At 35.5% G+C, this 575,468-nt stretch overlaps 35 protein-coding genes, 1 long non-coding RNA gene, 1 other non-coding gene and 3 pseudogenes across 102 annotated transcripts in view; 6 read left to right on the top strand and 34 right to left on the bottom strand.

Moving 5' to 3' along the window:
• The window catches only part of LOC139808842 (uncharacterized), a 31,420-nt gene extending 12,088 nt beyond the window's left edge, over nucleotides 1-19,332 (top strand). Inside the window, exons 2-9 of one of the 2 annotated variants that reach the window (XM_071771285.1) lie at nucleotides 7,586-8,689; nucleotides 12,932-13,175; nucleotides 15,090-15,537; nucleotides 16,112-16,239; nucleotides 17,351-17,470; nucleotides 17,997-18,014; nucleotides 18,544-18,691; nucleotides 19,098-19,332. In XM_071771285.1, coding sequence (XP_071627386.1) covers nucleotides 7,592-8,689; nucleotides 12,932-13,175; nucleotides 15,090-15,537; nucleotides 16,112-16,239; nucleotides 17,351-17,470; nucleotides 17,997-18,014; nucleotides 18,544-18,691; nucleotides 19,098-19,194 — 2,301 coding nt within the window. In that variant the 5' untranslated portion in view covers nucleotides 7,586-7,591 and the 3' untranslated portion in view covers nucleotides 19,195-19,332. The remainder of the gene's footprint in view (nucleotides 1-7,585; nucleotides 8,690-12,931; nucleotides 13,176-15,089; nucleotides 15,538-16,111; nucleotides 16,240-17,350; nucleotides 17,471-17,996; nucleotides 18,015-18,543; nucleotides 18,692-19,097) is intronic. The other variant, XM_071771286.1, reaches the window with a different exon arrangement.
• LOC139809242 (U1 spliceosomal RNA) lies at nucleotides 9,702-9,863 on the top strand. Its single transcript, XR_011731062.1, has one exon. It is a non-coding gene; the product is annotated as a U1 spliceosomal RNA (small nuclear RNA).
• A 77-nt stretch (nucleotides 19,333-19,409) lies between the features above and the next one.
• Nucleotides 19,410-28,365, bottom strand: Ars2 (arsenic resistance protein 2). Of its 5 annotated transcripts, none has more exons than XM_071771282.1 (16): nucleotides 28,218-28,365; nucleotides 27,720-27,866; nucleotides 27,161-27,463; nucleotides 26,552-26,746; nucleotides 24,885-24,951; nucleotides 24,541-24,788; nucleotides 24,266-24,450; nucleotides 24,073-24,198; nucleotides 23,735-23,976; nucleotides 23,448-23,588; nucleotides 23,118-23,363; nucleotides 22,858-23,028; nucleotides 22,478-22,740; nucleotides 22,092-22,367; nucleotides 21,830-21,979; nucleotides 19,410-20,340 (listed from the first exon to the last, which is right to left on the bottom strand). In XM_071771282.1, exons 2-16 carry the CDS (start codon nucleotides 27,836-27,838, stop codon nucleotides 20,271-20,273), a joined length of 2,802 nt encoding a protein of 933 aa, XP_071627383.1. In that variant the 5' UTR covers nucleotides 27,839-27,866; nucleotides 28,218-28,365; the 3' UTR covers nucleotides 19,410-20,270. The 5 variants fall into 5 exon arrangements, with proteins under 5 accessions (XP_071627383.1, XP_071627385.1, XP_071627381.1 ...); XM_071771284.1 differs by having other exon boundaries at nucleotides 21,830-21,946; nucleotides 24,073-24,195; XM_071771280.1 differs by lacking the exon at nucleotides 19,410-20,340 and adding an exon at nucleotides 20,835-21,616.
• A 3,353-nt stretch (nucleotides 28,366-31,718) lies between these two features.
• On the top strand, nucleotides 31,719-41,593 carry LOC139808274 (uncharacterized). Its single transcript, XM_071770069.1, has 9 exons — nucleotides 31,719-31,932; nucleotides 33,017-33,928; nucleotides 34,144-35,937; nucleotides 36,139-36,207; nucleotides 36,581-37,642; nucleotides 38,889-39,002; nucleotides 39,117-39,944; nucleotides 40,465-40,623; nucleotides 41,451-41,593. Exons 1-7 carry the CDS (start codon nucleotides 31,863-31,865, stop codon nucleotides 39,152-39,154), a joined length of 4,059 nt encoding a protein of 1,352 aa, XP_071626170.1. The 5' UTR covers nucleotides 31,719-31,862; the 3' UTR covers nucleotides 39,155-39,944; nucleotides 40,465-40,623; nucleotides 41,451-41,593.
• A 420-nt stretch (nucleotides 41,594-42,013) lies between these two features.
• LOC139808277 (uncharacterized) lies at nucleotides 42,014-45,031 on the bottom strand. 8 transcript variants are annotated; one of them, XM_071770075.1, is made up of 4 exons: nucleotides 44,719-45,031; nucleotides 44,277-44,412; nucleotides 44,044-44,193; nucleotides 42,014-43,727 (listed from the first exon to the last, which is right to left on the bottom strand). In XM_071770075.1, exons 2-4 carry the CDS (start codon nucleotides 44,337-44,339, stop codon nucleotides 42,189-42,191), a joined length of 1,752 nt encoding a protein of 583 aa, XP_071626176.1. In that variant the 5' UTR covers nucleotides 44,340-44,412; nucleotides 44,719-45,031; the 3' UTR covers nucleotides 42,014-42,188. The 8 variants fall into 8 exon arrangements, with proteins under 8 accessions (XP_071626176.1, XP_071626178.1, XP_071626175.1 ...); XM_071770077.1 differs by having other exon boundaries at nucleotides 44,249-44,354; XM_071770074.1 differs by having other exon boundaries at nucleotides 44,277-44,354.
• A 264-nt stretch (nucleotides 45,032-45,295) lies between these two features.
• On the top strand, nucleotides 45,296-53,499 carry LOC139808306 (chymotrypsin-2-like). 2 transcript variants are annotated; one of them, XM_071770151.1, is made up of 5 exons: nucleotides 45,296-45,574; nucleotides 45,900-45,977; nucleotides 46,581-46,823; nucleotides 47,543-47,794; nucleotides 48,395-53,499. In XM_071770151.1, the coding sequence occupies exons 2-5, from the start codon at nucleotides 45,975-45,977 to the stop codon at nucleotides 48,563-48,565; spliced, it is 669 nt and encodes a 222-aa protein (XP_071626252.1). In that variant the 5' UTR covers nucleotides 45,296-45,574; nucleotides 45,900-45,974; the 3' UTR covers nucleotides 48,566-53,499. The 2 variants fall into 2 exon arrangements, with proteins under 2 accessions (XP_071626252.1, XP_071626251.1); XM_071770150.1 differs by having other exon boundaries at nucleotides 46,510-46,823.
• Nucleotides 53,500-54,193: 694 nt separating this feature from the next.
• On the bottom strand, nucleotides 54,194-58,852 carry LOC139808280 (fatty acyl-CoA reductase 1-like). The gene is made up of 9 exons (XM_071770088.1): nucleotides 58,553-58,852; nucleotides 58,054-58,302; nucleotides 57,724-57,869; nucleotides 57,369-57,478; nucleotides 56,706-56,898; nucleotides 55,754-55,996; nucleotides 55,120-55,296; nucleotides 54,893-54,973; nucleotides 54,194-54,365 (listed from the first exon to the last, which is right to left on the bottom strand). Exons 1-9 carry the CDS (start codon nucleotides 58,754-58,756, stop codon nucleotides 54,275-54,277), a joined length of 1,494 nt encoding a protein of 497 aa, XP_071626189.1. The 5' UTR covers nucleotides 58,757-58,852; the 3' UTR covers nucleotides 54,194-54,274.
• A 1,927-nt stretch (nucleotides 58,853-60,779) lies between these two features.
• On the bottom strand, nucleotides 60,780-64,691 carry LOC139808297 (odorant receptor 10-like). 3 transcript variants are annotated; one of them, XM_071770135.1, is made up of 7 exons: nucleotides 64,541-64,675; nucleotides 63,732-64,005; nucleotides 62,400-62,868; nucleotides 62,163-62,262; nucleotides 61,654-61,773; nucleotides 61,421-61,576; nucleotides 60,780-61,013 (listed from the first exon to the last, which is right to left on the bottom strand). In XM_071770135.1, exons 1-7 carry the CDS (start codon nucleotides 64,544-64,546, stop codon nucleotides 60,957-60,959), a joined length of 1,182 nt encoding a protein of 393 aa, XP_071626236.1. In that variant the 5' UTR covers nucleotides 64,547-64,675; the 3' UTR covers nucleotides 60,780-60,956. The 3 variants fall into 3 exon arrangements, with proteins under 3 accessions (XP_071626236.1, XP_071626235.1, XP_071626237.1); XM_071770134.1 differs by having other exon boundaries at nucleotides 60,781-61,013; nucleotides 63,732-64,001; nucleotides 64,541-64,691; XM_071770136.1 differs by having other exon boundaries at nucleotides 60,784-61,013; nucleotides 63,732-63,916; nucleotides 64,541-64,669.
• Nucleotides 64,692-65,191: 500 nt separating this feature from the next.
• LOC139808299 (odorant receptor 10-like) lies at nucleotides 65,192-69,907 on the bottom strand (annotated as a pseudogene).
• A 1-nt stretch (nucleotide 69,908) lies between these two features.
• Nucleotides 69,909-75,284, bottom strand: LOC139808296 (odorant receptor 10-like). 3 transcript variants are annotated; one of them, XM_071770131.1, is made up of 7 exons: nucleotides 75,161-75,284; nucleotides 74,350-74,623; nucleotides 73,143-73,611; nucleotides 72,881-72,980; nucleotides 72,382-72,501; nucleotides 72,154-72,309; nucleotides 69,909-71,620 (listed from the first exon to the last, which is right to left on the bottom strand). In XM_071770131.1, the coding sequence occupies exons 1-7, from the start codon at nucleotides 75,164-75,166 to the stop codon at nucleotides 71,564-71,566; spliced, it is 1,182 nt and encodes a 393-aa protein (XP_071626232.1). In that variant the 5' UTR covers nucleotides 75,167-75,284; the 3' UTR covers nucleotides 69,909-71,563. The 3 variants fall into 3 exon arrangements, with proteins under 3 accessions (XP_071626232.1, XP_071626234.1, XP_071626231.1); XM_071770133.1 differs by having other exon boundaries at nucleotides 74,350-74,534; nucleotides 75,161-75,281; XM_071770130.1 differs by having other exon boundaries at nucleotides 69,910-71,620; nucleotides 74,350-74,619; nucleotides 75,161-75,282.
• Nucleotides 75,285-75,640: 356 nt separating this feature from the next.
• On the bottom strand, nucleotides 75,641-81,328 carry LOC139808303 (odorant receptor 10-like). 3 transcript variants are annotated; one of them, XM_071770145.1, is made up of 8 exons: nucleotides 81,150-81,328; nucleotides 80,529-80,789; nucleotides 79,784-80,053; nucleotides 79,000-79,468; nucleotides 78,659-78,758; nucleotides 78,301-78,420; nucleotides 78,070-78,225; nucleotides 75,641-77,828 (listed from the first exon to the last, which is right to left on the bottom strand). In XM_071770145.1, the coding sequence occupies exons 2-8, from the start codon at nucleotides 80,557-80,559 to the stop codon at nucleotides 77,775-77,777; spliced, it is 1,200 nt and encodes a 399-aa protein (XP_071626246.1). In that variant the 5' UTR covers nucleotides 80,560-80,789; nucleotides 81,150-81,328; the 3' UTR covers nucleotides 75,641-77,774. The 3 variants fall into 3 exon arrangements, with proteins under 3 accessions (XP_071626246.1, XP_071626244.1, XP_071626247.1); XM_071770143.1 differs by having other exon boundaries at nucleotides 80,529-81,328; XM_071770146.1 differs by lacking the exon at nucleotides 75,641-77,828 and having other exon boundaries at nucleotides 78,117-78,251; nucleotides 80,529-81,328.
• A 2,310-nt stretch (nucleotides 81,329-83,638) lies between these two features.
• LOC139808300 (odorant receptor 10-like) lies at nucleotides 83,639-86,858 on the bottom strand. 2 transcript variants are annotated; one of them, XM_071770139.1, is made up of 7 exons: nucleotides 86,626-86,858; nucleotides 85,890-86,159; nucleotides 85,050-85,518; nucleotides 84,708-84,807; nucleotides 84,357-84,476; nucleotides 84,128-84,283; nucleotides 83,639-83,835 (listed from the first exon to the last, which is right to left on the bottom strand). In XM_071770139.1, exons 1-7 carry the CDS (start codon nucleotides 86,654-86,656, stop codon nucleotides 83,782-83,784), a joined length of 1,200 nt encoding a protein of 399 aa, XP_071626240.1. In that variant the 5' UTR covers nucleotides 86,657-86,858; the 3' UTR covers nucleotides 83,639-83,781. The 2 variants fall into 2 exon arrangements, with proteins under 2 accessions (XP_071626240.1, XP_071626241.1); XM_071770140.1 differs by lacking the exon at nucleotides 83,639-83,835 and having other exon boundaries at nucleotides 84,124-84,261.
• A 2,116-nt stretch (nucleotides 86,859-88,974) lies between these two features.
• On the bottom strand, nucleotides 88,975-91,427 carry LOC139808307 (chymotrypsin-2-like). Its single transcript, XM_071770152.1, has 4 exons — nucleotides 90,632-91,427; nucleotides 89,990-90,315; nucleotides 89,636-89,890; nucleotides 88,975-89,182 (listed from the first exon to the last, which is right to left on the bottom strand). The coding sequence occupies exons 1-4, from the start codon at nucleotides 90,675-90,677 to the stop codon at nucleotides 89,033-89,035; spliced, it is 777 nt and encodes a 258-aa protein (XP_071626253.1). The 5' UTR covers nucleotides 90,678-91,427; the 3' UTR covers nucleotides 88,975-89,032.
• An 806-nt stretch (nucleotides 91,428-92,233) lies between these two features.
• Nucleotides 92,234-95,058, bottom strand: LOC139808309 (chymotrypsin-2-like). Its single transcript, XM_071770153.1, has 4 exons — nucleotides 94,552-95,058; nucleotides 93,689-94,008; nucleotides 93,225-93,479; nucleotides 92,234-92,981 (listed from the first exon to the last, which is right to left on the bottom strand). Exons 1-4 carry the CDS (start codon nucleotides 94,592-94,594, stop codon nucleotides 92,832-92,834), a joined length of 768 nt encoding a protein of 255 aa, XP_071626254.1. The 5' UTR covers nucleotides 94,595-95,058; the 3' UTR covers nucleotides 92,234-92,831.
• Nucleotides 94,002-101,861, bottom strand: LOC139808283 (odorant receptor 4-like). Of its 4 annotated transcripts, none has more exons than XM_071770097.1 (7): nucleotides 100,864-101,861; nucleotides 100,265-100,540; nucleotides 98,856-99,324; nucleotides 98,275-98,374; nucleotides 97,680-97,799; nucleotides 96,471-96,626; nucleotides 94,002-94,620 (listed from the first exon to the last, which is right to left on the bottom strand). In XM_071770097.1, the coding sequence occupies exons 1-7, from the start codon at nucleotides 100,931-100,933 to the stop codon at nucleotides 94,591-94,593; spliced, it is 1,221 nt and encodes a 406-aa protein (XP_071626198.1). In that variant the 5' UTR covers nucleotides 100,934-101,861; the 3' UTR covers nucleotides 94,002-94,590. The 4 variants fall into 4 exon arrangements, with proteins under 4 accessions (XP_071626198.1, XP_071626195.1, XP_071626196.1 ...); XM_071770094.1 differs by lacking the exon at nucleotides 94,002-94,620 and adding an exon at nucleotides 95,198-95,999; XM_071770095.1 differs by lacking the exon at nucleotides 94,002-94,620 and adding an exon at nucleotides 95,198-95,999 and having other exon boundaries at nucleotides 100,265-100,534.
• Nucleotides 101,862-101,897: 36 nt separating this feature from the next.
• On the bottom strand, nucleotides 101,898-110,835 carry LOC139808289 (odorant receptor 43a-like). The gene is made up of 8 exons (XM_071770108.1): nucleotides 110,590-110,835; nucleotides 105,850-105,960; nucleotides 105,254-105,523; nucleotides 104,127-104,595; nucleotides 103,525-103,624; nucleotides 102,929-103,048; nucleotides 102,603-102,758; nucleotides 101,898-102,301 (listed from the first exon to the last, which is right to left on the bottom strand). The coding sequence occupies exons 2-8, from the start codon at nucleotides 105,917-105,919 to the stop codon at nucleotides 102,248-102,250; spliced, it is 1,239 nt and encodes a 412-aa protein (XP_071626209.1). The 5' UTR covers nucleotides 105,920-105,960; nucleotides 110,590-110,835; the 3' UTR covers nucleotides 101,898-102,247.
• Nucleotides 106,986-110,594, bottom strand: LOC139808310 (chymotrypsin-2-like). The gene is made up of 4 exons (XM_071770154.1): nucleotides 109,174-110,594; nucleotides 108,525-108,841; nucleotides 107,903-108,151; nucleotides 106,986-107,538 (listed from the first exon to the last, which is right to left on the bottom strand). Exons 1-4 carry the CDS (start codon nucleotides 109,214-109,216, stop codon nucleotides 107,392-107,394), a joined length of 756 nt encoding a protein of 251 aa, XP_071626255.1. The 5' UTR covers nucleotides 109,217-110,594; the 3' UTR covers nucleotides 106,986-107,391.
• Nucleotides 110,836-113,730: 2,895 nt separating the features above from the next.
• Nucleotides 113,731-117,383, bottom strand: LOC139808304 (odorant receptor 4-like). 2 transcript variants are annotated; one of them, XM_071770147.1, is made up of 7 exons: nucleotides 116,809-117,383; nucleotides 116,090-116,356; nucleotides 115,043-115,511; nucleotides 114,856-114,955; nucleotides 114,546-114,665; nucleotides 114,150-114,305; nucleotides 113,731-113,918 (listed from the first exon to the last, which is right to left on the bottom strand). In XM_071770147.1, exons 1-7 carry the CDS (start codon nucleotides 116,837-116,839, stop codon nucleotides 113,865-113,867), a joined length of 1,197 nt encoding a protein of 398 aa, XP_071626248.1. In that variant the 5' UTR covers nucleotides 116,840-117,383; the 3' UTR covers nucleotides 113,731-113,864. The 2 variants fall into 2 exon arrangements, with proteins under 2 accessions (XP_071626248.1, XP_071626249.1); XM_071770148.1 differs by lacking the exon at nucleotides 113,731-113,918 and having other exon boundaries at nucleotides 113,927-114,241.
• Nucleotides 117,384-117,427: 44 nt separating this feature from the next.
• On the bottom strand, nucleotides 117,428-123,452 carry LOC139808290 (odorant receptor 9a-like). Of its 5 annotated transcripts, none has more exons than XM_071770112.1 (7): nucleotides 123,240-123,450; nucleotides 122,576-122,842; nucleotides 121,522-121,990; nucleotides 121,337-121,436; nucleotides 121,028-121,147; nucleotides 118,452-118,549; nucleotides 117,428-118,352 (listed from the first exon to the last, which is right to left on the bottom strand). In XM_071770112.1, the coding sequence occupies exons 1-7, from the start codon at nucleotides 123,295-123,297 to the stop codon at nucleotides 118,277-118,279; spliced, it is 1,188 nt and encodes a 395-aa protein (XP_071626213.1). In that variant the 5' UTR covers nucleotides 123,298-123,450; the 3' UTR covers nucleotides 117,428-118,276. The 5 variants fall into 5 exon arrangements, 4 of the variants coding, with proteins under 4 accessions (XP_071626213.1, XP_071626212.1, XP_071626211.1 ...); XR_011730824.1 differs by lacking the exons at nucleotides 117,428-118,352; nucleotides 118,452-118,549 and adding exons at nucleotides 118,557-119,258; nucleotides 120,723-120,814; XM_071770111.1 differs by lacking the exons at nucleotides 117,428-118,352; nucleotides 118,452-118,549 and adding exons at nucleotides 118,557-119,258; nucleotides 120,723-120,878 and having other exon boundaries at nucleotides 123,267-123,452.
• A 307-nt stretch (nucleotides 123,453-123,759) lies between these two features.
• On the bottom strand, nucleotides 123,760-128,715 carry LOC139808312 (uncharacterized; annotated as a pseudogene).
• A 44-nt stretch (nucleotides 128,716-128,759) lies between these two features.
• On the bottom strand, nucleotides 128,760-133,652 carry LOC139808291 (odorant receptor 13a-like). 5 transcript variants are annotated; one of them, XM_071770117.1, is made up of 9 exons: nucleotides 132,926-133,652; nucleotides 132,233-132,499; nucleotides 131,576-131,704; nucleotides 131,236-131,497; nucleotides 131,051-131,150; nucleotides 130,740-130,859; nucleotides 130,432-130,587; nucleotides 129,399-130,203; nucleotides 128,760-129,329 (listed from the first exon to the last, which is right to left on the bottom strand). In XM_071770117.1, exons 1-8 carry the CDS (start codon nucleotides 132,981-132,983, stop codon nucleotides 130,150-130,152), a joined length of 1,146 nt encoding a protein of 381 aa, XP_071626218.1. In that variant the 5' UTR covers nucleotides 132,984-133,652; the 3' UTR covers nucleotides 128,760-129,329; nucleotides 129,399-130,149. The 5 variants fall into 5 exon arrangements, with proteins under 5 accessions (XP_071626218.1, XP_071626215.1, XP_071626217.1 ...); XM_071770114.1 differs by having other exon boundaries at nucleotides 128,761-129,329; nucleotides 131,236-131,704; XM_071770116.1 differs by having other exon boundaries at nucleotides 128,761-129,329; nucleotides 131,236-131,704; nucleotides 132,233-132,503; nucleotides 132,953-133,652.
• Nucleotides 133,653-134,712: 1,060 nt separating this feature from the next.
• LOC139808293 (odorant receptor 9a-like) lies at nucleotides 134,713-138,716 on the bottom strand. 4 transcript variants are annotated; one of them, XM_071770120.1, is made up of 7 exons: nucleotides 137,973-138,716; nucleotides 137,276-137,546; nucleotides 136,195-136,663; nucleotides 136,010-136,109; nucleotides 135,700-135,819; nucleotides 135,393-135,548; nucleotides 134,713-134,961 (listed from the first exon to the last, which is right to left on the bottom strand). In XM_071770120.1, the coding sequence occupies exons 1-7, from the start codon at nucleotides 138,012-138,014 to the stop codon at nucleotides 134,908-134,910; spliced, it is 1,212 nt and encodes a 403-aa protein (XP_071626221.1). In that variant the 5' UTR covers nucleotides 138,015-138,716; the 3' UTR covers nucleotides 134,713-134,907. The 4 variants fall into 4 exon arrangements, with proteins under 4 accessions (XP_071626221.1, XP_071626220.1, XP_071626222.1 ...); XM_071770119.1 differs by having other exon boundaries at nucleotides 137,276-137,542; XM_071770121.1 differs by having other exon boundaries at nucleotides 137,276-137,542; nucleotides 138,000-138,716.
• A 2,382-nt stretch (nucleotides 138,717-141,098) lies between these two features.
• LOC139808311 (odorant receptor 10-like) lies at nucleotides 141,099-147,139 on the bottom strand. Its single transcript, XM_071770155.1, has 7 exons — nucleotides 146,856-147,139; nucleotides 144,072-144,537; nucleotides 143,882-143,981; nucleotides 143,547-143,666; nucleotides 142,952-143,107; nucleotides 142,667-142,739; nucleotides 141,099-142,517 (listed from the first exon to the last, which is right to left on the bottom strand). Exons 1-6 carry the CDS (start codon nucleotides 147,034-147,036, stop codon nucleotides 142,686-142,688), a joined length of 1,077 nt encoding a protein of 358 aa, XP_071626256.1. The 5' UTR covers nucleotides 147,037-147,139; the 3' UTR covers nucleotides 141,099-142,517; nucleotides 142,667-142,685.
• Nucleotides 146,986-155,267, bottom strand: LOC139808279 (odorant receptor 9a-like). Of its 12 annotated transcripts, none has more exons than XR_011730820.1 (13): nucleotides 155,105-155,267; nucleotides 154,767-154,886; nucleotides 154,112-154,267; nucleotides 153,830-153,902; nucleotides 153,602-153,678; nucleotides 151,997-152,266; nucleotides 151,241-151,709; nucleotides 150,940-151,039; nucleotides 150,627-150,746; nucleotides 150,041-150,196; nucleotides 147,723-147,855; nucleotides 147,539-147,656; nucleotides 146,986-147,125 (listed from the first exon to the last, which is right to left on the bottom strand). XR_011730820.1 is itself a non-coding variant. In XM_071770084.1 (12 exons), the coding sequence occupies exons 3-11, from the start codon at nucleotides 154,230-154,232 to the stop codon at nucleotides 147,582-147,584; spliced, it is 1,461 nt and encodes a 486-aa protein (XP_071626185.1). In that variant the 5' UTR covers nucleotides 154,233-154,267; nucleotides 154,767-154,886; nucleotides 155,105-155,267; the 3' UTR covers nucleotides 146,986-147,125; nucleotides 147,539-147,581. The 12 variants fall into 12 exon arrangements, 4 of the variants coding, with proteins under 4 accessions (XP_071626185.1, XP_071626188.1, XP_071626186.1 ...); XR_011730821.1 differs by having other exon boundaries at nucleotides 146,990-147,129; XR_011730816.1 differs by having other exon boundaries at nucleotides 147,539-147,855.
• A 357-nt stretch (nucleotides 155,268-155,624) lies between these two features.
• Nucleotides 155,625-162,961, bottom strand: LOC139808294 (odorant receptor 4-like). 4 transcript variants are annotated; one of them, XR_011730825.1, is made up of 7 exons: nucleotides 161,903-162,961; nucleotides 161,148-161,616; nucleotides 160,882-160,981; nucleotides 160,561-160,680; nucleotides 159,988-160,143; nucleotides 158,316-159,747; nucleotides 155,625-155,760 (listed from the first exon to the last, which is right to left on the bottom strand). XR_011730825.1 is itself a non-coding variant. In XM_071770126.1 (7 exons), the coding sequence occupies exons 2-7, from the start codon at nucleotides 162,081-162,083 to the stop codon at nucleotides 159,691-159,693; spliced, it is 1,083 nt and encodes a 360-aa protein (XP_071626227.1). In that variant the 5' UTR covers nucleotides 162,084-162,176; nucleotides 162,696-162,961; the 3' UTR covers nucleotides 157,332-159,690. The 4 variants fall into 4 exon arrangements, 3 of the variants coding, with proteins under 3 accessions (XP_071626227.1, XP_071626226.1, XP_071626225.1); XM_071770126.1 differs by lacking the exon at nucleotides 155,625-155,760 and having other exon boundaries at nucleotides 157,332-159,747; nucleotides 161,903-162,176; nucleotides 162,696-162,961; XM_071770125.1 differs by lacking the exon at nucleotides 155,625-155,760 and having other exon boundaries at nucleotides 157,332-159,747; nucleotides 161,903-162,172; nucleotides 162,696-162,961.
• Nucleotides 162,962-163,377: 416 nt separating this feature from the next.
• LOC139808282 (odorant receptor 13a-like) lies at nucleotides 163,378-166,976 on the bottom strand. 3 transcript variants are annotated; one of them, XM_071770093.1, is made up of 7 exons: nucleotides 166,452-166,976; nucleotides 165,770-165,913; nucleotides 165,132-165,600; nucleotides 164,466-164,565; nucleotides 164,184-164,303; nucleotides 163,917-164,072; nucleotides 163,378-163,637 (listed from the first exon to the last, which is right to left on the bottom strand). In XM_071770093.1, exons 1-7 carry the CDS (start codon nucleotides 166,663-166,665, stop codon nucleotides 163,584-163,586), a joined length of 1,257 nt encoding a protein of 418 aa, XP_071626194.1. In that variant the 5' UTR covers nucleotides 166,666-166,976; the 3' UTR covers nucleotides 163,378-163,583. The 3 variants fall into 3 exon arrangements, with proteins under 3 accessions (XP_071626194.1, XP_071626191.1, XP_071626193.1); XM_071770090.1 differs by having other exon boundaries at nucleotides 163,379-163,637; nucleotides 165,770-166,039; nucleotides 166,452-166,975; XM_071770092.1 differs by lacking the exon at nucleotides 164,184-164,303 and having other exon boundaries at nucleotides 163,379-163,637; nucleotides 165,770-166,039; nucleotides 166,452-166,975.
• Nucleotides 166,977-167,171: 195 nt separating this feature from the next.
• LOC139808285 (odorant receptor 13a-like) lies at nucleotides 167,172-171,980 on the bottom strand (annotated as a pseudogene).
• A 57-nt stretch (nucleotides 171,981-172,037) lies between these two features.
• On the bottom strand, nucleotides 172,038-175,542 carry LOC139808298 (odorant receptor 10-like). 2 transcript variants are annotated; one of them, XM_071770138.1, is made up of 8 exons: nucleotides 175,425-175,542; nucleotides 174,751-175,020; nucleotides 174,180-174,347; nucleotides 173,879-174,098; nucleotides 173,447-173,546; nucleotides 173,216-173,341; nucleotides 172,656-172,811; nucleotides 172,038-172,415 (listed from the first exon to the last, which is right to left on the bottom strand). In XM_071770138.1, the coding sequence occupies exons 1-8, from the start codon at nucleotides 175,453-175,455 to the stop codon at nucleotides 172,365-172,367; spliced, it is 1,122 nt and encodes a 373-aa protein (XP_071626239.1). In that variant the 5' UTR covers nucleotides 175,456-175,542; the 3' UTR covers nucleotides 172,038-172,364. The 2 variants fall into 2 exon arrangements, with proteins under 2 accessions (XP_071626239.1, XP_071626238.1); XM_071770137.1 differs by having other exon boundaries at nucleotides 173,879-174,347.
• A 187-nt stretch (nucleotides 175,543-175,729) lies between these two features.
• On the bottom strand, nucleotides 175,730-180,160 carry LOC139808295 (odorant receptor 10-like). 3 transcript variants are annotated; one of them, XM_071770128.1, is made up of 8 exons: nucleotides 179,737-180,160; nucleotides 179,068-179,337; nucleotides 178,330-178,798; nucleotides 177,945-178,044; nucleotides 177,711-177,836; nucleotides 177,151-177,306; nucleotides 176,907-177,002; nucleotides 175,730-175,867 (listed from the first exon to the last, which is right to left on the bottom strand). In XM_071770128.1, the coding sequence occupies exons 1-7, from the start codon at nucleotides 179,765-179,767 to the stop codon at nucleotides 176,949-176,951; spliced, it is 1,206 nt and encodes a 401-aa protein (XP_071626229.1). In that variant the 5' UTR covers nucleotides 179,768-180,160; the 3' UTR covers nucleotides 175,730-175,867; nucleotides 176,907-176,948. The 3 variants fall into 3 exon arrangements, with proteins under 3 accessions (XP_071626229.1, XP_071626228.1, XP_071626230.1); XM_071770127.1 differs by lacking the exon at nucleotides 175,730-175,867 and having other exon boundaries at nucleotides 176,228-177,002; XM_071770129.1 differs by lacking the exons at nucleotides 175,730-175,867; nucleotides 179,737-180,160 and having other exon boundaries at nucleotides 176,228-177,002; nucleotides 179,068-179,109; nucleotides 179,264-179,337.
• On the top strand, nucleotides 178,695-230,727 carry Mbt (serine/threonine-protein kinase PAK mbt). Of its 4 annotated transcripts, XM_071770070.1 has the most exons (8): nucleotides 178,695-178,818; nucleotides 179,062-179,118; nucleotides 223,222-223,594; nucleotides 224,021-224,411; nucleotides 224,712-225,122; nucleotides 225,389-225,921; nucleotides 226,328-226,481; nucleotides 226,590-230,727. In XM_071770070.1, the coding sequence occupies exons 2-8, from the start codon at nucleotides 179,085-179,087 to the stop codon at nucleotides 226,749-226,751; spliced, it is 2,058 nt and encodes a 685-aa protein (XP_071626171.1). In that variant the 5' UTR covers nucleotides 178,695-178,818; nucleotides 179,062-179,084; the 3' UTR covers nucleotides 226,752-230,727. The 4 variants fall into 4 exon arrangements, with proteins under 4 accessions (XP_071626171.1, XP_071626172.1, XP_071626174.1 ...); XM_071770071.1 differs by lacking the exons at nucleotides 178,695-178,818; nucleotides 179,062-179,118 and adding an exon at nucleotides 219,161-219,300; XM_071770073.1 differs by lacking the exons at nucleotides 178,695-178,818; nucleotides 179,062-179,118 and adding an exon at nucleotides 221,373-221,567.
• LOC139808288 (odorant receptor 13a-like) lies at nucleotides 180,899-185,540 on the bottom strand. The gene is made up of 7 exons (XM_071770107.1): nucleotides 185,188-185,540; nucleotides 184,714-184,983; nucleotides 183,822-184,290; nucleotides 183,304-183,403; nucleotides 183,010-183,135; nucleotides 181,913-182,068; nucleotides 180,899-181,084 (listed from the first exon to the last, which is right to left on the bottom strand). Exons 1-7 carry the CDS (start codon nucleotides 185,291-185,293, stop codon nucleotides 181,031-181,033), a joined length of 1,281 nt encoding a protein of 426 aa, XP_071626208.1. The 5' UTR covers nucleotides 185,294-185,540; the 3' UTR covers nucleotides 180,899-181,030.
• Nucleotides 185,611-194,943, bottom strand: LOC139808286 (odorant receptor 13a-like). Of its 3 annotated transcripts, XM_071770102.1 has the most exons (8): nucleotides 194,555-194,943; nucleotides 194,062-194,278; nucleotides 193,588-193,857; nucleotides 192,546-193,014; nucleotides 192,037-192,148; nucleotides 191,739-191,864; nucleotides 191,369-191,524; nucleotides 185,611-186,756 (listed from the first exon to the last, which is right to left on the bottom strand). In XM_071770102.1, the coding sequence occupies exons 2-8, from the start codon at nucleotides 194,180-194,182 to the stop codon at nucleotides 186,703-186,705; spliced, it is 1,308 nt and encodes a 435-aa protein (XP_071626203.1). In that variant the 5' UTR covers nucleotides 194,183-194,278; nucleotides 194,555-194,943; the 3' UTR covers nucleotides 185,611-186,702. The 3 variants fall into 3 exon arrangements, with proteins under 3 accessions (XP_071626203.1, XP_071626202.1, XP_071626204.1); XM_071770101.1 differs by lacking the exons at nucleotides 185,611-186,756; nucleotides 194,555-194,943 and adding an exon at nucleotides 190,301-190,475 and having other exon boundaries at nucleotides 194,062-194,197; XM_071770103.1 differs by lacking the exons at nucleotides 185,611-186,756; nucleotides 194,555-194,943 and adding an exon at nucleotides 190,307-190,475 and having other exon boundaries at nucleotides 192,037-192,136; nucleotides 194,062-194,197.
• Nucleotides 187,721-190,074, bottom strand: LOC139808305 (uncharacterized). Its single transcript, XM_071770149.1, has 3 exons — nucleotides 189,319-190,074; nucleotides 188,844-189,113; nucleotides 187,721-188,273 (listed from the first exon to the last, which is right to left on the bottom strand). The coding sequence occupies exons 1-3, from the start codon at nucleotides 189,410-189,412 to the stop codon at nucleotides 187,786-187,788; spliced, it is 852 nt and encodes a 283-aa protein (XP_071626250.1). The 5' UTR covers nucleotides 189,413-190,074; the 3' UTR covers nucleotides 187,721-187,785.
• Nucleotides 195,043-198,457, bottom strand: LOC139808284 (odorant receptor 13a-like). 2 transcript variants are annotated; one of them, XM_071770098.1, is made up of 7 exons: nucleotides 198,301-198,457; nucleotides 197,831-198,100; nucleotides 197,015-197,483; nucleotides 196,777-196,876; nucleotides 196,570-196,695; nucleotides 196,022-196,177; nucleotides 195,043-195,676 (listed from the first exon to the last, which is right to left on the bottom strand). In XM_071770098.1, exons 1-7 carry the CDS (start codon nucleotides 198,440-198,442, stop codon nucleotides 195,623-195,625), a joined length of 1,317 nt encoding a protein of 438 aa, XP_071626199.1. In that variant the 5' UTR covers nucleotides 198,443-198,457; the 3' UTR covers nucleotides 195,043-195,622. The 2 variants fall into 2 exon arrangements, with proteins under 2 accessions (XP_071626199.1, XP_071626200.1); XM_071770099.1 differs by lacking the exon at nucleotides 195,043-195,676 and having other exon boundaries at nucleotides 196,060-196,237.
• LOC139808287 (odorant receptor 13a-like) lies at nucleotides 199,362-203,264 on the bottom strand. Of its 3 annotated transcripts, none has more exons than XM_071770105.1 (7): nucleotides 203,009-203,223; nucleotides 202,641-202,907; nucleotides 201,222-201,690; nucleotides 200,583-200,682; nucleotides 200,378-200,503; nucleotides 199,727-199,882; nucleotides 199,362-199,512 (listed from the first exon to the last, which is right to left on the bottom strand). In XM_071770105.1, exons 1-7 carry the CDS (start codon nucleotides 203,112-203,114, stop codon nucleotides 199,459-199,461), a joined length of 1,278 nt encoding a protein of 425 aa, XP_071626206.1. In that variant the 5' UTR covers nucleotides 203,115-203,223; the 3' UTR covers nucleotides 199,362-199,458. The 3 variants fall into 3 exon arrangements, with proteins under 3 accessions (XP_071626206.1, XP_071626207.1, XP_071626205.1); XM_071770106.1 differs by having other exon boundaries at nucleotides 199,461-199,882; nucleotides 201,222-201,360; nucleotides 201,436-201,690; nucleotides 203,009-203,264; XM_071770104.1 differs by having other exon boundaries at nucleotides 199,465-199,882; nucleotides 203,009-203,239.
• On the bottom strand, nucleotides 203,949-206,889 carry LOC139808281 (uncharacterized). The gene is made up of 7 exons (XM_071770089.1): nucleotides 206,583-206,889; nucleotides 206,184-206,450; nucleotides 205,417-205,885; nucleotides 205,081-205,180; nucleotides 204,872-204,997; nucleotides 204,530-204,685; nucleotides 203,949-204,113 (listed from the first exon to the last, which is right to left on the bottom strand). The coding sequence occupies exons 1-7, from the start codon at nucleotides 206,872-206,874 to the stop codon at nucleotides 204,060-204,062; spliced, it is 1,464 nt and encodes a 487-aa protein (XP_071626190.1). The 5' UTR covers nucleotides 206,875-206,889; the 3' UTR covers nucleotides 203,949-204,059.
• LOC139809009 (uncharacterized) lies at nucleotides 207,127-220,864 on the bottom strand. Its single transcript, XM_071771601.1, has 13 exons — nucleotides 220,610-220,864; nucleotides 220,100-220,369; nucleotides 219,092-219,563; nucleotides 218,725-218,824; nucleotides 217,966-218,085; nucleotides 217,491-217,646; nucleotides 211,280-211,382; nucleotides 210,891-211,157; nucleotides 209,867-210,335; nucleotides 209,302-209,398; nucleotides 209,093-209,218; nucleotides 208,300-208,455; nucleotides 207,127-207,773 (listed from the first exon to the last, which is right to left on the bottom strand). The coding sequence occupies exons 1-13, from the start codon at nucleotides 220,725-220,727 to the stop codon at nucleotides 207,720-207,722; spliced, it is 2,508 nt and encodes an 835-aa protein (XP_071627702.1). The 5' UTR covers nucleotides 220,728-220,864; the 3' UTR covers nucleotides 207,127-207,719.
• Nucleotides 212,297-217,293, bottom strand: LOC139808302 (odorant receptor 10-like). 2 transcript variants are annotated; one of them, XM_071770142.1, is made up of 7 exons: nucleotides 216,200-217,293; nucleotides 215,784-216,035; nucleotides 214,755-215,223; nucleotides 213,714-213,813; nucleotides 213,505-213,630; nucleotides 212,697-212,852; nucleotides 212,297-212,483 (listed from the first exon to the last, which is right to left on the bottom strand). In XM_071770142.1, the coding sequence occupies exons 1-7, from the start codon at nucleotides 216,228-216,230 to the stop codon at nucleotides 212,433-212,435; spliced, it is 1,185 nt and encodes a 394-aa protein (XP_071626243.1). In that variant the 5' UTR covers nucleotides 216,231-217,293; the 3' UTR covers nucleotides 212,297-212,432. The 2 variants fall into 2 exon arrangements, with proteins under 2 accessions (XP_071626243.1, XP_071626242.1); XM_071770141.1 differs by having other exon boundaries at nucleotides 212,298-212,483; nucleotides 215,784-216,050.
• A 6,853-nt stretch (nucleotides 230,728-237,580) lies between the features above and the next one.
• On the bottom strand, nucleotides 237,581-238,720 carry LOC139808084 (uncharacterized). Its single transcript, XR_011730785.1, has 2 exons — nucleotides 238,591-238,720; nucleotides 237,581-238,484 (listed from the first exon to the last, which is right to left on the bottom strand). It is a non-coding gene; the product is annotated as an uncharacterized lncRNA (long non-coding RNA).
• A 13,548-nt stretch (nucleotides 238,721-252,268) lies between these two features.
• On the top strand, nucleotides 252,269-573,395 carry Tei (irregular chiasm C-roughest protein teiresias). 3 transcript variants are annotated; one of them, XM_071769712.1, is made up of 11 exons: nucleotides 253,664-254,053; nucleotides 256,976-257,512; nucleotides 360,957-360,992; nucleotides 436,253-436,586; nucleotides 437,066-437,301; nucleotides 465,419-465,760; nucleotides 495,812-495,934; nucleotides 507,967-508,113; nucleotides 511,062-511,334; nucleotides 565,259-565,437; nucleotides 571,268-573,395. In XM_071769712.1, the coding sequence occupies exons 2-11, from the start codon at nucleotides 257,416-257,418 to the stop codon at nucleotides 571,502-571,504; spliced, it is 2,004 nt and encodes a 667-aa protein (XP_071625813.1). In that variant the 5' UTR covers nucleotides 253,664-254,053; nucleotides 256,976-257,415; the 3' UTR covers nucleotides 571,505-573,395. The 3 variants fall into 3 exon arrangements, with proteins under 3 accessions (XP_071625812.1, XP_071625811.1, XP_071625813.1); XM_071769711.1 differs by lacking the exons at nucleotides 253,664-254,053; nucleotides 256,976-257,512 and adding an exon at nucleotides 252,269-252,412 and having other exon boundaries at nucleotides 437,069-437,301; XM_071769710.1 differs by lacking the exons at nucleotides 253,664-254,053; nucleotides 256,976-257,512 and adding an exon at nucleotides 252,271-252,412.
• The last annotated feature ends 2,073 nt before the right edge of the window (nucleotides 573,396-575,468 follow it).

Genomic DNA, 575,468 nt, shown 5'->3' with positions numbered 1-575,468 from the left:
GCGGACAGGAGGTGCGGGCGCCGATCCGCGGGGCACGTTCAACAGTGTGCCCTTTCTTTCCTCATACTATTCTCATTGCGGAGCCATAACTAGACTATGATAAACACTGCCCATACCATACGTGTCATGCCACGTAAATGGCAAGTTATATATGTGCATAACGAAATGTGTATAACGAAAATATTGCGGATTTCGAAAATTGAAAGTTCACGACAAGTGATGCGAGATTTGCTTCGGCGTTTTCTTCGTTTTGAAAAGACAGACTGCTTTGTTTAAAATAGTGTAAATTTGTTTTTTTTTTATGTAGGATAAAAGTTAAAAAGATTTTATGCACAAAGATTATTTTTTGATATTTTTATATATTTGTTGCAATTTTTGTATGTGAGGATTTTTATTGTTGCATTTTGTGTTTCGAGAAGTTTGCATTGTTTTTGGTTCCGCAACATTTTTAAGGAAATATCGATTTCTCTCAATTTGTCGATGTGCAATTCCATCAATTGGGTAAATTAATGGGAATTGGAAATTAGAAACATTTCAGAGACTAATGAGAGAGATAAGGATCAAGACAAGAATCAAGAGTGTTTTATGATAGCGAACAGTTATGCAAAAATGTTAATTGGGAAAATGATAATGCTTTCAACGCTACTATCTATTGTTAATTTAATCACTATCTTGATTGAACAAGCGTAAGATTACTGTATTAAATCTTTGTTAATTGCCATGTTGTTGCCTATGTTTGTCGAGTTATACGAGCTTATTGTTAGACTTTTGATGAATTTGATGATACAACATTTGGCCCGCTTTGGTAAATAATGTCTAATGATTGTACACACACATGCTCATCGTCGAGTTTTATTTGTCTGTATATATATCTGGTATTGGCAAATATAAGTTCATTAGGAGGGTAACGTGACGTATTGCCGAGGCGTTGCGTCCTGCGTGTGTACATACGTACGTACACCGCGCGGCCAAAGAGCTTACGATTAATTATCTTTTCGGCCCTCGATGCAACTTATAATGACGATCGGTGCGTAACGCCGGTGCGCTAGTCACGGGGTGAAAACGCGCAGCAACATATGGTATGACACGTGCGACCAAACAACCAGGCTTACATACAAGGGCGCCGGTAAAATTTTTCACAGAAATTAGCTAAATGCTAAAACGTTTTTCTTATTTCGGAGAAATCCAACTGTGATTGAGCCTAGAATATTAGACGTAATTCTTAAATACTATAAATATTTAATCGTGCAAAATGGATGCGTGCGTTTAACATTATAACACTTTTTTTTTTATTTTAAAGCGCTGTATGACGATTTTGTTATGGAAGTTTAATGTTAATAAAATTAGAGACTTACGAGAAGGAATCGATAAGACATTGGAAAGAATTTGTCACCATTTTTCATGCATTTTTTATATAAAAAATAAATATGTTTTCTAGGGCTAATCCGTTAATTGAGTACGTGCGTAAGTAATACTTGTTCTTCTTATTCTTAGATTATCTTGTACATTCGACGCCCATGTTTATACGTACACGCATACGATTACCACAATCATTTTAAGGGTTATTCAGTTCTAAGTCCCACGACCTCGCAAAACGACCCTCAACTAACAATAAGTCGCTCCTACGCGAAACTTTTTAACACTCGAACGTGGCGCGGCACGTGTATTCGTTGCAACGAGTAGTTTCTAATTGATCGCTGACCGATCCAATTACGCCGAACGTTGAACCGGAAGTAATTGCCGACCGCGAGGAATTGCGAGAAATTCGGAGCTGAAATTGGACGGGTTTGTTATGCAAATTTTTCGCAGTTTTTTTTTAACACAAAGTTCAGATCTTGGTTATCTTTGATAGTGTAACGAACCAAAAAGAAACAATTCTTTCAAGAGCAAAATATCGGGCAAATATTTCAAGAGCAAATTTTAAAATGATTAGTTTTAATGAATTAATTTAGAAGTTTATAGAAATAAAAATCTACTTGTATTTTTGTGAAAGTGTGATTTTTTAATAAATTTTTTAAAATCTCTATCTGCGCGATAATACTTCTCACGTTCGGAGTTGATTGTGAATTGATTAATGATCTAAGAATAAACTTTGTCTAAGTATTTTAATAACACTTCGTAGAGAAATGATGTATTTCTTTATTTTATATCTGAATTGACTTTCAGCCATTCGCATTGCTTGAAATAAGTACCTATTATTTTGTCAATGCTTTATTTTCGTTGGATGTTCTCAGACACGAGAACGATCTTGCTGAACGATCTGTAGAAATTGAAATTGACACTACGACGATCGTCCGTGTGATCGTTGATCTGGAAAAAAAGCGGTCGATGGGAAAACGGCGCGGCGGCTTCTCGTCGGGCGCGTTGGCAGAAGCATTTCTTCGCCAGTCGTTTAACTCGTTCCGCGCGATAAATTGGACACCACTTGACGTAAGGAGAGACGGCATCCCTATAAGCGTACATGAGAAGTAATTAACCATTAGTACGAGCGACCGATCGGCGCCTGCGGACCTTCTGCGATGCAGTAGCCGCCATATAGGCCTTGGCGCTGTGTGCTACCCGTTTATTGATAATATCACTCATTACGGCCTGTAAATTATAACGTACGTCCCTCATTACTTCAATGGGCTTTCATAGATGGCCCATCTACTTGAATTCGACTTTATCGAACGCTCTTTCTAGCGTCCATTATCGATGCATACCGTGTCTTATTGTTGAACATGTTGATTATACAGGATGGTCCGTCATTGTTTTGTAGCGTTTTGTTTTAAACTCTCTTTTGTTTCTTTTTCTCTTTCTAGCTAGGCTGCTAGGGAATACGCTTTTCAAACCAGACATCAAAGAGGGTAGTATAAGCAAAACTATTTTCGTGCCAAGGCTAATCGAATTAGTAGACAATCCTTCCCTTAATTGATATATTTTTTTTTTATTTTTAAAGTTTCCAAAAATCTCGAATCTTAAGCAAAGTAGTCTGCACATTTTTCTTCAGAGAAGTACGAAAAATAATTAGCCGACTAGCTGCATCTTTAATTATCGGCATTCGTACCAGCAACGCGTTTTTCATACGCGCGGGATGTACCCTGGTGGCTTCCGGAGTTGCGATCGGACAAAAAGAGAACGAGAAAAGCGACCCTGCTTCCGTTTCGTCCTTCATGCATGCGCTGCGAATAACAATGGAGCCACAGTGTAAACGTACAGTATTTATTCGTATCCCTCTCGAGCGAACGGGCGAGCTGCCCTGACAGCGATTATTCTTAATATCCCGTAATTATCCGTTTGTTGACGCACAATGTGGCTTAAAGTAACATCATCACGTCGTAAACATATACGTTGCGATATAGTGAAAGTGGCATACATTCCTCTCTGTGGATATAGGGTGCTCTAGAATTGTCTCGCATCTTTTCATACATCGTGTCTGTAACTTACAAGGAAGATTTAGCAACTTGAGGATTTCTACAGAAATTTTATAACAATTTAGCAAAAAAAGATCTAAAGAAAATTTTGTAGAAAAACAAATAAAGTACATATGTATAAATCTAAGTAATCTAACCACGTATCAATTTTCTATTTCAACTGATAAATGGTTCTGAAAGTGAAACCATCCTTTCAAGGAAAATCTGACTTTGAGTATTTCTGTTATCTCAGAAACTATAAAAGATATATTGAAAAAATATTAAATATGAAATTTGATAGTTTTTAATGGCCTACGATACGATAAAAGACTTCTAAAAAAATTCGTATTTTATATTTCTAGAAATTTTCGGATTGCCGAACTTTCCTTGTTAGATTTCAATCTTTATTCGTTGAATTAATTTCCGAATTCTTTAATTCAGCAGAATTATAATTACAGTCTGATTATCATACTAATGTTAAAACTTAAGGATTTGTAACAGGTAGTGATCTTTTTTAAATGTCGAGAATAACCTTTGGAAATGATAAATAAATTAAAAAAGGGTCGAGAATGTAAAGGAACTTAAGAAAAATGATAATATTTCTTCGAGTAGTTAAACGTTAGTTTATGATCACTGCTAATCGCGATTGTGATATGACTTATACGGTGTACACACGATATCTTCCTGTGCAGAAAAAAAAAGATTTGTTAGTTCGGAGAGGAAGGGGAAACGTTTTATCGTGGCTTAAAAAAGTATACCTGGCAAGCTGGAGAGATATATGCAATCGTATATAATGATCTTAATGATAGTTCATTGAATGTCTATCGCAGGAAATGCAAGTGGAAAAGGAGGGGTTCCGTCCTTCGGACATTTCTTATTTACGTTGAGTAAAACGCGAGGATCGCAGACAGCGTCGTTCTACATCGATTCTGTAAAAGCAATAAGACACGCAATGCGTCACGTATCTCACAATTTTTCACAGATCAGGATCTGTGAAACAGGAATTTGTATACCTCATGTTATAGATAACATTATTGTATGTGTGCGTGTATGTTTATAGATATCTGTGATATATAGGTATATGTGTTTCTCTACTTGTACTTAACGATATGGATTGTAATGATTATTTCTATAAGATTGTACGTGATTGCCACTTCTTAAAAATTATACGCGATAAGATTCATATTATTGATAATTATATATTATAATTATTTTATTATTTGACGAATTTTTTATTATTTGATACTAAAATAAGAAGGATGCTTTTAACGTTCTGTTACACCGGTTGAGAACTGTATAAAAATTCATCTATAAGAAAGGAAAAATTCTATAACAAAACATACTATATCAGCTTTTGAACCGTCAGCTTTTCTTTTGTAAACATAGTTAAAATAAATAAATTAAATTAAATTTAGAGGAGAGGAAAGGTGTGCGTCTAAGGAGACGGTTTCACATAGAAAAGAGAATGAGAAAGAATTAAAAATAACCACTGTATCACGTTGGCGCGTTGAGGAACGCCGACGGTCCTTTGATGTGACCGGTCGAAATATGCGATATGTAAGCAAGACTTACTCGCAGACTTTAAAATTAGTCTACGTGCTTTGTCTACGCTATGCGTGCTTGCCGTCTGCGTAGGTTTGCATTTATCTCGCGTCTACTATAAACCGCATAGAAAACGAATAAATCGTTTCCCCATTTTGTCGCGTGTAAAAAAGGAAGTACGTGTACAGGAAAAGCATTGGATGCCTGACGGAGACATTTAAATAGAATGCAAGAAAAATGTTTGCGGAAAATGCAAGAGAATAAGAAAAGTGATAAGCATTATCTGTATAGTTTATCTTCGTTGATTTGGATCAAAATATAATTTTTCAATTGAAGGAATTTTTATAAAAGATCTTAAAGTTTTGTATCTTTCAAAGTAATTAATTATCGTCTTTCGCATGAAATCTCGATATTTTTACAATCGGTCGAGGACGTCTTTTATATGTTTTGTATTCTGAAGGGAATCAAATGCGTTTTCATGGGAATTGTCCGCAGTTGTATTGAACATTCGCGAGAGCGTAACAATCGTGAATAATGTATGGCCATGTTCGCGTATGTCCTCCGCTTATTAAAATTTTCACCGCGTCGCCCGACGATGACGTCCACCGTCCACCTCGCGAAAAGTACGTGAGTATCGCGGTACCGCGCGTCGGTCGCGTCGCCGTCGTCGCGTCGCGTTTCCTGGATGCGTCATCGCGAACGCAAGATCGCGCGCGGCTGAATCAGCGCGGAATTAATCGGATCGCCGCGATTGGTTCCTGGTGCGACGGCCGATCGGGATTAATCTAACGGGAATGTCGGGAATTGCTGGCGCAACTGAATAATCTCGATACCGCGTGCGCGCGGCGACGCGCTAATTGTATTTATTAGTGAATGGGTCCTTTGTGCCGCGTCGACCTCGCGAACGCATCCTTCGTAACCGAGCGCTCGCTGTCGTTATCGAATCGCGAACGCATGGAACGCTTCAGCGTTAATAAGAACGATTCAGAGTGAAATTTTAATGAAAAATAATCGCACGCGAAAATGAAAGGTAATTTTTATGTCTCGATGCTAAATTGACTAATAAAACTGAATAAATCTCTTTTTATTTTATTGCGTGTACATATAAAAAAAGATACGTATTAAATTAGCTGATAAGTAGATATTTCAAATAAAACTATTTTTTATATTATAAGCGACATATATGGAATTATGAACAGCTTTCTATTCTGAATTCCGACACGAATTATAAATTATATCTTAAAGTGAGCTTTGAAGACAGCAATAATTTAATTCCCACGATATTTTGTAATAATTGAGTTTAAAAGAAACACGTCAGTTTTATTATTTGTCTATTTTATTTATAGTTATGATGCCAAAAATAGTTAGACTTGAAAAAGCATCGGCTTTTGAAAAATCTTATCCTTAAGATTTTATTTATTGGACTGAAAATTATATTTATCGGGGATGGAAATAAATGGTGACGAAGGTCACGAAGGGCAAAGGGAATAGTTTGCTCGGTTATCTCCGATCCGCGATCGAATAGGGAAGTATCTATGACACGTGCGAGATTGCGGAAATCTAGCGTATCACTGTAAGTATCACGGATGAATTAAGAAGAAAAGGACGGTCCCACAGGCACGATCTCAATGACGTCACGAGTCCGGCAGGGATCAATCGGAGAGTCAAGTCGTGATAATTGCGACAATCGCGAAGATGCTTCCCAACGAGACACTCAATTCATCCTCCCCTCTTGCGCAACTTCGTCTCCCTTTCTATTTTTTCCTCTTCCTTTCTTTCGTTGTTCGTTTAATGAGTTACACGTGTCCCGTGGATATTATTACAATCATAATTCAAATAAGAAATCCATAAAAGACTTAATAGGCACTTGTTCTTAAGATAGAGCAAATAATCATAAATAAAATAGGTAGACACAAATTTTTTTTGTGCGATAGATAAAAAGTATCGAATTTTATTTTAACTCACTGCAGGAGACTCACTTCTTATGAAATTCAATGCGATAATAATATACAAGGTATCCAATTTTTAATACGCCAGACAAATATCTTGAAAAATATGGAAGATAAGGAAAAACGTTTTAGACAAAGACATGCAGTTGCATATTGAAAATTGCATACTTTTTTGCAAAGCAACAATGTATTTTTTTACACCAATTGATTCATCTTATTATTCTGTACATAAAAGTGTTAAGGTACAGTTATCAAAAAACGAATAGTTTACGAGATATTTTATATTTCATGTCAAAATGTACCAAAATAAAATATGAAATATCTCGTAAACTATTAATTTTTTGATAACTTTACCTTAATACTTTTATATGTAGAATAATTAGAAGAATCATATTATGTAAAAAAATTATACAATTCCATTTAAAAAAATGGCAATGACTTTTATGTGACTCGAAAAAAATCGATTTTTTCGAAAATTGATTTTACCATTATATAAAATTGATTTTACCGCTTTATATTCTACAATTTTTGTCTAAAACGTTTTTCCATAATCTTCCATATTTTTCGAGATATTTGCCTGGTACTATGTTTACGCGAACGTGAGAAGTGCAGGGAATATTTCGAATATTGTTAATATTATCGCAGCGTTTAACATATATCAAGAATTAAGGTTTTCATAATTGCGTTTTTTTTTTTTCTTAGTTTCCGATGGAGAACCAGGGTTACGAGGAGGACCAGTCGCGCGCAGCAGAAGAACAGTCCACACTCGAGTCTCGCCGCCGCGATCAGCATCAGCTTCGCGCGGACACGATCGACGTGATCGATGATCCCATTGTCGCAAGGACCACTACACATCCCGAGGGTCACGTGTACGAGGACATCGCGATTGGCGCGGAGACCGACACTTGCGAGGTCGCTGAATCGCGAGCTTTTCGGGCAAACGAAGATTCCGAGCGGACATCTTCCCCCGACGAGTCTCAATACCCTCGTGAGGCTGAAGATCGTGAACCGATCGATCTCGTTAAGCAAGCTTGGATCAATGAACTACCGCCTCTCGCAATTGACAGGTCCTCCCAACAGAGCTCGACGTTATCCTCTTCAGTTAGGATTAGCACGAGTCACGATAGCGCGACCAATTCGTCGCAGGTGGTATCCAGGACGAGTGAAAATGATCCTGAGAGAGTCTTCGGAAAATATTGCGATCTCCCTCCCCTCCCCGGGAGCGTTCCACAGAACGTGTCACCTCGGGCAAACGACGATTCGTCGCGAGACATCTCGGTGACGCAGTCTGATCGCCGACCGAATCGCAGACGCAGGAAGAAGGACTGCAAGCATTGCAGGAGCAAATTAGCCGACGCAGGCTCCTGCGAGAAGTTAGATGAGCTGGTCGATAACAAGGGCGCGATCCTAAGGGAGAACGGGGTCAATCACCGGGAGCCTGTCCGGCTCCCAGACTCGTCCACTCTCCTATTCCGGGATTCGCTTCTCAGGTCACAAAACGTAAAGATCTATCCGATTGTGAGATCGAGCCTCCAGGATATCGGCGCCAAGAGAAATTCCTCGGCCGCGTTTCGCGCGTCCGAATATGGGGTGCATACGACGGAGAACCCGGCCCGGTTCCTGCTGAACATTGAAAACGATAGGATGTTGGGCAAAGTGATGGAGGGTGCCCAGAGCAAGATACTGGGAGTATCGGGGGGGAACGGGACTGATATGAGGATTAACTCGATATACTCACAGGACCGCTGGTACGGCAAGGAGCCGCAGATATTCTATACCGACGTCAAAGATCAGAATCCTTTTCAGGTGAGCGTCGAGAGTTGCCTCTTGTTTCTATTCTATATCTTTTCTTTTTAAGTATTATAAAATTTATAAATGTTATGACTTCTCTCTCGAAGTTTCTTCAAACAATTCTTGCAATTAAAGGCGAGAAAAGTATGTTAATTAATTTAAATTAAGTCATATTCATATACAGAATGAGATTGTATTATAATTTAAAAATTTGTTTTGAAATATTTATTATATATTTGCATGTAATTTAAAGAACTTGTATTTAAAATATGAATACTCATTAAGGAGTATTTAACTCAATTATTAAATTATTGCATTTTATTTTTATTTTTGGTTCTTAAATTTCGATATTTTGATAAAAGGGCGAAAAGTAACATTTTTTTTTTCAATTTGCAAAGACAAAAGTACGAAGTTATAACTTTCAAAAAGTATACTTTTTGAATTTTAACGAATTTATTTTTATGACTAACATTTAAACAATATTATGAAAGATAAAATTCAAAAAAAGTTTTACGAGTAAAAATTAGAAGTGTTATTATGATACGAAGGATAGCAATAGAATTTTATATTTCAAATTAACTAATCGATAAGTTGAAAGGGGAGAACGATGATACCTACAAAGAGTAAAGAAATCCATTATATTTTTTCTATGTCAAATGTCAATTGTTTGTCATAGAGAGTGATAGCAGAAATTTCACATTTCAAATCGATTAATCGATAAGTTTATACGGAGGAGATTGAGACTAAAAAAGTCCATTATATAATTTTTCTATGTCAATTATTTAACAAGATAATGCCCGTTGTTAGATGTAACGTGATATAATGACACGAGCGATGCATTTAGAGTTGTTGGTAGGAATGGAGAGGGGAGTCGGGGAGAGAGTCGCTGTCTCCGACTAGTTTCGATTTAACGACTAGCTGGTTTAGTTGAGCGTGTGGACACTACGCGGCGCGCTTATCTATGAGTTTCTCGTATTTAAAATTCACGACGTGAACTAATATTAAGGGGTCGTACGGTACGGAAAGCATACTTACCTGGCGCAGAGGCTACCGTGATCATGAAGGCGGTTCCTCCAGGGCGAGGCTCTTCCATTGCACTACGGTCGAGCTGACCCTTGCGAATACCCCTAAAGTGGGTATCTCGGGCGTATAATTTTTGGTAGTCGGGACTGCGTTCGCGCTGTCCCGGAAAAATTTAATACAAACAAAATACTCTTCTTTTACAGCTTATAGTGTCTTTGAACACTAACAATAAGGGTGACAACTCAACCTACTCACCACGTGGTTGAAACTTTTATATTAAATATATAAAAGAATTATATATATGTATATTAATAAATAGATAATGTATTTTTAAGATAAACTAAACAGAAATTTTATTAATTAATTTTAATATAAACTTTCATGCTTGCATTGATTTCAGTACAAAATTAATTATAAACTAATTCCAATTAAGAGGTCTTTTTAAAATATTATATATCGTATGTGTACAAATTTTATATTTAGAAAAAAAATTTGTTTTTCAAGTTACTGTACAGAATTAGTTGACGTTTTACAAGTTTTTTTTTTAAGACGGGATTACGTTGTTATGTGCGCACCCTTCAATTTCGCGAGTTTCGTTATTGTTTCACAGTCCTGTTCACCCACTGCGCGAAAATTAACACTCGGAGACGGTACTTGCAAACGCGAAGCACGACGCCGTCAACGTATTACATCACCGCTGCACACGTGCACGCCGCGCGTGCCGGAGTATACACATGAGCAGGCGTAGAAGAGAAAAAGAGAAGCCCGGCTTTTAGAGCTTCGTGACAGGAACGGTCGATCGACATCTTTGACATTCTGTGGTGGAGCGTACAATGGTGACCGCTCTCGCGTCTCTCCATCGCGCGCCGTTAAATGTGATCGTTTTCGGTTAGTGGCGATCGAGAGTCGAACAACCTTAAATGCAGGTAAAGCATTTACATCTCCGAATATGCTCGCGTAGAAAAATTATATTGAATTAAAGAAACGCGTTACTAAATCTCGTAATTTTGTGCGAATAATTATGTCGTATAATATGTATATAAAATATAGAAAAATGCTATATGATTTTTCTATATATATTTATTATATATATTTATAAACAAAAAATAACTAATATTTAGAGAAATTTATTATAAAAATATATTGTATTTATAGAAAATATTTTATATAAATATATATTAACTATATAAATATACTGCAGTGTCTCACGAAACTGATCAAATCGTACGATTGTTGCGAATTTTTTTTTAAAAAAGCTTCCTCTATGAGGAAGCAATATCTGTTACTAGATATTGAAGAGATCATAGATATTTGTTTGTTTATACATATTGTATTGATATTAAAAGGCCGTTTTTTGTCTGTTGAGTGTCTTCTTCGAATCAGTTAGCAGATAATTGTTGTGCAGTACGTTTGACCAATTTCGTTAGTCTATTTCTATTTTTACGTCTTTATATTTCTACAAATGTTAATAATAATAATAATAATGTGTTGATATTACGGTGATTTTTCTGTGTTCATAATGCAAGGTTTTCTGTATGAGGTAAAATATCTCAATATAATACTTTTATTATAAGCATTAATACAACGCGTATATATCTCTCATGTATATTTTGTTATTTGTCTAAATAATATATTATCAGAGTTTGATATCTCGCATTTTAGTGGATACTTGTCAGACATTTTTAAGAGTATGTTATCGCGTTTGAAAAACTCTTTTTATCCGAAAGAATAAATATAATATATGAAGATTACTCAAGAGCGGCTAAACATAAAATCGCAGATGTGACTTTATTTCGAGCTCTTTCAACTGTGTTATGCTTTCTATAGATAATTCGAAACTACTGTCCGAACACTCCGGACACTTTAACGATAGCTAAGAAATCATATGGCCCAGAGAAGCGCATTACACCTTAAGCTATATCATTGCCATCATAAATAATACGCGAAATACAGTTTCCGCGATATACGAAATCTCGACAAAATTATAAAAGTATTATGTAACGTTTTCAACATATTTTCTATTTATTCTGTATATTTATCATCCCGTATTTATTCTTACTTTACCTTACCTTACTCAAATATTCTCGTTTAGACAAGCAATTTGCATTGTACTGTTTTGACATTACGTAATCAGAGCTATATAGCAGATAACAGCTGCAAAATATCTTTGCATAAAACACTTTTTTAGATAATAATGATTGTAGCGTAAATGTTATGTAGTTAAGAAATGTAAGAAATCTGTCGCGGCATATTTGGGCAGGCTTAGCCAGGAATATCCACCGGATATCCGCGGACATTTTGATTGAAAGTTCTGGTGGACGTGAGGATCAAATATAGATCGCGAACGGGTGATTAGAGTGGGCGGTAAATAAAGTATCAAAACACGGTAAGCGGCAAGAAATTGTACTGAGCGCGCGTTTTGGTACCGCGAGGTCATATTCGCGGCTCGCCGAGGTGGCTCGTCCGCGATTTCCCGGCCCGCGCGAGAGAGTCACGATGAGAGTTGACAGCCTCGGGAGAAGAAGAAAACGGCCGCCGTCTGGCGCTGCACCGACGTAAAGAAACAAAACGGAGCGGAAGTGGAAGATGTCTATCTATAGCCCGACGTGATCGCGACGAGACGACGAGCTCGTCGTCGTCGTCGTCAACGAGCGACGCGTCAACAAAAATTACGAAAGCGCATTACAATAGGCCAGCGTTTCTTAAATTAGTAGTCGTCCTTGCCGCTTTCGAGCATCTTGGTTCTTTTCGAGGTATCGTAAGTCCGGCAAACGCGGAGAATCGTGTAGAAGCGAAGGTCGAACGCAGGGATATAATTCCTCTGACGTAATCTACTCATCTACATTTTATTACGCGAAAGCTCTTTCTTCGCAATTTAAACGACTTGGATGCATAATTAATAAGACGCCAACTGCGATTACTGACGAAACTCGAAGGAGCAGTAGATCTGTTTTAGGATCGATCACGCGCGCTTTCGCAATAGATTGAAAACGTTTGTCTTTTTAATTCCTAAATGTGTCAGGACACTATAAAACATTTATATTTTATGACGTCGTGTGCACTTTTCGATCAATCCTTTATCCCTTCCTTGAATCGACGAATTATCTTTTCTCGTTTTTTCTTCACTTATCTATGCCCTATGGGATCACGTTTGAATTAGATATGTCTTGCTCGTAAATTCGCAGCCTACTATTTTAGGACCCGGCTTGTTATACGTTTCCGTTTTCGTTTCAGAGGGCCTATTCCTTACCGGCGCGGACGCACACCCCGACCTCGCAGAATCGCGTTAATTTACGTCGAAGCGTCAGAAACGAGCCGCCACCGCATCCGGCGCGCCTGGACAAGCACCGTCGCGGTTGGACGTTACACCTGGCTCGTCCCCTGAAGGCGTCCGGATGCTCGAGCCCGCTCCTACCCCTGCTGATCGTCCTGCTGATCCTGCTGGGGGTCGCAGGGGTCGCGTTGTACATCGTCTTCGGTAAGTAAACCTTTATTTAATTCGTTTTACTCTTAATGTTGTTAATTATTTTATTTGCTTGTTTATTAAATGGAGAATCTAAAGTTTTCGCGCGTTATTTCACTACGATTGTATATATTCTTTTGCCATGCAATTAAATATTTTACGATCTGGATTTCGTTGAATGTGAAGAACGTAACGAAGATCTGTTGTTCGTTTCTATATAATTTTTTCGTACGTGAATTATATCCTTCTAATTTTATAACATCCACTATTATTTAGTTTAAGAGCATTAAAAATAGGAATACCGCAAGACTTTTAAAATAGCTTTCTTTACAAGATGCTTATTTCTTATTACTCATTGCTGTTGATTTATTTGAAACTCTTTCAAGCGAAATAGAAGGCACATTGGAATTGCGCGCGCGTTATATTTGATTGCTTGTGAAGTAATAGCAGTAGCTCGATGAAACGTTAGAAATAGTTCGCTAGACAGATGTAACGTTTGTCAGAATGAAATATTATTTAACCCGAGGTTATCGTTCGATCAGAACGGTTTATTGATTTATCATAGAGGCTCAATTCATCTTGCGCTCATGCTGACTGCACATTGACTCGCTTCCGTATCGCCGAAGTGTATACAAAGTACTTCAGATCTTCAATTCTGCAACATCTTCTCAGAGAGACGTTCTCAGAGATTTTTTACTTTCATACAGCAAAAATTTATTGAAATTCTATTATCTCTTGTGATTTTCTAGCTTTTAACTATGCTTTGCGATATTATAAAGAACAGTTTTTTTTTTATATCGTGCCTGTTATTATTAATACATACAGTTCGTCAACGTTAAAATAATATGAATAACATATAGAGCTTTTTGACAGCTTACGACGATATAGAGCTTAATGATATATTTGCAAGTCTTCATCGTTCGAACTTTGCTGTGCAAGGGCTTGCGTGCCGGGACCCCGTATATTAGCCGGGAATAAACGATACACTCGCCATCGCCGGCGCCGTCGCCTTATCGTTCGGGCAATTAAAAGTATCTGCATCCCGCCAGCTGACGGCCGAGGTTTAATTCGACGCAAAGCGTGGCAATTGCTCCAACGAGATGAATTTAACCGCGGGGTCAACAGAACGTTTCCTCCGACCGTGTTTGCGCGCGCGGTCGATCGTGCTGAAGCGCGGCTGCGAGTAGTAACGCGTGATGAAAAGTGGCAAGAGCTAACGGCCGTGTGTCTCGCGGACGTTCGGCATGTCTGGAATCCCGAGGCTCGAGAGAAAGTTCCTCGAAAGGTCGTACCTTCAACCCCTTCAAGGCGCAACATGGAGGGAACAGAATCCTCTATTTTCTGTTTCCATCCTCTAACACTCCATTTTTCAAGTTTATTTGCGAGAAATCGAGAAGATTCTAACTTATACTTATATACGAATTTGTTTTTTTATTTCTTTCTTTTGTGTAATAATAAATTAGCACTTTAAATCGATTCTCGTGCAATATAAAAAAAAAACAAGAATTGAAAAGTTAGAAGAAGAACGAAGAATTGGAGAACATAATTTTACTTTCCTCGTATTTCTCTTGTACAGCAAAAATCCGAAAATACTTTTTCAATCAAGATTTTATTAAGCTGTTTCTCGAAAAAAAAATTTTTTTAACAAAATAAAACAATTAATCAATTAATTGGAAAGAAAACGATATAATTTATAATGTATACTTCGTGAGATTTTTGAGGGCTCTTCTCATGTTTCAGTATGATCTTTTTCTTTTTAAAACGATCCTGTTAGTTTAAAAAAGAATATGGAGCATTTCTTGACGTTTCAAGCATGGTTCGATACCTACATTTATTCCGCACTTCCGTCGTCGCGGACACGCGGTAACGAGCTCTTTCACCCGCGATGACTGATCGTGTCACGTCCTCTTCTTTTTTTTTCTTTTTCAGAACCCGAGAAGCTCCAGATCATTCAGCAATACCTGAAGTCGTCGACGAGCAGGTTGACGGGGCAGAACGTTACTTCCGGTGAACCGTTCACGCCCATGATCCCGAACGATGAGTCAAATCTAACGATCGCGATGGCGAACATGACGACGTTAACGCCGATCAAGGCAGAGGAGTTCGCCACGGGTGCCCCTTTAAACAGCGATCCATCATTTCCGGGAAGCACTTCGCCGTCAAGCGAAGGCGCGGAAACGGAAGCTGCGAGTCAGAACGTTATTAATGCGACGAGATATTGCGACGATTGCCTGCAGGGCGAGGTGTGCGTTGCCCTTGTCGAAGAAGACGTGCCGATATGCAGGAGCCCCCTCGATCACGACGATCCCACCGGATGTGCTGGTTTCTGCATTGTCAGTAAGCAGAAATGCCACCGTCTCGATGTGGACGCTCTCAGGTTCGTCGCCGCTTATTTTTGATTGTGATAGCGTCGGGATAATTTATCCTATTCTTGATGGATAGCAGTGTCAGCTAAATTCTTTCTAAGCGACGACCACCTTGACAGTAGCTCTCACAGTTACAGTCATATACAGTTCTTTCATTTATATTAATAATTTAATACTATAATATTATATTAATATTATATTGATAATTTAATTACCATAATTATTGTATAATTATTTTTATTTTATAATTATTATTAGCTCTTCCACTAGATTAATAATTTAATCACTAAAATTATTACATAATTATTATATACCTACTCTTGATGCTCTTCTAAATCTTGTAAGATGCAAGACGCAAGGCATACGTTATACGTTTTACAATATTTACATTGTTGAGACATTTTATGTCGAGTTATATGAATATAATTTTAGATGTATACATGTTCGTGCATAGAAATTATATGATAAATCGTCAATTATCGGGGTCCTCTTAGAGGCATAGAGATTTGATTAATACTCACTTAATTCGTTCAGTTTAATTTAGAATCAATTTATTTATTTCAGTCTATTTTTGTTTTGTTAAAGGTGCGTGAAGATTGAACATCCTTGCTTAGACGCCGAATGGACTTGCTCCAACACGTTATGCATCCCCTTAGAGAAGCGTTGCGATGGGCATATGAATTGCTATGACCATTCGGACGAGTACAATTGCGGTAGGTGTAAATGGGATTAATAAATACAGCAAAAACGCATTTATCTTTTTCTGGGACGCGAGATATCTTTGAACGATTTTACTTGGCCTTCTTACAAACAATAGAGTCCTAAAACAAATCCTGGCTTTTCTCTTTTTTTTCTTTCTTTTTTAAAATAAAGAATATGAAGATAATTAATTTTACGGCGAGAATTCTCATCAAAAAGTGTTTTGATTATTAATGGCAGCTAGTAATGATAATCGTGATAATTACAAAAAGAGCAGAGTTACATGCTTAAAGTATATTAATTACACGCAAAAATATTGGAAAAGTATATTACAATTAATGATTGATCAATGTCATAAAATTAGATTTATGTGAACGTTGTTCGTTGATCTTGAATTATTGTAAGCCGGTCGCGTCGATCCACGTGCGACTTGTCTCTTGTTAAAATATACCGCATTGCCCTAGTTCGTAGTGACCTATAACTTTCTGTTATCGGCTTTTCTTCTTTGCTTATTTGCGAGGCTTCGGTTTGCCAGTTTTTTGTATCGCCCCAATCATATTTTCCGCGTTAAAGCCGAAGCGCGCACTCGAATTAAAATCATTCGATATCGATTGATGGGCTTAATAAAAAGTGGTGCAAATTACGAATCTCATATGGCCGAACTAAGATATGACACAAGCCGTGATGAAATATAGATATACAAAATTATTTTTTCCTAAGATAAAAAGAGATTTATTGAGGCTCGATTTATTCTTAGACCAACATGCAGAATTACTTATTTTAGAAACGAAAATATTATATGCACAAACTGTTTATGAAAAAAGAAATGTTCGGCGAGATGATAATATTGTAAGATTATTGTGAGAAAAAATTAGCTTGTATACTGGCGCTAGTTTTTATTGTCATTCAATATTCGTTTGTGCATGATTTTAATCGAGACGAATTATACTATTGCGATAAATTATATTTACAATATATTTACAAAAGGACCCAATCTGCTCCCTTGATTTTATATCTAGAACGGCTTGCGATATTTAATATGGGTATCGAGGTATGCAAATACAAAGTACGCGAAGCAAGTGGAGAATGTGATGCTATCGGGTAGTACTACACGTTCTTTTTCAGTCTGCGATCTGGAGACGCATTTTCAGTGCGGTAACGAGACTTCCTGCCTTCCGTTGGGGAGGAGATGCGACGGAAAGATAGATTGCTGGGACGCAACCGACGAGATTAATTGCACGTTAGGTGAGCATTCCGGCGTTTTATCGTGATAACGATAATCTGTGATGTCGAAATGTTCGACAAACGAAAATGTTGCCTTACATGTTGTAATATGGTGAAGGAGTAATGATTTTTCGTAGGTCGTAAATTATTTGAGAGTACAAATCTGAAGTAAAAAAAAAAAAAGAATCCACCAAGTCACATTGTTAGATGTTGTATAGTACCCTATCAAGTATTTCTTGTCGCACTTGTTTAAGTTTTGTTGCAACAAAATAATGGTAAATGTCGCGGTAAAAACATTATTAATCCTGTCTAAAGTATTATTTGCAATAAAGACATTTTATGATTGTTCGCTTGATCACTTTTCAAACGGCCTTCGGTCATATTTTATCTCCAAGACATTTAACTATCCTCGCGAGATACGGACAAAAAAAAAGACATCTGTAGGACATCTTGTATAAAATTATAAGCAGAAAAGTTATTCGTAGTCCTCCTTTTACATCGCTTGACGAACATCCTTTTCATCTTTTTTTTCTTTTTTCCTTCGTAGGTCGTAATCTTGGTCGGTGTGAGTACACATTTTATATTTGAGATGCATGTATTTTTTTTTACACGAAAGTCTGCACGCTGAATCCTTAACAATGCACGAGTTTTAATTATTAATAGTTTAGAACGCGTGGTGTAAAATTGTTTACATCGCGTCTCGTATAATGTAGCATTAGGCACTTTGACACATCTGATGGAGAGATTAATCCATTTTTATTTGAAGAATGTGATCATGTTCATTGCATTATGCTATATAGATCTCATACTCGAATATTCCAGAAAAAAAAGATAATTTGCAGATAAAAATAGTTAAGTTTGCTGTGTAAATATGAGCGAATAATCAGGCATATTTTATGATTTATTTATTAAATATTCAAGAAATGCAGTTGATTTCCTGAAAAAGTAACTTAATTCAAAAAAATTTGATATAGGAGAATCAGAATTAAAAATCTTTTATCTCAAATTATCAAATTCATATTTGACGCAGGTCGTCGCAAAAAAATGCTGTCGGAAAAACCTAACTTAAATAACAGCTTTTATTTTCGATTTAGCTTGCCCCTTGGACAGCGAATATACCTGTAGCAATGGGGAATGCATATTGAAAGTTCGCTTTTGCGACGGACTAGCAGACTGCAGCGATGGATCAGATGAGCCTCACGGATGCAAAGGGCGATGCAATAAACACGAATTTACATGCCAGTAAGTCAATATTTTAAAATGTCTCTGTATAAGAGGTAGATGCTATAATTAAAAAGAAAACGATATCCTTTTTATGAATAGGTCTTCTCTTTCTGTGATATTGAATTGTCAATCTTCGAAATTCCTTACTTATATCTTTTAAACTTTTGCACATTCTTTTCTAACTTAATTATACTAATGGCCTTTTAATTTCTTTCGGTGAGATAAACTATAACGATATCAGTGTGTCGAACAACTTTAACATATTTTGATTCTTATCGAAAGGACTTGAATTTTTAAATTCAGCATGTCATATTTTGGAAAAAAAGAATGCCTTCACAAAAAAAATAGAAAAGAATTTGCAAGATTTAAATTCAAATATTATATATCGTTGTTTAATACATGTAAAATTTGTTTTATTGTACAGAAACGGTAGATGTATTACGAAAGGAATGAAGTGTAATGGGATTGACGATTGCGGAGATGGTTCGGATGAGAGACACTGCAAAGACCGGTTTACTTAGTATTTACACATGAAGGAAGACATTGCCAATCAGAGAAAGATTAAATGCATCAGTATTTTATACAAATAAATGTATGTAATGTATATAGCGTGTTGTATAGAGACAGAAATATGACAATATATATATTGAATCACTTTATTTAGTGAATCTAGTGCCATATATCCTTTCTCTCATTGCCCTTATCTCTTAATAATTGTCAAAGAATAACACATTAGTGAATTACAGTGATCCTTTTATTGTGTTACTATTAAGCCTAAGACATGTTCACATACGTTATAAACAATAGATATTAAAACTATGTAAACCAATTTTATATCCATGTTCATGAAAAGAAAGAAAAAAAGCAATTATCGATTTTATGTAGAATATGTAGTCAGCATAATATTAACATAAACATAACATTATATTGTTATCTAAATCTATTTGCTATTTCAAATTGAAATTCAAGTAATATATAAAATACATAATATTTTTATTATGCACAATTTGATTCATAGGAGATAAATGAAAATTCATCATTTAGTAGAACGAATACTCACTACCATTTGCGATTTATAGTTTATTATTTGTTTAGTATAATTTTGTACACAACTCATTCATGTCTTCCTAATTTTCTTGAGACAGTTATAAAGAAATGAATGACAAGTTACGAATGAAAAATTGAAGTCTGTGTAAATCACGACTTGTGAATTGTATATAGTCTGGTGCTAGTTTTATACGTTTTATCCAAGTTTGATTTGGATTTTTTATTTTCACTTAATTTGATCAATGTTTAAAATCTTGTTCTTTTGTATATAAATTATGTATAGCATATATTTGTCTGATAATTCTTTCTTTTAGAAAATATTGAATATTTGTATGTTTACTATAACTAACTTTATTCCCGAAATTACTGATTATAGATATATAATATATATATAGATATATATGCGTATATGTATATATGTATGTATATACACAGGTATGCAATGTACACACTTGTGATTAACGACTTACAGAAAAAAATGTTACTGTTTCAAGTGGTTCTAAGAGGCGTCTATATATTTTCATATTGATTAGTATCTTTTTTTATCATCTTATAGGAATTCGTCCGGTTCCCGCGGTGCATCGAGGTCTCGATAATGTATGACTGGTCGGAAATCGCCACTGTAATGTTAAATCTTTATTAGAAAAAATGATAAATGTTGATATCATTGCGTGTATATATGTATATGTATAATATGTGTATATATACACGCAAAACAAAATAAATATAATAATAAAATATCTAACTAAAACATAATCGATAAATTTTATGTAAATTTGTTTTTGATTCTATCATATATGATGTAAGCGTATTTAAAACGTATTTAAAAATTAAAATTTTACGCATATGCGCATAATAAAGTTCGTTAAGAAATCGTATGTTATTAAAAGTAATAATTAAAAATATAATTCGTAAATGTTATTAAATTAAAAATTAAATATTAATTAAATATTAAAATATTAGATATTAAAAATAATTAAAAATATAATTTTCTTTTTTATGTCACATATACATATAATATATATAATGTGGCTATTGAGCACGTCATGATTTCCCGTGATGACCAACCGGACATAGGGTTTAAACGGAAATGGGACAAAATAAAATGACATCGTTAGAGTAACACACAAATAGATTTATTTGTTATTCATATTATAAATTTGCAGCATCAACAGATCCTTAGACTCGTTTTTGATAGGACTGTATAAATTATGATTTTAAAACTATTTTAATAAAGAGAAATAAAATAATTCTTTTCTGCACATACAGGATGATTCTTTATTATATGTTACTATTTCAAGAGATAAAGAGCTCAAAATACAAAGAAATATCGTAAGTTCAGACTTTATTTTCTCAGTTATAATTAAAGAAAATACATAAAGTGCATCCACTTTCAGTTATAACAAATAAAGCCTAAATGGTCCCTTCATATGACGTTTTTCTTTTTTATTTTGGGTTTTAGATTTACTCTTGAAATATTTATATTTAATTAAAACTCACCCTGTTAATATTCAATGTGTGTATATATGGATGCATACACATGCACCGATTTAGATTTCTTTTTTGTTTGTTTCTAAGTATATAATACCGGATCTCGATGCGCATTAAAGAAATTTGATTTATATTATAAATAACATTTAAAAGATTGTACTAATTTTGTAGTATAATTTTTTGATCGCCCTAGTTTTCATTTTTTTTACCAATAGTGTGTTACGTAATCCAGCATGTATGAATATATGCATATAGAGAATCTGTAATAGTATTAGCGTTTTTATGATTGTTTTAAGGTTAAGTTATTCGCGTAGACATTTCGACAAAACTTAAAACATGTCCATGTCCGGCTGGTCCAAGTCATTATAACTAATAATAGGTCTTGATGTAGTATCTGGAGCGGCCCTGTAAAACATTGTTATCAAAATGTTCAGTCTAGTAACTTGAACAGGCCAGTGATACATTACCGATATCTTGACTCTTGTCTTGATTCCAACATAAAATTTATGCCAAAGAAAACTAAATGTCAACTATGTAGATTCTCTTTATAATTCATCAACCATCTTATCTACAGACTTTATTAATTAGCACTGAAACATAAAAAGAGGATTGTCTTACCGTCCTCGATTAAATCCGCCACGATTAGAACGTGGCGCACTAAATCCAAATCCGCCACCGTAACCAGAACCATAATTGCTCCTGTTACCGCCGAATCCACCACTGTAACTTCCGAATCTAGAAATATTTGTGGTTGTTTGCGTTGAGTACCTTAACGACGTTATTTCATGTTATCTTGATATTATTGATAAAATTCTTTATGATTTATACATATCATGATAATAATCGCCATTTCCTAAGTACTTGTAATTTTTGTACTTACGAGCTGCAACCATATGGCGAAAAATTGTCACGTGATCCTTCTCTCAGCGGAGCCTTGTTACCAGGATGTTCAGGAAGCTGAGGCCTTTTTGGGTCTCTTAAATAATTGTTGAAGTACTCAGCTTCCGCTTTCACCTCGGCAACTTTTTCAGAATGCTTGTTAAAGATGTGCTTGCGGATAAAATCGGGTCCCTTGAATTTCTTCCCGCTAAGAGGGCACAACCATTTATCTTTCGATAATTCTTGGGTATTAGCTTGAACAAACTTCTCGACCTCACTATTTATATATTAAGGAAATATTGTTTAAGTTAATCGTCATTTTTTTCAGATTCATACTTTTCATATTGGATTATATCTAAATATTAAATATAGAGAAGAAAAGGATACACTTCGGCATTTTTCGCGCCTAATTTGTCAAAATCTTCGTCAGATAGAGTAGCAACCGGTTGTAGAAAAGCAGACATTTTGCTCTCAAAGTTGCGACAATATTCCGATAATTCTGCGCTTGAGACTTTAGCGGTGGGTGGGCATCCCCTCACGTGCATTATTCCGCATCTATTTGGCATCTCGTCCTCGTTTGGATACTCGCAGTGATTGTAATAATCAACGGAATGAACAATCCGCAAGTACAGCACTAATCTGTCTAATACCTGTAAGAACGAATATAACATTGTGTTCATTGATACATATAAAATATAATTCATTACGTCACTCATCAAATTATTTTCTATATAGTCTGATTTCTATCTTATACACGTTTAATTTACCTTGATTAAAACTGGATCTCTCTCGATTGAACTATCTCCATCGCCGCCTAACTGACCCTCCTCTTGGTCACCTGACATACCTAGTAATTCTTCTTCTTCGGCTGAAGCTTCTTCTATCAAGTAGTCTGTTATGTTCTTCAATACTGGATTTTTAGATGACAATCCGAAAGCCTAAAATAACACGCAAAGTTTCACACGATCGTAAGCCAAGTTTTTGCTTCTATTGGCATGTGATGTATATAAACGTAAATTTTACTTACAGCTTGTTCAACCTCGTTGCTACTTTGAGCGGTCTTGTTTTCTTTGTCTTCTTCCTGTTTTGTTGCGCTTTCATCCTTCTTCTCGTCTCTCCATAGTCCGACTTTATTATCCAAATTGTGTACGATTTTGGCGCTAAGTTTAATATCATGTCTGACTATTTGTTTGTGAGATGTTAAACCATTCACTGATCGAATACGTCGTGATAAATCTCTGTTTACTATTGCTCCAAGCTCACAATCACGTAGCTATGTGAGACATAGTAATTAAAAACATTTGTTTCGTTTCTTTTTTTACATAACAAATGCACACACACATACGAGTAAACTTACTCGGATATTATTTAAACTCCAACAGATTTCTTTTATGTTCACTTGTCTCTCGAATGAAACCCAGCCACGACGGAACCATCGTCTCTCCGGCTGCGGATCCGCTATAGCCACACGTAAGAATCCTGGAAATCGCTTGCACATCTATCCGATAAACATAATTATGTAATGTTATAATGTAATAAATCTCAATAAGTATCGTTAGCTATAAAAATAGCTCAAAGTGTAGAATACTCAAGTATTTACAAAAGCTTTTACAAGATTTATTTATGGAAAAGATTTCAACTAACAGCTTCAACTTCTGCCTTGGTAATGGTCGGTGCCAAATTACGAAGGAAGATGCTACTCGTTTTGTGCAAAGCTCTAGGCTCCTTCTCTCTGTCTTCACTAGCCAAATCGATCACCGCTTCTGGTTCAATTGTAGACTTTTTATTACTTTTTGCTTCTACTTCTGTTTTAGTTTCCTGCTTCTCCACTTTAATGTCTTTTTCATCGGCACCTTCGTTATTAGCCTCTGTCTTTTCATTGGCAGCTGTGATAACAATTGTGATTTGCAAAAAATAAATACAAATACAATATTCTGATAAGAATTCTACGTTTTTACAAAGACAGATTTAATTATACTCACGAGTCTCCTCTTTCGGTATATCCAGTTTATTGCTGTCACTACCAGAGGAACTACTGCTACTGCTGCTACTGCTGCTACTATTGCTGTCGGTACGTTTACGCTTTCTTGATTTCTCCGATTTTTCTGCTGTAATAAGAGAGCTTGTAACGCACATAAACGCAAAATTTTTATATAAAATATTTTAAATATATACCAGACTTATTGTCATCGGCAGTTTCCTCCGCATCTTTACTTTCCACGTTTTCGTTTTCCTTGACTTTGTTAGACTCAGACGTTGTACTTTCATCTTTTGCCGAGCTTTCAATTTCCATGTTAGCATTCTGATCATTTTTGGAATCTTTCTCCTCACGTTGTGAGTCGTCTACCTTATTTTCCTCGCTAAAATAAAGTGAATAGAAAAATAATTAATGTTTTTTTTTCACATTTCATATATCTTTCTCAAAACATCTAGTATATATTGTATAATACCTATTCTCCGATTTCTTTTCTGTAGAAGGTTTTCTCTTGTGATCCTCTTTTTCCCTCAAAAAGTCTTTAGTTATTATGGGTTTAAGTGGTTTGACATTTAAAATCTGTAAATCTTCCTCTGTTCCCCCTTCCAGTTTAATAACCACTGCATCTAAAAGGTGTAACAACGAATCCGCTTGATCGGCATCAACAGACACCTTGTCTATGCCTCCAAATTTTAGCAACTCCAGAAAAATATCCACGCGTTTCTAAAGTCAAAAATCAAAATTTCTGTCAGTCCTGATAAATATATTAATGACTAAATTAGAAAACAGATACATTATGCATTTCAGCGTTGTATCTACCTTAAGCGCCGATACTTGCTCTTCTTTCCTTTTCACAGACTCCTCAGGATGGTATTTTATTTTGAACCTGGCGATTAATAGAAAAAAAAGCGATAAATGGACGTTCACGAAAATATCAATATAAATGATATTAAAAAAGTCCAGAATAGAAACATACGTATCAGTGACGCAGCTAGTTCTGTAATTTAAAAAAGGCAACGCGGATGAAAACGTGGATCAATTGGCGCATCTCTTTATAATATATGTATGCAGATATAAGGTACGTAAAACATCACAAAGTAATTTTTCAATGCCTTACGAAAGGTAAAGAACAATCGAAAAAGTAGATGTATGTTTTACTTCCTCATATTATGCATGTACATAATATATTCACGAAGTAAAAATTTTATATCATATTAATTATAATTCCCGTGTTTTAATTACAACAACTCAAATGTCATGTTATGTTAAATCTATAATTTATACATAACGGAGCGCACATAGAATAAAATACCCACGTGAAAAATGAACCATTAGTAAGTTTCAATTTAAAATTATAACTGTCGCCTTTTACATATATATAAATTAGGTCGTCACAATATCTCTTGAGACAAGTTTTTAATTAGCCGTGAATCGTCGCTTTGTGATTTTAAGTCCATATGTCATAATCGCTCGGAAATATACCTTAAACGTTTGAGTGCTTTGCATGTCGAAAAGTGCCGACGAGCGCCGAAGCTTGATAATGCGCTCAGCTTTTATCGCAATTCTTAGAACTTGAATATGCTTTACGCGAGCAAAGTGTTTTCTTCCCTAAGAATTTATTAAAAATGATCAAAACTGTACACATAGTAAATTTTATTTTTACTTATTACTTATTATTTTATTTATCATGGCACTTTCCGATATAAAACAGAAGCACGAACACGCGCCGCTTGGTGTTTTTCGCAGATTTTTTACCTTCGACACTCAAACGATTAAACATGGTTGATAATATCAACATTGTCAGAGTGGAGCCTCACCTGTAGTCATATTTTTACTCGCACTCAGTTTTCTCGTCGACACAGAGTCTTATCGACAAAGGTATGCTCGAATGTAAAAATAAATAACGGGTTTAGAACGCGGCCTACGCGAGCAATGTTTGGGCTTTGCGCGCCCAGCTCGCAAATCTATCTAGCTACCTAACAGGCACTTCGTGTCTTCAGCGATGCGCGAGACGCGAAATTCATAAAATATCGTACGAGAAAATAAACGAGCGAGATGACCCAAGGTATAAGGCGATGGCGGCGAAATGCTGTAGGGATAGACAAAGCTGGTCATATTGTTTGAAATTAACTACAATCTATCGTATCTGCAATTTATCAGAGATTATAAATCGTTTTTCAGCTCTCCCAAGCATGTAGCCATATGTGTACATGCGTGAACAGAGTTCTATGCGACCAATCTCCTACAATGGCAGTGGTTTACTAAAAGTATTTATTGTTTACTCAGTTATGCTTTTAACGACGTTGTTCACTCACTTAAGAGATATCAAGATAGCATTTTAGATAGCCAAATAGCCATTGTAAAAATGAATTCTATTTTGTTATCTATTAAAAATGCCACGAAATCATTCAATCCTGAATAATATAACCATGCAACCCCAGAAATGTACATGTGTGAAAAAAAAAGAAGAGTAAAAATTAATATACCATTCTTCGTCTTTATGGGCGACAAAGAACTCATTGAGCTGCTGCCGTCTGAATTCCAATTTGTACTCGTTGTAGCGTTTGATCGCTTCTTCGTCAGTAATGGTATCTTCTTGAGTACCGAGGAACGCTTTGAAGGACATCATGGGTGGCTGGGTTTCAATATTCGAATTACTGAAATTGCCAGCAACTTCTCGACTGAAAACAACATCGATATATCATGTATTCCTCGACGATAATCACAATGTATTACAAGGATCAATCTATAATATATGCAATAATTCGGTTATACAGCAGTTTGTCATCATATAATTAGCAAGTTTTAATGCAGACATTACTTTGTGCATTTATTTAATATCTTGCTGTCAAGTGGGATGTATTTCTTTTTCTCTTTAAGTAGTAATAAAGAGAAGTGACTGTAGTTTTCTGCATTCAGAGATTTTTCTTATAAATATAAATAGTACCTTAACTTAGCTAATAATTTTGGAGTCAAACGACTCCGTTTTGGTGGAATCCTCATAAATCCTGCCCTCCTCATCATTTTCTATTTGTCATACAGTCCAGCAAAATTCAGAAAAGAAGAAACACTTGGACATAACAAAACAAACGAACCTGCTGCTGTTATTATGATTGCCATAGTGATGGTTGCCATGGTGAGCAGAGGCATAATTGTCCTGGCTCCAAGAATTTCCACCTGCGCCACCACCACCGCCGCCGCCGCCACCGCCGCCGCCGCTTCCACCATAATAATCGTGTCCGTATCTCGGCGGCCTGTCGTCCCACTCAAATCGCATTCTTTTTAAAGGTGGCGCCATGTCCTGGGATCTCGCAGGACTGTAACGATCGCGTCCTCCACTCCCACCGCCTCGATATTCTCGATAATCCGGACGTTGCCTGGGACGGCTGGACCACTCTCTATAAGAATCACTATCAGTGTGACTAGAACAGTAACAGCAACAAACGTAACAAAAGAAAATATAAATCCATACGCGAGCGGCTATTAAAATAATTCTTCTCATTATTTCTTTTTCATGTGACAGAAGTTACAGGAGTTTTTTTTAGATTGTATATTATAGAATGCAAGATAATTTTATTTCTCACTTATGAAACGCGGTTACTATAATTTAATAAGACCGGATGTATTCAAGACATATGTATGTGTATTATATACCTATCAACCCAGTCATCACGCCTGCGATCGTCTCTCCGCTCTCGCGAATAGGATTCTGTCCTCTCACCTCTAAATTTATCACGTCTCTTTCTATCGTATTCGTCGTCAGAGTCTGCCATCGTTGCGAGGTACTAAACCTTTTTATATCTGGAAAAATACACAAGCTGTTTAATTAAGCTACATAAAGTGGTTCAATGTGTTTGACACTGGGGTTAGGCGCAAAGTTAGAATTAACGTAAACCAATACGAATGATCTTCTCCCACAAGGTTGTGATAAGAGAATCGGCGACAATCAGACCTTTCTTCTGCGCGAGCGAGTGTCCAGATTTTCGACATTATTAAACGTTAAAATCGAATCTCCTCCCATGCGGAAAAGGACGCGATGGAAACAGCCATCGTCGCGTTCCAACGTGTTCCGCCGTATTTGCACGTTGTCCGGGAAAACAGCCGTCGTGCATAAAGTAGGAATGTGGACAATACGATTGATTCTTTACTTACGTGTCACTCCACGACGCTACGATAAAAACGAACGAGTCTCCGATAAAATCAACCTTGTAAAAAAACTTGGAGGTGAACACTACCCGGGAACACTCTGCGCACCGCAGTCTGCGTCACCACCACTCACCAAGTCGATCGTCGATCTCCGTTGATCTTCGTTGATCTCCGTCTACGTCAGTCTACGTGAACGTTGGCGCTAGCAGTCCGTTATCGATTCAACTCTCGCGTCTCGAATCGGCACGAGCACGATTCGTTGCACGAACGCGGGAAATTCAAATTTCCAAATTGACGCGAAAGACACGCAGAGCACGTGGACACACTGGACACATGAGGCGAACAGCTCTTTTTCGTTGTTCAAATATTTAAGTAAATTATTTACTAATATAATATAACATATAATATTTAAAATTGTTATTATAACAATTTCTTTCAATTGTTATTATAACAATTTTTATTATAACTTTGTTGTTATAGTAAAACTGATGTGTGCAGTGTGCACATGTTCGAGAACTTGAGTTTAATCCACATAGAACGTAATATCGTAACTTTATCATAGCTTTAGCTGTCTATTTATTATTAAATTTGGTTTATTTTATTATTGAAAATTCAGTATGTTCAGCTTCTTTCCTTACATTAAAATGCTCTTGACATGTTTTTATATTTATACAAAAAATCAATCAAACCGCTGATTGAGAACGAGGCTGTGTCTATCTTTTGCGTGGATTATCGTTACTAAAGATGATAGGTATTCTTGTTATTTATTAAAGATTTCTGTCCATAGATTATTCGTTAGAAACTTATATTTTGTTTGTGTACATAAATTACAAATTAAATTAACATTTATATATTTCTACATAAATATTGTACATATTTAAAATAATGATTATATTTTTATTTGAAACTGTTAAATTATATTTAGCAGCAAGCGTCAAAGGATCAAATTTAAGACTTGACACACGTGCGTGTACGTGATTGTCAAAATTATTCCTAAAGCAGAATTTTAAAAGAAGGAAAAGAAAGAATATTGCAACTGTGACAATTAAACTTTTCTTAATTAACTCTAGAACACCACAATAGGGCTACGGTCAACGCTACAAATGCTTCGAAGCATTAAAGCATTCCTCTTCTCTTTTCTTTCAATGAAGAAAGAAAGAGAAGAAGAACGCTCCAAAGCATTTGTGTCACGTGTCACGTTGACCGTAGCCTAAGGTGTAGCACACCCATGTTTGTTTTGAAAATAGCCGCTGTTTCTATAATATAATGAAAGTTAGGGAATTGGATAAGATAAATAAACTTTTGTTCTCTCTCTAAGTACACGATTCCCCATGCTGTGCAATTTTTCAGACGTATGGCTACACTCAATAGGTAGAGGTGCTGAAGGCTGCTAAGTGCTAATGCAGTAAACACAGTGTGGTGTTGTAGGGTTAAGAGAAGAATGACATAATAAAATCCTCTTAATTTGACAGATAAGTTATCACGCGCGGCAGTATCCTCTGAGATTATCCTGCATCCGGTTTGCGTGGATTTCGTTGATCGTACGATTAATCTGTTAACGCGGATGTAACACGCGGTAATAATAAGGAAATTGAAATCTTCGCTCCTCGATAACATCTCGCGCATCTCGGCATCACCGGCGGTGGAATTTGTGGCCACGTATTTTTATTATACTCTGTGTTTTTTCCCCCAGTTACGATGATACTTTATCATCCAGGATAAGATTGGCACGCAGAGGAGACATGAGAGAGACACGTTACAGCACATACACTCTAAAAATACGCACGCACGCGGATATTATCGTAATTATTATTATTATTATTATTATTACGCAACAAATCATAAAATCGCTTTTGTTCTCTTACGTGTATACATACGCATACCGATCGCATAAGTACGCATAATTCTGCGACATTTATATCACCGAAGTTCTCACGTGCGTGTACATACACAACGCGAGAAGAATTCCGACGTATTTCGATGTAAATGATTCACCGAAAAAAAATAGAAAAAAAAACCATTCCTCCGTCCTTAAAATGCATTCCACATACTTAATCCATGATATTCTGATCTAATCGTCGAGTTGTGTATCGATTTTAAAAAATAGACATGCACGGCATTAATGGAATGGATATGACATAAATTGTTACTGGATTCCTCTAAGAATAGAAATGATCCCGACAAACGATCGAACGTCAGCGAAAGAAAAACAGTCGCATTTGGAAAAGATGAATTTTAATGGTCGTGATTTAAAAGAAGTTGCTGATATCGGCCAGTCGAATTTCGTGTATTTTTCAACGTGAATTATTTACACGAGAGAATTGCAGCTGCAATTTACGCGTAAACGTAAATACATACACTGTAATTGACAATAATGACAGCGTACCTTTTGAAGTAATAATTTGATAATTTCAGTACATCTAAGCTGCGACGTACACGCAAAGCAATTTGTAATTTATAATTATGTTAGATATGTGCGTATATTCGATACTTCGTAAGTTGCGCCTCAAACAATGGAAAACAGTAAATCATGGTCGTTTCTTTTATCGTGGAGAATTGATTAATAAATACAAAGTTATTAATGATGAAAATTACGAGATTTTTATCTTTAAAATTGAAGTAAATATAAATGCGTATAGAGCAAGAGACGTATTAACATTAAATCAATTTTATATTAAATGTATTTTAAACAATGTGTTTTTGTCTCGAAATTTAGAACATATATTTCTGTTTATAATTTTATTATAAAAAAAATTTAAAGAATCAGAAAACATAATTATAAAGTATATACACGTATTTAAAAATGTATGGCATACAAAATGATAAATAGAAAACAATCCTTAAATCTGACGCCAAATATAAATCATTTAAAATGGGTAAAATGTTTCAAAGGCGGGGAGTTTATTGATATTTATCAATCTTCACTATCAATCGAAGTACCTAATTTAAATATCAAGGCAGTAAATTACTTTCTTTCTAGAAGAAAAAAAATTCTATTATTTTATATTGTGCTAACAAATGATTAGATAAAGGATACTCGGATTCATTTTCTTTGAACAAATAGGAAATAATATATATTTAATAAATACAGATTATATATTTAATTAATTAATATCTCATAAAACTGTTATTTATGTTGATAGAGAATGCGGTCGAGAAAGAGAGTGAGATTTTGAGAGCCCTTTGTGCGAGATGAGCACAAAACACACGCACGGATTCGCAACATTCGTTTGCGGCATGCCATACAGGATGCATAAACGTGACGAGCATTGAAGTCTCTCTCGGGGAAACTCCTAAAGAACGATGACGCAGTCATCTCCGGCTGCAATGGTTCGTCTTAAACCAGTCCTGCTGTTTCTGTTACACCGCACCTGCCGTTTCTATTAGCTCGTCCGTCTGATAAGTAGTAAATAGTAGAAACAATATAATTACTCATTGCCCGACAATGCACGAGCGTCTCTGGCTGCGCCGCCGAGGATGCCTTCGCGGATCGCTCGCGGCGCGTCCCTTTCACCGCTGGGGTATCCTTATATATATAGGAGCTTTCGGTAAGGACACTCTTGGCAATGGATCGGCAATCGGTGCTGCCAGTGCAAACGAAGCAATCAGTAGAGCAACATTCGCGAGCCGGCCTCCGCCGAGATCGCTGAGATGTGGGTCCGCAGCTTGAAATGTTCCCTGGTGGTGGTACTTTTCGCGTGCGTGTTTCTCGCCGGCTCAGGTAGTCTCCCAACGTCGTAAAATCTATTTTAACTTCGTATAAATATTTGTCGCTCAATTAGACGAGTCATGTTTTCAAAGAAATCAAAATAAGATTGCATGTGTATTTGTATAGAAAGATCAATCATTTAAATACTCACCTAATGTTAATAAGTTTTTTTTACTGACAGCGTTATCCGTCTTTTGTTTTGCATTGAATGAAATAGAAACATTCTGAATAAATCTAAAGATAGATCTGCTCTTAATAGAAATAATATCAATCCAGCTTTAAAAATTCATTATATTACTTAATTCATAAATCGATAATTATTAATACTTATAAAATATATATAATTAATAATTAATAAATTTATGATATAATTTATAATGAAAACTTGAGAAAATATTTTTTGTATCAGATAAAATTTAATAACTTCTATTGTAATTTATTAGAATTATAATTATAAACTTGTGATATATACAATTTCAAGTGCACGTGCAAAAGACAATGAAGGTAATAGCGGCGCCTTTAGTATGTATATTAATTCTTCCTTTGTGTACAACACAATGAAATCATCTTTATAAATAATATTGGAGGCCATCTCCTTGGTGCCATCGCGTCATAACCATATATATGGTTGTTGGCCTACCTGCGGAGGAGTATAATCTTTTTCACATGTATTAGGAAATATTTTCTGTTATAAATTACCGACAGTTTACAACCTTCGTCTGGAGAGTATCGAGATTGAATTTGTTGAGGACAAATGATAAGTATCCGGTTAGTTCGGTTTTCGTGATAATAAAGTTATAGGCTTATTCTCCTACAATATTAGCGCTGTACAAATTTCAATATTTTATACCCGGGTTGCTACTCGCTATAATGGCATTTGGTTATTCTACGCCAGTAATATTTCAGTGGCTTTAATAGGCGTATATAGAAAGAATTTTAAGTGAGTGAAGTTTATAACTCGTCGGTTGTAACTTAATTTTATGTAAAACTTGAAATAAATCAAAAAAGAAAACGAATAAAGAGATGAAAAATATGTCCACGTATATCATAATTTCAACAATGTTAAAAGTAGTTCTTATATATATTTATTTTTTAGGTAATGTATCAGCCGGTGCGCACGATGGAGCCGGTGCGCTTCAAGACGCAGAAGATAGTCCTGGCACTCACGATATACATTATAAGGGAATTCGTAGCTACGACAGCACCGGTTTTCCCCACGACAACAATGCTAACCGTGGTGTAAAAGCTTACGGCACGCCTTCGGGACACGGCGCCAGCCATGATCACGGAATAAAAGGCGGAGGTCACGGCTATAATAAGAACGGTGATGGCTGCTCTAAATGCAAATGGGAGAACGACGATTACTGGGAACGAGATGAGCCGGAGGAAGAGGGAGACGAAAACGATGGGGATGAATGCGATGATGGCCAATACAGGCCCGATAAAGCGCATCCTCACGGTTCTGGTAGAGGACACAAACCAGGATCGCGTCCATCCGGAGTGCACAAGACGGGACCTACGGGCGTCTACGTTGACGGTGGAATTAAAGGAGGCGATAGCTCCGTCCTTCCTTTAGGTGGCAACTATCCGACGGACACAGGATATACGAGGCCAATCGGTGGCTATGAAACCACGCCGAAACCTGGATCCGGCTGGAATACTCCATTTGCAGGTGCGCCAAAGCCCGGATATAACGCGGGTGTCTTTGGAACAACGCCAAGCTCTTGGCCAGACTGGAACAGAGGTACAACACCGGGTGGTTCCGGTTCTTCTTCGAAACCTGCCTGGAGCGGTGGACACGATGGCAGATATCCTTCGCAGGAACCTGGTGCATTTGTTCCGAACTATGGCGCAACGTCGAAACCCGGTCTAGGATGGAACAGTCAATTCCCGAGCAGTTCTTCTTCCGTGGTACCACCACATACAGGAAGTGGTGTATCTTCTCCAAGTAGTTACGGAAATCCGCAGGAAAATCAGAACAAGCCTTATGGACAACCTGGAACACAAAGTGCGTGCTTATAATTCGATATTCTTATTGATCATTAATATTGGTACAAATAATATTGTTATTATATAACAAGAATAAGCAAGAAAACAATGCGGATATAATTTAATTAGCTTTTATTTAACGAATTAAATAAAAAATGGTGGAATATCAATCATTCGCTTCAAATTTTTTAGGATGTTAATATAAATAAACATATAATGCTTCTATTTGTACAGACACATACGCTGGCGCTTATGCTGGAGCAAGCGTAACACCTGGTATTGGAAGCTCTTATGGAGAACCATCTAACTTTGGGAGAAAAGATCACCCATTTGGCCTTTACAAACCATTAAACACTCAGACGCCTTATGGAACAAGTGTAACACCTGGTATTGGAAGCTCTTATGGAGAACCATCTAACTTTGGCAGAAAAGATCACCCATTTGGCCTTTACAAGCCAGTAAACACTCAGACGCCTCATAGGCCGAATGGGACAGCTCAAGTACCTTCCAACACTGATAACGAGTATTATGGCTTAGGGGGTTATAACAAACCCGGACCTGATTTTCATAGTACACGGCCTACGACTGTAACAAATACTTTCGGAACTACTAAAGGACCCTATGGAGGAATTGGTTCATCTAGGCCTGTTCCTGGAGCCCAAGAAAATGCATATGCTCCTGGAAGATCACCAGGATCACCAAGTGGAAGTGGCGGTTATGAACATCCGGGTGTCACCAAGCCAAGTTATGGCGGAAGTACTACCTCCTGGTTAGGTGCTGGTCAGACTGGAAGCGGAACTTGGCAAGGTGCGAGAACTACTGCTCATGCTGGATTTCCAACGTTAAATACTGGATTTGGCACAACTAAAACTCCATTTAGTCCCGTTAACGTCCCGAGTTCTATGTTATCCCCTCCATACGACAGAACGAGACCAATTCAACCTGGTTTTAATATTGCGAGTAGCAGCGCATCCGCAAGCGCTAGTGCAAGTGCGTTTGGAACATCTCCTGGTGCATACAGCACTCCCAGTATATCTGGAACAACCTCGTTTTATGGTACAACACCAGCATATGGAGGAAGTTCAAGTTATACCCCCGGGGTCAAAGGTTCTACTGGAAGTACTAGACCTGCTTATGGAACTACTCCTCATGGTACACATCCTAATATTGAAAGTGGTAACTGGCCTGGAGGACAGTCCGGGAGCAGCACCGGACCTTGGTCTAGTGGAAAACCTGAAGATGGAAGTGGTATTACGCCTGGTAGATATTCTCCAGGCGCTAGCGGATCTTTGCCCGGCAAGCAGCCTCAAGGTGGAAGTGGTACGTGGTCTACCGGACAAGCTGCAAGCGGATCTTGGGCTGGAGGACAACCCGGAAGCAGCACCGGACCTTGGTCTAGTGGAAAACCTGAAGATGGAAGTGGAATTACGCCTGGTAGATATTCTCCAGGCGCTAGCGGATCTTTGCCCGGCAAGCAGCCTCAAGGTGGAAGTGGAACGTGGTCTACCGGACAACCTGCAAGCGGATCTTGGCCTGGAGGACAGCCTGGAAGCAGCACCGGGCCTTGGTCTAGTGGAAAACCTGAAGATGGAAGTGGAATTACGCCTGGGAGATATTCTCCAGGCGCTAGCGGATCTTTGCCCGGCAAGCAGCCTCAAGGTGGAGGTGGAACGTGGTCTACCGGACAACCTGCAAGCGGATCTTGGCCTAAGCAACCTGGAGGCGAAAGTGGAACGTGGCCAGGCCAGGTACAACCTGGAAGCGGACCTGGATGCCCAGGTGGAAATTGCGGAGGTGCTACTGGTCCACAAGAAGGCAGCAATTGCGGAGGCTGTTGCGGGAATTATAATTGCGACGGCGGTTGTAGTGGAGGAGATAATGTATCAGCGACACACGGATCATGTGGTGGAACAGCAGGCCCCAATAAAGTCAATAAAGTATATTATCCCGCTGGAACTGGCGATGGGAATGTTCCAAATACTGGAACTGTATACAGACCGGATCCACATCTTTATCCTGGAACTCAAGGTATGAAAAATGAGACTGATAGATTGACTGAAATACATTGCAAAATATAAATATATTAATATTATACATATTAAAATATATATTAAAATACTTATGTCCATTTCTATCAATGCAGATTTAACTTTAATCCCAGTTTAACTTACTTTTTATTTTAATTAAAAAGTGATTAAAGTTATATTTAAACTTATATTTTTATTGAAGGCGCAAGTGTAACACCGGGAAGCTCTGTGCCATGGAATTCAGCAAATCCATTTTTATATCAACCTGGAGGTATGTTTTGAATTTTATACATATAGAGATTTTAAAAAATTATATGTTTTTTGCTTTTATGCAAATTGATGGCATTTTATAAGTATAAAGCAATATAAAGAAAACTTTTATAACAATAAATTTATGTTTATTATTACATAAAATAAAAAACAGATTTAGATTTCACCTCATGAAAGTTACATGAAAAATATGTAGTTTTTTCTTTGCTAAAAATAGTAAGACTGTGACTAAAACATTAAAAAATAATGTGACATTAATTTTTCAAAGTTTCAACGATAAATCAAGTTTTTCGGTTTATAAAAATATATGTTAACAGTTTGTAAAATAAAATAAATATATACAAACGTTGGATATATCTTAATCCATTGTTTAGGCGGTACTCCAAGCAGTGTTTCACATCCTTGGACTGAAACTACAGATAAACCAATCGGTCAAGGAAATCCTTTCCTCGATTCGAGTTGGAGAACTCCTGAGCCTGGATATAGCAACGCATACAATGACAGAAATGTGATTCCTCACGGAAAAGACAACACTAAACCTATTGGTCAAGGAAATCTTTTCCTGGATGGAAGTAACAGAAGAGGAGATGTTGGTGCTAATCCTAACGAAGGTGTGATTCCGCTCGAAGGAAAGTTACCAGAAGGAAATAATCCTTTCCTTAGACCTGTGGTAGGTGGAAGTAGCGGCCCAGGTAGTCCGTCATATGGTAAACAGCCAGACAAATCGGGTACACCAGAAAATTTCCCTGGGTCGGGAATACCGGGACATTATCCTGGATCAGGGACACCAGGCAGTTTCCCTGGATCGGGAACACCAGGAAATTATCCTGGATCGGGAACACCAGGAAGTTATCCCGGACTGGGAGCACCAGGAAATTATCCTGGATCAGGAACACCAGGAAACTATCCTGGATCGGGAACACTAGGAAGTTTCCCTGGATCAGGAACACCAGGAAATTATCCTGGATCGGGAACACCAGGATATTATCCTGGATCGGGAGTACCAGGAAGTGGCGGTTATGGAGGTGTAAAAGGCGGTTTTCATCCCGGCGGAGTTCAACCGCAAGATAGAAACAGCGATAGACCTTATCCTACAGGAAGCAATCCTCAAGGTGCCGGTCCATTAGAATGCAAGCTAGGTCTGTTTGGTTGTGGAACATCTGGCAGCGGGAGCTACACAGGAAATAAATATCCAGGAGGAGCGTCTGGCGGAAATGTTGGAGCCGGTACTGGAAATCCGGGAGGTGTTAGCAATGTTCCTGGTGGGTCTGGCTATGCTGGAATTGGTCCCGTGTCCGGCGCAGGTTATCCCGGATCAGGAGGGAATAATTTAGCGGCATCCGTTGGCGGTGCCCAGGCGAGAGCTTATGCTGGAGCCTTCAGCTCTGCTCAGGCTTCCAGCTCTAGTTTTGCCGGCTCCTTTCCCGGCGCGTCAGGTTTGTAGCTTGTAAAAATGTGTTTTAGTAGTTACGTCGAATTATTGTATCTTTTTCGATATCTGATGGACATAGACGTAATTTAAATATGTGAAAAAAATCTGAAGACGCAATTTGCTTCCAGGAAACGACATGTTTTAAAAGTGAAAAATAATCAATGCTATGATATTCTTAAAATCACGGAAATATATAATTTAACGTACAATATTTTGCAATTATTTGAAAATTATAAAAAAGTACCTTTTCGTAATAGTAAAGATATTATTGTAAACATTGGATTTCGAAGTATGCTAACGATACGCAGATGAGAGCATTAAAATTTATCGAAAATTATAAAACGATGATTAAGTGTACTTAACAAAAACTTTTGCTCCTTTATTTATATTCAAATTAATTAAGGCTACGGATCTGAAAATGAACAGGCAAACGGACGCCTATTCAAAATTGGATAACTAGTGTTGCGTTAACAAACCGCACGATCATTAAGATGGGAGTGTATGCCGACTATAAATCAAGTCAACGATGCGTTCATAATTTCACGGCGTTTATCCCCGCGTTGTCAAGTAGATCATACCGATGGAAGTTTTCCCACGACTAATATCACGTCTCCGCAAAACATTGTAGCGGTATTTTTTGAAACGAGACGAATATATGCGAGATAAGAGTGTCTCACAGTGGGAAAAATAGGCCTCAAGGTCAGCCAGCGTTTAATTGCATTACGATGAGGGATTTGAAATACGCGTGTGATTGATACGTTCCTTCGTACAATGATGCATAAATCAAAGATAGCAGCGTCTTAATTAATAGTAAGCGCCGGTTCCAGGTATCCATTTCCGTTCTTTGACTACGAAAGTTGTTACATACACACATACACACACGCACACAATTTGCATCAGCATAATTAATTTATCATATCAGTAATATCTAGCAATGATACTCTTCTCACTGCATCGCTATATATTATAAGATAATAGCAAATGTCGACAGCCTGTTGAAATAACTCTCTAAAGAGATTTGTATGATACTTAAAATATTTCTAAATAAAAGTCGAATTTAATATAAATTACATTACGACGAACAAATTTCTTTAAGGATAAAATGCTATTGATTTTATTCTAAAATAATAAGTTTGGAGTTTTATTTGAAGATATATGACTTAAAAACTCTTAGTACACTAGTACATAAATAAAATGAAAGCAATAATTCTATCTATATGAAAATCTAACAAACAACTTCGTGTTCGTAGGGCCCGCTAATAATTTTGGCGGAAATTTGTCTCCTGATGGAGCGCAAAATCAAGGTGGACCTAATTCCTGGGCTTCTAGCGGTGCCTCTGCTTTTGCCAGTAGTAGTGCCGGAAGTAAGTTTCCGATAAGATTATATTTTAAATATGTATTCGCAGATGTGTAATTATTTAGCAGAAAATTGTGGGAAAGAATATTAAAAATAATATCAACATATTATCTCATTGCAGGCTCGTCAGGAAATCGTCCTATCGATGTAAAGGGTTAACCATTTTAATCAGAAGACGAATGTTAAACTATAATAAATGCAAATGACAACGTAATTCTGAAATATAATATACATTTGACGTCGTCACTTAATCATTAAAATACTTACTCGTATAAAGCTTCACGTATAAAAAGATTTTATATTTGTATGACGTATTATTTATTTATCACAATTGATATTATGACGAGTAGATAAAATTTTCCTTTGTACGCGTATTTTAGTTAATCGATGAAAAAGAAAACAGAAAACTTCTCTGAGCAATGTGTATAATTATTTATGTCGTAAGCACTAATTATCTGTTATATGATCGATAATTATCTGTTATATGGTATCGTAGTGTAATATTCCATATAACTCTATAGGCTAGTCTGTTAAAAAAAATAATTTTTATTATCTTTGCCATATCATTTTTTATCCTAAGCGAGATATGTATATTCAATAAATAATTAAATCCTTACACAAATATAAATAATGAATTTAATTTTTCATAGCATAGGCAGTAATATTCGTTCTTAATATTTCGAGGGAATGGATAATAATCAACGTAAACACCTAGTGTATGTTAACGAGCGAGCTATTATCCTTAATATTCTTACAACGCAGAAGTAATTACGGCTCACTGAGACACGTATAAAAGGATTGTTTTAGTGGCATAGGTTCAGTTGTTTTTCTTCCGGGCACACTGTGTGTTACTCGAGAATCCAGTATTTTGCGATCATCATGAATATCATCATATTGATTTCAACCCTATTAGCAATATTAGTTCAACTATGCAGCGCACAATGGGGGGGTAAGTCACACTTATTTATATAATAAAAATGATCGATTAGAGTATGATAAATTGATTGCGACACCATGGTGTCTAACTCGAATCTATTAATTAATTCAATATAGAATACTTTTGAATTACAATTGTTATTGATTGTTATTCATATTAACAACTATTATATTGGCATTTATTCGTTCTATTTTACATAATTAATTGAAATGTTAATAAAATTTGTTATTTGATTAACGAAATATTACTTATATAGGTAGATGAAAATTATGTTTTTATTTTTCTCAAGTTTGACGTTAATTGAAAATGTCTAACGCAGAATTTTCAATTTTTAGATGAAGTTAATAAAGATTTTTTTATCTGAAGTATTATATTGTTTGCAAACTAACAATTAGCAATTAAATATATTAAAGTCTTCTAACCCAATTAGTTACCTAACGTTAGGCTGTAATTTATTTGTTATATCGTTAATTGAATCTTGTGTAATAAATATTTTTAACAAATTTTATATTTGTTTATATACAATTTATAGATTTCGGAGGCATGTATGGGAGAGGGATGGGAGGAAATTATGGTGGCGTAAGAGGAAATTATGATGGATACGGTACGGAGCAAAGAAGATACAGGAATAGGGAAGAGGATATGGGTTACGGGAGGGAAGGATACGAGAATAGGGGAAGACCACTTATTGGTATGTATTGAAATCTAGAAAAGACAATAAATAATCTGGAACTACCAAAACGTTCCTGTGTATTTCACCACTACATTCGTATAAAATTGTATCATATTGAATTATAATATATCGAAACAGAGAGGGAGAAAGAGATTATATGAAAACGTTTTCCTTGCACTACAGTCACTATATATACAGATTACACTTATTATAAATAGCGATAATCCTGACTATCACAAAGTTTATTTTATGTGAATATATTATTATAAATACATGCGAATTAAATATAAATTTACTAATGTATAGCTGTAAAATAATGTAAAAAAAAAGTTTTTCGGATATTTTTCATCATTTATTTTATACTGTCGAATGTATGTGATAGCATGTGAAAATTTATTTTGCATAGTATAATATAATATATAAGAAAAAATTCGCGATTTTTAATGAATGTAGTGAAAAAAATAACCAATCTTAACTAGCGCGTAGTATTGCAACAAAAATAGCTTAAAATATTATATATAGCATTCACAATTTTCATTTAAGTGCCAGTATACTTTTTACCACAATTTTTGTAAAATTTTTTGCTAATGTTTGTTCAAGAACTTGTTTACTTATGTAATATGGTAGACTTAATAAGCGCGCCGTCTATCTATAAATTATATTACTGAAAAGTAACGAAAGCTGTGGCACAATTGCAATTTATAGAGATAAACTTTCGAAAATATATTGAATATTGCAAATTACAATTAACCTGTGGTGTAAATGCTGTGTGATCTCAATATTAATAATTAATAATTGTTAAAATAAACTTTCAATTTTTAATAAATTTCGTAATATTGTTTCAGATATCTTCTAACAGATATTCTCAACTCTACCCGGAAATACGGAATTTCGATAAATGATATATAATCTACATCGATACTGCAATACTTTTTGTGTTGTTATATTTACAATTTAACGAGATAATAATAAATGCTTCTTTATTGTATATATACTTGTTAAAATTATTATTCTACAATTAAATTCAATTGCGAGTTGTCGGCCAATAACCTCTTATTATTATTATTAGTTATTTATAATAATAATAATATTATTATTAATTATTTTTATCTTTTTTCAGATTAGAAAAGCTCTAAAAGTTTTAGAAAAAGATTAAAATAACCCTGTGTCCAATATCTTTGTAGATCATTGAACATCTTTTTTCATCACATTTCCAGCTTCATCTTATTTATCTTTTTGTTCTTTTCTTTTATTTTTTAAACCAATGTAGTAATTTATAGATATATATAATACTTTTACGATTAATTCTCAGGTAGCGCATTAAGTGCAATACATGGATTATAAACATTTTAGCAATTTTACTCGTAGGAGCATTACTTTTAGGTAGGAACATTAAGTGACTTAGCAATTTACTTAGAAATTAATTTATTATTTGTCCATACACAGGAAAAAATACGACTTTATCAGACCTATTGGCATATAAAACAGATATAGGTGTAATCATGGAAATATGCTATACAACTACAAACATACGGTGCTCAATGTAAAGAAACAGAAAGCCGTAATAGACTAGATCCGTGTAGTTAGGATATGTGATTTGAGGATAGGTGACTATTCAATGCTGTTTTATGGGCGAATTTTTTCATACAAATAAGACATTCGTGGGTTTTTTCGTTAACGTGCACCAACAAGTGCTTTTTCAACGCCGCTTTGTCTTTAAATATTTTTTGACAAGTACTACATTCACATGGTCTCTCACCGGCGTGTACCAGGATGTGGCTGTTCAACGTGGTCTTCTGCGTGAAAGCTTTGTGACATACGTAACATTCGTATGGTCTGTCGCCGGTGTGACTTAACATATGTTTCTTCAACGACGACTTTTCCTTAAACGTCTTCTGGCAGATGTGACACGCGTGTCGCTTATCGCCCGTGTGTATGATCATGTGCGAATTCAATCGCGTCTTCTCCCTGAACGCCATATCGCACATATTGCACGCAAACGGTTTCTCACCGGTATGTATTAGAGTGTGCCGATTCAGATCCGATTTTCTGGTGAAGATTTTGTCGCAAACCTTGCAATCGTATTGACCGCCGGTATGTAACAACATGTGACTGTTCAAATCCGACTTCCTTGCGCATGCCTTGTGACAGATATGACACTCGTGCGGTTTCTCGCCGGTATGGACCAACATGTGGGAATTCAGTTTAGCCTTCTCTCGAAAAGTCATCAAGCACTCTTTACACTCGTACGGTCTCTCGCCGGTGTGAACCATAGTATGCCTGATCAATTCTGATTTTCTCTTGTACGTTTTCTCACAAATGTTACACGCGTGTGGTTTTTCGCCGCTATGCGCCAACATGTGATTGTTGAGCGCAGTTTTCTGGGCGAACGATCTATGACACAACGTACACTTGAAATGCTTGTTTCCCGTATGGAGCGGTAAGTGCATGTTCAGTTTCGCCTTCTCCTTGAACGCCTCGAAGCAGATCGTACATTTGTAGGGTTTGTCCGCGTTCGTATGGTTGGACATGTGCCGATTCAAATTAATCTTCTCTTTAAACGTCACGTGGCACACGTCACACTCGAAGGGCCTGTCCTCCATCTGCATTATCTGCTCATTCATACCGGCTCGCTTCATAAAAGCCTGCTGCAACGCGTCGCAATCGTACGGTTTATCCAATACGTGCAATTGCATATGGGATCTTAAACTCCATTTATAAGCGAATATTTTTTGACAGATGTTGCACTCTAATGGGCTCATTCCAACATGTATCAACATGTGGGCATGCAGGCTAGCGTTGTCGGCAAAACTTTGTTGACAAACCTCGCATTGATTTCCACTACAGTGCGTCCTTAGATGCGTCACCATCGAATCATTGTTCAGAAACCATTTCTTGCAGATTGAGCATTGGATCTTGTAAAATTTCGCTTGTTGTCCGTTTTGACAGAATCCATGGTGCTTGTCGGAGTCTTGCGTTTGTATGAAGTTTGTATTAGTCAAGCATCGCTGCATCACCCCATCCTCTTTGTCACATAAATTGGTATTCGCTATTTGCGACCAGTTCTGGTGACTGGTTGATTCTCCTTCCAACTCCAACTTCACCTGTAAGAATTTACAGAGCTTTCAGAAAAGATGTGGCGACACGACGCGTGGAATCTGTTTTCTATTGCTGCACTGGCTGCACTAGTTCATACGCTGAAGCGTGAGAAACATATGTACATACATACGAGATTCTCACGCTTCAATGTATATGTACATTTTTTGAACTTAGTGCAGCCAGTGCAGCAATGGAAAATAACCTTATATAGTGTCATAAAAACAAGTCGCGCTTTTATTAAGGATAACGTTACATCTCAAAATTTAGATTCCAAACGGAAGATGGCTATTCGACAAAATTAACAAAAGGATTACGCAGCTATAACCGTTATGTGCTTACCATCTCGTTGGAGAAATCCACCTCATTGTTTTCGATAGGCAAAAACAAGGCGCCCTTCTCGAAAGTGCCTGAGCAAATATCCTCCATGTAGTCGGGATCAAATCTGTCACCTGGTTCCTCCTTAAGCACGACGCTCACAATGTTCTCATCCTTAAAGTAATCGTTACGTTAGACTCTGGGACAGCGCCAGCGGTACGTCGTATACCTGCTGCTGTTTCATACAAAAAGTTTACCATAACCTGACTGTCTATGGCTAATGCATCCATCGGTTCATCTTTCACCTTAAAACCTTCCATTTGCTACACTTCACTCTGAAAGTGAAATCAATTTATTCGCATACATTTTCACAATGCGATCAACACACAGTGTCTAAAGAAAGAAAGAATATATATGTAAATATATATATTATAAAAAAAAAACAAATTCAGGTAAAGAGAGACAAGGAAAAAGCTTTGTACACGATGGGTGCAGCCAGAAGTTATACATATATGAAAAACGTCCTCCCTCCATAACCTCTCTCGGAACGCGGCGAGCGGGTACGGGGAACGGCGGCTCCGCGAGGTCCGTCCCCCGCGGCCTCGCCTGCCGCGTCTCGCGATCGCGAACCTGTTGCCGCGTTCCGGGAGGGTCGGTCCGGAGGCCGCGAGTCGTACATTCCCCCAAGTCGATACTCACAGCATAGGTTACATGGCCCTTCCATGGAGTAGAAAAATATAGGTTGCGCGCGGGGGCCGGACGACGCTCCTTCAACCTGTTCCGCGGCGCCGCTGCTGGGGAGAATCGTACCGCGAACTCGGCGCAGTCGATTACGCCGCGGGCGCGGGCCCGCTCGCCACCTCCTAGATTCCCCTCGGCGCGCCGAACCACCGCGGGTCGTTGGGTCGCAAGGAGACGCGCGAACGCGACGACGAACTCTCAACTCCGCCAACGGGGTAATCGACGAGGCGTCCGAGGCGATGCGCTACGCGTTGGCTCACTTGGCTGGCCGCTGGCGCAGATAACGTAACGTTGCACAAAACGCACGCGCGCGCGCGCGCGCGTCGCATACACGTACACACATGTACAGTATCAGATATGCATGTGTGCGCGTGCGTGCGCGCACACATATGGCGGACCGACCGAGACGACCGAGTCGACCGACGTGCGTCGCATCGCGCGCGCATGTATTGCGCATGTATGTATGTACATATGTACATGCTCGCATACGTCACGCGGTGGTTACGCACACACGCGTACGCCTGTGCGCGCGCACGCACGCCGCACGCATTGCGAGTTGCGAGGCGCTGCGCACGTTTGGCGTTTTGTGCGCGCGTCTGACAATTCGGACAATTTGGCATGCACAAGTTGAATAAATGCGCTCGTACGAGGCAGGTGTTTCTTTTTCAATGTTAGGCGCGCGGTATTCTTGCTTACGAGAAATCTAACTGACGTTCTCCCTCGGAGGAGTGCTTTTTCGCGCGAGACAGAGAGACAGCACGTACGACGGTGTTATAACGAAACCTGTGCAAATACTGCAAATGAGGAGAAACAGGTAAGTTGAAAAACTTGAAAAGAACAAGCAGGAAAACGAAAAGGAATCAGTATATGAGTAAATTTACGGTCGAAACTTTTTATATAGCTGTATTGTATCGATATTGTATCGAGGATAAGACGAGATTGATAATTATTTTCTTTATGTATATATAATTACATTATATATAGTTGTGTAACACACTCTAATTAAATATGACGTACGTTGAGTCATCCGTTAAGTGATTGCATTATTAGCTATATTTTTAATTACACATAAAAATCAGCCAACTTGCGTAAAGATGTTCTTTCTTACCAAATCATCCTTTTATTTCTTTACTTTACAGCATATTTAACCCTAATAATGACGATGGATCTCACCGTCCTATGTTTGGTAATTATTTTCACGTCGGTTGTCATCTATGGTAAGTGAAGAGACATTCATTACGTATTTTATTTTTTTTATCTACGAAGAAAAAAGAGTGCACTTTTAACGTACGTTAAGTGCGAATTCAATTTAACGTAACAACAGTAAAAGAAGAGAACAAAAGAAGGAAAGATAGGAACAGAAAGATAGGAACTATATATGACAAATTGTTGATCTAGCTATATATTGTTTATAAGATGTTAGTTATTTATTATTTATCTGGATATATTTAAAATAGCGGACAGTGTTATTATATATTATTAGATATAAATACATTATCATATATTTTATCAGAAATTTTTGAGAATACAATTTATAAACTTTTTATTTTATCGAACAAAATTATTGCAAAAGAGATAATGTTTTTTAAATGTCACTGCGGATTTTGTGAGAGTTTTTCATCTCACAGTCGCTGAGATCTTAATGAAAGATCTTGCAGTTTATTGATTGGAAACGGGCAGGATCTTTTTGTTTTTTTAATAAAATGCGTCGTGACAAAATATCCTGCACATCCCCTTTTTCCGAAAAAGAGACTCAAGCACTTCGTATACGACGTTTGGTTGGCGGACAGGACGCCGTCGAATCTGAGTTTCCTTATCAGGTGTCCTTAAGATACTACGACTTGCATATCTGCAGTGGCGCGCTTATCAGTGATAGGCACGTCCTGAGTGCGGCGCATTGTGTATGTGGCTTGATAGATGAACCCTCTGAGGAACTTAGTGCGCGCACTGGCAGCATTAACTTGAAAGAGGGTGAAAGACACGCTGTCAAAGATGTCAAATGCCATCCCGATTACGTGTATGGCTCTGAGATGTCTTGGACGGCCGATCTAGTTGTAATCACGGTGAGACAGGCTTCCCTTTTATACCTTTGACAATTGCTCTAAGTTTATACATATAATTGTTTTATTGAATTATAAATTTCAATTATTTTGTGCGAAAGAAATTTTTTATTACAGAGCAACTTCAACAAATTGCCCTGAACAAATTTTTGAAAACATTAGCATTATAGATTAATATACCCATTTTAGTTATAAATAGTTAATATTTCATGAATTTTAATTATATTATTATATAGAAACATAATAATATTCAACATAGTAATATTCTTAGCGCAACTTTTATCTATATTTCTTCTTTTTGTTTTTTATATGAATTTAATTTTTTAGAAATTATAATTAAAGATACTAATATTTGTTTCCTTTATGATGAGTAAGTATTTTTATGATAAAAATCTTTAACATTATCACGCGCGGAGATCGAATTTAGCTGTTTGGCATAAAGAACATGTAACTGTCCAGAGAATTTAAGATTATTCCTGATAGATGGTATACACCAGCGGAAACTTAATATAATTAATAGAAAAATTAATGTTCTTGTCAAAAACAAATTGTGGCGGTACTCGGAAAAGTATCCCTGATGCATTAAAATTCAAAGAACGCTTTTTATTTTTATGTTATGTTAAATAAAATATATTTAGTAAAATATAGTTTATCTTTCGTAAACTATTCTTCAGAGTAAATTAGAAACTTTGTACATATTTGTGATATGTTGATGCTTTCAGCTTGTTAAAGAAATTTGCACATCACCTTCTCAATCGCCAATTGCTTTAGCAACGTGCGATGCATTCGTAGGACGACACGCTGTTATCAGCGGGTGGGGTCGTGTTCATTCATTTAGTTGGTTATCTCGAAACTTGAAAAAACTTTTGGTGCCAATTATCGACAATGACGTGTGTCAGGCCTATTACAATAACACTACTATTCTCAGTTCTCAAATTTGTACATTTGAAAGGATAGGTATCGGCGCTTGTAAGGTAAATACTTATAAGAAATATGTTACTTTCGTTATTATTGCATTTTGAAATTCACGCGCAAGTTACATTGAAAACTTGATCTTTTACGAAATCTAAATTATTTAATTAATTATTATTTGTATATACAACAATAAAGTATAGGATAATAAATTATAGGATATAATAGATTATATAATATAATAGGATTTTATACAATGAAAGTTTTGCGTATGTGTTATCATCAATAATTTCTGAATATGTGTATTTTAAATTTTGTTAAAATGTCTAAAGTTTTTATTTTTATCTCTAATTTTATCACATAGAAGGATTCAAATAATAACGAAAGGTGTAATACTTTTACGAAATACTTTTATTATTTAGGAATATCACATAAAAATGATGCACTTTATTAAAACGTCACAATTTTGTAGTTATAGATTAATTTTAAAAGGAGAAGAGTTATTTTTTATATAATTTTTTGGCTAATTTACTTCGATTATTTCAACGCTGTACAATTTTATAAATACATTTTTAAGTAAAAGACGATTTCTTTTTCAATACACTTTGCATTCAAACATTAATTTTATTAAAATGCCGATTGAGATTAATATTATTCGACAGGGCGACAGTGGCAGTCCTTTGGTATATAATGGTACACTGATAGGTATATTCTCATGGACAAAACCCTGCGCACTTGGTTTTCCGGATGTTTTTATTAGAGTAAGCCACTTTACGGATTTTATTGAAAAAGTCATACAAGATGATGAAGTAATCAGTAATAGTAAAATGTAATTGATTGAGTATAATAAACGTTTTTGAAAAAATAAATGTTTCTTCGACAATTTTTATTGCACAGATATTGCACGTATTACATATGTGCAAGTGTGTGTATTTATATATTTAACTAACGAAGTCTGATATCTCTAATTAAGTCTCTAATTAATGTTTAATTAATAATTTATTTTTAGTATATAATTTTGTATTTACTAAAATAATAATAATAATAAGATAAGCTGAAGCATTCTTAGAAAGAAGGCGGCTATTATGTATTATATAATAGACATCGTAAACGTATACAAAATATCTTTTATAGTCGGTTGGCAGTTATCGCCTCCTGCAACGTGCCGAATGTATACTTATATACGATCATGTCTCCGTTGCATTTATGTATACATGTTATATAATTTCAATGTTTTTAATAGCGATTCTGTTTGATCCTCACTCTACTATTTTACACACATGGTTTTAAATTGGCTTTTGGTATTTTAATTCCACTTCAATTTTCTATTTACAATTAGTTTAACATTGATTCTATAGTGCATATTATGCGTCATCGTAATTAGGATAGGTCCCATTTGTAGATTCTGCTACAATTTATTTAATTTAATCCTAATTTTTAATAAGTTTTATAATTAGCAACAAATGCGCGTATTACTTTTAAATAATTGACAGCAGAACCAAAATCTTTCGAAGTTATTCATAAGCAGCTTTAAATACTTCTTGGTAGACTTAATTAATTTTGATAAATAAGCTATCACGGTAGATAAAATATTAAAAGTTTATTTAGAAAATAAAATTTAAATTGTTTTAATCAATATAGTATTTTTGTAAATTAAATTATTACCAGAGGGACAAAGTGCTGCGCATATAATTAGTTTTCTTGATGTTTTAATAGAGTTATTTGATTCATAAATGTCGACCAAATTGTGTAAAATTAACTATTATTTACATAAAATAATATTTGATGCTTGACATTAAAATATAATTGAATGTAACTAAAAATTAATTGAAAAATTAGCATTATCAAAAAAGAACATTTACAGAAAATACATTATATTATAATATCCTATTCTCTAAAAAGATTAGAGTATTCGTTGAGGATTGCACGTTCCCTTGCTAGCTACATACTTTTTTCTAGTGCCATTACTGCGTATCAATATTTCGAGTTTAAAGCAATTGGTATGGACATAACCATGATGTAAATTAATACAGAATGATGTTCACGATCGAATTTATTTATTTAAGAGTTAACCAAAGTCATATTTGTATTTATGTACGATAATAACAAAATAACGATAAGAATACCTGCAGATATCTTTCATCTTAGGGTAACAACGATATTGAAAATGTCTTCCAACGACAATAGATTCGGTATAAATAGAAGATCTGTAAATATATGATCTATGCCTTTTGGTTAGGATATTGGCCGTTTGGCGGCTATTATTTTAAATTGTATATGAATTTAGAAGTTAATAACTATAAAAGTTACGTTATATAAATCTTGTATTGAGATTCATATTTAAGATTTAAGATTTCTATCCTAAGAATTAAATCTAAAAAGTTTGTTGAAACATGGGAAAAATTTATTATTAAATTCAACAGCATCGATTTTCGGAAAATGAAATTAAGAATATGAGTGTATCGCTTCTCGATAGCTCTTGTATTCATTACGATTTTGTTATAAGGATTTGTCGCGTCGTAGATTGTACTCGGACCCTTTTTATCGAAAAAGGGATCCGATGCAGACTGATATTGGTCAGGAAAGCCGTTTCCTGTATATGCGCCCTTTTATCAAGATCATGCTTAGTTGCGATTAAACTTAAGTGACCGTCGAGTATAATTGGACTTGGTTCTCCAATAATCTTTAATCGCAAGTCTGCTTGATCTTATTTTCCCTTTATGTCAATATGGTGTAATTTATAGAATTATAAGGCCAGTATTTGTAGAATATTCATTGAATTATTCACTGAGAAATATTTACTGCTATACATTTGGTTTAACGCTGTACTTGTGTTGACCACATGTTATATAAATAGCCTTAATATTTACTTCGTGTTTCACAATATTCTATTAGGTAATAAGTATATACATAATATTAGTACATACAATTCCGTTTATATGAGTTAGACTTAATAGGATAACTCTAGGGAAATAAAGGATGTGGTGCAGGCTTAGCAGCTTGAAGCTCACTGAATCAATAACGTTAACTGCTTTTTTGCAAAAGATCTTTTTTTTTAATATTATTCACATAATACGATATAATTTTAAATACGCAAAATTTTCTTATAAGTTTATCATATTTTTTTACATTTTTAGAATTATATAACGCAATGTCTATAATTCTTATCATTTTGTTGCGAATTTTAAAGGTACATTCTAAAATCTTTCAAAATGATTAACGTTGATAAGCAATTTCAAATATTTATCATTAGAAATGTGTTTTTCTATATTAAATAATGCATTATTAATAGAATTGCTTTCATAATTCGCGCGATAATATTAGATGAGAAAAGAATATTTGTATCATTAAGTTTAATTAAAGAACAGAACGATAAACTATATTAAAAATTGAAATAATATCAATTTTTATTGAATATAACTTTTGAAGATTTTAAGACTTAAATCTGGTAGGGAAGAATGTTTTTTATTAAAGGTGTTTATGATCTGAAGATTCGTTTAAAAGATGATATACATATAAGTACATATAGATTGACTAAATAGATTCCTTGAAATCCTTTCCTTCCTGCCTTTGTTACAAAAATTCAATATAATCTTTAGCTTCATTTGTCTATATAACGAAAAGGATAAACTTAACGTTAAACAAATAATATTATAAAATATGAATAGAATATATGAACTTCATCTATTAATATACCTTTATACAACAATAATACAACAATAAAGTTAAATGGGAAATTAATTTATTACGGTTTATTTTTGACTCATGTAAAAATTGAGCTATATAATATATATTCGAAACGTTTCGTATACTTAACTATATTTTTCCGTTTAATATTATATGATTTTATCATTATATGATGATTTTATCATTTGATATCACATTGCTATTTTATAATAAAATTAAAATAGTTATTGTTAATCTTATAATTCAAATTTATTCAAATTTATAAAGAATAATAAGGTATTCGAATTTCACGACTTCCGTTATACGATCAATATCAATTCGATGCGTCTAAAAGAGTTATAGAAGTAATTAAACTCAGCTACTCGCTTTGTCTATTTTACTTTTAGAAAAGGGCGAAAGGATGCGACACTTTTAAACTTATTCCTGATATTGATACAATGTAGAACTCATAACTGTCACGCACTTTAGTTCGACTATTGATCACTTAGCGGCTCTCATCTTGTACTTTATAACAATTAATAAGGAAAATTATGTTATACTCGTATTAGGATTCATATTGATATTTAAAATCCAAGTCAGGAATTTTGCAAGTGATTGCATAACTCAAATTTTTCAAGGTTATCTGATGTGAAATATTTATTATTATGTCTAATTTTTTGATGCAAGTGTCTCTCCAGTTCTCGATAGTGATTGTTTTTAGTACAATTTCTATGTAAGGATGGAGTGTAAATTGTTATTTCGGATTCTAAGCAAGGATCTGATAGTCTGATACTGTTTGAGGAAGCTTTTGTTATGAGGAACACCAGTCCCGTCCCAATCTTGTCTTATTGTTAGTTGCGAATGATTTTAATTGTAATTGAATATAGGAGTAATATATACAGAGAGAAAATGAGAGAGATGGAATAACGCGCGTCTTTTTCTATATAATATCAAAGAAGACGAGGCTTTTTCTCTTTCTATTAATTGTAAGTGCATAATTAAACAAGAAATACATTTGATTTATTATTGTCCTTAGTGCTGTCCTTACGCTTCCAATAAGAGCAATAAGAACGGTATTTATATTATATACACATATCTATATTATAGCATATGGATTCAAAATTGTGCATTGATCTTACTTATATATTTGATCTCAGTTGTCTCTAATCACAATTCTACTTGATCTTAGCTATATTTCATATCAACATCGCTCTGTATGTTTTCCAATTGTCTTTTCATGTTACCGCGTTATTTCAATTCTACGTAGCTTAAGTTTGTACAGTTTTGTGTAACTTAAGATTACAGCTGAAGATACCAAAGAAAACATAGTGTGTTACTGACAAAAAAAGGGGAGGTAATAGATTTATTTGCAACAGCAATTTATCTGATTTAATCCCTAACGTTTAACAGTGACTATAAGACAGATATAGATTCATATGTAAATTCACATTATATTCATTTCATATGTATATACGATGCATACACATCATGGTAGAAAATATAATATAATAATGTAATAGAAAGTATAATAGTATAATAGTATAACAGAAAACATTTAGGGTCATCCAGGAGCGCAACCGCTCACTGAGCCGCTAAGTAGCAATTGAATATGATTGGTTTTTACCTTTGGATCCAACTAATCACACTTAATTGCTACTTAGCGGCTTAGTGAGCGGTCGTGCTCCTGGATCCACCCAAATGTCACACGTCACATTGTAAAATATAAGTTAATAGTTTGCTTGTTTCAGTGTATTAAATATATAGAGAGTATAAATGTACAATGTAAATATACATATAATATAGTATAAATGTATTTAAAGTAAATGTATTTTAAGTAAAAAGCTAAAGAGATTGTGGTTTAGGTGTGTAAGCTTGAAGTGCACTGTGCTCACCAAACCAGTAACGTTGACTATCCATTTTGCAAAAACAATGTATTTATTGTAGGTTCAACATTAGTTATAATAATTGAAGCATATTTTAATAAACTCACCTATACTTTAATTAAATCACAATTCTTTTATGAGTTTTATAGTTGTCCACAAAACTTTTAGACTATTTTATTTTTAAATAGAGTACAGCAAGACGCTCCGAAATTTTTGAAAACTATCGATGCTGATGATAAGCAGTTTTAAATACTTATTGGTATAATTGTATATTAAAATTATATTATATTCTAAGATTGAAAAAATATTTACACAAGAAACAATGCGCTCTTATGCTTTCTAGAAAGTTATTTTTAAATATTTTATTATATTTCTTATAAATTACTAATATAGGAACTATTTCAGCTTCTTGAAAAACTTTGTATTTCTACTTTTTAATGGAAAGGATTTCTATTTTTAGAAGAAAAAATTTTTATTGTTTCATAATTTTGATGATTTAATTTCTTAAAAATATTTTCCACAGTTATAATTAAACCATTTGCGTATGTGATTTAAACTTTTTTACGTTTGAGTAAAGTTTTGAACATATTTATACTCATAAATTGAATATATGAGAAACGTAACGTAAAGTATCAATACTTTATTGTTATACGTTGATCTGCATATAAGCTTATATATAGTTTTTTTTATAAATACGATATATTACAAATAATTATTGCATTATTATAGACAACACGCTTATTACGTGTATATGTGCATAACCGTAATTTATTGTTTATATTTTACTAATTTACTTCTATGCAAATTATTTGATTTTTTCTAAGCATATATATAATGCTTAAACGCTTAAACGATAAATATTAAAATATCCCCATTATTTTGAAAATATGATTAAAAAAAAAAAAAAAAAAAAAACTGTGCTCGATAATCAAAGCCATATATAGATTTAATTATTATAAACTGTAGTTCACTAAACATAGGTAATCAGCTATTTTACAATGTATAAGAGTAGATCCACTTAAACATTATCCACAATACGCCAATAGAGATGACAGTTTCCACTATTGTGACGAACAGATGCACTCTGAAAATAGAATAAATGCAAATATGTTATACATGTCTCAGCTACTTCGATTATGCCTCTTAAATAAAAAATTGTATAAAACTTATTTTGCTATTTAAAATGTATCAATGAATTTATAACAATATCTTTATTCTTTTTTTTTCAGACGTTTTCTGAATTATTTATGTCATGCAATACACGTCGACAGCAATACGTATTTTTTGATAAATATTTTACTGTATAACCTAATTATTTAAAATGTCTTACTCTATGTCTAATGCCAAGATAATAAATCTAAAATCTAAGATAATTAATTAAACTTGTAATAAAAATTTTGAAATTTTAAACATTTATTAAATATTTATTTAAAATGTGATTGCCAAAATTATTTTTTTATACACTAGATTTGTTTCATCCGTTAGTCCCCGAAAAAGTAATCGAACGTTTAACTTCCATTGCTATTTATATTATGTTATCTAATAAGAGCCGATTTTTTAAATACGCAAATATAAGTAAACGATAATAACTTATTCATAACCTACTAATACCTTTTACTATGTGCCTTGGCTGCATCCAATCGATTTAAGTCTTCATGAAGAAGAAATTGTTTTGCACCAATGATACCATTCCTATATATATTGTAAGACAAAACATTTAGGGCCAATTTCACCAACCACGGTTAGCTTAACCGTGGTTGGTGAAATTGGCCCTTAATGTGACTTTAAGTTGTCTTCATTGTGAACATTATTTAGAATAAAAAATATAATACACTTACTTGTAATATTCTCTAAAATCAACGTCGGAATAATCAAAAGAAAACATATCCCTGTTATCAGGTGGTATCGAGGACATCACAGCCAACTCATTTGTATTACTGAATTTCCATTCATGGAACGAAAAATAACTCACAGCACGATTGACCACGTACAGTTTTCTCTGCAGTCTTACTAGCCTAATTTGCATGTTACTCATTAAAATAAAAGTTTAATTATAATGATACGGAATCAACTATATTACTGAATCTGTAGATTCAGAATTCGCAAGTGCAATAAAATAGATAGAAACCCGAGTAGAAATTTTATCAGGCATGCCTGATAAAATTTCTACTCGGGAAGAATATGTACGTTTTATAGATATATATTGGTATGCACAAAAAAGTTTTTTCTAAATATGTAGAAGAGATAAATAGATGAAGAGAAGAAATAAACGCAAAATGTGATATTCTATATTAATCTATAATAGAAACAATCTTTTTATTGAAAACAACATATTGTTTCAATATGCGGAATAGCTAAATCTTGCTGATTGAATTAAATACATGCAGAAATAATTTGCATTTGCTAAACTAGATAAATATTTAATCTTAACTAGATAAAATATTAATTAATATTAATATTTTATTTACTTACATAGGTCGACGTCCTGAGAAATATAAAATCAGATCTGCTAATATAGCTGGCAGAATATGCAATAATATCGTTAATATGTAGAACAGTATAAAATTATCGGTCAATATTGTATTAGGAATCCAAACAATTCCTTCCAAAGGCACTTCATTTGTGACACTAAATAACAATTTTATACCATCTTCAAATGTCACGTATTTCTGATCTGTGCAGTTTAAGACAAAAGGTGTGGGACTTGCTGTAAAGCTAAACATAATTATGTATTAATATTAATAAACTAAGAAATAAATAATAATAGGTTTACAATTTACACAAAATTTTGTATAATCTGTATTAAGTGCAGAAATAAGATAATATAGATAATGTAAATTGCAGATAATAAGAAAGTAATTTCCGAAATTTCAAATCATGCAATCATATAAAATATCATTAAAAAGTATTAATTATTTAATATTTTGGTGAATTAAGTATCGAAAACATAATAAATACATAATACATAAGAAAGAATGCATAAGAAAACCGTTTTTAAATTATCTAAAACATGTTAGTTTTATTTTGAGGGAAAGATGTAGATAAATTTATCCAAAAACGAGTTTCCAATCTTGTAAATACAATTTCTTTGATGCAAATTAAAAATACTACAATGAACATATGGCTGACAAGAATAATCTGAATAGAGGTCGAAATTCTTATTACTAATTAATATTGAGTAAAGCTTATATTTTTGATAATTATGTACTGTGACTATTGCATGATACTAACGTCTACACTTAAAGGCTTATACTTGACTAAGCACTCTTCCTTATATGTAACAAAATGGGTTAAATAAAATATATAAATGTATACGATATTGTATATTGTAAACATTGATATAATTTCAAATAGAGAAAAGAAGCTTTCGTATTTATAATTAATATAGTTAAAGATGCATGCTTATATACGTTGATGGTCATACGTGGTTAATCCTAGCTTCCAAGTTACAACTATTATAGCTTTGATGACAATATCTACTGGTACTGTGTCTTCGTTAACGGATTTATTGCAACAGGCTACTCGTATTAATCCTTTTCCGCCACCAATGAAAAGTCCTATTGGACCATAAATATTATCTATCCATCCTGGCATTGGTTCTTTTAGCGATGGCATCACTAAAATATGAAATAAATTTGTTAAGCTAATATTAGTATGTTATTGTTATATTCTAGTAATATTATCAAGTTTGCCCATACATTATCAACCAAAATGAAAAAAGAAGAGTTATAGAGTTATATAAACATATGTTGTAGAATTCTATACATGTGTTCAGTTTTTGGTTACTTTAATTTCTCGTAAGAAATGTCAACCATGTTAATTTATTTAGTAATAAAAATTGTTGTAAAAGACATATTTGACAAACTAAATAAATACAAACAAAAGTAAATGAATTTTTAAAATAATTTCTTTCTATTTATACTTTTAATGCTTTTATCATCTTTACAAGAAATTATATTCTACCGGTAGAAGTATTATATTTAAAAACAATGTAACATAAAATGAAGATACAAATATTCCGCATACTCCATAACAACTTATTTTAAGATTTATTTCTATATTAAATATTAAAAGAAAAGCTATGTACCAAAGGAAGGTCTTACGATTGCGCAAGGCAAAGAGGAAGAATAATCCTGTATCACATTTTCCGCTAGATTTTTCGAAAATATATACGTGTTGGGTGCGTAATCCAAACATCTATACATATATTCAAGTGTGCACAAAATTAAAAATTTGAATATTATTAGAATATGTATATCTGAATAAAAGAATAGTTTTAAAAAGACAAGTAGCTATAAAGATAACTATAATAATATAATAACAAATATATAATTTAAAAATATAATAATATAATTAATATAATATAATAATAAAATAATAGTTAAAAAAGAACACATCTAACTGCATAAAATTTTTTAACACGATTACAGTTTATAGCTTACTTAGCTGTAAAAATGTTTAAAGTATGCTCATCCAATGACTCGGCCATATCTATCATCTTCCGCCAATCAGCTATAGGTGGGTACACTTTTTCTTCAATAAATGGATTATTCACGTGTGTGAATGCTGTACTGACATACACTAATGCCTTTAATAAGAAAGAGGAATTTTTTTCCATAAAAATTTGTATAATAACAAGGTATTAGGGAAAAAATTTGTGATTGAGATATGTATGTGACATAATTGCGTAAAATATATTACATAATACAATGAATTATTTATGAATACAAATGCATGATCTCTGTTACTTTTTTTAAGTAAAAATTACTTACTTTTAAATTCTTCATACTTTGAGCTATAATACAGATGTCTCTTGTTGCTCTAGTGTTGGAAAATATAGCACACTTTAAACTGTTATTAAATTTTACATTTGCCGCTGCATGGATTATTATAGTCACTCTTTCAACTAGTATTTGTCTGTCCGCAGTCGACAAACCTAATCCTTTTTCACCAACATCGCCGGATATCGGAATTAATTTCTCAAAATTAGAAGCTCGCTCATCACGTAGTTTCTCATATAACTAGAACGAAAAAACATTATAATTTATAAAAACGTTTCTTTTACAATAATAATTCTATACATATTTTTAATAAATGTACAATATTATAGAGTAAAATGGTTAATGGCATTTACAATTGCAATGACATTGACATTTACAAAAAAAAATATTTTTACTAAACATTTAAATATAATAATATGTATCTTAAAATCTTACAAATACTATAAAAGTGCATTTTTACAAAAAGTTCCACTTTCTATATATAACTTACCGGTAAATCTAATATTTTTTCCAGCCTTTGATTAATACTTAATCCTTTTTTCGGACGCATCAACAGAAATATTTCTCGCACATCTGGACAAGATCGCAATATTTTTTCAATAAATACTTTACCCAGAAATCCTGTCGCACCTGTCAAAAATATACTTTGTCCAGCGTAAAATGCAGGAATCGAATTGGCCGAATCAATTGTCATCTTATTTATTAGTTTTAAAACGAAGTTAATGTGAGCGATAACAACTTAGAAATACAGCACTTAGGTATTGAAGCACTTGGAATCGTTGTTACCTTTCTTCTGTCAATGTCTAAACATGCGACTAAAGTTTGCATAAATTTTTTATAATTCATGATTTAAGAAGGAAATGATGTGCAGGAATATGTAATGAGGTTAAAAGAGCAAGCAAAATGTTCCGTTGCGTGCTCAACTTTGTTCACGAGAAGCCTGAACTTTGCTCATGAGAAGCTTCAAGCCGCGGAACGCAGCGCAATAATACTATTATATATTGCATGTATTGCGTACTTCCTCTTTCAATCTTACGTCATTTTTTGCATCATTTCCTGTTTTCTAGAGCACAAATAGTTCTAGAGATTTGATTGGCTATAAAACGATTATAATTCTATTTGTTCATAGGAAATAAGCATGTATAATTTACAATTAGTATATATAATCGTTTATTCGAACTCTACTTATCTCTATCTATTGATATGGTAAAAGTGGAAACGATTCCAAATGTTCAGTGTCTATCTTCTGCATTGAATGATTATTAATTGTTCATGTTAGCTTTGTTTTAAAAGTAATGAAGATGACAACTGATTCGGCCCAGTCAATTTTTACATTTTACTCTACGCTAATTGTCAGTAATTTTGGAGGCAATTATAATATAAAATGTAAAGAAATGGCAATTATTTTAATATTTAATGTCAGTATTGCAATGTTAAGAAGATTAAATATAATTAGATAGTGAAATAAATTGATAATCGAAGTTTATTCTAATATACATAAATGAGAATAAACATAGGCCCGATGTAAACGTATTTATTACGTTATGTAATTTAATCGATACAAATAGCAGTATATCTCTAAATGATGACCTGATGTACGCAAGTAGATTGTGTACTGATAAAAATATTAAGACATAAAATAATTTTTGATATATTAAATTTTCTATTAGTGCTAAGACCAGATAAATTGTAATTCTGTATACACTTATAATAATATTATGTTAAACATATATTTAAAATAAATGCTGTTATTCTTCTATCCGGTCATATATATCCTGTCGTATATCATTCCTCTCTTCTGTCTAAGCAACGACGAGGCATGCGCATCATACGTACGGGGGTGCGCTACCGTCCACCACCACGAAGACCCTCCGACTACCCATGCGCGCGGTGTTTATAGTATCTTAATGTATGTACAGTATCCTATGGTAACGCGACAGTGACAGTACTGACAGTTGCTTTGCGTTGTCGCGCTCGAGCGTAAGCAAATTTAAACAGTTATTCGATGTTTATATATCTTTCATCAATTATCTCGGTAGTTAAAATTACGCGAGTGCTATATCTGTCGATTAAAGAAAATGTGATTAACATTACGGTACAAATGACTTTGTAATACAGAATTCATAATAACATATGGAACTCACGGATTAATAATGTTACGGATGTTTGTCCGCTCGCGGAATGAGATATTTAGAGAAAAGTAATATCACAGTTCTACGGTTTTTCTTATCTAGTGAGGGTAAGTGATTTACTGATTACGATGCACTATATATGTATACTTCTGAATAAGCGAAATAAAAGATTGAAAACACTAGTGAATCTTGATGCACAGTGTTTAAACATTGGCGGAATTATATAGTGAATGCGTGCGTTGTCATATCTCTCTGATGTATATAATTGGCGCAAGAAATAAACGCGTTTATAAGCTCTACATTTGCAGCTCTGTCGGCAGACCTGATGTACGCAATTGACAAATTCCATTGCGGGCGGTCTTTTTTTATAACCACAGAACATTTTGACGTGAAAAATATACGTATCGCTGGCGCGGTATATACACTAAAAAGAAATTTGTTAATCCGAATAAATATTTAGTCCGATACGTTCATCTAAACATTTTAATTAGTTTAACTAAACATTGGTTGAATTAATTAATTCTTGATTAACCGAAACTAATGTTTAGTTAAACTATAACTAAAATGTTTAGTTGCACGTATCGGACTAAATATTTTTTCGGATTAACAAATTTTTTTCTCAGTATAATATTTAATATAATGTTTCGTATTATTTTTATATATTTCTTTCTCTTAAATATATGTATTATCGAATATACATAATATATAACATGCACACAAAATATTATACATATGCAAGGTCTGAAATTAAATTTTATAATTTTATGAATGTTGTCTGGCGATTAGAACTGACACATATCCGCCCGATGTTCTTATTAACTGAAATTTTAAAAAATATATAAAATTTATAAAATATGTACATGTGAAATAATACCTTTATATTTTATAAAAATATAGAAAGCAATGTAGTTATTATTAAAAAAATATAAATTTTGCTTGGTATGTGTAAATACATTTTTAAAATATATTTTTATTAACATAATATATTTATTTAATCTTTGTGCATGATATATATATATATATATATATATATTTCTTCTATAAAAGGAGATAACTCGTTCTCTATACAGCAATAGACTTTCCGGACGACCACGTATTACACATATATGTATATTATATATGTATATGTGTAATAATTTACAATTTTATAGGAAAATGTAGATAATATATTGGTTATCAATAACGTGGCCATTAATAATTTGAATAATAATGAGTGAGTCACTTACATTGCAAAACATCGACATTGTCATAGGAAACATTTTTCCAGCTGTAATATGAAGGGATTTTTTGGCTCGAATCATTATTATAATCAAAGTTCTCGCTTCTTTCGGCTCCAACATGTACCATTCGTAATCATACGCTGCATGATATATTCCTTCGCACTTAAAAAATAATATCGACATATAATTATCCTCGTCATTTTTCTATTACATGATGCTTTTTACATAGTAACACTTACTTGTGCTACCAGAATTTCACCTATTACACAATGGAGACACATGTGGGCGCAAACGTTTAACACTACACATATAAGATATATCAAACGCATCATCGACATCTCCTGTCCTTCTGTCAGTACCTAAATAATCAATGAAGAAATACGATCATAAATACTGCAAGCTATTTTAACAAATAATGTCATAAATGTAGGAAATCAAATCTTTTATTGCATTGTTCTTCATTTTGGTGTTAAAGATATACTAATGTACATTATTTAGTACTATTTAGAACAATAACATCTATTTTTATAATAATAGTTTAAAATATTATATAAATTAAGTTTTCTAAGTGTAAAGTGTGATAAATGTTATTTTATTTTTAATAATTAATACAATTCTTAGAAGAATGAAACAGCTGAAATATTTTGCATTCGTAATATTGGGGAATTTTGACAATACGTAGAGTCACATCTTTACATGCTAATTTATTATTGTATTTGAGATAAGCAGATTTGATTTTGCAACTTACCGTGACGATTAAAAATGTGTATAAACAAAATAATGTACCAAAATATAATAGTAAAGCGAGTAATAAGAAAGTGAATGTACTTTCAACGATATTGAAATATCTAAAAAAAAGAATACTGTCTAATAATTTCTTAAGTTTTATGTATATATATATATATATATATGAAATATATAAGATTTTATGAAATAAATATTATATATTTCATAATATGTGTAAAATATTAAATTAATACGAAACTTGATTAATCGTATATGATCCTTGACGATGAAAGCCAGACCGTCGTTGAAGTTCTTAAATTGTCTCATATTGATGAATCGTTCTTTGAGATTCTCCATTTGGCTACACAAGTGAAATACCAGTAATCCAAGTAAGTTATCGACGCCGCTGTAAGATGCACTAGCCATTATCATCAGAAGGGCTTGCGCGGCGAACGTGAACTCGTAATACGGACTATGATTTTCATCATAGAAGTAGTCGCCATGCAAAGGCAAGATTTTAACTGGATTCGTAGTATTTGTCATATATCTCAATGATATTCCGAAGAAAGGTGGAAATACAAGTAAACTGTATCCTATAGTCATAAAGATATATCCGAATATATTAATAACACGCGCATTCTGCGTATGTTTTATCATAACATGCAGCTCTTCGTCGGTTTTGGCTTTTAACCAATCATCGGCAATCATATTTAACACCAATATAAGATCTTTAACAAAACAAGATTGTATTAAAAACGAGTGTTCAAAATTAAAGTAGAAATAATTTCTAGTTTATAAAATCTATTTTAAATGTGCATTTTTTACGAAAGTGAAAAATTAATAATGGCGATTTTTTTCATTATGGTACAACATACATTTTGATAGTCTTATTAAAGGGCCAATTCTTTTTACTGACACAAGTCGACACAAACATCGTTCTATCCTTCTTGGCATTCAATGAATAACAAAGACAGAACGACACTTGTGTCGACTTGTGTCACTAAAAGGAATTGGCCCAAAATCGACGAAATAACTCTTGATAAATATACATGTAGATTAGCTATATAGAAAGGACGATAGTTAAAATAGGCCAATTTTTTCCCCCGAAGTGTAACAGAAGTTATATGTGTGTAATCCTATGTTTTTCGAGTCGCTTAAGACGATGGTAGTATTTGTATTCGTTTAAACCCATGGAAAAGTTGTCAAAAATTGTTTTAAAGAGGTTGAAATAAGTGATGATTTTGTTCTAATTATTTAACTATATACATTACTATAACTATAAATGCTACCATCGTCTTCAGCGACCCCAAAAACATAAAATTATATGCATAAATTTCGTACACTTCGGGGACAAAGATCGGCCCATTTTACCCATCCTTCATTTTTTACATAAGATTTACATATTTATGAAAAATGTTGACAGATTTACAGAGATACTTTGTGTGACGAAAAATTGTCAATAGACTGATCTATATATTTTGACTTATCTATAATTAGATTCGTTAAGCAATGTTTTGTATTTAATATGTTTTATCGAGATTAGTGCTACTGATTAATTTGTTTGAACTGATAATGAGTTGTTTGAAATTACCGGATTTTTTCCGCCATATGATCACCAGTTTCATTATCGCTGTCACCATTGGTAAGGAGAACTGCAAGTTGTCTATCGTTGCGAGCATGTCACCCCACGTTCTTACCAGCGAAAGCATTGCGGGAATGATGCCAATGAAAACAATTAGGAGCAGAGTGAAGACCGCGCGCAAGTTCGATAAGACTCTGTCAGAAATATTTCCATGAATATTCGGCCATATGCCAACAATATTTAGCATAAGACGAATCAGTTTAGTTGCCCATTCGAAATCTACCTAGGAATAGATCATTTCAATGTACGACTGATGATGATGGATAATGACTTGATCTTCAATCTTATGCTATATGTGTGCAAAAAAATATAACACCTTGTCTGCCCTGCGTGTTTTATATATCTTACAAATAGAATTTTTATTATTATATATATGCATATAATGATGAAATATTGTATACGATTAAATAAGACTATATTCTCATAAGCACTGTGTTGAATAATGCATTTTTTATTTTATATTGTTATCTTAGCTATTTATGTCATTTATTAAAATTGAACATTAGAAGACATTAATTTTTTACAAACGGTTCAAAAAATTTGGATAGTAACAGTTTCAATGGCAGTTAAGAGGTGTAGCACTTATACAATAATGTATCTCGTTGGCAGCGTAATAAGAAGTTTATTTGAGCAAAATGTCCAAGAGAACAAATATTCAATGCGATCAACGTGCGAGTGATGTTTTAATAAATATACAGTTGTTTTAGTTGTGTGCCACTGTTTTAGTCTAATGTACGAAAAATGATAGTTGTAAGAACCTGCATATCCCATTAACTCGGCGCTATACATGCTCGGAAGTGTACAGCAACGTTAAGACTAACGTATTCTCTTCCGTGGGAGAAGTGTACCCTATAGTCTCAATAAGTGCGCTGACTGTTGTGTATCAAGTTTCGCGAATTCTAAGCGCGTTTTTATAATGTGCAGAGAGTCGTAAATATTGCAATTGCCGACTCTTGCACGATCATTGTAATCGTCAGGTGCAACGCTCTCATACAAAAAGTGAAAATGGAGAGAGAGAGATGAATGAAAAACGCAAAGCGATGTGTGACAGGGTCGCAGCTATAAGCTTTATATACATTTGTAGTCATCAGCTGAATGTAATTTCGTCGAAAAGTAGTCAAACTGGTATAAACTCAACAATGCGCAAATTAATGTATTGATACAGCACACATAGTACGCCTTAATAAATTGGATCAGCTAACAACAAGAAGAGATGTCAATTTTGACTATAGCAATATTAAAAAAATTTTTAATGACATTACTTTTCTATGATTGTGACAATTATGGGTATTTGTAGCGACTATATATAATCTCGTTTTGAATACGGTTTTTTGAAAGTTCTTTGTTTCTTTGTTTTTTTGGTCTCGAAAATGAGAGTACGCCGTCCCTGACCTTTATACATCTGAAGTTTATGAAGTTGTGCATCAATTACATGATGTTAGAGACGTCACGCAAGAGGCATGGCTGTAAAAGTTTTCACGCAAGTAGGATCTATAATTTTAATATCGTTCTTCTCTCATGTCTCTTCTCTGTATTTCACGCAACGTTGAAGCATGCGCATTCTGAGGTTGTATTACGTGCCATTCTGGGGGGTACCTCCCACCCTCGACAGGGACAATAACATTAGTATCTTACGTGGATCGGCGATGAGTACATCGTGCGCGAAGTTCAGTAATGGGTGCAATATTGAGTATCCTTTCTTTTGCATTGTGTTACTAATTGTAAGTTTACCAGCAGTTACGTTCTTTGTAATTTACAGTTTTTTAAAAATGTAAGGATATCGTTTCTCGCATGTTATGATTTTGTAATGTTCCATTAATTATTTATCTGAGAAATTGAATAAGTTCCATATATGTATATATGTAACCTAAAACTGTTGAGAATTGCAAAGTGTGAAATGTGTCTAGAATAGTTTCTATTTTAACCTTACACCTTTGAATAAGCGACATAAAAGACTGAAACACTATAGTGAATCTTGATGCACAGTGTCGAAACACATCAGCGGAATTAGTTAATAATACTTAATGCGTGCGTTGTCATATCCCTCTAATGTATATAATTGGAGCAAGAAGGAAACGCGTTCTATCCTACATTTGTAGCTCTGTCGCCAGACCTGATGTAAGCAATTGATAATTCCATTGCTGGTGGATTTTTTTTATAACCACAGAACATTTTGACGTGAAAAATAAACGTATCGCTAGCGATATATATGCGTTTATTGTACTAATTTATGTGTATAAAACATTTACTATTCTCGGAAACAATGATTCGCAAAGTTGTTAGATTATTTTTATTTAAATAACGGATTAGATAAATAAAAATTTTCAATAAGATTAATTTAATATATCTCTACTTCTGGTATAATGTTAATGTTCTATCCAATGTTTCGTATTATTTTTATATATTTCTATATTTTAAATATGTAATGTTTTAAAATATACATATAACAGGTGTAGAGTATATGAAATATATACAGTTCTGAAATTTAGTTTTCTAATTTTATGAACGTTGTCTGGCGAATAAAACTGATATATATCCACCCGATGTTTTCATTAACTGAAATTTATAAAAAATATATAACATTTATAAAATATACATGTAAAATGACACTTTCATCTATTATAAAATATATAAAGTAATGTTGTTATTGTTAAAAAAATATAAAATACGTATGAATGTGTATGTGTAAATATTTTTTAAATATTTCCATTAACAATATATTTATTTAATTTGCGTGTGTGTACCTATATATAATTGATCTTACAACACAATTTTAAAAATACTAGGCATTGAGAGTACAACGCGGTTGTTGGTGTATGAGTAATTATAATAACTATATTTAATTAAATAAATTGAATAAATTAAAAGTTTATAAAAATATACAGATATTTCATCGCTTCAGAGATGTCAAAAAAGGTAAATCAGAATTTTTTCTCATGCACTCTGTTTTAGGCCACATATGAATGTTACCATATCCAGCTTGGTTATCGCCACGGGAGAATATATAATTAAATAATAATGAATGAGTAATTTACATTGCAAAACGTCGACAGTGTCATAGGAAACATTTTCCCAACTGTAATACGGAAGGATTTCTCGGCTCGAATCATTAATATAATCAAAGATCTCGCTTCTTCCGGCTCCAGCATGTACCATTCGTAATCATATGCCGCATGATACATTCCTTCGCACTATATAAATAATACAGAGATATAATTATTCTCGTTAGATTGATGATGATGATGATGATGATGGTAATACTTACTTCTGCTACTAGAATTTCACCTACTGCACAATAGAGACATGTGTAGCCGAAAATAACTGACACTGCAGATATTAAATATATGAAACGCATTATCGACATCTCCTGTCCTTCTGTCAGTACCTAAATAATCAATAAAGAAGTACGATCATAAATAATGCAAGCTATTTTAACAAATAATATTATAAATGTAGGGAATTAATTATTTTATTGTATCGGTTTTCACATGGCATTAAAGATACTATTTAGAACAACAGTATCTATATTTATCATAACAGTTTGAAATATTATATAGATTAAATATTCTAGGTACAAACTGCGGTAAACGTTATTTTATTTCTAATAATTAATACAATTCTTAGGCGAATGAAAAACAGAGCCGATAAATATTTTGCATTTGCAGCTTTGAGGAATTTGGCAATAGACTCACATCTTCACATGCTAATTCATAATTGTACTTGAGATAAGCAGATTATATTTTATTTGTAACTTACCGTAACGATTAAAAATCCGTATAGACAAAATGATATACCAAAATATAATAGTAAACCGAGTAATAATAAAAACTGAACACATTTTCAACGATATTAAAATATCTAAGAAAAGAAAACTCTCTAGTAATTTTTCAGGTTTTATGAATATATAGATATATATGAAATATACAAGATTTTACGAAATAAATGTTATATATTTTATAATATGTATATAAAATTAAATTAATACGAAACTTGATTAATCGTATATGATCCTTGACGATGAAAGCCAGACCGTCGTTGAAGTTCTTAAATTGTCTCACATTGATGAATCGTTCTTTGAGATTCTCCATTTGGCTACACAAGTGAAATACCAGTAATCCAAGTAAGTTATCTATGCCGGTGTAAGATGCACTAGCCATTACGATCAGAAGGGCTTGCGCGGCGAACGTGAGCTCGTAGTACGGACTATGATTTTCATCATAGAAGTAGTCGCCATGCAAAGGCAAGATCTTAACCGGATTCGTAATATTTGTCATATATCTCAACGATGTTCCGAAGAAAGGTGGAAATACAAGTAAACTGATTCCTACAGTCATAAAGATGTATCCGAATATAATAATAACACGCGCATTCTGCGTATGTTTTATCATAACATGCAGCTCTTCGTCGGTTTTGGCTTTTAACCAATCATCGGTAATCATATTTAAAACCAATGTAAGATCTTTAACAAAACAAGATTGTATTAACGAGTGTTCAAAATTAAAGTAGAAATAATTTCTAGTTTATAAAATCTATTTTAAATGCGGATTTTTAACAAAAGCGAAAAATTAATAATGGCGATTTTTTTCATTATGGTACAACATATATTTTGGTAGTCTTATTAAAATCGTCGAAATAACTCTTGATAATAAATATACATGTAGATTAGCTATATAGAAAGGACGATAGTTAAAATGGGCCCATTTTTCTCTCCGAAGTGTAACAGAAGCTATATGGGTAATATCTTACGTTTTTGGAGTCGCTGAAGACGATGGTAGTATTTGTATTCGTCTAAACTCATAGGAAAGTTGTCAAAAATCGCTTTAAGAAGGTCGAAATTAGTTACGATTTTGTTCTAATTATTTAACTATACGTTACTATAACTATAAATGCTACCATCGCCTTCAGCGACCTCAAAAATATAAAATTATACGCATAACTTTCGTTACACTTCGGGGGCAAAGATCGGACCATTTTACCCATACTTTATTTCTTACATAAGATTTACATATTTATGAAAAATGTCGATAGATTTACAGATATATTTTGTGTGACGTGAAATTGTCAATAGATTGATCTATTTTGAGTTATCTATAATTATATTCGTTAAGCAATGTTTTGTATTTAATATGTTTTATCGAGATTAGTGCTACTGATTAATTTTTTGAACTGATAATGAGTTGTTTGAAATTACCGGATTTCTTCCGCCATATGATCACAAGTTTCATTAACCCTATCACCAATGGTAAGGAGAACTGCAAGTTGTCTATCGTTGCGAGCATGTCACCCCACGTTCTTACCAGCGAAAGCATTGCGGGAATGATGCCAATGAAGACAATTAGGAGCAGAGTGAAGATTGCGCGTAAGTTCGATAAGAATCTGTCAGAAATATTTCCACGAATATTCGGCCATAAGCCAACAATATTTAGCGTAAGACGATTCAGTTTAGTTGCCCATTCGAAATCTACATAAGAATAGATTATTTCAATATACGACTGATGATGATGGATATGACTTGATCTTCAGTCTTATGCTATATGCGTGCAAAAAAATATAACACCTTGTCTGCCCTGCGAGTTTTATATATCTTACGAATAGAATTTTTATTATTATATATAAGCATATAATGATAAAATATTATATATGGTCAAATAAGATTATATTCTTATAGGCACTGTGTTGAATAATGCCTTTTTCATTTTATATTGTTATCCTAGCTGTTTACGTCATATAAAATTGAATATTAGAAGACATTAATTTTTTACAAACGGTTCAAAAAGTTTTGATAGTAACAGTTTCAATGGCAGTCAATATGTTAAGAGGTGTAGCACTTATACAATAATGTATCTCGTTGGCAGCGTAATAAGAAGTTTATTTGAGCAAAATGTCCAAGAGAACAAATATTCAATGCGATCAACGTGCGAGTGATGTTTTAATAAATATACAGTTGTTTTAGTTGTGTGCCACTGTTTTAGTCTAATGTACGAAAAATGATAGTTGTAAGAACCTGCATATCCCATTAACTCGGCGCTATACATGCTCGGAAGTGTACAGCAACGTTAAGACTAACGTATTCTCTTCCGTGGGAGAAGTGTACCCTATAGTCTTAATAAGTGCGCTGACTGTTGTGTATCAAGTTTCGCGAATTCTGAGCGCGTTTTTATAATGTGCAGAGAGTCGTAAATATTGCAATTGCCGATTCTTGCACGATCATTGTAATCGTCAGGTGCAACGCTCTCACACAAAAAGTGAATATGGAGAGAGAGAGAGAGAGAGAGAGAGAGAGAGATGAATGAAAAACGCGAAGCGATGTGTGACAGGGCCGCAGCTATAAACTTTATATACATTTGTAGTCATCAGCTGAATGTAATTTCGTCGAAAAGTATTCAAACTGATATAAACTCAACAATGCGCAAATTAATGTATTGATACAGCACACATAGTACGCCTTAATAAATTGGATCGGCTAACAACAAGAAGAGATGTCAATTTTGACTATAGCAATATTAAAAAATTTTTAATGACATTACTTTTCTATCATTGTGACAATTATGAGTATTTGTAGCGACTATATATAATCTTGTTTTGAATACGGTTTTCTGAAAGTTTTTTGTTTCTTTTTTTTTTGGTTTCGAAAATGAGAGTACGCCGTCCCTGACTTTTATACATCTGAAGTTTATGAAGTTGTGCGCAATACATAATGTTAGAGACGTCACGCAAGAGGCATGGCTGTAAAAGTTTTCACGCAAGTATAGGATCTATAATTTTAATATCGTTCTTCTCTCATGTCCCTTCTCTGTATTTCACGCAACGTTAAAGCATGCGCATTCTGGGGTTGTATTACCTGCCATTCTGGGGGGTACCTCCCACCCTCGACAGGGACAATAACATTAGTATCTTACGTGGATCGGCGATGAGTACATCGTGCGCGAAGTTCAGTAATGGGTGCAATATTGAGTATCCTTTCTTTCGCATTGTGTTACTAATTGTAAGTTTACGAGCAGTTACGTTCTTTGTAATTTACAGTTTTTGAAAAATGTGAGGATATCGTTTCTCGCATGTTATGATTTTGTAATGTTTTATTAATTATTTATCTGAGAAATTCGAAAAGTTCTATATATGTATATATGTAACCTAAAGCTGTTGAGAATTGCAAAGTGTGAAATGTGTCTAGAATAGTTTCTATTTTAACCTTACAGCTTTGAATTATAAGCGACATAAAAGGCTGAAACACTATAGTGAATCTTGTTGCACAGTGTCGAAACACATTAGCGGAATTAGTTAATAATACTTAATAACTTAATACGTGCGTTGTTATATCCCTCTAATGTATATAATTGGCGCAAGAAGGAAACGCGTTCTATCCTACATTTGTAGCTCTGTCGCCAGACCTGATGTAAGCAATTGATAAATTCCATTGGTGGCGGATTTTTTTTATAACCACAGAACAATTTGACGTGAAAAATAAACGTATCGCTGGCGATATATATGCGTTTATTGTACTAATTTATATGTATAAAGCATTTACTATATTCTTGCAAACAATGATTCACGAAGTTGTTAGACTATTTTTATTTAAATAAGGGATTAGATAAATAGAAAGTTTCGATAAGATTAATTTAATATATCTCTACTTCTGGTATAATGTTAATATTCAATCTAATGTTTCGTATTATTTTTATATATTTCTATATTTTAAATATGTAATGTTTTATTAAATATACATATAACACGTGTAGAGTATATGAAATACATAGACAGTTCTGAAATTAAGTTTTCTAATTTTATGAACGTTGTCTGGCGAATAAAACTGATATATATCCTCCCGATGTTTTCATTAACTGAAATTTATAAAAAATATATCTTTATAAAATATACATGTAAAATGACACTTTCATATATTATAAAATATATAAAGTAATGTTGTTATTGTTAAAAAAATATAAAATACGTATGAATGTGTATGTATAAATATTTTTTAAATATTCCCATTAACAATATATTTATTATTTAATATGTGTGTGTGTGTGTGTGTGTGTGTGTGTGTGTGTGTGTGTGTGTGTGTGTGTGTGTGTGTGTGTACTTATATATAATTGATCTTACAACACAATTTTAAAAATACTGAGCATTGAGAGTACATCGCGGTTAGTGCGTGTGAGTAATCATAATAACTATATTTAATTAAATAAATTAAATAAATGAAAAGTTTATAAAAATATACAGATATTTCGGCATCGCTTCAGCGATGTCAAAAAAGGTAAATCAGAATTATTTCTCATGCACTCTGTTAGGCCACATATGAATGTTGCCATATCCAGCTTGGTTATCGCCACTGGAGTATATATAATTAAATAATAATGAATGAGTAATTTACATTGCAAAACGTCGACAGTGTCATAGGAAACATTTTCCCAACTGTAATACGGAAGGATTTCTCGGCTCGAATCATTAATATAATCAAAGATTTTGCTTCTTCCGGCTCCAGCATGTACCATTCGTAATCATACGCCGCATGATACATTCCTTCGCACTATATAAATAATACAGAGATATAATTATTCTCGTTAGATATGATAATGATGATGATGATGGTAATACTTACTTCTGCTACTAGAATTTCACCTACTGCACAATAGAGACATGTGTAGCCGGAAATAACTGACACTGCAGCTATTAAATAGATGAAACGCATTATCGACATCTCGTGTCCTTCTGTCAGTATCTAAATAATCAATAAAGAAGTACGATCATAAATAATGCAAGCTATTTTAACAAATAATATCATAAATGTAGGGAATTAATTATTTTATTGTATCGGTTTTTACATGGCATTAAAGATATACTAAAGATGTACTATTTAGAACAACAGTATCTATATTTATCATAACAGTTTGAAATATTATATAGATTAAGTATTCTAGGTACGGTAAACGTTATTTTATTTCTAATAATTAATACAATTCTTAGACGAATGAAATAGCCGACATATTTTGCATTTGCAGCTTTGAGGAATTTTGGCAATAGACTCACATCTTCACATGCTAATTTATTATTGCAATGTACTTGAGATAAGCAGATTATATTTTTTTTCTGTAACTTACCGTAACGATTAAAAATCCGTATAAACAAAATGATGTACCAAAATATAATAGTAAACCGAGTAATAAGAAAGTGAATGTACTTTCAACGATATTGAAATACCTAAAAAAAAAGAATACTGTTTAATAATTTCTTAAGTTTTATGTATATATATATATATATATATATATATATATATATATATATATATGAAATATATAAGATTTTATTAAATAAATATTATATATTTCATAATATGTGTAAAATATTAAATTAATACGAAACTTGATTAATCGTATATGATCCTTGACGATGAAAGCCAGACCGTCGTTGAAGTTCTTAAATTGTCTCACATTGATGAATCGTTCTTTGAGATTCTCCATTTGGCTACACAAGTGAAATACCAGTAATCCAAGTAAGTTATCTATGCCGTTGTAAGATGCAAAACCCATTAGGATCAGAAGGGCTTGCGCGGCGAACGTAAGCTCGTAGTACGGACTATGATTTTCATCATAGAAGTAGTCGCCATGCAAAGGCAAGATCTTAACTGGATTCGTAATATTTGTCATATATCTCAACGATGTTCCGAAAAAAGGTGGAAATACAAGTAAACTGCATCCTATAGTCATAGAGATGTATCCGAATATAATAATAACACGCGCATACTGCGTATGTTTTATCATAACATGCAGCTCTTCGTCGGTTTTGGCTTTTAACCAATCATCGGCAATCATATTTAACACCAATGTAAGATCTTTAACAAAACAAGATTGTATTAAAACGAGTGTTCAAAATTAAAGTAGAAATAATTTCTAGTTTAAAATCTATTTTAAATGCGGATTTTTAACGAAAGCGAAAAATTAATAATGGCGATTTTTTTCATTATGGTACAACATACATTTTGATAGTCTTATTAAAATTGTCGAAATAACTTTTGATAAATATGCTATATGTAGATTAGCTATATAGAAAGGACAATAGTTAAAATGGGCCCATTTTTTCCTCCAAAGTGTAACAGAAGTTACATATATGAGTGTAATCTTATGTTTTTGGAGTCGCTGAAGACGATGGTAGTATTTGTATTCGTCCAAACCCATGGGAAAGTTGTCAAAAATCGCTTTAAGAAAGTCGAAATGATGATTTTGTTCTAATTATTTAACTATATACGTTACTATAACTATAAATGCTACCATCGTCTTTAGCGACCCCAAAAAACATAAAATTAGGTATATGCATAACTTTCGTTACACTTCGAGGGCAAATCGGCCCATTTTACCCATCCTTCATTTTTTACATAAGATTTACATATTTATGAAAAATGTCGACACATTTACAGAGATACTTTGTGTAACGGGAAATTGTCAACAGACTGATCTATTTTGAGTTATCTATAATTAGATTCGTTAAGCAATGTTTTGTATTTAATATGTTTTGTCGAGATTAGTGCTACTGATTAATTTGTTTGAACTGATAATGAGTTGTTTGACATTACCGGATTTCTTCCGCCATATGATCACCAGTTTCATTATCCCTGTCATCAGTGGTAAGGTGAACTGCAAGTTGTCTATCGTTGCGATCATGTCACCCCAGGTTCTTACCAGCGAAAGCATTGCGGGAATGATGCCAATGAAAACCATTAGGAGCAGAGTGAAGATCGCGCGCAAGTTCGATAAAAATCTGTCAGAAATATTTCCATGAATATTCGGCCATATGCCAACAATATTTAGCATAAGACGATTCAGTTTAGTTGCCCATTCGAAATCTACCTAGGAATAGATCATTTTAATGTACGACTGATGATGATGGATATGACTTAATCTTCAATCTTTTGCGCTATATGCGTGCAAAACAATATAACACCTTGTCTGCCCTGCGAGTTTTAAATATCTTGCGAATAGAATTTTTATTATTATATATAAGCATATAATGATAAAATATTATATATGGTCAAATAAGATTATATTCTTATAGGCACTGTGTTCAATAATGCCTTTTTTATTTTATATTGTTATCGTAGCTGTTTATGTCATATAAAATTGAATATAGAAGACATTAATTTTTTACAAACAGTTCAACGAATTATGATAGTAAGAGTTACAGTGGTAGTCAATGTGTTAAGAGGCGCAACACTTATAGAATGTATCTCGTCTGTAGCATAAGATGTTTATTTAAGCCAAATGTGCAAGAGAACATATATTCAATGCGATCAACGTGCGATTGATGTTTTAATAAATTATATACAGTCGTTTTAGTTGTGTGCCACTGTTTTAGTCTAATGTACGAAAAATGATAGTTGTAAGCACCTGCATATCCCATTAACTCGGCACTATACATGCTCGGAAGTGTACATCAACGTTAAGACTAACGTATTCTCTTCCGTGGGAGAAGTGTACCCAATAGTCTCAATAAATGCGCTGACTGTTGTATGTCAAGGCGAATTCTGAGCGTGTTTTTATAATGTGTAGGGAACGTAGGGAATCATAAATATTGCAAGTGTCAACTTTTGCACGATTGTTGTAATCGTCAGGTGCAACGATCTCACACAAAAAGTGAAAATGGAGAGAGAATGAATGAACGCGAAGCGATGTGTGACAGGGCCGCAGCTATAAACTTTATATACATATGTTGTAATTACCAGCTGAATGTAATTTCGTCGAAAAGTAGTTAAACTGATATAAACTCAACAATGCGTAAATTAATCTATTATATTGATACTGCACACGTAGAATACCATAATAAATTGGATCAGCTACACTGAGAAAAATAATTATTTTTTTCAAAAAAAATTTTGTTTATTTAATAAAACCGGAAGATTGTATGTTGCCAAGCAAAATTGTTTTGTTGATTCAACAAAATTTTTCCCTCAGTGTAATAACAAGAAAAGATGTCAATTTTGACTATAGTCGTATTAAAAATTTTTTTATGACATTACTTTTCTATGACTGTGACAATTGTGAGCATTTGTAGCGAGTATAAATAATCTTGCTTTGAATACGGCCATTTGAAAGTTCTTCGTTTCTTATCTTTTTTTTTTGGTTTCGAAAATCGGAGTATGCCGTCCCTGATCTTCATGCATCTGAAGTTTATGAAGTTGTGCGTAATACATGATGTTACAGGCGGCACGCAAGAGGCATGGCTGCAAAAGTTTTCACGCAAGTAGGATCTAGAATTTTAATATTATTCTTCTCTCATATCCCTTCTCTGTATTTCAAGCAACACTGAAGCATGCGCATTCTGGGGTTATACCTGCCATTCTAAGGTTGTACCTCTCACACTCGACAGAGGCTATAACGTTAGTGTCTTACGTGGAACGGTGATGAGTGCAATATTGATTATCCTTACATACTTAGAAGAAAGAGATTGATACCATGTTTCATATATTTTATAATATACATATTTTGAACGCAATAAAATATCGTAAATGCAAAAAATACAGCAAGACGTAAGTATAATTGTTTTTAGAAAATTGTAAAAAAGGTATCATTGTTATGCGTATTTTATTTTATTAATAAAGAAACTATTTTCCGCATTTTTTGTAATAATTTTCTTGTCAATGTACTTATCAAACTATTTTTTATCAAAGCAACGTGTAATGAGATATAATGTTGTAAAGTAATATTACTAGCGCACCATATATTTATTTATGCTTTTTGTAACCTTTTTGACAGCTTTTGACTTATTGTTAGCTTCAATAATTTTTAAAATTTTGATTTAAATTTAGAAAAATATATCTGCGATTTTAAAAGATTTTGACAAATTAAATAATCTATATGTAAAATATTTTTAGATATTATATCATTAATACACATATATTTTTTATTTCTTTACTTTTTGATATTACGTAATAACTTATATACTAAACTACATTAAATTTAATTATTGTTATTAAAATAATTTTTAATTGATATTAAATAATTACTCAGCAGTAACTCTTAACTGCCGTTCCATTTTTAGCATTTCAATAATGTGAGGCAATGTTATAAAATAAAGTACTTATAAACTCGAATATCGGTAAGGAAGAAGACAGGTAAACGCAAATGCATTAAGTCGATTGCTCATGGAAACGCTGGAATTCAGTATTTTACCTTCAGGAGAAATAAAAATTGAAATCAATGCAGAATATACTATTATTACTATTAAACACAAGGACATAGGAAAATGTACACGAGTCGATCCAGTACATTTATCTATCTAGAGTACGTCGATGATTGCTTCAAGATTTTCCAGCGGAATGACAAGAAGATCGTTTCGCACCTTTTTTTTAATAATACGTCAAACAAAGTTATCTGCGTATAAGGGTTGTGTTTTATGGGGATCGCGTGTTGTAACACCAGAATGTGCTAAATGCTAAAGAATCAGTACTACAGATGTTACACAATAATGCTCATCCAGAGATAATTAAAATGGAAGCGACAACTTGTAGCTACTTTTGGTGGTGGAATGGACAAAGCCATAGAAACATATGTAAGTAAATGTCATACTGTCAACTAGGAATGTCATGTTAACTAGGAATAACATGCCGCTAGTTTAAGGAAACACTTGATGGATACCCCCAGGAAAACCAATGAATCCGCTTATATGTCCGCTTAGATTTCGCTCGTCCTTCCCACGGAACGACATTTATATTAGTCGTAGATGCTTTGTCTAATTGTTCTCGAGTTGGAATCGGTATATGCCTTACATGTGCACAAGTTTGTGTTGTTTTTGAGATTACTGAATAAATGTAGTATACAGTATACCCTGTATAGTTTTATACTCAGGCATCTCGAATACACCATAAATTGAAATAAATTTTAATTCCGAATATTCTCACAATAATATTATGTTAAATATATGTACATATGTTTAAAATAATGTTATTATTTTTCTTACATCTTTCTTCTGTTGGTTAGATATAAAGATAAAAATGATTGATTTTTAACCTTGCATGGCGAATAGAAACGATATGTAACCGGCTGATGTTTTTATCAACTGTAACGCATAAAACATATATAATAAATATTAAGACGTTAAATTGTCAATATAAGAATAGACGCAATACGAACGCCATATGTTATTCTTACTACAAGAAAAATATAAACCTATGTCAGTACAATTTATAATTTATTGCAATTTATGATCCCTTTTTTATTATAATGAATTAATTATTTATTTAATAATAAGATTTAGTATAATAACCATTAATTAGTATGATAAAAGATAAATCACTCACGTTACAAAACGTCGACATTGTCATAGGAAACATTTTCCCAGCCGTAATATAAAGAGGCTTGTTAGCTCGAATCATTATTAGAAGCAAAATCTTTGCTTTTTTTGGCTTCAGTTTGTACCATTCGTGCTCATAAGCTGCATGGTATATAGCTTCGCACTTCATAGGTGACATTATATAAAATACTTTTTTATGTTTATATATACTATGTGTTCCTAGTATACTTATACTTACTTTTGCTACCAAAATTTCACCCACCGCACAAAACAGACACATGTGCCCACAAAGATTTATCGCAACAGATATGAGGTATATAAAGCGCATCATTGACATCTTTTTTCCTTCTGTAAGTATCTAAAAAATTAGTTAAGCAGCATTACAAATTCCTGTATTATTAATTATATGTTACTGCAAAAAACAAATAACATTGATTTTTTAATACGATTTCTAAAAAAGTACATTTATTTTATATAAAAATCTTTTTCTGGTCATATCAATATATATTTTTGACTTAACAACATATTTATTACAAGTTTATTTTTAGTTTCAATTTTATTTCAAATAAAAGAATGAGAAGTTTTTGAAAACTTACTGCGACGATTAGAAATCCGTACAAACAGAACAATATTGCGAAATATATTAGTAGTCCGAGTAATAGTAAAGTAAATGTATTTTCGATAATACGAAAACATCTTTAAAAAGAATTTTATCTATTAGTGATTCTGTGTACGATTACACGATTTTTAATAATAATTTACATTTCTTCCGAACTTTGGTCGTGTAATTGTAGACTTTTTACGTCATAAACTTTTAATATTTATTTTTTTGTGAGAAATATTTTACGTGATAATAATTGTCTTAAAAAATATATAAATGTCGAAAGATATTTATTTGGTAATTTCAAATGTTGGGATATTGAAATTTCTACGGAACTTGATTAGCCGTATGTGCTCCTTTACAACGAAAGTCACGCCTTCATTATAGTTCTTAAATTGTTTTATATTAATCAGCTTTTCTTTAAGATTCTCCAGTTGCCCACACAAATGAAATATCAGTAATTCGAACAAGTTATCCACACCGCCATAGGACGCAATACACATAAAGAGTGTGAGAGTCTGTATGGCGAATGTGAACTCAAAATACGGACTTTGATTTTTATCGTAGATATAGTGGGTTTGTAAAGGTAAGATCTTATCTGGATCGGTGATATTTGTTATATATCTCACAGACTTTCCAAAGCAAGGTAGGATCACGAGTGTACCAACTCCAACAAACATACAGCAGTAACCAATTATTGTAAGAATTCGGGCATTTTGGGCCTGCTTTATCATAATGCACCGTTCTTTACCGGTTTTGATTTTTATCCAATCCTCAGCAATCATATTTATGACCATTAAAAGATCTTTAAAATAAAAAATCGTGTTATATTGGATAATGTATGAAATTAAAAGTAAAAAAGTCACAGAAAAACAGAAGACATATAAAATAAATCTAATATATTAAATGTGTAAGCAGTTCTCATTAAGTTCTTTCTCTCTCTCTCTCAGTAATTTTTTAAATTAATAATTTTTTGCACACAGTATTTCTTTAAGAGTAATATTACAATTTTAAACTATGATATGAGTATATTATTGCGATAATTCAAAATTTAAACACTTAAAAGAAGATTTAATGTAATGAGTTTTATGTATAAAATTCGTCACTTTATGTGTCCTACCTGTTTTCTTCCACCATATGACGACGATTTTTATTATGGTCGTTATTAATGGTAAAGTGAGTTGTAGATTGTCTATCATTGACATCAGGTCACCCCAAGTTCTCACTAAGGAATGTATTAATGGAATCGCCCCAATAAAAACAAGAACGATAAAGGTGAATGTTGCGCGTACGTTCGACAAGAACTTATCGTAGGCATTTTTGTGAGCCCTCGGCCAAATTCCAATTGAGTTCAACATGATGCGATTTAGTCGAGTTGCCCATTCGAAATCTAGACAAATAAGATCAATTTTTATTGGTAGTACATTAGTTGTGACGCATGATAACAATTATAATATTTGACAGTAAACATTGTAGTAAAGTTTAATTATACACAATCGTTATTAAATTAAGCCTTTTAAAATTATTTTGTAAAACTTAAATTAAATGAATAATTATTATTTAAACGGCAATATTAATGTGACAATTTCAGATACTTATTGTAAATTTTATCATTAATTTTTTTTTTATTATAGTCAGATTGACCTTATATTTCAGTTGTTCAATCAACTCTTTTGTCAATAATATTCTGAAAAATTTTTCTTATTGATTTCGTAAATATATTATTGTATTTTGACATAAGTTTTTATATGTAGATAGTTATTAAATTAAGAGAATATATAGAATGTCGATAGACTGTCTAATAATTTTAATATTTACAAACATAATAAGTTACGATTTATTTTTAATATAATTATTCCAAGCACCTGCGTTTCTGTCAGGCTCAATGACATCCATGTTGAGACTAATATATGTTGCAATGTTTTTCCGCGAGAGAAATATATTTTAGGAGTGGCAATTTCTTCCGTATATAAGTTTGCAAACTTTGCGATCGTTGTACGGAGTGTAGAGAATCCTGAATGTTATAAATGTCGATTCACACTTCAGCGACAACTACCAGATGCTATAGTTTTATAATGGAGTAGGCTGAAACGACTAACAGGCTATGACAGATGATAGGGCCGCAACTGTAAATATTGCTTACATTTATGTGATTATAATAACAGTAGAGAAATCTAATAACATAGAGAATCGGTACTACATCATGTATCAAGTATATGATGTAAATTGATTTATTATTATAACAAACAGAGTAACACAAATTTATTTAGTTATTAAATGAAAAATTATTTTAATTACAACAATCTTCAGAACTTTTAATTATTGTTATAAGTGACTTTCTATAACTGCAATGATCTTATTATAAGCTTAGCTGAAGCTGAATAATCTTTTGAGTTTTTCTGGTCTTCTTTAAATTCAGGAAATTATCGTGCGTCCCTGTTCTCTTTATACCCCAAGTTTATAGAGTTCATCTGAAATGTACCTACGTCGTAAAATTATCGACAGTTTTTTGCAGCAAATTTCTCGCTTGGACTTTAATGCTATCCTGTCGTATTATCCCTCTCTTCTGTCCAGGCAACGACGAGACATGCGCATTCTACGTATGGGGATGTCCACCACCACGAAAACCCTCCGACTACCCATGCGCGCGGTGTCTATAGTATCCTGTGTATGTACAGTATCCTATGGTAACGCGACAGTGACAGGACTGACACTTGACAGTTGCGTTGTCGCGCGCGGATGTAAGCGAAACAGTTATTCGATGGCTTGTATCTTTCTTCAATTATCTTTGTAGTTAAAATTACGCGAGTGTATCTGCTGATTGAAGGAAACGTGGTTAACATTACTATACAGATAACTTTGTAACATAGAACTCATATTAACCACATGCTACTCACGGATTAATAATGTTACGGATGCTTGTTCGCTCGCGGGATGAAGTATTTAGATAGAGAAAAGTTTTACGGTTTTTCTTATCTAGTAAGGGTAAGTGATTACGATGCACTATGACACGTATACCTCTGAATGAGCGAAATATAAGACTAAAACACTGATGAATCTTGATGCACAGTGTCGAAACACATTAGCGGAATTAGTGAATAATATTTAATGCATGCGTTGTCATATCTCTCTAATGTATATAATTGGCGCAAGAAGGAAACGCGTTCTATCCTATACATTTCTAGCTCTGTCGTCAGACCTGATGTAAGCAATTGATAAATTTCATTGTGCTGGCGGATTTTTTTTATAACCACATAACATTTTGACGTGAAAAATAAACGTATTGCTGGCGATATATATGTGTTTATTGTACTAATTTATATGTATAAGACATTTACTATTTTCGCAAAGAATGATTCGCAAAATTGTTAGATTATTTTTATTTAAATAAGGGATTAGATAAATAGAAATTTTCGTTAAAATTAATTTAATATATCTCTACTTCTGGTATAATGTTAATATTCAATCCACTATTTCGTATTATCTTTATATATTTCTTTATTTTAAATATGTAATGTTTTATTAATTATACATATAACACATAACACGTGTAGAGTATATGAAATACAGAGATAGACAGTTCTGAAATTAAATTTTCTAATTTTATGAACGTTGTCTGCCGAATAGAACTGATATATATCCGCCCGATGTTTTTATTAACTAAAATTTATAAAAAATATATAACATTTGTAAAATATACATGTCAAATGACACTTTCATATATTATAAAATGTATAAAGTAATGTTGTTATTGTTAAGAAAATATAAAATACGTATGAATGTGTATGTGTAAATATTTTTTAAATATTTTTATTAACATATATATTTATTTATTTTGTAACTTTTGTGCGTATATAAAAATGATCTTATAACACAATTTTAAAAATACTGGGAATTCAGAGTACAACGCGTCTACACCGCTATAAGATGTATAGCAGCCATTACGAGCAGAACGACTTGCGCGGCGAACGTGAACTCGTAGTACGGATTTTAATTTATCATAGAAGCTAGTAGTCGCCTTCTATAAAGGCAAGATCTTAACCGGATCCGTAATATTTGTCATATATCTCAATGATGTTCCGAAGAAAGTTAGAAATATGATTAAACTGATTCCTATAGTCGTAACAGCGCTCCCGAATATAGTAATAACACGCACACTCTGCGCATATTTTATCATAAAAACCTTAGCACCTTACACATATAGATTCGAATATCGGTAAGGAAGAAAGGTAAACGTAAATGCATTAAGTCGATTGCCCATGGAAACGCCGGAATTCAGTATTTCACCTTTAGGAGAAATAAAAATTGAAATCAATGTAGAACATACTATTAAACACAACGACATAGAAAAATATACACGAGTCGATCCAGTACATCATCTATCCAGAGTACGTCGATGATTGCTTCAAGATTTTTCGACGGCATGACAAGAAGATTGTTTCGCACCTTTTTTTTTATAATACGTCAAACAAAGTTATCTGCGCACAAGGGTTGTGTTTTATGGGGATCCGGATCGCGTGTTGCAATACCAGAATGTGCTAAATGCTAAAGAATCAGTACTACAGATGTTACACAATAATGCTCATCCAGGGATAATTAAAATGGAAGCAATAGCTTGTAGCTACTTTTGGTGGTGGAATGGACAAAGCCATAGAAACATACGTAAGTAAATGTGACACTGTCAACTAGGAATGTCATGTTAACTTAATATGCCGCTAGTTTAAGGAAACACTTGATGGATACCCCCAGGAAAACCATGGATCCGCTTATACCTATGTCCGCTTAGATTTCGCTAATCCTTCCCACGGAACGACATTTATATTAGTCGCAGATGCTTTGTCTAATTGTTCTCGAGTCGAAATCGATATATGGTTTGCATGTGCATAAGTTTGTGTTGTTATTGAGATTACTAAATATAAATGTAGTATAAAGTATACCCTGTATAGTTTTATACTCAGGCATTCCGAATACACCATAAATTGAAATAAATTTTAATTCCGAATACTCTTACAATAATATTATGTTAAATATATGTACATATGTTTAAAATAATGTTGTTATTTTTCTTACATCTTTTTTGTTGTTGGTTAAATATAAAGATGAAAATGATTGATTTTTTTAACCTTGCATAGCGAATAGAAACGATATGTAACCGGCTGATGTTTTTATCAACTGTAATGCATAAAACACATACGATAAATATTAAGACGTTATATTGTCAATATAAGAATAGACACAATACGAACGCTATATGTTATTATTACTACAAGAAAAATATAAACTTATGTCAGTGTAATTTATAATTCATTGCAATTTATGATCATTTTTTTATTATAATGAATTAATTATTTCTTTAATAATAAGATATTTTTAGAATTAATGTCTTATTAAAAAGAAATTAAAAAGATAAAACATTTAGTATAATAACCATTAATTGGTATGATAAAATAGATAGATCACTCACGTTACAAAACGTCGACATTGTTATAGGAAACATTTTCCCAGCCGTAATATAAAGAGGCTTGTTAGTTCGAATCATTATTAGAAGCAAAATCTTTGCTTTTTTTGGCTTCAGTTTGTACCATTCGTGCTCATAAGCTGCATGGTACATAGCTTCGCACTTTATAGGTGACATTATATAAAATACTTTTCTATGTTTATATACTATGTGTTCCTAGTATACTTATACTTACTTTTGCTACCAAAATCTCACCCACCGCACAAAACAGACACATGTGCCCACAAAGATTTATCACTACAGCTATGAGGTATATAAAACGCATCATTGACATTTTTTTTCCTTCTGTAAGTATCTAAAAAATTAGTTAAGCAGTATTACACAAAATTCCTATATTATTAATTACTATATATGTTACTGCAAAAAACAAATAACATTGATTTTTTAATACGATTTCTAAAAAAGTACATTTATTTTATATAAAAATCTTTTTCTAGCCATATTAATATATATTTTTTACTTAAGTTTTATTTTTCGTTTCTATTTTATTTAAAATAGAAGAATTAAGAAGTTTTTGAAAACTTACTGCGACGATTAAAAATCCGTACAAACAGAACAATATGGCGAAATAGATTAGTAGTCCGAGTAATAGTAAAGTGAATGTATTTTCGATAATACGAAAACACCTTTAAAAAGAATTTTATCTATTAGTGATATCTGTGTACGATTACACGATTTTTAAAAATAATTTACATTTATTCCGAATTTTGGTCGTGTAATTGTAGACTTTTTAAGCAGTACATTTTTAATATTTAATTTTTTTGTGAGAAATATTTTACGTAATAATAATTATTTAAGAAATATATAAATGTCGAAAGATATTTATTTGGTAATTTCAAATGTTGGGATATTGAAATTTCTACGGAACTTGATTAGCCGTATGTGCTCCTTTACAACGAAGGTCACGCCTTCATTATAGTTCTTAAATTGTTTTATATTAATCAGCTTTTCTTTAAGATTCTCCAGTTGCCCACACAAATGAAATATCAGTAATTCGAACAAGTTATCCACACCGCCATATGACGCAATACACATAAAGAGTATGAGAGTCTGTACGGCGAATGTGAACTCAAAATACGGACTTTGATTTTTATCGTAGATATAGTGGGTTTGTAAAGGTAAGATTTTATCTGGATCAGTGATATTTGTTATATATCTCACAGACTTTCCAAAGCAAGGTAGAATCGCGAGTGTACCAGCTCCCACGAACATACAGCAGTAACCAATTATTGAGAGAATTCGGGCGTTTTGGGCCTGCTTTATCATAATGCACCGTTCTTTACCGGTTTTGATTTTTATCCAATCCTCAGCAATCATATTTATGACCATTGAAAGATCTTTAAAATGAAAAATCGTGGTATATTGGACGATGTATGAAATTAAAAGTAAAAAAGTCACAGAAAAACAGAAAAAATATAAAATTAATCTAATATATTAAATGTGTAGGCAGTTCTCATTAAGTTCTCTCTCTCTCTCTCTCTCTCTCTCTCTCTCTCTCTCTCTCTCTCTCACACACACACACACACACACACACACAGCTGTTTTTTAAATTAATAATTTCTTGCACACAGTGTTCCTTTAAGAGTAATATTACAATTTTAAACTATGATATGAGTATATTATTGCGATAATTCAAAATTTAAGCACTTAAAAGAAGATTTAATGTAATGAGTTTTATGTATAAAATTCGTCACTTTATGTGTCCTACCTGTTTTCTTCCACCATATGACGACGATTTTTATTATGGTCGTTATTAATGGTAAAGTGAATTGTAGATTGTCTATCATTGACATCAGGTCACCCCAAGTTCTCACTAAGGAATGTATTAATGGAATCGCGCCAATAAAAACAAGAACGATAAAGGTGAATGTTGCGCGTACGTTCGACAAGAACTTATCGTAGGCATTTTTGTGAGCCCTCGGCCAAATTCCAATTGAGTTCAACATGATGCGATTTAGTCGAGTTGCCCATTCGAAATCTGGACAAATAAGATTAATTTTTATTGGTAGTACATTAGTTGTGACGCATGATAGCAATTATAATATTTGACAGTAAACATTGTATAGTAAAGTTCAATTATACACAATCGTTATTAAATTAAGTCTTTTAAAATTATTTTGTAAAACTTATTAAATATAAATAATTATTATTTAAACGGCAATATTAATGTGACAATTTCAAATAATTATTGTAAATTTTGTCATTAAAAAATTTTTTATTATAGTCAGATTCACCTTATTTTTCAATCAACTCTTTTGTCAATAATATTCTGAAAAATTTTTTTTATCGATTTTGTAAATATATTATTGTATTTTGACATAAGTTTTTATATGTAGATAGTTATTAAATTAAGAGAATATGTAGAATGTCGATAGTCTTTCTAGTAATTTTAATATTTACAAGCATAAGTTACGATTTATTTTTAATATAATTATTCTAAGCACCTGCGTTTTTATCAAACTCAATGACATCCATGTTGAGACTAATATATGTTGCAATGTTTTTCCGGAAGAGGAATATATCTTAAGAGTGGCAATTTCTTCCGTATATAAGTTTGCAAACTTTGCGATCGTTCTACGGAGTGTAGAGAACCCTGAATGTTACAAATGTCGATTCACACTTCAGCTACAACTACCAGATGCTATAGTTTCATAATGGAGTAGGCTGAAACGACTAACAGGCTGTGACAGATGATAGGGCCGCAACTGTAAATGTTGCTTACATTTATGTGATTATAATAACAGTAGAGAAATCTAATAACATAGAGAATCGGTACTACATAATTTATCAAGTATATGATGCAAATTGATTTATTATTATAACAAACAGAGTAACACAAATTTATTTAGATATTAAATGAAAAATTATTTTAATTACAACAATCTTCAGAACTTTTAATTATTGTTATAAGTGACTTTCTATAACTGACTTTATTATAAGCTTAGCTGAAGCTCAATAATCTTTTGAGTTTTTCTGGTCTTCTTTAAATTCAGGAAATTATCGTGCGTCCCTGTTCTCTTTATACCCCAAGTTTATAGAGTTCATCTGAAATGTACGTCGTAAAATTATCGACAGTTTTTGCAGCAAATTTCTCGCTTGGACTTTAATGCTGTCCTGTCGTATCATCCCTCTCTTCTGTCCAGGCAACGACGAGACATGCGCATTCTACGTATGGGGGTGTGCTACCGTCTCCCACCACCACGAAAACCCTCCGACTACCCATGCGCGCGGTGTCTATAGTATCCTGTGTATGTACAGTATCCTATGGTAACGCGACAGTGACAGGACTGACACTTGACAGTTGCGTTGTCGCGCGCGGATGTAAGCGAAACAGTTATTCGATGGCTTGTATCTTTCATCAATTATCTTTGTAGTTAAAATTACGCGAGTGTATCTGCTGATTGAAGGAAACGTGGTTAACATTACTATACAGATAACTTTGTAACATAGAACTCATAATAACCACATGCAACTCACGGATTAATAATGTTATGGATGCCTGTTCGCTCGCGGGATGAAGTATTTAGATAGAGAAAAGTAATATCACAGTTCTACGGTTTTTCTTATCCAGTAAGGGTAAGTGATTACGATGCACTATGACACGTTTACCTCTGAATGAGCGAAATATAAGACTAAAACACTTATGAATCTTGATGCACTGTGTCGAAACACATTAGCGGAATTAGTGAATAATACTTAATGCGTGCGTTTGACTTTCGCAGCACGAAGCGAGTCAAGCGAGAGAATCAATAAGCGGAAAAGGGGCAACAATGTATTCGATTCGATTTATGTAGTACGACATAATAGTGGTAACATTTTAACATTTTTGTACATCGTTATTTACGAGAATAACAAATGTTTTATACATACAGAGTAGTGCAATAAATAACACAGTTATCATAATATCAAAAAAGAAATAAATTCTTTTGTCGCATCGTTTTTCGTTTGGCGTTAAAGATATATTAATGTACTATTTAGAACAATAACATCTATTTTTATAATAATAGTTTGGAATATCACATGGATTAAATATTCTAGATGCAAAATGTGGTAAACGTTATTTATATTTTTAATAATTAATATAAGTTTTAGAAGAATAAAACAGCCGAGATTTTTGTATTTGCAACTTTAAAGAATTTTGACGTTAGACTCACATCTTTACATGCTAATTCGTTATTATGTATATTCAAGACAAGCAGCTGATTTTCTTTTTGTAACTTACCGCGACTAATAAAAATGCTTATAGAAAAAATAACGTACCAAATAATAGTAATGTAGTAAACCGAGTTGTAATAAAGTGAATGTACTTTCAACGATATTAAAATATCTGAAAAATAAATAGTGAAACCCGGGGCATAACGGGACCGCGGGGCATAATGGGGTATGGTCGAGATTATATAAATCTATGACTTCAAAAAGATATTAAAAAATTAAATAATCTGTACGTCAAATATTTTTAGATATCATTAACAAACATATTACTTTTGATTTCTTTTGGTATTACGTAATAACTTTTATATTAATTTGCATATTAAATTCAATAATTTTTTTATTAATTAACATAATTTAGTTGATACTAAACAATTAATTAAATAACTTGATAAATTAATAACTTATTATTCTGTCAAATTAAGCATGAAAAAAGAACTCAAATAATTTTTCAGCTATTTTTTTGCACGCGCACATTAGTAAGCTAAACCAATATGTACATTAATAATAACATATAATAAAAGATTTCTACTATACATTTAGATTTATGTAAATGATTGATTTATGTAAATGATGACTATAAATTTGCTCAATGATCTTTATTAAATATTAAGAATACGTAATACATAAAAAAAGATGTTACTAGAGCCTCATTTTTTGTTGGATCCAAGGAAGGAAGGTGTAGACATTAGTGTATACATCGGGATAACCAATGGCGCACGGTCTTACACCAGACACCAGACCGACAATGGTTCTGTCGCTATTTCGAAGCAGTCCGCTACCGCTGTCACCCTATAACAAAAAAAAGGAGATTATTTATTGTTGTAAATGAAGATTAGTATCCCTTATATGAATGAGATTGATAATATCTTTCATGTTACGTTAAATCCAAAATTGGCAATTTATTTAAGACCGCAGAACTCCGGTAATTTAGCGTTATTATTTCTATAAACAGTTAAGATGATAAAGAAAGAAATAATTATATAAGAATCCTACTTTGAGAATTAATGTTATTTTAAATATGAATTAATTATGATGTCAAATATTATCCTATACAAGATACGAGGAATGTAATATTGTAATGCAAATAATGTTCGGTATATAGCGTTGTGATTGAACAAGAGTTATTGCAAAATGTATTATGTATACAGACGGAAAATATTATAAATATAAAAAACGTGCAACACACAATAAAATCAGATATGCGTTCAAGCATTCTGTTAGATGTAATGTAATGTTACGTACAGTGCACAATCCAGTTCCGTAGCTGATGAGGGTACAGAACTCGTTGTTATGAATGAGCATAGAGTTTCCATGATATTGCTGGCATTCTTGCGGAAGCATGGCGTTTGCGTATAATTTCTGCAAGTTTTTATGTATGGGTTTTCCGAGGCCCATAGCACCCCATGCTGCAATCGTAACGCCGTCATTCTCTGCTATATTCCTTCTTGGAAGCCCAATTTGCCGTACTTTTGGTCCAAATTGAATGGGTGAAGTCAGCTAAAAATATTTTATATTAATAAACTGGACTGTAGAAGTGTGATTAAAAAAGTACGTATTATTTTTATTATAATATAATAGTATATTGTAAAATTGTACCTTTATCAAACCGATGTCATAAGGGGCTCTACCCGAAGGGCTGTTGGGATTATAATTTTCATGGATCCAGAGTCTTTGCACTTTATAAGCCTTTCCACCTGAATTAAGGTAGGCCGAGCCAGCAACAACGGTCGTAGATTGCATTTTTTTGGAATCGCGAATTAGAGGCACCACGCAATGCGCGGCAGTTAGAATGTATTGTTTATCAATTATGCTACCGCCGCAAATGTGGTTGTTGTTGACCCTTATGGAGACGGAATGCGGATAGTCCTCTATGTTTGCTGGTATTCCATTCACTAACTGTTCTGGTTCATCGCCATAAACAGCTGCAAATGTATAATAAAGTAGTTTCGAACACCTCTCATACACACACAATGTATTAATAATTTTTTTCAAAAGTATTTTAATATATACAACACAATATGATAAATGCAATGAGAATATGGTGACGATTAAGCATGTTGTACAGTATGCAATTATGCAATTATATAATTTATATAGTTTTTATATATGAAAATGAAATATAATGTATAATGCTTTTACAAGGTAAATTAATTATAATGTTAAAAAATCAAATTTAATTATATAGAGCTTATTAAATTGCCATACAATACGTTATCAAGTTTTTGATATTTTACTTACCCACGATGGTCGCCAGTGCGATCAGGATACACGATATTTGTTTCATTGCGTAGGTCTGCTTTTACACCGTGTCTCGCAAACTTTGGGAAACACAGTATTGGCCAATGCGTATGGCACAATTTATATACGTATCGAAATATGTACACAGCTGTGAATAATATTAATTATTCCATTTTTATTGCATTATAACGAGATTATCGTGGAAATCGCAGTTATGCGGTATTGAATTAAGAACGATATTAAAATGTTCATATCTTTATTCAATTCATGAGCAATCGTGCATTATGAGTGATATTTGTAAGTTAAGCGAATAAAATGTTACATATTTTTATAAAAATAATCCGAGTTATCATACATCTAATAATAACATATTTTAACAGTAATAAAATATTATTGGTTTTACTTTGATGAAATCTCTCTATAGCATTGAAAGAAATGTATGGTTTAAATCACAATAATGCAGCAACATTGTACATCATGTATTTGACAAATTTTTCACAAGTAAATAAGACATGCATGTATCATATAATAATAAACTTTATCATATTTAGATTTAAATCTGGATTATATAAATATAAATAAATTACTTCTTGATATGAGTAAAATTAGATTTTTATCTGATTTTTATAGATTTCTGTTTTTCTCCATGTCCAGCAAAACCGATATATAATCACCATGTCCTTAACAACTAAAAATATAATATATTATAAAAAATGTATGAAAAATTAACTTAATTAATGACTTAATTAATTAACTACGTTTGATGTGCTTTATATATACATATATTATTAATTTATACAATGCACAGTTTAGCGATTAAATAATTTCAATTCCTGGAATTATAATCTAAAAATTAATAATATTTTTCACGTTTTAGCTACTAATTTATGCATTTTATTTGTGTAAAAGAATATTTTATTTATTTGAATTTATTTCAAATTTTTACTTTAAATATTTTTATTTATTGTAAAAAATGTTACTTAACACTTGACCAACAGTAGTCATATGCAAAATTATATTAGAGTATTAGACTATACATGTATTAAATAGACCAAGTATCTTCATTAGCACTATATAATTTATATTTTATGTGTAAGTTAACCAAGGAAATAACGTACTTGTGCGATCAAAATTTGTCTTACAGCGTAATAAAGACATGTGTATACAAATGTATTGACATCAGATACCGTCATAATGAAAGTTAAACGAGACACTGTCGTCACTAACAGATCTCAACCTTGAGTCACCATCTAAACAAATGAATGATAAATAGAATAGAAGTATTTAATTTTTGGAATTTGAGTGAAGAACAGTCATCAGTGTTAAATACACAAATTAAGATATTAATAATATATTAATGGTATTAATTATAATTTATGATATACTTGCAAGATACTTGCAAGATAAATATTATAAAAATCTATTAGAAAAATATATGTAAAAAAACGGACTGAAAGATTTACACATTTATGTATACACAATGTAATTACCTATATAATACACATATTTGCAATAAAAGTAATAAGACGATTTATTTGCTAAAAAATATAATTGAAATTAAATTATTTAAAAAAAATCAAATTTAAGAAATAATTTATATTGCATATGTCCAACTATATTATTTTCTTAAAATTTGTTTGTTTCTTATATATAGAATCAATTTGTTTGGAAGAAAAAATACGATTTCTTTCATTCATTAATTATGTTTGTTTTGAAAATTTTTAAACTGATCTTGTTATGCCGTATTATTGATTTATCACTAAAGTGTCATTCAACTTCGAAAACAAAACTTAAAGTACGAAACAGGTGTCCGTTTTATAGCCATGTGTTAACATATACATCCGTGGACAGCGATTTTTGTCCCATATTTGATTAGTGAAGTAACTCTGAAAGATGCCCACTCTGTTTCTTCTAATAAATGGTTATATTTAATTATTTAATTAAAACAAAATTTAATTGATATTAAAGATTTAACCAAATAACTTGATAATAAATTAATAATTTATTATTTTGTCGAAATAAACATGTAAAAAAGAAACTCAAGTATCAGCTGTTTTTTGCACGCGCATATAATATTGAGAATTTAGTAAGAGCTACACAAATAATGTACTTTAATAATAATATATACATATAATAAAAGATATATTTGCTCAATGATCTTTATTAAATATATTAAGAATAGGATATATGAAGAAGAATGTTAGTAGTTCATTTTTCCTTCGATCCAAGAAAGATAGGAATAAACATTGGTGTATACATCTGGATAACCCCTGGCGCACGGTCTTCCACCAGACACCAGACCGATAATTGTTCTGTCGCTGTTTCGAATCAGTCCGCTACCGCTGTCACCCTGCAACAGAAAAATGGAGACCATTATTGTACTGTTCCTTATATGAGTTTGACAATATCTTACGCGTTATGCTGAATAAAAAATCATTATTTAAGATGGCAGAATTCTCCAATAATTTAGCGTTATTATTGTTATAAATTATTAAGATGATAAGAAGAAAAATGAGGGATATAAAAATTCTACTTTGAGAATGCTATTACAGCTAGATATAACTATGACATAAAATATTATCATGCTACATACATTGCACAATCCAGTTCCATAAGTGATGAGGGTACAGAACTCGTCCTTGTGAATGTTCATTAAGAATTTGTGATAAGCCTGGCACGTATCCGGAAGCATTGCTTTCGCGTTCAACTTCTGCAAGTTGTTATGTACAGGTTTTCTGAAGCCTCTAGAACCCCAGGCTGCAATCGTGACGTCATCATCCTTTTCTATAATCTTCGTTGGGAGCTTAATTGGCTGTTGTGTTGGACCAAACTCAATGGGCGAAGCTAACTAAAAGTAATTTATACTAATGAACCAAACAGGAAGAATTATTAAAGCGTGCTTCATTTATTTGACGTCTGTATATCATTACTTTTGTCACTAATATATCGGAAAGTATACTAAACATGCATATCACAAATGCGTTATAAGCTAATATATTATAACATGTATATGTATTTTTTGATTTCAAGGTTGCTTACTTTATTTTAAGATTGTACCTTTATCAAACCGATGTCATAATTGCCTCTACTGGCGCGAGGATTATAATCATCGTGATACCACAGTTTTTCCACCTTATGACTCTGTCCACCTTCATTGAGGTAGGTTGTGCCAGTAACAACGGTCACAGATTTCCTTAGACGGGAGTCCTGAATTAGAGGCGCTACGCAATGCCCGGCAGTTAGAATGTGCTGTTTGTCAATTATGCTACCGCCGCAAAAGTGGGTGTTGTCGACCCTTATGGAGACACAATGCGGATAGTCTTCTATATTCGCGGGTATTCCATTTACTAACTTGTCTGGTTCATCGCCATAAGCACCTGTAAACGTATAGTAAAACTAATTGTAAGTGCGTATCAAAACGTTATTACCCTCATTATCAATCAGAATTATTTGCATTTGATTATCATGTTACTTATCTAAAAAAGAAATTCTTGCGAATTGTATATTTATTAATATATCTATATTCAATTTTATATGTTTTATGACATAAGAGAAAGTACAATAATTTTTGTTTCTATTTTTATATAAAATTTAAAACCAATAGGGTAGAGCTAATAAATGTATAAGTACAATAGGAATAATAAAAAGATGCGATAAAAAATAATAAAATCGATAAAAAAGTACAATAGAAATATGGTGAAGCATATTGTACAGTAATGCAATTACACAATTATGTATTTTATATGCAATTTATAGTTTTATACATGCAATATTAAAAATTGAAATATAATGTATAATGCTTTTATAAGATATTATTTATAAGATAAATTAAGTATTAAAAACAAAATTTAATTATATAGAACTTGTTTTAAATTGTCACACAAATTGTTATCGACACAAGTTTCCGATGTGTGACTTACCTACGATCGCCAATGCGATGAGGATACACGCTAACTGCTTCATTTCGTAGATCTGCTTTCACACTGTGCCTGGCAAATTTTGCGAAGCAAATGGTAATGCGTATGGTACAATTTATATACCTACGCGCGTATCAACAAATGTACACAGCTGTGAATAGCATTAGTGTGCCATTCAATTGTTATCGCTGACAAGATCATTAGTACAGAGATCGAAATTAAATAATATTGAATTAAGAATGATATTAAGATACTAGAACTTATCATATCTTTATTTACTTCATGAGCAATCGTGTGTTATTACCGATATTTGTAACGTTAAGTGAATAAAATATTGTAATTTTTATAATTTACATATTTACGTGTACACAGTCTATAACTGTATAATCGATACGCACATCTTTGCAATAAGTAATGAAACAATTTATTTACAAAAAAATACAATTAAATGGAAATTAATTATTACAAAAATCAAATTTAAGAAATAATTTATATTGTAAATATACTTCCAACTATTTTATCGTTTTAAAATTTCCGGTAAAAAATTTTTCAAAACATATATATAAATATACAAATTACGTCCATATATGTATATCCCGAAATATTCATGTTGACGGCTACAGAGAGACGTCTGTTTTTCACACGACGCAACCATAGACATCACAACATACGTTTGTGCTTATAGATTATTGAAATGGTAAAACTGCAGGGTTTAACTCAACCATTCAACAAGCTCACGCACCCTCCATAAATATACCCTTTGCGTAATAAGAAATAAGCAGCTCGAATGCGAATGGAAAATACAGATACTATAGGCACAGGGCCGCATATGAAATATATAACAAACTTAAAAATTTTCACGCAGTAGGCTTGAAAATACAATTAAATTATACACATTTTTGCTAATTAAAACTTAAATCTACTTTTAAAAAATATAGATATAAAAATATTATAAAAAAGATGCAGATTTTTAAAAATTTATTAAATTTGTAATTACCGTTTTAACAAGTTTATTTAGATTATTGCTTTCTTATGTAGAATGTTAGGTAGAACTTTAAAGAAAATAAGAAAATTTTTACGATATTAGAATGTTTATGACTGGAAATTTCTAAAACCAATCCTGCTGCATCGTATTTATCTATTGTCTCATTTCACTGAAGCTACGAGAAAGGAATGAAGTCCTTTATGAAATTGATAACTTTTAAACAGTTCTCCTTTCATGATGCTCCAGCGAAGTTATATAGCTTGATCTTAGATGAACAGTTAGATGTAAACGTGCAATAAGATACAATTTATCAATACGTGTCTACAGATATCGTCACAGGGAACAGTTTTTCCACAGTAAGATGCAGCGATCTATTAAAACTTGCATCATTAATAGGTTTTTTTGTCTTTTTTGGCTCCAAGTTGCACCATTTATACTCGCGTGCGGCCTCGTAAAGTCCGTCGTACTTTACAAATAGCAGACATATAATAATAAACTTGTTAGTTAAAATTATACTATGTAACTTGTTTTTATTTTTAAAATTATTGGGGATTTGTTTTATACAATTAAATGTCTACAGTTTAATTACGATGTGCCAGTAAAACCGATATGTAACCACCCGATGTTTTTAACAGCTAAAATATAATAAAATAATAAAAATAATTAGGTGGATGTGTTTCATTAGTTCACATAATATTAAATTTTCTCACTGTTCGCGTATCAATCAGTAATTATACTGTTATTGAGAATATTAATTTAAATTTCCAATTAATTTAATTAATTTTTTTAAATATATGTTTAGTAATTTCTAATTTTAAATGTTAGTAAAAAATATTTAATGTCTACTTTGTTCTACAATGTATCTTTGTAAAATGCTATTAGAGAGAATTTTATTTGTATTGTGCAAATGATTAAGTTAATTTATAATACATCTTACATTGCAAAATGTAGCCATCGTCATAGGAAAGAGTTTTCCTGCAGTAAGGTGCAGTGGTTTATTGGCCAGCATCATTATAATCAACAGATTTCTGGCCTGCCTCGGCTTTAGATTATACCACTTATAGTGATAAGTAGCCTCGTAAATCCCATCACACTTGATAAACAGTATTCGAAAAAACAAGTACATTAAGATAGAAATTTAGTATTACATTTATTAAATATTTAAATAAATAACATACATGAATATTATTTAATATAAGGAAGACCGGAGGAAACTCGACACGATTTTTTCAAAGGCAATTTTCAACAATTAATTAAAATTTTCAAGCAAATTTAATGGTACACATTTAAAAAGTGTCCCTTCAAGTACAAAATTGCTTAAGGAAGTTTTGCTGTACGTCGCTTAGTTTTGCCCCCAGGAAAGGAAAAGTGACGCGAAGACAAATTTTCAAATTAAAAAATGCCGGGGAAAACTCGACACTTTGCCTGATCGACACAATTTGATCTGGAACTTATTTTTTATTGTCTGAAACTAAACATACATTGTTTATCGTGTATTTAGAAAGTACAAAAATTCGGAATTAAGTAAAACAATAATTGGAAATAATGAGAACAAAAACTGTTGAACATCCAATTATTTTCATCTAAACTCATGTCTGAAAAACAATTTATGCAAGTAAATTCGCGATTAGACGTGCGCACACATTTATCATGGGCCATATAGCTGCATAACAAGCATTGCTTGTTATTGGGAGCCGATAAAACTGCGTGATGTCGACTTTGCCCCGAACGTCATTTTTCACTTTTGTCACACCAAAAATATAAAAATTTTGAAAATATGTAAAAACTATTATCGGATTCGTATAGAGCATCGAATTTCCCATCAAAATCACTTACCGGTAGATTCACAAGAGTAAAGCTTGATAAAAGAGTCGAAATTTTCGAGAGATCAGAAAAATTACTTTACACCATCAAAAACGCTTATGTCGCGCTAAAAATTACATCATAACTCAGAATGTCACCAAATTCCGTTGATAATACTGGCACATAAAGACGCATTTACAGTAAAAAAGGCAAGTTTCTACGATAGATTTAAATTAGCAAAAAGCCTAGTGTCAAGTTTGCCCCGGTCTCCCCTACTCATGTTATGTATACTAACGATAAGTCATAAAAAATATATCTAATATTTTAAAATATTAATACTTACTTGAATAACTAAAAATTCGCCTATCACACAATAAAGACACATATGAGTGAATATATTAATGAAAGCCGTCAGAATGTAAATGAGTCGACCAATGGAGAGATTGCGACCTTGTGTCGTTATCTGCGCAGTAAAAATGACTAAATGTAATTAAACATTTTTAAGAAATTGTTGTATTTAAGCAGATAAATATAAATAAATGGTTAACATAATCAGGTTTAATAAGAGTAGTTTAAATTATTAAGAATTAGATTGTATTGTTTCTATTTCTTTTGAGAAAAAAAATATTTTAAAAATAAGTTGTTGAGAAGTAATAAAGTATCTATAATCAATTGTTATTATAATTACGCTTTTTACATATGTAGTAACATTCGTAATTCTTTAAAGTGACATGAATACGTACAAATTATGTTGTGTAATTTGAAATAGATCTAATTTATAAGCATAATACATTAAATAATTTTAATGGAATAATAGATATATTATTTGAAGAATAAGATAGATAAGAATATGGATATTACAGTTTTAATTGTAAATTTTGGCATTCTAATTGCACAAATAAAGAAATGTATAAATACAAGTTAGAAAATATACTTGCTGTGATAAATAAAAATCCAAACAGAGCAAAAAGTATGCCAAAATTAATCAGCAGACCAAGCAGCATCAAGTTAAATGTGTTGTCGATGATTTTAATAGATCTGTAAGCAAAAGTTAGTACGGTATAATATGATTATGATTTTCTTTTACTGACTTTTTTCTATATTTTTTAATATAAATAAAAAGTAAAACAAAATTTCTTTTCTAATTATAATAAATAGCAACTTTGATATTTTATGAAACATATAAATAAAACTTATGCAATATTATGTACCTAAAATTTAAAAAATTATATAATTTGCATTGTGTCAGTTATGATCATTACATTTTGAGTTTATTAAAATTATTATACATACATATATACATATATATATATATATATGCATATATATTATAATAAATTATTACTAAAAAAATCTTTCGCTAATGATTAACAAATTATTTTCCTCTTGTTTTAACAAGACTTGATGGATTGTAGAGTAAACGAAGAAGAATTTAATGCTTTAGAAAATACTTTATAATTTCTGTAAAATTTATTTGATTTATTTGTAAACTTTTTTTTGTTTCATCAGTGTACTGAACCTGATAAGACGTATATGATCCTGCACGCTAGAAGATAGTGCTTCCTCAAAGTCACTAAATTTATCCAGATTAAGAATACGTGTCCTGAAGTTTTCAAGTTGACCACAAATATGGAAGACCAGATAACCCATGAAGGAGTCCGTGACGGTGTACACAGATGCGGATATCATTATACTAAAACCTTGTAGGATGAAAGTTGTCTCGTAAAATGGGCTGTTACTTACATTGTATATGTAATATGTTTGCAATGGCAGTACTTTGCCTGGATCAGTAATATTTGTCAAGTATCTCATTGATATATTAAAGGAAGGAAGAATTACACCCAAAATATACGAGATAAACATGACAAAATATCCCCAAATCATGATTAGACGTGTTGTCCGCGCATGTCTTATCATAACGATTATTTCTTTTTCTGACTTTAATTTTATCCAGTCCTTTTTAATCATTTGTAAAATTGGTACAAGAACTATTAAAAATGAAGTACATTAGAATTATATTATTAATTGTATGTTGTGAGAATGATCAATAAAATAAAAAAAGTAATAAATTTTTTTAGAAAATGTAATAGAAAAGAATTATAATTAAAATGATAAACATATGAACGAAAACAGTGCAACAAAATATTTAATTAAGTTTGGTTTCCGAGTCCGAGCCGCGTGAATTTTTTATTTGATTCTGATATTTCGTGAACATTTTTTTTTATCAGATACTATATCAAATAGAACGAGTGTGGCCTAGTAGACAGCGCATTGGTCTATTGAACCGAAGTCCCGGGTTTGATTCCCAGCAGAGCCAAAATTATATTCGCTCGTTTTCTTCTCGGAAGGCAATGGTAAACCACCGAGAGTATGTCTTGCCAAGAACGCTTCTCTAAAAAATTATAGCCGTTCGGAATCGGCATTAAACTGTAGGTCCCATATACAATGTGTATAATCTATAATCCATGTGCGCAACACATGTATATGAAGAGAAGCCACCATCACGCTCGGATACAAGTAATAGGACTGAGGATATTAAATAAATAATTCACGCGGTTCGAATCCGAAAGTCAAATTAAATGTGTGTGTATATACATATAGACACCGCGAAAGACTCAAATATCCAAATATTTAATGTTAAAGATCTATAAATTTTGTTTAAAATTGATTATTATACATGTATAAAATATTCTTATAAAAAAAATATTATCTTTCTGTATTAATTAAATTTCAAGTTAAAATGGACAAAATGTGACAACTTAATGTGTTTAACGTAATTACGAAAATTGAGAATAATTAAATTGGTCGTCTTGTTAAAATTCTTTATGAGAGAAATGTGAATAAAATTGCTTTTTTAATGCACATTTCTTTTCTTTCGCTTTAGAGGTAGGACACTGTGACACTCAAGTTTATATATATACCTAGTACCTTCCTTCTTCTGCCACAAGAGAACAAGTTTCATTATTGCTATTAAAAATGGTAAACTAGTTTGCAGATTATCGATCATTGACGTAATATTGCCCCATATTCTGATGAGAGAATGAAAGGTTGGAATGATGCAACTCCAAATAATTATATTTAATACAATAATCACTCGTATATTCATCATCAATTTGCTTCGTGGAGTTTTGTAAGGTTCCGGCCAAATTCCAAGTAAGCTCAGAAAAAATCGATTTAATGTAATAACCCAATTGTAATCTGTTTCTAAATAAACGTTAAACATATGATTAATAAAGGTTTTTTTTAAATAACGTACATCAGTTAATATTCTGCTAAGATTAAAATATATCAATTTTTTCTATTTACATCATATTACTCGTCTTTTTATCTATACACATTTATAATATATCTACTTGAAATTATTTTTGCACATTGTTTTACTTTTTACTTTTTGCATGTAACTCTTGTATAAGCAGCTAGTAGAAAACATATTAAAATTGCTATTTATTTAAAAACTATTTCACTATGTTAGGATCATTATATCACTATATTAGAATATTAAGACTATAGCAAAAGAATATAAGCACCTTCATGTCCCGAATGCGTCGAGGTAACCATATCAGCAGTTACGGCGGAATTAACTTCCCCTTTTATCATATCTACAATGTGATCATACCCTCAGAAACTTACGAACTGTAACATATGCAGAAACTTCACACTCTTCACAGTCTTACTTCCCTTACTCCCCTAAGTGAATACCGTAGTCGTTAATAAATAATGCACGTGTTCGTAACAAGAATGCGCGTGACGCTTCTAACTACTTGTTTAGCCTGGAGAAACTGAATTATAGGGGTATTTATTTCCCCTCTTGTGAGCTAAAAACCTGCGATGTGTCAGCAACATTGGTAAAGGGCCGCATATAAATTCAGATATTCATTCGAAATGCTTCACAAACTGCAAAATTTTTTTTGACATAGAAAATTTGAGAATATTTAGAGTAGTTGTTGTACATCAAGCAAAGTTGTTGCACATGTTTATGCTGCACGTTGTTAAAAAATATTAAAATATAGTTTTAATTAATTTATCTTTATAAAAATATAGCATATATTTGAAACAATTATAGATTTATAAATATCTATTGAATATTTGATAAGATAAATTTATTCATTTTTTGGACAAAAGAAATCTTTTGACAAAGGTAAAATTTTTCTTTGTTACATTAAAAATAAGTTTAACAATTTCTAAAACCGACCCTGTACAGTAGTTATCGATTAACGTTTTGCTGAAGGTGCACGATATATGAAAGTTCTCTTCTGTGTTAAAGTTTGAAATTTCAAAACTTTCAGTTCACAGTCTAGCAAAGTTGTACAATTCTATAAAATTCTGTATTTCAAGGATCAAAATACAGAAAAGTATAGTCAGATATGTGCACGCAACAAGTATCTTATCATCAGAGAAATGCGACTTACATTATTCAAAAGGCTTTACGTCTTGAGATAATATGTCATATAACAATGCATATTATTGTTCTAAACATTCGCCAGATGGATAAAAAAATATCTGAGATATTTGCTTTTATTCTGTGGTAATGTATTTATATATATTTATATATACATATATACACACATATGAATGTAGTAAACAGAAAAATTATTTAAATTCATTTTTTGAATTATTAGATATTAAAATATTTATTCACATATTGTAATTGTTGCTTGAAAGTTTATTTGAAACTGATATAAAATAGGTTGAACAAGCAAATCATTACCATTAGTTGTTAAATAGTGCCATGTCATTGTATATATTTAGTTATTGACTTTGCAAGGCTTATGCGGCTTTGTAAAGTCCGTTGTACTTTACAAATAGCAGACATATAATAATAAACTTGTTAGTTAAAATTATACTATGTAATTTGTTTTTATATTTTTAAAATTATTGGGGATTTGTTTTATACAATTAAATGTCTACAGTTTAATTATGATGTGCCAGTAAAACAGATATGTAACCACCTGATGTTTTTAACAGCTAAAATATAATAAAATTATACAAATAATTAGGTGGATGTTTCATTACTTCAAATAATATTAAATTTTCTCACTGTTCGCGTATCAATCAGTAATTATACTGTTATTGAGAATTTTAATTTATATTTCCAATTAATTTAATTAATTTTTTTAAATATATGTTTAGTAATTTCTAATTTTAAATGTTAGTAAAAAAATATTTAATATCTACTTTGTTCTACAATGTATCTTTGTAAAATGCTATTAGAGAGAATTTCATTTGTATTGTGCAAATGATTAAGTTAATTTATAATATATTTTACATTGCAAAATGTAGCCATCGTCATAGGAAAGAGTTTTCCTGCAGTAAGGTGCAGTGGTTTATTGGCCAGCATCATTATAATCAACAGATTTCTGGCCTGCCTCGGCTTTAGATTATACCACTTATAGTGATAAGTAGCCTCGTAAATCCCATCACACTTGATAAACAGTATCCGAAAAAACAAGTACATTAAGATAGAAATTTAGTATTACATTTATTAAATATTTAAATAAATAACATACATGAATATTATAATATACTCATGTTATGTATAATAACGACAAGTCATGAAAAATATATCTAATATTTTAAAATATCAATACTTACTTGAATAACTAAAAATTCGCCTATCACACAATAAAGACACATATGTGTGAACCCCGTAATGAAAGCCGTCAGGATGTAAATGAGTCGAGCAATGGAGAGATTGCGACCTTGTGTCGTTATCTGCGCAGTAAAAATGACTAAATGTAATTAAACATTTTTAAGAAATTGTTGTATTTAAAGAGATAAATATAAATAAATAGTTAACATAATCAGGTTTAATAGGAGAAGTTTAAATTATTAAGAATTAGATTGTATTGTTTCTATTTCTTTTAAGAAAAAAATATTTTAAAAATAAGTTGTCGAAAAGTAATAAAGTATTTATAATTAATTATCATTATAATTACGTTTTTTACATATGTAGTAACATTCGTAATTCTTTAAAGTGACATGAATACATACACATTATGTTGTGCAATTTGAAATAGATCTAATTTATAAGCATAATACATTAAATAATTTTAATAAAATAATAGATATATTATTTGAAGAATAAGATAGATAAGAATATGGATATTACAGTTCTAATTGTAAATTTTGGCATTCGAATTGCACAAATGAAGAAATGTATATAAATACAAGTTAGAAAATATACTTGCGGTGATAAATAAAAATCCAAACAGAGCAAAAAGTATGCCAAAATAAACCAGCAGACTAAGCAGCATCAAGTTAAATGTATTGTCGATGATTTTAATACATCTGTAAGCAAAAGTTAGTACGGTATAATATGATTATGATTTTCTTTTACTCACTTTTTTCTATATTTTTTAATATAAATAAAAAGTAAAATAAAATTTCTTTTCTAATTATAATAAATAGCAACTTTGATATTTTATGATATATATAAATAAAACTTATGCAATATTATGTACCTAAAATTTAAAAAATTATATAATTTGCATTGTGTCAGTTATGATCATTACATTTTGAGTTTATTAAAATTATTATACATATATATATATATATATATATATATATATATATATATATATATATGTGCGTGTATATATATTAATAACTTATTACTAAAAAAATTTTTTGCTAATAATTAACAAATCATTTTCCTCTTGTCTTAACAAGACTTGATGGATTGTAGAGTAAATGGAGAAGAATTTAATGCTTTAAAAAATACTTTATAATTTCTGTCAAATTTATTTGATTTATTTGTAAATTTTTTTTTTGTTTCATCAGTGTACTGAACCTGATAAGACGTATATGATCCTGCACGCTAGAAGATAGTGCTTCTTCAAAGTGACTAAATTTATCCAGATTAAGAATACGTGTCCTGAAGTTTTCAAGTTGACCACAAATATGGAAGACCAGATAACCCATGAAGGAATCCGTGCCGGTGTACACAGATGAGGTTATCATCAAACTAAAACCTTGTAGGATGAAAGTTGTCTCGTAAAATGGGCTGTTACTTACGTTGTATATGTAATATGTTTGCAATGGCAGCACTTTGCCTGGATCGGTAATATTTGTCACGTATCTCATTGATATATTAAAGGAAGGAAAAATTACAATCAAAATATACGTGATAAACATGACCAAATATCCCCAAATCATGATTAGACGTGTTGTCCGCGCTTGTCTTATCATAACGATTTTTTCTTTTTCTGACTTTAATTTTATCCAGTCCTTTTTAATCATTTGTAAAATTGGTACAAGAACTATTAAAAATGAAGTATGTTAGAATTATATTACTAATTGTAAGAATGATCAATAAAATGAAAAAAGTAATAAATTTTTTTAGAAAATGTAATAGAAAAGAATTATAATTAAAATGATAAACATACGAACGAAAATAGTGCAACAAAATATTTAATTAAGTTTGGTTTCCGAGTCCAAGCCGCATGAATTTTTTATTTGATTCTTATATTTCGTAAACATTTCAGTTCTTTTTATGGGATATTATATCAAATAAATAATTCACGCGGTTCGCATCCAGAAGTCAAACTAAATGTGTATATGTGTTGTGTGTGTATGTGTGTATATCATATACACACCGCGAAAGACTCAAATATCAAAATATTTAATGTTAAAGATCTATAAATTTTGTTTAAAATTGATTATTATATATGTATAAAATACTTATTTAAAAAAAATATTTTCAAATTTCTGTATTAATTAAATTTCATGTTAATGGACAACATATGATAACTTAATATGTTTAACGTAATTACGAAAATTGAGAATAATTAAATTTGTCGTCTTGTTAAAATTCTTTATGAGAGAAATGTAAATAAAATTGCTTTTTCAATGCACATTTCTTTTCTTTCGCTTTAGAGCTAGGGCACAGTGACACTCAAGTTTATATATACCTAGTACCTTCCTTCTTCCGCCACAAGAGAACAAGTTTCATTATTGCTATTAAAAGTGGTAAACTATATTGCAGATTATCGATCATTGACGTAATATTGCCCCATATTCTGATGAGAGAATGAAATGTTGGAATGACGCAACTCCAAATAATTATATTTAATATAATAATCACGCGTATATTTATCATCAATTTGCTTCGTGGAGTTTTGTAAGGTTCCGGCCAAATTCCAAGTAAGCTCAGACAAGATCGATTTAATGTAATAACCCAATCGTAATCTGTTTTCAAATAAACGTTAAACATAAGATTAATAAAAGTTCTTTTTAAATAACGTACATCAGTTAATATTCTGCTAAGATTAAAATATATCATTTTTTTCTATTTACATCATATTACTCGTCTTTTTATCTATATAACATTTATAATATATTTACTTGAAACTATTTTCGCATATTGTTTTATTTTTTACTTTTTGCATGTAACTCTTGTATGAGCAGTTAGTAGAAAACATATTAAAATTGCTAATTATTTATAAAATATTTCACTATGTTAGGATCATTATATCACTTGGGATATTAAGACTATAGCAAATGAATATAAGCACCTTCATGTCCTGAATGCGTCGAGGTAACCATATCAGCAGTTACGACGGAATTAACTTCCTCTTTTATCATATCTACAATGTGATCATACCCTCAGCAACTTACAATACGAACTGTAACATATGCAGAAACTTCACACTATTCACAGGCTTACTTTCCTTACTCCCCTAAGTGAATACCGTAGTCGTTAATAATGCACGTGTTCGTAACAAGAAAGCGCATGACGCTTGTAACTACTTGTTTAGCCTGGGGAAACTGAATTATAGGGGTGTTTATTTCCCCTCTGTGAGCTAAAAACCTGCGACGTGTCAGCAACATTGGTAAAGGGCCGCATATAAATTCAGATACTCATTCGACATACTTCACAAACTGCAAAATTTTTTTTGACATAGAAAATTTGAGAATATTTAGAGTAGTTGTTGTACATCAAGCAAAGTTGTTGCACATGTTTATGCTGCACGTTGTTAAAAATTATCAAAATATAGTTTTAGGTAATTAATTTATCTTCATAAAAATAATATAGCATATATTTAAAACAATTATAGATTTATAAATATCTATTAAATATTTGATAAGTACACTCTGAATTCTAGCATCTTCTAAATTTATTCATTTTTTGGACAAAAGAAATCTTTTGACTAAGGTAAAATTTTTCTTTTGTTAGATTAAAAATAAGTTAACAATTTCTAAAACCGACCCTGTACAGTAGTTATCGATTAACGTTTTGCTGAAGGTGCACGATATGTGAAAGTTCTCTTCTGCGTTAAAGTTTGAAATTTCAAAACTTTCAGTTCACAGTCTAGTAAAGTTGTACAATGCTATACAATTCTGTATTTCAAGGATCAAAATACAGAAAAGTATAGTCAGATATGTGCTCCCAACAAGTATCTTATCACTAGAGAAATGCGACTTACATTATTCGAAAGGCTTTACGTCTTGAGATAATATGTTATATAATGATGCATATTATTGTTCTCAACACTCGCCAGATGGATAAAAAAAATATCTGAGATATTTGCTTTTATTCTGTGATAATGTATTTACATGTATTTATATATATACATATATACACACACATATGGATATAGTAAACAGAAAAATTATTTAAATTCATTTTTTGAATTATTAGATATTAAAATATTTATTCACATATTGTAATTGTTGCTTGAAAGTTTATTTGAAACTGATATAAAATAGGTTGAACAAGCAAATCATTACCACACATCGTAAATGATACATCTTATGTTCTCTTCAGAAAAACATAATCTGTATATGATATTTAGAATATAATCGGCAGTCATAGTTTTGTTAATAACATGAAAAATTAACTTTCTATGCAAATTAATTTTTGTCAAAAATATAATTTTGTGATTATATGTGTTACAAATTATTATTGTACAACCTGCTGATATAATTAGCTGATTTGTTTTATATTATAATTATACATTTTATTATTCTTTAATATTTTGCCTGAATATTATCTATTATCTGTAAATCTATAAATTATTTAAAGCAAAAATTGAAAATAGAGCGTTAATAAATGTTTATGATTTTATTATGTCGTTGAGGTATTCGATATTTTGGTTTATACTGGTATGAACATCCGGAACTGGAGTTTCGTTGCATGAAATACTGTAGGTAGCTAAACCGACAAGTTTGCCTTCATAAATCAGAGGACTGCCGCTGTCACCCTAAATAATAATTATTAATACTGTCATTATTTAATTCTGATACATTTACCTGAATGTTTCACATATTATATAAACACATATATGGCTTTTACCCCTCCATATATGTCTATTAATTATATTATCATTACTATTCTTATATTTTACCTTTTAAATTAATTTTTAAATATAAATACAGTTAATAAAAAGAGTAAAAAAAAACTTTTGTAAAAATATTTTACTAGGAGCATATGTTATATACGCTCGTGAAAAAAAACTCATTTTTTTTCTAAAACTTAAACAATCCTCTAAGTCAGAGTATATATAAGATATGTTAAAATGTATCGTTTCTTTAATATTATATGTTCTTTTAATAATATCTTCTTACCTTGCAATAATTACTTTCAGATTCCGCTCGAGTGCAGAATTCAGACTTAGAGAGCTCTTTCTTGTAGAATGACTGGCATTCTTGATGATCAATCGTTGTTAACGTTACTTGCTTCAGATTCGCAGTCTTTTTCCCTTGACGATCGGCTATCATCCAACTAACCATTTGCAATTTTACATCCAGTGGTACTTCTGTTTCAGATAGCGCAACCGGCTGAATTTTCTCGTTGAATTGAAGTGGTTGTATTAGCTGCAAAAGTTCATTATGTTACCGACATTTACGCGGTTGATATATCGCAAAAAACAATATTTTTCGAAACCAAAAGATCTTAGATCTCAGCATTTTAGTTAAATGATTGATTATACCATGGAGAGGACCGTTTAATTGATAATCTTTAGCACTTTAATTTAAAAAAGAGTTGAACAAAAAATTCTAAATTATTTAAATATTAGAAATAGTAAGTTAAACCACTTATTTATATATTCAAATATCGAACAAATGACAATGTGTATATACATGTGTGTGTGTGTGTGTGTGTGTGTGTGTGTGTGTGTGTGTGTGTGTGTGTATGAATAAATTTAATTATAGTATAAAAACAATAAGTACGAATATGAATATGTACCTTAAGCACACCAAGTCCGCTAGTGACATTATTTTCAAGTGGGTTAACGTGATGATTTTGCGAGAACATTTCTTTAACAAAGATATGAACACCGCCAGGTTTGAGGCTGCTCGTGCCGCTTACTATGATTATATTGTTCATAACGTTCCAGACGTGTTCGAACGGCGGAACACATCGATCCGACGTGACGACGTGATACTCGTCAAGTATAGCGCCGGAACATGCGTGTCTGCCGTTCCTTCTAATCGACACAACATATGGATGCTGCGCGATGTCAACATCACCGTCATCGTTTTGCGTTATTTCAGCATTGGCACCTGATACAAATATTTATTGTCATTTTCTAAAGATATGATTATCTGTTTCTTTCCCTGCATCAAGAATCAAGATTAAGGAAAATTTCATTTTATTTTCTTAATAGCAAAAATTGAATAAGAGGTAACAATCTTTATTTTGCTTCACTCACACTGCAAGTAGTCTAATCCTCACAACGCGTGTAGTTAAATCATTATGGAGACATTCACGTATAATTATTGAAGTTCAAAATATGATTTTTCTTTCAAATATGCTATAATTGCTTAATGTGAATGAAACTTCTAATATATTGAAAGTCAAATTTATAATCATTTAAATTTATTTAATTACCTACCACTAACGGCGACGACGATCAAAATCCATGCAAGTGGTAACATTGCGAAGTATACCGTACGAGAACGTGGTTTCGAACAGAATTTCGAAAATGTCACTTCTTCACTACTGCTTATATACACGAACGAATATTTACGCAGTTGTGATTGGGGGGGGGGGGGGGGATTCCGGTTTCAATGTGCTTGTACGCAATATGGTCGCGTGTATAACTAGTATGTATGCAAAATTAATGGCCGTGTGTACGATATGATTGTACGTAACGACGCTGTTGGCAATCGTTTCGTATCAGGCAAACGGAACCCTCTCTTTGTGATTAATGATTAATGATCATTTGCATACGTATTTTGGTGAGAAAAGCAATATGTACCTTATTAAAGGCACATATGGTAAAATGACAGTTTCCTTCTGACTTTTGTATGATTTATGAAAGATATATTTTCTTGCGTGATAAGATTAATTTAAAATGTGTTCGAGGAATCATATATCATATTTTGGATGCAATAGTCTTCCAAATAAGAAGCTATTTACTATCTCAGTAAAAAAACAGATAACGATCAATATGTAGTATCAATGTGATATACATTTCCGACTATTAACTAACTTCTTATACAGTTTACAGAAAAAAATATGAATTTCGAGCATTCGTGAGATACCGCGATATCAATTAAATGCATAAACTTCTCAAGACAATTTATCAAGAAAACGGATGCGCAATATATATATGCCGACAGTAAAATACCGATTCGATTCGTGAATCGTAAGTGTGATTTATATGACCATTGACGAAACGTATCATCAATACGCAAACACTCTAATTGCACGAAGCATACAGTCAATATAAAACCTGATAAGTAATCCACGATATGTTGATCCTCAAAGGATCAATAAAATTTTTAGACTTGCGCATCAGGCGCAAGCGTTTTATCAAATTTCCACTGGCCACCTGCACAGATGTGAAAGATGACCAGTCTGAGAAAGTTATCGATAGATGTGTAGAAGGAGAGCTCGACCATCATCAGGCTGATGATGATGCATTGAATGAAAAATGTGTCCCTATATATGGGATCAGGATCACATCATTACGCTTGATCGGAGCCGGAGGTCGGATCGGGGTATCTTCGATTTCGCGGCCGGCTCGCGCGGGCTCGGCCGTCCTCGGTTACGCTCGGTTTTCGCGCGAGCACGGCGCGTTTGATTCCGTAGCGATTTCGAGTATACCGGCGTACCGGGAACACGGTTCTCGAACTTTGGACATCGCGAGAGCTCTCAACGTGATATCTCGTAAGAAATAGTTTCATTCGAATTACCGAACGCATTAAACCGCTTCGTGTCGCGGAGAACTTTGTCAAACGGCGAATAGAAAGCCTTATAATTCTTGTCGCGAATCGCTGCTCGTGAGAGTCGTAAGTGTACATACCGAGTGCAGATTCCGCGCACAGGCACAGGTCTCACAGGTAGACAGGTACGCGTCGATACTCAATCCTTCGCGTTTTATCCCGGTTATCAATCAAAGCGAATTCGCTCCTTGTGAGCTCCCGTCATATTTCTATAATCACCGGCAGCGAATTACATGCGTCGTCGAGCGTCCGGAGAGCCGAGAATGATGTCACAACATATCGATTCGCGGATCGACTGTAAATCAATCGATGCGAACTCTCGATCGCGTAGTACGCGTCCCACCGAAGTCGGAGTCGGTGCCGTCGGTGGTGTCTCGCCGTGACGTCACGGCGGCGCCGGCGGCGGCTGGCTTTTTCGTATTTCGGAGCGTACGGTTTTCTAGTTCGAGGTATATCGTCGCTGTGTGTATGTGAACGCGTGTGCGATGCTGTTTAGCTGTCTCCCGTCACCTTCGCGAGAACGATTCTTTGAGTAAATCGAGAGGCTGATTCAGTCGCAGATTACCGGTGAGGTCAATGATCAGCTGTCCGCGGCGACATGGTGAGATTGGTGAGTGAGCAATGTTAATACTTGCTGTACTTGCATAACTGATGTCCATTTCTATTAATGTAGATTAATTTCTATATCAGTTTAACATTGTTAAATTCGTAGTGTCAAATTATATCAAATTTGAGTTATTTTTAATCATTTCTATAGGTCGCAACTTAATGTGAGTGTGTGAACACGTGTGCGATGCTGTTTTCTGTCACCTTCTTGAGAACGAGGATTCTTTGAAGAAACCGACGAGGCTGGAGTCGCAGATCACCGGTAGGTCGCTGATCGGCTGTCCGCGGCGATATGGTGAGTGAGCATGTTATACACTTGCATGACTGATGTCCATTTCTATTAATGTAGATTAATTTCAATCTCGGTTTAACACTGTTAAATTCGTAGTATCAAATTATAGGTTCAACTTGAGTTATTTTTAATCATTTTTTATTGCTCGATTGCCACTGCTCCTACTTAATATATGTCACTAATTTAACTAAAACAGTGTTAATTTGACACTAAACTATTAAACCAATTAAAATTATAATAATTAATTATCATTAAAATAATAAATTTTGACACACATGTTAGTTAAAAATTTAGTTTAAATTTTATTCTTTAATATTTAACAGTAAATTTACTTTTTATCTTTTTCTAATTCTAAGAATTGGAAAAAGATAAATTTATTGTTAAATATTAAAGGATGAAGTTTAAACCAAAATACTTTAAGTTAAGTGTCATTTTGTTAGTTTTAACTAACTTTAATCTCGGTTTAGCTTACTTCTGATACTTTTTTCTAATTCCCAGAATTAGATAAGCTAAATCGAGATTAAAGTTAATTTTGTATTGATAGAAATGGACTTTAATCCTTCGCAATCCAAAATATTCCTTGCAAATGAGAGAAGATCAGATACTTCAATGTCATTTTATTGACTGGTCTAACATGAATCAAAGAATTTCTATTACTCGGCGGAATTTATAGAAATTCTAAAAATATAGCTTGCCGATTATGCCAATTATTGTGCTCACATTGTAAAAGAATATTCACTTGCAATTAATTTGGCTGAGTTCAACATTAAACATGAAATCTGTTTGAATATATAAAATATCTAAATTCATTTTGTTGCAGAAGTTCTATCTAAAAAAATTATATGCATAATAAATGCTTTTATAATTAGAAGAAAGGGAGAAATAGTCACTGATATATTATTATATCAAAAAGCTATACATATAAATAATATTTCCATGTAAAAATATATTGCTGATATTTGAGTTAATAATAAATTCTCTGGCAACACAGAAGTATAAGTTCAATTTCAATTTAACTTATACAAATTTAATAAGTAAATATTTTTTAAAAAACTTTTTTTGCTATTACTGTAATAGTCACAATGTCAAGCACCTTGATATTCAGAATATTCCGATCTATCCCTGTCGAATGTCACTTAACAACTGGCCACTCTTCTTGTTTCATGTAATGAAGTAACCTTCTATTTAACTAGACGTGTTTGTTACGCATGCTCATAATAAAAGTTCTCGAAAATGTGAGGACGAATGCATATTCCAGGAATTTTTTTCCCTTTACTTCTTTGTGAGATCACAACAAAATATTCATACTATCAGGTGAATAACCGTACCATTGCCTTACCACGCGAATATTCGCACACATGTGTCACATTCTCATAAACTAATCGATTTAGGATGTTGTAAATAATATCAGGTATAGATTGCTTATAGCTAATTATTTTAATAATAGAAGAAGACGTAAATTTTCAGTACTACCTGTCACATAATTTATAGATTGTATATTTAATATTTAATATCCAATATACATGTAAGTGAGAAACGAATATGACACTGCATCATTTTCATAAAGCCACACTTTTGCAATTTTTCTCGTATTTTAATTAGTCATTATGATGGAAAGGTTGAAAACATCACATATGTACGTTTTTTTAACAAACAGCGGTTGCTGTGCCGTGAGCGACTATATAGTCGGTAAGTACTCATACCTTTCGTAGTAGTTATATCCTTTTGTAGAAATTGACCCTAGTCGGCGTAATAACGAAAGAGTTAAAAACATTTCTCGTTTTCTCTTGTCCGTCCAAGTAGCCGTTGACGAAACTTGGATAACAACAGGTGAATAAGCGTGGGCGTGATGACACGTATATGCATGTGCACTATATTTCCACGCACATGAGATCGATTTTATTACAATGCATACAATTGCTATTTAGGGAAGATTTGGGTACACAAATTTAAAGAGAATTAATAACGAAAATGTGTCTGTACGACGTAACTCTTATGTAATCTGTCTGCCCCGACAGTGTATTTAAACATCATAATAGTAATATTTTACAACAATTTAATAGTAATTGTCATAAGTATTTTTCTATCGACACGCTCGCGAGAGTATTCACGATTACAAACAATACTCAAAAACAAAACACACATAATCACAAGCATGTGCAAAAATCTGATAAATGGTATACGAGATATTTCTATTTAAAATTATGAACCAAATTTTTATGCATGCAGGATGTTTATTATGATCAGAAAAGATATCCATAGATTACGATTTATTTAATTTTAGTTAAGTTTGCAAGTTTTATTATTACTTAACAGAATTCTCCACTCAAATAATGCAATAAGATTTATTTATTTGCAAATAATACTAATACAGGCATACTTCTTAAGCCTAAGTATAATTCTATCAAAAGTTGCATAATATTGAAAAAGAAACTTCACATTCTTCTCATTTTTAAATCAACTTTTTGTTGTATGCAAAACGGATATATAACCAACGGACGTTTTTAATAACTAAAAGACATATTTTTTAATGGTCACAGAGTAAATTAACAGTGTTAAATTAATAGCATGAGCTTAGGTACATAATCGCAAAGTTTAAGATTGTAAACAAATAGATTAAAATAAAAGATTTTCATTATATATATTAATATGTAGTATGTACATTATACAATGACTTCTAACAGAACTGCAGTGACATCAAACTTTTTTTAAATGCAATAGTCAAACATTAAAATATCTTACGCTACAAAAAGTGGCCATTGTAACAGGAGAAATTTTTCCAACAGTCAGATAGATTGGTTTAGAACCTCTTGTCATCAAGAACAATAAATCTTCTGCAATTTTTGGATTTAGGGTGTACCATTTATTATTAAATGCCGCATAATATATTTCATTGCACTTGAAAATACCAAAAGCACTTTTAGATATCAATTATTATATATTAGGTTGGCCAATAAGTCCGTGCGGTTATTTATAAGTAACATTTATAAGTAAAAAATCGCACGGACTTATTGGCCAACCTAATACATTGTTACACATCTAAATAAAAATTGGTCAGTACCATATAATAGTCTATAGACCATAGAGTTAATTGTACAACATTCAATTTGCACATAAAAAAATATATATACAACTAACCTGGGACATCAAAATTTCACCGAGAGCGCAATATAAACCCATGCTTGCAAATATATTAAAAACAATAGAAACAAAATATATAATGTGAGCGAAGGACATATCGTTTCCTTCGTCGAAAAGCTAATTAATTTATGAAATAAATGAAAAGACATAGTTATTTTTATTAACACTAATTTGGAACTTTATAATAATATGCTATGTAAATATAGTAATTTTGTGTCAGAATGTATTTAATACTAATGTATTTATTACTTCATGTCAATTTTTTTAAACGATTTCTTATCCAAACTTTGAGTTTCAAAATACTTACGCTAATCATCCGAAATCCATAGAAAGCAAAAGTTACCGTAAAATATGCAAATAAGCAGAGAAGTATTGTGCTATATGTATCTTCAATAACATCAATAGCTCTATAAAAGACGTTTCATGTATTAAATATATTCTATCACATATTTAATATGGATTTTATTTACTTATATATCTTACAGAAAACAAACCTAAGCAAACGGATATGCTTTACTATGCAGCATTTTAGAACTTCGTGATAATTTATGTTTTTATCCAAATATTGCAAGTATTTCTTGAGAATGTCTAACTGACCGCATATATGAAAAACCAGAAGACTAAGAAAATTGTCTATTGCAGTATAGGCCGTCATGGCGATAGCTATACTGATGGCTTGATTAATAAATGTCAATTCGTACTGTGGCCTTTTTGTTATATCATAAATGTAATGAGTTTGTACAGGCAGTGGCCTTCCTGGATCAGTAATGTTGGGAGTGAGTCTCATCGATATTCCAAAAGCAGGCAGTACTGTGACAAAGAAGCATGCTAAACCCATTACACAGTAGGAGCAAATAATAATTATACGTCCAGTCTGTGCTCTTCGAATCATCAAGCTTCTTTCTTGATCACTTTTTAACTTTATCCAATCCTTCGCGATCATATTCATAATCGGTATAACAGCTTAAAGGTAAACAATTTACAGCGTTGCTGAATTAAAATATCTTAAGTTCAACCTTAAACAGTAAAAGGCACAGAAAAAAATTCAACAAAAATTTGAAACAATGTCACTGTTTTCGTAATTAAAAAAGAATATATTATAATTATAAATCGGTAAAAATATTAATTCCGTAATCTACGAATCTTAATGCAATGAATTAATGAATATATAATGAATTTATTATCATTTGTTATAATATTTCTATGTACAAAAGAATTAGCAAAATCAAATTTTTGAAAAACATTTTAATTAAATGTTGTATATATTTAATTTAAAAAAAATCATGCATACATGTATGTACGTAATGTTTGAAATATAAAAAACACTTAAAATAAAAATAACTCATGAATTATTTAATAAATATACATGTTCTACTGTCTATATAGACAAAAGATGTATTTATATATGATTTAATTTCATTTAAGTAAGTGTATTATGCGATATGTATTTAAAATTATTAATATTAATCTAAAGACTCAACTTATGTATAAGTTATTTGTCATACTTTTATAGCTTATAAATACGATCAAATGATCTCTACCTTCTTTTTTCCACCAAAAAATCATGATTCTAATCGTGCAGCTTATAGGTGGTAAAGTAAGTTGTAAATTATCTAACATTAGCAAACTGTTTCCGAAAATTTTTATCAAGGAATGTATAGAGGGAATAAGAAGGCTGATTATTCCCAACAAAGTTACCAGCACTCGAAAATTGCACATTAATTTCTGCCGAGGATTTCGTGCGACCTTAGGCCAAAGTCCAATCAAGTTTAAAGTAAAACGGTTTAGTTTCACTGCCCATTCGAAATCTACCTGCGGAAACTTTGATAAATACAATGCTCATAATATAGAAAAATTATACGATTCTTATAACTAAAATACATTAATAATTAAACTAAACGGACTGTGTATAATAATTTAAAATAAAATATCTTTAAAAACTTTAATTTGGGTTAGTCATGCAAGTATAAGGATTATTCTAGAAATAATAAATAATTATTAAACAAAAATTGATTTCAAGTTGGTGTAGTTAGATATAACTAACGTTGTTACAATAGTTCGATATGATCATAAGAAACACAATTCACTGCACAAGGCAATAATCCAAACTATTTTTTAACGGTGAGCAAAATAAGATATCTATAGATTATTATTATTATTATTATTACAAATGATACCACTGCTTGCATACAATTGCAAAATAAAATACGTCGTTAAGATTCTTTTCACATACAATTACAATAATCAAAACCATGAGCACCTTGATATCCGTCATATTTCGAACTTTCCATGTTCAATGCTATCTAAAGACTGGCGTCTTTCCCTCTTTCATGAATCGACGTTACCTCCTATGCAGCGAAGAGCATTTCTTGCGCATGCTTATACCACTTTTCGAAAGTATCGAACGATCAACTTGTAGTAAAGTATTTTAAATTCTGCCTCTACACCGTCGTTTCGAATTTTCGTCAAGTTTCTAGCATCAAAACATGTGCGTATAAAAAATTGCACGATAACAAATGGATATGCTTGATGAAAAAACGTACATAAGTGCACCAGTTGTATTTCCAGGCTTTTATAATCCTCTGCTGCTTATAACTATTGCTTATAGAAGTGGACTGTATATAGAGCTTATCATGCATTGTTCTAATGGTGTTAATTTTTTAAAATAAATTTGCAAAAATTGTATTGTTTGTTCTTATCATTAATAGAATTGTTATTAAATAAATTACTTTTAAAATATTTAAAATCCTTAAATCAAATTATTCAGATTTAATAATACATTATATAAAATAAATGGTTAAGTTAAATAAATGCCTGGCCAAAAATTTACGAAAAAACAGGTACGTCTAATAATGATTTTCTTAAGATTTATTTAAATTCTATATTTGTACCACTATTAAGAAAATTCTCCAAAGTTTATTCCATTTAATTAATGCATTAAAATATATTTATTTGTAAGTAACATATTAATAGTTGTAGCATAGTTAAACTATAGTTTTCTACAAAAAAATTGCATAATATAGGAAAAAAATTTATATTTCTCTCATTTTTTCTATCATCTTCTCGTTGTGTGCAAAACGGATATATAATCAACTGATGTTTTTACTAATTAACCCTCGGAGAACACATCTATTTTTTCATTCACGGAGAACACTCTGGGTCAATCTGACCCTACACACACTTTGATCGTTCACCATTTTAAATTGACGAGTGCGATCAGCTTGAAAAAATTTATAGATATACTTGGAAAATTGTTAAATCAATTGATATAAATAAAAAGTTCTGTTGGAATTATTTACATATTTAAAAAAATTTAAAAAAAAATTATTTTTTTTGAAAAAACGTATTTACAAAAAAATGTTATTTTTAAATTTTTGGCTAAAAATTTACGTGTATATTCATAAAAACGATAAAACTCGAGGTAACGGTCAAATCGACCCTGTGTGTTCTCCGAGGGTTAAAATATATATTTTGATAAAAATATGGTTATTTAACAATATAAACTTAATAGATAAATAACTGTGAAGTTTAAGATTTTAAATACATGAAATAAATAATTTAAATTTTATATATTAAAACATAAACGGATTGCACAATAAACTTGAATAAATTTTAGTAATGCTAACCAAGGTTTTAATATAATACTTATAATTAAACACGAAATTATCTTACACTACAAAAAGTGACTATTGTAACAGAAGATATTTTTCCAACGGTGAGATAAAGTTTTAGAGCGTCTTGCTTAACATCAACAAATCATTTGCGATTTTTGGATCCATGTTGTACCATTTATTACTGTATAGCCTAATATATTATATTACACTTGAAAAAATCAGCAGAACAAAGAAGCATTTGTAATTATAAATTATTGAACAAATTGTTCCATAACTAAAGTATACTTACATCCTTCTGTAAAAATTGACCGTATTCAGCGTAGCAACGAAAGAGTTCACAAAGCATTTCTCGTTTTCTTTTGTCCGTCCAAGTAGCCGCTGACGTAACTTCGATAACAACAAGTGAATAAGGGTGAGTGTGACGACACGTATATGTACTACTATATTCCCACGCACGCGAGATCGATTTTATTACAATGCATACAATTGCTATTTAGGGAAGATTTGTGTACACAAATTGAAAAAGAATTAATAAAGAAAATGTGTCTGTACGACGTAATTCTTATGTAATCTGTCTGCCCCGACATGACAGTGTATTTAAACATCATAATAGTAATATTTTACAACAATTTAATAGTAATTGTCATAAGTATTTTTCTATCGACAAGTAGATACGCTCGCGAGAGTATTCACGATTACAAACAATACTCAAAAACAAAACACACATAATCACAAGCATGTGCGAAAATCTGATAAATGGTATACGAGATATTTCAATTAAAAATTGTGAACCAAATTTTTATGCATGCAGGATGTTTATTATAATCAGAAAAGATATCCATAGATTACGATTTATTTAATTTTTAGTTAAATTTACAAGTTTTATTATTACTTAATAGAATTCTCCACGCAAATAATGCAATAAAATTTATTTATTTGCAAATAACATTAATACAGGCATACTTCTTAAGCCAAAGTATAATTCTATGAAAAGTTGCATAATATTTTAGAAAAGAAACTTCACATTCTTTTCACTTTTTTAATCAACTTTTGTTGTATGCAAAACGGATATATAACCAACGGACGTTTTTATTAACTAAAAGACATATTTTTTAATGGTTACAGAGTAAATTAACAGTATTAAATTAATAGCATATGAGGTTAGGTATATAATCGCAAAGTTTAAGATAGTACATATATAAATAGATTAAAATGAGAAATTTGAATTATATATATTAAAATGTAGTACATTGTATAATGATTTTTAGATTGAATTATACATATTAAAATGTAGTACATTGTGTAAAGATTTAGGGGAGACCGGGGCTATGTGTCTATACTTTACGCTTTTTTCAAGTTTACTAAAAAACTAATAAATATATTTGGCTAAAATTTCAATGGTATAACCTTTCAACCTTACTATTAAAACAAAACATAATTAGAATCGTTGATTTTTTAACATTTTAAAGAGGCGATTTTTTTAAGTGGACAAGTCAAGCTCCATATGCGGGGCTATTCTGTCCACATTCGAGGGGCTATCTGTCCACATAATAAAAAACACATTATTTATATATTAAGTTATATACTTATTTATAATATTATTTATTATTAATATATAATATTGAAAAAACTGCCTATTCGTTCGAGTCAGAGAAGTAGAAGCACTTTGTGTAGATTTTTTGACAAGTTCCTGCGTAGAGTGACTTTTCTTTATATACGGTGGCATCAAACTGATTTTGAGTTTGTTGCAAAATCAATGTGATGAGTTCTTTTGTCCCCTCAATTCTTCAATATTTTTTTTTTTAATTAATGCTTTTACTTTATCTCGGCGCGTTTGAAATAGAAAATACTCATTAATTTAAGACAAACTCATATATTTAACTTGATGTGTATTTTTAAAATAAAAATTTGGGGACGATTCTTAAATCGCAGGATCAAGTAGGTCGTAGGTCAATTTTTTACAGTAGCGAGTGAGAGCCCGAACATTTATTCCAGTCTAACGCTGTTTTTATGAAAAGATTCTCGCTCAATTTTTATTCTTTTAATCGCTCTAAATATAATTTTATTAGATATGTCTACCTTATCTATTATGAAAGAATAATTCGTCATTGAAGTGTGGACACATTGCTCCATCAAAAAATAGGACAGATAACCCCGACCATGTTTTTCAGTAATATGTTGCCAATTTTAGATAATGCGGAATTAAGATTTGACACTTCTCACAACTGATAACTATATATTAATTGATAATATTATGAATTGTTTACTTAATTTGAGTTAAACTACTGTCGCACAGCAATTTTTCGACTGTCGCTCGAAAATGTGAATAATTGTTTTCGCTTTTCTTTTAACGTATATAGCGTCTGCGAGAGGCATCGCAAGAAAAACAAACAAACATTAAATATCAATACAATGGTAGAGACATCTGTCCTTTAAAACTTGAGATAGCACTACTGTGGACATAGCCCCCGTAGACAGATAGCCCTGGTCTTCCTATAACACATTTGCAGTGACACCAAACAATATTTTAATGCAATAGTCAAACATTAAAATATCTTACACTGCAAAAGGTGGCCATTGTAACAGGAAAAATTTTTCCAACCGTCAGATAGATTGGTTTAGAACCTCTTGTCATTAAGAACAACAAATCTTCTGCAATTTTTGGATTTAGGGTATACCATTTATTACTAAATGCCGCATAATATATTTCATTGCACTTGAAAATACCAAAAGCACTTTTAGATATCAATTATTATATACATTATTACACATCTAAATAAAAATTTGTCACTACCATATAATAGTCCGTATAGAGTTAATTACACAACATTTAATTTATACATAAAGAAAATGTATGCAACTAACCTGGGACATCAAAATTTCACCGAGAGCGCAATATAAACACATATTTGTAAATATGTTAAAAACGATAGAAAGAAAATATACAATGTGAGCGAAAGACATATCGTTTCCTTTGTCGAATAGCTAATTAGTTTATGAAATAAATGAAAAGACATAGTTATTTTTATTAATACTAATGAGGAATTTTATAATAATATGACATGTAAATATAGTAATTTTGTGTCAGAATGTATTTAATACTAATATATGTATTAATTCAGGTCAATTTTTTAAATAATGTTTTATCCAAACATTGAGTTTCAAAATACTTACATTAATCATACGAAATCCGTAGAAAGCAAAAAGTACCGTAAAATATGTAAATAAGCAGAGAAGTATTGTGCTATATGTATCTTCAATAACACCAATAGCCCTATAAAAGATATTTTATGTATTAAATATATTCTATCACATATTTGATATAGATTCTATTTACTTATATCTTATAGAAAACAAACCTAAGCAAACGGATATGCTTTACTACGCAGCACTTTAGAACTTCGTGGTAATTTATGTTTTTATCCAAATATTGCAAATTATACTTAAGAATGTCTAACTGACCGCATATATGAAAAACCAGAAAACTCAAAAAATTGTCTATTGCAGTATAGGCCATCGTGGAGATAGCTATATAGATGGCTTGATTAATAAATGTCAATTCGTATTGCGGCCTTTTTGTTATATCGTAAATATAATGAGATTGTAAAGGCAGTGGCCTTCCTGGATCAGTAATGTTGGGAGTAAGTCTCATCAATATTCCAAAAGCAGGCAGTACTGCGACAAAGATGCACGCAAATCCCATTACACAGTAGGAGCAAATAATAATTATACGTGCACTTTGCGCTCTTTGCATCATCAAGCTTCTCTCTTGATTACTTTTTAACTTTATCCAATCCTTCGCGATCATATTCATAATCGGTACAATAGCTTAAAAATAAACAATTTACAGCGTTGCTCAATTAAAATATGTTAAGTTCAACCTTAAACAGTAAAAGGCACAGAAAAAAATTCAATAAGAATTCGAAACAATGTCACTGTTGTAGTAATTAGAAAAGAATATATTATAATTATAAATCAGTAAAAATATTAATTCCGTAATCTACGAATCTTAATGCACACAAATATCGTACAAACTCTATTATTTATAATTTATATAAAGGTAAATTTATTATGATTTATGTTATTTTATATACAAAATAATTAAAATCAAATTTTTTGAAAAATATTTTAATTAAATGTATATGTTTAATTAAAAAGATTATACATACATGTATGTACATAATTTTTGAAATATAAAAAACACTTAAAATAAAAATAACTCATGAATCATTTAATAAGTACATGGTCTACTATTTATACAGAAAAAAGATATATTTATATATGACCTTATTTTATTTATGTAAGTTATGCGATATGTATTTAAAATTATTAATATTAATCTAAACACTCAATTTATGTATTAGTTATTTACCATACTTTTATAGCTTATAAATACGATCAAATGATCTCTACCTTCTTTTTTCCACCAAAAAATCACGATTCTAATCAAGCAGCTTATGAACGGTAAAGTAAATTGTAAATTATCTAACATTAGCAAACTGTTTCCGAAAATTTTTATCAAGGAATGTATAGAGGGAATAAGAACGCTGATTAATCCCAACAAAGTTACCAGCACTCGAAAATTGCACATTAATTTCTGCCGAGGACTTTGTGCGATCTTAGGCCAAAGTCCAATCAAGTTTAAAGTAAAACGGTTTAGTTTCACTGCCCATTCGAAATCTACCTGCGGAAACCTTGATAAATACAAAGCTTATAATATAGAAGGATTATACAATTATAATATCACTCAAATACATTCATAAGTATTAAAAAAAAAAATCTTTAACCACTTTAATTTAGGTTAGTCATGCAAGCATAAAGATTATTTTAGAAATAATAAATAATTATTGAACAAAACTGATTGATTTCAAGTTTGTACAGTTAGATATAACTGACGTTATTACAATATTTTGATATGGTAAAAAACACAATTTACTACAAAAGGCGATAATCCAGACTTTTTTTAACGGTAAATAAATAAGGTATAGATTATTATTATTATTATTATTATAAATGAATACCACTGCTTGCATACAATTGCAAAATAAAATACGTCATTAAGATTCTTTTCACATACAGTTACAATAATCAAAACCATGAGCACCTTGATATCCGTCATATTTCGAACTTTCCATGTTCAATGCTATCTAAAGACTGGCGTCTCTCCCTCTTTCATGAATCGACGTTACCTCCTATGCCTCGAAGAGCATTTCTTGCGCATGCTTATACCACTTTTCGAAAGTATCGAACGATCAACTTGTAATAAAGTATTTTAAATATTCTGCCTTTACCGTCGTTTCGAATTTTCGTCAAGTTTCTAGCATCGAAACATGTGCGAATAAAAAATTGCACTATAACAAGTGGATATGCTTGATGAAAAAACGTACATAAGTACACCAGTTATATTTCCAGGCTTCTATAATTTTCTGCTGCTTAGGTATATTGCTTATAGAAGTGGACTGTATAGAGCTTATCATGCATTGCTCTAATGGTGTTAAATTTTACAATAAACTTGCAAAAATTGTATTGTTTGTTCTTATATGTATTTTTAATATAATTGTTATTAAATAAATTACTTTTAAAGTATTTAAATCCTTAAATCAAATTATTCAGATTTAATAATACATTATATAAAATAAATGTTGAAATTAAATAAATAGCTAGCCTGGCAAATATTTACAAAAAAACAGGTACGTTTGAATTACGATTTTCATAAGTTTATTTAAATTCTATATTTGTACCACTACTAAGAAAATTCGCCGTTGATTCCATTCAATTAATGCAGTAAAATATATTTATTTGTAAGTAACATATCAATAGTTGTAGCATAGTTGAACTATAGTTTTCTACAAAAAAACTTGCATAATATAGGAAAAAATTTACATTTCTCTCACTTTTTCTATCATCTTCTCGTTGTGTGCAAACATATATATATAACCAACTGAAGTTTTTACTAATTAAAATATATATTTTGATAAAATTTAGTTATTTAACAATATAAACTTAATAGATAAATAATTGTGAAGTTTAAGATTTTAATACATGAATAAAAAAATTTAAATTTTATATATTGAAACATATATAATAAGGATTGCACATAAACTTTAATAAAAGTTTAGTAATGCTAAACGAAATTTTAATATGATACTTATAATTAAACACGAAATTATCTTACGCTACAAAAAGTGACCATTGTAACAGGAGATATTTTTCCAACGGTGAGATAAAGTTTTAGAGGTTCTTGCTTAACATCAATAAATCTTCTGTAATTTTTGGATCCATGGTGTACCATTTATTACTGTATGTAGCATAATATATTTTATTACGCTTGAAAAAATCAGAAGCACTTTTAGTTATAAATTATTGAACAAAATTGTCCCATAACTAAAGTACTTACATATCCTTTTGTAAAAATTGATCGTAGTCAGCGTAGTTACGAAAGAGTTGAAAACATTTCTCGTTTTTTTTTGTCCGCCCAAGTAGCCGCTGACGTAACTTCGATAACAATGAGTGAATAAGCGTGGGTGTGATGAATTGTATATATACTACCCATATTCCCACGCACGCAAAATCGATTTTATTACGATGCATGCAATTGCTATTTAGGGAAGATTTGGGTCCACAAATTGAAAGAGAATTAATTTGATACTTTCAGTATCATATTAAACGGAAACGTGTCTGTACGATGCAATTCTTATAATCTGTCTGCCGACAGTGTATTTAAACGCCATAATAGTAAAACCTCATAATAATAGTGATTGCCATAAGTATTTTTCCATCAACTTAATTAGATACTCTCGCGAGAGCATTTCCGCCTACAAACAATACTAAAAAATAAAACACACATAATCACAAGCATGTGTGAAAATCTGATAAATTGCAAACAAGATATTTTTAAAATTATGGACCAAATTTTTATGCATGCAGGATGTTTATTATGATCAGAACAGATATCTATAGATTATGATTTATTTAATTTTAGTTAAATTTACAAGTTTTATTATTACTTAATAGAAATCTGCACGCAAATAATGCAATAAAATTTATTTATTTGCAAATATTATCAATACAGGCATACTTCTTAATCCAAAGTATAATTCTATGAAAAGTTGCATAATATTTTAGAAAAGAAACTTCACATTCTTCTCACTTTTTTAATCAACTTTTTGTTGTATGCAAAACGGATATATAACCAACGGACGTTTTTATTAACTGAAAGACATATTTTTAATGGTTACAGAGTAAGTTTACAGTATTAAATTAATAGCTATGAGCTTAGGTATATAATTGCGAAATTTAAGATTGTACATATATAATAGAAAATGAAAATAAAAAATGTTACATTGTAAATGATTTTAACAGATTAAAAACATATTTACATATCAACATTAAAATTTTACCAAAAAGGTGGCCATTGTAACAGGAAAATTTTTTCCAACCGTCAGATAGATTGGTTTAGAACCTCTTGTCATTAAAAACAACAAATCTTCTGCAATTTTTGGATTTAGAGTATACCATTTATTACTAAATGCCGCATAATATATTTCATTGCACTTGAAAATACCAAAAGCACTTTTAGATATCAATTATTATATACGGTATTACACATTTAAATAAAAATTTGTTACTACCATATAATAGTCCGTATAGAGTTAATTACACAACATTTAATTTACACATAAAGAAAATGTATGCGACTAACCTGGGACATCAAAATTTCACCGAGAGCGCAATATAAACACATATTTGCAAATATGTTAAAAACAACAGAAACAAAATATACTATGTGAGCGAAAGACATATCGTTTCCTTTGTCGAATAGCTAATTAATTTATGAAATAAATGAAAGACACAGTTATTTTTATTAACACTAATTGAAATTTTATAATAATATGCCATGTGAATATAGTAATTTTGTGTCAGAATGTATTTAATACTAATATATGTCTTAATTCAGGTCAATTTTTTTAAATAATGTTTAATTCCAAACATTGAGTTTCAAAATACTTACATTAATCATACGAAATCCGTAGAAAGCAAAAAGTACCGTAAAATATGTAAATAAGCAGAGAAGTATTGTGCTATATGTATCTTCAATAACACCAATAGCCCTATAAAAGATATTTTATGTATTAAATATATTCTATCACATATTTGATATAGATTCTATTTACTTATATCTTATAGAAAACAAACCTAAGCAAACGGATATGCTTTACTACGCAGCACTTTAGAACTTCGTGGTAATTTATGTTTTTATCCAAATATTGCAAATGATACTTAAGAATGTCTAACTGACCGCATATATGAAAAACCAGAAGACTTAGAAAATTGTCTATTGCAGTATAGGCTATCATGGCGATAGCTATATAGATGGCTTGATTAATAATGTCAATTCGTATTGCGGCCTTTTTGTTATATCGTAAATATAATGAGATTGTAAAGGCAGTGGCCTTCCTGGATCAGTAATGTTGGGAGTAAGTCTCATCAATATTCCAAAAGCAGGCAGTACTGCGACAAAGATGCACGCAAATCCCATTACACAGTAGGAGCAAATAATAATTATACGTGCACTTTGCGCTCTTCGAATCATCAAGCTTCTTTCTTGATCACTTTTTAACTTTATCCAATCCTTCGCGATCATATTCATAATCGGTACAATAGCTTAAAAATAAACAATTTACAGCGTTGTCAATTAAAATATGTTAAGTTCAACCTTAAACAGTAAAAGGCACAAAAAAAATTCAACAAGAATTCGAAACAATGTCACCGTGTTTTCTAATTAAAAAAAAGGATATATAAAAAATTATAAATCAGTAAAAATATTAATTCCGTAATCTACGAATCTAAATGCACTAAATATCGTACAAACTCTATTATTTATATTTATATAAAGGTAAATTTATTATATTTGTCATATTATTTTTATATAAAAATAATTAAAATCAAATTTTGTGAAAATATTTTAATTAAAGGTTGTATACATTTAAGTAAAAAGATCATACATACTTGTACGTACATAATTTTTGAAATATAAAAAACACTTAAAATAAAAATAACTCATGAATCATTTAATAAGTACATGGTCTACTATTTATACAGAAAAAAGATATATTTATATATGACCTTATTTTATTTATGTAAGTTATGCGATATGTATTTAAAATTATTAATATTAATCTAAACACTGAATTTATGTAACTATAAGTTATTTACCATACTTTTATAGCTTATAAATACGATCAAATGATCTCTACCTTCTTTTTTCCACCAAAAAATCACGATTCTAATCAAGCAGCTTATGAACGGTAAAGTAAATTGTAAATTATCTAACATTAGCAAACTGTTTCCGAAAATTTTTATCAAGGAATGTATAGAGGGAATAAGAACGCTGATTAATCCCAACAAAGTTACCAGCACTCGAAAATTGCACATTAATTTCTGCCGAGGACTTTGTGCGATCTTAGGCCAAAGTCCAATCAAGTTTAAAGTAAAACGGTTTAGTTTCACTGCCCATTCGAAATCTACCTGCGGAAACCTTGATAAATCCAGAGCTCATAATGTAAAAGGATTGTATAATTATAATATCACTCAAATACATTCATAATTAAACCAAACGGACTGTGTGTAGCAATTAAAAATAAAACATCTTTAAACACTTTAATTTAGGTTAGTCATGCAAGCATAAAGATTATTTTAGAAATAATAAATAATTATTGAACAAAACTGATTGATTTCAAGTTTGTACAGTTAGATATAACTGACGTTATTACAATATTTTGATATGGTAAAAAACACAATTTACTACAAAAGGCGATAATCCAGACTTTTTGTTAACGGTAAATAAATAAGGTATGGATTATTATTATTATTATTATAAATGATACCACTGATTGCATGCAATTGTAAAATAAAATACGTCGTTAAGATACTTTTCACATACAATTACAATAATCATAACCATGAGCACCTTGATATCCGTCATATTTCGAACTTTCCATATTCAATGCTATCTAAAGACTGGCGTCTGTTCCTCTTTCATGAATCGACGTTACCTCCTATGCCGCGAAGAGCGTTTCTTGCGCATGCTTATACCACTTTTCGAAGGTATCGAACGATCAACTTGTAGTAAAGTATTTTAAATATTCTGCCTTTACCGTCGTTTAGAATTTTTGTCAAGTTTCTAGTATTGAAACATGCGCGAGTAAAAAATTGCACGATAACCAGTGGATATGCTTGATGAAAAAACGTACATAAGTGCACCAGTTATATTTCCAGGCATCTATAATCCTTTGCTGCTTATAACTATTTTTTATAGTAGTAGACAGTATAGAGCTTATCATGCATTGCTCTAATGATGTTAATTTTTCACAATAAATTTTTAAAAATTGTATTGTTTGTTTTTATAAGTATCTTTAATATAATTGTTATTAAATAAATAACTTTTAAAATATTTTAAATCTTTCTCAAGTTATCCAGATTTAATAATACATTATATAAAATAAATGGTTAATTTAAATAAATAGCTAGCCTGGCCAAAAATTCACGAAAAAACAGGTATGTCTAAATAACGATTTTCTTAAGTTTATTTAAATTCTATATTTGTACCACTACTAAGAAAATTTTCCGTTGATTCCATTCAATTAATGCATTAAAATATATTTATTTGTAAGTAACATATTAATAGCTGTAGCATAGTTGAACTATAGTTTTCTACAAAAAAATTGCATAATATAGGAAAAAATTTACATTTCCCTCACTTTTTCTATCATCTTCTCGTTGTGTGCAAAACGGATATATAACCAACTGATGTTTTTATTAATTTATTTAACAATATAAACTTAATAGATAAATAACTGTGAAGTTCAAGATTTTGAATACATAAAATATACAATTTAAATTTTAGATATTAAAACATAATGTAGATTGCACAATAAATTTTAATAAAAGTTTAGTAATGCCTCAAACGAAGTTTTAATATGATATTTATAATTAAACACAAAATTATCTTACACTACAAATAGTGATCATTGTAAAAGGAGATATTTTTCCAACGGTGAGATAAATTGGTGTAGAGCTTTTTGCTTAACATCAACAAATTTTTTGTGATTTTTGGATCCATGGTGTACCATTTATTACTGTATGTAGCATAATATATTTTATTACGCTTGAAAAAATCAGAAGCACTTTTAGTTATAAATTATTGAACAAATTGTTCCATAACTAAAGTACTTACATATCCTTTTGTAGAAATTCATCGTAGTCAGCGTAGTTACGAAAGAGTTAAAAACATTTCTCGTTTTTTTTGTCTGCCCAAGTAGCTGCTGACGTAACTTCGATAACAATGAGTGAATAAGCGTGGGTGTGATGAATTGTATACTACCATATTCCCACGCACGCAAAATCGATTTTATTACGATGCATACAATTGCTATTTAGGGAAGATTTGGGCCCACAAATTGAAAGAAAATTAATTTGATACTTTCAGTATTATATTAAACGGAAACGTCTCTGTACGATGCAATTCTTATAATCTGTCTGCCGACAGTGAATTTAAACATCATAATAATGATATCTCATAATAATAGTGATTGCCATAAGTATTTTTCCATCGACTTAAGTATAGATACGCTCGCGAGTGCATTCACGACTACAAACAATACTAAAAAATAAAACACATAATCACAAGCAGGTAAAAATCTGATAAATTGCATACGAGATATTTTTAAAATTGTGAACCAAATTTTTATGCATGCAGGATGTTTATTATGATCAGAATAGATATCTATAGAATACGATTTATTTAATTTTAGTTGAGTTTGGAAGTTTTATTATTACTTAATAAAATTCTCCACTCAAATAATGCAATAAAATTTATTTATTTGCAAATAACATTAATACAGGCATACTTCTTAAGCCAAAGTATAATTATATGAAAAGATGCATGATATTTTGGAAAAGAAACCACATTCTTCTCACTTTTTTAATCAACTTTTTGTTGTATGCAAAACGGATATATAACCAACGGACGTTTTTACGAACTGAAAGACATATTTTTTAATGGTTACAGAGTAAATTAACAGTATTAAATTAATAGCATGAGCTTTTAGGTATGTAATTGCAAAATTTAAGATTATACATGTACAGATTAAATAAGAGATTTTAATTATATATATTAAAATGTAGTACATTGTATAATGATTTTTAACAGATTTGCAGTCACACGAAACAATATTTTAATGCAATAGTCAAACATTAAAATATCTTACACTACAAAAAGTAGCCATTGTAACAGGAGAAATTTTTCCAACAGTCAGATAGATTGGTTTAGAACCTCTTGTCATCAAGAACAACAAATCTTCTGCAATTTTTGGATTTAGGGTGTACCATTTATTATTAAATGCCGCATAATATATTTCATTGCACTTGAAAATACCAAAAGCACTTTTAGATGTCAATTATTATATACATTGTTACACATCTAAATAGAAATTGGTCACTACCATATAATAGTGACTATAGAGTTAATTATACAACATTTAATTTGCACATAAAAAAAAACCTTTATACAACTAACCTGGGACATCAAAATTTCACCGAGAGCGCAATATAAACCCATACTTGCAAATATATTAAAAATAATAGAAACAAAATATACCATGTGAGCGAAAGACGTATCGTTTCCTTCGTCGAATAGCTAATTAATTTATGAAATAAATGAAAAGACATAGTTATTTTTATTAACACTAATTTGGAATTTTATAATAATATGCCATGTAAATATAATAATTTTGTGTCAGAACGTATTTAATACTAATGTATTTATTAATTCATGTCAATTTTTTTAAAACGATTTTTTATCCAAACTTTGAGTATCAAAATACTTACGGTAATTATCCGAAATCCGTAGAAAGCAAAGGTTACCGTAAAATATACAAATAAGCAGAGAAGTATTGTGTTATATGTATCTTCAATAACATCAATAGCTCTATAAAAAATATTTCATGTATCAAATATATTCTATCACATATTTCATATGGATTTTATTTACTTATATCTTATAGAAAACAAACCTAAGCAAACGGATATGCTTTACTATACAGCATTTTAGAACTTCGTGGTAATTTATGTTTTTATCTAAATATTCCAAGTGATTCTTGAGAATGTCTAACTGACCGCATATATGAAAAATCAGGAGACTCAGAAAATTGTCTATTGCAGTATAGGCCATCATGGAGATAGCTATATAGATGGCTTGATTAATAAACGTCAATTCGTATTGCGGCCTTTTTGTTATATCGTAAATATAATGAGTTTGTAAAGGCAGTGGCCTTCCTGGATCAGTAATATTGGGAGTCAGTCTCATTAATATTCCAAAAGCAGGCAGTACTGCGACAAAGAAGCACGCTATACCCATTACACAATAGCAGCAAGTAATAATTATACGTGCAGTCTGTGCTCTTCGAATCATCAAGCTTCTCTCTTGATCACTTTTTAACTTTATCCAATCCTTTGCGATCATATTCATAATCGGTATAACAGCTTAAAAGTAAACAATTTACAGCGTTGCTGAATTAAAATATGTTAAATTCAATCCTAAACAGTAAAAGGCACAGAAAAAAATTCGACAAGAATTCGAAACAATGTCACCGTTTTTGTAATTAAAAAAGAATATATTATACTTATAAATCAGTAAAAATATTGTATTAATTCCGTAATTTACGAATCTTAATGCACATAAATATCGTACAAACGCTATTATTTATTAAAGGTAAATTTATTATAATTTGTGTGTGTTATAATATTCTTATATACAATATAATTAGTGAAATCAAATTTTGTAAAAATATTTTAATTAAATGTATATTTTTAATTAAAAAAATCCAGGCATACATGTATGTACTGTTTTTATACTGTATTTATACTGTTTATATATGATTTAATTTCATTTAAGTAAGTGGATTATGCGATATGTATTTAAAATTGTTAATATTAATTTAAAGACTCAACTTATGTAGAAGTTATTTATCATACTTTTATAGCTTATAAATACGATCAAATGATCTCTACCTTCTTTTTTCCACCAAAATATCATGATTCTAATCATGCAGCTTATAGCTGGTAAAGTAATTTGTAAATTATCTAACATTAGCAAACTGTTTCCGAAAATTTTTATCAAGGAATGTATAGAGGGAATAAGGAGGCTGATTAATCCCAACAAAGTAACCAGCACTCGAAAATTGCACATAAATTTCTGCCGAGGATTTCGTGCGATCTTAGGCCAAAGTCCAATCAAGTTTAAAGTAAAACGGTTTAGTTTCACTGCCCATTCGAAATCTACCTGCGGAAACCTTGATAAATACAAAGCTCATAATATAGAAGGATTATACAATTCTTATAACGTACTGGAATACACATTCATAATTAGACTAAACAGACTGCGTAATAATTTAAAATAAAATATCTTTAAAAACTTCAATTTAGTTCAGGTTAGTCATGCAAGTTTAAGGATTATTCTAGAAATAATAGATAATTATTAAACAAAACTGATTGATTTCAAGTTGGTGTAGTTAGATATAACTAACGTTGTTACAATAGTTCGATATGATCATGAGAAACATAATTCACTGCACAATGCGATAATCTAGACTTTTTGTTAATGGTGAGCAAAATAACATATAGATTATTATCATTATTATAAATGATACTACTGCTTGCATACAATTGCAAAATAAAATACGTCATTAATGTTCTTTCACATACAATTACAATAATCAAAACCATGAGCACCTTGATATCCGTCATATTTCGAACTTTCCATATTCAATGCTATCTAAAGACTGGCGTCTGTCCCTCTTTCATGAATCGACGTTACCTCCTATGCCGCGAAGAGCATTTCTTGCGCATGCTTATACCACTTTTCGAAAGTATCGAACGATCAACTTGTAATAAAGTGTTTTAAATATTCTGCCTCTACCGTCGTTTCGAATTTTCCTCAAGTTTTTAGCATCGAAACATGCGCGAATAAAAAAAATTGCACGATAACAAGTGGATATGCTTGATGAAAAAACGTACATAAGTACACCAGTTATATTTCCAGGCTTCTATAATTTTCTGCTGCTTATATATTGCTTATGGGAGTGGACTGTATAGAGCCATGCATTGTTCTAATGGTGTTAATTTTTTACGATAAATTTGCAAAAATTGTATTGTTTGTTTTTTGAGTATCTTTAATATAATTGTTATTAAATAAATGGCTAGCTTGGCCAAAAATTCACGAAAAAACAGGTACGTCTAAATAACGATTTTCTTAAGTTTTTTATTTAAATTCTATATTAGTACTACTACTAAGAAAATTCTCAGTTTTTTCCACTCAATTAATGCATTAAAATATATTGATTTGTAAATGACGTATTAATAGTTGTAGCATAATTGAATTATAGTTTTCTATAAAAATGATTGCATAATATAGAAAGAAAATTTACATTTCTCTCACTTTTTCTATCATCTTCTCATTGTGTATAAAACGGATATATAACCAACTGATGTTTTTACTAACTGAAATATATATTTTGATAATAATATAGTTATTTAACAATATAAGCTTAATAGATAAATAACTGTGAAGTTTAAGATTATAAATACATGAAATAAAAAATTTAAATTTTATATATTAAAACATAATACGGATTGCACAATAAACTTTAATAAAAGTTTAGTAATGCCAAACGAGGTTATAATATGATACTTATAATTTAACATGAAATTATCTTACACTGCAAAATGTAGCCATTGTGACAGGAGATATTTTTCCGGCGGTGAGATAAATTGGTTTAGAGCTTCTTGTCATTAAGATCAACAAATCTTTTGTGATTTTTGGATCCATGGTGTACCATTTATTACTGTATGTAGCATAATATATTTTATTACACTTGAAAGTATTAGAAGCATTATAACATAAATTATTGAACAAATTGTCCCATAACTAAAGTACTTACATATCCATTTGTAGAAATTGATCGTAGTCTGCGTAGTAACGAAAGAGTTAAAAACATTTCTTGTTTTTTTGTTCGTCCAAGTAGCCGCTGACGTAACTTCGATAACGAGTGAATAAGCGTGGGTGTGATGACACGTATATGTACTGCCATATTCCCACGCACGCAAAATCGATTTTATTACGATGCATACAATTGCTATTTAGGGAAGATTTGGGTCCACAAATTGAAAGAGAATTAATTCGATACTTTTAGTATCATATTAAACGGAAACGTCTCTGTACGATGCAATTCCTATAATCTGTCTGCCGACAGTGAATTTAAACATTATAATAATGATATTTTATAATAATAGTGATTGCCATAAGTATTTTTCCATCGACTTATGTATAGATACGCTCGCGAGAGCATTCACGACTACAAACAATACTAAAAAATAAAACACACATAATCACAAGCATGTAAAAATCTGATAAATTGCATACGAGATATTTTTAAAATTATGAACCAAATTTTTATGCATGCAGGATGTTTATTATGATCAGAACAGATATCTATAGATTACGATTTATTTAATTTTAGTTAAATTTACAAGTTTTATTATTACTTAATAGAATTCTCCACGCAAATAATGCAATAAAATTTATTTATTTGCAAATAACATTAATACTTCTTAAGCCGAAGTATAATTCTACGAAAAGTTGCATAATATTTTAGAAAGGAAACTTCACATTTTTTCTATTTTTTAAATCAACTTTTTGTTGAATGCAAAACGGATATATAACCAACGGACGTTTTTACAAACTGAAAGACATATATTTTAATGGTTGCAGATTAAATTAACAGTATTAAATTAATAGCATGGTAATTGCAAAGTTTAAGATTGTACATATATAGATTAAAATGAGAAATTTAAATAAAATAAACTAGCACGCTCGTATAAATATAACAATTGGTAAAGGAAAGGCCAATAATCGAGCAATAATGGATGTTCCGTTGTACATATATGTGATTAATAAGTATATAATTTAACATTTATTGTTGCTTGATTATTGGCCTTTCCTTTAGGTATATAATTGCGAAGTTTAAGATTGTACATATATAAATAGATTAAAATGAGAAATTTGAATTATATATATTAAAATGTAGTACATTGTATAATGATTTTTAACAGATTTGCAGTTATACGAAACAATATTTTAATGCAATAGACATCAAACATTAAAATATCTTACACTACAAAAAGTGGCCATTGTAACAGGAGAAATTTTTCCAACAGTCAGATAGATTGGTTTAGAACCTCTTATCATTAAGAACAACAAATCTTCTGCAATTTTTGGATTTAGGGTGTACCATCTATTATTAAATGCCGCATGATATATTTCATTGCACTTGAAAATACCAAAAGCACTTTTAGATATAAATTATTATATACATTGTTACACATCTAAATAGAAATTGGTTATTACCATATAATAGTGACTATAGAGTTATTTATACAACATTTAATTTGCACATAAAGAAAATATATATACAACTAACTTGGGACATCAAAATTTCACCGAGAGCGCAATATAAACACATATTTGCAAATATGTTAAAAACGACAGAAACAAAATATACCATGTGAGCGAAGGACATATCGTTTTCTTCGTCGAATAGCTAATTAATTTATGAAATAAATTAAAAGACATAGTTAATTTTATTAACACTAATTTGAAATTTTATAATAATATGCCATGTGAATATAATAATATTGTATCAGAATGTATTTAATACTAATGTATTTATTAATTCATGTGAATTTTTTTAAACGATTTCTTATCCAAACTTTGAGTTTCAAAATACTTACGCTAATCATCCGAAATCCGTAGAAAGCAAAGGTTACCGTAAAATATACAAATAAGCAGAGAAGCATTGTGTTATATGTATCTTCAATAACATCAATAGCTCTATAAAAGATATTTCATGTATTAAATATATTCTATCACATATTTCATATGGATTTTATTTACTTATATCTTATAGAAAACAAACCTAAGCAAACGGATATGCTTTACTATGCAGCATTTCAGAACTTCGTGGCAATTTATGTTGTTATCTAAATATTCCAAGTGATTCTTGAGAATGTCTAACTGACCGCATATATGAAAAACCAGGAGACTCAGAAAATTGTCTATTGCAGTACAGGCCATCATGGCAATAGGTATATAGATGGCTTGATTAATAAACGTCAATTCATATTGTGGCCTTTTTGTTATATCGTAAATATAATGAGTTTGTAAAGGCAGTGGCCTTCCTGGATCAGTAATGTTAGGAGTCAGTCTCATTAATATTCCAAAAGCAGGCAGTACTCCGACAAAGAAGCACGCTAAACCCATTACACAATAGGAGCAAGTAGTAATTATACGTGCAGTCTGTGCTCTTCGAATCATCAAGCTTCTCTCTTGATCACTTTTCAACTTTATCCAATCCTTTGCGATCATATTAATAATCGGTATAGCAGCTTAAAAGTAAACAATTTACAGCGTTGCTGAATTAAAATATGTTAAGTTCAATCCTAAACAGTAAGAGGCACAGAAAAAAATTCAACAAGAATTCGAAACAATGTCACTGTTCTCGTAATTAAAAAAGAATATATTATAATTATAAATCAGTAAAAATATTAATTCCGTAATTTACGAATCTAAATGCACATAAATATCGTACAAACTCTATTATTTATATAAAGGTAAATTTATTATAATTTGTTATAATATTTTTATATACAATATAATTAGCGAAATCAAATTTTGTGAAAAATATTTTAATCAAATGTTGTATATATTTAATTTAACAAAATCATGCATACATGTATATGTACATGTATATGTACATAATTTTTGAAATATAAAAAACACTTAATAATAACTCATGAGTTATATATATATATTTAATAAGTACATGTTCTACTGTCTATATAGAAAAAAGATGTATTTATATATGATTCAATTTCATTTAAGTAAGTGTATTATGCGATATGTATTTAAAATTATTAATATTAATTTAAAGATTCAACTTATGTATAAGTTATTTATCATACTTTTATAGCTTATAAATACGATCAAATGATCTCTACCTTCTTTTTTCCACCAAAAAATCATGATTCTAATCATGCAGCTTATAGCTGGTAAAGTAATTTGTAAATTATCTAACATTAGCAAACTGTTTCCAAAAATTTTTATCAAGGAATGTATAGAGGGAATAAGAAGGCTGATTAATCCCAACAAAGTAACCAGCACTCGAAAATTGCACATTAATTTCTGCCGAGGATTTCGTGCGACCTTAGGCCAAAGTCCGATCAAGTTTAAAGTAAAACGGTTTAGTTTCACTGCCCATTCGAAATCTACCTGCGGAAACGTTGATAAATACAAAGCTCATAATATAGAAGGATTATACAATTTCTATAACGTACTGAAATACATTCTTAATTAGAGTAAACGGACTCTGTGTAATAATTTAAAATGAAATATCTTTAAAAACTTCAATTTAGTTCAGGTTAGTCACGCAAGTTTAAGGATTATTCTAGAAATAATAGATAATTATTAAACAAAACTGATTGATTTCAAGTTGGTGTAGTTAGATATAACTAACGTTGTTACAGTAGTTCGATATGATCATAAGAAACACAATTCACTGCACAAGACGATAATCCAGACTTTTTGTTAACGGTGTGCAAAATGAGGTATATATTATTATTATTATTATTATAAATGATACCACTGATTGCATGCAATTGTAAAATAAAATACGTCGTTAAGATACTTTTCACATACAATTACAATAATCAAAACCATGAGCACCTTGATATCCGTCATATTTCGAACTTTCCATGTTCAATGCTATCTAAAGACTGGCGTCTCTCCCTTTTTCATGAATCGACGTTACCTCCTATGCCGCGAAGAGCATTTCTTGCGCATGCTTATACCACTTTTCGAAAGTATCGAACGATCAACTTGTAATAAAGTATTTTAAATATTCTGCCTCTACCGTCGTTACGAATTTTCATCAAGTTTCTAGCATCAAAACATGCGCGAATAAAAAAAATTGCACGATAACAAGTGGATATGCTTGATGAAAAAACGTACATAAGTACACCAGTTATATTTCCAGGCTTCTATAATTTTCTGCTGCTTATATATTCCTTATAGGAGTGGACTGTATAGAGCTTATCATGCATTGTTCTAATGGTGTTAATTTTTTACAATAAATTTGCAAAAATTGTATTGTTTGTTTTTTTAGTATCTTTAATATAATTGTTATTAAATAAATGGCTAGCTTGGCCAAAAATTCACGAAAAAACAGGTACGTCTAAATAACGATTTTCTTAAGTTTTTTATTTAAATTCTATATTTTTACTACTACTAAGAAAATTCTCAGTTTTTTCTACTCAATTAATGCATTAAAATATATTGATTTTTAAATGACGTATTAATAGTTGTAGCATAGTTGAACTATAGTTTTCTATAAAAATGATTGCATAATATAGAAAAAAAATTTACATTTTTCTCACTTTTTCTATCATCTTCTCATTGTGTATAAAACGGATATATAACCAACTGATGTTTTTACTAACTGAAATATATATTTTTGATAATAATATAGTTATTTAACAATATAAGCTTAATAGATAAATAATGTGAGGTTTAAGATTATAAATACATGAAATAAAAAATTTAAATTTTATATATAAAAACCTAATACGGATTGCACAATAAACTTTAATAAAAGTTTAGTAATGCCAAACGAGGTTTTAATATGATACTTATAATTTAACATGAAATTATCTTACACTGCAAAATGTAGCCATTGTAACAGGAGATATTTTTCCAGCGGTGAGATAAATTGGTTTAGAGCTTCTTGTCATTAAGATCAACAAATTTTCTGTGATTTGTGGATCCATGGTGTACCATTTATTACTGTATGCAGCATAATATATTTTATTGCACTTGAAAATATCAAAAACATTTTTAGTTATAAATTATTGAACAAATTGTCCCATAACTAAGTAAAAGTTCGTCATTATCACATGGTAGTTTATACAATTAATTATGCGATGTTTAATTGATATTATTTTTGTGACTAACCTGGGCCATCAAAATATCGCCAAGAACGCAATATAGACACATATGTCCAAATAAATTAAAAATTGTCAATATAAAAAATACCAAGCGAGAGACTGATAAATCATTTCCTTCGTCGAATAGCTAATTAATTTATATTATATGTGTATTTATAGTATTTTGTATAAAGTATAATATTTTGTACAATTAATATTATTTTAAATATTTATAATAAAAATCTTTTAAATATAACGATGATTTAGATATTACACGTATTAGTCATTTTTTAATCTTAAAAATTATTTAACAAACAAATTTCAATCTTTAAGCATTTGGACACTTACGGTAATTATCCGAAATGCGTAGAAAGCGAATAATATTGCAAAATATATAAATAAAGAGAGGAGTATTATATTATATGTATCTTCAATAACATCAATAGCTCTATAAGACATTTCGAATAGTTTATTTAATCATGCACTTTGCATGAATATTTGTGTATACTTCGTTATAAATAACAAACCTAAGCAAACGGATATGCTTTATAATGCAGCACCTTAGCATTTCGTGATCATTCATGTATTTATCCAAACGTGTCAAACGATTCTTGAGAATGTCTAACTGACCGGATATATGAAAAATCAAGAGACTCAGAAAATTATCTATTCCAGTGTAGACCATTAGGGCGATAGCTAAATAGATAGCTTGACTAATAAATATTAATTCATATTGCGGCCTTTTAGTTGTATCGTAAATATAGTTTTCTATAGGCATTGGTCTCCCTGGATCAGTAATGTTAGAAGTCATTCTTATTGACATTCCAAAAGCAGGCGGTAAGACGAGAAAAGAGCATTGCATTCCCATTATGCAGTAAGAGCAAATAATAATTGTGCGTGCAGTTTGCGCTCTTTGAATCATTAAACATCTTTCTTCATCATTTATTGACTTTATCCAATCCTTCGAGATCATATTTATAATCGGTACTATAGCTTAAAAAATAAACAATTTTATACATATTTTACAGCATTGCTAAATTAGAATATATTAATTTCAATCCTGAGCAACAAAAGCACAGAAATGGAGAATCTGCAATAATGTTATTGGTTACGCGTATTTGTTTCAAGAAATAATATTATAATTATAAATTAGTAGAAATACCCCAATATTGATCTATAAATATTATTACACATAAATAAACTCCATTATTTATGCAAATGTTAAATATTTTATTTATTTATATATATAAGTGTATATGTGTTTATGTACATATATACTTGCATAAAATGAATATAATTTAATTTTATACAACGTAAACTATAAACTGTAATATTTTTATATGCAAAATAATAACTAGCATAATTAAATTTTATTTAAAAAAGTTTTTTGTATAGATCGTATTTTATTTTATTTTAGAAATCATACATATACATATATATAAATTTTTTTGTGTAAATAAAAATAAGTTAATAATATTCACACAATCCTAAATATCCAATTTATTTATATATTTATTATACATTTATAACTTATATATGTAATTAGAACCAAAATGATGGTTACCTTCTTTTTTCCACCAAAAAATCATAATTCTAATCACACAGCTTATGAGTGGTAAAGTAAATTGTAAATTATCTATCATGAGCAAAATGTTTCCAAAAATTTTTGCCAGGGAATGTACAGAAGGAATAACAAGACAGAACGTTATTCCCAGAAAAGTCACCAACACTCGAAAATTGTACATTAATTTCTGCCGAGGATTTTGTATGTTTTTGGGCCAAAGTCCAAGCAAATCTAAAGTGAAACGATTTAGTTTCACCTCCCATTCAAAATCTACCTGCATAAATCTTGATAAGTCTGAAGTTTATTAAAAGGATTACACAATACAAAACACACACAAAAATATAATTACAATTAGATTAAAGATTAAATATATAAAAAGTTACTTAACAGAATACGTGAAGTAACTTTTAAAATAAAATATCATTGAACACTTTACATTTGATTAATACAAGTTTTAAGATTCTTCAGGAAATAATACATAACTTATAATAAAAGTCATAGACTTCAAATTTTGTATTAAGGTATGGCTAACCTTGTTACAATAAATTAATATATGTTAATAAGAAACACAATGTGTAGGTAAAAGCAATCTAAAATTTTTGTCAATACTGAGAAAATAAGACATAGATTATTATTATAAATGCTATCATCGTTTGCACACATATTACTAGTAAAATACTTTCCTTAAAATGTTTTTCAATTATAGTTACAATGATTAAAACTATAAGCACCTCAGTATCTGTCATATTTTGAACTTTCTACGTCCAATGTTGTCTAATGACTGACGTTTGTTTCACTTTCATAAATCGACGTTACCTGTTGTGCAGCAAAAAGCATTTTTTGCGCATGCTTAAAATACTACTTCTCGAAAGTATCGAACGATCACAACTTGCAACAAAGTATATTAAATATTCTGCCTCTACTATAATCGTTTCACATTTCCGTCAAGTTTCTAGCATTGAAACATGTTCGAATAAAAAATTGCACAATAATAAGTGGATATGTCTGACGAGAAAACAGCATGTGTTAAGTACATCAGTTATATTCGCATGCTTCTAATCCTCTGTTGCTTATAGTAATAGATAATGCATATAGAACATATCATGCATCGCTCTTAATTTTTTTTAATAATTTTGCCAAAATTTTTATTGTTTGATCTTATAATGTAAATTCTTCAAAATAAATATAAAACGTAAAGATCAAGTTATTATATTAAAATAACTTAAAACAAGTTAATAAATTAATTATTTTTACGGTTTCAAACTTTATTATGTATTTCTCATAGTAATGTGTGTGTGATGAAATTAAAAGAAATTTTTAGAAAATACCTTATGAGTCACATATGATTCACTAAATTGTTCCTTAGAGTGCAAGAAATATTTCAATATGAAGTTAAAAGTGATTACGTATTATTTGAAATTCCTACTTTAGTCATTGAAGAATATGTATATGTAGTTCTGTTAAATAAAAGTTTAGATAATCTCGACATTACAGAAGCATTTTTATTTGGAAAAAACTATGTTAATTACAAGGTATCGTCTCGAAAGAAAACACAGGCGAAATCTTCTTAGTCTAAAAAACGTGCAGTGTTGTATTATATTTTAGGTTAGCAGCAAATTACAGATATAAAAGTGTAGACAGCGCTCATGCTGTTGAATCTCCGTGCCGCTTGGCGGCCCGTAAGGGGAACGACTTGAACTGCAAAAAGCGTCGCTTATTCCAACAGGTATTAATACTTGCATATTATTAAGCAATTTTTTAAGAAAACAATAGTGTAAGAACTGTCTTACACTATTGTTTTCTTTAAAAAATTGCTTAATATTAAAGAAAGTTTAGATTTATCTTACTTTATTCTCAGCTTTGTACTTAGCTTCTCATTGTATGTAAAACAGATATATATCCAACTGACGTCTTTACTAACTGAAAAACACATTTCTTAGTACTATATAGTTAAAAAAAATATCTCTGAATAATTAATATTAAAATTTAATGTAGTAAACAAGAGAATAAAATAAAACAAAAGATTCAAATTTTATCAAATAATATAAATGGTTGTATGAAATATATTATAAAATTTTTGTGTCAAATAAGTTTTAATGAAAAAATTACTGTCGAACATTATAATATCTTACACTGCAAAACGTAGCCATCGTTAGAGGAAACATTTTTCCAGCAGTCAGATAGACCGGTATGGAGCCTCTTATCATTAAAAGTAGCAAGTTGTGGGTTACTTTTGGATTCATGGAGTACCATTTATTACTGTATGCAGCGTAGTATATTTTATTACACTTAAAAATATTTAAAGTATTTTAGTCGAAAATTATTACACACTTTATCTAGAAACTGAATAAATGTTACTTATTAATTTCAATCAATTAATGCACTTGTCAGACTTATGGTATAACTTTTCCATTCTATAAATACTTTATTTCAGGATTAATTTATATTTTTACTTTCATAAACTTACGTTAAACTTTTGTGATAGCTCAGCAAATGAGATTAAACAAAGTCATCAACAATTTAGTTATGTATTATATACAGAAAGTATTAATAATTTTTTGTACGTGCGTGACAAGTATTAGAATTAGTAGGTACGTCATGTATTATATTAAATATTTCTTGCATAAATTAATTACATTATGTAGCATATATTGCATATATTTATTATGTTTATTATATGAAAATTTACATGACTTCTATAACAAAAAAGAGAAAAATTTGACTAACCTGGGCAACCAAAATCTCGCCAAGAGCACAATATAAGCACATATGTCCGAATATATTGATTAAGGTAAATATAAACATTGTCAATTGAGCGAATGATATATCAGTCTCATCGTCAAGTAACTAATAAATTTATAAAATAAGAGAAAATATAGGATATTTTAAATATTAATATTAATTCAGATGTTTGTAATAAAAAATTATACAAATAGAAATTTCTTAGATAGAACATAGAAAATGCGTAGTATATTTATCAGTTATTTTCTTATTTTAGTTAAGAATTAATTTATTAATTCAAATAAGTCTTATAGAAATATAAAAAAATTTAAAATACTTACAGTAGGTATCCGGAAACCATAAAAAGCGAAGAGTATTGCAAAATATACGAATAAAAAGAGAAGGATTACATTATATGTATCTTCAGTAACGTTAATAGCTCTATAAAAGGTGGTCTACGTATTAGATATTTATAGATGGAGTACTGATTACATATTTTATGTGGATTATATTAATATATAAATATCAAACCTAAGCAAACGCTTGTGTTTTATTATACAATTCTTTATCTCGTGGGAATTAACACATTTATCGAAACTTGATAAACGGTTATTGAGAATCTCTAATTGGCCACATATGTGGAAAACTAGTAGTCCGATAAAATTATCGATTCCACTGTAGGATACCATGCTGACAATAGTATAAATAGATTGACTAATATATGTCAGTTCATACTGTGGACTGTTTGTTACATCGTAAATGTAATAAGTTTGTAGAGGCAGTAGTCTGCCTGGATCAGTAATGTTGTTTGTATCTCTTATCGATATTCCAAAGATAGGTAAAGCGATAAGATAAAAGGCTCCTGTTCCCATTATGCAATAGGAGAATGTAATAATTATGCGTGCACTCCGTGCCCTTTTGATCATTACACTTCTGTCTTGTGCACTTTTCACCTTTATCCAATCTTCTGCGATCATATTCACGACTGGTATGATAGCTTTAAAGAATGTGAATATTATAAACTGCGAGAACACTTAACATAATTATTGAATCGGAATAAGGAACAATTACAAATTTAAATATATAAACAAAAAGTAAGAATCTTTTTTTTGTTTTTTAATAAAAAAAAACAAAGTTATTGTTATGTAAAAAACAGAATTAAATTTGTAATATGTGATTTTTATTGCTCATTAGCTCACTCATATTATTTATATAACTGATAGGCTGGTATTCATAGTCAGATCTTATATATAAGATCGTCTTAAGTTTATCTTTAGATATTCCATAGTCAATGAAACGAGTCGTTCAGCATCTAGAGATAAAAACTTAAGACGATCTTGAATAAGATCTGACTATGTATACTACCGGCTTTATATATATATATATATATATATATATATATATATATATATATATGGGGCATTCCACGTTCCACGCCAATTCGCAAGGGGTCAAACTTCGACCTTTTTATTTTTGATGGCTGCTCGTTTTTTAACAGGTCTTTACGAGTATTATACTCCTGTAAGATCGTTTCTATAATAAATGTAGCGTTTCCGAAATAGAGTTTGCGCAAAATGAGGACTGCAAAATTTTTAATGAATTTTTTCGCTTATTAGTCGTCTAAGAAAAAAATTCATTGAACATAAAATACGCTATTTAGATTATAGTTTAAGAAAAAAATTACTTCAAATTTTTATAATAATAATTTTAAACTAATTAATAGAGTAAAAAAAAAACACAAAAATTTGAATATCTCAAAATCCCCATTTTCTATTTTTTTGAAATTTATAGGGAATATTTTAGGGAGTGTTAGAAAAATTTTAAGACTGGTCCGAAGTTTCGCAGAATTTTTGGGACTTTTTTATAGATTTTTTTGTGAGGCAGTATAGTCTAAGATCCCGACAGTATAGTCTACATTGACCTTCACCTCTGTTTTCCTAATAAAAGGTATTTTTTATCAAACATAATGAATAAACAAACAAATCGCGGATGGGTTGCCAAATTAAATCAGCTCAAGGCTACCCTTAATTAAAAATAATTTAATTAATTTTTTTTTACTTTTACACTCATTTATATTCTCAAAAAATTCAGTACTAATCGAAAGTACAAAGCATAAGTAGAAAGGAAAAGTTAGGTTACCTACCTTTTACTGCTCTCTATTACCGGGTTGCCAGGTATAAACAGGTGAGTTGGTATTACCAATTTACACTCATCTTTATTCTTAAGTGAACTATATATTAAAATAAAGATAATTTTATTCCAAACACAGTGGTATTTTTAATTAAGGGTAGCCTTGAGCTAATTTAATTAGGCAATCCATCCGCGATTTGTTTGTTTGGTTTGTTTATTCAGTATGTTTGATAAAAAATACCTTTTATTAGGAAAACAGATGGGTGAAGGTCGATGTAGGTCGGGATCTTAGATTATACTGCCTCACAAAAAAATCTATAAAGAATTTCCAAAAATTCTGCGCAACTTTAGACCAGTCTTAAAATTTTTTTAATACTCCCTATAATATTCCCTATAAACAAAAAAAAATAGAAAAATAGAAAATGGGGTTTTCAAGATATTCAAATTTTTGTTTTTTTACTTTATTAGTTTAAAATTATTATTATAAAATTTTGGAGTAATTTTTTTCTTAAACTATAATCTAAATAGCGTATTTTATGTTTAATGAATTTTTTTCTTAGACGTTGTCTAATAAGCGAAAAAATTCATTAAAAATTTTGCAGTCCTCATTTTGCGCAGGCTCTATTTTGGAAACGCTACATTTATTATAGAAACGATTTTACAAAGGTATAGTACTCGTAAAGACCTGTTAAAAAACGAGCAGCCATCAAAAATAAAAAGGTCGAAGTTTGACCCCTTGCGAATTGGCGTGGAATGCCCCATATACATATAATATCTTGTCTAATATACAATGGCATATATGCATATATTTTTTTCGTAATTTTTTTAAATATATTTTTATATACATAATGACTAATGTAATTGTATTGTGTAAAAACGTTTGTTTTATTTTAAAAAATAAATAACGTATAGATATTTTTAATGTAAGAAACGCACACAGCAAGTTATGATTTAAAAAGTTCAGAAAATACATTAATATAGTTTGTTCTTTATATACGTAAAAATAGAATATATACATATATGATTGATTCCATTTACATAAATAAAATCAAGTTATTTTATAGAATATTGATATGGACTTTTAAAATATTATATATGTGTGTACATTATAATTATAATACAATATATAAATTATGTGCGTCCATAATTATAATTTAGATGTAGATAATCATAAATAATGTCTACCTTCTTTTTTCCACCAGAAAATTGCGATTCTTATCAAGCAAGTTGAAAGTGGTAGGGTGTATTGTAAATTATCTATCATTAATATAATGTCTCCAAAAATTCTTGTCAAAGAATGTACAGTAGGAATAATCATACAGAATGTTAATCCCAGAAAAGTCACTAACACTCGAAAATTGCACATTAATCTTTGTCGAGAATTTTGTACAGTCTTAGGCCAGAGCCCAATCAAATTTAAAGTAAAACGATTCAGTTTTACTGCCCATTCGAAATCTACCTGTAGAAGTCTTAGTGAGTCCGAAGTTTATAAGATTGTTTATTTTCATTAATTTCTAACACACACAAGTAAAACCACAGTTAATGTGCAAATATAAAATATTTTTTAATAAAAAGCGAGAAAAATAATATTTAAAAACACCTCACTTTTTAGTAATCATGCAAATTTAGTGATAGATATAAAAAAATAGAATATGATGAATAATTCCCCCCCCCCCCAAGAAAGATCTTACGTTAGATGTAGTTAATGTTTTGTTGCAATAATTCAATAACTTAATCCGAAATACTATTATAGTAAAAGCAATAAAATAATTTAAAACTTTCAAATACTATTATTAGTCGTACATATGGTAATGAAAATTCTTATATATTAAGATTTTCCCAATAACAGTTACAACGATAATAAACACCTTGGTATCCGTTATATTTTGGACTTTCCATTTCGAGTGTTGTCTAGAGACTGACGTCTGATTCTCCTTTATGAATCGATATCACCTCGTATTCAGCAAAAAGCATTTCTCGCGCATGCTGAAAATAATAATGCTCGAGAGAGACGAATCAACTTGTGACAAAGCGAGTGTATTAAATATGCACCCTCATTTGAAGTTTCCGTCCCTTCAGTATTGACGATCGCATAAAACATTTGAGAGCAAAAAATTTCGTGACAAGTGGGTAGCGAGAAAAACAGTCGTATGTACCCATTATTTTCCCACACTTCTGTAATCGGCTATAACTTTAAAGCTTATAACTATAGTTAGAAATAAATTATATGTAATATACTATTAAAATATATTCGTTGATGACATCTGTGCTCATCTCATCATATCGTATCTTGTAAGAAAACTACATTTTATTGTATTAAAGATAAAACAAGTACTTTTTAATGCATATACAGTTTTACTTTCTTAGTAAGAAATATAACTGTAGTTATCTACCGTTCGTTTTTATTACTTGATAACAAATTTTGATAGGCAACATTTTGAAGATTTAAAAAAATTTGAAAATTAGTAAGTATCATTTATTTGTTACCGAAATCACCGTTATTTGAAACAGTAGACTTCGGAACAGCTCTGTATTGTTCATTTACCATCGAAGAAGATGGTTCGCCAGTACAGTCCATAAGGCTAAACTTAACATCGTACATCGTCGACAAGGACGCAAATATTTTGAATTGTAATTATATTTCGAATAATGTTTGATTATTGACATTGAAAACTTGGATAACAGTGAATTAGCGTAGTTTATATACTTATGTTATATTTCCACATACAGTAAAAAATTTTGTGTTAAATTTAACACATTTCACATGTCCCAATTTATCCACTCAAATTTTCGTGTTAATTTAACATAAAGCAAATATGTAAAAAAATAACAAACATAACATGTAAAAAATTAACATAAAAATTTAACATTTAGACGCTTTCAGAAATCAAAGTTTATGTTAAATTGACATCTCTATAATGTTAAATGTAATTAAGATAAGATGTTATTTTAACATTTAAGAGAAGTATTTATTTTTAGTTTTGATCTTTTTTTGATGAATAACATAAGAATTATGTCAATTTAACACATATTAACTGTTATAAAAAGGAAGATAACACAATTTATCTATTCACTTTAACATATAAAATATATCATCAAGAATTCATGCACTTACATATATGTATAAATTGTGTTATTTTAACTCTTAAAAATGGTTAACCCTTAAATGCCACACCTCTCAAGAATCTCGTAAATGACACATTGGGTCTAAAAGACCCCAGCATGAAAAATGTCTCCTTACTCATTAATTTTTTTATATTTAGTTATGAAAATTATTTTCAATGTTGTTCAAGGCTTACAATTAGAAAAGAGAATAAAATGCTTATATTGTTAAAATTTCAATTTCAACATAGTATAAAAAATTAAGTAAACTGAGTACTGCTAAGTGTACAAACGGGTAGGTCAATCACTCAACTATCATCAATGGGAGCATGAGCTTTATTTTTGGGGGGAACATTTGAAAATATATCATTGTAAAGGGTCTGGGGTCCGCTGGACCCCGGGTGGCATTTAAGGGTTAATATTAATTTAACATAGAAAAGTTAAGTAACACAACAACGATATGTTAAATCAACATACAACTGTGTCAGAAATTTAACACAAAACTTTCTACACAGGAAAATTTTAACACAAATACAAAATGTTTTTTACTGTGTAATTAATATCAAATAGTTTAATATTTAACGGATGGATTTAGTTCGTAAAAAAATATGAATCTTTTTGGATATATAGAACTGAGAGTTTAATTCTAAATTATTTTGCTTTTAATTATCTAATAGAAATACATTTCCATTAAATTATGCAGTAAAATTTATAATTTATTTACTAAAAACATTTTAATATTTACACAATTCTTAGTTTATTGCATTCTATAAGAGCAACATATTATTAGAAAAACTTTAACTTTATCTCACTTTCCTAATAACTTCTCGTCTTATGTAAAATAGATATATATCCGACCGATGTTTTTATTAACTGAAAAATATCTTTTTAGTAATAATTAATAATGCAATAAATTTATAATCACACGAAGTTTTGAGATATGTATATAGTGTATATATAAGATAAGTTATAGGTATATGGAGGTGTAAAAATAAGAGTAGTGTAAGTCAAATTTTTAAAAATATTTTCTTGTGTGCTGAGATGCAATTTATATATTGTAGAGATTTCATCTATTCACACGAGAAAATATTTACAAAAATTTGACTTACACCACTCTGGTTTTTACCTCTCCATATAGATATGCATAAAGTATACATAGATGCAAAATATATATAAATTATTAAATTATTGTATAAAAATATTACTAAAATTACAAAGTTATTTAAATGTTTTTGCCACAATAATTATAAAACACTAAAATATCTTACATTGCAAAATGTAGTCATTGTCACGGGGAACATTTTTCCAGCGGTGAGGTAAATTGGTTTAGCGCCTCTTATCAGCAAAAATAACAAGTCTTGTGTAAGTTTTGGATCCACGGAATACCATTCATTACTGTAAGCTGCATAATATATTTCATCACACTAAAAAGTTTGAAAGTTTCTTTAGATAAAAATTGTACGCATTGTTCCGTAATAAGAATAATCTAGCCATATTATATTAAAAAGTAATTAATATTTTCATTTAAATTGTATATTAATGTAATTTATTATTTACATAAATAATAAATGCAATAAATTATTAATTTCTATTTTCTAAAAGCTTACATTAAATTGTTTACAATATTTAATTTAATATAAATGATATTAAATCATGATAATTATATTTCTGCATAATACTTCGACATTAATATTTATTTTTGTTATGCGCTCATGCATGATAAATATTTAACTATATTGTGCATTAACACAAACATCTTTCTTAAATGAAATCATATTGTAATATAAGTGTAAAGCCAGATACGAAACATACAACTTAAACGATGTTTATGGTAAAAATAAGAATGCAACTTACTTGGGTCACCAAAAATTCACCCAGAGCACAATATAAACACATATGTCCAAATAAATTAAAAATCAGGGATACAAAATATACCAAGCGTGTGAGTGATAAATCATTTCCTTCGTCGAATAACTAATTAATTTACAGGATGCATAAGAACATACAATTTATCACAATAAAAATAATTTTATATATGTTTATCACAAAATATCTTATAAATACATATAGTAACAACTTAGATATCATTGCGTCAGTAATTTTTAATATTTACGTTTTGTGTTAAAGATTAATTAATAAGCAAATTTTTCAACGTTTGCACACTCACGGTAATTATGCTGAAACCGCAGAAGGCGAACAGAATTGCAAAGTATGTAAATAACAAGAGAAATGTTATATTATACGTATCTTCTATAACGGCAATAGCTCTACGAAAGACATTCTGTGGATTAGATACACCTGGAGAACAAATTGTACATTTCCTAAGTAGCAGAGTTATGTCAAAAGACAACACAGTGACAGACTATTTTGGTCTACTATTATAGATATCGCTGTGTTGTTTTTTAACGTTATTCTGTTGTAAATACGGATTTCATATATAAATTACATATTTTTTGTAAATATCAAACCTAAGTAAACGAATGTGTCGTGCCACACATCTCCTTAACATGTCGTGAGAATTGATGTATTTATCTAAATGTGTCAAACGATCCTTGAGAATGTCTAGTTGGCCGGATATATGGAAAACTAGCAGCCCAAGAAAATGATCGATTCCAATATAAGACATAATTGCGAGAACTATGTAGATAGCTTGACTTATATATGTCAGTTCATACTGCGGTCGTTTCGTTATATCGTAAATGTAATGGGTTTGTAGAGGCATTACTTTGCCTGGATCAGTAATATTGGGCGTTAATCTCGTTGATATTCCAAAGATCGGGAGAATGATAACAAATAAGCATGCTACTCCCATTATGCAGTATGCACAAGTAATAATGATGCGTGCAGTCTGCGCCCTTCTGATCATTATATTTCTCTCTTGCACATTTTTTGATTTTCCCCAATCCTCAGCAATCATATCTATGATTGGTATGATAGCTTCAAAAACGTCAATATTGTATATTTTAATGCACAATTAACAATATTAGAATAGAAACTATAAAAAATTGAACTGTCAGCAATAAAAAGTTTAATAAGATAGAGTTGAAGTAAAAACAATTATCTTTTATTATAGTGTTAAGACGAAAAACAGTATAAATAAGTGACAAAACCAAAGTTTCGTAATTTCAAATTAGAGATTGTTATAATTTTATTACACAATTTCGATATGTATATCTCTCATGTAAATCATTTACAGTTTAGAGTTATAGCAGAAAATTGCTTACCTTCTTTCTTCCACCAAAAAATCATGATTCTTGCCGCGCAACTTGTAGCTGGTAATGTAAATTGTAAATTATCTATCATTAGCATAACATCTCCATAAATTCTTATGAAGGAATGTATAGAAGGAATCAAAACGCCGAACGATATCGTCAGGAAAGCGACGAGTGCTCGAAAATTGCACATTAACTTCTGTCGAGGGTTCTGTGCGGTTTTAGGCCAAAGTCCAATAAAATCCAAAGTGAAACGATTTAGTTTCACTGCCCATTTGAAGTCTACCTATAGAGACCTCAGTAAGTCACAGCTCATGAAAAGTATCATAGAATCTTATGCATACATATAAACTAACAATTAATGTAAAACGTGTAAAGTTATACACTTAATGGAATGAATAAAATAGAATATTTGACAACTAATTTTTTATTAATTATAAAATTCAAAAATTATTTTAAAAGTAGTAAATAACAGATAATAAAAATCTCATATTTCAAATACCTATGATAATAAATAGCTAATGTTTATTACAATCATTAAATATGATAATAATCAGCATAATTTAAAAAAACATGATGCAATGCAATACATCATTTATTAACGGCGGTCAAATAAAATGTGGATTAAATGTCACTATCATCATTAAATAAATATATTTTTCAAAAAGTTACTGTGTCCTTCAGTTAAGATAACAATCACAATAATAAGCACCTCGGTATGCGGTATATTTCGAACTGTTCATGTCGAATGTTGTTTTAGGACTGGTATCTATTTCTTTTTCAGAAAATAATGTTAACTCTTATTCAATAAAAGTCGTTCTGCGCGCATGCTTTTATGCCACTTCTCGAAGGTATCGAACGATCAAAACTTGCAACAAAGTATATTAAATATTCTGCCTCTACTATCGTTTCAAATTTCCGTCAAGTTTCTAGCATTGAAACATGTTCGAATAAAAAATTGCACGATTATAAGTGGATATGTCTGACGAGAAAACAGCATGTGTTAAGTACATCAGTTATATTCGCACGCTTCTAATACTCTGTTGCTTATAGTAATAGATCATATAGAACATATCATGCATCGCTCTTGTGGTCTTAATTCTTTTAATAATTATACCAAAATTTTTATTGTTTGATCTTGTAAATTGTGATCTTGATAATGTAAATTCTTCAAAATAAATATAAAACGTAAAGATCAAGTTATTATATTAAAATAACTTTAAACAAATTAATAAATTGATTATTTTTACGGTTTTAAACTTTATTAGGTATTTCTCATAGTAATGTGTGTGTGATGAAATTAGAAGAAATTTTTAGAAAATACCTTATGAGTCACATATGATTCAATAAATTGTTCCTTAGAGTGCAAAAAACATTTCAATATGAAGTTAAAAGTGATTACGTATTATTTGAAATTCCTACTTTAGTCATTGAAGAATATGTATATGTAGTTCTGTTAAATAAAAGTTAAGATAATCTCGACATTACAGAAGCATTTTTATTTGAAAAAAACTATGTCAATTACAAGGTATCTTCTCGAAAGAAAACACAGGCGAAATTTTCTTAGTCTAAAAAACGTGCAGTGTTGTATTATATTTTAGGTTAGCAGCAAATTACAGATATAAAAGTGTAGACAGCGCTCATGCTGTTGAATCTCCGTGCCGCTTGGCGGCCCGTAAGGGGAACGACTTGAACTGCAAAAAGCGTCGCTTATTCCAACAGGTATTAATATTTGCATATTATTAAGCAATTTTTTAAGAAAACAATAGTGTAAGAACTATCGTTTTACACTATTGTTTTCTTAAAAAATTGCTTAATATTAAAGAAAGTTTAGATTTATCTTACTTTATTCTCAGCTTTGTACTTAGCTTCTCATTGTATGTAAAACAGATATATATCCAACTGACGTCTTTACTAACTGAAAAACAAATTTCTTAGTACTATAGTTAAAAAAATATCTCTGAATAATTAATATTAAAATTTAATGTAGTAAACAAGAGAATAAAATAAAACAAAAGATTCAAATTTTATCAAGTAATATAAATGGTTGTATAAAATATATTATAAAATTTTTGTGTCAAATAAGTTTTGATGAAAAAATTACTGTCGAACATTATGATATCTTACACTGCAAAACGTAGCCATCGTTATAGGAAATATTTTTCCAGCAGTCAGATAGACCGGTATGGAGCCTCTTATCATTAAAAGTAGCAAGTTGTGGGTTATTTTTGGATTCATGGAGTACCATTTATTACTGTATGCCGCGTAGTATATTTTATTACACTTAAAAATATTTAAAGTATTTTAGTCGAAAATTATTACACACTTTATCTAGAAACTGAATAAATGTTACTTATTAATTTCAATCAATTAATGTACTATTCAGACTTATAGTATAACTTTTCCATTCTATAAATACTTTATTTCAGGATTAATTTATATTTTTACTTTCATAAACTTACGTTAAATTTTTGTGATAGCTAACCAAATGAGATTAAACAAAGTCATCAACAATTTAGTTATGTATTATATACAGAAATTATTAATAATTTTTTGTACGTGTGACAAGTATTAGAATTAGTAGGTACGTCATGTATTATATTAAATATTTCTTGCATAAATCAATTATATTATGTAGCATATATTCCATATGTGTATTATATGTTTATTATATGCACATATTTATTATATTATAAATTTTATATTGCATAATTATAATTATAATTATGCAATATAAAATTTACATGACTTCTATAACAAAAAAGAGAAAAATTTGACTAACCTGGGCAACCAAAATCTCGCCAAGAGCACAATATAAGCACATATGTGCGAATATATTGATTACGGTAGCCATAAAACATATCAAACGAGATAATGATATATCAGTCTCTTCGTCAAATAACTAATTAATTTATAGAATAAGAGAAAATATAGGATTTTTTAAATATTAATATTAATTCAGATGTTTGTAATAAAAAATTATACAAATAGAAATTTCTTAGATAGAACATAGAAAATGCGTAGTATATTTATCAGTTATTTTCTTATTTTAGTTAAGAATTAATTTATTATTAATTCAAATAAGTCTTATGGAAATATAAAAAAATTCAAAATACTTACAGTAATTATCCGAAAACCATAAAAAGCGAAGAGTATTGCAAAATATGCGAATAAAAAGAGAAGGATTACATTATATGTATCTTCAATAATGTTAATAGCTCTATAAAAGGTGGTCCACGTATTAGATATTTACAGATGGAGTACTGATTATATATTTTATGTAGATTATATTAATATATAAATATCAAACCTAAGCAAACGCATGTGTCTTATTATACATATCTTTATCTCGTGGGAATTAACACATTTATCGAAACTTGATAAACGGTTCTTCAGAATCTCTAATTGACCACATATATGGAAAACTAGTAGTCCGAGAAAATTATCGATTCCACTGTAGGACATCATGCTGACAATAATATAAATAGATTGACTAATATATGTCAGTTCATACTGTGGACTGTTTGTTACATCGTAAATGTAATAAGTTTGTAGAGGCATTAGTCTGCCTGGATCAGTAATGTTGGTTGTGTCTCTCATCGATATTCCAAAGATAGGCAAAACGATAAGATAAAAGACTCCTGTTCCCATTATGCAAAAGGCAAATGTAATAATTATGCGTGCACTCCGTGCCCTTTTGATCATTACACTTCTGTCTTGTGCACTTTTCACCTTTAGCCAATCTTCTGCGATCATATTCACGACTGGTATGATAGCTTTAAAGAACATAATTATTGAATCGGAATAAGGAACCATTACAAGTTTAAATATAAACAAAAAAGTAAGAATCTTTTCTTGTTTTTTAATAAAAAAAAACAAAGTTATTGTGTTATGTAAAAAACAGAAATAAATTTGTAATATGCGATTTTTATTGCTCATAAGCTCACTCATATTATTTATGTTTATTATTCATAGTCATTCATATTATTTATGTCTATTATTCATAGTCAGATCTTATATATAAGATCGTCTTAAGTTTATCTTTAGATATTCCGTAGCCAATGAAACGAGTCGTTCAGCATCTAGAGATAAACTTAAGACGATCTTGAATAAGATCTGACTATGGCCGGTATTCATAGTTATTTAAGACCGTCTTAAGTTCAATCTTAAGATGTCATAAACCAATCACAGAGCCGTATTAGCGTTTTAAGACATTACTTAAGACGATCTTGAAGACTATGAATACCGGCCTATGTATACTACCGGCTTTATATATATATATATATTTTTTGTGATTTTTTATTAATATATTTTTATATACATACATAATGACTAATGTAATTGTATTGTGTAAAACGTTTGTTTTATTTTAAAAAATAAATAACGTATAGATATTTTTAATGTAACAAACGCACACAGCAAGTTATGATTCAAAGAGTTTAGAAAATACATTAATATAGTTTGTTCTTTATACAGAAATAGAATATATACATATATGATTGATTTCATTTACATAAATAAAATCAAGTTATTTTATGGAATATTGATATAGACTTTTAAAATATTATATATGTGTGTACATTATAATTATAATATAATATTTTCACAACACCTCCACGGAAAGTTCGACTTTCCATGCCTGTAGATACTTTCCATTCTGTAACTATTAATTCTCTATTTGCGCACCACGTACCGCGCTTGACTCGTATTGCCGTCTATTAATTTATTGACATTTTCACGTGTCTAATGATATATTTATATTTCAAAAATTATGTCTATTTTTTACATTTTTTGGAAATTTTATTGTTATTTTAAAATTAAAATTATTTTTATATATATATTTTTTAATTTTATTTTTATTTTTTTTATGTGGGGGGCTTCGCCTCCCCCCAGGGGCTTTGCCTTTGGACCTCACATCACTCTCTTTTTCTCTTTCTATTTAACTACACGCGCGTATAAACTGTATGAATGGAACATCAAACGCACACACTCTACAGGCATTCAAAAGTCGAACATTTCCGTAAAGAGGTGTTGTGAAAAATATCGTGTGCACCTCGGGTCGAAAGCTTTTTCAGACTCGTGTGATTTGCCGCCCGAGCCGAATCACACTCGTCTGAAAAACGCTACTTTCGCCTCTTGGTGCACAATATACTATTAAATTATGTGCTTTTATAATTATAATTTAGATAGATAATCATAAATAATATCTACCTTCTTTTTTCCACCAGAAAATTACGATTCTTATCAAGCAACTTATAAGTGGTAGGGTGTATTGTAAATTATCTAGCATTAATATAATGTCTCCAAAAATTCTTGTCAAAGAATGTATAGAAGGAATAAGAAGACCAAGCGTTAAATTCAGCAAAATGACGAGCACTCGAAAATTGCACATTAATCTTTGTCGAGAATTTTGTACAGTCTTAGGCCAAAGCCCAATCAAATTTAAAATAAAACGATTCAGTTTTACTGCCCATTCGAAATCTACCTGTAGAAGTCTTAGTGAGTCCGAAGTTTATAAGATTATTTATTTTCATTAATTTCTAACACACACAAGTAAAACCACAGTTAATGGGCAAATATAAAATATTTTTTAATAAAATGCGAGAAAAATAATATTTAAAAATACCTCATTTTTTATTAATCACGCAAATTTAGTGATAGATATAAAAGAATAGAATATGATAAATAATCCCCCCCTCCTCCAAGAAAGATCTTACGTTAGATGTAATTAATGTTTTGTCGCAATAATTCAATAACTTAATCCGAAATACTATTATATATAGTAAAAGCAATAAGATAATTTAAAACTTTCAAATACTATTATTAGTCGTACACATGGTAATGAAAATTCTTATATATTAAGATTTTTCCAATAACAGTTACAACGATAATAAACACCTTGGTATCCATTATATTTTGGACTTTCCATGTCGAGTGTTGTCTAGAGACTGACGTCTGATTCTCCTTTATGAATCGATATCACCTCGTAATCAGCAAAAAGCATTTTTCGCGCATGCTCAAAATAATAATGCTCGAGAGAGGCGAATCAACTTGCAACAAAGTATTTTAAATATTCTGCATCCCCTCGTTTCAAGTTTTCAGCGCCAAACATCACGCAAAATAATAAAAAATTTTTTCGTAATAATAGGTCTTTGTGACACGTAGATGAAGAAAACGCTTATGGGAACATTTGTTATATTCACACGTTTTTACAATGAGTTATAGCTTATAACATTACTATACTTATATTAACAATAGATGACACATATAATCCGGCGTTGTATGACATGTAATGTCGTGAAAAATAATTTACGTATCATCTATAACTTACTTGCAGATCTCCAAATTGAAATCGCATCTCTCTTCGTGATAACGTCATTGTAAAGATTGAGTTGCTATTTTAAAAGATACCAACTCGTCGCAATCATTCATCATCGATCGATGGTAGTTATAGAAACTAGTCATTTTCCTGAAGACTTGGATGCTGAATGTTTTAATTTCAGTAACTTTGATCTGCAATACTGAAGAAAGTGTTTGAACCGCATATTCTTTCCCAGCTCTCTCTCCCTCTCTCTTTCTGTTTAATATTACTAAATTATTTATCATTCAATAAAAACTTGGGTCACATATGCATACATATGTTGAGAACATTTAAATACATGGTAATCGATATCCAGCATGAGTATTCATAATAATCATATTAATTCTCATTATCTCTGGTCCCAAGTAGTCATCGACGAAACGTGAATAATAACAGGTGAGTAAAAATACAATAAATATAATGCCATACATGTGACATATTCCCATGCACGCAAGACCAGTTATGTGTGATTACTATTTAGGGGAGATCAGGGCACGCAAGTTGATATAAAATTAAATACAGAAACATATGTGTCTGTAATTAATTCTGTATCCATATGCGTGCCCTTGTCTTCCCTAAATAACAATCATATGTAATTGATCATATACAACGCATAATATAATAACATGTTTACCACCATGTTAGTACGTTACGATGGTAACATATATCTTATAACACTCCAAAAGCACTTTTGACATAAATATTGATAGATATAAATTGGAATACCTATTTATAATTTTATTTATAATTTTATTTTATTAATAATTGATACTCATAACAAAGTAAATTTAGATCAATTTTATACGTACAAAATTTTATTAGAGTGGAATTGTTTTGGACTTTATACTTACAAACAAAATCATATTTATACAAATTAAAATGTGTATTTAATTATATTATTTCCACACTATATCAATGTGATCATATGAATTCTCTTTAATACTGTAAACGTTATAAATATATTTGAACATTTTGTACAATAGCTTTATTATTATTGGATTATTGCAATTATGTATAAGAAAATCTTTATTATTAAAGTTAAAATTCCCTGTTTTTAACCCTCCATTGTCTTCGTATGAGGCGAACGCTCAGTTCGCATTTTATTTTTTTAATTGCATATAGATGTGGCATAAAAGTTGTCATGTGGTTGTCATATTGAGTTTAATTCGAATATATTTTACTTCTAATCATCTAATAGAATTTCCAACATATTTTCGTTAAATTATGCAATAAAATCTATATAATTTATTTGCCAATAACATTTTAATATTTATATAATTCTTAGTTTATTGCATTTTATACAAATAACATATTATTAGAAAAACTTTAACTCTATCTCACTTTTCTAATAATTCCTCGTCGTATGTAAAACAGATATATATCCGACTGATGTTTTTATTAACTGAAAAATACATTTTTTTAGTAATAATTAATAATGTAATGAATTTATGATCACACAAAGTTTAGAATTATATACATATAGTGTATGTGTGTATAATATGAGGTACATATATATATGCATAAAGTATACATAGATGCAATAAAATATTTAATTGTCAAATTATTGTATAAAAAATATTACTAAAATTACAGTCATTTAAATGTTTTACCACAATAATTATTAAACACTAAAATATCTTACATAGCAAAATGTGGTCATTGTCATGGGGAATATTTTTCCAGCGGTGAGATAAATCGGTTTAGCACCTCTTATCAGCAAAAACAACAAGTCTTGTGCAAGTTTTGGATCCAGGGAATACCATTCATTACTGTAGGCTGCATAATATATTTCATTACACTAAAAAGTATTAAAAGTCTCTATAGACAAAAATTGTATGCATTGTTCCGTAATGAGAATAATCTAGTCATTGATTATGAAGTAATTTATATTTTCATTTAAATTGTAAATTAATGCATTTACGTAAATAATAAATGCAATAAATTACTAATTTTTATTTTCTAAAAGTTTACATTAATTTGTTACAATATTTAATTTGATAAAAATGATATTAAATCATCATCAATATATTTCTGTATTATATTTTGATATTAATATTTATTTTCGTTATGCGCTTATGCATGATAAATATTAAACTTTATTGTGCATTAAGACAAACTTCTTTCTTAAATGAATCATATTGTAATATAAGTGTAATGCCAGACACGTAACATATATAATTATACGATGTTTATAGTAAAAAAGAATGCAACTTACTTGGGCCATCAAAAATTCGCCCAGAGCACAATATAAACACATATGTACAAATAAATTAAAAATCGTTGATATAAAAAACACCAAGCGTGTGAGTGATAAATCATTTCCTCCGTCGAATAGCTAATTAATTTATAGGATAAGTAAAAAAAAACACAATTTATCATAATTAAGATAATTTCAAAAATGTTTATCACAAAATATCTTATAAATACATATAGTAACAACTTAGATATTATTGCGTCAGTAATTTTTAATATTTACGTTTTGTATTAAAAATTAATTAATAAGCAAATTTTTATTTTCAAATGTTTGCACACTCACGATAATTATGCGGAAACCGTAGAAAGCAAAGAGCATTGCAAAATATACGAATAATGAGAGCAATGTTATATTATACGTATCTTCTATAATGGCAATAGCTCTACGAAAGACATTCTGTGTATTAGATATATTTCCCAAGTAGTAGATTTATGTCAAAAGACAACACAGTGACATCTATTTTGGTGTATTAGATATTGCGTTGTTTTTTAACGTTATTCTGTTGTACGGATTTCATATATATTACATATTTTTCGTAAATATCAAACCTAAGTAAACAAATGTGTCGTGCCACACATGTCCTTAACATGTCGTGAGAGTTGATGTATTTATCTAAATGTGTCAAACGATCCTTGAGAATGTCTAATTGGCCGGATATATGGAAAACTAGCAGCCCAAGAAAATGATCGATTCCAGTATAAGACATAACTGCGAGAACTATATAGATTGATTGACTTATATACGTCAATTCATACTGAGGTCGTTTTGATACATCGTAAATGTAATGGGTTTGCAGAGGCACTAATCTGCCTGGATCAGTAATATTGGGCGTTAGTCTTATCGACATTCCAAATCCAGGAAGAACGATGATAAACAGGCATCCTACTGTCATGATGCAATATGCGCACATAATAAGTAAGCGTGCACTCTGCGCTTTTCTGATCATTATATTTCTCTCTTGCGCATTTTTCAATTTTCTCCAATCCTCCGCAACCATATCTATGATTGGTATGATAGCTTCGAAAACGTCAATATTGTATATTTTAATGCACAATTAAACAATATTATAATAGAAACTATAACAAGTTGAACTGTCAGCAATAAAAAGTTTAATAAGATAGAGTTGAAGTAAAAACTTCCATCTTTTATTATAGTTTTAAGACGAAAAACAGTATAAATAAGTGACAAAGACAAAGTTTCGTAATTTCAAAACAAAGATTATTATAATTTTATTACAATTTTGATACGTATATCTCTCATGTTCAACATTTGCAGTTCAGAGTTATAGCAGAAAATTGCTTACCTTCTTTCTTCCACCAAAAAATTATGATTCTTATTGTGCAAGTTATAGCTGGTAAAGTAAATTGTAAATTATCTATCATTAACATAATATCTCCATAAATTCTTATGAAGGAATGTATAGAAGGGATCAGAACGCCGAATGTTATTGACAGAAAGACGATAAGTGCTCGAAAATTGCACATTAACTTCTGTCGAGGGTTCTGTGCGGTTTTAGGCCACAGTCCAATAAAATCTAAAGTGATTCGATTTAATTTCACCGCCCATGTGAAATCTACCTGTAGAAACTTTAATAAATCGGAGCTCATGTAAAGCATCACACAATCATAAATATGCAATAAATAAATCCACAATTAGAACAAAACAATTTGCTTAACACACAATGTCGTGTTTAACAGATGTGTGAAATAAATAGAATATTCAAAAATAATTTTCTATAAATCCCTAATTGTGTATAACAGTATCTCTGAATGATATTAATTATACAAATTCGAAGATTATTTTTATAATCCATATTTATTAAGTAAAATAATAAATATGAATCATAAAAAGCACTAATTTATTATGATATTACTTCTTATTTATTGTAATTAAATGTAGCTAATTTTCTGTTACAATTGTTTAATACACTGCATATATAAAAGGATATCAAAAGAAGTTCTTTTAATATATATTGATAAAGTGAAATGTATATTAAATGCCACTATTGTTCACACACGTGCACATAATAAATAAATAAATTTTTATAAGGTTATTTTCTTTCAAATTGCAGGTGCAACAATTTTAACAGCGAGCACCTTGATATCCGGTATATTTCGAACTGTTCATGTCGAATATAGACTGACAGCTGTTCCTTTTTCATGAAACCACGTTACCTTCTATTTAACAAGAAGTATTGCTTGCGCATGCTTTCAAAAGTTCTCGAAAGTGCCGAATGATGAACTTGCATCGGAAGTGTTTTAAATATTTTATATCGTCCGACCCTCGTTTTATATTTCCAGACAAGTTTTCAGCATCGAATATCGTGCAAAACATTTAGGAATGAAAAATTTTATAATAACAGGTAGATATCATGTTAGAAAAAAAACGCGCTTATATACAGCTGTTGTATTCTCACGCTTCGATCGCATGGTTTATACAACTTTGCTGTAGTTAATAGATTTTATAGAATGCATCACACGTTTATTCACGTCGTTTATTCGTTTTGTATTTATTAGAAAAGATACATTCAAAGATATATTCGTTGTAACTGAATTGTTGAAAATATTGAGTTCTTACAAAATAAAATATATGCTTTTGTAAAATACATAATTTCTTTACAAATTGAATTCTAATAAATCTAAATTAAAAATATGTTATGTATAATATATTTAATATCTATTTATTGTTAAATTAAAATGCTTAAATCACTATCAAAATCTTGAACTTTAAGGAGTATTTTACTGAAAAAGGTATTGTTAACGTAGTGATTATAAAAATAAAAAATAATATTTTTTAACAAATATATTAATTTCAAATATTACATAAAATAACAAACATTGAATTAAATAACAAATATTTTATTTCTATTATGATTAATATATCTCCGTTACATTTGTAATTATTTAATTAAAAGATTATTACATCTACTTTTCTCATAAATCTTTTAATATAAATGTCGTACTAGCGTGATTTTGACTTCTTTCTCATCTTCGGTTTGCGAATAGAAATGATATGTAGCCAGCCGATGTTTTCAACAACTGTAACGTATATTCTCTATGTAAGTAGATAATAGAATACAATTTTTTAAACTGATAAATATGCAATTAAAAGTATTTAAAAAATATAAATTATTAATTTGGCATTTATGTTTTAACGATTAAGTATACTCTACAAGAAAATAAAAGGACTAAAAATTAAGCGGTTAATGCAAAAGATATTTTTTCCATTTACGTTATATATTAAAGGAAGTAAGTAATGCAAATATTTTTTCAGATTAACGACAAAATAAATTTTAGATAAATTATTAATAATCTTACACTGCAGAATGTGGTCATTGTAAGTGGAAATGTTTTTCCTGCAGTGATACGGAAAGGTTGGCTGGCTTGTACCATTATTAAGATAAAAGTTTTTGTCTTTTTCGGTTCTAGTTTGTACCACTCAAGATCGCACAAAGCACGATATACTTCTTCACACTTAACATGCATGTATAGAATAACATATTAATAACATGTTATGTTGTATTAATATGACATATAGTGCTACAAGACATTTATGAATTTTAACGAATTGAGTTTGTAACTCACTTTCATTGTTACAATCTCTCCGGCACCGCAATAAAGAAAGGTATGCGTAAGTAAAATGGTGATACTAATTAATGGAAAACATAACCGTGCTAAAGAAAAATTACCTTCTTCGGTAATCACCTGAACAATATACCTTGCTAATTAATAAGAATTAGTTAATGCCAGTTGGTATAACAACAATCTACACATTTTGAAATAAAAAAGATAAAAGATGTTTTCTAAGAAATAAAAATATACGAAGTGCATTAATATTCTGAATTAGAATTCTGTTTAAAAACTTACAGTGAGCAATAAGAATCCATGTAGACAAAATACAATACCAAAGTAAAATACTAAGCTCAACATCATTAAGGTAAAGGTATTTTCAATCATATTAGCGAATCTATAAAAATATGTTTAAAGAATTACAATTTTTAATTTTTCACAATAAATCTAAAAAATATTTAAAACTATTATCTCAATAAAGTTTTGCAAAAAGGTTTCTTACATTTCTTTTATTAATTATAACAGAAAAGTACTTAGAAGATACTTATTGTTTTATCGTATTTAATGAAATATTATTCTATATTTATTTTTGATATTTCTTGTAATTTACATTTTAAAGTATTAATAGAAAATGTTATAAAAATTAGAATTGAAATATAAATAAAATGTCAATAATGTATGAAAAATATCTGCTTCACAATCTGAATTTGGGATAACAATGTACACATAATTTTAATGTATACTAAATTATAAATTATTTAAATATTATTTTTTCCATAATGTTTTATACGATTGTTTCCTGTAAGTTCTTTAAAATAAATTTAAAAAGTGTTGTATCTGATTATTAAATTGATTTTACTAAAGACTTGCTAAATAAATTTTTTTTATAGAATCTTTCTAGATTTTAATTGTAATCGTGTAATTATATCGAAAATATTCATGTGTGTATATGTACATAGATACCTGATGAGCCGCATATGATTCATTATGCTATTACTTAGAGCGTAGATGAAATTCTGGCACGAAACCAAACTAGTTATACGGCCTTTGAAATTTTCCAGTTGACCACTGAAGTGAAGGATCACTAGTCCAAGAAAAGCGTCTACCGAAGTGTAAGTTACAGCGGCCAAGAAGATTGTAATAGCTTGAACGGCGTATGTTAATTCAAATTGCGGGCTCTTATTTATATCGTAAAAATAATAAGTCTGCAGCGGCAGCGGCTTGCCCGGATCCGTGAGATTTGTCACATGCCTTAACGTTAAGCCAAAACACGGAAGAACGATGATCATAATGAACTCCGATACCATTAGAACGTATCCGCTAATGACAATAGTTCTGGCAATCTGTGCTCGTTCCATCATAACATCTCTCTCCTTTGTTGTCTTCAATTCCATCCAGTCTTCTGCCATCATTTTTATGATGGATAAAAGTGCTTTGAAATATAGCAAAATAATCATTTACTGCAGGACATCATCCCACATCGCGTCACGTTTTAAAGATAAGGCAAGTACCTTTAAAAACACGTTAAGCTTTATATATTTTGTATAATAAATATAAACTTTTTTGATAATTTTGTGTTACATAAATAATTCTAATCATACCTGTTTGTTTCCATCGCATAATAACAAGTTTTAACAAGATTACTAGAAATGATAAAGTAACTTGGAGATTGTCTATCATAAGTATCATGTTCCCCCAAACTCGTATAAGGGAGCATGTGAGAGGTATACCAGAGGCAAATCCCACTATAACGAAAATAATGATCACGCGAAGATCGGAAGCGAATTTATTTTTAGATATTTTATCGCTCTTGGGCCATAATCCGACCAGTTCTAAACCCAAGCGATTTAATTCAACCGCCCACGTAAAGTCTAGTAACAAAAGTTATATACAATTAGAAGAAAATTTACTTAATTTTAATAATTATTATTTAATACTAAAATTTATTTAATAATTGAAATTTACGATATTTTGAAACTCTAAAACTGAAAGTTCAGAAAATTTATACAAGAATTTTTAATTTCGGGCACGTATAATTATTAAAGATTACGAAAGAATTCTAAAAACTATAACAACTTTATAACAATATTCAAGAATATCTCTTTTTGCAAACATCACACTTGCAAAATAAAATATTTATAGGCACACACACACACACACACAATCTTGGCTTATATATTAAATACTAGTATTTATTTAAATATATGCAATTACACTAATCCAAAAAATGTTCAGGAAATTCTCGCTCTTACTCGCGAAAGATACATATCAAATGTTCGCTACCTCTGTACCCTGAATGTTTGGAAATATCCATGCCGAAGACTAATGCGAAGACGCTCACCTCACTTGCCATACTAGTGCGACAGATGTTCATCACGCATGTCCCGCGATATGAGTGCAATAACCTGGCTGCTTCGTCGAAGAATGCATTAAATATTACAAATGCTATTCTCAATTGATAACAGCTGTTCCTTTCGTTCCAAAACTTTACGAACATAAGAATAAGTCACAAAAAACAACGTTCACGCTAATAAGAAGAGAGGTATATTGTGTTGTGCACGGTATGTACATCACCAATACGCGTCAAATTATACGCTAAAAGTTTTTTCATACTTCGCGTAACGACGATCGTATTCACTTCATAACTAGAGACATATGTGTAGTTGCTGGGTAAAATACTTTTGCAAAAGCCAGAAATTCAGAAAAAATTTTAGAGAAAAAGTGCGATGCGAAGAAAAGGATACATATAGAGAGAGTGTCCTATTATCTAGATGAAAACTGTGAATGTCAATTGAAGAGACATATGTATTTCTTGATAATATCGTAAATAAATGTGCAGTGCGTGTACCATTGGATCTATAGAACTATAATATTGTTATTATTATATTGCAATGCATTCTTATAAAAAAATTTTTTAAATTGTTCTTTAATAATTATAACAATTATTAATAAATTTACGTATTGTGTTCTATCATAAATGATTTTATAACTACATAAAAATATTATTTATTATAATAATTATAAATATATGTAAAATATGTTTATCTGATTATTGATTTGTTCATTAACTGATAAGAAGAAACGTCATGAGTTAAGAGCACGTTCTAAATCAAAATATTTGACATTGAACGTTAGGGAAGACCGGGGCAAAGTCGGTCCCGGGGTGGAGTCGTTTTTGCAATTATCTCGAAATCTGTATGTTGTGTGAACTCGCCATTAATACTGTAAACGCAACTTATTGTGCCCACGTGACCAACGGAGTTTAGTGAGGTTACGTGCCATGTTGTGATTCTTATCGAAGCAAACGTGTTTTGGCAGGTTGAAAGTAAAATTTCTTCCGCGTCGAAAGTTTGTAATATCTTAAGTATTATTTTTTCTCCGAATCTCAAAGTAAGTGATTCTAAAGAGTAATGCATGCTGAACACGAATCCAGTGCAGTTTTTTTTATTTTTATTGATTTTTATTATTTTATAAGCGACCAAACCTAAAACTTGTGTTCGGGGCAAAGTTGTGACCATACCAAAACGATGTCAAGAAAGCTAAATAATATGTGCAGGGTCCCTGTTTAGCAGGACGAAAGTGATCATTTTCCGCCTTAGGGAGGAAAGTGGTTACTTTCCGCCCGCTAATGCCGCCCTGGCGTGAAATTGGTCACTTTCGCCCCTCTCTACAGGCATGGAAAGTCGAACTTTCCGTGGAGGTGTTGTGAAAAATTGATTTTCTTGAAATTATTTTCCGCTTTCCATTTTCCTACTAAAAAACAATGAATAAAGTGTATTCTATTATTTTTTTATGATCAAAATTATGTATCTTTATTTAAAATTCAGTCCGAGAATGAAAACACGACTCGGTCCCGGGAATTTTGACTTATCGATTTTTGCACCTTTGTCGTTTTTACTTTATACCGGTTGAACAAAGCGACGTAGACCAAAAATGCCTATATAAATTTTGTAGCCAAGGGTTCACTCTTTACAATGGTATACTATATTTCACTAAAATGATTTATTTTGTTCTTAAAAATCAGCACCAAAAAAATAGGGCCGACTTCGCCCCGGTCTCCCCTATACATAAAATAACAAACATTGAATTAAATAACAAATATTTTTTTTCTATTATGATTAATATATCTGTTACATTTGTAATTATTTAATTAAAAGATTATTACATCTACTTTTCTCATAAATCTTTTAATATAAATGTCGTACTAGCGTGATTTTGACTTCTTTCTCATCTTCGGTTTGCCAATAGGAATGATATGTAGCCAGCCGATGTTTTCAACAACTGTAACATATTCTCTATGTAAGTAGGTAATAAAATACAATTTTTTTAACGGATAAATATGCAATTAAAAGTATTTAAAAAATATAAATTATTATTTTTTGTAAGTATAATTAGAAATATATATATATATATATATATATATATATATATGTAACTGTTTTATTATCTTAATTTAGCATTTATGTTTTAACGATTAAGTACTCTACAAGAAAATAAAAAAACTAAAAATAGGCAGTTAATGCAAAATATATTTTTTCCATTTACATTATATATATTTTTAAAGAAAGTAAGCAATGTGCAAATATTTTTTCAGATTAATGACAAAATAAATTTTAGATAAATTATTAATAATCTTACACTGCAGAATGTGGTCATTGTAAGTGGAAATATTTTTCCTGCAGTGATACGGAAAGGTTGGCTGGCTCGTATCATTATTAAGATAAAAGTTTTTGCCTTTTTTGGTTCTAGTTTGTACCACTCAAGATCGCACAAAGCACGATATACTTCTTCACACTTAACATGCATATGTATAGAATAACATATTAATAACATTTTATGTTGTATTAATATGACATATAGTGCTACAAGACATTTATGAATTTTAACAAATTGAGTTTGTAACTCACTTGCATTGTTACAATCTCTCCGGCACCGCAATAAAGGAAAGTATGCGTAAGTAAAATGGTAATACTAATTAATGGAAAACATAACCGTGCGAAAGAAAAATTACTTTCTTCGGTAATCACCTGAACAATATACCTTGCTAATTAATAAGAATTAGTTAATGCCAGTTGGTATAACAACAATCTACACATTTCGAAATAAAAAAGATAAAAGATGTTTTCTAAGAAATAAAAAAAGTGCATTAATATTTTTAATTAGAATTCTGTTTAAAAACTTACAGTAAGCAATAAGAATCCATGTAGACAAAATACAATACCAAAGTAAAATACTAAGCCTAACAACATTAAAGTAAAGGTATTTTCAATAATATTGGCGAATCTATAAAAATATGTATAAAAAGTTACATTAAAAATTTTTTCACAATAAATCTAAAAAATATTTAAAACCATTATATCAATAAAGTTTTGCAAAAAGTTTCTTATATTTCTTTTATTAATCATAACAGAAAAAGCACTTACAAATATATTTATTGTTTTATTGTATATTTAATGAAATATTATTCTATATTTATTTTTGATATTTCTTATAATTCATATTTTAAAGTAATAATAGAAAATGTAATAAAAATTAGAAATAAAATATAAATAAAATGTCAATAATGTATGAAAAATATCTGCTTCACACAATTTTAATTTAGGATAAAAATATACATATAATTTTAGTGTACTAAATTATAAATTATTTAGATATTATTTTTTTCATAATGTCCTATACGATAGTTTCCTGTAAGTTCTTTAAAATAAATTTAAAAAGTGTTGTATCTGATTATTAAATTGATTTTACTAAAGACTTGCTAAATAAATTTTCTTTATAGAATCTTTCTAGATTTTAATTGTAATCGTGTAATTATATAGAAAATATTCATGTGTGTATATATGTAAATAGATACCTGATGAGCCGCATATGATTCATTATGCTATTACTTAGAGCGTAGATGAAATTCTGGCACGAAACCAAACTAGTTATACGGCCTTTGAAATTTTCCAGTTGACCACTGAAGTGAAGGATTACTAGTCCAAGAAAAGCGTCTACCGAAGTGTAAGTTACAGCGGCCAAGAAGATTGTAATAGCTTGAACGGCGTATGTTAATTCAAATTGCGGGCTCTTATTTATATCGTAAAAATAATAAGTCTGCAGCGGCAGCGGCTTGCCCGGATCCGTGAGATTTGTCAAATGCCTTAACGTTGAGCCAAAACACGGAAGAACAATGATTACAATGAACGCCAATACCATTAGAACGTATCCGCTAATGACAATAGTTTTGGCAATCTGTGCTCGTTCCATCATAACATCTCTCTCCTTTGTTGTCTTCAATTCCATCCAGTCTTCTGCCATCATTTTTATGATGGATAAAAGTGCTTTGAAATATAGCAAAATAATCATTTACTGCAGGACATCATCCCACATCGCGTCACGTTTTAAAGATAAGGCAAGTACCTTTAAAAACACGTTAAGCTTTATATATTTTGTATAATAAATATAAACTTTTTTGATAGTTTTGTGTTACATAAATAATTCTAATCATACCTGTTTGTTTCCATCGCATAATAACAAGTTTCAACAAGACCATTAGAAATGGTAAAGTAACTTGGAGATTGTCTATCATAAGTATCATGTCCCCCCAAACTCGTATAAGGGAGCATGTGAGAGGTATACCAGAGACAAAGCCCACTATAACGAAAATAATGATCACGCGAAGATCGGAAGCGAATTTATTTTTAGATATTTTATCGCTCTTGGGCCATAATCCGACCAGTTCTAAACCCAAGCGATTTAATTCAACTGCCCACGTAAAATCTAGTAACAAGTTAAAGTTATATATATTAGGAGAAAATTTACTTAATTTCAATCATTATTATTTAATACTTAAATTTATTTAATAAATGAAATTTACGATATCTTGAAACTCTAAAACTAAAAATTCAGAAAATTATACAAGAATTTTTAATTTCGGGCACGTATAATTATTAAAGATTACGAAAGAATTCTAAAAACTATAGCAACTTTATGTCAATATTCAAGAATATCTCTTTTTGCAAACATCACACTCGCGAAATAAAATATTTATAGGCACACACACACACACACAATCCTAGCTTATATATTAAATACTCGTATTTATTTAAATATAGCAATTACACTAATCCAAAAAATGTTCAGGAAATTCTCGCTCTTACTCGCAAAAGATACATATCAAATGTTCGCTACCTCTGTAACCTGAATGTTTGGAAATGTCCATGCCGAAGACTAATGCGAAGACGCTCACTTGCCATACTAGTGCCAAAGATGTTTATCACGCATGTCCGCGATGTAAGTGCAATAACCTGGCTGCTTCGTCGAAGAATGCATTAAATATTACAAATGCTATTCCCATTTGATAACAGCTGTTCCTTTCGTTCCAAAACTTTACGAACATAAGAATAAGTCACAAAAAACAACGTTCACGCTAATAAGAAGGGAGGTATATAGTGTTGTGCATGGTATGTACATCGTACATCACCAATACGCGTCAAATTACACGCTAAAAGTTTTCTCATACTTCGCGTAACGACGATCGTATTCATTTCATAACTAGAGACATATGTGTAGTTGCTGGGTATAATATTATACTTTTGCAAAAGCTAGAAATTCAGAAAAAATATTAGAGAAAAAGTGCGATGCGAGGAAAAGGATATACATATAGAGAGAGTGTCCTATAAGCTATATGAAAACTGTGAATGGCTATTGACGAGACATATGCATTTCTTGATAATATCGTAAATAAATGTGAAGTGCGTGTACCATTGGATCTATAGAACTATAATATCGTTATTATTATATTGCAATGCATTCTTATCAGAAAAGTTTTTAAATTGTCCTTAACAATTATTAATAAATTTATGTGTATTTATTTTTTAAAATACATTTACGTATTGTGTTCTATCATGAACAATTTTATAACTACATAAAAATATTATTTATTATAATAATTTTAATATATGTAAAATATGTTTATCTGATTATTGATTTGTTCATTAACTAATAAGAAGACACGTCATGAGTTTAAGAGCACGTTCTAAATCAAAATATTTGATAAACGTTACATCCATTCACAATATATAATTTACAATCAATAACAAATTTACTCCTATCCTGATTAACATAATTATTAAATTATTTCTAATTACTTTATTTATACCTATTTTCTTAGCTTACTTCCGAATAAGTAATATACCAGACGTTTCTCATGAACTAGCGCTTTGCTAGTAAAAATGATATGTAGCCAGCTGACGTTTTTAATAGCTAAAAAATATTTCTTAATTTAGAAATAGTATAAAGTAGAAAGTAATGTAAAATTTTAATAACTTTTTAATTTTTTGGAATATATCAAATAAGTCAAATATGTACATATATGTATATATCAGAATATATCATCATTTTCTTTTTCAGAGAAGAGATTAGCGATAAGTATTAATTAATAATAATACGTAAATTTCGTATATAAACAGTTATTTATAAGATTTAAATTGTTAATAATCTTACGCTGCAAAATGTGGTCATTGTTAGTGGAAATATCTTTCCCGCAGTGATACGGAAAGGTTCATTGGCACGTATCATTAATAGAATAAGATTTTTCTCTTTTCTTGATTCCAATTTGTACCACTCAAGATTGCACATAGTATGATATACTGCTTCACACTTGACACGTATAAACACATATAAATAAATGCGTTGATTCTGTATTTTTATTATATTTAATAAAATTTAAACATTTAGTACATTCCATAAATATAAATTAAAATTAAGTAGAATTTTTAACTAATTCTTTGTTTGTATCTAAAAATAAAAATAAGAAAAAAGTAAAAAAAATCTGATAAGTGATATAATAAGTTAATTTTATTTAAAGTTTATAAAAATAGTATTTATGAGCTACACACAAATTACTGAGCTTATAACACCGTTATAATGCTATATGTTATTTTATATACATATAAATATGTGTGTGTGTGTAAATTGATTACAATGTAAATTAAAAACAAACTAAAAAGTGTTAAGTTTATATTTTATTTATTAATGAGTATATTATAAATATTACAACTTACTTGCTCTGCTATAATTTCCCCTGCACCACAATAAAGCAATGTATGCGCCAATAGAGTAAAGATTCCAATCACCAAAAAGCATATTCGGGAAGGAGATATGTCACCCATCTCGTCTCCATTAATCACCTGGATAATACATCTTGCTAATTACTGCTAATTAACAAAATTATATTTTTAATTAATTACATAATTAATATACATTTTTTAGGTTTTCTTTTCATTCACACTTACAGTAACCAATAGAAATCCAAATAGACAAAATAAAATACCAAAATAAAATACTAGTCCCAACATCATTAAAGTGAATATATCTTCAATCTTACTGGCAAATCTATAAATGTAAATATGTTTAGAAAGATTTTATATTCAATCAAACAAAATACATGTTGGTACGTTTAAGAATTGCACCTATTAATGTAATATAATACATTGAACACAGGAAAAATTACATTAAATAGTTTACATAGAAAAAGAAACAAAGAGAGAGAGAGAGAGAGAGAGAGAGAGAGAGAGAGAGAGAGAGAGAGAGAGAGAGAGAGAGATCATAAAAAATAGAATTAATTAAGAAAGAATTAACAAAATTTCTTATACCATGACTACTAATATCTATCGTTTATAATGTTATTGTGACGCTATTGTGACAATTATAAATCATGGAAATACCTTATTATCCGTAAATGAGTCTCTACGTTAATGCGCAGAGTGCTATCGAAATCCTTGCACGATACCAAATTGTCTAATCGATATTTGAAATTCTCCAATTGGCCACAGATGTGAAGGATCGTGAGTCCAAGAAAGGCATCTACCGAGGTATAAGTTATTGCGCCTACAAACATCGTCGTAGCTTGAATCACAAACGCAAGTTCAAATTGTGGACTCCTCTCTGTGTTATAGAAGTAATACGCTTGAAATGGTAACAGTCTTTCCTGATTCGTAAGATTTGTTATATATCTGAAGTGTAGACCGAAAGAAGGAAGAACGATGAGCACGACGAATACGAATATCATCAAAAAATATCCACAGATTACGATCAATCGCGCCGCTCGCGCTCGTCTTATCATCACGTCTCTTTCTGAGTCTATCTTTAATTTCATCCAATCTTCCGCCATCATATTTACGAGAAGTACAACAGCTTGAAAATATTATAAACTTGTATGTATAAAAAAACATTAGCAATTTATATGAAAAAGTATAAACCTATATACTTAGCAAGCTCTATAATTACTTATTCCTAAATAAATAAAAAATTTATTAATATATTTCATTATTTATTAATTTACCATCAATCCTGATATATAGGGTAAACTTGCATAAGATGGCCATACAGGAAAGATGGCCAACCCATGTTGGCCATTCGATGTTTCATGGCGAGCTAGATTAAAAGAACATAGGTTGGCCATCTTTCCTGTATGGCCATCTTACCCGAGTTTACGCTACTAAAATACAGTTTAGAAATTAAATACAATAAATAGTTCGGCGAAGAAGCAAAAAACGAGAAAGTCTAAACCTAAACTGTATATTAATTTTAGACATACCTGTACGCTTCCATCGTATGATGACAAGTTTCAGCGAAACCACTATTAAAGGTAAAGTAACTTGGAGGTTGTCTATCATAAGTATCATGTCGCCCCAAACTTGTACAAAGGAGCATAAAAGAGGAATAATGGATAGGAAAGTTATTACAAAGAAAATCATGCCCACACGAAGATCAGAAACGAAGGTATTCTTAACTGTCTCATTGGTCCTTGGCCATAAACCGATCAGTTCCAAACCGAGTCGATTCAGTTCAATTGCCCACACAAAATCTAGCGATGTTTTAATGTTACAAAATTAAAATGTTTGACAATATTATAATATCAAATTAATTTAAATTTATTATATCTACTTAATATTGTTACAGATATAAGAAATATTTAAAAAATTCTGAAAACTAATAATTTGAGAAGCACTAAGACTTCAGTATAATATAGGCTATGATTTTTCATATAAAACTTAAAAGTCTCTGATCAAAATATTAAATCAATTCACGATTAAAAATTCTGAACATGTATAATGTCAAAAGGAAAAGTTTATGCGTAAGTAAAAAAAATATATTGTAGTTTTTCTGTTTTAATGTATTTCTGTAATTCACAAGTTTGCACAAAGATCATTATCTATAATTTTCATTATAATTCGAAAATTATTATAATACATGATAAATGCTCGATACCTCTGTAACTCGAATGTTCGGTAACGTACATGTCGAAGACTAGTGTAGACAAATTCAGTTATTGCAACTTCGTTGCGCAAAGTGGTTAACACGCATGCTCGTAATGTGAATATAACAGATGGTTACTACGTTGAAGAATGTATTAAATATTACAAATACTCTATTCCCCAGTTGATAGCGTTTTTTCAGTTTGTACAAAACTTTACGGGCATAAGAATTGATCACAAAAAATATTAATGCCTATGTACTAATGAACAGGGAGATATGTTGGGTCGTAGCATGTTCATCGAACTTGTTATACAAGTTTTCCCCAACTCCATGATGTTCCGCCACGCATATCATTTTGTGACTAACGACAACGACGTGTCGTTGAATTTTTAATAGACCCTCTGTAGAGGCAACAAGGGGACAAAAAACTTGGATGGAAAAGAAAGACGATTACGCTGTAAAAAAGATGCAACTTATAAACTATATCGGTGAGAATATTTCGAATTTTAACTTTCTTCAGGGTAATAAACGCTATACGATCATATAGGTTATAGAGTATAATACGAAAACGACGTTTACTTTCAAGTTATTATCATTATTATATGAGAATTGTTTTATATTGGTCATAATAATAAATAATGTTATGTGCAAGTTTTAAAATGTTTTTAAATAAAAAATATATAATTAGTTCACTTATTTTATATTTCAGAACTCAAAACATTTTTTTACATAAAATTTAAAAAAAGATATAATTATTTTAAGCAAATGAAAATTTCATATATTAAGGAATACTGTACTGATTATTACATACAAAATAATAATACAATATAATTTATTATAAGAACACGAATATAACATTGACATAAATAATGTAAACGTTTACGTTTACATTATTAATACAATTAATACAATTAAATTAACGTTTTATTCTTGAAGTCAATTAAATTTTATTGGTAATTATCTGTTAAGGCTCCTGGGTAGTCACGGTGGCGTCGTACCGTCGCGGCAGAAATAAGAACTCTCTCCAATGGAGAATTCTGTCCTTTCTGACATGTTGACAACCTATTTTGCGTTGCGTTAAATTTCTTTATTATTCGCTCTGTACTTGTGCTATAACGTTTAACGTATTCGTGAAACTCGTAAAATTGACCGTATGGTAAGATTTGCAAGAAATACATATGCGGAAGGAACATTCTCCACTCCTTTCGATAGTCGTCAAACGGCTTGTTTTTTCGTATGTTTAGGCTTTGTTTTATGGCTATTTGTTTATTGTCGAGGGAAAAGAATAGTATCCGGTCAATTTTAGAAGTGTGCTGAAACAATTTATAGTGATTTTTTTATTGAAATGTCTTTATTTTGGAAAATACCGCAACATAAAATAGGTTAATTTCTCGCCTCGATAGCAAGAAATTCAATATGGCCGCGGTGACTACCCTGGAGCCTTAAACTTTATTAGTAATTATTTAATTAAAAATATTTTGTATTTAATCTTACATTACAACTTGGAACAAACTATATACTAGTAATTTTTATACTTTAGCCTCGTTTTGCCAGGAGAAAAGATATATAGCCACCGGATGTCTTTAATAGCTGAAAAGCAAGTCTCTGTTTAAAAGAGCTTTGAACAAGATTACGTTAAGTACGTAAGAAAAGTTACATTTTAACTGTACAATATTATTAATTTTCTATATTTGTTTAAGACTTGTTTAAGATCAATTGTATAAGTAAAATTTCTTACGCTACAAAACGTGGTCATTGTTAGTGGAAATATCTTTCCCGCAGTGATACGAAAAGGTTTATTGGCCCGTATCATTAAAATTATAAGATTTTTCTCTTTTCTTGATTCCAATTTGTACCACTCAAGATTGCACATAGTATGGTATACTGCTTCACACTTGACACGTATAAACACATATTATATATATGAATAAGTGCGTTGATTCAGTATTTTTATTATATTCAATAAAATTTAAACATTTAGTACATTCCATAAATATAAATTTAAATTAAGTAGAATTTTTAACTAATTCTTTGTTTGTATCTAAAGATGAAAATAAGAAAAAAGTAAAGAACATCTGAGAAGTGATATAATAACCTAATTTTATTTAAAGTTTATAAAAATAGTATTTATGAGCTACACACGAATTACTGAGCTTATAACACCGTTATAATGCTATTTGTTATTTTATACACATATAAATGTGTGTGTGTAAATTGATTACAATGTAAATTAAAAATGAACTAAAAAGTGTTAAGTTTATATTTTATTTATTAATGAGTATAAATATTACAACTTACTTGCTCTGCTATAATTTCCCCTGCACCGCAATAAAGCAATGTATGTGCCAATAGAGTAAAGATTCCAATCACCAAAAAGCATACTCGTGAAGGAGATATGTCACCTATCTCGTCTCCATTAATCACCTGAATAATACATTTATGCTAATTAATGCTAATTAATAAAATTGTATTTTTAATTAATCACATAATTAATATATATTTTTTTTAGGCTCTCTTTTTATTCACACTTACAGTAACCAATAGAAATCCACATAGACAAAATACAATACCAAAATAAAATACTAATCCCAACATCATTAAAGTAAATATATCTTCAATCTTACTGGCAAACCTATAAATGCAAATATGTTGAGAAAGATTTTATATTCAATGAAACAAAATACATGTTGGTACGTTTAAGAATTGTATTTATTAATGTAATGTAAATACATAGAACACAGAAAGAATTACATTAAATAGTTCACATACAAAAAGAAAGAGAGAGAAAAAGAGAGATCATAAAAAATAGAATTAATTAAGAAAGAATTAACAAAATTTCTCATACCATGACTACTAATATCTATTGTTTATAATGTTATCGTGACGCTATTCTGACAATTATAAACCATGGAAGTACCTTATTATCCGTAAATGAGTCTCTACGTTATTGCGCAGAGTGCTATCGAAATCTTTACACAATACCAAATTGTCTAATCGATATTTGAAATTCTCCAATTGGCCACAGATGTGAAGGATCGTGAGTCCAAGAAAGGCGTCTACCGGAGTATAAGATATTGCGGCTACAAACACCGTCGTAGCTTGAATCACAAACGCGAGTTCAAATTGTGGACTCTTATCTGTGTTATAGAAGTAATACGCTTGAAATGGTAACAGTCTTTTCTGATCCGTAAGATTTGTAATATATCTGAAGTGTATGTCGAAAGAAGGAAGAACGATGAGTACGACGAATACGAATATCATCAAAAAATATCCACAGATTATGATCAATCGCGCCGCTCGCGCTCGTCTTATCATCACGTCTCTTTCTGAGTGTACCTTTAATTTTATCCAATCTTCTGCCATCATATTTACGAGAAGTGCAACAGCTTGAAAATATTATAAACTTGTATGTATAAAAAAACATTAGCAATTTATATGAAAAAGTATAAATTTATATACTTAGCAAGCTCTATAATTACTTATTCCTAAATAAATAAAAAATTTATTAATATATTTCATTATCCATTAATTTACCATCAATCCTGATATATACCAAAATACAGTTTAGAAATTTAATATAATAAATAATTCGGCGAAGAAGCTAGCAAAAAACGAAGAAGTCTAAACCTAAACTGTATATTAATTTCAGACATACCTGTACGCTTCCATCGTATGATGACAAGTTTCAGCGAAATCACTATTAAAGGTAAAGTAATTTGGAGGTTGTCTATCATAAGTATCATGTCGCCCCAAACTTGTACAAAAGAGCATAAAAGAGGAATAATGGATAGGAAAGTTATTACAAAGAAAATCATGCCCATACGAAGATCAGAAACGAAGGTATTCTTAACTGTCTCATTGGTCCTTGGCCATAAACCGATCAGTTCCAAACCGAGTCGATTCAGTTCAATTGCCCACACAAAATCTAGCAATGTTTAAATGTTACAAAATTAAAATGTTTGGCCATATTACAATATCAAATTAATTTAAATTTATTATATTTACTTAATATTGTTATAAATATAAGAAATATTTAAAAAATTCTGAAAATTAATAATTTGAGAAGCACTAAGACTTCAGTATAATATAGGCTATGATTTTTCATATAAAACTTAAAAGTCTCTGATCAAAATAGTAAATCAATTCACGATTAAAAAGTCTGAACATGTATAATGTCAAAAGGAAAAGTTTCTGCGTAAGTAAAAAAAATATAGTTTTTCTGTTTTAATGCATTTCTGTAATTCACAAGTTTGCACAAAGATTATTATCTATAATATTCATTATAATTCGAAAATTATTATAATACATGATAAATGCTCGATACCTCTGTAACCCGAGTGTTCGGTAACGTACATGTCGAAGACTAGTGTGGAAAAATTCAGTTATTGCAACTTCGTTGCGCAAAGTGGTCAACACGCATGCTCGTAATGTGAATATAACAGATGGTTACTACGTTGAAGAATGTATTAAATATTACAAATACTATCCCTAGTTGATAGCGTTTTTTCAGTTCGTACAAAACTTTACGGGCATAAGAATTGATCACAAAAAATATTAATGCCTGTGTACTAATAAACAGGAAGATATATGTTGGGTCGTAGCATGTTCATCGAACTTGTTATACAAGTTTTTCCAACTCCATAATGTTCCGTCACGCATATCATTTTGTGACCAACGACAACGACGTGTCGTTGAATTTTTAATAGACCTCCTGTAGAGGCAACAAGGGGACAAAAAACTTGCATGGAAAAGAAAGCCGATTACGCTGTAAAAAAGATGCAGTTCATAAACTACATCGGTGAGAATATTTCTTGGAATATTTCGAATTTTAACTTTCTTCAAGGTAATAAACGCGATGCGATCATATAGAGTTATAGAGTATAATACGAAAACGACGTTTACTATCAAGTTATTATCATTATTATATGAGAATTGTTTTATGTTGGTCATAATAAATAATGTTATGTGCAAGTTTTAAAATGTTATTAAATAAAAAATATATAATTAGTTCACTTATTTTATATTTCAGAACTCAAAACATTTTTTTACATAAAATTTAAAAAAAAGATATGATTATTAAGCAAATGCAAATTTCATGTATTAAGAAATACTATACTGATTATTACATACAACACGAATACAACATTGACATAAATAATGTAAACGTTTACGTTGAGCATTTATCCGTCTTCTTTTCATCTCTTTAATTGCTAAAATTAGAACAAGCAGTAATAATCCCATCGAAATATTTATATAGGTTGATCCATCTTACATCAATTTATAATTGTCACCAAATTTAGTTATACACACAAAAACTACTGATAATTAAAAAATTATTTAAATCGTTTGAAAGTGTTCCCTCCCCCCCCAAAAAAAGAAATGCAAATCTCTGAACTTGATTGAATTATTTTCCTAATAAATATTGAAAACTGTCACCTATCAAGATACATAATAATATAATTTCCAATAAATGATAAACATCGATGTAAATAACACGAAACTTTATTTTTATTAATCATAATTAGACATAATTATTAGCTTTTGTTTGAAAATATTTTATTGGATATACATTTGTCTTTTCTATGGAATGACTGAATAAAAGTATATTAACGTGATTTTCAACTTCCTTTTGCTAGTAAAAACGATATATATCCAGCCGACGTTTTTAAAAGCTGAAAGAAAGTATATTAGGTATTATTATTTAGATATAATATGAAAAAAAATATTCGCAAAAATAACTTTAGTTACACTTTTATACTATGTTATAATAATAATTATAACAATTTTTTACATTCATGTTTGCTTAGTAATTGACTGCTTTTGATCAAGATTAACATGTTCCGAGCCGGACCAATTTTAATCATTTGTCGTCCACGTAGATTATCCGTAACCAATGCGGCATGGTTATTATATTTGTAAAATAAAATGTATTTTATAATGAGTAAAAAATTGTTATTGTTATAATGATGAACGTCTAATGTGGCTAAATGCAATTCAGAACACAGCAAGAATATATACTTTTCAAGTTAATTATTTAATAAAATTGATATTTTATACAAATGTTTATTAATAATTATTTAATCAATAAATATTTTATAACTAAAGTGATACATAATGCTGTTTTACGTTAAAACAGGATATACGTGAATATAGTTGGGATAGTGCTTAGAAAATATTAAAACTTTTGTAGTTAAATTTCTTGTAACTATTGTGCCCAGCTTGTTAACATTTCTATATTAATCGATAATTCTTAAATAAAGTAAGAAATAAAAGATTGTAATGATTCGATATCTCAAATCAAAAACATGATCGCAGAGCGGCATGGTATGATATTATGGACTACAATACCAATATTGCACCATAGATCATAATTATGCACTCACATCGAAAAATACAGCGTGGGCCATCCACGGCGGCACGGAATGTGTTAAATAGGGAAATAAGTTAAATTGTATTTGGTACGAAAGCAAAAAGTTAAACTAGAAATTATTATATCTTACGCTGCAAAATGTAGCCATTGTTAAGGGAAAAATTTTTCCTGCTGTGATGCAAAACGGTTCGTTGGCTCGTACCATTAACAAAATAAGATTCCTCGCTTTTCTTGATTCCAATTTGTACCACTCAAGATCGCATATTGCACGATATACTGCTTCACACTTAACAAATGTGTACATGTAACGTATAAATACACGTATTATTTCAACATAGGTTCCCATGAATATTAATGTACGTATATTGATACATATGTACGTTAGTACAGGTTATATAATTTTATTTTAATTTTTTACTAATGTAATTGTATAAATACGAAGGTCGGTACGAAAGTAATGCCTCCTATTCGAATCTGGCGCCGTAGAAAATTTTGCGTTTCAATGAGTTGTTATTTGAAGTCTCTAGTTGAGTTATGTTATGAATGGTATTCTGATCATTTACATGAGTGTGTCACACAAGCAGTTTGAACTGGTATGTGTTGCAGATATGTGTAACAGACAAAGGCGGTGATTGAATTTCTTACCGTGGAAGAAGTGAGTTTCATGGCTGCGTTCAGCGGAGAAAGCAACTCAATGAGCGCTCAATAATTCTTTATTACGATTGGTTTCTACACGTGGATCCAGAGAAGATTTTAAGGCAAGGTCCAATCATTTAAAAAAATTACTGATCGTTCGCTGTGTTGCTTTTTCTACTGAACGCACCCAGGATGACGTTATTGACGTTAGAGACGTCATTAAGACGTTATTAATACGTCATTTGACGTCACTCTGCTACTTGGGCAACCATTGAAATTTATTTGCGTTTCAGAAATGTTTATGATAACACCATTTCTGAAATACGAACGGATTTCAATAGGATTCACTTCTTCCATGGTAAGAAATTCAATCACCGCTCTTATTTGTTACGTGCATATCTAAAACACACCCTAGTTTGAACTATTTGTGTGACACACTAACGTAACTGTAATCACAACATCACTTAACATAATATAATTAGAGACTTCAAGTAACAACTCAATAAAACGCAAAATTTTTGGCGCCAGATTCAAAAGAAAAATATTAGAAGGCATTATATACTTTCGTACCAACCGACGTATATAACTTACTTGTCCTGTTACAAGTTCTCCTGCACCGCAATAAAGAAACGTATACGTTAATAAATTAGCAACAGCAACTGCCATGTAACATGCTTGTAGGACACTCGCATCATTTATCACTCGATCAGTAATCACCTGGATAATATATCTCGCTAATTAGTAAAACACAAATTGATATAAGTTAAACATATAATAGACCATAGACTCACACAAGTTATAATAAATATACATTCCAAAAATAAAAAAACGCGTAAGAATTAAAATATTTTCAGTACATTATTTGGTTTATTCATTGAAACTCACATTAAGAAATAAAAATCCGCATAGACAAAATACAACACAAAAATAAAGTACCAATCCAAACAACATTAACGAGAATGTATTTTCAATGTTATCGGCAAACCTAGAAGCAGAAACTGATAATTAAATAAAAATGTCATTTTAAGGCTAATAAAATTCTACATTTAACAAGATTTGTACATTTAAAAATTAAATGTAAATAACTTTAATTTAATATTATTTATATACTAACTTTTTACTCAGCCGTTTGTTAATTAAAACAAATAATATTAACAGTTTCTATAGGCTATTATTAATGTATTATAGTTTATTAAAAATTAAAATAACAATTTTAGTCGAATAAATTTTGACAAAAGATGCTAGTGTTATATAATTTAATATTACAAATTAATATTTATAACGAATAAGACATGAAAATTTTAACGTTCAAAGAAATTCTAGTGTTTTAAAAGTGCAAAAACTAATTTTTTAGAAGTTTTGTTGATTATTTGGCATGCTATTGTCATAGCCAAAATCCACACCTGATGAGTCGTAAATGATACATTATGCTGTTATTCAGAGCTCGGTTGAAATTTTTGCACAAAACCAAATTGACTAAACGGTGTCTAAAGTTCTCTAATTGGCCGCAGATGTGAAAGATTACGAGCCCAAGAAAAGCATCTACCGATGTGTAAATAATAGCTGCTAGAGAAATTGTTATGGCTTGAACAAGAAATGTCAATTCAAATTGCGGGCTTTTATCAGTGTCGTAGAAGTAATACGTCTGCAGCGGTAGCGGTTTGTTCCGATCGGTGAGATTTGTTATGTGCCTTATTTTTATGCCAAAGCAAGGAAAAATGATTAGCATGATAAATGCTGATGTCATTAAAACATATCCGGAAATTATGAGTAATCGAGCAAATCGTGCATTTTTTAGCATCACATCCCTCTCTTTGCTTAACTTTAATACTATCCAGTCCTCCGCCATCGCGTTTACAATAGATAGAAGAACTTGGAAATACAAAAAAAGAAAGAAGAATATTGATAATATGCAAACTTCAAATGATTTATAACTAATTATAATTATTTCTTAACTCTCGAGCCATCAAACCAAACACAGACATTACATAAACATCACATGAACATGGATCGACTCTTGGTTCTAGAGAGGCTCGAGAATTAATAATTAAGTACAACTAAACTATCAAAAAGAGAGATAGAGAAAGAAAATAATATAAACACTTGATAATTTAATTTTGATATTGATTGCAAAAGAAGAAAGAAAAGGAGAGAAGAAGAGAAAATGAATCACGTACATCTTGTTTCTAATATCATAATTTAATACATTAGTAGTAATAAATATTATATAATAGTTTAGCATAGAAATAAAATATATAAGGTGAGATATTTTACATAAATTAATATAACACATACCTCTTCGTTTCCATCGTATAATAACAAATTTGAATGAAACCACTATAAGAGGTAATGTAATTCGTAAATTATCTACCATAAGTACCGTGTCACCCCAAACTCGTATAAGCGCCCATACAAGCGGTACACCAGAGACGACTATCACAGTAATGAAAATAAAGCATACGCGAATATTAGACCATGCATTTTTCTTAGAAACATCATCGGCTATAGGCCATAAACCGATCAATTCCAAACCTAAACGGTGTAATTCAACTGCCCATACGAAATCTGACAATTTTTTATACGGAGAGAATAAAAGATTTAAATAAAATAATCTAACGAATTAATAAATTATAATTATTAAAAGATTAATCGTAAGGTAGCAATAATACGTGATGATATAAATGGATTTACGATGCAAAATAATAATTTATTTATTAGATATATAGAACACGCTTAATTAACAAAAAATACAGGGTATAGGATTCGTACCTTTATAACCCGAAGACTCCGCGTCCATGTCGAAGACTAACATGAAGAAGATCGTCCCGTTCTTCCCCCCATATAATGTAAAACGATCATCGCGCATGCTCTCCATACATCAAGTACAAAAACTCGGTAGCCTCGTCAGGCGCATTAAATATTAAGAATGCTATCCCCAATTGACCATAGGTACTCGTCTCGTAAAAAAAGTTTACAAACGTTCGAAAAAGTTATAAAAAGCGAGTTATACTCAAACGAGTAGAGATGGGAAATATTCCGTCGCAGTATTTTGCAAATTTAACGAGCCTGTCGTGAAAGTTTCTTGTAACAAAGTAATAGGTACGAAAATGTAAGAAGCTGCAGTTTATAGACCTGGATTATACATCATCGTTATCGTATGTTTCAAATGTAATTATTATAAAGATATATTTGTTTATATAACGCAGAAAATGAATCTATTATCGAGTATAAACTGTAATTAGATATTTTTTACAGTTATTTTTTAAGTTTTTCCGTATTTTTGAAAATTTTTCCGTATAAAACGACTGTGCCCTTTAAATATCCGATTGAAATTTCCTCTTTGACATTTGCCCGTGATTTAAAGAAAACATAGCAATCGTACATAAGCAAAATATTAATTATTTTTACGAAATTAGAAACATTGACGTTTTTGTATCACAAGATAGAGCATTTATCGATCTTCTTTTCATTTCTTTATAAAATTAAAGCAAGCAGTAATAATCCCATCGAAATATTTATATAGGTTGATCCATCTTACATCAATTTATTATTGTCACTAAAAGTTATACACACAAAGAATTCTGATAATTGAGAAATTATTTAAACCGTTTAAAAGTGTTTTTTTAAGATAAATGCAACATACAAATCTTTGAACTTAATTAAATTATTTTCCTAATAAATATTGAAAATTGTCACGTATCAAGATCCATAATAATATAATTTCCAAATGATAGACATCGATGTAAATAACACGAACCTTTAATTTTATTAGCCATAATTACAAATAATCATTATAGTTTTTGTCGGGAATAGTATATTGTGCACCAAGGGGCGAAAGTAGCGTTTTTCAGACGAGTGTGAAGTTTGCCGCCCGAGCCGAAGGTGAGGGCGGCAAATCACACGAGTCTGAAAAAGCTTTCGACCCGAGATGCACACAATATTTTTCACAATACCTTTACGGAAAGTTCGACTTCCATGCCTATAGAGAGAGGCGAGAGTGGCCAATTTCACGCCAGGGCATACTTTCCTCGACCTAGGAAAGAAAATTGATACTTTCCACCCGGCATAGCGGTTACTTTCCGCCCGCTATGCCAGGTGGAAAGCTGGAAAGTATCAATTTTCTTCTCTAGGGAGAAAAGTAAGCCCTGGCGTAAAATTGGCCACTTTCGCCCCTCTCTACAGGCATGGAATATCGAACTTTCCGTGGAGGTGTTGTGAAAATATGTTATTAGATATACATTCGTCTTCTCTATAGAACTGAATAAAAGTATATTAACGTGATTTTCAACTTCCCTTTGCTAACAAAAACGATATATATCCACCCGACGTTTTTAAAAGCTGAAAGAAAGAATATTATTATTTGGATATAATATGAAAGAAAAAAATATCCGCAAAAATAACCTTAGTTACACTTTTATACTATGTTATAATAATAATTATAACAATTTTTTACATTTAAGTTTGCTTAGTAATTGACTACTTTTGATCAAGAGCATTAACATGTTCCGAGCCGGACCAATTTTATTTATTTGTCGCCCACGGGGATTACCCATAACCTATGTGGCTTGGTTATTATACTTGTAATATAAAATGTTTTTTATGACTAAAAAATTGTTATTGTTATAATGATGAAGGCCTAATGTGGCTAAATGCAATTCAGAACACAACAAGAATATTTTTTAAATTAATTATTTAATAAAATTAATATTTTATACAAACGTTTATTAATAATTATTTAATCAATAAATATTTTATAACTAAAGTGATACATAATGCTGTTTTACGTTAAAACAGGATATACGTAAACATAATTGGGATAGTGCTTAGAAAATATTAAAACTTTTGTATAGTTAAATTTCTTGTAACTTATACCTATTGTGCCCAGCTTGTTAACATTTCTATATCAATCAATAATTTTTAAATAAAGTAAAAAATAAAAGATTGTAGTGATTCGATATCTCAAATCGATGATCGCAGGGTGTGATATTATGGGTTACAATACCAATATTGCACCATAAATCATAATTAAGCACTCACATATGGTATCACAAAATATTTCATGATTATGTTTTTCTTTTTCTTTATAGCCAAAACGTTAAACAGCCTGAACGAAAAATACAACGTGGGCCACCCACGGCGGCATGGAACGTGTTAAATAGGGAAATAAGTTAAATTGCATTTGGTACGAAAGAGTAAAAAGTTAAAGTAGAAATTATCATATCTTACGCTGCAAAATGTAGCCATTGTTAAATTAATATTTATAACATTATAGACATGAAAATTTTAACGTTCAAAGAAATTGTAGTATTGTAAAAGTGCAAGAACTAATTTTGTCAGAAGTTTTGTTGATTATTTTGGATCCTATTGTCATAGCCAAAATCCACACCTGATGAGTCGTAAATGATACATTATGCTGTTATTCAGAGCTCGGTTGAAATTTTTGCACAAAACCAAATTGACTAAACGGTGTCTGAAGTTCTCTAATTGGCCGCAGATGTGAAAGATTACGAGCCCAAGAAAAGCATCTACCGACGTGTAAATAATAGCTCCTATAGAAATTGTTATGGCTTGAACAAGAAATGTCAATTCAAATTGCGGGCTTTTATCAGTGTCGTAGAAGTAATACGTCTGTAGCGGTAGCGGTTTGTTCCGATCGGTGAGATTCGTTATGTGTCTTATTTTTATGCCAAAGCAAGGAAAAATGATTAGCATGATAAATGCTAGTGTCATTAAAGCATATCCGGAAATTATGAGTAATCGAGCAAATCGTGCATTTTTTAGCATCACATCCCTCTCTTTGCTTAACTTTAATGCTATCCAATCCTCCGCCATCGCGTTTACAATAGATAGGAGAACTTGGAAATAAAAAAAAAAAATATTGATAATGTACAAACATATTAAATTATTTGCAACTATAATTATAATTATTTCTTAACTCCCGAGCCATCAAACACAGACATTACATAAACATCACATGAACATGGATCGACTCTTGGTTCTAGAGAGGCTCGAGAGTTAACAATTAAGTACAACTAAACTATCAAAAAGAGAGATAGAGAAGGAAAGTAATATAAACACTTGATAATTTAATGTTTATATTGATTGCAAAAGAAGAAAGAAAAGGAGAGAAGAAGAGAAATAAATCACGTAGATCTTGTTCCTAATATCATAATTTAATACATTAGTATATAGAGGAAAGTGCCCTATTATGAGACAGGATTCTAATATGAAATATGTTAAGCTAAAAGGCCCTATCTATATAGGCCCCATCTGTTGATTCCACCATGAAAGAACCCCGCCATCTCATATTAGAATCCTATCTCATAATAGGGCACTTTCCTCTAGTAATAAATATCATATAATAGTTTAGTATGAAATAAAATATATAAAGTGAGATATTTTACATCAATTAATATAACACATACCTTTACGTTTCCATCGTATAATAACAAATTTGAATGAAACCAATATAAAAGGTAATGTAATTCGTAAATTGTCTACCATAAGTACTATGTCGCCCCAAACTCGTATAAGCGCCCATACAAGCGGTACATTAGAGACGACTATCAGAGTAATGAAAATAAAGCCTACGCGAATATTGGACCACAATTTTTTCTTAGAAACTTCATCGGCTATAGGCCATAAACCGATCAATTCCAAACCCAAACGATGTAATTCAACTGCCCATGCGAAATCTGACAATTTTTTGTATATGGAAAGAATAAAAGATTTAGATAAAATAATCTGACAAATTAATAAATTGTAATAATTAAAAGACTAATCGTAAGGTAGCAATAATACGTGATGATATAAATGGATTTACGATGCAAATAATAATTTATTTATTAGATATAAAGAACACGCTTAATAAACAAAAAATACATGATATAGGATTAGTACCTTTATAACCTGAAGACTCCGTGTCCATATCGAAGACTAACATGAAGATGATCGTCCCGTTCTTCCCCCCCATATAATGTAAAGCGATCATCATCGCGCATGCTCTCCATACAAGTACAAAAACTCGGCGGCCTCGTCAGGCGCATTAAATATTAAGAATGCTATCCCCAATTGACCATAGGTACTCGTCTAAAAAAAGTTTACAAACGTTCAAAAAGTTATAAAAAGCGTTTATGCACAGACGAGAGATAGGAAATATTCCGTCGCAGTACTTTGCAAATTTAACGAGCTTGTCGTGAAAGTTTCTTGTAACAAAGTAATAGCTACGAAAATGTAAGAAGCTGCAGTTTATAGACCTGGATAATACATCATCGTTATCGTATGTTTCAAATGTAATTATTATAAAGATATATTTGTTTATATAACGCAGAAGATGAATCTATTATCGAGTAAAAACTGTAATAGATACGTATTTTTTATAGTTATTTTTTAAGTTTTTTCGTATTTTAAAAAAAATTTTTTGTATAAAACGACTGTGCCCTTTAAACATCTGATTAAAATTTTCTCTTTGACATTTGCCCGTGATTTAAAGAAAACAGCAATCGTACATAAGCATTCAAAATATTAATTATTTTTACGAAATTAGAAAAATTGACGTTTTTGCACCACAAGAATGACCATTTATCGATCTTCTTTTCATTTCTTTATAAAATTAAAGCAAGCAGTAATAATCCCATCAAAATATTCATATAGGTTGATCCATCTTACATCAATTTATTATTGTCACTAAATTTAGTTATACACACAAAGAATGCTGATAATTAAAAAATTATTTAAACCGTTTGAAAGTGTTTTTTTAAGAGAAATGCAACATACAAATCTTTGAACTCAATTAAATTATTTTCCTAATAAATATTGAAAATTGTCACGTATCAAGATGCATAATAATATAATTTCCAAATAATAAACATCGATGTGAATAACATTTTATTTTTATTAGCTATAAATAGACATAATTATTAGCTTTTGTCTGGAAATATTTTATTGGATATACATTCGTCTTTCCTATAGAATGACTGAATAAGAGTATATTAACGTAATTTTCAACTTCCCTTTGCCAGCAAAAACGATATATATCCAGCCGACGTTTTTAAAAGCTGAAAGAAAGTATATATTATTATTTGGATATAACATGAAAGAAAAAAATATCCGCAAAAATAACCTTAGTTATACTTTTATACTATGTTATAATAATAATTATAACAATTTTTCACATTTATGTTTGCTTAGTATTATAATAGACTGCTTTTGTACAAGAGCATTAACATGTCCCGAGCCGGACTAATTTTAATTATTTGTCGCCCACGTGGATTACCCATAACCAATGTGGCATGGTTATTATACTTGTAAAATAAAATGTATTTTATAATGACTAAAAAATTGTTATTGTTATAATGATGAAGGCCTAATGTGCTAAATGCAATTCAGAACACAGCAAGAATACTTTTTAAATTAATTATCTAACAAAATTAATATTTTATACAAACGTTTATTAATAATTATTTAATCAATAAATATTTTATAACTAAAGTGATACATAACGCTGTTTTACGTTAAAACAGGATATACGTGAATATAGTTGGGATAGTGCTTAGAAAATATTACAACTTTTGTAGTTAAATTTCTTGTAATTATTGTGCCCAGCTTGTTAACATTTCTATATCAATCGATAATTCTTAAATAAAGTAAGAAATAAAAGATTGTAGTGATTCGATATCTCAAATCGAAAACATGATCGCAGGGCTGCATGGTGTGATGTTATGGGCTACAATACCAATATTGCACCATAAATCATAATTAAGCACTCACATATAATATCACAAAATATTTCATGATTATTTTTTTTCTTTATAGCCAAAACGTTAAACAGCCTGAACGAAAAATACAACGTGGGCTACTCATGGCGGCATGGAACGTGTTAAATAGGGAAATAAGATTTGTATTTGGTACGAAAGAGCAAAAAGTTAAAGTAGAAATTATTATATCTTACGCTGCAAAATGTAGCCATTGTTAAGGGAAAAATTTTTCCTGCAGTGATGCAAAACGGTTTGCTGACTCGTACCATTAATAAAATAAGATTCCTCGCTTTTCTTGATTCCAATTTGTACCACTCAAGATCACATATTGCACGATATACAGCTTCACACTTAACAAATGCGATATACATGTAACGTATGAATACACATATTATTTCAATATAAGTTGCGACAAATATTAATCTACGTATATTGAGAGTATTGAGACACGTATGTACGTTAATACAGATTATATGTATAATTTTATTTTAATTTATTTTTTATATTACGTACACTTATATTACGTACTTTTTACTAATGTAATTGTATAAATGTATAACTTACTTGTCCTGTTACAAGTTCTCCTGCACCGCAATAGAGAAACGTATATGTAAATAACATAAGAACACCTAATGCCAAGTAACATGCTTGTAGGCCACTTGCGTTATTTATCTCTCGATCAGTAATTATCTAAATAATATATCTCGCTAATTAGTAAAACACAAATTGATATAAGTTAAACATATAATAGTTTATGGACTCACACAAGATATATTGCATAAATATACATTTCAAACATAAAGAAACGCGTAAGAATTAAAATATTTTCGGTACATTATTTCTTCGTTTCACTGGAACTCACAGTAAGAAATAAAAATCCGAATAAACAAAATACACTGCAAAAATAAAGTACCAATCCAAACATTATTAACGAGAATGTGTTTTCAATGTCATCGGCAAACCTAGAAGCAGAACTGATAATTAAATAGAAATGTCATTTTAAAGCTAATAAAATTCTACATTTAACAAGATTTGTACATTTAAAAATTAATTGTAAATAACTAATATTATTTACTAACTTTTTATTCATCAGACGTTTCTTAATTTAAAAAATAATATTAACAGTTTTTATAGGCTATTATTAATTTATTATAGTTCATTAAAAATTAAAATAACAATTTTAGCCGAATAAATTTTGACAAAAGATGCTAGTATTATATAATTTAATATTACAAATTAATATTTATAACACTACAGACATGAAAATTTTAACGTTCAAAGAAATTGTAGTATTGTAAAAGTGCAAAAACTAATTTCGTTAGAAGTTTTGTTGATTATTTGGCATGCTATTGTCATAGCCAAAATCCACACCTGATGAGTCGTAAATGACACATTATGTTGTTATTCAGAGCTTGGTTGAAATTTTTGCACAAAACCAAATTGACTAGACGGTGTCTGAAATTCTCTAATTGGCCGCAGATGTGAAAAATTACGAGCCCAAGAAGAGCATCTGCTGCCGCGTAAATAATAGCTGCTAGAAAAAGTGTTATGGCTTGAACAAGAAATGTCAGTTCAAATTGCGGGCTTTTATCAGTGTCGTAGAAGTAATACGTCTGCAGCGGTAGCGGTTTGTTTCGATCGGTGAGATTTGTTACGTGTCTCATTTTTATGCCAAAGCAAGGAAAAATGATTTGCATGATAAATGCTGATGTCATTAAAACATATCCGTAAATTATGAGTAATCGAGCAAATCGTGCATTTTTTAGCATCACATCCCTCTCTTTGCTTAACTTTAATGCTATCCAATCCTCCGCCATCGCGTTTACAATAGATAGGAGAACTTGGAAATAAAAAAAAAATAATATTGATAATGTGCAAACATATAAAATTATTTACAACTATAATTATAATTATTTCTTAACTCCCGAGCCATCAAACACAGATATTACATAAACATCACATGAACATGGATCGACTCTTGGTTCTAGAGAGGCTCGAGAGTTAACAATTAAGTACAACTAAACTATCAAAAAGAGAGATAGAGAAGGAAAGTAATATAAACACTTGATAATTTAATTTTGATATTGATTGCACAAGGAGAAAGAAAAGGAGAGAAGAAGAAAAATAAATCACGTAGATCTTGTTTCTAATATCATAATTTAATACATTAGTAGAGGAAAGTGCTCTATTATGAGACAGGATTCTAATATGAAATATGTTAAGCTATAATAAAAGGCCCTATCTATATAGGCCCCATCTGTTGATTCCACCATGAAAGAACCCCACCATCTCATATTAGAATCCTATCTCATAATAGGGCACTTTCCTCTAGTAATAAATATCATATAATAGTTTAGTATAGAAATAAAATATATAAGGTGAGATATTTTACATCAATTAATATAACACATACCTTTACGTTTCCATCGTATAATAACAAATTTGAATGAAACCATTATAAGAGGTAATGTAACTCGTAAATTATCTACCATAAGTACCATGTCGCCCCAAACTCGTATAAGCGCCCATACAAGTGGTACACCAGAGACGACTATCACAGTAATGAAAATAAAGCCTACGCGAATATTGGACCACAATTTTTTCTTAGAAACTTCATCGGCTGTAGGCCATAAACCGATCAATTCCAAACACAAACGATGTAATTCAACTGCCCATACGAAATCTGACAATTTTTTGTACGGAGAGAATAAAAGATTTAAATAAAATAATCTAACAAATTAATAAATTATAATTATTAAAAGATTAATCGTAAGGTAGCAATAATACGTGATGATAAAAATGGATTTACGATGCAAAATAATAATTTATTTATTAGATATATCGAACACGCTTAATTAACAAAAAATACAGGATATAGGATTCGTACCTTTATAACCCGAAGACTCCGTGTCCATGTCGAAGACTAACATGAAGATGATCGTCCCGTTCTTCCTCCCTATATAATGTAAAGCGATCATCGCGCATGCTCTCCAATGGAGAGTCTCCATACAAAGTACAAAAACTCGGCAGCCTCGTCAGGCGCATTAAATATTAAAAATGCTATCCCCAGTTGATTATAGCTGTTGGTAGTGCAAAAAAGAACTCTACAAGCATATAACAGATCATAAAAATTGTTTACGTCTGGTCTCATAAAAGAAGAGATGAAAATATTGCGTCGCAGTATATTAAAAGTTTGGCGAATGTTCGTTTACAAAGTTTTTTCGTATTTTGTTTCATTATATATGCGTTTACTTCGAAATGAAAAATAGCGTAATCGCATTTTCAACGGGATTCTATATATCGAATAAGAATCCATAAGAACTCCGAAACGTTGTGATAAAGAAATAAGATAACACGACATTGCATGGCATTATACATACCTTTTGAACGTCTTTTGAAAAGTCAGATGCGTCCGTCATAACACACATGAATGAACGCGTTATTATCTCTATCAAGCAGATCATAATATTTCAGAATTATTTATTGTTTATACATATCTTTTAGTGGAACGTCGGTTATGAACAGCTATAACAGCATAAAACTCCGACTTTATAATGTACTGCAATGTTACAACTCTATGACGTGGTTTTCAAAAGTGCGACAACATTCTTGCTACGAAATAATTAAACATCTTCGCGTGTTTCCGTGTCTCGAAGATAAGACAGCCGGTCCACTTCGAATCTTTTCGCAAAAGTAGAAGTGGTAAAACTCTCACAGTTGTATCAATATATATGTTATTCATCTTCTCATATCGATTCGATAAAACTCGGCAACAAAATTAACAAAAAATAATTGCTGAAATCATTATCATTAAAGATAATTTTATTGAGAAATAACATACACTATTATACAGAAGATTTTAAACTAACGATTTATTTTTTTTTAAACATGTACGAAAGTTTCATCTCTATTGAACTAATCCTGTGACGAACAGTGATATATCGCCATGTCACAAAATATTTAATAATATAATTTCCAATCGATAGCAAACACATAAAACATAAAGTTTATTTCTATCGTAACAATTAATTGTCTAGAACTTGTAAATATATAATTGGCAAACGTATTCATTTCTTTCGTAAATAATAAATATTAATGTATTATCGCGGTCTTCAGCCTAAGTATTAAAAGTGTGCCGCTTTCATCCTCAGTTGATTATCTGTTAATATCATAAGAAAAAACTTTACAAGTGTATAGTAAGTCATGAAAACGTTCATGTCTGATCTAATAAGACAAGAAATGGAAAATATTGCATCGCAATATATCTTAAGTTTGCCTAATATTTATCTAAAAATTTTTTTGTATTGCTTTATTGTGTATGCGTTTACTTCGATATAAAAAATGACGTAATTGTATTTTTAATAGGGTTCTATATACTCGCAATTATTTAATGCAAACACATCCACTACTTTCGTAAATAAATATTAAATCATATATCATCGCGATCTTCAACCATGTTTTGTCAGTAAGAAAGATATATAGCCACACGATGTTTTCAATATCTAAAAACAATTATCTTTATTTAGAGAAATTACTTAGAGAAAGTTAAGGAAAATTTTTATATTTAAAGATATCAAAAGATGGTGGCTAAAATGCCTTAAAAAATATTTCGTCAATTACTTTGACTTTCATGTATATACATATATTATAGAGATCAGAATATTGATGTTTATCGTTTATATTTGAGATTCAATTAATAAATAAAATTGTCATTAAAAAGTTACACAATTATATGTATTACGTATACATAATTATGCGTGTAATAAACACAAATAAGTTGCATTATATAAGTTAATGTTTTCTGCAAAAGTTTAGAATTAAAATATGAAAATTCTAAATAATCTTACGCTGCAAAAAGTAGCCATTGTTAATGGAATAATCTTTCCTGCAGAGATGGGAAAAGGATGGTTGGCTCGTATCATTAATAAGATAAGATTTCTCGCCTTTCTAGATTCCAATTTGTACCATTCAAGATTGCACATACCACGATGTACTGCGTTGCACTTGATAAATACATGTGTCAGAACATATTAATGTCTATGTCATTTCAAAGTAGATGACTTCTATTAAGAAACATTAATAAGGATTTGTAAATTTTAATTAATTTTTATTTTGATTAGAAAAAAATTTAGAACAGCAAGTTCATGTAATTGGAACAAATTCACATTTTAATTAATGTTGTTACAGAAATTTTTTTATTATATAAAACAAATGTTCAGTATTTTTCTTATAATAATATGATATCAAATTTGATAACAAATGGCAACATAACTATAACGAGTAAAATGGTTTCAGTAATTTCTAAAAATATTCTAATATATGGACATTATTTTTCCATCATGACTAAAACATTAAATTTATAATACATATTTAGAAATTTTATTATGTAACTTACTTGTTCCATTACCAGTTCTCCCGCACCACAATAGAAAAAAGTATTCATCAATAGAATAATAATAAAAAATATTGAGTGAAATATTTGTATAATAATAGCTTCATTAATTTTTCTCTCATTAAGTATCTGAAATGTATAAATTATAAGAAAATGAAGAAGTGTATACATATGCATTAAAATATTTTCTTACATTTTTGTTTTACTTACAATAGTAAATAGAAAGCCGCTTAAACAAAATACAATAGCAAAATGAAATATCATTATTAACATCATTAAACAGTATGTATTTTCGATATAGTTGGCAAATCTGCAGAAAAAATATTTAAAAAGTTGATGTATTGACAAATTTTTAAAATTTAGATTTTTTTCTGTTGTAATAAATGTTTCAATAACATTGCTAAAGTTATTTTGTGCAAAATTTCATTATTATAATAAAAGTTCTTACTTGATAAGGCGTAAATGGAACACTACAATGTCATTTAAACTTTTGTTGAAATTTTTGCATGAGACCAAACTAATTAGTCGATACCTAAAATTCTCTAGCTGGCCGCAAATATGAAGAATAATTAGTAATAAAAAGATATCTACAGCCATATAAGTGGTACTCGCTAACAACATTGTTAAAACATGAAAGAAAAATGTCAACTCAAACTGCGGGCTCTTATCTGTATCGTAAAAATGATACGTCTCCAGTGGTAAGGGTTTGCTCTGCTTCGTCAAATTCCCTATGTGCAATACTTGAATGCCAAAATAAGTAGGCACAGTTATTATGAGAAGCGAGATTAGGATAAAAGCATATCCAATTATCATGATTAATCGAGCAGTTCGTGCTCGCCTTATCATCACAGCTCTCTCTGCATCCGATTTGAATGCCATCCAATCTTCCGCCATCATATTTACAATCGATAAAAGAACTTGAAAATATACATAAAGCTATATGTTAATATGTCAAAATATTAAACTACTTATATAAGCATTATTATAAAGATATTATATGAGTAGATATTATGTGAAGTATATATGAGTGTTATTTGTAAACTCCCTAACTAAAAAAACTACATATTTTTAAAATATTGATATATATTGTTATATATTTCGATGCATATTGCTTTACAGGAATAACTGACAAATAATTCTTGATTTGTGACATTATTACTATTCGGAATATATGTTTGTGATAATAAATTAATTATAACATAACGATTCACGGAGTAATGAAATGAAATAAAATGTTGAAAATTTTAAATAATTCTAGACATACCTGTTCGTTTCCATCGCATAATGACATATTTCACTGATGCTATCAGCAGAGGTAACATAAGACGTAAATTGTCGATTACAAGTACCATATCGCCCCAAACTTTTATAATCGTACATATCGTCGGAACATTACAAACAAATATTAATAAAATTAAAATAATGCTTGCATGAAGTTCTGACCATAAACTTCTTACAGAAACCATAACATCTTTAGGCCACAAGCCCAACATTTCCAAACTTAAGCGATGTATTTCAACTGCCCACATGAAATCTAACAAAATTTTATATAAAACAAAGGATTTGCATAAAATAATTACAAATTAATATGTAGATTTAAAAGATTAATCGCAACAAATAGTAATAAAAATACGATGCAAAGGATAAATTCATAAAGCAAAACTATACTAACTTATTGAATAGACATGTAGAATACGAATAATAAGTAATAAAAATGTCATACACAATTAGTACCTCTATAACCGGAAGATTCCTTAATGTCCATGAGAACTAATGTGAAAAAGACTGTCGCGTTCCTCCCACTATGTAGCGTGAAATAAACGCGCATGCTCTCCATAGAAGAGCTAAAACCCAGCAGTTTCGTCAAACGCTGCATTAAATATTAAAAATGCTATCCCTCGATTACGACTGTTCATATCGCCAAGAAACTTTACACGTGAACAATAAGTTTATGTCTAGTCTAGTAAGAGGAGAGGTAGAAAATATTTCATCGCGGTATATTATAAGTTTATCGAACTTGCCTGGAAATTTTTTTCATACTTTGCGTTGTTTCATTATGTATGCGCTTACTCCAGAAATAAGAAATAACGCCATTTCTCACTTTTAATAGGATTCTATACATCAGACTCCAGAATACAGAAACATTGTAGCCAAAAAGAAATAACAATTGCGTGGTATATGGACTTTTCAAATATTTCTTCTCAAGCTACATCTATCATAACACAGACAAATACAATACTATATCTAGTGAGTAGACCAAAGTATGTATTTTCCGATTATTTATTTTTCATACAATTTCTTTGATAAAATTACGATATCTTAAAGAATATAAAACTTCAACTTTCTAAGATATGGCGGTTTTTATTCGGCAATATTTTCGCAACAAGATAAACGATGTGTTCTGTTCTTTGAAAATAAGTCTGCCACTCAAATCTTGAAATTGGAACAGATAGGATAAATCCTATCGATGTAGTAAAGTAGATATATCAGTAAATAGATAGTGAGTAGACAGTAAGGTAGATAGATTCATTTAACCGTATTAATTTACTAAAATGCAAGTAACATAATATGGATAAAACCTTATTAATGTGAATATAATGTTATTGAGAGACATATATAGTAAAGGCAATTTTAAACTATAGACTTGTCTTTTCTTTGAACGTAATATATAAACGTCAAGTCTCCATTAAAAGTATTCTAGTGACAAACAATGAAAATATTGTCACATTATAAAAACATAATATAATTTATAATACATAAAGGACTTTAATAAATAAAACAAAGCTTTATTTCTTCTAACAATTACTATGTACAATTGTCATTTATTTGTATCTATTATTAACTACAAATACATCTATAAGTTCTTTCACGTAATAAATAGTACATTTATCTTTAATTATGTTTTCTTAGTAAAAACGATATATATCCACTCGAAGTTTTCAATAGCTAAAAAAAATTATATATTTATAAAATTAATTATATATCTTTATTTAGACATTACGAAGACAAAAAAAATTTTATAAAAATAATATGAACTAAAGTGCCTTAAAGAATACGTTGCCGATTACATTGATTTTTATGTACAGCTGTCATAAAGATTAAGATACTGACTGACCATGATTTCTTTACTTTGATACATAATGATTCTAAATAAACTTACGCTGCAAAACGTAGCCAGTGTTAATGGAATAACTTTTCCTGCAGTGACACGAAAAGGATGGTTGGTTCGTATCATTAACAAAATAAGATTTCTCGCCTTTCTTGATTCCAATTTATACCATTCAAGATCGCACAGAGCACGATGTACTGAATTGCTCTTAACAGATACATATGTAATAGTACATTATAATAATGTCATGTCATTCAAAGAAGATTATTTCCAAAAATATATTTAAAAATTAAGTCGGGCTCACAACTCACTTATGTGATCAGATTTGATCAAAAGGAAAACGAGAAGCTCATTTAACTTAATTGCATTTTATTTAATGTTAATTGAATTTGCATTTTACTTAATGTTAATAGAGGGATGATCTTTTGTTAAACATATATGTACACAAAAAAATAGTTTTTAACAGTTTTTCCTATCCGACAACAATAGCCAACATATGTAACAATGACGAGGACAGATTTTTTATTATAATATGTTTAAAAATATACTGACGTATTAAAATTATACAGCTACAAGTTATACAATATATTAAGCGTATATTACATTTGTACATACAAGGTGTCTAATAGACGTAATACTACAAATAATTATAAATGCACGCACGTGCATACAACAAACACATATACATATTGTACAACTTACTTGCTCCGTTATAAGCTCTCCTGCGCCACAATAAAGAAAAGTATTCATCAACAAAGAAATAAGAAAAATTGTCGTATAGTACATTTCTGTAACAGCAACTTTATCTGTTTTTTTATTAATAAGAAACTGAAATGCATAACTTATAAAAATATAAGGAAACGTATATATGTATCTATTAAAATATTTTTTCATATTTGGAACTTACAACAGTCAATAAAAAGCCGTTTAGACAAAATACAATACCAAAATAAAGTATCATTATTAACATCATTAAAGAGTACATATTATCAATATTTTCAGCAAATCTATAGAAATAAGAATATTTGAATTTTCACATTAAAATTAAGAAAAGTATATGTATACATATAGAAATATACAAGATGTATGTAAAATATAAGGAACATTTTCGATAATGTATTTTTGACATCCAAATCAGAATTTAATGTTTAAAATGATTGATAAAATATCCCGCTTTTGAATTATTTGTTTTTGAAAAGTTAACATAGCTGTTATTTTAAAATTATTGGTCATATATACAAAATTAATTTTTTGTAGATAATATATATCTATACATAGATATTTAATAAACTAAACATTTTCGGATATGTTTATAGAAACTTTCATTTCTTATTTTGGCAGTCAGGACTAATCACGAAATACTTTTCTATATTTTAGAGACACTCATTATGTATTTAAAGTTTGAACATAAAATATCATTGATTCAATATCATTCTGTATTGTAAATAAAATAATATAACGTTTAAAATTTTAAATCATATAGACATTTTTTCAATTCCTAAAGCTGTTTTGTTAAACTTCTTATTGTCGCATTAATAATTCATACCTGATAAGTCGTACATGGGTTGCTATGATGTTATTTAGAACTTTATTAAAATTTTTGCACACGACCAAACTAACTAATCGACATCTGAAGATTTCTAACTGACCACAAGTGTGAAGAATTATTAGCACCAAAAAAATATCTATAGACATGTAAATGGTAGTTGCTAATAAAATTGATATAGTATGAATAAGAAATGTCATTTCATATTGCGGACTTTTATCTGTATCATAGAAGTGATACGTCGCCAGCGGTAATAATTTGCTCCGATTCATGAAATTGGTTGTGTGTAGTATTGGAATGCCAAAATAAGGAGGAATGGTTACGGTGAGAAATCCTATTACCGCAAAAATGTATCCAATTATCATGATTAATCGAGCACTTCGTGCTCGTCTTATCATCACAGTTCTCTCTGTAAAGTGCTTGAATGCTATCCAGTCTTCCGCCATCATATTTATAATCGCGAAAAGAACTTGAAAATATAAATAAATACAAATAAAATATAAATATTGTTAACATGTTATAATATTGAACAATTTATAAGTATATGTTGTTAGTTTTGAGCATTTGAACTTAAAAGAAAATAATATATATATTTTATAATAGGACGCGCAGTTTTGCAATACGGAACAAACTCCAAAACCTTATAGCCAGTTTACAATGAGTCGTTAGTCGTTAGTCAGATGTCGAAAGAGAGTCGGAAAAAGTCATAGCGTATCGTAAAGTGTCACATTACGTATCGCGGACGCAGATCGGATTGAGATTGCGGATCGCGGATCGTAATCTAGCCAATCGTAGACGAGCAGCTCATCTATGATTGGCTGAATTCCGATCCGCGATCCGCGATACGTAGTGTGAAACGGGATTAAGGTGATCGGAAGTCTGTAATCGGCGATCGTAAGCGATTGGTCAAATGCCGTCTCTTACGATCACCGATTACAGACTTCCGATTGCCTTACGATACGCTTATGACTATTTCTTCTGACTCTCTCCTCCCGACATCTGACTAACGACTAACGACACATTGTAGACTGGCCATTACTTTTCCGCTAGTAAATTTCACGAGTAAATATCACGATATATTAGAAATAAAATTCGGTTCCAACGTTATCTCAAGTATAATGACCGACCTACAAGCTACCTCACAAAGTTTTAGAAAAGTTCTTGTTCTGTCTACGATTAGGTTTGCAAAGCAGAACTAAAAATCTCGAAAACTACGCTTGGTTCCTTATTGCATAACTGCATCCACTTTATTTCGACATACCGCTGTTATACTAGTGTAAATCACATACATATAATATCTGGTTTTTGATATTAGAATCAGCAATGTATAAAAGTCATGATAAATCATATACATGTTGATTTAATAATGCAATAAAATATAATGCTATGGATTCTGATTTAAATATAATTTTGCATTACCTGTTCGTTTCCATCGTATAACAACATATTTCGCTATTATTGTCACCATGGGTAATGCGATATGCAAACTGTCTATTACGAGTACCATATTACCCCAAACGTTCATAAAGGTACACATCGTCGGAAGAAAAATAATTATTAATAAAATTAAAATAATACCGACCCGAAATTCTAGCCACTGGTATTTCTTAATAAATTTATCCGTTTTCGGCCACAAGCCAATCATTTCCATACCCAAGCGATGAAGTTCGACTGCCCACACAAAATCTGACAATTTTATATACAATTTTATTTTATAATTAATCTAATTCATTCGTTAGACGTGAAAATCACGCGTTAACAGAATATATGTTTTATGAAATTAATACCTCGGTAACCTGTAGATTCCGTAATGTCCATATCAAAAACTGACGTGAAAAGAATCGTTCCGTTCTTCTCAACATGTAGTGCAAAATAAATGCGCATGCTTCCCATAGAAGAGCAAAAACCCGGCAGTCACGTCAAATTGCGGCATTAAATATTAAAAATGCTATCCCCAGTTTATTACGACCGTTCATATCGTCAATAAACTTTACAGACGTGCAATAAGTCATAAAAACGTTTATTTCTGATCTAACAAGAGATAGAAAATATTGCATCGCGGTATATCATGAGGTTGTCAAGTTTGTCTAAAAAATTTTGCCGTATTTTATGTTGCTTCATTATGATGCGTTTACTCCGAAATGAGAGATAACGTTATTTCATTATTAATGGAGTTCTATACATCGAACTCAAGAATACAGAAATATTATAGTCGAAAAGAAATAATAACAATTGCGTGGTGTACGGACTTTTCGAATATTTCTTTTCAAGATATATCGCAATACGGATGAATGCAATATTATATCTAGTAAGCAGACCAAAGTATCTTACGATTAGTTATTGTTCATACAAATACGGTAATAATAAAATTACGATATTTTAAAGAATATAAAACATCAATTTTCTAAATTATGGTTACTTTTATTCGGCAATATTCTCGTAACGAGATAACTAATGTGTTCTGTACCTTGAAAACAAGTCTCTACTTGAAATTGGAACAAATGAGATAAATTCTATCGTCGTAGTAACGTAGATATATTCATCTTACTGTGATACTTTTGTAAAGTGCCAGTAACACAAAAATCGATAAAACATTATAACTGAATATAATATTATTAAAAGACATTCAGTAAAGGCGATTTTAAATTATAGATTTGCATTCTTTCTTTGAATGTAACATGCAAACGTAGATAAACAGAGATATAATTAATAGACAATACAAAATTTTATTTCTACTGATACTGACAATTACTAAATACAATTGTTATTCACTATTTAACACAAAAATCATGCATCTTCACTTATGTAATAAAAAAAAAGTAATATTTATCGTGATCTTCAATCATGTTTTGTTATTAAAAACGATATATAGCCACACGATGTTTTTAACACCTAAAAATAATTATATCTTTATTCAGAGACACTACACGTGAGAGAGAAAATAAAAAAATTTTTACAAAAATAATGACTGAACTGTCTTAAGGAATATGTTGTCGATTATATCGACCTTTTTATGTATATCTGTAGTGATGGATAAAATACTGACTGACCACGATTTATTTAATTTATAAATATTCGTAAATACTTTTCAACAATTAATTATAAAAATGTATCGCATCATTATAACTTGCATTATAGTATGTCTACTTTAGTGGGGAAATCACAATCATATATAACATACGCACGCGGCGGAGGATATATACGTAGAATAAATATTATTCACTTAAAAGAGACAGAGAAAGAGAAAAGGGCGGAGAGAAAGAGAGAAAGAAAAGAAATTAATACATAAAGTTGCTACATAAACTTACACTGCAAAACGTAGCCAGTGTTAAAGGAATAATTTTTCCTGCAGTGATACGAAAAGGATGCTGGGTTCGTATCATTAACAAAATAAGACTTCTTGCCTTTCTTGATTCCAATTTATACCATTCAAGATCGCATAGAGCACGATGTATTGCATTGCACTTAACAAATACATATGTAATAGTACATTAATGTCATGTCATGTGAATGAAAATTATTTCCAAAAATATTAGTAAGAATTAATTCGGACTTAATTGACTTCTGTTTTATATACATATGTACGATGTTATATATACATATGTACATATGCGCGAACACATATACATATTATTAAAAGTATAACTTACTTGCTCCGTTACAAGCTCTCCTGCGCCACAATAAAGAAAAGTATTCATCAATAAGACAATAAGAAGAATTGCCGAAAAGTATATTTCTGTTACAACAACATCATCTATTTTTTTGTTAATAAGAAACTGAAATGCATAACTTATAAAAACATGACGAAACGTATATAAATATTAAAATATTTTCTTAAATTTTGAATGGTGGAACTTACAATAGCAAATAGAAAGCCATTTAGGCAAAATACAACATCAAAATAAAGTATCATTATTAACATTATTAAGGAGTACATACTTTCAATATTTTCAGCAAATCTATAGAAATGAGAATTTTTGAAAGAGTTGTCACGTTAAAGCTAAGAAAACGATACGTATAAAAATATACAAAATATACGTGAAACTCTGGATCATCGATTCAAAATATCATTCACTATTGTATAGAGATAATATTATAACGTTTAAAGTTTTAAGTCTTTATGTAGAATATTTTTTCACATTTCTGTATAAATCTATTTTGTTAATTTCTTTATTGTCGCAATGAAATTTTATACCTGATTAATCGTAGATGAGTCATTAAGACGTTATTTAGAACTTTGTCGAAATTTTTGCACAAAACTAAACTAACTAATCGGCATCTGAAGATTTCTAACTGGCCGCAAATGTGAAGAATTATTAGCACCAAAAAAATATCTATAGACATGTAAATGGTAGCTGCTAATAAAGTTGATATAATATGAATGATAAATGTCAATTCATATTGTGGACTCTTATCTGTATTATAGAAGTGAAACGTTTCCAGCGGTAACAGCTTACTCCGATTCATGAAATTCGTTGTGTACAGTATTGGAACGCCAAAATAAGGAGGAATGGTTACGGTGACAAATCCTATTACCACAAGAACGTATCCAATTATCATGATTAATCGAGCACTTCGTGCTCGTCTTATCATTACGTTCCTTTCTGTAAAGTGCTTGAATGCCATCCAGTCTTCCGCCATCATATTTACAATCGCGAGCAAAACTTGAAAATATAAATAAACCCAAATAAAATATAAATATTGTTAAGATGTTATAATGTCGAACAAATTATAAATATATATGTTGCTATTTTGAACTTTGGAACTAAAATGAAAATCATATACATACTACAATTTATTTCGACATACTGCTGCTACAAATGTAAATCACATACATATAATTTCTAGTTTTTGATATTAGAATTAGCAACGTACATGTCATAATAAATCAATTATATGCTGATTTAATAAAGTAATGAAATATAATGCTAAGGATTTTGTTTTAAATAATTTTGCACGTACCTGTTCTTTTCCATCGCATAATTACATATTTTGCTAATACTGTCACCAGGGGTAACGTAAAATGTAAACTGTCTATTACGAGTACCATATTGCCCCAAACATGGATAACCATACTTATCATCGGAATAAAAATAAATATTAATAAAATTAAAACAATACCGACCCGAATTTCTGGCCACAAGCATTTCTTAGTGAAATGTTCGGTTTTCGGCCACAAGCCAATCACTTCCAAGCCTAAACGATGAAGTTCAACTGCCCACACAAAATCTGAAAAATTTATATATAACATAAGATATTTTTATACAAGGTAAGATTTGAAAAAGATTAACTAAACTAATTCATTTATTAGACAGAATTGTTATAATTATTAAAAAGTATGTTATTATATGAAATTAATACCTCTGTAACCTGAAGATTCCGTAATGTCCATGTCGAAGACTAACGTAAAGATAATTATAATCGCGTTCCGTTCTTCCCACCATGTAGTGTAAAATAAACGCGCATGCTCCCCATAGAAGAACAAAAACCCAGCAGTCACGTCAAATGCTACATTAAATATTAAAAATGCTATCCCCAGTTGATTATGACCGTTCATATCGTCAAGAAACTTTACAGACGTGCAACATTTTATAAAAACGTTTATTTCTGATCTAACAAAACGAGAGGTAGAAAATATTGCATCGCGGTACATCAGAAGTTTGTCGAACTTATCTGAATAGTTCTTTTGTACGTTGCTTCATTATGCATGCGCTTTCTCCGAAATGAGAAATAACGTTATTTCACTCTTAATAAAGTTCTATACGTCGAACCCAAGAATACAGAAATATTCTAGTCAAAAAGAAATAATAACAATTACAAGGTGTACGGACTTTTCGAATATTTCTTCTCAAGATACATCTAGCGTAACACGAATGAATGTAATATTATGTCTAGTAAGCAGACCAAAATAAGTATTTTACGATTATTTATTGTTCATACAATTCCTTTAATAAAATTACGATATGTTAAAGAATATAAAACTTCAACTTTTTAAGAGAGATAGATATGGTGGCTTTTATTCGGCAATATTCTCGCAATGAGATACCAATGTGTTCGGATGTTCTTTGAAAATAAGCCACTTGAAACTCTTCTTGATATTGGAACAGATGAAATAAATCCTATCGTCGTAGTAAGGTAGACGTATCATCTAATCATATTAATTTAATAAAGTAACACTAACATTGATAATCTTATTAATATAATATAATAATATTATTGAGGGTCATATAGTAAAGGCAATTTATAACTATAGACTTGTCTTCTGTTTGAACGTAATATGTTATACAAACGAGTCTCCATTAAAGTATTCTAGTGACGGACAATGAAAATATTGTCATGTTACAGAAACGCAATATAGTTTATGATAAACGATGAATGTTAATCTAACAAAACAAAATTTTATTTTTACTGGTTCTAACAATTACTGTATACAATTGTCATTTGTAATTATTTAACTAGAAATTTCTTTCATGTAATAAAATGTAGTAATATTTATCTTCAACCATGTTTTGTCATTAAAAATGATATATAGCCACACGATGTTTTTAATACCTAAAAAAATTATATCTTTATTAATAAAAATAATAATATCTTTATTTAGACATTACGAAAACAAAAAGAAAATTTTTACAAAAATAATGTGGACTGACTAAAGTGCCTTAAGGAAAACGTTGTTAACCTTTATTACATCTGTCGTAAAGATTAAGATACTGACTGACCATAATTCTTTAATTTGTAGATATTTATAAACACTTTCAAACAATTAATTAAAAATCATATCATTATAATAAGATTACTTCAGTGGAGAAGTCATTAATGGCTTTGATGTTATTAACGATCTTTCCATTAAAGTAAACATGTCGTTTATATTTGCAGCTCAATTATTAAATAACATTTTCCCTAAAATAATTATACTTGCTCGCGCGCAATTACATACGCACGCATGCATGATGTATGTACGCATATTACGATATTACATACGCAGGGGAAAAATAAATAAAATAAATTTTATTCACTTAAAAAAGAGAGAGAGAGGGGGGAGAAGAAATTAATACATAAAGATGCGAAATAAACTTACACTGCAAAACGTAGCCAGTGTTAATGGAATAATTTTTCCTGCAGTGATACGAAAAGGATAATGAGTTCGTATCATTAACAAAATAAGATTTCTCGCCTTTCTTGATTCCAATTTATACCATTCAAGATCACACAGAGCACGATGTACTGCATTGCTCTTAACAAATACATAGAAGTACATTAATGTCATGTCATTTAAACGAGGATCATAACGAGGATCCAAAAATATATCGAAGAATTAAGTCGAACTTGACTGACTTATATGTTTGATCAAAAGAAAAATTAGAAACAAGAAACTCATTTAGCTTAATACTGTACATTTGTATTTTAATTAATGTTAATAGAGGCACGATCTTTCATTAAACGTAATATATGTACATAAAAAAATAATTTTTAATAGTTATTCTTACCCGACAATAGCCAACATATGTAACAATGACGAGGAAAGATTTTTTATTATATATTATAGTAATGTTAAAAATATACTGACGTATTAAAATTATATAGCTACAAGTTATATAACATATTAAGCGTATATTACGTTTGTACGTACAAGGTGTCTAATAGACGTAATACTTTTCGTGAGCAGATAAAGCGGATTAAAGTGAACAGAAAACTTCAATATTATATTGCGTCTTTTACAAAATTAATAAGAATTTAATTAAAATTTGCGAATCGAGCGAATAAACATTCGCTCGACAAAAAATAACGTTGTTTACGCTGTTTACGGTTATTGTTTACAAATACGCGCGCTTGCGCCCATAACAAACATATATACACATTATATAACTTACTTGCTCCGTTATAAGCTCTCCTGCGCCATAATAAAGAAAAGTATTCATCAATAAGGAAATAAGAAAAATTATTGTAAAGTATATTTCTGTAACAGCAACTTTATCTGTATTTTTGTTAATAAGTAACTGAAATGCATAACTTATAAAAGTATAAAGGAACGTATAAATGTATTAAAATATTTCTTCGTATTTAGAATTCTGTAACTTACAGTAAATAGAAAGCCGTTTAGGCAAAATGTAATAGCGAAGCAAAGTACCGTTATTAACATTATTAAGGAGTACATATTTTCAATATTTTCAGCAAATCTATAGAAATAAGGACATTTGAAAGGGTTGTTATATGTTAAAACTAAGAAAACAACATACATATAAAAATATACAGGATATACATTAAACATGGAAAAATCTTCGATAATTCTAGATAAAAATTTAAATAGACATTTCTGACATCAAAATCAGAAACAGAGTTTCGATATATGGTTGAATATGCTTTATAAAATATGTCCTTTAAAAAAAAAACTAATGTTAATAGAAATATTTGTTTTCTATTTTGATATCAGAAATATTCACGAAATTCTCTCCCATATTTCAGATACAATCTTCATGTATCTAAAGTTTAAACATAAAACGTCACCGATTCAGTATCATTCATATGATATGATAAATAAAATAATATAACGCCTAAAATTTGAAATCTTTATATAAAAAAATTTTTTAATGGTATTTCTAATGCTGTTTTGTTAAACTTTTTATTTTTACAATAAAAATTCATACCTGATGAGTCGTACGTGGGTTGCTATGATGTTATTCAGAACTTTGTTGAAATTTTTGCACAAAACTAAGCTAACTAATCGGCATCTGAAGATTTCTAATTGGCCACAAATGTGAAAAATTATTAGCACCAAAAAAATATCTACAGATATATAAACAATAGATGCAAAAAAACTTGATATAATCTGAATGAAAAATGTCAATTCATATTGCGGACTCTTATCTGTATCATAGAAGTGATACGTCTCGAACGGTAACAATTTGCTCCGATTCATAAAATTTGTTGTATATAATATTGGAATGCCAAAATAAGGCGGAATGGATACGATGAGAAATCCTATTGCAACGAAAATGTATCCAGTTAACGTGATTAATCGAGCACTTTGTGCTTGTCTTATCATCACAGTTCTCTCTGTAAAGTGCTTGAATTCCATCCAGTCTTCCGCTATCATATTTACAATCGCGAAGAGAACTTAAAAATATATAAATAAATACAAATAAAACATAAATATTAAAATGTTGTAATATTGAACAATTTATAAGTATATGTTGTTAGTTTTGAGCATTCAAACTCAAAAGGAAATAACATACATTCTATAATAGGACGCATAGTTTTGCAATACGGAACAAACTCTAAACTTTATATACTATTCCGCTAAGGTAAACACGATACATTAGAAATAAAATTCGGTGTCAATGTTATCTCAAGTACAATGACTGACCTATAATTTTCCTCACAATTCTATGCATTGTATGAAGTTTTATAAAATTTCTTGTCCTGTCTAGGATTACTTTGCAATGCAGAACTAAAAATCACAAAAACTACGCTTGATTCCTTATTGCATAACTGCATCCACTTTATTTCGACATACTGCTATTATACAAGTGTAAATCACATACATATAATATCTGGTTTTTGATATTAAAATCAGCAATAAGTCACGATAAATCATATTCGTGATGCTGATTTTAATGAAGTAACGATATCTAATGCTATGGATTTGGTTTTAAATAATTATACACATACCTGTTCTTTTCCATCGCACAATAACATATTTCACAAATATTGCCGTCATTGGTAATGCGATATGTAAACTGTCTATTACGAGTACCATATTACCCCAAACATGCATAAACGTACATATCGTCGGAAGAAAAATAATTATTAATAAACTTAAGATAATACCGACTCGTATTTCTGGCCTCTGGTATTTCTTAGTAAATTTTTCGGTTTTCGGCCACAAACCAACTACTTCGAAGCTTAAACGATGAAGTTCAACTGCCCATACAAAATCTGACAAATTTATATATAAGATATTTTTATACAAGACAAGATTTTAAAGACCTAATTAATCTAATTCAGTAATTAGACGTGAAAATCACGTGTTAATAGAATATGTTTTATAAAATTAATACCTCGGTAACCTGTAGATTCCGTGATGTCCATATCGAAAACGTGAAAAGAATCGTTCCGTTCTTTCCAACATGTAGTGCAAAATAAACGCGGATGCTCCCCATAGAAGAGCAAAAACCCGGCAGTCACGTAAAATTACTGCATTAAATATTAAAAATGCTATCCCCAGTTTATTACGATCGTTCATATCGTCAAGAAACTTTACAGACGTGCAATGAGTCATAAAAACGTTTATTTCTGATCTAACAAGACGAGAGATAGAAAATATTGGATTGCGGTACATCATAAGGTTGTCAAACTTATCTAAAAAATTTTGTCGTACTTTATGTTGCTTCATTATGCATGCGTTTACTCCGAAATAAGAGATAACGTTATTTCACTATTAATGGAGTTCTATACATCGAACTCAAGAATACAGAAATGCTATAGTCAAAAAGAAAAAATAACAATTGCGTGGTGTACGGACTTTTCGATATTTCTTTTCAAGATATATCGCAACACGGATGAATGCAATATCTAGTATCTAGTAAGCAGACCAAAGTAAGTATTTTACGATTAGTTATTGTTCGTACAAATACGATAATAAAGTTACGATATTCTAAAGAATATAAAACTTCAACTTTCTAAGATATGGTGGCTTTTTCTCGCAACAAGTTAACCAATGTGTTCTGTTCTTTTTTTAAATAAGTCCGCCACTCGAATCTCTTCTTAAAATTGGAACAGATAAGATAAATTCTATCGTAATAAGGTATATTATAGATGTATTCATCTAACCGTATTATAATTTAATAAAGTGCCACTAACATAATATTGATAAAACCTTATTAATAAATATATATAATATTATTAAATGACATATAGTAAAAGCAATTTTTAACTATTGACTTGTCCTTTCTTTGAACGTAATATACAAACTTCAAGTCTTCATTAAAGTATTCTAGTAGACGGACAATGAAAATAATGTCATGTTACAAAAACATAATAATATAATTTACAATGTAATAAATAAAGGACGTTAATAAATAAAACAAAGTTTTATTCTGCTTTTGACAATTTTTGTATACAATTGTCATTTATTTGTAATTGTTATTAACACATCTAATACATCAAATACATCTAATCCTCTTGTGTAATAAATAGTAAATTTATCTTTAATTATGTTTTGGTTAGTAAAAACGATATATATCCACATGATGTTTTCAATAGCTAAAAAAATTATATATTTATTTATAAAATTGATTATATCTTTATTTAGAGACATTACGAGAAAACGAAAAAAAAATTTTTTGTCAAAATAATGTGAACTAAAGTGCCTTATGGTGCCCAATGATTACACATTGACTTTTATGTATAAAAATTAAAATACTGACTGACCATGATTTCTTTAGTTTGATACATAATGATTCTAAATAAACTTACACTGCAAAACGTAGCCAGTGTTAATGGAATAACTTTTCCTGCAGTGACACGAAAAGGATGGATGGTTCGTATCATTAACAAAATAAGATTTCTCGCCTTTCTTGATTCCAATTTATACCATTCAAGATCGCACAAAGCACGATGTACTGCATTGCTCTTAACAGATACATATGTAACCGTACATTAATGGCATGTCATTTAAAGAAGATTATTTCCAAAAATACATATATCTAACAATAAGAATTAAGTCGGACTCAACTGACTTATGTGTTTCATCAGAAGAAAAATGAGAAAAAAGAAGCTTATTCAACTTAATTGCATTTTATTTAATGTTAATTAAATTTGCATTTCAATTAGTGTTAAAAGAGAGATAATTTTTTATTAAACATATATGTATATGTACATAAAAAAATTTTTTAAATAGTTTTTCTTATCCGACAACAATAGCCAACATATGTAACAATGACGAGAAAAGATTTCTTATTATAGTAATGTTCAAAAATATACTGATGTATCAGAATTATACACACAGCTACAAGTTATACAACAAATTAGGTGTATATTATATTTGTACATACAAGGTGTCTGATAATAGACGTAATGCTTTTTGTGAACTGAGAGAGCGGATTAAACTGAATAAAAAAGTTCTATTGCGTCTTTTACAATAATTAATAAGAATTTAATTAAAATTTGCAAATAAGCAATCCGCTCGACAAGGCACAAAAATTGTACGCTGTTTGCAGTTATTGTTTATAAATGCACGCGCGCGCACGCAACAAATCGAATATATACATATTGTACAACTTACTTGCTCCGTTATAAGCTCTCCTGCGCCACAATAAAGAAAAGTATTCATCAATGAAGTAACAAGAAGCACTGTGGTAAAGTATATTTCTGTATCAGCAACTTTGCCTGTTCTTTTGTTAACAAGAAACTGAAATGCATAACTTATAAAAATATAAGGAAACGTATATATGTATTAAAATATTTTTTCATATATGGAATGTCAGAACTTACAACAGTAAATAGAAAGCCGTTTAGGCAAAATACAATACCAACATAAAGTATCATTATTAACATTATTAAAGAGTACATATTTTCAATATTTTCAGCAAATCTATAGAAATAATAATATTTGAAAGAATTTTTACGTTAAAATTAAGGAAAGTATATACATATAAAAATATACAAGATGTATGTAAAATATAAGGTAAATTTTCGATAATGTATTTCTGACATCAAAATCAGAAAAAGTGTTTCTATAAAGATATGTTCAAAAATGCTTTATTTATAAAATATTTGTTTGTACGCATTTATTTACAAAAATGTAATGTTATAAATTCTCATTTAATACATGTTACGTTAAATTATGTATTTAAATATATTTTTATATTAATATTAAATATTTTATTAACATTGAAAGAAGCATATATATATCTTTCTTAAAGAGAAAAGAAAAATAAACAAAAACAATGGAGAAGTTGTTGGTGTTTGCAGTTTAAATAATAGTCATTCTCGAAAAAAGAGAAAATTAGCTTTCTTCTATAATTCCTATATTTATCAAAATATCAAAACAATTTCGGTCCCATGAGTTTTACAAAAATGAATTAAAATTTTTATGTTTAAAATTATTGATAAAATATCCCGCTTTTGAATTATTTATTTTTGAAAAGTTAACATACCTGATATTTTAAAATTAATGGTCATATATACAAAAATTGATTTTTGTAGCTTAAGCTGCTTTTAAAATATTAAATTTTTATAGATAATGCATTTACATAGATATTTAATAAACTGAACATTTTAGGACATATGTTTACAGAAAGTTTCGTTTCTCATTTTGGCATTCAGTAATAATCACGAAATAATTTCTCACATTACAGATCCACTCTTTATGTATTTAAAGTTTGAACATAAAATGTCATTGATTCAATATCATTCTCTATTGTAAATAAAATAATATAACGTTTAAAACTGTAAATCATTATGTAAAATTTTTTTTATTCCTAAAGCTAAATATTTTGTTAAACTTCTTATTGTTGCAATAAAAATTCATACCTGATAAGTCGCACATGGGTTGCTATGATGTTTTTCAGAACTTTGTTGAAATTTTTGCACAAAACTAAGCTAACTAATCGGCATCTGAAGATTTCTAATTGGCCGCAAATGTGAAAAATTATTAGCACAAAAAAAATTTCTATAGATAAGTAAACAATACATGCTAAAAAACATGATATAATCTGAATGAAAAATGTCAATTCATATTGCGGACTCTTATCTGTATCATAGAAGTGATACGTCTCGAACGGTAACAATTTGCTCCGATTCATAAAATTTGTTGTATATAATATTCGAATGCCAAAATAAGGCGGAATGGATATGATGAGAAGTCCTATTGCAAAGAAAATGTATCCAGTTAACGTGATTAATCGAGCACTTTGTGCTTGTCTTATCATCACAGTCCTCTCTGTAAAGTGCTTGAATTCCATCCAGTCTTCCGCTATCATATTTACAATCGCGAAGAGAACTTAAAAATATATAAATAAATACAAATAAAACATAAATATTAAAATGTTGTAATATTGAACAATTTATAAGTATATGTTGTTAGTTTTGAGCATTCAAACTCAAAAGGAAATAACATACATTCTATAACAGGACGCATAGTTTTGCAATACGGAACAAACTCCAAATTTTACTATTCCGCTAAGGTAAATTTCACGATACATTAGAAATAAAATTCGGTGCCAATGTTATCTCAAGTATAGTGACTGACCCATGATCTTCCTCACAATTCTATGCGTTATATGAAGTTTTAGAAAATTTCTTGTCCTGTCTAGGATTACTTTACAATGCAGAAATAACAATCACAAAAACTGCGCTTGATTCCTTATTGCATAACTGCATCCACTTTATTTCGACATACTCTGCTATTATACAAGTGTAAATCACATACATATAATATCTGGTTTTTTATATTAAAATCAGCAATATATAAGTCACGATAAATCATATTCGTGATGCTGATTTTAATGAAGTAACGATATCTAATGCTATGGATTTGGTTTTAAATAATTATACACATACCTGTTCTTTTCCATCGCACAATAACGTATTTCACAAATATTGCCATTATTGGTAATGCAATATGTAAACTGTCTATTACGTGTACCATATTACCCCAAACATGCATAAACATACACATCGTCGGAAGAAAAATAATTATTAATAAACTCAAGATAATACCGACTCGTATTTCTGCCCTCTGGTATTTCTTAGTAAATTTTCCGGTTTTCGGCCACAAACCAACTACTTCGAAGCTTAAACGATGAAGTTCAACTGCCCATACAAAATCTATAGATAAATTTTATATAACATATTTTCGAGGATATTTTTATACAAGACAAGATTTTTTTATTATAAAAAACTTAATTGATCTAATTAATCATGAGACATGAAAAGCACACGTAATTAACTGAATATATGTTATATGCAATTAATACCTTTGTAACCTGAAGATTCCGAAATGTCCATGTCATTAACTGACACAAGAAGAGTACTGCTTCGTTCTTTCAAGTGACCCTAAGATAGAAGGTGATCGTCACGCATGCTTGTGAAGTAACTGCGAAAACTTAGCTGTTTTGCGAGAGATACATTAAATATTAAAAGTGGCATCTCTAGTTTGAAAACAGTTCTCCGTTTCACAAAAACTTCTCGAGCATGGTAACAAGTAGAAAATAAGAACGCTAAACAGGGACATATGTTGTTTCCCAGTGTTTTACACCAGTGTTTGAAACCTATTGTACAAGTTTTTTTCATCTTATAATGCTTTATTACATATATGCATGCATTTTTGTATCGAAGGATAATGCATTTTTAATGAATCTGTGGAGAGAAAACGAAAGAAATAAAGAACATTGTGTAACGGGAAAGCGTTTTATGCGATAAAAAGTGTGTAAGATGTCATATGAATTGACATAATACATATAAGCTAAATACATAAACTTCGAAAAGTTTTAAAAATATGATAAAATTATATTTTTTGTAAATAATATATTTTTTATATACAACAGCTTGTCATATATATGAAAATATTGCAGTTTTGTCATATATATGAAAGATTGCAGTTTTTTCTCAATATATGAAAGATAAAAAATAAAATGATAAATAAAAGTGATGAGAGAGAATAAACACGAAGAAATATTTTAGTGCAAGGGAACATTCTCCAACAAAGAAAATACAAAAAGTATAAAAATTGTACAATTTATTGAGCCAATATTGAAAAATAATAATACATTGACTACGGTTACTACTAATTGTAGGTTCAATCACCTCGGTAGTGCTGAGCAAAACTCATCGATTATAATAAAAAAATGCAAAATAAAAAAATACAATATAATATATAAAATATTTTATAAATTCGAACATTCCAAATTATTAAAGCTTTAAATTATAATCTTTTATAACGTATCTGAAATGAATATACGTGTACAAATAATGTGCTGCTCAGAACTTTGTCAATGTCTATAATGATATTTGTATTGTTCTTATCATTATGTTTATTATATATTATTAATGCAATTCAATGATGCACATTAATCACATCGTGCAAGCAAAACCGATATATAACCGCCTGATGTTTTTAGTAGCTAAAATAAATAAGCTGTTTTATAAAAATTGTATTATACAATTTAATATTTTTACAAAAAATTATTATAAATATTAAATCGCAGTTCTTTTTATACAATAACTGACGTTTTAATAAAACATTCTTATAATTAAGTGTTTGCTTACGCTGCAGAAGGAATTCATCGTTAGAGGAAAGATTTTTCCAACAGTTACGTTAAGTGGCTTGTTTGCGCGAGTCATCAACAGAATTAGATTTCTGGCTTGCTTCGGTTTTAATTCGTACCAACGATATTCACATACAGCTTGATAAACACCTTCACACTATAATGCAATATAATTTTATTAAATATTGAAAAAACATCTCGTACAAGCTTATTAATCTTAAAAAATTAATTATATATACAATTTAACATACATTTCCAGAATTATAATTTTAATTCTTTAATCTGTTTGCAAGTACTTAATTATAAAATTGCAATTTAAAACACAGACAGAACAAACTGGACAATCGTGAAAATTAGGACATTTATTTTTATATAGTAACTGCTTTTCAACTAGATTACAGTATATGTATCGAATTTTTGCAGCAAGGCAGTATTTGTATGAATTTAATAAGACAGATTTATTAATGACAACATACTTGCGTTATTAGACATTCCCCAACCACACAATACAAACACATATGTGCGAAAATATTCACGAGAACCGTTACAAGGCTTGACAGTCTTAGAAAAGATAAATGACGTCCATCAGTAATAACCTAAATTATTAATTAATATAAGGAAAGTACTAGAAAAATAGAAACTATCAAATAAATAAATAAATATAAATACTGCTAATATAAAAAAATATGTTCTTATTTGTGAAATAAATTTAAACGTTAAATCTTAAGATAATATTTAAAATGTATTAAATGAAATTAAATTAACCCTAGAACATCACACCGCGTGTTTAGCACATCTACCTATTGGGTGTAGCCATACTAAAGTCTACTAAACGGCAGACGAAGCTGCGCAGCATGGACAATCGTATAGGGAAAGAACAAAAGTTTATTTACCTTATCACTTCGATTCTCGAACTTTCACTATATTGTAGAAACAGCGGGCATCTTTAAAACAAACATGAGTGTGATACACCCAGTGTACGTGGTGTTCTAGGGTTAAATACATATCTAATATTACATTTTGATCTAACTAATATAATGGTATATATGTATATTGAATATCAAAATGTTCTATAGACGGGTTTGTGAATATTAGTAATTCTCACTTCAGTTTCAACACTTCAAAGAGTAGTTCAAATATACAATAATGTCAGATTATTAAATAAAATAAGCAAAACTGATAAATAAAAAATTTGTATTGTGAGACTGCGAAAAAAAATCTATTTATTAACTTACGGTAACTAAGGAAAATCCGTATACACTAAATAATGTACCGAAGTAGAGAAATAATCCAAGAAGCATCAAAGTAAATGTATTTTCAATGATTCTAACACATCTATAATAATAACAAAATTTTTAATTAAATATTAAAAATTGCACAAAATGAAAAATTGTATTATAGTTATTCTATCTATTAATTAAGCCTAGAAAATAATAAGTGTAAATTTAGATGTATCGAAAGTATTATAATTTTTCTATTAGAAATATATATACAGATATATATTTACTAATTGTGCTGTATAACTTTATTAGAAATAATTAGCATTGTTATATAAAATAATAAGTATTTATCAAAATAGTGAATGCGTATTATGTACGAAACCTGATAAGGCGTACATGATCCATTACAGCGTCCGCTAAGACATGATCAAAATTTGGATTTTTTTCAGAACTCGTCATTAACCGCCCCTTAAGATTCTCCAATTGACCGCAGACATGAAAAACCAACAATCCAAACATACTGTCAATCGCGGTGTAACCCATAGCAGATACCATGAGAGTAACACATTGTGCGGCGAACGTGAGCTCGAAGTACGGACTCGTATCTGTGTCGTAGAAGTAATATGTCTGCAGGGGCAATGGTTTGCCCGGATCGGTCACGTTAGTTATGTACCGCACGGTGATCCCGAAGCACGGAAGAATAAACAATAAGATAAACGACCCAAACATTATGACGAATCCGCAGATTATGATCATGCGAGGAATCCGCGCGCATCTTATCATAATTTTCCGTTCTTCGTCGGAGTTCAGTTTCAGCCAATCTTTAGCGATCATATACAAGATCGGCGCAAGGGCTTAAAAAATAGATTGTAACGAGAGAAATAAGTGAAAACGAGAGAGAGAGAGAGAGAGAGAGAGATTAATTATAACAGATTAAATATAACAACACAATGATTTTTCAACGATATATAAAAATTAATAGTTATAAAATAGACCGGATTTTCAAAAAATTATAAAGCAAGTATTATAAATTCTATAAAGTAATTAAAAAATTATCGTCATCAAATGTCTAGTGCATTGGTCTTAAAGTAATTTAGTAGAAATAATAACACACATTAAATCGTACAGTTTAAAATTATTTTTAGAACTTTAAAATACCTAACTTCTTATATGCATAAGCTTCGCAATAAATTCGCATGTTAGGATTATATTTATTTATTTAAATAGTTGTACTGCAATTGCTCGATTTTTTAAGAATTTATAATACTATTTTTAAAAGCTTTTAATGTTATTTTATAACAGTATCTTATATATTTCAATATTATTTTTAAGGAACATCCACTTTTTAGTGCCAAATTTATACTTTATACTACAAGGAAGATTTATTTACCAGCTTTTTTGCGCCACATAATGATGAGTTTCATTGTCATCGACACTAAAGGTAAAGTGAACTGTAAATTGTCCGTCATTGACATCAGATCGCCCCAAACTCTTATTAGAGAATGTATACAAGGAATTACGCAGACACAGGTTACCATAATTATCAATAGAAATACTCGTATGTTAGCTATTAATTTCTCTCGCGCTGTTTCTTCCATTTTCGGCCAAAGACCGATGAATTCCAAGCTATAGCGATTCAATTCTATCGCCCATTCAAAGTCTAGTTACCAAAGTGTAAACTCGTTAATCAACCGTTTCGGAATTATTTCTATGATTTCAGAAATAATGGAATAGTAGTATATCTTAAGTTGAAAAAATACTTCAAAATTAATATCTTTTATCATATGCACACACAATACCGCATTTGGATTACTAATTATATCACTTTTTCTTCTTTTAATGTTTCAATTAAGACCATCAAGCAAATGTTTCCTAATGAGAATTAGAAACAATAACGAACCTGCGTATCCTGAATGTCTAATAACGTCCATATCTAAGGTCGACCACGTACTGTTTTCCTCCGTCAAAAAAAATATTTTTATCCCCCCACTAACCATCGCACATACTCCGCGTGACATGACGTATTTATGTACTAAACATGAAGTCTATAGAATAATCGATGTGTCATAAATATTGCATTTTTCGATAAAAGTGGCGACGATATTTCACATGATCAACACACTACAATATACCCCCCGATGTTCGGTAAAAGAAAGTTGCTCCGTGAAGACATTGACTTCAAAGTTTTGCATGCCTGACGAAACAAAGATAACTGAGAAAAAAAGAAAATAATATCGCTTTCGTGAATTGATATGCATTAATGCATTATTGATATATCCTGAGAGAAACTTTCTTTCATCGCAGCGTAACAATTCTTGAGGAGAGTTAGTCGCAACTGAGCAATATACGCAAAAATATCTCTTTGTCTCTCTGCTGAGAAACAATATATTTTAAGTCTGCTGAAAATAAAAATTTCATAATTTTTTATTAAAAACGTCGAGAACTAAAATTAAGTTTTACGTTTCTAGATCTAACTGAAGGTAAAAAATTATTCATAAAGAATGTAAGTTATGTGACTCTCTTGCTCTTACAAAATACTTACACGGAACAATTTTTTTAAATTGTTATCTGCTATTGAAAAATAATTATGTTTCATTTGTAATTCAAATATTTTATTTGTAACCCTATATACGCAATCATACGCGTTTTAAATAAAATGTTTCAGTAAAAATGACATTATGGTCATGCTACTTGAAATCGGGAGCCATTTTAATTAGCACGTGCTTAACTGACCAGGAATTAAAAAATTGTCCCAATTCAACCGCACTATACAATAGAGAAAAGTATCAAACAATAAGAAAATAATAATTATTGTTGCGAAAATTACTTGTGCGATAGCTCCATCTATTTTTTTGTCAGTAAGTACCTGTAATATATAAAGTAAAAACTGATTGTGAGATAATGTATTCACCAAGAAATTAAGATAAGTAACACCTGATAGCCGATTTGGGAGAATTACAGGTAAGGTACGTAATGCCCATCCAAACATTTAACGAAAAACAGTATTGCATACCTAGTGGTTTGTTTGAATAAATGCGTGAAGCTTCTCTCTCTCTCTCTCTCTCTCTCTCTCTCTCTCTCTCTCTCTCTCTCTCTCTCTCTCTCTCTCTCTCTCTCACTCTCTCTCTCTCTCTCTCTCTCTCTCTCTCTCTCTCTCTCTCTCTCTCTCTCTCTCTCTCTCTCTCTCACACTCACTCTCTCTCTCTCTCTCTCTCTCTCTCTCTCTCTCTCTCTCTCTCTCTCTCTCTCTCTCTCTCACGTAAAAGCCACTAACAATAAGTCAGTCATGGTAGTAATAATTTGTGTTAAAAATTGTATCATATAATTTATTATTTTTACGAAAAAATGTTATAAATATTAAATCGCAGTTTTTTAAATACAATAACTACCGTTTTAGTAAAAAAAAATCTTCTAAGAATCTTTTACTAAGAATAATTAAGTTTCAAGAATACACACACACACACACACATTTTCGTTTTTATAAAATATTATAATTTAAGCAATAAGAAAAACTTTTATAATGCATACTTTACACATTACTTTACTCGTTATTTATTTTTAGTTGTTACCTCAGTATTTGTTGAAAAAGGCAGAGAATTGATTCGTGATTCCTCCAAGTTAAACCGAAGATGTGTGCGACTCTCGGTCTCGGCGCGAGTTCACCGAGCTGCAACATCGCGCGTTATTTGATCGATGGATTTCCACGCGATCACTCCTCTTTTCCGCGATCGCGATCTCTTCATCTCTGATCTCTCACGATCACTTTCTCTCACATTCTATCCCGCTCTCGCGTCCGGCGCGTCGCGACGCGGCCAGCGCGGCCTCCGTTGGCTTCGTTTTCGCGCTCGCTCGCACAGGTATACATGTGCATACATATACCGCATTTACCTTGCGCGCGCCTGCGCCGCGACGCACGTTTCAGCAAATTGTCATGAACTAAATGCCACGAAAGATTCGTATACTCACCGCGCGGAGCGCCGGTGTTGCGAGTGCGACCTGTCGAGGCGGATGAATGGCGTATTTATGTGTTTTAACGCGCGACATCGCCTATGTTCCGGCCTCCCGGCACCATCGTGAGCCGCGTTCACCCCACGAGCTGCCTGACCTGTCCGAGGAGCGCGTCCTCGCGCATTTCGTCAATTCCAAGCCGACGGGCCTCGGCGGAGCCGCGTCGCAGAGATCGTATCGTCGCTCGGTAGGCGTTGCTGTCACTTGGCTTCCCTTTACTCCGCGTTGTTTTTCACAAATTTTCACTCCGCTCTCGCGCCCGTACGCGCCCAATTTCTGTCACGGTAGCGCAAACGGCAACAGGCCGTACCTTCGGTCTCTAATAAAAAAACATCCGCGGGATACGTAGACTACACCGCGGTGGGAAGATTAGGCGTGTACAAGTGGATACCGTCTCTGACAGAATCGCGTGCTTCTATCCTTGATGGGACAGTCGCTACGTTAGATGATATTGCCAGTGAAACTACCGTGCTGTATCGCTAATAATCGTTGTTTTGAATGCAGGGACAATGTTTACCAAAAAGAAAAAGAAACCGCAGATCTCCACACCGACCAACTTTGAGCACAGAGTGCATACCGGATTCGACAAACGCGAGGGCAAGTTCGTCGGGCTGCCCCTGCAATGGGCTTCCATAGTTGGGAATAACCAGATCCTGAAGTCGACCAACAGACCACTGCCCTTAGTCGATCCAAGCGAGATCACACCTACCGAGATCCTTGACTTGAAGACCATCGTGAGAGGCCACAATGATCCTAGGATAAGTAGACCGCTCGCTACTGACCGAACTGTAGAGAATGGCCTGCCTAAGATCAGTACAGTTGCCCGTTCCAATTCTCTACGTTCCTCGAGTCCACCACGACTCAGGAGAGATTACAGGTATTGCGATCTAGCTTTGCCTAAGGGTCTATCCAGACAAACTTGCATAGGTGCATAAGCATACACATAAGGAAATGGATTGGTGTATTTTCTTATGCACATGTATATGGACTAATCAATTTTCTTATGCTTATGTTTATGCGCTATGCAAGTTTGTCAGGATAGACCCTCTCATACCTACACTCACAGTATCGCATGAAACATATAAGTTGTTTGAAATATAAAATGATTTAAAAGTACATATATTGTTTAATAAATATAATAGAATTTTTGTTGATATAAAGACTGATACACTGTAAACGACCATATCTATATAATTGATACAAATAAATTAAGCAAATTAAGTTAGTCACAGATATTCTCGCATTATCTCGAAACATTTTAATAAGATTAATGGCAGGAATGATTTTTTCTTTTATTTTGTAGGCATAACAGCAATCTTCCGCCATCCGTCCCCGAAGGTCAAGAGATACCTTCGAACGTTAATCAGGGCTTTACAAACTTTGGCAAGCCGCATAACTACATCGATAAACTAAGACAAAATTCCCCGAGCGTTGGCAGTGGACTAAATTCCAGCATGCAGAACATGATTCCAAATCTTCAAAATCTCAATCCTAATATGCAATCCTCGCCAAATTTAACTCACTCGGGATCAAATGTACCAAACTTATCCTTAAATTTCCAAAACTTAAGTCCTATTGTAAATTCACAAGCTCCAGTACAAAATCCAAATAACCCGCAACTCCTCGATACGGAATTTCACAGACTAAATTCGCAAATGGCTATGACGTCAGGCCAATATAATGGCAATGTACAGGTAATAATATATTGAGACTTTAATAACTACATACTTTAAAAATATTTGCGGCATTTATAATCTTGCCATTTTAATTAATTTATGATATAATTATAATTTTGCGTTTTATTACACTAACAAAATTACATACGTTAAATTGAATCTTCTAGCTCAATGTATGCAAAAGAACAATTTAAACATATTGTACCCTATCAAAATGTAAAAGTTGAAATATTAAAGCTTCTGTTATGTTTTTAAAAAGGCCGAATATATTCTTAAAGAATAAATAACAATTGTACAGTAATATTATTTGATTTATAGGGTTCAACTATGGAGGCGTCGAGGGAACATCAAGTTGGCCAAAATGTCTTGTTACACAAGTTACAGCCAAAAATTTCGCCAGTGGGTTCAATAGCTTCGCAACGACCTCTGAGTCAATTGAGTTCACATAATATTAATAAATATTCTCAGGCATACATGTCTGAAAATCCATCCAACCTCCAATCGCATTTGAAGAAACCGATAGAAACTTCCCAATCGATGCATAATTTGTCAAAACCGAGCATCCCGTCCGCAGTATCAGGGACCAGTTCTACTCCAGATCAAAACCAAAACATGAAAAGTGCCGTCTCCTCAGGGAACTTGGCGGTTGGTGCAAGTTCGAACAATACCAATAAACAAACGGAGCAGAGACTTACGCACGAACAGTTTCGAGCTGCTTTACAGATGGTGGTATGTAAAATTTATGTTTATTACACAGTACACTATATTGTTGATCACAACATTATTATTCAAAAAATGTTATCTTCAAAGCAAATATTCTTATTTTCTTAAGTCTATTTTGTAAATGAGATATGAACGGTTATAATTAAATTCTTATATTATTGCTATACTGAGTTAAAAGTGAAATGGAACAAACAAGTTTTGCAGTCTAGAACTTATTTTTATAATTTTTATGACGTGATGTTTACGTATCCTGCATGTGCATTTATCTTTAGGTGAGTCAAGGCGATCCAAGAGAAAATTTGGAGAATTTCCTGAAGATTGGCGAAGGTAGTACAGGAACTGTATGCATAGCTACGGATAAGAGTACAAACCGTCAAGTTGCAGTCAAGAAAATGGATTTAAGGAAACAACAAAGACGCGAATTACTTTTTAACGAAGTCGTTATTATGAGGGACTACCATCATCCAAATATAGTCGAGATGTATAATAGTTTTTTGGTAGACGATGAATTATGGGTAGTTATGGAGTATCTAGAGGGAGGTGCACTAACTGATATCGTAACACACTCAAGAATGGACGAAAGTCAGATAGCTACAGTATGTTCTCAATGTCTCAAGCCACTGGCGTATTTACATTCACAAGGTGTTATACACAGGGATATTAAGTCTGATTCAATATTACTTACGGCCGACGGCAGAGTAAAACTGTCAGATTTTGGTTTCTGTGCTCAAGTCTCTCAAGAATTACCAAAGCGAAAGTCTCTCGTAGGAACCCCATACTGGATGAGTCCCGAAGTTATTTCAAGGTATTTTATACTGTTATCTGTTTCTTATAAAGTAATACAAATTTTATGTTTTATATTTACATTGTTATAGAGAAAAATAAATTACAAATGCAGTAAGAGTAGTACACGAAGTACCTGAGAAATGTATATATTTTTCTGTTTATATATTTTTAAAATTTTCTTGCATTTTTCTTTAAAAACTTTAGAATACAAGATATTTTAGACTTCTATTGAGATGGTGACTTTAAATATCGCGATTATTTCAATTTTTTGGCAAATATTATACGGTCGTGTCTATCGCAAAAAAAAAATATTTAAATTCTCTGTATAAGAGTCCAGACGGAGGAACTCCTCAAATAATTCATAAACTGCCAAAAGGCATGTATTTGGCTGGTAACTAAAACTATTGTTTTATCTTTAATTATAGGTTGCCATATGGACCTGAAGTGGATATCTGGTCGTTAGGAATAATGATCATTGAAATGATCGACGGTGAGCCACCATTTTTCAATGAGCCACCTCTACAAGCTATGAGACGCATCAGGGATATGCCACCACCAAAACTAAAGAATTTTCATAAAGTAAGATCAATCATTTTTTAAATTAATTTTAACACAAACTCATCATGTCAGTAGACAATTGTAAGTTCTAAATTCAGAAAATGAGTAACGTATGTTCTTTATTTTCAGGTTAGTCCACGCCTTCAAGGTTTCCTTGAGCGAATGCTCGTGCGTGATCCAGCGCAACGGGCAACGGCAGCTGAATTATTGCAACACCCATTCCTTAGGCAGGCTCAAAGTCCTAGTATCTTGATTCCGTTAATGAGAGGCGCCAGACATACAAATTGTTGACGAGGTTACACCTTTGTAAGCTAGAACGTTAGTCAAGGCAGATATTTCATTACCAGAATAATCATATCCTCGACAATGTCGTGTTAAGCTACTTATTCGCTAAAGGCAGCTTTTGGCAGTTTATGAATTATTTGAGGAGTTCTGCCGTCTGGACTCTTATACAGAGAATTTAAATATATTTTTTTCTTTTTTGCGATAGACACGACCGATTGAGAGATGATAATATTCGATAAAATTCACACGTATCAATGTTAATACCGTATAATATTGACGCTTCAGAATTCTTTAATTATAAAACTGATAAATCATTTTCTGAAACTAAAGACAATAATGTTATTCTATTATTCGCAGATTTTTAGATTTCTGCATAAAATTTCAAGTTCTAATACACATAAATGAATTCTTTCGGTCGTGCCTAATATACGTATGTAATATATGAATTTATAACTATATTTTAGAAAATATTAAATAGGAAAGTCTTCAAATCTCATGATCATTATCAATTGTTGTTTGAACTTTACATTCCAATCGGGCCTGAAGTTGTAAGTATTATTTTGAAAATAGTTTACTACATTCCAGAGTATTGTTTTATATGTATTATTTTAGTAACTTGACAAGTCTGCATTTATGAAAAATGATATAATATATCAAACATTCCTCAACTATTGGCACTGCCGATGTTTGATTCGCGATAGTAAGATCAAACATTGTTTTAATGTTATAACAGATAATTCTAATTTTGAGATATTTGCAAAATGCATTTTCACTCAAGTGCCTTTATGATTAACACTATCGCAACGATTAACTTGTCATTATAAAGCACTATTTATTAACAGTAATGGGTTTTAGGCATATTGAATTACTTTGAATATGACGAAAACCTAAAACTGCTTCATATTATTCAAAACGCAGATCTATACAGGGTGTAACATAAATGTGGGCCGCTATTTCAGAGGTGTATTCTATTCATCAAAATGAGCAAAAAAGTTCATGTAAATACAATTCAATTATTATTGTATATTAATTTCGATATTTGAATTTAATATCAAATATTAATTTTTATATTTGAATACTTCTAAAGGAAGTCTTTCTAGACTTTCTTTTTTAAATAATATTCAAAATAATTCGAATCTGTACGTAATCAAATTGATTCAAAGTTTTCAAGCAAGAAATTTGAATCCCCATTATTACTTATTTGTATAAAATGTTCCAGCCATGCAATATTTTTTCACTATTACTGTCTTGCTAAATTTATTAAAAGCCATATTTAAAGTGACTTAATCAGTATACTTAATTTTATTTTTTCTAAATAAAAGTATCATATATATATATATATATATATATATATATATATATACTTTTTGACTATACATATATTGTCAAAGATACACCTCAACTGTGAACTTTTGTAATATTGTATTTTTATTTTGCTAAAAAGGGTTAACTTTTGATCATCTTTAGAGCTTTAAAGACTGGGATATATATTTGATTGTTACCTGAAATTAATATTGAAATAACTTGGCAGTATTGCAAAGAATGTCCAGAAAGTAATGTAACAAATCTTTTTTTATTCGCAATTTATTAGTAGTAATAGTTGTAGTGTTAATAGTATGTAATAGTAATAGAGTAGTAATAGTAGAGTAATAGTAGTATTAGTATCTTTATTGTTTCCCTCAGGATTAAAGTGATTTCTATTTCCTTACTTAATTTACTCTAATTTATATAGACTAAGTTCAATTCAATTACAAATTCATAATTAACTTAATTGTTAAATTTTGTGTAAAAGAGGCATGCAATTGTGAAACAGATATGCAGTTCAATATATTACTGGCGTGCTTTGCTTAGACATTATTATTATTAGACGATCTTACTGAATGACCAAAAAATAACTTGTTTGTTCTTGATGCGTTGCGAAATATTATAAATTGACAGTACTGAAAATCTATAGTTCATTATACATTACAATTAGATTAAATAATCTATAGTTATGTAATCTATAAATTTTCAGTAAACAGTAGTATATTTTGGACTGCACTATGTTCTTCACGCAAACTCTAAATTTCATTTCAGCACCATTCTAAATATTTGTTACTAGAACGTACTTTTATGCATTACAATCAATCTATAAAATTCAGTGGCATATTCTGTTATACTGTGGTTAACTATTTTAACTCGTTGTTTTTAAATGTTAGATCTTCTCTAATTTCAGCAATCGCTCAATTTATTATATCTCACTTTTCATAGTTTATTCTATAATCTTTATAAATTTTTGTTTATTACATTTCTCTCCTTTTTGTTTTATATTCTTTTTTTTTTACTTTATTACGGTCGAATATCGCAACAGCAGTATTGCTGATGTCTCATACACATATTTTTCTTACTTTTGTATACTTGTCGGTCTTGTAAAATATCAAATTTGTATGTTTGTAATAAAGTTATTATTATTATTATTATTATATTTTACATACATATTAGTCGTTATTTGCTTCCTTAAGGTATTATTTTTGTCTAATAAGAATCAATTGGGAGAATAAGCATGTTGCATTACTTTCCGGGCATATTCTTCGTATAATATAACATTTACAAAGAAGAAACGTAAAAAAAACCATATGTGAGTTATAACTAAAACATGAATTTATATTGCCTTCATAAATATACAATATAGATAAATATTACACAGATGATATATATAAATAGTATTTTATTCCTAATAATTTCTTGAAAATTTGAAATTATATAGATATATTTACATTATTTTGTAACAGATTGTCACAGTTGATAAAATGGTATTCTTAGTGAAAGATATGTGATATTTTATTACAAATGATATAGTTATACGACATCATAATGTTCACTTTATGTAAACTAATAAATATTTAAATGATAGGAGTGAAAATTAATAAAAATGCAGTAAGGAACATTAAACGAATTAGTGGAAATATCTCCAAAATTAATTTACATTATACTGGATTAAACATACATTTTATTACATAGCGCTACATTGATGAATTAACTGTGCAACTAAAGAGTTGCACATAATTAGATTATTGTTTAAACCAATACTATTTGAACAGGGTTACGTTATATCATTTTAATATCAATAATCTAATAAGTGTGAAATATGTTGTACGTAGATCCATATATATATATATATGAAAATATTTACAAAAATGCCTAATTTTGATAAGGAATTTACTATGCTTTTAGGTATATCATTAGTGTATGTATGTAATGAAAAAGAGATCAGGAATGTTGCGAAATGGCAGAAGGCGAAATCGTGATTCTTTTATAGTAATAAAACATGTACTCGTGTACATGTTTTATTTAAGATGTATATTCTCTGTCATCGTATTATATATATTTTTTGTACAATCAAGATTATTGCAATTTAACTTGGATTTTTGTCTTTGTCGTTTGGAATTAAGTCTTACAACTTCTATTGCAGTTTAATTTACACACGATTAAAAAACATTATTATTACATTTAATATTTGTGCATCGGACTGTTGATATCGTATTTTCAACCATGCAATTTTTTCGGCAATTAATTGAAATTATTACGTACTATTTATTGAAAGAAATGCGTGATATACCAAATCTACCCATAGATTCAAGTGCAGCTAAATGATAGTCAACAGCTTTTTTTGAAGATATATGTTTAAAACAACTTATCTGCAATCAACGTGTCAAACAGATCTGTCCGACCATACTCGCCATATATTTAAGTAATTATAACGTTATAAGGAAGCTATTTTAGAAAATCTATCATATCTTACATTACATTATGGATTAAAATTTTTTCTGTATACTATATCTAATAGAAATTCGAATTTTTTTGTAGCGTGATCTGACTAAACAAACATGTTGGCAAACTGAAGCTATTGTGTGTAGTGTCCAAAAATTGATTGCGTATAAGTGCAGGATTATTTTACATATGTTGTACATTTATTACATAATAAAGAATCTATTTACAAAAACTCGCACAAATTTTTATAAACTTCAATATTTTTAATATAATTATTTCTCACGTGCCTTTGGAAAATTTTTAATACATTGTATTAATTCCTAAAGTGTTATTTGCGCAAGAAAAACTAATTTATAAATATTAAAATTACGCACTTATATTATAAATATCTTTTTAGTTATTATTTTAGTTATTGATTTTGTTATTATTTTTATAGGTACATTTTTGTTATGCTAGAGAGAAGCCTGAGAGAGGCCATCCTAGTCTTTTTCGTGGAATCATCGGAAGCCCCTGTACATTAGCGCCAGTACCTACATCCATTTTCAAGAATTTTTTTGACTCACCTAACTCGATGCGCAACGGACGGAGTTATGCAGCCACGTAGCTACGATGATACTGTAACATACAAACATAAGATTCAATTTAAAAAAATGCTCAAAATAATCATTTCAAAAGATAAAATTTTTACGCGTCTCTAATTCATCTTTTAATGAAATATTTAGCAATAATTAGTTATTTACCGAAAAAGATCTTTACTAGAGTAAAATTTTTAATAATTTCTCTTTCTCTAATTACGTCTAATTTATCGAGGTAAAACAATTTAAATAAATATAAACGAATTATATGAATTTTATACAGATAAGAGATATGATGCTTACCCCAAGGTTGCTCCGCCGGTGCCCGATGTCTCTCCAAGACCTCCTCCTCCTCTCAGGACGTCAGGACTTCTCCTTCTTCTCCCGTCGCACAGGACACTCGCGAGAAACACTCGCGGATAATAAATTGCATTCGCGCGCGGACTAATTTCAGTAAACGTCTTTCTCGCGCGATACTGTACGGCACTCCCGTTTAAATTGACGACGTCTCCGCCTCGAGCGAGCGATTCGATTCGCGCGACACATTTATTCACGACACTTGATACACTTGAATCTTGATGCAAATTATTGAGCGCGTCGTCGATTATTCCCGCGAAACGAGGAGCAGGAATGCCAATCGCGCGAACGAGCGCGCGTTTCGAATAACAGCACCCACGTCACGGCACGGAGCACGGCGACGCGCGCGGAGCACAAACACTTGACACCTGTCCGAAATTCATCAAGAGAATGATTGAGTAACAAATCCGCGGGTAACGGTATTTCGAGCGTCGACGAAAACAAGTAGCAAGGCCGTCTCGCCGATGGAAACAATCGTCCGCTGCTCCGAAATCGGCGGATTCATTCAACGGTCGCGGGCGTCGCGGCATCTTGACGACGTGACTGCCGAGTGCCGCGCCGGCCCAATCGTTATACCTGGACACGTATCTGTGTCTGGATGCCTTTAAAAAAATATAAATTTCTGAAAATAAACATTTGGATATGATAACTGAAGTTTCGAACTACAAGAAAAAATACTTTTATCTTTGATTTTAATTCGCGTTATACTTATAAATAATAAAGGTGTCCGGATATAGGTACATGTCCGGGTATTGGTACCTTTACCTCACGTATCATGGAACAGAATCATGGACATAGTGTGTTACCCATCGGAAATATATTCGTGGCTACGTAGTTCAATGTGCACGTTTTGTGCGCAGAGGCGCCAGTAAACAGGTTTCTATCTAAAACATAAGTACGCGTCCACTCTCAGACTTCTTTCCGTTTAAACCAAACTCCGATTAATTATCAAATAATGCATTTGTTAATAAGGATAGGATTTCAATCGTATGCTAATACATAGAAAGAAAAATTATATTAAGATAGACGTCAAAAATTTGAACAAAAACCGTAAGCAATTTTGTCGATTGAATTACTCGCCAATTAAGTTAATCAATTTAGTTGGAGGATCCCCGACTGAGAACGCTTCATTTATTATATGGCATGTTACATGCTTTTTTTTTAAGCTACTCTTTCCCCAATTGTTATAGTTTTTTTTCTCTTCCATGCGCAAACATATGTTTATCTTTGTTTTGAATGTAGAAAGTATAAAGAATGCAGATAAAGAGAATAAAGAGAATAGAACTCTCATCGTACTAATGCATACACGCAATGAAAGATACTTTGACGGATTAGAGAAATTAAAAACTGGAAAGAGAAAGAAAAAGATAATTCAATGTTTGTGAGATTGCATTTTTTTCTGGAAACAGATTTGAAATATTACTACGAAATATCGTTTTTCTGAAGTTTTTATTTTTTCATTTTTGTCACTTACAGTTCCCTTTTTCACCTGCCATGACTTTTTGGTTGTATTTTTTACACGCTCGTATTTAATACATGTAAAATAACTGAGATATCTAAAAACAAAATTTTCTTTTTGTTTTTTTATTGAAACTTCTACTAAAAAGACTGGTAACAAATTTTTTATTGGTATCCGAAGGGAGTTGCACTAGGCATAGTGGCGATATTGCGGTCAAAATAGTGCATGCAGTATTTATAGAAATATATATCGATGGTATATTGCAACACAAACGTTATAAACGAGAAAACAGTTTTTACAAAATCTCCAGGGAAATCATTGAATGAAAAAATATTAAAAAATAATAAAAAATTGATATTATTTTCATTATCTTTCTCATAAACTACACATGTTCCGTGCTGTCTTTAATAAATTTAATTTTTTCGTCGTTACTGAACTTACTTTAATTTACGTAAATTGTACTTGTCGAATTTTGTCTCTATTATCTATCAGTATATAGTATAAGCAGTAAATTTATCTAATTGATCAGATTACGGATGTAGCCAAGTACAACCTTGTAAGTTTAAGTAGACTCACTTACAAGCTATACAACGGTGAAGCTAAGGAGTTCCGAGATAATAATTAATATCCAATTACTAACAGAGCAACTTTAGTTTTCCACGATGGTGAGCTTAATTAAGTGCTGCCTTCATCAATAATATAGGGTGTTGTATGCACGTGTATATTCATAAAACATATGAGCTGAAACATTTATCAGGTCGCGTTTCACGACGTTTTCAGCTTCTGGATTGAAATTTTAAGGGATTTGCGAGCGGAGATGGAACGATTTTCTCGGCAGGTTATTACTGTAATCGCTTCCTCGTTCATATCTGTATTTTGAGAACCACTGTGCATCTGTGCATTATCCGCGACACATCACATGACTGAAGCTGCGTGAACGTAGCATGAAGTTTCCTCTAGGTTCCCGTCGAAGGTAAATTACATTTAACCCTTCGATTGCTGCACGTTACGTGCATATAAGCTACTGAAGCGAACAGATCCATACGCTGTCTTCTGTACAGTAGACTTGCAACGTGAATGCACTAACGCGGTTAGGAAATTATGCGATTACGTAATAGAACTTGCATGTATGCATGTGTGATCGACCTTCGATTTACAATGGCACTTATGTAATTATCAGATCCTTTCAATATGCTCAAGATTTTTAAAATAGTACGTAAAACTTTCAAGACAAGAAACAAAAGTATATTGTGAAAAAAGAAAATACGATTTTATTTGCATAATCGTTTAAAGATTTATGCATTGCTACATAGCAATTATGAATATAATATATAATTATGTTCATAATTTCTATTTCACAAAGTTAAAATGCAGTTTAAATGTAGACTATTAAAAAGATGATTAGAAAATATAGTTTGGATATTTTCCTGATAACCTTACTAAAATTGTATTTTAATCACGTTATGTTTTAATTTTTTCAATTTTTAATATAGGAGCAAAAGATTGAAGTTTGCATTAAATAGGTAGTTACGAAATGTAATAATTCTTCGAATTTACTAAATGCTTTGAATAAAAAAGTTTTCCAAATCTCTTTTTAACAAATATTTGAATCTCAAGTGCTATTAGTTTATATGTAAATTCAAGCTGATGATCTTATCAATATGTTGAAGATAGTGTATAAGCTACGTGGCACACAAAAAGCAAAAAGAATTGTAATTTTTCTGAAAAACTATCATGTAATCTATACAGTGTTAATATTATTTATATTTAATATTTAATAATATTATTAACATTATATTTAAAAATATCTAATCTTGTACATAACATTAATTTTAAAAGCACTAAGAAAATTAATATTCCGTATCTCGGACGTTCTAAATACATGAGAAAAAATTTAACTCATTACTTATTTGAAAAAATATGAAAAAAAACACGAAATAACATTGTCAGTTTGCAATCGGATTATAGCCTTGAACGGTTTAAAAAATATGGAACGAATATCTCGCTGGAATTTGCGAACTGATGCAAGATGGGACAAAGGTGGAAAACGCGACAGATCAATCTTTGTACATCAAAGACCGGATATTCTGAAATATATTGCTCTTATCTTCCGTAGGTATGCCCTTCCCTTCGTTTTGCGTAATATACGCGCACACGAAGGAATCGTGCATCTGCGAACCCTGTTGTTGCCCCGTGGAATGCAAAGGAACGAGGGAGTTCACGGATGATCGCTCCGCGAATCGGTTGGCGACCGAGCCGTCAGTCATCCAGGAAATTCCATTGTCGATGGAAAAATCGGGACTACGATCGGTACGACTCGGTCGTTGCCTCCATTATTACGACCCCGCGCCCCCGATTCTGCGGATTCGTTCAGTTTCCGGAGACAACGGCGAGACGAAACAACGTGAGTTATTGTATGAAAATACGATCGCACGAGATCAGCGCGTTGAGCAAACGTTACGATCGCGCGTAAACGGTGACTTAAACGTATTGAAGTATCGACATAAAGTCGACATATGTTTATTCGACGCGGTATGTACATACAGCAAATTTATATGATATAATTCGCGTAATTATATTTATAAAGTCGCTCTCACTTTTGTCCGCTCTATGTACAAGTTTGTGTAAGCTTCATTCACGCGAGTTGCATCTGCATAACATGCGATGCTTAGATTTTCCGACATTATTCTCTTTTTCGATTAAATTCTCGACATTCAGAGTTTGTTTCGAGACTACGCTTACATTATCCCATTCTCAAAGCAGGGTGTCGAGATTTCCATATAAATATGGCCTCGCGATTGCTGTCGCGTCTCGGTGGTCACAGCTCAACGATCTTACACAAATGAACGCATAAATTAAACTCCTTGTCCTGATGTACACGCGATGACTCACGCACGCAAACAGCGTCAAATCGTTGACGATATTTGTCGCTCCTGAAATTTTATAAATAGTTAATTGTAATTATAATTGTAACTGTAATTGCAATTGTAAGTGAAACCGCGATGTAACATCGGAAAATTAGATAAAGTTTCAGTTTTATTTTATTGTTTATATGACATAGGTATATGAAAGGATCTAACCATTCGTGAAATTATGATATTGATAGATTGATAGATGCATTGACAATGACAAACACAATAACAAAATGATTTTATGCATAGCCATAGAATAATATAATTTACATAATTATGTTACGAGTTACCGGTTAAATAACAAAAACTAAAAATAATAATAACTAATAATAATTTAGTAATAATAAACTTAATAATAATAAATTTAATAGTAATAAATAAAGAAGTAATAGCGTGTGCTGCGTACAGATATCGAGTGTCTCATGAAGTAATTAATGCATTATATTTCCTATTAATCTGCGTTTAGAATACATTTTATATTTGTAAAACATTGCATTGTTATATTATAATTAGAAACGTATTCATGGCAGATAATAGCACACATCAGCATGCAATTTACGAGAAAAGAAATCGCTTATAGTGTGTTTATCTTTGGTATTTCGCGGCTGATCGGCGCGTGATCCCGTGCGACAAGCTGATTTTCTCCGCTCTCAGGCGCGGCGAAACGTGCGGATCGTTTTCGATTTTTCACGCGTACTGATTCGTAGATAAACAGAATGTAAAGGGTATTTCCGTAAAGCACAGCTGGTGCCTGAAGCGAGGACCAGTATATTTACACGTGTAATCGTTCTTTGATTTATAGGGGACCAAAAGAGAGAGGTCGAGAGGGAGAGGGGAAGAATGGAGGGTTCCTTTACACCCCGGTTCCGACCCTTCTGATTCGCGCGCTGAATCAATCATCATAAGCTACGATTGTTCGCAACACGCGCTTTCCTTTCGCCCATTTTACAATCGTCCGATACTTTAAACACTATTTCGTATAATGAATAATTGCTTGTCTCACAGTTACACTGTTTCATGTTTTTTCAAATATTTGTACGAGATGCGGAATCTTAATTTGTCTAGTGCTTTTAAAATAACAGTATATAAAAAGTTATGTTTACAATATTAATATCATATAATATTTCGCAAAAAAATCACAAACATTGTTTTCGTCAAACACGCAACAAACATTAAAGTTGCAATACAAAAATATGTGATCGATGCGTACAAGAGTTAAACAAATTTTTGAAGCATGTTTACTTTTGCCTGTACATAAATGTCAACTACTCTGCGTTGGTGTTTGCTGTTAGATTTATTGGACAAGTACATGTTATCGAAATTAAATGGCAATCATTTGGATACGTCACATACGTCGCCGGGAATTTCCGGTATAATGCAACGCTTAACTTCCGTTTATTTCGCTCAAAGTTTGAAGCTATAGACGAGGTCATGGGTCATTTAATTTATACTCGAAAACATTATAACTCAGGCGAAGCCCCTGAGGGATTGAACGGTGTCGACGTGTGTGAGAGAGATTGTCACGGGATGTTACACTCCCTTCCTGTTCATCTGGTCGACAGCTTTGTCCATCTACCGTCATCCTTTGGTCTCCTCCCCCGCGCGGTCCTTGCTCTTTGAAACCTACTTTCATTCCGTGTAATAGCTTTTTGAATGTCGCGGCTCAATGCGAAGCACGTGGAGTGTATCGGCTGGTTATTGCGGTGCGTTGATTCCTGAAAAGAAGACCGCATGAACATACGGTGGAAAGCCCGTCGGGAACCTCATTTCCCATGTTATCCGTTTTTTTTTTTTTTTTTTTTTTTAATTGTGGGCAGGAACGAAGCAAATGTGCCAATGATCATTAGCCGCTATAGAGATGTCTTTTTCTTTCTCTTACACAATTGAGTCATATGATGCATATGAGTTTTGCAATTTCGTTTAATTGTTAAAAAGAGAAAAGTTTTTTTTGCAATAATATGTTTAAGATAGCAATATATTATCTTTATTTCATAAAAATTCTATGTTTATACATAAGAATATGTTCTTTGATTTACTCTGGTTTTCTTATTTAATATATGAGAACAGATGACATAGAAAATTAATTAAATATAATATAAATGATTAAAAAACTTATTAAAGAAATGACGTGCTAAAAAACTCTAAGATTCTTATTTTTTATAATATTATTTTTACAGCGAAAAGAGGTAAACACTTTTTCTCGCAGTATAAACTAATTAATTATTAAAGGTACAATTTTTTTGAGGAGATTATAACAACTCAATAAAATAAAAATGAACCATAAAACCATCGAATCATCACAAGAAAAGAATCTTTCACAATAACATATAATGGTCACATCAATGGTTGTTAGCATCCTATAAAGTTTCTAAGCGGTAACTTCTATTCCAAGAAAAATACTTTTTATCGTCTTCCGAATAGTAAGAAGAATAACTTGTCTTTAAATAAAAAACCTAGGCTATATCTAGTATAATGATATCTAGAAATTTATGGTGTAAGGAAAACGTTTGTTTCCTAACTTGTGTGTCTCTAATACAATGAAATAAGGGTAAGCCATTGATAGGCCAAATTATTATGCGTGCAATAGGTCTTTTATATACAATGGATGTAGTTGTTAGGGGTGATGAAACACTTGTAAAGTTTTTAAGCTTAACTTCCATGTAGATTCTTCTTTTTCCGTGCTTCTCTGAAAAGCAACAGGGATAATTTATTTTGAGCCATTTTAAACAAAGGCCAAGTTCTATCGTAGAGTCGTGATTTATATTATACCACAGAGTGTAACAAGAACTCACGAAAAACTTCGGTAAAGGCAACCTGTTCTCGTCAATCGAGAGGATCCTTTGTTGCCGTAGGACAACGCGACCCTATACTGCATAGAGATCACGCGACAGATGATTGCAAAGTTAGGTTCGAAGGTTCTGCCTCATCCATCATACCTTCCATTTCGCTATGGTTTACCATCTATTTCGAGATCTGTTTCTTTTCTGAAACAAACAACGGAAAATGATTAACAATTATAGAGATTTTAAAAATGTATAAATTGTCTTTTACTGTTAAAACAATTAAAATTTATATGCATAATTTATGTATATATTGGAAAAAATTATTGAACGTACAGTCTACTTTGATTAATAAAGATTATTTAGATTAATAAATATATTGTGGCAAAAAAATTCTTTACTTTCTTTATTTTTCTCTCTCTTTCTTTTTCTTTATTCGAAAAAACTCAATTTCTATTGAATTTGATACTTCAAAATCGCTTTTTCTTTATCTGCCAAAACAATATATAACAAACAAATTTATAATGAACCGTTGCAGTTGGCTACTGAAAGTATGAGCATCCAAGAAGACACAGCTGCCGAATCCGGAAAAGTACTACTCTTTTGTAAAGCTTGGTTTTGTCCGGATTCATTACGAGAGAGTCTGGTTGGTCTTTCTTCTCAACAGAGAAGTCCTTTTAACTGTTGAACAACCACGAATCTGTCTCAAAGTCAAAGTATAAACGGTTGCACGGTCATTGCAATCGAAATAATTTGCAATTTACTCATGTGGAAGAATTAAGAAATTGAAATTCCAATAATATGCAGGAAAGACACTTTAATTATGCTAACTGACGCACTGACTGAGAACAATTCCATCCGACTGATAAATTTCATATTATGGTGTGGCTTTCCGTTGGATTATATCGCGAACTTTGCTTTTCAGGCAAATGGATTGTGCACGTGCTACCTGTCCGGATTACACTTAGACGTTTCAAGCTTATTACGACATGCATGTAACTTGAATAATGGAGGAACATCGAGTGTGGTTGCTGTGCTCATCAGAGGATTATAACGACTGATATTAACTTGATAGGGAGAATCAAAAGTGTAGAACATGGTATCTAATGTGCTCGCTATGTTGGCTTTCAACATGGTATGGCGTTATCTATGTGCTTGCCACGTTACAGGTAATTTACGTTTATTTTTATATCTGTCTATGATCTCATATTTTATATGTATAAAAAATTAATATACATTGCTTATCAACGTAATAAAAAAATTATCGAGGTTCACTATATTTTTGCTGTAAACACTTTAAAGAATTTCAATTAATTAAAAAATTTCTCGTTGCAAATTATATTAACGATATTGTTCATTATAACTAACGTTAATTACCTTGCGAACTTCATTGAACTTAACAGATTTCTCTCTCTCTCTCTCTCTCTCTCTCTCTCTCTCTCGTTCTAATTACAATGCAACCATCGCACTTTTCCTATTCCTCGTATCGATCAGGCAATCTAGTGTTAATAACGTCGGTCGGTCTCTAAACAGGTCGACGGCAGTAGTGGGTCTTAAAAGAGCGAGCAAGAAAATGGGTATGGGATCCCACGACCAGGGGCGGGGGGTTTGAAAGAGACAGAGCGAGAGAGTGGACGGCCATAAACCGAGAGGCTGTTTCGAGCGGGGGAACAAGATTATCGCTGTAAAGTTCCTATCTAACGAATTTATGAAACGCTACACCGTCGAGCCCTGATTTAATAACCACAGACTCTCCGATCTCCCCCCTCCCCCCTCTTCTCGCGTCCCTCGTCCTCCGTTATCGTAAATTCCCGTCGTCGGCGTGCGCTGGTCGCGGTAGGTGTTCGAAAGTCTCTTCTTGTTCGAGAGGTTCGTTGCGGGCGGGGAAGAGCGACGAAGGATCGGAGGGCGCAAGAACGAGAATCTTTCTAGGAATTCCGAGGAATTCCTTTCACCCGTTTTTCTTTCGGTTGCCGACCCGGTCGGACCCACCCTGTGAGATCCGTCAACGAGATATCGGTCGCTCTTTACTCGGCACGGCTGCTCCCTTGGATCCCACAAACTTAATCCCCGCTTAATCCTCGATTGCATCTCTGCATCCGAGAGACGAGCGCGCGGCTCAATTTTTTTCATATGTAACTCAATAGAATGCAAGATTTACATTTTGGTAAACGTGGTGAAAATTAACGTTTTATTTGCGGTTTTAATATGAGCGTATAAAGAAGGATTAAGCGATACTGTGTGTGCAAATCGATAAAGGTTTGCACGATATACACATCTGAGAGACACGCCACGAACTGCTTGATTTGTTGCCGCTTAATTTATTCCATCTAGGTACGCTAAAATGACTTGAAATGAAGGGATAGCGTGCTTCTTGCTCCATTCTTTCATTCTGCGAGGCAGTGATTCAGGACGAAGGGTACCGACTGCCGGCAGATGCCCCGTGAAAAATCTCCTCGCTCGAATGGCAACGCGGCGTAATCTCCTTTTATAGGTGACCCGAGAGGATGTCGGGCACGAGTATTTCAATGTCTAGTTCCCGCGTCGATGTGCGAGATAGATGCATTTAAATCGCCTAATTATTTTACGTCAAGCTGCCGCGTTCTCTTCCCGAAGTCTCCGTATTTTCGTTCCTACAATGTCGTTTGGTGCCGGCAAGCGAGAACGTGGGAGCAATAAGGCACGTCATTGTTTTTGGTTTCTCGACGATGACACGCGAATGCGTCTCACGATTTTCCATGTTTCCGACGTGGTTACCACGAGCAAATCTGCTTCTGATCTCCTTGCCGTTCGCCATCTTCGAAGCCTCTTCAATAGTTGCGAAGCAATTTTGGAGTATTACCGGTAACAACGTCGTTCTCGGTAAGTCGCATACCGTTGCGCACATTTGGCGAGTATGAAGTTTGTGATGCTGTAGGCATCTCCTAGTAAAAAACGACGGAAATTTAAGTTTCAAGTCGTTAACAACCCGGTAAAGTTTTCCTGCTAGATAACTATGTATTTATCTTAGTTTTTAATGTATATAAAAAATTAATTATTAGACCCAAAATTTCTTGCTCGCTTTTGGTATCATCATGTTCTGTTATTGAACTTAACAGATTGGGATCACGTTGACAATGACATTTTGGACTAAAAACTGATATCATGAGATGGATTATTAACATTACTGTTATCATCGTCTACATTTTCTAGATTAGAATATAACGAAGATATTTATGTACATCCTAAATATCACGGATAAATTAAATTATCTTGTAAATCTTGTGTTATATTTAAATCGATGCAATTCTACGCTCGACACGTATATGTGTACGTATACTATATCTGTACCGGTATTAATTTTTAAAGAACACGAACCAACGGTACGGTGCTGTTACAGCTCACGTTACGTGTTGTCTACTCGATACATTCTGAATGATCTGTGATTTACAACGTCGCAGGTGACGTTACTAAGATAGAACGATGGAGATGGTGAAGGACAATGCATGTGCTTCCGTCCTGCAGAATTCGAAACGTGCAAATAATGCAATGAATCATGTAACAGTGATTCTCGGTTGATGTTAAACTGATCTTAAATTCGTAAACGTTGCATGAAATAAAATCGATTTATAAAAGTGTATATAAGTAACTATGACTATACGCTTTTAATTACATAATTATTATGTAACACAATTATTATATATCATTATGTTATGTAATTATTACATTAGGACGTGTACTAATAAATGTATATGATAATAAGTTTGCCTTATTATCATATCCTCAAAATGCGTCAGTCAATTCTGTTTATGCGGAAGCAATTTACCGAGACCGGTTCTTAAATGTTGACTGCTAAATATACCTTTTTCACTATCTATTTACGTTGCTAGGGTATCGCTTTTCTTATAATGACTCCTGATCAGAATCCGATTTTTTGCTAAATTTAACATCGACGCGACGACGATGATTTATAAAAAGAACGTGTGTTGCATTTTACGCATAGGGATTTAGCGTAAATCGATACTCTGGCCGATCGAACATCACCGACGAGCGTTCGGTTCATAAGTCAGTGGGGGGGAAAGCCGCGGCAGAGTGGCTTGAATCTTGACGTTAATCGTTGGGGCATGTGTACACACTCCAGGTGATATTCTCTCGGTAGTCGACATTTATTGCTCTCGAGGTAATGCCTTTTCCTGGGCCGTAAACAGGCCGTAATTTACGGATCTGCTTCGACTCCGGGCTCTAGAAGAATAATTGCTAGGACATCCGCGCTGTACTATATATCCACGTATGTATATCGTGTCTCGTGTGGTATTCTAAATTTTTATCGCGTTAACAATTTCACGTTAATTGACTAAATCGAATCAGAGCGTAAACATTTCCTTTCTTTGCATTAAAACATGAGCAATTGGTATAGCTTATTCTCTTAGCTTATTTTTTGATACTTTTTGCTATTTGTTGCTGAAAAGAAAACGTAGGATATGTGTGTTCTTCTTTTTTAATATAAATTGCAAGATATTTGTGGATTTCAAATTGACTCCAAAATGCTTATAATTATGTTAATAATTATATTTTTTTAGATTTAATTATATTTAATCGTACTTTAGCTAAGAGCTGAAGTTTGCGTAAAGCATTACAAAGAACATCATTAATCGGAATCTTAGTATTAATTATATCTATCTCTTGTCGGTACATCTCTATTCACCTGTAATTTTCATAATTTCGGGTTATCTATAATTTTATGACAATCGTCAGAGGAAAGAAATGATTTATGCGGATGATATAACACCGATGTTTTCCTCCCCGTTAAGGAAATGAAAAGAGAGCGAGAAATATAAAGCATTTATAAGTTGTCATTCCGCGAAAATTTTCGCGTTCTCGGAAGGCCGCGCTTGCCGTATATTAAGGCCGTATAGCCGTCTTGAAGACTTGCGTTCTCATTGATTCTACCTTCCCGTTTTCTTCTCTCGCGTTCTGTTTTCCGACCGAGAGCCTGAATCCCGAGATGTAACTCGAGTTCCCAACCACGCACAAATGACATTTGTGGACGTGCCTTTGCGCGCGCGTACATCATCCCGTGGCGTATAGCTAACTGGGTGTGCGACAACGACACAACGAGAACGACGACGACGAGGACGACACGTCGACGGTGTGCGTCTGTTTCCATGGTTACGTTGGACGTGAAGCTAGGACCCCGTACGCCTCGTGCAACCCCCTTCGGCGCTGATGCGCGCAGACCTCGAGAGGGGTCCCGCCGAGAAAGGGGCTGGCCGCAGGCGAATTAAGAGTTTGAAAGGGCTCTATCTTCTCTACCCGGCCTTTTTCTCCCGTCTCCCTTTGCCTTTCCCTTCCCTTCCCGCTACTCCCACGTCTTCCTTCTTGCGTGTCCTTCTTTGACGTCTCTCCCTTTCCGATTCTTCTCCTCTAATCACGGGTCGACGAACGCCTTCGTCTTGCACTAATGTAAAAGTAGCTGGATCGTTAGTATCGAGCACCATCTCCGCTAACTCGCGAAGAATCGTGATTAAGATCATGATTTGAGTCCGCGTTCTGTGTGTTTAGTCGGACAATTTTATTATCTTATTGTTAGTGCTATCAATCAGGAATAAACTTCGTTATTGACATAAAAAATATCATTGATTTAGTACAATATTAACATGGTGATAATCGTGAATTTATTCAATGATATTTCTTTTGTAACTTGTAACGTAGTATCTCGCTGTAAGTTGTTTATTTTTAAAAAATAGAGAGAGAGAGAGAGAGAGAGAGAGAGAGAGAGAGAGAGAATATATGTAAAAGATACGTGGACTTTTTTTTACAAAAAAATCTTTTGATAATAATATGAAAAAGTTAGCATGAGAGGAAATGTTAAAAGTATAATAAATAATGTAAGAAAGAATTTAAATAGTAAATCAGTATTGTCTATATGTATATATCTATATACTGCATAGTATATAATTATTTGCTGGAAATAACAATATTTCGTATACATCTCTATGTAAATTAAATAACGAAATCACTTTCGCGTAAGAAAACCATACTTATGTATAATTTTTCTTTATATAAGAGTATTTTACCCATGAAATATTCATTTATTTTGACATTTTTTATTCAATATCCCTCAATTTGTATTAATATTTTTATCTTATGGTTACTTGAGAATAATGGCCCCGAGTGATCAATTAGAAGCCCGACAATTTAAACCAGTTTACTGATTTGCGAGACTCGTTTATGCAAGCGTTAATGAATCGTTAGTTGGTAATTTAAGCAGGATGCATTTCCAATGCTAACTGAACAGGATTAATGATCAATGACATATGATCCCCTGCGGCATACATTGCTTTGAAACGCACATAATCGCGAAAAGACTCTATTAGATGTCGTTGTAATCCTACTTTTAATTGTCGTGAATTCTGCAACGCACTGCTTTCTCTCTCTTTCTCTCTGTTCTTTTTTCTTGTCTCTTTTTAAAAAGATTTTATTAAGATTTTACAATTGAACTTTAAGAGGGGAGTTAATTATGTGTAAAATAAATCTCTTAATTTTCCTTTTATTATGTGAATCGCTTTCTCTTTCTCATATTTCTCACAATAAAAATATAATGAAATTCTATTTTACGTTATACAAAACTAATATTATTAATATATTTAATATAATAATAATAATTTATATATATTTATATAAATAATTTATATAATATAATATTATAAAACAGTTCAATGGAAAACTCAAATTTCGAAAGTACTGAATAGTACATTTTATAATAAATAAATGTAATATAAAAATTATATTTACCATATATATGTAACATTTGAAAATGGTGTTTAATGTACTAATATTCATTATAATCTTAATAAAAATGATAATGTTACATTAATTAGCTGATAAAACTTCAATATCTCATAAAATACCGACTTATCAACAGAGAAAAATATTTAAAATGCAAACTTGCTTGAAATAATATCCATTTATCTCGGTTACATTTCCCATATTTGCATGTGTTTATTTTCCAACTACTTAATATTAAATCCGTGTGTGTAAAAGTTTGTGGATATATTCAGGATTTTCTTTTAGAAATGTATATTCAGAGAAAAACAGATTTATAGATATCTACGGTGATTGGCGCTTTAACGACAAGAAAAATGAACGCTGCAACTCGCGCGGGAGATTCGCCGTATCGAATATCATACGTTGATTTATGTACCGAGCACAAGCAATCGTAATTAAGGGGTTTGTAGTCCGAGTAATACGAGCAGGGCGGTATAGCTCTTGCAATACGGCCCGATCAGTAATTGCGTTTGATACGGCGCTGTGAAAGTTTATACGCGCGGACACACCGGCGCCGCCGTCAGAATTGCTTTTTAACATTCGGCGGTTTAATTATGTACGCGCGAGTGAGGCAGAATCGTGGCAAAACGTACATTGAAAGCTATCGAACGTATCATTATTATGATAACTTGCACCGTTTAATTGCGCCACTTCTTCCGTCTGACATGAGTGAAATTGTCGTACTCGATCGTGATTGCGTACTAAAGTTATTTTTACCATGCAATGATAATTATGCGCAAATACGCGAGGTTTTTATAAACAAGATGGCATTGATAACTTCTAGAAAATCAGGATTATAAGAAAAAAAGGATGCATTGGAAAATTAAAACATGAAGATATGATATTGAATGAGAAAAGATATGAGGAAAGAACCAATAATATAATTAGAACAAAATTATACCTCGATATTTTCATGATATTCCTGATGATATTATTTCTTTCTGAAATGAAAGACGCGAATTAGATTTTAACTTTGCAAAGAAAGAAATTTATTGTGTAAATGTAGCTGATATTTTACTTTATTATTAATGGCAAGTTCGTAACTAATTTCTTCTTATCGAAGAGAATGCTTCAGACAATTTATAATTCTCAATAAAATTAGGAATATTATAAAACTATATTTTATGTGTTGCATATATATGAAACATCTAAAGAATCATCAGACAATATACATACATACATACATAAAATTATATATAAAAAAAATTTTATCTCAAATTTTATCGCAAATTATACATTTATGTAACATATTTTCAGTGCTACATGGCTCATTTGTTAATAAGAAATGGACATTAGTTTATAAATATTTATTTCAATTTTTCTTACTTATGTAGAAAATGTAGATATAAAATGTGACGTTGATTATAACAATTAGACATCGGATTTTTTATGCAGATTGTGGGGAAAAAAGCAATTAATAACCTAAATTTAGTTATCAATTGCTCTTTTTCAACAATCTGCATATAAAATATGCGATGTCTATTAATGATACTATACATATGTACGATCGATATGTTACAATTTAACAAGGTTGCAATTTGCAAGGATCATTAATCTCGTTATACATTGCGACATTAATATTACGATAACATCATTATAAATTCTCTTTTCGTATTTTTATTTATATTAACAATTTATATCAACAAAATATAATTTAAAGTACTTTGGAGTCAAAATAAACTCTTCGTTTTCTATCTAAAAAATGTATATCTTTAAAACGTTTTTTAAAATGCTCGTAGATCGAACGATGATGCGATAAATTCCTCTTTTCAGGCATCAAACATTTTCGTGGGCCTTTGGGACGTTTGTAGGCTCTACAAATTGCGTCTACAGTACCCGAGGGATAAAACGACCCGGGTTAACGTACCATCAACGAACGGGGTATGAATCGCGATGATGATTTTGTCCCCATCCTCGTCGCGGACGAAGCTCGCAAGCAAGCTTCCCGCGGTGCAGACAGAGCCCGTGTCACTACTTCCGCGAGCATACGATATATCATCGATGCGGCAGAAGCTTTTAAGCTGTCCTGAAAATACCGGCCGGCTGTACGAGTTATTAATGTCCCGCCTCCTTATAAAGTACTCAATTTTCGTTCTGTAAGGAGGAGAAATATTAGCCGTAATACGGCCACCGCCGCACAACGAAACGCCGCAGTATATCAGCTCGACGAAAATTACAGCGCCGACGAAGATGTTAATATCGGCGAACCGAAGTCTCTCTACTCTACGAGCGCGCGCGCGTCCGCGCGCTTGCGCTTGCATTCGCAGAGTACATTGTTTTGACAAAAGGGCACCGTGGCGAACTTTACAGAGGACTTGCGAAACTCAGCGGTAGTCGCCGGTGAGAGTACACCGTCCTTGCACGATACGTACGCGATAAATTGGACATACGCGCTGAGAACCCAAAAAGTAGTTTGATACCAACTTTCCCGTAGTGACACGATCTTATTGTTTTAATATCGTTCATTACGTCTCTATTTCTCCCGAAACAACATTAAAATTTATTTCAGCATTACTATGCAAATTAATTTATCTAATCGAGATTTGCTTTTGAGTATAAACGTTGAATAAAAGATTTGGTATAAAAAATTTATAGCGCAATTTAAGCATACTGTTTATGCTACACAGAAAGTGTATCTATTATAATTAATGACGGCAAGCATGTATGACTCGAGTTGAAACTAGATGTTATCACGTACACGATTGTAAACAAAATTATAAGCGCATACAGAATTCGAGAAATATTCCTCGCTTTACCTCTCTTGCGCGGCAAAACTTGCATTTTAGTCGCTTTTTGTAGATACAAAGTAACTCCACCAACAGTGGAACTTGGTCTGCAATATACAGTAATGGCGCGATGTGTGCGGATCATTCATGAGGACGTGAACTTTTCGCGTTGAGATGGCGTATGCAAAGCTTGCGGTCCGCGGGTGGTACTCCCGGGGATGATTCTGAATCCCTGCATCGTCGAAGAATACGTGGGGCCACACACTTTAAGCAAACTTTTCATCTGAGGGTCTTCCTACGGCTCCGGCATTCGGTTTCTTTCATACCCCACGCCGTTCCTGGGAGGAGCTTGTTTATAGCACCCTGTAGATATCGTAAAATAGGAAATAGCACCCCGGGGGCAAGACGGAGTTTTCCCCGAGACGTGATTGGAGTTAAGACAAGTCCTTCTGTCCGCCGGCGTCGAGGCCGCGTCTCCTTGTCGCTCCCGACAGTCTCGACCGAAAAATAAAGCATCAACGTCCCCGGTCTTGGAGTTATTTTAGTGAACGCGACGGAAAGGAGCAATGTCGCTTTTTAAGCGCGCATTTGTCCTCGTTGACTTTTTGCCCGCGCCAGATGTCGTATCCCAGATAATTGTAACCGATCACCCGTTGTTCCATTTGACTTTAAGCCACACGGCTTATGAGTGAATACCTTTTGGGGGGCCTAAATTACTCGCATTCCTTTCTATTCGTCGTATATACGCGTGTCTAAACTGCGTACGTGAAAATGCTGTTTTAAGCAGAATGTTCTTTCACTCACCATTAAAACCAATTATAAATTCGTATTAACGTGATAACGGTGATTTTATTTACAACACCGTAAGATATATCCTAAAGTTAATATGTAACATCCCTGGAGTGACTTGTGAACTCCAAAATTCGCCGTGATATTCTCAGAAACTGCTTAATTGCTAAGAGCGGTTTTGAATAATGTCGACAAACTTCGTGTAAGATCAGTTGAGATAATAATTTACACCAGCGACTAAATGGGACAACACGTTAATTATTCAATAGTAATAAAAATTAATAGTTGGTGCAAAATTATTAAAAGGGAACAAATATACTTTTCTTTTAAATTTTAAGTAATACATACATAACTATAGTGTTATCGGAGAATATTTGCATCATTTCCACTTATTGTTAGCCTGAGGCCCGTATTTAGTCACTTGAATCTCTCGTCTCAAAATTGTATCAGATGAGATACTCATAATGAAGGTTTTAACTGAGATTGTTAGTAGAAACGCGACTACAAATACGGGCTTGAAATTTTCTTCCCATTTGTGTGTGTATGTGTGTGAGTTTGCTTTACTTTGATTTATTAAAGATAAGCTCTTTTGAGTTGTTTCATGTCATGTAAACGCATACGTATAATATGTGCAATAAAATGAGTGCAACGCTATTTTGCAAAATGGTGCGCTACATATTTCTCTACTTTAATGTTTACAAATCGTGTAAATCTCTTAATGAGGCAGAAATGTAATGCCGGTCCAATTAAGCTATGAATGTGTATCAAAAACGAAATATACTTTTCATTTCACACGTCTAATTGACTTGGAATATATGAAAAATACAAGGAACAAAACTCGTAATGTTATAGATTATGACGTACATTTACACGAATATTCATTATATTCGATTATGGAGTTCTATGGACACAGCTGTTACAATCCTCTTGCTTGTAATTTATAAGTGAGTCTCGGTCTGTCTGAAAAAATTGCTCGATAGTTTTCAGTTTACTTTTCATAAAAGATGCAAGTTATCAAAATGGATGGCCGTTCCACTTTAATGTTTAACAGAAAGGAGTTAAAAAATTCCATAAACACACTTAAGAATCGGATTTAGAAACGAGAAAGAAATTCATACAAAAAATTCGGGATTTCTTGCAAAAAAAAATACAAAGAAGGTTTTTACGAAACTTTTTGAAATATAGCGGATCGAAGAAGCGGTTTTTTACAAGTTAAGATCCATAAATGCAGGAAGATAATAAAACCTTATTTTTTTATTTAATTTGAAAATTTTTAAAGGATTTTAAAGTGTCATTTAATACATAAAGTATCAAAGAATAAAACTTTTTTTTTTTAATGTAAAGAAGGTATAAAAGATAATGTCTTATAAAACTTTTGTTAAAGAGAAATGAATTTCATATCGGATTACTCGTATCGTCTTTCAACATTCCAAATAATGACTATGAGTGATTTGTCATTGTGTTCCACTTCTTTTAGCATTCGCTAGCCTGTTCCAGCATCAGTATTAAATATGAATATGAATCTCATTTTTATTCCTATTATTTTTATTCTTCTTACAATTAGGTATCTTGCTTCCATGTTTCCTCAAATGTTCATTGAACTGTCAATGATTAAGAAGGTACAAGAAAAAGATGACGTTTTTTGTAAAATTTTTGTTAAAGAAAAACCTATGCAATTTTATATCGGATTGCACATATTGTTTTTCAATGTTCTAAACGACAGCGTATGTGAAGGATTTATCGTTGTTAAATAAAAGATAAAAAATAAGAAAACGAGCCTCAGCTTTCGCCATACTGTTCTATTTGTATAAAAAAACGCATATAAATATAAATGAAGGTCGTTCTTATTCTTATCACATTTTTATTCTTAAATGTATGATATAATTGTGTGCGTTGCACACATGACATGTAAGTGTACGCGTGAGTGCCCACAGGATGTCGAGCTCCGTAAATTCGCTAAGTCAACCTGACCGTGCGGATCAGTCATCCCTACGGGATCATATCATCACGCTTGATCGGTGTCGTACTCTCACGAGTACTGAAATACTCGGAGCATCTTCGATTTCGCGCCATTCCGCGGCCGGGCCGGGGCGGCCGGGCTCGCGCGGGCTCGGCCGTCATCGGTTACGCTCGGTTTTCGCGCGAGCACGGCGCGTTTGATTCCGCCGCGATTTCGAGTAGGGCGCGCGGCGGGGCGAGTATCGGGGAGGCGAGGGCCGGGGACAGTTCTCAAACTTTGGACATCGCGGAAGCTTTCAACGCGACGTATCTCGTAAGAAATCACTTCATTCGTATTACCAAACGCATTAAACCGCTGCGTGTCGCGGAGGACTTTGTCAAACGGCGAATGGGGAAGCCTTGTCGCGAATCGCTGCTCGTAAATGTTCCGCGCACAGGCATGCACAGGTACGCGTCAATCCTTCGCGTTTTGTGCCGGTTGCCAGTCAAAGTGAATTCGCTCTCGCGATCCCGTCGAGTTTCTAATCGCCGGCAGCGAAATTACGTGCGCCGGAGAGCCGAGAATGCCATCACAGAACATTCGTGTCGCGCATCGATTCGTATACCGACCGTAAATCAGTCGCGGATTCTCGATCGCGTAGTGCGTAGTACGCGCACCACCGGAGTCGGAGTCGGAGTCGGAGTCATTGTCTCGCCGTGACGTCATGGCGGCGGTGGGCTGGCTTTTTCCTTTTTCCGTTTCGTATTTCGGAGCATACGGTTTTCTAGCTCGAGGTATCGTCGCTGTGTATATCAATGTGTGTCTGTGAGTGCGTGAACGCGTGCGCGATGCTGTCTTTTTCGTCACTTTCGCGAGAACGAGGATTCTTTGAGAAAACCGACGAGATTGATTTAGTCACCAAATTAATCACCTGATCCGCGAGGTCACTGATCGGCTGTCCGCGGCGATATCATGAGATTGGTGAATGAGCATGTTATACTTGCATGACTGATGTCCATTTCTATTAATGTAGATTAATTTCCATCTCAGTTTAACACTGTTAAAAATTCGTAGTGTCAAATCATACTAAATTTAAATTATTTTTTATTATTTTTACAGGTCGCCATTTAATGTGTTTGTGAGTGTGTGAACGCGTGTGCGATGCTGTTTTCCGTCACCTTCTTGAGAACGAGGATTCTTTAAGAAGTCCGACGAGGCTGGTTCAGTCGCAGATCCTCCGGTGACGTCATTGATGGCTGTCCATGGCAATATGGTGAGATTGGTGAATGAGCATGTTATACTTGCATGACTGATGTCCATTTCTATTAATGTAGATTAATTTCCATCTCAGTTTAACACTGTTAAAAATTCGTAGTGTCAAATTATACTCAACTTGAGTCATTTTTTATCATTTTTACAGGTCGCTACTTAAGTGTTTGTGAGTGTGTGAACGCGTGTGCGATGCTGTTCTTTGTCAGTGCCTTCTTGAGAACGAGGATTCTTGGAGGAAAAACCGACGAGGCTGAGTCGCAGATCACTGGTAAGGTCACTGATCGGCTGTCCGCGGCGTATGGTGAGTGAACGTGTTATACTTGCATGACTGATGTCTATTTTTATTAATGTAGATTGATTTCAATCTCAGTTTAACACTGTTAAATTCGTAGCCACTGTTAAATTCGTAGGCCGCCACTGCTCCTACTCAATATGTCGCTAATTTAACTGAAACAGTGTAAATTTAACTAAACTACTAAACCAATGGAGTTAAAATAATAAATTTCGACACACATGTTAGTTAAAAATAACAGAATGTCATTTAAATTAAAGTATTGGTTTAAATTTCATCCTTTAATATTTAACAGGAAATTTACTTTTTATCTTTTTCTAATTCTAAGAATTAGAAATATATTTAACAGTAAATTTACTTCTTATTTTTTTTCTAATTCTTATTGTTAGAATTAAAAAAAGATAGTAGTATTAGAAAATAAATTTACTGTTAAATATTAAAGGATGAAATTTAAACCAATAACTTTAAGTTAAATGACATTCTGTTATTTTTTTAACTAACTTTAATCTCGGTTTAGCTTACTTCTTATTCTTTTTCTAATTCCAAGAATTAGATAAGTTAAATCGAATAAAGTTAAATCTCCATTGATAGAAATGGACTGTAATCCTTCGCAATCTAAGATATTTCTCGCAAATGAGAGAAGATCAGGTACTTGATCTTTAATGTTTTTTATTGACTGGTCTAACATGAATAAAAAAATGTCTATTACTTGGCGGAATTTATGGAAATTCTAAAAATATATGCTAGCCGATTATATTCGGATACAGATTCGAATGTTTAAATAATGCTGCGATAGGTCACGCATAATGTCGAGTTCAATTCGACATAAGAATTAATATTTATTTAATGACGGTAGCCGATCGTAAGCATCCCCGATCCGGACGCGTCCGTGTTTCGCGCGGTCTCGACTCGACAGCAATGGAATACACACGTACAGAGAGAGAGAAGAGAGAGAGAAAGAAGAGAGAGAGAGAAAGAGAGAGAGAGAGAGATCGCGTAGAGGAGCGGCTAGGGTGGCGTCGTTCTCCTCTCCGGAGCAGAGGGGGTCAGGGGGTGACGAGGGAGACGAGGTAGGGCGATGGACGAGGGATGGAGAGGTGGTGGCGGGGGTAGCGCGCGGCGGACGCCCGCGCGCGTGGTGGGATCGGCGCGGCAGGGGAAAACGTAGCACGCGGGTTGTCGAGAGAAAGGCAGGCAGGGGTAACGGCCACCACGCCGGTAGGGGTGGCGGTGGATCCGACGGTGCTTCTCTCTCTCCACTCTCAGTCCCGAGAGCGGAGCCAGAGAGGCGGGAGAGCGCGACGCGCACTCGAAGCTCGCTCGCTCGTCGTTCCGCGTCTCCGTACACACCGCAACACTGTGCGGACCCGTCGCGTTCCGTTTCGTTCCTCTCGCGCGTTCGCCGTACGTGACGTCCTCTCGCGATCCCTCGTCCACGTCGTCCGTTCGCGACGCGGGGGTAAGCGAGGACGCCGAGGTGTTGTGGAATCCGCGCACGAATCAGCGCTCCTCGGGTATTCGGGCTGCTGCGAGCTGCGATAGTCCAAGTGCGTCGAATGATGCTCGCCCTTTTCGCGATGCTGTGAGAAGAGTGGACCGATCTTGCGAGAGCAGTGCCGAAAGGATTGCCGTCGCTGACGCCGTCTCCCGGTGAGAGGGGATGACGTGGACGGCCTTGGAGCAGTTGCCCGCGTGTGTTCGGTAGAACGAGGGACCTCGGGACCTCGAGGGGTGGGCCGAGACGCAACGATTATTTGGGGAGCGTCGAGGGAGAGTTTTTCTGATTTTTTCCCATTACCGCGCGAATGTATCGTGATTGACGCTTGGCAACGATACGGCGATACCGAAGAGAAAGAGCTCGTCGTCGATCGACCTTTCGCGCTACTCCGATATCCGAACGGCGAAGGTTTCCTCGCTGAGAAGAAGGCTTCCTACCTGAAAGGGACCCGGACGGTGCGATGCTCTCGGTGGAAACATGAGAATCGTTTGAGAGAGAGGACTCGTCCTCTCGCGCGAGATCGATCGTCACGTGCTCCAGACGGCTGTCGGAATTCGCGTGCCGATCGCGGAGGCCCGTCACGTGCCTCTCGGCCGCGAAGGAGGGTTGGTCGTGCCTCGTCGGCTCGATTATTCTCGCATTCGCTGCCTCGCGGATGCACTTCGATTTTCGTGACGCGCGCACGAATTTCGTTCCGCTTTATTTTTAGTTTTTTTTTTTTTTTTCAATCTACTTCCATCACACGGGGCGTTTCAGCGCGCGCTTTCGAAACACGATGACCACCCTGCCGACGATGCTCTCGACGCATTCGCGCTACGCGCGGATTACGGTCTCTCTCTCTCTCTCTCTCTCTCTCTCTCTCTCTCTCTCTCTCTCTCTTTCTCTTCCCTGTCTAACCCTTGCTCTTCTCTTTCTCTCTCTCCGAAAAAGAGTGCACGCGAGTTTGTGATTTGACGTGAATGGGATTTACGGGCGAAGTGATAGCTCCGCTGCCCGTGACGTACAACTCGTCCTTAAAAATAAATGCCGATGATACACGTTGTCGAGATATACGTATATCCTTTCCGTTTTTTTTTCCGAACGTCATTTTGACCCCCGGCTGTGCGGGAAAAGGGCCAGGGGTGAGAGAGAGAACGCGACGTGCGTACCCTACGCGTCGGACGGCTGCGGGGGGGGGGGGGGAACAGTCGTAGCGCAGGAATAACACACGGGTAGACGAGCGGTTCAAGGGGTCGTCGGGACAAAGCGGCCGCGGCATGCATATGCACGAGGGACTTTGTGTACCCAGTTTGCGGGCCGGTGATTACAGGTGGGAATAAACCGATACCGAGATACGGAGGCTGCTGCCTAAATACACGTCGTGACCCACTTCCATAAGTTTCGGACATTCGCCTCCGTTCTGACGGCGCGAGGTTCTACCTACCTACCTACCTACCTACCTAGCGGTCGGTAGTCTCTCCCGTAATGCGAAATATCAACATTTGCACATTGGCACGCACGCGCGCAAAGGCGACGACGAAAGTTTCGGAGGCGTTAATTTTACGGATGACACAAATGGAAATATACCGCGCGAAAACTTTCGGAGCGAATGACGTGTTTTCATCATCTGTTGTTTCGGAATGTGGGTTTTAAAAACGCGGTTGAAAAATCAAAACATCGTTCGCGTGAGACCGCAAGTGAGATCTCACAAAAAAAAAAGAGAAAAAACCACATTCGATGGGATTATGATTATAAATATGATCGAAACGGTTTCTCAGTTATCTTTCGTGCAATAATATCGCGATTGCACTCCGCTTTACATTTACTTGAATGTCCCGATATTATTTCGAGCGATACATTCCCGCGAATATTAAGAACGATAATTTACGGCCGAGTTTTTTAATATTCGAGGCACGCGGAGCGGTATCGGTGTATCAATCCACAAGTACGACCGACCTGCCGGGACGATCAATTTAAAAGGCCGTCCGTTTGCGCGAAACGCGAAAGATGATTTATGCCCGCGTCCGATGCGAATAACGCGTACCTACTCGAATTGCCCGCTAGCTCGCTCGCTCGCTTGCGATCCGGCAGCCGAAACGCGACGGCACGAAATTATCCGAGATATCTCAATTAGCCGCGTAAATCATCACTCGATTCGAAAACCCAACGATAAATGATACGCGCTGTATCCGCATTTTTCCCCAGATATGATTTTCTACGAAATTGCGATCGCGCTGAAAATGGAGACGTCGCCGTAAATCAACGGGCCGCGATCGGCGTTTTCAGACTGGATCCTGCGAAATCCTATTAAAGATTGCGGGTTGATCAACCGTCGTAACGTGTGAAATACAATAGCGATCGCGGGGTATTACATATGCGTGCATTTACCGCGGATTTAGACACTCGTTACACGCACGCGTGCATTACAATTGACGTAAATGGCATATGCATTACAATTGGCATCAATAGAGCGAATAATCTATAATGAACATTTCTGGTGTTGTTCTCGTCGCAAACGTGAAAACAGAAATTGCAGAAATTGCAATGCGACAAACACAGCCAATGATAAAATTATCACGTTTTTTGTAAATCGTTAAATAAATATTGGATGATTATCGATATTCTGATTTCTCTCCTTTTCAAACACATTAATTCGTAATTTATTGTACGCATAAATTATATTCAGCGTAAACAGTGTGCTTGCTCCGATAATATAAGAGCAGATGCGTAAACTGAGCCAGACTAAATCTGGCTGTGAGCAACACGTTACGAGAAACGATCGACGAGCTCTTTCTTCGCTCTTTCTCCGAACACGGAATTCATCCGGCGATTTGAGTCGCGTCGCTTACAACGGCGCTTTAGTGCCCAAGTTTAACGAGTCCCTTACGGGGACATTGCGCCCGGGGGAATTCGACCAGGTTCTTCTAAAATCCGATAATCGGGCTGTGCATTCGGCGGTAGTGAATCAACCCGGTTTTACCTTAGAGAGAAACGTACCATTGTCACGAATCTCTTCTACGCGAGAGATTAGTAGCGATCGGCGTCGGGAAGTTGGGTCACCGATTTCCTGACGCGGAGCGTCTCGCAAATTGCAGATTCGTCGGTGCGTCCTGTGTCGATTGATTGTTGATTCTCGTGGTCTCGTGGTCGCGAAGTCTGTGAAGTGTCGTCGATTCGCGCCGCAGCGCGCAGAGAGGAAGCGCGGCGAGGTGATGCACGAAGAGATGCGCGACGCGAACGAGAGGTCGGCGTCCGGTTTTGTCGCGGCGGAACTGCAGCTTCCTCGCCTGGCGGTGCATCGTCGATGCTGAATCGCGTGCTTGGCACGTACGCGGTGGTGGTGGTCCTCGAGCGGACTCTTTCGCGCGGATGACAGCTGGACGTTTTCGCCGCGAGGGTGACAGTGAGATCCTCGAGCTCAGTTGAGCTGGAAAGAGACGAGTCTCTCGCGTCGCCGAGAGTTCGAGACACGCCGTCGGTGATATCCGACGAGGACTACTGCGCGAATCGGGTGGTGATCGGTAGTGATGCCGTGATGGGCTGCAGCTCGAGATCGTTCTTCCTGGCCACGCTCCTCCTCGTGGCTGGATTACTGTCGATCGCGCTGTTCGCCGAGATATCTTGCGCGACACGTAAGTCTGTGGCTTCATATTTGCGAATTATTATGGATAAGTTTGGCAATATAACGACCCTCGGTTGGCGGCAGTTGAGAGTAAAAAGTGATTCGTGAACAATTCAGTTGTGTTTCGGAAATGGTTATTTTTGAAAATAATCTTTAAAAGGGACAGCAAATATTTTTTTAAAATATTTATGAATATATGAATATTATTCAAAATATTTATTTAGAAAATAAAATCTGGGATGGGGAATTAAATAGTAGAATAAATATAATACATTAATTTTTTTCTAAATTTTAAAAAAATTTATATAAATTTCTCTGAGAGATGGATATTTCCACATATGGCAAGTTGAAAAAAAAAAAATAGAAAACAGCATAAAAATCTGTCCTCTCGGTTTAAAGCGATGCGCTTGAAATTATAGGAGATTACGCGAGTGTAATACAAATTTCCTACTTCGTATCTTTTTTGTCCACGCTTTTCCCTCTTGAAATACAATTGCGTAATTGCGGGCGATTAGCATTCCGCGCAAGGAGATCGCGGAGATTCCGTCGCATCCGGCCGAGGAAGCCTCTCATTAGACTGCGTACCGGAACTCGATGGGTCTAATTATTTTCCGAGTGCCTGCGAACTCGGAGAGATTCGCGTTTCGGGGGTGACTCGAATCGGGGTCACACGTATGCATCGATATCCCTTTCTCGGTATCTCTCTTCGTTTCTCTCTCTCTTTCTCTCTCTCGTCCACATATCCGTTTCTCTTGTATATACCCTTAATGCTGCGTTCGCGCATGTATCGACACCCGCGTGTATAGCCGCAAACAGTTCCTCCTGCAGCCATTCCTAAAATAGATACGCGCGAGCATATTTCGCGAATCGTGCGTGGAAGTTGCTCGAGATAGTAAGAAGAAGCATGGACCCGTATCTATAACTCGAAAGTAGAAAGGAACATTTACGTTCGACTTTATGAGTCGTGCGAAAACGTTTATGGTTTTCGTACGATAAAAGTTGCTATAAAAATTTATTTTGGCTCTCTTGTACGACATTATCGAGGAAAGTGTGCTTTCTGTATATTATATACATACATTGATGAAGATATATATTTTGTATCGTAAAAGAAGATTAAATTTACTCCAGATTTCTATAATTTTTTCACATCTATTAAAGGAAAATATGATGTGAGATCACGTTTTTTTCTGTCATACCAGCAATGTAAAAAAATACAGTTATGCGTATAGAGGTTTAGACGAATCCGACTATATATTAATCGGAATGTCAACCCGATCGAGTAATATGGGGCTATACAAATTTTGTCGAATTTTGTCGAATTAAATCCAGCTGGCATTTTGACTATTGTCACTATTGTCACTGGCTTTTTGAAAACGATTAAAATTGTTGAAAAAAGGCATCGAATGAAAACACGGAAACACCGCGCGTGACGACGAAATGGCCTGTTTAGTCGAGAGCGTACGCGGGCGCAACGTGAAAAGGCAGGGACGACACAACGGAATATAATCTCCCCTTCCCTGCTACGGCTCGGATCGTGCTGGATTGTCAGGGGTTGTGTTCTCGGTGGATCATGGCGGATGAGGGAACGCGGGGCGCGAACGAGGGGCGAGGGAGGGGACGACGATGGCTTCTCGCTCAAAGGATGCTGAAGCGAATGGGATGCGGACGTCGTTGTCACGACCAGGCGTGAGGTCGCTGATATTCCCTTGTCTTTTATTAAGGAGGGCTTCCTTTCTACGTTTGCGTCGCTCGTTCCTCCTTTCACACTCTCATTACTCTGTTTAGTGGCCACAGCCGATGTTCTTTTTTACGCGCTTCTCTCTGTCCGTCTTTCGTTGTACCGACACCGCCGCAACGCGCCCTTGCGAATAATGCTATAATTATTTCCCTGTCCCTTTTTCCTTTACTTTTTTGCTTTCTTTCTCTCTCTCTCCCTCTCTCTCTCTTTCTCTCTATCTATCTCTATCTCTATCTCTATTTCTCTTTCTCCTTCTGCCAAGGTTCATCTTTGTACTCCCCGCAAACGATTCTTTGCGGCATTCTGTCCGCCTCGCCATATGTTGCTGGTTTTTTCTCGTGGTCATTAACGCGCAGCGAATCGTGCGATGAATGTTTAATTTCGGTTTTCTCGTGGTCCGCGAGAAATTGGATCATCCACAACCACGATATTTTCTTTCACGCTGGAATCGAAGTGCGGAAAGTTTTGGATTTATTTAATGATAAATTAAAAGGCTACACTGATGATATATTTCTGTACAATTATTAATATTATAAAAATGCAATCAGAAGTAAGCGCTATAAACGAGAGATTCTTAGACATAGGCAATATCGTGATTTATAGAATAATGAATAAATAACGTTCAAAAGATTATCCTTCATTCAGAAACACATTTAACATCTTTTAAAGCTGTCCAATCTCAATCGATGAGTATATCATTTGGTCGAAATTGTGCGTTATGAATATTAATTTTGATTTTACTACGATAGCTTGATGTGATATTGAATTCCCGAGAATACTCGAAAAATACCGTTTGCTTGATATCACTCCATATATGATGCAAGAATTTTTGGAAGATATTCGCGAACGACCCCGTTTTCTTCCTTTACTCTTTCGATTCTTTCCAGGAAACTTCCTCGCTCTTTTTCCCGACCGAGCAACCTCGTCGTCTCGAATTCTCCGCATTTATCTCTGGAAATAGTATATAATTATATACTATACAATATATAATTATATTTGTTTCGATATGACGTAGTGTTTTCTTTCTCCCTTATCATTACGTAGGCATTACTTCAATAAGACGCGTTTGATTTTACGGAGGAGTAGCGGCGCACAGAGGCTGCATTTTGATCAAAAAGCTTCGCTTTAAGAGTCCGCGTCCTAACGCCACCCTTCAAAGTACCATTTATTATTTTTTCTATGTCGCGATATTGGCTTTTGTGAGAACGCACCCGACCGTTATAGATGTATCTTAAATGTTACACGCTTCGTTCCTCATCCGTTTCGCTTTGTTAGCTATCTTAAGATCGCGCTGCTTTGTTCGATATTTTTCTTCGCGTTTCTTATTGTTAACGTGGCACAAATAGATGCCGTGTAATGACGCGAACATTTCTGTTAAGACGATAACGAGATACGTCTGTATTCCTTTGCGCTACGTTCTTTATTATTACTAACTCGTCCATCTACGATCTCTTTACGCAACACCATATTTTTACAGCCCTTATCTGCTTTCGCGATCTCGTTTATTACGTCTTCCTCTGTATTCTTCTGAGCAGACACCTACACCTCAGTTTCCACCGTCTCATTTTCTTTATCATGCTCCCCATTTCTCTTCCTTCCTGCCTTTTGCCACGACGTTTCCTCTCGCGTTTCGCTCCCTGAGAGAAGTCTGCAGTAAACTATATTCCTATTTCTCGACGAATCCTACGCTTTTTATAGATATCCGTTAGTGTCATGTATGTCGAGATTTTTCAAGGCGCGACACGGATTCGCAGGTAGTATCCCAGATCGTCTCACTTTCTGGGTCACTCTCCCCCATCCCTTATAAACGCCGCAATAAAAGTTTGCGACTTCTTCGTAACGCGGACACACCTGCGGTCCTCCTCTCTCTCTTCGTGTGTTCTTCGCTTTATCCTTCGTCCCATATCCAGCGAGATTGATAACGTATCTTTTTACAGATCGGATCGGGCTTTTTTGTCGCTCGTTGAGGCGCTTGCCGCCTCGCAAAAAAGCTCTGGGTCCCGTCATCAGCAACGCCGCGAAAATCCGTGTAAATGCGCGTCGTCGATAATCTAAATGATATGAAGAAATCTCTTTTCTCTCGGCAGCTACCACGTCTCACGAAAAATGCTAACGGGAGGGAAAAAATTGAGAGAGCGCGCTTCTGGTTACATCGCGCGAATGCGAAAATCGATTTTACGACAGTCGCGCGGCGCGCCCGACTTTCACGCCGCGTGCAAATAAACGCTCGTTACTCACGACAGATTTTTCCCGTTCCGTGCTTTAACGAGTGACTTATATAGGTGGTAAACAATACTTGCGTCCACGTTTGTAGCAATGTCACGCCATTTCCCTGGATCCTGATGTAACAGCGAAATAAGAAAATACTGTCTCTCTCTCTCTCTCTCTCTCTCTCTCTCTCTCTCTCTCTTGCAACACTACGTGCAGTTCGCAATCGTGATGAAAGCGACACGCAGATTTAAAGTCGATCCCTCGCGGATATACGTATTCGCCGTATATATGATTTCGTGAAATAGATATATCGGACAATAGTTAAGATAGATACTCGCATCGCGGTAGTTCCTAGTTTAGGTCTCGTGCTTCGAGAAGAATCAAATCACTTCGGGTGGGATCGTAACGTCGACACGTTATTCCGACCGTTTATGAAAAAAAAATATATATAGACATACATATAGACAATGTGCCGTAAAATATTACGGAGCTCATAAACACACCCGTGGCTTTTGATCGTACGGTTTATTGACTCGATTCGTGATGTGCAGGGCAAACGTTTTATCGTCACTGCGACAAATGTGGAATTAATCAAATTGTGAATTTTTTTTCTCCACGAGCGTTCGCCCGATCGCGATTACAAAATCATTGACCGCGCGCCACTCTAAACGCAACGCAACAAACGCAACGTAACGCAACGCGGCGTAGCGGCGGTTTGCGATCCCGATGCGCCCGGTCTCGTTTTATTGGCGTTGCTCATCCCGGCGTGAACGGGCGATATTACGCATTAGAGATTACGCTTGTGAGCCGAGCGCCGAGCTCGGCGTCGGATCGCGTTCGTTTTCGCGAAACCATCGAACCGGGAGCAATCGATACGCGGCTCCGTGAAATTATGAGCATCATCGCGCCGACGTTTTATCCATCCCGAGGATTTATATTTCGAAAAATCCCTCGACAACGAGCGCGCCATCGCATCGCATTGCGTTACTCTGGTGTATATATCATTCTCTCGCCATGTGGGATGCGTGAATTGAGATAAATGCACTGAATTGTATATAAATGTATTGAACTTTCGATAGTACAATATATGTTAGATTCAGCAAATTAAATGGGTATCGAATTTGAAAATAATGAAAATGTTTTCACACAGTTAGTTCCGCGTAAGCTGTATCAATTTCATTTGAATCTTAAATATACAAACTCGTTAACGAATAGATAAAAAAAGTTCCGACAAATCAATATAATAGACCTTTATATGCCAATACATCCAGGAATATAAATTTATGTGTACATCATATTTCTGGATGTATATAAAGGACTATTATATTGATTTGACGGAACTTTTTTTATCTATTCGTTAATAAATTTGCATATTTAAGATTCAAATGAAATTGTTACATTATACATATATGTATATTATACGTATATGTATATTAGAGACATTTTTGCATTTGGTTGCTGCAGTTGGAAACCCTCGTTAGAGTTTGCATGCGTAATCAAGGACAGTAAGTTCGGAGTTAGAGTTGCGGTTCGAGAACTGCTCTAAGTTTGACGGCGCTGTTTGAGACAATTAGCGTCTTTGACGTTAACGACATTAATAATTAATAATCGATATTTCGAAATTTAGCAACTTCGTGCCGTGGCTTCTCTCCATAACATCAGTAATCGCATTCACGGTTGAGTTGAAATACAATGTGTTCGTCGATCCATACCTGCGAATATATATTAATTGCGTGCTTTTGATAAGAGCGCAAATAACAATATTATTGGAATATTAACGCATCAGCGAGAGCGTAGGTTATTGTGATCGCGGTATTCCCAATTGTCCGGTGCGACTGTTTATAAAATCCGTGATTGTTACGACTGAATACGAGAATATCGCAAGAGAGAAAATATTTTATTTCAATAACAGCAAAGTTCGAAAATTGTCGGTTTGACAGATATATTCTATGAACGATATTTGGACAATTTCAAAACGGTCTATGCCTATCTCATTTTCAACATAACAATCTGCCGTGCTAATTATAAAATAAGATCAATTTCCACGAAATTGTATTTTTATTTCGTCTGTTTAATCGTATGCATTTTTTGTTGTTATAGTTAGTTTATTATTAATTTTGCATCGTCCCACACGTGACGGAAATATCTCAATGCCATATCTTTATGTCTTTAATACTTGAAAACAGGAGGATGACTGCGCTTGTTAACAGTTTCTGCGGTCGGAGGGTGTCTATAACGTTTGATGATTGACACTGTCGCTGTCAAGTCGCGTTGTAGTTTCATGAAGCGTAAAACAGTCATCCTCCGCTTGGGTCATCGCTTTTAAACAATCGACATCTTTGATATCTGCATCAGCTTCATTAATAATCCATGATAGATATTCAAACCTCAAATACTATTCTCTACTATTGTAATACTGTCATACTGTGTATCCTCATCGTGTATTTATTATGTCGTTGAGTGAATTTTCATTGATTTTAACACACATCTCTATCGTACTCTGTCACATAATAACGAATCGGAAAGAGAATGTTGATCGATGTTATATTAATATATATGTTAATAATTAATTTGAAATGGAAAAAACAGAATACTTAGAATATAATTATTTTATAATACATTAGACTTCTTAGCGGTGAGACTGACTGGCACATGGCTTTTGATAAGTATTGTTTTTGTTTCGTACAACGCGCCGTACTATTATTCGCAGGCGAGAGCTGTTTCGCGTGTCGACGTATTAATTCTTTGAATGTGATTGTGAAAGTGGAAGACACCAAACAGCATCGTATCTTATAATTACTACAGTAAACAATTAAGGATTTGCAAACGTGTCGAAGAGACGACATTTCAATCTGATTAAAGCAAATTCTCTCGTCTAACTTAAGACTCAAGTGATAATAACTTTATCCCAAATTACATTTAAATCAAAAGTTGGAAGCGCGATTTGAGATATATTCGAATTCAAACAAGAAGATAATTATCGTCCGTAAATATCGTGAAACGACAATTTATAATTCTCATTCTTTATCGCTTCCACTTCTATCCCAAATAAATAAATCGTGGAAAATATCGTTAGTATAAATACAATTTTATAAATAATTGTCGTTTTAATACGTTTTACGAATTTCTGTATTAATAGATATTATTAATAACAAATTTGAATTATTATGTGCGATTTATTTAATTTGTTCTTTTAATAGCAATTTACATGGTTAACATTAATTGTCTTATTTAAAAAGAATAATTATAAGAATAATTGTTTGAAGAATAAAAGTTATCTTAGTTTTAATCGAAAACTATTTACAACTATCGTGTTCAATTTTAACTTAGTTCTTTATCAGAAAAGTGACTGTAAGTGCAAGGCTTAGTGAGCAGTCAGTCAGTAGTTTTATTGCATCAGTCTTCGTAATTCGTAAGAAAGTCCCAAATAGCGATTCCACTTTTTCTTCTTAGTCCGCTATCTTTCCAACATTTGGGCGTCGGGATGTCAGCGATTGCGGCAATGTCATGCTTGGCGCTTTGCGCTGATAAACGGGATGTTACTTGCGCGTGCTGCAGAAAAGTGCTTTCAGACAGCCGAGGAGATTTACGAGTGCGATAGGCGCTTCGAAACGCTGAGCTGATAAAAAGTCCGTCACTGAAATTTCGCGAATTTTTGACCAACTTATGAAAAACGAGTCCTTGTCAGAGAGAGAGAGAGAGAGGAAGAGAGAGAGAGAGAGAGACAATAAAATGAATGAATATCCAACAATAAGTATTTGAAATAAATGTCGGTATATATGTTAGAAGTATTAATAAAGAAAACAAGAGAATGAGAAAGGAATTTATTATAAATCTAAAAATATATCGATATTAGGCTACTGCATAGTAAGTATGAAAATTAAGAAAATAAATAAATAAGTTGATATCTTTCAATATAATTTTGATTAATTATTATAATATTGGTTGCACACATGACTAATTTTATGCCAATATATTAATTTGTGGTATTAAAGTATGAGGGATGTTGCATATTATTAGTTAGATAGAATATAGCATGGAACATGGCAGGTTCTCAATATTCGTTTGTAATTGAATATTGATACGAATAATTATGATTTATTGTGTAATGTATGTTACCTAATCAGGATTTTATTTTATTATAACGTTAATCAGCGGATGAAATGTTATCTGACAAAAACAATTGTATGCTTTACAACATTTAACTTAATTGTCATAATTATTAAGTTATTAAATTATTTCGATTAGTCACGATTAGTCAGTTAATTAAAATGATGAAAATTTGAATTATTTGAAATTTTAATAAAACGGTTTGTTTGTTAAAAAATGCCCCTTATACATTGAAAATTTTTAACTAAAAAAATTTTTATAGATAAATGTTTTTAAAGGTTAATCGCATATTAGGTACTTTATTGAACACGTTGCCCGACCGAACGTAAAGATGCTTAAGCCACGATATAATCCACGAAAATTTACTAACACGGTTTATCGGACATTCAATCGATTCGCATTAGGATTACGTGGTTTAAATTTTAATTCGCTTAGATGTATGTCATGACGAGCGACGGAACATCGATTTTATCATCGTCATTATGTTCTCAAGATCTTTATTCAACCTCAGAAATCCGTACATCTCTTCCTCTCTCTTTCTCTCCATGGGAGACCAACGTCTTCCCCGAAAACGACGGCTGATCTGATCATTTATTTTACGTGCGAGGACTCATTTCTCCCGCATTACATCAGGCCGCCGGGCAAGATTTATGTATTTTCGAGGATAGAACTGTAGTATCTGCTTTATGACTCGGCAGATGAGCGAAATGGCTTCCTCGTCGCCGCTCCTCGTCGCTTCCCCTATTGAGTCCCGGGGGAGTCCTTTCTGGCAACGACCGCGTTGCTGTGCGCGACTAACGCATCGACAACTTTTAATGCTCCCTTTTGATTTGCTATCTCGTTCTCGCCGTTCCTTCGTCGTTTCTCCACGTACTCCGTACAGTTTATCTGTTCGTTCGCCATCCGGCAACGATGGTGCGGGGGAGAAAAATGGGTAGTACATTGGCGTGTCGTTCGGTCCCGCAAAAGAATTCTTCCTCCTTCTTTCTTCCTCCATATGGGCAACAATGCTTTTATGTATGTCGTGACATACGTGATGTGGGGAAATCGACGTACTTCAAGCGATCGTGCGTACCGTCCACAATTGCATACGGCAACATTTTGCATTTCCGAATGGCAAGAAAGACCGAGCGCGAATACGATACGCGATCGTGGGAAAATCGACCGAACAGTCATATACCGATCTCTAGAACGAATGAGCCATACTCGACTCGTCATTTCTGCTGTCACCGAAGAGATGCCAGAAATCTCTATCAATAAAGTGTTGGAATGTTTGTATTTTTTCCCGGGAATTGCGCAGGAGTGACGGCAATGACGTATTATTCATAAACCCATTGGAGTGTTCGTTATTTACCATCTACGTTTTTTTTTTTAATGTAAAGTCAGTGAATGTAAAGAATCTTAAGAATGCTTGACAGTACTGATGCAATATTAATAGTACTTTCGATTTTCAATTGGCAAACAACTCCAGCTACATAATCAATAAACTCGAATCAATATATAGCCACGCGAAGGGGAGTCGCGTCAACTCTTTCGATATACATTGGCATCTTTGACAAAAGAAAAAATAAGCTGCGTGTTAATAGAAATCTAAGATATTAGGAGTTTCAAAATAACTTTAAGTAATTAAAGATGCAACTAGTTGTTATCTTTTTTAATATATTTAACGTAATTGTATGTGATATAAATCTAATTTAGGTTATACTACTCCATTCTTTTCTTGCGCATTACATTAAGTTTTCCAATTTTAGAAACAATAAATTCGTGATGGTTAAAAAAATTTCATTGGTTTAATTTATCCCGTTATTTAAACGATAAAAAAAAATGTTTTATGCCCACAGTTTTCATGAGATATTCAATATCGCGGTGATGGAGTCTTGCGCGATGATATAACAGTCACTTCTAATCTTTTGATCCACATTTTCGATGCACGTGAGCGTGTGTACATACGTATAAAGCTGCCGCGTAAATTCCGCGCTCGTCGATATGAAAGTTTCAGTGTTCTCGGCGCACTTTTCATTCTGAAATTTTCATGAAGGCGCATTGATCCGCGAACGATTCATCGGATGCGTCGACATACGTTTCACATGCCGCGGTGAATTTTATGCACATTTGTACGCGATAAACGTTTGCAAGTCGTCAGCATATTGTTGCTGTCAGTTTGCTAAAAGCACCGATTATTGGGAGTTGTAACAATTGTTCGGCAATGTTATCGTTTTCGATTGCCTTTTGACGTATTGTTCGCCGTAGTCGTACTGGCGACAATATTCGTAGAGCGAGTGAACTGAATGGAGACGTAAACCATACAATTAACGTAGCTAGTGTGAATACTTACGGTAAATAGTTAATACTTTTTTTAGCTATGCCAATTGCCATATCGATATATCGCGTGTTTATATTCGTGATATTGATATATGTCAGTGTAATTTGCGCGTAATAATTTGTGATGGCACAGATAGATTGATTTCAAATGAATAAATAAATAAAATAATATATAATATTGTTGCGCTCGCGGTAGTCTACCGCGAGCGCAACAATATATACAATTTTATTTTATACGTATATGGATATATATATTTTTTTAAATTTTGACGTACAATAATTTTACATTTTATAAGATTGTTTATATAAAACTTCTATAATAAAACTGCAATAAAAATTCTATAATATACCTACTAAGAAGCAAGTGATTGCATATTTTATATTAGGAGGAAAATAAAGGACACAGAACGCTCGACGCATATCTCATCCTTCACTCTTTTCTGCCTAGACTAGAGCTTTTGCACATTTCATACGAGCAGCCTCGCCAATCTGCGCAGCGTCGAGTATAGGGGCATTATCTCTCTATAATAATGGCGAGTGCACGAATCGATGGAGAGACAAAAGCAGACAGTCGGTGGGTGGCAAAGGGCGTAAAAGCGGAGGGTAGGGAGGAGGAGGCGAAAGTGGGAGAAAGAGAGACGAAGAAAGCGAGAGATAGAGCCGGACGCAAGCTGGGCGTTGCATTATCGTTATATTTACGCTCGGACAAGTCTGTTCAATCGTTATGGATATATATATAAGCTACACGGTGTAGAAACGAGCAAGCAGACCTTCCGTGTTGTTACTCCTACGAGATGAGCGCGTCCTCGCCTGCTTTCTACCCATTAAAGCTCGGCACTGCGAGCTTTTAACTGAAAGATAATTGCGCATAATGTAGAAGCTCAATTTGTAATTAGTATAATTTAAAATTTGATACCATTTTCTGCACTAGTTATATTATTTATCCTCTTTTTTTACTTTTAATAATAAAATTTGATAAAAGAAATAAATAAAAGAATTATTTTAATTGTAAATTTGCACGTTCTCATGGAACGCAGTTGTATGTGTCGTTCACCTTCTGCCGTTGTCAAGAATAGGATTAGTCAAAGATCTCGTTTGGCGAGCTTTTATGAATCTCTTAGAGATATATTTATTATTTTTACGTCTGCGTCTGCATTGCCTAGTGTTCTTCGATCACGCACAAATTACATTTTGTTCGTGGCGTTTGGGATAATTCTATCGGCGCACGCCGGCGCGGGTTTACGCGAGGCGAGCGAGCGAGCGTGCGCACTTTGCCGCGTCATGCATGTAAAACGCTTCCTCCCATTGTAAAGTATTTCGGCAGCAGTTGTTTTGCCGGGAAATTGAATCAGCACGGACCGGCGCCGTTCCATCGCCGTCGGTTGTGATTTAACGCGCATCGCAATGCCGGCAGAGCGCTTACAGCAACGAGAACGCTTCATTGTCGATTGTGTGTCGTGCTGAAATCGAGCCCCGGGATCTACTCCGCGCACTCTCGCTGAATGTCGTTCGGTCGCGGCGGCGGCGGTGGCGGCACTCGAAACGACGCGTCTCGATACGCCCGGGTATTTGACTGATACAATTGAAACATCAAACATACAGAACTGATTGATCTCCCTCCCCTTCATACGGCGTAAAAGAGAATGCCCGGTGGAAGTGTCAGCCGTTTAGTCGTGCGCGCGGAATCGCATTTGCGTCATACGAACGAATATCCCCGCGCAATTGAATATGGTTGTTCACCGCCAATGAATCTCGTAGTGTATTTTCGTGTGCGTTTCCGTTTCGTTTTTTTTCTAGTCGATTATTTTACGCGTATGATTTTTCCGCCCTATAATATGAAAGTTGTACAATTTTTTTTACAGAAACGGTAGTTTAACATATTTGAAAATAGGTGTCCATAAGATTGTCTCTCTCTTATTTTATATCGTGAAGATTGATATCACGTTTTAATTTAGTTGAAAAATTGAACATTAAATCTAAATAAGTTACTATTCTCGATATCTAGTGATATTTTTTAAACAAATTGTTTTTAATTCAAAATAATTGTGATTAACATTTAGATCTTTATTGTATATAAAAACATAAAACATCAATATATTTGATAGTATCATAAGATGTATAAATAAAAGCATATCTCAGCTGAAAAAAATATTTTAATTCCAAATCTAAAAAAAGTTCAAACAAAATGTTTTAAAATCAGAATTAATTATGCGATGTGAACGACAAAATATTCTCACGAATATGTATTATCTTCATACGTACTAGATATACGAATGTTGCACGTATCCATTTTCATCAAACTAATATGTTTTGTCATATATGTAATGCGCATAATATCAGTGCTAATAATAATACATTTTGTTATCTCCGTTCCATGTGAATCTCATAACATCCGAGTGGCATCGTCTACGTACCAGGAGTACCTCCTCCCTCTCGTAGAATCGTTCCATTATATTCCTATTCGATGAATCGACTACACGCGCGCCATGTGTCTCCCACAGCGTACATATAGGGGTTATTGCACGACAGACAAAAATACACGCGGAGTCGCGAAAGCCGATTTACGTTCTGTATTTAGAACAAAAGCACGCCGTGTACATCGCGCACGTTCGAGGAATGCGCGTGCGTCTACGACTTATGATTCTGATCATAATGACTCATGATAATTCTTGTTCTTATTTAATAAAACATAGAATGTTACATTAATTTACGCGACAAATTAATATAGAAAAGAAATCTAGAAATAGGGTGTAATTGCAGGATCTAGAATTGGTACTACTTGTTTTTTCTATACAAATTTTTCGATCAATTTAGAGCCGATCTCACGATATTGCAATTTGAATACAAATAAATATGTATATCAATTTGGTTTTGCATCTTTCAAATTTTCAACATGAAGCATTCTGGTGTCTAAAACTTTAATTTTACGCGACTGCATGAAGCAAAACCAATTAGAAAATAATTAAAAAGTTAAGTATCAATATTTCTATAACATCGAACATAAAATATTACTATATTCGAGATGCTCAATATTCGAAATGAAATATCGGTATTTCGTATTCTTAATAAAGTAAGGAAATAAACCTTGCAAGAACACAGGCCCAAGTCGGTCATCGAGAAGATTTACGAAGCGGATCGGGTGGATCCACGATCGAGAGACTTCTTTCATCCGCAAGTGCGTCTAATGGACCGTTTCCGGTTACGCGATTGACTTTAATTATGGGCCCTCAAAAAGGATCGACGTGCCTTGAAATAGCCGCTGCGGGCTATTAACCTTAATGGCGATGTAAGGGAGAATACAATGAGATATTAAAAATAATTGACTGCTAGTCTCTCGACTGTCTTCGCTGCTGGCTACGTTGCGCGATTGCGTCGTTGTTGCTCATATATAGCGTAATCGCTATCGCGCGTCGTATATATACAGCGCAACTGCAATACACCGCAGGTCGATGTAAATGGGAAGCGAGGCGAAAAAAGTTAATTGCATGTCAGCATAAATAACGCTCGTTTCGGATGTGCAGCACCGTTGTAAATTTCATCATGTCGCGACCACCATTCCCGCGAAGGAAAAATCGCTTCTTCCGGCCCACGGTAGATTAGGTTCACCGTGCGATTAGGTGCATACCCGATAGCGGGATTTCAACTTCGCCGGCGGTCACGAGAGTCCTTCGGAACGCTACGTGGTTAGATTATTTTTGTAGGACTTGTGCGATCGCGAGAGAGAGAGAGAGAGAGAGAGAGAGAGAGAGAGAGAGAGAGAGAGAGAGAGAGAGAATATCTGCCAAGGACGCCGGTTCGCGAAATTGGTTGTACGAGAAATCAATTCCGGGTTGTGCACCTTGCGTTTTCCATTACTCACCGCGGCTCAATTCTATCTAAATGAAATGGAAACTTTCGCTGTGCCAACGTAAATGTTATCTTCGAAGTATGCGCGGTTTATGTAAAAGGTAGAGCGCCGTTACGGAATCGTAAAGAAGCAATCGATCATACTGTATGTTAAACGGAAGTGCAGATATACCGCTTTTATGTCCAAGCAGAAGAACGTGAGAGAAGCTTTGAGTTGTAGCATAATATAGTTTAAGCAATATATAACATAGTTTAGCGATATATGTGCTTAATGCGATTAACACATCGATCGTGGAATACAGAATTTAATCGTTAATATATATTAATAATATTAATCCTTTGCGGTCCAAATTATTTCTCGCAAATAAACAAAAAGCAAATATTTCTTTCTCAATTTTATTCAATCGGAAGATCTAACAAGAATTTTTATTATTTAAAAGAATTTACGGAGATCCCGAAAATATAGTTTGTCGATATAATTGCGTATCGACTTGAATGCATGGAAGATTGAATAGATAGATATAGATAGATTGAGAGGGAGAGAGAAAGAGAGAAAGAAAGAGAGAGAGAGAGATTTTACAAAAGATTAATTTTTAAACATATTTTACTTAAAATTATATTAAATTTTATTTTTATTTTTGAATTGATAAACATAATTAACATTAGTTGAATTCAATATTTTTCTCTTTAAATTTTTATAATTTTTATAAATTATTAATAATATTTATTTTTTCTGTTCAAATATTTTTAATGCAAGTTTTTAAACTATTTTATATTTATATAAATTTTAATGCACAAATTATTTAAATTATTTATGAAAAAATAGAATTTTTAAGAAGATTTAAAGTTAAATTTACCGAATAAATCAATAAACACTCAGATTGAATGTATAATTACTTTTGTTTGTTAGTTTCCAAATGGAATGATGAAAAAGGAGTTGTTGTAATGATGAGACTTTAATGAGGTATCAAATAATTCTAAAAGCTTTCGCTGCAAGCTGTAAGTTAATAGTCTCAGAAATGGACGACGGAGGAAATTCGCGAGATAAATATTTTATATTTATTCCGTGGCAATAGGTATGCAAATGCGCGTTAATGTTCATACAATCCGTTTAATTTTTGCCTGTTTTTCTCGCCTCGTAAATAACCGCCAGGAAAACGAACTGTGTCAAAACTGACGGGAAAGTCTCACAAATTTCCCATGGCCAGGGTATATACGCATAAAACATGTGTCGCGATAACATTCGGACGATCGTTTAAACAACATCCTACGGGGGTTGCCACGTGCTTGACGATAAATAACATTTGTACCCGGCATCGGTTTTCGTCGGTTTGCCGTTGACATCGTTTATTTCTGATTAATTGAAAAGCTCGTGTCACCGTCACATGTCGCCTGACGGCGTCGCGCCGCGCAATTTGCCCTGACACACTTTTCGTTTTTCCTTCATCGCTTGGCCTTCGTTCCGACCGACGGGCCGCCATATCGTAAGTTCTATATTTTTTCTCTTCTCGCGAAAATCACCAAGCGTCGCGAGCTTTTCGTCATGGTTGTTTGACTGCACGTCTCGTTTTCTCCGTCAAGTCGCAACAAGATGTATGAAATAAATTCGGAGCGGCTCAATAATGAATTATTCGACGATAAAAACCACCTCGAGGGTATTTCCTTAATGTCAAATGGTATTTTCTCGACGTATTCCAGGTCAAAGCATGCACGATACTCGACAACATTGTCTTCGCGTAACTGATACTTCCTTTATTGATGTTTACTCCGAAAGCGCTTTATTTAAATAAATACATTTTGAGTAAATTAATTTATTTTTATCTTCTCGTATATATATACATATTGTCAGTTTTGTAGAATTGAATGTAATACGAAGCGTGAAATATTTTCGAGCTTATCGGACCTCGACCTAAATAGAAGTTCTCTGTTTGCATAAAAACAAGTCATTATGCAAACAGAGAAAATATTATATATATTTTAGCAAAATAAATGTAGATTATACATATATAGAGTATCGCGCATTCAATAATTTGTTTTGATTGAGATTAAAATAATGCTTTCCTGTTTCAATCTCATCTTCTATCCTATTTCAAGCATCCATTCTTTCCTGCTTAGCACAAATTAAAAAATATTAATTACATTTGTGTATTATATTTGTTTTGATCTTTTGTAAGTGTAGAATCAAATAAAAATTTACTATATCTATGTTTCGGAAATTAGATATAACAAAGCATCGGTTAAAACGTTAGAGAATTTTTCTAGCGAAATATTTATCAAGCGAAATAGATAAAACATTTTGAAGTAAAACAGAGATACTTAATAATAATTTCAAGATTATAGCTGTAAAGCACTCGTTTCTCAATTAGTATTAAATTACGGATGAACTAGAATAATAGCATTCCGCGCACTCGATCACTTCTTCCGCGCAGTCGCAGGAAATTACGAGAGCTCCATACCTTTGTTGAAACCAGATCACCTCGTAATGGCGATGAAATTAGTCTACCTCCAGCCGCACTTGCATTGATAGAAACTTATGAGATATAAATTATACGTGGAAATGATATTGACAACTATCCGATTTGAAGGTTGCATACGAGATTAAAATGTATAACCGCATGAAATGTAGGCTGATGTATCATTATTTTTTAATGCCACACTTACATTGTTATTGTACTGATTGAATATTTATTGATCTTTGAAACGACTTGCACGAGAAATTTTTGTGTACTATTATGGTTGGTAACGTATTTATTTGCCAAACAATTGTAACAATTTTATTAAATCGTTGCTAAACTAAAACTATAAAATCTTTCGTTTCTTTTTAAAGTGGACAGAATTTTATCTTTTATTAAAGAATCAATTATTCTGTAGAAAAGAATGCATGAAGTGTATGTGATCGTCGCAGTGTTAGTATTGAAATGTTTAACAACATATATAATTGATTAAATAGAGCCATGACGAAACTAATGCCGTTGCTATATATTACATCTAAATATCTAATCAACATTTGGTCTTATAGAAGCATGGTAAGAGATCTCCGCAAAGATTAAGACAGGGAGATGATTAGTTAAAATTAGCCGTTCATTAAAATGAAAGGCAAAATTGGATTTCAATGGGATCTGGGGAATAATTATCATGCAGATAATATATGAAAGAGATGATACTTTTTACAAAATAATCTAGATATACGTTTTGTACATATAACATGATTAACGGTAAATAACGCACCCAGGCGCACAAAGTTTAAATTCCAAACTTCCATCTTACATTTTAATTATAAATTATACATTAAAAAATTTTTATAATATTATACTATGTATTATATTTTGGAATTCTCAGATATTGAGGCTTATAACGATTCCGATGATCGCGATAAGCTTAATTCAGTCTTTACGTCGGATTTATTTTTTAGTATTCTCGAAAGAGCGCTTATCGTCGAGCAGAGCCGATTCGATATACTCCGACGATAGTTCGATTCCACTTTTGAAACACTTCCTTTTCGTACGACGATTTCACGGCGTGCAAATATTTCCGATAAACTTTCGCGGAAACGGAAACACGTAGAACGAGATCTGCTACGTTTCACTTGGTTGAGAATCGCGCGAATTCTGTTTACTTTATTGAGGGACAATTGCGTTAAAATTTCATTTGCGCGAATGGATATATAGTTACGCTTCGGTACAGAGTATATTGTTAAAATAAATTATTTACACAGAGTGCCATGGCGGCACTCGCAAATCCTTTCTCCCTTCGAGTCCTTGCGACCGGATCTCCGGGATCCGGCAGGCATTTTGACCCGTTTGCATGACATCACAAACCTCGTTACGACCGGGTGCTTGCCGCAGATTTTAAGTAATGTGTGCCGCATCACACCGCACTTGCAATCCAACCTCTTATCTGGACTGATTATAGGTGCATCTAAGCATTTAAAATTCATTGAATTTTTAAACAACATGCGATACAAAATTTATTTAATTAATTATTACTAATTCCATGTCCTCTCTTTTTATTAGATCTGTGCAAATTTTGTGATATATGTATCTACGTAATATTTTAAAAGAATTAATTACATTTTTACAATAATTTTAAAAAATTTTAAGAGAAAATTAATTAAATTCAAAGTAAGGAAAAACAATTTGTATAAATAAAACTAAATTAAAACTAAAGTTAATTGATTTTTTGTGGAAAGCTTGATAGTCGAAGTGCAATTCCTAGGAACGTGCAATAAGTGAAACTGTTGAACTTAAAGCCGGCCTGTTCGGCGGAATCGCACCTAATCCTTGCGTCACCTTTGCAAGGAAGATCGTAAGATAGTTGAATTACTCTTTTGCTTAAAGCTAGTATGTAGTGGGAGGAAATATATTGCATTGTAGAAATGTCTGTAGAATACCTAGATGCGGAGAAGGGTATGGAAACAGGTAAAAGCTACGAAGGATTAAAGCTTGTGCCATAAAACTGTTGGCAGTTAAAACTACTTATCCTAATTGTGAGAGGATAGGACGCAGAACCATAGAATCATTTGCCTTTTTTATTACGACATAAGTACCTGCTTTTCTATTTCTATGTAGTTGACCGTGGTAAAGCTATATAGTAAGAAAAAACTCAAACTGTATCAAAAAAGCTCATTTTTATAGAGAGTTAATATTTAAATGAGGTATAGGTATACATAATCATATTCAAAGAGTATAACATACTTATATTATATATTTGAGTCTTTAAGCCAATTATGTCATTCATATCTTCCTTATTCTGGAATAAAAGGTTTTGTTAAAGTAAATATGAAAGCCAGCTACTTCATTACAATATAATTTATTTCCGATGTTATAAAGGAGAAGACACGAACATTTTATATTACACAGTAATACAATTACGCGTTGAAATAGGCACAAAGTATCCTAATTTTACTTTTATTCCTCTTAATTTGTGATTTATATCAGTAAAATTATCATCGCTTTGCTTAATTTTTAACTGTACAAAATTCGTGCAAGACGGATAAGCGGTTCCGCGATAATTAGATGAGATCGTTTAAACAAGATCCTACGTGACAACAAATCGTACTCGAAAATAATTGCATTGTCATCAGCGAGAGGTTTATGGAAATTCGTGGCTAGACACTTGGCTAACGGTAACCTCGCGGTATAACGAGGCGCGCACTGATGTTGGGCGACAAATTATCGCGGCCTGTTGTCTACGTCACTTGCGTTACCTACGTTGCGAAGGCGAGTAATTTGCATTTAGAAGAAGCCCGTCTCCGGCTGGCAGCATTAATCTGATTTTTCTCTCGTACCCACCGCAGTTTTTAACTGACGCCTGTCATGATGAGCGCATTGCAGAATCTTCCGTTCTGCTCATTTTTTTGTCCTCCAGATATGCACGTAATTATCACGCGCAGGTGACTGTGAGAAGCGAAATGTGTCTAATAAAAAAAAAAAAAAATTCCATAAAACTTAATAAAAAATTCCGTGGAGGCACAATGCGTGAAAAAAATGCAGATCTTTTTCAATAAATAGAGAATTGCTGCTGAAAGATTAATTTCGTTCTCTTGATCCCGCGTATCATTCATATTACATACTTGTTATTAAGTACCATTGAATCACAAATGTTATTTTTAAACAATATTTCATGAAAACTACAAAGTTAAAAAATAATTTTCTAAATTGTAAAGAGATATGCCGTGAAACATGAAGTAAATGACGTCGAATATGTTTACAATGGAAAAGTTTATGCTAAATTTACTCGCTTCCGTACATTAATTTCTGGATAATTAACGTCAAAAACGGTACTTGAGAAATTGTCTAATTATAATAATTGATAAGAAGTTGAAGCTCGTGTACCGAAATAAGATTTAGACCGTTTTACACGCGATTATTATTGCGCGGATGATAGTGCCATCTTTTCGAGTTAATGTAGTTTTAACGCGTGTTTCCGAAACAATGTTGAAGCGAAACTTTCCTGATCAATATCTCTTTCATTTTTCACGGTAGACGAATTGTACTTTCTTGCGCGATTATGTCTTCTTAGTATCGGCAGTGAAACTTTTGTCACATGCTCATGAATCTTATGCTATCAGCATTTTTTACATTTATGCTTACATTATTGAACTTTATTTTATTAATGTTATTGGATCAAGAAAAAATTTGAGTCATTGTAGTACGCAAATTATGTGTATTTTAAATTACTTGAAATGTTTAACATATTTTCTGCAATTTTCAACAAACTTTTATAGTTAAAGACGCTTACGATAAAATATAGATATTTCATGTTCATTGAGTAAGCCTTAACTTAATTTTAATATTTGAATAGTATTGCATGAAGAATATTGATATTTTATAAACAATATATTCTTGTAGACAATAGGTCGATATATATTCTTAAAGTATAGAATTAATCATTGATCTTCAATTTCTTGTTGCAAAATTTTTTCTCTTTGTTGCCACTAATGCTACGTATATCACAATATGCCAGTATTCTTGAGAAAAGTATATAGACATCTATTAAATTTAAGCACGCACGGCCATTACTCTGCCACGCATGAGTCATTAAAGATTTTTACTTACGCGTTTTATCGCATTTGTCAGTGAAAAATAGAATCGCACGACCGCTGCTCGCGTGTGCGGCGGTGATGAAATTTACGCGGGTTTACATCGCCGCTCGTTTATTCGTTCATTCGACTCGCAACTCGAGTTTTCAGCGTATAATTTGTCGCATCATATATATGCGCCATTGTAGTGTAAATAACGCAGTGATGTTTATTTGTTGTTCTCGCAGCATTCACTTCTCTTAAAAAATAATTTGCATTATCGGGGTCGCCCAAGCGGTATTAAAAATTGAGAAAATCTGATAAGATTGCTTTCGTACGTCAGAAATTACAGAATGCTGCATTGCCCATATATGCAACTATGCCTATTCGGTTGGTGATTAGTCTTTGATATAATATTCAGAGGTAGTTATATAGTGTTTAGCTTTCTTTAGGAATGGCTATTATATATGTATGTAGTTTCTTCTGTAATTTAATAAAATTCTATTTTTAAAGATTGAATTACGTCGCTGATTCTCTTAATATAATTCAATATATTTTCCTTTCTTTGAAATTTCCAAATTCTTTGAGCAATTTGGGGTGGATCTTTTTTTAATAAATTTTAAACATTATTATTTTCCTATAATTTTTAAAATTTGTTAAATTTATTTAATACTTAAATTAAAAAGTTTGGAAATAAAATATATACGAAGTTAAATAGAGTCAAGTTTCAATTATTATTTGTCATGCTCTGTACGCTTTTTATCTCACCATTTTTTGTATATTTATACGAACGATTTTAATGCCGCGTATCGTACGGAAATGAACTTTTCGTTTTATTGTTGTCCCCGCAGCGCTTTCTGCCTCTTATTTGCCGTGAAAGCCAACCAAACAAGTATGCGTTCACAGAAATGCAATGTGGTGGACAATATTGTCTCACGAAAATGGGGAATTCCTTCGTTGGCCAAGTGATTTGCCGTAATTGCGGATTTTCGCTTTTCTCTCTCTCTCTCTCTTATTTTTTCTCCTTCTTATTGCCAGTTTCTATTCTTTCTTCCATCTCGAAAACTAGATCGCGGAACGACTAATAGGACAACCAAGTATGGTCTTGATAATGTGTCCGCTGAAAAATGCCGACAAATTCTGTAATCGCGCATTTTCTCGTTCGCGGATTCTTTATTTTTATAATTTCTCTCTCGCCCGCGCGATACTGCAGCGATGATTAAAAGCGCGCACTCTGTGAAGCGTAATTGGATGACTTCGAATATAATTATAATCTTTTGATTCCTTCGCAGTCTCTCTGTGCGAAGCGCGCGATGAAATTAGTTAGTTATAAATTCCGTCAGAGAAAGGGTTGTACACGGAGTGCCTGCAATTTAATTTAGTGACATATGCGGTATGCTATAAATTCTAAGCGGTCTGCTTTTGATGCGTAATCCTAGTTATCGGTTTATTGGCCATTCCGATTCCGATTGCAAATGCACATCGTTTCGTTTGTATATACGCACGCAATTGTGTTACATTGTTTGATTATAATTGTTTGATCCTAACATGATATTATAATTGTAATACAATGTAACAGTATACAATATCATATTGTAATTCATGTAATTATTACATTAATGCCAATTATGCATCATTTTATGTTATCGTGAAAAGGTTGGTACTTTATGTAATACAATTAATTATATAATATACAATTGAATTTTATTTATATGTGATATTTTTATGCACACAAAATATCACACACACACACACACACACACACACACACACACACACAGTAATTTAATTTATATCATAATTATTTGAGAGAAGAATTTGAAAATTGGAACATAATGACCTCTCAGATTAAATGATTTTTTATTATATTTGAGCTTAATATATTTTAGAAATTTTATAATACACATTAATGTGAGATATAGAGCACCATAGCACTTCCGAAACGAGTTAATAACGAGGCGCGACATCAGTATCGAGTAGCGCCACTAAGAAAATGAACCGACAAAGTCTTCCGATATTAAGTGACGCGCGATGCAAATGCAGTCAAAGACCGACGAGCACTTTAAAGTCCCCTTTAAGAACGCGACATTGACAGGGAGTATATATAGATAAAAAGATTATTTTACGCGATGTCGACGAACCTGGGCTTCGATCCGTTCGCCCCGTCGTCCTCGTCGCCGAGCTTGTCCGATATCGACGATACGAGACTGTCTGCATCACTGGCAATTTTTATCGCGCACTTTAACACGTTTCTCAAGATAACTCGTTCCCTTGCCTCTGCCTCGCCACCTCTGCCGTCTTTAGCATGATAGAATACCTACACATTCTGTACAGAGAACACAGCTTCGATGTATTTTCGTTGGTATTTTTCGATTGGTCAACACTCGTTGTTGTTGTTGTCGCTGTTGCTGTTTTGCCGAGAAATTGAGACGAATCACGTCGGAGGTATCTAAAGAGTGCGGTATTAAATTACTTTCACTAGTCGGTTCGTGGAAGAATTATGAGGCACGACGATAAGAACGAGCGGAGTTGCGGAGTGTAGTAATAAACGCGCAAGATTCTTGTCCCGTGTCTCTCGGGTGGCGGGTAGTTAATTGAGCTCCTTTCCTTCTTCTTCACCGAAATTAATTTCGATTTTCCTTACCTATTTTCATGCGACAATGAAATAGGAAAGTGCGACGAGAAGTCTCTAGTTTATAAAATTGCTCGTGGGTTTCATGAAAATGCAAGGGTCTTGTCGAGTGCCGCGGTCTAATATAATGAATTAAACGATGGCTTTTTTATATGAAATTTTATATAAATCGTTTTTTCACAGCTTTTTATTATGAGAGAAATTAAATTTCAGAATATTATTTTGAATTGGATATGCTGCGGTAATCTTGATGTTCTGGAAATATTTATTGCATGTTTTTAAAATAATTTTTTAACATTTACGACTAGATTCAATGTTGAATTATTAATAGCTAATAAATTGAAGCCAAAGTTTTAGTTAACAAATTAAATTAAAATTTATATTATATAATGTGAATTATTGTTATCACAGAATACTTTCAAAGAATTTATGAAATTCTATTTTTCAATTTTTTGACATAGAAAATCTTCTTGAAAAAAGTTGATTAGTTGATATTTAATTAAAAGATACGATTAAAAAAATTTTTATCAGATTCATGGAAATGATCCGATTCTGTAGTTTGCTCCTCCTTTTGTCGGAATTTCCGGAATACGTGAGCACTGTTTGCGAAGTTCGAACGACGAAGCCAGTTTTTCAATTTGTCATACGGGCGCTGCGTGCGATAATACGTCGAATTTTTTCGGATGCCAACGGCGTTGCAAAGCTTTCCCCGATCGAACGATTTTGGCGATGTGAAACGCGAATGAAAGAACTTCAGAAAACCCGTTAATAGACTGTTGGACGGTTAAAACTTCCAAAGAATTCCATCACGAAGATGGCTATTGAACTGGAGATTTTTGAGGCCAGTACGCGAGAATTTGGAAAGTGCAGTGAGAAATTTAATTTACTCTCTGGCTTTCACAGTAGACTCCTTTTTATGTTATATAATTTATCAGATAGTCTTGAAATAATATATTTTTAGAATATTTAAAAATTTTTCAAGTATTGTTTGTACACTAGGTATTTTTGATACGTGTACGTCTGATTATAATATATAGATATACGTCTGACTATAATATCTAAATTATTTTATTATTTTTTTGAAAATATGTAATATTTAATATTTTACAATCTTTTTAAATATTACAAAAATTAATTATATATATAGTATTAGTGTATATCAATGTAGATATTTATACCGGTTACTTAAATAACAAAAGTTATTTAATAAAATAAGTCTTAAGCACTGAGTAAGGACAACTTAAGTACTAAAGTTTATCCCTCGTCCATTTCTGTCATAAAGAAGTCTTTGACGGCGAAATGTTTTTGGTCCCTACGACAGACCCCAAGAATTCTTGGCAAGTCAACTAATGGGCTGTGAAATGGGTGAAATTTCAGAAAAACTTTTCGTTGTCAAGCTCGCCCGCTCGCTTCTCATTCGCTTTCTCGTCTACGATCTGCCCGGGAACAAAGAAAAGAGAAAGAAGGGTTGCGCTCTGTGCCGCGCAGAGGTCCGGGCAAGAATCCACTGGGAAGTTTAGCAAGGTTGATTAGTTCATCAATCAATGACGAAGTGTTTACCGCCTCGGCATCCGATCAATTATCGACTGATCCGTAGCGTCGGTCGACGCAAACCGTCGCATCGCGGCACTCCGCTCCGCTCCGCTCACGTCCCGAACGTTTTCGCAATTTTGAGGCGTCGCGAAGTCATTGATTGATCGTCGAAGCCAACTTCCTTCTCTAACGCGTTATCCCTTCTTCTTTCCTTGTCTCTTACCATTGTTTCGCTCATCCATATCGAGTTAATCGATCCAAGTGCATTGTCTTAAGAAATTGCTTCGTCGTAAACATTTCTCAGGAGCGTCCAGTTATTTCCTTCTTAAACATAACTGCATTATAGCGAAAATCCATCTTTTCAACGATTACTGATATATCTCTCTTGTTCCATACAAATGTATCTTTATATAAGGCACTTTGAATTACGATAAATTATCGTTCTCATATAAATTCTCGATACTTTTTATCTTACTGCACGAGATAATATACGGCATGCATTACACGGGATAAACTGATAATTCTTTTTGCAATATTCGTTAAAATTGGCACAGCTGTAACGTATTATTAAATTTTCAAAAGGCAATGTAGGTGAAAACGTATTGTTACAATCTAGACATTTCTTATTATAATTTATCTGCATCTTTCTGGAATAAAATTGGCTGCAAAAAGATCGTACAAGAAATAAAGATTCATACGTAGATATATAGATCAGTACGTTTTTATATTAAGTATTTATAATGCTATAGTGTGTTCCACACCGTAAGCTAGCTATTTTAATTATAGGGATTAATTATGCGTCGAAACTTCTCATACGAAAATATGGAGATTGCGATAATTTTCAAATTATAAGCTATAAGTTAGTCGATGGTATCACATGTAATTCGTGCACGGAATTATATATATTTTACGGCAATATAACGTTGATAATAAATGTAATAAATAAAAGTGTTAAATATTGATTAATATTTTTGATCAATTATTTTTTACGATATAATATTTAGAAAAATACTTATTAAATTTGTATTGGAATAAATAATTTGTTAAGTATTAAATGTAAATAAAATATTTCTACTCTTATTATTTGCCAATGTGCTATATATTATTTTAATTACAATTATTTTTATAATACGATACTGTAGGAATTTTTTATATTTTAATATACATCAAATATTTTAATATAGCCGACAAGCAGTTATAGGTTAATTAATTTTAAAAGAACTTTTTTTGCAATTTTAATGAACCAAAAAAATTAAATTATCGCATAAAATGTGGCAACTCAACTTTTGTTTTTTGATTTATTAAAATCATGCAATTTTAATTTTCCTGGAAATGTAGAAATAGGTATAGCAATATTAAATCAATTAACATAACTTTTTTGCCGAGATGGAGTAAATTTTATTCGTCAAATAAAGGATAGATTTAGTATGCGCGAATATATAATATAGAGTATGTGTAACGCGTTTATTGAGATTAATTTGAAATGGACGAAACGGAATATGCTCGACGGAATATATTTTGTTGTTAAATATTTCGCGCGAAATTAATTGAAACACGGTGTACATCGGCGTTTGATGTTTACGACGCGCGCGTCGTTCCGTACACGCAAGGTCGCTGTACTATCATTCGTGCGTCGAAGTTCGAGCGAGACGGTAATGCGCCGACGCGTTCTGCTCCGAGTTTCATAACGTCGTCATCGCTCCTTATAACGTTATCTCGCGACATGTACTAGGGGAGAAAACATTCCCTTTATATAGTTAATGACGATCAGGCGAACTGATTAATTATTCTTTTTAATGATTCATAGGCGTGTCGAGGAGAAACAGTCGATCGTGGCAGATATTGCGCGATTTATTCACATAAAGTAAGAATGGAATCTATACGGAAGGGCAGTTGCAAATTATTGTTTCACGAGCGATATTCGCAGGCGATACTTGAAATCGAAATGTACTTCATATTCCGTTCTGAATCTTTCGCCCGTTCAAGCATCTCGTTTTCAAAAACACTGCAGAGTAATACGCGGATTACTCCGAGATTATGCTTTATATATTGATTTCATCTTGATAATTAATTAAAGAATAGATTATTCGGAGTATAACACAATTACTTTACGGTAAATCTATAATGTTTCGTAGCGGTGATTAATTGATAAACGCGCACTGCTTGGCGTTTATTTCTGCATTATATAGCGCACAACATTATATTGTTGTGTTTACATTGTGTTAACAATACTTTATTGTCAATCGTATGACGAGACTCTAACCATTTCGTATTATTATCTCTTGAATCATAATAGTAACAGGTATTAGTAGCGGGAAACGCGATTATCCATCGTGAACAATCATTATCATGCCACGCGATTAACTAATTCGTAAGCATATCGAGACGGCTATTTATCGAGAGAATTGCGCAAAGCGCCGTGCGATTATCATATTTTGATTATTACAGCGCGCACGATATAACAATAATTAACCATATTTTCGTGAGTGTTGTGTTGTGCGAGTGCAACCGAGAAATCTGAGAGGAGGAGGCTTAGGTGGTATCGAGCGGAGCGATAATAGGGTATTTATTATTTACTTGTTATTTATGGATTTAAGTTAAACATTTACAGTTATATATTTTATATGTGCAACAATTCATGTTTGAAATATTAAGTGCATTTGATGTTGACATAAAGTGAATATATTTATATCGTATTTTGCAGTTTAACATAGTTACAACATAGTTTATAATTCCGCTGTTGTGCGTCGTATCGGTCATAAATGATTTGAACCTGAGATAATGGGTTTATGAAAATTTTAACAGACATACATAAAAGATATATAAATGTGCGTGTATCGAGCTATTAATATAGTAATATTATAAAAATAGAAATAATATTATAAAAATAAGGGCACATAGAAAAACTTAAGCAGTAAGACTTAAGCAGTATGCAAATTGACGAATCACAATCAAGTATTCTCGAAAACTTAAGATAGCCAATGGTCAATTTGCTTACTGGTTAAGTTTTACTACTTAAGTTTTTCTATGTGCCATGGCTCTAATATAGTGTAATAATGATAATATTCTCCAATATAGATCCATTGCCTAGAACAGATTAGCACTAATATTTAACCCTTTGGTACGTGTAATCGAACAATATATGTATGTCTATTAATTTATTGTGCGTATACACATAAGCGTAAACAAGCTCATAAAATAAAGCCTATTATATTATTTATTAACACATTATACGCTAGAATGCCAACTATGAGATATGTTACGCCAATCATTTGAAATTTATAAAATAAACTTGCAAACAAAAAAGAACTAATACGATACATTTCTCACATAAAGTAAGTTTCAGCAAAATATGATAAATGATGATGCTGTTTTCCCAAAAGAAGACTGTCTCTCAATAGAAGAGAATATCATCCTTTACATATTTTGCATTCTATACAGTGAAAAATTTCCAGAGTTGAAAACATAATTTGCAATTGCTAATTAACTTATCAGTGTCAGTTGATCGTTATAATATACGTAATATCTGAATTTAAAAAATTGAAAGATAAAATTAGTCGAATGATAGAAATCAATATTATTTGAGCTGTGTAAGCACACAGTTATGAACGCGTGAATTTTACGCGACGTCACTGGTCAACTTCGCGTTTCGATCTAACTAAATCTAACTCGCAATCTCCATATTTTTGTATTAGGATTTATTAATTTATCTGTAGAATTTCCATACTTTTTAAAATAAATTTATGCATTGTGCGGTGATTGTGGGACATTTTATTATGTAATAAAAAGACACCAGAAATATTTTAGAAATATAAACATATATCGACATTTATTTTTATATTGACTTTGATTATTTTAAGAAGAATCTCTATTGTCAATTATTTAAGTTTATTAGTAACAAAGATAAAAGAGAAGGAACGCGATAATGTTCACGTTATTCATCGAATTTGGCATAAACTTATCGGACGATACACAATATTAAAGATTGTTTGGTGACGCGTGCTTTATTCCACGAGAAAGCGAACGTTATGGCAGATAAATAATAATTTCCGTCGACGACACGAGTGGTTGGGAGGGAATAGCTTGTGTGGCAGTTTTTCAGGTATAGGGTACGACGGTGTACGAATTTATGAAACGCGTCGTCTCGCAGAGGTTTTACGGGCCCTCGATACCGTAGAGAGGGCTGCGCGAGACGTAATTTACGGCCGCACACGCGACATGGTATAGCGGCAGCGGTAGATGAAGTAAATAGTTGAGAAATTTCAGTGGCGGATTAAGGCCCGCAGAAATTGAGCGGCGATGCGATGTCTAGGGCGACTTAGTTATCTGCGGGCGCGGCTCAGTCGTTCGGCGCAAGTCTTCTCACGTTTCCATTATTCTAAGACCGCCGGCGAGAAAGTTTTCGCCTCCCTTTCTTCGCGCGGGGGGAGGAAAAGTTTCACAATCAAAATAAGAAGACACGAGTAGCAAGGCGGAATCTATCGGGCTGAGGTTTTTACGGAAGAGGGAACAGATGTACGCGGTATACACAGCCAAAAGTTCAAACGTCGTATAGTATAGATTTTAGAATAAGAATGGATGGGATTTAAAATAGATAAGATTTTAAAATTAATAATTTCAATTTTAGATGTACAGCGAGATTATAGATATAACAATCAATAATTTAAATTTACGATTTTATAAGGTTATTTATTCACATTTATCAAAACTGTTTTATTATTAAGTTTCTCCCCAGGAGAAACTCTTACTCAGTTTTATTGAGAAGCTATATCGGTAATCCTCGATAATCTCGTAAAAAGATCGATATCCGATTAAGCCAAGGATTCATAAATGAGCGAAACAGTGATAGTCTCGAGGCATCCCGTATATCCAGGATCCAGGGAATAAAGTTGCTTCGTCGAGAAGGCAGGTCGTATACGTTGTAAACCTCAAACCGCGGCGTATGTAGGACCGCGTAATTAATTCGTTTGTTCTCAAAATCGTTCAGTTGAGGCAACGGATACGCGCATATACGTATACAGAATACGTATCGTTATCCGAAGTACCCATTTCCGTGGCTCGCTTAATCTACATTCGGGAGGGGAAGTGGTGAAAGAGGGGGTGGGCTTCGGAAGCGCTTCTCCCGTTCGAATCGCGGTGCTATTTTAGCTCTTGAACCCGGTATATTTTCTCCATCGTAGGTACGTACACGACGTACCTACCTACCATTCGGTTACCACCGAAAGGAGGAATCGCGATTTGTATCTCCCGGAATCGGCGGCGGCGGCGCCGTGATTGGTTGATCACGGAACCGCCATGCATGACTGTCGAATAAATTCCCCCGTCCTCCCCCCGTGACGCTCACGCGCAACGGGGATAACGATCCCCAGAAGATCCATAGAAAGATCCATAGATTCTATATAGATCGAGCGTTGAATTATGACTCCGTTGCAGTCCGTGCATAACTCGTGATAAATTCGCGATCTCATTTCATAGCGCTCTTCATCGCCGTTCGACATCAGCAGGATCTTATACGCTTGAAAGAATACATAGTCCTTTTTTCGTATATTTCTTCGTTTCATTACCGAGTTCTTACTTATTGAAGGAGGAATTGAATCTTTTATTGCATGTGTTTCTACACGATTGCAGACGTACCAGGAATTTTGGAAGCTCTTGGATCAGTACTGAAATTTGTATTAATATTGATGGTAGACAACATTGCAGGAAGAGAACTTCTATTCCATGCTATATTTCACATATCTAAAATTTAATAATAATTATTTTGTTTATAATACTTATTTAATGCACAAATTATTTGTACACGTTTGTTTTATTTCATTATTTCATTTGAAAGGTATAATAAAAATACTAGAATATTAGGTTTGAATGTTCGGTTAGAACGTTATTCTTTCCTAATAAGTAATTTTATTGCTTTATATATATAAATAAAGGGTGCATTCGTCAATAATTGTGTCATGAAATTAATTGTTAGAAATTGAATGTTCCTCTGACAAATATTTCTGTGTGATATCTGTAGGAGAGATCTAAATTTACGTTGTTTTGTTGTAAGAAGTTATTAGATGACAATCTCATCAATTGCTATTAATGAAAGAAAATAGTTTATAAAAATGAACAAAAGATAGATACGAGAAAGAGAATACGTAGAACACCGCATTCGTATGAGAGTGAGAAAGATATAAGAGGGGACACTAAATCACCGCCTTAAGTCCCGTCTATAATTGCCTCGGTTGTCCTCGTTATCACCTCGACGGTCCACGGATTAAGATTTTTGCCCTAGGGAGATCACCATTGTTTTCTAAAAGAAAGACCAAAGATAAGCGTGCCGTTACCTGTTAAAATACTTCCAACACGACCTCCGTGTATTTCCGTTAATTTTTTCATATATAGAAGCACTTTGATTCTTTTTCAGAAAATATCGAATCTCTTTTTATTTAGATTATTATTCATTATTTAAAGAAACTTGAATTTTTCATAAATACATTCTGTATAATTCCGGGAATTTTGAAATCGATTAAGAAATGTAAATTACATACGTTTAATAATAAAAAGTACAACTTTCGTATCCATAGTACCTCATTCATGTGTATTTATGCAAAGTCACAAATAATAGTGAAAATAATTCGGGGATATGTCCACGAACTGAGTCCACACCAATCCTATGTTAATTTTAAATTTACATGTTTGCATATTGCGAATAGAGAAAAATATATTTGAATGTGCGATCGAAACGACGAAAATGAAAGGGGGTAAAATCGATTTTTTTCTCTCGTGGGCATCGATGAGCTTCCACGCGAGGTCGATGCAAATGGCACAGCTGTCTTCCCAACATCACACGAGCACCGCCTTTCATAATCGTCACTTCGGATATCGCATTTTCCAATTCGTACTGTGGCGACAGCGTATTGCAACGGCTGCAAACATTTTTCGTGAAAATAACTGAACCGCAGACGGGCGGAATCGCTGAAAATTTTAGAGGATCGCCGACCCGGCCGAGCTCGCTTGCTGAATGTGACTGGATTTACATAAACAAAACGGCGAACCCACTTTTTATCTAGTGACGTTGAAAATCTCGCGGGCATGATCCGTAATACGTTCTCGTATCGAATGTTTTCTGCGGTATCGCGGAAGAATGATCAGCCAATCGTGACACGCGCTTATCTCGAATATCGGCATCGATAAACCATCTTCGTACATTCCGAATCCTCGCTCGAGATGCTTTAAGAGAGGGCACGTTCCTGCAATTTTTCCATGAGTACGGGTACGGTGGGAAATATATTGATACCGGCTTGCTAGCGTAGAGTTACCAAAGAGCAAGAAAATTGCGATACTTTGCGATGTTGGAATTATTGCAAGTGCAGCTAGTTGCTTCTTCTCTCGGCAATAGTTGCGTATAGGAATCTTATTTGTCGCATATTATGCGTACTCACGCACACACGTATATAAGTATATTATATTTTATTTAAATGATAAGTAACTGATAAAGGAGAGAAAATAACTTCATATTTTGTAATTGGCACGTTATATATACGTTTTTAATGTGCAAAATTCTATTATAACATGAATATAATACTTTAACAAATTTTGACGCATGTTCTTATAATACAATATGATGTTTAGACAATTATGGAAAAATTACAAGAGTTTTTCCGTATTGCGTAACGTCGAGTTAAATTCGTCACTCTGCAAATATTGCAAACATCAAACGTCATACATGAAATAATTATTAAATGCAGGTCATCATGCCACAAGAGTATTTCAATAAATCTCATTGGAGAAATAATTTACTGCATAATATGTTCTTTTATCGCGGCTTGCACAATATAAATCATGTATTGTTTGAATTACGCGCAATTAATTCTCAGATATAATATATGTATAATAGGTATATAGCGAGCGTACCATATACCTAATTTCGATGTGTTTCAGACCAATTCGTATTTTCTCGCATTTGACTGTGTATTGTAGCGTGAGAGAGAGAGATTTCTGCTTTCTCTGATACTCATATTCTGATACCCAGAATAATCGTATAATATGATTGTTCAGTTAATTCCGCAGGGACGGTCATTTCAAATTGAGCCTATACTCATCATCGCGCGAAATATTTCAATCTGCCTCGTCGATAATAATTGGCCAGGATCCGGACATTTTCCGACGATAAAAATGACCCTGGTTGGGATTTTCCTTGATTCATAATCCGCGCCGGTCATATCGATTTTGGAGAAGTTATTAATGATAGCACTTTATAACGTTTTTTATACGCTCGTGATCGCACATTCCTCTTCATACTTTGTGCGAGATTTTAATATATACTAACAGTGTGTGTGTGTTTAATAACTTTTTATCATTTTTGTTTATACTGGTTTTTATTGTATATATAAGAAAGTTCACCAATTTTAATATTTAAAATATATATTTTTACGCACTTCTGCACAGCATATTTAATTGTTGTACACCGATTAATGTTACTATATACAGATAAATTATAAATCGATTTTTTTTTATATATTGGACTAATATGTAGCTCATTAAGCAGATTCTAAAATTTTAAAAAACTATAGATAGATGAGAAAGAAATTTTAATAATCTTCCGAAAAAGAAGTCAAAGTACGTTATCTCTCGAGTTCTAATGTTTTTTTTTCTTGTTTGGTATTTTACCTTTTTATTGTCTTTTCGTGAAGAAAAATTTAAAAAAAAATTCAAAGAGATTGGTCAATTAGATTATTAGATTGTTTGATATTAGGTTGCTGTTGCACTTTTACACGCGCAATGTTGGATTACCGGATTACATATCGTCCTGACTTCGTTCTGGCTTCCTTCTCTGTCCCTCGTGATACATCGATGTTTTTCAGCCGACGATCCCCAATTACCGGCTCGTCCAACGTACAGCGGACGGGAATTTTTGCGAGCGAGCTGGAGCGAGGGGGTATAAGCGCGCGTGCACACACGCGGAAATATTTTGCGGCGGAGGGCACGCTCGCTTAGACGCGTATCCCGCGCGAAACAAATGGCCGGCGATATCTCGGGGGCTCTATCGCGTCTTCCCTCTTATTTTCAAAATACTTTATTTCACGCAGCAGATTGTACCTATAGAAATAAATCCGCCCGCTTGAGCAGATAGTTGCTACGATAACTCACGGTGTCCCCGTTCCTCTTACCCTACCCTCCTGTTCTACCACCGTTGTCATTCCCGAGCGCGCCACCGTTTCGTCGTAGCTTATTCTCTCCAGTTCAAAGTTCTATATTCCACCCGCTTGCACCCTCTCTTCCACCCGGCTCCTCTTCCTTGCTCCCGCAGATGCTCGACCTTTCCCACCATCGTCGAACCAACGAACTTCAGCCTCGCGTCGCGCATTTCCCCAAACTCTTCCCGGTCTTTTCCTCCTCGCTGCGTCTGGTTTTCTTGTTTCCTTCGTCCGCGTTCACCAATATTTTCGTACGCGGAGAGTCTGGACGGATTTAGGAAATTGCTGGTATTTTTCTCCGCGGTTCCCACCTTAAGTCGCGAAACGGCGACCTTTAACTTCCGCATGATTTTGTGCGCTTCTATCCTATATACCGTATCATACTTCTTTTTTTAGAGATTAAGAGTTAAATTATTCATTTTATTTTAATATATTTCTTTACATTTTAGTTCAATCAAGATATAAAAACATTATAATCCATTATAATTTATAGTGAATTTACTGTAACCGCGTTTGTTTAGAGAAAAAATAAGGGTGAGTGAATTATATAGATTCGCGAAGAGATTGATCTGAATTGCACAGCACAAATTTAATCGTATCGAATAATATTCTGATTAGCCGCAGTAGCTCGATCATTTAGGATGTATTCTTGTTAAAGCGCCCGAGTATTTTTCATGCTATTTATGGCCTATAAAATGTGGAGTCCCATTGCAATTTCTCGAGTGAGACACATTCGCGCATAACGATGAAATTGTCAACCGACACACCTCTGCCGGCTTCACGTTTACACGCGCGGTGGCCGTTTTAGGTCAGTGATGCAGCAGCTGGACCACCAGCTTCGTCATGCATTTCCATCTGCGCTTTTGGTCCACGTCAGTTGCCGTGTGCGTTAGTCCGCCTGTGCGTATGTGATATATATATGAGAAAATCAGTACGGGAGATTCGTGATTAAATTGAACAGATGCGATTTCGGGCACCTAGGACAAGTTTGTTTCTACTTTTGTCGCCACTTTGCTATCGAATGAAAAATTGGAAAATTATTAATTTGCGGTTTCGGATTAATGAGATAAATTAGGCTACTCGAGGGTTCACAGAATGTTATAGTCGGAGTATTAATTACGCACCTAAATTTATATTATGTAGAATTATTGTAGTTGTAGCTCTATTAATATGTATTTTAGCATAGTTATATAGTTTCGTTTCGTAATATATTGAGAAAAAAAACTGTTTACATTGTGCCTGTTCAAGTTCGTCGAGTGAAAAGACCCTTTCATCCGTAACTGCTCACGCTAGCTCTTTCTAATGATCGCACCGCGTAGATATAACGTCCACATGTGTATGCAGTAATCTATGAGTGAGGTCTCAATGTCTGTCTTTCTTTATATCTTCTCTTTCTCGTTCAACAAATCAATGCAGAAAAAGAAGCCTTTTACTTGCGACTAAGAATTTAGATATATACGATTAAATGACGAATCGCACTTGTGTAAGTAAATATAAAATTAGTTAAACAAATTTATATCTAAACGTAACAATTTGTTAATTGCATTAATAATTGTAATTATTAAATTAGTCAAAGATTCGTTGCATTATTTGCGTTGCTTTAATTAAGGTTCATTAAAATTTTGTTATTTAAAGTGAAAAATCATTATGAATTTTAAAATTAAAAACGGGACGACTCTTTCTCGCGTTTATTAAGTTATTGTCTATTGTGACTGCGCGTTGTTGGAAATGACGCATTAATTCTCAGGTTTAATTCCATACAGGATCTTATATTGCAAATACAGTGTCATGTCGTTCGTTAATGAAAAATTGCGCGAAACTCAAGAATGTCAAAGAAACGCGATCGCAAAACGAAGATCGCGATTGATGATGAGGATAGAAGTAAATCTGGAATATTAAAGCCGTATTTCTCACGTCGTTCTGCGGATCAAAGAGTATGTTCGGCTTTCTCGGGTGGAAAGTAGTTCGCGGAATAAAAGATGCCGAAGTTAAATGTATATGTCTCCCAACATCGAAGGATATTTGAATGGCAAAAAGATTTTTTTATATTTGGGAAGATAATGAGATAGTGCATTTTCGAAGAGAGAAAATAGAAAAATTTTCGTAGTTTATGATGAGCATACTATTGAGGGAGAGAGAAATGAAAAATCTCATAACAGAGAGATTCCAGAGTATGTAAACCCGCTGCTGCGTGTCTTCTCGAGAAAGAAGAGATTCAGCGTTCAGCTAGCGAGGATGAGAAAATGGGAGGAGAGAACGAATGAGGAATAGAGTGACAGAAAGGGGCTCAGACGGAGAGAGACGAATCTAAATTCAAATGAGAACCGACATACTAGCACGCAAGAGCCAATCTCAGTCGATGTTATAGCCTTCCTTACCGCGCCCCGGTTCTCCGGGATCTTATGCCGTCGCGTCGCTCGGCTTCGGTATCACCGTAACGACACGTCAATATCAGAATACCGGAACAAGGCTAACGATACCAAGCCTCTCGCAGATATCCCAGAGAACACATTGGCGTCTGACAGTCACTTTAAAGCGTTGTATTGAAGGTGAGGTCACACCTGATCGCGCTTCACTCTGCGTCGTCGAGCTTATCGATGATATGGACGACATTGTTCATTCGATGTGAAGCGATCGATCAAAACGGTGGCCTATAGTCTTGCGTATAGTAAACATCGATATCTGGTAAACTGTCGGGCCATATCCTAAAACCGTGCTGTTATTATTGATGCGAGGATATAGTTTTATTTAAGATTATTATAGTCTTATTTAATTTATTAAAGATTTAACTTTATCATTACATTACATGAAATTATTTGGAGGTATATGTATGAACGTAAGAATATCACGTGACGACGCGACTTTCTACACCTTATTTTAGTTTCAGTAGATTTGCGCACCTCTTACGACTTCAATAGACCGACGACATAGCTCTCTGATGACATCTTTCTTTTGAATTATACTTATTATTAAAAGCATTTTTAAGATCAACGGGTATATGTATTTGCAAATTACGTATTACCATTAACTAAATTGCTAAGTTATAAGTTCATAAATTAATCCTTCTTTCAAAACCATAGGACTCAATCTAAATATTTATATTAAAACAAAAAGGAATATTATTGAACTGAAGCATGTGCATGTGTATGTAGAGAAATTGCAGTAGTCGCCTAAACTATAAAACAGGTGAGACGTATGGAATAGAGCGTCATTTTTAATGGAGAGTTAGGTCAGACGGTTCCTCGATATAAATTCCCGATTCCTTTCTCGCTCAGCTGGCTGCAATGTGCACCGCATGCAAGCTCCGGAGACCGGAACTGGCAAACGGTAATTTCCTCTTTCGTTTTACGCTCGAACGTTTTCCGCCCGTGACTATATGCGCGCACCAAATCGATCGGCGATGCGCGCGTATTTTCGCGCTACCGATCGCTCGTGCTCGCGATTTCCGCACCGACTGTAAAAACACATTCGTGATCCGTCGCGTACGATCACGTAAAAGCAAAAATAACTCGCTCTGGTCGTCGGTATTTTCACGTCTCCTCGACGACAAGTGCAACAACGGTCTTTCCAAGTTTGGTGTGTGTTTTAGCGACGCGGTTTAAAAGGTTACGAGATTCCGATCTCCCTGCCGGCAAATCGAGTAATCTTATCTCGCTCTTTTGACGAGAGATAATGCACAGTTCGATAAGGATATTCTAAGGGAGTTTGCTCTGAGTCTAAAGACAGAAGAAAAGGGAATGAGATATCTTTTGCAGTGAACTACGTTAATAATAATGTAATGTTATTTCTATAATGGAGCAGTATTTTGTTTTACCTTTGCAGAGGAGTTGCGGATGTTTCTCAGTGCAAATAAAAGTGGGAAGTAATAAAAACGAACGTTCTCTTACAATAATGATTCTTATTATAAAAGCATCTTGGGATTTGCGAGCTTTTAATTAAACGTCTTGATAAAAGACTTAAATTAATAAGTCGCGACGACATAAAGTCGATTTGAAATTATCTTAATAATGACATATTATTAGTAATTTGCGAGTATTCGTTTAAGATTTCGATTTCAAATTTATCAAGATATTTCTAAAATTAAAAGAACTTTCTTACAGACAATTCTACGTAATTGTAATTGTTTTAAAGTGTCTTAGATTTAGAATAATAAAACGAGTGTTATTTTTTTTTTAGAGAATGTTAGTTTTGCCTTTGCACGTTTCAAATTTTCAATTAAGGTTCAAATTCGATTTCGGTTAATTTCAAGTTAATTGCTTGTCGAGCAATAGGAACATTCTTGAAACAAAATTCCGAAATTTCGCATAGCGAAGTTCTTGAGTGCGCACTGTTAAGGAAACGTTTTCTCTTCTGCATAATAGTACTTAACAATGCTCTATTCTACTATCATTCGTATCTACCTTCTACTCTCTCTCTCTTGTCGGTTGTTTCTTTGACTTCTCGAGACTTCGCTACTGCGGACCCATTCGTGATATTTACTTTATCGACCGCGGCGAATCCGACGATGTACGCCATTTAATTCCACGATGTACGTTAATGTCGGTTCAAGCGGAGGCGCGCCAACAAATCTCCGGCTAATTCCGCGAAAGATATCTATGAAAGGCCAGACGGGCGAAGAGGGCGGATCTAGAAGGAAACTAATAAAACTTAGGTTTTAGCTTCTCCTCCTCTCTCCTCCTCAAGAAATTTACAAAATAATTTAGATATATTTTTTTCAATATTTGAGAGTTATATACATCCAGCATGTAGCAGAAGATCTCTGTCGTTATTTTCACGTTGCTTACTTTGTTATATTTGCTTATTTCTTCTTAGCTCTGAAAGATAGATAATTAGCTTTATATCTTGTCATTCTATACAAAAATTACTATACAAAAATGAAGCGAAGATGTACATATTGACAAGAAATGATGCCAATCTTTAGTTGTATGTTATATTGTCGCTATTGCATCAGTATACAAACAATCAAGTCAAAATTTAATTAGAGTTATTGCTGTCATTAATTGCTATTGTTAGCTTTATTCTAATCAACAAATTAAGACTAAAACGTGAATTCTTTTATTTCTGATTTATCGGCAATCTTTATACAAATATTTACAATGAGATGAACATTCTAAATGATATAGTATATTGCTTCACGTTCTTTATAACACTTTGTAAAAATAACGTTGGTTTGACTTGACTGAGAATCAAGGTTCCGACTTGAGTAGTTCCCATTGTGCGTACGATACGTGCCTATCCTCCCCTCCCCTTCCCTCATAGTTGAATGTGACCGGAACTTGGTCAGCTACCCGACTGAATTTTCCTACGTCGTGCCCCCTTTGTGCCGTACCCCTTTTGTCCGCGATCTTCGCCGTCCAGCGGCATTATAAACGGGCTAGCGGGAGGATTGGCGACCAGCCGAGAGCGAGACCGAGCCGGCTACAACCGCGAACGAATAAAATACGGCTGCGCCGGCTCGCCGCGCCAGGAAGTAGCCTTTCCCTCGGAAAATGGCCTGTGCGAGGTTTTCTGAATTCAACGTGGATGGCCGACCGAACATCTACCATCTCTCTCACTCTCTATCTCTCTCTCTCTGTTCCTTCCGCCATCGCTTGACCGTTCGTTGTACACATGGGTACCGTGTCACATAGTCGGAGATGTATACGCGCGTGAATATAATCCCTTTTGAGTCGAAAAAATAATCCCTTTTGATTAGACAAAAATAACAGAAAAGTTTGAGTTAGAAATATCATATCGTTTACAATTGCACGTAGTTTGTTGCTTATTTTTTTTGTCTATCAATGTGCGTATAAAAATATCTTTTGAAAGTATATCGAGATTATTTATAATACACAATTAAAGAATAGTGTCTACAATTTTTTTTATTTCCATTCAGTACACGATAATGTCAGTTAAAAATGAATTGTTTTTATTAATTGTTAAAATTGAAATGCAATGTAGGCTTTATGGACTAGATTCGTGAACTTCTACAATTTTTTTTACTAATATAAATTTATTGTTTCTCTTTTCTTCTTCTTCTTCTTCTTCTTCTTCTCTCTCTCTCTCTTTCTCTGTATAATTTCGTGAGATATAATGTTTATAAACCAGGAAATAATCTTGATAGTAGTAGAAAAAGAGATGTAAGTAGTTAAGAACACATTTTAATTGGAAAAACATTAGTGTATCGTAATAGAATGTATTAGTAAGTTTAAAATCACACACAACGTGTCCTTAAAAAAATATTCTGTTGCTGCTCGTGCAATTTCGAAAGAAAAATTTTGGCGAATTCTGGCGCTGTCCATGACTACGTGTAATCTGAAGGCATGGGACTTCGATTCGGCCGAAAGGCTCGGCGAGAGGGAAAAATATTATTGCGAGTCGTATCCGATTTCTCGTAGTGGTCCGCAGATCGAAGTAGCTCGTTTGTTGTTGAAGGGACACGTAGCTATACATAGCATACCACGCTGAAATGTAAAAGAAAATAGTATGAAAGTGCGATGGCAAGATCGTTGAACTTTCGTATCTTTTTTGCTCTTTGCTTTTTCCTTTTACTTTCATTTTTTTGTTATATTTATTCATGATTTTAGGATACGCATTAGACAAAGATTGCTCTCGTGAGCAATCCCCATTTCTTTAAATTTAATATTTCTTTAGAATAATTGCGATAATTGTACTAATAATAATTTCACACGTGTATATATATATATATATATATATATATATATATATGTATAATAAATAGCTATGTAGGTATGCCTACAGCCATTCTCTTCGGGATGTTTAGAAATTTTTGGATAATCCTAATATGAGGTTTATTGAAAAGTTAGTCGTTTTAAACGGATTGCGCGAAGCAAGTGGCGTCAGTATTTTGATTTCGCGTTTTATCCCCCCAACGATAATAAAGTTTTAATAAATATATCCGCATGTGCCCGCGACCGCGTAACCAGGAAATATTTTCGATTATCGAAACTGCGGTGCATTTGCATGGCGCCGGTATTGACCGGAACACTTAATTACCGTAAAGTGAATTTAAGTGGTGGCCTGGCAATTGGAGAATTTAGTAGTTCGATTATTAAATTGTTTCCACTGAGAGGCAGAGAAAGAGAGAGAGAGGGAGAGAGAGAGAGAGAGAGAGAGAGGGAGGGAGGGGGGGGAGGGCGGATATGTATGGGAAGAGAGATCGAACTCGCTCTCGAAATAAAACTCGCAGAACGTGATCACGTTCGCGGCGATCGGGATCGTGCGTGCTCTTCGACAACCGTAGATGCATTTTCCCGCATGCGAGCAAATAATATAGAGGAGAATTTTTCGTCGTTCGACGGAAATTGATCTCGTTACTATTAACACGAGAAACGTAATATCTGGTGTGCACGTCGTGACTAATCGCGGCTAATTAAATCACGGTGGCCTGATTTCCTTCGTTAACGCCGCCGCGCCGCGCGTGCTTCCGGCCGAACGCGCGTTTAGATAGATAGATTGACACTTTAATCAACCGATAGCGTGCAAGTCCGTTTAAACACGCGGAAACACCGCGGAAATTCCCGCAGTGCGCGTTCGTTTCCGAACGAGGACGTGCGAGTATCGCGTTTGGAAAGAGTAACTTAACATAGACGAGAAAGCAGATATGGTCTCGCGAGAATTTATCGAATTTAACACGTCGAAAGTTCGTGCAGATGTTGCCGGATATTGCCGAGTGCGCAATGTAAAAGATTGAAAACTTGAATCCCGAATGCGAAATATACGAATTAGTGCGGTAGACGGGAAAAATTCTGAGATCCTGCGCGTTCCTGCTTCTTTTACGAGGATATTTATGACGGTCGAGAGATATAATTTTAATTTGAAGCATGTAAAATGTGATGTAGAACTGAGAGCCACAAGAGAGTCTTGTGGCAAAAATAAGTTAATAAAATAGTCACTCAGCAAATGCTTTCCATGTTAAATGTTTTTCAGTTATAAGATATATAAATAACTCTACTCTCGGTAACATCTAGATAAACATCTAGAAAATCGAATATTGTAAGATTGATTATATTGTCATTTTGTATAACGAGGTAGATTTATACTTCATATTTTATTTGACATTTAATCCGATTTTCACATTAGACCGAATTCACGAACACATCTGTCAGTAAATATGTGGTGAAAGTATGGGTCACAAATTTGGACTTCCACCCTTCATTTGTCTCCAGATAAAGCTGATGGTCATCTCATATTGACATTGAATGCGATCCTATTATGTTAGATAAATCAAACTCGGCGACAAACCGCGCCCATATATAGCGTTCGAGTGCGTGTGTCACGGATATGAACCGTACAGCGAATGCGAGGCGGTCCCACGTGGCTAAACAAATCTGAAAATGCGAAAACAAATCTGCTTTGAAGTCCGGGCACGACGGTAGATATTAACTTTTTCAGATTCCCGACGCGCGTCGCCCGCGGTATATTCGGTACACGAGGACCACCCCCGTTCCATCTCCCGTCCGTGCTCCGGCTGGCAGTATGTATACCCGGTGGCGGCACACATGAGAAGTATAAACTACGCAGATAGCGCAACGCAAACGTACCCTTCACCCTCGTTGTTTCCTATGTGACGCCTCTTTCGTTCTCTTCCCTGCTCTCTTCCATCCTCCCCCCCCCCGGAATTGTCTCCCCGCTCGATCTCCCTCCCGCCTTGCATCATCTCCCGCAGTCCTCTCTCTCTCTCTCTCTCCTCTCTCTCTCTCTCTCTCTCTCTCTCTCTCTCTCTCTCTCTCTCTCTCTCTCTCTCTCTCTCTCTTCTCTCTCTCTCTTTTCCCGTTTTATCTCTCTTCCTCTACTCGTTGGTCCCGCATCTCTGACGACTGCAATACTTGCTCGCGACGCAAACAACGCGCATTTCGGAATACTGCATGGCCGATGTAACGAGCGAAGTTACCGTGGCTACAATGCAGTTACAAGCGGACGTTGCAACTGCGACATCAGTGGTCGACCAGAGATCTCCGGCTACCTTTTTACTGCCGCCACCGGCCACACTGTCCCCTTGTACTAGTGCAACTGTGCCGCGCTCCTACGGGTGATTTTCCGTCTTCTCGCGAATAATCCCAAAATGCGGCGATCGCGAATACCATGTGTCGTTGTAAATTACATGCGCGAACACGCATTTAGCTGTTTTTATCATGGACAATGATAATTCGCAACCGGTTTTACGTGCGCTACATTATTTTTGATTTTTCGTCGTGTCTCGATGTCATTCAGTTTGTTATCACGATACATTTTAAATACGACTTTACACGTCCCAAAATATTTTACTGAATTATTTGATATCTTGAAATACAAAGCGCGACCTACTATTGGTACTTTTTTTTATTTTTACAACGTTTGTTCTAAAATTTGATCATACTCGCATAGTTGACTTTTTAGTGTGATATTTTTAATCATTTTTTGTTTGTATGGCTCATTTCTTTGTCTAACAAATATTTGTGATCAATTTAATTTGTTGATACCGTGTTAGTAGCATTCTATATAGTAAACCTCAAGCGATTGTGTTTAGATTTAATCAAGGCCGTGAATTCTGCAATCAAGATCTCAGTTTTGCAGATTATTTAGCAACCAGATGATTATTTACGTAATTTTCAAGAGATGTAGATTGAAGAAGATAATAAGTACTGCAAATTAACTGTATATTAGATTTATTTCTTATAGCGTTGCGAGTTTATGTGCATCAATTGAATTGTTTATTTGAAGAAAACAAAGAATCTACCTTATTATCATGAAAAATCGAAACTTTCTTTTCTTTTTAAAGTAACTAAATAAAGTAAAAATATGTATAATAATGGGGTTTCTCCATTTTATATATTTTATATTTTTTCTTTTTTAAACGTTATGTGTGAAATATTTAGTAATTTTTTTAGAATGTGTTTCTGCATCTTATTTCTTTCTTCAAATATATTTGAATATCAGTTTAATACAATTTACACTAATTGTTTAAATTTTCTACGGCAGTTATTACCCACACTATTATGTATCATAATTTATTGGATTGAATACGTCGACCAGTATGTAAAATAATAATAATAACGACAACCGTACATCTCATTAATGGTCATCGTAAAATCTTCTCGGTGTATATCGGTTGCAACATCTCTCAAATCCATACATTCAGTTTCTTGTTTCACACGCTCCTGATGCAGAATCGGTATTTTCCAATGACCTATAGAAATATGCGGTATCTAGTATTGTACTGTTGACCTATATATAGATGTCCACAGCAGGCGCGCGCATAAAGTCGCACGTAAGCTTCGCACCATCGTGCAGCAAATACCAATCACCGCTCGATGAGCTCGCTCGCGTTCCGTTTTTCAAAGTAATCCAGATCATCGAATCGATGTGCGAGAGGAAAAAGAATTCACCTCGTTTCGACCGTGTATTTCCAACCGCGATGGATTATCTTGTCGCGCATCACTCGTTTCGCACGCGTTCCCTACGCTATCTCGTATCATTCCCGATTCGTGCAGTCAGGCGGAATTCTGATTTCTGATCGTTCAGATCGAAGATATCACCGTTTCTGGGACACATTATGACAGCGGTCGTTTCATCATCTGTTATATTCCTTTTCCATGTCTGCGACTACTCGCTTAATCGGCTTACTTAATTTTCTCGAGAGACTTTTCAGTTACATACAGTAGTTTTTTTTTTGCAAAAGTAGTTAAGACTCGCTTATAATAAATATTGTACACAGAAGATAAAATGATAAGGTAAGAAATATAATGATGAGTTTCTAACGTGCGCACGTCTATAGATGCACACAGATCTGCGCTACTTTGTACACTATGAATTGCATTCAATGTCAATTCAAGAATGGTCAACGCTATGTATGTGTACTGTAAATCTTTCACTGAAGCTTAAATGAATCGCTTTAACGAATTGCATTTTATTATTAGTCAAGCGGAATAGCTCGAAATAGTGGTGAAAGTCCGCATCTTATTTTTTATGCACATTTAAGTTGTTCTATTGGAAATGATTTATCGATGTCTTTCCTAGATCGCAAATAACCGCAGATTTTCCAAGGACTTTCGTTTTGCGGTAACCCTGCACGAAGGTCCGTTTCGCAAATGTCGAATGACCGGGGAGGTGACGTTATGCCCTGGTATCCGCTTCGTATTACTTTGCCCGTACGGTAATTCCGGCTGACGCGGCCGCGTGTGCGGACGTCACGTTGCGTTCTGCGTTTTGTTTGGGACGGACTCTGATGTACGTTCGCGGAGCGTACTACCTGCCCGTACTATGCGACACGACCGGGTGCCGCCCGGGGCTGACGGCACCGGTAACAGATGCATCGTCGCGACGATAACGCCGGCGATATTAATGCCGATGACGGTCGACCGCGTGCATGAATCGCTCGTGACCACCGATGGAGTGATTTGTCCGGGATTATATAGGCCCTGGCAACATGTCCGTTTATACAACATCCACGAAATCCAGATACGAGCCTTAATAGAACTTTATTGAAACCGATATAATCCTTCGATAGGCTTTGTTTTCGATCCACGCTGTAGATGATGAAATATGTATCTTCTCTTTATTTGTCTCGTTTTCGATACTAAATAGTAACGAAAGATCATTTCTATATATGTTGTTTTTGCAACATCGAAATTAGAATTTGCCATAGTTTTCGAATCAATATATTATATTTTTACATGGAAAATATCATAAAATGATTTGTGCGCGTATATGTAAATGACAAAAGAATTTGTAACAGGTTGATACAAGAATTTTGCTATGAATTAGTGATATATATACCTAAACGAACAATGGGACAGGTTTTTGCGAAAGAAAATATGTTACTCTATTGTGAAATTTTAGTCGAAGTGTACAGACAATATATTTAAACAACTGATATAATCGCTTTTACATAATTTATAATTTTGCCTAAAAATATAACAGATGACAGTAAAAACTACAGATGTATATATCCCATATGTAACATAACAGCACATTTTGTTATCGATGTGCTACATAACTTATATTGCACTGAAAATGTTACATATGCGACGCTATTTTGTCACAATTTCAAACTTGGCTTCAAACTATATTCCAGAAAATATGTTTTTATCTGTATCATTCTTTCTCTGTCTCTCTCTCTCTCTCTCTCTCTTTCTCTCACTCATACGTATATACACACAGCTGTATAAATTATATATTTTTTAATAATTTATTACATCATGAATAATCTATTAAAATTTTTCCTTATTACTTCCTTATTATTATCATTTCGAAACTAATGTATTATGATTCCATGATTCTTGGGAGATATATCTCGAGGAATTGATTATAAGGCGCGCTAAATTTTTTTTATAAGAAAACTTGTTTAGAGTTTCAAGTCAGGAATATCAGAAAAAATATATAATCCGAAAGTCAATCGACTTCCGATAACTCCAAGTGCAGGATGATCGTATTGTCATAACAATAGAAAGTGACTTATATGTAACAATCTGTGGGTGTGTTGTCCGAGGGTCAGAGATTACTGTCGATTTTCGTGACTGCAATATGTTTCGACAAATAAATCTACCGGAGTGGAATGTAAAGTGGGAAGAAAGGTCGATTGGTCCGTTCTATAGGACGAGGGGATGAGAGACGAGGAATGAGGCGGAGGCGATGTGTCCCGGAAATCGACGTGGTTGGCATTAGTAAGGATAAGCTGCGGCAAGGATAAGGAGTTTTAATGCCGGAATAGCGTCTAGGGAGAGATAGCTTTGAGAGAAACGTTTTTACTTGGAAGAGTTCTTCGATTTACCGAGACCACGTCATGACGTTGGCGAGATGTGATTAAATTTTACCGTATAGCGATGTACAGCTAGCGTACCGGGTTTTTTTTTCAGTCGCATGAAATATATATGTACACGTTATAAAGGGTAAACTCGGGTAAGATGGCCATACAGGAAAGATGGCCAACCCATGTTCATTCGATGTTTCATGGCGAGCTAGACTGAAAGAACATACATTGGTTATCTTTCCTGTATGGCCATTTTACCGGAGTTTACCCGTCGATATTTTGTTTCTACGTTATATTTCAAGTAGTATACGCGCAACAAGTTAGCAACAAGCTTGGATTTGTATTAAAATTAAATTTTTATACTTTGATGCACATAATTAATTATTATTATAATGACTTGTTAAGATTTAATCAATTCAATTACGATGTTGAAAAAACATTGGAATTTTTCGCTACTTCTGTTATATTTGAACGTGAATCATAGAGACATTATTTAATTACGTTGAAAAATTTCACTGCTCGTAACGAGACATTTTGACGCAAAATTATTGGAAACATACCTATACTTTATTTAAAGTTGTTACAAGAGGAAACGAAAACAAAGTATTAAGAGATTGTGGATACAGTTTGTAATTTTGTGAAACATGAAAATTGCGATTTCGAGCTTGCGCGACGCAGTTTCTTGGTCGAGACAATTTGATCTATTGTCAGTAGAAGGGCTTTGAAAATAACGTGCGCAATAGCGCGCAATGTACAACGCGAACGACGGTGGAGATGCAGTTAACGATTTCTAAATAGTTCAATTAAGTCTTGCGATTGGATTACAGCTGCCGCCGCGCCGCGTCGAAAGAAAATGAAAATCTAAAAGTGCGATCGGAATCGTCGTGCTGTCACATTCAAGACCGTTCACTTTCGGAGGATAAATTCCGAAGAAGATAAACGGGCGGGGTCGGGATAAAGAAGGAGTTGTGTAAGAAACTGCAACTCGAGCTTTAAATGTACGCTACGTAAGTGCTCCCGTGTACATTGAAAAGCGTTTCTGCCTTCAAGCTCGCTCGACGATCGTTCAACGCGAACGTTCCGACTTCTTCAAAGAATTTCTAGAGTTGAAGATCTCAACGATGATAGTAGTGAAAGCAGCCGCTTAAAGAGCAGCGCGAATGTAAATATCGATAGGAACGTATATATTTAAGATTAAGTTGACGTTCGTCATTCATCTTGCAGTATAACTGAAATTCACACATACTGATGAAACGTATTGAAAGCTAAATGTATAATAGATACTTACATTTACATATATTCGTTCGGAAATAATGGATAATAGATATTATACATTTATACAGTCTTGTACATAATATTGAACACTTTGTCTATATCCGCTTATCCTTCTTTTCACTAATTTGAAGACGCTCTCTGTATAATATTCATAGATTAATTAATTCGTTTTTTCTTATCTAACTTTTATTTGTTTTGGCAAAAATTTGTAGGCTTTTCCTCAACAAGTTAACCAGACTTGTATGTGTATTCTAATACGTTATAACATCCTTCCCAACCCTTTCCGAGTCAGGTTTCCAACAACTTGTCGCGCCTGGCCGAGAGTATTCCGGCGCGGCGCGGCGTGCCGGCAAGAAATTCGCGGTTCCCGGTGGAAACGAGGCCATGACAAACGAGATATCTCGGTGGTGAGAGGCCGGAGCGGCGCTCCGGCGGAAAGGCGGAGCGCTAAATAGAATATAATCAAGATACAGGGTTAGCGAGTGTGCCGGGGACGGCAGTAACGGTGGCGTTGCCGCATGTATCTATCCGCTGGCGTTACGAAGGTGGTGGGCCGCGGCGGGGGTTGCGGGGTCGCGAGGGTGAATGGTGTCCGTGCGTTTTCGTCGACTGTTACTTACGGGCCATTTAGCCGCGATTATATCCAGTCCTCTGATTTAACGCGCAAACGCAGGCTAGGTTCTCGCCAGGCTGGGCGGCCACGTCTGTGGACGCCTATCGGCACGACGCGTTTCGTGCCAAGTGAAACGGAGAACCGTATTTCACCGATCTTTTCTTTAGCGAAAATTTCATCGCCGGTTTAATTAAGTTAGCAATTTAACTTTCGGAACGATATAGCATTTAATCTGACGTCTACTATACCGGAAGGTTGTCCCTGTTGCCCGACCGTCGGTCCTTTCGTAGCGCAGAAAGTTACGAAAGAGAATGATACATCGAGAAAAGGAAATTTTTAATTTTAGTTACATTACAGAAAATAAAAATAAGGTACGCATTAAATTTATGTATTTTTATTAATACAAAAATATAATTACATCGATGTTCGATTAACACAAAATTATTAAGATAACTTTGATAAGATTATTGATATCGAAATTTAAAAGTAAAGACTTTTAAAGAGTGTGAGAGAAGAACAGAATTAGTTTTCATTTTTCCATTAATATAAAATATGAACTATTGTAATAAAATTTTTATCGAAAATTAATTACTGCAAATAGTAATATCCAATAGTGCAATATATATATATTACATATAGTAGTTTGTAATATGATCATTTTCTCTGAGATAAAATTGACTTAGGTTTTTCGTAAAAGAATATAATTCTTTCATCCATGTTGCAGTTTTTTTACCTTTAATCTTTTGTTTCACCTTCCGGCACTCGCACTATCGTATAAAGTATAACAGAGACTTCTGCAGAGGAGCTATTATACAGTAGAAATTCCTCTTATAATTATTTCATCCGTGCTTAAATTTCCGGTAATTTCTACCGTGTGAGTACTCGAATAAATTAGAAAACAAATATTCTAAGTAAATGGTACAGCATAATACATTTTAATTGTCATATTAACATAGTCATATTAACATAGAATTTCAAACAAAAGTGATTGGTAAAATGTATATAAAACGTATCAGTGTCAAAAGTAGTGACAAATAAAAATTTAATAAACAACGACACGCGTATTTTCACGTTTATTTAATTTAAAAGAAATATACATTTTCGGTATTTTTTGCATTGAGCTTGATTTATTGTAAGCTCAAAACATAAATGAAATTTGAAAATTATCTTTGCTTATGTAATTATTGCTATACAAAGCGGAAATTATTTTTGCTGCGCTTGAAATTTTAGAAAGATTAAATACAGTAGATCCCCGTATAACACGATATTCCGTGTTATATGAGTTATATAAATTATACATATGTATATGGATTACGTACGCATATGGGAACACATATTTATAAAAGATGTAGGGGTTTATTATAAAAAATGTAAAATGAATATATATTAATAATAGTAAAATATTTTTTATTTTACTTTAAAACAAACAAATATTAAAATTTTGCCAAACAAATATTGAAATTTTTCAAATATTGCAAGAAGTAAAATATTAACATTTTAATTAATGTTACATAAATACGTGCTATATGGAGGTTTACTGTACTTATTATGACAAATAAAAGTTAATTAGTTTATATATATATAAATTTTAATATTTTAATTCTTTTAATATTTGAAAAATTTTAATATTTGTTTGGCAAAATTTTAATATTTGTATATTAAATTTTTATATATGTATAGAGATGAATCTGAATATATTTCGATTGCCAAAGGGAAGCTTCCACGGTAAATTCCAGAATGCGGCGAAATTATTACGGACGTGTATACATGGATACATAGTTTTGAGCATTGAATACAGGCGTGTCCGTGGCACGCTTCAATTCCCCCGGCTCAGGTTAATGTTTGTGAACAGTGTTTGTTGAGTCTTGGCGCGAGTTTACGCGTTGACTTAACTTTTCGCAGTATCAGGCAACAGCAGCCGACAGTCTATAATTCAGGCGATAGTTGTAATTAAAGAATCGTACGGATTAATTGGGCAGTTGACCTTTTATCGCACACATAATGTAGACGCTTAGTAGATGCAACACAGTGCTATAATATTGTTTAACGTTGTGGATATGACAGAAGGAAGAAAGAAAGTAACAAAAGAATTTCGGCATTTTTATCTAGCAGATATTTATAAATATTTATTATTTATTACATATTTGAACTACATTAGAATTACAATTTTTTTCCTTACCTTTTTATTCTTTTTTTAAAACAAAAACGCTGTTATACTCATATTTTTTATGTACTTATATGATGACATATAAGTTTCAAAAATTAATGTGTATGTGTGTATGCCCCTTCTATTTTGTGATAACATCACTAAAATTGATACAATTGTAAATTGAATATCGAACAACGCCGCATGATATATTTAAACATCGTAATAGGGTATGAGAATGAGCGAAGGTAAACTAAACCATAAAGTCACATATATATTCAATTCGAATTGCTGGGACGTAATAATGCACGTGCATGCATCTCCAGGATAGTACGCGTGTTAAGAGTTGCAAACATTGGCCCCAAGAAGTTTTCGGTCTATAACTTTCTTGGAGCACGATCGATACTTACAAGTATTCTCGGTGATAGTTACCATTTCGCGCAGTAACTAAACTTGCGTTTCCTCTCCTAGTGGGAGCGAGTTGGTTCCTGATTAAACCATGAATACTGAGAATAGGGAACATCGTAGCTCAACCCTCCCTGTCTCCCCCGTACCCCTTCTCCACGTCCCTCAAAACTTTGCTGCACCCCGCATGGAATCGCAAGTATCTACATACGTATCCTGACGAGAGATGGTTTGATTTCCCGCGAAAAGACGTCAGAGGGGAAACTGCGCCGCGTACGCGGAAATTTCATATGGTCGACCATCCAGCAGTCGATTTAACTTTCGATGGAAAATTGCGTCCGCATTGTATGCCGGATTACATCGACTTCTCTGCCGCTCTTGAAAATTTACGTCGCGATAACTCTCTAAATGGATCAAGCTGACACGTTTGGCGGTTGCGTTTCAAAGGATAGAGTTAGTTTTATCGATGCTGATGAAACGAGATAGGATATGATATTTCCCTGTTGTCGATAGTTTTACGCAAGTCATTTGTGTATGTTTGTTACAGTAAAAGCGTGAAATTCAGTAAATGTATACACTTACAAGAGCTCTAATTTATAAATATGAGTGTAGTGAGGTAGAGGCTGCGCCCCCCACCCTCAAAAAACTAATCTAACCCAACCCAATCTGTATCATTGTGATAATGTGTTGCTTATTAAAAGATATAGAAACATAAAATCTAGTAAATGTATATATTGACTAGTATATAGATACATTGACTAATAAGTGTATAATACATTTACTGATTTCACGCTTTTACTGTGACATATCGATAAAATGACTATTATTATGTTGTTTAAAATAATAATCATATCTTAGAACAATGATAGTAATTCTATGATTAATTAAAATTATTTTTTTTATTATTTTTTGATAGATATGTATTAACATGAAATATTAGAACAATTTTATATTAAATCAAATCCTTCTTTCTGACATACTTTTCTCAAGTTAAAAAACATTTATAAATATAATTGTTTTTTAATTTTAGTTATAAAGATATTTATAGTAAATTGAGTATTTTAAAAAATGCGAAGAGGATTGGACTCAATAGTGTTAAGTTCAAGAAATTTACGAGTAAGACAAGTAAAACGACAGTCTTAAGACTGTCAGAACAGACATCTGTTCTGTTCTGTGATACACTCCAGGACTTGATCTGTACACGTTCCATGCTCATTCCGTATTCGCTGGAAGGTAGTGACCCGAACAACCTTAATCCTGAACTGGTTACGACTTCCTAACTTGTGATCCTAGCGCCCCGCGTCGAGATCCGATACGTAATCCTCGCGTGGGTTGTAGTTTCTGAGACACATTTGCAAGGGTTCTTCTTCTTTGACTCCACTCGTCTCTGTTCTTGCTATTTGATCCGTCGTCGTCGGTGTCTCTCAACGACGCGACAGACGAAAAGGAGATTGACGCGCGCTCGCGGGCGCAACTTAATTTACAAACGAGATAATTAGAGCGTATTTTAATCTGCTTTGAACCTTAGAAACACCGATGTCGAAGTGGTTTATATTAATTTCTCGGATTATTCCTTTGCGGTCGAATCGCGCAACAACGGAGCAATTTTATTAGTGAATACCGCCACGATTTTTCTACATATAAACTGACGTAAATCTAACGGTGAGAGGAATCGAGAGTTCCTCGATTCCTCAGCGATGCCAACAACGATGTCCGCGTTGGAAAGCTAGCTGGGAGGAGCTGAGAAACGTGGTGGACGAGATGCAAGAGGCGCCCGGCGGAAACTTTAAATTGTTCCCGCTTCTAACGGGCATACGAAACATTCCGGCAACGTGTGGTGCGCGTTATTGATGCCGGGAGCGGCGAACTATACGACACGTTCTTGCGCGAAACGTAACTTCGCGGAATGCCTTCTCAACCATGCGCGAGATCATCTCTCGAAGATCTTTCGTGACCTGCCAGAGCATTTTTTGAGCTTGCTATTCCGACTGTCAGGAACCAAAATGTAGCATTGTGTTATTTTTGATTGAATAAATTTTACTGCGTTTCTAGAATTGTTACAATATTCCGAAATAAAAACCAGAATGTAATCGTTTACACGGATATTTATTTTGAATATGCGATATATACAATTTTACTAAAAGTGTTATTTATAGGAATAATTTATTTTTATATATTACTAACTGGCTGAAAAATGTCCAGCATATCCAAAAAGTTTATTCTCAACATTGTGACACACACACACACACACACACACGCACACACACAATTGTCGAAATTTATTTTCTTCGGTATATGTACGAACTTCCAGATTTTATTGAAATTCTCGTTAGCCAGTTGCGACCTAACGACTTATGTCTTCGTGTTTTATATGGCAACCTGGAAATCTGACCGCTCCTGTAAGCGATTTTCACACGGTAAATTGTTTTAACCTGTATCGACACTATCGTGAGCCACAGGCTACGGTAAACGGTTTAAAGTACGGCCGCACTTCGGAATTTATCGATGGCGATGACAGTAATCTGGATTGCCATCCACCCCGGCACAGCTGCTGACAATAATGCCGCGTCGTGGTCGCGAGCGCATAGTATATATCTCCCGAATTTTCTCGACGTTTATGGATTTTTTACGCAGTATAGCGCCCGCGCCCGTGTGCCAGTTTCGCGTTAAACCTGTCGCGCGCGGTTTAAAAAAAAAACGTGAAAAAAAGAAGAAAAAAAAGTGCGAGCGTATCCCTCGTCGAGAGCGTTGAATCGGGAAATTTATGACGCCCGTAAAAGCCGACGTAGCCAAGTTTACAAAATTAATCCAGATGCGCGACCAAGATTTACCGTCCTTCGTCGCCTATCGGGAGTTACGCGCGCGCGAAAATCTAATTAACGTCGCGGATGCTATCATCCCGTATCAAACTTTTGAGATTATCATCGATAACACGTGTCCCTTGGAAAAACTATGGTGATGCAACCTTATTGCATGTCCATTTACCGTTTATAAAATGAATAATCGGGATTATATCTCGGTTTTAATGTTGAGAACATTAACTCGTGATTTAATCGGTGAATGAATTCTTGCCTTGCAGCTTTACGTTAAAAGATAAAATTCCGACAAGAAAAGAGAAAAGGAATTTAATGTCTATCCACTTTTCTTTCCGTTTTCGCGCAGGGTATTTACGTTTAAAACCTCTCGCGATTAGAAAAGTCTAGTCGCAAAAAATAATATATATACGTAAAACAAAATCGTAGATATGTTTAACTTCCGTTATTTTTAACATTTTTAAAGCAACATATTTAATATTTTTATCTCTTGAATACATTATGAAAATGGAGGTGCCGTTTAAGTTTTTCTCTTATTTTCATCGAAAGTGATTGTAGACTCTGCTGTTAAAGAAAATACAGTCTGAAGAACATTATCGTCTTCAATTATCTTGCATAAGCATTTGTTATACTTAAAGGGACATTTCTATCTTTTTTAATCGAACACATGCTATAGCGACGTTATCAGCTCTTATGGCACGTTATGTAATTTTCGCTGTTTAAACATTTGCAATGATTGTGATGGTGTTTACAGATACAACGAACGGATCGTGAGGATAGAATATTACGATGCAATGGAATTGTTTCTGAAATATAAGGTTTCTGTGTTATATCAACGGTGTTCGAACCAAAATAACTTTGTTTCTCGCACACAAACAATCTCTCTCTCTCTCTAATTCTCGCTTTCTAATTCTCTCTCTCTCTAGTCAAATCATTCAGTCGCGGTATAAATGGGGTATGTGTATATTCGGGAAAAGCCCGAAATCTTGCATAGCGAAGAGTGTCTATTGCTGCAGCACAAACCCAGCTACGACAATAGAAGTGTATTTCTGCAGTGCACTTCCGGCGCATTCAAACTTCACCATGAGTGCTGCGACCCCGTGATAGAATGAAGATTTGTCCTATTATATGATGGAAAGCGAAATTTTGAAGTGCATCCGAGCCCTGAGGCACGATGATACGGTGTTGGACGATGAAAAATAAATTCCCCGACACACACAAACGCGCTATTGTTTATAGATAACCCAATCCTTTCATCGTTGATATTTATTCATCAAGAAAACATTCGATGTATTTTGCCATTTTACTTTCGCCTTATTTTTCACGAGGATCAGATCGAAGCAAATAAACAGCGTTATTTGTCTCGTGCAAATGTAAGTTTCAACGGTATTTGTTTAGGCGAGAGGTTTTAAACGTAAATACCTTGCGCGAAAACGGAATCAAAAGTACGAAGACGTACGGAGGGGCCGAAAAACGCTAGGATCGCCGTTTATAGATCAGAAGGTAAAATATGCGGGGCTTTGGCAGAGCGGCACAAAAACCGGACGCGCTCGCCTTTGCTCTCTTAATTTATCATGGACTCCCGTAATTACTGCTTGGCCGAACAAGAATTTCTTGCTCGACATGACGTCCTCCGAAGAGCCACGGAGTGGAAAGCCATTCTTATGCAATCTAAAAGTTTTAATGACGTCGAAGCTCGGAGATAGCCAATATTCACTTCGTTCCGTCACTTTTTCCCGTATCGTCGTCAGTTTTCCGTTTTTTTCTCTCCGCTCTCTTCTGTTTCCTTTCTTTTCTTCAATGCGCATCGCAGCCACTTTGCTTTGGAAACTTACTCGACTTACTCTCCGTCTGCCTCCCTATCACATCGAACGGCGTTCAGTATTCATAAAACTTGAGCCATCGTCAACCATCGGTACAATTTTATAAGCGCCAAGTATTAACACAGTTTCCGTCGATGTCAGACTGCATAAATTAAGGAAATGTAATTTAAGCAGTTCGCGAACTCGTGATATTGCGAGCAGGGGGTAATTTATCATTGGTTCCAGCGTCTTTCTTTGATCACCGATGGGAGTGCTCGTGGCTCACCCTCGTCGTATAAAATATGCATACGGTAATCACTTAAAGAGCTAAAAACACTGTGCAAAGTAAGAAAGGCAAGTTACAAATTATCGCGTATTATCAAAATTATTAATGCCCTATAAAGTAAATTTGCATGAGTCGAAAAAAAGATAATACGAATGTTTCTCTTGCGTGTAACATCTTTTTACATATCCGTAAATTATGATTAGTTTTTTAATCATTTTATGGTTCTCGTAGCTCCTCGTTTTACATTGAATTTAACTTTACTCTTAAATGTTAAAACAGAAAATGTTAAACATTTCTTTCATGAAACATATTTTATACGTCACATATTTTACCGTGTTTGTTTGACAAATAATTTACTAAGTAGCAATATTTAAACCGATAATTGATTTAAGCTGCACTTTTTTTTACGAATGCTTTAGAGTTGACTTTCTGCTTTGAGTAGAAAAGTTAAACTAAATTGCGTACGAATCTGTCGTGGCTCTTTTATGAGGTCACAAGCTATATAACATTTCGATTAGCGCGTTAGGATGTCTTCATTAGCCGAGAAAGTGTTGAGTGTCGTAATTTTCTCCAGTAGGCGTGGCTTGCTTCGCTTCTCGCGTGTACTTACTTGTTACTGACTTTAAAAGTTCGCGTCGGTTTGCTGCGCCGGCACCGGCAACGATCTAACGAGAGCAAGAAATTCCGGAGAGAAATCGAGAGAGAATTAATGAAATTAATAATCCATGGGGGGGGGGGGGCGCCGGGCGCAGGGAACTAGCGCGTGCGAGAGCTCGTAAGATGAAAAGGGTATAGGGTTAACAGTTCCAGGACGCGGGATGGACGAGGGTGGAAACATCAAGGATGAAAGGATTTTCCCCTCTATAAGTACATAAAGCAATCTGCATTCTGTGAGTCTCCCCTACTTTGATCAGAGACGGCAGTGGCTAATTATTTTTTAATTAGAGAAATGCGCCGCTGTTTTGTCAACTGTTCTAAATCATTGAGAACGCATTGAGAACATACCCGCGTTTACGAGTACAACTTGTACTTGAACAAAAGACAATTAGTATCGAGCTATCTCATTTCTGCATAAGTCGGTTTCCGTGGTTACATGTAACATTTAAATTTTAAACAAAGTTCTTCAAAGTTCTTTACAATTGTTGCATTGTTGTTTACTAATGTGTTGCTTTCAATATTGGAGTAAACTCTTGATGCATAAATGCATCTTGAGAGGAAAAAAATTAACGTCCAATTGCTTTGACTACTTTTATATAATTTCTCAGTACTTTTTAACCAATTGTAGATCAGATTTTAAACGTAGATATTAAGATGTGCAAAATTTTGAGTTATATATTATACAAGCGATTTAAGATGTAAAGCAAATTAACTTCTGAAGATGCAACTGAACAGTGCCATGTACATATAAATATTTTATTGTTCATTTAATTTTAGAGGTTTTATTTTAAAGAAATTTAAGTGCTATAATCAATTTTGCAGACATTTAATGTTGGGGTGAAATATTCGTGCAAGATAAATTATCTTTGTTACAAAAAAATTATTGACGATTTTTTAAATTAGATATCAAAAGCATTTATAATCTGATCGGGAAAAAGTGAGACATTTCGTACGCTAAATCAATAATGCCGCGATGCATTATGAAGATACAAGATGAGGGAGTAATATAATTCAAATTGTTTATTTTCTCGTGGAGTGTTTACATTGTATTGACACTTGAACGAACTTAATATCTTTACGAGAGCTATTCTTGACTTATTCTTTCTGTTTCTCCCTTACGCTTTTTTCCTTTTTTCCTTCACGGAGAGAATTTTCTCTTAAAATTTACCTTGAAATTATGGTAGTTGTGGGATAACATGTACCACCAAGAATTTTATGCGAGCTATTCTGATTAATATCCATCATAATAAAAAATATTAATGTCTATTACATTAAAATATAAAATATGTTTGATTAATTTTACTAAAATATATCTAGGAAATTTTAATAATTTTTCAAAATTTACCAATCTACTTGGTAATTTTTATCACGTTGTTTGTAAAATGTTTTTTGTATGTTTAAAAAATTTCTTGGTAGCCAAGTTGTCCCAAGTTTGAAGTGAATTTAAGGGTAAAATATAACAAAAAATTCTCTCCGTGTTCTTATTTCTCTCTCTCTTTCTCTCTATCTAGCTATCTATCTCTCTCTCTTTACTCGCTTTGATACTCACGTAAGCTCACAATCCTACCGATTTTGCGTGGATTAGCTCGATGCAAAGGCAGCTTTAGTCCGTTGATACGATGCAACTTAAATTACATGTGAGCGAGGCTGCGCTCAATCACCGATTAAATCTTGTGCAAGCGAACGCAGGGCGGATCATTTTAATTAAAAGAAGCTCGTTCGCAGCGAAGCGGAGAAATGAGACTGAAGTTAGGATTTGCGGATTTTCAAAAAGTTATCGTTAGCCATATTACTAGAATTATCATTCAGATTCGATATACGATATAGTTGATATTTTTAAAATTGCGCAAAGAATTTTGAAAAATGCATTTCCATCGACTACGCGGTACATACAACTACGAGAAATTTATCGCGATGCTACACTTTGAAAGTTTGCAATTTATTATTGTCTGGATTGTGGAAAAATGCGTTTTCAAACTCAAACAACTTATCAATATCTGAATGGACATTTCTCGTAGAATTTACGAGGGAATTGTTTGCGATTGTAACAATTTTTATTTAATCGCGTTAGTATAATTAAATATTATCTTACGTTTTTTTACGTGCCGTTAGAGAACTACGTTTGTTGCAATTAAAATTGCATTGTATTTATTTATATACTCTTATTTAACACAAAACAATATTTTTCAATTATTATTTATTTTTAAATAAGTTTTGCAAATTTTTCTTGTGTTTTAAGTTTTAATTGTATTAGATAGCAGAGCAGATATCAATATTTTAAAGGGAAATTCGTGAAATTGCTTCTAAATTATTCTGTTCGGGGTTATGTGATATTAACTTATCCGCGAATGTATTCTACGGAAATAGATTGGATCATCTGCTCTGTATAGTTCATGTATCATTACGCAGGCTCCAATTTACCTTTGAGTGGGATCAGAATTACTATTTTACACTTTATACTATATTCGAGCGCCACCGATATTTACTCGATATCCGTCAGGGTTCCGAACACGCTACAAAATACAGAACATTTTCGATTCAACAAATTCACAAAACTCGGTAGGAGAACTGGTTTGAAGATCAATTCGCCAAAAAGCTTGCATTCATATAAACATGTTGATTTGAGTTTTTAATCAAAATATGCAAATTTTTAAAACATATATGAATTTCTGAATGTAATTTTCTTCTCTTATTATTGCTATTTTGTAAATACCGTAAAAATTACTATTTGTAATATTTAATTATTAAATATTACAAATCCGCAGAAAAGGTATTTTCAAAATGGTAATAATTAAGTCCATAATTATAACATTTTAATGTAAGAATAATTTATACCCGTAATGGAACAATCATAGCTTGCGTCGTTTCAACTGTACAATTTTATAATAATTACAAAAAGATGTTTAATACGTTACGTGTATCTCATTTATAGCCAGACGTCCGATTGATCAATTAATTAATATAAATTAGTCATTGACTGCTTTGGCAATTTTAGTGTTAAGATGTAATGCTATTTATGTTTTTATATACGATCCTGCTATGCATTTAATTTAGAATTTCAAATTTATTGCAATGGATCGAGCTTAGAATTCCGAGTATTACTCGAGCTTCCAAGCAATATCGCAGATGCCGTTCTAGAGAATACCTAAGCACGCTTATAATCTCTCTCCGCACTACTTATCGATAGTGCCTATACATATAGAAGGCTTCTACTTGACGCGTATCGTTCTGCATTTCTTAATAACGATAAATCCTGCTTGCTCCACATTATATTACTGCATTACTTGCACGATCACTTTTCTATTTCGTTTTTCTTTTCGCCTTTCTGGTTATAAATTTTCTTACGCTACCGAAAATTACGTTAACGGACAACAAACAAAAAAGTCCATTAGATATCATCATTGTCTAGATATGTTATTCATAATGCATGAACATTGTTGGATGTAGTACAATTTTTAAAAAGGTAGTTTTTTTTAAATCGTGCGTTGTAATGTCTCAAGACATACACGGCGCGGCATGTACAAGTTGGCGTGCTCTTCGCTTGTAGCCCGGCTGGGTTTAATATCGTAACCTAGAGCAATGCCGAACGGCGAGCGACAGACCCTTTCGCAGCGACCGGGCGACCTAATGCGCCGCGTTCTGCGACGCGTCCTCGTGCAGCCCTCGTCAGTTTTAATGCTAGCGACGGAGCGTGTAACACCGAGCGCGATATCTAGGACAGGCGAGCGTAGGTAGGTAACCAATTCAATAACGGGGCGTCTAAACATGGACCCGGTACGACCGCTAATGGTTAGCTCGTGACGTAGCGGCAAGTATTCCCTCGCTCTAACGTTCGTTTGCTTCTCTGTCCTCTCCGCCAACCCTTCTCTCGACGCGTCTCCCCCTCGTTCCCTCTCGTCCTTCCCTTCCGTTTGCACCGCAAGCGCAGGTTCCCCATGCTTTACCGTGCTGGCAGACGGGTACACGTATAACCGAACGGTGTTATGGGCATGTTCTCATGTCAAACCGCAACCTAACGACCTTAGGCGGTTAATGGTGGCGCTTGCCGTTGACCCCCGCTCACCCCCCGGTCCCGTGATAAATTGCTGTTAATGAAGCCGTCGCGCTTCTCTGTCATCCGCTTTCGTAATTTGGGCTTTAGTCTGTTGTTGTTGTTGTTGTTGTTGTTATCCCATACTCGACTTAGTTACGAGAGCGGCATGCTTTGTCGGCGGATACGATGGAGCACATGCGATTGGAACATGTCTGGCTTGAAAACATTCTCCCGACTAATCGATTCAGGAATGAATAGTCGAAAGCTTAATATAGACGTTTCGATATGAGCTTATTATCAACGTACTATTATCAGCGTTAGTTATGTTATATTCATTGACGTATATATATAATGAATTGTATGCTGGATTAATTAACGAGTTTAAAAAATTTTTTTTTACTAATGAGATAATAATATTTTAGTATTTAGTAATTTATTATTTCTTACTGTTTAAGAAATTTTATTGTTAATTAATGATTTAAAGAAATGTTTATATATCTATATATATACACCAATGAGATGGTAATATCTTGGTATAAATTATTGTTTCTCATTTTTGAAGAAATATTACAGAACCAAACTTGTCTTGCTCAAATGTCTTTATATAAAAAAAAAACATGTGCGCATAGAGAAAGAATCAGATCTGTCTTTTAATTAGTATTGTTAAGAGATTGCGAGTCTTTTTAAATTTGCGGAACAGTACTTCTTGCAATTCGCTTCTCGTTCGTGTCTCATTCTATCTCGCGGATGTTATCATGTATACTTTCGATTTACTGGTCCGTCGTTATTTTCCCATGCTCGGACCGCATTGACTGCAGTCTCTCCAATGCGGCATTTGCATCGGGTCTGTGACGACGGAACCACCCCTGGCCGCGTTCCAAACAAAAGTACCTTTTCTGGTGCTCCAGGCACCACTTCAACGCCACGAGTGTCGTCGACCGTCTAGCTAAAAAGGAAGTGGTTAGAAAGCGCGCGAATTAGAGACTGCCCTCTTACTCGACAACGCTTTTTCCCTTTCCGCCCTCTCTCATCCTGCTACATTACTGGCAAACGATATTCGCGCTAAACTGCGCTATTCGTTTCAAGGGTTTGATACCCGAGAAGGTATCTCCCATGCGAACGCGCAACAACGTGTTTGGAGTCCTCTGCGAACGACAGCGATCGCTCTGGAAACTTTGCTTTAGATTTCCATATGATCCCGGAAACTGCAGTTTCAAGCAGACGAGAAATTTTAAGAAAGCACGTGCTTTAAGTCGGAAGACAGACTTTCGCGAGCGTTGTCACGAATCCCCGCTTTGCATATTCTTGTAACGTGTCTGATGCAATGGTCAGATTTAAACCAGAAAGTTATAACGTTAGTTTATCTGTAAACTGGATTAGGTTGTCGCGATTCAGATTTACTTGCGACAGAATTTAAATATAACCCGATTTTTTCTTATTTTGGAACTAGGAAAATTTCATTCATTCAATTCTTTTTATATAATAACTATACAGTTTTAATAAGTTAGATATGGCAAATTTTTGAAATTTATAAAATATTTAAACTTATAATTTTCTAAACATACAATTATTAATAAATGTGTTTAAATATGAAATAAATAATTATTTATAAACACTCGCATCTCGAGGATAATTCTATATTGTTGAGAGTGGAATTCTTAATAATTTACAGTTGTATGAGAATTATAGAAAAATTCACTTTTTGTATATAATATATTTTAAAATTTATAATTTTGTTAAGATTATAAGTAAAAAATTATTTTAGATGTTAATTATGTATCCAATATGTATTTTATATCTTGTTAGTTTCTGTGAACTTTGGAAATTGGTGATTGCAACAATTTTTTTTTTTTGCGAAGCTCTGATGACGATCGGCATCATTCCGAATTTATTCCGCAAAGTTCTCCCATAGCACTAACCGATACACTGCAATAAAACGAGGCCACGTACCAAATGTTGGTGCACTCGACGCAATCTCGGAAATCTTGGAAATCTCGGTCGCGGCTCGTCGAGATCGATACAGTTGATTTCCTGTTCAGAAGGCTCATCCATACGTGCACCTGCACCGGAAAGTTTCGAGAATTTATACTGCTGCGCGGAATTCTCGACCCGTGCCCTATCAAAAAGTCATCAAAGTGTACGTCCAAATTCTGCCGCAGTCCACCACAAATACCGCGATCTGTATTACCTCTACACTCGCTTTATTTCGTTTTGTCTTGAGACAGAAACCCCTTCGATTTTTTCTCTCTTGCAATTTGTCATTTTACTTTAATTTTATCATTTCTTTACTTATTTATTACCTTTATTAAAGTGTACGTCTAAATTCTGCCTCAGTTTACCACAAATACCGCGATCTGTATTATCTCTATAGTTGCTTTACTTTGTCTTGACAAAGAGACAAAAATTGTTTCGATTCTTTCTCTCATACAATTTATCTGCACATTCTATTTTAATTTTATCATCTCTTTATTTATTTGTTACCTTCGGAGAACTAATTATCTTCGCTGTTTTACGAAAATGAAAAACAGTGATCACTGTCGTGACAAGCATGAGCAATGTTCATACTATACAGTGACTCAGTGATCTTTTCGTATCCTATCGTCATTAAAATTCCGAAGAGGTCGGGTCCCGATCCCGTTAGATAGGCGAAAATGTGTAGTGTATTCGCGGGACGCCGAGAGACTTCTTAGCGCGATGCTTTTGATTTAGCATCGAGCCGGTGTTCTCGACATGGTGTCGAGGCTTTGCCAGGGGGATACGAGAGAGCCAACGATACGGCAAGAGAAGAGCCCGAACGCGGGATACGAAGTTCGAAGGCACGCGAACGGGAAAGAGAGAACAAGAGAAAGATGAAGAAAAGGGGGAGAGCGGAAGGGGACGACATCGTTCCTCGTCTGCATCCTAATTACCTCATTTTGCCGGAAACTGCTCGGAATCCGGGATACTCAGCCACGGTTAGGTTTCAGCGCCCGAACTCATCCTCGCGTCTCGGCGTTAGAGAGAGGTGGTCGCAATTCCTTCCCTTATACGCCGCCAAGGAGGGAAAGATGAAGTGTAGGTCGAAGGGGTGGGCGAGGAGAGCGGCGGGGCTAAAGGACAGGAGGCGGCGGAATGGCTTTCATAAATCTCCGTCGTAAAAAGGGGATTTATTTAGGAAGGGATATGAGAGGGTGGCCTCTCTCTCTCTCTCTCTCTCTCTCTCTCTCTCTCTCTCATCCCCTCTTTTTCTTTTCTCGCGCGATTCTCGTCTTCCTATCGTCTGTGTGTTGCAGCGCGAAACCGAGCGCGGCAAAGTCGGCGCGGACTGCCTCGTTAGCCCCGCGATAAAACGTTCGCTCATCCGCCGATGTCACTTCTGGCGAAATCACTTTAGAGTCATCCCGGCGATGACACGACGCGCGGCGTTCTCTCTCTGCTTTCACCGCCGTTTTCTTTAATTCCCTTCGCCCCCGTCTCATCTCCGGCCGCCGTATCTCCGAATACCGACGGCGTTTTTACGACGGGCTGTATTCAATTGACGTCTTCGACGTCGACGGACGAATCCCGGCCCGGTGACGTTGATGGACGCTTCGCGATTACGCGAAATGTCATCAGGTCACCTTCCCTTATATTGCACATTAGCGATAGTTATTGCCAGAAATAACGCGCGGTTATCTCCACGTTTTTCAACGTCACGAAACCATTCTCATAAGCATTAGTTGAAGTTGACTAAGGTTTAACCAGGATTGAAGCTCATTGAAACTGACGTAATTTCAATAAGTTGAGTTTTCGACGCTACAGAAGCATGAAACTGATGTGCCTAGGTTTTTCGTGACAACGGAAACGCAACGTAATTGACGTAAATGACATTTTGCCACGTTTAATATATAAAAAAATTGAACTGATTGAAATTATGCCAGGTTCTAACTGTGATTTTCGTTAATATTTATTTAAAAAGTGCATTGCACAACTGACGGCTGAAGAACGATTATTTCAATTTGCGCGACCCTCCGCGCGGCGACGAATTAATATCGGAGAGTGACGTATTAATTTTTTACGACAGTCGAATTTAATAGCCATCCGTCCGCAAAAAATAGGAACGACACGCATGATCGACGCTGCACTCAATGCGCAATCTAAAATGTGTGCAACGTTTTTGTATCGATAATGCTTTCTGAATGCTCGGCGCGGTAATGCGGGCATCGCGCCGCCACAAACAATGAATTAATTGTACGTTGTAGTTTATTAAACGCTCTTTTTCCCCAGTAAATTTCCACACGCCCGTCGCTGTTGCGCTCATCGATGGTTCGCCGTAGCATGTCATTTCCTTCATTGGATGGTTTCATTATCTGTTGCACCGCGGGCTACCGTGTACGCGGACACGCGGAGTTCAACCGGGGTCACGTTGATAGAAAATCCGAATATTCCGCGAACCAACGGCGGAAGCGCGGTGGCCGAAGGGCATGTTTTTAATATACCGCACTGTGGCCGGTTTTTTTGTTTCATCAGTACAACAGAGAGTGAGCGTATCTATGGTAACAAGATCTTATTCATTTTGCTTGCACGATACTTGTCGACATAATTTTGCGGCTGGTCTTTTGACGACGCTAGCGTTCGGTGATTGCAAGGAGAAAGAAATAATTTTGAATTTTGCGCGCGTATCATGTTCAATACATGCCTTTCTCAAAATACGTGTTTTCTTAATAATAATAATAGTAATAATAAAAGCAGAATTTAAATTAAAGCGAATTATTTTTGCTTTATTATGTAAATGTCGATTTTTTAATTTGGATAAATTAAAGATTACTGATAAAAAACATTAAATACAACAAATTTCGTTTTTTAGTAAATTTTTAGCGCAAACTGTATTTAATTAAGAGAGATTTAAAATAAAAAACTGAAAATTTGCCTCGGGAAAAAGATATACCTTTATAATTTTTCCCGGTAATGCGAATTATTCTTAAGTTAGCCGAAAAATCTGGAGCACAATGCTCCAGATGATTTTATAAGTTAAATTATGATCTAACATTGTCTCAACGTACAATTTTAATAAACATTATATTTAAAATAATATTAATTTACGTAAGTTTGCTTCGCAGTGATAGTTACATTTCTAAAAGGATTGTAGAGAAATATAATGAACAGTCTCAAAAGAGTCTTGTAACTAAATTGTGTAATGTTGTTAACAGCTGTCTCGTTGGAAAGTAACGGTGTCAGGTTATTTCACGCCCGCTCGTTAAACCTGAGTCTTGCTTAAATCTAACAAGCGACTCGACCGAATTGCAAGCTTCTTTTTACATCGTGGCCAGAAGTTCATTACGTACTGAACGGAATACGTACCTAGGTATCCCGTTCCACTTGATCGTAGCTCGAGATCGAGCTGCACGTTTTAGACTTAGACACTCGGCGGCACTCGCCTTGTCCTCGGATTCTTCAACGTTTAGCCGCAGTGCCGCGTGCATCAGACCGTCGCGCATCCTCACATTGACGTCGTCCTCGTCGAGGACTTTCCATGATGAGGAAAATCCGTCACGAAGAATGTGAAGAAGTTTCCCGTCGACGATTTTCCTTGGAATTTCCTTCCTTCCCTCATTCGCGTGAGGTAGAAAGTACTCGCGATTTGAGCACGAGTCAGTCCTCGTGTTGGCTTTCGCGCGGAGGATCGTTAGTGTCAAATCGCGGGTTCTCCGCGACACTCAGAAGTTGACGTCGCGAGACATATCGAGATATTCGAAAAACTCTAATTGGGCGCTCCTCTTGACCGAAACCTTACCTGTCGTAGATTTCGTTCTCGTCATTGTTGTAATAGAGAGGACCCTAAAAGGGGATTGGATAAATCGCAAGGGGAAACTGGAGACGGGAATACTTCCAGGACAGGATGGTATTATAGACAGACAATGAGATTCGTCTGCGTATAGAATTGGAAGGCTGCGATCGGATGATAGTCGAAAGGTATAAGGCGCTTGGGAATAAGCTGCGACAATTTCTCCAGGGGATCCCCCGCAAGATTCACGTTCTCGTCGAACGAATGGGAAGCGAAAGGGAGCCGCTTCTTTCGTCATCGCGAAACGAAATCTTCACGCATCTTCTAAAACAATGTCGGTCGGCAGCGCGGAATTGTCCTGCGGGACGAGGGGGGCCGAAACCCTTCGTCTCTTTAAGAAAAATACTCCGCTTTCGCCGGATTTTAATTCTGATTTATACGAGTACCCGAGAGCCCGACACGACATGCGGCGGAGCCTTGCAAACTTGCATCGGGGGAGTCAGATCCGGAAATAGGTATCGTAGCGTGCAGTCGCGATGTTCGAAGAACGGGGAAATGATATTCTGACTGAGGAATGTTCTTTTATTGTGGCGTCTTGAGAATTTTTTATAGCAACCAGAAAATGGAGAATTTACTGAAAGCAAAATCCATTTTTCCGAGCAGAGAGGCAAAGAGGGAGGCGAAGAAATATAGAAGAAGACGTAAATGAAAAGCTATCTACGTCACTGCGTGGTAGATCGCCCGTAGGCTATGTAACTTGCGACTCGCGAATTGTCATGAGACGCGTATCAAAGCTAGCTGGAGGGGTTGAAGGATAGTCTGTAGTTTGGCAGACGACTTTGGTAAATATATGCGGAAAGTTGTCTGGTAGAACGTACTCACGATTTTGGAAATTGCCACAAGCTACATCGCGGGAACTGGCTAGAGTAATTTTCTCTAACCTTGAGAGGTACGCATATACACATGCAAACGACCTAGAAGTTATGATTAATTCGTTCGTTTTCCCCACGTGAACATAGGCTCTCATTTAGATAACATCGACCAAACACAAGAAAAGCTATCCTGGTTCAGACCTGGTTCTTCTCTGCTATTTGACGGAGAGATATCGGCATCGTTAGGTCTGCAGTGTCTGCACTATGATTTGTAAGCTTGTTGGAAGACATTCCGTGAGAAATTTTTATGCAACATTTGACGTATCAACAGAAAATTATTTCGCCGTAATTTCGTATGGCGGACAAAACAAATCCTCTGTGTTGAGATATTGATATTACAGTCCCATGAAAATGGTTCTTACATTTGCCTGCGATAAATAAAAACGTGACAATTGACGCAAAGTATGCTTATTTTTCCGATTAAAAATGTTTAATAGAGAGCAATAGAATTCGATATTTTGCTCTAAAATCGCAGATTTACTCGTGTCAATTCGCTCGTCATCGAATCAACAACGGTCAAAGTGCGATCGTCATCACATCGTAGAGTCTGAGTCTTGCACGACCATTTAACGCGTTACGATGATTGGGACGAGCGCCGTTGAATCCCGGTCAATCAGAAAGTTCGGCGTACTCGGTCGGGTAGTTTACAGCAGCCAGGGGGTACGAACCGGGACTGCTGGTTACCGGAAGCACGGTCGAAGTCGGACAAAGCGAATACTGGCTTTGTGCCATATTGCCGTAAGAGTGCCTGCACTTACCGGTTTCCACTATACACGGTACAACAGTTTCTCGTTTTATTACTTTATTAGCCAGTTTCGTCTTTATTATGTCCGATATATCATGCTTCTCTTCTGGCGCTTATCCGTCTACAAAGGCTTCATAATGCGTCATTTACTTAAAAAGCGTTTTTTACATATCGTATTTTTTATAGATAAATTGACGTTATATAAATATTATTTTTATTATAGATATAAATTTTTTCAAGTAAGATTTCTCAGACGCTTTAGCTTCGTGGGAAATTTAAAATAAAATCAGCAAAATCCTTTTTTTCACTTTTGACTGTCCTGCTTTATTTTAATTGCAAAAGTGGTACTCTTTGTAATTAACGTTTCTCTTTGACGTTTCTCTTGATATTTACTTTTATACGTGATGCAGTTTTATCATGACGCTCGGGCGAGGTCATGTGTAAACGCGAGCACATGTGTGTCTGTAGATTTATAATCTACCTGGTATTCGCTGTAACTATGACACGATGAACGGTCAACACCGACAGTAATTCCTAGGGTAGAAGCACTCGGTATATTCCGCAAGCTGAAAGCGGCGTTTTTGCAGATGCAACACTGGAATTATTAGCACCGTGCAACATTCGTTCTTCTTGTTGTACTGTACCGCGCCATGCTGACTGTCCCCCACTTAGTACGCGTAATTTGTCGTGTTCATTATTTGCGTATATCTGGTATGAAAATTTATGGGAACAATTAGAATTCATGCGAACGAACGAGTAAACATTTCCACGGAAATATTAGGATACGATAATAAGATATTGAATATGGATAAATTGCAAGTATGGAGAAATGGTTATCGTTTCTCGTAGCTATATGATACTTTGAAAACATGTAAATTACATGCGAATGGTAAAATTAAGTACGACAAATATTAACGGTAAAATAAACTCTTTGGTTACACATTAAATTCTTATTTTCATACACTTTTGTTGCTGTTTTTTTAAATAGAAGTAAGTTGTTTATATTGCATTTTATGTAGCTCACATATAAATACACATAAAATGAATGAGTTTGTGTAATACGCAAATTTCTTAAAATCATAAAATATAAATGAAAGCAATAGCAATTGTAATTTAAAGAATAGATCCGCGCATTAAGTCTTTTAATGATTCATAACATATTATCAAATATATGTTTTATATATTTACAGTTAATAAGAAACATATATCCTTATTATGTTTATCTGAAAATTTCACGATGTAATTTGTTCTTGGATCACTTTGAAAAGTTTAGCAACTAAAAGTTTCTGCGAGAAAAGTCTGCTTTGCTTCTACATCTCCGACCATATTTTCTTAATACCTATAAAGGCTATAAAATTTCGTCGCGACTCGATAATCATTGTCCAGCGATATCGCGTCTGCCTCATGTTTCTTTATTTGGCGTCTATTAAAGACAACGGACTTTTGTCGTCGCCGATCCATTCCCGAGATCGACGACGACAAAAGTCACTCGGGTTGTAACAAAACCAATTTGCGGAAACCTCAGGCCACGTAGAGCCGACTATCTCGCAGGCACGCCGAACGTCGGTGCGACGTACGGACGGCCGGTCGTTAAGTGCAAGGATCACGTAGCTCTTTGATAAAGTTCCGGGTCGTTTCTTTCGTTACGAGCGCGCACGCCTAGCTCCTTATCCGAGGGAACTTTGCGCGTGTACTTATCGAGCGCGCCGGACATGGGGCATTTCTTACCAAGCTGGTCCGCGCTGATAAGGCGACACCGAATTTTTCTTGCCGTCAGAAAACGGGCTCTTTAATAAATTCCAGATGTATTTGACGTATATATTTCGCACTTTCAGTTGGTACCGTTGAATTGATGTTGATGGTACTGAGAATTTAAAATGATATTGAGAAGATACGCGAAATAAATTGGAAATTTTATAAATAATTCTTGATGGATTAAAAATAAAAATCTCAAGATACAGTGCTTTGATAAGTTTAAGTATTACTACCCGTAGGACATTATTTTGCTTCTGCAGTATGTAACACTATACGTTAAGATATAATTTTAAAATTATATTGTGCTTAAAAAATAATAAGCTACGGATAGTAGTAATTCATAATCTACGTAGATTAAAATTAATGTTTATGAAGTATTTCCTAAAACATAATGATAACAATTCTTTTTATCGCTATACAAAATTATTTCTATCTGACAATCATGAAAATCCGTCGTGTTCTAAAACCGATAAAAAGACCTGTATCGGCTCTTCGATTTGCAGATTTTTTCATGCTCGTTAACTTCCTCTCTTCTCTCGACCATATGCCATCGTTGGTGCGTCAGGTTGGATTCTATCGAGTTCCTTTCTATTGAACGCCTTTTTGATCGCACCGTTGTCTGCCAGGAAGCTAGAAGAGAGAAGCGAGACAACGGCCGCGTTAAAAATTAACGCTTTTCGAGATTAATGGCGTCGGGTGGACTGCAGACGCGTCCGAAAATGCGGGCGAATGAGTTACGGACGGGACGTTAAGTCTTGTAGATTTTCATTAAGTGCTAACGCCGCCGGGTACTCTGCAGCAGCCGCCCCAATGGCGTGGCTGGCAGCGTGTACGGGCACCGGAGCGTATAAGGGGCGGGGAACTAAAAAAATGAGAAGGTCGTATTTTCCGAGTTCAGTGCGTCCGCCCTTTGGTATGTTAATTCATTGCCGTGCTTCCTGCCTTCCGCTTTCTCTGTCTCGCGCATGATCTCTCTCTCTCTCTCTCTCTCTCTCTCTCTCTCTCTCTCTCTCTCTCTCTCTTTCTCTCTTTCTCTTCTCGTCTCAGCGCACCTCGCGCCGTTTATACCGTCGTTCCATCCTGTGATCAATAACAGGACATCCTCTGCGATTTCATTAACGATAAATTCGAAATGCAAGCTTAGCCCGAGATAACGGGACTGGGTACAGTCCGTTTGTCAATTCCATCTGCTCTTGAACTTCTCACGCGGAAGCTCGCTACGATACCTGCCGTTTTTACGCGTAAACAATCAACAATAGTTGGAGATTGTATTAAAATTATTCTTATTTATTCTATATTTTTTACATACCGTTATAATTTAATATTTTAATACATTCATTTCGTATGTAAATTCACATTTGTGTTTACATATTTTTTATGCATAGATTACTATACAACGTTATTTTTAATAATGTTTTTAATATATTGAGAAGTCACATGAATATAATCTGTGTTGCAAACTTGCTTGAGAACGACCAGCGTTTCAGAGCTATTAATTTTGAGCTTTAAAAAGTTGGACTAGATTAGAAATTCACTGTCTCTCTTTCTCACTCTCTTTCTTTTTTTTTCTATAAAGGGGTTACAACTTAACGATATCCGGCGCTCAATAATTCAAAGCAAAGATTGGTGCAAAGTTTTTAATGAATCGCGCGAGTTTCTTAGTGGTTCTCGGACGCACGAGAACGTATCTTTTATCGTCCACTTTATGCGCGAACGGCTGCTAACTTTTCTGCGCGTAATCCTATCTCGATTGAAATTACGATCGACAAGATTTTTTTATAGTGAAATATATGAGCATTTACTATAAAATTTATACATGATTTATCAATCTATCAACATTTACATTTAAGTCTGATATATGTTTAATTTGCTAGATACTCTTTCCATTTATGGATAAAAACTTACAAATATACAACAAATTATTTCTATTGCACAAAATGCTGGCACATTTTTATTTCTAAATTTTAGAATATTGTGTTTCACTTCTAATATTTGAACACTTATTTTCTCAGCATGAAAAAGCTATTCGCGTGGAATTGCTTGTACTATCTTAAGACTCAGAAGATGTAGGTGCAATCTGCGCATCCGCAATGGCAATAGCAGTGCATCGCATGCGGCTGCGGCAGGAATTATTTCGGCAACGCGAATTAAGACGAAACCTGTCCGCGGCTTCGTATAAAGTTGCCCAAACACACCGCCCGGTTAATTGACGTAGTTCTAAGAGTATCCCGGAAATGTTGATTGCTTCAAGCAAGTTTCTAACGTTCAGTCAGCACGTCAGTTTGTTTCGTGCAGCTGACCGAAGTTCGCAAGAGCGCAGGTGCATGCCGGGCTACGTATAAAGTAGTAGCTTTAAGAAAGTTTCATAGAGGCGATCAGATTCTATATACGGAATGCATCGCCAAATCATTTTTCCCACGTTTAATTAAACAAAGTTTGGCAGCAACAGTTGTCATCACGGGATTTATAGCAATAACCGCCGCGTATTTTTATTCACGCCATATGATATGGTAAGGTGATATTACATCGTAGCTGGATTAACTTTTCTCAATATTTTTTTCAGTGTTATATATCCATCTTGTCGTTTTAGTCAAAGAAGTTTAATCATTCTGAAAACACATACACAGAAATTATTATTTCTTCCTCGTATTTCATTTGAAATTAATCCAGTAGATATTTCTGTAACAATCGCGTAAAACTACATGAGAAAAGTCCTCGTGGAAAAAAGTCTCTGCGTAAAAAGAGGAAAATTTTCAAAACCCCGACAAAAGAGAAACTTTTCTGTCATTACCGCGACGCGCGATGCTTAAATACAGATGCCCGGCCGTTCCCGTCTGCGTTGTATTAAAAGTCGAATATCGGAGTCTGAGGTTTTTTTTTCTCTCTACCATTCGTTGCGCATATCTGACGCGGCGCGGGGGCCGTACACAGACTTTATAGGAGCAACGTGACGGGAACACCGAAACGCTCTTGACTATAGGAAACGTCGAATAGCAGCTCGGCTCGCACCGTAGAGCGATCCGAACGAAATTTGACGCTTAACGAAACTCTAGTCACAAAGGCCCGGGCTGCCAGCAAATAGCCTATCCATGGGTTATCCCCGGAATTCGACACTGAGACCCGGGCCGTCCCGCGTTAACGCCGGATAGATATTCCGCCCGGGTGTTGCCTTAGGCTACTCTAGGATGAAGCTATGCCCATAAAGCTGTAACATTCCACTTTATCCTGCTTTGCGTGCTTATAACGGCCGGAGTGCTTGTTAGACATTTATAGCGAAATGTGTTATCGAAGGAGGGTCATCTCGGCACAACGCAATTTGACGCAACGTTGTACGAAACAGGCGACAGAATTAATGCTTTCCGTTAGCTCTCAATGTTTCCTGTCCGTTGCGAGAATTTATCCTTGAATCAGTATCTTATTACCTATTTCTATGCTTGTATAAAGTTTACGGAGAATTACAAAATTTGTTCAAATTAATACCTTTGCTTCAACTATTGTTGAAATAGTTAAATGCTTATTCGATATATTCTCACAATAGGAAAATTAATGTACAAATTATTTAATAGCAGAATTGCAAATCCCCGAATTCTCGCTTTGTTCTCCTCGTTGCAAGAATTCATCCTTGAATTAGTACATCTCATGTTTCTGTACGCGTTAAGTTTATAGAGAATTACAAAATTTGTTTAAAATAATATATTCGCTGCAGTTATTACTGAAATAGTTAAATGCTTATTCGATATATTTTCACAATAGAGAAATTAATGTACAAATTATTTAATAGCAGGATTGCAGTTCCTCTTTCCCAAATTTTTGTTTTGTTCTTCTGCTTCCCCCCCCCCTCTCTCTTTCTCTCTCTCTTTCTCTTTCTGTGGCTTAGATCTATATAACTCTCAGCGCTTCATTTATCATCACGATGAAAAAGGACGTTTCGGCGCACGTTCCCCTCGAGATATCCGTTACTCCGGGCTGTGTGCAGTATAACGATACTGGCACGGAATGTAACCTCAGAGCGCTCCGAAAATCGGTGTACAGAAACGCGCGGGCGGCGTATCAGAGCGAATTAAATTTCGTCTCCCGTCTGGCGGGATCGTCTTCGTCCCTGCCTTAATGCCGGTGGTTATCTCTCCGTAGATAACGAAAGCTGACGTTCTCCTGAGATAACGAAAATGTCCCCGAAGTACGACACCCGACAGTAGATATATATATCCGATGGTGGTACAGACCAGAGTCGCGGAATCCGCTCACCTATTCCGCAGGGGAACAGACTTGCGATTACGCGAGGGTGCGCGATTACGCGACGTCGCAGGGCTGGAGAGGAGCGACGCGGAGCAAGAAATCGCAGGAGGGTAGACTCTACACACACACACACACACACACACACACACACATAGTGAGTGAAGTCAACTGAATCTCGTTTTCGTTCTCCTCGATAACCGGACGTCTTTGATAAGGACGCGGGGGCACCTTCGAGACCGTCCAATATTGAGCCGAGTCTGAAACGTGCCTAGAATCCCGTTGTTAGCACTAGCTTCGACTATCTTCTTATTAAAATGTGTGGAGGTGCTGTTTATCAAAGTCAAATTGGTGACAGACATTTCACGGATGGAGCTAAAAACGTAATGTTCTTATCAACCTTTTTTTTTATAATCTCGTCTTTGATATTGTAAATATTTTTTCTAATGAAAAAGTTTCTCTACCTAAAGACCTTACGGTTGCATGAAGCACAGCATCACGTAGGTTAAATGAGAAAAGCATGAGGCGACATGACTTGAGGATTAATGATACCGGAGCATAGCAGCGGAGATTTGCATAATAAGTAAATGGTAAATAGCAAATGATAAATTGCTGTAACTTGATAAACACAGTCGAATCGCGAAGTCGATCCTACATTTTCATTTACTTATAGAATGATTTTCTGATATTGCAATATGTTCCTTGTGTGCATTCGTCAGTTTTTAAAGATCTCATAAAACATAAAGAGAATTATCGAGATTCAGAAGACCGCGAGAGTAAATTAGTTATTCATCCGACAAGCTGGTTATTTGGCGTGAAAAAAAAGTAAAAAAAAAAAAGAAGAACATGGGCAACTTTATCTTTAATTCGGTTTACATCTACGGTGAATATGCTTTTTACGTCCATCGTTGCGTAATGTTAAAGCTTGTAACTACGCCGTGAATGGTTCTCATAGCCGACGGTAAACTTTTTAACGATCGATGAGAGCATTAACGGACTACCGTGATAAGCAGCGCCGTAAAGAGTGTTTTATAACTGACGGGCTGGAAAATTACGACCGTATCTAATCGAAAATTATGTAAAAATGATATCGCAGAGTCGGGAAACGCTTATTTGTGAGAACTGATTTAAGTTATGGTGAGAAATCGTCACTTCTTTGATTTATTATTTATTGTTCCCTGTGGATACGGCATTATCACGATTAACGCTAAATCGATGCGCGCTTTATATCGTGTCTCGCGTGCTAATGATCCCTCGATGGCGCGACAGTTATAAACTCAGCTTACGCGTACCTGTTCGGATTTATCGTCATGTTACAAGTCATAACTTCGCCGTCAGCTGTGTCGTTCGAGAATCGGAGCGACCTACTTATCACTCGTGCGCTTGCGCCACTGAATGTGTGTGTTCTCGGTCACAGCACCCCCTGAATATTCATCGTTAACATATTTAACATAATGTGCGATATGCATCTGCTTCGTTTTACGTTCGAGCTACAATTATATCGAGTGTCCATTATAATTTTAGATTGCAGATAAATGCACTTTGACTGCACCCATCAATATTCGAGATGCGATGATGACAAACGTATAAATTTGCTCCTGGAAATCCATGGAATTATCATAAAAAAGATATAAACAATAAATTCTCTGACTTACGATAAAATGATATTTTGCGAAAAAGATATTTTGCGATAACAAATATGTGAGAACTGATTTTAATTTGTCAGCGCATAATTTAGTATTTTTTTTCGACTAATTCTTTTCTGCGAGAGAGATTTAAATGTAATTATTTTTAACCTGACAACTTTTTTCCCTTTAATTGTTTTATTTTTAAACAGATTTAAATTACACGAATAACAAAAGAAGTTCGCGCATTTGACAGCATTTAACGTTAAGGATCATGATCTACTTCATATTATGTGGCGACAATTAACAAGAAATTCCAAACTTGCGGAGGAAATCTGTTTTCAAAGCGATGACACTCCGAGATATCGGATAATATTTGACGATGAATTAACTATTACCAGGTTGCCGTGCTCTACATACCGTGCTTTATAGTCTATAGCATCCGCGCGCATCGATTATCTCCGCTCCAATTACCCGTGGATAATAAGCGGTTCGTATCTCGTAAAGAGGCAGCGCGATCGTATCGCGTTCTCTAACGCGATTCTAAAGTGCAAGTGAAGGGTAGAATCGCTCTTCGGAGGGATATGAGGAGGGATCGGATCGGCTGACTAATCCACGGCGAAATCATAAGGGAAGCGTCGTATACACATATAGTCCCGTATCTAGCGTGTACCTTAGGTGTTTAGCGTGTCTCGGGCGAGGTGAAATGTCGAAGATTTTCCCTATTGCGTGAACGTCTAGCTGAGCGAGTAAAAGAGAGAGAATGCGGGTGCCGGCGGCGGCGACAGAGTAGCGCTGTTTAGGACAGCTCGCAGTCAGAGGAGGGTATCTGCAGCCGACCGGCGCGACGTCGGTAACTGTATGACGAAGAGGCGGAGGAAGATTGAGATAAGCACTCGAGACAACCGCAGGAGCGATTTAATATTAACGCGGATGGCGGCGTTGATTACACCCCATTGTGCCTCTCTCGCGCCTTCGGTAATCTATATACGGCCGCGCGCGCACCACCGTGTGATGCATATACCGGTCCGTATATCAAATGTGTCCGTACCAACGGAAGCGGGGACCAGGACCATTCACGCCGACCCTAGGTGGGAGAAAGACGGACAGGATGAAAGGGACGGGGAGGAAGAAGCGGGCAGATAACAGGGCAGGGCGTTTCTGAATTTCGGAATTCGGGCGGACTTCGTTGCCTAGTGGACTGGCTTTGAATACGTATTCTCTCGGCCTCGATTTTCTCTCGTGCATTTCCCCGTCGTGCGTTTTGCTCTGAAGATAACCCCTCTGAAGTTTCATCACGTTCGATTTTTTCGACCTTGTTCGCGGCGGCCCTTAGATCTTAGATCCTCTTGTGACTCGAGTCATTTTTGTGATCGCAGAGTTTCGCAAACATTCTGGATTATTAATACCCATCTCGGAACTGTCGTACCTAGAATAGACTAGGTCACTTAGATGGTGGTTCCGAATTAAATAGGTTGATCCAGAAATTATTTTAGACATTTTCGTTCGGTATCGACAAATAATTTTCGAAGAATAAACATTCTTAAGAAGTAATTTGATTTAATTGATATTAGCCTTTTTTTATATTACATATTGTCCATGTAGAAAAGAATTGTTCGTATTTGATCGTTCGATCAACGAAATGCAATAGCATTTACTAATCGTTTGCTCATTTGAACGTTTACTCTTCCGAGCTTGATGGTAGTTGAATTGAAATATCAAGCCTCACTGTCATGTGTCGTGCCGTGTATACGAAGCCCAGGTGCGTTTCGTTGAAAATTGGAAGGCAGAAGAGCAGCGGAGAATACGGCTGTGTCGGCGCACAAGAATGGCGCGTGATTAGCATGTCTTTCGAGATTGATATATATCCCTGGAGAAGAACGTGACCACGTTTGCAATCAACGTGTCGCTCCTCTGGGCTCAAAATCGTCATCGCCACCTGTCGATTGTGCAATTTGCGTGGTCGCGCGTCAACGCGGCACAGATCGACGACCATCGAGTCGAGTCGAGTGCGTGTGTCTCGATAAAAATTTAATTACTCTTCGGATTTAGCTAAATCCGTACATTTGCTGATCCAGAAAAGCTTCATTGATTTAATCACAAGATTTCATTCAATCCTCAATATGCTAGAAAGTATTATCTTGAATCTTTAAACATTCTAGAGATTTTTTTCTACAATTAGCTATTTTTTAATATTAGGTATTAATATTTGTTGTTTGAAAATTGAACATAATTTTAGATATCTTAAGGTTTTTATGATCTTTAAAAATAGTTTATTTTATATGCATCATTTCCAGTGTTTCCACTTCACTTTTTGTGAATTTCTTGTGTCGCTGATTATAAACTTGAGATGAAAATGTGTAACTTTAGAGTAATGTGGATCTATTATTACACAGCTGTACATATATATAGGGAATTATTCAATAAAAATTCACACAGATTATTTAATTTTTCCACTCGCGTGACACATCTTTTTCCTTTGTCAATAATTGATATCACGCTCGCGTTAACAAGAAAGATTATTTCTCTTGGATCAAAATGGTTATGCAAAAGTGCGAGATGATCACATTTTAACGAAGTTGTTGGAAGTAATCAAAAGATTTCACGATAGTTTTTATAAAACGCTGCAGTGCAGTGTAACGATATACGTTTGCCGGTAATTTATTTCTCTTTAGCGACGACCTGTTCCAGTTGTGCTTTTATCGTATCATTCAGTAAAGTGGGGCATAGCAACTCGGAAAGCAATTGTATAGCACCGTTACGATTGAAATTGAAATTCCATAGTGTTTCCCTCTGGCGCCTATAGTAATTTTCTGTTCTATTTGATATCGTTATCTAAAATGCAATTAAATATTACATATAATCAGCCGAAGCAAAGGTCGTTTTGTCCGCGCATATTTCTCATATTCAACTGATGAGATAAAGGTCTACAGCCCCATTTATCTCAGAAACTGTGTCTGAATATAAATCTTGTTTGCCGAGTAAAGTGTGCGTTTTCAGCATGTACTCTTTGTTCAGTTCGCGGCAATGTAACGTGACTAGCCGCGTCAGCTCGTGCATTACATGAGCGCTCTCTTGATAATTTAGTAGTACGTCCGGCTTTCGCCGTTGGCGTAAAATCCATTAATTTTCTTTCGGACGCGATGAATATACCGGCGCGACGTTAATTAAATCGTTATTCGGATTTCGCGCGGTAAAATTAAATGCGAATTTAAACAAAATCCTCTTTCGTGCGCGCTCCGAGCGTTCGCTCGCTCGCGCGCACGCGTACGTGCGTGTCTGTAGGTTTTACATTGTAGCTACGTAATTTAGCTTGACACTTGTATTCGGAGCGTGTCGGATTGCTCATGGAATTGCCGATAATTTTATTTAAATCCTGCCGTTACGAATTGGCTCGTTGCCCGTGATAATTGTGCGCTTTATTTTTTTCACGGGCTTTGTTCAACGTTCTTTATCTCGAAGTTTCAATTAATTTCGGATATACGTTTTTTATTATATTGACTGATTACGTTTCAACCGAGTTTTTGATTACGAACTGATGCTAGTTTAGCAGAGCTTTTATTGTTATTAGTTAATTAACAAGTTCACCAATTAGAGATTGCCGGAAGGCACTACCCGAGAATTTTCCTACATACAGCGGGGTACTTCCATCTGCGGATTAATGAATGATTCAGTGATTCCGGAGCCGTTCCGCGTAAAGTTACGTAAGGTGTTGGAGGACTTTTCGCAGAGCGTAAATGTTTAATTGAAATTCCGCCTCCTGATCCGTCCGTTCTCTTAAACAGGAGACACTTAAAATATGGAGATATCTTTGTCCAACAGAAAAGGTGCTCATCCATTTAAGGAGAATTAATTACCAAGATATCTATATTCAGCATTTATCAGTCGCGGTAAGATGGCTTAATTTGATATGAGAAATTCGATATGAGCTATTAGATTATAATTACGAATCATGCATCAAGATATTACACATTACTATTGTGCATGAATCTTGAGTGATTATTTCAAGAATAACACGCGACGAGCTTAATACGACGAAGGAATATCGAGAGGTTTTATCTAATAGGTGTCGGTCTATGTACAGCAATTTTATATTTAGATTCTCGCTCATATAGTTTACTTTTTGAGCGAGAATCACTTACAAGTTGTTGACCGTTTGATCATTATTACTGGAACTGAAGCGCCAAGTTTTGCAATTTCATAAGTTACGTAGTACTAGCATCGTGTAACGGATGTCTCGAGGCAGCTTGCTATCCTCATTCACTGCACGATTCTGCTGACGGGCAGGAAACGATCCATCGATCAATGGTCCTGCCTCCAAGCATGCGTTCGTCTATATACTTGTCCTGACGCGAGATCAAAGCGAGGCAACCGGGTTGAGTCCTCAGGGTCGGCGGCCTCCAACCATCCTCGGCTTTGCGAGAAGGATGTTGCCGTGCTCGCTACGACCTCTCACTACGGCGAGAATTCTCCTACGGCAGAGACATTGACATAGTGGCACTAGCTCTCGGTTAAAGGCGGCTCACCTCTGACCCTCGAAGCACCGGCAGATTAAGGGATGAATACACGTATAAACATTAAACCGTCGGCGCGGCGCAATGGCCGGTGTGTCGACCGGGAGGACGGGACGAAGGGAGGAACGCCACCTGATTAGCATTCTAAATTGAAGCGCTGCGGTCGAACGGTCGTCGTGGAGCAGGTCCAGTTTAGCTTGGGGGTGATTCAGAATAGAATCCTCTCCTACCCTTCTCCGTACACCAACCCCACGCGGTCTGGACAACTCCATGTCCATATCGTCGTCAGTCTCGCTCGCACCGTTCTCTCGGTTCCGTCCTCCTCGATTCTCCGCGATCGGCCCATCAGTTAGACCGGGCCTATGCCATCCACCGCAATAGGTTAGACATTTGCATTAATCGGCAACCCCTCGTGTAACCGTACCGGGCTGGACCGCTACCGATCTCGCTCTATTCCCATCCCCGATTGATTGCGACATGAAGTATTCGAGTGTACATATTTAGTATTGGAGAAGCGAATGATCCACGGTCACTACGGATTTTTCATCGTTATCATTACCCTCTTTCTAATACCTCACTTTTTTGCCATCTCCATATTAGGCTTCCGTACAGGATTCGTTAAGTCCGTAAGACTAATTACTAATTAGTGGCTAATTGTGATCTATTTTTAAAATAACGACAGAGGAAATATATTTATTTAGATATTCATGAAGCTATTTTAATTAAATAAATATTGCGCTTTGTAACAAAAAAGAGACTAATAAAGTGAGAGTAGCAGTAATTTGCTCTTTCATGTTGCAAACGTCTAGATCTAGATTAAATCCATATAGAATATTTGATATTAGCTATTTGGAGTTGACTAATTAGGCACATTTATTTGAAACAAGTGGTTCAAGTTAAAATCGCACATTTAATAAGTAGATTACAATTTTACAATCTCATATTATAAATGTTTATGCTTATATAATTGTCAATTTATGAATTCAATTAACTTTGCGTTTAATGCAATATTTGAAAATACGCTTTTTAAACTCTCTTAAGGTTAGATTCCCATAAATTTATTGACGAGTAAATAGATACTGTTAAAATACATGATATTCTGTCAATATTTTTTTATATTTTTCGATTTTTATTATATTTTATAATTTTTGGATATAGTATATGTTTGAGTGTTTATATACTTTGCTATAGCAATGATAATTTAATTGACTCAGTATTAACTCAACTTTCTCTTTTCGATTGCGGATATTTGGTTTTTGAGGTAATGGGGCATAAACAATGCACAAGCCGTAGAAAATCAACGGGACGTGCAGTTCGCTGGTATATACGACATGAAGATAATACAGTCAGTCGTGGAGCAATAACCACCAGTCATAACGGGTAGGCTGTCTCGCGAAGAGGGATAGGGAGGGTGAGACAGAGAGAGAGACTGACAAATGACCGACGATCCCGTCTTGTAAAAACAGTTGCATTGGCGGATCCTAGCCTCCCTTTCTCCTTTCCGACTCCGGTTCATTCATTTCCTCATCTCGCGGCCATTTTCTACGCATTCTGCAGTCGCCATGGTGACGCCCGCCGCGGGTGATTATAGCCGGTACCGGCTAAAGCCTTCCTTAATTAACGCGGGCTTAAGCCATTTTCGTAACGACGTCGCCTCTGGCGCGCCTTACGTAACGCGGGCAACGCATTATTCCGCGTATATATATGCGTATATATACATATATATATTTTTTTATTATAATTACTAACAATAATAATGCTTATGAATTTATTGTTATTGACAGAAGAAAGCGATTATTTATGTGTAATATGATTTGCACAAGCTAACGGTAGACCGATTCATATTCTATCTGTGTGAGAGCCGCACAGTTTATGTATTTATTACATCTTCAAGTACACACGCAGCAAAAGTACACGGACACGTATATATAAAAATTCGCGAGGGACCTATAATAAGGTGCAAACATTGCCGCCTGCCTTGTTTGCCTGACGATAAATTTACCTTCCATAAGATTAAAGAGGCAGACGCGTAGGACCTTAAAGAGACTCTGCTAAGTCAGTTGTAAGCCCGAAGCATCCGGCGGAATTCTAGCCGAGTGTATACGATTTTTTTACAAGCACGAGTATCTCGTGAGTGCAAAACAGCCGGTTTCGTATAACGACGGAAAAGATAAAAAGTAGTAATGCCTCGAGTGATGGTGGTCGGAGGCGTAATTTTGAAGCATTACGTAATTATTTCGCGCCGTTACTCACCGAGTGTTCGAGATTTCTGCCTTTGTGCGCGGTAATTCGTACATGTACACAGGATACGATATAATTAGCGGACTTAATACGTCCGAGTTAACGTTTCCAAAACGCTGAACCGAGCCTTCACTCGCAGCTGCCAGCGTGGCGCGACTATTAATCGTCGCTAATGCGGGAAAGTTGATTATCAGCGGTGGAAGAGTTCTCTCTCTTCCCCCCCCCCTCTTTTCCTTGCGAAACTGGGTTAGTTTGTAACGTGAAATATCATTTAATATCTTTGTCCTCCTGGTTCTGGATTGACGGATGATTACGGAGCGAGGGCAATTTTGAAAAACCATCGGCGTATCGATCGATCGTAGCGCGGACACGAGCGCGCGCGTTGTAATTTCCTACTATGCTCTCTCCTCGGAATCAGGTTGCACAACCCGTGACAGCTTACGAACAAAGCCGTCGCTCGTTATCCGCGATCGCACTTGCTTATATGCTGTAGTTCGGGATGATATAGGGGCCGCCGTGAAATATCGTTCACGCCCGCCATTATCGCGAATAAGCCCCTGCATATATGTTGTAAGGACGTACAAGGCTAATCGAGTCGAGACCGTCTGCGCGGGGCTCCAGCTTGATTGCCACGAGCTTCAAACGCCTTGTAATTTTTTAGTCCGTCAAACGTTTTAGGCGCATAATTGATGCACAGTTTTCAAGAAAAAAGTTCGACGGGTGTTTTTATATTAATAAACAGCGGATGATTAATATTGTACTTTCTGCAGTGTTATCACGTTTCCGCGTTTGAATCGAACTATTAAGGGAAATAATGTCGTCTTTCAAAAATTTATTAACACATTAAAATAGTTTTATAGAGCGCTTAAGATGTACCTTGTAATTCTTTTAATATCAAAGATGTGATTTTTAGAGAATTCTGTAGAAAGATATGTATCACATTGCTTCTATATATAATATTTTACAATACCGTTTTTCATATACGGTAAACGTATCTGAATTGTATAGATATGTTCACCGTCTAAATTCACATTAGGGATTTCGTTACGATAATTATGACGTCGACGGTAATTGTGAACTTTTTTCTCTTAAAAATAACGTTGGACGTTATCTGAATAGCGTTATGGTGAACGATGTGCACGCGCAGTTTCGCCTTTTGACCGATAATGTGAATTTAAACGGTGAACGTATTTATATAACATACGTTTACATACGTTTATCGTATCTGAAAGAGGGCATTGCAAAAACTCTCTACAAATATTAACTACTTTATTGAAACAATACGATTATCGTAAAACATTGGACAAACAAAACACATAGCGCAGTATGAACATGCGCAAGCAATTGCACAACCAGTTGAAAAATACGTATACCACCCGAGACAGCTTATATACATTTTATCGCGGCGTATTCATGAAACGTGCGATAACGATATCTCACTTGGCGTTTTTCTTCGTATACCTCGCGACGTGTTTCTTTCATGTGAGTGAGTATCCACGAGAGCCACTTGAGGGTAACAAGTACGGCACTCCTATGTTTATCCATGGTCATGGTTATATGTAATTTTCTGTCTTAACTTTTCCGGCATCATTTCTGACGCGAACAAATTCTTTTCTATTTTTTTTTAATTCTAAAATTAGGTATCGAGTGAAAACGAGACACCTTTTAATCATCTAACGAATAATACACTATGTATCTATTTTGTGATTTTAGCTAATTTGCAAGTAATCGGGATTTCTTGCTAAATAAAATTAGTAATTTTGACTACTTCCGGAACATGATTTTAATTGGAATTACGCGGGGCGGAAAGGAATAAAAGCATTTGAGATCTCGTGCTTTTCAATATATCACTTTGCGGACATTGAAGACCACCAGCTATTTGACGAACAGTTTCAGCGGAGTTTAATTCGGTTTTATTTGCATTTCGCTTCCTTGTCCTTTCAATTACAGAGAGGAAGGTAGATGTGACCTTTGATTATGGTAACTTGCGATAGAACATAGGATCTGGCGATCTTTGTACATTAAAAGTTGTCCGCCAATGGAGTCTTCCGATAGGGGAATGGGCGCTTCGGGCATTCTCTATTTAAGGCTGGCACAGTGACAGCTCGTGAAAGGGCGTACTTTCCACGCGGGCATAATTTAATGAGAAACCTGAATAGCTCAGCGACTTTCGAGACGAGTATCTTCCGCCAGTTCCGCCGAGCAAGATTAATGTCATAACAAAAGATTACGTAGGATTGGCGCCTCCCTCCGCCAGGCTAATAAAAGCGCGCTTAAGCCACTCGATCGATTACGTTGAAATATTAATGTTAATCATCGGCCGGATAGCTGTATTGTGGTTACTTACAGTCAGTTTCCAAGCCGTGGACAAGCAGATTGATTGTCGCGAAATGCAAGAAAGTTTTATTAATCAAAACTTAAGACAGCCTTTGTCGTGCTACAAATTCTCCTGATTTACCCGAAGTTATAGTATCAGTAGACACAAGTTGAATTTACAATTAGACTTATATAAAGTCAACAAACTTGAAAGTAATTGATAGTGCGATCACTTCCACAATTGTGAATATTCTAATATGATAAATTTTACGTAGAGAAAAAGTTACGCAACATTTAAAAAAATATATCAAACTTGAATATATATTTGAATAATTATAAACCAATATACATGACAGAGACATATTTTTCTCATTTTAATTTAATATCAGGGCATATATAAAAATAATTGTAGAGAGTTTGATTGCATTACATTTTCAGCCAATCTTTCGTCGCTGACAAATGCGATGCTGTAAACCATCCGTCGCGCTTCCCAGTTTGAGTTTATATGCATAAGTTATCAACAAAAACTTTAATCTCGCGGCTTGGCTTTTTTAATTAGTTTTTCAAGGGGATACTCTTAAGAGCTAATGAATCAAAACGTCGCTAACTTGTAAGTCGCGCTCATAATCTTCCAAGCTTATACATTATGTAAGGTGCGTTTTAATATAGCTGATCGATCCGTCGATAGACAATTATCTGAGCTGCCTGCGTGTCGATCCGGTTCTCGTTATAAGGGCGCAAAGGCGATTAGCTGCGTTACGCAGACTGTGACGCAACTCGCGCGCGCGCGCGGTTTAATTAGATAATCCTTTGCCGTGCTCGCGTATCGTATTTGTACCTCGTTTGTGCTTGCTTGCGGATTGCAGTTTGTATCTTGTGATGTTGGCACTGTGACGAAGTTCTGGAGTCAACATATTTAAAGTTTTAAGTACACGGTCCGTCTACCGCGACGCGATGTCGACTGTCGTTCGCGGTTGCACAAAATAAATGAAATAGTGACGAAAGTAGAAAAGAATTTCCGTCTTTGGCAAGTAAGACATTTTCGTCGTATCTTTTTATTACGTTATGTAATACAACAATTAAAAAAACTATATAAATAATAAAAATAGTTTGGGTAAATTCTTAAACTAAGTACAATATAGATATAAATTATGAATTATGTCATATATGCTATGTAAAAGTATGGAGAAGATCGTAACATTATAATGAACATAGATATAATAATATTCTCTAGAAAAAATAAAGAGAAGTATTTTAGAAAACATTAACTAATTATATCTGAGAAAAAGAGAAAGAATAAGTTTATGCTTTTAAACCATTTTATAATGCTCAAAGATAGAAAATTATTATGGATATTATTATGGATGTTATTATGGATAATAATGTTAAAGTAACTTTATTTAATATTATACTATTTGTTATTTTTTCTCTCTCTCTCTCTCTCTCTCTCTCTCTCTCTCGTCTTGACGTCTGGCATTATTAATATTCTACATGTATGACCAGCTTAGTAAAGTTACACCGTAATAGTGATTTAATGTCACTTACATTCGCTATTCACTCTTATATGGCACACATATTTCATAGCAAGATTAGCGGGCTTAATCTCAGATAAGAGCAGAATATGGGAAGATGGTATTATAGGATGTAAATCTATATATACACATATATATATTACCTAAATAGTTCATAAGTAACCTAATATAGCTCTCACCTAGCATGTTTATTAAGATTTCACTCAATTTTAAACATTGTTTATATTCCATCGGCGACGGCATCATATAAAGTAAATTAAATAAATTTTAATAAAGATTATTGATTGTGTCTTGACTATGTCGATTTAAGAAACACAATTCTAATATTAATTATTACGAACTGGGAACAGTCATAAGTCTATCGATATCAAGAAAGATACGGACGATCTAAAGAATATAAACTACTGATAGTTATATAAATCCAAGATTGCCTTTGACTTGATCCTGATTGTAATTTCGTGAATGGCCGCGTCCGGTGCACCGACAGAATTTGAATCACACGGACCGGTAGGAATTTATCAAAGGCCAAATATAGCGAAAACTGTCAGTCCACGATACCGGGTCCGTCCGCCGCGGGGTGCATATATACGCATCGTGGGGCCGCAGATGTGCGTACAGTATAAAATACGCTCGTACATACATACGCATCCGGATACAATCTCGCGGGGATAGCGCGTTACACAGGCACACGGTAATTTATCCCGCGGAAATGAAAAAAGAGCTGGGTTTTCGCAAAATTTGACGTGGGAATACGCGCTGTCCGCCACTGCAGTCCGTGGCGAAAACTTCGACGCTCGCGAGATAGACGTCCGCGCGCGCACCGAACAACATCTCTCTCTCGCAGAAATATTGTTTAATTAATTCTGAAAAATCACGTAAAACAAGCCTTTACACATCATATATTAATATCATTACATCACTACGTCGATATATTTATCATGAATATATAAAATCGGGTATTTGAAAATGCTAGGTTCAATATGTCTCAAAATTAATTTTTTTGCTGCTATATTTGGCTATAGAAAATACATTATCTCATGAAAAAAACTTTACAAGGTGAAAAATATACGCCAAATACATAAAATACTGAAGTATTGAAATATTTAACAACAGAAAATACATTATAAAAACGATAATATTTTTCTCTAAAATTATTACAATGCCATAATATTTTTTAAATTGCAACGTGTGAGAAATTTTGCGGAGTATCGAACCAATGCAACATTGCGAATATATGATGCCACGAGGAAAAATTAAATAACAACTTGCTTATCCTTCTGAAACTTATTACTTAACTTCTGCAGTTACTTGTTCGTTGGCTTTGTGTAGAAACCGAGCTTGTGATAGTTGTAAATTTTATGTATGTCCGACATTTATAATTTTAGGTGTCTCTAGGGAAGTTTCTGCTATTCGAGAGCATCTGTAAAAACGTTTGTTTGGGTATTGATCCAAAAAGCTTTCTTGTGTTTCGCAGCAATTGATCTCACACATTTGACATAGAAAGTATCATTATATAGTCAATGTATGCACGCAATTTTGTGCGCTGTTATACGCCAATATTACGTTCTCCTTTTTTACCGCGCACTTAGTTATGCCGTGACTGGTTCCTCGTTATATCGTGACCGAGTCTCGTGCTCCTTTTCCAGTTACTTTCATGGTGTATTGCAAAGAGGTACCGCTGCTAGTCGACCAGCATGACGGATGCCTCTCATCCGTCAGGATCAACGATCCAATCACGTTGCAGAGGAATAAATCACACCTCGCTGTTGTCACGTGGAAAGAACCGCTTTCATCTGATTCCAAACGATCCTACGTCCATTCGCTTGACAGTTTATTAATTAGCAGCTATATCTAATTTTAATAATATGAGAAGATAATTTCGAAATAATTAATTTATCTTTATTTTTATTTTATCTTATATCGAGTCTTATACTTAATTTTGCAACAATTTATTTGCATAAAAATTGTAACATGACGATACTTTTTATACTAAAGATATTTATATATAAGTATGGATAGTAAAAAAATTAGCTGTTAATTTGATTATTGAAAAACATTGTAATATTATGTTTATTCTATTATTACTGTCGTCTCTAATTATTCCGGCTGGTTACAGCCGGGTGATGGAAAGCTTTCAGGCCTTTCACAATATTATAGTTACCTATTTATCGCTGGTGTGCCCCTTTAAAACCTCGTTAATTGCCAACGTACTGACGCCTGCATGCTACCTGCTGAAGACTTAATCTACGCGATCTACTTCTCGCGATGAAATGAACCACGTAAGACATGCACGACAGCGCGTTAATTAAGACGATGGATAGTGGAAGGGCGTATGAAGAATGATACAGTTTCGAGATAGATAAGGACCTCATTTATTAATTGCGTTGAAGAAATTAATTTATCAAGCATTGGTTACATTCTCTCACTGCTTTCATATATTATTATACATTCTTTACATATTTTTTTATACTTACTTATTTCTAATATTTCTTATACAAATTGCACATTATTACTCATTTTAATTCACGGTGTGATTATTATCGCTCATTTCATAAAAGCAGAAATTACAAAAAAAATTAGTCTTGGATAACTATGTACATTGGAGAATTGTTATCACGGATTGTTATCGTTCTTTGATCGTTTAACAGTATGTTCACACGAGTGCGATCTATAATATTTTCTGTTCAGGAAACTGTCCCCGTGATTCCGCGGAAATCATGATAGCTTCGTTTCGAACGCTGATCGTGCGGGGATTCATGAAATCCGCGGTCCTCCGCATTGATGCAAAGTTTCGATTGTGGTTACGCAACTCGATGTCCAGCGTTCGGCATATCGCACTGCTGATCATTGATTCAAGGTAGATACGCTATTTCTCGCCGCGCGCCGCGCACATCAGCTTGCGTTTCCATTCCGATTTCCATATATTTCCTGCAACGAACGCCGCAAAAAAGAATATATCGTCGCTAACGTTTGTTGCGCTCAGTGTGCTTTGTTCGAGCAATATTGTGGAGCAAACGACTATTTTTTTCGACATTTTCTTCCAAACGAAGACCAATTTGGACGTTCAGTTAAGCCCGCTTTTTAAAAAAGAATTTAATTTTAATGGGAAAAGATGGACTTTATTTGATCTTTGTGTTTAATCCATATATTAATTTAATACTTTCATTGAAATCTGAGTTAATCAATTGAAAACAAAGCTTAAATAAGACGTTGTGTCTATCTTTGTTTCTACTTTGTTTTCATTGTTCGACATCGTTTTTCTTTGATTGTACATAGCTACTGTATTGTATGAATTTTTTTGAAAGAGAGTCGCGAATTGACGTCAAAAGATCACTCGATATTCAGCTACGTTCTTTGCGGTATGCCGAAACGTGTTTGCAGGTTGAAAGTATCTGATAGGTTGGCCAATGTCGCTGGACAAACACATAAAGCGAATTAATGAGGGCCTGTGTGCGTGGCGCACTTGTAAGCTGCGCGACTTGAATAATGGATGGGCTGACAAGACAAGCTTCGCGATATATCCGGACGATCTTTCTCCGTCCTCTCGATTATCTCTCGGTTTCCTCTTTCCGTCTGTTCGTCACGTTTCTTCGTGATTTTCGACCGCGCAGCCGGTCCAGTTTCTAAAAGGACAACGAACGTGCGTCTCATTCGAGACCAGCATTGCAAATACGTAGTTGATTTGTACGTGTTTGCGGTATATGATTTAGAAGCTAAAAAAGATTAACAAAATACGTCATATCTCTGTAATAGTCTCGTTAATTTATTAAGAAATAAGTAAGTAATCAATCTAGAGCATGATAAATGACAATCTAAAACACGAATGAATTATTTTGCAAATGAGTTACATCAAATTTCCGTCGCAAACATATAACAATTTACGCACCATTCGCTTAGATGATGATTTTTGCAATTTCAACGTTTCCATTCGAAGATTTAATTTTTCTTTATATTAGATTTAATATATTAATTTCCTTATAGTATTAATAAATATTTATCAATGTATGAAAATATTTGGATCCGTAATTCAGGGAGAAATTGGATACATAAAGATAATGGATAATAAATAAACCGGAAGAATCCGCCATGCTGAAGTGCACAATCAAATACAATATCCTCGAAAGGAAAGTGTATATATATTGCTAATTTAATTTTAATTCTCGTCGCTACTCGCAGAAATTTCCCCGAAGGCGGTGTTTGATTGAACTTCGTCTTCTTGATTTTAATGTGGTTGATGTTGCATCTTACTCATTGGGCAAACTTTCGGAAGGTAGGCGGAATTGCAAACAAATCCGCACGACAAATCTAGCACAACAAGCCGAGTAGCGCACGACGATTTGAGGTCTCTCGAATCATCGTGGCCAAGGAGATATCGGAGATATCGAATTTCGCGCATTCGCTTTAATGGGCATCTCGTGTTCAAACCTGAAAAGAAGAACTGCAGACGGACGAACGGTCGAGTAGATAGATGAAGTAACGGATAGTGTCTTGAAGTTATTTAATTAGAGAAAGGCGACTGGCGCCGCGGAGAGAAGGGCGGGGGGTACATAGCGAAGGGTGGCCGGAAAAGTGGAGCTACGAGGTGGAGCTTGTATATACGCTGTATATTGGGTGTGCCAGACTTAAAACGAAACGTCCCCTCAACTCTCAGACGATTTTGGAGTCGATATAGTCGTTTAGCGAAAACGAGAGCGAAAATTAGGCGGTAATAACTACTGTTTAATCGCAACAAACGACTGTTTCTCGTTTAATGTTGAATATTTTGATGATTCAAGGAAAAATTAAATAAGTAAAAGAAAGAGAAAAAGATATATATAGAGAGAGAGACAGAAAAGAAAAAAAATCAAAATTTAGTTAAAATAAAAAACAAAGAACAAATAAATATAAATCTTTAAAATTTTTAGTATTAAATAACTTCGTAAATATATCATAGTAGAAATATCATTTTTCTTTATTTAATTTGTAATACTCCTGCCCCAAAAAAACATTTGGTAGATCCGAAGACACCCTATATATAGACTAGAACGACAAAAGGAGGAGGAGGTAAGGTATGGTTGTATCTACAGTGAGAGGTCGTGCTCGAAGGCGAGTGGAAGGTCTGAGAACACGACATAGCCGTAATGATAAATGAGATTCGAATCATTAATTAACACAGGGACCTCCGGTGGAAGGCACGGCTCCGTGCTTGCGTTGGCTTTTACCGCGTTGATGGCTGTCAGCTTAGATTCAGATAACGATACACCACCGTTATTATCGTTCTTCCGTCGCAAATGGCGATTGTCGTGGCATCTCGGCTGCGAGGAATATAAATTAACTGATCGGCGATCATCGGAAGCAAAGAAAAACTTACTCTTTCGCGAAATTAATTTTTATAGGACAACATTTGTATAAAAGCACCCACAAGAAAAATACTTCGAGAAAATTATAATTCAAACTAGTGTATTATGTATTTATTGTATATTATTCTAAATTTAAATTTTAATTAGTTTGTTTTTAAATGAGAAATATACTCTGAATGTTTTTTATAATGAAAGCTAGAGAAATTCTCATTCTTAAAAATGGATATTTACCACGACAGAGGGCACAATCTTGATTCTTAATGAAAGTCCGAATTACAAAGATTACATCGCAATTTTCTATGAGTAATCTATGCTTGCTGTTACATTGTCAGAATAAATATTTAAACGCTTTTCGTAGTAACCACAACACTGTATAAGTAGTCATATATTGTACATTGCATCACATTTTTATATTTATATTATATCACACACGTACACACATATACCGCACCATTTACTGCTATCAATCGTACGAGAGTCGCGCGGATTCTCGATTATAACAAAAGTAAATCCATCAAGGAGTTTGAACGAGTGCTGGAACGGGACGTGCGTGGTTTTCTGCAATTTCCCGAGGTTTCCTAGCTGTCGGTACTTTGATTTCATACCACGGTTCTCCGTCTCTTCGATATTGCCTTGCGACACTGTCTGTCTCGAGGCACTGTGAACGAAATTCTTATCTTAGACCTCGTCACGTTGGAATCTCTCCAAGAGATTTTAACGCGAACGATTTTGTGCGGATGAGAAACTTTTCGTAAATCACGTACGTTATTGCGCTGTAAAGTTGCGTTCGTGGATTTAAAGTGCGGGCTTCAGAAAATTGCCATGCGAGGACTTCGCAGTTATATCCGTGCAAAATTAATAGTGCGCAAAAATCATTTTTAACGTTTTCCTGATATCTTGAGCCCCTCGTTAATTTCGTCGATTCTCGCGAGAAACGAACAAATTAAATCATATTTTCATTGAAAGTGCCACGCGTACGCGTGGTTTTTAAATAATTAGATTATCAACATGTAAAAATAATGAGTTTCTTGCCGATTTCTTGATAATATCAATCACACACATAATTTTGCTAAAAAGATATTGCCACCAATGGCTGTAGTGTGCGATGTTATCTTTACATTTGAGTGAATATTTCTTTTTTACACTTCGTTTGATAGTTGAGGTAAAGAACATTTCTACTGCTTTTCTCTATCACGTTTAGAACTTTATTTTAAAAAGTTAATGTTTTAATTTTATTAATTCTTTTTATTTTTCTGCTTACTAAATAAGATCAGAAATATTGTATTATTTGATGATATATATATTATAGCGATATATATAATAAAACAAAATATATAAATTAATTTTTGGAACATTAGTTAAACAATATGACGCATCATATTTTAATAAATCCATATATCTGATTTCATTATTATATGTATAATTTATTTATGTTTTTAGTCGCTCCATTACATTACACATCAATATAATATGTATTTGGAAATTTATATTTTGTATAAAACGTTTGTATAGATTTTGGACAATTAAATTTCAATTTTTAATTTAGTAATTGAAGGGTGTGCCGTTAGAGATTTTAGTGCGTTGCTCTGAATAATCCGCACAGAATCGTATCTGCTTGATTAACGCACGTGTCGTATCACAGCGCGATAAAAGAAGAATAGTTTCCGTGACGTTACCGTCGACCAACGAGGGCTTTTGGAGAATCGCACGATCGGCACTTTGCAAAGCTGTTCGGCGCGATTTCATCGTTACGACCTCTTCCCACTCCCTCCCGACTCCTTCTTTCCGCATAAACAGTTCGCAACGATGGCCATCCGATTTTACGGAAAGTCCTGCATATCAGAATCCTCATAACCGTCGCGTCGCGTCGCGCGCGCGTCCCAGTTACCTCGGAGACTCGAGACTGAAGGTGTCTCGTACCATTTCTCGCCCCGCCTTATCACGCGCTCGCGCGCGATCGATCCGGTTCGTCTTCGGCTCTCGCTCATTTATATTCCGCTCGTCTGGCACAGCTTTCGACTTTCCTAGGCGATGGTACCGGTGCGTGGGTAATCCCGTTGCAACGGCGAAGTTTCAAGTAACGATTTGACATTCGCCCTATAAGTAAGTACACCCGCCGTCGCCGTCGCCGTCGCGTCGGAGAATCGTGCCCTCCCACCCGTAATAGGAAGGAGGCGTCGGTGACGAACACGGTTGCGTAAGCACTCCATTCGTTCCCCGGAGGTTTCGTTAATATCAGTTTCACCGGTCGCTTGCGTAACGAGCCAATTCCCTGCCAGTGACTTGGGAAGACTTCCCCTTCTGCTACTTTGCCAAGGCAAATCCGTCGCTCTAAGCCGCCTGTGATTAACCCTTCTGGCGCTCCTAAGCGACTACTTCGCTTGGTTTCACCCGGTTTGTGTCAATTCAACGATGGTAATCGCTGCATATCGATTAGGATGTTTTCATAGTGACGTAACCGAGTAATTCGCCGGCATTTAGAGCCGGAGCTTTCGGTTTGCATTTATATAACGACATGAAATATCTGATATTGAAGTGTGACGTGTATCTCGTAGAGATTATCTGGGATAAAAGAGACTTGACAATTTTCAGCATTATTTAAGTAATTAAAACATCCCACGTATGATGATAGAAAATTCTGTTGCTTTTTCTGATTCCCAAGAGCGATATTTTGACAGTTGTGGACATTTTCTAAGATTATTCAACTTTAAGTGCCAACTGTAATAACAATGGCTTCAGCAGTGAAACAACTGATTCTGAGGATTGAGCGAATCGAGAACGTGGCACACTCTTGCCATAGAAATAGACTCGTAAAGCGCAGTATTGTCTTCCGGTATTGTCATCTGAGAGCTTATTTTACGGGAAACGTAAAATCTCGCTCCGTAAGTACGTCGCGCGTCGCGCGTGCACGCCGACAGATTCTGTTTCACTTTAATGATTACGGCGGCGCGTTCGGAATTCTCCATGGGGGATGTTTATGAAGCCTCACGTTCCGGCATATTTATTAGTGCGGTTATTCACGTCCGTGCGTCGTTTAAACAACGTTTCAATTTTTATCATCGCTCATGCGTGCCGCGTAATTGCGTTTTACGCACGATCGTACAAATAATTACGGCTGTAAATTCATTAATCGAACCGTGAGTATACGCTAATTCTTTGCGCTTGTTTCACTTGATTCCCTCGCAGAGCGAGAGCCGATTATGTACGTTTTTTTTCTTCGAATTGTCTCTTTTATCCAGAAAGTTCTTTTAATTATGAAGTAAAATGAAAAAGAGAAAATAAACATTCTTCTTAAATTTACTTCTTTCTTCGGAGGAAACCTCGCCATGAAAGGGTTAACTCGCTCGGAAACTGTATTTATGAGCGATTTATGTCTATGGAAAGAGAAGGACGGTAGTCGAGCGATGAAAAATTGTTTCTCAATGTATATTTCTTATACTTACTTCTGTTTTTTCCTGAAATCTCCTCTTGTCATTCGTATGTTCCTTCATTACGTGAGGTTTATTTTATTTCATTTGACGCGAATTAGAAAATGCACTTAGCGTTTGTTTTTTTCCGATGCTCGTAAATACATTTCTTGACTTATAATTAACGTTTTATTAATAATCACATTTTAATTGTTTATATAAAAATTTAGTTTATTTTATAATTGATGAACATTGCTATCTTATTTTTATTTACTAGAGATATTTTAAGCCTTTTTTTAAGGCCTTATGTTTTCAGTGCACAAATATTTATTATATATTTGTTATTTAGATTTAAAAAACAAGACCTATGTTTCGCGATAAGATAATTATGAGTAATTACAACATAAAAAAACTGAATTGAAATTATACTCTTATCTTTAAGCGTATTTTTTTTATTATGCTGTTCGTTATTTCACATTTTGATTTCTTTCAACGTATATGCAATTCTTCGATAAACGATATGCGAATGTATTAGAAACAATGACGTTTGTCGCGATATAATACTTGCAATAGAGACTACTGTGCAAACTACCGGTATTGGTAGAAAAACACGTACTCTTGCTGTGTCGCATCGACAAATTTTCGTTGCGCATGGCACGATATTTCTTAAATCCATCCGAATAGCGCACAACAACCGTTATATAAACTCAGTTTTATCGTAAGATAATTTGTCTTAAAGCCTTAAAAAAGTATTTTCTCTTTATTAATAGTTGGAAACTTGCATTAATATATTTTAAGATTCTAATTATAAATCTTATTTCACTATATTATGACAAATTGCATATCAAATTTTATCATGAAGTTTTTACATATGCTTTAATACATAATTAGAAATTGCAGCGAGTGTTGCTTTTCTGATTGCTTTTTTTGATTATTTTAATGATAAACAAATGGTAGAAAAAATAACTTCCTCCGCCAGTGATTAAAACCCCACAAATATTATTATATTACTCGACTAACTGGCAACAATATAAAAGAGTAGGCACTACGTTTTGACTCTAAGTTTGAGTCCTTCTCAAGTGCAGTGTGTCTCGTGTGTCAAATTTTCAAAAGTTTGCATATCAAATGAGAAATTCTCCGATGCGACGTGTCATGCGTGTGGAAGTACTTCGGAGACTTCGGAGATAAACAATAGTAACATTTTTCCATGTCCGAGCTCTAATTATAACAAGCTTCAAGAAATATTTAACGTTTATACATTTTACAATGCGTTATGTTTCTAAATTTGTACTTTTGATGATCCACACCGAAATGACCGCGTCGTTAACTGAAACGCATGCCGCTTCTTCCATTTTCATCCATATTCCTTTTCGCTTTACGTTCTGCACTCGCAGTTTTTTGCTCTTTATGCTGGCCATTCGGTTCCATTTCGCGCGTTAGCTGCCACACACGCGTTCACCACCGTAACGTTCTCGCCCGCTGAGAGCCGATTGGGAGCATCACCGTTATGCGTGCACACACTTGCACACATGTGCGTATGCGCGAGACGTGTCACAGCAATTTCGAATAAAGTTTTGTATTTTCAACTATGTAGTTGGCGCTTTGCTATCGTCTGCAAACGAGCGTGCTCGCTCGCTTACACGGCTCGTATGAGCATGAAATTGGTAAGCCTCGGTGACGCGAACTCGTTATTTTTCTACGTGGCTTGTGGCGCCCACGATTTGTCTTCTATCGATTTTTACGACACGTACGTTCAAAACCGATATTTTGCTTATTGATCGTTCTGAAAAAGCCAAGTTACGAGCAGTCTTTACCAAATTTTATATACTGATTATATATTGGATTTTTATTTAAATTTCTCTACACAGAAAAAAAGAAGTGTCAAATCAAAACTTATATATTTGTATATACGCAACGATCTATAATCTTCTTATAAGAATTTCAACTTCTTATTTTTGGTTGAGCTATGTAAAATATTTAACACAATATAATCCCATTTCAAGATTTCCGCATTGAAACTCAAGATATTTTCAAATCAAGAATATTCTTTTTTTCTGTGTACATGTCGAAATAATACTCCGTACATTTTTCGCACATTTATTGATCCTTTTAGTATTGATGATATAATTTTCATAAAATAAATACAACACACACATAAGTACAGAAAAAGAGAGGAAGATAAAGTTAATAAAATATTGACATTTTTTTAGAAACAGAATGTAATCATTCCATAAAAGCTATGCAGAATTTTTTCTTACAAATAATTATAATTTCTGAAATATTATGTTTCTAAATATGAACAATATAATACATGTATGTAAATTGAATGTTTATCTTATGACATGGATCGTGTTATCGTAGCAGTGTGGTATATTTCCTCATAGCTGCTCGTTGTGAAATGTACATATGTTAAGCATAACACGAATATTTCATTATTGGAATGAGATATTAATTTCTTTCTGAAGTACGCTTTTGGATTGCGTTTCCTTTGACAGCTTCGCTTAGTTTTTTAATGGATATTCCACTCCAGCGAAACGGTAAATCTGCAATATTTTTTTTTTTGTTTCGTGTCGATCCGGTGTCAAAGGCAGGACTCTCGTTTCGCGCGTTTTTGAACACAAAAGCTATAAACGCGCTCTTATTGAAGATATTGCGCATAATATGTCAAAACAGTAGGTGAGAAAACTCAATCTTATGAACGTAATAAAAATGTGTACACAAACATTGCGTTGGATTACGCTTCAATCAGTCGCAAAGAACATTTCTGATTTATATTTAATATAAAACGTATATTGCTATATATGTATGTATTTTTTATGCATCTCGCATGCTGCATGTTATGATTCTAGAAGTATATCAAATTTTAGAGGAAAATCTAAAGAGATATGCGCATCGCACACGCATTTACAAAAGTTTCCATTTAATTTGGTTCCGCTTTGTGCTTGCCATTTTTATGACAATTTTCGAAAGCGGAAATTATTTTCAAGCGCATATTCGTCCGCTTTGTAAATTACATCAAAATGGAATTGAGGTCTCTCTCACGAATTCATAAATGATCCCGAAATATATTCCGGTACTATCGAGTGAATTAGTTATAAAATTAACTCGTAATTGTATTGAAATATAATCTAACGGACAACGAAGGTTGTTCGTTCTATATTATAAAATTATATATTTTATTGCAATACTAGGTTCTTGTTTTTTTAAGAAAGCAAATATACCAAAAAATATCTTTGTATGTAATATATCACAATGTATATTTTCCGTTATTTTTTAATTATTTTGCGAAATGGAATCCTTGTAAACTTGTACGCAACCAATGTTATTTAATAATTAAATTGGATGAAAATATTCTCAGAGCTATAATTGCTTAATTATCGGAGCAAAGCTGTGTAAACGAATACATTTAATGCAATCAATTTACAAGAAACACTATCAAGTATATTTAGAAACATTTTTATACGGTAATTATGTATAAAATCTATCAATGAAAGTTTTTGAAATTTTCCGCAAATATCTCGATATTGGAATTCTTTGAAAATGCCAGTTTACTCATTTTACTTTACTTCAGTATAATAACTAAGTTCTATATGTATGCCGAGTGAGCGCTTCAATATCTAAATTTCTCTCGGGAAGAAGTCAGTTTTTTCTACCGTTCAAAACTGATCGTCATATACGCCGTATACGCATCACTTTTCACAAATCGTTCCTCGAATAATAACGATAAATCGAACGAGCGCGGTTAAGGGCGAAACGTGGTCGAACATCGTCGGGGGACGATCTCGTAAAACAAATCGCGAGTTTCTTTTTCCGGTATCGGCTCGCAAAGTACGGTCATCATACTTGGAAACGGCGTGCATATCTATCGTCCTGCATATAGGTGAAATATTTTGCTGCTTCAGAGGTGTTAAGGAACCATCCCGAGAATATCATTCGCCTTGCTGGCCCTCTCTCTCTCTCTCTCTCTCTATCTATCTATCGATCGTTCGTGAGGGTTGCTGCCGTCGTTTGTTCGTTCGTGGGGTGCAAGGCGGTTAAGTTGGGTGCGATCTCTTATCGGCGCTACGAGCAGTGCGAGTCTACCCACGTTTCCCTTATCTTTCTCGGTTCTCCTGCCTGTGGAACTTACAACCCCACTCATACATACGTATGATACATATTGTCGTTTGAATGTACGAGCTGTGCGCTGGCAGCAGCGAGCTCGTCTATGAATGGCCGCTATCGACTGTCGTCATCCACGCTGTCCTTGTCGTCATCGTCGTCACAGTCGTCGTCATTGTCCCCGATGACGATGTTTTTCACCGTTTTTCCGTGTCAGGCACTCGCGTAATCCACGTGATCATTTTCCACGGATAACCCTCGGACGTTTCTACTCGATGTTACTTGCACGATGATCGATTCTCGTTCGTACGTACGTTCGTTCGTTCTCGAGTCTCAACGATCGGTTCGTACTCGCGAACGTCGTAAATCGAGCGAACGGCGATCGATTAATCATCGTCGCGTACGTTCTTTCGTGTCTGGCCCGGATTTATACAGAAACGAAACTTCGGGTTGTCGATTGTTTTAGGATCGATTGTACTAGCAGGTGCGCGATATGTCGAAAGGGGCGAGTCCGGATCGGGATGAACGCAGGGTGTGATCGGAGGGCGATGTCTTCCACGGACGTTGATCGTTTCACGCTACATATAGAGGGGAGTAAATGGCATAAGAAGCGATTGAACGCTCACATACGTAACGGAGGGAACTTATATTTTTATGAAAGATGTCGTTTCTTCATCTTTATTGGTGTAAGCTTAATCGCATCTGCAACTCCTCGCGGTATCGTCCGACTATTAAAGTTTACTGCGAAAGACATTTGTTCGTTTTTGTTTGCATTCAGCTTTACTATACGCCATTATGTGGTTGCCATTCACTCGCTATATTACCCTTTCTTTATTATATTTACGTCTCGTGACGGTTAGTGTGTTGATATAGTAAATATTGAAGTTTTTAACTCATTGCAGTAAAAATTCTTGAATAGTATAAAAGAATAGATCGTGTTGAACATTGTGTTCGCGAGTATAATTTGTATATTATATCAAAAAATGATTAAAAAGTCTTTTATCGCGGGTTTACAGTCTCAAAAGTAAACTGGGATTAAGAAAACGGAGCTTCTATTTTCAATTCAAAACATTATTTCTTTACACAATTATCGTATTTGTCTTAAGAAAGATAAAAGAAAAAAGTTATGATAACAATAATAATCTCGACATCAATAAGTTATGTTGATTATTGTGAAGATAGTGGTGACAGTGAAGCGACTACGAAATGCCTATAAAGTTTCCGCTGTCTTCAAGATGACACAATACCTTTCATTTTCAAAGTCACTTTGGTTAAAGCTAAATATTGCCCTTTTTTCAAGTTTGGAGCAAGAAGCTCGTCGATCGGAATCGGACTGTAGAAACGTGCATACTCACTGAACTATCGTCCGCTATATATAGCCAGCCGCTTCAAAAACTCAGTCAGCCGGACGAACCCGAAGTAGCGAAAGTTTTTCGAAACTCCGGCAGCGTGGCCGGGAACGGGCGAGATTGAAATACATTCGTTTTTCGCTTCTCCTTTTTCTCCTCTTTCTCGCCCGTTCCCGCTCCCTTCGTTTTTCGCGTCAGGATTCGTTGCCTTTATCCCGGTGCGCCATGTCGGATTTGTAATTCGGCAACTCGGACCGGGCCTGATATCGAGTTCAAAAGCAGATAAAGTTCAAACGAGGCTGTGTATTCCTGAGGGCTAATTTACACAGTTCAATTTTGATTATTAGAATTCCAGAAAATCATTCAAAGTAAAAAAGCCATCGTATAAAGTGGAAAAACTTTAATTTCTTTTAAACTGGTTTTGAATCTTTTTTTATTGTGAACCTATATATATTCCACACAAAGTTTAAGAGCTCTGTCTTTTCTCTCTTTTTCTTGCTCTGCTTTTTAATTTATCATATAATATACAATACTGAATATATATAGCTAGCAATATTTTTAGTTTAATTTAATGCAAACTGTATTTTATGTAAATAACATAGAACATAACATTACTTTAATAATTTTTCTTTTTTAATATACATTAAAAATAATAAAAATGATACATTTTACATTTTTGACTAATTTTAGGATTGATACTTGTTCACAAATTAAGATATTTAATTTTTACTTTATTGATTTATTTCAAATTATGTAAAAATTTTTAACTTAAAATATTTCTTTATTAAATAAATAACTTTTCGATTAAGGCAGTAATGCTTGATAGTATTAAAAATTTTGTGATATATAATAGATAATAAAATGATATTTGTATAGAATAGACAAAGAGAAATTATGTTATAATGAACACTAAAAGTAAAGAAATTAAGAAAATGCAAGCTAGAGTATGTAATACAAAATAACGTATGCGATGATATCAAATATGCGCTTGCACGTTGATAGGAATGCAAGTGTTTTAACTCTGACGTTTACAATTAGTATCTCTTCTCTCGTCAAGTAAAGAGCGTGGGACGTGCGAGAGACTTTCTCGGAAGAGAGCTTGTATGAAGCATTTCAAAGACATATGCCTTTTACAACTACATCGGTCCCTTAGGAATACGAGGGTGTAAATCCACAAATCGGCCTGTTATTCATTGCAGCTCCCCTTGGCAATATGAAGGATCCATCAGGTTGTTAACGTTGAAGGGAAGAAAATAAAGAGAAAAAAGCTATTACCACGCGTTATATAAAATGAGGAACAGGTTGTTATTCGTGAAAACTAATAAAATTTAAGCTGCTGATCCCCGGCAAAAGAAGATTACGCGGTAATATAATTGCGTTTACACAAAAATGTCAATCTTTTATATTTATATGTTTTAAATTTAGGATAACAGAAAAGGTGGTTTCTATAAAACTCGTTCCTACAATATCTTTTTGTTTGATCACGTTCTTATCAGGTACCTATTAAAGATACCTATTAAAGGTACCTATTAAAATTATTAATCGAAAAATATTGAAGACGCTTTATAAATTTACACAGCAATTAATTCTTTGGCTTTTGTGGTGGGTTTCGAATATTTCGTAGAATTAATCTAGTTGAGCGTGCAATTCAGGACGCGGTTGTGAGAGTGCCGTTGCAAGGGTTACACGAGGGCCTCAAGGGCTGCAACTCGTAGAATTCGAAAGTTTAGATTGCACCTCCGCGCCTTGGTCCCAACCAATTGGTTTAGTAGTTTCAACCAGTATAACAATGGCGGAAAATGTTGGAATCAGGATGCACTGGTCACGGAAGTGATCTCGAGGCATCTCAAACGAATTTTGTTATTCTATTTATTTTAGCTAAAAATGCGTTAACATTATAAAATATAGGTATAGTATTGTTTTGCAAATATTGCTTAATTGTCAAATTGTTTTCTGAGAATTGAGAAGTAATTTATTTTTAGTCTCTTTTTGTTTTCCTTGCAATTAATTAATATATTTTTTAAAACAATTTTGAGTTTTAAAAATAATATATTTTACATTTTAATACATATATATTAATAAATATTAAAATTAATATTTTAATCAATTTAAAAATTAATATACAATTCATCTCAATAAATATATCAATAAGACAACGATAAATTTTTTTTAAAAAGCCACATTACAAATTAATGTTTGAAACATTAATTTTAATAATTTGATATTTTAGTGCTTGAATACTTAATCCAGCAAAATATACATTTATATATTTTATTTATTTTAAGCAATTTTAACTTGAAAGTGGAACAAGTTATTTGTATTATTGTGTTTCACAAACGTAAATCTCGTACCGTCGAAAATAAATATTTTTTTATCTGAGCACGAAATTGATAGTGCGACTATTTACAAAGTAAAACCGCAATATGTACTAGGTATGTGTACCACTGGCTAACCAAAATGTTTTGTTTTATCGTAAATAAATTGTTTTTGAAGTTGCACTAAACTGCTTTTCCTATTTATATTGCCTTTCTTTATGCACACGAGATCAATTCGTGTATAGAATTTAATATATATCAATTACATTTATGTACTTCGCAATACTAATGTACATATCCAAAGTAATTTATTAAATTCAGTTCTATATTAGTTCTCTTCTCTTTGCTATGTTATCAAAAGGATGTACTATCTATACGATAGTACACTTTCTTCATACCTATTCCAATTCATCGTGCGTACGAGACTAAAAGAAATTCTTTTTCTTATTGCAGGCTTAAGGCAACGTCCTACGGATTCTCCGAGAGGAGGTGAGTTTTATATAATTGATCCATTTTTTAAGAAGAAATAACGAGTAGAAACAGAATTATTTATATATATATTTTTTTAAATAATAACATGAAATTTATTTGGAACGATATTTGCTCGTTTTCTGATCACTACAATATTTTGATTGTAACATTTTAAATACAAATTCTGTGAAATTATAGGGAAGAATTGGATTTTTAGGAAGAATGAATAATAATGATATACGATGTTATATTATTATTTCGTTTATACCAAGGATGTTTCTACTCGATTATTTGTGTTCTATGGATTATGTTTACGCGCGTTACAATATTAATTACATTTATTATCACTGCATTAACGTAAAATAATAATATTATCATAATTATTATTGTAATAATGTTTATTATTCATCACGAGTACCGATTGAGCATGTAACCATGCGATTTATACCGCGCGCCGACTGTATGCTACATTGAGCGTATGTAATCCGGCGCGCGATAAAGAATACAGATACCTATTCGATTTAACACATTCTATAGGCATGAAATTTAATTCGGAAATACATTCAAACGAGGTACTGAAAGCGCTCGGACTAAACGCGAGTGCTAAAACTCATGATCGCTTGTACTATATTCTGGCACGCTCATTAGCGTAATTAGCGTAAACCTCTCGATTAATGAGAACGTTCTGCGGGCCTAGGTGGACGTGGGACAAACGATGATACGTTACTTCATTAACTTGTACGAAAATAAAGATGTTAAAGCGTGATTAAGGTAATTCGGCTTGCTTTCTCGTAACCTCATCGTAGCATTTTCGATCGAATGCACGCAGGATTCGCGTTGCATTTTGCAATCGGACGTCGATTCTATAAATCTTGTAATTGTATTTTCTAATTGCAAATGAAACAGCGCAGCCACCACTGTATTTCGAGCTGTTTGCCTGCATCATAATTGCGCACTAGATCGCTTTGCGATCGCGCGTTGCAGCGTGAAATGACGCGTCCGAAGAGAATATGTTATGGATTTCGCGACGAGCCCTGTGAGTGCTTTATCGATACATTACGCTCGTACAAGCGGCCATTCGCGTTTTACGGTCGGTCAGGGGTTCACAGAAGAAAATTGAAGCGGGGCGTTAGCGGCTTTCCGTGCGTTCGTTTCGGTACAGCCGAGGCTGTATCTCTCCCCGTCGCTAAAACGTTCCAATTTTTCGACCTTCGACTGCGATGCCGCGCTCGAACGGTAACGCTAAAAAATACACACGATCGCCGTACTGCGGCACGCGAATTATTTCCGATGAGTTCCAGTTTGATTTTTATTCGGGCTCGTGACATTACTCTTTTACGAAAACAATCGAGTTTCCGCACGCGTGTAAACACGCGCTCTATTTCGACCCTAATTCAGATTGCTATTAATCGAATTGCTGATATTTGTCTCTCTCTCTTGTTCCTGATTGTACAATTGCATGAACGACATAAACGAATTTAACTTTTAACTTTATAACATATATATAATTACTTTCGTGCCGCTTCGTACGGTTAGATACCGATGAAATTAAACATGACTTTTGATTTCACTAAAACGATATTATAACATTTTAGTTGTATATTATATATTCCAAAAATCTATCTGAAAGACAGAAAGCGTGATCGTTCTCTCCAATCCTGCTCGAAAAATAACAAGTAATAGAAAATAAGTAGAATTACGAAGTGACTGACAAAGGGAAGTTCTTTCTTTGCCATCACGTTTTTCACGAGCGGCAATCTACAGTAATGTAGCGCGTGACATTATTCAAATTGAATCATTCGTACCGATTCGTAGTCGTCGCCATCGTTCCGCTCCCGATAACGCTATTCTGCTGATTTCTCGAGTCGGAATTCGCGCCGCGCTGGAAATTCGCTATTTATCAGAGAGGACCAGGACATCTCTAGCGCGAGTCGTTAAAAAGTAATGTATTCCGTTAGCGGCATAGGCGAGCGGAATACCGACGAGAAAGGGGGTCCTTTTGCCAGCGGCTCGTACGGATGTTTTCGTCAAAGGACACACACATACCGTATATCCTTCCCTGCAGCTGTTCCGGGAGGGGGGCAAGTTTCTCTCGAGTTTGGGGTCGCTCTTGCTCTCTCATGGAAAGCTAAATTGCCCCCGTCTTCCCCGACGACACCGCTGAATTTTTAGTTCGTTTCTGAAGTGTTCCGCTATCACGTTATTCATTCGCGCAGTTGCGATGCCACCGCAAACGTCTGATAAATCAGACGCTCGGCTTAACTGAGCGTTCGATATTTCCCAGAGTACGAGAGAAGCATTCTACATGTGTATACACGGAAATACTATTTAAAGTGGTGATTATATTCACATACTAAGTTCTTATATCTAAAATAGAATAAGAGATGAGAAGGTAATGAAATTATACCAAATTAGTTTCCTCATATTTTAATCTGAAATAAATAACAGACGCGATATTTTAAATTGCTGATGATTAAGATATCACTGAAATATTAACATCTCTTTTTAAACACAGAAATATGTGTTCTAACAAAAATAATCGTTCTCATGGTATTCCTTTTTAGACTTGATTTAAATCGCAAACAACAATTTAATTCAATCTGTTTTATAGCTGTATGGAAATGCTATTAAATCTCCTTTCGCTTGTACTCATCCTTAATTCATTCTTTGCGCGCCGCAGCCTTTATCACAGCGTGACATTTTATTTAGATCCGGGGTAAGATGATACCTGGTGAACACCAAACACGGCGATAAATCCTGTTGAGTGCGTAATCGGTTCATCCCCTGGTGGAATGGCTTAATTTAAACAGCAGCGTACGGAAGTCCCCCGCGTAATTACCGTCACAACCGAAGTTTTGTTTCGTATCCACAACAGGATCATGCGACACAAGGTGCGCGAATGTCGCGCTCGCATCTGATGCAACATGTCTCTTCCGACTCCGCTGTAATTAAGACCGAACGAATTCTCTCTGCTTCGCGAAAATTCCGATTATTCTGCCGTGAACGACAGCAGCGCGCTTGACAATTTTTCGAGTTTTTTTCCGATACCGATTAAAAGTTGTGATATATTCCAGAATGCGAGACCTGTGAATTTTCCAAATTTATCTCACTTTTGCATTTCTCTCCTTCAAACATTTTAAACGCATCTCACTCGTCACTTTGTTTTATTACGCCATTATAATGGCTCTTTCATCATACGTTTGGCTGGAAAACATTCTCCACGTATGAAGAGTTACTGTAAACTTTTAGTAACTGTCGTCAATTCGGGATAACTCGTATAAACACGTTAGCTTATGTAAAGCGAGAAAGTTACGCGCTACCATTTTACGCTCAGAAGAGAGTATTTATTCTTGAAAATTGAATTTAGCGTTTCTCAGCCGCGCCGAATTTCAGTCGTCGCGGAAAACTCAGGGATCTTCACTTGGACTGCCCTAATAGCACTGCTCGGCTACAGTCTATTTTCACGAAGGATCCTTAGTGATTCACTTCGGACACTTTGCGTGTTTGCGCGGTGTATACCTAGGAGATTCGCCGCTTTTCACGGTGGGTAACGTTTGAATCTAACGCTCGTATCTAATTCCGTTTAGCGGAGTGACCGAGGTACGTTGACGGCACGGCGCGGCGCCGCACACCACACCGCGTCACACCGCGTCGCGGTGTGCCCGCTGCGGGAAAGTTTAAATTATCCTGTCCGCCGAGAGGAAGCATCTCTCTTCTCCGCGGGGAAAGGATTCGGATTGGTTGAGTCTGATTAGTTTGGCGGTTTTATGCTTGTTTTATCCCTACTTTGCTGCACTCTCGTCCTCTTTTTCTCTTTCTTTCTTTATCTTTTTATCCATCTATCTATTTATCTGTCTATTTATTAATCTATCTGTTTATCTACTTATCTATCTTTCTTTCTCTTTTGTCATCGTCCTTTCCACAGTTCGATAATTATCGCGTTAGACTAAAGAGGCAAGTGATGTATCCAGCAGTCAAGGTGTTGCTACAACTTTCCTTTCGAACGAACTAACCGGAAACTGCGAGAACTGTCAGCGGACAGTACCATATTCACCTTGGCCTTCCTCGTCTTTTTTCTCCTGTTTCGTTTTTTTTCCTTTACATATACATTGTCTTTTCTTTTTCTTTTAAAATAAATACGAAGCATCGTATCGCGTAGCCGCAGAATAGCAATGAACCCCGCTTTCTGTTTAATCAAACCTCTCCGACTAACATCTCGATGGTTTCGGAAGCTCGTATCAATTCACATAATGAACGCCCGGAAGGTGTAGACGCGGCTTTATGGATCTCGAACCCGTCTCCCGAGAGACGCGGTCGGCTTGGTTTAATCAGCTGGCGGATATTCCTACGATATACACAGCAAATTCCGAATCTAGTCTCCAAAGTGGCGGGGTATAATGCAAATGGAATTTCTCCAAGTCATCGGAAGTTCCTTAATGCGCATATTCGTGCGGCAGAAATGATCACCTGGAAAATTCTTTAACAGAAAATAGCTGCCACGAATTCGTTGCACGATGAATAGAAACGTTATTCTGTTACTTGAAAGTTGCTGCAAATGGATAGAAGTTGTCTAAATGGAAATTTGAATATATGATGTAGAAAAGTTTAACGCACATCTCGATCAGCGTTTAGAAAACCAAATACATTGTGCAAGTGAAAAGATAATAATTACGTACGCTATGTACGCGGGATACGAAAATGTGTGATGCGAAATGAGCGTCCAGGGAGTCGCCACCTGTGGTGACGACCTGGATCGCGCCTGGTGCGACGGCCGTGTCGTGCCGCTGCCATAAACTATCGCTTCCGGTAAATCACGTTCCGTATCTCGCCGCGTTGATGTGTATCGCGCGAATTAATATTTATGGCATTACGTTGACCGTGTCCTCCCTAACGCGCGCTCCCTCACGCTGAGACGCGTTCTCCAAGTGAGAAGGGTGGGAAGCGTTAGGATTGACACGAGATTGCATTCGTATCAAAATGCGCGCTGCGTGGATGTCAGATGGTGCGCCCTATCCCTCCCGCTGGTTTCGAAACGACGGCATGGGAAAACGAAAAAAAGAAAAAAAAAGAAAAAAGAATATGATATATACATATATATGTTTCGAGACGAAATAAACGAGATGGAAACGAAATGAATTCAACGAACCGTGGAGTATACATCAAAGAGCGTGCCACGAGGGCGAGAGCGTGAGAGGCGCGAGCTCCCTTTTGTATAGATTGCCGCGGCAAATGGGATGCAGGATAAAACTGTTGGATTATTTTCAGCGATTCATCATATCCCAATCAGTCGCGACACAACAGATGCTCATACGGGCATACAAATTTTGGATCTCGCGTAATCGGTTTATTTTTTTTTCCAGCGTTTAATCGCAAAATCAGATTTAACTTTCGGTTGCGGAACGTTGCTCAATTTTGGTAACGTTGTTTTGATATATTTCGTTGTACCAACTTATATTTCCGATAAAAAAAATGTCATTACAGATCGATATCGAAAGTTAATAAAGTTAAAGATGATATTGAGTTATGCATTTGTAACGATTTCACATAAATTTATTAAAGATAATTGCGCGATAACATGTTTGTAAATATTACTTTTTTATTTCCTTTAATTTTAGCTATGCACAATTTAAAAATAATCTCGCAATTTTTTATGCGACATAATTTCTCTCAAAAAATTTTATCCGCGTATTTAAATATCTCGTACAGAGAGAAGATAGATGCATAACTTTCGAGGCTTGATAATCTTATTGCGATTGAAGTATTGTACAAAGGATGTGTTGTATGTATTTAGCGTCGCAAGTACGCGGCGGGAAATGTGGAAATTTAGAGACAAACGCGGAAGAACGTGATGCGCGACTATTATTATTCTCATATATAGATCTTGCAAAGTTCTGCGGCCTGGATCTGCTGAAGAGCGATAATGAGGCGAGGAAACGCGAACTTGGTTCTCACCGAGACGCATTCCATGCTAATTCGCTCGAACAGCAAGTAACGTCAGTACCAGATGTTAGACGGCGCCATTCGGCTGAGCGTCTGCATTTCGATCTGGATCTTATATATCTTATAACGGCGAAGTTTCTCCTAAGTTTGGTGCCTGACTAAAAATTTTAGAGGATCGTAGCAAAGTTATACCGCGCGTTGAAGATGTTTGATGTTTCTTGAAAGATACCTTTAAAGCTTTTTTCTATAGGAAAAGAATCTTTATAGAGATCTTTGACCGAAATTTTTATTAAAATAGAACGGAATAGTTCGAGTGAAAAGAATATTGATGTGAAAGATGAATATTGATTGCTGTTCGCGACCGCTGAATGAAACTGAAACATTATTCGTATCTGAATAAATCTGAAGGAGGCCAGCAACGCTGTTATACAGATTAATAATAATGATGTTGCAATTTTTACGATGCTATTCTTATGGAAAAGCAGATTACACATTACAAAAGCAGTTACGGGAACTAGTTAACTTAGCTGCGCACTAAAGTGGAATTAATTCAGCTTCGTAGTTTTATTTGCACTTTCTTTCGTTTGTTTCGCGATTTAATTACCTCTTGCTCCTTCTTAATAGACATTTTAAATTGGGTTACACGGATAAATCTCTTTTCATTTTTACACTCGACGGTTTTCTTCCAAACAATTCTACAAAAGTACTCAATTGTTAATAAAACGTTAATTCTCACAATTTCCGGGGAAAAAAGAGATTTATGGCGTTTTCGAGATTTTCGATTAAATTAAAGGCGGGCAAACGCGAATTGAAAGGCTTTAAGGATTGCCTCCGTCGTTAGCTGTGTTCATAGAGGCGTAAGTCAGCCTTTCGCGCACTCTTCTTTTTCCAACGGCGGAAGTACCGTCGATACTCGCCGGTAATGCAACTCGCGCTATTTAATACCGGACCGGCGAAGTATTTCCCGGGATCGTAGGGGCGAAACTCAATTAACAAAGTGGCTCGTCATCGTCTCCGGCGTCGAAGCGAAATCCGTTTAATGCACTTTATCTTTGTTGCCGCAGCAACGGAAAGCACTTGAAATCCGTTTAATACACTTATCTTTGTTTCTACAGTTTACGGGGACCGTTTTGCTTTTAACGTTTATTAAGTTACTGCGAAAGCGTGGCAAGACGTGAAGCGAATGCGTCGGCATATACAGAGGAACGGTTACCGGATAATCTTGTCAACGGCAGGACGGCAGAGGCTACGTGTATCTGTTCGCATTACATTTTTACACATACTTTTCACGGTCTTTCTCTCACACATATCTTCTTTTTTTCTTTCTTTTTATTGCGATGTGGTTAAACATACTGAGTTTCTAAAACAAAAATCGTTAAATAAAATAAAGAAGAAAAACACGATAAAGGAAAACTCGATAGATTCTTATTGCAGCATATGCACGGGCTTCGAGTTCAGTTCTAATATCAAGTTCTAACACCTGTGCAAATGGCAATTCAAATGTTGAATTGTTCCGTTTCGCGAGAGTCTATTTTTACGGCGTGAGAACCTCATCGTGCATCGATCTCTTATATACATCTTGCTGCATAAAAACTCGCGAGATTTTCTCAAAGGGCGGACAACAAGAGGAATGAGAGCAGGCTCGAGCACCCACCGGGGCTCTCGATGGATCGGAGAACTTCTTTGTACCGCCGAGTGGATTCCTTCGTCACATTCGACAGGTGCGCGCACGCTCGAGGCTGAAAGTAGACGGCACTTTGCGCGGAATTCTACTCCGACTTTCATCCCGGAGGCGTCTCGAAATCTCCGGGAAAAGCCCGAGCCCTCGTTTTATCCCCGCAATTTTCTCTTCTCCGTTGCGATTAATTGCGCCGAATAATTTCTGGATTCCGACAGTGGCAGTCGTTCCTCGTAAACGGCTCGTTGGCGAGATAGACGCGAGTCATCGGCGACGACAACGACTCGAAATTTGCAATTAGAGAGACGGAGCACCCACGGTGAAGTCGTGTCCATCTGGCTCGACCGTGGGAAAATGGACATGGACAATGGGCTGGCCGCCTAATGGAGACAATTTATTATTTTCAACTTCCGAGCAAGCTGTACAACGGGTCGTCTCTCGCGTTTTCTCCCGGCAGGAGAGGAAAACTGTTATAGTGATGGATCGTAGACCGTGGAGCAGACGGGGTTGCGGAGGAACGGAGATGTGCAGCGGAATGAAATCGGTCGGAAACGAGGAGCAAAACTATAGGCGAAGCAGCGAGTTAACACAGCAAGAGGGAAGATCCGAGACGATTATGTTACCACATAATCGTGCACCGGACGAATTTGCCAGTCGGGAAATCGTGCTTTCGTCAGCACGACTTTTGACGCGTAACGACTCAACGTCGCTTTTACGTCTTCATTCAAGTTTTTATACATTTGGGATTGCTCCAATTTCGCCGGTGTTCTTTGTACATATGCAAATCTCTTCTGCGAAATCTCCCCCTGATGATAGATGTTCGCATATTTGAATTATCAAATGCTGAATAATTTTGCAAGATATAATAGTGTATATTAATTGTGTACAACGTATACGTATTCTAGTAATGTAAAAAATGTATTAATTATTGTTGAGAAGATTTGATTTGAAAATTGAAGAGCATTTACACGTTGAAATGTATATCCTAATAAGAGTTTCCTCTCAATTCCGGTACTCGTGCCGCTGCCTCTTCTTCAATGACGGCACGCGGTGGAATACCGATTCTCGGATGCTCGTATCATTATCTCGACCGCGCAAACAACGCAAACCGCAGTCGTACAGCTATATATAGACGCTACGGACGAATTGCAGAACCGTCCAGCCTTTAATGCATCGCCAAGCGATGTTGTTTGTCAATGGCAACGGGACAAGAGGGAACTACAAGTGCGCGGCGGGCGCGCTCATGCACACGCAGTCACAACATATGCGTATACACGTGCCAGAGTTGCCGGGGATCGCGAGTCGCAATTTGCTACAGCCGGAATTCGTAAGGCTGGGTCTTGAATACAGCCGCGGGGGTGTGTCGAGCTAATTGGCTGCGGGGGCGAACTGGGCCACCGCGCCGGTTTACTACCACCATATACCGCCACTGGCATCAGCGTTGGCATTTTGTATCGCGTGTCGTGCGCGCGAAGTTTCCGACATCGGTGATTTTAATTGCGCTCGGAAAATCGGTTTGCGGTGCGGTGCGGCGCGGCGCGTCTGGGCGACGCGTTCAGACCGAGCCTGATATGAGTTAAAAATTACGAAAATAAAACGCGTGCGCGAAAACAAACGGAATTACGCGACAAAAACAAGAGCGGAATTTTTCGTTTCTTTTTAATTTTTTTGTAATCCTTATTATTACCTATGCGTGATGATCTTACGATTACGCGACTCGAGGCTTTGTTCGCGAAATCATTCTAATTTCAAAGTATCGAAGAAAGTTAATTATCTATTCTGTTATTGTACGCGTGTAGATTTATTGTACTTGTGATATTTAGCGCTTAATCAATATTATTGCGATTTATGCTCGCAGCGTCCTGTTATTATACCATTTGCGATTACGGTTATTATGCGAGCGTGATGCACATAATACTCTGATATTCCGGATTGAATAATTTCTTCATCGTATATGGGCACACCTGTCATCGACATGCAACGCGCAAATCGGCGGATATCGAATCGTCGAACTTCATTCGATCTTGCCGATGGGGTCAGTGGCCGAAACGCGGGCCCTACCATGGCGAACGATTTCAATTTCACTCTCGTTATCGATCTTGCTGCGCGGAACGAGAGTAGGCGTGCATCACACGGAATTAAAAGTTTATCGCCCGTTTCTGGAATACGTAATAACTCGGCGCGCTAACTCGCGCCACGCGAAAAGTTGTTAATTCCATTCACAGAATGATTTTAAAAAAATATATAAACTTTTAAATTTTTTAAATAATTTTTTAAATTAATTAATTTGTAACGAAATGTTAAGTTAATAATTTTTGTCCTTGAGAGACATCTCGTATATGTATATACAATAGAATTTTAATTTAAATCATCGTATAGTTTCAAAGGAATTACATTCAATCAAAAGCTTTTGATCAGGAAAAATTTATCGCAAATGAGTCAAAGGATCCGTGGATAAAAGGCTGAATTCCGCTAGTCGCGGAATACTCTGTATCATACACGTTATTTTATTCCCTACTGCCACTGGCACATATTCGAGAAACTTCAATATACGTTCGCAATTACACACGATATATATTGTTAGACGTGCATAGAATATGAGAAAAAGCTCGTTCGTATTCATCGCGAGGGATATCGTTTGCTGTATAGATAATCTTAACGACACCGGTTATCTTAATAGGTATCAGAGACAATCGGCTATTAACGATATCTAAGCAAAGAATGATCGCGTGTTTTAATCTATACGAAAAACTGGTTTAAAAATTTTGCGTTTTATAAAAATCGAAGATTGATTAGGTCTCTAATATCATACGACTTCTTACGCCCGCGCCATCGCTTCCCGCTTTACAGTACAAGACACCTTGACATTAATGATCCTCTGAAATTAAGTGCACGTGAGCGTTTTTCACGAGCGCGGACGTCGCCGTTAAATATCCCGCTCGGTCATGTCCGGCGTACTTTAGAGAGACGGTCTGGAGGTTTTATTTCGATTTCGCGCTACACTTATCGATTAACGGCTATCTCTCGAGAGTGGCTGCGGGCTACTCGAGTCAATCTGTCGACGGTGAAAACGTAGGGCGAGCAAAGAGGGAGAAAAAGGCGAGGCACGCGAAAGGCCAAGAGAGTCGAGAGGCAGGCGAAGACTTTGGTACTTATCCCTTATTCTGCGGCTAAGACTGAACTGAAATTTCTGCTGTAGGGACGAGTAGTCGCGACATGGAGGGTGCGATCGGAGAAACTAGGGGGGAGAAGAAGAAGGGAATGAGGAGAGAAGGAACTGTGATAGAAAAGAGGGTAATTGGTCTGGCAAGAGAGCGTCTCTCGTCGTCGCTTTTTCAGGCAATTCCAGACGGACATTTTAGCCACCGTCGTCGTTTCCTCTCGCCTCTCTAATACTCGTTTCTTTCGTCGTGGCGCTTCCGGTTTTGGCCGTCTGCACTGCACGAGCTTGAAAATATTCTCTTTTGCCTTTACCGTCAAACGATCATGTAATCTCTCTTTGAACGTTGCTAGAAATAGGCCTTCGAGTGTCGCAAAAGCGTAAATCGCATCGCTCCGAGGACTCCCGCTAATCTTATTAGTTTTTCATAATTTCGCGATTTGTGCGGGGGATTTCCGCTATATTACTCATAGTCAGCACGCTGAAATATAATAGAATTTATGATGGTTGAAACGTTTGAGAAATAACATCCCTAATTGTAAATTCATGGTTATAAAAATTATGTTTTGATCGAGAGTTCCACAATACGGTAACAAGCTTTTTACAAATATCTTTTATCTTTTCCAAACACGATGATCTTTAATTATGGAATGTTACGCGGAATTGCTCTATTTATATTATTTAACATTATTAAAATGCTTTATATGTAACTTTATTGAAACTTAATTGTTGCATACTTAATCAATTCTTAAATTTTTAAATTTATATATAATTATACCATTTAGCTTTAAAAATGCATTTATATAAAAAGATAAACTAACGGTAAATATGAGACAGATAAATGGTAATTTATGCGTGACTATATTGTCATACTGCGTTTAATTGCATTCGATATTGATATTACATCAGCAATTACTACCATGTTTCGAGATTAAATAGCGACACCGAGTGCGATTGTTCTTGAAATGAGGTTGTGAAGACTCTCGATTCCGCGTTTTCAAGGCGTGAAAGTACTACTAGCTGTCAATACTTTCACCGCTTTGCCACCTTTTCTTTTTTACAATTGAGTTAATACCTTGTTGAACAAGGCTTTTCAACTTTTGTCAGATCGATTATTAAATCGCGGTATTAACGTCGCATTATGTTCCCGGAAAGCTCGAGAGAGCCAATAAAGTGGATTCTTTAACAAAAATGTTTAATGTTCTTCGATTTATTTCCTAATTGAAAAATGTAACAATTACTAATGTATAATTAATTATCTGTATACTTTCTATAAGATTGAATGTCATTCATAATTATCCCATTTATTAATTTATATAAGAATTAAGTTACATCGCTATTATTCTACATGTCTCTTTGTCAACAAACGAATCGATTCTATTGCATCGATTTTCTTTGAGGCATACACGTAATGTAAATGTTGAACTCTACACTCTCGTAATATTCAAAGCAACGTGCTATCGATCTAAACGTACCCTTAGTGTTACAAACTTTGTTAATTATGTTACATTAATAATTAAAGGCGTTTGCAATAGAGGTCGGTCTTTTCTTCAGCTTGGTCATTAGCTTATATAAAAATAAACTCCATCCGTCATTCATATACTTTCCTGATCTCTGACTTTGTATCTAGATACTTTTTTCCTCGAATTATCTTTTGCTTTATGATACGCCGTACAATAGCCAGTAAAATACCGAAAGTGAGTTCTCATTTCCAGGAGATCTCATTTTCGGACTTTTGTGCACTAAAATTGGCAATTTCGTCGTTGTTAAGCCGCCAAAATCGGCTGATATCGAAATTTTTTTTACAAACTGCTAGAACCGCCGCGGATTGGAATTGCAGCGAAAAATCGTGCTCGTGATCTCCTCTCCTCGACCTAAATTTCATCTCGGTACGACGCATAGAAAACAGCGGTGAAAATAGGTTACCAGAACGAGAGGGCTTTTCATCGAATCTTTCGAGTATGCTTCGAGCATTTGAAGAAGCGGGCAGCATTGTTTAATGAGCAACGGAAATGGGAGTAGTTGAGCTGTTCGTTTTGAGATTTATCAGTCTGAAAACTATGCGATTACAGTATTTTTACAGTAACTGCAGAGTAGAAAGAAGCAAAACAATTGTATAAATAGTTGTCTTTACTATAATGTCATTTATCATTGTCATAGAAGAATTCTTAGACATAACATATGTGCATACATGTGAACAATTGATTAAGTAGGTATAACACATAATATAATGACATAATACATATGATGATGGAATTTATATAGAATCGATAATCACCGCATGATTCCGCCAATTAAGCAGATGTTTAACAATGCGCGATCGTAATTTAACGTTTCGTAATGCGACTTTAACATTTCATAATCAAGCTTTATTTGCATATTTTTAACAAAACTGGTATATACCATGGATAATGTGAACGTTGAATTGTATGAAAAGGTTGAATTATACAAAGCATGCAATAAATACGAATGCGAGCAAATGATATTTCGACATAATAAAAAATACAACGCTATTAGAATTCATTTCCGCAAATATGAAAATTTATGCAGTTGCTATCGATTAATCGTCCGATGTAACGGCAGGATATGTCGGCTGGATGTTCGACACGATTCTAGTTGCATCATATTTTATTATGACACGAAACTGTGCCGTCAGCATATTTCGTTCGATTTCATTGTGTGCGAATCTCTTATCACAGCTAAGCGTAACTCTGAAACGGGAATACATTGCTTGCTATTTATAGAGAGGCGGCTGTCCAACCGAATTTCGAATTAACATTTTCATTGGAATGATTTGATTGGAAAACGAATAGTGTTCCGCCGAGACAAGTTGTCACGATGGTAATTGAAAACATAAACTGAATCGGTTGATTTCAAACTATTAATTATCAATGAACGGAAAGAATTTTTCGTTATATTTTATCATTAAATTTACTACAAACTTGGGGCAACTTGACAACCAAATATTATCGGTAGGATAGGAATTTTCGAAATATACAAAAGACATTTTACAAACAACGTAATAAAAATTGCCAAGCAGATTGGTAATTTTTGAAAAATTATTGAAATTTTATTATATATTTTAGTAAAATTAATGAAACATTTTATATTTTATGGTGATAGATATTAATATTTTTTATTATGGTAAATATTAATTAGAATAGCTCGCATAAAATTCTTCGTAATACATGTTCCACGACTACCATGATTTTCAAAGTAAATTCTAAGAGGAAATTTTCTCTCTGTGTAGATTCATAATTTCCGATTAATCCGATTAATTAGAGAGATTTTTAAATTTACAAATTTTATTCTGAAGAATGGAAAAATGATATGTGGAAGAGGATTTTAAAGGTTGTTTTATTTATTTCATAAATGATGCATACACATATATTGAGCGCAAATTTGATGCCATTGTAGTGGTTGCATTTCAAATTATCTGATTACCGAAGTATTAAACACCGAATTCAATTTATTCGTTTCACTGAACACGGTTTCCAGAATTTCTCCGATAATGTCAAGTGTTCTGCTACTAACGTTTTTAACAATAATTACTTCGATGTTCGATTCCATTCATTATTTATTCATAATTATTCGTCAGCTTCAATTAAGAATTCAATCAATTATCCAGATTCGAAATAATAGAATTCTAGTCGAAATGAGACCGACAATTTCAATGTTAATTATCGCGCGCGACGTCGCTTAGTAGCATGCGCCAAAATTCGATTCGGTCTCGACTCGATGTTTCTCTGCGATATATTTAAATTGAGACGTTTCCGCAAGTTACCGGCAGTTATCACGACAATTTTGGCCGTGACTCTCCGCAATGTATCCCGGTGCGGCGTTCCCGCATCTTCAAAGCGCCGCGCTGGGTCGCGCTTTAGCCGAGAGCAGTTTTAACGAGAGTTGTTTCGGGGTTGTTTTGGCAATTACGAGGAAATTACGCAGAACAGACCACCGCATTGCTGTTGTGGCGTTATAAAAGCCATGTCGGAGAAGGCCTTGCCTCGCTTATGAGCGACGAGTTAACGTTCAATTTACTTGTCGATGACGAAGCCACAGTTTGCGACAGCGTTTTTGATTCCCATAATTTTGCATAACATTAAAGATCGATTTATATTGACAGCAATTGTCGTATAGCGTGCGAATTGTGCTATAACAATAATATTCACATATTTGCCGGTTAATGTTTATAATAAAAAGAGCATGTTTCTTCTCTCTCTCTCTCTCTCTATATATATATATATATATATATATATATATATATATATACTTTCTTTTGTTTACGTATCTAGCGAAAAAATGATTAATTTTAGACCCGGAAAAGTCATCTTTTATTCCTTGAATGAACTTTTTAAACGAGAGGCGGAAATTTGCCGGAAAAAGCATTGAAATCGACACTTTGTCGGATACACGCCGAGCGTCGAGTGTATCGCGATCAGGTTGATTATTTATTTACGGTACGCCGTCGCTTATTCCATCGACCGTTGTCAATTACTCAACGCGGCGCCAATGGACAAACAAGTGAAAAGTGGCAATCACATAGTGCTTTCCATTATGTCTTCAAAGAGCGTTGCGCCGATGTTGTATAATATTAATCTATAATTAGCGCGCCGCGATATTTAAATACGCGCTCGGCGCGGGATGTACGTTAAACATTCAAGCGCGTCGGCATTACAGCAAAGTCGGCCGCTATTTTAAATTCCGTTAACGCAGCTGCGCTTAAACGCACGGGATATGGGTCGCAAATGTAATATTTCAGTGACGTATCGTACCCGCGTGCATTATATTGTTTGTAAATGGCGATCGGCTAAATAACAAACAACGCTGCAATTTATTACGTGGTACTGTATTGCGACCTCTGTAATCACAATTTTTCTCGCACTGATCGAAACCAGTATAACATCCTGCGTGTATGAAAAGAGAGGAAGAGAAAAGAGAGATAGATAAAAATAATGGGTTCCCTTATCTTTGTCATTGTACGTACGCATTTATTGATTCCTCTAAAGGAAGGGAGGATAGAGAGGGTCACAAACATTATCTGTTATAAAGAATTTGCGATACAAGAAACTGCAAATCATTTATTTCGTTTATGATTAACAAATTGTAGCGTATAACTAATGTTTACCAATTATTTTTTGAAATTGTGCAATTCTGTGTTTTGCTTATCAAAAAGAGATAAAGGTCGAAAAGTACGTATAGTGCTACATAATCTCGATGTATCGAGAAAGACGTCAGTCTCTTCAGATACTCTTTTTCAGTTCTTAAAAAGAATAAATTCCTTTGAGAATTTATTTTTACAATCGTTTTGGAATCGCATTTTCTTCTAACACGATGCAAAAAAGCATTATAGAGGAGACGTTGGGATAAAATATCAACCATCAATCATTTTTCCTGTTATTCGATAAATTCGTTCAGACATGTCAAAATGTGAAAGAAGACCGAGCGAGAGCGGGGAAGAAAGAGAGAGAAAGAGAGAGCGCGAGGATGAGAACAGAGAAACCCCGTGTTTCTCCTTTATCTTTCATCCTCGCGACAAATCTCAACGAGCACCTTGACGTGCTGGCAGATTTAGCGGAAAAAATTCGTGACGCTTATAACAAGCGGTCGTTTCGCACATCTCGCTCTCTTACATGAGTCAACCGCGTCGCTCATCGCCGGAAAACGACGATGTCGAGGATGCACTTGAGAAAATATACGAACTACTCTCTCGGTCATGCCTCATCTCGTTATCCATTCAGCTTCATATGCTTTTGAGGATAGGCGACTTTCACGATAGAATCCAGATGCAGCCGAAACACGAATACGCCACATCCGCGTATAACGTTCGCGTACTTTCTTCTCTCCGAATTTACCGAGTGTGCTAAATTTAGGCTGGCGGCTGATGAGAAATGAACGCAATACGATGTAACTTGACAGCTGACTCACTTGAGTTTAATCTGACGCAACTAAAAATATATATCAAGCTTATAACTCGCGTGATTTTTAAGATTTTAACATCTAGCCGATACGTCTCAATACCGTTGCATCGTTAAAGCTTACATTTTTATTTCTTAATTATAACTATACTCGCATAGATCCTCATGTGTTAAGAACGCGACGTTCGTTTTTCGTTGGTTAACGTTTATTAGAATGAAGTGTGAGTAAAACATGGCAGACACGATAGATTTCGCGGCTCAACGAGAGTTCAAAGAGCGAGAACGTATGTACTACCGCCAGTTCCTCCCTTGTCTCTGCTACCCTTTTCGCCGTCTCTTTGCACCTTTGGGAAAATGTCGCCTGCACACATAATGACATAATGCATATACCCTTTTACATATGTATTTTGTTAACCGCGTTGAGTTGATTTCAGTCAAGGACTACCTTCGTGCACACCTCTTACGAATTGCGAGAATATTTCTCGACAAATAATTGTTTCAATTAATTGCGAATGTTTTTATCTTAAAACGTAGCTGTTATTTTTATTACAAAATATATAGTATAATTTATTATAACGTATTGTAATAACCATAGCGAGATCAACATAGGAATTAAATGTATTTACGTGCATTTTATTACCGCGATTTAATTTGCTTTTTAGAGGTGAATCCTCGAGTTTTTGAGAGTTCAAGTACTTATATATTCCGACTCAACAATTTCGTTTAACTGTACATTCTTTTTTTTAATTTAAAAGGTTAAAAGCGCAGGCAAAAAACAGAAAGTCAAAGCACAATTAAATTTCCGGTTTTCCATTTTTGAGAGTTTGAGTTTTTTCTCGTGTACTTTTTTATTGTTTGTCCCATTCGTCGTTTGGACGAGCATTCTACCGATCGTCGAGAACAAAAGTACGCGAGACCAGTCCCGTTTCCGCGGCCTGGTCTCGATTATTATTACTCGTTCAGTTCCTGTCCCCATGAACTAATGTAAGATACTTGTAATTACATTCAAAGAGGCAACTCTCGCGATATATTCTGCATAACTGCACAACCGAGAGCGAGGGAATATTCGTGAGAGAACAGTCATCGGCATTTGCCGAATAATTTAAGACGTAAGTCCGCGGAGATATGCGCCGTATACCGGCACAACACGGTTTGTTTGATGTAACACATTATAGACCGAGATACTCCACTTTGTAATATACTCGAGGGATATGTATTTCGCCGTGGTGTCTATTTTTATCAACGCGATCTCATTCTTATGCGCTAAATGTCACATATTTCTTATGTCACGTATTTCTTGCCATTTTTCTCTTCTCCGAGTTCTTTCGATATTCAACATTAAACATCTTGAGCAATAAGCTTTAAATCAAAAACATTTAAATTTAAATAAGAAATAAGTTTTGTTTCTGTTTATTTCCCTTATAGAAATTTAATACTGTAAGTGATTTTTTGGCTAGTAATTAATCACTTAAAAACACTATTAAAAGCACACTGTTAATAGTGCTTTTAATAGTGCTTTTAAATGATTAATCACTAGCCAAAAAATCACTTACAGTATTAAATTTCTATAAGGGTTGGTTATAATTATGGGTTTATTAAACTATCGTATAATTCTCACTTGGTCATCTTACAAATTATTTATGCCTTAACATCGGAAATTCTGATAATTCTTCCTTCTAGTGTCCATAGTGACCATAGTTCAGAGAAACTGTACGACATACATCTAGGACACTGCATAAGTGATTAAACAGCAGGTGGCAAACTTGCAATCGTTATTATCCATGCATGTCAATTGACGGTTCATTTATTATTCGCTTTATTACTTATTTACTCCGAACGTGACTGAGTACATCGAACATCTGTTACACGAAGTCGCGCACAACGATCGATTTTCGGCGGCGAAACAAAACTCGGAAATTTCAATTCTTCTCTCATATAACGGCGACGCGTCACGGACGATGTGTGCTCACACACTCGCTCGCTTGTTCTGTATATACTTGCAATCGTAGATCGCAGCAGGACCAGCAGCAGTTGCATCGTAAAAAGTTCGGCGGATTAACGGCACGAGAAACAGCTCCAAACCAACCTCCATGGTTGGAACTTTACGACGTATCGTCGAGATTGGCATACTTGTCCCTCTCGCGCGCAAGTTCGGATATTTACCGGGTCGATTTTACGCGACGCGCGGATTGTGATCGTTGACATTGGACGTATTTCAACCCATGTCCCAGTTACAGCGTGACGCGCTTTTCAAGTTTTGCATGCATCAGAAATCTAGGGCGGCTGGCGCACCGTGCGACCGCCCCACTTGATTTCACTTTCGCCCATCTTTTTCCAGCTGCAGCTGTCGCTTCGGGAAATTGCAAATTCTCGGAATACAGTGTGCCTTGATTGAAGTCTATTTTAAGAGATCCTATGATTAAATCGCTCGCTGTTTAAATGGGATAGCATTTTACAGGAATAAAAGATGCCCGTTGCAGATTTGTTGTACTGCACGAATGAGCTCCAGTAAGCTTTGATATTTTTTAATGAATTATATGACTTTTTCATGCAATAACTTCTGCAAAAGATCCGGCGAAAGATAAAAGATTAGACAAAAACGCATATGTGTAAAATTTTAATAAATATGTAAATATATAAATAAAGTATACGTATAATACGTTACTAATCACATACTTTATCCTAGCAAAATTATATTCTTCTTTTTTTTTATGCAAACTTAGCACACTGGTGTTGACTTTGAATTAAGTAGAATCAGGACTTTCAGCGTTCTTCTCCTTGCTCACTTTAGAATCTTTCAGTTCTTTCGAGACCCGATTTTAGTTTCGACTAACAAAAGTTAGGAAGATCCGATTAAGGATAGCGGTAGCTACATGGAGTTACTTGAACGGCATCGAAAGTAGTTACGGCCCGTTCTAACCAGGCTTGACCCATTGTACCGACACAAAGAGATCTATGTCGATGGATTAAATGATTAAGCCCAGCTTAAATGTCCAGACGTAGTTGGGTTTCTTGCTCAGTTTGGTGGGATCTTTCGGTCAGCAGACCTTCCTTTTCCTAACAATCTCCAAGATCTGATTGCAAGTGCGCTATGGCGCGCGATATGGCCCATTAATGAACATACGAAAGCATCAGTAACTTTTATCGCGGAACGTAGTATCGCATTTCTCACGCTTAAATGTTTCCGATAAAATTACTCGAAAGAAATTGACAATTCGACTTGTGAGCTTAATAATTTTCACGTTAACCTCGAGAAAAGTTGGAAACTGACAGAAAATTAAGAAATAGTATTCCGGTCGTCATTCACGCGAAAATATACGGATAAATCGCAGATTTTGACGAAGCTGCACGTGTCTGACGAACGAAACTATAATGGTTGATACAACGAAAGTTCTATTTTACTTCGGCAGTCCCATCTTGATCGTTTCAACGAAATTACATTGACGTTGTTCCGGCACATGCCAAAAGGTCAATTCGCGCGACAACCGATCTCTGTGTGGACTACCGAGAAGCACGTGAAACGAATACGACAGCGCATCAGTTTCTGCTTTGTTACCACCCACACTCCTCCCCTCAGTTTCCTTCGAAGTTATAAAGTTCACGTAACGCCTCGGAAGCGAACGCTAGCGCAGAGAAGACATCGGAAGTGAGATGCGCTTTCCGACTTGATCGTTGCTATCCCTTTGTGTCGTATAAGTTCCTCTCGAGATCAATGCAACCTTCAAACTTTTCTTGACATAACGTTCAAATGCGTGCGCGCGCCCCTTTACGATGAATTCTAATCTGCAGTTACACAACGAGATATACATGTGTATATACAGATATGTTAATTATTATTAATATATTGATTATACGATTGATTATACGGTTGATTATACGGTTTGGGGGATGCACTATATTATGAATTTAACATAATATCCAGATGATATCCGTTCGGATCAATTAATTAACGGTGACATATATTCTTTAAAGCGGTAACTAGACACCTAATAGATTGTAATTGATTCAGATGAGTTCTGAACTGTGATGCGAACATGTACTGTAATCATTGCCCGTGACATCTGCGCGGGATTGTATGATACATGACGCCCCGGACGCTGTTGGACGCAGTAGGATTTCTGAAGACCGATGGGATTCCGTGATTCTCGACTATCGCGTGACAAACTAGTCTCGTAATCGCGACTCTGCAAAGACAAAGACATATACTCCCAAGAAAGAACGACTACTTAGCTCGGTCGCTCTGGGTGGTCTGGGCATTTGGAATTAATGGGCAGTTATATTTCACTGCCGTTTTCTAGCATTATCAACGTATTCTTCAACGGCAATTTTAAATTGCTTGCATTTATATCCTTTCGTGCGATAAACGATCGCTTAATAATTTTTTTTAATAAACGCAAGACCTTCGAAATTAATTCTTATAATTCTTACAATTCTTGAAGTTTTATACTCATTGTCAATAAATATTTTCAAGAGATGTGTCAATGTAAATTACACTTGTACACTATTCTTTAAATTCAGTATTAATATTCCAAACATTGATGACATTAATGTCTATATCAATTTGAGCATACTACTACGTGTACTATTATGTATAAATTTTTCTTAAAGTTACATATAAATTTACTGTTGACCTGTTCAAAGTGTTGGGCAATCCCCCTGCATTTACACAAACAAATCAAACTCGATTATTCGGTCGCATTGTTTTCCCGACTTGTTTGTTTGACGATATTTGCTCGTGCACTTTCTTCCTCGTGTCTCGGCCCGCGAGAATTGCTTGCTCCCCCACCGGGGCGTCGGAGATAAAGTGAATCTCTTAGGATGTGAATCTTCTCTTAGGACGACGTGATATCGTCAGCGGGTCAAATGCTAAAATATTCACGTTTATCGCCTCGACAAATGCGAGCCTGAGAGCTCTGCATATTCTCCCGCGTGGGGGAATAGTGTCAAGGTATTACCCCGAGCTTGCTCGCTTGGATGAATCCTGTGTTACCCTCTTTACGCGTCAAAATGTGTCAAGTCCTCCGGATATCCGTCATGATATCCGCCTTATTAAAAGTTTGCCATGTTTGATACTTTTGGAAGGACAAATATCAGTGCCAAATGGCAACACGCGCAATTTGTTTGCATTATTCTGACGTATCCCGGATCACCGTCGTTGTTTGTGCGCGAAGTAACGAAATGCATTTCTTCGTCCACACATCACCCGCAAACACATTCCCGTTCTCTTACTGGCCTTGTTATTCTATGTTGTCGTTGCAAAAATGAAAATTTTCAGAATGTTTAACGCACTTTAAAAGACACTGCATATAATTTGAAAGTATTTTTTAATAGAAAAACATTATAGTAACACTAAAAATATTAGTACTCATAATAATTCATTCTTCGTATGATTCAATTTATATATATATAACGATTGATATATATCTCCAGAAATAAAATATTTATGAAAGTATGCAATCTTGTTTGATGAATTTTAAACATATATTGCAATACGTATTGATCAAATATTACGTACAGAGAGAATTGAAATTATATAAATATTTTATATAAGTTTCATTCCGTGATTTGTCACTGCGTTTTTATTTTACACATGAAACTTATAAAATATTGTTTTATACCGAGTCGATCCACTAACAATGCAAATCGGAATAGCTTCATCATTTATCGTCCGGATGACAGGCACGATTGGCGGATTATAGAGTAGGTTTTTAAGAATCTAAACTCGCGTATGCACACTTGTCTGATAGCATTAAAACATTTATTACTGGAAACTTGCTTCGTAAAAATTCACACGCTTTGGCGATGGTATGGACAATTTTATATGAAGTCAAAAGATCTCTGCAAATACACCTTTGCCTCGTGGAATCTATTTGCAGGGAAGATATTTGTCCTTTCATCTACTGCATCGGGGCATTATTTACAACGGCGAGCTCTCTCTCCCTCTCTTTCCATGTTTGATGAGAGTCGATTCGAAGATCGTGCAAAATAAACGCTTGTCCGGAGGAAATTCGATGGCGCAAGGTTTCCCAAGGCAGAATATTCCGATGAGTCCCCGACGATCTCTCTTTTTCCTTCCATATAATAGGCGGCTTGCATAGGAGATAGCGGAATATCGTATGAGGCATCTCAGTATGCGAGCCTGTGTCTACGGCATCTTGTCGATATGTAGATATTTCTCGTCGATTTTTACTACGGATTTTCCACGGGCCCGCAAAATTCGCGTGAATTTAAATTCGATGCTGCCACGTCGTCGCTCGGTAAGACTCGTTTCCGACGCTCGTGACCTCTCGTTAATATTAAACAGATTTTCGTTCGGCCATGACAGGAGTCATTTGCTTACGTGATATATCGATAAGCGACACGAAAAATTTAAGGTGCTGCAGAGCGGAAGGACGATTCTTTGTGAATTTTTTTATCGCGTCTGTAGAGCTATAAATAGCTTTGATCCTTTGCGAATCAAATTATTTGTCGCAAACGAGTGAAATATTTTGTCTTCAACTTTAACGTAAATTCAAATGCTTAAAAACAATTACAACGCATTATGTCGAATCTAACTCGATACAGAACCATAAAAGATTAAAAGTTGCATCTATCATAATCACAATTCAAATTATATAGACTTTAATATCAAGAAACTTCCACATCTTCGATAAATTATGACGGGCCAAATTTACTCCGTAACACAACGTACTGCGATATTTAATTGTACTTTAAAAATCGATTCTCATGTCTAAAATACCTAATATCTGTGCACCAACGTAATATTACTTCATATTCAGAATAACTCTCCGTTCTTTTATTCACGTGTAAAACAGACAAATTTTGCGATATATTTGATAACCGTATAACTTATTAACCGCAATTAACCGGCAGCGGTTCGTGTTAACGCGCAGGACAATGTCTTAACTATGTGGAACTTGGAAATAATACGATTTCAAACTTCTCGAGCGAAATGTTCTAACGAAATTATCCGTGTCTTGCGCACGTCTTTGCGCGCGACAATTCATTCATCGAAGAAATTATCTACCAGTATTACTTTATCGACAATGACGATGACGAGGCGATGGCGGTACATGACATTTTTTCATCTCTTTCGTTTTTTTAGATTCTGTAATATTTATTATAATTATTTTTCGATGAAATCTTTTTATATTTGAAATGTTGAAATGCGCGCGAATTTATTGAAATGAATAATTTTCACATTAATATTATACTCATTTGTCATGTTAAAAATCAATGGAAAATGAAAATATTAGTAGCGCACTTGGCAATGGAATAAAATAATTACATTGTCGAGAGTATCATTCCCGACAGCATTAATTGCAAACTGAATTTCGGCAACTCTTTAGTTGTACTTATATACACTTGTACTTTGTATGGCCGGCAATACGTGAACGAAACGCATGCGAGAGTTTGTCGCAGACTTGAATGCTGTTCTCGCATACTGCGAGGAGTCGTGGCCATGGGCCAAAAATAATTTCGGCATGTTGTCCCACGACGCGTCTCCCCCTGAGAATCACGTCAGCCAGCACTCGCCGCCAAAGGATTGAAAAAGAAAACCGAGAGGCCGCGAAATATTTTTCGGCGCCCGACGTCGTGCTTTTTTCGGCCGGGCGGAGTGTGAACTCGCGTATACAAACTTTCGTGCGTCCAAGGGGTGGGGGGTGAGGGAGAGCAAAGGATATGCCGTCGCTTCCTCCATCGGAGTTTCCGTTCTCTCATCGAAACTGCCACTTTCTTTTATGGCATCCACTTTGTTCTTCGCGGAGCTTTTCCGACAAAGAGCACCGCAGGGGCGATATACGCCATGAGGCAAGAAGGAAAAAGAGTGACGTGGGTGTAAAAGGTCCGAGATTCGGCGGACAGAAATAAACAATCGTAAACAGGGGCCGAAAAGATTCTGGAAGGACGCGAAAAGGGCACCTCGTATAGCGCGTAAAGACCTATAGACAAGTATGTTTGTCCTGTAATGCGTATACGTGGTGTCTTGAGCTTACTATATTTTCTTATTATATTTCCAAACAAATCTGGAATCGAATAGCCTCTTACCGGAAGACTGATTTTGGCATCACGTATTATATAGTAGAATTTAACTTTCAACATTTAATATCTTACTAACGCAGTTCAAACTCCAAATTCCAAAGATATCTAAGAAAACTTGGAATTAAAAAAAAAAACGTTTTGTTACCTGCAATGCTTGCTTTTCTAAAATCTGACTTATCAAATTTTGTTAAATTTTTTATTCATACGGAAGAACGAGTGATATTTCTTCGATCTTGACTCCTGTTGTCTATATAATGCAAAGTATATCTCACATCTGGGACACCCTATGCAGAAGGCTGGATTCGCACGATAGCTCGATGTCAGTGGCTTGTTGCTCGAGGGATCGAAGATGGTCACGTCGGTTACGAAGATAGAGAGAAGACACATGTGACGGGGAGAGGGAAGGGACGCTCAAAAGAGAAAAGGTCGACGCTGGGATACATATTTTATAGGGCAATCACCGCCGACCCTTATCTACGGTTTGTTCGGTTATCTCCCCGCTCGCTTTAACGCTCTTCGTGCGTCTTTACTTATCTTCCGTTCCTTCCCGTGAGACTCTTCGAACGAAGCGACTGACCCTCGCCAAGTGGCTTGGAAAGATTTGCGCGTTTACTAATGAACGGTGACGTTCCGCTGGATGTTGTTTAACTTACGCTTCGATAAAGTTATTTCTCGCACGGTATTTATTTTGTCGATCTGGATAACTCTAACATTTTTCCAACATGATTATTCCAACATATTAATGTAAGATGTTCTATTATTTTTCACGTTGCGTTGTGTAAATAACAGAATAAACAATAAATCTATATCTTATTACATATATGAGGTAATTTGTGACGAATACTTATAAGTTGGACTTGGAATAAAAAAGATACATACCTATGTTGTATTTTTTTAATTATAGTTGAAAGATCTTTAAATACTTTAAATAATTTCTATGAAAATATTTTTGTACAAAATTATAAATCTGTTAAAAAATGTCATAATTTACATTTTACGTGATAAAAAGTGTTATTAGATTTTCAAATATTTAAAAAGAATCCAATAACGATAAATAAATATTATTTTCTTTAATCGATTAAAGAATGGTGTTTAAATATATAGGGTCAATCAGTCTGTCTTTATATTTTAGGCCTATTAAACTCGAATATGAAGCTTAAAATAAAAGAAGACTTCTATTGTTCACAGTTACCGATTTCATGTTTTTCTTATAGGCAGATTTTGACCCTATTTCAACAATCCTTTCGTGGAAAAAGTGAAATTCTAATTATTGCTCTTTTGCAGAATATTTTTGTTTTGCTTTATCCTCATGATAAAATTCATGAGAACATGTTGCCATGTAATATTTTAAGCTTAATAGCTGTTAAAAATAACAAACTATGAAATTACATTGCATTTAAAATTAAACATTTATGAATAAATAATTATGTTTATATATGTCCGTATAATATCTACGTGATATAAAAAATTAAAGTACGATATAAATCAAAAATCGGGCGTGATAACGAAAAACGCAGTGGCACCGACAGAATATTTGCGAGCCATACCACAATTCGCAGCCGCGACATATCGAACGTGCAAGAGTTTTTAGTGATACTCTATTGAATTCGTGTAGCGCACTTTATACGAATATGTTTGATTTCCTACCCTTGCCGCATTTGAAAACTTCGCTCGGGAATGTTTGAATGGACCGTAAACGAGAACGATTCCACGGCTTTGCCGTGTGAAACTCGGAAAAAAGCTGGCACCGCCTGTCGAATTGACAGAGTACGGCGGAAGAGGCGGAAGATTAAACGCGAGGAGGGGAAAAAAGGGAATCCGCAATCGTCGCGTTTGCCGGTCAATCCGCGACAAAGATTTTTTGATACTCGACGAATAATCGTGGTTAATAGCATCAATAAATCGCAATAACAGGGAGAAGAATTCTTCTAAAAATAATTATTTATACATATCGCGTTTTCTCGGATTTCTTGCGATGTAGATCACCGATATACATTGTGACAATAATTTCTGCGATGTAGGACCAACTGGAAATAGTCGACCTTTGAGATAAAGCCAGAGAACGAGGCGTACGAGAGAAATGCAAAAAAAAAAACGTGAGTAATACAAGAAATGTGGAAGTAATATAGGAAAGTGTTAGTATATGCACAAACCAGAACAGATTTCGCCGGCAGGTCAGTCTGCTTCGTTGAATCTACATTCCCCGGGGCACTAAGAATATTGCACTTCTTTGTCGATGCACAATCGTCTTTGTGCGAGCGCTTTTTCCCCCTCCCCATCCCTTTCCCAGTTTTCTTCCGTTAGACCTCACAAAGAGTCAAGAAGGCATATCGCGTAACTTATGGAAATCGTAAAGCTTTATTGAAATTATGTAATCATATTGATTTCTAAGAGCTTATCGTATTATCTGAACTATCGTGGAATTTCAAAAATAATGATTGAAAAAAACTGGATTTGCCATTAAAAACATTTTGTTATATCTGCAAGTATTTTAGCGTATTTTACATCACTCACATTATTCATAATGTGATGAAAATGAATTAACCGTGTGTATTTTTTAAAGACGATGACGATTGTCATTAGTGACGATTTACGTGCTTCGGGAATGCTTTGTTTGTCTCCTTTGACAAACGAAAGTTGATTAGATCTGCGCTTTATGCGCAATCTAGGACGGTTCGCGAAAGCACAAACAGCACACACAGATACAACGTTGAAGGAGACGCACGTCTTCGACATGCGCGGTGAAATTAATTCGGCACCTCTCACTAAGTACTTAGACAGTGGAATTAACGAAGCTTGTATGGATCAGCCAACTCAAACGCAATTAACTCAGTAATTGTTTTCCGTAAACAATTCTGGAATTACCTGCCTCGCTTTTCAACGTATTCTTGCCAGGATGATTTGACGTGAGTTTTCCACGTCTGATGCCCATCACAATTATCGACGTATGAAATGTTTTAGTACAGAAAACGTTGCTTTTCTGTTGTATTTTTATTATTTTATACCGAAACGCGAGAAAACGCAATTGCAGTTAACGGATTTATGAATAAAAAATCATTAGATTCACTTGTTCAAAAGATTAAAAGATGAAGAGAGAGAGCGCTCTTTTTCTGCCGTATTTTACCGTCGGTAAGAAGTGCGCACGAGGGTGATGAAAAGACAGTAATGATGTATATCTGGTTTGGTAGCCGTGTACGATTAAATGACCGAGAATATGAAGCACCGCAAAAAGCGGCGGTGGATTTATAATTTCGTTGGCAAGCGTAGCTAGGGCGGAAACTGGCGCAAAAAGTACGATGTGATTTCCGCTAGAGTAACTGCAAAGTTCGCAAACGTCATATCGTTTCTGGTGCACTTAGAAATTTTATGTTCGACTTACTACATCTTGCGAGCTTACTACCCTCCTCTCATGAGAGGCGCGATTCTGAATACGGACGTTTTTTCATGTCATGTAAATCACCGCAATCGAGATGAGAAACTTGCGGTTTGGTGTACGTTGCAAAGATTCGTGGCGTGCATGCAGAAATAAAAGTCGCGTTCATTAAGATGCGACAGTCCGTGAAGCAATGAATCGAGCGTAAATGGGCAGCAGTGTTACGAGATACTTTTCCTATATTTTTCTATAATGCACGTGGTGTTGTAAAGCTGTTTACTTCTCTTGAATTATGAATATATGAGGAGTAGGAGTAAAAAATTGATAATCTGGAATAAAACAAACGTTAAAAGATTTGTGAAAAATATTAAAGTAAATTTAATTATATTCAGCTAGTTTTGAATTAATTTTACTTAAATAAGATTTTAATATATACAATTCTAAATTATCAAAATATTTTTTTTAATATCCAAAGTTATGAAAGTATGAATAACACATACGGTTAGAATTAAGGTATCTAATCAAACTTTAGAGCTAAAAAGATTTATTTGAAATTTTTGGCAAATAGATATACATATATTTTTGTATATTTTTATATATTACAATTAATTTAGTTTAGCGAAATAAATATCACGCAATTGATATTGTAAGACGCGGCAATGGATTAATGGATATCTAAATAATCATAATAATCTTGGTAAACATGAAAGGATACATAGAATTCTCTTATAGAGAGCTACTTTCAAGTCGGCGTTAATCCGTCCTTGCAGAAATAAAAGCTTGCTCTCTTGGAAGCTGCTTCCGTCTTAGAGTTTCTTCTTTCTGGTGAATCACCACGACGAAGGTCCCGAGGGTGTGGCTCTCTTCGCCCGTTGATGATAAGCGGCCTTTTTCCCGCATCGCGGCTCCGCGACCGCTCCTTTACACAGCGCGCGACGCAATGCGCTGCCTGCAGGTGGTGACCATGTAAAATGCATGAGGGTCGTGTACGGCGTGTATACGAGCGCCGCCGGCTGGCAACCAAGCCCCTTTCCCCTCCTTGAATGTGGGAATTAAAACGCAATTTCCCCGCACAAAGCGGGACAGTTTATGCTGGGCCCTTCTTTCTCTCTCGGCCCTCTTTTCTTTCCGCCCTTCTCATCCTCTCGCTCCTTCCACTTCACCACCGCCGTCTCTACAGTGCGGTGTCTGCTTAATGAAGCTTTCCCGCGAGGGCTGCCTTCCTTCTTTTTGCTCGGCCGCAACGCATTACACGCCGCTTGCAAGCAGCGCGTTGTTCCGTCGCGAGCTTTGCGTTGTTCCCCGCGTTCCGCTTCTGTTTCTACTTACTTGCCTTGTCTTTTTCACGACAGTCGTGACCAACCTTTCCAACACTTTTCGTCGGCGAACCGACTCTCTTAGTCGCACTTCCGTTTCCGCGGTCGTTTATGTGAAAGTCGCTTGCTACCGCGTTGAGTGGTTAAAGGACGTTTCTAGATAGACCGTGTACGACTCTCAAGAACGGTATTCTCTTCTCTTTCAACGAGTTTCAACATGCCTAACACGCCTGTTAGTTTGATAGTCCTTTCGTAACCTTTTAAAAGCATTAAAAAAAAAACAAGAGTTTGTAATTTTGAGAAGCGTTCCAAATAAAACTATTCCAAAGAAGTTTGTCTATATTTTAGTATATTTTTAAAATATAATTTATTTTTATTTGTCATCAGTCTACTATCCTTCTAGATCTGAATTCGTATTACGTCTCTTTCAGTCTCTTTCATTAACATTACAACGCACTTCATGCAACTTGACTTTTCCCGCATCTGTGAATAAAAGCATTTTACATGCATACGGTGACTATGAGCATCCGCTTATGCAGAGGAATGTGTAGTACATTTTATTCATACCCAATTTGAACATAAACTCCTCATCTGAACACATCTTGACGACGAGGTGCGTAGAACCTAGGACTGTGAATAAACTTAGCTTTCTTATTCATATAAAATGTAGTTTATACTCGCCGTTCCCGGAATATGAGTTTATACTCCAGTTTCTTCATACAGACCATTGTCTCGCCTCTGTCTCATCCCATTTCATCATGCGAGCGTCCTAAACCTGCAAATTCAAACCTCCAACGTGTTAGAGAGATGTGCTAGAGGCGAAGTCAAGAGGCGGCCAACGGTACTCGAGGAAAATCGAGTGAGAATGAGGCGTGTGCGTGCGTACGTGTACGTGTGTGAAGTCGAGTGGCTGTGGAACGGAGGGGAGGATTCCGAGATGGAAGTAAACTCGGTTAAGGGGTCGCCCGCCCCCTGCGGCCCTCTGCGTGGGTGCTGTGGCCCGAAAGAATTGCCGGTTGTTGCCTGTGCAGTGGATGAATGCGATTTTCCAAAGAATTCAACCGTTCACGTCCTCTCTCTCTCTCTCTCTTTCTCTATTTCTCTTCCTCCTTTTGTCTAGAACATAAAACTGCATGCACGTAACTACGTACGGGAACAGGTGTACAGGGTGTTTTCGACGGATTGTCGTCGTAAAGCGTGATAAAGTTGGCGCGTACGAAAGTAAAACATATGCCATAAACTTGTTTCTTAGTTACGATTAGTACAATTTTACGTTACACGTTTTGTTTTTTAATCCACCATCTAGCTAGTAATTTAAGTAAATCTAATATAATGTTAAAACTAATTTCTAACGAACAATTTTTTCCAATATTTTATAAAAATATGCGTTTGAGATTGAAACACGTTCCAGAATAACGAAAGAACAGGAAATACTTGTATTTTTACTGTCCATACGGAGATTTTGTCGATTCCTCGCGCCACGTCATCGTCAAAACGACGTCAAAAGAGCCGCTCTCGGCAGCGTTTTTAGAAATCACATTTCGCTTCCGTTCCGATATTTGTACGTCAACGCCAACTTTTGAAAGAAGACATTTCAAAATGCATACGTGTATCATATGCAACGGCGTGCGACTAAACCTGCGACGCGGTGGTTTTGTCCGCAAACTCGTGCGACGTTGTCGTGCGCGTACTTGCTCGATTACGCTAGATGCACCCTGTATACGTGTGCACGTATGCATGTGTATATACAATAGAACGTACCATACGTGCTGTTTGTGCTAGCGGCTCCTCGCGCGTACGTTGTAAAAGCGTAAGGGGACGTAAATCTCGCGTCGACATAAATTCCTTTATCGCAGCCCGTCTTGCAGCGAGAGCGCGCGCGATGCCCGGCCAGTTTCTTACTTTTCTCCTTACTGCGAGTCTCTATAGGGTTCTTACAATCCACGGCGACATGCGTTCCGGGATAACGGAGCCTCCGAAGCTCCGTCGCGTCGCGGCGAGCTACGCCGACGCCCTTAGCAAATATTAGTTGTAAAATAAATCTGGCAAAGTTGGAACCGTGCCCCGACGATAATCCCTTGTTTACTGCGGGGAATAGAGGTCCCGGTTAGCAAAACGACGCGTAAAAATATCGTATTGTCTTCGATCCTATAGGGATCGCGCTCCAATTTTGCAGTGTTTCCGCGATGTTTGTTGCATTGAATACAGCGGCCACGATACACAGCGTATTCTCGCGTGAGAAAAATTGGAAGGAGGGGAACATACCTCTGATATAAGTTTATTAAACTCTATCCATCATCTTGCACTAAGACAGATTTTATATTAAAATTACGACATGAGGTCTAAGTGTGATTAATACCCCTAACTACGTTATACGTTTTCACATCTTGGATGTCATTTAATCGAAAGTCTCATAGTCATTACCTCAAATTCTGTAATTTAACTCTAGGGAAGAAGTTACATTAAAATAAAAAGAATGTCTTATGTTTCTTTTTTTCCAAATTATATTTAAAATCTTCTCAAGATTTGTTATTATTGTCGATTATGTGTAGAATCGAGATATATCGTCCAAGTTTGTAATTATAATACTACGGTGTTTCTACTTAATTTCGGATTATTGTAAAAGATAATAAGAAATACTTTACCTAAATAGAGAATCAAAGCAGAGAGACGAGCGCGAATATCATTACGCGCGCGTTTAAGGCAATCAGTCAAACAAACATTTTTTTCTTTTTCTCGGGCTTTCCTGTTCCTACTGTCTGAAAATAGAAAGATGCTTCGGATAGAGAAGGCTTCGGGATAGGTGCGGGATACACGTCGCGCCAATTAACAGTTCGCGAATGTCGCTCGAACGGCAATCGAGACGACGGAATAAGAGGAAACCAATTATCTACCCAAGCGAGTGGCTGCCCGCCAACGCAGTTGTTTCCTAATTGCGCCAACGTCCGGCTATTGCGCGCTACGCCCCGTACACATCCCTGCGGAAGCGGCGGCACCCTCTGATCGAGCAGGGTAAACTTTGCCCGAATTTGCGTTCGCCCAACGCGTGACGGCAGCTTTTCACAGCCTACGTGATAGGAATTTCATTCTGGAAAACGTGTTTTGCGTCAGTAAGTTACGTATTTCCGCTTGAAAAGATCGTTTATACTTTATTAAACGAGGAATTTAATCGCATATTGACCAAGGACCACGTTTCTTTTTAGATGCTCATAACGAATCATGCTTTACATTATATGTATCTTTTGTTCGAACTTATACCGTAATGTACGTCGTATTCTTTTCCTCACATAAATTATCTTACAATAATGTTAGAAGAATGGAGTTGTTTATCAGTGAGTGTAATTATTAAAAGATTGGAACGGAAGCCTTCAGGCTATTTTATACGTGCCACGTAATTTCTAATGGAATTTTAAAATTGTCTTACCGTTTTAGCTGCTTTCCTAAGCGTAATTATAATATTAACGAAGAGGCAGGATTTTTTATATAAATGCATTATTCTTGCTATACAATTTCTATTTTTTATCAGAGCTTTGTTCTTTTTTCTCTCACAACTGTTTTTATCCATTGAGAAAAGAGTTTTGAAAAGAAGAAATATTCTTGCTATTTTATTAATACTTGAAAGAAATTTTTTTTATATCGTGTGCAAATATTTTCTTTAAAAAACAAATTTTTGTTTTAGGTATCATATAATATTAAAAATTGTAAATATGTAAAAATATATAAGTTATACTTTTTTTATAAGCCATGTCGTGTAGAATGAAATTTTTTACCCCGCGTTTATCTTCTACTTTTTTTACTTTTTATAAATATTAATGACAATATAAAAATATTTCTTATTTTCTCCAAACCTTTACGCGAAAAACATAAAATTACTAAAAAACAGGTGCGTTTATTGATAGATTAGCAACACGTTACATTAATTAAAACGGTACCCACATTAATTAAAACTGCTATTACATAATACGAGTAAATACGAATAAAAATGCGTTAGTTGAATTGTTATCAAAACATATTTGTTATTCGTTCACTTTTTAAAATTATTAATAAAGTCTTAATGAAAATCCAAAATGACCAAAACGCAAACGCAATACATAACAATTTATTTAAACAGTAAAAACATTTATAAAACGCGAATATCCATTTTGTTTTCGCGACACACAACCACGTCTGCTAAATTACAGCTGGGGAAGATGATACGGAGCTTAAAAATAACTTGAAAAGTCTCGCCTCCGTCCAGTATGTAATAAGCGTCCAACGCTATATACATACAGTGTCAAAGATAACCGTGGTGATGGGAGGAAGAGTAAGGGAGAAGGCTCGATAACGCAATTCGCCGTTCTCGTAACAAAGAGCGCTCCTTTTCCAGTCGGTGCACATAGCGTCGGGATTGCACATATACGTATATCAACGCGAGCCACGTGTGTCCAGCGAGAGAGGGATACGTACATACATAACGTGAATACGTTCGTGCAATATGTCCGTGAACGTGCGACGGGATAAGGATAGACGACGGAGGCGAGCGAGCTCTCGCTCCGAGACTGGTCTATATATGGCCCATCTTCCTCCGACAATGGCCCGCGTAAAACAGGTAGGGTAAAACGGGAAACGGCATCTCGTTGATACAGGCCAGGGAAAGAATTTATGGGAGTTACCGAGTATAAGAATAAGGGAAGAGGCGGCCACCTCGCATTTACGTCTCCGTTTTACTATCCCACTCTGCGATTTGCATAAGGTGCACCCGGCTGGTCTTTCTCTCTTTCAATCTTCCTATCTGCAATCCGCTCGCTATCGTTTGGCAAAATGTCCCTGTCTCGATGTATCGCGTGTTACGTCAAACGTGTGCGAAAGCTGCGATGGCGTAGTGCGAATTTCGCTTCCCACGCGAGAAGTCGGAACACTAGACAGAAACTTCGAGGAAATGTTTTAAAATTAATTGAAGAATGACTAATAAAAAAATGATAGAATCAAGCATTATTTGATCGCATTAAAGTGATCACGTTATTGATTCTTGGAGTGTTTAATTAAAATGTAATTAATGTCAAATTCTACTTAGAAAATGTACCAATGATTAAACGTAAGCAAAAGTAAGAGATGGGCTCATTGTAGCTGAAAAAAATTATTCTTATTTGGAAGAGTTTTACTTGGAGATATTTCCTCATTAAGCCGTATATAAATTCCGCCTCCAGAGATATTAAGGGAGTTTATCTTCCTGAAAGTGTTAATTAAGATTAATCGATTCGTATACAAGACGTTTTCTTATGTGCCTTGCTTGCTACGCGATCACGGTTAATCAAAGTATGATAATTAAGCGTTCAGCAGGGAATATATTTTATATATGCAAACACACGTACGCACGTGCACATATATATTGCTCCAAACCGAATTATTATTTTACTAGACGTCATCGATTCTTCCAAGGTTAATATCGCACGTTTCGGTTGCACCTGACGCTAGATGCTGACATACTTATGAGGAGCATTCTTTCTCGGATGCTCGTCCTTATACGTTATACCTTTCGCCTTCGTTTCCCGTCGAGCATTTTCTCGGTATTGCTCCGTGCGTCTGACCTGATTCGCCGGATTCCACTGAAACGCTCGACTTACGTCTGACATAGATTTCGTTTCACTACTGCGCTCCGTGATCTCTCATATACATATTTGACTATTTCCAAGATCTCCGATAAGCATCGTCATCCAAACTCCGCATATGCACTTTTATTACATGTTCTATAAGAAATATGTTAATAACATTGATTAATTTTTAATTAAATTTCTAATGAAATATCGAATATCCTACTTTAAATGCTAGACAATTTTCAGAATAATCTCATGTCTTGAGTCACATGTCTACATCTACAATGTACAAAGATGTCTAATATTACGTTCTTCAAATATCGGCATTATCGATCCCATTATTATATCAAGAAGTAATATTATTCTTACTAAAATTCGGTTTATGTAGAACGGTATCGATTTATACTCAAACAAAGGGTGTTTACCGGAACATACGCTGTAGTTAAGTAACAGCAATATCCCGTAGCCTAGTTCAGATACGACGTAAAAGTTGGCGCAATCAACGCACGAGCATTTTCGCGAAAGCGCGCCTGAGTGCGCGTTTGTTTGTTCAGGACTTCGCACGATGGGAAGAACGCCGGCGCGTTTCGGGACGATCAACAGCGCGCCAGAAGTAATTCGAAGAACGGGTTAACGTTAACTTCGGCCGCGACTTGGAGCGAGATCAAGCGCGCCGTCGAGTATTAATCACGCGTAATCTCGCGGAGCTGGTGCGACTGAACCTCGATCTGGTTCCAATTAAAAGGGCCGCGGGAAGCTCTCGGAAGCAAATTGGCGCCGGGTGCATCCCGCGCGAACCGGTTCGTTGACTTTAATTTCGACATCGGAACACCTACCGGGTTCTACTCTTTCCATCGTCCTCCTTCACCCCCCTTCCCTCCCCCCTAACTAGACACCCCTCCCGCGCTCTCCGCGCCACCGTCCTTTTTCTCGCTTTATCTCGCGTTCCTACAGTTCTCGGCGAGCCGGCGACCGCGCCCGGAATCGACGACGTTTACGGAAGGACGTCTGTAATTGGATGGTCCCGCTTTATTGACGGTAGAATTAGCCGCCTCGAACGTGCTCTCCGAGCACGAGACGCACGGCACGGCATTCCGGGCCGCGATCCCGATTTCCGGCGAATTTCCGAGGACGTTGCGACTGCCTTTTCCGGAATTTCCGTTTACGCCGTGACGGATCTGTCAGAATCTGTCTGTCGTCACGCGCTCGCGTCACGATGTGATCGCTTTCCTCGATAAGCTTCCTGATGGATTTTCCGCGTAATAAAACATCGCATATTAAATACTGCACTCTTACGATATTAAAGCGGATATCCCGTGCGCGCGACATGTTAAGACGTTTCTTCAGCATCGAGAAGAACCTCGCTTTCCATCTTGCGAAGTACGCGTTCGGGAAATATTCTATATTGAACGTTTACGTAATAAGAAATAAAACAATTTTTATTGCTCCGTCCGGGATACTTATGTAATTTATATAAACGCGAAAGCTAATATATATTTGATCACGTTATTTCTGAATTTCATCGAAATGAAATGCAATAATTTTTCATATCTGTATAATCGTTATTTTTTTTACCAGAGTATCAGAATATTATATTTTGCCTGTATCTATCTCATAATGTACATATAATCGAGATCCGTTGAAATTTCTTTCTTGTCCATGCGGAATACGTATAGACTTTCGGAAAGAGGAAAAGCGGACAATCTATATTTGTATATCGACTCCCCTTGCAAACTCGGCCTCGATGTTCGAGTATGGTAATATCCGGCAGCACCTGATGGAAGTTCCTGTTTTTCCGAAGTCGCGCTCTATTAAAGTTTTCCTGCCTGCCTGTATGCCGGGATGCCGGGAACGAGGATGAGAGTTCCTGGAGCATCCGCGGACCACAGAATCATCCGATCCATCCGGAATGCGGCGGGGTGAGCGAGACAGAAACAGAGCGCGCAGAACCGGATTGTAAATTAGAATCCCCATAAAGCGTAAACCAGAACGCGGCACAGGGGTTGCAAATGGCGCTCGAGTCTCAGGGGTGGTTTACGTTACCGAAGGGTGCGAGTGGGAGCGGCAGACACACAAACGCAGCCGGATAGATGGTTGCGCTCTCTCTCTCTCTCTCTCTCTCTCTCTCTCTCTCTCTCTCTCTCTCTCTCTCTCTCTCTCTCTCTCTCTCTCTCTCTCTCTCTCTCTCTCTCTCTCTCTCTCTCTCTCTCTCTCTCTCTCTCTCTCCCCTCTCTTTCTCTCTTTAACAGTGCAGATTGTTAGTAGACATTCGGAACTTCTTACTAGCGAGTATTACTTCGCCTTCGAACTTTTGTCGATGCTTTCAAGCGGTCTCGCATTCACCGTTTCGCTCTCTTTTTTTCCAATTTCCGCGACATACGGCTCCTCTCTTATTTCTTAGGGCCATGTAACGATCGCGTATCGACTCCCTTACACGGACGCGGGACGAGTACACGCGTGCGCGCAGAATCGACGAATCCTGCAGAGTCCGCACATTTCTTCCGACTTCGTTCATCATTTCCGCGAACTTCTTTCCTTCCTACGTGGATTTTTCTCCCTCTAAGGCTTCCCGGATCGTCGGCTTCCGGCTCCCGGCTCCCGGCTCCTATCTCGCAGCCGGGAATTTCGATTCAGCTGCATAGGAGAAATACGTAGGATCGGCCGGAATTTAATTAGTCGGGAAAGGACGACAGCAGTGAAAGATTTCCATCGCGCGCGTGGACGTATATGCGCACACCCGAGTGTGCGTATGCGAGACGAAAAGATGTTTCTCTCGAGAACAGGCTACGAGGATCGTAGGCTCGAGCGAAGCGCGATAAAAAGAAATCGTTATTCTTTTTTTATGCGAAACTCGATAAAAAGTGGAAAACGCGTGATTCTCGTCGCACAGGATAGCGGAACGTGGATAAGCGATATGAGCTCACGGTCCTCTCCAAGCGCGATAAAGTTAAAGTACGGCATAGTCGCTCGATTTGTAACGTTACGTTTAGATATAAAATTCGTAGGCCACGATGGCAGAGGATAGTCGCCTTTTATGACGAATAATAATGTAAAGCGCCAGGTGTACTCCGCGAACAATTTCCGAGCGAAAAAGTGCGGCTAATGTCGATCTTCGACTGCTTCAGGATTTAAACTTTATTGGTCGACTTATCCATTTACAGTTTAATCGTAAAATGAGAGAAGTTTGCATAAACGCTAGCCTGGCAATTTATAAAATAACCGATGAATATTTCTCTGGAATTTGTTTCCCCTACATTTTTGCTTGTGACACAAGAGCTTTTCAAAATTTTAATTAAATTATTATCGTATACACATAGATATATCTTTTTGTGCTTTTTTTTCTACGAGCATGCAGTTCTTACTCTAAGATTTATCATATTGAACTTTGCAGAGAGCAAGCTTCCTGAAACGAGATTCTACAAAAATATATATTACTATATAGCATTACCGTGACCTAGCAGTATAGTTTGCTACATATACAAGGATTGATATATCGAATAGTCAAGACTATTGTTAATCCCGCTGTATAATGCATGGAATAGCGGATGAACGGCCTCCAAGCCGGGTCGCAGTTATACCACAATGCAACTTCCGTTTGTCGCAAGCCATCAATATATAAAGCTCATTGAATCACGCTCACCCTTTCGAGATTGCAGTATTTACCCAACGATACAAAGGCTGTTTTAATCCGCGCAGTCATTTGCGAACGAATTATGCCATTAACTCTCAAGCCAGTCGTATTCTTGGAAAAAAAAAACTCGCTACAAAGAAGTGAAAAGTTAAAGCCAACATAATTTATCTACTACATTCTTGCTGCTTTTGTTACAAAAGGGTAATCATGAATTATTAATTACGAAGTTTTTGATAAGATTATAAGAACTCTTGGCAAAATCAGAGTTTTGTAACGGAAAAGAAGTTTTAGTAATAAGTGGATTTTGGTTTATTTCTGGCATCTGAGTTTCTTGAATTTTATCTAACCAATTAATTATTTTGAAGAATTCATTCAAGATTTTCTCATAAAAACTAGAAGTTGAGTAGTTGGTTGAGTAAGGAAAATCTATGTACATATAACAATTTTCATATATAGAACGATCTATATTTTCACATAACATTACATTTCTTAATATAATTCCTTCTAATCAAACGTGAAATTTATGTTGCCATCAGTTTCATTGGCACATATACGACGCCCGCGGCGCGGCGCGTCTTGCCGTGCAATTCATCTGTTTCCGACGCGCACAGGCCGATATGGATGCCATTAGACGACGACGCGTGATGCTATCGGCCATGTAAACACGCGTGTGCGCACGTCGACGTGAGTTATGCCCGATAAATCTCCGGCGCGGACCCGTTGATTCGGGCTTTCTTCGGGGGCGACTTCGCCATTTTCTGGTCGACCACTTAAGGATTTACGACCGTTCGGATTTGCGCGCGAGATATTTATGCTCTTGTCGGGCTGTCGCGGTTAGCTGCTCCGACAGTGCGCCGCGCGCCGCGCGTCGGTGAGGCTCTCGATCGCGACAATTCGATCCGGCTTTATCCATGGTTAATTCCAGGAAGTCTACGCTGCCGGATTGTAATTGAATCGTCACGCATCGTGTAAGGCCATTGATTACTTCCCGCAGATCCCCGAATTACCGCGCGCATCGACCTCGATCGTTCGCGATGCCTGTCACGCGTCTGGCTATCAGTCGTAATTGTAAAGACGAATTTACATGGTTCATACTTGACAATTCCGGGAGAGTAATCTAAAACGATTTAACTGAAAGAATTTTCGAACCGTTGCGCTGACCAGCAAAAATTAAGAAGAAATAAGATTTTACCATATGTAACTATTATAAAATTTGTTATAAAATACGTCATGGAATTAAAAGAATTGTAATTAAAAGATGTAATATCTAAAGGAACAGAAAATGATAATCATTTACAAGAGTTTGATCGTGCTGTAGCACAACTTATGAATATCTCAATAATGAAAAGCAGGCGCAGTTATAACATGCGATTTAATACAAAAGTATTTTCGTATACATTCAGAGATACTAATAGTTCCTCGCGTTAGATACGCATCGCGTATAACACGGCGCGAAATGTCGACTGTACAAACCCTTGTAAATTAAAATAATATACTTTTGTGTTACCGGTGAAAATAGCGCTGCACACGAAATGCAGGAGCCGCTCGCGGCTTACATCGCGCCGCGCGTTTAATGCATGCCGGAAAAATATGCGCGAGGTATTTGTCGGTTTTTATTTCGCTGTTACGAAAATTGGATTCTACGATATGATGTAGAACAGTACAATAACAATAAATAACGCGGATGCATGCGCTGCATACGATAAATAATTTACGTGAACTTATGAACTTTTGTAAAGAGGATCCTAACATCGGCGTATTTGCATCACGATTCGCACATGGAATACTTGAAGGAAATTAAACTTGACCCGTTTCTGCTCTAATGGAGCCGTTGCTAAATTGTACGTTAATATATAGGGGCTCGTATAAAAACAATAAATAATTTATTTACATCCGGTGTGCATATCACGCATGATTTATGTAACTTATTAACCTTCGCAAAATTATTTAACGCTTATAGATGCTTTGCTTTTGTCATTTTACGATTTTTCTGAATTATAACTTGTATTGTTTTTGTGACTGACGGTTACATATAAAAGTACTTGTAATATCTTTCAGCGAAATATCGTTGTGTCTGGAATTGACTGTTGCGAGGTATCATGCCGTTAATAATAACGTTTTTACTTCAATCGAGCCAACGTAAATGACATTGAAAAATACGTTCGTTTCTCGGCGCGATAGATAGAAAAACCTTCGCTTTGTGATCTGTTCAATTAAATTTCGTAACGGCATTTCTCGATTTGTGCTGCATCGGTGCGCGCTATGAATGTCGCACGCAATATTAGAGTTATGAGTAATATCTACTTTGATGCCGCGTTTCTATGATCCCCGTCGCCATTTTTCTCCGCGCTCTTTATTGAAAGGATAAAATTCTCATATTGCTACGATGCGTCGTGATTGCCCGGCGTCATTTCATTTTTCCAATAAACTCTGCACAGCCAAGAGACGATCACCCGGTCTCTCGCCCCTCTTTCTCTTTTCCCCCTTTTTTCACGTCGCTCTTGGATTATGGAGAGAAAGAGGGGAAAAAGGGATGACGGAAAGAGAGATGCACAAAGAGAGGCTAAGAGGACGGACGGAAGGAAGGAAGGAAGGAAGGAAGCGAGCACGAAGAAGGAGTGCTTGGTGAAGTGTCTGGGGTCGGGGAGCGATAAGCAGATTATCCATCATGGAGCCTGTCAGATCGTATAGAGAACCTGCCGCGGGTGAAGAACTTGCCTTCCATCCTACTAACTTGTCATAATATTAATGTTCCCGCATCTAAGCCGCCTATTTATAAGATAATCTAGGAATACGAGGACCGTTCACCGGCGCATCGCGCAAAATTGTTTCGTCTGTCGTACCCCATCACAACCATCTCTCAGTTCCTCGTCATTTCTTTAATTTCGTTATTGTTACACGCGTCGCAATGTGCTCCGTTGATTGTCACTTTGGCGTATGACGCTATACCGATAAATGATAGAGCCTGACTACACCTATACGTTCCCGGACATAAGTAGGAAAGATAAGATATAATAAGGATAACGCGAGCTCCCGCTTACTCCTTCTCCAAGAGAAGATGTGGGAGAGGAGTCTCTCCGCGATCGAGGTCGGTAGCATCCGGTAGCGAGCAATAGAGTCGGAAAAGCAGGAACAAATTCGCCCGTGAATTACTCGCCTTCCTGAATCCCCGCCGGCGCGGCGCGGCGGCGGAGGATACCTACCTACCTACCTATACCTGCAATAATTTATTTCCCGTGGAATTCGTTGCATTCTAACGGGGTGATAAATTAAGAGAGATTCAATTGTTTCAAGCGAGCGAGCCCGCGGGCGGTCGCCGCCCGAGTCCGAGGACTCCCGGAGGCAGATAGGCAGACAAGGCCGGTGAACGGGCAGGGATACCCAGGGAGGATCGGGCGCCGTGATCATTTCTTCCTGCTCCGTTCGCAAATTCGTCGAACGGTTTTACTCGCTCTCGGACGTAGATAAAAAGAAGGAAGGGTAGAGAAGAAAGGGGGGGAGGTTCGCCTTTTTTTCCGTATATAGCGTAACGCTGAAATTCTACGGCGAAGCGCGGCCATTGTGCCGGCCGATCGATATCGGCTTGTTACAGGAATCGTAATCCCGGGCGCGCACGCGAAAAGACGCGGCTTTTATTTTCAAATATAAAATAACACCATAATATCGGCCGGCGTGCAGGCAGCCGGGATAATAATCACCGCACGAGCGAGCGCGCACGAAAGCCGCGGTAATGCATGAGGAAATATTATGGAAATATGGCACGTATTATTGGACGTATTTACTGACGTTCGCCGGCCGCGGCGGGCTGCCGATGGAAAATCCAAAATGTCCGAAAACGCCTCCCTAGTCTCACAGACGTACCTGATATCCAATGGAATAGAACTATCCGCATGACGCTTACGTATATATTCATATGTATTTTATAGATTAAATACTCTCGCCGTGTACATTTCAGTTGACATGGAATTTATGCCATGCATGCAGCTGCCTCTGTCGCTGTCGAGCGCGCACAAATATACATATAATCATGGCTACTTTTCACTTTGATATATTTGTATCGGCGTGTTTTAATGTACACGTCAAATACAATGTATAAATACGTTCGATCAAACAGGAGCATTTCATGGTGCACAAATGAATGGTATACTATACAAATAACATAACTACAAATATTCCAGGCTTGCCTAGCTACCCGATGTATTGAATTTATAAAACTGAATTTTTGTATATCTACATATTCTCGCATAGCAGGTGATGGTAATTTTTTTTTATCAAGTGGAGTTTTTAACCATATCTTTAAATATTAATATTTAGTATTTGTTTAATTTGTTTTCTCTGATTTGTGTGTGTGTGTGTGTGTGTATGTGCGAGACGTATCGTACGACGGAAGAAATATCTTTGAGCAGCTTTTTATAAGTATATCTTTGAAGAAGTAGAATATGTTTTATTTTCTTAGGGGGTAACTGTGTATTATGTATGCGTGAAAAAAAAACGATATATAGACTATTAACATAGTCAATCTCGTCGCATCTACATAATTTTTCATTACTTCCAGTTCAAACTCGTGACTAGTACAAAATAGTATATAACAAGGAATAATTATCAATAACGTTACGTCTAAAATTATCACTTAAAATTATTTTATCGAGTTATCTATAGCGAATTATAAATTGTCTGCAATCGGTCTAATAAAGAAAAATGGAGAAATAGAGAAATAGATTATATGTAATAACTTAATAAGGAAATAGAGAAAAGAGAGACACAATGATCTCGATTGCCTGGATATAAGGATTTATCATTCTCATGTCGCGACGGCGCCACGAATGAAGCAATCGAAACGCGACGAGAGTTTGCGCCACAAAGTGGAAGTCCGGAGCCTTGAGGACTCGAGGAATTCTCAGCGTGGCGTAGAGGGTTGGCGTTGGTGCTGTTTAATCGGGCTGGAAATCGTGTTAGGCGATTGCGGGTGCCGCGCGCACCGCTGTGTCGCGCTTTGCATTCCCGATATAAATTGGGAGCAATTACGTCGTTTGAAGTGGGCCATTAAGCGCGGCAATACGGGCGAGAAGAAAATCGCCGTAAAAAGGACCAGTGAGAAAAGAGAACGGACGCCTTCTCTCGCCGCTTTACGGAACACAAAGGATGGTAAATAAAGGATCTCGCAGAAAGAGGCGAGAACGAAAGTACAGAGAGCGACGCGCCGCTTCGCATGCGCCACGACGACTTACAATTGCGTGAACGTGTGTGTGTATGCGTGTGTGGGTCTGCGTACAGGATGTTTCACGTAAAATAGTCACATATTCTCCAGATTTTGGATATTTTCTTATCCAAATTTTATGTGCACATAGTTTGTGTTACAATACTAATACAGAAATGTTTCGAATATAATTTATTATTGTCAAGAATTCTATTTTTGTTCAATATTACTTAGATATGCGACAGAATTGCATTTATTTGGAATATCCTGTATGATACGTGTATCTAAGCGAATATACGTATACGCAAATGCGCGTGTACGTCTCAAAGAAGTTGCTGAGAGAAGAACAGAGTGCGAGAAAGCGTGAGTTTGCTCTTTTCACGAAATACCTGAAATCGTGTCGCGTCGTAACCGCGAGGTCGAGAATGCGCCACGACTGCGCAGGGTACACTGGAATTTTCAATATTGTGCCGGGGGATTGCCCTGATTAATGAGACGATATGGCTTCCGGAGACGTTGTTTGGTGCCGCATGCGATAGTGCTGTGCGCGCATCGTGAAAGCGGAGTGGAAAGACACCACTCCGAATACCCTTGAGATCGATTCACATACCGCACGCGATCTTTCGCAAAATACGGCCGCTCGGACGCCACAATTAAAGGAGAAAGCTGGTGCAGAAAGCGCAAGATGTAGGTAAGCTCAGGTTTGTTACAAAGAACTTCAAAATTCTCCGTCTTTTCTATAGTCTTTCCGATTAACAAGAACTGCTTTTTTCTTATTTGCCTCTCCTTCTTTATTATTGAAACACAGCAGTAACTATTGTCAATTAAGCTTCTTCCCTAAGCCTTTTTTTATTTCATTTCTATTTATTTGTAATCTACAGAAAACTCTTTTTAGTTAATAATTTTCATCACGACGGGAAATTCTGAGTCTTTTTGTAAAAAAATGTAAAACGTTGTAATACAACCGGTATAATTTCAAGAATAACTCGTCGAAAGATTTACTTTCAAAAAAAAAAAAGAGAGAGGAAACTGTTTTTAGATATTATATATACATTCTGCAAATGTCGCGTGGACATATAATAATATGTGATAGTAGTATGCGGCTCCTTTGATATGCGCGTACGACAAATATATTCAACAATTTTGCGTATTGCAACAATTTGATATGACATGGAAACCGGAATTTCATTTTTATTGTGAAACTCGGGGTGAATGCGTCACTTGATATAGCATTGTATTTCAGTCATCATAAGTATCGGTAAGATAAAGCGAAAGATAATACCGATATATTATTGCTTTGATTATTGCCGCACAAAGGAGAAATGGTTTACAGCGTTATTACGCGCGTCACTTAGAGCGAATAACGCGGTGCAACGAGTTTGTTCGAACGTCACGAGCGCGGAATTATTACATTCGCGTCATGCAGTAAATTCTTTCGACACGTGTATGTGTGCAACAAACGCGTGCTTTTCATGCATCATTTTATATTGCAATATTCCGACGCGACATGATCCAGGAATTTTATTCCCCTCGCGAAATTCAAACGGATGCGTTAGGTTTCTGTGTTTTAACTATCGTTGGTGATAATAAATACTAATGTACGTAATTAACGTAATTGTAGCACAATCCCATATTACATAATAGAAACATGACTATTAAAAGTTAATATTTGGGAGATGTATCGGGAAGAATTATCTCGATAATAAATGGTAAATACCGTTTACCATTAGTAATGTCAATTTGTAAATAATTACTCGCCGGCGAATATGATGATCGAATGATTTATGCAACGAGAGGACGCTCATCGAAATCTGCGGTATATCAGTACTGATTGTTAATTCAACAAATAGCGCTAGGATAATAGAGATCCATTATACGGCTCGAATTTCGATTTTGAAATACGGGCGAGTATGCCCTCGTTTAATTTTCGACCGTTCATTTTTTATGATAAAGTTGAAACGAAGAACGAATCGAAATGAATTGCCTTTGTGTCTGAATACACGATAATGTAGCCTTAATGAAAAACCCACTCTTCGACATTTTGCGAGGAGAAATCGGTTGAGCTGGAAGATTTGCCCCGATTACTGAAGGATGCAATATTGAAAAGTCTGACGCACTTTTTAACGTTTCAACGTATCAATAACTGGTACACATACTTGAAATTGGTATAGATAATTTTAAGAAGATTAAATTTATTAAATTGTATACTTGTGAATTCCACATCAAATTATACGAGAATAGAAGAAGAAAGATTAATTGCAACCTTACAAAGCAACGTTAGTGTATAATGCATTTAATACTTACTGATATATACTATATATTGTGTAAAATCAAATTTTTGTTAGAACATATCGAATTTAATTTAGGTAAAAAGTTTGTTATATAAGTCCATGCATGAAATTGGGGATTACTGGTATTTTTATTGCGAACGAAGGTTTGGACGTGATTTTGAAAAACGCCCTAGAAAGACGAGGTAAGAGACTGCTCTGGAATTTACCGTCCTCCTTCTCTTCTCGGGCCGGGAATACCCAGCTGTATCCCTGGATGGGAATATCGGCGAACGGTAAAAGAGGAGCTTTCCGCAGGAGAATTCTCCGATACGAATGCCTGCGGGAGAAAGAGAGTAGAGAAGCGCCCGGCGCCTCGCTTAATTCGCCAGCGAACAGTGTTAGTGTGCGCGAACTGTTCAGTGCCGGGAAGGCAACCTGTTAGAGAGAGGTCCAAAGAGAGCACCTCAAGAGTGAAAGAGAGAGAGGAGAGAGAGAGAGAGAGAGGGGGAGAGAGAGAAAGAGAGAGCTCCGTTGGCCGCATACTGACGAACAGATAAATTCGTTAATTTCTCGCGCGAGAGAGTGAGTGAGTGAGTGAGTGAGTGAGAGAGAGAGAGAGAGAGAGAGAGAGAGAGAGAGATGCGCAACCCGTAAGATTGATTCGTGATAAATCCGAAGGATGTAACGTTGTTTACGTCGACGTAACTGGCCGATATTTCTCTCGACATCTTCCTTCCTTCCTTCCTCCCTTTTTCCTTCATTTCTTCTTTTATCGATATCAAAATCCGACAATGTTTCCGTTAATCCATTACGCCTGACGGATGGCGATATATGTTGTTCTTAATGAAATTAAATCATTTGATAGCGATAATGAAAGTAATAAAGTGATCAGAGGAGTTACAAGATTACCTTGCTTCCAAATTTGCACACACATTTTCCGAAACTAAAGTTATTTTTTAATTCAAATTTAAATGTGAAATATAAGTTAATATAGTACAAATTAAACCACGACGAATAAAACAATAGGAAGCAATATAAAATATTTTATATCGTTTTAACAATAACGTTTGTGTTAAAAGCGAAGAGAGATCAATTCGATCAATAGCAATCGCTCAATATAATATGTATATTAAATACTTGTAGTATATTAAATACTTTTTATATTAAAATTTTATTTTAATAATTAACTTCTGTAATAAATAACTTCTATGTGTCATAGATTAAAATTCAGTATTTTAATTCTTATATAGTTTGATTGAAATACAGCACTGAATTTGAATTCAACGTTTCTTACAGAAGTTAATTATTAAAATGAAATTTTAATGTGAAAAATTATTAATTATTATTTATATTAATAATTCATATTACTAATTTACATTAAATTAATATTGTATATCAATAATTATCAGTTATTGATATTAAAAATTACCAGTTACACTTAGAACTCCGATTTTCAAGCAATTCTAAATAAATCTGCGAATTTTATTAAAAATTTATGACGAATAACAAATAATCATTAGGTAATTGAAATACTTTTCATCGTCTGTTCGTTAAACAACAATCTGATTGTTTCTCAAGATTCTAGTAACAATATATTAGTTTTCTTGACACGGAGTCTAAACATTGCTTCGTTTCTTAAGGGTTTCTTAGAGTTCTAAAATCTCATTATTATTAGTATCAGATATCAGTCTGACAGGGCGTGTTTAACGCGTCGTGCTTTTATTTCTGGCGACGAGAGTCGTGTGCACTTTTTAGGATTCAGCCCCGCGTTTGCATCGCGTCGACTCGTGCGCCAATTATATCCGGTTCATCGAGAGTAATTCCGGCCGCAGCCTCGCGCGCACGTATGCCCGCGCGAGTGAGCGCGCATTCGTGCGCGGGTAATACCGTCACGTATTACTGTGTGTACGGACGGAGTTGCCCGAAGGGACGACACGTTAATTTGTCTCTTGTCTCCTTGCTACATACCATGAGCCCGATGCAATGCAACGCAACGCTACGCGACGCGACACGTTATATCTCAGTGAGCAATTTTCGATGACGTCGTCGGGCACGACATGACGCGCCCACGCGATAGCAAAGAACCATCGATAGATCATTAGTCAAATTCTAGCCAATTTCGATTAATTATTTCGATCGGTTGAAATGCAATTGGAAGCTCGGCTGTTGCCGATCAAATTAATCTTGCGCCTGCCTACTGTACGGATCCATTAAGGCCAAATTTGTTCTCGAATATATTTATATCATCATCTATTTATCAAGTAGGATAGAATCAAATTTTCGCGTGTTACGAAATCATTAGATCTGTGATTACTTGTTATTTTTATATTATTTTATTTCTATAATGCTCGATTATTTTATAATAAAATAATAAAATAAAACTAAATGTGAAAATTTAATCGCAAGTAATTTTGTGTGGAATAAGCAAGTAGCAGTAAATATTCCTTTAAACCACGCCTCGTTCTTTCGCGAATATATCGATTTTAAATATGCATTTGCATCCCTACTTGACCTAGTCTCAGACACTTCTTACCACGTATTCGCTTCAAATACAAAAAGGTCGTACATGTGCTCAATATGAAAATTGCTTTTCCAGAAAAAAAAAAGTAAATGCCTGTCGTATAGGGAAAATAAACTTCGATTTACCGTTTCTATTTACGACGTTATCTTCTATTTGCCACGATAAAGAACTCTTTCATTTTCGCAATGCAGTTTACGCAAGATATCACATGAATTTCCACGTTAATAGTTTAATTAAAAAAAAAATGTAATAACGAAAATGACAGATAATTCATGCATGAAATTCTTTTACTTTTTCCATAAATATATAAAAGCGTTTTTTTACAATTGCATGTTTTGTGCTTTTAAAATTTTTCTGGAACACTTGCATAATTAAAATCTGTTTAATAAGAAATAAATCTACATAAAATCCGTATTAAAATGAATCTATTTAGTACTTGACTCAAGAAATATTCGAGATGTTCGAATAATGAAAATATTATTATTACATACATAGCACAGACAATAATGTACGTAAGCAAATTCACGTATGTATTGAATTCTAAATGACGTCTGTACTTAACAGGAACTTTCAAAATTTTGTCTCTGAATACCGCACATAGACTGCACTTACGACTTACGACGCATAGGCCGACAGCTGTATTATTCTAGAAGTGCAAGACAGTTCTGATCATACGGATCTGCGAGAGTAAGCGATATAAGCGCGGGAGAGCGCCGACAAGACAGCGAAACTTTGAGGAAAGCGACGGGAGTTTCGTGGCGGAAACGATGAACGCGCGAGGGACGACAATGGGAGTCAATCAGGTGGGCGTGCTCGCGTGTGGGTGAATCAGTTCGATTATCCGGTACAGAGGCGCGATGGGGGCCCGTATAAGCCTCGCGCCATACGTATCATTCGGCTGTACCGAAATTTTGCATTTGCATTCGCAGAGGGCCTGGCGCAGGATGTCTGTTTCGGCGTGCAGTTAGTCTAAACGCGACGCGATGCAGCCAGGTTGAGGCGGGTGAATGTTGCAACGACGTTACCGTAATAGGGTCCGATTAAGATGTAAATTCGGGGCTGGGTCTCCGCTCGACAATTTAACCGGGTAACCGGGCTAATATTAAACAAAATGCAGGCCGCGCTGCGAGGAGAGGGAAGTAGGACGTAGTATAAAAAGTGAGAGAGAGAGAGAGAGAGAGAGAATCGGAAAGGGAAAAGCGCAGGGAGAATTTTATTATGTGAAAGAGAGAAAAGGAGACCGGATGGAGAGTAACGGGAGAGTGAGTCGTCAACATGGCTTTGCGCGGTGCAACGCTTGAAAGCGGGTAATTTTCATTTGAGAAATTGTTATTAAATTCTGCCGCTCTGCCTCGGGCGTCAGCCTCTGTCTGCCCTTATCTTTTCCTCATTGCTTTCCGCTTTCCTCCCTCTTCCGCATCAGGCGTGTTTTCCCTCTTCTTCTCCCACTCTCGTTACTTGGCTAGCGTCTTTTCATTCGCTTTAACAACCTTTTCTCCGTCCGCACGCGATTGCACGCTATAATTTTGACGAGCTACTGTCCCACTTTCCATTCTTTCGCAAGAATGCCCCTATGCGTAATTACATAATTTTCCACCGCGACGGAACAACCTGAAGAATATCTCGCCTAATTTTTACGGCGCTTTTTCTACCCAGGTGCGATACACGTATAAAAGAGAAAATTTTTTTATCTCGCAGCGGGTCTCGAATATTAAAACTTCACGCATATTATTCGAATACTTTATTTGGACACACGGCACGACAAGCCACTTGAATCGCGATATCTCGGAAAGTAATGGCAGCTATATAGCGCGGAAGCACCTGTTTTAATGGTCACGCGCGAATAAGAGACATTTTCGCGCCGCGGTGTTATCTGTGTCAATAAGTTCCTCGCCCGTTCCCGGGGACAGAGAGTAAGTCGGCTGTCTTAAGCGTCGAGGGGCGCGCGGCGCCCGCGCCGCTTACACGTACACGTCATATAACAGCGGGAACGTAATTATTTGAGCTCATAAAAGTTATCCGCGTAAATTCTCCAAGCTACTCGCCCGGGCGTAAACTTCGCCGACTCCGCCAAGTCGTTTATTACGGCGGAAACGAATTACGGAATACTTGTAGCAGTTTCTTGGATCTTCCTCTCTTTGCTTGTGCGCGCGCGCGATACAGCGACATCGCCGCGCTCGCCCAATTACTCTCGAAGATATATCCCGCCGCTGAATAATTCCCGAGCAAAATAATTTGATGGCCACTAAAAGCTTTTGGAATTTTTTCGCGATGGCGAACCCCTTGCCGGCCTATCCGCCGCACTTACTTGCGGCTAATGCAAAGATAATCAAATTGGACTTTGATTTTAACTTCCGAGTTTCGTCGTTGAATAGTCCCTCGATACGAGGTTGGACCACCGAACCACTCTTTCGCTCGCGGATTATAAAACAGGAACGCCTAATATATAGAATCTGGATTGCAGGGCAGCGATGTAAATCGCATGTGTAAGCAGCTTATTGTAACTTAATCGCTAAAGACGGATGTTTGTTCGGTTTCATCGAGCAGGATCTTCCGGATGATGGTTAGCGAACCAATCCTACTAGCGAATGCACGCGAGAATACGATAGCTATAGCTTTCTACAGAATAACCAGAACATTTATGTGAAGATACTTCATCATCCCTTCTAATGACGATAGTTCGTTTATTCAGACGCTGATGTCGAACACAGATTAGACTTCAGTCAATATCCGAAGGAGTAAGTATATAAGACGAAAGTGATGTCTTTATTCAGGAAAGAAGTCGTCATTTTTTTTATGTATCTGCTCTTTATGTGTCTTTTTTTTATTATGTAAGTGACTTACATGCTTTTCACGAAACCTCGGTGTCTTTCATTACGATACACGCATTACATCGTGCACGTGTGCCACACGTGCACGCTTTTAAATAAACGCGCTATGAGAAAAAGAGCGCGGGTGTGCGAATTCGAGTTGCTAACGTCTGCTGTCGTCCATTTCGCAACACAATGCACTCGCGATGATGAGGCCAGACACAACAACGGAATTTCCGAGACAGCGGTACGGTAGATGGTCGCCGGTAGTCCGGGAAACGGGGAAGTCGGGAAGCCTCAGAAAAGTGCAAATAAGATTAGGCGCCCCGAAGTCGGGGCCGCGGAGAGTCTCACCTTTCAACGCTCGTTGACGGGAAACGAAAGCAACGCCGCGCCGATGCGGATTCGGTGCCGGATGGAGAGACCAAACGAAAGCAGACGCGAACTAATGCACATCCGTTGCGGCCGACCTCGTCCGCGCAACGCAACGGCGTTCACCGTTCTCGCGAATCGATCTTCTCCTGGCTGCGGGAAAACGCCCCGGCTGTCGGTCACAGTTGTAACGTGTGCAAAATGCGCGATTTATCGCCGCTGCGCGTCGATACGCGCTTTTGCAACGTGCGCACGTGCCCGTGACCCGTGACTGATTAGGAAGCTGTACCGGATATCGTGATACGCTAGGTGTGTCAACAGTTCCTTTGGATAGCAAATTCGTTGACGAATTTGATATCGTTTCTTTACCAAAAATTTTATCGGAGGCCATCATTCGATCGCAACTTTTCAACATGTAACATTATAAGTATATTTCGATAATTATGTTGGAATATGTTGAAGGACACGTCAATATATTTTAATATTAATGAAAGTACAACAAAAGTAGCGTCGACTGGTAATTAAAAGTAATTCAAATTTTCGACTCTGCACGTTCTGACGAAATTCAATTTGTTAAAATTTCTCGCTATCTTTAAATGTTTAATTAAATTAAGAATTAAATCTGTATAATGAGCTTTTCTTTATAAAGAAATTAATTCTAAAATCGATTCAAAGAATCTGTAATTGAGAAAAATGCGTGATTTATGATATATACTGAATAATAATAACTGGTGGATGTCTATATATATTTTTTTTTGTTTATTAGTGTTCCACAAACAAAATTTGTACAAATACCTCCAAAATGCTTCATAATAAGTAATCGAAGCGAACACATTTGCTGAAATTAATTGGATTCTGCAGTATTGATTATAAAATTTTGTAATTAATATAAAATAAATCATTTATGCTTCACGCACTTATCGCGTTACTAACGACATACACAAAAAATTATTGAATAATAATTATAATAAATTATTAGTTTCATATTTTTTTATCGGCATTTTTGTTCAATATTTCTCATTAGCATTTATATCTCTGCGAAATGTGCACGTCGAACGGCAAGATTCATTTGCGATACAATTTGCGAAAATTTCGTTGCATATTCTTTTCGTTCTTTTCTATATGTTCCATGCACGCATCCCGGTGGCTTATATGCGTCGCGAAAGAAGCTTTGCGTGCAACAGAATCGACTCTCGTGTGACATTTATTTTCGGAGAACACTTCCGCGGTGGTGCAACGTGATAAACGAATTCCTCGGCGATTCGTGCGCGGCGCTATCACAGAAATATATAGCGAGGTCGCGTTATATCCTTGACCGAGGCCAACTTTATCGCAGCCGAAGAATGCAATTACTATTTTCGCTTATTGCAGCCATGACCGGTTAGCGCATCTCTCGCCGAGGAGAAAGTTGTCTCGTGCATGCGCGAGTATCGGTTTTCGAAGTCGTCTACAGATGGCCGTTCAATTATCGGTTTCCGATAAAATTGCTGTGATACATTACATTGCGCCGTATCTATTATGACTCGACTGCACATCGTTTATTCTAATTTTACAGTCAACTTACCATATCTTCGTCATTAGTCGCACCACGATGGATGACTTGCCGGTTCTATGTACGTCAAATGATCAAGAATCGATGGGAACATAAAAACTGAATGATGTAACGGATGATAATTTATGTTTGTGTTATTATCTTCTGCCATTTAAAAGAGTGATATTCCAGATCTATTGCAGTATATCATGATTATGCGTTATATATTTTATATAAGTTTTATTTCCAATAAAACGATGAAAGAGAAAATTATTCGTTACGGTATTTTAATATCAAGTATTTTTTAATAATCAGTAAATAATTTTTTTTAATGTGATATTAAAATAAGGTTTAGTTGAAATCAATTTACACAAATTATTCACGTCAATTTTTACGTCTTCCTCATCAAGTCTTTCAGTTCACTTCATTAGAATGTATATTTTAATCTTTATTTATATTTCGAAAATAACTAAATTAAACACAACTGTCAGCTTTTTACTTTAGAACTTAGTATACTATCTTCAAGAGACGCAGTTCAGAATATTTTAAAAATAATGCAGGAAAAACAGAAAAGTAAAGAAGGAACGAAATATGCACACTCGTTCGCTCGGAGGTCCGTAATACGTGTGCTCTCGATATTATACCGTGATTTGTATTATATACTCGCGCGCGGGACACACACGCTCTTCCTGAAATCGATCCCGCGGATAAAGGGACAGCCGACGTTACACATGAGTGCGGCGCCATTTCTCGTCACCGTTACCCGCAATTTAACACGCGACTACGATTGCGGCGCGTGACGGCCGTCAATTTTCGTTCGTGGCCGATTTACTGTATATGCACGTTACTCTGGACGTGCGAGTTTTAAATTCCCGCGAACAGCTCAATTCCCGCACTTTCCGACGCGCGATTAGCACAATAATTTCAAAGCCTCTTTTAAGCCATTTTTTTCGCACATCCCTCTTTTAATTTTTTTATTTTTTTTTATACGTTTCATTTATATTGCAAGAGGAATTTGTCGAACACTGAATATTTTCCATTTATCTCGATATTGAATGCGACATGATGCGATATTGAATGCAAATGCGCACTGCGAATGGTATAAGTGAATAATCTGTGAATAATTTTTGCTATTACGGCGCGCGAAAAATATAGCGCGCGCATCTGGCAAAGCACGTTACATATCGCATACGGCTGCTAGCTTCAATCGTTAATGCAGTCGGTTGATTCTACATCGATAGTGTCGGAATCGTAAATGCGAACATGACTGTAAACAAAAGCTCAGTTACAAAGGGCTTCGTTCATTGCCGAATGCGAAGTGAGAATATGAGCCATTGAATTTTCTGTCAACAGAACGGGTGCGCTCTTTATCGCATTGGCTGACTCGCCTGCAGGTAGTCTGCGTCCGTCCGATATTTCGTTCCATAGGTGTTTCTCGCTGGGATTCGTTTGAAAGGGCTGTTATCTGGACGTATAGGAAATTTTTACTGCGTTAAATCTTTCGTCGCCAGCACCTCCAATCCCGAATGTTCTCTTTATTGTTTGTAACGTTTAAATATGTAGCTTTAGTATATACGTAAAACAAATTTAATGTAGATGATCGTTGTTCAGGCCTGGTTTAAATTGTCATTTCAATCATTTGGTTCCCCCAACGTATCTTCGTGTCAAATGCTCGGTGTTATCGTTAGTATCAGAATATTGATAACGAACACTAAAAGTCCCAGAAGCGTACACCCTGAACGAATGGCCGAAGCGCGTTTCAGTGCAGGGGTTTACTTTCCTTCTTTAAGTAAAGTTATCGGTGCAGGACGGAGTCGGATCGAATCGCATAGCGTCACGTCGCGCGACTTATGGCGCTTTAGGTGCTAGATGCGTTGACAAAGCGATTTGCCTCTTGTTACCTTTGTCACGTACGCGAGCAAGGCGCTCGCTAAGTTGCTGGAAGACCGAAGAAAGCTCGGGGAGCTAAGAGTACGCACGGGAGTGGCTCGAAGAACGAGTTTTCGAGTCGCGCACAGCATCGCCCCCGTCCCCCTCCGCTGTTTACCGAGCACGTAACCGACGCCGGTGCCTTTACGCCATTCCAAAAATAGTGTAACGGGTGTGACATTCGTATATCTCGCTTGATAGCGCCTGCTAGGAATAACAATACGCCCGTTGCAGAACACACCCTTAAAATGGTGAGCGTATGCCAAGATACCGCATCCCGTTCGATGGAGCCAGTTGCGCATTCTCGTTAATTAAGCGCAAATAAAGCGAGAATATATGTTCATTGTGTGTTGGTGCGAATATCTTATAAATCTTTGCTTTGATAACCATCAAATTTAATTAATTTTAAAATAAGTTAATTAAGACATATAGATAAGTATATTTTGACCGGAAGACAGATAATAAAGTTACAGGATGTAATTCAGGCCATGTATGAGTAAAAAATACGGTATTTTTTCATTTTTATATGAAAATAATTAACTGTAAAAAAATTACTACGATATTTACCGAGATATTTACTGTAATATTATTGATGTTTATGCAATGAAGATCATATATTCTGTAAAATTAATAATTACAGACAACTTTTCTATCTTTCACGTACAATTATCACACATACACTGCACCGATCTTCAAAACTCTATTTATCTGTAGTAATTTATCCATTACTCAAAAGAAGCAAGATCTCTTGCTTTGGAAATCACGGCAGAAACATTATTTTCTTTGTGAATTGATGACGGCCGTATCAAATTTACATAAGCAAATTGCTGTTGCGCGCGTTAAAGCGAGATATACGAGCATGCACCTCGAATGAGAAAACGTACGCTCATTTACGCCAACAATAATAAACTTCGCCGGGCAAGAGGCAGAGCGAGGTGACCCCGTACAATCCCCCCCTCTCCCTCCCGTTTTTCTCCGCGACCAACGAAAATCGAAATAATTTTCAAAGGAGAAACAAAAGTACGCACGCTGCACCGACGCGACGTTCGCGCGTAGTAATAACAGCGCCGCGCGCCGCTGCGCGCTGTCGAGTCCGACGGGTGAATCGAGCCACGAGTATCGGAAAACGCTAAATATCGTTCGCGTTCCCGTGGCACTCCGTGTTCCGTGTCATTCATTTTATTTGATACCGAGCGTGAGAGCGGGTACGGTCGCGGTAACCGGTGGGCGCACGGAAAAATCGCAGATGCGCCCGCGCGGGGCTGAAATTGCGCTTCGCCATTTTTCTTAATAAATTTGCATGCGTTAATTACTTCGTTACCTTATCAACGAACGAATATTCATGATGTTCGATGTTGTAATTTACGTTTTTTTTTTCCTCTCGGCTGCGCTTCCTTTCTTCGATTTAAATGCTGCATTTGAGCTTTCCGAATGAGGAATAATGCAGAGCATATTATTCCTCATATATCTCTCGTCATTGTTGACATTATATGTATTTTTTATATTACTTTTGTTATCCGTATATTTGTAGAGGCGAGCAGTTTTTACATAAAAGAAATTGAAAATATTAAACGCTAGCGCTAAAGCATCGTAATGAATGTAGAAATTCGACAAAAGCGAGGAGAGGAATTTGATAGGAACGCAGGATTGAAAATGGAGCGAATTCCATTCGTAGCGATGAAATAATGGCAACGTCAAGATAATTGTACCAGCGCGGAGAAACTCATTGACACATTTTGGCATTATATTGAAAATATGGGCAGAACTTTTGAGAGTTATGCAGATATACGTGCGGAAAATTACAGCGCCGGGCGCAATTTTACCCGATGATTCGAACGCACGGGTCCGGATATAACCGGAGTGGAAATCAAAGATTTTACTCAAACTAATCCCGATTCTATTTATCATGCCGTCGCGTCGTTTCGATATGCCATTTTCGATCCAAATCGCACCCCGACAGCGATCGTAATTCCGTGGCGATGCGGACGTGCGGGAACGTGCAGCGAAAGAGTGGAGGAAATGGTAACGAGCGATCGCGCGTATATGAAGAAATTACGTCGCGAAATTGCACGGAGAGCGATAAATCCACGCGCATTAATCGTTACGTCGTTACGAAATAAGAAATTAAGCGCAATCGATGGGAATCGTCGGGCGTAACGAGACCGAGGACTGAACGTCACCGTAGCACCGCGTCACCGATACATTTTTCAATACCCATAATTTCTGAAGAGAGTGCACCCGCTCTGCCGTCGCGCCGCGCCGCGCGCCGCCCGCCAGCCACATCCGCGATATCGTTTTCTATAATTCCCCCCGAACGGTAAATCACCGCGGCATTACCGTTATCGGGAACCCGGGGCCCTGATTAATCACGCCCCAGAAAATCCTGTTTTTCCTCGCCGCGAAGTAGAAATTGCCGATGAAATATTCATGCGCGCTTCAAACAGCTGATTTCGCGCGATTTAAATGACGCGTCCGCGTTAAACGAAGGCATAGGCGGAAAGCTCCCCCAGCGCTCATTTATGCTCGGCTTTTTTTTTCGCCCCTTCTCTTTTCATCCTCGTTATTTTCTATTCGTCTCGTTCAATTGGATTTTGATGCAGCGTCTCTACGCGGTGTATCATCCGTCCTGTTCTCCCGTACGCGTGCCGGTTAAAATATATTCGTCGCTATGAATAGTAATTGGACAGCGCGCCGATAATCCGCGCGGTATAAATATATTATAGGCATTATACACAGCGATATTTGTTAACCAAATCTCGCCCCGATCCCCGAGTATTTACGCGCTCGGTTATTTTTTCTCTCCCTCTTGCAGCCGCGCGTTTTATGCGAACGGCCAATAAATAACGTCTAACGATGTATGTGCGTGCGCGCACGCGCATTATAAACCCCGGCGGCGAATGATTTCAGGTGGAAATGCAGCAATCTGCAAAGTCTATTACGTCGTTAATCGCGGATGTTATTTTCGTTTCCGCCATTCCGCCGTCGACATCGCGTCAGGACGTTTATTTGCTCGCGTGCGGCTGAGCCCTTTCGACAGCATATAAATCAATCTCTGCGCGATCGCATAAATCTTTGGTGGCGCGCAGCCTATGCACACACGTATCCCCACGTGTTGCGGCATGCTTAATGATCTGTGATCGTATTTTTCAAATATCGCCCACCAGGGAGATGAAAAGAGCACTCGACGTGCCCGGATATTCTTATATACAGCGTTAAAAGCTATCCGCGGTGACCATTGTTCACATGATGACTGATTCACATGTAAAAGCACATTTTATGTAACGTCATTCGAAAAATCGAATGGACTTGCACGCGAATATGACGTATTTCAAATAAATCAATGTCGATGTACATATGTCAGTATAAAATTGACAAACGCAATACTAAAATCTAGGAAACATCAACGTAGAGCGCAGCTAAGCACTGCCAAAATATATATCATTTTAGATTGATTTTGCCGATATCAGTATGTAACAATCTTTTGTTTCTTACGAACAATGTGCACCAATGTATTACAGACTTCAAATCGCTATTCTTATTTTAAGACACCTTGATGGGATTAGCTTAATATATCTCATGTAATATATCTTTCCTCACGTGTAAATATCGCGTGAAACGCTTACGGAACCAACGAGAAATTTTTCGTCAAACTCGAAAAGTGCCGCGTTTCAGAATCTTTACACGAGTATTGATCCCCGTGTATGTGCCAAACTAGTACCTGGTACTAGTGATTCTTCACTGTCTTTCAAGGCGTTCGCTGCAGACCCGGATCATTATACGAGATACCGCTGACGGGAAAAAAGGGAAAGGATTATATCTCTATATTCTATCCGGATCTATTACATTATGTTCAGGATTTTCCATCACCTCTTTGTCAGCGCTCAAAATAGGCAAGGTGTGCCCGGCGGGATCCGGGATTATTTGCAAAGAATGGGAAAGGTGAAACTGTGCCGCGTCGGAAAACTAACGCGCCACGCGGTTGCTCTATTCTCGAATGGGAAAATGGTCGGGTCCACGTTTATGGCGAAAGATGCGTTCAATCCAGCCAGATGAAAGCTCTTGAGCTCCAAAACTTTTTTAAAGGGTTTCTCTCCTATCCTGCGACCCTCTTTATCCTCGCGAACTGCGTTTGTCCAAAGAAAAGGGTTCCGCATTGATGAGCTGCTTGTGCGAGACATATAAAATATACGTTGTGCTATATTTTTCGAGCATATAACGAATCTGATATAACAGGACTTGTTATATGTGATTGGAAGTTAAGTAAAATTTATTATTGCCTTCTGATAATATAAAGATAAACGCAATTTACCTGTATACCCTGAATTACCATGAAATTTTCTCTTAAGTAATGTCTTGAGAGAAAATTTAAGTTTTGTATATACGCATACGTATACATTTCAAGACAAATTATGAAAAATTTGTAAACAATACTTGCGATAAATTAAAATTACACCATAAACGCTTGTGGTTTGATGTTTTTTCATCGGACTTGTAGATTATCGTTCCATCGTGACGTACCGGCTGCGATAGTATCGGCACGGTGCCATTTAGGCAGAAGCTACTTGAAGTTTGTCGAACTTGGCGAACGGTCGTCACACGAAGGATCCGTCGCCTTTGAAGCGTGAAAATTGCACGAACAATAGGACCGCGTTGCGAGAGGGAGATGAAGCGACAAGGCAAACGGTGTCGGTGTCGGCGTCGGCGTCGGCGCCGCGGGGCGAAGAAGGAAAGGCCGTGAACCACAGGGAGATGATGCGGTCGGCGGCCGGAAAAGCGATGGGGGTTGGAAGGAACGGCTCGCTTTACCGTGAAACTTCTGTCGGTCCCCCGCGCGCGCGATATACTTTCCACGGAGTTTAACCGCATTCGCGGCTCGTCGGGAGCAGATTTGTAATTCGCCGGCACACGTCGTCGCCGACCTTTCTGCGCGATGACCTACTTCGCCGGTATTTATTTACGATGCGCGACGTCGCGGGAGGAACTTATAAGCGGCTCCGCAGGGACACGGGAATGCGCTCTTTAGTCACCGCGAGAGTCGCGAATAGGGGTGTCGGCCGTCGAGAGAAAAAAAGGTCGCGCGACTCGCGCGCTCTCATTGCTTTTCGACGGTTCTCTCGGGTTTAGACCGACGTCGTGTGAATGACGATTTTATAGGTCGTAGCCGAAAGGCGCTTTTAAAACTACTTTTCTCGCCTTTTCTCGCAGAAAACTTTTCATTTTTCCTACAGTACGTTAAATGAGAGAAGAAAGTTATCAAAGCGAAAGCTGCAGAGGAGTTGATGAAAAACAGATCTTCATTTTTCTGCAAGATATACTTTGATCGAACAATTTTTTGTAACATATTCCGAATTTGTATTGCGTCGAATGACAATCATTAAAAAGAAATACGCATTGATATAACCGCTATTTTATATTTATTTTTATTTATTACAAAAAAAGTTGCAAATTGGTCCCTACAATTATGACGAATACAAAATAATAATTAACTAAAAGAAAAGAAAATACATTCTGTGTCAAAGCTAATTATATAATGATGTGAAGCATAGCATTATTCCTTCAGTGTCGAATTAACATGCAATCTATGATTTTATTTTTTTCTTGCTTTTATTCTACTGAAAAGCACCATTTTCTTATTATAATAATTCTCCGTACCGTGGAAAGCAAAGAAAAGTAAGGCTCTCGAAAGCGGAAGTCAACGATGCGCGCTTAAAGAATTCGAGAAAGTTGGCTTCCGACTTTATTTTATTATGTATATATCTTACGATGTATATATGTTTCTTTATTTTTATCCAATCAATTGAAGTTCCGGAGACGGGTTAATTGTAAAAACTCTTGGCCAATAATATCTGCAAGAAAGTTCGCGGCATTCATCGATTTTCTTCCCCTAATTGATTGCAATCGCTTACCCGATCTTTGCTCATACCTCCATTTCTTCTTACATTATCGTATTCTCCTTTTGTTATCAGTTAATCTACTTTCAACTAACTTATTGAAGGTAATCTTTGCGAATTTACATTGTAGATAGTTGTCCTTATAAAAATACGCTAAAGTTATCTAAACGAAAATCGCTAAACTGATTTCTATCTTTAACACGTAAATTTCTATCTTTAACAGTCGCAAATAACAACAAAAATTGTCCTCCGTTATGAAATAACTTTACGATATAATTTTCTGCATTATTTAACAAAATTTTAAACAACATATTAGCATTATAAAAAGTTTTGTCAATAATGTTAATATATATAATAATGCATAATAAATATGAAGTGGATTGAGTCGTGCAGACTATATTTGATGGACATTGTGCTGCGACTATGTAGATTTCAAGGTATTTGAATCAGCATAGAAGTGAACATAGAAAGAATACGAAATGTAAGAACGTCGTCTGAAAAGATTTCGTTTGCACATCCGTTTTTCTTCTGTGCAATGGCACGGTATTTCCTCCAATCTTTATCTTCCTTTATAGCACTTTTATTGAAACTTCGTTGTTATTTCAGGCAGTTCGGAGATAACTTTCATTTACATTGAAATTTGCATCTTTGAATTTGCATTCGGTATAGCAGCAAATTTAACTGAAGGATATAAGCCGAGAGAGCGCGGACTACACATTTTTGACACCTTTCACACGTTAACTAAAGTCGTGCCGTAAATGAATTTTACTTCAGTAACAAAGAGCCTTATGTCACGGCGCCAGCAAACTGCTGGTTAACACCGCTTTAACTTTGATATCATATTCAGCTTTTTAATAACTCGCTTAATAGCGTTATCCACAAGTGTGTGTCGCAAGCAAAACGTGTTTAAGCGTTATACCGTAAAATAACGTAAGTATTGCAGCTAAAGCACCTTCAAGGAAATTACTCGTATAAATAAAGCATTTAAACTTCATATTAGTTTATAATGGACATATTATAGTTTAAATTTCCCTATGGCCTATGGCCTATATATGTTAAGCCATCATATTTTTTTAAACTTCTAAAAGAACCTCCTAATTAGATGAGATTGGCTCTTGCTTCTAAAATCACAATGCACAGTTCTTATGCGAAATCGTGATTCCTCCTTGGATCTCTTCTTCTCCTGCTTTCTCTTCTCTAAACTCTTGACTCTTCTTTCGATCTTTCGGTCGCTGATAACTTCTTTAAGTTTGCATTCGAAATGTTTCCAAGAAACTCCAATGCGGAATGTCATTGCGTTTTTACAACGATTTGTGAATTCAGGAAGAACAGTCAAATTACCCGCAACGGTATTTTAAAGTAAGTTTTATCGACATCTATCAACATTTTAAACATATTGCATGATCTATAAGGGACGATCTATAAGAAAAGCTAAAAAAACAAATTAACTTGATAATAATTAATGAAAGATATATATGCTTTTGTATACGTTACTTGAAATATACGATATCATATCAACTTGTTATTGTGTGATATTTTCAGAGATTTTAAACATTAAAAGATTACTAGCATTCTTTCTATTATTCAACCACTCATAGAAGAGTATAAAAGAAATTATTAACGAATATAACGATTTTTTTTCTTAATTTTTTTAAATATATGTATATAACTGAAAATAAGTGTAGAGAGTTTTTAGATATACTTCGAATGCCGCATATCGGTAAATGATGCCGTTTGTTATACGGAAAAGCGCGACGATATAGAACCCTGCACAGTTCAGCTGGTGTCGCCCCTGCTCGGGGCAGCTATGTCGTCCGTTTCATCGGGGACAAGCTTTTCTTCGAGGAGTAACTATCGGACGGGACTTGGCTTGGTTCCATTACACCCGTAACAACGTGTTCTCGCGACACTTCGCCTCGTTATTTCCTGACGCTTTCGTCTCGTAGGATCTGCGACGAAGATCTCGCGTACGGGGCTTGCGCAACGGACTCGAACAACGGGCAACGTAACGGTGGTGATGGTGATACTGCTCTCCAATTTGCGATTCGAACTCCTCGAATCCCCTCATCCGGAAAGACACGACAGAAGTTTTCCTCCCTCCCCCCCTGCCTTTCCGAGGACGACGACGAGATATCTATTAATAGTTTCCCCCCCGTCCCTTGACATCGCGCTCTCATCGGCCGAACTTTATAAACGCACGCCGGAAACCTCGTCGTTCACGACTTGTTTAAACGTTCCGCAAAGTGTTCCGTATTGCGAGGCTCAACGTCGAATGCTGCGGCGCAGCACAATGTCAGAGAAGCGGAAGACACCGTCAGAAATGCGTTCGCGGTGGAGGCCTCATTTCCGTGTGCATCGCTCTATCGACGTTTTCGAGCGCAGGAACAGTTGCCCGCGTTTGCACGGGTAACTGACGCGCGCGTTGTAACTTCCGGGGACCGCTGCGCTGGCGTAATGTATTATTTATACTAGAAATTCTCTCTCTAATGGCAATATAGTAAAGTCAAATATTCGATTCTGACCGTCAGTCTCAACATTTTCCGGAACTGTAAAGAAATGTTGTCAAAAGTCAATTCAAATAGATATATGAGCTTTTGTGTTTCAAAATTTTATATTTTTACATTTTATACATCTGTTGAAAGCTTCAATTTATCTGTTATACAAAAAATCAAAAGCAAAACCCATGATAACAACGTATTTCTAGTTTGTTTTCGATAATCTCAAAAAATTATACTCGTAGCGTAGATAAGGTTTCAGAAGAGTATCTACATTCTTTGCAAAATATTTGGACGAAGTACACCGCGTTGGTGTTTCTCTTTGCGATTAACACAGCTATGAAAAACTTTAGTAACACAGATCCAAAAACGTCATACAGTAAACAGTCCGCCATCCATTATTAAAATGTCATGCTAAATTTAATGTGCATTATTTTCGGCTCTAAGGACTCAGTATCTTTCAATATTTTCGGATAATATAAAGTATTGATTTGAACTAATTGTAAGCGTCGGCTATTTTCGCGTCGATCCTAATCCTAGACTTCAACAAATATTCTTAATCTCATCATTTAGAGACATCGTTAAAAGGTGGTTTAAGCGATAACGGAGCAATAACGTTCTCGCAAATATATCAGCATGCAGCAAAAAACTATGTGATTTCTTCTGTATTGCATAACGAATTAACGGCGAGCATTGACCTTAGCGAGTATTCTTAAAAGTGTTGATCGACGCCGCATTGTATGTTTCGCGAGCGACCTACCGCAACGGCAATTCTATTAACACTACGGGTGGATATACAAAATTTTTTATTTCGCCAGTTTACGACGTGCGCGGCCGTATTACCCATCCGCGTTACGCCCGACGCCCATCCTTTTACCTCCCTTCTGTCCTTAACGCGGGCGCTACTCCTCGCTTTTTCTTCGCCGCGACGCGGCGAGTCGTTCACCGCCGGTGCAATTCCCTCTGCGACGCTAAATGTGTAAGCGATAAAAGTATCTCTGTTGGGAGAGAAACGCGTCGTTTTATGTACCCTCTGCATTTCCTTAAGGTCCGACTAGATATCCGTAAATTCGTGAAACGTTTTCAGGGAAAATCTCCCCGCCCGCGAGGAGAGAAATGTCTTTATGTCCACCATTCAACGACGTCGGAAAAGCCAATTGCGATTTTTTTTTTAAACGGGTCAACAAACATGTTCTGCCTTGTCGTCAAGTTGTCGGATTTTAGGGCGCGCGATCGTTTAATAATTGACGACTAATGACTCCGAAAATAAATAGAATACCATATTGAAGAACGTAAAATAACAAATTCTACTCGCTAGAAAACGTAAATAATATATAAAATAATATATAAACCAAAATACATAAAAAGTAATATATATAAATGCTTGAAAAAATGTCGACATTTTGCCAACTCTTTAGTTATTTATTTCCTTCTTATTGTATACTGATCTAGTTTGGCAAATAACGCAGATATCGATTTTCGTGTCACATGGAAAATCGAGTGTCGGTGCGATAACAATTACCACTAAACGACGGACGATGAGCGCTCGAACGGGAATACGAAACACGGTCCCCGCGCAGGCCACCATCAGTACCTCATTAATAACGTCAGTCACTCGTGGCACCGGTGATTTAGCGGGATCGCGCAGACACACGACAAGTTCCTCTTTCCCCTCTCGCCCTTCCCCTTTCTACCCCGGAGATCAACGGGCTTTCGTGAAAGAGAGAATAATGACGCTCGGCGTTGATCTTAAGCCCCGAGTTCGTCCGCTCGCGAAATTGCGATTAACGAAGACGCTTTCTTCGCATCCCGACGACCGTCTAACCGATAGCGGCGAAATTAAGCGCGGCGCTTATTTATGCGCCGCAATTGACGGTAACAGCCAGAGAGAGTGTCCGTTATTAAACACCAGCTGGCGAAATTTCCGCCCGGTACGGGTAAACTGCAGGCAGAAGCGTGCCCGCGATGTAATCTTAAGTGGAAAGCAATGCTCTCCCATTACACGGTGGCTTGCGCTTTAATTAATCTTTCACTGCTATCGGAAACTTGCAACTAGACCTGAAAGTATCCGCTACCGCTCGTAAATAAATAAAATGGCTTCCGATGGCTGGTGCTGACCAAGCGAGAGGTTGGCATGCTTTTCTTACGTGTATCAGATCCCAGAAGGGTCGTATCGGAAAGGGAATCTATTAGTTACACATGCACTACCCTAGAGTAGAACAAAAGGAACACGTCGCCGAAATCCGTGCTCCTTTAAGTCACATTTATCAATTGCAGCTGTATTTCCTGAAGCTAAATTTAAGCCGATATATTTTCTCAGATTACAATTTGGATCAAAATTTAAAAAAAGCACGCTCAACATGTATTTAATATTATAGTTTCAACGTATATATATCTTTAAACTCACCAAGATATTCTCAATATTGTTACAAGGAGTTTTAAAGAAAGAAATTGGAGCAGCATATTGACATTTCGGTTCCACCATTTTGTAGCTCCGCTTTATCATTCAATAATCTGAAGTTCAAAAATCACGCAGCCAGCAGGATCGATCCCGGAGTCTCTCCCTTTCGCGGCCGTAATTTATGACGAGAAGCTTGCGTCCGCTCGGCAATTGTACCTTCCTCAGTTCGCTAAATCGCATTCCCGCACTTGGCATGGGTGGTCGGAAACCCGCGCACCGATTATGCAAAACGATCGAACGTAACGATAACAATTAAGTGGAAGTGTTCGTGGGGCGCTAGCTATAGTTAGCTAGCCAGCTCGCAAACGCTAGCGCGAGCGCGAAGATTGTATTCGGTTCCTCCCTTTTCTCGGAAAGCTTTGGACACCGCGGGGGATTGACTTCCGATCTGGCACTGCTCGGACTTACGCGCGCATTCGACGCGAAAGTTCGCGTCGCCGCACCCTTGGCCGGGCTTCAGAAAACTCGCGGAAACCGTAAGCTTTGCTTGGCAAGTGAATCAATCACTTGGTATCTCTCGAACACCGGGCCTACGCGCGCGCGTTCCAAGCGATTTGCTCACTGCGGAGATTTCTTCTGGATCTATAACGTGGCCCGCTGCCAGAATGGACCTTTCCTGATGGCTCCAGCTTGACACTCGAAAGATATATCCGTCGTTAAAGGCTCGGCGAATAATAGTCTTAGCGCTTTCAACAGCGATTGTTTATTGCTCTCTGATTGCAGGGGATATGCTATGTATCACGCTTGTATATATAACATATTGCGTAGTTGTATATTTTTATCGTTACGTATAATTCATGTAACACGTATAATAATTATCGTTTTATCTTATAATTGTCCACGATACTCTTGCAGAATCTTTTTCATCCACGTCGGAAACACTAAGATTATTGACTTGACTACTTGATGAAATCTTGACAAATTTCTTCTCGATTATTTTGTTGAAATTCTTTATGGTAGTTTGTGAAAAAATGTATTTTTAACCTTTTAAATTAATTCGAAATATTTATGCGCGAAAATTAATCGAGCTTTTATTTTTACTAACTCACATTATTTTCTATTAAACATCAACGCACGTCTCGATTATTTGCTGTACACTCGCACATCTCGTGCGGTCCGAAAGGACTGTCTGCTTCTGAATACGAATACGTTCGTACTTCGACACTATCGATTCCTTGGAATAATATCCATATTGCTGTCGGAGGAATAGTCACGCTATCGGCAATGTTTACCAGCGGAAGCCGTCCAATCAGTGCGAAACCCTCCTCTGCCCGATGTTCGCCGTTAGATCCACTCGATCATACGAGAGGATCTGACGACGTGGTCCTTCTCCCGACATTTTTTACGGTCGGACAAGCGAGCGATGTCCGGACGTGAGTATCCTACAATTTACTTTACATAGTCCGCGTCCGTGTTCGTGCCACAGATCGCGTTACCGGATTGATTGTGAGTCCTTGTGTGTAACAACGTTACGCTCTCGTAATCATCGGGATCGCACGCGACTCGTGGAACGCGCGTGGCCGACGCGTTACCGCGGAATTAATCAGTCTCTATCTATATTAGAAGGCATGCCCTGCGGTCAGATTAGAATCCCGACGGATCCGTTACGTAGACGGACAGCTGTGCCCGTTAATGGAGCCCGATCGGCGGTCGTGCGCGCCGACGACTATCTGCGCGATAGTCGCTAATTTAGCCATATCGAGCAGGACTTGAGCGTCGCAGCGGCGAATAATCGCGCAAGAGCTCATCCCTCCATCCTGCGGAAGAGCTTTATCCCTCAAGTAGCTTATCGATTATATATTCCTGTGCGATCGACAAATAAATCCGTTTGCCCAAGATTGCTCGTATTATCGAGAATAATCGATTATTTTCGGTAGTGATTTGATGGATAATTAGTTTTATCATCACATATACGGTGCAATGCTTTCTCGCAAACTCGTTCCCACGAAATACGTCATCCGTGCAGAATTTAACAAAGCAACATATTTTATTCCGTAGGTTAAATTAGAATTTAAATTTTGATTAAAACGAGATGTGTGTTACGAGCTGCTCAAAGTAATGTCAGAAAACTGTCGCTTGAGAAAGATTAAAATTATTTGGTGCACGCAAGTCGTCGGTGACCATAAGACGTAAACTCTTTTCCTCGTTGCTTCCGTATGTAAAATAAATACTACTGGATTTCTTCTTTTTGGATATGTGCGACTGCGGTCGCTCTGCCTGCAACACGGCAGGCAGATATCATAAGGCAGATATCAACGGGAGATGCCGGCCTCGACTTTATAATTTCAGATTTTTATGAGGTTTATGCACGCCTGACATCTGCGCTCAACAGAGAAAATGCGGGATATTTACTGAGGAAGCAAACACGGACACGGCAGGGAAAACACGGAAATGCAAGGAGCGCTGCAAACAATGTGTTACTTCTCGTACAAAAAAAAATAGAATTGCACTCGGCGTTCATGTTTTTTTTCTTTTTGCAAGTTTAAAAAAGAATTCTCTCTCTCTCTCTCTCTCTCTCTCTGTTTCTCTCTCTCACTCTCTCTCTCTCTTTTCAGGACAGAATTTTTTTTACGTATTTCAGAAAGCGTTCGTTCTCATCATATAAGTTTTATATACTAAAGATCGCGAGTTATATAACTTAAATTGTATAATTTATATAACTTAAATTATGCGAATAATTTGAACTGCTTTATAGTCGTGTATAGTCGTTGTAATTGTAAAACGTACCATAAATAAAAGATTGCGCGGATTTCGTTACCGAGAAGTAATTTCTGTGGCTGTGAGTCGTTTGCATGAATTTCCTCGCTTTTGACGCCGGATGGCCGATGTAGAGAGTTTTGCCGAGCTTCAAGGAAGGTCTTGTATCGACTTTCGTAAGACCACGCTACATCTTCAGCATTATCGCTTCTCGAAACGCGACGGTTATTTACCCTGCGGGATATGAAGGGCTTAACTAGCAACAATGCAATTACGTTCGCGCGCTGTTTGCGATCGCGAATAAACGGAATTGCATTAGTCGCTACGGGATAATATAAAAACAAAAGTCGCCGAGGGTGCGCGGCGCGGCGCGGCATGGAGTTTTAAGGCAACAGCAATAAAAGAGAGAGGAGAGAGCGCGCAGTTTATAACATATCGACGGTGCTTAAAAACAAATGGATTCCCAAGTGCCCCGGGAATGTTTACGGTCGCCGATGCATGGTTACCGTTATCGCCGTATCGATCGTAACGATTTCTAGTTACCTGCACCTGGCTCAACACGTGAGAGGCGGTCCTTTACGTGCAAGAAGAGTCGCCTCTTGTTTTTCTCGCTTAGTCGACGGTCGCTCTTTGCTGGATTCGCTTTAACGAAGCTCTTCTCCTTTTTTTTCGTACGATGGTCGATAGTACTGCGGCTTAGAACAAAAACTGATAAATGACTCGAGTCTTATCGCAAATTATTGCAACTGCGTGCAGTTTTGTAACGGTAAAGATAGTAGCATTTAACGGCACATAAGTTTGGGGTTTCTGAATTTTTTCTAGTTTATATTAATTAAAAAAATTTTCTCACATAAAGGAGGAATAAAGAGTATAAAAAAAGAGTCGATACTCGTACTAAAGAGATATCGATTCTCATAATCAGATTGAGAGGATGTTACGTGATCAGCGACTATATCCGTGTAAAATTACTGTAACTTCTTCAAATACTGGTTAATTGTAGCTGGTGTGTTTAAGAGACTTACCTAACGTTCATCTAAAAGTTGGTTTTGGTCAATCCAAATTGAGGCGGGCATTGCGGCCATCGGAATTAGTACACGCGGATCGGAAGGACAATCAGCCTGTAACTGCCACCACGCCGAGAGAGTATTACGAGAGCTTAGCCGATGACACCGTGAGTGGGGATAAAGGGTGAAGAGGGATCGGCGAGAATCGAAGGCAGGGAGAGATACGGAGCTGAGCGGAGATACGCGGTGGGGCAGAAGCGCGCGAGCCTCACGATCGAGAATCACTCCCCGTTACCGTCAGAGATGATCGTGCTGCGAATTCCACGCGAAAGATAGATTCCCTTGGCGATATACACCCGGCAATACCGAATCCTGCTCCCGTTTGCCTCGCGCGTTTGCTTGCTCTATTTCTCTCCCGCTCGCGTCTCTACGTGTTCCAAGGATACGGCCTGTGATCTTTGCCACTTTGTATACACAGCAAGGTCATCTTAGCGTCTACGCCGTCTACCAACGAAGCGTAGACGTACGTAAAACCCATTCCCATTTCTCTACCATTCGCGACGATCTCTCCTCTGTATGTGATACGACTGCCCTTCCGTGTCCGCGGCGACATGCGAAAACCTCTGAAGACCCTCGAAACTTTTCATCAGTGAACGACGGACGTCCTTGGCGCTCGACGCTCGTTCCTTGGATCTGAATGCGGCGGGATGAGACACGGTTTTCGTTGATACGTTCTGGGACCGGCTATCCCCGGGCAACGCAAGACAGGTGGCTGTAATCGGACAAACATAGAGTGTGACGTGTGCATTACCACGACGACGTAACGAAAGACGATGCGGTAATAAAATATCATGAATCCCGTACTCCTCTTTCTTTCTCGCTCACAAATACGCTTCGTATTTTATTCGTCGCTGCAGAGCCACGGAGCTCCGATTACGCGCTTTGATCATGTTCGGATTAATTTTCGTTCCGCTTCCATTCCAATATCGTAGCGAAACGCACGATAGGATTCCCTGTTGACCTAATTACAACATTGCGCGAGTATCCGTTGGATTAATTTGTGATCAATCATTTCTCAGTTATACCTTTCACAACAAAAATTGTTGAAGAATCGAATATTATAAATTGAATATCGAATTGCGACTAGGTATCATATTACGTATACGTATATTGTATTTTAAAAAAATATATATGTATATATGTATACAGGGTGAATCTAATAACTGAACTGAGTTTTATACATCTCTATGTATATAAATATATATATTTATGTATGTATACGTATATATATTGCATATAACTCTTTTCTAAGTCAAGAGAGAAAAGAATGGTAGAGGAAAATCTTTCACTGTTTAGTATCATCTATCATTATTAGGCGCGTTCAGCAGACCAAGCCGCTCAGTAGCAGTCGAACGTGCGTGGCTCTTACTTTTAGAACCAACCAATCAACGTAAAGTGTTGATAAGACGAACTCAACAGCTGTGTCTGCTGAACATTGTGTGATTAATAATTAATGCGCCGATACACTAGCAAAATGCAACTACAACTTCTTTTGAAATGGAATAAATTTTTTTATCGTAAATTCCTCTTATTATTTTACGAAAAAAGTATTAGAATAAGACAATCGAAAGGAATTTTTCTTACGGATATTTATAAAGGATAATGTATATTTGTGGAAAATTTTTTTCAGGAAATAATTTGAAAGAACGAATTACAACAGCTCAAATGGATTGATGCGTTATTTGAAAAAACATAAAAATTATAAATCAAAATACAGTAAGAAATTTTCCTTTGCCATTTTTTTCTATTGTGACTTAGAAAAGAGCTATAATCTAGCCCAGTTACTAGAATCATCTTGTGTATGTAATATACCGTTTTACACTCGTTTTATCGTACAAATGTAATAGAAAATTCGTAAGCTAAAAACTTCTATGCATCCTTGATAAGATCGTAATGGCGCTCGAGAGAGTATTCGCGCTTAAAGTATTCCTCGAGAGAAAAATTATCTAGAACTCCGGTCGCGCGACCGAGCCCAGCCGAGAGAGAAAGAGAAAGAGAGAGAGAGAGAGTAAGATTAGTGGTGTGATAACATAAAGTAGATAACAGCCAAAGAGAGAGGCGGGCGTTATTTCGCGTCCTTCGCGAAACTTGGCTCATGCGGCGCGTAGTATTTCGCGGCACGAAGCAGCACGAAGTTGCAGAGGTTGCCTCTCGGCCCTCTCGCCTCCATCCGGAACGTTCGACAAATCTAGTGCTTCGGGGATTCGAGGCGTTGCCTGTTGAAGTTTACCTGCTCCTCTTTCCAAATTATCGAAATTCCCATGGCGGATTCGTGTATTTCACCTTTGATGCGCGATGCGCGACGAGAGAATAGCCGGAATCCGGAATAGCGGCGCCGGCGGTACGTTGACAGCTCGGATGTGGTAACCTAACTCGCGGCGACGCGAGAGAAGGCCCGCGCATAGCGGAAAAGGAGTTTATCCGGTGACACGAGGTGACAAATCCTTTTAACCGCTTTATTGTCTCGCATTGTTGTTAATCGCGAATGTATCAACATTGTTACATTGCACGCAGGAAAGCGCAAATCGCGTCAATCGCGTGAATTCCGCTCAACCCCCTCATCGTTGGTGATTATTAATTCTGGCAGATGCGGATGAGAGGAGATAATTGACCGTGACATGTATGAAAAAGAAACCTTCGGTTGGTAAGATTTGATGGCTTAATTTGCTTATAAATTAACATAGAGTAGGTATCTATTTTGAAATTTTGTGTCGGCAATTTTGTGTTGAACGATATAATTGCGCTAACAAGTATCCTATAGCGCGTCAATTCTACTCTCTAATCAAAGCCTTATCGCCTAGGTCGTGTTCTCGACTAAATATAAGTACACGCGCCGTAAGATCGTTGCATCGTCCTATTCGCAACGTTCCTTTGAGAGGGCCTGGCGGTGTCAACGTATATTTCGCTTGGCCTCCACTTTCACTTTCTGCCATAGCGACGTGCTCAGATACAGATCGCGGTCTGTTGACATCTATTGATCATGACATGAATAATGAATGGATACACCGCTTGAATAATGCATGCATCAACGTCGAACAACATCCACTCGATAGCAGTGTATAACTAGCGGGGTATACTATTGGGAACGTTGATGAACAGAGGCCACTCGCTATTGGCCAGCACCATGAATGTCGCTACGTGACTGTAGGACGATATATTTTCTTTTGCGTCCAGTGCAACTAAAGCTAAAATCGAATCGAACGTTTTCGTGCTTGTCCTCGGAAATGATAAACATTTGATTTCAATTGTCGAGGCGTCACTCCCACCCCTGAATCGTTAAATTTTTGCACGAGGAACGTTCATCGTACGTTTACAATCGGATTTTATATAAATTCTTTGAAAAATTCATTTATCTTCATATTAAGCAGAGTGTATGAGAGAACTAGCAATTGATATAATTGCAGTGTGTATTGCGGAGTATTATATTTATTAAGAAAAAGACATTCAAATATTATTACATGAAATTTAGTATGGTCGTAAGTCGAATCACATTATTATGATAGATAATATTTTGAACTAAACTTGCTTTGTAGATGTGACATATATGAAAATAAGCTTTGGAAATAATTTGTCATTGCTAGATTGCGATTATTAAAATGCAGTTAGCATTTCGATTTTTTTTACATTCTAATGTCTAGCAATGAACGTTTTCTCGTGAAATTACATTTACTATGGTAACAAATCAATGATCATTTAATCGCAACGGAAATAAAATATGCTATAAACGCTTTCGCGTTTTTTCATTGTAAAGTTTCGCCTCTTCGTATTTCAGTTTAATAGTTCTCGAGAAATAAGGAGAACTTCGGTTGTCAGCTCGTCTTCTGCGGAATCTGCAGCTTTGCGAGGGCTTTATACGGCTAGTAAAGATAGAATCAGGGTCCTATTACTTACGGAGGATATATTTCGTTCTTCTCCATACTAATACTTTTCTCTTAACTTGTATATTTACGTTGCACATTAATGAAACAGAATTGCTAGCACTAAGTAGGAATCATTTAATTATCTACAATATCTTTACCACGGATAATATGAAGAAATAAATTTAAAGCTGTAATCAATCGCATCAATCGTATTTATTTAATATATTGCATACAATAATATACATTTTTATTTCTCGTTGCTATCGCTTTCAGCGTGCTTTATTTTTGAAAAACAATATACTTATGCATATATTTAGCTCAGGAAAAATTAAATCTCTCTGTGATATTGTAAGGATACTTGTTAAACTGCACGAAAGAACACAACAGAAACTCGTATAAAGAAGTGTAGAGGCTAACAGTAGCGCTAATAGAGGCTTAAAAGAATGGAGTGTGTGCTTTAGCCGTTAGGCAAGAGAGAACGTTAATGAAAAAGCCACCGTAGAATTGCCTTGTGGCATGCAAACAAGTTGGGCTGTCGGTCACCCTCAACTACTGGCTCGCTACAGAGGGATTGCGGGACTCGCGGCTGCAGGATGAGAAGGCGGGTCCCGGGAAGAGAGCTCTTAGTTGCGTTAGGTTAGGTAGTTGTAGCTATTTGCGGCTCATCGGAACCATAATTAGTTTTCCCCGTTGAAGTCTCGGTCGACCAAGCTCGATAGGCAGGCAGTTTTAGGCGAGGACGGCCAAGCGTGCGGAACGACGGCGGCGCCTGCTCGCCGCGCCGCGCCGCGCCGGATAGAAAGTGCCCTTCGCAACGACGTTCTTGTCGCGGCTTTATCAAATTCCAGGACCGCGCTAACTCGATCAAGTCTCAGTCTTCAGAATATTTACTTTCCGGTGAGGCGTAGAAGCGTGATGAAGGCGGACGACTAATCCTGTTCTGTTGTTTCGCCGTAACAAACGGCTAGACAATTTATTCGCCCTTTGAATTCGGGCAGCGCGTCGCTCTCTCTCCGGGCTTGCTTGTGAGTGTTTATGCAACAATGCGCAAAATAATACATTGCGTTTATTTAAACGCGTGTCTGCGCTTCTTGTCTTGGGATTCAATTTTCGAAGAACATCCATATTGCAAAAAAAAGCGTAAACTCTATCGATCGAGGGTTTTACGTATAATTACAGGAACTATTTAATTACATAACTTGACGTACAAGTACATTATATCCTAATTAATCTCCCTGTCCGTCCAGTTAATCAATCGTGGCCGGGTGTAAAACAGTTACAGCCGTTACAGGAGTACGTGGTAAATATCGATAATAGTTGAACTCGTGGTTGAAGCGTGATTTCTTGCCGGGAGGTCACGCGACGGTTTATCCAGAAATACTTAAAAATCGAGACACGCCGAAAATACTGATAATAACAAAAGCGCGATAAGGCGACGGGCTATAAAAAGCGCGAGGGAAGACTAACGAAAAATGCAATCACGGTAACTTTTTTTAACGGTGACCACGTCAGAGAGACTGACGCCATTATACCGCGTCGTTGTTGTTGCAGGCTCCGTGAACGAGGCTGGGGTTTTTGCGCTACGAGGCAGGCAGGAGGGTAGTCGGCGTGCCAGGCGAACTACCACCAGCACGACGAGCACGACGTCTGGCTCGACGTTGATACCTTTACCTGATGAAGTGGTACAACCCGCGGCCCTTTTGGCCCCCGAGGAGGAGTCATGGTCTACCAGTTCTTCCACCACGACCAACATTGCTCTATCCTCAGACATGGCCGACACGTCGTCCAATCCGCCGCTGGAGCTCGTAGTGAAGCCTCACAGTAAAGTCATCTTACCCTGCGAACTGGAAGGAAATTACTCGAGATTATTGCTGCCAGGAGCAAGGTAACACGCGTTCCCGCTTTCAGTCGATCTGCCAGTCGATTATGAATTGTTGAAATAACATTTTAGTTAAAATTGTCGAGAGCACGAAGTATATTTGAAAGTATTTTAAATATATATATCCGTCTGAGTGAGGAAGTATCGTGTTTAAATTTCAAATAAACGCGTAACATGATATGTAATCGATAATCTCCATTTTCTTCTTTTGTCTAACTAAAGTAATTATATCTTTTCTCAGCACATGTCTGTATAATAAAATTTTCTCTCATTATATTAACGCATATATTAATATCCGGTTCATTTTATAGCAACGATAACTTTCGCGTTGAATACGTCACGGTCAAATTATTCCCTTTACTGAAACAAAGTCGCTCTCTGTGATAGTAACGCGAGTACGGTTGAAGTCCCTTCGTCGCCCGAAGATCGGGCGTAACGAAGTTTGTTAGGTGAACTAATAATGCGGACGCTGCGCCCCTTGTCAGAAGTTACAGAATACGACCGGCGACATGGCTGCACGAGGGTAGTCCGGTGGATATGATCACGATAGACACGAGAACGGAGATGAGCGGAACCGGGCACCGGTACATCGGCGACTCGACAACCGCGCAATTGCACATAGATAACGTTAGATTAGAGGACGACGGTGTGTGGAGCTGCACGCTGGAGGACGACCGGGGGAAGATCCTTTTCGGCAAACCGGTGAAACTGGTCGTGCTCGGTGAGTGTCTTGCAATCTCCTTTCTGATGTTTAATCTTTTGAAGTCGAATTAACACCAAAAGTTGAGCTCTTTATGACAAATATCTTGAAAAATTGAATGCCGTTTTTTCTTCGTACTGCACTTACTTATCTATGTGCATTGTGTATAAAATATGATTATTATGATCACTGACCACTTCACTATTGCATAAATAATTTAATAAATAATTTAATAAATAAGTACATTCAATAAATAAATACTCCATTTGAATTATGAATTGTGTTGCACGATTGAAAGAAAATATCTCAGGCAACGCATATGTGAAATATTTGATGGAGTCATACAAAATTTACATGTAAAACGGTTTGAAATATACAATTATTTATCCGCGTGCGCATGACTTTCTATATATATACGATATTGATATATTAATTTATAATTTGTGCGATCGATATTACTCGAATATTTTTGACGTCTAACAATTAACTGAAACGATTGTGCTGATTTGATTTATAAATCGAAATAATGTTCTTTTTTTATATAATAACATGAAAATTTTTTACCTCGGCTTTACAAAAAAGTGGCGAATTTTCTGAATATAACGCATTTTTATGACTTTGAAAAAGTGAGATGTATGCGAATTTTTTTCAAAACGTGATTCTATCTTGCATAAAGCCTTTCAATTTCGCGCGAATGATTAAATTCTCGCAAAATTCCGACTGATAAAGTTTTTTAGGAATGTGCTAGATATATTTAGGAGCGATAACATACGAGAGAAAAATTTTTCCGCAGCGTATAATCGGGAGAAGGCAAACTTTTACTGTTCCCAACATTTTTCATTTTTACATTCCACATAATTCTTTCCTAAAAACTATCATTGCATTCAAATAATCAAAGACATTTATTATTTCAATTCTAAAAATAGTAAAATTTTATTCTCATAAAAGGATAAAAAGCATATAAATAGAGTTTTTATCGCTCGTCAATACGTCAATTTCTAAATATTTTTCTTCAAATATCCAATTTTTCTAAAAAAATATTTCTTCCTTTTTGATGTTTATACTTTGTCATGGTCTCTCTTAGCAGTATTTGATTTATCTATCTTATTTGTAGTACAGACTAGATACTGACTACAAGTAGAACTTGTAGTACTGATTAAAATTTGATTAATTAAAAATTATTATACAATATATTAAGTGACTTACTGCAACAAGAAACTTCTCGGCATTTCTTATCCTTGTTGCACCCAGGTTCAAGTAATATATAGGTATCGTAAAAGTGTTGCCGTTCTTAAGAATTTCTGGCAAGTAGGTCGGACCTCCAGAAATCGGAGGAAGAGACGTTTCAAGCTGCCTGAACCGCTGGTAATGGCAGAATTTATGCATATTAATTCGCACCACTTGGACCCGGCGCGGGCGCGGCGGTCGCATCACTACGACATGAATATGCATTCGGCCTAAAAGTTCGTCCTAAAACATTTTACCTTCCTTTTTTTTTTTTTTTTGTTCGCTAGACGGACGCGTCATTCGTTCTACCGGCTGCACTTGTCTCCGCAGCGAGGCGTACACGTTTACGCGCAGCAATCGCGGCACCGGTTGACGCGCGCGTGACGCTCTTCGAAAGCTCACGATCCTCCGACGGAATAAAAGCTTGCTTCGTGGCCTCTGCTCTCTCCGTTCCTGTTTTTAATATTCAACCGCCAAACAGAACGAAGAACACAGCGAGCTTTTATCTACCGTGCGGCGCGGTACGTTCGCTCGCGACGCGACGCGCGTGTGGTTGTACACTCTCTTCGCATGCATTTTTGTGCGTTCTTCTCTGTGCACCGCCTGATTATTCCTGGTTCACGTTGATGTTTATTTTTCGGTCCTCGCGCGCGAGCGCTTTGCACCGACAACGATTTTTACTGACGGCAGTGTTGTTTCTCGCGACTCCGCTTAGCACGGCACTTTTAAATGTTAACGTAGACCGAGATATTATCTACGTTATATAGAAAAATTTTTTTAATTTTAATATTTTTTTATGAAGCATTTTCAAACTATTTAAATAGACGAAAACGGTTTTTTGGCACTAATTTCTTGCGATCTATAAATATAAATTTCCACGTTGAGACTAATGAAAATGAGAAAGATGCAGAGGTTTGATAAATCTTTTGATAAATGAAATCTACTTGACGTTAACTAACAACTGTAAACATTATTTTGCCTGTTAGTATCTCGAAAAGTTTAATTCATGCATATATATAACTGGCTTATAAATAAACGCTCACGCAATATCGGGAAATGGATTTGGACTGCTTCGAAATAAATTCTGAAAACGTGACCAATTACTTTCTTTCACTTCCCGGCACTCCGACTTATTTCGCGTATCTCAATGAACTCCATCGACTTCATAAATCTCCGGATTTATATCTTCTCTATTGTGCCTTTCGCAAACCGGTCGGGTAAATACGAAAGAAGAGCGCTAAAAGTTGCCTGCCGCATGAAATATGGCACCGAAATCCGCGCGGCGCACGATAAGACGTTGAGTACACTTAACGTCTACCCTGGCGAAATCGAGAAAAACAAATCAACTCCGGGTGTTCCAACCCGGAAGCGCGCGTCCAGCACGCCAATGCGAGCACAGTAAGCTTTCATTGAAATGCAATAGCTTGTATTTCTTTCATACTTTGTTTTGTACATTGTACCTTGCCATACACTCCATCGCAAGATGAGAGATATACCGCGGTAGTTGTATATACGCTAACATCTACGAGTGTCGCAATAAACACACTAGATTTGATCTAACAAAAAATGCTTTAATTATTTAATTTTAAAATTATTTGTCTTATATATCATAGTTTCAGGCCGGTATTCATAGTCGAATCTTATATTCAAGACCATCTTAAGTACGATCTTAAGATGTCATTAACCAATCACAAAGCCGTATTAGCATCTTAAGACATTACTTAAGACGGTCTTAAAATAAGAACCGGCTATGAATACCGGCCTCAATCAATTTGTGAAAAATTAATAACATAATTATGATCTTATAATTTGGAGAAAAGTACTGACTAACAAAATAAATAAAAAGATAAATAAAAGTGTAATAAAAAACTAAATAACAGATATATGTAATAAATAACAATACATAAATTAATAATCAATAGTATGTTAATTTTATGCTTATTTTATTCTAACAATATTAAGATTATCGTGTCGGATATTGTTTCGGCTTTTAGGAGCTCTATCGATTATCAGAAAATTTGGGTCAATTTACGATAAATTTAATGGTGGTCGCAACGTCGGGCCGATGTGACACCTTTTGACAATAATTCCATAATGTACGTGGTACATGTTGATGATTATCATGTTTCTCCGGTTATCGAACTTAGCTTTAGCTATGTAACGCATATCGCATGTTGCTTATAGCTGCAACATAAAGCTATGAAAATGAGAAAATGTACAAACTCAATTTGTAACATAGAAATAATTTTCCGATATTTTCGTGCTCGCAATATTCAATTATAAATACATGGCATACTTTATTTATCAGTTTAAAACGGCACATTTCTATGCGATTAATATTGTCAAATGCATGTTGACAGAGTCATTATAATTTTGCAATTTATTACTGTTAATTTAAAATGCAGAGCATCAGATCGACGAAGAGCGTTAATCAAAATGCGTGACGATAAAAGGGATTACAGTGAACCAACAAATGTGAAATGCTGAAATAAAATACATACGCAAATAATAATAATTAGTGGATGTAATGTTAACAGAAATAACTTATAAAAGGTTATTTAGAAGAATTATAGAAGCAGATTAATGGAAAGCTGATTTTAATAGATTTTCTTTATTGTGCATGTTAAAAAGATTACATCAATACGAAGTTTTAAACCTATTTTTAATAGTAGATACTTCACAAGTAATCTCAATATCGTTGCGCATCTTTTATTTCGAAAACGACCCCTGGGTCGGTTCGGGGAAATGCATCTGAAAGGAGATAAAACGCGAACAAGTTTTTCTTTAGCGATAACATCATAAGGCATGTCCCGCGAAATCATCACCTCTACTTTTCACCGATCATTGGAAATTCAGCCGTTTTATCCTTCAGGCAAAGCGCGCGCACGAAGGAGGGGACACACGGGTAACGTCCGTCTGCGGCTGATAGGGATAGATTTGCCTAACGTTACCTGGGTGCTCGACGCCGAAATCCGCGAGCGAGAAAAAGTTGAGAATAATGCACGTTTTATGCGCGCGGTTGCCAGGTTCCTCGTATTTTACTCGACAAATAGACAGGGATGTTAAGGCGCTCGTCCTTAACCCGGACATTGGGCACACAGACTGTGGCTTCCTCAAGATTCATCTTCGAACCATCCACACACATACACTTGTGCAATCTTCTCTGCGCCTTTTCGAAACGTCTTTCGTACCCTCTTCCCTCCTACTGCGTTTTCATATTAAATCGAGATTCGGATTACGAATATAACGAACGTTTCTTTCGTGCATTTGCCATACCATTTTCTACTTCAATGCTAGTTATTTTTTGTATTTTATTCCTTTCGATCTCTTGTTAGCCTTCTTTGTATACGGTTCTTATATTCTCTCTTCTCTATTTCTTTTATATATATATATATATATATATATATATATATATATATAATATATTACGTAAACAATTTTGTTTATGTATTTTTATCTATTTTTGCATCAAAGTTTGCCCGCACACCAGTAATAAATATAGATTTTTCTGCATCTCCCACTTCCTCTTTTCTTCATTGCTTTCTTCGTATTTTTCTCTTTTCCTCTCTTAAAGGGAATTCAATTTACTGCCATCCTTTCCTGTTTGCGCGTGTTGTGGAAAGATCTGACGTCCACATTTAGCAGTTTACCGGCACTTGCAATCGTTATCACTCGATCTTTTCGATTTTTCATTTAACTCTCCATCGTGTCTCCCTACCCTCGTAATCTTTCGCTGCTTCTCTCTCTCTCTCATTTTTTTGCCTTTTATCTTTCGCTTTTCCTGCGAGCTACCACTCTATAAAGCTGACAAGATCGGTATAAGGTACAGAGAAATCTTGTTGGTCTGGCGCGAACAGAGGGCATTCCACTGTCTGACCAATATCGAACTACTCCCCTTTTGGCTGACTATATACGCGTGTCTCTCTACTGTTGCCGGCCAATGGCGGAACTCCATCGGTATACATATAGAGCTACGTCAACGAAATTCGTGGCATTCCACTCTCTCGTATCGTCTTTCGATTGCGCTCGACATCGCGGCGCTTTTTGATTCATGTACATATCGATACCGTTGCTGCCTCGAGCATGTTCGACCTCGATGCGATTCGAGGAAATTGAGATCCTTGTCACAATGTTTTACGATTCTTTCTTTAAAAAATTATGTCCTTAAGCATCGATGAAACAGTAAAGTTTATTCGGAAATTCTTGCCATTCTACGCACGTGCACAGTGCACACAATTTATATGTATGTCATTGCTATTCTAGAAAGATTAATTACTTTATTTTGTACATACAACTTTATTAATTTATTATCAACATTATATGGCTTAGTATATAAAAAATTGCTGTATTTTAATTCATTTTATATTTAAAAGAATTATTACTATTTTAATGGCTTAGTTAAAAAAAAATTTATTGTATATTTTAAAAAATGCACGAATGCAAAAACAATTAAAAAATAAGACACCTAGAACGACCTGAATATTTCAATTAAATTTATTTCTATGCTTCTGTGACAACAACTTATTATTTGTCATTTTTAGGAGGGCAATTATCATGCTCATTATTTTCTCGCGTGCGCGATAGCATTCGAAAGTCGAAAGTGCATGGTTGACTCATTCGTCTCTTTCCCCCTTTTTTTGGCGTGCACTTTACTGCCATGCGACAAAAGGAAGAGTTTGCCAAAGAGACCAGCGTTGCTCATTGTCTCTATCGTTGTCATCGTTCAAAAGAGCGGAAACAGCCGCGCTGCCTGAGTGCAAACCCGCGTGTCGTGAATAGGACGGAGGACGTTTACACGACGTTCGTAACGGTACAGAGGTCATAATAGCAAGGCGTACGTGTGTAAAACACACCGGCCGCGTGCAGCTCCGTGTACAAGTTTCAGACGTGGGGGATTGTCTCTTCGCGATTGAAAAAAGAAACGTCAAATTGACTGCTGCAGCGATTGCACGCTGTCACTTTGTACGTCGCACGCATAAACGAGAACTGTCACGCGGTCTTTTTGTCATTCACTCAACAATCGGTCGCGAATGTGTGCGTTGACGCGATTTATTCGTGACTTTGTCAGCAGGCTGGAACGATTAATTAATTTTCGGTAATTTAAATGTAATTGTCGAACGTGAAGGTACTCAAAGCTGTTAAATAAAATCAGTAATGCCCGGTAGCACGCGTGCGCGCGAAAATAATTGAGTTTACTAACGTTGCGTGCTGTTAAAGTACTCTCATTAAATCCATCATCACTGTTTGTGATTTATTACATGTTATTTATGATTGATTAGAAGTAACGGCAATGCGTTCGGAAAATGCATCAGTCAAAAGCTCTTTTATGATTCTGTTGTGCTTCCACTTCATTGTGTGATAAAGTGGAGTCGCAGCAAATATGTCATCCTGATTGTTATATTCTAATTGTTGCTATCTCAATCGATTTTGAATGATACGAGATACGAGCAAAATGTTGCTTGTCATAAGAAAATATTTGAATTTGTGAATATAAAATTATCTTTATTAATATTCGCTTCTGCATGATATGTGAAGTGAACAAATTTGATAATATATTATTTATATTATTATATAAATAATTTATTTGTTTTCAGAAGTATAATTTATTCGTCAATATGTAATATACTATAATTATATGTAAATATCTCTTTTATTCTACATTATTTTCCGCATGTCACAGTATAATATTTACATATTTTGTAATTAATTGTTTTATAATTAATCGTTTAAGATTTGTAATTATATTCATCATAAGACCACCGTTATTATGTGGAAGTTAAGTTGTGTAATACATTGCGGTAAATATTTTAATAATAACCAGTAATTGCTTCCATTATATAATGCTTCGAGTTTGCGTTTTAATAAAGTGAATTTAGCGCGATCTGCAAGTAGGATTCGCAAAATTTGATGCAAATGCTATTCGCGAATAATTCGCTATGTCGAGTTACGTGCTCTCGTAACTCTCCATACAGGCTCAACGCCTTTACACTCAAGTGCAACGTTAATATGCTCTCTCTCGTACGTACGAGTCCGTACGAGCCAGTGCGCGATGTGCGACTCGTACGCACACTTAGACAATCATTGTTCCAGACCGATAGAACAAGGGGACAGTGGGTACCGGGGCATTAGCGCAGGTGGAGTAAATTAGCGCATCAAAGCCCAGCGCCATACTACATTGCCCAGTGATTATTGACGCGAGCCGAGTATTGGCCACTAACTACCCATTGAGTAGCTGAAGGTTGCCTCGTAATTAATGGAACAGTCAATGGGGTATCCCCGAGCTGTCGCCGCATCGTGATGTAACGTTCACGTTGCTTTCTGATGTATCTCCAGCGAAACGCGAATTTTTACTCCACCCGTAATGGCACTTTATTTCGAAACCATTTCAAAAGAGTGGTGGCTCACCAATTACAAAAATTTTATTAAAATTGGTACAGCTCAGCTCATGTTATCTACAACTCGTTGTGTGTATGTTTGTGTGTGTGTGTGTATTTCATAATTAATAAAACTCTGCTGCACCGTTATTTCAATTAGGACATACAGTTATTACATATTAATAAAAAAAAAATGGACGTAAATAATAATTAATGAAATAACATATTTTATTAACAATATTAATTATTGGCTTATTGATCACTGTATCTTGTATCTGCATGCGACGAACGAATCTTTTTTTTTTTACTGACTTTGACAATCGAGATTTACGAGGCGTTGAAACTAGGTATATGTAAATGCACTGTTGTCCATTTATCTCGCGCTGGTGTTCTTGCGAGTAGCAGATTGATCGGTGTAAATTGCATACGCATTATGCACCAGGTAATTGCCCATTTATCTCGAAAGACTGGTTTACAATCACGTCGCGATACGTGTATATAGGTAGATAATGTATCCGAAGACCAGCGCTGTGTGTCTTGTGATTTATGTAGTGCAAAAGAGCAGTCGTGTTAATCGTGTAATTAAGTTAGCCACTGATTTGGCGTTCTAGCTCTCTCGTGACATATCACATTTTCAACGACAACGTTCCAAAGTTTGAATTTCAAATGCAATTAATGCCGAATTAAATACTATGCTAATTTCTCCGTGCATTTTATATATAATGGCCCAGCGCGTAATGCGGGATTTCAATATATGATACGCAATATCGGCTTTTTTCATTAGCTTATTCGACAGAATTAAAACAGAAATTAATTATTAATCGTCAACGAATAGGAATGCAATTACATTATAATTGCCTTTTAATGCAAGAAATGTGTCTTTGAAATTATTACATTTTTCGTGTTCTTATGATACATCTGTCTCTCACTGTATTTTTTTGTGAGATCGTTTGAAAACCGATTAAATATCGAATATCGAATAATCATACTGACGATTGAACGACTTTAAAGTATACAAGTATACATATACATATACATATAGGCGAGAATTAAAGAAAGCTATCTTAAAAGCTGCCTTTTCGTTCTTCTCTTTTTTTTTTTTGCTTTTTTTTATTTTTCTTTTCTCTCTCTTTCTCTCTCTCTCTCTCTCTCTCTCTCTCTCTCTCTCTCTCTCTTTTCTCTCGCTCTTCCGCCCCCCCTCTCTCTCTCTCCACTATCTCATCGAACATATTCGAGTGTGTGCGTGACGTGGATGTGTCGGTAGTCCGTATTGAAGTGGAGTGGTAAGTCAATAACCCCGAGCTTCCGAGCGGCGGTGCACTCGAAGGGCTGTCAGTCGAACCGAAAGCTCTCCTGGCTTTACGACGTTATCGTCCGTGTGCATTTAGCGTCGGTCAGCGATATGCGACGGCCACTGTTTCCGGTGTTAAAGAAAGTGCACTTTGGCCCGTGCAACGCGCTAGTTGCCACGAGCGCGACGCGATTAACGATCTGCAATGAAAAGCGCCTCTGTCGCGGAAACGCTTGTTGAGCAAGCGCTTTTCCTACCAGCGCGCAGTTAGATCTCTGTGTCGAATCATATTATTTTTATATTCTCCGTTGATTTGCCACCATTGAATATGTAAAATCAACGATTCATGTCCATTTTTATCAGTGTAGATTAACTTTGATCTCGGTTTAACTTACTTTTTATCTTTTTCTAGTTTTAAGAGTCTAGTTCTTAGAGATTAAAGTTAATCCGTATTAATAAAAATGGACGTTAATCGTTTATCTGTCGTTTTCGCAATTCAACTTCAATTGTGGTATAATCAAGTCTTGTAAACTTTTTCTAATTTCGCTTTTACAATTTATTTCAGCATTATAATGCATATTGTATTGTAGTTATCGTCATAACTACATGTGTACTTATTGCATATCCTTATGTATTATGGTAAAAAGTGTTGGTGCGCTCAAATAATCTTGTTTCTTCTCTATTAGATTATACTGAAATCCGATACATTGAAGTTCGATACAATCGTTACACTTAATATTTCGTGACGCTGTAAGTCTGCCGAAGTCGATAACAAGATTTATCAAGACGTAGGATAATGCGTCTTGATCTTTTGAGCCCAGTTTACTGCACCTTCTTGGAAATAAATGGTTTATACTGGCTTCGTTGACTCGCTTCATCCGGCAACTTAATTAATCGCTCGCGCATTGTGCGTCCGCTCTCATGGTGATTCTGGGAACGGGCTTGCACCGCAATACACATGCCATTGTTCTGTTTTCTGGCCTGCTAGGAACGCGATAATTAGTTGGCTAGGACTGGTCGTTCGGCTGCTTGTTCAGTTGCCGCGCAAACAGCTGCGGAACAATCTCTGGTGTTCGATAGGATTTAATGATGAAGCAAGACCGCAATCCCATTCGTGATCTCTCGACCGTGCATATTTGTTTCACGATGTGTGATGGTAACGCGGCCAAGTTAATCTACATTCTCCAGCCCGCATTCTCCTTTTCTCATAAATCAAATGACAAATCTTGCGAATTAAATGTTAAATTTTCAAAAGTTTAATTCTAAATGAGCATAATAATTAGGTAAACTACGAAAGATTTTAAAATGACATATTTAAATGTAATTCATAAAATAGCTTACATTTATTTGTTTTTTTATTTTTTAACTTAATTTACATTATTAGATAAAATAATTGTTTACAATTAGATAAAACTTTGTGATAAACTTTTTTATACTACGAATTTTTTCTTTTTCTTTCTTACTTTTAATGAAAATGTTTCTTTGTCGATTTTCGGAGATTTTGTTGAAAAGGGGATGAAGATAAGAACAACTGAAATTGTGTGTACTCAAATTTTTATAGAAGTTCTTGTACATTTTTAAGGTGCATAACGACAGGAAGCATTATTTGAAACGTTATTCATTCTCAGCATACTTGCTTTCAAAAAGATAAAAAATATACTTTTTGTACATTCTCGTGTTCGAGGTATAGTAAATATTTTTCGCTCGAAGGTTAAAGGAAAAAGAAACGCCGTCAAATTATATCTCCGCTGTTTCCTGGTGTTTAATTTTAAGAAGCAAGAAAATCTCAGCGCTTTTGTGGTACTCAACGCCCGTGCTTATGCGACTCATTCCTATATGTGAGGTTTATACTTTATAAGTTGATAACGGGGCTCAGTGGTGATGTCGGTTTTATACGACGGATTCAATATAACGTTCGCCAGTATCTTTTTTCGCGCATTTATTTAAGTTTATGAGGCTATTTTATGTTGAAAATTCGTTCAGATGTAGTTTTTGTCTAAAATAGAACCTCATATTAGGTTTATTGTTCATAATATATATTCTTTCTATTTTGAAATTCCAAAACAATTAGATATATGTTGATGTATAGATATACATATTATATCGTATATTTCTATCACTCGATAAATAAGCCATGTATAAAATTTTAAACACAGACAAAAGCAAAATGTGCAATGAAAATTTGAAATGAGGAACGAATATTATGAGATTTTATTACTGATGTGAAACAGCTTATAAATTAAACCGTATAAAGTCTCGTTATCCAAAAGCATCTTCCAATCGAGCTTTTTTATGCGAAAAATGTTATTGAAAGAGTTTGTTTCTTCGTATTGGGAAACATTTCATCGAAGTATCAAAGTACTTTGACGAAATACAAATAGATACGTTTATTCCGATTTTAACGATATTCAATCGTATTTCATATTCAGACAATTTCAACAACGACAGTTTCTTATAATCATATTGTTCGTAACAATAAGTTTCGTTCAATTTTACCAATCGCATTAATATTATCAGTATTTGAAAGATGGCGCATATATGAGTAACGCTCTTTAAAGCTTTCTCCTCCGTAGAACCGCAGCACGCGTTGAGCTTAAAAAGGGTGCCCATACAGATGAGAGCGTATTGAAAAGTCGAGAAACCAATTCGAGCGACATAGATCCAAAGCTACCTCTGGTATTGAGTATCTATTCAATCGGTCCCCACGGATCTGATTTCCGTTTATTACCACGTTGCTCGAGCAGTATCACACATCTTCAGTTAAGCGAAAAATCGAAGTGGATATGAAAGTAAAAACAATTTTACGGCTGCATTTCATCTGAAAATTTGTTTGATATACGTGTATATTAATATATTAATTCGCAAACAAATTGGTTTTCGCGTATTGCCAGTTCGTCATTTTTTCCCTCAGATACTTTGTATCTTATAACTTTTATATGTGTACACTGATCTCCTCTACCTTCTCTTAAAATCTACGTTTTATAATTCTTTAACTAATAATTTATATGTACTTTACTGCGTAATATCTATTTTCTAATTAAATATAATTACAATTACATAAAATAACGTAGTATGTGTACGCGAGATAAATTATCCTTTATACGAAAATATGAATAATGAGTTTCATAAAAATTTGGAAAAGACTTTAGTTAGATAATATATTACAGCATTGGAAATGCGTCTCTCTCACGCAGGAATTTTCACGAATAGATAAGAAAACTGATGTATTGTGTACTAGTGGAGAGCAGCGGAATCCCATTGACGTATTTCCGTTGTGGGAGTTTGGCGTGAAATCCTCAATACACATGCAACGTGTGAATGAAATACAGAATGAACGTGACGCTAGTTTCGTTTTGATTCGATTCGAAAAATTGACAGAAATAGCGCATTGCTATTTAATTATTACAATTTGAATTAACAGAACTTCCTTGTTATCTCGACACTCAAAAATAGTGCTCAAGTTATTGCAATTTTGCAATAATTACTATTTTATTTCGAGAGATACAATTGAAAAACATCTCTTTTCCGAAAATAAACCATTCTAAAATAATCGTATTTATAAGATAAATTATATAGAAACGGAAATGTTAAATTATTCAAATGCTGTTTGATATTAATAGAAAGTTGATATAATGCACGAAATCTGTCTAGAAAAAGTAATGAGACTCATTCTGTAAAAATATTTACTATAAACTTATTTATAAACTTAATTACAAATTAACTTTATCTCTTTCAAAATAATTCCGTTGGAAAGCCATCGACGGAAACGTTGTTTCCACTTCTGGAAATAGTGCTGAAAGTCTTCAGCTGACACAGCCTTTAGTTGGTCCGTCACGACCTTTTGAATGTTGTCAACAGTTCTAAAATGGTGACCACGGAGTTAAGATATGATTTTTGGGAACCGAAAATAATCATATGGACTCACAAATCAAGGGAGTAAGGGGGCTGTGGTTCCACAAGAATATCCGTTATGGCTAAAGATTTGTTCACAAAAAATGTACAAATTTTCTGCATGCCCAAGTCCTCAGTCAGAATATTATAAATAGTCTGGTGGTTTAAATTTAATTCATTACCAATCATTTTCACCGTCAAACGTCGATCAGATCTGATAATGCTTCCTTTGTCACATTTTCTCAATTCGTGCAGTGCTTGGTCGTCCAGAACGGGATTTACCTTTCACAGTTCCACGGCCACTCAAAACTGCCTTGTAATATTTAAAAATCTGTGTCCGGGTTAGAACTTGATCTCTGTTTTAACTTATTGTTAAATGTTTCCGTCGCGTTGTTTTCAAGTTTGACACATAATTTGATCATGTAACGCTGCTCGATATTCTTGTGTTCCATTTTCGGGACGCGTCACCAAAACATACAGTTACACAAATGTTTGTAGAATCATACGCGTTGACGTTAGTCGACTTTATCAAGTCGAAACTTGTACTGAAGGGTAGAGCAGAAATGTTGGTTGATGCAGTCTTGGTTTTATAGTGTTGTTGGTTCTTGAGAAAAAAATTTAAGTCTTATTACTGTTTAGACATACCTCGTATTAGTAGCTATTCTGAACATTTTTACTGTCGTATCAAGATGTGAGATATTTTTTTGGATCCAACATAATTTCGATTATTTATGGCTAGAGTATAATATGACATCTGATTGATATTTAATAAAGATTTCATGACGTCTTCTCGCTTCTTGTCTATACAGATTGATGAAAAATTAATTTTATTTAACTATAAATAGCATTTGCCACATGCTATAACTTTCTAATAAAGCATTTTGAGAGATCTATGTTTATATAACATTTTTTTCTTATTTCTACTCATAGAATATTCTACTAAAGTTTGTCCGGAAAAACTTGGGATACCCTATATATTGTTTACTTTATACTTATAATGCATTACCTAATAATCAAATAACTCATACTATTTCATATCAGAGGGAATTTTTGTTATATATATATATATTTTTTTTTTTTATAAAAATGTAAATTGTAAAGCATACCTGTCGTGATCTCGGTTGAACATAGTTTTTACTTTTTTTGACATTTTGTAACAATAAAATAATTTAATGCAATTAATTTTATTGTGTAAATAATTTATTTTTTCAGAATGTAATATAAGTTTCCTGCAGCTAATATATACGCGCAGCCATTTATATTTTTCTGACGGGCTAAAGAAGCTATTGGTTGGGTGAAATATAGAATTTTTGGAGAGATGTTACTCTCTCTTTCTTTTTCGAAACATCTGTCACGAGTCTAAGTTTATACACGTACGCGTTTGTGTATATACGTGTGCACGATCCGCAGAAATTATGACATAAATCACACATCCTTCCATCCCCAAACACCCGCGTCTTTCTCCCACTATCGCGCAGCCAATTGTCGATTTTTCTCAGCGTCGTAGAACTCGCACCCCATCAATAAGATCGCTCTCAAAGAGATTTGCCAGCGGCGAGCGATGGATGGAACGCGATGGATGATAAATATAGGGCGGCGCCAGGGATAGGGGGATGCGTATAAAGCACTGAAAAATTGACACCACCCAGCCGAGGTAACGAGCGATCTCTCCGAAGTATATAACGTCAGTCGTTAGGAGATTTCGTCCTTTCGCCCATCTCTCCGCTTCGTCTTCACGCTCTCTTCCCTTGTCGGCTCTTCTTACCATCTCTCGTAACATCTCTCCTAGTCACACACACCTCGCACCCTCTTCGTTTTATTGCGAGTACGTGAGAGATTAGTGGATTAACCGCGTGCAAAGCATTGCTGATTAAAGCCTACAAGAAGCATTTCTGGATGTAGGGACGTTCATCGTCTTACTCTCAGGAGGAAACTTACTTTCTATCGCAATATTTGTTTGTAAGTGTACGAGCGAGCGAGCGAGCGAGCGAGAGAGAGAGAGAGAGAGAGAGAGAGAGAGAGAGAGAGAGAGAGAGAGAGAGAGAGAGAGAGAGAGAGAGAGAGAGAGAGAGAGAGAGAGAGAGAGAGAGAGAGAGAGAGAGATGCATGTTCAATTATTCGGATAATTTAAAGTGACTTTTAATATTACTATGTCGAACAATCGTAAAACAAAATCTAAAATCAAAAGTGATTGCGATAAGAGAGATAAGATCGATGATTTTTTTCGTTATAAGAAACAATCGTTCATTCTGTTACTTTATCAATGCACAAGTGGAAACTCGTAACAAAGAACGTGCTCATTCACGCAATCGTTATTGACAGCGAGAGGTAGTCTTGCTTTTCTGCAATAAGAGTCTAGATACTCAGAGGCAAGATCTTTATTAACTTTCCAGTTGGATCGACACGCAAAGTATATTTTTCCGTATCCGACGCGCTGCATGGATAAGATAAAACAGGTGGGATAAAACCACTTTCAATTTTCCCTTAATACCGAGGATAGAGTCTCGTGTATCTCGAGTTACAGGCAAAGGCAGAGTGTGATTGCCACTGGAGCCTCAGTAGTAAAGGAAAATCATTTCACGCTCCACTTGTCTCGTTGCTTCCCGTCTTACTAAGGATAGATCGTTTCGCGTCTCGTTAGCATCCTGTTCCCCACGGAAATACTTTACTGTGATGAATAACTGTTTGCCGTATTCATGTGCATCGGTACATTTTTTAATACCACGCGCATTCTGATAGCATCTTTAACGCCAGGTTAATTCCTACAGTTTTTAATATATTATGAACATAACAAAACATTAAGAAAATGAAAAGAAAGATTTATTTTACTATATTTTACTATATTATATATTCTTATGTGGAGTCATTTTTTTTTTCGTGTAATGCTGTGTATATTGAATCGCCCTATCTTTGTATAACATGCTAATTACTGCCAGAATTAAAACTCTAACGTCATTATCGTTCGAGGAAGATTACTTCCGGATCTCTCTTGACTTTTCGGTCCCGCGTACCTTAATGCCGGGGGAATAAATGCGCTTCGCGTATCTCGATGGGCGTCGCGCGAAGGCGACGTAGTAACCCGGACTGGTAAAGGAAAATCATTTCACGCCCGACTTGGCGGCTCCTGTCCTGGCGGGAGTAGTCGATCGTTTCGCGTCTCGTTAGCATCTCATCCATCGCCCGTGTCTGCCTGCCTGTCGACCGCCGGCGGGCAAAATTTCGCAGCGCAGCGCAGCGCCGTGCCGTGCCGTTCCCTCGGGCACGCTCCTCCTCTTCTCCTCGTCACCTCTCTTCTCCCATTCTCATCCATTCACGATCTATCGAGAGAATCCGAGATTTCCTCTGAGGAAATGTGTGCGAAACTAGCGCGACGAGATAAAAGCGCGTCGGGCGCGAACGTGTCAACGATAGCTAAGCTAGGCCTCTTCGCCGACGAACGTTGATTGGGTAGTCGTGGTGCCATTCGAATACGGCTTATTTGTCGCCGAATCGGATGCGAGCGAATAAGTCGCTTTAAATAACGGGCCGATAGGCGAGCGGATGTCTGCATTTATTCGGTAACTTCGCGAAATTTCTTTTGCCCATCTTGAAATATGCGTGCGAGATGTCCCTATGAAATACAGCGGTGTAAGGCAGTGGAAAGTCGTCTGTTATAGTTGCGTAATTTTGATTAACGCGTGCTGCGTTTCGCGAAGTATTACAGAATGTGATCTCTGATATATCTTCATCATTACACATTTGCAATTATAGTAGAGTCTTATTGAAATTGAATTTTTTCTTTAGACAGTAATATTGAGAACTTTAACATGCTATAAATTCTATTTAATACAGAAAATAGTTTTTTTGTATAATAAAAACGATTTATTTGATATATATATATATATATATATATATAATATATATATATTTTTTTTATTTTATATAAATTTTGATATTCACAAATATTTATTATATTGCAATAGTGTTACATTTATCGTGTTTATTTACAATACTATATGCATTTTCCATCTTTCTTTTCTCAGTCATCTTCATTAAATGAGTTTTATTTAAACAACGCTTCTCTCCAGTTAATGGTGATACCATGTTTAACACTTTTTATACAGTAAATTCATCGATATCCTTAAAATTTTAAACATGTATATGGCAATGTTTCATAGTCAAGAGACTGTCGGGGGACTTATACGTCGATACATAAGCTCGGAATTTATTCACGATTCTTCGATATACTTGGCGGAAAGTATTCTCGCAAAGTAATCCACGTCGGGGCAAAAGGTAATTTAGTACTTGTTTTAAGTCAGGCACGACGAACATTTTCCCGGGGTACAATAGAGAACTCTGCGTTGGACTTTTATCGTGCGCGCGTTAAAGCGACGAAGTTAGCCTCGAGCCGATATAGCCGGCAATCTCTGCTTTATAAGAAGCAACATTTCTTTCGTATGCTTTCCCCGCCGGGGGTATTTGCATTTTAAAAGAATCATTCCCTATCCCATTCAGCCAACGTGCTGGATAGACCCCTTGAAAAATTCGAGACTGTCGGGCTGGATGTCAGACCACCCCTCACGTCGGTTCACTGTAATTTGTGGCGTCCGTGATAAAATCTCGACGAGTCTACCAGACGAGGCGAGGGTCACACCAGACACGTTCCAATCATCAACCGCATTGTGAAAAAATAATACGAGCTGTGCAAGGGAAATAACTGGTGTGACCGCCGATCTCATTAAATGGGCTGTAATTAACAGGGATTTTATCGCGGTATATTAATGCGCAATTAGTAGGAAACAAGAGCAAGATTTCAACTCTTAACTTTTGCTCAGCTAGTTGGAGAAGTTTGGATGACCTTTCGTAATATCTTTTTCCAAAAAATTGAATCAAGTTTAAATGATATAAAATGCAGCTCACTCACTTAATATTTATTCTAGATTTATTATTACAAAAAAATATTCTTTTTTTACTCACAATTAAGTCGTTTTGTTTATTTCGCTGTTTTCATCACTTTGCAAATTGGTCATTCTTTACACCTTCGGATACATATAAACGAATAATTTCTTAATCACTATGTTAATGATGTAATGAATAGAATAAAATTTTAATATTTTTTTTCCTTCAGCGAATTTATGTATTTGTATTTATTATAGGCATTATACAAGAGTGACAATTCTAAATCGCTTTATATATTCGTCTGTGATCCTTAAACTGATGTTCAAACAAAAATATGAATTTTATAGGACCCGTTGTGAGGAAATACAATGTACTCGCCAGTTTCGCATAAACTGTTTTGGCCGTTCAAAGAATTTGCAAGCGGCCGTTTTCCATATCAAAGGAGTGCAGATGCCGTACCAATTTTGCCTACAACCACGTCCGATCGCTCGCGGGTTTTCCCATGTTCGTAATGAAACATTAGACGGCCCTTTTTTGTACCTGCGCTTCCATTAGCTTTATATATCAATTAGCGGATCGTATAAAAGTTAATTGGCGTTTCAAGGGCGGAATAATTTTTTTCCACGTTCCCCATTCACGCCGCCATTTGCGAAAGTCGGACGTTCATGGCCGCGGGCGAGAGACAGGAAAAGGGTGACTAAGTAGTCCAATAACGGTAGGGCTTTGCGTTTCATAGCTCACGGTCGGAAGCCAGCCGTTGTAGGAGGAATTTCAGGCCGTCTCGGGCCGAAGGGGATGTTCAAAGACCGTAGAACGGTAAAGTGAAATATGGCGAATTTGCCTTGGAAATTATTGCGATAAGTCTGAGTGGCACTTAGGGGTTCCAATTACACACGCGGGCGTTATCGCGACGCGTGACGAAATCTGAGTTTGGACGTACCACTCGCCATTGTGCGGAGCGTCGTTACTTCTCGGTGATTCTCGTCGGTGTCGCGTTCGACGATCGGTGAATTCTCCAAGAGAGGAGATATATCTCGACGATGCGACGGATACACGAAAAGGACGTGCATGGAAATGGCAGCTGACGAACCAACGAGATCCGTGAATATCGCATCAGCAACGAAACTTGCTCGCGACATGAGCATTGAATTTTTGGGGGAAAAAAACGAATAGAAAAATAAATAGATTGTAGGTAGATTCGGGAATCGCAAATAAATTTGTGATTTGATCTAATAGAAACCGCACGGCTGTGATAATTGAATTGTAATAATTGACGTCTCAGCTGCATGCGCTAAGAGAAAGCGAAATTAAATCCCGCAGTATACGTAAATAATTCAAATTGTGACTAAACTTGTTGCGAATGAATCTGGTCTTATTTACATATTTCCATCGCTATGAAACATGCAACTCTCTCTCTGTCTCTCTATTTCCTTCCTTCTCTTTCCCTCCCTCGCTCTCTCCCCGCTCTCTCATGTATCGCTTCCAATACACGATATTATCTATCTATCGATTATGTAAACAGATTGCTTGCAATTGTGATATCGTAATGGAATCGTTCATCGACACATTTCCGAGTTAATCAGCGTCAGTTCAGTTTAACTTATTGTAAATTGTCTTAATCCGATAACTTTGGAATTGCGAAATGTCAAACTCAGCGAAAAGAATCGTGAACGTCACAAATGATTAGTCTGCATCAATGATTCAGACCTTTTTCCATTTTTCGCGTTATAATATGCTACATTGCTACATGATTTTGTCGATAACGCGTAGCAAGCACACGTAGGTTTGATCAAATTATAATTCTTATTGTGTGACTCGTCTCGCGTTGAAATAGAAATCTCGTATTGTACAAAGAGTTAAGGATAAAAATAAATCAGATTATAATGACAGATTGCCGGGCTTTCGCCAGAGAAAGATGTATCAGTGACGCTCGCCAAGATTCATCATTGAATTTTTCGTACGCGAAGACGTAAGAGCTTAGCGTTCCGAGAGCACAATCGGATACATGACACAGTTCCGATTAATGTAGACAAAAAGTAGGACGTCTGTTCCACGAGAACTCGTTTTCCTTCGAGTATTCACTGTTTGAGTATGTGCACCTGTTGCGCATTTGTTGCGCACGGCGAAACGCAGCGGATTATTCTTTTTGGCGGCGCGTATCACCGCGTCAAACATCAAGCATTCGTATGCAAACGTACTTCACTCGCGTGCAACGACTTCTAAGCACGCACTGCTACGAGATTTAACTTACGATCGTGGGAGTCACTAACAATCTCCATTACGTTTTACATCTTTCTTATAAATACGGTAAAAAATCACGAACGAACCAATTATAAAATTAATTCAATTAATAATGAATATCGTAACATTTCCTGATAATATGCATATAAAATTTATATTGGTATTATATCTCTCTAAATCTGAATTAGTGAATAGTCACTGATTCAGCAGTACTATTCACTGATTCAGATTTAGAGAGTATATATTATATATATTTTAAAATAAAATTAATTTGATACACTTCATGGATATAGACAATATAAAAGAAAATTACATTTTTATTAATGGTATATATTAAATTAAATAGAATTATTTTATAAGAGTAACAAACGATATTACTTCAGTAATATTGTTATCTATAGCTTTTTTTAATAAAAAAAAGTAATTTAACTGAATAAGAGAACATTCACGTTAAATATAGTCAATGTAAGTTATAATTTTATATTTCGTATTTCAGTAAATATACGATGAATACATGCAAGTGTATGATGCATGAAAAGGAAATAGAAATATTTAAAAAGCAAAATTTAATATTTGGTATTTTATTTAGGAAAGCTGAAATATATTCATTATTACAAACAAAAAAGTATGTCATATAGTTGTTATATAATTCCGGAAATCTCTCTTTCTCTCTCTCTCTCTCTCTCTCTCTCTATATATATATATATATATATATATATATATACATATATATATATATATATAATTTTTATTCAATATATTACGGATATTATTAGATGAATGTTATTAAGCATTATTGATTTCATTCTGCTACGATTTTTTATCGTTGAATCTTAGTCTCTTAAACAAGCCGTCGATGGTTAATAACGAGCGATCGTTTACCGTCTACACCTTTCCACGCCAGAAAGGGTTGACGGTGTAATATACCGAAAGTGTACCGTCAGCTCAGATTAATGGCGGGTCCTAAATGTTTTCGACGGCGTGAGTTCATCAAATGGGAAACGTCGAACACGCGCACCGAAAGGTACGAGGATAGCTTATGGTCCGGGATTCTCCTACGATCCGCAAAAAGTGAGCAAGCGAAGGAAGGAGCTAATCTTTCCGCATCAAATACAGCGCCAACGAAGAGAATCGCGTGAACGGTAAAGTCGATTGAACGCAGTGATGCGTGCGAGCTTGATTCTACGAGAAGTTTTTCTCCGGCGGGAAGTCTTACGTATTTATCGGCCGTTTCTTATTACACATCGCGTGCGGGATTGTATGATATATGATTATATTCTTCGACTTATATGTTTAATTAAATTAAATGTCAACTGACATTCTTATATGGTTTAGTTACTCTAAATAATCTTTTTCTTTGATATAACGAAATAGACGATTTGTTTTCGATAAAATTAAATACAAATTTGAACACTAAAAATAAGATTGCTTTATTATAGGCAACTGTACATATTAAGCTTCGCTTCTATGACTATACTGACTTTTTTCCGGAAGGGAAAAACGATATAAGCATATAGCAGTATCGGAGATATTGATCTTATCTTCAAATATAAAATATTCTTAAAACGAATTGCTCGAAATTACGCTACGCTGCAAAACATCAAGGTTCTTACTCTGAATGTGTAAGGTCGGAGGACGGTTAGTCGTGAGAACGTGCTATATTACGCTCGTTTCGTCAGTCATAACTTGATAACGACAACGGAAAGTGCGATTTCACTTCCCCTAAATAAAAGCTAAGCGCAAAGTTTTACGATTCCCGACAGGTACTCGAGGTATGTCAATGACTCTTCGCCTTATTAACAGTTCCCAGTAATCCGGATACTTATCTATCAACAGAGATAAGGGTTAGACATATCGATTATCGAGAACAATCTCCCGCGTCTGATTGGATTGCATGCATTGATTTACTTCATTTGTATTTGCCCTCTCAAGAGAGAAATTTATTACACATTGCGATGCATTATATAGCCGACGTAATTTTACCATAATTTCAATCTGCTTGAATTTAATAAACTACTACGTTTATGATAAAACTGAAGGAATGATTATGAAATCAATGCAGTTTGGTATCCCACAATTTTCATATATTTTAAACTTGCTTCCGTTTTCTTATATCAGCAACAGGAGAAATTAAAAGGTTAATTGAGTTTATGTGTAAACGATTAATAATGAAGACGAGGTGCTTTGTTATTCATGTGAGCCTCGAGAATACGAGCGAAACAAAATATCGTGTTTAATAATTGTCCGTTATTGTACGTTATTGCATTGAAAAAGTATTTGAGAAAGAAGACGGGTCGTTAAGGCGTAAACGCTGCGGCGTTTAAACGACTTTCAAAAACATTCCACTCTTCTCGCGAAGGCGAAATTACCGAGACTTGCTCTGAATATTTAACGTTTCCTTCGAGTTTCTTGGATACCGGAGAGAGGTGGCGTCTCGAGACAGACATACTTTCCGTCTCGGCATCCGCCAGCATTGCAACACGCATTTAAGAACTCCCTTGTCCCGCGTTGATTCCTTCATTACCAGAAAGTGAAGTCTTTCTTCCTTAATCTCCAAGTTATTTTCTTTAAAGAGCGCATCGTCCCTCCAGTAATTAAATCAAATTTCGAGAGAATTTGCGTTCGCAACTCTCCTCCTCCTACAACCCCCGATACAACTTCAAAATATTTTTCAATCTTCAGCGCTCGCATATAATAAATATTTGTACACCGAATACTTTAATATACTACGCTAAATAATTTTCCCTTTACCTTGCTATTCTATGATTCATTATTACTTTGCGTTACGCAAAGAAAGTATATAGAAGTATCAAGTTTCCCTTGTTTAAAAAAGGAGAATAATAACTTTATCCAAGTTGTTTTGAGCTGTATTTTTTATGTTGCTTTTAATAATTACGCACGCACATAATCGCGAAGTTATAGGTTATTATAATTTAATTATCGTATTATTAATATTTCGTACGAGTTGTGGTTGTTCCCTAATTAAAGGTTTAAATGGATGTAGGTGCGTTTTGGTAATAATAATTAAAGTTCATCAATTATAATGTGCAATTGATAGCCATAATACTATTATCTAATGCTACCTAAGCATAATATAATAATGTTACGTGCGTAATACAAATATATCTGTAACTAAATCAGAAGAACTTAAATTTTGTAAAAATGTAACGCGTGTGTCTCATTCGTATATTTGCTGCTAAAAAAAATAACGCAAATAATTTTACTGCGAATAACATTTTGTAGGATTATTATACAACTGTTATGTACGTATGATACGTCCGTAAACGACAAACACAGTATTGTTTCATATACCGAGCAGTTCATTTGTTTTCCTTACACTTGACTTTCTTTCTGATCTCAAAGCAGGACGAAGGACGCGCTCGCGAAATATTATGAAATTTTACGAACTACAGGCCAACTGGGATTCTCCTCGGGAGCATATACGGCGCCATGTGCCGCGAATGCGTTTCCATCTACGTCTTGGGAATGTTTCTGGCGTTATGTTTTCGTATTAACACCTGCTGTGGACCTCTCCGTCCCTCTCCGCCCATGCACGTCCGGAGCACTTTCGGAACGTTGGTATGAGTTCCAATGCGACTCGTACGTTTCCTAAATCCACCGTGGCGTTGGACGTAACCCCCCGACGACTCAAGGAAAATTTCTTTTCCGAGACCCTATTCGATGTGACGGCCAATGTGCGAACGTGGATCTTTGGAAGCTTTCCAAGATCGTGGATCACATGATCATTTCTTGAAATTTAAAGCACGTCGTGTTAACCAGAAAATTTTCAAAGGTCATATTCCATTCTTAAGCGTAAATTTGCAACTTAGATATCCCAATGCATCTAAATTGCAAAATTTGTATCTTAAATCAAGAGTCGTTTAGAATCCGGCTTGCAGTGGCTCTCGAACACTTGAATGGATCTTATAAAAGCTCTCTCTTTTTATATTATGATGAAAATTCTCTTTCAGGATACAATGTATACGATCATATAAATATCTCCTGTAATATTCGGAGGAAATATTACTAACGATCCACGCGATGCGATAAATTTTATTACCGTTGTCGTTTTATTACCGTTATAAAACGATTTAATTACGTGATTCGGATTGACACGAATGTTGTTGGGTCAAATGCGGCTTAAGCTTTTTTTTCCTGATTTTTCTATTTTAAATGGTGCATATGTCCAATCTCTGAATGTGTTGGGAAAGGATTAAACCCTTTTCACCTCGTTTCGAGTGAGCAAAAATATCTCTGTCCATGCTAATACCCACTTGCGCGATATTTTGCCCGTTACCGCTCGAATCTAAACCTTTAATCTTTATCATGGCAATAAGTAAAACATAGCTAACAAACTTAACTACTAACTTACGCGATACACACAAACACGGCTATAAATATAATAACGTTGTTGTATGCTATTTTACCAAAATCTTGAATTGTACTTATTTAATTTATTTTTTAGAAAGATATAAATATTTTTATGAATTCTTTTACGATACAAAATCGTGGTTTTATTGCTAAAAGATCAATCGCATTTATAAGAGAAAAATAATTCTGTCCGAAGTACAGTTGTATTACATCACGAAAATGTGTATGCAATGGTATATAAACGCAATTTATTTTTCTCGTTTTAACAAAAATAATAAATTCGTATTTAACAATGTATTTCACATTTCAGAACGGCCACATTAAATCTTCTCAAGTTAATATGATAATTAAGATATCTATAATATCACACGTATTAAAATACAAATTTATGCGCGAGAAACGGAAAGCCGTACTTCATGTTACGGAGTTTCATATTTTTGGTAAGATTCGATTTTACAATCTTTCAACGCTCATGGAGCAACATACGTTCGTAGGGGAACATATAACCGTATTCACAGAACGGCGCGAGGACCTTTCTTCCCTCCAAACCTTTTTCTCTTTTCGATTCGCGATCGCGTTACATGGTTCTGGAATCTTTCCAAGGAGCCGGCTCCGCGATTTTTAGAGCGAAGATTGAGGCGAAAAGTGTATGCAAAGTACCTCCGGATTTTCTGAGATTCTTGATACGTTTTCGGGACTTCATATTACTATCTGGATAATATGGACTTGACACATTCTTCTCGTTGTTACATGAAGAATTTTTCCAAAATCGTACAAGTTCTAACGAGACTTAAAGCATTTGTTGCTATATTAATAAAAAATATTTTTTAAATAATATGCGTGATAATAGACAAAAGAAATTTTAGTAAAAATGAAAAAAATTTTATCTCTTAAGAAAACTTCCGATATTGTAAGAACAATTATGCTTATCCAGAATAATTGTGATTATGTTACACTTTCCAATGCTAAAATTGCTAATTATAAAATTATTCATAAATCGTGTACATTTTCTGTTATGATTTTCCGTATTCGCAATTAATTTTACCTAAATTTACTAAAAAGCAATTGATATTGGGCAGATTAATATTGGCAGGATCAAATAATAAAGTACGACAAATCAATAAAAATGTAATTTATTAATTTTTATTAGATTACAGATATATATATATATCTATATATATATATATATATATATATATGTATATATATGATACATCAATAAAAGACGCTCTTATTATACACTGTGATGGACGTGCTAAGCTTCCGATAATATTAGTAGGATTAACAAGTATTGAATCCATTCAGTTTTCATTGTTGTTTGCTCGACGTTTCTGACTTGTTGTTATTAGACTGTTAATACCACGTAAGCCCAAATGAAGAAATTTCTTGTATTTACTGGCTGTATGTCACAAATGTAAAAAAAAGCCGAATATAAAGTATTATAAAATTAAATAAAGCATATAAAAGATATACAATGTATCTCTCTCAGTGTGGATATTATTAATTTTATATATTTAGTTAACAAATTGAAAAAGAACACAGCCCCTCGACTATTATTAAATCTCATGATATTATTAAATTTTCCGTCATGCCTGCGCCGTTTTACTCGGTGCTGCAGGTGCTGCCCGCGCTATATTTTATTACATTAAATCATACTGGAGATACAATTACAATTTCTGTCTTTAGAAGGCTTTGCACGTTTCCTCTTATTCAGCGACCTATTTCGAGAACGTCCCTACCATCCGTCTTGGCAAGGCCGACAGTACGAGAAAATTTAATGAACGTGACTAGATCTTATCGAAGCGCGGCGGGAGAATGGCAGAGAAGTCAACTTGGAACTGGGAGAGATTGGCACCGCGCACCGCGCGCAGTTTATATAAGACAGACCTGACTTTTACGAATTTTCGATTCTCGCGCCGTAAAGCAATCCGCTGCAGTTTGCCTCATTCTTTTTCCGTCTTCACCGTCGAATAAGAATTACTCACCACGTTACTCTTGTAATTTAACTTGAATTTGTATAAATTGCTTGTACACAACTTTCCTCGAAGCATTGTTCAAGTTCGCAATTTTCCACGTAAATTTAAATAGCGTTAAATAGCTTCTCGGTGTTTTCTCTCTCCCTGCAGGTTTTACAATTTACTACCGATATCTTAATGGAAGGTAAACCGGCAATTTGCGGTTCTACGGGAGAGCTTGTAAAAAATCGAAGCAAATACGAGTCCCAAATGAACGGAGCGCGCGGACGGGAAACGTTAAGTTATAACCGAATTTACCGACGTCTACTTTAGAGTGTTTACGCCTCTCACGAGAATACCCCGGATACCGGACGATTTGCATCGTTAGATTTTAATTACGCATAAGTTCCGGGCGCATTAAGAGTCGGGGGGCTAGAGCGAAAAAAGGAAGGGGAGAAAAACGGGATAAAAACCCGAGTTTCAAGTACATTAAAGCATCTCGCGGGTTTCCTAGGAGATTCGACGTAGACAAACGGTCGGATTACTTCTCTCGCGAAGCGAAAAGCGCGGCCGGGTAGAACGGCGAGCTACTCCTCTCTTTTTTTTGTTTTTAAAGCCGACTCCGAGTTGCCGACCAGGGGCTTAATCAGTTGTTAGCCCAACCTGGCCAATTGAAAGTTGGCGAAAATTAAAGAGAGCTTCGAGGGGACGTATCCGGGCTAATCTCCCAAGGGACTCGCGATTTGCGCGAGCGATTAAACCAACGTCGCAAAATGAGAAAAGGAGTCGTACTAGGAAGTTACGCTCTCGTACTCGGCGTTGTCGTAAAACTAGCCGGTTTCTCGCAGCGTACAATGCCGCTCTGTAAATTGCGGCTCTCATATGTTGTGCTTTCTGCCCCTCGCTGCGTCGCGGTGTGTTCACGTAAAAAGTCCACCGTACGGACGACTTTAATTTACGTCGTCCACTGGCAACGATAGCACGTCTGAGACTAAAAACTATTTCGCTCGCGCGTTTGGTAAATCTGATTAAATGCGGCATTGCACTCGCCTCTAAATTGCTCGCCTGAGACGTTAACGCTGCATCTCATACTACACGTTGGTAATATATACTTTATGATAGCCGCGTCCGAGGAAATAACAACAAAATTGCTCGATTATAAAATGCAGGAGAATTTTGTAGTGCATAGTTATCTTACTTTGAATAAATGCAAGTAAAAATGTTTTTCTTTTCTGTGAATAGTTTATGTTTTTAAGTAGGACCACCACCTCGCATATGTGGTTACGTCATTCATTAATATGTTATATCCCCAACAATTTTTGTATGGCTTACCGTGTACGCCACAATAGAATTTTCATTATCATGAAGAATAATAAAATATCGTGTAACATCAAATAAGACTAAGCTCACGAATAGTATAAATTGTGTGCTTTATATGTTATTATCTATTATAGCTATTCAAAATTTTATATTATTGGAACACTACAAAGCGCGCACTTCGCGTGCGCCATTTATTCTCGACTATTATATATATTTAATAACGCGTATGAGATTTAATCTTCACAATTATTTGACATCACGTATCAAGATAACCAAAATTAATTACGATAACCTGTCATTTGTGAGTTGTCGAAACACGATTCCGGCGCTGACACAGTTATTCTCGCAGCACAGAGCGCGATGGAAATAATATTTATTTTTTTACAAGTGTCTAAAAATTTTTGAAAGCATCGGCCATCAGTAATCATGGCGATCGACGGTATTAAACGCGTTGTATCGTATATCAGAGATTTTCAAATACTATAAAATCGTTTTCTTTGCGTGGCGCAATAACCGCTCGCGTCCTACCAGATTTTTCAACGTTACGAGGCCACTAATTGAAGCGGTTACCGCATGGTTCCTTGTTACAGAGGCACCTCGTGGGACGTATCTGCTGATAGATGGCCGCCGGCTGGATCCCGGAAACCAGTTTGTGCCGGTGAAGGAAGGCTCGGAGCTTACTCTCGAATGCGCAGCCGAGGGTGGAAACCCACCGCCCATCTTGGCGTGGGGCATGACCTTGTCTCAAGCCACTTTAGACGGCCCGGAACAACCGCCAGACAACCTCACCGTGTTGCCCTCAACATCCGGCAGGCGCAGCGGGGCTCACCTAAAGGTCTTGAGGGGACATCACAACGCCACCATCGTTTGTGTCGCCCGCCACATTACGCTGATGATACCGATGAACGCCAGCATCCTGCTCGACGTCCAATGTGAATATTGACGATACGAAATTGCATTAGCTATTACGTTCGAGATAATCGCGTTCTAATGCGATGAACGGAATTCATATTTTATTTATTTTTAAAAAACTTTTTAAATAAATTTAAAAGAGCGATTCTTTTCTTTAATAAAATATTGAAGTCATTTTTGTTAATTTTTAATTTTTATTGAGTTTCTTAAGTAAGGACACTTCAAGTGTTATTTCTACCACAATTAAGTTGACCAAAGTCAACCGAATAACAAAGTTTTGTCTGTCTACATCTGTTTACTTCTGTGAAGAGATTTTTTTTCAATCTTTTGGTTTAAAATATCTGTGTAATTAGACTTCTCCGAAAACTCACAACAAACCGGCACAAAAACAACAGAAAATAATCAGCAGTTATCATACATATGCATGAGCTTAAATTGCGTTTTGAGATAGAGCGAGCGCGAAGTAATTCGTTTTTGCTCAGGGATCGACGGGCACGAGCCGGTGGGATTTCCGCGATATTAAACCTAGTTGCACCATCGTGTCGGAAATGAGTACAACAAGTAACGCGTGTGTCGCGTCGAGGGCGGCAGACGAGCCGCCCGCCCATCGAAACTAAAATATAAACTTAATTAAGTCTGAATCCGACGGTACTCGCGACTTGTTTTAAGCAAGCCTGCGACCCGGGAAGAAGCGGCTCCCGCGTTGTATTTGAGGTGCGACGACCGTGTTACAAGAGCGGCGGTAGAAAGGGGTTGCGGTGACGGCGTTGGGGAGAGTTGGAAAAGCGAGTGACTCCAGGGGTGACGCCGTGCATTATGCGACGTGGAGGTAGTTTATTTTGCGTCGTTGCGCCTCTTTCGCCACTCTCGCGGTCTCGGAAAGTCTCCCCCGACTCGCCCTTCGCTACCCCTGCTTTAGGGAGTGGTCCAAGTCGCCGAAAGAAGCTCCTTCAGCCGGTTTCGAGCCAAACTCCGAGGGATTAACGGGAGTTCCGCAGCGCGCGGACAAAAACTGGTAGAAGCGTGCGAGCGCGCGCTCGCGCCACCCCCTGCGCTCTTTTTACCGCGCGTCGCCTCTTCGGGCGTTTAGGGGAGGCTCGTCGAGGCGAGACCGCGAAGATATATCACCCGAAACTGGTTTCCTCCGCCTTCTCCTCTTCTTCAATTGGAGAACTTCTCGGGCATCTCGTTTTCGCTCCTGCGAGTTATAGAGTAGCGCGTATTCGCGACTCTCGCTCTCGATCAGAGTTTCCCAAATTAAAAGTAAATTAGAAGTGATTTTTTTTCAAATATCTGGTTTGTTAGAAGAAATATATCGTACACAGAAAATTTGAAAATGTCGATTTTGAATAATTAATAATATAGTTCTTGGAAAAGTGATGTTGCATTATGACTAAGCTGCAGTCTTATAGGGAAACGTTATTTTAATTTCAATAGCTTTACGAATATCTGCATTTAGGCGTCCTGTCGCGCGAACCACAGTTTGGGAAACCGTACTCTAGATTATACGGAGACCGCCTTGAATTCCGCCGTCGCGGACAGTTTTTCTTTGTGGTGGGTGTAAGGGGAGCTCATTGTACACCGACATTATTTCGCTCTTTTAATTCTTTCGCGCCTGTCCGAATGCCACGTCGTCCGGCGGCCTGAGGCTGAACGAAAACTTACTCCGCGAAGGAGAAAGTTCGCTGCGAGTCGTTTAACCGCTGGGGAAAAAGGCGACGAGATATACCGAGACACGTGAGTTTTCCGTCGGGGACTTTCAAGGACACCGCCGATCGACCACGTGATTAATGTTGCCTTCTCTTACAATTAATGAACTTCAATGCTCGTCTTGGAAATGATATTTAACAAATGATAACTATAGTTTATTTTATATTTATCGTAGAGCATTAGATCTTTCGGAGAACACGGTATAAAATAAAAAAGAAATAGCAGACGATTTTCAATTATTTTATTTAAGGGAGTATTTTGGTTTGAAAGGTTGTAAAAAAGGTATTTTTTAGAAATTTTTTGCAGGGAAACGAAAGAAGCGAACAACGCTAATCTTTGTTCTTTTAGCCTTATTTAATAAATTTAATAAATTTAATAAAAATATATTTTTAAAATAAGGCTAAAAGAACATGCAATGTTTAACGTTATTCGCTTCTTTCGTTTCTCTACAAAAAATTCCTGAAAAATACCTTTCACACCAGAATACTCCCTTAATATTCATCGCAATTTTTCTCCAACTTGCTTTGTGAAAATCTTCGCGTTCGTCGTCGGATTTGTGGCGGTGCGGATACCTAATTTCAAAGACGATACGGGCGTGAGCAGTCGGGCTGAAACGTCTCGAGGATGCAAATTTTCTAGGCGAACAGCTTGCATGCTCAACGTCTTAGAGCGAAGACAGGATGCGGGTGCCTTACGGGCGATAGTGATATCGTACGGATCAGCCGTACGTCCTTCCTCCGTCTTTCTCCCTTACTTTTTTGTCGCGAATTTATTTCAACCGTATTTACGTACCCCGGCTGTCGTGCCGGAGACAGGACAGAGGAGGTACATTTGTCGGCATCTGAGCGAGCAAATTTTCCGGTAGGACGGTCGCCAAAGGCGCCAAGGCTGTCCTGGGACGCCTTTATGACGCCGGGGTGAAAGGGGAACCCACGTGGTGACCTACTTTCCATATCGTCGCGGCGCATCGTCGTTTGTCATTACGCGTAATGCAAGCTATTACCGGTTGTCATCGCCGAGCCCCTCCCCTCTGTCCCATATCGAATAAATGATTTTACTTTTAAATCGTACCGCGGCCGACAACGCGATTAATCATCGTGGCGCGCGTTTGTCGCCCTTTCCCCCCCCACGAGTCGAGTCGCGCGCGGCCGCAGCTATTTTACATAAGTTCGACTCTCCCGGCCAGAGTATTCGATTTGTACTTGCCGGCGACGGCCGGAAAACGCGATCGGATTCGCCATAAATCACGCTGATTTTTGGCGACATTCGTTATTTGCAACTGACCCGAATACGCGCGGCGGCAACTTCCGGTACGGGTCCCTTCCCGGCCTGACAGCGCGCTATGAATATGTAGCGAGCGTAGCCGTAAAATTGTAACCACGGTTGGATACACGAGCGAGCAAGACGAGCTTCATCTCGATGTACATTCTAATCGATCTACGCGCGGCGCGCGTGCTCGCTTCGTTAAATCGAAGATTCGCGCTGTGAATTATGTAGAAGTTTGGGAAAAAGCTTATTGTTCTTTTATGCGGTAATTGACAAAGTATCGTCCAACTTTATTCACCTTAATTCTTAGCAGATATCGCCGAAACTTCCAACTTCGACCCTCTTGGGCTTTTATGATACAAATTATAAAAATTGATTAAATTATTCGTTGTCTCAAAAGTCCAGATATTTAAATCAATGCAGTGTACGACCAATAGCTATTTTATTTTTATCGATATTGTCGAAATAATTTATCTAATTTGAATTTTTAGATATTGTGTAATGTAATAGAAGGCTGTTTTATATGTTCAGATACATTATTGGTGTTTCTACACAGCGTAAAGATTTGTAAAAAGAAAACACTATTCTCATAGAGATATAGTCTCGCAAAGCTCTGTATTAAGTCGTCAGTTATGATAACAAATAATAACACTTGTACGTATTTACACTTGAAATACTAAAGTACTAATTGGCACTTCAGGAATCTGTGCCGCTGTTGTCGTACAGAAACACTACTGAGTCGTCCTCGTTAGTTACAATGAGAATTTAATCGCTCTGAAAGAGCACACAAATGCAATAGTATATCCTACATAAGTTATATGACAAAGCGCTGTTTGCACAGTCGCCATTCGTAATCCGATTTCAGCTTTGAAGAAGTAATTGCCGCAGATTTGTCGGGTCAATGTATCAAATAATTTAATACTCTATTGACAGGCAACACATTCTTTTACGCACATATTACGTTTAGAATTATTGGATATATTTACAGGTTCTTTTTTATCATGAAAGAAAAAAGATCCGATATTTTGTGGCAAAGCTATTAAATTTAGTAAAAATATTGGTTTTACAAATATGGAATAATAACAGGAATATTGAATAATAAAAGGAATAATAATGAATTTCGATATTTTTACGATTTGCCTATTTTTATGATTTGGTATTGTAAATTTTAACATAACTTTGAAAGCGTTTTGTCTTGCTTACAGCTATTTATTATACTTATCTAAAATATGTAGAGATGATTGGTTGAATTTTTCTGGTCGTGGCTTGTTTTCTCTACCGTGCAGAAAATATGCAAATAACGTGATCATCATGCTTATCGCGTTCGAGTTTCGAAACTTTTTTGATCACTCTCAGACGCGGCGTATTTGACGCGCGTAACGTTCAGAGAAGGACCAACATTCGTTCAAGTCCACGCGAAAGTTCACGATATTGGCATGGTACTTCGGTTAATAAGATGCAAAATACTTGGGAACTAGCCGTCGCCGAAGACGACAAGCGAACGAAGATCAATATGCATTCTGATCATGAAACGCAGTCTCGTAAGAATGACGTAATGTACTCGTAAGAATTACAGTTGTATATAAGTTTCAGGACGTACGCTAACTTAATTTTTGCTCTGAAAAAGGTATTATAAAACCCTCCCACGTGATATGTGGAAATTTCAATTTTTCTAGATTATATTAACAAAGGATTTGTGCGATATAAACTCGCAGTTTTCTGACATTTACCACACGTGTTTTAATTAAAATATTCTTTCATATGAATTAATTAGCACAAGCAAAAATTAAAAGTAATTTAGCTTAGCTTAGTTTTAGCTTTTATAATATACTTTGGTGAGATCGTATAGTTATCGTCTGTAAAATATGATATCGCATTTTATTAATTTTATTGCTGTCTGATCAAATTTACTTTTGCGAACTTGCTTCCCTTTCATATAAAATCCGTTTTATTAAAAATCTCTCCCTCTCTCTTTTCTCTTTTCTATATTAAAAAAAAACTACGAATAAATAAATCATGAAATTGAATGTTGAAAGCTATGGCAGTTTCCAGCACGCAACAATTGTTTCATCGCACCTGTCAACAATATTTACTAACGACAAACAGCGAGAAAATGTTTTACTTGAAATTCCAATTCCCGATAACTTTTTTTTTTCCATTAAATCCGTGTATATCGCGACGTGTATCGTTATGGAATTCCGAGCTGCGCTCGCTGTTATCGGTTTTGGCAGGAAAGATTCGTTACGCGACGATATCGGTGATTCGGATATACCGATCAATCGGGCTAATTTAATGAAAAACTAATGTCATATAGCCGGCGGCTCTCTCGTACGGTGCTTCTTAAATACCCCAAATATCAACAGGTTGTTGATTTCGCTGACCGTGTTCCCGGGTTATTTAGTTCACCTTTGGACAGGTAACTGCATGTGTGAATGTGGACGCCCATGGGTACCTCACCTATGCGTGACTGCTTTCAATATCCGATCATAGATACACACACATGCACATGCACATAAATATACATATTTCGTTATACGCGAACATAAAGCTGTTACCTGTCGCGTAGATTTTTAATTATTCCTTGCAACTCGCGTGCAAACAACCGGAACCGTTCTTGTTTTACAATGTGCGACGCATGTCTCATCGCTCTGTTATCGGTCATTCAGGCCCATGAAAACGCATCAATTACGTATTCGAAGCTATATGGACTGTCGCGCGTCCGCAAAACTCGTATTTGTTGTGCGACGTGCGCGCGCGGTACGATATGATATATTCGTCATGATTAGCGTTTACGTAACACGATTTATACGAGATAAAATACAATCCCATTGCGTATGCTTAAACGCGTATTAGGTGAGCTACGAATGGATATGATTACGGGACGGTTACAAGGGTCATCAATATTTTATATGACATTTAGCTTGCCGATATCATTTGCAATTTGCACGAGCACGAATGGCGCTCCATTGATTTGACAGGTTGTTACGAATTATTATTACTGCATGTTTTGCCCGTAATGCCGGGTGACTGTATTTCTGACTAATTCATTTCGTGTGTAATTCGCCATCCATTGGGCTGGATGGCGTAATTGTAGAGGCATCCAGACGCGGTAATGAATCTCAAACACGATTATTACTGGGACACGCAGCGCAACTTCATCCGTTTCAGCGAATCCCAAACACGATGATCTGTTTGCATCCAGAGAGATTAAATTAGGAAATGATATGGCTGAAGTCTTTGATCTGAAAAATTTGCCATCGCACTCGATGACAATTAGAATTGAGCGCGAATTGCAGTCACGGTCAATTTAGAATGTCGCGCGATCGCGCGTTTTTCGACGATATTAATACCGATGGACATTTTCTAATGCGCAGCTGCTGTCACTTAACAGCTCTTGTTTATTTTTTCACAAGCACTTTTTGCACGGCCGTACTTCGCAGAGCGTGTCGCAAAAATTCAATTCCGCGATGCGTTTTGTAGCGCTGTCGTACCAAATTTTACTCGCGCGATATTATTTTTTTTTTTCCAAGAGTGTACAAGTTAGCTCGTCGACAATACGCAATTCGACAGTGAATGTTTTGTATATGTCGATAAAAAAAGGGGAAATAAATGGTACGGACGTGACGTACTAAATAATTTTCTCGTCGGACTGCTTTATTCGACCATCACATCTGTTATTAAATATAATATTATTTAAATTCGTTGCATAAACAATTTTTAAATAAAGTTACATTTTCTACAGTTGCACTTAAAAATCACAGAATCTGATAAATGATCACTTCCACTTATTGTTATTTATACAAATTGTTTTTTTTTATAAATAATTATTTATATAATTATTTCCAAACAACTTATAAGTACCTTTAATATTAAAACGTATGTATTGACTATGTTGGACGAAATTTTTTCAAAGCATGTACATTGCAGATTTTAGTATCCATATGTAATCTTTATTTATCAAACTGTTGATTGCATCTGTCGGCAAAAGGAACAAATGTCTTCGCAACTTGATATCCCGGGCAATTATTCATTACGATCACGTGTGACGGCAATTTCGCGCAGAAAGTCTTTTCGGTTGATCCACGACCGGAGTCGGTCTGCCGGCAAACCAGTAGGCCAAAAATTCGATTGCGGTCACGGTTGGCGGAATCTTATTAACAAACGAGCCCCAAGGGGCTTTCTACCGAGCACACCACATGTCCGTCATTTCCACGGGATGATACGTGGCCCGTGAAAATGACGCGATTGGATCGGACGGAGACACGTGTTTAATAAAACTCGTCGTGCGCGAGATCGAAAGAGCCGTGGGCCAGAATCGAAGCCATGGGGGGATCAGCCGGGATTAGTTGAACACGCTGAATCCGCCCGTCCTCCGGACGCATGAAAGGGACACCTATAATTACGTTCCCCTTATGGCGAGAGGACGCGAAAAGCCTTGGCGTAAATGACGCCGATACTACTCTTTTTCAAAAGGGACGAAATTGACGAGCTCCCGCTTTCGTGCACGTTCTCTTTTCTCAGCGATTTTCATGAGGAAATTATTCCCGTATATGAAACGTGCGTTGGTAAACAACGTCACATTTTCATATTCCTAGGATGAGATCAGACCGTATTAACGGACAAAAGGAATTATCTTGTTGATTTAATCGTCTTTCAATCGAAAGACGATTAAAGCTATTTGTACGAGCTTTAGCCTGTTTTAGCGTGTTCTTTCTCGAAAAGTGTAAATGTATATACTGTCATCAATTATTCGTACCGTAATTCTGATTGAAGAGCTTAAATCCTTCTGTGACAGGTCGAGATGCGCGATATATCATTGCTGCATTAATTATACCTTCCTGCATGAACGTGCTAAATTGATATATTTCGGGGTTATATATCTCACTTCAAGGCAGGAGCTTCACCTCGTTTTCAAACTCAATTTCTTTCAGTTATTTATTTACTGTTAAAGCGGTTGGTTTCGCGGTTAACGTTCCCGGGAACGTCTATAAATATATTCGAGCATTCACTCGCGCGTAATGGATATGTACATACACTTGGATACGTACACGTTTATGTGTATTCATATCGAATCCATACGATGGTATAAGGAAGGATGGGAATAGAAAGGTGGTCGTACTTTTTTAATGGCTGAATCAGATGTGAGCGCGGAAAACACTTTCCACACGTTCCATCTCTTATACCCCGATTACCGTAATGTTACAGCAGACGCGAAGTGCAGCAAATTAGAGAATTTTTTCTCTCTTTCTGCTGCTCTATTTCTCCTTCTTCCCTCTCTGTCTTTCTCTCTCTCTCTCATAGTATTTCTTTACCACGATGTGAAAATGCGATGCAGCCAAAGCGGGTTTTTCTCAGACTTCTCCTCGCTGCGCGTGCAGCAATTTAGTTTCGAAGGCGAAACTTTACGGAGGATCATCTTCCCTTTTAACATTACGAAGTATGCAGGTAACGAAGAAGTTATTTCTCTCCACGTTCTCCCCGAACCCCTAATAAACTCTACGAGTTTTTACTGGTCTGCCCTGCGTCTATTTCGCACCTACTGTAAGCTTCGTTCGTACACGCAAGAGAGCTGAGATGAGCTGTTCCAAATATTTTACAAATTTATTTGAAGTATGTGTAATATACCTCAAATATAAAAAAAAGATTGCAGATTTAAAAGTCAATTTGACGATATGAATGGGAAAAAATAATGTAATTTAAAATTAAATGTATATTTCTGTAACCAATATGACATTTATTGTAAAACAATGTAATTTAATTTTGAGGTTTTTTTATATCTATATTGTTAGTAATTACATTATTTGATTTTTATTTACTTTATCTTTTTGATATCACACTCTCACGTGATATGTTATTTTACCGAACGTGATCTATTGTTTATAAGTCAGTGAATGAAATTCCAGCTTCATTAGAACGGCATGTTTTGTATGTTGGATATAGCGGAGAAGTTTCTTTAACGAACGATAGCATATCTATCGACCGCGTCTAGATAAAGTGCTTACAACAATGGCGCAGCGTTTGCGTATTCATTGGCAAATCTACCATTCCTCCTGCAACGGCAGCGCCCGGCGCGTCAATGTCGCCCTCGATCTTTTTAAGTTTCTCCCCTTTTTTCCCCTCCTCGTTTTTCCCTTTAGCTGTCGTCAGCTGCTTACCCGAACCAGGGTTCCCTCAACTTGCTCCATCCATATCGTGCTTGTAGATACTCTCAATCAATCATATTTAGATCCAGCAGCTCGTGCTTCACGATTCATTTATATGGACTCTCTCGTGAACACCTACGTGCTCACGTAAAGATGTTTGTGAGTCACGTACGTGTGCGTAATTCACGCGCGCGGAGTTTTATGCGAAAGCGACGTAACGATGGATTCATATACCCATTTTCTTTTACGATATAAAGCGATGTTTTTTTTTCTTTTTAAAGATGCTCATTCTGTTACAGTATATACTATTCACGAAAACGTATTGTACATTTAAAAAACATTGTTAAGCATATTATTATTAATAGTATATTTTCTAATCGAAGGACATATCATTTAGGAGATCTTTTTCTAATTTAATTTTATTTCTATGGAAACTGTAACATGTTATCGTTGACCATATAATTTGCTTCCCTGAGATTTGAGTTCAATATAATACATGAAACTCTTAGGATCTTCTCTTAATGAAGGGTATGATTTCTTTATGATACGAGGTAAATCAATGTATATTAAGGGTCGTTATGAAAACTTTGTAGGGTACAAGATCGATCGTTACACGTTCTAAATGATTAGATGGCTGATTAGCTGGCATAACTGAATATCTAGTTATTGCACAACCGGCGATCGATCCAAGTAATGAGATACAGTTAACCGTCCGTTTAAACGGTACGATGTGAATTATCGAAACCGATCAGTGCCGTAATTCATAATGGCACGATCAACTCGAGAAGATCCTACGATTGTTTCTCGAAGCTAGCCCGATATGCGAACTTTATCTGTCTGATTTGCAATGAAAATTCCCACCGCAATGTACGAAGTTGCTTAGTTTAGATACCCCTCAGGTGAATCCCATGCAGTTATTCCGTCGGCGTATAGGATGGTTTGAATCGCGAAGCGAAACGTTAAGGGTTGAAGCGATCGACAAAGATAGTGAGTCCGAATTACTATTGCTATAGCCATTAAAGACTATTTTCCACGGAGATCTGACCGATTTGGCTTAACAATGGCCTGGGGATAATAGAGCGAAGAATAACAGGTATTTTTACGTTCGGGTTTTTATGTACTCGGTCTTCCATTCTGTCTCTATATGTTGATAAACATTAAGATATGTTTATGCATACTGCGTAAAAAATTACTGCTAATTTTACATCGTAATTTACTTAAATTTACATGTCAGAAAATTATGATAACGATTGCGAATTGCAATGCCATCGAGGATCGAAAAAATTATTTGATTTTTGAAAGGGATAAGATTATGAGAGAGTAGATTAATTAATTAGTAGGTTAATTTTTTGTTATGTAATTACGCCGTAATATTTTTTGAATAAGTTTATTAGGTAAAAGATATCTTGAAAAAAAATATTTATATATTTAATCTGAAATCTCTCCCTCAAAATAGGAAGTGTAAACGAAATGGCAATAGCTAAGTAAACCAATTTTGATTCTTACGATGGTTACCGCGTATTAGTGCATATGCCAAAATTGGCAATCAACTAATTTTCCACTAGCTGGATTACAAACCGCCGAAACCGCTATGGACTACTGTTAGTTTACAAAGCAAAAGCCGTTAGTGATGCTAACAGTCTGCTTCCATGTTAACGAGCGTTCGCCCAATGTGGGCGCGCGTGTTTACATGACTGAAAACTGGTAATTAAGATGCGTCGATATCGAATCAAAGCATTTAACGAAGATAATAGCGTGCACTTACTTGAAGTATTTCACGCAATCAATTGTAAATAATCATGGCATTGTAAGATCATAAATTTGTTAGGTAAATTGGCAATTTAGGCACGTTAATTTAGGCATGGCAATTCAGGCATTCCTCCTCAAAACGATCGAATTTCGATTATGTCGCTACGTTTCGTCTACGAGGCACACACGTATACTCGTATTACTTACTTCATTTTTAATATGTTTTATATACTAGAAACATAAAAGCTAAACGTATGAAAACATTACGCAAAGTGCCGAGTTACGTTTTGAATTCTTGTATGTCTGAATAGTGGACAAACGATTGAAAGTTTTCCTTGATAATATTATGGATAAAAGCGGAGCAAGTGTATGAAATTAGCGGTTAACGTCAATAATGTCTTCTACACCGACAATTTCCTCCATGTTGTCGTCCATCTTTCGCACAGCGGGCGTGGGCAGCGTACCACGACCGCTGTTCAACGATGGATTACGGAATGAGTAGCCGGAATGAGTTAGAGCCGTTAACGACCCGCTTTCATCGAAGAAACCGCGGGTTACGGGCGCATAAATGTCGTTTGCCGGAAGTCATTTGCCACTGAGACGTGCAGTATCGATAAATTCTTGATGAACGATCGATTGAGACCACTCGATGTAGACTGATGGGAGCTAATATCATCACGTTTAAAGCGTATCTCATATTTAATTGAGTGATATTTCAAGCAAACGTGTGTAATTTCCGTCATACGAATACGACTATATAGAATGAGAAAAATTTTGGAATGACTTGAGAAATAATTTCGAGCTATTGACGTTCTGTTCTGTTTATTTCTGTAAGTTGTTCGGTTAATTATTCGATACATACATTCGTAATGGTTTATTGAGATACCGTCTACCGGCTTCGGTCATCGTCAGATTACGGAATAAGCCGCGTTACCGTTCCTAATGATCGGCTTTCATCGACTATCGCCGATATGGAGCGAGCCGCGAACGTGACCTGTCCGAATTCATCGGGCAAAGAGAGGCGGGCCGGAAGACGAAGTGTGGCGCAGTTTCTATTATCGGCGACGAGTACCTGTGCTGATGGTTTCTCTCCATTTCGCAGAGGTAGATTCCGCGCGCGCGCGCGCGCGCCATGAGTTTCCCGATCACGTCAGCGCCCAAAACTTGGTAGGGTTTAGTACGTGCCATTTCTCCGAGGTACCTGCGTGGTGGGACTTGTAATTGATTTACAAGGCTCGCTCCGCGAATGGCGGAGGAGGTAGGAGTTGGAGTTTCTAGGGCGGACCGCGAAGATGTCTTCCGCTATCCTGTTAAAGGGTCGACCCCTACTGCGTCGAGAATCTCACGGGAAGATCCTCCTTCGGGCGGCTTTCGCGCTCGATCATGAGGAATTAGTTAGGAGATGTCCTTTGGAACCTCAGGCAATAAGGTTTCAGACAGCGAAGAGCACATGACGAAGGATAGATCAGATTAGAGCAATGTATGTCGGATATTAATATTTTTCTTTTTTTTTTTTACATTTTTTGTTCGAAAACAGCGAACGTCGCTAATGGAAGAACATTAATGTCAATTTGTGTAGCGAGACAAAAAAACAATTTTATTTATTACAAGAATACCATAATTTTCTCATTGATGTACTTTGCTTCTGTGCAGTTTAATCAATTAAGCATCAATTAAGCTATGTATTTACATTAAATAAATTTGCGAATACGATAATATCATAACATAGATTTAATCGCACGAAATTAGTTCATAATTGCCATAAATGCCATAGATTACCTCAAATTGGATAATTTTAAGTTCATTATTATATTTTATATTATATCTAGTTTCCAAAACGTATAGCATTTATCTTTTTATGGAACAAGAGTCAAGTGGTGCATTTAAAATGAATCAGATTGCATGTTATACCTACGCGATGCTTTTGAAAATGGACGTCAATATCCGATTCGATAGATGCATGTTCGACGGAAGATAAAATCTCTATCTCTCTATGTGAGCACATTATATAAAATTCTACAAAAATGTATATATCTATGTATATATCATTATTTAAATAAAACTTAGTATATATAGTTGGCGTAAGAGAAATTTATGATATTACTTTAGACGATTTAAAATAGCAAAGTTATTCTGGATGACAAAGAAGCATTTGTAAAATTGCAAAAGTCTAGAACAATAGCTTCGGATACTTTATCTATTGTATTTCACTTGCCTCAGCAGCAGCAACTTCATTTATATCTTAGGAAATCATTGTTATCAGGGGACGTCGGAATAGCACGGAAAGAAATCTCATCAATCATTAAGCCAAGAAAGGATTCAGTCGGGCGTAGTTCATTGTGGCATTCTTTTTTAACTTCCTGAATAGAATCGAAGTTCGATCTTCGACTTGAGCGCGCCGCTATCCACGCGAGATTGTGATTTTATAGGTACAGTTGCTTTTCCAGAGATTAGCGTTATAATGGATGCGACGGATGTGAATAAATGAATCTGTGACAAATTTTAATTAATAATTATATAATATAATAATTTAAATTAGCGTATAAATATAATTCAATTAAAGCATTGCACATTTAAATTTGTACACGCATTAACATGAAGCATATAATACATCGTATATATTATTCAAAAAATATTTAAGTAGAAGGAATAACTGATATATAAAAACGCAATTTTAAATAATTAATATTTTATTATGTGTTATATTCAACAATAAATTATTGTGTTATTTAAGATCGTACCATATAGTTAGTCTAGACTCCAATATAGACAGTTGAATTAGAATCGCGACGATGAGGGCCACATTGTTTTATGTGAAAAATCATAAAAAATTAGTTTATTATGTATTTTCAAACTTTGCTCCCTTTTAAGATAGAAACTGGAGCAAAGCTGTATTACGAAAGGATCGCAAACCATCGGTGTTTTCTCGTACCGAATCATTATCCGATTCTCGAGTTTGCGCTGCGATTTCTTCTCAAAAGTTACAGACTACTCCACCAACACGAGCGACTGCAATTTCCTGTCTTAGCTTAGGGTCAGGTGGAGATGTTAAGAGCGCGGGGGGAGGGGGAGGACGAAGGTGGCTTGGATAGTTCCCGCGACGTTGCACGGCCATAAGATATTCTCGGATAGAACGCAAAGTTACATTACCCCGACTAAAGGGGGATTAGCGAGAGTTGTCTCCCGGCCAAAAGAGGCCAAGACCCATTACGCCGTGAAGGAGTGTGATTCTCGTTCGCCCCCTTGATTCTCTTACCGACTTCTACTCTTACTCGTATCGGTCTTGTCTTTCGCTCGTCCCAAGTTTCGCGGAAAATACCAGTAGTTGCTGAAACTTGTACGAACAATAGCAATGAGAGACACGAGAGAGAAAGTCGAACGACACGGCAAGAAGAAAGAGTAAGGGACCGAGACTACTAGCACCGTAAGACAGGAGCTAATTCTCTTTCTCTATCTCTCTCTCTCTCTCTCTCTCTTTCTGTCCCTCTCCCTCTCGCATGGCCTCTTGCTCCTTCGCTCTAGATCCTCGATCTCAGCTTTCATTGAAAATTCATTTCATCTGTCGAATCCCATGGCCAATCTTCCTTTCCATTTAATCCTAAGATGCCAACTACGATATCCTCTTCGTCAATAATCAAGGATCAGGAAGATCGCTCGCTGGCGGAAGTTGACTTGTCCAGGAAAGGGGAAGCCGAAGTGGCAGCTGACTGCATTACTTTGGTTAAGTGCACCGGTGGAAGGGACGGTTTCTCTTTCGTTGATCCCCGTGATCCGAAAATGTATATGTGTACTTCTCTAAAAAATAATTTTTTATTTTACATGAACTGCGTAAAATAGACACGATAAAGTAACAGCAATGATGATCTCTTGCACACGTTGAACAATGCATACTAATATCAATGTAAAATTTCGCGATGTACGCTTTTTCGCGTCTCATTTGCGCATTTGCGCATTTCTTCTTCCTCACCTTGGTGATGTTTCCCATCGAGGAAAAGATTTACGACCAACGATTTAGTGCCCTCGTGTCTGTTCACTATCGTAATGAGAAAATGAGAAGGCGATATTTTAAAGCGAGATAAAGTCGCGATTGTGGCGCGAGGTGAACAAGGACTTATACGCCGTCCCTGCGAAGCATTTGCTGCTGGCTTACATAAAGAGATAAAGTAAGTATAACGAGGAGGAGCGCGAGGAAGGGCGGAAATTGGCCACCCGGCGCCAATCGGTCGGAAAATTGGGTTACATAAACATCTTTTGCTCTCGTACCCCCATCTTTGTTGCCATCTTCTTTCTCCGTCCTCCCACCGACGCGAGGGACGATATGTACTTTTTGCTACTATACATGCCTTCGCGTCTTATCGGCATCGCGTTTCTACGATCTTCATCCTTGTTTTCAATTTCTTCAAAATCGAGGATAAAACAACGTCCTGCCGCTTTAAATTTACATCGGGTCTTAGGAGGCCGTCTCTCTCGTTCACCGGGCATTACGTTATCGGAATTCGATAATTTAAAGCTTTCCACTGCAGGCCGCCCAATAGAAAAGTAGTGCGTAGGAAAATTCTTCGCGGAAGACGCTGCTCGCCAGAAAGTCAAAGATGCCATCTCAACGTGGAATGCATAAAATATAATTAACCGTGTCTCTTTCTCCTCTCCTCCCCCTCTCTCTAGCTCTTTCTCTCATCGCGATGCAAGCAGCCTCTCCAATGTCGTGACTTAATAATCCGCGAAATCCTCCTTATCTCTTCGCCAACTCCTCATCTCATTCGAACTTGTACACGTCTTCAATCTTACGGCTGATGTGATTTTTATGAAATCCGACCGTGATCCTCACGCTGTTTTGCGCTGTTTACGACGAGCAGGGAATTCATATCCGTTGAAGTTCTTGTCGAATGAAACTCGAAAATCGCGCGGCGAGGAAGAAGCTACCTCACGAAAGAGGAACTTCGTAGGAATGTACGCGAAGTTGTATGTAAACTTCTTCAAGTACTACAGCGTGCTCATTTGCATCCTGCTATCTTTCACAGTTACCCTTCTTATAACCGGTCTGCATCGCAAAGGCACTCGAATTCCTGTTCGTTAGCAAGTTCTTCATATTGTAAAGTATATCTTCGTTTTCGATTAAAACGCAGAGTAGACGATTTGTTTTTTAGTGAACTCTCATTTCCTACTTTATGACATATTCCTCACATATGCTGTTTTTAATCTTTTACCCCTAAATGGCTTATACATATCTACCTGTCATTAATATATTTGAGTTTGAAGTTGAAACATAGACATTGTATGTATACGTTAAAATATTACGAATAAATAAATAGATGAGTTTTAAAAGAAGAAACTGTTTTCCTGATTAAAAACAGCTTTCAGGAAAACGCCAAAAAATGTATATGAAATCATATCAAGAGACACGATAGTGTCTCGTGCCAAGTAATATTTACCTGTCTTTAAATGCAGTTTGAATATAAAGTTTCAACAAGCGTATTAAAAAACCAGATGAAAATATCCGTTATGATTATACGTTCATACCAAAGGATCGCTGTGACTCTGCGATGAGTGTAAAAGATAATTGGCATCATCTCTGAGCGCTGGCAGCTGTTTGAGCATCGTGGCTTAATAATCATTTGCATACCTTTACCTGGTTCAATGTAACATCGGCTATCTAGCGCGGCGTCGGACTCTTCAACTTTTCTCTTTGTAAACCGACAAACTTAAGCTCATCAGCTTTGCCAGAGCTGAGCTTCCGCTTTTTCGTCCATGGCTATGGACGATCTCGAGAGGATGGGTCTTGGAAAAAAAAGGGAAGGAAAAGAAAGAAGAAAAGTGGTCGCGCACACCCACGTGTATACAAGCGTGTGCGGGAAAATGATTCGCCTCGGCGATGTTGGAACAAGACGCTCGAGAAGAGGTAACCGTGCTAATGAGCTCCGTCAATTTAGCGAAGACTGGCTTATGGGCCGTAAGCTTTGCTTAATATGAAGTAATATCGCCTGCTACCCTGGTTATAAACCCGTCCCGCGATTCCTTCAGCCTCAGAGGGAAATCATCCTCACTTCACATTAATAGAAACTGAGCCGTGCAAGTTTTGTAAGTAGCATCGTTACCTACAAAAATCCTAGTCACGAAGTCTTAACACCGCAATAAAGTACCTTGCGCAAGAAAAAACATTGGTTTTCCTCTTTTTTTTTCTTAAGCTAGGGCGCTTTCGTAGACGCGCGTGAAGAATTTTTATGCTTATCCTTATCGTAAGATTATTTTTTATAGGCGCAGTTTTGGAGTAAGGGCAAGAGATTTTTTTTACTAATATCCGCAAAATAGTACATCCTTCAGCAACTTCAAAATGTCAAACGCACGCCATGACATCCACGTACGAATTTGAAGATTCCACACGAATTTCTAGATTTAAAATTATTGACGCAGACGCAGAAATATATAAATAAAATATTTAAATATTAATCCAATTGGAATATAGAAAATGAAAATCCTAGGCTTTTATAATATTGAAATAATATTTGATAATATTATTTGTAATCGGTAAATATTTTATTACTATTTATTTTAAAAAACAAAATTATTAAAACGTGATTTTTCCTTACAAAATCAAAATTGTTTATCTTACATTTCACGATCTAAATTCTAACCTATCATTATAATCTGTATAAAAATATATATATATATAAAAGCTAGAACTAGAATCTAGAAAACATTATATTACAAATATTGTTCATTAGTATAAAATATTAAATACATTAATTTTATTTACTAAACAGATTCTGCAAATTATTTCTTCATAATAAAAAATTGATTCTTATTCCGTCATTCAAAGAGCGACAATTTTGCTGTAACAGAAACGTGTATTTCATTCAATTTAGCGACAAATTAAAATCGCTTTAATAGTAAATTCGCATTTTTATGAATAAATTTGTTCGCTGTCAAGATTTTTACATTTTATTAATAAAACAGTCTTGCGCTGAAAATTTGTTCGCTTTCATGTTAAATATGTACTGGCGGTTTTGTTGCGACAGCGAAATTATTTTTTCCTATGTATACATGTACACATATGCACACACGTAATTATGCCGGGAAAACTTCAAAAGTATACAGCCACGTTTTTCTAGTATACTAGAAAATAGCGCGCAGTATATATCGCAAGTTATATAGCGTGCAATAATATGCATAAAACATTTCTAATTTTGGTAGAGAATACATGTGTCTTTTCTCCCTTTCGTGCAAGAAGATACATTCTTATTGAGCTCACGTAACCGCTCTCGCGCAAAAAGTCTTTGACATCACTAACGGCTGCTCGCTTTATTAGTATTCCAAACCGTTACGAGAAACGAAATTCTAATCATTGCGGAACGATGCTCGTTAGAATTGGCAGGATTGCTAGGGCACGACTTTGTACCAAGACAAGCTGTTAAACTGAATTTTTAGCTCCTAAATCTACAGCGATTGTTGTTTCAAAAGAATTTATTATTGTAAAATATTTCTCAATAAACTAATTCTGACTAGAAGTATGCTTTATCGCACGAAATGTAGAGAACAAAAATTCGAGACACACAGCTACATTTTACATGTATATTAAAAGAAAAAAGAGAGAGAGAGAGAGAGAGAGATATTTTACCTGTGCTATATATATCCACAAAAAGCAGAACTAGAGACAATTATGAAGATAGAAATTCTCCGCGTCTCTATTAGCTTGCTAATGAGTTTAAAACTAGCCTACCGCGGTTGACGTCAGGTTAACGCTCATCTTTATGCGTCTTCACGGTTCAGCTCTCACAGAGTTTTCTTTTGAGCTGGTTTTTACTATCTCTGCCGGAACCTTAACGCGCCTGCCAGCTACTCCATCAGTTCCACGGAGCGTATTTATATTTCACTCCGAGGAGTAGCCGAGCTTCTTCGCTATATACACGCCGCTCATTATACGAGTAATTTCACTCGTGCAAGCAGTACTCGCGGCGTTACAACGGTATTTACTACTGTATTATTCCGACGAATCTGCCACTCTGTCGTAAATTACAGCGCTTAAGGACGCGTTCCGCCATTCGACGTCTTACGACTATTATTATCCCTCCGGAGGGGAGGCGAACGACACGACGGAAATGTAGATCGTGAAACCGACGAAAATGAATATAACTCCGACGACCGTACTCTACTCTCGTATTCTTCGTAAAACACGAACCTGCAACGCCGGAAGCATATCGGCAACTGGCGCGCACCAGTGAGTCTCGCTGGCAATCTTCGGGTGCATGCATGGCGCGCGATAGTTTAACTATCTCGTTAAGGTAAGGTCAATAATGTTTTTACGCTAGACCGGAGTCACCGCGGACGGAGGTAGGCGTTAGGTCGGGGACCAGTTCCGGTCCAGTGCGTAAGTTTGACTGTGCATCTCCGTGCCTGATGGCGACACCGCTGCACCGAGCGAAGGTGCCTCAGCGTGGAAATTTGAAATTCAGATTAATATCACGAAACGCGGAATCGTTAACGCTTGACGTAAAGCCACCCCGGCATTACCATATACACGCTGTCTCACGCAACCGGATGTGTATCCACGATGTCTCGCGTCGCGCGTATATTATTCGCGTGCGGTATTTACCCTCCCTCGGTCGGGTTGGGCTCGCAGAAGCCGCGAGGCTTTCAATGAAACGACGTTGATTCTACCAGAAAGTAGACACCGGCGTCTACGCTCTCAATAGACCTGTGATTCTGAATTGGATACATTATTCCGTTCACCCTTTGAAAACTCCCTTGGGAAAAGGGATGCTCCCAGATTAGTACGAATGACACTCGTGCACGAGTTGCATAATAAAATATGGCTACTTCACGACGAATATTAACAGTAAACTCTTCTTGATTCTATATATATATATAATACGAGAGAGAGAGAGAGAGAGAGAGAGAGAGAGAGAGAGAGAGAGAATTCTGAAGTACGTCACTGATAAGAAAATTACACAAGTCGTATTATATCACTTAATATAATAGAAGCACATTAATATAGAAGCAACTATAATTTGATTAAAGTTGGACTCTTTTTACACATCTAGAGCAGTGAGTTTTTATGCGTTGATAAGAAAGACATTAGAGAGATTACTAGTTGGTCCCTCTTGAAACATTATTTTATCTGTAATTGAGCACGTCCATAAACCAGGCATCTGTTTTCTGTCTGTCACTTAGCTCTTTTTCTGATTAAGACTTTAATTCTTTTTCAGTAAATTATAATGTAAATTTGTACATCTGTAATATAAGAAATATCATTATTCTTAAGAGTTTCTAGCTAAACAATATATATTATTTAATAAAAGACTGCGAAAAACTGGATATTCTTACGTGTTAAAAAACATGTTATCAGTTAAAAAATGAATTACATATATATTTATGCTTGTAGATAATAATATAAATCCGCATAAAAAACATAAAAGATTAAAAATTTGTAGTTTATCACTCAATGAAATCACCGCATCAGATTCCGAGTCGACAAAACAATACTTGGCAAATAAAATTAATCAGGCTAACTCTGATTTTGAAACATTTTTCATTGAGAAATCTGATAAAACGTTCATACCACAAAATCTTTAAAGTCTCTAAGGTAAAGTCTCGTTTTGCGCAATCGGTCTGATGCTTGCGTACGGGATAAACGGCCGTCTCTGTTGAAAAGCTCACGATTCGAATTATCTGTAACGCAAACTATTTCCCGACGAACCGTTTCCTCAACCGACATCGTCGTCATTTCGCGTCGTCATTATTTACAGATCCCGTCGTTTACACTGTCGACGTCGTGGCTTAAGCGCCAAATGTCCGCGTTCCGCACACCGACGCTGACTAACGTCAACGAGTTTACATCGGGCCGCTTTGCCGCGATCTGCCTAAGTCCCGGATTACGCGTTCCGCGCGGCAGCGGCAGCGGCATGAAAATGTTCCGCGGCAAAATGAGACAGGTCGCGCCCGGGTTCTAAAGCACAATTGCGTCTGGGCCTGTGCCATAACGTTCTGCTTTTGTGCCGGGATCGACTAGCCGCCAGTTTGCAGGAATCCCCTCCGTTCAACGGGCGGAAGTTTGAAATTGTTGAAGAATTTTGTGCTCTCGTTTGTGGACGGCTCCTAAACTGCGGCTTGGCAAACGTATAAGCTACCGACAGAAATTGAAGCCAATACATTCTCAATAAGTTCAGATTCTAATATGCTAGAAATGGAAATTTATGTGTTTACGTGGATAGCGACGGCCACGGCGTGACAATTAGGATAAAATATTCTTTTTCGCGTTTATGACATCGAAGATTGAATAATAAAGTATCGAAAATAATATCTCGCGTATTCTGAAGGCGTAATAGAAACATTTCAATAAAAAGAGGGGATCGCTTTAATTAAAAGATATTCTCCAACATATTGCTATTGGACCAATTATAACAAACGCAATTATATTTTTTCGATATCTTCATTAGATTAGCACATCTCTGCGTTAATAACACCGACTGTTTCCCCACGCAGCTGCAATTGCGTGAAACCGACTTTGCAAATGAAATTCCTTCGTCATACGAATTCGAACTTATTTTCGTACGACCGAAACCCCACCCCTTCTTCGCGGTCGAAGTTAATCTCCAGCGAAGTGTGACGTATAATGTGCCATCCCAGCCGACTTTTCTCGCGTGTATCCTGTTGCCGGGCCGCATTAATATCACTGTTAACGTCTACATGCGGACAGCCCTCCGCGCGACTGTTTCTCTGACTCTGCCCCTTTGCTCTCCCTCTTTCTCGTTTTTTCTTCCTTCGCACAAGCTACAGCGAGTTTTCGTCGCCGTTTCTCACTTTTTCAACTCCCGCGGTGAACCATCTCATCTCACCTTCCTTCGCGCCGCTCATCCGACCACCGCCGTCGTATATAATTCCCAGGGCTGGTCGAGGACGAGAGATTTCTACTACGTATATACATATGTGCGAAATGAACGTCGGCTGTCGTTGTGGACGACACTTCATTAAAGCGACGGGCTGACGATTTTCCTTCTGTCCGGCCGTCCGTCGCGCCAGCAGGCACATTCCCTTCGTCCGTGAATTAAAACGACATATACCACGTCGTTAGAGGGTCTTTTGTCGTGGATTTATTCCATGAAGTGGTAAAATCTTGATGCGGAAATGGAGGTCGGTCATTTTTTTTTTTCGTTGAAATGCATGACGACGCGTGCGGTCTAAAGACGTTAAATTATCGGTAATATTACTGAAAATGTGCAGTCGGACACGGTGATTGCGTCCATGCATGTCGATTTAAAGGACACGTTTCTTAATCGAAAAAGAAAAACAAAAGTGGCATTGTGCGGTGGACGACTTGCTCGCAAGGGCGTGTTGCGCAGTCTCAGGGAGCGCAGGAAAATCGATATCACTGCGATATCGCGGAAGAGCTGCGATTATTTTAATATCAATTTAGATAATGGCTTTCAAATATTTACGGAAAATCAAATTAGTTTCATCAAGTTGAGAGCCATAATTTCTACATAGTTAATTTGATTTACAGTTGTATGTCGTGAATCCGAATGGAATCAATTAGGTACTGTAGAAAGGATAGCATAATCAATTGCATTTTTTTTAAATATGATATCAAGATAGAAAATTTGTAGTAACCAGATATTACTCATATTATCCGTAATAATCTTTATGAAACGACTGGTTTACTGATAAATAATTACGACAGTAATTATTATAATTATAATTATTTATTATTTTTGAAGAAAAGGTTGCACCTCTTGTGACACTTGCCCTCTTTGCACTGGTCAGTTTTATTATACGAAAATGAGATTCCGATGAAATCAGTAAACAGCGCGCGCGGTTATTCAATTGCTGTGGACCGAGCCGTCTAGTTTCCGCTCTATTTCTTATATCGCAAGAACTGACGGGACGCTTCCCGCTCGGACGGCTTCGTGGGCGCCTCACGTCGACGTCTAAAGTGGTGTATTCCCTGTTGAGGATATGGAGGATATAGGATATCTTATACTCCGGGGAACGCAGAGAATGTACCCTCTACGTTCCCGAGTATATTCTATAGAGACTACACCGCTGTAACACCAGATTCTAGTTACGTATAATTATATAGCGTATGCGATACACATTTACTACATCTACAACAACAAGACTTGATGTAAGGAGTTAGACTAAGCGCATTGTTACGCGATTACGTACGTGTATCTGTACTGAAATGCTTAAGCTAACAGTGTAGGTATGTAGATCAACCGTTCGTGACAAAAATCATTATCGCAAAGACGTAATTTAATAACTGATAAATAATTTCTTTCTTTGCAACTCTCTTCTTTTTATATTTTTATTATTTTGTAGTATAACGCTACGAGATCGCTATATATCTACCTCTGCGAGATATAACATAACTTGTTTCAAGTAAGTCCAGGTACAAGTAAGTTTCTGAAAGCTAATAACTATTGTATTCGAGAGAGAGAGAGAGAGAGAGAGAGAGAGAGAGAGAGAGAGAGAAAGAGAGAGAATGGCATTAGAGGGAAGTAGTTTGCGAGTGCTTAATCGAAGTTCGACAACGGGTCGAATAAATTTGGTTCATACGTAGCCTCGAGCAGCAATGCGAATACCTTTGATATCGACATAATCGCTATTCGAAGTTGAAGTCTTCATAACCCTCTGGGGTCTCCTCAAAGGAGCACCGCTCGCAAGATGAAAAATTCTCATAAAACTTCATAAATATTTCAAGGATTCGCATAAGCGGGCAATTAGGCTGAATTAGGGATCCCCGGAGTAATATTGCTTTTTCAAACTGGCATCCTTGAGTTTCGAGAAGGTTGATGGTGTTTCTCGATAGTATTATATCTTCGAGCTTGCGACAGTGTGCAATAACAGTCTTTCGCTTTCTTTTCTTTTTCTTTCTCTCTCTTGCATATATTTATTATTTGTTATTTTTTTTGCACAATAGCATAGCAAAGTGGAAAGATACCACAAGATATTCAATATATACGAAGAGTGCATGTAAAACAGATACCTACTTTGATTCTATTTTCTTTCCAAGCTAACTAACTTTGATACAGTATACGTTTTTATTTATTTCAGTTATTTATTTAATTAGCTACATTAGTGCTAATAACATTAATTTAGCTTTAAAAACTTTTCTTTAAAATATGATAAAAACAAAATAAACATTTTTATCGTACCTTAATTTCCGAATATTTATTATCAAATCGTATATTTTTTTTACTTTTCCTTTTTCAATAGAATTACGTCCATTTATTTTTTTATACTTTACTTTTTCCGCAAGCACGTATTTTATTATCATTTCTATACCACCATTGCCTTTTAACAGGATCGACATCCTGTCATTAACCCTATTGTTTTTACCTATCCTAACACTAACACATCAATACATTGTATTCACAAGCAAAGTATGCAACTCTAAGCGACACTGTGTTTCAACCAAAATCCGATTTGCATCGCGACTCCGCCCGATGAATGCGTTGTTCGCAGACACAGGTTGCATATCGTCCCGATTACAAAAGTGCACGCGAGCCGACTAGCTTCAATTCACACGCGTCCGTGTTTTGTAGGCGCGTCTGATGGCTTGAATAACACGGCTACGAGCGAAGCCTCATGCGAAATTGCACCGGTATGTCGGCTGCGTGGTGGTTCCGACTGATCCGAAAATAACTTGTAGATTTGTGAAATGGCACGGTGCGCCGGTGTACGCGATAATATCATCGCGATATAGTTATGGCGGTTCAACCGTGTCTGCCCCCAAACCCCCACGGCGATAAAACAGTTGCGCCCCAGACGAGCGTCGCATTAAACGTATGTCTGGGATCGTGGAGGTCCCACAGTGAAAATTCTACCGCTTGTTTCGAATCCCTTTAATGTGCATACACACGCGATCAAGTGTTTCCATTATTCCCCGCCGCAATTTGCATCGCGCTTATCGCACGCGTGTAGTAGGTACCGTTGTTCGTTTACATATTAGTCCACGCTTAGCTAATCAGGGTTAAAAACCGTATTATCCCTATGACATTTGACATCTTGTTAACTTTTTACATTATTTACATTCGCAATTGTTAACGTTATCGTTCGTCTTGAATTTTACGCCCATGATTTATTTTCAATAAAGCAATCATTCTATTCTGTTCTTCGAACAAATGGCTCACCGAGATTTTTGGATATAACATATCTGCTGGCACAGCGCTGGCTATCTCTAAGCGCACAATCTGGCATGCAGTGTCGTATACGGTGCATCAACCAGATTAATAGCAGCTTAATAACAGGCGGCAACTCTACGGTACTTGGTAATTATGTAGCAACGCGAGAATACTTAGGTATAGGTAACAAGGACTAGTATAGCTCTCGCGCGGTAATTCCTTGGAGAATAACTGCTAGCTTAAGGGCGCGCGGAAGCTGCGTGAACTTGAGATTACGATTCGGCACTGAAACGAAGTCGTTGGAGTTTACAAGATCAGGTGCCCAAGTTTCCCTTATCGCCTCTTATATTCCCTTTTGCACAGAGCAATGAAACAGCGAACAGTAACTTTACTTCAGACCTGTTTCGATTTATGTAACGCACACGAATTGACTAAAATATTTGGATCTTTATTTGTATCTTTATTGAATATTTAAGTAAGTTGTCTAATGTAAATTTAACGTATTGTGAGTATCATTTACTACTGTTTGATGTAATCTTTTATATCCTCCAATTGTAACTGCATATCTTGCCTCTATGTTTATAATACATTAATATTTTATGATATGAGGATCACCGACGGCATTTTTCATGGCATCTTCAGTTTCCATCCTTTACGTCTTTCCGGTTTGTTTGTCGTAAACGTTTATCTCTCCCTTCAGACTATGTTTAATAAAGTCACGCGGCATACGTGCCACGGTTGAATGGGAAAACCGCGCGACGAGGCGTTATTCAATGTCTGCCTCTTTGGCTGCCAGCCCTTTGTGTACCCGACACGTTACGAGGGCTTAATTTTCGCGCGTGGTGCGCGTCGCCTATTGACCCAATAAAGCCGGACTTAAACTTTAACGGCTGCCATCGTAAACCGCGGTCGTTTCGATGTGCATAAATCTGCTGCATACCGGTCATGGTTTAGCACGGCGGCTGATACAGACGAAATGCAAGATCGACAGAAATCTGTCTGTCGTCCTCGTTTCGTCATCCGGATAATCATGATAAATTATGACTACATAGGACCACCATGAGAAACAATATCAGCTTTCGAGCTGTCAATCGAAGAATAAGAATTCAATTGTCATTATAGTACTCTCCTAATGATTAAATTATGGATTAAAAAATTGTAAGGAAAAAAGTATAAAATTGGATACATTAATGAGTTAGCATTAATAATTAAGCATTTTAAAAAATATGCAATTTATTAAACCCGTTATTTCACTCAGAGGCAATTTATTTGAGGAGGCGGAGGAATGTCAAACGCGTCCCGTTTCCGGGTAGCGCTATACATAAAACCGACTGCAGAGAGCTGTTCGGCGCAGATGACACCATGATGCAACCGACGAATTTTTGTATGCTCTCGGTGCTATCCTGCGGCTTGTATTCGCACTACGCATGCATCCCCGCCATTTCGTCGTTTTGCAAATATATACAACGAAAATTATCGCATTGCAACGAGAGCCATTCGGTGATTTGTCGTTTCAATAACGACGCAGTTATACCGATGATGGTTGTTTAATGATTTGCAATTGGCCGATCGCGAAATCGCTCTCTCATTTTTTTCTCTCGCTATTATACATACCTCATATTCGAGTACCATCGTATTCCCGTTTTCGCGATCGACGCTTTTCGCGCTTCTTTGGATCGATGTCGGTTCCCTCTTGATTTAAAGCAAATTAACACTGCTGGCTGTGTCGTTTATTTTGATTCGCGTAAAAAAGCAATCTCGACAAACAGAAATGGCATGTCGAATACAACAATACAAATAACAATGCTGCGTTACGTTGAATTCGTAAAATTACTTTTACGAATGTGAAGTTATGTTTAAAGCCGTATTTGCCATAAAATTATACCTGATGCAGTCATTTCGAGTTTTATCCCTCCGAAGTTTATTCAACTTCCATACGTATAATTTCGAAGATTTACTGAAATTCGCCTCGTCGATCGTTATTAAATTTCGCATAAGAACAATATAGATTCTACGTACATAACAAATTTCAGCCGTTTAATAATGTCATCATATATTTGTGCGTTCTACCTTTTCTACGTGCACGCGTTCACGAAATCCTCTCTCCCGCAGATCGTATACAGGTTTGCTTAACGGCCCGTATAAAGTTTACCGGCGTTCCGGCTGAAACAGCGGGAGAAATTTCTTTCGAAGAGATTCATTGTAGGTGAGAGATGAGGACCTCGTGTCGCCTTACTTAAATATCCGCGCGGTCCGACTCGTACGATTTGCGCCGTGTTGAGCAGGCAATTACTTGCTATTATCGTCCAACTTGGTCAGTCGGTATTGCTGATGAAGGATAATTACAAATGAAAAAATAGAATATACAAAAAATTAGCAAGCATTGCGTTGAAAATTCAAAAGAGAACGCTCGAAGATCACAAGCTGTATGAAGAATAGAGAGTGCAGTCGCGGTAAAAAGCGCGCTTCGGTGATATTAATGGATTCCTGTAAAAGAGTTTGGCGGAATCGTTGGTAAAAGGATTTTATAGCGCCCCACGTTGCACATTGTCGATCCTGGAATAAAAGATGAACGGTAGTTTGCGGGCGCGCTTTAAAGTTCTCATCAAGCGATCGAGGTCTGTGGGACACTTCTGTGTCTCATTGTTCCCTTTGTTTGGTGTTTACGCTGTTGCACCGGGACTACAGTGCGGCGTGCCCGGCGGCGTCGGCGACTACGACGGACCGGGAAGAGGAAGGGGAACGAGCGAAACGAGGGAGTGAGGTCGTCGGGGTGCGCCGGGGAGAGAAGCTTTCATTAAGCTTGCATTGTCCCAGCACCGCGCTATTATAGCCGAGTGAATAACTTCGAGCCATCCTGGTAGTCATGCCGCCCTTTCCCCCCCTCTCTCTCTCTCTCTTTTCTTCCTTCTTCCTGCGTCGCTTCGCCTTCCGTTTTATCTTTCTCCACTTTTTCGTTTTTCCATCTCGTATGCCATCCGCGCGCTATTCCTTCCCTCCGCGTTCCGCTTCCGATATTCTGTGCGTCCCCTTCGTGTTCGCGACCCTTCTCGTCACGTTTTCCAGCGGCTCATCTCTTCCTTCTCTCGCGCAATTTGACGCATCTCCAATTTATTCCGCGACTTCGGTGGCTGACTGTCCCGTTAGTCGCGGCGCGATATTAACGAGCCGAACGGTGATATAACGGTAACGGCAAATCGCTCGAGCGGCGCCGGAATGGGCATCGAGCGACGTCCCGCTCGTCGGGGCGCCAACAGACCGCGTGGATATTTCCACCATTTGTCGCGTTGGTGTCGATGATGGTACGGTGACCTTTTAACGAACAAAACCTTGGCGCTCGTAAAATCTTGATTGTCGTTCGTTAATTACTTGCCGCGACCTCGTTGTATCTATACCTCGTTTGTTCGGCGACAATTTTGAAAACCTCCCCTTCTCGCCGCTCTTCTCGGCCGTTCTCGGCCGTCGCCCTATATACACACTAACTGAATATGCCTGAACTCCGTAATTCGCTTCCACGTTGGTCGCTAATGACACGGAAGGGAAAGGCCGTATTGAACGCAAAAGAGAAAAAGGGATGATTCCCAGAGGTAACGGCAGGAACGCGTCACCTCCGACGATTACATTTGATTTCTAGAGGTACTTGATGCGTTCAATTACTTCCTCTCGGGATTTGCTTCTTCATTATAACGAGCATTCCGTTTTAGCCAACGTTTCTCGTTACTCCCCCTTTTACTTTCTCTCTCTCTCTCTCTCTCTCTCTCTCTCTTTCTTTCTTTCTTTCTTTCTTTCTCTTTCTCTCTCTTGTCGCTTCTCTGCGCTATATCTATTTGGTGATGATGTGAAGTTATGTCGCTGCGCATAATGTCGCTCCGGGGCGGAAAGCTGGTTTGTATTCGGGAAGTGAACTCCGCGCGAAAGCAGGTCACAATGAACTTCTATAGTGAAAATAAGCATCCTACGAGGTTACCTACAAACAAACTATTTAAACAGATATTTATAATGTGAAAAGTATTTTCACATTACTGAAATGCGTTGAGTAAATTTCGGAGAGAGCACTACTGATCTGGAAATGTTATTTAATTCGACCATAGAAGAATGATATCTGTATCCAGACCACATTTTGAAACAAAATTGAATGTACGCAGCAATAATATTACCGAAGAATGTTTTATTACTATTTTTATATTCAAAGCAGACAGCATAGTTATTCAATATAACAAAAATGTTGCCCTGCGATACAAAAAATGTTTAAGTTTTATATTTATATCATATCATTTATATTATTTTTTTATTGCATTTAATAAGATATTAACTTATATTTTATCTCTTTTTAAGTAAATGTACATAATATATTTCTTATTTTTGACGTTTGGAAAGCACTGATCAAAAGTGATAAGGATGGAAGTCAATTGAAAGATTTTTCTATTCGCTATTGTGAATTGTGTACGTGTGTGCGCATCCTCTCAGTAATCTATCTTCTTAAAGTCTACTATTTTTATTCGAAAATTGGATATTTTCGTGCACGTAGGATTCAATCTGCAGCAGTAGCCGATAGATCCGTACGTAGAATCTTTCTCGTACAAAGAATGACTTTCGAATGCGTAGAAATCAGATTACATTGACCAATACATTTCAAGATTACCGCGGAAATCTTATTCGGAAATTGCGAAGTACCGAGTTCACAGGACTTGCTATCGTCCACGAAATAAGATTGCAATTCGCAATTGCTATGACCTTCTGAATTACTTATTAAACGACTGTTTTTATTTTGAATTCCATTATAGAATTCATTTAGAATTTTAGATGAATATTACGCGAAAGTAGGGCAAGTTGAAAATAGAACGACTCTTGTATTTTCTGCACTTTAGATTTCTTTTCGAGATAGTTTGAGATTATGTTTCAAGATAGAATAAAGAAGGTGGAATAAAATTGTACTTTATGTCACTTTAATTCGATCTGCTTGCGGTGCAGCAATGGTTCTAATGTCTTTGATTTTTCTTTCCTTTTTTTGGTGTTTCTCTGTGATATCACAGAGTATATCGACCTGGTGGCATTGACACTAATTGTCACTTAATACCTGTTTCAGATACTCCATCGTTCGCGATAACGCGTTTACCTGGTTTTGGAATTCCGATCGTCGAGGGGATGTCTGTCAGCCTGAAATGCGAGGTAGACAGCAATCCAGCCAGTACTCCAATTTGGCAGCGCGGTAAGTGGCGAGCGAAAAAAAGGAATGGAATTCGCGCGCGCGCGGTGCGTTTCGTCTGGTATTCTCGAATTGGGTTCGGAAGGACAACTAACTTACAAATTTAATCAAGTTTAGATACGTTTCGCGCAAAGCAATCCTGTGTAAAAATATAACATTTTTTACATTTTTTAACTTTTAAATCGTGCATTATGCGGAACAGAAAGAAGTATGTTTTATTATTTATTTGATACTTATTTTCTTTTTTATTTACTTACTTTCTTAGTTTCTGTTTGGTTCTTTATTATGTGAAAAAATGAAAAATTGCATTTCTTTTAACTAACGATGCAATGACACTCGATTGTATATTTATTCATTCCGAGCCATGCGTATTCATCACAATCAACATAAAATATATACATAAATAAACATATTCATAATTTACTTGTAAGTTTTTAGGAAAGAATAGTTTGAAGGAGAATTAGTTAATATAAATAAAGTAATTATAGTTAATATAAATAAAGATTAAGTTGGTAAATCAATATCGTTAATATCTTTTTTTTTTTATTAATTAACGCCACTCGTTTCCTCGCACGAAGTTCTGGCGATCTCAAAACAGACCGTTATGATAAATGTATTATACGTTTATTATACACATATCACGTTACATTTTATCTTTCATTTAAACTCTACCATTTGAATGGCGTGGAGATTAACTCTTCTCAGCAGTAACGTTATCCGTATTTTCCACGGCGGGTAAATTTTTGGCGATTTAAATACGTCCGGTAATGAGATTTTTAATGAGTTACCGCCGCTACAAACAGCCCCTTACCCGAAGCGAATTTCAACCTAGTAATTTACATTGTACATAAACAAATGCGCCAACTATTTATTAATTTCAATTAGATTCTACCTTGATAAAATATGAAGATATTGCCAGCTTTTATGAATTCTCGAAAATTCAATAATGCATGTCACATGTGACTTAAGATAGTTATTTTTAGATATTCTTTCCAATCCCAAACAAGTTTTTTATTTTTATATAAAATTAAAATCTGAACATTAGTTACGATTAGATATATTCAAGACTGACTGCGATAAAGTTGATGAAATAACGCACAATAATCTTTTATGAGATCTTTAGCAGGACAAACATCAATTACGAGCTAATCGAAGAGAGAGAATTTTTTAAACCGAAATTAGCAGCAGCGGAAGCTTGAAAAGAAATTCAACCTTTTTTTAATCATCATTCTTTCTAACAATACTTCGAAAGTTTACGACTTAGAAAGGGTGCTTTCAGTATGTCCCGTATATATGTACGACATATATTCGCAGGCAGTGTTTTGGCAGACGGCGAGTTGCGAAGCGCACGTGCATTATTTCGTGCAACTCCCCATTCCCTACAGCTAGGAAACGCGTCACGTTGTAGGTAGACACGTTAGCGCGGGCACGTGTAACGGCAACGTGAGCATAATTTAATCACTGTAAACAGGCACTTGGATGGGATGGAATCTGATGCACATGACCCTCGGCGTAATATCGGCCTCGTAATAACTCTAAAGGAGATGTAACTTATCTGTAAACGCGCGCGTCAATGCACTGATAAGCGTAACACGGCTCTAATTGAATTATCGAGTTATCCTCTCGCGTTAACCCTTTCTAAACAAGATGTTCTTATCGATTCGCGAAAAACGCGGCTTATGTGATGCGCGTGTAACCACAAACTACTAATGGGATCGTAAAAATGGCTTACTTGATTAAATTTGTATTATTATGAGGAGAATTTGGTTCTTCCTCATGTAAAATAAATGAGCTAACAATGCGATTGCGGTATTGAAATTGAAAGACTAATTGTGTAGATAATAGAGAACGTGAGCTGACAATTATATGCGAATTTTACTAGTTATATGTATATATTATAATATTATAATTATCGCATGGCGCGCAAATAATGTTTCGAAGTAATAATATTGTAAGCGCCATTCTTAATGTATTATACCTTGCAAAATGCACTCTCCATAGAGCCGGAGACTTTCCCCTATTTCCATGCGAAATCCGCTATAACGTAACAATCGCGCACTCATTCCTCGAGAGAAGTAATTCTCGCGTAATTAAACCATTACCAACGATATGCTTAGGTGAGTCAAACGCATGTCGCCGCTCGCGGCATAATAACGTCGTCCTTAGCTTAGGGGTTTGAGGAAGACGAGGGAGGGTTCCGAAGTTCTCTGCATTCACGCGATTTCCGTCAACCTTGTCGTCTCTCAGCGTCTCATCTCCCCTAAATCTCGTGGATCCCGGGCTCGAGAGTCGGGGCGGGAGGTAAGGTGGTACATCCCATAATCACATTATTACGTACCGCAACGGGCGCGACAACTCTACCACACAGACGCCGGCAGAAATCGGGACAATGGACAACCCCACGCCGTCGCCGGTCCCTTTCATCCCGGCAATTCTCGCCGGCGCGGCGCGGTGCGGCGCGCTTTCATTCGGCTCCCGATAGACAGGTGTACGCGCTCGATATTATCCCCGTCTCGATGCACTACTACACGCGGCTGCAAGCCGCGCCTATTTCCGCACTGTAAATTTCGTGCCGGCGTTAAAGGGAGACTTGGCGCGCCGTGCGCCTCGTCGTCGTGCCGTACACGAGCAACGTCGAGGAAGCTGTTATGCGACGCGTGATATTGGAGCAGCACGTTGCTCCATCTGATCTGCCCTATTGGCCGGCACTTGTGCGAGAGAAAGAGATAAGATAACGGGAGCGATTACGCGGATACATCAGATGCGACGTGAATGCATCGCAATGTCCCAGGAATCAGAACAAAGGAATTGTGTATCTACTGGTTAACAATTGCAATAACTTATTGTTTTATTAACATTAAATTGAAATATATTCTATAACGTACTATTCGTATAATGTGCATATATACTCTTACAGAAAAAAAACATTATTTATGTGTAGAACAATCATGTGTGAACATTGTTTTTTATTATTTAAAACGTGAATAATATCGTTACTTTATATTTGACATTATAATTAATCAAAATGCAACTTGTGGTAACCTGTGTGTTCCAAAAAATAAAATATTTTGGATATTGTAAGGAAAAAGTCATTCTAAAATATAATTGAGCTTATTTACTTTTTGCAATGATCGCAAGAACTCTCTTCTAGTATTTAATAACAATAATTAATTTAACAAATAACCTCTATATATATAAAATGGTTGATCCTGATGAAGATGAGTAACAATATGACACCGTAACGACGGATTACATAGTCTTGCACTTCAAATGTAAAGTAACTAAAGATTATCGTGATTTGCAGCACTGTGTTTCGCGTTATAATTAATTCGTATTAAAATTTACAAAAAGACGAACGAAAGGGGGTATATACTCAGACGCATAGACTCATTACCATTTGGCTGTTCTTTGTCGTGGGAGAACTCACCGGCCGCGGCCGCTTCTACGGCCTGATAAATATTTAAAACTGTCTATAATTCCCTCCTTCCTGTGAGCAGTTCCTGAACGTTTCATGGCACTTTTAATCCCACCGTTATTTCATATTCCAAGCTTAATCTGCCTTATCTCCCCCAATCGAGGTGTTCATTGATTGGAATAAGCGATATAAATCCGCGTTCCGTGAGAAATTATCATCGTAGCGAAGCAGAAGAAATAAAATTTCTACGGAGCAAAAAGATATAATTGACATCATCTGAAAATTAACGATGAATAAACGTGAATTGTGAAAGAAGAAATTTATACATACATATTTTTTTTATCAGAGACATCAATTTTACTTCAATTTCAATGAAGATTAAAGATTAATAGTGCAAAGTTAAACTGCATGCACTAAATGGAGATAATAAATAATTATACTTTCTTTCCGTTGCCACATATCGCTCATGGCGCTTCACCTTGGTTACTTTATTAAGTTAGTGACTTTCATGAAGCAATTTCTCAACTTCATGCCTTCAGCTAATGGGGAGTAAAGCAGTAAAATTTCTATAATCTCGCTGATTTTATATATCTTTCTAAAAATCCCGTTTATATAATTCATAAAACCGCACTCGATTGGTTACAGGTAGTGTAATCAAAAATTAAAAAATTGTTAAGAGTGTATAACTTAAAAAAATATAGATCTATTGAAGCAGAGCTTTATCTTCCCTTTAATTTCACAAAGTAGACTTTTATTAGTAGCAGCAATTCAATTTGGATTACTGCAGTTAAGATATTAATATTGAAAATAAAAAAGCAGTAGGAAAAGATAAGATCTTTGGGCGAAAGAAAACTCTTTTCAAAGAGGTAAAGTCCGAAAAAGGGAGATACTCCGTCTAAGATACTCCGTATACGAATCGCTCATGAAAAACACAGCAAAGTAATTTCGATAAAGTACATCGGCTGCTGCCGGATATCTGCTTTCAGCTTCGCGTGCGGAAAGCAATATTATCCACGTCATCGTTTTTCATGAGTCGTATAATTTTGCATAATGGACACCGCGTAAACACATACGTCCATCAAAGAAAGGCGCGCAATAACGTTTATTTTTATGAACCTTTCGCCAAGAAAGTGCGTATGTGAAAAGATTGTCTTTTCAACAGCGATGCATCATCATAGCTATATGAAATGCAGTGGCGCATATTTATACACATTCAAAAAAATGCTTTAAACTCAATACTATTTAAAAATCAGTAAGCTATTAAAATGATTTTTATCTCGCAGAGTCGATACCATTTTTATTAATAAAGAGATACGCATAAAAATCGGCAGAGTTTCAGAAAACATTCGTTTATTATGTGTGTATTTTAATGGTCAGACCATGGCACGCTTTACCAAAAACGTTTTGCTGTCGTATTACATAACGAAAATATGGAATCGCATGAAATCCAGCACTATAAATTTCACAATACGCCGTTGTAGTCACGGTATTAAATTTCGGTTACGTTATATCCGTGTCACAAATACGGCTCTCAATATACATATATACCAGCAAAAATCTGTTTACCCATTAAATTCCGCATATTCCGTGTTCCGTTATCGCCCGGGTCATTAGCATAATTAAATTGCATAAAGCGTCGTGTATTACGAGATGTTATTACACGAGCCGGTTTGCTCTAACCAGCCAACTATATTTTTATATTAAGCCAAATTGAATCCCGCTCGGCGTTACCAAATCGTACATCTCCATCCACTCTCCGCCGCGATTTCGAAACCTTTTTCGGAATTAAGGCTCCCGCCCCGATTTGGATTCTGGAACAGGATTTACGGTGTATACACCGTCGTTCGTGGATCGGTAACGACGTTGCTTTTTAGCCGGTGCGGCGAATAAAAGCTCACCGCAGCATAATTTCCTTTATTCATCGTCAATCAGCGCGGCTTGAGCCGGGTAAGATAGGGAGAGACGGGGGCCGCGGACGAAACGAAGAGAACGAGAGGGATTTCCGCGCGGAGTTCGCCGGCGAGACCACTTTCTTGATTAGACCGTACCGTTTAAGCGGGTGAACCCATTACATTCGTTAAACGTACTCGCTGCGCCGACCAACTTTTCGCCTAGGTGCATCTCGTCCCGCGCCAAGGTATTGCACTACGCGAGTCAGCCGCTTTTGCCATGCATTTCACTTCCCCGAGTGAAAATCGAAATCACGATTTCTTGCTGCGAACGAATCGGGCAGGTGTTGATAAATATTTAAAAGCGCGCCACCCTGCATTCCGGAAACGCGAGCTGCATTGCGCTTCGGCTATACAATATGGGAAATGGATGATTTTTTCCGCGCATCACGCCGATCGATACATCTCGTACTTTGATCCGATTAACACGCAAGATAATTTCAAATGGATCCTGTCCTTAATCTGCGTTACTCTGCGCTAAGTAGTTTCTTTTTCAAGTAAAGCATTAATATGCAGAATATAGAGTAATAATACCAATAACTCCGATATTAATTATATCATTTAGCATTAAGCATTAATTATAGCATTTCACATACAGCGTTAATAATATCATTCAGCATTAATTATATTTATATTATATCGAAAATTCTCAGTTCTTAGTTTCGACAGACATTCAGAAAGAACTGAAACTATATTCAAATAGCTCTGTTTCGTTTTTATTCGCGGATATTATTATTCTTCCTATTCAGCAAATTCGCGTCGGTTATAATCAATGCAAAGAATCAGCTCGTACAGATCCAGTAATGGTCTCCACGAGAGCCAGTGCCGCACACGCCCGAGTGTTCCATCGAAAAAGCAACCTGAGTTTAACGCGGCCGATTAAATCGCTTTTCAACCAACTTTTTTAATCCGCCCTTCCACGTTCGGTATTCTGCTCGTTAAGAAACACCTTTTTAATCCCCTTTACGTAGCCTGATCCGCGTAGTATTTACGCAAGACTGCCTTTTCGATCAACTTTATACGATAGGAGTGGAAATTACAATTTCTCTTGAATTAATCAGAAAAGCATGGAGAGGCACTCAAACGAGAAGCTCATTCGCGACGCAGCCCGCCGCGGCCGTCGCCGCCGCTACGATGAAGTACCACCAGCCTCGCTGCTGGCGTAAATCACAATCGCGAATAACAATTTCGAGATTCGATAGAGATTTCGCGCAGCGCTCTATTCACATCTCGAGTGAATCACGATCGTCTTTCCGTCTCTGCGTCTTGAGTTATTTATTGTCCGTTAAAACTTTGAGCAAAACTATACTTCCCTTGACGTACCGACGAAGTCGGTGCGATCGTGCGATGGAAGTGTCACGAAAATAAAGTGCGCGTTTCTACACTATTTGATATATCCGAGGAGTCGAAAGACGTGTAAAAATGATTACGCTGAAAAGACGAAAGGATTTATAGTCAAATGTTACTGCACTTTCTGTTATTCTTTATGTCGCACGGCCAAGAATTATAGATCGAGCAATATGTTATATAACGTTTATCCTTTTACAATTATCTGTGTAAATTTCATTATCGTTTTCAAGCGAATTAATATTAGCTCTCTCTGTGTCGGCTTTAGAAACTTAAATTAATGTTAATAATATAATTTTATACTTTAATAAGATTAGGGAATTAACTGACTATTTGAAGCGTTAACTACTTGCCGCAAATATCGCCTTAGAGACTATATAAATTGAACGACAAATTAATGCGCGAGTTCTTTCGGAATATCGATAAAAAGAATTGCGTTATTAATCTAGGATCTGAAAATTCGAAAAATTGGACTGATTGTGGTAGTTGCGTTTATCTCGTTATTGAGTTACACAAAACGCTGAGAACAGCTGCAGCCGTCACTTTCCGCTGCGATCAGCCGCGTACGAGTGATAAGAACTATGATGGACGACCTGTTATTACCAAACGTCAGAAGGCACTGCGATTTCTATAAGAATTATTGCCAAATACTGCTCTAAAGTAACGGTTTAGCTGTACGTCTGACGTGCCGCGACTTTTTATACCGCGGATACTCTTATATCATACACCACGATAGAAGAATTAGGTACTTAATGGCCGCAGAAATCCCTAACATTTTTTATGTAACATTGTACGTGAAACATAAATTTGTCAATCTTTGGTATAAGTTCGCGACGAACAAAACTTTATTCGCGACGCTACAACTTTCTTCAGTGTATCTATTTTAATGTAAGATAATAATTTGCCTATACGACTCATAATGATCAAAGATTAATTAATTAAAAATTAAACTTGCATATTACATTCACACATACAGCTATTCGCGTAGTAACAATTTTCCCGAATAAAAGCCTTTTTCGATTGATAATGAAATACTCGGCTGTCAATCGTATTACATTCGTGACATTAATTATTTATTTAATTTAATAATATCTGAAATTTGATTTCTCTTCGAGAATAATTCTGACCTCGCTGTTAAATTAATTAAACTCCCATGTTGCCGATATAGTCGTTTGTTCTGTGTGATGTGCTTCGGCAACGAATATCTCTGATCGCAGATCTTATTTGATATATGTGTACTCCTCCAATTCTGCTTGCGACAGACAATATCTTTCTCGTGTCAATATTACTACAGTCGTGAGCAGGGGAAATCGTAGCCTTTTGTGCGAGGATGTATCGCGGATCGGTGAAATAATTTTTTTTTCTGTGTGCACTGGCTACGAAATAACTAGATTTATTAAAGTCGGCCCCGTCTTCGTATTACGTCCGGGCAGACTGTATAATTAATCGGCAGCCACGGGACGTGACAGAAAAATCGACGTCCCGTCGTCGTGACGGATGACGCCGCGCGGCTGCGACGGGAAGCGGCTATATGTGAGTTATCCTATTAAATATTCAATTATTTCTGCCTTCCACTCCTGACGTCTGGAATTCGCTCGGCGCGACGGCGCGCGCTGCGCCGAGCCAACGCCGCGCCGGCGGGGCCAAGCTTAATCCCTATTCATAGACTCAATCGAGTGATTTCGAATAAATCCTTCCCAGCCGTTCCGCGAGATCCGCTGCAATTAAAATACTTTAATATCCTTTGGAGCACGTATCTGCCCCGGGCAATACCTTCGCCGTCCGCGAACCTTTTCCCCAAACTCGCTGCCGCCGCCGCCGCCCATTCCCAATTTCTTTTTGGTACGGTTACTCTTATTAAACGTCCCATTCCTTCTCGAGAAAGCACGTTCGCCTCTCGTTCAAAGCCTTTATAGGGAAGGCAAGTAAGGCAAATTCAGACTCTCCCGATTTCCCGTATTGCAACAAATAGTCGATTTCGCAATATGGCTTCACAAAGCCGGGATTCGCTTTGAGACTAAAGGGGAGTTTACACACGCAATGATTAGTGGCGCCAACTGACTGGCATTCATTGGCGCCAGAAACCGACTGGCAAACTCACAAATGTTTACACAGTGATTGGCGTATAATTTGGAAAATATTTAATATTTATTAAACACACAGTAAATGACAGCAAGCATATAACTTCAAATTTTGAAGTTATATGCTTTGGCCAATAACCGCCAGTAAACGCCACATTACTAGCGCCAGTTTGTATCAAGTGTTTACACTTGCATTGTTACTGGCGTTAGTCGATTGGCGCCACTAATCATTGCGTGTGTATATAAACTTCCCTTAACGAATGTTTAAACGATTAAGCTAGGAACTAAGTCAACAGAAACTATGCCATTCCCGGATGTGTAATTTGTGATTGTATCCAACGTGGCGGTATCCTCCGAACATCTTGCAGCATGTTGGGGAAACTTTCAAACAAAGGTCGAAGTAAAAACGTAAAAATAATTTATCATGGTTCTGTCGGATGATCTATTATGCCGATACATTGGACGCAGGAACATTTTGCAAGAAGAAACGGGAGCGTCAGCTGCGTGAAATCGCTTAAGGGAAAGTCGATCTTTATACGATTATCATTCGGAGGTGGAGCGAGGATATCAGAACTCCAATGATATATTCAGAATAATTCAAGGATACCGTTCCGAGTCCGTAATTTTATTAACTGTAAAGTCCGCGCTTTATGTCCTTATATCCTTTTGTCTAAAGAAATAATTATCAGTTGCGGCAATTTATAAGTGTACTTATTACTGATGTTAGATTTCATTTCTTCAACTATATTATGTATTCTTTCTTTTTATTTGCCGACATGTCGGATATTTTAGCTAAACATTATTTAATAATATTAGCATTTTATGAATGACAACATTATTTTTGATAAGGAGAAAAATAAAACTGGTATTATATTTTTTAATATTTTTTTATGCACCTTTTGGACAGTTTTAATATTTCGGTTATGTAACAAATCTCCTTTGCAGTTTATACAGATCAGCATTTTATTTTTGTATCATAATATTTTTTAACACATATACGTATCATAATATTTTTTAACACAGATATCTGTGTGATACGCGATATATATGGAAGATCGGTTTTTGTTGCACGTCGCTGCGTGTCAATTTTTCGTTACAGCGTTTAGAAAATCGTGTACACTTTTTATGTAATTTGACAGGTGCGCTAATCCGTTACTAAAAAACAGGTGCGAAAACATGTACATGTGCTTTGTAACATGATGCGCCATGACCAACTCCGCCACTAGATTTAAAAGAATCACACGGATATATATATAATTGCCAACATATTTGCAATTATGAAGAAAAATACAAGAAAAATTGTAGGGCGATAATGGTCTTGTTTGAAAACTATATGATTCTACTGCTTTCCAAGAGTGTCAGATTGTTTATCTCGGACGATTAGTTTGTGAAACATCGTAGGTTAATTGCGAAAATGAAATTGCTTTTGCCACAAGAATCAATCTTCGTCGTTGAAAATAGAAATCACCATATGTTTCAATTAATTTATCATTATTATTTTATGTCATAATTGTATATCTCAAAACATCGACTTTTTTTTTAAATAAACGAAGAAAATTATTGAGACCTTAATACACCGATAAAAGCCCGTATGCGAAACACATTTATAATTTACCAGCACGCGAGAAATTTTCATGTATTTAATTTTGGCAGAAAATTCTTCGTCCTGCATCTCAATTTACTTCGAGTTGGCTTCGTTTATTTCCCGGCCAAATTGGCTGAATTCCGGCCGAACTTACCACAGAAATGTCATGCTTTTTTTTGGATCAAGTCACGGCCTGGCCCTATTTCATGCGAAACGGCGCCGCATCTCACGAAGTTCGCCAAGGATACTGTACCGTTAACACAATCGAGCATGCCTTGGCAATGTTAAAGGCGAGCGGTGTCTTTAATAGAATAGCCCACCACCCTTCCCGCGTGATTATGACTGGCCTATATAAAAGTTTCGCCACAAAACTCCGTCTGGCGATACATGGAATTCGCTCTTTCTCTCTTTCGCCTCCAGTCCTTTCTCCGATATCTTCCTGCATTCCTCGCCTCCTGTGTAATCCTCCACCTTTCATGTGAGTGTGTCTTGCGACTACGCTCTCTCTCTCTTTCTCTCTCTTCCTTTGTTCCCCAGGGTAGTTCCACATTCGCCAGAGCGGTATACTTTCAACTAGCCAATCCGACAGCTGCGTCGAATCCGCGGCTTCGCTGTAACGAGGTCGATGGTAGAGGAGAGAAGGGATGAGAGTGGTGATGGTAGAGCCGAAATAGTGGAGAAAGAAATAGGCTCCAGCTAAATGAAAATTTCGGCGATAAACGGCAAAAGAAAGGCCAGCGGGATTGATACCGGCTCTCTCGGAATCATTTCCACATTTATGAATAAGTTGAATGAATGTCCTTTTGGACTCCTCTTTTCGGTCGCCCTCCACAATTCAATTATTTTCTTTTGGTATTATAGCCATGGCACTTGCATCAGCAGTAATACATTTTTAATTCCATTGCAGTGATGTCGCCCTCTAAATTGCCGTATTGCGTAATTATCTTAATTATCTTGTGAATAATTTGAACGAGAAACATATGCCAGCTTTCCCCTTATCTCTTTCTTTATTTCTATCCCTCTATCTCTCTCAGACAGTTCGCCAATACACAACTTTAAATCAATTATCCAAGAACATTTAATCACGAAAATGATATTTCATAATTAATATAATAATGTTATCTAACGGGATGGATCACGTCATTTTAGAAACGCAACAATTTGGATAATAATATATAAGTAAGACAAAATCATTAACATCTTTTATAATCTTTTATAATCAAATTTTTACGATCTAATTATTTTTGTTTCTACATCTCTAATCCATGCTATCATTAATGAAGACCCACATGTTATATTGTGCCAAAACAATACATTCATAAACAAACTTTATGCACATTCACACAAGAAAAAAATAATCTAATAATTTTAAATCTATTAAGATTGTGGAATTAATTAAACTTTAACTTTTGATCCGCTTCCTCTTTTCGACGATTAATGACTAGTAGTTTCAAGTAATTAATGATCGAATTGCGTGTGCGGCAATTGTCTCTATGAAAAATGTCGCGAAATCATGAACAACGAGAGAAGTCGCTTGCAGCCGAGACTCGCTCGGCTGACGCAAACTGCGCGACGACGTTAACGCAAATCCGCGGACCGTGCGTGCTGTTTCCAGTGCGTTAATTCGTATATCCACCAGCTTTCCGCTTGTGTTTCAGACAATGGACCGCCCCCCGTGGAGCAGAGCGATGACGGATGGTTGAACTTCACAAAAATCACTCGGGCCGAGAGCGGCTGGTACAAGTGTTACACGCGGCATATGCTCGGCATTTTCACCAGCATCGGATATTTTCTCAACGTTCGCTGTGAGTAAATCGTTGTCACGCCACTTTGTCGCTTTCAATAGCGTAGGATTTCTCGCACGGGATTCGAGCAGGAACGTCAAGTTAATAAATGTATCTTCTTTGATAAAAAAGAAAGAGTATTCTTTTGAAATAATTTTGGAGAAAGTTTTCATAATTTAATTTGTTAAATGGAGATTTCTACGATTTTTACGACGCTTTCAGTTATTAATTTTTATAATCTTACAATTAAAATAATAGACCTTTGCCGGTAATATGGAACTATCACGGTTGACAAAGTAATAGACGATATATTGCAAAATAATTTAATTAAGGATATGTAGACATTTTTTTTTATGCATTGCTTTTTAAATAGCTACTTAACAGAATATAGTCTTTTTTACAAAATTGAGATTATCAAGAATATGTTTAGATCTCTTATATGCAAGAGACAAATTTGTTTGTATTGACTATATTCTTGACAGTCTGTCAAGCTGTTTTTCTATCTTTCTATACGCATTTCTTTTTTCAAAATTAGTAAATTAAATGTCACGTAATGTTATAAATATGTATAAAACAACGGTAGCGCCTACGAACGATAATTACGTGCATTTTTGGCTGATGTATTGTCTATCCCCTATGCATTTGATAGCGCTCGAAGAGACATTCTCCCTGATTTGGAATGCGAAGGGGGTCGTCGCTGCAGCCAATAACCGGATACCACAGTCATTTGTCAAGGGCGGAAACCACCGAGCCAACCGGAAATTATCCGTGCCCCGTCGTGAAAATTTGCAAATTTCCTACCTAGCCCCATTCCTTCCATCTTGCCATTATAACCAGAGGGTGATGCGCACCCTGCATCTCAAACCTGCGGCCCTCGTCTCTCCCCATCCTCTTGTCTTCTATCTAGTTCTCTACTCTTCTCTATCACTCCCATTTCCCCCCCCCCCTCTCTCTGTATCTCTCTCTTTCTCTTTCTGCCCCTCCCTATTTCTCTCTCGCGCTCTCTCTCCCGATCTCTCGTCTGCTCCTTCGACCGACGATGCTGGATACGGGCTTCCGAGCACCTAATCTCTACGCAATTTAGATGGCTCGAGAGCACCTATAAACCAACCATCCTCCTTCGTGGGAATTATCGATTACACTGCTACTATGTCCTGTTCGAATCTCCTCCTGGATTACTTATCCGCCGGATAACGTCAAGGCGGGTTAAACCGACGCGCTAATTTCGCCGGCTTGTAGACAGTCTACAGATAGGACGTAGTTTAAAGGGACAGGAGTGATAAGACCAGCGCTATCGACAGCCGAACAGATTTTTCTCGTGACTGTTACTCTCGTGTAGTATAGATAATGCAAACTTACATAATTTTTTTATACATTACATTTTCATATAATGTATTCATGTATACTCATGTAATATTCTATATAATACATGCTTAAGTATAATTTTTAATTTATTAACGTTAAAAAAATTTATCATATATTAAAAAAATTATCTCTATTAAGTCCATAATAGTGATACTTTATAATGTTCAAACATTCGATTCAACAGAGCATCTTGGATGTGCATAATTCAATTAGTAGGGACACGAAAGGCATATCAAAGTAATTAGAGATAACGCGATCATAGACGGACGAGTATATGAGAATCTTAATCACCTTAGCGCACGCGAATCGCATTAAGATTTAAGACGATCACAAGCCACCACCGTAGAAGAAGAGACTTCAGATCAAATTTGGAGATAACGAGAGTCTGTTGAAGAGGGGAGTAATGCTGGCTGACGAAAAACGTCAAATTACCGGCCTGATTACCGAGCCTTCCGTTCTCTCCCTTTTCCTTTCCTCTGTTTGTTAAAGCGCCACAGCGGTGGTGTTTGCTGTAAAATTCCGAACAAACTACAAGACAAACGAGGTATAGTTGGGAGCCGAGCGAGCGTGAGAGGAAGTGAAAGCCTCCTATCGCATCCGCACCACTTTGATCCCTTTGTTTTGCTATAGGATGAGCTGGAAGATCAGCTTGCTAACTCAAAGGACTGCTACGTCCTCCCATTCCCCCTTCCTCGCTTCTTTCTCTTTCTCAGCCGAATTCCGCTGTAGCAGTCCGGCTCTAATTCCCGAACAGAGATACGAGCAACCCCCTTCATCTACTCTCTCGCCCCCTCTCTCCGCATTTCCTCTTCTCTTCCTCTCTCCTCCCCCTCTCCATCCTCCTCCCCCTCCTCTTCTGTTTCTCTCTCTCTTTCTCCCTCTTTGCAATTGTGGACATAGCGCTAGCTGGAGGAGCAAACAATCGTAACCGTATAATTCCATAGGTGGAATCGGAAAAGGACGAGAGGGATGAGGAAGGGTAGAAGTTGGAACCGACAGTACGCAACGTTGCGGTGGGGAAAAGATTTTGTCGAACCAAGCACGTGAGGGTAGAGAGATATTGCCTCAACTTTATCTCTCGTACGTGCCGCTGATTTCTGATACTCGAGTAGTTCCTCGATGACGATGAACGATATCGAATCAGGAATTCAAAATAATAGCAAAAAGTGAATTTGGTGAAAACTCTTAGGCACATTTAGGATTCGCAAGAGCTACTAATTATGAAACACGCTTTAACATTTCTTTTTGTGTCGTTAAGGAAAATTCATATTTGTATACTTGCGGAATCTAAAAAGATAAAATATGTGTAACGACAGATGTAAAAGCATGCCAAGTTTTTAGGTGACAAACAAAATCCAGATTTTCAAAGATATTACGATATTTTTATTGTGAATTACCGCGTATTTTATCACATTTTTTACCATCTTCACAAAGTATAAAATGTCTAGGAAGGAAAATCTGAAAGTGCCGTTTTAGATGTGCGTTACGTCCACGTTGTGGATTATTTTTCGTGCATTGTCTTATTCTCCTGTATGCGGCCTATACGTTTAAGTTCGAATTTCGAGTTTGCCACTCGTTGAGAGATTTAAATCAATGGCATTTAGATGATCCAGATATGGAGACCGAGGCGGAAGCGCTGAACGGCGAGGCGACCGATTCCCGAAGGATGGAAGTGCAAATCGGTGGCGCTGTGACCCTCGAGTGCGACGGCGGCTGTTGGGGCCACGGGCCCGGAATGGATCCGGTGGGAGGGCCCGGGCCTCTCGCTCTGAGCCGGGTGGTCTACCAGGAAGCCGGGGAGTATCGATGCGTCGCGCCCGATCGGAAAATGCAGGACACGTGGCGAGCTCAGTTACCCTATCACATCAAGGTTACCGGTAAGTCCGATAAAATCTCTACCAGAATAGACTGCCAGGTTTCCCGATGTTTGCACTGCGCGGTTTTTCCCCCTTTCGGCTTGCTCGTGTATATCAGCGGCGCGTACGTCTCTCTGGGCACTGACGGGAACGTTTTTTTTTCCTGTCCGCGAGCGCGCAAACCAAATGCGATAGAGATTATCTGAAAACCGATTAGACGTTCACAGTGCGCGTCTGCGAGTTACAAATTGAATTGCGATTCACATGACGTTGATAATGCGCGAGATGCATTGTTGCCGCGATTGGTATCTGACGAACATAACATTGTGCGGCGTGTCGCATTGTACCCGGTTGCATTGTAGGTTGCGGCTAACTACCTTGCCCGCTATCTGGTTCTAAATTTAATTATAACAGTCGACATTGAATTAACCGTGTTACGGTGTAACCGTGTTACGGTGGTAACACATTAATTATCGGCTTAAACTTTTGACGACCTGCTGAGGAGTATAGCAAAACGTCGCGTGGAGTTAATGCATTCCTTTAATCCGTTTAATGTAGTTACATTTCGGCAAAACAAATAAACTGGAGCCATACTCAAATGGTATAATTTGTGCATTTACATTTCACGTACACTTGTGTACACGAAGTTTGTTACGGTACGTACGCGGTTCAGCGGGTCAAATAAGATACTCCATTATGAAACGCGCGAGTCGAGTGAAGAATTAAAGGGCATACATTTGACAGAAATATCTAAAACTCTTAATGAATTACATTATAATTACGTATATCATAACTACATCGCATCGAATAGATTAAATAGTTAAATGCTCCACATTTTAACATATCCAAGTATAAAGTTTTCTCACAAGCAACTAAAATGCAGCAAAGCAAAATCCAAAGCAAATGCCCTTTATAGATTTATTGGAATTACAATCTGTCGTTCAGCCCTTAGCTTTAATTGGAAAAGTTTTGCTAATAATATTTTAGTAAAGCGCAGAAATATTTTTATAATGAATTTTAAGCTTTAAGAATTGCATAAAGAAATAACCTACAGATCGATAATATATCGCTTTCATTTAACAAAAGTATTTTTACACTCGTTAAAATTTATATTGTTCTAAATAAATAGCATTAGAAAAAATAATGTTAAGGTGTGAGGTAATAATGCAAATTTATCTTTGTTTGAATCGAAAAAAGACACATCACATTTTAGTGACAAAAATCCTATGGAATGTAAAAGCGGGAGACAGAAATTTTTGGTTCGTTACATTAATTTGTCCTCTCAGATAAAAGCCGTTGCGGCTAGCATTACATTGTAATTATGATAATATTTTTTAATGGATATGGCCAAATAATAACCATCGTAATGTTTTAATGTTACCACGTGAAGCCACGTGAAGCCATACGGCTAACGATTGCATAAAACTTACACACCATGTGTAGAGTAATTAAATACTTTTTCACCGTCACACATTGCGGCCGGAAGGAATTAATTAAACGATGAGAATGTGAAGCATTTTCATTCGTTATTAAAGCTTCGTAATAGCTCTCAGTATCATTTGCTGTACATCGGACCGCGCCATAAGGTCATAAAAATATACGTATATTATTACTTTCTTGTGTTCTCCGCGAATTTTATCTCTAAGTATTAGTTTGATACACTATAAATGACTCAAATATCATATAAATATGAAAATTACAATACAAACATATTAAAAATATTATAATATGAATCGTTAATACTTATATCATTTCTTTTTATATAATATAATGTATTATTTAGATTTTATTAATTTTATACATAATGTTGGATGTCTTTAAAATTATTCATTTTATGCTTATTTTTTGCTAATTTTTTATTCAAATTTCTTAAATAAAAATTATAGAGTAAAGATATTTTGATTTTCATAAAAAAACATTTATTTGCATCTGTTTTTAATTCGAATACTCAATTGGTTACTACTGTTAGTAACAACTATAGATTATAATAAACGATGAGAGCATTTACACATAAAAAGAAGAAAAGAATTATATTAAGTTATAATAAATATCGAAATGTAATTAGCAATAAAATATTTTAATATTTTACAATTTCTTTGGAAACATTGCGCGTAGATTAATATAATTTATCACAATAAAATTTAAATGTCTAATACCTTTGGTCAAGATATTTTTTTCAATAATTGTACGCTTCCAGTTTGAAACTCGCATAGTCTTATCATTTCGAGAGAAAAGTCTCTGTATTTACTAAGAGTACGTGAGCTTTAGTTTCCATTCGAATTGAAGTTGAAGTCCGAATCCGATTTCGAATCTGCGCGTTTTTACCCGTCGAGAACCTCGAGAGACTAAACGGAAGCGCGAATGCTGATAAAAGTTGAGGATACATACTCGGCGCAACACAGATACCGGTCGCTTAGATGCGCACGTAGCATACTCTTCGGGGATAGTGGTCAACGGAACGTGACGTCGTATAAGGCGAGCAGAATATCAGCTGCGATTAAACCGGGCCAAGTTGAACGTCTTGAAATGCTGCGTTGAACGCCTGGATGATAATAGAATTACTTATAAATGTTTTGCTTACACGATATTAATCGGTATTATCAAAGTGACAATTACATGTAAAGAGACTTTGATTTAAAAAATATGTGTGATAATCATGCACGTGACGAAACTGCGGATAGGTTTGCTAAAATATTGGAACTGTATAAATAAGAATTAATTTGTATATAACTCCCTATATAAATTTGTGTATTTCAGTAATAGAATTTGACTTTTACGACTTAGCACAGTATTACTGGAATATATTTAAACGTATCCAGCTAGACGATCGATAGAATATGCGTAAACATTAATAACGACTCTTACCGATAACCACTTCTGAACCACGTTACATAGTCGCTACTTTGGAATTCGCATTCGCATTCGCGACACTATGAAAGAAAACAACTTTTATGACGCGAAATAGGAATTGTTGCGTCGTAAAGCAGATTAGTGGCCCGGCATACTCTATCGAGGCGATTCCCGCTCTTTCCTTCGATAAGAGATCGATATAGCGTCGAACCAAGAATCACAAGGCTATGTATTGGAAATCGTGAAACACCCTGGTCGTCCCGCGGTTTTACTGCCGCGGTATCCCTCCTGTTTGTCTTCGATTCCTCGGCTGGGGCAACGGTGAAAGAGCGCCCTGCCCAAAACTGTCATTGTCACAGCAACGTCGGAGGACGGAACGGTCATTCGGCGAGGAGCGCGGATGAAAACGACGCGAGGGAAACGACGGAAGAGGGAAAGAGGCAGCGCGGAAGAAAGTTTGCGAACGTTTAACTTTTCCATTCCTCCTCTGGGGTCTTGTCCTCGTAAAACGGTTCCCGGACATCCTCGCCGACACGTCCGCCCGCCCTCGTCCAGGGCTTATAAGGGTGCGCGTTGATCTGTCCGAAGGGTGTGCAAGGCACGTAGCAGCACGCCGCGATATCTCGTTTCGTTTAGCTCTTAACGAGTTTGCACGGCTCCCGAATGGCTCATAATTTTGACCCGGATTTTCGTCTGAAAACTTGAATCGCGAGCGCAAATTAGCCTCTTGTTAATTCTCCACGCGAAAATTGAGACTAAAACGCACGGTTAATGTCAATAATACTCGAATAATCCCAATCTGGATTTGAATCCTGATTACATACAGTATTAAGACGTATATGCTACTTATATAGGATAACAAAATATATTAGATACAAGTATTGGAGAAATTTCGACAGAAAAATGTAGAAGAGATCTCAAATCAACATCTCAATTACAAGATCTCTAAAAAATTTTCAATTTTGCATGAATTCATTCTTTAAAACGGAACAGAGCGTGTCAATGAAAAATAGTTATAGTCAGTTCGATGATAGAGGAAGAAATCGATAAATCAATTGGACGAAATTTTTATAGAAAATCCTCGCTTATTCTATATTTTAGGGAATTCATCAAAAATTTCTTTTAAATTCCACCATCGTTGAAATTGTTCTCGCTCGAGATTTTCGGTCGTATTTCGCGAACGTATCATTCACCCGATAAAGAATCACAGGTACCCGGATGAATCCATAGACGACAAAAAGACACTCGTCCATTGAAATACGACGACGTTATACGTTCGCGATTGCGAGAGACGTTGGGACAGTTTCGTCTCTCGGTTTCAGCCGCGGATACGAGACCGTGGGAAATATCGTGTATGCCCGGTTATTTTTCCTCGCCCTATTTACGCGACGATGATAGATGCAGAACGTTTTCTTTCTCTTTTACCCCGCCCGCGTATATCCCTCATGGCCGGCGCGCGTTCTCTCTCTATCCGCTTCTTTCCTTTCTTCCTTCTACCACCATTCAGCCCGAAGCAATCGCTGGAGCAATCCCGACTTCTTATTGATTGCGGCTCGGGGAACTCGTGCGTGTAAGGCGCTCACAGCCCGTCCGCGTCGGTCGAACGTTCGCTATCCCGGCGAATGCTTCCTACGTCGTTTCCATGGAAATGAAAAGACACAGAAGGCACACCGAAATTATTTCGCCGTCGTCGATCGTCGTAAGCAATAATTTTTCCACCTCACTTTATCACTCGGCGCGTAACACCTCCCTCGGGGGTCGTACAACGCGCGAGATATAAAGCTCTCGCTCGTTCGATATCAAAATATTTCGCTGCGATCCTAATATGTATTTCTCTAGGTTGTCGATCCCATTTCCCAGCTTCGCGCTTTTCCAATTCCTCCAGTAATTCACTCGACTTCGTTCGACGTATCTTTTGAGAAATGCTGCTTCCCGAAATTTTCTGACGTCTCTCACGCGGAATGGAAGATTAGAAGTTATTGGAAGTATATACGGGAAGTGCAATCGATTCGCCAATTATGATAGCAAGATACTGCCGATTCGATTGAAATTTCTATTAAAATTACACCATTATTTTATGTATTACATGGATGTATACTTTTATTTGTATATTTTCCATTTTATCCTCGGTAATATAACGAAACAATTTAAATATTTCGTAATAAAAAATCAGTATTGTTTGAAATATTCGCCAGGATATATGATTAAACTTCTGTTCTCAAACTGATACACGCAATAATCGTGTAGAGATCTTTTGTTCCTTTTGTACACGTTGTTTCCGAATTGACCAAGCATGTAGCGATACGAGAGAAGTGTGGAGATGAAAACGCGTATCGTGCAACTTCAAAGCAACCATCAGTTGAATATATTATGGAAGCGCCGTACGTGCGGTTTGTATGATATTCGGTACCATAGTATGCGCGGCATGTTTGCAATAATCTCGACCGTACTTAAACGTTTGAAACCGCGATACACATTTACCGCACATCCCTATATACATATGCACATAATTTCTCTGCGAAAAAAATAGGTAAATCGAAAAAAAGAATGATGGAAACATATTTTGTAGATTAATAAATCCTGCTCTTAACGTTCTGTTTTTGTTAAGTAAATTGTTTTTCGATTTTCAATTGCTTTTATTTGTATTGAAATTTTATTTGTATTCCTTAAATTAAAATTTAAAAAATAATAAAGTATTTCTTCCATTAAAATTAATCTAGTTTTGACGAACAGAAATGTAATATTGGAAAATTAATCCCCAGCGCAGCTTCTTTTTTAATATATCTATTTTTCTCTTTGCGATTATACTTTTTGTGCAATTAGCAACTATGTGAGTACTCTACTTTGTCCTTAGCGAGAAAATAAAGCGGCCTTTGATTATTGTCACGGAATACGCTTTGACTTTCGCTGAGAACTTTGATCAATGGATTTTATGAAGTTTGTCTGGGAACAAAATAATACACGTTTAATTAGAAAGCAAAAAACGAAGCAAAAATATTTTTACTTCTTGCCGTATACTTGTAGAGCGAATCGATAAGCTAAAAACCTTCCTTGTGTACTACGGCTTCATCAACGAATCAATAACAGATGGCGATTAATTCTGTCTCGATGCTGGGAAACGAAAATTAAACTTGAGGAGTCTGTTGCTCAGCCTATCTCTCTACCGTTCGCTACTTCGTTAAACGTTCATTAAATCTTCGCGCCTTCACGACCTGAGATAAGGATTTTTTTTTCTTTAATTGATCTGTAATTAGATGTGTTTGGATTAATAATAGAACTTACGTAAAACTTTCGTATGTTCTCGTTAAATCACCATCCAAGTTCGTCTAGCGAATACCACGTGCAGCTATTCCGTTGTACAAAATTCAAGCTTCATTAACAAACTAAATGGCGCTGTTTGAATAATGTATAACCGGATAAATATTTTATAACTCGAACAAGTTCCCGGTGAGGGAGAAAGAGAGTGAGAGAGAGAGAGAGAGAGAGAGAGAGAGAGAGGGGAGGGAGGGAGGAAATACAAACAATTTTCATGTAAAATAAAGCTTAGGTAACTGAGCTCGTTACTTCGATAATTATAATTGAGCAACTAATTTTCTTAAACTTATTTAAGTTCTCTCTCATTTTTCATGTTTCGAATTTTCTTTTCCTATCTTGTTACGTTCTTTGCTCGATTTCTTGAACTTACAATCTTGTCATTTAAATGATGGATTTTTGTAAGAAAATCTAATTAAATCGTTGCAAAGATACAACGAAAATTACGATAAATAACTAATCAGTCGTCCCTTTCGGCGCTTATGATGCTTTAATTAGAGTTAACGAGAAAGTACTTAACACAAATTTGCGTTAGTGCACCGTTGTCGCGTCGGGAAATTTCTGTTGATCTATAAAATACTTGCTGGAATCGTGTATATTTCGAATAGATCGATACAACTTTCTACCGTGGCGCAGATAACTGCCTCCTTCTCTTTGGGTCCGAGTTCCCCAAGAGCTTTCCATGGTTAACCGCCGGAGAGTTAATTTCACCCGTACACAACGATTGGAACGGCGAATGTGCCTTGTACCAGCTAGCGAGCAACTTCGTATTTGCATGCTTGATAAAAGGAACGGTCGGATCTAGTCATTTGCGGAAGCCGCGCGTAAGAAACAAAGACTTGATTATGCGATCAAAGCGGAGAGAAGGAAAAATGAATCGCTTCGGGTTCAAAAGGCAAGTCTTATCACGGCCGCTAACATCTTACGGCGTGTAACTGAATCTTTTAAAAACCAACGTCAAACCTACGTTTACAGATGGATACCTCTCCGTAAGATCCATCCAGCTTCAAACGCGCAGATCTCGCGCAGAAATTAACTCGTTTCATTATCCAATGATGTGGATAGTAGATAGACGAACGAACAGCTTCATACCTCGTACTAACGAACGCACTAAACTTCACGGTTCATTAACGATAACTCGGCGAAACAAAAACTGATCTCGTATAATAAAGTATAATATATTATATACTTATATGAGCACGTAACATTAATATGTACAGATTACTCATCGCTAGTATAATTTCACTGAGGAAGAAAAATGTTTGAAAAGAAGAACACGACCTCCTGTGAAAATAACTCAACATAATTTCGACAAAATCTAAAATGTGGAGAATAATGTTCGGATTTTATACAATGGTAAAATATACAATGGAATTATATCTCTCTGTAATACAAATAGTTTCTGGAAAAAAGTATTCAGAACATGTGCCAGTTATATTAATATGGGATATATCATCTTTCTCACACACGAGGTTTTTATATGAAATTTTGGTTTAATCAATATAATATAAAGTTACAGTAGTGACATCGCTAATCACCAAAACGACAATTATTTCGCAAAAAGTAACGACATTACCTACGTTTATATCCATTGTCAGTGTACCCGAGCACGGTATAGAGAACGCACGGCCGATTAGATTTAAATTCACATTGCTATGATTCACATTGCTATGTCGTTATTCGAACGAGATTCGGACGATGGGAAATAACGACCCGAGAGACGCAGCTCTGTACGCTGCATACCGGGCTCAACGCGGATAGAGAAGGGTCGGGATGCACGTAACAAAACGTAACCCCAAAAACGATGGTGTACACGGGTTCCCCGAGGGAGCTGTGCAGCATTCAAACGAATCGAACGACATACAATCGTAACCCCGAAACGTGAAAGCCTGACCGCAGCTGTAAAAATCCTGCGTTGTCGATAAAAATTGCCTTCTAACGAAGCCGAGTTCGAATGAGCCTTCGAACACCCGGGGAAATTCTTTTGCGTTTATATTGAAACTTGCCTCTCCACTTGTTCTCCACTTGTATAGCGCCATTCTAAAAAAAAATACGTTATTTCAACGAAACGTTATTTGAACTTCACATGTGCACATTTCTTTTTACTTGACAGAAATAATTATAACCGATATTTAATTAAGCGTAAGAGATGTCAAGTTTTAAATAAAAGGATTATTTCTATTCGGTTAATTTTCTGTTGGAATGTATATTACATGATTTTGAATGTTGGATTAGCAGAGTTAATCTGTACATTTTAATTCTATAAATGTCTTTCTATATTATACAAATTTTACAATTTCTTTATTATAATCTTGAATCTAAAATAATTACTATAAATCGCGAATTATATAGTTGCCATTTATTCCATCATAAAGAATGATTATATGAATACAAAAAACATATTTTGTTAGAAACAATCATAGGTATTAAAGTTTATCATCATCATAGTTTTCTTTATAAATAGTGCATCCGGAAATAATTACTAGAATTACTTTGTCAATAAGTAAATAACATAAAATTATATTATTTACATTTAATTATTTTAAGATAAAGTTTGCCTCCAAATCTGAATAGGAGCATGCAAATTTAAACGGTAAATACTGTAATCTGTCTTTTCGACACATCACAATTCAATTAATTGTAGCATAAGATTTATATAGCAGTCAATCGTAATATAATTTACACATTTTTTAATTTCTGCCTCAATATAATATTAATAAAATGTTTATCGCTATAATCACTTCTGTTTAAAGTTGATCAATATTTTAAAATAATGCTATATACTCGACCCAATGCATTCAATATAGCCCACATTATTCCAATCACATTTATGTCAAATATTTGGATTTTTATACTTTTTTATGTTACTCCTCTTAGTTTTAAACTTAAGGTAATGTATCGCATAATATATCTTTATTTTCTCTTGTCTAAACTTGCAATTTTTTATTTGCACTCAAATGCATTTTCTTGTTCTCAAAAATGAAAAAATATATATAAAATCGAGGGAACATGACTCACATCAATGTGAAAAAAATTAGAAGGTTAAAAAGCTTTGCAAAATTATTTTCCGAGTCTTTCACTGTTTTAATTTGGTCGAGTTAGGGTTAATGTAACTTTGATTGAATAATTCGTGGAAAAGGCAATCGGCTAAGATCACCAATATAAAGATAAGATTGAACACTCGTCGATGAAACTATCTTTTGCTGTGGCATCACATATATACACGTCTGTTCGGTGATCAGATGATGAACGACGTAGCTGCGCTATTTTTACGCCACTACTTTATCGCGAATGCACTTTGATGCTGCTATACATATATACATACATATAACATATGTGTGTGTGTGTGTGTGTGTGTGTGTGTGTGTGTGTGTGTGTGTGTGTATATAATATATAAAGGGTAACGTGAAAAATCTCCTCTTGATGATACGAACGATATTTTAGTTACACTCTTTATATGGATAACTGCTTTCAGATCATACGAGTGATACGAAATCTATTTTGAAAGTAAAGAACATTATTTCCGCGTAAGTTGATATTATTTAAAAGAGGAAGATAGAAAATTTGGACCGTTCTCTACATCACAAGCTGCTTTATTGAATACATATGTATTTTTAATAATGGTAAAATAGTTTTTTAATTAGTTGTATTCTACAATCAGGAAGCAGTCTTTCGGTCTCGAAATTATTACTTCGCGTTTTAATAAGATGAATATGACATTGTATAATTATTGCAGAAAATATTCCTAGAACTCGTGTTCCTAGAATAAAAAATACAAAATAATGTAAGTTAAACTAAGAACATGTCTTTCACACTTTTCTTTACTTTCTTTGTAACATGCAAATAAACTTTATTCTACTTACTTTCAGGAATAAGAATCTTGTTGCAAATGCCTTTTGCATTTTTATGCTTACAAAAATGCAACACATAATACAAATTTGTTACTTTATTTAACAAGAACTTTAGAGAAGAGAGACTTTTTTAAACTTTTTATTTTTATTGTCAAACAAGACATAATAATAATGAAGGACAAAATATAATTAATAAGAGAAAGTTAATATTTCTTTTTCTCAATTATAGTAGTCGTGCAATCATGCCGCGATGTGATTTCGTAATTTTATCAGTTCTTTCCTTCTGATGTATGAACTCCGGAGTTCCGATGGCGTTAATCGACTTATGAAATATCACGGAAACAAATTATTTGGTATTGTCGATGACACATGGGAATATAGCGGGGCCCTTCCCTTCGTTTGTGTCCGGAGAGCCTGCGGAGAAGAAGGGTGGATGTAATCATCGGACGCCTCGGGGGAATGATGCAAGGAAACGGGGTCTTGGAAGTCAATGACTCTCGGTCGCGTCTCCGTTCTCCCTTGCGACTGGGCCCCCGTCAGGCGGGATTACCTTTTTTGTCATTCTTGTCACGTGTATCTCTCCCCTAACCCATCCTCCCGCGACTGGGCCGTCCCCGCATCTCTTTCTCTCTTTCGTTTTCACGCAGTCACGCCGGAAAAATTTCCATTCCGTCGCTTTCTCACTCGCTCGATCGATACTTGATTAATTCCATCTTTTGAATATAGAGATCGCAAATAATTATTTATGGAAGCGTCGCGTCTCCGAAAAGATGAATGTTATTTCGGAGCTTACAATACCGCGATAACGACACTTGTCAGCTCGAGAATACACGTGTCTCTTTTATTAGGAAGAGTGCAAATTTGTGGGTGCATAATTTATTTCTTTGTTTGCTAAGGAAGACACCAAACTATTCTGTTTGAAACACTTCGTCTTGTTTATTAACACCTGAATAACTTGTATAGATATAATCATTACTATTACCATTGATATATAATTTATATTGGATTTGGGTTTTATTAAAACGATATTATCCAATCTTTAATCTCGTTTCCTCTAATCGTTTTCTAATTTCCGAACTCTAACTTGAAAATTTTTTGCTGCGAGGTTAACGAAACCAATATGAAAGATTTGACCTTCCCTTTGATTATCCTTCATCGAAAACTTTCTTCTTGTAGCTCTCACGCTGATGAATATTTGATTAATTCCGCCTCTAGAACGCGGGGATTGCGAACGATCTCACATTCGAGACGCGTTCCGCATCGGAATTAAATTTTATTTCACAGACCAGCGCCGTGATTGTTGCGGATGTAGGCGGTAAACGTTTACTTTATTCAAATTTTCAACTCTTTCCTCTCTCAATTACTCTTTCAACTTCGCGCAATAGAGTGTGATGCGCTTGATAAAATTCTGCCGGAATATATATATTTCAAATGATCCAACGAATACACAGTGCATAAAGCTATAAATGGGGTCCTTATAAATAAAACCAAACCCCATTCAATTTTGTATTACTTCAGAGAATATTTTAATTATTTGCAAAATTTTTATATTTTTTGGAAATAAAACAGTACAATTTAAAAATAAAACAATAGCAGAGACTTGCTGGTAACTAATTTTACAGTATACAGTTTACTTTGAAGCTTCGTTTTTATTTCAGGATGCGCGAAAGTTTATTACATTTCTAATTAAAATATAATGAATTTCGGTCTTTACGCTGCTATTTCCATGTGTTATTTCAACAAACGTATTAATCTGACTTAGGAGCAATTAATTCTACCTTTTTTTGTAGACGACATGTTTATGCTCATTTTTAGATTTGCATCATACGCGATGTAAATTTAACGATTGCCGATTCACGTAGACTCGCCTCCCTCATTGTGACAGAAGACGAATGACGGAACATTTGTAGCGTCTAAGGAGGATATCACGAGACTCGCCTTCAATTTTCGCGATAGAGAACGAAGCGGCTGCTGTTTAGTATCGCGTCCAGTGTCGCGCTATGGAACGTCGTTCGCAGGAAATTTAATTAATGGAGAGAGGAAATTCGTTCGAATTTAAATCGAACTACGTCAACCGTTTTAATCAAGCGGCATAATTATCTTCCTGGCGAGTGCAAGGGAGTTAATGAATCTAATTACAAGCCGGAGCGAATAAACATATTTTACAGCGTGAATCGGATAGTTAATAGGATGATAATCCCATCTCCTCTCCCTCCCCCGTCCGCAATGTGTAATCTGATTTATAGCTTTATATTGGATACTCGCACGACGACCATTAATAGTGCTATACTTACTTTAAAACTGTACTGGCAGCTATTTCACTCCGTAACGATCGCGGTGGCAATTTAATAGTCCTGTAATTAACATGCCGAATGCATCCAGAATGCGTTTCACCATTAACGAGCGGAATTGAGGAAAGTTAAACAAAATTCATTCCGGATCTCTTTGCCATACTAATCGAGAGATTCTCGCTTCAGATTATGGTCCACTGGAATGGATTTTCCCTACCGTGGGATCGTTAAATAGTTTAATAATTTAAAACAAGTTAGTGTGACTTTATTTATTTTACATATTTTTTCTAAAAAAAAAGTAACAATTAGAATTTCAGGAATTTTGGTAAATTGAATTTTTTGCTGGAAAAGAGTAAAGTGTTATATATTCCATCAAACTGTCTGGTGTTCAAAATCCATGTTTACCTTGTTGATAAAATATAGTTTGTTTGGGAAAAGTGATAAATATAATTTTAGGAGTTTTGATAAACTGAATTGTTTGTGTTGCTGAAAAATTAGAGAATTATATATCCTATCAAATACTATCTAATATTCAAAATCCACGTTTATTTTGTTGATAGAATATATATAGATTGTTTGGGAATATTGGACGTGCAATAGATACTACATTTCCTGTAGGGAAAAATCCCGGAATTAAAAACTTGTCGTATCAGCAATTGTTCCTAAAGCTTTTAACGGTCCGTCCGTCGGTAAGAGACGAAGACAGGAACATAATAAAAGCGCTATTAAGGAATCTGACGAGATCCGCTATGCAGATTAATCGTATTCCGTGACCCGCGCCTTGGCTGAAGAATATCGCCAGGGGATATTAGATATGCACGGCGAGACGCCGCGACCATAAATCAATTTGTATCCCGGCCGTAATGTGTTCATAATTCATGCTTAGCCTAACATAGCTCTATAGGTGGGTGTTGAAAAATTAATGCAGCGAAAATGGCCGGTATTATTCCGCCCCGTTTCCGCCCGGCCATTGTTCCGATTGCTGCTCGAATATCAGTGTCTTCGAATTTGTTATCTCGCTGAAAACAACCTCGTTAATTACACATTCTTATAAAGCAAAAAGCACAACGACGATAATCAAAATATATCACTGTGCTATTAAACATTATTAATAATCAATATCTGTATTTACTGTTAAAAGCAGATTCATGTCTATGCGTTCGTAACATTTCATTAGCAAAAATTAATTCTCGATTTTGAATTTGTGTACGATTGCAATTAGGTGGGAATTTTCTGACCCTATATATATATACATATATGTGTGTATGTTTCACGTTTATATATTATTGTATCATAGCATTATTAACATTCGTTAATGAAAAATTTTCTTGAATAAATAAAGGGACAATGACAAAAATAATAATTACAATTTTTTAAATTCTCTACTACTGCTAAATATTTATCATTTTACAATGATTTTATAATGGCATAGTATCTGTAATAATATAAGGCACGATGTAATAGCTATTAACTTTAACACTGAGTTATATGTTGCGATGACGTCCAATCGTTACAATGTCCACCATGGACTTCATTGGACGCGCATTCTTAGGCAGATGCGAGAATCTACAGACAACAGCATTGGAAATGAGCACAGCGGGCACAGTACCCATCATAATACCCACATGATCTCTCGCTCGCCATACCGCGGCGGCTGCTTATTCAATAACAAACTCAGCGCGCATATCCGCGTCGAATCAACATACAGATAAGTTCATTCATTCGTATCGCGGATGTGCGCGCAATAGTGGCAACGGCAACGTTATTATCCGCTCGCGCAACAGCGAACACGGTTAATTCAGGGTTGTTTCGAGAGCGTGAAACGAGCCGCCGCGATGTACCGGCGGGAATTGCGCGGAGTTACGCGCGATTCCACGTAATAGTGTAATGTCCGTACCGTATAGCTGTCACATACGCGCGCAACCCTGCTGTAGCTCTTTTATTTCTCCTCCTCTCCCCCTTTTTTCCTCTTTTACGGTGCCACGCGATTCCAATGACCGCCTCTGATGCAGCGGTAATTCGGTCTATCGACCGATCGACTGCTGTCTCGTATTCACGGAGCGCGTTCGGAGCGATCGTTCTTCCATCTTACCGCCGATGCAGATTGACCGGATCTTTTTTCCCTTTAACTCTTCTCGAGCGAGAAACCTCGCCGACTGTTTTTGCGTTCCGAGCGAATCATCGTAGCGTGTCGATTGCTCGGTAAATTGCATTTTCCACCGAAAGCGCCATTAATCTTCCTCTCGAAATAGATGGCTCGCACGTCTATATGTAAATATATATAGCTACATACATTGTATATAGTATATAGTATGTAGAATATATATATATAGTATATATACACCTGTATATACAATATTACATCTGTATGTCCTGCTTTCTCTCTCCCTCTCGCGTGCACTTTTTCACAATTCATTTGTGTTTTAGGAAATGTCAAGCGAGCCCGCACGTTTCCGTCACTCCTAAAAATGTTTCCTTGCCACATCTCGCCCTCCGTGAAAAATATTTCATTCGTGTATAGCTACGCTTGACTTCTTACGAAACATAATAGAGAAAGGGCAACGTGGAACAAATATATTTTTCTCGTAGTTTTTTGTAATATTACGTTGCTCGTAATATTCATGATTTTATTGTATCCGCGCTATCGACCAATTTCGCCCAGTATCGCAGCTTCCTAATTCGTTTTATACGCGCGATACATCGCGTGACTTATCGCGATAGGAAATTACTTGTTCGCTGGCGTGTTGGTGTTAATTTATTCCGAGTATACGGGGTTTTTTCCTTCGGAAAGTTGCCAATTTAAATAGAACTATATTTGTTAGCAAACACATCGAAAATATTGTTGGATTAGCGTGAGTAATTGCAATTCTGAAAATAATCCGGTGTGAAATTCAGAAGCATTCTATGCTAAACACAATAAATCTTTCCGCACACAGCGCGTTCTATTACATTTTGTAATTGATATTGGGATAACGAATGCGAGTGATGAATTTTCGCAGTTCAATAACTCGGATATTTACAATCAATTTGTCGAATATCGATTCCATCGATTGCTCACATAGGCAAATTAGATTAAAGAGAAAAATAGAGAGAACTTATTTCTAGTATATTTTTGTAGGCACTCATATGGCCATAGAATTGCGTTAAAGCACTATTTGTACAACGATACGATTCTATACTCGTGTACGCGTTCTTTGAAGCGGGATACTTATACCATGCGAGAAAAAGAAACAGAATTTTTGTATTGTACATATGTTTATACGTATACGTGCGTAAGCAGATGCGCTTTGTTATTATGCGCATATGCATGTGCCATCATGCGTATGTAGATACCATAATGGCCGTGTATTCGAGGAGCAGAATCCTTAGCAGTATAGGTGAGACGAGCGGAGCGAAGAAAGCCGCGGAGGATCTATCTTGTGTTCCCAGATTTCATGCAAATTTGATACGTTTGTAACGCGCAGTTCTCTGACGGGTCTCCGTGAGTAGATTCTCATTTGTAAAACTATCCTGCAAAAATATGTCTCTGATTAGTAGCGGAATCCGTCTGTGTGTTAGCACAGAGAGAAATCTTGGTGCGCTCCGGTAGCTAAAAATTATTTAGATAGAAAACACGCCTGACGGAGATAGGAACAGGGACTGCCCTGGGAGACTTTATGTAGAAAATTACAGTGATCTATCATCGGCTTCCGTGAAAGAATTTGCCAAATGAAGCGTCTAGAATCTGCGTCTGCTATACGGGCGTGTATTCCCTTGTGGTAAAAGGCGACGAGATTTTCAAAATAACAATTTTTTTCTAATGAAACGTGCGCCAACTGAATTTTTGGTTGCATAAGAATGAGACATAATGCAGGGAGAAGCTGCACGGACTTAAGAGACGGGACTGCAAAAAATAATTCAACCGCGTCGTGGATTTCGTGAAGCGTGCTCGTAAATCTCGTCGAAAGTCCTATTCTGACATGAAATTCCGCGCACGCATAAAATGCAATAATAAACATCTCTGATTGCTTAGAAACTATCAAGGCCGGGCTGAAAGAGAGTTTTAACGACGATCGTCTAGTTGGGTGCGAGTGCGAAATATACAGATCGAGTAGAAATTAAATGCTTTTGTATTTAGTTCGCCACTACGCGCGGAGTAATTGTGTAACACGGCCGAAGCAGAAAGTTATTATCGCGACAATTCTCGCAGCTCCTGCAATTCCTGAAGTATTTTGCATCGGCGAACTCGAGAATCTTCCACTACCGTCGCCTCGAACTTTACGACTTATTACCAGGTTATATTGTGTACACCGTTGCGATTCGCGCGCCTCGCTGGAACGTCCCTGACTTTCCATTTACCATAAAAAACGCCGATCTTTAACTACACCCGATAACCAGTAATTTCCTAGCTCGTGATTTTTCCGATTTACGACTGCAATCTCCTTTTAATCAGGAAAACACGTTTATGTTCAAGAAACGCATGACTCTCGCGTGCATTAACGTGATCTAAAGAAGGGGGAGGGGTTTTGAGTTCATCAAGATTCAGATTATCTTTTATTTTCTACCACGTTGACTTAACATTCTTGATGGCTAGCGAAAGTATAGCAAAGTGCAGTGAAACGAACGACTCATGAGATCATCAATGAACGTACATTTGTTGATAAAATCACGATATAATCGTATTGATAAAGGAATCGAATCTCTCCGCGGCCGAGCTACCTATTGTTAATGAGTCTTGTTAGCATCCGCACGGCGCGTGGCGTCTCGCCGTTCTTCTTGCGATCGGGCTTTAAATTATTTTGCCGACGCAGCGGGGATTAATGACACGGAACACGATCACCGCAGAAAACGTGATTACACCAGTCAACATTTGAGCGGAGCTCGTCCGGAGCTGTGCGCGGCGGAAAATTTTTTTTTCCCGGGGTCGCAACAATAGCGTCGTGACTCCCGGCCGTTGACATCCACGCTAACACCAGATTCCGCGTCGTCAGGTACAACTTTCACGACGGAAGAATACGACTTCCGGTCGGTTGTCAGCCCGAAATTGATCGATAATACGCAGCGCACCGGCCGCTTGTCGCCGACAGTTGGCCAGCACACATCTCTCTCTCTGTCTCTCTCTTCTCGAGATCGCGTACATGCTCTCGCCGCGCACACGACACGCCCACGTGAGCGTCGGGATCGAGTAAAATGTCGCAGTCGGAGGTACAATTACTCGCGTTTCACACCCGCTCTCGGTCCGCAATCGCGTTTCCATTCCCGCGCGTCGTGTTTCTCAGCTTCGTCTTTTTTTCCCCTCTCCGCGGCCATCGCCAACAAGAACTTCCTTGCAGTTTCCGCTGGCCGGGCTCGCGTTAATAGCCCGCAGGCGAGCTCGTCGTCGAGGTCGCGCGTATCAACGCGCCGGAAAAAGGTAATGTTTGATCGGAAAGTATACGGTGCACTTGTGTTAACTGTGATGATAAATAAATCTGATTTGATTAATTTGTTCTTCTGAAATTACAAAGAATTAACGCACGCTCAATGTGTCGTTTTACACCGAACAGATAGCGAATAATTTTCGTTACGTTTATTATTAATTCATCGGTAAGAAAAAAAATATCTACATTCAAAAATATTATAAAATTAATTTTACAATTGTTAATTTAATCGTTGAACCTTTGAGAAATACCACATAGTCAAAATGACGAGGACGCAAACGACCCACATGTACGGTTGCACGGTTAATTCTACAATATATTTTAGAATAGTCTTTGTTCTAAAAAAAATTCAATCTTTTAATCCCAAAATTTTTACTTTATATGCTATACGACTACTATCACTCTCAGTTTAATATAACACTAGCAGTGCTAGTAGTGCAGGTCAATCACAAAGTCGACTCTATCTTCACACACATATTCAGTTTCTTCGAATTTAATAAACGTATAAGTATCTCTCTTATGAGCCATTATATTATTATTCTGCATACATCAACGAATAATATATACACATTATTTTCTCAAAGAAAAATAAAAAATAAACTAATGTTGAAATTGCTGTGCAAAAAGAGAACTTGTTTTAAATGTGCATTTCGGTACATCACCACGATAGTAATAAATTAGAGATTTGCAAGATGCGCTGTATTCAAGTTTAAAACTAGTAATCCGAAGACATTAATGTCATCCGTATGGGTATACGACTACTACATTTTACGTAGAATCGAATCAATCGTTGTCGATGAAATCTGACGGCACGTTCTTAATTGATTTGCACGGAAATCTAGCGCGGTGCGAGTTGGCTCGTATCGGTTCCACGAATTCGCTTATAATCCGATTTCGCCGCAGTAAGCTGTCTGTTGGCGTGTACATGCGAATCTGGAAGGTAAACCCCGTAGCAAGGAGGTGATCCGCGTATGTCACGATGCAAATGTTTGCTTACTCGGCGAGTCGAACTCGTCGGCTAGTTCGATGCGCCAGGAGCGCAGCTGGCATCGGACGATACTTCTCCCCGGTGTATTGAGCGTATATTTCCGTACGAGTTTCTCGAAAGAGGTAAAAAGCCAAGGGGAAAGTATAGATTAAGGATGATAGATTAAAATACAACGGGAAATTGCATTGCAATTTTATGTTTGTATTCGTCTTGATTTAAAACTTTTATCACATTTAAATTAACTTTTAACATACTTGACGTTTTTATTTAACTTGCTGACGCTAATTTGAAAGTTTTATTAATTTTAAATACATTATTTCGTGTTATTCTCCGTTTCTGCCTGTTCATAAACGAATCCTTTTATCCAGATATTTATTTACAATCATGATGTGTGTTTTCCACTTCGCGAATATCCAACTTATACGTGAGTTCGCGTAAATAAAGGACCGAGCTCAATTCTGGCATTACTTTACAACAATTTATCGAGCACACAGCATCACGCAAGGCTGCAATTATCCTCGATCTTACGCAATCTCTCATCTCCGATCTCAACTAAAACCCATGGTTTTGGCAAAAAGCACGTATCTGGACGCGTAGAGACGATTACACGCGATTTCTGTCACGCGCCTAATACGCCTGGTAGAATAATCAGTCGCGGACCGATTCAGACATTTATCGGATTTCACAGCTTCTCGAATCTGAGACTTTCTTTCTAAAGACTAACGAAATATTTTTAGCCCGACCGCAGAAGATATATTTCTATTATTTGTGTTAATTAATTTTCTTATCTTTATGTATTATAGTAATACAATTACGTAGTAATGCAAAGTTACAGATTTGTCATTAATAACTGAAAAATAATGACAAAGAAAATATTTGTCAGTACAGTTCGCGTATTCTGAAAATCTCGGGTTACGCCGTTGTTCAATAAACATGCGTGAAAATTCACTCGAGCGGAAACGCAATTCGACCGGATGTCGCATTTTCCCACGTTACTTCCGACGAAAGTGCTCGAAGTATTTTCCAAAGCTTTTATTCTATTGAATATTCAAGGATCGGACGAACTAGCATATACCTACATATAATGCTTGTAGCGCTGCAACCGTGTCTCCGAAGCTAAGCGATCTGGTAGATCGTAAATCCCCCCAAAAAGAGAATAAAGGTCGTCCACCGATCGCGAAGTTTATGCACGTGTGTCTACGAAATAAGACCAAAAAATCACCTATTTCCCGTGCGAGTCAAGTAAGAGGGTCTGCGAGGACACGGTCAACTCCCGAATTCAGCGCGAAAGAAGATCTTCCCTCCTTGCATCCTTTTCTGCCCACTGCACTCTCCTCTCTCTCTCTCTCTCTCTCTCTCTCTCTCTCTATATATATATATATATATATATATATATATATATATATATATATATATTTTCTCTTCTCCCTTATTTTCCTCTGTCCTTTTCATCTACGAGTGTTTGTGCTAGATGGGTCTTATCCCTTATATACGGCTACGAGGTTAAAGGTGAGGAACTGGCCAGTTAGATATATTGCGTGGGTGTTGAGTTTCTGCGGCGCCATTGAGATAACGGTAATCTGAGAGTTGCCCTCAGTACAGTTACGAAGAAAGGGTAAAATTGAAAGACTTCCATCGAAAGAGATTGCTCTTCACAAGTTTCTGGTTAAAAATATCTCGGCAGGAACAGCGCGAGTTGCGATCTTTGTCTACGTTATTCGCGCAGGTGGAATCCTGCATGCGTGCAATTTGTGTTAGATGTGTCTTGTTCAAGATTTAATTTTGCATCTTTACATGGAGGCACACGAGTCTAGGTTCACACAGAGGCAAGATGTAAATGACTTTGAGTACATATTGTATGAAAAACTGCACCACGTGCATCATGAGTTTCATATAATGAGTAATTAATATCTCATGTTTGCAAGCTAGAATAGAGAGTCAGTGATTGACTGTTAGTCTTGACAAGAAGAAATGTCTGAATTTATAACTATATAATAATTAGATAAATGTGTCTTGTGTCTCGGTTCTCTTTAAAAAACAATTACCTAGCTATATTACTGTACAGCAGAATGTGTAAAACAGCAAAACAATTTTTTCGAGGAAAATAGCTTTAAAAATTAAATAAGTATTAAAGTGTTTACACATTTTTCCAAAATTGAAATAAATTTCAACGATTTTTTAATATTTTCAAGTGTAATAATCATAGAGTGATAATTTTGCATAAGATCTTTTTATATATTTACTTACCTTAATCTTGATTACAAAGTTAGAAATTCTCATCAATTTTATCAACGAGATAACAAGTTAGTAGCACGTGTATTCCCCATTACAATTGTACAATCGTTTCGTCCGGAGACAATTCCCCACGACAGATAAAAATTCTACTCCCTCATCCCGCTTGATTCCGGTCGTTGACTTTCGGTGGATTCTGCCTTTAACAAAGGTCAACGATTCCCGAAAGATTCGCCACGCTATGATATCGCGTCGATCGCAATCTCCGCTCGAACGAGGTCTTATCGCGTCGTCCGGGAAAATCGAGAAGGTATTCTCTTGCTTTTCGATAGTAGTCGTTCGAATTCGCAATACCACCAGAGAATCGTAAGTACTCCTTTGTGTCAACATATTTCAATGAATATCTACTTATGTCGCGTTGCCGTCGCACAGCGAACGTAACGATACCGTAAACTCTGAATTTTACATCGAGAATCTCGCAAAACGTCATATGAAATCATTTTGTAACCATGCAAATAAATAACTTTACGCCACATTTATGGTTAGCTTTTAAGACTTTATGCCTCTTTTAAAAAATTTGTATTTAATCTTCAATTGATACGCAAAATAGTTTCTTAAAAATCTCAGCCTCTATTGTTTTGTTTTAATCCTCTAATTCGGTAAATAGTTTCCAATAAGTATTCCTTATCCTAGAACCGATCGACATTTACCTATTTAGCTATTACATAAATCACGAAGCAATGAGAATCCTAGAGATCCTGCGGATTCTCTCGCGTTCAATATTAATCGTGATTATGACGGTAATACTCCGGCATCGTCATCGCGATGCGATGGTTTGCGCGTATAAACCGTCTCTCCTTTGTAATAACAACTTTTATAGAGAAAGTTTTACGGCAGCAAGCTTCCTCTCACTGCTCGGTTCGAACGATGTTTTCGCGAGAGTTTCACGCCTTTCGGGATTACGCGGCGAGCCCTTCGTAATCGAAAACCCATGGCACCGGAATCGCTCGCGTACTCGAACGAATCACCACCGTCCTTCGGTTTCCGTCGCGCAATGGCTTCGTCAGTTTCCCAATAACGGCCAATCCCAATTTGTTCGTCAGTCGTAGTTAGTTGTGACCACTGACAAAGACATACTCAAATCTCGAACATTTTTTCTAAAATATTAAATGTAGACTAAACAAAAGTACAAAAGTTGATATTAATGTTAAATATAACAAGCAAGAGCAAGTTTGAACGAAAAAAAATTATATTGAATATTCCTCTGTTTTATATTAACACAGAAAAATAAGGACCGAGAAAAAATTGTGCAAGAGATACATTCATAATTTTTCTCATACATTTATAATTTTCAAATTAAAATTTTTTGCTATATAAAATATATTTTTACGATGTATTAAATGTATACAAAAATATTATAAATAATTTATTACTGCTAGAATTTGTTGAAAAGATTTCTAATAATTCTTATAATTTTACAATTTTCTTACAGTTGTTAGCGTGTAACACCTCTTATTATTCGCTAGTTGTCAGATTAAAATTTCATTAATTGGGATTAGAAGTTCATTCAACCGTTCGTCCATGCTTCTGCCTTTATTCCACATCAAATACAATGGATTAAAGAACAAATTATTTCAGACCTACTATTCTAACACTGACAATTCATCAGAGCGTAAAATCAACACATTTATATCGAACGACAATAAATTAATAAAGTCACTCAATAAATGTCGACGACCGAAAACTCTTGAGAAGTAATCGTGACAAAACTCATCAGATATCTCTGTTCGACTATTTGCGCATTTTACGAGGTTTCCCTCAAACAAGAGGGTTAGAGTCCGTTCAATGAGCTGTCAGCTTGTGACGCGATAGATGTATTTATTTGGCCAGAACCCTTATAAGGACTGCTTTTATTACTGCCACTCGTCCACTTTATTTCCTCTACGTGACGCGTGTGCGAGCTTCTGATAGGATCGCCTCTGAGAGAAAGGCATTTCTTTCGGACTCCATTCTTACTAGTGGAATAGGTAATAAAAGAGAAACGATATACCCCGTAAGTTTCGAGATTATCTCGAACCGCAGAGCATTTATTGCTCCCACCGCGATACATGACGAAAACGCGAATAAGCCGTTCGCGTAAGGGCGAATAGCATTCGAGCATCTTGGAAATTAACGTAAAGTATTGCCTATGTAAATTTATTCTTAAGAATATAGAACGAAGTACAGGAAGAATAGATAAAACGGAAAGATACAAAGTTCTTAATGCTTTTAACACTTCAACTGCCACGTCACCCATATCTGGGTAACGCGTGAGTTTCTGTAAACACCCCGTCACTCATTTGTACATGACAGTTTTATGTACCCTGTTAAGAATAATTTTACTAAAGTATTTAAAATTTTAAAACATTTGAAAGAATAGTATAAATTATATTAAGCATAAAAAAACCAAAAGAATTAAAATAAGACACTAAATTTATTAAAAACATTTGACACATCTATTATGAGATTCCAAATTTTTGAAATCTGGTATCATCTTTAATACTTTTATCTCTTATGAGATTGCTCGGCTTAGCGAATACGCGTTTCGGACTCGCAACATGTTAATCTTTCTCTCTCTCTTTCTCTTTCTCTCTCCCTCTCTATGGAAAATACGGGACTATATTCCTTGGGATATGAATCTTTCTGAAAGCGTCGCGGCAGCAAAGTTTTGCCGTTTCCGCATCGCAAACATCACGTCTCTTTCATTAAGCTGAGAAAAGAACCTGCGAAATAAAATGGCGTCGCACACCGCGAGTAAACAACAAGAGATCACGAATGAGTTTCAGCCCTCTTCCTCTTAATAAGCTCGGTGCTGAACGACGGTTTCCGGGGAGTTTGGAACTTATCAAAATTCACTTTCATTGTCTCCGGTGACCGGGAAAGTTCGCCATAGCTTGATGATGATTCCGGCTCGTATTTCGGATGAGATTTTAATTGCTGAATTGCCACCGCCAGAACTTTCTATCTCGTCGTAAATTACGACCATATTTCGATGCCGCGAGCAGCTGATAGATCCTCTTATTCACACGCACCTATTATTATAATTGTTCGATATCTCTGTTCTATTACTTACATTTAACATTGTCAATCCTTTCTCGCGTAGTTAGACTACACGTCTTAAAAATATTTTAGAGCATAATCCAAATGCCTAGACTTATAAAAATATCCAGGCATTTCACATTTATATGTTTGTCATCCTAATTGTAAGTAAACTCTCAAACCTTGTCTTCTCTAAATAAATAAAAAAACATACTAGCTAAAAGAAATCAGAAACTAACAATAAGAACTACACGTGGATACCTCTTAAACCTTTTGTATTCTATACCTTAATTTGGTAACACAGGTTAAGGCCTGATGTCGTTAAGGCCTTCACTTTGACTGAATTGGATCAGCTGGAAAGCCGCAGAATCATGTGAGTGATTATCGCAGGGAAGAACATCGTCACTTGGGAAGACTCAATTTCAGCGGCTCCGCGACACGAGTTACCCTCCGCGCGTGGCCATTTACGACTCGAACTCTCTAATTCGAACTACGCTGATTGCTATCGATCGAGGCGCGGCCGCGCGATTGCCAGCGTCCGTCCAATCGGTTTTGCGCTTCATTGTCGTCGGAACAAAAGCCGGCTCGGCCCGTTACGACGGACGCGCAGACAAATGTCGACGATGGCGGCGGCGGGCGGACGCGAAAATCGTGATTTTCGACTTCCGGCCGTACTTTTTCGATGCGGGCGACAAACCGGCGCGCTATCGGCGTGTACGAGGGAAATCCGACGGGACCCCGACGACTTCCGTTGACCGGTCGACGGGCGTGCGGAGGGATCGATCCGGATACGCCATTGTGGGATATTGAACTCTTTTTTTGCGCCGACCGCTTGCTTGCGTCCCGATTTCGCTCGCTGCAGTCGTGATCCGAAAGAGCATCCAAGTGTGCAAAGATCGTGCACTTAAGCGTCGTATCCTGTCGCGCGAGCGAACGTATGAGTTTCAGAATCGATCAGGGAGCCATGTGCCATGTGCGCCATCCGCTTGCTTTATTATTGCCGCGGACGGCGAGCGAGATGCGCGGAAATTTTAAGTTAAGAAATGGATACACGGATGGAGTACCTACATTGAGTGTTTTAATATAAATATTAAATGCAGTTTTCAAGACGATACACGACCCGCGTGCGCGTGCGCGTACAAAATAAATTTAATATCTGAGAGAAAGGCTCCCTGACGCTTTGACTTGCGCGTCCTTTGGTTATTTATTATATACCTGGCTGACGTCACACTGATAAATATTAGATCTACCCTCGAAAACCGAAAACAGTGGCGTTACATAATGCAGAAACCATTAAAAATTATTAAGAAACACTTTTTTGTTTCTCTATTATTACATGTTTTTATATTACATTACAAAGAAATTATATTATATTTAAAAAAAAATGTTGTTTACTATATATTTGTAGGTATACATACGTAATATTCATCTTGACGATGAATTGAATTTTAATAATAAATCGCGCGAATTGTGAACTGTAACGGGTCTTTTAATGATAGCTTGGAATATATGGTGCTATACTCAAGAAAAATGCCATAAACCGTACTTTCATAGAGAGACAAATGTTGTAAGTGAAAAATGTGGACGTAGGTATTTCTCTTCGTTCTATCGTTCACCTTTCGTAAGACGATTCGAACTCTTCGATCTATTTCATGAAGGTGAAAGGAGCCAATAGAAACGTCACGTTTTCTTCTTTGTCGAGACGCTTTTCAAGACGTCAAGCCATGTTAAAACGTTGCGTTACATCAGGAGCTTGGGCGAAAGATGCTGTTTCCACGAATGGCGAATGGCCCCTTTGCGCAGGACGTCGTAGGCAGTTGTAGTGCATCCCTGCCACCTTGCTGTGTCTTAAAGGACTTGCATTTGAAAGGTTACTTTCTCGACTAGTTAAATGAGCCTTTCTCGTAGTTACGCAACACGATATCTTTTGTCTTAAAATTGCTTTCCTCATCATAACGTCACGTGTACACGCACCGGCAAGAATGATGTTCCTCGGCGGCTAGGTATTATACGCGGTTCACCCACGTTTCTCAAAGGAAAGAAAGAAAAGCGTTTTAAGAAACTTAAAACGTCAGTCGCATACGTAATTAATTTTACTACATGCATATAGTATAGTAATAAAATCCAAAAGCTTTCAGCTCAAAGATATTAAAAAAGTGATAAAATGAAAAACACACACAACTATTTTTATTTTTTAATATATTCATCCTTTAATTTATTTCAATTTTGTTGAATTAATTTTTCTATACCATTAAAAAAATATTTTAAACTTTTGTTTTTAAAATGATATAACACTGCTAAGATTACATAAAAGTTCAAAGTTTGGAGAAAATTTAATATACAAAATAGTAATAAAATGAAATATATATATAAATTTCTGTGGGATCTTTTAATTTTAAGAAATTATTCTACATATATATAAACATACTTCTACCTTATAATTTTTAAAATAGAATTGAGATTTGCTTTTTATTTTAAGAGAAATATTTTAAAACGTCTTTGTACATAAAATTCATTTGATAATATTATATTATAACAACCTGTGCATGTATTGTTATAATTCAAATCAAAGTCTATTTCTCAGTAAAACCCGTTCAAAATTGATGATATTGCATTCGAAGCACTCTCGGAAGCACTAGAATAAATCATAGTAAGAAAAAAGTAGTTAGATTTAATAAGAGCAAAAGCCAAATTTGAAACGCTCAAGTATATTATCTAAGATATTTGCAGATGTATCCAGACACAACACAACTGTGTGCGTTAATAAAGAAGTTTAATTTTATACTCGTACATGGTATCATAAATGGGGCACGTGGATAGAACATGTATGTGTTCCAAGATGAAAGTACGCATCACTCGCTACACGATGGGCGTGCAAGGTAATTCGTTCGCAACCTGTTTATATTGTAGTCGGACCGAGACGCCTGTTTATCTGACGAAGGGAAGGACGTACAAGTGGTCCCGGCGGGATCTCAAGATAGAAGGAACGTCCGCAGTGTGTTTTTCACGAGAACATTGCCTGCTCTTGTCGGCGAAACCGAGTTTCTTCAAATTTTTTTTCTGTCCTTTTTTGCTCGAGTTGCAATCTGCGAGCTACTGTTTCTTGCGGTTGCATCAGCGATGCGCCGACCCGGCTTTTATCGAAAACGTGTGGCTTTAAAATTCTGTTCGAGTTTTCCATTCTTTCTATCTGCGCATTTTATCATCCTGCCATTTCTTGCTGACAATAATCCGCCTCGCGGAAACACATTTTTATTTTTATGTTAAATACGTCTTGCTGAAGGTAGAACGTCTATCTTGCAGATGTAGAAGATAAGACGCATATTACTTTACAACCAATAAGTATACAATGAAAGTCCGCTATAATAACGCTTAGATTGATTTCTCACGCACGAATAGAGTGGTTTAAACTTGGTAACGTTGATATTGGCCAAAGTTACATATACGTATATTTAAGCTCGATCAATTCCATTTTCTTTTTGTGTTATAGGCATAAAACGCTATAATTTGTAAAAAGAGAGGTAATGGATCACAAGTTGTTAGTTTACCCGGATTGTCGACGTAACTGTCCTAATGAATATAATCCTCACATAACGAGTGCTTATCAAAAGTTGCCAAAGATTATTATTCCCAGATTATCGTTAGTAACAGCAAAAATACTTCAGTGCTGCGATAATTGCGCTTTGGAATTACGCGTTTGTCACGTGCAATCGGGGATTATTAAGCAACGATCGATGCAACACGCGGATCTTTAACGACAATCCTTAGCGAACCGTTTCTCCTTTATTGTCACTTAGCTAAACACGCGACTCACGCGAGCTCGATCAAAGGCGTCATCCATAATTGGACCGTTTTCCATGCCACTGACCAGAGTGCCCACTAACCTCGGGCAGTTCGAGGCTGGCCGATGTTTCTCGATATCGATCGTTGTACTCGAGTCAAATGCTGCTTACGATAAACCCAAGGTGCACTTGACATTACGTGACCAATAATTCGTAACCTCGCTTACCTCTCACTACCCAAGACCATATCATATAAATGGAATTTCATCCAATTACCTAAGTACTTCTAATAACGTACAGAATAGTTCGCGATTGATTAAATAAAAATTTTATGGACTAATTTTTTGCTTATATATTTGCAGTCACTGCCTTCATTGTTGATAAATATAAATTTGCGCGTTGTACAGAATCGAAAATTAATAACTCTTCGTCAATTAAACCGCAGACAAATAATAAATTGTTTTTTAAATTTAATTTCAAGTACAATTTAATAGATTTGTAATTTAAGAATTGGTGTGTTACATAGATATTTAATATTGTGAATTTAATTTTACCCTCATTTTAACAATATGATTCACATACATATAAGGATTGAAAAAAGTTGCGATTTATCGTATTTTCCCTAACGGAATTTATAAATTAAACATCGACAAGCTTTCGATAGTATCGTTGTATCCGCATAGTAAAAGTAGCACGATATTTTTATATCGAGAGAGGATCGTTGGTACAGAGGCCGATATTGTTGAAACAGCAGATACCAGATAAGCCTACGTGGTTACTGTCGAGTGGTTGCTCTCGATTCGTCAGATTATGCAACTTCGATTTTCTATATCCAGTTATAGGGACGACATCGAAGCTCCATTCCTGCGGCTGATCTACAAACTGGGTCAGAATGAATTGTCGATGTATTGCGCCGTCATAAAAGTGTTAAGTGAAATTTACGTCCACGTTGCGGGAATCCTTTTCTACGATGTAATGTGAGAAATAGCGCTTTCGCAGCTCTTATAGCGCGGTATCTGCGGTTATACCAACGCTTCACAGACCACTTTATGCATCTGCTACACTCGCAGCGCGCGTTTCTAATATCTACGCGTATGCAAACATTAAGCAAATACTGAAACATCGCTTCCGGGTGTTTAATTTCAAAACCGAATTAATATAGAATCCGTATGCACCGTCAACGTGGTATTTTCTAAATTTTTTATTTCATCCAACACTGTCTTAATTAGTGCCTGGAAAAATCTTTCTGCCAGACATACACAAAACCTCTCGATAGACACAGGTAACTGTACGTATCAGAAAGTTATTAATTTATAAATGTGGAGACGATTTTATTTTGATTTATGTTATATTAAAATATATAGGTCTGTCTTGAAACTTCATTATAAGTATATTTTCAAAATATTTATTCCTTCTATTATATGGAATAGGTAAATGTGAATTCTTTACTTTAAAAATTTCTGTATTATTTCATAATCAATTAATGAATATTCATTCACTTTGAAACAACAATTTTATACCTGATATATCATCTCTGTGTTGTCTACCCTGTGGGATATGTCCGTACATGTTCGAACCGAACTATTTTTATTACGTAAGATCAAATCATGATTGCTTCCCTACCGCAAGGCTCTGCTTAATAATCGATGTATCCCGTCCGTTGCTTAATACACATGTTAAACACATCTATATGTGTTGTTTGCTCGCTTGTCTCTTCAGCCTGAGGCACGACCATCATGATAGAGATGAACACGCTGAAGGTGTCAAACACACTACCTCATCATATTCGCCGAACATGATCGTGAATGTGCGGTACGTTTCGGTCACGGGCTCCCAGCTTTGTGTCTGACGATCGGTGCGACTGCGTTTGTCAGACGCTTGTAAAAGTGCATCACGGCGCTTTGTGAACGTTATCGTATCTTCGAAATATATCGCCGCGCACGGAAAGCCAGCTGAAAATGTAACTTGAATTCGTCATTATCGAGCTAGAAATATCTAGGAATTTAAAACATATAAATAGATTGACAATTAGACAATATTTCAAAAATGATTATAAACATTTTTTTATATTTACATTCACATTTGTAAATTATACAGAGTATCAGTAAGTTTAAACACGAGCTATGGAAGCATTGATAGTAAATATCTAAATGAAATCGATTATACTATTTTAGTTTATAACGAATATTATTGAAATACATAGCCTGTATCCTGTAATTCGGAAACAAAATGTTTTACACGAACTTTTTTTTATATTATTTTTATTGTCCTTAATTCATTCTTGAAGTTACGTCCACATATTTTGAAACACCCTGTATGTGTACTTTTAAAAATTTATTCGATTAAAACACTTTATAAAATATATAATATAACGTATTGAAACATTTTGCATATTATTACGAGTTGAGTGATACAAGTCGATCGATGGTCAGACATAGGCTCGCCTTGCTTGAAACGTAATTCTTTCCGATGCTATAATGACCGCAATTAAATGGTTTGAGATATAACAATGAGAAAATATAAATAAACGGCGGTATCAAAGCCGTTATTGTGATCAAATCCAGATCGGCGGGGTAGGCGCGACAATTAGCGCACCTGTCAACATCATTCGCGGCCGGGTATACCGTCGCGCGTATTGTTCACGCTCATTATCTCACATGGGTCGTCGCTTTATTTCTTGCGGTGCATTGTGACGTTAACGCGGTGTAGCCGGTGCGGCTGGCGTTGATTAGAAAAGCCGGGGCAGTTATACGGCATACGTACACACCGCCCGCCCGATGTTGGCTACAGTTAGGTATGAGTCCCAGGGCACTCGTTATACAGCCCATTGATTTCAGAACTCTATTACTCTATTACATGGTGGCTATCATGATTGCCACGACCGACGATCGGGGTACGCCGAAAAATACAACCTCCATGAATCAACCAGCGCTTCCACGCACACACGCGCTCGTGCCCGCGTTTTGGACTATAAGCTGATTTTAATCTGCCGCCCGCTTATATATTCCACGCGGAAACGGACTTACATCCGACGTAATCACAACCGGTTATCGGTGGCCGGGGCGTTATTACGTTACCGCTCGCTTCCGGATACAACCTCGGTCGGAGTCATTAGGACCGAAATTACGACATGACTCTCGATGTATGCAGAGAAAGAGAGAGCGAGAGAGAGAGAGAGAGAGAGGGAGAGAGAGGGAGGGAGAGGGGGAGAGAGAGAGAGAGAGAGAGAGAGAGAGGGAGAGAGAGGGAGAGAGGGAGAGAGAGAGGGGAGAGAGAGAGAGAGAGGAAAAGACAGAGAAAGAAAAAGGTTTTCTCTCAACGAAACTATTTTGTCCTCGGAATCCGTCGCTGGAAAGGAAGATGAAGTATCGCGACGAACTTGAAAGAAGTCGCGGCGAAGTAACCGACTCGCCCGGGCGCCGGTTTTACGCAAAGTGACGCGGCTAGAACTCACCGCGACTTTGAGAAAAGCATTTCCCGCCTGCCGGTGACACTTGCATAGAGCCTGGTGCGCAAATTACATTGGCCCCGGAGCTTTTCCATTCGCACGCTCGAACATTGTGCGATGTAATTTTAGCCCTCCTACCCCTTCCCGCATGACACCCGTGGATTCTTGCATCGCGACGGAATCCGATGAAATTAAGGCGACGTAATTATACGTGGTTACATACAGCGTTTATTTAATTACATATTTTACACGCTTATTGAAGTCTGTACAATGATAATTATAATATGATGCTGCCATAGTTACTGTAACGAGTTGCAAAATAATTTAATTTTCTATCATGCATTATATTGCTTTGAAACATCGCCCAACTTTACATGTTTGATAGCTTGCTCTATTTTATCTACCATCGCAACTGTAATTTCATTAATATCTGCACTTTTGCGTCATAATATTCAAATTCGCCCTATCGTCTGTATATGTGCTTCTTACAAATAAATTCTCATTGTGTCACTATTACGTGTATTACGCATTATGATATTTATAAGAAGACCTAATAAACTTTTATTTGAATTCGCACTGAGCATTTAGAGCATATAAAATGATAATGTAACTTGTCATATATCAAATACATTTTGTGTTTGTTACGAGCATGCTACTACGCAAGAGAGAGATCGCGTGATTATTAACCGTAAATCCTAATCAAGCCTTCATCAGTTTACCTAATCGATCGGTTCTATACAAAGGTAAATGGAACGGCTCATTATCGAGCGACACATTATGCAACGTTGGTCGATCGGAGAATGGTTCGCGTATATTGAACGCGAATGAAAGGACTTGAGAAAGTTTGCCATTCGATTCACTGCCGTTATCAGATGCTCCGACAACAAGCAAACACGTTTATTAGAGCGTTATCGGCCTGAATGTCTTGAGACGTAAATCGAGACTGTCGCTCTTCCTCCCGATCCGATCAGTCGGCCGCTTGCGCAATTTATTATGTTTCGTCTTTCTCCTCATTTAACTCGGGAAATCGAATGGAGATTTTCATTTGGCGATACCGGTTGGGCTCGGTAATAATAACAGCGGTCTCTCACCCTCTTTCTCGCCTACAGTCGCTTATCGACCGCGTTGTCCCACGTAATTATTATATTCGCGACGACAAGTCTGTCCCGTCCCGTTCTTCGTTGCTGCGTTTCTGTCATTTGCACCCTCGTCAGCAGGCTGCCTTTTTTTCCTCTCGACGCGTTACGCAATATCTGTCCGCCGCACTCCTCATGGATCTGTAACTGTATGTACCTATAATATGTCCCGGGATGACGGATGCACCGCGGATACAAGAGCGCGTATTAATTACACGACAGGATGATTCCGGTCTGGGAGATTAATTAGCATTATTGTCGAAGTGAAAGCTGCATAGATAATTTTAATCCCATTGGGAGCGCGAAAAGAAAATGCTCGACTCTTGCGAATAATCTCGGGCAGGAATTAATTTGGCTGCGATAATCCAGTGACGTTGACGGACGTCAGACATTAGCGATAGTATTAATATTTCATATGATCAAATAACTGACTTCTGCATAAATACATGGCACTGTGCTCGTTTTATGCATTCACGCGATGCGTTTAACGCGAGTTTACTGGCACAGATAGATTAAATTATTAATGTTGGCACAAGCAGTTATTTGTTATTATCTACAATATCAAATTTATATTGATAATATCCCTATCCTGTATTTAATTATGTACATTTCGAATAGATCAATAATTATTCTAACGATAACATAGTAACTATTATTGTTTTAACTAAGTTAAAAATAATATTTAATATTCTTTATTTGTGATAGATATGTAACTTTTCATTTTCTTTTGGAACATATTTTTTAAATTTATACTTTAGGAATAAAACTGGTCAATCATTTAACGATTTCTAATTGACATAAAATCAGAAAGAAATATGTCTTTCATTTACATTTTCATGCATTCATATGGAAATTATGATATCCACAATATCAAGATTTAAATTTGACGAAATAAATGCGCATATTGTCTTCTACTTTTGTGCTATTGAACGCGAAAAATGTATTTATTCTGTTTGTGAAAACTCTAGAATACAGAAGTACGTACGAAGAAAAGGCGTCATTAATCGATTTATGCTACTGCGATAATAAGAAAAATTCGATCGAAACAATACCGGGCGACCAGTGGAATACAAATGATCGTTCTGGCAGCGCGTTGCCAGCTCTGAAAATGAAACGTCAGAGTCTTCCAGGGACAATTTCTCCACGTCCAAACCGGTCGACATGTTCGACAGTAATCTCAGCCGGCTCCGTGGGGTAGATCGCCCACCCCCTTTCTTCCCATCCCTTCAAACTCTTCCTACGGAGTGGCCAATCACGACGAAATCGCGTTTTCTACTGAAAAATTCTGCCGATCATGGCAGTTGTCCCGAAGAATTTGGTTCACCATTGTTCGCCGATGAAAACACCAATTCTGAAATGTTCCGCACAATCTCGACACGATTATGACAACGGACCCTCTTCTTTTCATCGCTTATTATCTCTGACAGAATTTCTTTTCAACCATTTCTTCTTGCCTGAATAATTCATCAAATATTGTGTAGCGGTATATTTAACCAATTTTATAACGATTAACATTCTTATCCTGTATTTTTTTTTAATGTAGTTCAAACATTTACAGTGTTTGTGTAATTTGTGTTTTATTTTAAAAAGTTATCATAGACCAAAAAGTTATCATAGACCAAAAACAAACTTGTAATATTTTACAGTAAAACTCAACGTGTTGCAACTCAAGAAGGAAGGATTAGAAATTGTATTAATGACCAAAAAATGTTCTGATGAAAAGAGATCATCTTTTTTGTGGTCAAATAGCTTTTGTACGATTACAGTGTAGATCCCCGTTGCCATCAAGCTACCGCAGTGCGACCCGAGTGCAATCTGCAGTGCCGTGTTCCCCGGTAGATCAGGCAAAACCTCCTCTTAACTAGAAATCCGTCTCGTCACTACCGGAACTTCCGGATATCGTTGTCTGGGAAGTTTTCGACGATCGCAAAAAAAAAACCCGATAAAAACTTGCTTCACGATGAAGGAAAATTACGCGCTCGCGTCCCGAGCTCTTCGCGAATCGATGAATTCGTTTCTTTCGGCATTGAGATTGGGCGTATCGTGGCCGTTTCTGCACCACGTCATTGTATCGCCCTGCCATTCCCTGAGTTTAAAGTGTTAATATCGCGCAAACGTTTCCACTCACCTCGACGGATAGAAGCCGGACAGACGAAGGAGGGGACTCGGTACCTCTGGTTTCCGTTTCCTGCTGCAAGCCTAGTTCCGCCTAGTGACGCTCGGCCGCACGTAACTCGGGAACAATACCTCGTCCGGCGTCGTGAATAATATCGACAACTCCATTTATACTCGGGCGTTGCCGAAACGGCCGGCCCGAGCCAGAGAAAATGTCTGGCCATTACTCGGCCCGACGGACGCTAACCAGCTACGTGCTGCAGTAACGTAGCCGAATCGCGCCGAGAGCGGCCTTGGCTTCCGGAGATGTTTGCCGCCGGGTTTATTGAAACTGTCGATCGATATCGGTGATTTTTGTTACCATTACGTCATGGATGGCGTAAAAACAAGCGTTAGTCACCGGACGGGTAGGGTTACGTACTTCCGTGTTTCGGGTTTTAACCCGGAAATTGCTTGAAGTGGCAAATTGAAGCGCGGTTATTGCGCTATAGTATTGCAATTCTAAAAGCCGCTTGCACAGTCGAATAAATACATATATATCAGAGATGGCGATATTTTTTTTAGCGGAAGTTCTACAATTTACGTACACGGTTCTCTTTTTAATTTTAGTTTATTAAAAAATCTTCAATTTATTTACGCTTTGATGGCAACCGCCACTCTTTGTAGCTTTGCTCTTATACTTTTGTCCCAGAGTTGCTCGATACATCTGTCATTTCTGATTTATCTGCATCGTTACGTAACCAGCTCGCTCGTAAGAATATCGCGTTGCTTGAGAATCCCCATCGTCCCTCCGATGTCTCTTGGAAAGTACCGGGAACATGGCCGCGAGCTATGCTTTCGACTTGTTTTTCATTTTAACTACCACAGTTATGTGCTTACAGTTTGATCGTTTTGCGATTGGGAGGGAAGCGTAAAGTCGCAACGTCAACGTCGTCGTCGTTGCGAAACAGGAGGTCGCATCCAAGACCCTCGCGAAGGCGAACCAATCGCGGCGCGCTCTTCTTTCTCGCCCTCATACGACCCTCGAATATACGACGCCATATTTTGGCACTGGCGCGGGTCGTTTTATATATTTCGTATGCATGTGCTGTGCTGTTCTGTGCTGTGCAGCTAGGGTACAGCGCGATGAAGGGGAGAGATGGAGAGGGGGAGGGAGTGGAGTGCGAAAGGGGCTGGCGCAGAATGATTCCGGAGCGCAACGGGGTCGACGAACGGGCATTTCGCGTATGGAGTTTGGACTCGCTGCTTCACGCTGCATTCAAATTGTATTTTTCCCCTTCCCCACAAGATAACTTTCGTCCGATATTCGATTTCGCCTCGCGATGGGGAAGCGTCCTGAAAAATGACCGGGATGGTATCAGGCGAGTTTTCGCAGGCGCTATATATTGCCATTAAGGGTATCCGGAAAATTATGAGAAACCGAAACACGCTATGCAACCAGAAAAATTTTTCAACGTGCACACATTGCGATTTTTTTCTCTTCGAGGGAAAAGCCATCAAAAAGTTTTAAAGCTGCACAAGCCGAATCGCGCAATAATCTCGACGAATACGAAATAAAATAATAATTGCGAGTTTCGAAATATGAACTATAATTATGGATTATGGTGACGGTTTTTAACGTAATTAAGGTGAGATTAAAACGCGATACGTCATTTACGATTAATAAATCTTAGAAAAATATAAATTGAATTGAAATCCGATAGCGCTATTGATGTCCGTTGACGAGAAAAGAGATAACGTTACATTTCACGGTTCAATGCTTCCTGATAAACCGCTTCGCGACGAAACATCTTGGCGCATGTTTCACGCATCGCCCCAAACTATTGTGCAGCGATTGAAACTTCAGCAACACAGTCGACTCTTCCGGCCTTCTGACATTGATGTAGTTTCAACGTTACGAAGAAAAGGCGCACAACATCAGCTCGGAGGCAAGCACAATAATTGCTCATCGCCCGTGAATGCTCGATACGCGCTTCGCGTATACGATAAATGGTCGCACAATGGTCGCACAATTGCAATGGTCGTACGGCGCGAATCTATGAAACCGTGAAATATTAGTTAAATCATCACGAAAAGTTGCGCATAATCGCGCGTGATTTTTACCCCCTGTGATACACAACCTAGATTATTCATACAATTTGCGTGCGCCGGCTGCTGTAGACTATCTGCTTGAATTCGACGACGCTTGCAAAAACTCGACCACATCAGGTATTTGCGAGAGAATAATAGTATCCAGGAGGTAGTGCCAAGAATTTTTTTTCTTCCGTTCCGTCGCGTCTTACGGAGCACTGGATTGCGGAAGGATGAAGAGAAAAGTATACAGAGGCGCATCGCATCACCGCGGGTCGAGATTTCGAGAATGAATGTTGGCACGTAGGCCGCACTTGTTGGTATTCAGAATCACGGTTCGTATTTTCGTGGGAGAGATATTTATTCCTTCTTGCCAATTTTGTCAATTTATGTTGACAAAATTCGTACACACTGCACCAGAACTGTACTTTAATCGATCAATATCTCGATGGATTGTTTATTAAATTGAATTAAAAACCATTGCATCTTGCAGTTTAACATAATCACCTTATATTTTATTTAACGCACGTATTTAATGATATATTCGATGACTCTAACAATTAATAACAATGCAAAAATAACGTAAACGTAAAAATTATACACAGTTATATTCGTTATTATCTACATTACGGCATTATCTATACGGATAAAACTTTTTTAATATACGGCTGTTTGTATAAAAGCTAAAGCTTTCAAATTAGATTTCGTTTTCATATGTTTTTGTCGTAGTCGCGTTTATCAATGAGATGCATGAATAACAACTATAGATTGCTACGTACTAGTTTTTAACTGCGAAAACTGCCTACATTCTCTGTGATGTGCAATTGACAAAGTTTTGCAGTAACCCCGTTTTACAGACAAATATTGACCGCATTAAAGAGTCGCGATGAGGCGCTGAGTTCGCTGTCTGTCGTCGACGAGACTGTAAACGTGACATTTAACCATATCACGTTCGCACATACCCTCCCTATCGCATTAAACAGCATTCCTCGCGTGCGAGACGATAGCCGCGACACGTACTTTTTCCATAAACTTTGCCGACACGTAATAGGCAAAGTTATCGCCGTCACGCGTCGATCAATTTCCACTCGGATGTCGGGTTATTGGCGGTAAACTTCGCCAGCTTCTCGCCGTGCCGAATAAATCGATAGCCTGGAGATTGCTTTGATTAATGCCGTTCGTATTCACTTTTATGTTCATCAAACTCCCGCTTGTAGAACGACATTTAGATTTACTAGTTTCAGAATTTTTATTAGGTTTTTTTCCGATATTCGCTAAATCGCATTCGATAATAGACCAATCCGCAAAACTTGCGTCAACGAATAAACGAAGAGTTTTGTTCATTCTGTGTTCGATTTTCATGTTGTATTATCTATGTATAAACTTTCTCATTAATTTTGATAGTATTTTGACATCAAATACTCGTGACTATAAATCACACAATATTTCTAATGATTAAAAAATCGGATTGTGATTGCGAAAAAAATAAATATTGCACTCAAAACGCTCATTAATTATGTTATATGATTTCTTTGAAGATTTTCAAAAACCGATGTCGCTAAATTGTGCAAGCAGTTTTTGAATAATTCCCTGGGATACACTTTATATGCAAATAATATCTACATCAGACATTTCAATTTGAATTTTTACGGTATAATATACTTTATGCATAAAAAAGTGAGATTTTATATAGACGCTTTATCTAAATATTGTATTTAATAAAATTATAGATGGTAATAAATAAGGTATAAGAAATGCGTATGCGACATCCTTGACGGAAATTATTACTGATTAGATAAATTCCAAAATTCATATAATAAATTATATCTTTGTATAACAACACTTTTGGACTTTACTACATATAATATTATACCGTAAATATTACAAAAATATTCTCTCGATGCATCGTATCAATTATATCGAGAAATTAACAAACACCAAACGCATATTATCATCGATATTCGTTGCTACAGCTAACAAGCTCTTTATAATTTATATCGCATTGTGTTGGATCCTCGATCGATTTTGCGGAACAAAATAAAATCCTTTTGAGAGATGTACGTGAGCAGTCACACGTCTCTTTCCGCATTCGTAACCGGATCGGCAGAATTACTACTAGTCCCGAGATGCGCTTGAGCTTCTCGGATTCCGTATCCGAGGCATCTGACGCGCAAGCAAAGTAATCCGAATCCGTAAGAATACCGAACATCACGCTCGGGGAGTCGCGAATAGCGATAGTCTGCTGGTACATACAGATGCCCGTTGCATGACGAGTCGGAAACTCGTTCGGACAACGCGGCCGGATCCCGTGCATATCCTTTCTTTGTGTAGCCGACCCTTTCGATTTAAAGTTCCGCGGCGGATAGGGGCTGTGTATTACGACTGATAACGCTGTCACTACGGTATCGTCAAACTTTCCTACGTGCTACGTGCAACATTGTCGGGCCTGATATCCCTTATAACGCGCCGTGTTGTTTCATTAAAACTTTCCGATTCCGCGCCGCTACAGTAGTTTTCTCAGCTGAAATACACGGGTGACGCGGCTAATCTGACTTTCAGATAGAGATGCGCGCACACACAATGAAATCACGAGTTTCTTTAAGATCATCAATGCAAACACATTTGCCGTATTCGAGACCCCCTTTCCTCTTAGAAGTAAAGCAATCGGGAAACAGAGTGCTAGTAGCCTCGGGGACCTCGGGAAACTTAATTACGTCATTATTCTGCAAATTAATCGATACCGCAATAATGTACAGATTCCCTGCTGACTTACGCTGCCAGCTTAATTGCGCTCCCTACGGCTCTGTTAAATAATAAAAAGTGAATGCACCTCATTACTCTTTTAACTCGTTCGATGTCAAGCCCAGAAAAACTGTTTTCGGCAACAAATTGCCCGCTTTCGCTGCTGCTGTTGCAACGGCGTACAAGCTCTCGCACCATCTGCCCTACAAGAAGCTTCGAAATAATTAATATCAGCGTATTGACACGCACGATATTCTACACTCTACAGCATATGAAAAATCGCTATGTCCGCAATAATTAATGAGAAGTAAAAGTTCTTGCACGTAAAGTATTATAAGTAAACGCCGGCTCCTTATTCAGCGTTTCAAAATGTTTTTGCCCTTCGCTAATTTATGAAAGACATTATTAAATTTCAAAATTATGCTTAGGAAAGTTTTCAGGAAAATTTGTAACAATTTTTGGCGATAGACATTGCGAAGCGTCATTATTCTAGACGATATTTCTCAGCTATCAAGCTGTAGTCTATTTTCCACGTTGTATTTAACGATATATAATGGCAGCATTTATTTAATTACTTCTGTATAGAGAATGCGATAGTAAATAAAGGCAAACGATGCTTCCATCAGTAAATTTCTCCTCGCAAAACAACGTACAGACTCTTGTTCCACCAACAGAACACGACATGGCCGAAGGCTCCCGGGAGAGTAAGTATCGAAGTATCGATACATTACTCTATACGGTTCTGAGAGAACACAGATCGCTTCTCAATTTATCCTAGTTAAATACTTAAATTTTCGAAATGACATATCAATTAAATGATTAAAATCATCTAATAAACAAATTTGATATTACGATATTACAATAATTGCTATAAAATTATGTTGTAAAATGCAAATCATATTCTATAATATGAAGAATGAATAATATAAAATATGTATTGATAAAGTTGCACAATATAATAGAATTTTCCAGGAAATAAATAAAACCGCAAGATATTAATTGTACTAGACAGTCACAAGTTTTATTCCGCAGATATTCTGCGATTATACATCAAAGCATCGAACGTTTGAACGACAGCGATTTGCAGATTGTGCCGACCAGTAATGCGCAGCCATTCAAGTAAAGGCATAACAATAAAGCTGGACTATTCCGGAATCTATCTATTTTTAGCCATCCTATACATTTATACGCCATTCGTACTCTCATTCCCACATACTTCCCCGACATTGCGCGAGCTTTTATGCCATTTTATGGGACGATAACGCCACGAGCGAAGGGAGGAGGGGACGAATATCCACGACCTCCCGATAATTTGTCTTGTTGCCACCCATCCACATCTGCCGGCCTTTGAAAAAGAGTGGGAAAAGTTGGATGCGAACCGATAGTTGGGAAAACGATGTATCGTCCCGCGGGACTTGTCCTCCTCCTCCCATTCACGTCCCTCCATGAAATCTCGGTTGTTGCTGCCGGTTTTAAGAGGAACGAGAGAAGCTGATAAGAATTCCTCGTCGTATTATACGCAAATTTAATTTGACTTTTTTATATATTCCCATCATATAAATAAAATTAAATATAAAACTACTTAATCGCACAAGTTACAATTGTATCGATAACCCCCTATACTGCTTCTAACATTTTTAAATTCGATAATCATTCGTTAGCGTGCTTTTCTAATATTATACTTTTTGTAGATAGACAGGCGCGTGTATTTGGCGCCTTTTTTACATCTTTTTTTAAAAAGAAAATATTACTAAAATTTAATTTAATTTCCTGCATAATTAATTCTGTAATCAATAAATTAATTAATCAATAAACTGGATTGTGTATCGTACTTCGTCTTTTTTATGCTTATATGCATATTATTATTGCAAAGTTCATCCTACGCAGTATATTAAATTTCGTTCGGCTAGAAGGCGAAATTGCAATCATCCGATTAATTGACGAATAATTGCGTATTATGTTTCGCGAATTTCGTTAACGGGGATGAAGATTTCGAACGTTTCGCCGTAATGCAATTCAGGACGATTCATTCTCGATGTAAGGGCGTCTCCGGCGGTGAGAAGAAGAAATGCTTTCTTACCTCTTGGAGGAAACCTCTCTCTCTCTCTCTCTCTCTCTCTCTCTCTCTCTCTCTCTCTCTCTCTCTCTCTCTCTTTCTCTCTGTCTCACTCGCGACATTGACGCTCATTCCTATCTCTGGAATCATCGTAATTGGCTTTATTAACCGAGTCCTCCTTTCGTATCCAATTTCAATTATCGTCCCCGGCATTACGCGCGCGATCGCGCGCTCCGAGCGCGCCGAGGAGTTTTTGCGCGTCTTCTCGTATTTTAATCCCTAAATTAGAACACGTAATTACAACGCGCTACCTCGGTTTCGCACAAATTGTAGTTTGAATATTAAAACTTTGCCGTATAATTGCCCGTTGGTATTATATCGTTGATGTTACGTTATGGCGTTATCGTTTACTGTTATTATAGATTAATGTTCTCTCTCCTTCTTTTATCCTTGTTTGTAAAAAAAGTTTATGTTATTTAAAAGAATGTTCAGCGAATAATATTTAACAAAAATGTAAGTATTTCACAAAAAAAATATGAAAAATTAAAAGAGAAACTTAAATTAATCTTGATAAGAAATAATTAAGTAAACTGAAATCACTACATTAAGAGTATATATCGAAATAATTATTTATTGCAATTATAATATAGAATATCTCAAAATTATCTTATTTTTATTGATCTAAATTACTTAAAAAGTTATTTATATTTAGTTATTGATTTATTAATTTGAGTGTGCATATTAATTTTGATATTGTTCCTAGAAATAATATATATTATATGTACATTTATTATAATAATATATAAATAATGTCTTCTTAGAAAATCGAGATAAAGAGGGAACAAATTAATATTAATGTAATATATGCTAAATATGACAGTTAAAAATAGATTTATCTATTCATCATTTATTATCTCTATGATTGTATATTAAACTTCGAATTTCTTTTTCGCCATCGAGAGCAGCTATTTTTAAAATATGCACACATATCCACACATAGCTTTATATATCCAGAATGATATCCAGAATGAATCCAGACGTGAACAAGTGTACGTCATATGTATGTTCTGCACTATTCCCCTTCCCTCTCGCTTTCCTATTTCTTGATAATATATCGAATCGAGAAACTGCCCAGCTGCGTCGCACTTCCCTCCTTTTCAGACGCGTTGCACATGTATATTTCTCACCAGCCAAAGCGCAGCTGATCGAGCATATCGATAATATAAAGGCTATTTTGAATGATAGTAGCAAATCGATTGAATTCGTCAAAACGGAAGTTGCATTCGTGCACAGCAAAAATGCAAAATATAATACAGTATCGAAACAATATGAAGCATTTCGTAAATCATGCAGAAATTAACTCATGAGATATTAAACGGCGATCTTGATCATTTGTGACATTTTCATTGTTACGAATTTTATAATCCGCAAATACGTCAACAAGGTTGAGAAATTATAAAACAGAGAAATTATAAAACTTTTTGTCTCTTGTTATAATCGCAAAATATTAGGATGTCATTTTCAACATTGCTGTGAAAAACAACGTAGAATGTAGCAACTGCAGTAGCTATGATTATGCTGCTTTTTAATAAAATTGCAAACGCGTAATAAAAAGAAATTCGTAATACCGCTTGTCTGCACTGCCACAATAATAAAATGTAAGATAATGAGCTATTACTATAATACGGGACAAGTGCAATTTTCAGCTCTCCATTTTCCAACTTCCTGGCCGGTCGACTTTTTAACGCTTCTCGAAAAGTGAATTAACTCATAAGCGTTATTAGATATTTAATAAGGGTGCGCTAATGTCTGCGCGGACACACAGGATAGTCGGCGAAAGTACTGGCTAAAGCCTGCGGGATAAAATTTCATCTAATAACCCCGATTAAGGGATTAACCTATATTATCCGACAAGTTCGCGCGGCAATGTCGTTCTGCTCCGGGAAATTCCATGCCTCTCGCGCAATCTCGCCCTCCGCAAGAGATCACCTCCCATCCTCCTCTCGTCCTTTTTCCTCTCTTCCGAAATCTCTTTCAGTCGTAACATTTCTCAGCGTGGATCAGCGATGTATACTCGAGCAGCTCTAGCTCCTTGCTCGCGATTGATTTCCTCTACGCGAATTTCCTGTGCGCAAAGACCGTGGAGGCCGGACGTCGGTACGCGGCACGGGTCAAAAGAAAGTTGAGCTTTCGCGACGGTGGCAAAAGTTAAAGGAGTCCCCGCTCGCGTCTCGCCTACCCTACCGTTGGTTTATTCAGCCTCCTGGCTGTTTATTTCCGCGAAATCGGCTTTTATACCTCTCTGACAGTGCCGTCCATCGCCGAAAATGGAGCAGGAAATGCAATTAAGGCGCCGCGGGGCTCTACCCGTTTTCCGCTCGCACCGTTGCTACGCCTTTTATTTCTCGTTCCCGTTCGATAACTGAAAGGACACGAGCTGTTTGATATGTATCTGCCAATTCCATTCTGAAACTATATCTCGCGCATAGAGTAGGTGTAGCGCGCAGCATATATCCATTGTGCCTTCAGTTTTTGATATTTAATTTTTCATGTAGCCGCTCGTTCTGGTTTATATCAATATCGGATGTGGCAGAAAACAATTGAGAAGCATTAGATATTTCTTTGAAGATAATATCAGAGACTTGACTTTTTATGAGTTACTTCGCCGCATGTACAGTGGGGAGCATAAATGAGAACTCATTTATGCTCCCCACTGTACAATATTGATTGTATAATTGTTTATTTTTTTTTTTTAGATTTTAAGTGAAAAAGTATAAATCCCTTTTTTATTGAAATATAAAACTTTTTATTTTTTCTTTTCTCTATACTTTTGTATTTTTATATGACTGTTTTATCACAGTATATACAATTTTATTTCGATAATCTACAAATATTCGTAAAATCGGTTATCAAAAATAATCCAATAATGGACATCCTGCAGTAATTATCCAGCTTTTGCAAAAAAAGCTGTAAAAAAAGTAGTGTGTTTTGTAATTTATCGTCGTCTGTAATTATCGTAACTAACAGACCTGGCATGTCAAGGCTCTAGTGTTTCAAACAATGGCGTACTGTGTCACATGACGCGAGATGCCCGAAAGTTATCGTCGGACAATGCGGACAACCAAATGCCAAAATTGGCGGACCGAAAAATAACGACGCATTTTTGTGAGGAAGCTTTCGCCGGCCAGCCGATTCCGCGATCCATTATACGACGCATTGTGACAGCCTATTTTTCTTCCGTTCATAAATATGACTGCGCTTTATATATCCCATCATATCGACCTCCGCCGTCAATGTTTTTTCGAAGCTGCGCGAACGTTGCTGGCTTCCATGCGAATGCGTTCTCGAACGAGTGGTTAATTAGTCATTCGGTTGCGACAATGCCGCCCGAAACACGGTCACTGCGCAGAATTTTAAAACTTGGCCGCCACCATTTACGCAATACATGTAATACGCGCCGTCGCGCCGCCGCGGCGCGTAAATTTCGTCTCGTGACACTCGTAACTTTAACTACGCGGACGCATAAGTTTTCGAGCTCGTGCGGAGCCGCGTAAACGTCGGTGCAACTGGCTGTAAATAAAATTATTGTCCGCGCTACGAGAGTGAAACCTCGCGACTGAGAAAAGTTTCTCGTAAAACTCTTGCCGGATGGCACTTCGCCTGATAAACGCGTCGTTTTCGCGACGCGGCAATTATCCGCGCCGGAAGAGAAACGAGGCGCCGCCGATCATTGGCATGTGGATTGCGACGGCAAAATATATATAAGTCACCGTATATATATCAGAAATTTTATATTTATAATAAATAAAACTATTTTTTTTTAAATGGCTAGAAAAATGGATATCTCTCCTTATATCTCCTTCTTACTAAACACGACTAAATGTGTTTTTAGAACTGTTGAGCTATTTTTTTTAAGAGTTTGGGATTTGAACGATTAATCTATAATAGGCACAGTAAGAAGTTTTCAAATGTTTTAAAAATAATAAGAACATAATTTTGCGCTAAAATACGTACACTTGAATTCTTCAAAAACAAACGTAAACACGACGACACAACTCTTAGTTCGTGCTCACAAGAAGGAAAAGAATTTTTTCAGTGAAAATATCTTCCGCGTTCTCACGATAAAGCAATAAAAAAGGAGCACCGACTAGAAAGAACAATGCATAAACTTATTAGAGAAGAAGCGGAAGTCTTGCGGGGTGCTCGTACGATGTCCTCGAGGGATCGAGGAAGATGCGGTGAATACGTGGTATGGAGAGATGCTGCGGCGCGGCGACGGTAATGATAGTGCTTAAAGAAAATGTCCCGGATAGAGCGAACGTAGTATAATATGAAAGAAAATGGAAAAAAGCTGCATTAGAGATAGATAACAAACTTAAGACGTTAACTGATTATCCTTATTAAGAATTGAGAGGAAAAAAAATGTATAGAAAAAATACTTTTTATTGCAGTGGATTACAAACTTTGATATATCTATTAAAATAAATATTTTAATTTTTACACAGATCCAAATTTTTAAAAATGTTTAACGGAACGTTTTAATCTTTCTCTGTCGTCAATCATCAAAAGGCACAAATGTCAATATAACGGAATGGATATCGAATATGATAGTAAAACATTTACATACTCGCTACGCAAAGCGAGCACTGTCAATAGCGCTTTCAGTGTTACAACACATAGTAACAGTCAATGTTTGGTGATATCGGTCATTCAAAGTCGGCGATAAGTGATAGAAACTGTTTTATATCAGCCGCTATCATCGCGCGAATAATTTCAAATGCGAGGATCATTCCCCAAAGTATCATATGAATACCGAAACCTATCACATCCCGCCGATAAAATGCCGATCCCTTGGGTCGAACGTATCGTTGAAATCGGAGGATCGACTCGAGCGAAAAGAATGGAACGTTTTTCATCGTGTATGCCGATGATAGTAATATCGAGCTCGTCCCCTTGAACATGGGTGAGTCGTATTTGACGACGATTTCTAAGGTTTATTGCGAGGGTACGAGTCGCAGTAGGGGCAATAGTTCGCGGGTATTCTCTCGACACAATTACGGACTCGACCTTTCATCATTTTTCGGAAAGGGTCACTTCTCTGAGGGTAAGGGTGCCTTTCTGGAAAACAGCGCGTACCGTTTACCGTTTCCAGAGATGAAAAAACGAAAGTCCCGAAAGTTAAAGGGGCAACACACGATCACCAGACCGCGCCGCGCCAGTGTTAACTTAGGACAAATTGAAAGCTCGAGGGGCAGACGACTAGCTTCAATTTGGTTTCTTGCTGATTCCTTCTCGTCCTGTTGGCTTCTCGTCTTTATTCGCTTTTACCCAAAGCATAACCGATCGCTTATTGCGTTCACAAGCGAAGGGAATCGTAAGAAGAATTTTAAGAAGAAAACTGAAACCACCGCGATGATACCTGAACGAATATTTATACCATCTCATGCATTTTTGAAAGAATATTATTTAAATTTTTTGTTATATTTGATCTTTGACGATATATATGTTTATAAATAGTATATAAATATATATAAACAGTACCTATATAAATAGTAAGAATAGACATGCAGAATTATGTTAAAAAACACAATGACAGCAATGCAATAAATGCTTTTAAATTATGAAATTACACTTCCTTAGCAAAAATTTGTCTGGGTGTTTTCTTCTTTAATTTTTAATCACGTAGCATCTTCAATTTATGTTGGTAATTGAGTTTAGATTAATATTTTACCGTCATAATTAAAATTTAATTCAAACTTTTTAAGTATATTATAATTATCCTACTCATGTTTCTTAAAGTTAACTTGCTATAATATCTTAAGTTTAAGTGTGAACTTGAAATTAATTTTATAATTAGACTCTGGTTGCAGACAAAGAAAAGATTCTCTAGCCCGGTTGCTCTAAAGAGGATATTGTTTTTGTGTTTATCACGCGTAATAAAATAAAAGAAAAAGAAATGGAGGAGGCGGTAAAAACGCGAAAAACTTGCGCAGCGAAATATAATTAATCCAACTTTAACATCTGTGGAATTCACGATTACCACCTTGATTTTAATAAGTACAGGGAACAATGGATAGATAACTGCTGCAGCTTGCTAACGCCTTGAAACAATGGCATCGCTTCGCGGACGTTATCGCGAGTCTGAATGGGCGTTGATGCTTATCGCCTTGAAGTACGAGTAACCGAGTGAATCCTCGCACGGATAGCGTCAGAACTTTGCGGCGATGTATCGTTCCCCCTTAGGGGGAACGATCCCGTGTACCATGATTTCCTTCTCTCTGTTTTCCCAGAAATTCTAGCCCGACGTGAGAGATTGTCGGAAAATATTTTCGCCAGGTCGCCGGTTATACCAGTTCCAACCGGTACAACAAGTGGCCTCATGCATAATAATCTCATGATGACTTGCGAAAACTGTAATGTAATTTTAATATATCTCTGTCTTTCTGGAGCAACGCGCAGTCGTGGTGAGAAGTTTGGGAACATCTTTCCAAGCCAGGCAACGATGACTGTCGTCGATCCTTAAAAACGGTCCAAGTGAGCTATAAAAGTTAACGTTTACGAGACGTTCTCAGCGCGCAAAATGGTGCGCTCTATTAAATCAACGAGGATATTTACACTTCGAATGTCACCGAATATTACGCCGTTAAATCCTCTGGCAATCCCTCTGGGGAGTTTACCGCACGTCGATGCCATGCATGCATGCCGAGACGTGTCTGTAATCTTGCGGTAATCGGGACACGTACGTTGAGCAGTTGTTGTCACCCGAAGCGCGACGTTGCCGATTTCGAGATTGGAAATTAATGAATTAATTAGCAGGCTGTTATGCTCGTGCACGAACACGTGAAAATAATTCGTTTCGTCACAGTCGCGAATGAAAGTAATTTCACGGACAAATTACTTTTGAATTGGACAACTCTTTCACAAATGGAATTCTTTTAACGCCACGGCAAATATCTGCTCCGCTTGATCGTTTCCTCGCGCGCGTTGCCTGTTCGTCTAAGTCTAAGTGGAACGTAAATTAAAACTTAACTTATTTTAAGATATAATATAACGATAAGACATCACAAAGTAAAATGCCATCGCATAAAAACTTACCGCAATATCGAAACATAATAATGCCTGTTTTCTTTTTTAAAGAAAAGATATTAGTTTACATTTTTGTGAAATAACATACCGTGCAGAAAATTTTCTTCCTAGATGGTTGCCTCGCTTAATAGATTTAATAAATGAATCGCTATACGAAGAGAATTCAACAATCTTCAAATTTCAACGGATTAAATTCTAAAAGCTAGATAATTTGAAGATATAAATTGAGATGTGTGATTTAAAATTATTAAAAAATTTAATAATTGTGTTTTTTTAAAGATACACGACTACAAAACTTTATGTTATGGCAACTTTTCGCATAATTCAGTTTAATTGCCATCAATTAACAAAAAATTTAATCGGCGATATGATCTCTAAGGCTGTCTACAGTATTACTTCTTATTCTTAAGTTCCTTCTTATATTACGTAATACGTAGAAAGTATCATGAAAGCTATCGATAACGAGAAATACGGGCTATCGATCCGCAATTTCTTTAAACGACGGACGATGTTCGGCGAGAAGATTCAAATCCGTGTCGCTATCGATCTAAACTTCGCGGCAGACAAAGTGCAAACCGTTCGTTCCACAGCGAACGATACGACGTTCGAATCGTCACGAGGAAATTCGTTACTTTGACGATCGTTCCCATCGAAGCTCTTTTTAACGGCGCACAATGAAATGAATCACGTTGCCGTTGTAGGCAATCGTTTGCGATTCATTTAACTTGCTAAGAGATTTCTTCCGGTAACGTCATGGTGCGTTCCAAGTGCCATCCAGAAAAGGAAATTTTCTCGAAAAAGATCCATTTTCAGGAAAGGACGTCCCGTCGTAGTTGAACACAGCTCGCGGATTGTCGTCGTGCTTTTCTTGCCTAAGCCCGTCGTCGACTAACGATCGTTAACATTCTCATAATCATTGTCGCCAGTTGCGCACCGTGAAACCAAATAGCGTGCATAGCGGACCATTCAGACATTGTTTACGGTATTTCTCCCCAATTCTGTTCACAATTCGCGCAAAAGTTCTGTTTGTTACGATATCTATTATGCACTTAATCCTGATATAGTCATACAGTTAAAAGAATGTATGATACTTTAATAAGTGAATACTGATTAATATGCGTATAACGCAGAATAAATAAATATTGACATTTTTGATTGTTGAGTGAGATCTTATGTCGAATAATAATCTTTTGTGAATTTTATACATTCTGTCTCTATGCTTTTTAAATCACGTGCTGGTTACTATTTCATAAAATTGCGTTTTAAGACCAAAAATGTCAATATTTATTTATTTAAAACTATATAAGTTAAAATAGTTTCGAAATCATATAATTATTACAATTCTTGACATGAAAATAATTATAAATAAAAATTTAAGGCTGGTAAACAGAATACCTAAGAATATATAAATATAATTGCCTATGAGATTAATAATTACAATTATGTATATCAAGTGTTCATTACACAGTTTCGTTAGAACCTGTATTTCATTCACAATTAACACGAGTTCAACCAAAATCAATTTTGAGAATGTAATCAAGTCCCAAATTATTCAAATATTTGTAACTACTAAATAATTAACTCACGCGATTAAATGTAAATTATAAATAAATATTATAAAAAGACGCCTTTGTTTCTACAAGATTTTTGGCCTCGTTCACTTCAGCAGGCGCAATCCTGGCACGCAGATCACGCGTGGCACGCATCTGCATAATTCACAGGTCGGGACGACACCGTCATAGGTGCGTAAGAATATTCAAAAAAGATGAACGCTGATGAAAGAAAGCTCACCGCATGAATGAGCTCGGTAATGTCCGGTATCGTCGCCGTTATGCGTTATTGGTAAAGCGGGGCTGACGGAAGGATGGCAAAAAGACTCGCCCCTCGGCGCAGATACAAGAACCACCTCCAAGATATTCGAGCAATTTCAGCCGTAGGAATATTCATGAACGATGCCGCGGTTCCTGGCTGTACTGTTCCGCTTCTATTCACTCGACAGGCGAGCCGGTCGAGGTCAGAAGGCTTGCTTTACGAAGCAGGAAATCTGTGCAGATGAGAGGCCAGATAGAGAAAAAAGAAAGAGTGGTCGGAGGTATGGTTTCCGTGGAGCGGAAAATGGGCCGAGAGGGACGTCGTTTCACCGGGGTTAAGCAGTAACATCCGCGCTTCAATTAGCTGGAGTGCGTGGATTAAAGAGCTGATATTACTGTGCAATTTGTCATAGTAACTTGTCTGTTGACCAATCGGTTTGAGCACTTGAATAAAATGTTTGAGATAATCAGACAGATGAATAAACAGAGGACAATAACTTCTTTTTTTCTTTTACACATGGTGCAATACATCAAAAAATTGCACGATTTTTTACATATTTTGTGTGCACGTACAAAGAATTTTGACTTGTATTAATAAGTAATTGCTTGATAAAATAAATAATAAACATAATTGCTTGATTATCAAAGAGAATAATAATATACTGCTTTCCTTAGAGAGAGAGGAAAGAGCATCAAAAAATAAATTAGTTGAATTATGCGACTTGCTACTCTTTTAATTCGTTATTTCACTCACTCGGAGCACGCTTTAATCCAGTCGTAAAGAAAAACTTAAGAACATTTGCAATACCATCTGAAACTCTGAACCTTGTTCCTGCATAATTTATTTCGCAATGAGAAGCGTCTCGTTCAATCCGAAGAGGAATCTATTTTTGTCGAGGCGAAGAAAGTCAAGAAAATCTTGTTTTGTTCCGATTTCCTTGTCCGATTTTCCGGCCCGCAAACGCTAACTCGCGAAGTCGAAACTCTATCGACGAAACCCTCTCGTGGTCAATGACAAGAGGAATTTCGAACGGTAGTGCGAGACAATTTGCGGAATCGCGATCGCCTTGAGGCTGGGAAATTGAAAACCCATGATTGCAATTTGCGCGCGCGAACACGCTGCACGTCGCGGTAACGTGGCTGAGGGTTGCTCGCATTGTCGTACGATGTGCCAAGTTTCTGCGTTTCGATCGCGTTGCACGTCTCGTTGGATTTCAAAGATGTCTTAAGGCTGCGCATAAATCAGCGGTGCTGTAAACCGCGTTCCATTAAACCGCTGTCCTAATTTATTGTCAGAGCATCCTTGATTCTTGAAAACAATCGTGATTGTATTAAAAAAAGAACATAAACAAAATTTAAAAAGTTATCTTGGAATTAATTCTAGGTAGTTCAACATTTTTAACTGCTCATTATAAAGTTGTATCGAAATTCTTAGTTCTACTTAAATTTATTGTCAAGAATTTAATTTAGAATCTGTATTTAATTAATTAACACGAGCTTAACCAAAATCAATTTTATTAAAAAATTTAATCAAGTTTCAAACTATTTAAGTACGCCATGTAATGCTCAACAAGCATATAGTACAAGCATTATACAATTGTAACAATTGTAAAATTAACTTGTTATAATTCACTGCAAGCTTTCCTAAGCATAAATAAAAATACGTGCTGATCGATACGCTTCGATCGCGAAAAAGTCGTTACGTTATTTTTATGCCGGCTGAACAATGCATATCGAACAAAGCTCAAAACAATATTCTTGGTTACTACAAAATTGGGACTTCTAGGCACAAAAACCGACCTTGATGGTGCGATCATATCATGTAATATCATAAGTGTATCGCTACACTGCATTTATCTCGTATTAACTGTCGATATAATCTTCCGTACAAATTGTTTTATTTTGCTACCGTTTACGGCCAGAAAAAAATTACGATTAGAAACGTATTTGTTTGTGACTTTTAATTAGCAGATCTAACCGGTATAATTGTTGAAAAACTTCTTTTGATCCATTTTCCTACATCTTTATTTTAGATTTCTTTAATCCATAAGCGATTCTTAAAGAACTGCCATAATTTTAAATATTTATACTTTCTTAGATTCCAAATTTTTAATCCTTTATAACTTAAGGTTTGTAGAGATCCTTACAATTTTTCTTAAGCAAAAGTTAACTTTTAGTTGGTGAATAATTCATGTGTAAAAAAGTGCGGACAAACTAGTCTGTTAATTTTGATATAATTATGGATGATTACATAATTTGTGTACAGTATTCAATATGAATACGTGCATAAAAAAGAAAACTATAACCGATTGAAAAATAAAAAAAGGATATAGCAGAAAAATAATTCGCAAACATTAATGACCGGCGCGAGGGATCTCGATTCACATCACGCAATCGATTCGTTTCTTTTATCATACCATCATTAATATCTGTGATCAACCACCAAACGATCTTTTATTAACGAGACACAAGGCGGCGAACAAAGAGGACGATATACGTTTGAGATGACAGTAGTGCTAATCGGCGCTCCCCCTTCAGGTCGTCCCTTGCACCGGAAGTGTCACCGAAGGTTGAATTTACGGCCGAGAACGGGTTCAGCAGGGGTTACCGGATCCCCGGCCGTACACATTTCGGCTCCAGAACTTTTTGGAAATTTATTACATTACAGTAATATCTATCACCTTGCTGACGCTTCCGTTAAGCAGAAGAGAAACAGGTCTGTTTTGAACAACACGATCTATCTAATAATATTTAACCGTATTAAGTTACGCAACAAAGAATCGGTAAATATCTGTCGCGACTTATTACATGTAGCATCGAAGACTTAGATAGATTGCAATTTCCACGCATATTTTAAACGTTTTAAAGGATCATTTAACGATCATAAGCTTATTTGTTTCAAGTGTTTTCTATGTTTTTATACACTCTTGCGTTCTTCCCTTTTTCAAAGATCTGAAAGATGCGTGCCTTGTGTAAGAAAGGTATGGAAAATATATGACGTAAACAAATCCTATATCTGTCATCACGACATCGTTTGCTTTCCATTAATAGCTGTCTGTCTCAGTCCATTAGCCTACATTTGCGGTTTATATCACTCAATCAAAAAGTAGCGATCTCTACGTAAAAATTGCTGATCTAATTCATGGAAAATTTTGTCTTTGCGTGCACTAAATATTGTGTTGCCTTTGCTTAAACTTCGTATTTTCGTGTCATCCATCAAAATACCCATCAATAAACATTTCCGGAAAAAATAAAGATAAATCGCGGGTCCGTGAAAACGACGCTAGCGAATTCGATTACAGTGGGTTATCGATCTATATTCCCCGCTGTACTATGTATTTAATTTACAATACGTTTTATGAGCCACGATTAACCATGCCCGAGCGTTAACACGCCAGAAACGCCAACGACAGTGATGCATGTGCCGAAAAAGCTGCACTATAAAAGACACTCGCGTCTGACAATTCTAATAATTGGATGCACGCGCCCATAATTGAAATAAAACCGTAGAATACGCCCCGCGTTAACGGACTATTTGGATGGAAATTTATGTCGTTAATAAGGTACAAAGCTCTTAGCAAACGCAAAAAGCGCCTACCCGCGCCGACGCCGGAGGGTAGATTTATGACCGCAGCAGGAGGGCTGGCCGTGCTGGTTCGACAAAAGTTAACCGTTTTTCTCGTTTATTTTCGTTGCAGGGCCACCCATGGTTCATCCGTCGAGTCAAACGGTAACGGCGAACGAGGGCGAGCCCCTGGACATCATCGTCGAGTTCTGTGCCCGGCCGAGCTACACAAAGGTTCTCTGGATATCGGAGGAGCGTGTGTATACGCCGGATGCACCCTCCCGCGACGGGGTTCGAGCACTCGCAATCGAGGTAAATTTGCACCCTTTAAAAAAAAACTAAAAAAATAACGCCAACGTGTACACGCGTCCCTCGTTGTATTAAACATTTGTACAAAAGATTTAAGATTAAAAACTAGCCTCAATTTATACTTGTCAATTGCATCTAATGTTTTAACATTTTATACTTTTACACACTAATTAATAAATCCTTTTGTCATGTGCGTATAAAAGATTTTATGTAAAAAAACTGACGTGTCAACTAAATTCTGTAAAATTAAAATTACTATAATTCTTTAATATGAAAGCTATTATATTGTCAAATAAAATTGTGCAAAAATTTCATAATATCAAAAGCTGACAGCTATATAGATTTATAATATTTATTTCTTTTAATTGACGAGCTCCAATATTTAAAAAATTTTTATATACAAAACTACTTAGCACTGCTGGACCTAAAAATATTTTTAGTCAATAAGTAATGGATAGATATTTTAGTCACATAAGATATAGGTCTCTATAGCTATTAGAAAAAGTTAAATGTTAAAATTATATACTTCTGAGCATAGAATAATATAATTAATAGAACACTTATTTTAATAATAAATCTGACATTGTACATTAAATGCACATTTCCAAACGAAAAATTTATTGAAAAAATATATTCGAGAAGAAACACATGTTAGTTTCTCTAGAAGTTTAATATCATCGCGGCGAATGACGAACACAAAAAATTTTTTTATTGCTTCGAAATAATTACAACTTTTGTAATCTGATCATTTTGTTAATTGTTTCTCTCTATTAAAAAAAAAAAAAAACATTTTTATTCTCGTATACTTGCGAGTAAACTAATTTATTGTTCTTTTCAAGCACGCTTCAACAGTCGCATTTCCACTTTACAGGAGAAAAATAATTATAAATAACAAATACGCACAGAAATTACAGAAATTACAAACTTTACTTTACGAATAAGTAAATAAATAATATGCACCAGAATTGCATAAGAAGTAAGTTGATCATATATTTACAGTTTGTAAATATTTGGTATCCATTATTGCACATTGTAGCAATATTTAGCAGCTTAATGCGCTAAATTATTTGAATATTCCTTATTCACGTAAAATTATACAATGTTTTATCGCAGTGTATGAAATAACTAATTGCTATTTCTATCAATCGTGGATGTAATTACATGCATTATAATTACATATATTAACGAAAACTGCGTTGCTTTTTACTAAGCTTATTGATTCAGGTCTGCAAAACTGGATGAAATAACAGAATTTTATTAAAAGGAGTGATCTGATTTACTCTGTTTTGCGTGGATAATTTTTTTTTTGGCAATCTCGTGCTCTCGTGCGCTGTAAAAATGCCGCGCAAAAATGCAATTCGCGCGTCCGCTGAAAATCCGTTGTCTTTTGTAACACGGGGATGACGTTCGTATCCGCTCGGGGATTACACGCTCCCCCGGGGGCGTGGTTGGTCCTTCGACGCGAAAATTATGCCGCTATCCCGGCGCGGACGTTCGCGCGATATCCGAGGTATTGCGACGCGACTCGACAAAGCAGAGGGAGAAAGCTGCCGAGAGGGCCGGCAACGGCCACGCTCGCCTTTCGCTCGTGAAAACGGCGGAAAGGGGGTGCGGAAGCGGCAGTAGGGACGGTGACGAGATACTACGGGAATGTATGCAGGCCGGTTCGCGCGTATGCATATACGCGCGCTTATTTCATTTCCACAGCCAAGCGCACTTCTTTTTCCGCCCGAGCGGAGACGGAATCCGCGCGCGCGCGCGAGCGCGAGCGTGCGCGCGTGGAGGAAGCCGCATCATAAAGGACGGATTAACCATTTTTCCAGGAGTGCCGGGCGGACGCGGACAATGCGACGGAGCTTTGCGAGGGATTTGCCGATGCACCCGGCGTTGCGTTTGTTTTTATTAACGTTTGATCCTCTTCGCTATGTGAGCGCGATAGGGACGCGCAGTACGATTTCGCGGTGCGAGTAACGATTGGCTCGGTCGATTCCATTGAAAATTGCGGACTTTATTGGGAAGCACGACGATGCCAGCACGATGTAGCGTCGTGTTTACATTACTGTAGTGGCGGATCTCGCGTCCGTAGATAATATTTGTGAAAATACATCTTACACGGATTACAGCATCCGCGCGCATTATTCCCCCGCAGCGTTGGACTTTAAATAACGCGTGGCGAACGTAAACCAGGCATCGATGTTATCAGCGATTTCCGCGGAACAAAATATCGTATTTTAAGAAATAATACAAAATGTAATTACGATTTCCAGCTGGTGTAGATTCTTTCTGATCATCGAATATTGCGATAATATTATCGGATATTATTAAGATGCTTTTGAGAATATACTTCATATGCAAAATATTTTCATAGCGCCGTTTATGTATCGATCTTCTTTTCGCGATAGTATTCTACTGAAGGCTATTGTACGTATCGTATGGAAACTTTTAAAAAACTTCTGCATAGCATTGAATGGTGATTTTATTGCTGAATCATGAAAGCTACAGAGCAAAGTCGATTGTAACCAATAAAAAAAATATATTTTTGTGATTGAAACATTTATTAAGAGGAAAATTTATTAATTATTAAATAACTTTGTTGTATTTAATCGAAAAGCTATATGATTGTATTTCTCACACAGAGATACTTAAATATATTTACTTTATTTCATATATCATAATATCCATTATTTTCATAAGGACTATACTGTAAACGGACATAGGTAGCGCAAACAGAGATAGACCGACAACAATTTATGCTTATTCTATCATATATAATTTTATATGTTAGCATATTTCTGTATATAAACTAACTTAAAAGAAGTTTTAATTATAATAAAAGAATTTACGAATAAAGGCCAAAATATAGCCTAAGAAAAGTTACTAAAATAGATTTAAAAATTTTCAACTATAAGGGAGAATAGAAAATCAGGAGAAATGACAATGGGATAAAGTAAACAAAATATTAAATAAATTAGCAGATAAAGGATAGTAGAAAACAGAAAAATAGTAAAAGAAATTAGACATAAAAAAAGTATAGATGAAATAGGAGATGGAAGTTTATAAAGAGAATAGGTTAATGGAAGATAGAGAAACGCTAGAAAACCTCGATAGAAAAAGCTTGAACGTACGGACAAAGTAGAATACGTTAGTAAAGGAATACTGAGTAAAGTAAGGAAAACGGACGGCGAGATATAGTTTAAGAGGGAAAAGGAAAAATTGAAAGCCAGAAAGTTAGAATGCGTTAGCGGAGAAAGTTTGAGCAAACTAAAGAAGGAGAGAGAGAGGGAGAGAGAGAGGGAAAGAGGGGGGGAGAGAGAGAGAAGGAGAGGGAGAGAGAGAGGGAGAGGGAGAGAGAGAGAGAGAGAGAGAGAGAGAGAGAGAGAGAGAGAGAGAGAGAGAGAGAGAGAGAGAGAATGAGGAAAGCTAACATGATAGCGTAGTAAAAAGGACAGATATATATATGGTGCGTGGTAGAAAAGATAGAGAAATGCAAGGAGATAGAATAAGATGAGAGCAACAAGAAGAGGAAGACGAGGAGGAAACGCAGCGAGCGAGACGCGAGATGATTCGCAAAGAGGGGTGCGAAAAAGGAAGGTGGGATGATGGCATGATGCAGGGGAAGCTCGTGAATAAAGGATACAAAAAGAACGGGTCGACGGGTCTCCGTTGTGCCGAAAAGGATGGTGGTCGAAGGGCAGTGGGAGGCTGAAACGCGGGGTGAAATGGAGCAAGAAACTGCCGATTCCTTGCATACGAAAAACTCGCAGGACCCCCTGCAACGACGACAACGACGACTCCTCCGTCTGTTACGAATCGCAACGATGAAATATACCGCCGTAAGACGACATCAGTTTTGCCGACGAACAGCGCACGAGTCTGTGATTCAATTACGTATTCTTCCCCGTTCGCGTTATCGATAAAGTGAATGCGAGGGAAACTCCGTTGCCTCCAATATTAAAAAGTCACAATAACGTCGTGTACATTCGATCGGCTCTATGCGACCAAAGCGGAGAAGTGTTCCACTATACGCGTTCTAGTTGTATGCTAAAATAAGATGGAAAGCAAAAGTGTCACGTAATATTATGTCCCTCCAATGTCGCAATAACGGAAAAATACCCAGTACAATAGTACACGATATTTTACGATGTCCTGTTTAATTTAAAAGTTAATGAATAAATGTTTTATATCTTGGCATGTATCTTTCTCTTTTCATCACCAAATAATCATGTCAAATCAAAGATATTCATGCAACAGTTAGAGATACATAACATTTTGACCAAATATATATACAAATATATTACCTACTAAGTAATTCCAGATGTCCAGTGCAAATTTAAAACATTTATATTAAAATAAGATACTTGAAGAATTAATTTGTTTTTCTTAAGCTTTTTTTTCAATTTAACTTACATAGCAATATGTTAGATATATCTTATATTTATATAAAACATACATGTTAAAATTAAATCAAAATTTAATGTTTATCGCGACTAAAAAGGTCAATATCTTGGAACGTTTTTATATGTGTCTTTAAAGACAAAATATAAAATGAGAACTCGGGCAACAAAAACCTGGGACAATAGCCGATTAGCTACATCTAATGATAAAGAAAAGGTTAATAAATCTTTAGTCGTATCAATACTTATCAAGAGGAAATTTTACCTCTTTTTCATCGTTTCGTACAAACCATCAGTATTGCTTTCTTATTAGGGTCAATTATCTCATAAACCGGAAGTTCCGTGAACCTATGATCGGCTTAATACGATTGATTTTTCCATGAACAAAGAAACGAAGTCAGAGAAAAAGGAGTCATTATAGGTACTAATGCGGAAAGTAATAAAACGTATTTTAAGGGGATGAAAGATGAAGAAGACCGAGAGGGTGGGGTGGGGGTCTAAGAAGAAGCAGTCGAAGGTAAGATGGATAATTGAAGCGAGAACGTAGAACGACGCCGGAAGTTCCCAGTTTCCTCTCGCCGGAAGTTTTACGTGAAAGTTTAATCGTAAAGAGAGAACGAAAGAGAAAGAGACCATGTCCGATAAGAGGACGACTGGATGGACGTTATCGAATCGCAAGTTAATGAGCATTATGCGATAAAAACGTCTTAGTCTGGAGCATGACCCGCGGCAACCAGATCTCAATAGTTTAAAACGCCATGAAAGCGCCATAAAAACGTCCTTCATAAAGATCTTCGCGAGCACGAGCTTGGTATACCGTCACTGTGAATTGTAGATGCCATTTTACCTTAGCTCGTTACCCTACCTTAGCTTGTTAAAGAAAACTTTCGGAATTCTTTCTATAGCGTCTCGCTTGACATCTTATCAGAGAACAAAGCAGCTCGATATGGGTCAACCTCAAGCGAGTTCGTTCCCTGCAACTCGTGACGGCAAATAAGAATTTCAGTTAACTGGAAGAGGCTGCTTTTATCCTGTAAAATGTATATAATCATAAAAATGTCGTACTTAATAAATTAAAAAATATGATAAAAGCTCGTTCACTTTCAATGGCAATGTTTAAAAAAATCATTTTATTTAAATTTATATTAATATTATAATGTGTTTTTATGCGTATCTTTTTTAATAGAATTTTAATTTTTGATGTAAATAAATTTCATAAAAGAGAAACAGAAAACTGTTTTGATAATCAAAACAACGGTTATTTAAATATGAATATCAAATGAATAATATATCTCGTTGCCCCAATTTCTTTGCATATTAACACGTTGAAAGGAGCGCTGAAATTCTTCACTGCCTTGAGCTTTCTTGGTTAGATATGGAAGACGATTTACGCGCGCGATAAAGAGCAATTATTCATGTTCCATTTTACTCTTTTACAGGACGGCGGCACGGAGTCATGTTACAGGACGACCCTGCGTTTCGAGACGATTCAGTGGTCCCACGCGGGAGAATGGTTGTTGCTCGTCCGTTCATCGGCAGGGATCGCCGACGCTTCCGTTCTACTCAACGTGACGCACGCTTCCGGTTACAGTCATGCCCACATCCGATCGGCGAGTATCACGTATCTTCTGCTCTGTTTGACCCTGCAGGCGATCCTGCGGGAACACCGTCGCTGAGACGACATGCCCAATGGAGATTTAGACGGAAGAAACTTTGGCAAAATTCCTAGAGATACGGAAAGCTCGTACGTCAGCTTTCCCAATGGCGAGAGAAAAAAAGGGAAGCTTCTTTGTATATAACGTCGAAATTCTTTCTCCGAAAGAATTTCCCCCCGCGCGATTCTCGCGTCAACGAGACGCACAATTTGCTCGACATGCCGCGACGCGACACTTGCGTGTCTACGACGTTACACGAATACAATGAAACCACGGATGGAAGCTCTGGACGCGCCTTCGGCGCGGATTATTACGGCCTCGGTGTGTTCCTCGGATCTCGTGATCGGTCCTCTTCTGATGTTCTACTCCGGAACGCGATTCTGAAAGACGCGTTTACGAATGTACGATTGCGCGAAAGCGTACGGACCGCTGCCGTCGTCGTGTGTAAAACCTTAGGCAAGCTCGCGTCCGCACGAACGAGTCCTCGTGTGATCGAGACACGATTAAAATTCGATTTCTCTGGCCTTATAAGTGAGAATAGTGGAGGAAAGATAGGAGAGAGGAAGAGAAGGGAAAGGAAGGGATCGCGCGGGCGACGGGATACGTATTTACATAGAGTGAAAATTTGTAAACTATGAATCCGTGCGCGCGTGTACCGCACATACGCGCGATTCGCCATACATGTATATACTTGTATAGGTAATAAATAAATAAGCCGATGTTTGCGAATTGTGGAACGGTGTTTCCGCGTGTAGAGATCCGAACGAAACGGTTACCAATTCTTTTCTTTTTTTCCCCCTTTCTTTCTTGCCGCTGGCGAATTTTTCGCGAATGAAAAAAACAAGATACAGTTAAATTGCGGTCGAACGAACTCGGATGGATCGACTTTGTGCCGAACTGTAATGTATTAATATTGCGAAACAAATCCGTGACGCAAATACGACGAGCGATACTGCTCGTAATAATAACGAAATAATAAAGTTTGAGCCGGCAGGAAGGTGTGACGTAATAGAATAAAAAGATAATTACAAATTTTAACGAGGGATACGCGGTCTCCTGTACGAAAGTGTATGGACACGCTACCGGACGAGAGAAACTTAATTGTGCAACGTCAAATATTCCCAAAGATAGGGGCGACTAAAATAAATTGTTGTATATTATTTAGAATAAGTAGAGTTTGATAGTATGTATATAGTGACTGTAAATGCGTAGGCTATCGTACGCCCGTACACGACGAATTATACAGTGACGCTGTTAGAGATATATTTATTATTCGTTGATATATTTTTATAAAGTTTTATTTAGCCATAAGTTCTCGTTCGCCTTCCCCCCCGAATCTCGTTCGCACGATCACAATGCTCGTTTCGTTGATTGAGGCAGAGGAGCAAAGCGGCGGTAGTCGCTTTGCGTTTTACGAACGTTTCAACGAGAACCATTACAATAAAGTACACTATGTCCTGTGAACGTCCTAAATTGAATTTAGCTGTAGCTCATCGTGAGAAACATGGACATTGTTGTCTTTGCGATACTTTGATCTATCCGATTGGGAATGGGACGTAGCGCGGCGTAGCGATCCCGTTCCAATCAATTCTTCGCTTCTTTCGAGGATCCTTAAGGTAACTTTTTCGTAAATTCGGTGGTTCCTAATTTTTGTAAAAATAGAATTTGTACTCGGCTTACCGACGACTAATGATAAATCTTTGTCGCCGGTAATGTCTTACCCGCGCGCGTGACTGCAGTCGGTACTATCTATAGATACGAAATAAACATACCTGATGTCTTCATGTTAATTTAGTCGACTTTGACGAACCCGAGTTTTTTTTCAGATCGCTAAGGTGTTACAAGTAAGCAACGTGGTGTAATCGTTGTACCCAATGATGCCTAAGAGTCCAATAAATGATATTTACAATAATCGCAGTGTATATATTTATGATACTCCCTTTATCATGAGCGCTCCTCCACGTTTTCTTATCCCACTTCACAACTCTTCCGCTAATATTCTTCCATTTTTTACTATTTAATACAAGTTGTTTGTGTTTATATAAGTTAGAGATATATAATTATATAAATTAGAGATGTATTATTTGTTTCGTAAAACAGAATATTCAATTCGCCATTTCAAACAGATCGTTTTAATTGCATTTGTTTGACAACTTTGAACGGCCAAAACTACGTTGTAAGATCAATCCAACGAAGAAAAGATTTTTTTACGAGTATAAAGATAACGAAACTTTAAGGATTTCTTCGTGGAAGGTTCACGAGAAGAACACGAATTGGGTCTCTCTAATAAAATAAGGTGAAAGCTTCGGGTAAGCTCTAAGTGGAGGGAACGAAGCCGCAGATGCAGACGAATTACTTTCACAAAGAAATCACGTGAAGAATTCTTGCAGTCAAAACGTGACCGACTTTACAGCCATTTCTTTCCTAATGGTTTTTGCCCGCGGTTTGAACCGCGACATTTGAGACTCAGTCTGTTCTCTATTACTTCTACTTCCGGCCGTTTCCTGTTATTCCGTGAGATTTATATCCGTTTCTATATACGGAAATGTATTACGGAAATCGCGTGCGTTCCTTGATAGTTTTATTAAAATATCTACAAAATCTGCACCTACATAAAAAAGATAAAAAAGAACTATATAGTAAAGGACTTTACTAGATTGATATTAGAATGTTGATATTAAATTGATTTACATAAGAAGTATTCAAATTCGTTAATCTTGCTCTTTTCAAAGCATTCTTGAATCGCTAAATTGGAAATACGATTAACAAAGAAATTCCAATAAAAAGTTTCGCTCATTGTTAGTTAGCGTATCATTGCCACTTGATACCGCATTAAGAAATGAGTTCTCTTTAAATTGCATATGTCAGACCGAAACGCGCCATATCGCGCACCACATTTGAGAACGTTCCTACGGCTAAATTGCGCCACGTCGGAATTCGGCGGCACGAAAATTGGCCGCATTATGCCCCGCCAGGTACACATATATATGTGTGTGTGTGCGTGTGTGCATTATACGTACATATATATGACGATGAAAATAATTTAATTCGCAATACCAACACACGCAACGTACCGTGGCGAATGCGCCAACCAAGTCACGTGTAACAGTCGTGTTAACTGGCGCGTACACGTGTATATATTTCTCGGCTTAAATATAACAAGCTTTCGCTACGAACGTCGCGGTAAAGGCAGCAGGGCGAAGAGGAGGAGGAAGAGGAGGCAGTGGGTTTCAGTGTGCAGGAAGCCCAGGATCGTTCCGCCTCTTCCTCCGCGCGCGGCGGAACAATCCGGCTTTGTCTCGTGGAAGCGCGCTTCCTACATCACCACTACCACTTGGCCACAATTTCAGCTTTTTAGACGTTACCGGCAGATTGAAGAAGCTACGAGTGCTAAAAGAAGTGAAACGATCGTTCAGGTCGTTCTGCGCTTTAAACGCGTCGTGGACTCGATCTCGGGTCTCAGTTGGCCCACCGTTAATGATAATTACGCCGTTTGCGAAAGATTCGATTAATCCTAACAATCGCAATCCGATTTTCACGGAACAACCGCCAGATATTCGTCCATTCGTCGTTCTACTACGTTTCACTGAATATTTCATAAACCTCTTCAATATTTCTTATCCAATCTCTTCGTTTCGCTTGACGAATACAAACGACGGCTATGACAATGTATAACTGATTGTGAATGGTCATAAGAGCGATATCCGCTTAGCGTCGATAGAATAAAAATGTGACGCAATCGACTGTTTAAACTAAACGTCAAACATTAATTTACGTAATTTATTATGTTCAATTCCATTTAATCGTGTAATGTTTAATACTAAAATTAATGAACGGTACAAATGTAAATATAACACCTAAAAAAATATCTTCTTTCTTTTCTTCCTTCTTTTTTAAAGATATAACACATTTTAAAACACGCAGTTCTTCATATATCTAAATTTCATTCCTTTCCATTTAAATCCTCGATTTTCCGGGTAATCTT

Source organism: Temnothorax longispinosus, chromosome 2 (genome assembly GCF_030848805.1).
Source record: "Temnothorax longispinosus isolate EJ_2023e chromosome 2, Tlon_JGU_v1, whole genome shotgun sequence".
Classification (NCBI taxonomy): domain Eukaryota; kingdom Metazoa; phylum Arthropoda; class Insecta; order Hymenoptera; family Formicidae; genus Temnothorax; species Temnothorax longispinosus.
The sequence above is the reverse complement of the archived record's forward strand: the minus strand, read 5'-3'. Positions and strand labels throughout refer to the sequence as shown.

What these genes read in the sequence shown, in the direction of transcription:
- Mbt (XM_071770070.1), top strand. Translation starts at nt 179,085, where the DNA reads ATGATGACAAGTTTCAGCGAAATCACTATTAAAG. An exon ending in AATATAATGGCAATGTACAG is followed by an intron (nt 224,412 to 224,711) that starts GTAATAATATAT and finishes TTTGATTTATAG; the next exon opens with GGTTCAACTATGGAGGCGTC. An exon ending in GAGCTGCTTTACAGATGGTG is followed by an intron (nt 225,123 to 225,388) that starts GTATGTAAAATT and finishes ATTTATCTTTAG; the next exon opens with GTGAGTCAAGGCGATCCAAG.
- LOC139808307 (XM_071770152.1), bottom strand. Translation starts at nt 90,677, where the DNA reads ATGAAACAAATATCGTGTATCCTGATCGCACTGGCGACCATCGTGG. An exon ending in CGCACTGGCGACCATCGTGG is followed by an intron (nt 90,316 to 90,631) that starts GTAAGTAAAATA and finishes ATACATTTGCAG; the next exon opens with CTGTTTATGGCGATGAACCA. An exon ending in ACGGAACTGGATTGTGCACT is followed by an intron (nt 89,183 to 89,635) that starts GTACGTAACATT and finishes TTTTTGTTATAG; the next exon opens with GGTGACAGCGGTAGCGGACT.
- LOC139808306 (XM_071770150.1), top strand. Translation starts at nt 45,917, where the DNA reads ATGACGATGGATCTCACCGTCCTATGTTTGGTAATTATTTTCACGTCG. An exon ending in CACGTCGGTTGTCATCTATG is followed by an intron (nt 45,978 to 46,509) that starts GTAAGTGAAGAG and finishes TTTCCGAAAAAG; the next exon opens with AGACTCAAGCACTTCGTATA. An exon ending in CCGATCTAGTTGTAATCACG is followed by an intron (nt 46,824 to 47,542) that starts GTGAGACAGGCT and finishes TGATGCTTTCAG; the next exon opens with CTTGTTAAAGAAATTTGCAC.
- LOC139808280 (XM_071770088.1), bottom strand. Translation starts at nt 58,756, where the DNA reads ATGACAATTGATTCGGCCAATTCGATTCCTGCATTTTACGCTGGACAA. An exon ending in TTAAACATTTTTACAGCTAA is followed by an intron (nt 57,479 to 57,723) that starts GTAAGCTATAAA and finishes ATATATGTATAG; the next exon opens with ATGTTTGGATTACGCACCCA. An exon ending in GATTTTAGAGAATATTACAA is followed by an intron (nt 54,974 to 55,119) that starts GTAAGTGTATTA and finishes CAATATATATAG; the next exon opens with GAATGGTATCATTGGTGCAA.
- Ars2 (XM_071771280.1), bottom strand. Translation starts at nt 27,838, where the DNA reads ATGGCAGACTCTGACGACGAATACGATAGAAAGAGACGTGATAAATTT. An exon ending in GGCGCGAAAAATGCCGAAGT is followed by an intron (nt 22,368 to 22,477) that starts GTATCCTTTTCT and finishes ATATATAAATAG; the next exon opens with TGAGGTCGAGAAGTTTGTTC. An exon ending in TCGCCATATGGTTGCAGCTC is followed by an intron (nt 21,980 to 22,091) that starts GTAAGTACAAAA and finishes AACGTCGTTAAG; the next exon opens with GTACTCAACGCAAACAACCA.
- LOC139808288 (XM_071770107.1), bottom strand. Translation starts at nt 185,293, where the DNA reads ATGGAGAGCATGCGCGATGATCGTTTTACATTATATGGGGGGAAGAAC. An exon ending in GCGGATTTTTATTTCTTAAT is followed by an intron (nt 183,136 to 183,303) that starts GTGAGTTTCAAT and finishes TATATTATCCAG; the next exon opens with GTGATTACTGATCGAGTGAT. An exon ending in CAATGGCTACATTTTGCAGC is followed by an intron (nt 181,085 to 181,912) that starts GTAAGATATAAT and finishes ACTTTCTTTCAG; the next exon opens with CTTTTAAAAACGTCGGCTGG.
- LOC139808311 (XM_071770155.1), bottom strand. Translation starts at nt 147,036, where the DNA reads ATGTGCAATTTTCGAGTGTTAGTGACTTTTCTGGGATTAACATTCTGT. An exon ending in GCGAGATTTTGGTTGCCCAG is followed by an intron (nt 143,108 to 143,546) that starts GTTAGTCAAATT and finishes AATATTTTTAAG; the next exon opens with TGTAATAAAATATACTACGC. An exon ending in CGATGGCTACGTTTTGCAGT is followed by an intron (nt 142,740 to 142,951) that starts GTAAGATATTAT and finishes TGTGTTTTTCAG; the next exon opens with TTAGTAAAGACGTCAGTTGG.
- LOC139808309 (XM_071770153.1), bottom strand. Translation starts at nt 94,594, where the DNA reads ATGAAGCAGTTAGCGTGTATCCTCATCGCATTGGCGATCGTAG. An exon ending in CATCGCATTGGCGATCGTAG is followed by an intron (nt 94,009 to 94,551) that starts GTAAGTCACACA and finishes ATACGTTTACAG; the next exon opens with GTGCTTATGGCGATGAACCA. An exon ending in ATGACATCGGTTTGATAAAG is followed by an intron (nt 93,480 to 93,688) that starts GTACAATCTTAA and finishes AATTACTTTTAG; the next exon opens with TTAGCTTCGCCCATTGAGTT.
- LOC139808294 (XM_071770124.1), bottom strand. Translation starts at nt 162,215, where the DNA reads ATGCTTTACATGAGCTCCGATTTATTAAAGTTTCTACAGGTAGATTTC. An exon ending in CGACACATTTGTTTACTTAG is followed by an intron (nt 160,982 to 161,147) that starts GTTTGATATTTA and finishes TGTCTTTCGTAG; the next exon opens with AGCTATTGCCATTATAGAAG. An exon ending in CAATGACCACATTTTGCTAT is followed by an intron (nt 159,748 to 159,987) that starts GTAAGATATTTT and finishes TGTATTTTTCAG; the next exon opens with TTAATAAAAACATCAGTCGG.
- LOC139808283 (XM_071770094.1), bottom strand. Translation starts at nt 100,933, where the DNA reads ATGATAAAAGGGGAAGTTAATTCCGCCGTAACTGCTGATATGGTTACC. An exon ending in GATCATATACGTCTTATCAG is followed by an intron (nt 98,375 to 98,855) that starts GTTCAGTACACT and finishes TTTTGCTTACAG; the next exon opens with ATCTATTAAAATCATCGACA. An exon ending in CGATGGCTACATTTTGCAAT is followed by an intron (nt 96,000 to 96,470) that starts GTAAGATGTATT and finishes CTATTTGTAAAG; the next exon opens with TACGACGGACTTTACGAGGC.
- LOC139808303 (XM_071770143.1), bottom strand. Translation starts at nt 80,559, where the DNA reads ATGGATGTCATTGAGCCTGACAGAAACGCAG. An exon ending in GAGCACATACGGCTAATCAA is followed by an intron (nt 78,759 to 78,999) that starts GTTCCGTAGAAA and finishes TTCTTTTTAAAG; the next exon opens with ATGTTTTCGTATTATCGAAA. An exon ending in GTGAAATTTTGGTAGCAAAA is followed by an intron (nt 78,226 to 78,300) that starts GTAAGTATAAGT and finishes TCACCTATGAAG; the next exon opens with TGCGAAGCTATATACCATGC.
- LOC139808289 (XM_071770108.1), bottom strand. Translation starts at nt 105,919, where the DNA reads ATGATAAAAGAGGAAGTTAATTCCGTCGTAACTGCTGATATGGTTACC. An exon ending in GACGCATTCAGGACATGAAG is followed by an intron (nt 105,524 to 105,849) that starts GTGCTTATATTC and finishes ATTTGAAAACAG; the next exon opens with ATTACGATTGGGTTATTACA. An exon ending in GATCATATACGTCTTATCAG is followed by an intron (nt 103,625 to 104,126) that starts GTTCAGTACACT and finishes TTTTGCTTACAG; the next exon opens with ATGTATTAAAATCATCGACA.
- LOC139808295 (XM_071770128.1), bottom strand. Translation starts at nt 179,767, where the DNA reads ATGTACGTTACCGAACACTCGGGTTACAGAG. An exon ending in CATACGATGGAAGCGTACAG is followed by an intron (nt 178,799 to 179,067) that starts GTATGTCTGAAA and finishes AATATTTTCAAG; the next exon opens with CTGTTGCACTTCTCGTAAAT. An exon ending in GGGAAATTATAGCAGAGCAA is followed by an intron (nt 177,307 to 177,710) that starts GTAAGTTGTAAT and finishes ATACGTGTCAAG; the next exon opens with TGTGAAGCAGTATACCATAC.
- LOC139808281 (XM_071770089.1), bottom strand. Translation starts at nt 206,874, where the DNA reads ATGTACCGCGATGCAATATTTTCTACCTCTCGTTTTGTTAGATCAGAA. An exon ending in GGAATCTTCAGGTTACAGAG is followed by an intron (nt 206,451 to 206,582) that starts GTATTAATTTCA and finishes TAAATTTTTCAG; the next exon opens with ATTTTGTGTGGGCAGTTGAA. An exon ending in ATGGCTTTCTATTTGCTATT is followed by an intron (nt 204,998 to 205,080) that starts GTAAGTTCCACC and finishes TATGCATTTCAG; the next exon opens with TTTCTTATTAACAAAAAAAT.
- LOC139808291 (XM_071770114.1), bottom strand. Translation starts at nt 132,983, where the DNA reads ATGGAAAGTTCGAAATATGACGGATATCAAGGTGCTCATGGTTTTGAT. An exon ending in ATTTTGGTGGAAAAAAGAAG is followed by an intron (nt 131,705 to 132,232) that starts GTAGAGATCATT and finishes TTTACTTTTAAG; the next exon opens with CTGTTATACCGATTATGAAT. An exon ending in AAGCATATCCGTTTGCTTAG is followed by an intron (nt 131,151 to 131,235) that starts GTTTGTTTTCTA and finishes TATTTTTTATAG; the next exon opens with AGCTATTGATGTTATTGAAG.
- LOC139808290 (XM_071770110.1), bottom strand. Translation starts at nt 123,297, where the DNA reads ATGGAAAGTTCGAAATATGACGGATATCAAGGTGCTCATGGTTTTGAT. An exon ending in AAGCATATCCGTTTGCTTAG is followed by an intron (nt 121,437 to 121,521) that starts GTTTGTTTTCTA and finishes TATCTTTTATAG; the next exon opens with GGCTATTGGTGTTATTGAAG. An exon ending in GTGAAATTTTGATGTCCCAG is followed by an intron (nt 120,879 to 121,027) that starts GTTAGTTGCATA and finishes GGTATTTTCAAG; the next exon opens with TGCAATGAAATATATTATGC.
- LOC139808304 (XM_071770147.1), bottom strand. Translation starts at nt 116,839, where the DNA reads ATGGAAAGTTCGAAATATGACGGATATCAAG. An exon ending in GAAATATGACGGATATCAAG is followed by an intron (nt 116,357 to 116,808) that starts GTGCTCATGGTT and finishes TTCCGCAGGTAG; the next exon opens with ATTTCGAATGGGCAGTGAAA. An exon ending in TTTTTGGTGGAAAAAAGAAG is followed by an intron (nt 115,512 to 116,089) that starts GTAGAGATCATT and finishes TTTACCTTTAAG; the next exon opens with CTGTTATACCGATTATGAAT.
- LOC139808296 (XM_071770130.1), bottom strand. Translation starts at nt 75,191, where the DNA reads ATGTATAGTGCCGAGTTAATGGGATATGCAG. An exon ending in CATATGGCGGAAGAAATCCG is followed by an intron (nt 73,612 to 74,349) that starts GTAATGTCAAAC and finishes GTTTTGTTAAAG; the next exon opens with ATCTTACATTGGTGTTAAAT. An exon ending in GTGAAATTCTAGTAGCAGAA is followed by an intron (nt 72,310 to 72,381) that starts GTAAGTATTACC and finishes TTATTTATATAG; the next exon opens with TGCGAAGGAATGTATCATGC.
- LOC139808282 (XM_071770090.1), bottom strand. Translation starts at nt 166,665, where the DNA reads ATGTTCGTAAAGTTTTGGAACGAAAGGAACAGCTGTTATCAATTGAGA. An exon ending in TATGCGATGGAAACAAACAG is followed by an intron (nt 165,601 to 165,769) that starts GTATGATTAGAA and finishes TATATTTCAAAG; the next exon opens with CACTTTTATCCATCATAAAA. An exon ending in GAGAGATTGTAACAATGAAA is followed by an intron (nt 164,073 to 164,183) that starts GTGAGTTACAAA and finishes ATGCATGTTAAG; the next exon opens with TGTGAAGAAGTATATCGTGC.
- LOC139808284 (XM_071770098.1), bottom strand. Translation starts at nt 198,442, where the DNA reads ATGCAGCGTTTGACGAAACTGCTGGGTTTTAGCTCTTCTATGGAGAGC. An exon ending in GAGAACTGGTAATGGAACAA is followed by an intron (nt 196,178 to 196,569) that starts GTAAGTTACATA and finishes GTATTTATCAAG; the next exon opens with TGCAACGCAGTACATCGTGG. An exon ending in CAATGGCTACTTTTTGCAGC is followed by an intron (nt 195,677 to 196,021) that starts GTAAGATTATTT and finishes AATTGTTTTTAG; the next exon opens with ATATTGAAAACATCGTGTGG.
- LOC139808279 (XM_071770084.1), bottom strand. Translation starts at nt 154,232, where the DNA reads ATGGTACTCCATGAATCCAAAAATAACCCACAACTTGCTACTTTTAAT. An exon ending in TTTTTGGTGGAAGAAAGAAG is followed by an intron (nt 151,710 to 151,996) that starts GTAAGCAATTTT and finishes ACGTTTTTGAAG; the next exon opens with CTATCATACCAATCATAGAT. An exon ending in GTGAATTTTTGGTGACCCAA is followed by an intron (nt 150,197 to 150,626) that starts GTAAGTTGCATT and finishes CAAACTTTTTAG; the next exon opens with TGTGATGAAATATATTATGC.
- LOC139808287 (XM_071770104.1), bottom strand. Translation starts at nt 203,114, where the DNA reads ATGGGAAGCATGCGCATTTATTTTGCACTACATGTTGAGAAGAACGGA. An exon ending in TATACGATGGAAACGAACAG is followed by an intron (nt 201,691 to 202,640) that starts GTAATGCAAAAT and finishes TATATTTTCAAG; the next exon opens with TTCTTTTCGCGATTATAAAT. An exon ending in ACGGCTTTTTATTGACTGTT is followed by an intron (nt 200,504 to 200,582) that starts GTAAGTTCCAAA and finishes TATGCATTTCAG; the next exon opens with TTTCTTATTAATAAAAAAAC.
- LOC139808293 (XM_071770119.1), bottom strand. Translation starts at nt 138,030, where the DNA reads ATGGAAAGTTCGAAATATGACGGATATCAAGGTGCTCATGGTTTTGAT. An exon ending in TTTTTGGTGGAAAAAAGAAG is followed by an intron (nt 136,664 to 137,275) that starts GTAGAGATCATT and finishes TTTACTTTTAAG; the next exon opens with CTGCTATACCGATTATTAAT. An exon ending in ACGGATTTCGGATGATTAGC is followed by an intron (nt 135,820 to 136,009) that starts GTAAGTATTTTG and finishes TAAATTAATTAG; the next exon opens with CTATTCGACGAAGAAAACGA.
- LOC139808274 (XM_071770069.1), top strand. Translation starts at nt 31,863, where the DNA reads ATGTGGGTCCGCAGCTTGAAATGTTCCCTGGTGGTGGTACTTTTCGCG. An exon ending in TCTTTATCCTGGAACTCAAG is followed by an intron (nt 35,938 to 36,138) that starts GTATGAAAAATG and finishes TTTTTATTGAAG; the next exon opens with GCGCAAGTGTAACACCGGGA. An exon ending in TGCCAGTAGTAGTGCCGGAA is followed by an intron (nt 39,003 to 39,116) that starts GTAAGTTTCCGA and finishes ATCTCATTGCAG; the next exon opens with GCTCGTCAGGAAATCGTCCT.
- LOC139809009 (XM_071771601.1), bottom strand. Translation starts at nt 220,727, where the DNA reads ATGTCACGCGGAGTATGTGCGATGGTTAGTGGGGGGATAAAAATATTT. An exon ending in CGATGAATTCCTTCTGCAGC is followed by an intron (nt 211,383 to 217,490) that starts GTAAGCAAACAC and finishes TTTTTGCTCTTC; the next exon opens with TATGGGGAGCATCCGCGTTT. An exon ending in CACTGGCTACGTTTTGCAGT is followed by an intron (nt 207,774 to 208,299) that starts GTAAGTTTATTT and finishes TAATTTTTTTAG; the next exon opens with GTATTAAAAACATCGTGTGG.
- LOC139808300 (XM_071770139.1), bottom strand. Translation starts at nt 86,656, where the DNA reads ATGGATGTCATTGAGTTTGATAAAAACGCAG. An exon ending in GAGCACATACGGCTAATCAA is followed by an intron (nt 84,808 to 85,049) that starts GTTCCGTAGAAA and finishes TTCTTTTTAAAG; the next exon opens with GTGTTTTCGTATTATCGAAA. An exon ending in CAATGTCGACGTTTTGTAAC is followed by an intron (nt 83,836 to 84,127) that starts GTGAGTGATCTA and finishes TATGCATTACAG; the next exon opens with TTGATAAAAACATCAGCCGG.
- LOC139808310 (XM_071770154.1), bottom strand. Translation starts at nt 109,216, where the DNA reads ATGTTACCACTTGCATGGATTTTGATCGTCGTCGCCGTTAGTG. An exon ending in GCGGACTTGGTGTGCTTAAG is followed by an intron (nt 108,152 to 108,524) that starts GTACATATTCAT and finishes GAACTTTTGCAG; the next exon opens with CTAATACAACCACTTCAATT. An exon ending in CTGAAAGTAATTATTGCAAG is followed by an intron (nt 107,539 to 107,902) that starts GTAAGAAGATAT and finishes ATTATTATTTAG; the next exon opens with GGTGACAGCGGCAGTCCTCT.
- LOC139808297 (XM_071770134.1), bottom strand. Translation starts at nt 64,571, where the DNA reads ATGTATAGCGCCGAGTTAATGGGATATGCAG. An exon ending in CATATGGCGGAAAAAATCCG is followed by an intron (nt 62,869 to 63,731) that starts GTAATTTCAAAC and finishes GTTTTGTTAAAG; the next exon opens with ATCTTATATTGGTGTTAAAT. An exon ending in CAATGTCGATGTTTTGCAAT is followed by an intron (nt 61,014 to 61,420) that starts GTAAGTGACTCA and finishes TTAAAATTTCAG; the next exon opens with TTAATAAGAACATCGGGCGG.
- LOC139808298 (XM_071770137.1), bottom strand. Translation starts at nt 175,455, where the DNA reads ATGTACGTTACCGAACATTCGAGTTACAGAG. An exon ending in ACTCATTTACGGATAATAAG is followed by an intron (nt 173,547 to 173,878) that starts GTATTTCCATGA and finishes TTACATTTATAG; the next exon opens with ATTTGCCAGTAAGATTGAAG. An exon ending in CAATGACCACATTTTGCAGC is followed by an intron (nt 172,416 to 172,655) that starts GTAAGATTATTA and finishes AATATTTTTTAG; the next exon opens with CTATTAAAAACGTCAGCTGG.
- LOC139808305 (XM_071770149.1), bottom strand. Translation starts at nt 189,412, where the DNA reads ATGATGATCGCTTTACATTATATGGGGGGGAAGAACGGGACGATCATC. An exon ending in GGAGTCTTCAGGTTATAAAG is followed by an intron (nt 189,114 to 189,318) that starts GTACTAATCCTA and finishes AAAAATTGTCAG; the next exon opens with ATTTCGCATGGGCAGTTGAA. An exon ending in TATACGATGGAAACGTAAAG is followed by an intron (nt 188,274 to 188,843) that starts GTATGTGTTATA and finishes TTTATTTCCAAG; the next exon opens with TTCTCCTATCTATTGTAAAC.
- LOC139808302 (XM_071770141.1), bottom strand. Translation starts at nt 216,230, where the DNA reads ATGGACATTTCGGAATCTTCAGGTTACAAAG. An exon ending in GGAATCTTCAGGTTACAAAG is followed by an intron (nt 216,051 to 216,199) that starts GTATTAATTGCA and finishes ATTTATCTATAG; the next exon opens with ATTTTGTATGGGCAGTTGAA. An exon ending in ACCCATGTGCGACTTATCAG is followed by an intron (nt 213,814 to 214,754) that starts GTATGAATTTTT and finishes TTATTTCTATAG; the next exon opens with ATTTGCTGAAAATATTGAAA.
- LOC139808286 (XM_071770102.1), bottom strand. Translation starts at nt 194,182, where the DNA reads ATGGAGACTCTCCATTGGAGAGCATGCGCGATGATCGCTTTACATTAT. An exon ending in TATACGATGGAAACGTAAAG is followed by an intron (nt 193,015 to 193,587) that starts GTATGTGTTATA and finishes TTTATTTCCAAG; the next exon opens with TTCTCCTATCTATTGTAAAC. An exon ending in CAATGGCTACATTTTGCAGC is followed by an intron (nt 186,757 to 191,368) that starts GTAAGATATAAT and finishes TCTTTCTTTCAG; the next exon opens with CTTTTAAAAACGTCGGGTGG.
- LOC139808277 (XM_071770075.1), bottom strand. Translation starts at nt 44,339, where the DNA reads ATGGAAGGTTTTAAGGTGAAAGATGAACCGATGGATGCATTAGCCATA. An exon ending in CCATAGACAGTCAGGTTATG is followed by an intron (nt 44,194 to 44,276) that starts GTAAACTTTTTG and finishes GATTACTTTAAG; the next exon opens with GATGAGAACATTGTGAGCGT. An exon ending in TGGATTTCTCCAACGAGATG is followed by an intron (nt 43,728 to 44,043) that starts GTAAGCACATAA and finishes CTTTTCTGAAAG; the next exon opens with CTCTGTAAATTCTTACAGGT.
- Tei (XM_071769710.1), top strand. Translation starts at nt 252,301, where the DNA reads ATGCTGTTCTTTGTCAGTGCCTTCTTGAGAACGAGGATTCTTGGAGGA. An exon ending in TACGGATTCTCCGAGAGGAG is followed by an intron (nt 360,993 to 436,252) that starts GTGAGTTTTATA and finishes TTGTTGTTGCAG; the next exon opens with GCTCCGTGAACGAGGCTGGG. An exon ending in TTATTGCTGCCAGGAGCAAG is followed by an intron (nt 436,587 to 437,065) that starts GTAACACGCGTT and finishes GCCCCTTGTCAG; the next exon opens with AAGTTACAGAATACGACCGG.